Here is a 467,577-nt window from a genome sequence, read left to right on the forward strand (position 1 = left end):
AAACCCAGTGGGAATTCTTTCTGTACTCTGCACCAATACAATCTTCTGCCTCAACTTGGACTATAAATCCAACACTCAACTCTGTATCCACTTATTGCAAATCCCTGTGTGCTTATGCATGACATAGTTAAGACACTGAGAATCCCATTGCACGATGAGAGCTTTTAAATTGTCAACACTGCCGTTTCTCACTTCATTCAATTCAAAACTTCTCCCCTCCCTTCATCCATCACTGTCCACTCTCTCCACCCTCCGTCTGCCTCTCCTTTATTCTTCCAAAATCAGCCCATCCCCCCTCACCCTATCCTCTATTTTGTCCTGTCTCTTAACGCTGACATAATATACCAGCGCTCTTCATCCAGGCTAATTTCTCAACACAAACCTCTTTCTCCAGTTCACCCTTGTCTCACCCTGCACCCTGCTCCTCCTCCTCTCTGCCCCCAAAATCTTTTCACCCGGTCTCCCCTTATTGTAGCCTCCCATTCTGTCTATGATGAATAGAAGAAGGCCAAATGGTATCATGCTTGGTTTAATATGTTGGGGGGTCATGGAGAGTTAATCTGTGAGCCTGTGTCTGTCTGTCTAGCTGAGCGAGAGAGAGGGAACAAGCTGAGTAACTTAAACGACTTTACACAAGATATTCATCTTTTCTAATTTATAAAAAGTTTTGAATTAAGTGACGCATAACAAAAACCATCCTCAGAAGTCCGTCCGTCCAATATATTGCTAATTCTGCCCTTTAGAGGGCGATGGTGGGCTATGAGTGGACAGCAATGCAAAACTATGCCTGAAATGCTATGAATGAGCAGTGTACACATACACACACACGTATGCTTGGCCACACATACTACGATAACGCTCGGCAAAAGCAGGCCTCTCTAATGTTAGCACAGCCAGGGCTGAGAGGTGCTCTGTCCTCCTCCGGTGGAAAACTACTGGGGCAAAAACAGAGGAAGGTCTGTGAGAAAAGAGGGGGACTGATGGAGGGAGGGGGAGGAAGTCTGGACCATAGATAAGGAAGAGAGAGGAAGAGCCGAGAGAAAACAGAGGTACATGGATACTGTAATGGGGGGGGGGGCTGAACCACAGATATAACATATACGGCAGTTTATGAAATTCTCAGCTACTCCTGTGTGCTATGGTGCGTGAAAGTATGTGTGTACACAAGTGTGTTAGGTAAGAGGACAGTTATATCAGCAGGGAATACACACAAAGCCTTCTGATATTAAATGTTGCATAGCGAGATAAATAGAGATGTCCTGTGGTGCTTGTAATTGATTGTACTGATGATGTAGTATGGATCCCATCTGGGAGATTATGGCAGGAATTATCCACTGTGACAACTATAGGTTTATTAAGCAACGTATATATATCGTAACAGTTACACAATAACCCACCTACCCAGATACACACACATTCAGACTATAGAGGCCATAACATAATAAAACAGACACAAGTTACATCACAGGATGACATAGGCATAAATATAGAATGAAGCCAGGAGGTTGATGGTTTTGTGTCTATGGGTCAGATGGTCAGATTACAAGCCGTCTGTAATCTATGTTAGTCTGTGTGTCTGTGTGTCTGTGTGTCTGTGTGTGTGTGTGTGTGTGTGTGTGTGTGTGTGTGCGTGCGTGTGCGTGTGCGTGTGCGTGTGCCTGTGTGTGAGTGTTCTCATTCTTGTGAGATTAGAGGCCAACAACCAGACGGGACATGGGCTGGGGAGGGGTAAATAATGAGTGGAAAGAGAGACAGATAGAGGAAATACAATGTATAAAATGTGTGGGTTAAAGGACAGGGGAGCGGTTGAGACATCAACCCCCGTCACCCCAAACTCATCCTCTAGGCCACATGTACGTGTTGAGGCAGGCCCGGACGGCTTCAATAACAGCAAACGGCAGACGGAGCCAGACACAAACGGAGATAAACAGAATATTACCTTACACTAAACTTATGATAGAGATATTTGCACAGATACTGGGAGCATGGCAAATAAACCCAGTCTAGTCTTGACGGATGAAAGCAGCCAAATAACAGCGGATATAGAGAGATAGCGGATATAAAGGAGGCTGTGGAGTGCTGTGTTAATAGTATCCACATCTGTGCAGAAAAGAGATCTTGAATCAGTAAGGAGAGCGAAAAAGAGAGATGGAGGGCTCAGGGCCAGCGGCCAGTCTGGGAGGAGACCCAGCTGTTAAAGAGAGTGAAAGGAGTGAAGATGGGGAGAGGAGCAGACAGGTACAGTGAGAGAATCTCATACATACATACATACATACATACACACACACACACACACAGCTGACAGAGTTGAGTATAGTAACAGCGGGGTGGAATGCTGGCTGTAGCTAATATTAACATCCAAGTCCTCCCTCTCGCCCCCCAGTGTGTGTAAGCGTGAGTCACACATTTATCAAGTCTCGGTAAGTCTGCCTACGGTAATGGCCACTCCTTACTTTACTCTGACGTTGGGGCACACACACACACACACACACACACACACACACACACACACACACACACACACACACACACACACACACACACACTGACAATCACGTACTTTCAGTCCACAACAAAAACAAAATCACTTCCCGTTAAGAGCTGGTAAAGGGCAGCACAAGTTCAATCTCTCTCTCTCTCTCTCTCTCTCTCTCTCTCTCACACACACACACACACACACACACACAGGCTCATATAACTGACACAGGCAGAGACACGAACTGTGAAAACAAGACTGGACCAGACGGGGAAAAACATGCCTCTCCACCTGTCATGGAGGAAAACTGTACAAACACACACAAACACACTCAAATCCCTACAAGGACTTGATGTGTGGGATAAAGCTCTAATCATTAAGTCACACTGAGAAGTTGGTGAAAATCAAACACATACACTGTGTTTAGAGAAAACACACACACACACACACACACACACACACACACACACACACACACACACACACACACACACACACACACACACACACACACACACACACACACACACACACACACACACACACTCTTAAGCTGCTTCACATTTATCTACTCCCCAACATGAATGGGCAGACTGCTGCCATCTGGTCACTGTCCTCCACCTATAAGACAAATCACTGCTGCTCATAATCAGACCAAGAATCAATTAGCATCAATTATACACAGCATGCTGCTGTCAAAGCCCGCTGATGGATCAATGTAATCCCCAAAACAGGTGACTGATTGATCACCGGGGTTGGTTCGGGGGGCAGGTGGGCTTTTAGTCAACGCTGGAAAACCAGAAGACACAATAGAGATGATAGAAAAGAGAGGATGAGACAAACAAGTGAGAGAGAGAGAGGCATTATAGAGGGGGTGAGGGATTATAGAGGAGTAATGGAGATCAGAGTGTAAAATGTGGCAAAGAATATTGTTCAAGTGGCATGTAGAGGTCAGCCGATTATGGTTTCATTTAGGCTTTTAGCTGCCATTATCCTCCTGATACAAATTTCTGTAGCTGTCATTCAGAGAAACTTTGCCTGTACCTCTTGAGTGTGTGAGTGTGTGCATGTGTGTGTGAGAGAAACCGGAAGTTTTACAGATATAAAACAAGCAGAATAGCCACATTTTTGTGATGTGTTGTTGTGTAGAGTGAAGTTTATGTCTGTCTGTGTCGGGGTCTATGTTTAGCCATGTAGCAAAAAGGGATTAGTGTTATATTATGGTTTTTCTTCTGGTTATACAACTCCCATTTGACAGCAGAAAATAGTCCAGGGCTGGATTAGAGACAGCAGACATAAAATCTGACTATTAGACCACCCCCATCTCTCTCTCTCTCTCTCTTTTTTTTTTTTTTCCTTCTTTTTGTCTCTACCAGCCTTCCTATTTGAACTAAAACTTGGAGCTCCAGTTTCCTGCTTTATCCACACCAAAAAAAGGACACATTTCCCTCTGGATAGTTTCTTTTCTGTCTCAACCTGAACCAGAGTTCCTCACCTCTTGTCTGTGGTGACTCAGGTGTAAAACTCAGGTGGGTCAAACCCAGGCGTTGAGTCACACATGGACTAACCCATGACACAAGCACTGCTCATGAGGACAGGACTTTCCATTAGACACCTTATCCAATTATCAGGACAATTGTTTTCATTGTTGCAGTGCTCTTTTTTAGCCCCTGCGTCTATTGTCATTCTTAAAGGGCAATTAGAGAGCCAATAATGTAATCAAGACAAGACTAAAAGGCTATAATGGCTTTTGCCCTTGTTGGGGGATTTTAATCGACCCATCTCGGCAGCAGAGAAGCGGGGGGACCTGTCCTTCTGTTTCAGCTCGTTTATAAAATAATACTGTCTTTCATGCATCGGGATCACTCGCTCCACGCTAAAAGCTCAATAAATCGCGCTGCGATATTGCGCGTCTGTCAAGCTCCATCGATTCAACTGAGTGGCCGGGTAGCATTACATTTCTGACCTCAAAACAAAATAATCAGCAATATGCGCCTCTCTCTGTGCACACACACACACACACACACACACACACACACACACACACTGATATGGTATCTGTATAAAACTCATTAAATTAACCCACTGATTCATTCACATTTATAGACTTTCCATTACACACACACACACACACACACACACACACACACACACACAGGTGCAGACCCTACAGACAGCTCCACTGGCCAAGTTCATACTTGTCAGTCTATTTTCTACTATTAGAGTATGTCTGTGTCTGTGTGTTGCGGTTAAATATAGTGGGGAATCTGTCCATCTGTCTGGGCACCCGCTCGCAATCTCCTGATTCTCTACAACCCCGCTGCGAGCCGTGTAGTCTAACAACCTGATCACTATCCTGTTAGGTGAGTTTAAAAAGGTGGACTACACATGCCCGACTTTGAACGTCACATGAGCCTTTAACTGTCACATGAATGAAAACAACAGGCTTAGTTGTAGCCGGGTTAAAGAGCGCAGGCAGAGAGAGTGTGAGATTTTAACAAAGTAGGAAATCACATCCACTCGCCACTAGAGACAGCAGGACATACAAACAGTCACATGGATAAAGCAGTGAGTGATTTTAACCTTTACACATACTCACACATTAGACAACTCCCCGCACTGCAGGTAAAAATACACACACACTTATACACACACAACATGTACTGCACAACAGATCAGCACTTACTGTGGGTTTGAGCTGTTCCAGTAGACGCTGTGTCTCTCCGCAGAGGCGAACCAAGCACCGATGCTCAGCGCCAAACAAACCAGATGCACAAAATCCATAGCTCTTCTTCTCCACAGGAAGCTGACCAAGTTCTGTTAGTCAACGGTAATTAAAAAGATGCTTCTGTTGTTGAAGATTTAAATGCGTAAATACGCGCACGGAAACCAATCGTGGCTTTTACGCGTCTGGTGTACTACTGAAGACAGTTTAAAGGGATGCAGTTCACCAAACACTGTTTCAACTCCTGACTGGTTCTCCGAGGGCGCAACTTGTCTGTTTTGTCTGGGAGTGGCCCCACCCCTCGCTGCACCGCCAACCAATAGGAGCAAAGACCCGCACAGTCACTGGAGACGCTCCCTCCAGCTGCTCCCACTACACCGAACGCAAAAACAACTTTACTAGGACTATTATATCACCTTAGAGGTATAATAAACAAATATAAGTTAAATTTGAATTAGGGTGATAAGATAAGAAAAATTATGAACAACAAAAAGACAAAAACAGGGCTGAAACACTCAAACATTCGCTCTCGACAGGGCAATTGGTTATTTTAAGATTCAAGAGGGACTTAATTAGAATCTAGTGAAATCAGCTCAACATAAATAAAATAAATAAAAAGAATATAAGCTAATATCTACCATACCATAATAACATAACATAATCTGAATATAAAAATAGCAGTGGCAATGGAAGTATTCAGTATTATTATTTAAAGGGGAAATTGATCATTTAAATGAATAATTTAGGTGAACTCCTACATCCATTCTGTTATATTTGTATCTGTTGTTTTTTTATGTTGTTGTGTTGTAACACTGTAATATGTTGCTGTTGGTCTGTGTTGCATTGCTTTGTGACGTACTGTATGTTGCAACTCTTTGCATTGCTTTGAGTTGTTGGGTTGTTATTATGCGTTCTTATGCTCTTTGTCAACTTGTACATTATGTATTGTGCTAAATTGCATTGTTTACAGCGTTTGTTGTTGTTGAAACTGAGCTGTAAGTATGTTGCTGCACTAATGCTGCCAAGACTGGTTAGTTTACTAAGGAGATGTTGGCTCTGGTTGCCCCACTGGTTGTGTTTCAATCATCTGAGACCCCTGTGTATAGGAGGTGTGTATGTTCTTGCAGCCTGTTGTTGTCTAGGCACGTTGGAGTGCTGATTATGCTCTGTCAGATAATAAAGAATTATTACTGCCTTATCAGTCAGTCTAATCTTGTGGTCTCCGCTTAACCACTTCCCCAGACAGGTGACTTCACAAAACAACCTCACAGATGGAGTGGATAAAGTCCAGACCATAGGGTGTCAGTGGGATTGTGGCCCCAGCAGGAGAGGGCTTCCCTTGGGCAGAGATGGAGCCCAGCCTGGGTTAGCTGGTTCAGAGCTCCATAGCTGATAGCTGCAGGGAAAGAGGAGGGGGCATTGTGTGTGCATGTTGTGTGTGTGTGTGTGTGTGTGTGTGTGTGTGTGTGTGTGTGTGTGTGTGTGTGTGTGTGTGTGTGTGTGTGTGTGTGTGTGTGTGTTTATATGTGCAGACAAGCTGAGTGTCTGACTGTCCCTAGGCTTGGCTGGGCAAGCACACACACGTTCTGGCACTCTGAGAGGATCACACACACACACACACACACACACACACACACACACACACACACACACACTGTCTGTAGATCCAGTAGGCATTGGGGGACTAATCACGGCTGAGGGTGCTTTTCCATTGTATAATGTCTCCCCCCCAAAAATGACGGGAAAATGAGGAGGAAGAGAGGTAACGGTAATGTGTGATGGCTACAAGTGGTCTATTTAACAATTTCTGACAATGCAATTAAAAATTCCAGCTCATGACAAATTCTCCTTGTGCAAAAACCTCTGGATAATTTCACATACACCAGTGTCTATTCCTGTAATACCCCACGTCTTTCACTTAGCTCTATTGACATTAGAAACAGCTTTAAACGCATGTATTGATTTCCTCTAAGGAATGACTGAAATGCAAATACTGTTGCAGCAAAACTAGCCAGTGATTCACAGGCTTCAGACTACCAGCAACAGGATCCTCCTGCTCATACACATCACAAGTGAGTGACTGTCAGTGTCCCTCCTTGCCAGCAAACTTCCGCTGCTCAAACATGGGATCTCCTCATGATGCGTTCATCTAACATACCAACCGTGTAGCAAGACAGAAACACAAATTTAGAAATTCACAACTCACAAATACACTTTTTCTCTGCTGCTGCAGCCAAGAGTCCGATGGCTGGGCTCAACCATCACATACATGTATGCCTACACAAACACACAGAGAAATATGTGTGCAAGCTAACATTTAAGTCTTCTCTGCAGGCTCTTATGATAGTGTTGTAGCTAGTTGAAACTGTGGATGACTCCCAGAGTGAGACTTAATCCTCCCACAGCCCATACAGGCTCACACAGATACACTCAGTGAGGGAAGACCATGGCTTCTGCGAATGACAGTAAAGCAGAGAAAACGTGATGGCTTAAAAAAGAAATTCACAGAAAAAGCGTTAGAGACGATGGAAAGCTCAACAGTTCTAAAAGTGGATTAAAGGAAGTCGGGGGAAGACCTGACAGCCATACAAACCTTTCAGCAAATGGAAATAGGCTTGTTTATTTCCTAGGGACTTGTCTCCAGGCGTCACAGTATCTGCCACAAGTTGTTCAACATGCTATGGAAATTCCACAATTACATAACTTGCGCAATTAAGTTAAAGAAAACATAGAGAGTGTGCAGAGCTAACTGGAACTGGTAATGCCTGATTTTCTCTTCTCTACTCTCTCAACCGTAGCAAATGCAATTTTTATTGTAGAGGAACGTGTAGAGTTTTGGGGAGTGGAGAGATCTATAAAACAAAAACAGATGGTGTCAGAAGCAAGAAGAATAGTACCAGCCCAGCTAGAATAAATGTTTTGATAAGAAGAGTTAAGATATGTGGGAGAAAGTCCCCTCAGCCTATTAAATTTTCAGTCTTGCTTTTCTCTTTCACTTCCACACTCATCCTGCCGGCCTCAGGCAGGGATCAGAGCTGGTCAGGGATCTCTGTCTCTAGATTTGGAGGGGTTTCCTGACACACAGAGGAATATGAAGCTGTGGTGTTTAATAGAGAGTAGAGAATAAATCAAAACGAGGTGGAGTGAAACTTTGTGAAGCAGAGTGTTACAGATGAAAGACACTGGAAACACTGGGCGTCAGCCACACAGAAACATAACAAGGACAAAACTGGGATGGTAGACAAACTGCTTCGTAGCTGTTCAGATGACTGTACACATCTGTCCAAACATAGGCAGGTGCTTGCACAGGTTTTTATTGGAGTTTAAAGATGTGTAGGAGTGCTTCAATCCCTGCTGCTGTCTCTATTAGACAACGCGAGATGTTATCCTGTTGATCACATTTCTGCCTGTTTTTTTGTCCTGGTTTTATCACGTCATCACTCTTTGTGCCCTCAAGCCTCAGATACTGATGTGCCATTTGTTCCTCCCCTCCCTGTCCTCTCCCACAGAGAATCACCTTAGTTGACACTAGAAAAAAAAGGTCATATGGATGATCAACATTATTATACAATGACAAGGGTATAAAGGGGCTTAGAGGGGATAAATTACTGTAATATGCTCCATATTGACTGTTGATCACAGATTGCATTTCAAACAGTTGCCTTTTGTTCACCCAACCTCTGTCATTACCGCTAGCTTAGGCTTGTTAACACTTGGCATTGTTTCATCTACACATGGACAGCTTGTCACCCTGCTGCCCTCTGTCCCTTTTTCCCCGGCCTCCTGCGGGCCCTTGGCCCTCTGGCTCATAGCGACACACTCCGACAAGCTGCTCCTTCTCTGACACCACAAAGGCATGTCTCCCAGCCCCTATTCACACTCATTCATCTGCATACAGGTGGTCCCCAATTCAAACACAGGGAGGCACACTTCTGCTTAATAGCGCTCCATGTGTATAGATTTAGCCCGGCAGGGGGGCAGTATAGTGATTCTTGCAAAGACAAACTCATAATGACATGGTATTTCTGCTCTGAGCATCTTCTGGAAAGTCACCAATGAGGCTGAGCTGTTAGTAAACGTGCAACACGTAAGCTAACAGTGTATCAAAGCAAGTCACGGACACGCATGCGAACAAACTAAAACAATGTCGCATGTGTATGTCTGTGGGGGGTAAATGAGCCTCCTCCCTCCCTCCTGGACACTGTCTCACTATTCAGACCACAGGATTCATTAACTCGCCCAGTCAATAGGCACACTTTACTCGTCCCTGCCGCTCTGTCCTCCTTTCTTTCTCCCATGGACTCTCACTCTGACGCCCACGCACACACACACACTCACACACACACGCACGCACACACACACGCACACACACCAGCACACAAAAGCACAAGCAAGTCCCAGTGAAATATTTAACCACGCTAGTCAGCTTGCATTGCCTCTGCCATCATTTGTTATACTGTATCTCCTTGTCTGTCCCCCTGCCTGTTCTCTCGGCTCATCTGTTGTCTCTGCTGTCTTTCCTTTCTTCCCATGCGTCTGTTCATCTGTTCAGTTATTTCTACAGAGCCCTCATCAGCCCCTGGCCACAACATACTGGGTACATATCACCCTGATTACTTTACATTGACAAGCTCTTGAGCATCCTCCCCTTACTCTGTTGTATGCTCAATTGCTCCCTTTCAGTTCGTACTACCCACCATCGTGGTCCGGTTTCCTTCTCGCTACCCACCCCCCTTTCAGTCTTTTCTTATCCATGCCCCCCCCCCAAAAAAAAAGTACCTCAGGCAGTGCATTTGCTGGGAGAGAATCCATTATCCTCCTCCATCCTCCCACCTTCTGTCCTCTTTATCTCTCTCTCTCTCTCCTCATTTCTTTCTGTATCTATCTCATTCTCTCTCTCCTCACATGCCCCAGCCCTATATTCATTAACATAGTGTTAATGATCCCAGATGGACTGACATGTACTCTATGGGGGCGAAGTGTGAGTGTCTTCTTCCAAGGGTGTGTGTGGGTGGTTATGTGTGTGTACGTGTGCATGCACGGCTGTTGGGTACATGTGTGCATAATTGTGTCTACATGTGTGCATGTGTGTGGATACATGTGTTCATCAACATTTGATTAAGAAAGAGATCGCTTGTCTCTCTCCCTGCGGTAGATTGCTCTGTTATGATGATATGCATCTCGTACGCCCTTCTTTCAGAAAGCCAGCAATAGAGTTGCTCAGACTGCAGCTGAGGGAAAATATAGGTTTGTGAGCAATTTCCTCTGCCTTTGAATATAAAGGTAGTGAAGAGTTGTGATCCTCCTGTACTTAACCATAAAGTCAAATGAAAGTAGGCTATATTTAGTCATTTTGACAAACTGAACTCAAAATAAGCAGGTCTGAAAGAACAACTTAGCAATTCATCCCATTAATAGAAGACAATAGATTTATCGTGCAGGTCTGAGTCATATTCATACATACTGCTTATTGGTAATAGTTATATTTTACACCTTTGGGACCAGTGTCTCGTTATTGCTGTTACATTGGGGACACCTGAGGAATTCAACTGAGAAAAGGCTGCTGTAGGATTTTAGAGTGTGTTTCCAACTTTGTGGCAAGATTTTGGGAGAAGACCCTCAGGCCGCAAAGAAAAGGTGTGAGTTAGTGTGTAAGAACCTGACTGGGTTGACTCTTGACCTCAAACTCCTCTAAGATGAACTGGAAGGTCGACATCAGTGCTAATGTTTCCTGAAGCTGAATGGAAACAAATCTCTTGTTCTAAAGTTTTTTAGAACATTTTTTTAAGCCGCACACTTTTAGCTTATGTTATACATTTTTAGAGTTACACATCAATATATCCGCAATAAGCCACATGATTTTTTGGTGGTGAAGTGACCCTTAGACTCATAACATGCAAACTATGCTGAATGTGTTGAAGGCTCAAAGGATCAACAAGTTAGGGCTGGCAAGAAGTTAAAACCCTGCTGCTAACCAAGTTTAGGTCCTGTGGTGCACACTCACACACAAACACACACAGACTGCTAAGGTTACAATGTTACAGGTGCAAGGGCAAAGTGCATGTATGTGTGTCATGGATACGTTAGCATTCTCTAAATGCATACACACATTGCCTGACCCCTCCAAATATAGTGTACTGCATGTTCACTTCCAGCCTATACACCATTAAACCAAGTTTCCATCCACCTTCAGCCAAACAGCAAAACAAACCAAACAACTCAACTTTATCTATATACCTGTTTTTTCTTTCAGTGGTGTTTCTTTTCTTTTCTCAGTAATTCATCCAATCCTGTCACGCTGTTCTCTTTGCCTCCTGTTCCGTCTCTCTGTTCTTTCTTTGTCTATCATTGGCATGGTCACATTCATTGCATAATCGCACAGTTGCTTAATTATCAAGAACGCTCAGTCTAGCACTTGCCATGTCAGGGGGCTGTCCCTGTTCCCTTCTACACCCTCGACCAGGAGCTCACGCACACACATGCACACAAAATCAGTTACTGTCTTTATCTAAACCATTATCTCTGCATCTCTTGTTTTCTCCTGTTGAGCAGCATTGTGGCATAAAGCTAATGTGCCACTAGAAATACACCTGTAGATGCAATTACAGAAAGCAACTTCCAATATAACACAGCCAGAACCACCCACACTCAGCCACTCAGCCACACACCTCGACTTATTATGCTTTTCGGTGTGCTAGATTTTATAAGCAGTTTTTTGTTGCAGGCTTTTGGCATTTAACATCCTCTGCAAAGGATCCCAAAGATGACATTGTGCAAATGCTGATAATGGGAAGAGCACAAAGAGGAATCACTCAGAATGAGATGCCTGATGAGAGACTGGAAATGAATTTAGTGAGCACAGTCCAATAATAATTGATGCACTCTCTAGTCAAACAGGGGATGTGTATTTGTTTGTGTTTGTGTGTGCACCTCTTGGCAGTGTGGTCACCATGGTGATCTCCTGAATCAGGGTCTCCTAAATGACAGGGGTGGGCGGCAGCAATGTCTAGTCCAGCTATCCCACTACCACACACAGGCAAATACACATGTATGCACATAATGGTTTTTCTACAGTAATAGAGAGCGTGATTTTTGTGTATTACAGTAGAATATTAAGTTAACTGGAAATCTTATAGCATGGCTTTTATCTTTAAAAAACTGATCCTCTTGGTTTTGATATTACACATCAAGTTAGTTGTATAGATCTGAGTATGTTGCAACAGCACTTCAACAGTCCAGCTGGGCAAGGTACATGATGACACAAGGGTAATTTCCTTGTAATGACACAAAGAGGACTTTACATCCAACTTTAACACCCTGATTGTGTTGAGTGTAGAGAAAGCTTTGAATCAATATTATCACCATAAGGTATGAAGATGAAATTCACAAAAATCTAAGTCAACAGCTAAATGAATAAATAAAAAGTACACTTTTGTGATTGCTCTTTAGTACTCTGACTAATTTATAGAGTTTGGTTGGTGGCTGGTCAAAGCTATCTCAGGCTATTCTACTGGGGTGAAAGTTAACACATTCCAAAGCTTAGTCACTATTCCTAAATGCACGGAAAACAATCTTTAAGCACAACTTACTTGGAATGTAAGGGCAAAGTTAATAAGATGGCCAATTACAATGCACAGATGGGTAAACATTTAAATGATTGCATTTGCTTTCTTTTTCAATTATTTTTGGTTAATTTAGGGTTTTCTTCAAGGGAGGTTGCTGTGGCCTCAGATCTCAGAAATAAGTTAAGTAAGTAAAATATTAGCATAAAACAAAGAAAGGAATCTGCCTTTAACCATGCCTTTACAGCTATGTGCTAACCACCAGAATCTGGCCACAATCCATAGCCCTCATCTCAGAGAGTTGTCTAGTCAGTATGCACAAGCGTACAGAAGCAAAACCAGACCACACACAAACACACCTGCTAGGAGGTTTGGATGGTTTATACATGAACACAATCTTCCACAGTGAAGATGCCAAACCTGGTCAACACAGGGTCATCCACACACATAGATAGGCATGCTTCACTTGAGTGATTTATGGAGATGCAGACACTGAAATTATCCAAATCCAAGTTAAGCGTGTACAGGCTGTGTGTCCAGTATTCTGATGACAGCAGGTGATGGGTTGAGAGGAGGTCAGGTCAGATTTTGGAGGTTATTGGGAGAGTTAAAACAGGCAGTGAGCGACAGTTCAGTTGGGGCGATGGTCTCCTCCCAAGCTCTTAACAACTAACAGATGGTGTCCTCTACCATAATGGACTAATGGAATAAAATACCCTGATTCAGTTAGACGTACGCACAAACACAGATTGATCCTACAAGGAAAGAGGCTCATGAGGATCTGAAGGATGTTTTTGAGATCATTCAGTTGCAAGGAATGGGAGGTTCTTTTGGAGAAGCCTTTCCTTCAGGGACTGTACTCATTCAAATAAAATGTTCTTTTCTGATGTGGGCTTTTATGGACTGTCAGACAGGGAATATGCTCACAACCAAGACGTCTTAGTCACTATGGCAGGATGCACAGTGCACAATCAGTGCAGCCTCAAAAATGAATGTGATGCATTGTAATACATTTTGCAGAATCCCTTGATCATACTTGATTTTGACAAAGATAGTAAGACTGGAAGTTAACTCCAAACAAAATCAAAACTGGATGGGTACGTGCAGGCAAGATGAAGACTTTGTGATTACATTTGGCCATGATCACTGCCATCTGCATAAGATCGCTGGCCAAACCTGTCAAAACCTCTGCATAGTTTTCACGCATGAAATCACAGAATCTGACTGGTCCCAGATTTGGGTGTAACACTGACCTAAGACTTGAGATATTGAATGATAATCCACTGGTAGAATTCCCACATCCTTACAACATTTTGAGGCTTTGTGAAGCCTCCAGTTAAAGACTACCCACTCCTCATCCTTCTGGTCAACAATGTCTATACAGTAGTAGCATGTAATCTAATACAGCCGTCGAACTGGAGGTAGCTGGGATACACTTAAAGGGCAGGTCAAAAAGAACAGTCAAAGAACTGGACGGGATTACTAGCTCCTCAAAGTCTCTATTGTTACTCTTACACGATTAAAACTAATCCCTTTACTGTGCCCACGTCCATGAGGAGAGATAAGGTATGAAGACGAGGCGCAGTGAGTCTGGTTATAACAGGCTTACGGTTAAGAAGCTTCAAAGTACTATGCATCATTTCTCCGAACTCTCAATATTTGTCATCTTATCTGTACAGCACCTTACTTCTAAGGTCTCACATCTGTTATTGGTTTAACTGCAACTGGAGAGGATAGAAGAAGAAATTGAGTATTAGAATACTATAGCATCGCAGAGGATTCATTTTATGGTTGTCTCAGTACATATGGGACCCCTGTTCTCTTTACTCTTCTCTTCTGCGTCAATAGAATAAAGCATCAAATCCCATTATTGGATCTTATACTTAAGTGAGTTAACAGCAGTGACTACGCCTATCATAGGGATGTGTATGTGTTCCTCTGTGTGTACATTCAGCCCACTCTACAGTGTGTTCTAGTACGGAAACACTAAAGGGTATGTTAGTGGATTGGCCTAAATCAGTCAAACATAGATGTCAGATTTGGAAATGATTACTGCAAACAAACAAACTAGCTTATGCCCTTATCAACATTACATCAGACAGATGGTGTGTTCCAAGTGTGTGCAAGTATGTTGGCACTTACAACATCGTCATACAATCTATTGTATGTTAGATGTGTGTAATTCTCTGGATTGTGTGCAAATGTCTCCTCAGTATTTTATCTTTGCAATGTGCCATTCTGCCTCTCTTTGTGTAGAAGGAAATTATTATTCTTCAAAGCAAAATATTAATGTTTAATGTTTGACTGCTTGACACAAGAGGGTTTCCAAATCACTGGGAGCCACATGTGTATTTAGCATTCATGTGATCCACTAGGTAACACAGATATGGATTTCAATAAAATGTCAGCTTTTGAAATTGATTTGTCCTGCTACCGTCCACTCTGCACTGTGTATTTCGGGAGCTGAAAAAATGGGAGAAATAAAATGTAGCAAACTTGAAATTTCATTAAAGTAAGGCTGGTGGATGATATGAATGCCAAATTAATCAGTGAACCCTGACGGCTTGGAAAAGCTCTCAAGCCAACCTCTCTTAAGGTTGTCATATTCTGTGAGGTGTGTATGTTTGCTGATAAGCAAGTCAACAGTAAACTGCCTTTGCATTTGCAGATTTTGCAGAGTGGATTTTGTTAATAGAGAGAGGGAGCGTGTATGTCCAGCACACACTGCGATGTGTGTTTGTATAATCTGTATGGTCAGTATATAAGTTGACTGTTTTCTCTGCTGTTTTCTCACTATTCTCGGAAAAATCTTAATTGCAGTCCTTCATTGTGGTTAGCTCACTGTGGTTCAGGGCAATACTCCTGTGCTCACACTACTTTCTTTTTTACACACACACACACACACACACACACACACACACACACACACACACACACACACACACACACACACACGGTCAAGGGCCAATCCCTGTAGTTTTGCATCACCTCTTTGCTAGCCTCCACTCCATCATGACCACACTGGAAATTATTCCCTGTCTACAAATGGCTGCCAACAGGGTTGCCAGTTCAACTCCCTCTCCAGCTGTTTGTCTTGTATGTCTCTGTTAAAGCAGGGCAGAGAAATGTCCAAAGATACACTTTGGGTTAGCGGTGACATTTCTAATTAAAGAACAGGACGTAGCAGAGAGAGGGCTGTTAATACACTGTGGTCTGTTCAGACTGACTGCCATAATTACAATCAGGCTGGCATAGCCAGGACCCGTCTATAGGGCCGAGGTGTTAAACCACCCGTGGCTCTCATTAGAGGACATGGGCTAATGAGTGCACTCCACACACATACAGTGGGAACACACACAAACACACACACATCGTGTCCAGGGTTCACTGTGCTTTTACTGCATTCTAGCGAGCTTAATTTCACACTTTTGCCTCCAGTGACACACAGATGCCCCTACCCTGAGAGGGGTGTGATTTTAAATAGAGCTGTTATGAATGGAGCTGGAAAAGAGCCAATTAAGAGTGTGTGATTCTAATTGTGCCATTCATTTTACTGCGCACCAGTCCACAAGGGTAACAGAGAATGCAGGAAATGAGTGTGAGGGGGAATTTTAAAGAAGAAATAAAATGGTGGAAAAAGGTAAGAGAGGAAATGTTTCTAACGATACAAGGGAGTGGGGAGACTTAAAAAAGAGAGGGGCAGAAACAGAAAGAGAGAGGGAGGAGAGAAGAGAGCAGGGAAGAGGGATTGGCTGAGGTTGAAGAGGGGTAACCTGATCTCTGTCCTGATAAAGCCGAATTTATTTTGGAGGGTAACAGAAACAGCTCTGTGTCACTACGCAGATCTACAGGGGCTGAGGAGGAGAGAAAGATCTGAGTCTGAAACTTTTGGAGAGAGTAAATGAGGGAAAAGAAAATGCAAGATTAGAAAAGTGAAATAAGTGTCAAGATATTACACTACTGAAAAAGAGGAAGGAAGAAAGCTGGGAGAGAATTAATGAAAGACTATGGTGGCCTGCTGGGTTGTCTGAAGAATTTAGGAGAAGTCAAACACAGAACCAATTATTGTTCTCTTACATGAACCAAAAGGATTGGCAGCAACAGAAAATGGGAAGGACACGGGCAGCTGTTGTTCAGAAAACTGAAAACATAAATAACACGGCAGCTAACAAAAACAGAAATCATGTTGACATGGAGAAATTGATGATGTCAGTTCAAAATGTCAAGCCAATGAATTCACTTGCATCGACGTTACTGGTCTCTGCGGCCTCTGGGTGGTTTATTTCTAAGTGTTTGGGTGGGGTGCATTTGCTTTGGGGTTGAGCCATGAGGTGTCTGACTCTTGTTGATCTACATCTGTGCACTTGCTGGCCCTGTCAAGGTTTTATTAGGATTGGTGTTGACTTTCCTGCAGACAGTGACTTAATGTGTGGACATACGGCAGTCTAAATGAGACCAGCATCACATAAAAAAAAACACTAGGCGAAAAAAACAAAAACAAGGGTGTGTGTACACATATGTCCAACTTGGCAGTGTCCACCCAAAGGGACTGCCCTGACCTACATCTTACTGTTCATAGTTTCAGACAGTTAACAGTAGGCTAAGCCATGCTTATGCACAACATTACGGACACCTACTAAAGCTTAAAGGATACTGGGTCGTTGCCATTAGTACAGTGTTAATACAGCTGTCGGAGAAAATGAAGGCTGCGCATTTATTTGTGTGAATTAAGCAGAAAGATGGTCAGGACAAACTGTATTTAGGGCAGTTTTCACAGACATTCAGCCTTGATTCCTCTGTCCTGAATGCACAATCCAGTTCGAAGAAGGACTGGTTGTTACAGTCAACCCTGGATCGGACTGCTTGGTCTCTGCTGGTCAGGAGGATCAGACAGATTTAGACAGACTCAACTTAATTGACTGAGAGACAGAGAGAGCAGACAGTAAGCACTCTGTCTCACACATCTATCAAAAAGCCACATTCTCCTGTTTCTGTCAAGCCTAGGATGTGGAGAGATGAAAGGATAGGAGAGGTTTATGCAGAGAGAAAAGGACGGATGTTGGGATGGAAAGAGGAGAGAGCTTGGAGGGTGGCAGATTGTAATTAGGTTCTGCTTCCGACTGGCCAGTCAGCCTGGGTTACCTTGACAACAACAGACACAGCTGGGTGATATTATGGGATGTATAGGATGTAGAACTGGTAATTTCCTTACATCGTACCACCACACAGAACCCCAACACTCATGAGGATAAAAGAAGAAATATGCTACTAAATATGTGTAACATTGTATGACTGGTTGATTTATAGAATGGAGCATGTACGTGCATAACCACTCGCTTCATACTCACGTTAGAATGACGTATCTATGTGCTATTCCCACATAGTGTAACACGTGTAAGTGTACGTGCGCTAGGTCATGGCGTGCTGTGCATTTGTGGGAGCTATTACCAGGTGTGTGTGTGCACCTTGTTCCAGAACAGATAAGAAAGTCAGAGAGAAAGATATAAAACAAGAGAGGGAGGGTTGTAATCGTTATCATAACTCAATAAAACTTTTATCTTACAAGTGTATGTGCAAAGTTCACCTCTGTTTCTCAAGAACAGACTTTGTAAGTTTAGTTGTTTTGGACGAACAGACGATGTAAATTGTAAACCCAGCTCTGAAACCTTTCTTTCTGTGCGTCTGGCTGAAGTGGAATCCATTAAACTCCCACAGAGACAGGCACAGCAAAGCTCACAAGGCTTACACAGGCACTATTGTCCCTTCATCAAACCACCATTGTCTCTGTGTGTGCATGCATGTGCATAGTTATTGCCTTGTGCAGCAGAGTGTGGAAGCTATCTGTTAGTGTAAGCATGTGAGTTTATGTATGCATGCATGATGGCATGCCAGTATGTCTTCGGAGAGGGAGCTCATGGACTTTGGGGTTGGTAGACCCAAAGATAAACACATGCATTGATGTGAAAATGTGAGACGAAGAGAGTGAAAAGCCAGAGAAATACAGGAAAGAGAGTGAAATCAGAAGAAAAAAGAGAAAAGAATTCACATTGAATAGATGTTGATATCGCTTGCAAAAAATGTAAAAAATTCATGTAAAAACAGTGCAATCAGAATTTGAACAGTGCAGTCTATGTAAATATTATTCCTACAATACCAAAGAAGGAAGAAAGTCAGAAACAAAAAGGAAAGAACAAACTATCCCAGAGGCCTTTTGTCTTATCACCCATTAAACAAGGTGACATCATGCCTGCTGGTAAGGCGGGTCACTGATACTACACTATTTACCTCATCCAGAAACACTACTCCTGTTTACCTCACCACCTGCTCTGTGTGTTCCTTCACCTGACTCAACCATTATCGGGCTGGAGTGTCCACTCCTGTGTGATGCCATGGCATGCGGTCAGCATTGTTCCAGGCACTGAAACTCGAAACCTTCTGCTTACAGCCTATGATACCCATTTAGTATTACCACTATACCTGCAAATTGTAGCTTTGTCTGTTTTTGTTGGCTTAGATTTTGTTACTGGAGGTTTGATTTGGTTTTAGGAGTCAAGCAGACCGAACTGAGTAAACAGTGAAAAGCAGTATATCTGTGCAAGCAGTAGCTGTTGAGAAATCTTACTGAGAAGTGAGAATTTATTTTTGCTGTAACACCACAGTGAATAACCCTTTGCTCCTTGTTACTTTGCAGCACAGAAATACTCATCAAACTGTTATTATCATTTTGAAATTATTCACTATATTTCACATTGAAAACTATGGTTTCATATTCATGACAACTTTGCCTTGAGTAAAGTACATACTGCATACTGAACTCTGAGTAAACATTTAGAAAAAAAAAACAGTTAAGGAAATATGCTTATTGACTTTCTTGCTGAGAGTTTGATAGAAGAGGATTGATACCACTCTCATGTCTGTATGCTAAATATGAAGTTGCTGCCAACAGCCATGTCTTAGCTTAGCAGAAACACTGGCAACAGGGAGAGACAGCTAGCCTTATTCTGTCCAAAAGTAACAAGAATCCACCTTCCAGCATCTCTGAAACTAATAGCAGCCAGGCAGTTTTCTGCTGTTTCCAGTCATTAGCTGAGCTAATCAGCAGCTGGTGGTTTCATATTTAGTGTACGGACATGACAGTACTATCAACAGCGGTGGTGCAAATTCGAGGTACTTACATTTACATGTATTTCTAACTCTGTATATATATATATATATATATATATATATATATATATACTTCACTACGTCTCAGAGGCAACATACATATTTAACATTTTCCTCCACTACATCTGTCTGACAGCTATAGTCAGACTATTTGATTCTAATTTTTCATGCCCTTCCTGTCCAGTGCCATGCAAAACCATTTATTTCTAATGTAATGGCAATTTTTACGAACCTATATAACCCTTTGACCTGGTCATTGTAAAACCATACACAACTATTAACGAGGATACTATATACATATAACCTTTAGTCCTGTTTCTAACTACACTCTATGTCCAAGTAAACAGCAGGAAGTTGAGACTTCACTAAGAAGCCAAGGACATTATCATCGCACCACGTTATCTGTCTGTTTACTGCCCCAGAACTCAGGGATGTGTAACTGTTGTACTCCAACAGGGATAAAACCATACTGCTTCTTCGAATCTTCACGCTTTCGGACTTTCACATACAAGAGTGTGTGACGGTTGCGTTGAGTCTATTCATGGATGACTTGAATAAAACCTTACAGAAAGACAAGATCATACTTTGTATGCTTTATTTAACAAATAGCCACCACACTTAACAGTTAAAATTCGGTCAACCTTAAACAACTACAGCAGTAAAATGCACCATACACATTAATGCAACCGCAATAAAATCATCATATAGTAATCATCTTACTTTTGATACAAAGTAGATTTTGCTGATAATACGTACATACTTACATAACACTTATTTAAGTAAGGTTTTCAGATTTCTACTTGCAGTGGAGTATTTTCACAGTGTGGTATTGCTACTTATACTTAAGTAAATGATCTGACTCTTTATAATAATATTGTTTGTCTCAATAAGACGGGGAAACAGGGCTCAAATTACACAAGTTCTGTTCTGTTGTTTTGATACTCTTTTTGAGTAGGAATAAAGAGATGTACCATACCTACACCGTAAGTCTGTAAGACACTGCAGGAACCAGTGTGGCCCAGCTCTTGATTCTAGGTCAGAAAAGATCAAAGGCGCTACTCGTCTCTCCCCATCATTTCACGCTTCCATCAATCACCCAATCTCTGTTTGACTTCTTTGTCATTTCCTCGTACCACAGAGCTCTCTGTGTCTGTCAAAACTCTGTTTGTTTCTGTTCAGTGATAGATCTGAACAGAATTCTGTTTGTGTCCAAAGGGAAACAATTAGTTCAGTGTATGTGTGTTTGTGTGCTTGGGTTGATGGGTGTGTGTACCTATGTGAGAAGAGCAGGCGTTCAAGGCCGTCATTGAACAAACTCATTAACCAACCATTTGTTAGAGCCGAGACGGGACCACACAAAATGTAAAGAGAAAAAAAAGGAGAACAGAGAGATTTGAGATTAATCTGGGAGAAATGAGTAGGGAATTCAAATCAGAAAGAGAAAGTATGTTTGTGCTTAATGATTATGTAACAATTGCTGATACGGTCAGTTTGAAAATCCTCGTCTTTGCAGTCAGCAATTGCAGTGGAAGCAAACACACACACATGCACACACACTTAAACAGGCATATGACAGAATATCGGCTATTATTACACATTATATTCATGTGATGTTACACAGGATAGACTCTGGTTTCTCTGATCCTTTCACACCATGTTATTGTCAAATGAACTGTAACAACTAACTGCCATCAGTGCTTTTAAGTGCAATTTTACTTTGTTTTTGGTGGTAAAACAAGCTTAAGATCAGCGATAAAAAAAAAAAAAACCTCACTAAATATTTAAGTCCCCAGAAAGTTTGGGGTACATAAATATTTTTCACATAATATACGTTGGCTGTCTATTCCCCTAATAGAACATTTAAATAGCCTCTAGCACCAGTTAGTGTAAACTTTAAAGAGGTAATTTGTTAATCTATTTCTAACTCCATGACTTGTTGGTGTAATTCTCAAGTTAAAAGTAGCTTAACAGAGGCTATTGGGCCAGCATTCAGACCTGTGTGCTAGTTAGCTTATGCCAAGCTAATGAGGTAAACACAATATGAGTATTAGATGAAATTCACCTGTCGTCATAAAGTTGATATCATATTCAACATTCTTAAAATATGTTTGGAAAAAAAATATTATAATATGAGATTGTAAGCATATAAACAATAAAAAATACTATAAAAGCAGGTTAATGAGATGTTTAATTCCTCTACAACCTTCCATCACTATCCTATTCAAGTGGTGAAGATCTTTTCTACAGCAGATATTTGCTGTGACTAATAAAATTAACGACTATGTGTTTTTCATGTGTTTTTATATCTACTTGGAAGACAAAAGAAAAAGGACAGGTGGAAACAAACTAAATGAAAGATAGTTAAGTTTCATTTAGCTGCTTCAGTTTCAGGGCCCTGGTATTGAAAACAAACCAGAATAACTCACAGGTTATGAGAAGACCATTATGAAAGTACTGGAAGGTGGTGGATAGTTTAGCACAGAGGAAGGAACACTTGTTTTAAGGTAAGACAACTCACACTGTGAATGTGTGTTCTGGCTTTAAATCAGTTGTTTGTGAATTGAGAGAGAGTTGTGGATATGAAAAGGACAGGCATTGCTCCACCACTGTAGGGTATGTGAATGAAAACACATCGAACGCATTTGACAGAATTACGCAGATGAAAAGCAACATATGCATTTGGGTTTTTTTCCCCATACCAAACTTGCACCATACTGTGAGTCCTTAACCGTGCCATGAACCGAACCGTGACTTCTGTGTACCTTTACACCCCTAGTATTGTCTACCACTCTGCTGCTATCCTGGCTGCTCTATCCATCTTAAGAGCATTGCCATCATTAATTAGTAAGAGCTTGTTCTACTATGAAAAAATCTAAATGTTTGATTGTTTTTTGGAGTCCTGCTTCTGTGCGTTTGGGAATTATTTTGTTAATGTTAGTGTAAGTGTCAGTAATTTCATAAAATAATTCATGGCCTCATAACTCATCTGAGTATTCTATATAGATTCTGGTCCATTTCCTTTAGCAGTGATTTTCCAGGAATAATATATTTAGGTTTAGGTTTAGGTTTTCAAATTAAAAATAATATCCATTAGGACTGCATGCCAGAATGATTTTAAAAAAGGGCAGAAAAAGAAAATTTGCGAATGGTTTGCCTTTGACTCACCCATTTTCCAGTAGTTCGATGTCACTGATGTGTTAAATTTATAAAGTACATTTGGAGTAATAAAGAATCTTGTACATCAATTCCATGCAAACCCCTTCCAATATTTAGAATTTGTTGTTTTATGAATATCTCTGCACACTTGTCTTTTTAATTCAACTGATCACTGATTATAATGTCGATGTCAATGTTTTGGATTACAATGCTATGATATTTAATTAGAAGTTAAAGGTTGCATTTCTCTAGTAGTTTGGTTTTAACAAATAGGTCTTTATTTACAGATATTGTAAGATACTACTCATTATTTGTACTTTATCTGATTTTTCACATTAAAAATACAAAATATAATCAGCAGAAACATTTTAATGTATTATTATGGAAAAAAGATAATTGATCCCCTTGTGAAATATATACATATATAGGCTATATGTATATTGTAATAAATCAGATCCACCTTAGCTGCAACATTAAAGTAAATTACATTAATAATATAATACAATAATATAACAACAGAAATAGGCCAGTCTGCATAATGATAAAATACGTTTTACTTAAGAAAAGTTTTGAACGCACGGTTTTTACTTGTAACAAGTATTTCTACACAGTGGTTTTTCTACTTCTACTTAAGTAAAAAATCTGAGTAGTTCTCCCATCACGGAAAAACAGTTGTTAATGTTTCTATCTCAGAACTAAAGATCGAGGCCACTTACCACTTTGCACTGACTTTCACTGCTGCCAAACAGGAAGAAGTACTGTGTGGAGAAGCAAAACTATCTAATTCCTCACCGACAGCAGCCTCAGAAGACCATGACGTAATACAGCCAAAATACATGTTGTGTTTTGAGTAATGGACACACCAGATCCCACCGGGGAACCTTGCTGTTACTATCATTATCACCTCCACTATCACTATTGCGGTCTTCACCTACATTACATATAAACAGTTGCTGGATAAGTCCAGGCATGTTTGCTGAAGCATGGTGAAAGTGGTTCTGGGAAATGTAGGAAATCACTTACTGAAGATGAGTTAGATCAGCAGTTTGAGGATACTGAAAAGCACGTACACACAAAACAACAGTGGGAACAATATCCACAGAGTGCTGCGAGGAGGAGAAAGGCCGTTTAAAACCAGATACATTCTTTAGATCATGTAATAAAAGTAATTTGTTCCCTGTAGGAAGACAGAAAACGCAATAGTGTGTTGGTGTGTGTGTACTGTATGAGTACATGTTTGTCAGTGTAAGACACCACCTCTGTGCCGGCATGTCCAGATGTTCCCAGATTATTACTTTTCTCTCTCCATCCCTTCATTTCTCTATCATCCATCATCCTTCGCCCTTCTGTCCTGCCCCACTGACTTACTGCTGTTGATATATGTAATCCCCACCTTTTATCTCCTTTCTCTCTCTCTCTCTCTCTCTCTCTCTCTCTCTCTCTCTCTCTCTCCATCCCCGAACCATGTCTTCATTATGTATTTGTCTGTCCATCATTCTTACCATTTAATCTTTTCTCTGAAACAAGTGATATATTTGGACTTGTATAACTCTTCTGTGGAGGGCGTGAGTGTATTTTTAGCCTGTAAACTAGAATGGTATAACCCCCCAATAGACATGTGTGTTAATATGCTGTTGATGCCATAATGAATCAAGGACAGCCTGCAGGATGTGTGTTAATGAGGTGTTTGGATTCATTCTAATGCACTGTACTATTTGTGTCACTGTATGTGCACGTGTATGTCTTGACATACACGTTTAGCTGTGTCTGTCTATGAGAGTATGTAATCTATGGGGGTAATATGTTCGTCCTTAGTGAAGACCTGAGGGAAAACATGGTATCAAATCTCCCCTAGTGCACCAAATCACATCAAGAATTTCTGTATAATTAACCTGTTCTGTACGCACAACCCAAAATAGATGTTTTGAAATGACTATCATGTGTGCCAGAAGAAACTAAGAAGTTTAAGGACCTAATTTCATTAACCAATCGCACGCATCGCAAGAAGAAGGCACAATGTCCCTGTGTGAGTTTACTTTATGCTTCCATGATGGTGACAGCCATGGCATTATGTTTTTGGGTTGTCTGACCATCTGTCCGTCTGTCCCTGCCTATATTATATGAGTCTGGACAGACATGGTTGTAAACTCCAAATTGACTGGTTGGGGGAGGTGGTAATTCTAGTTTTGGTAATTAAATGACCAAAGTTCTTGCACCGGTTTACTTGTAAAATGGATTGATGGGGAGGAAATCATTATCGATAGATGCAGTGGAAGCAGGCATCAGTCATGGCAAATCAAATCAGCCTCCTTTTAAAAGCAGTACGTGTTCTGTTATATAGCCCACTTACTGTAGTCCACATTCATTTAAGGTGGGATCAGGTATCATACTCCGTTTACAGTTTATTAGATATACCCCTGTGCTCAATGCAATCAAATACAACAGCCCAACAATAAATTCTACATTTGGGTAGCTTATAAAGTTTATATTAACACTGTCAGAGAGATATTGATTCAACTCTGGTAGAGTTTGAGCCGGTGCTTTATAGCAGTGTTGCAATGGGCTAAATGTGTCTAAAGTTTTTCTCATTTAGATACACAAGGGCCAGAATATTAAAGATAACTTCTCACACACTGTCCAATACGTCAACACAAACAAGACTGTGTACAGTCATGTTAGCGATTCTTAAAAGGTATAGGCTCAGCGTGCTTTGATATAAATGCTACTGCCATAAGGCTAACATGCTAAACAATGACAATGGTAACATGCTGAAGTATTATCATGCTAGCATTTATAATTAACACTGTTTCAGGTATTTATTCATAAACCAAAGTTTTGAACAAATTGAAATGCTGATGGTGCTCGATGAGGAGTTAAGGCTGTTAGAATTCATCCTGAGGGGGTACATGTGTTGGAAATTTTATGGCAATCCAGTCAACATTTAACTAAAAGCCCAAAATGTCATCCTCAAGGTGCTGCTAGAGGAAAAGATCACTAAAAGTCATTAAGATAAGAAAGAGTTTACTCTCATCCATCTGTATGCAGTGCAGTACAGTACAGTACGCAGAGGGACAAAACTAGAAGGAACGAATGATGTGTTAGGATTTTATTTAGTTTGTTTTTAATTTATATGGTGCCAAATTATAACAGAAGTTATCTCAGGACACTTTATGGTAGGGTACTCTATGGTTTGAAAATACTACCTAATTTTAATGCAATCCATCAGATAAATGCTGAAACATTTCTGTCAGGACTAAAGAGGTCCTTACCGAACAACAGACCACCGTTGCCATCCCCAGAGAGAATCAACACCACTGATACGGCATCAACAAAACCATTATATGCCTCACAAACATATGATTAATTGCAGGGCTGTTGTACTGGATATTGGATTATATTTGACTGGGTGAATGTACCTAATAAATTGACAAGTCAGTACGCAGCACAACACTTAAAAATGTGAATATACAGAGCCCAAAACATAAATATACATCCTCTCAGACTACATCCCTGAGGGCAGATCATACCCTTCTGTAAGCTGAAATCACATTTCTGGAAACACTGAAATATTTATTACTATTTTCTGAGTGTAATGATGCACATCATCAGGCTTTTAGTCAAAGACGATGCCTGACACAGTAACCAGATGTGGCAGCACCATAAAATGAGATTCCATTATTTTGCAGACTGTCTGTGGTTTATGTAACATACCCGATTAAAAAGGCTGCATTTGGTTAATGGCTTTGTTTATATGAATATGCACAATAATATCACTACTTACAAAACAGAGGTAATAAGCTGATTAACCACCATTTATTACATAAACTAGAAATTCAACAAAATCATTCTGCATGACTTTAGTACTTATTTGTTTATTTCTAGACAGAACAGAGGAAATTCTGGACTACGACCATATAGCAGCCATGGGCTACTGTGTAATACATTTGAAAGGACTATGCTTTAGGCAAGGGGAACTGTTTAAAGCAGAATACCAAGAGCTTTTTTGCAAGAGCCAGATGTTGTTTTTACAAGACTGACTAACACTGGAAGAGGAAAACATAACTATGCATTACAAATCCGAGGTTGCAGATAAGAAGTGAATAACTGTCCTTCAACTGCTGCCTTTTGGATGGCTATGAAAGGGGATGTCTTTACATATCCTCTCAGCAGTTGCAGATAAGAAATATTAGTAAGAATTGCCTCATATTCTAGCAAAGTCAATGTATCTGCTGGTGAAGTATTTCTGTGATGGTGCATGTGAATTTGCATGATTTTAAAGGGTCTATATGTGTCATCCTTCAAGGACGTGATGCAAGCATTGTTTATGGTATTTGATTGTTAGATTGGAACAGTTGTACAATCATAACAAGCCTTGAAACATGGCAGCAGAAAAATACACATAGTTGATGTATAAAGACTGTTGTATTTGGGACTAGCATAAAAACAGCACCCTAAAGCCCAGAGTAGAAACAAAGCATCAGCAGAAGTGCATCTTTTGATACACGGCAAATGACATGATAGCAGAGAAAATATGACAACCACAATTACAGACAGAAAAGGAATGGGGTGCTTAAGTGAGTGTTGTGAGTTATGAGTATCTTTAAAAAAGCAGCTTGTAGGGAAACCAAAATATTTTGCGAGCAGATCGCTTGGAAAAATAAAGAGTTACAATTGGTGTCGCTGTCAAAAAAATCACATTTAAAGTGATGTATCAGGAGAACCTTTCACTTAGATTTAATGAGCAACCATTAGGCTAAAATGTACAGCAGGTTGAGCATTGAGGGACCTGAGGGCTTGCCTGGAAACAAAAGATCCAAAACAGGGTTACGGTTGAAAGATTGTGAAGGGGAAGAACATTAGATAACATATCCATAAATTAGATAATGCATGAGTATGCAGTTCATTACTAACACATTTTTGAAGAAAATAATGTCTCTAATACATTTGACCTCTGGGTTAGTGGGACTACATTGCAGCACATTGTTTTAATGACTGACAAGATATGGATTAGCTCAATCTGTGTTATATAATGCTGTGACCTGAAAGCATGCTGTGACTATAGAGGTTACATTTACTTTACCGACAGAGATTCATCATTATAATGGCGATACATTTGTTATACAATGGTCATAATACTCTCTTCTCATTGTCATTATCAAATAGTTGGTGTATTTCTGGCATCTGACTGATGTGAAGGTCAAGGTTCAGGGTAGAGCAGAGTGGCAAAAAAGCCCACAGGCTGAGTTATGAAACCACTGGAATTTAATGAGCCATAGGCTTCAATGAAATCCCATTATGAAGAAGCAACTTGCATAAACAAATCAGCGGATTTATGCAGATCATTAAAAAAAATGCATTTAAATGTCTGTAACTTTTAGAAATAACACATTTTGTAAATTTTAGGTTTCTAACATCTGGCATTCATCCTCACATGCCAAAATCTTGACCCTGATAACGCAACTTTATTTCAGAATGTACAAAGGGCACAGATTATGTGTGATACAGCTAAAGATAAACCCCAAATCCTTAGGAGCTTTTAAAATTACAACTCAAGGGTTGATTTGAGGTAACTTACCCCCATAAAATGAAAGGGCGGTCTGGGACACAAGAAGAACAGCTTTGAGAAACTCAGTGAAGCTCTCGCAACATTAAGCCAATGTTGATTTGTAATTACACAAGATAAGAAGATGAATGGAGGTTTAGTGCATGTCTTGACTAAATGAGAGAGGTTATTTGTGTTCCAGGGGGCACGGGATGATACACTCATTTTACAAGCTTAGGCCACTGCGCCGTCAGAGCATCAGGGCCAAGGGAGGATGTTTCCCCCTGTCTCTCTGTGCTTCCATGTGCTAAGAAATGCACGTGTAATTAAGCACACAAACAAACACACAGAAGCACGTACATGTACACGTGTAATGACACACTGACATATTATTTTTGCTAATCAATTCACAGTCACCTTAAATGCACAATAACCTACATTGTCATGATCTAGGTTATAGCCCCGGAGATGTTTAGTAATCAGTGTCTGAGTGTGTGTTAGTGTGTGAAACAGAGAGCGGCACTAGCAGCTGAGTCAACCAGAAGGCCAGAGGCTTTGAGTTTAGATCAGATTTTTCAATATTACTGCAGCTGAGACATTTATAACATCAAGAAAGGATGCAGCAAAATATAGATTTTAAAGAGACGCTAAGTGACAAACAGACAAAGAGGAAGCTGAGGAGAAAATGACAAATGATTGGCAAAATGACAGCATAGTCAGCGTTGTCTCCTCAAGACTGAACTGACAAACAAGCAAGCTTTCTCATTGAATTTTAAATGTGCTGGACCGAATTGAGAATGAATGAAATAGGGTGATAGAGAGAAACAGAGCGTGTGCACTAAAATCACTCCTTGCAGCAGAAACTGATAAGATTTTTAATTAACTCCGAAGACCTGGGGTTCATTTAATATCAAATTACAATGGCAATTTAACAGTATAAAATATTCTAAAACATGAATGTTAAATGACTGATTTTCAATTCAGTCTCATAGTTAGCATGCCTTTATACATGTATTTTCCAATTAGTCATACAGTATGTTGTCATTCCCAGTCAGATAAGCATAATTCCAACCAGACTGTGAATCCAAAGGTCAGAATTTCAGGTGACTTAATTACTTAAGAAAAAGACCAATGTAGGACAGGAGCTTTAACAACCTGAGCATGGATTTGTTTAACAGTAATTAACATCAGATAAAAAAGTCCAGTGCAGTGCAAAATACGAGCTGTCGAGATGTATTATATGTCAGGCCACAACCCACATTGGTTAGTGTATAACAGCCATTTGAGATCACATTGTCACAGTGTCCCACTAGGACAGCCGGTTCTTTTTTTCCTCATTAATTCCTCTATTTGGCCAAAGCAGTACTCAGTTGCAACGTGCTCACAGCTTCAGTCGTGCTCATCAGCTCGCGCGTGTGTGTTGGCCAGACGGCTCAGCTGTTTGTTTCAAAGTTGTTGGGCATTTGAGGGACTTGTGTGGATAAGTGGAAATGGGACTCTTAGAGTAAAAAAAAAAAAAAGGACGCATGCTTTTTATGCAGGACAGAAAAGTAGAGGACGAGTCAAAATGAGACACGAGAGATTAAGAGGAAATCTAGGGACAAAGCAGTAGCTAGACGATACACCATATGCCCCATGGCCCATTATCCACTCCTCCAGTCTATCTTGCACTTGTGTGCTCCCCATGGATTTTCAAGGCTCAACTTAGCAAAACAACATGTAAAGTAGAGCATTAAGACTTTTATTTTGCTTCTTGTTTCAGGATGAATTAATGGGACATGAACAATGTCATTCTTTCAGAAGTACATGAGGATTGACAGAAATTCATTGAGAAAAAAATATACTGGCTTAAAGTGATACTCCACCCAAAATGTGACTTTTGAGTGTTAAACACAGACCTCAAGGCTTAAAAGGTAAGAGATTTAAAGGAACTGTTTGACATTTTGGGAAATACACTGAAAGGGATGGGAGTGGATTAGCTTAGTTTAGCATAAAGCAGAGTGGAAGCAGGGACAAAAATTGCTAGTCTGGCTCGCCTTGCAGCACCTCTAAAGCTTACTAATTAACTTCTTTAATCCATACACCAACCAAAATGTAAAAAATGACAACTTGTGGATTAAACAAACAAGTGAGACATAAAGTCTCACTTAGTGAGCTATAGAGGTACTGGTTGTCATCTTTCTGGACTGCAAAGCTAGCTGTTTCCTCCTGTTTCCTGTATTTAGGCTGAGATAATTGTGTCCCGGTGCTTCGATTGTCAATGCACAGACATGAAAATTATATGGATTTTTCATCTATCTCTTAGAAAGAAAGTGCATTTTCCGAAATGTCCAACTATTCCTTTAAGTTTGTAGTTTACTCATTGGTGGTAAAGAGAGGCTATGGTCAGCTTCGGCCCAATGGTAACATGTTTTCATGGTGGTAAAAAAGGATGGAAATGTCCTTAGAAACTTTTCTGGCCAAATTCACATACGTTACCAACTTTTGGTAAAACAATGAGTAAAGTGTGCTGCAGGAGTGGTTAAAGAAATGTTTATGAACATTTTGGATACTTTTTTCCACCATGATCACTGGTCACACAGACAGACTCGAAGCTGACCACAGCAGTTCTCTGCAAGTAAAGAAAAAAACTTATTAAAGCCGCCTTTAAAGTCTACAAAAGGGGTGGACAGTATTTGACAGTTACAAGATGGTTTAGAATCACTCTAACTATTCATCTGTGACACTGCAGTGCTGCAGAATGTAAATTAAAAAGTATTTTAATTTAACACGCTAAAAAAAAAAAAATCTGCATGGAAATTGCCACATTTAACCAAACAAGCACAGATTTGACACATTGCCATGCTGATGAGCATCTGCACCTAGTTATGTATCTGAGAATAATTTCTATCATCCTGACCTGACCTTTAAGTCGTGAAGTAAACTTTTTTTTTTTCATGTTCGGCATGAATAAATGAATATATGCATGAATTATAGAACGGCAGTCATACTGGGTGCTGCAGGTGGTTGTACTGTATGTGTGCACTTGGCCTTTATGTGTGAAGAAATCCATCACATGAGAACAAATAACACAATATGTCCAACCTGATGGCAGCTCCCCCCCACCCCCAACCCCCTTGCATGCGTGTGTTTGGCATTATCACTGTTTGTGTGTGCATATGTGAACTAGTGTGTGGATGTTCACACGTGTCATGTTTCTGACGACAGAGGTGATTCAGACGAGCTCATCACATATGTCTTGCTCACAACACATGTCACTTAAAGGTGCCAGCTCATGAGTGGATTATTTAAATATAATCAGTGTCTTATCAGTAGAACTTTAAAAAGTTTTCTGTGCACCTCAGGTATTTAGAAATGTTGTTATTTCCTTGGTACCTGTGTTTATATACATATTTGTTTTAGTTAGCGCTCTAATTAGTAGTTTTTCATTTATTAATAACACTTAATTACACTACTGTGTGTATGATTGAAGATCATTTGTTAACTGATCCTAATTGAAGCTTTAGGCCTGTTTTACTCTTGTCTTCACAAACAGTACTGATAAGCAAACCTTAAACAGCCGCAGAGAACAATAATAATGTCAGCATGAAAGTTTATTCTTGACCTTAGAAATTGTAATTTGACAAAACAGTAAGTTCAGCAGCTGTTCTTATTTCCTCTATCCACTGATGAAGACCATGTAATACAGCTGAAACCTCTCTCTCTTGGTGAAAAATAATAACTTATATTTAGCTTTAGATTTTGTCTAGTGCTTAATATCAAAAGAGCCATTTTCAGGCTTCCCCCCCCAAAAAAACATACTTGAGCCTTATGTACAGTTTCTGTTTTCCTCCAAGACTTTTCTATTTTTGGATTTGGAATCCATAGCTAGCCTAGTTTCGGAGACTCAAGACTACAGTAGTAGCCACCACCATTGTGATTTGGCAGAATATAGAGGAAAAGGCACCAGGTCAGGAAATAATGTATGATGCAAATTTTAGTTGATGAAATGTTTAAACATTGTTTCATTTGGTGTTTAATGGCTATATATTTTTACAATTGCAGAATGTAAGGCCGACAGCAATGATGAAAACAAACAGTTGTTCATTTCCATATATTTTTTCGTCAAAGCTGCAGGGAGCCACTGGAGAGCGGCTCAAGAGCTGCATTCTGCTCCAGAGTTAGTTTTTGTATTAAAATACCTTTCAGTTAATTTGGGAGTGAGTGAATTTTGGTGTTGATTGATTCTTTTGTTTATATCTAGGTCACAGACTGCACCTTTAAAAAGATGAGAGATATTTTCTATTCTTCGGTAAAAGCGGCAACTATCAATATCAGGAAAAACATGAAAGGAAAGATACAAACATCATATGTCACAGATAGGGCAGTATTGTGTGGGCTCTAGTACACATGCCATGTAAACAGGCAGAACAAGTTCTTGTTGTTGTCATTGTCGTCAGAAAGACGAAGAAAACTCCTGAAAAAAGACTACAGGCCATTGGTCCGGAAATCCATCAGATAATCTGGTGATTACAGGATAAGAAAAGACGACATGGCTGGTAAAAGGTATAGTTAAACCACACAGCTCCTCCACTCTGATTAATCAATTAGATCTAAATCCATTAAGTCTATCTGATACCTTGTCTGACCTTAAGACCAGCTCCAAGCTAAGATTGACACACACACTACTACAAACACGTTAATGCACACATTTAAATCAAAATGCTCAAAATATGCACAGTCACACACACAACACGCGCATCTCTGATAACGGTATAATAACATGTTACCCCTGGGCCAACACACACTTCAATTATACATGAGCATATGAAAACACTGTCACATGTGTGATGGTACATCATACACAGACTGAAACAGAAACCACGCTGAAGGATCAAATCACGCTTTCAATTTACATATTTACTTTGCAGTCTCAAGAGTTTTATTAATGAGTCTTTCATGCCCAGTATGTATTTAAATGTTTGTGCAGTGGTAAAGTACATGTGTATTGTATGCATGTATGTGTCAGACCGAGAGGCCGAGTAAATATAACCCTCCCATCTGTTAGGGCTGTACAGATGCTGTCTCAGAAATAGAGGATTAGTGCTAAACTTAGAGAAGAGGGGGACATGTGATGAGAGGACGAGGGGAAAGCCAGGCAGTGACTAACACCAAAAGCATAAATCTGGGGGCGACTGACAGCGTCAGAGCAGCCGTTCGGAGGGAGGATGAGAAAATGGAGAGACGGCAAAGCAGGCAGTGCGAAGTTGTGATGGGGCCAAGCACGTTGCATCCATGTGAGGTTTGAAGAATCGGGGAGGAGGAAAATGTACAAATAAGGAAGATGGGGCAACACAGACAGAAGATGTAAAGAGAGAAATTTGTAACATTCAGCACTGTCATAACATTTAATCAAAGCCAACATGGTCGGTTAAAAATACCCACTTTGCAATAAAGTCAGGGTAATGTGGCTGCTGGTCTGTAGGGAGAAACTGTATTCATATCTGACGGAGACTATGCAAATAAAATCACTTTTACTGTATGTGTCAGTGTTTGTCTCCAGAGACAGGATCAGTCACTACTCACAACAGATCTGCTGGGGTTTTTCAGAGAACAAAATAATTTAAGCCTCATGACAAACAATGGAAAGGTTGTCATGTCAGCACAGAACTTAAAGTGCCAATCCACAAGGCACCATCTTTATTCATTTATTTAGCGTGATGCTCTTTAGATATGTAGTGAACTGGGAAAGCTTTGAGAGGCTGTGATCAAAATCTCATCTGTGTTGCACTTATCAAGCAGAGACACCACATTACATTGGTAGGGATGCAAGAGGTACAAAAGTCTGATTGCCTTTTCATGGCTGATGGCACTGAAAAGTTCAGCTGTGTCCAAACTCTCAGTGGAGAAACTTGTGGGCTGTTCGCCCGAGTTCCCCACTGCCGTGCTACTTACAGTGTGAATGTGAACGAGTGAAGATGATTGTAATAGTTAAAATATTGTGTGAAATTATAAACAAATCGAGGAACTTCACGAAAGTTGTGTTTGCAGGGTTTAAGAAAAAAATTGTATTGCATTGTATGTAGCACTGTCATTATTTTGGTGTTGCATCTTTTGCTACTTGTGGCATGGGGTGGCAGCTGCCAATATCTTGCCACCTGGTGCCCCAGTTTGGTGTCAAATCCTGTCAAATTTGACATATTAATTACTATTAATTACACTAATGTTAAAATGACGATCTGTTATTGCCATTTTAGACTGACAGGCTTAAGTTCAATGAAAAAGACATGTAATGTATTTGGGAATATGTCGGAATATTTCGAAATAAAACAATTTATGGATTTCTAACACCACCACTTTAGATTTTTCTATTCAATACTTTACCAATTTGCCCCTGCCCCATTCCAAAAACAAAAAGAAATCACTTCCTTTTCCCACGAAAGGTCCAAGGTTAAATGAAATGTAAAACAGGCTATGAGATGATTTAATATGGAATGGAAGGCAGAAATGTATTTATATGAAAATTACAGCGATTATTACTTAAACCTTAAGGCTTTTCCATGAGGTTTGAGAAATGGAATGATCGGCATCAGTGATCAGTGATGAAATTGCATCGTTAAAACTCAATTGGCGTCAGCCAGACAGGGCTGTAACCAGAGTTATGGGCCCTGTGTACAAGTGGGGATTCTTCTAAGAACTTAAACTCATGTGAGGTTCTTGAAGAGAGAAAACAGGAACAAGTTTTAGATCTTTGTTTTTGACTTGAATCTAAAGAAAAACGTGGGAAAGTTCAACTTTTTTTAAAGTATATTTTTGGGGCTTTACTGTATAGGACAGCTCAAGGTAGATAGGAAAGGGGGAGAGAGAGAGGATGACATGCATCAAAGGGGCACGGGTCATATTCGAACCCATGGCAGCTGACTCAGCCTTGGTGCATGGGGGGCCAACTGTACCTGTGGAGCTATCATGGCACCCTGAAAAGCCAAACTTTTATTTAGAAGACTTGAGAAGTGTTGGAGGAACCCCTGTTGTACCAGAGTTACCTTGGTGATATGGGGGAGGGTTTTCTTCCATCAAAGGCCTGATCAACCACGCCACAAGTTTAATCACTACACAGACACAATGATTACGCAGGAGGGTGAGACAGTTTTCTGAATTTGGCCCCAGGTGCCACAACGTGACATCAGTGACTCAGCTAGCACACACACAAATGTTACATGCACACCACATGAGCCCCGAACATGTTGACGCAGTCACCCCTTATGTTCAGCCTTGAACTGAATAGCACATGTTATTCGAGGCTTATTGACTGTATTAACATGCAAACAGAAAGGCGTGTTCACGTGGCAAAGAGCATGTTTTTATGCTGACCCAGGCCATAAGGCAGAGAAGGAGGGTTTCCCTTGCATCGTTGATGTGCCAGTCTCAGGGTTCATCACAGCACATAAGTGACTAAAAGAGCATGGGGAGCAGGGCGTGTGTCAACACATGGGGATCATCTGTTTCGTATGTGTTGTGGTCTTTCTGCTTATGCATCTTTGGGTGTTGCAGATGGATGGGTGTGGGGCAGCTGATGTTTTCAAAATTGATCAAGACCGTATGTTAAGGGAAAACTAAAGTTTATATTATATTAAATTAATTAATTTGTTTTATTTTTGTAGTTCAGGTCATTGGTTCTGATAACACATTACTCGTCAAAGTAATTGTTGGGATGTCAGAATGTGGCAACGCATATGGTGGTTTAATGGTCTAATAGTGTTAGTCGAATGTGTTTGAAGGCGAAAACCAAGCTGAATCGATGAAAGATGAATCGATAAATGAAGATTTAAGTGTTCTTCGCCTCTTTTAGGGATGGTTTTGGGCTACAACACTTGTGTTTATGATTTAGATTTTAGATTATTAAAGTGTTTTTGGGAAGGCAGGGCATTTTGTTTTAAGGTATTCTAGGGTGAGAGCCTGACTTTTGTATTGGTGTTATATTTATTGCTGCATAACACTTTACTTAGACTAAAGGTTAGACAGTTAATTGTAATGTCAGATGTCCTCACAAAAGAATAAAACATTGTGCATGTTTGTGTTTTAGATACTGGTAGAACAAGCCTATTGTAAACAGCTTCATATTTACAAGCCTGCCCATGCATAACATTGGTTTCTCGGTAAAACAAACACAATCAGAGAAGGCAGAATTTTTTTTTTCCTCTTCAGCCTGACTCATTGTGATAAATGAATGCAGACGGAAACGCTGCCTTGACGTCCGTGACTGGAAGACCCTGAGTCTGAACAGTCATTTGTTGAAGCCTCGGATGGCTGGTTGTTGTATAATTTGTCACCGGTTGGTATGTGAGAGTACACGTCCTTGCCCTCCACAACCACATTCCCACCTTTAGGGAGCTGCAGCCTCTCCATAAACTCACCTACTTTAACATGCTGCAAATAAACGGTTATATCATTACCCCGTAAAATAAATCTGCATGTTTAATCCCAATGACTTCAGTTACACAATGGCTATTGTGGGTTTAATGGATTTGTATTCAGATAAAGGATTACATGGCAGGGGCATTAGGGAGCAGCACCTCTACTCTCCAGGCTGTGACTGAACAGCGGCACCAAGTGGTCATGTTTGGTTACTGTAGCATGGACGTGGACATTTGTGAGACTCGCATGAAATAAGTGATTTCAATTATATGCTGCAAACTTTGGCCCTTTTACACAGTTTTTTTGGCTTGGGTCAATCACATTTTTGTGTAAAACTGTGATGTGGCTTCAAGAAGAAGATACATGCACAAAAAACCTTTAACCTGCGAAATTAAGCTTTATCAATTATTCAGACCCTGTTACTAATCACTACTCCTGTTAATGTATTAGAGTCTGATGGGTTGGATTTCAGCCAATAGCAAACAAAAAGACAAAAGACAATAGCAAACCTGGTGAAAAATAATGGCCTGAGTTTTTTGACTATTTTAAATATTCAACAAAAATGTCTGGAAGCTTGGTGTCATCCTCAAGTGAGTCAGTGATTCTCAGAAAAGCAGACTTAATGTTGCCAGAATATGGTTTGTTGGGTATTACCAGACAGTCATCCCTCAAGTTCACTTTCCAAATTAGTGTCTGATTCACTGGCTGGATCTTCCACTGGGATGATGAGGTGTCTGTTTCCAAATGGAAATGATAATGATGTTTTTTTTTAAACACAGCGGATGATAAGGACACCTCTTTGTTGTATATGAATTTATTGCCGTGTAAGTAAAACTGCACCGAGTACCTCTGTACCCGATGAAAAGCCGTTGTGGGGCTTAGAATTTCATTTTAGAAACTTAAAAGAGAAAATTAAAGAAGAGTTACTAACTTTCAGTTGGTCAACAGACTGACTGGGACATATTAACCATACAGATGGGATAGAGAAATGGCTTGTGCTGCGGAAATGGTTTGAGATACTTTGGATACTTTGATAATTGTCTTCCAATGTGATCACTAGTTTGTTGAAACTTGCATACTCCACGAAGAAGTGGAAACTTTTTATGGCTACCTTTCAAGCCTTTAGGGGTTGAGTGTAGAATATTTAAAAAGTAGATTTTTTTTGTTTTTGTTAAATACTTTCCTTCCAAACCTCAACATGCATGACTTTTCTGCCAGAAGACAGTGCATGTGGACATCACTACTTATCTTTCATCAACCAACCCTTGTCTTTGATTATCTACTTCTTCTTACTACAGTACCTACCCAAGTGCTGACCTCTATCTGTCCATCTTCTTCTTCGTGCTGTCCTGTCAGTCGAGAATACCTCCTGTATGACAAACACCTGTTGCATAAGATCACAGACAGTGAGCCTGCCTGCGCTCAGCGGCGGCTTTATCCCTCCATCAGCCAGCCCAGACATACAGGTACACACTGCTGGCCTGTCCCATTGTCATTCAAATGTTGGGCTGGTGATTGAAGCGCTTATCTCTCCTAATCGGAGCGTGTAAAGGTATTACTGCTGAGGGAGAGCGTCGCCACACCAACTTTGATATGGAAAATCACATCTGTGAGCTCCCAAACAACATTATCTCCAGAGAACTGAATATACCAGGTAAAACCTTTCCTGCGACCCCTCCATCTGTTGTCTTGGATTAGCTCCATGCTTGTTCCCTTCTTTTTTCCCCAAATCCTCAAAGACACAGAGAGAGCAGGGAGGGGAGGGGAGGGGGGGATTCCAAAAGGGAGGCAAATAAAGAGCCGAACACACATCTTGTTAAAAGTAAGATTTGTAAGCTTATTATTTTGTTATCATGATCATTGTTATAACCTCTGTTATGGTTTGTTCAGTTTACAGTTTATTTTCAAGTTCATTTAAAGTCATTCCAGTCGAAGGTAAACATGATTGTAATTGTTGTTTCCAACACTATTAAATGCTTTTTTTTGTTTTGCCAGACAATAATCGGTCACACTCTCTCGATCACACGCACACAGAAAGAGCAGAAACAAAGAGACTGTTGCTCACTCACTCACCCACTCACTCGCTCACGTACACACTGACACCAGTACACACACAAAGACAGACAACATCTCATGCTAAAGCTCCTGCACGCAGACATGAAGTGATTAACAGATATGACCTCTGATTCTTACACTCCCTGATACACAAGCACACACACACACAGATATTCAGATGGGCACACAGATAGGCAGACACACACACGCACACTTTCTTGCTCTCGTGTCTAAGTTCTTAAGTGCAACTTCTTGAAGAGTGATTTACCCTCTCACTCCACACCAGGAACCCAAAACCCTTCCTACCTCGCCCTCCCACCAAGAGCCATATATATACTTGGGTTAGTTCACACACTGTAAGGTAACGCACTCAGTGATGCTCCAAAACTACATGATCTTCATTCCTTTCTATAGGTATAAAGCCACAGAACTACGTGCACACACAAAAAAGAATACAATCCTATATATCAGTGGTTCCCTACCTGGTGGACAGGTGCAACACAAATATGATGGGTCATGAGATTGTTATGCAGAAAAAAAAAATCTGCTTTATTATTTAATATTTTCTTCTAATCCGTCCTTTTTCTTTCCAGGGGATGAAGTAAAATCATCCCCTGGTCGAAAATTAAACTGGTAAAGGAGAGGTTGACATATGCTGACATTCAGTCCTAAACTCCAAAAACACTGGATCCAACACAACCTAGAAGCAACTCTGAAATTTGTTTCTGTTAGTACGTCCCTAAATGGTCATGATTTGAAACTTTATGACACTCGTCCGCAACACAGTTTTCTGTTGAAAATTTCAAGGCTCAGCCCATCCAAACTAAAGTGACACCATTAGGGTTATTTTCTCAAACTTTAAAAGGCTCACTTCAGAGACACAGGAGACATTTTATAACTGTTCACAGCTGAATAATAACTGCTCATGCCCAGTGAACCTAATGTATATAATTAATTGGTGGAGTGTCACATAATGGGGTCACCAGCTAAAAGGGTTGGGAACCACAACTATACATGATTTGTTCAAAATTGATATTAATAGAAACAGAAAGAGACTCACAGAATGCAGCCCAAGTTTACATATGGCTCAACCCACCCAAATTTCCAACTTTTAAGCCCCTGTCTCCCCCCTCAAGATGACCAAAAAATACACCACAGCAAACTCAACAAAATAATAATAGAAACAGGAAAGAAAAACAACCACAAAGAAACTGAGCTTCAAGTTTGTAAAAATGCTTACATCACATTCCACCTTGGCAAATTTCAAGACATTGGAATTCCATTCTTTGTCCGTTGTGACATTTACACGAGTACTTGAATGTCTCACACGCCGGTGGGTGAGCCGCTGTGTAGGCCTGGTCGGCCAACGGTCAGCTCACAGTCCATCATCTTCATCTTCATTATAATCGTCATCACCTTCATCATTGTTATCAGCTACTATGGTAAACCATGCCCTACTAGAGTCCATTGTTGGCAGGGTGGGGTAACCATGGTGAATAAGGTGCTAGTTGCTATGGAAACGCTATTCTGCAGCAACTGACTGGTACAGTTGTTTGAGTTTTGAATTGCCGTACCTCCCCACCAAAGCACTTGGTTTGTATGTATTACTTGTTGCTTTAGTTGTGTTTTGATTTTTTTTTTTATTATTTTGCATTTTCATACTTATAAGATGTACAGTATGTAGATGTATTTTCAGGCTGTTAGTACCATTTAAAATAGTCTCTCTCGCTCTCATACATGCACACGTGGCACCATTCAGACATATGTTTTTGTCACTCAAGCACACACAAACACTCGTACAGTAACAGAAAACTGTTTACATGTGGCATCTGACAAATGGGTTTACAGAGATGAGATTGGTGGAGTAGGCTGCTACACCAACACTGATGAGTGGAGAGCTTGAGCTTGGATGTGTTCATAGATGCTTGTGTGAGTGACTGTCCTTCCTCCATTCGTACCTCCTCCCCCCTCCTCCTCTCGCTCTTGTCCAAACAGCCTGCAGCCGGTTAAGAGGAGGGCAGTATTGCTGAGTGTATCCATGGCTGCTCCGTAGCCATCGTGTGCTTCGTTAACCTCAGAGATGACAGAGGACTAACCTAGTACTTCAAAGACGGGACAGAAAAGTAACACAGCAACTTATAACATCAACAAACCCTTGTGGATTCTGTGTCAATGGCACATCTACAGTAGATTCCTTTTCTCGTCTTTTCCCCCCCTTAATTGATGCTTAAGTGAATGATTTATCGTTCAGATGCTCTGTGTTTCCCCCTGACCCCGTCCTGTCCTGTCACGTTCATTAGAGATGTGCTGGAGACTGATGGTGAACACAGAATGACACAGCAGAGTGGAGATGACAACTAAAACACTGGCGTCTGGAGTCCCAGGGTGTGTTTATGAACTATCAGCTACTTTGACTAGTCTCCTACACAGGACCTGCAGCAGTTTGTCAGCTGGTTCCTTTTTTTTTTTTCCTCCGTGGACTGGGACAAGTTCCCAGCATCAAGATCAACAACAACAACAACAACAACAAAAAAAAGGCAATTTCAGTTCAGTTCTGTTGAAATCTATTTGATTCAGTTCATATGAGTTCAGTTTAAGTCTTGTTGCAAGAAACTATGGCAACTAGCCCTAAGGTAGTGTTTCAGCCAATCAGATCCAGGGGAAAGTCTTCAAATGGTTTTCAATTGGGTGGGTGGATTGGATGCTTTTTCTTCTTTTTAGTAGGATTTCAGCCCCGCCTCTCCTGTTGTATAAATGCTTTGTGTGGTGTGCATGATTCAACAAGCTCAACCTGTGGCCTTGTTCAGAGACACACACACACACACACACACACACACACACACACACACACACACACACACACACACACACACACACACACACACACACACACACACACACACACACACACACACACACAGTCTACCACACCTGCATCTGTGTGCAGAGGCTGACTTTAATGCACATGAACATACGGTTCAGTCTGTGTCATCCAGTGCCTTAAGGTCTTTCAACTCCACCAAAACCACACTCCCTCAAACACGCAGCTATACAAACACACACACACACACACACACACACACACACACACACACACACACACACACACACACACTTGAAAACTCTAATTTCTTGCTCCTCTTGCTCTATTTGTGGTACCTTAATTCTCTTCTCCTCCTCTTCCTGACTCACCCTGTACCCCCACTCCCCTCCCCACATACAGACACTTTCCCACCCGCTGATACTGTACACCCTCCCCAGGCTAGTTGGCATGGTGACGCTGATGGGATGGCCGTTGCTAGGAGATGAAGAGAGCGGCCAGAAGGAGCATCGTCACGGTAAGGAGAAGGCGATCCCTGGATGGGCTGCTTCCGCTAACGCTCTTCTCCAGCTTGGGAACAAAGGGGTTAAATTCATCTGTAAAAACAGAAACAGAGAGAGAGAAAGAGGGAACAGATGAGGGAGAGGGATGCCTTTGTGTCAATTCATTACAATGATAGCAGTGTCTTTCCCTACACTTTTCTAAACTTGAAAGGTAAATAAGGGAAAGTTTATCTGTGCTTCTAATTGTGCCATAATCTGCTTACACAGCACGGCTTTTACTGAAACACAACCAAATTTTTTAATGAGACACACTGACTGAAAAAAAAGGCATCTTACAGCACAAAGTCACACTCTAAACATGATAAGTCTGCTACAAAGACAACACAACAGCATTGCCATGGCTGACTGCTGCAGCTGTTATCAGCTCTTATTGTTCTAATAAAGTGACACATTCCCAGTCAGGAACTTTTACATACACAGACACACACTGTATATACAGTAACCCCCCCAAAAAAAATCCCCATGCACCTGGCGATGTCCTAAAAATAGCTTCTTTTGTTGCAGGCTACATGCCAAGCATTGATGTCTAGTTGATAGTACAAAAAAAACAAGCCACTAGACAGTTTGCTGCATGCCTACACTTATGAGACACACGTGGGGCCAGACACACCCTCTGTAGTCACTTGATTAATGAGACTGGAGACCAGACAGAAGCACAATTTTCTGTCTGTACACAGGACGGCTGACGCTTATTAGGAACTATTGTGTTTACGGTCTGATGGCATCCGAGTGAAGTGGGGATATTCTCAGTGTTTCCACTCTGCGCCATATCTACCTCTAGAATATTTCCAGCTGCTCCGTGGGTCAGACAGCAGAGTAATGACTGGCTGACACCTGGTTTTAGAGAAGGCCTCTTCTGGTATGCTCTGCTGGCCAATCTAATGAGGTCTATGCAGCAGCGGAGCTCAGGTTAAATGCTTTGACCGTTCTGTAACCGAGCATGCAGCTGAAGGGTCAGGATGCTGTTACTTTGGCACTGACTGACAGAGGAATGTGGTTTTGAAGACACAAACAGCAGACTGCTAAGCATTGCGCTAAACTGGTTCTAAAGTGTGGCTCTGCTAATCGCCTCATTACACACATACACGCTTGCCCACTGTCTCTCACTAACTGTCACAAACACATAATAATTGGCGCGCATCTTTGGCACGATGTTTGTGCAGGGGGGCATGTGACGTACATCGTGACCTTCTGACATGTTCCAGAGCTGAACATCAGCTCACATGAGAAAGCTGCATGTGTGTGCGTGCATGCCACATTTTGGAACAGAAAAGCAGGCAACATGCGCCTGATAATTAGAAAACTCAGACACCTAGAGGCGTCTATGAAATTGAATGTCATGTTGACAAGAACAAGGAGATATCTTAGTCTCTGATTGTGTTTATGAGAGTATCTGTGTGTGGGGTGAATGTGTATTTGTGTATGTTAATGTTAATGTTAGTGTGTGTGTGTGTGTGTGTGTGTGTGTGTGTGTGTGTGTGTGTGTGTGTGTGTGTGTGTGTTTGTCAGTAGCCACCAACTGTAGTGGTTTCCCATTTGGCTGAAATACAAAAATATATGTAAATATACATGTAATATAATTTATGTGTCATATTTTTCTAACATTTTATTTTATAAATGTAATTTCACTTTCACATACATTTTACACATTATATTATTGAGTATGGCAACTATTACCCTAGCAATTAATACCGCTGTACATTGTTATGCAACTCAAGATTCCTTTAACAAATACTGTATGAAAATAAAATAATCTTTAATTCAGAGAGTTGTTGATTCAAAAATTTTAATCATCTTTGAAGTTATAATTTGTGGCGTGCCAATATCAGAATGTCCTCATTAAAGGGCCATTCTGGTGATTTAGTATTGTACCTCCATATAGTTGGGGGGCTTTGGAGACATAAAATAAAAATTCATATGATAGCATCTTTCATTAGACTCACTCTCTGACTATATATATATATATGGATATATATAATATCCATGTCTTTCATCTGAAAACACCAGTTTTTATATATTTTGACATGTAAAATCATATCAGTGGAGTGCCAGTGAAAGATAAACAGCGAATGTTTAGTTGGTTGGACAAAGAATGGTAGCCTATAATCCTATACCTAAAAAAATTATAAAATAAACAGCTTTTATATTTCTGACATAAAGGATAGCATTTTAAAGAAAATCTCAAAGTTTTTTGACATCTGACAGTCGTTGTAAACTATTTAAATATATATGTATATACATATATCTATATATATTTAAATAGATTATATATATACAAACATACATACATACATACATGTATTCAGCTGGCACACATGGTATCAATGATCTGTTTCTTGATACCACTTTCTGATGGTTTTAAATTTAAACAGTTGAAACTGCATCAATTCCCATTTTTTAAGTAACTCTTATGTTTAAATCCTAGTGGAACCCCTGGTTTCAAAATGAACGTAAACAAATCATATATTTGTATGAATTCTGCAAGATAAAATACATAAGGTTTACAACACATATGATTCCCAGACCTTAATATGGGATATTTTGAACTGATGGAACAGAACTGTACTTAATAATCTTATAAAAACAGAGGTGACATTCAGTTGGTGCTGTGTTCTGCCCACTGATACTGATACTCTACCTGATGTTACTGGCAAAGTAACCCAAACGCACTGTCGCTTAAAGGAGTGGTAATTGCTACAATAAACCCCATTAAAGAAAAAGCTTCAGATTTTTCCCCCACTAATGGCCGGACCTGATCGTCAGATGCAGCAACCCGAGCCAACAGGGTGGGCAAATGAGTATCCTCCCACTGAAAGCCATCAGTAATCACATGGCTGCATGGGGAGCTGCTAGCACCATTCCATCTGTGTTGTAAATGAGATCTAAATGAAATCTAATACTAGAGGCCGTATTCAGGAGGGAACCACTGTTGAGCTGTAGACACTGATTGAAAGGGGCAGCGCCCAGGAAATAAACTGTGAGCAGTGAAGGGGAGAGAGACGGGTGGTTTACGATATGAGCCTGCAACATTCAGCTTAGTTAAACATTTTCAGACACGGTAATCAGGCAGATTTGAACTGAGCAGTTTGTGTGTCGCCTTGTGTTTGTGTGAATTTGCTGATGTGAACTTTGAATAACGGTAATTAAAACTATGATGTGATGAGTCTAATCGGCAGTCAGGAGGAGTGAGAACGAGGGAAGGGAATAAGGAAGCTGTACAGCTTCTTTGTTTTCAGTTCATTTCACAGCTCCCTGCTGATTTCCTCACTTCCTCCTGCACCATTTGGGTTATCCTATTAATTTAATTGGCAACACAGCACTACAGGTGAAAATGACCCATAGGAGCTGGAGTAATTTGCGCTCTGCTATTGTGTCAGCCATTTGCTAAATATTAACAGTATTTTCATGTAGTCCACTTTCCTTCTGTTCAAGTACAGCCAATATAACTATTCTTCTGTGGTAACAACCGTTGCTTTTCTCTATACCCTTCTGTGTAACTTGTAATTAGGTACATACTGTGGGATTTTGTATAAAAGTGCATATTTTCTGTTGTTGGAATGAGCATCCTTTGTGTTCACTATGTGTTTACAAATGCGCACAATGTAGGCAATTGCTCAGTGATGTAGCAGCAAACAAGTATGGGTGAACTAACTCCAACGTCTCCTTACTGTAAGGTTAAAAATACATGAACAAACACATGGATGATTTTGGAATAAAAGTATTTCTCTATTCTAATATGACTTACATCACTGTGATAGCAATAATGCATACTATAACCCTACGATTAATATCGTTTTTTGGGGGAAAAAATTTTAAAAGAGGGAAAAACTCAATTTCACACATCAAAAGGTGAATAAACTGAGTTTTGGTGGCTTTCCCCTCCACTGCATTCCTACTTGTGCTCTGGGAGAAAAAAAATGGATGATGGGAATTAAACGGCGGGAGGATGAGGAGGGCATGGAGAAAAGAGATGGAGTGAGAGAGAAATGAGATGAAAGAATGAAGGGGGAGGAAAAAGAAGTGAGGGAGCGGTATCTCAACAGACTCATATGACCTGCAGCCTTTCGCCGCAGCCAGTGATGAGTTTTCTTATGACAGTTATGAGAACAGACTGATTTATTACGCAAGAACACGCATGCGAGTGTGCGTGCCCGCACACACTTTAACAACAACACAGGACCCTATTTTACAGGCTACCTTGGAGAAGAGTGTGAACGTTTGACGAGATGATGATTGATACGCACATGTCTGAATGTGTAATGAGTGGCAGCTAGCTGAGACCAAGTTAGCCACACATGTTGTTATTGTGATGTTGCGCTGTTATTGCCATAACACTGAGAAGCAACCACATGATCAACCTGAGAGATTATCCTAAAGTCTGTCACTTATTGATTTACTGCTCCGCCAATCGCTTAAATCGCACCCAAATTTCCTACAGTTCCAGCACTAACAGATTTAGCATGATTCATGTCATTCCCATGATTTCACCAGTTGTGTAATGTTGACGAGAGCAACATACGGGCAAACTGCGAGCATTTGCCAAGATCTAGCATTCCTTTTCTGAATGAATTTATATATATATATATATATATATATATATATATATATATATATATATATATACTTCTTTTTGGTAACTAACCATGAAACTCTGTGTTCTTTGCTTATCCGGGTGAAATGTGAAATGAATATGTATGTAGCTGTTTAGCAGGATCAGCAGCTTGCCAAGCCAGCTGGTGCTGTGAAGTTAACTGCGCTGAAGGTCTCTTTTGAAAACGGCACATTTCACTTACGCTGGCCACTTTTGATGCTGCAGGGCCAATAAACTGGTCACTCTGCCCTCAAACATGAATGATCCATCAGCAGTCGGTATTTAAAGGATAAGGCTAGAGATATTCTATTTTTTTGTTATTGTAAACAAAACCCATGAAAAGACACGTGCGTATTCGGTTTGGGGACATAACCCCACACTTTTCCATTTTCTTTGGATTTTCTTTTTAAAGCTTCACAGTAAGAGACTCACTGCAATCTCTTTAATCAGTGTCCTCTTACTATCCAGCTGTGATGAGAGAATGTTGATTTGTTCATTAAGTTTACCATATTAATATGTGCAGGGACTTTTTGCTGCCCCAGATGCAGGCTGACCATCTGATTGGTGGAACTAGTCGTTGCTGAATGCAGCCTGAGAAGAAATCTTATTTAAGATCTGATTAACAGGTGATGCCACCAATATTCATCTAAAAAGATACCAAAATTAATCATTAATCAAAGATGAATTAAGGCAGTAAAGGAGTGTTCTTGTTATAGGAATGGATATTTGGTTAAAGATGCAAATATATTATATTTATGTTTCAGGTCTGTATCCATGAATCTAAATATCATTATCATCTACCATTAATACAAGACTTAAAATTTCAAATGAATAAATAAATACATCACAAGTGTTGTTTTCTAAGTTGATGTAAATGCCTTAAATGGAGGAAATATCAGGCATAATGTTCTTGTTTGAGTAATGTTTGCTGAAAACTACAGTGCCCATCTGTTTGAGGAAATTGTGGAGCATTTAAAAAAAAAAATTAAGCAATATGTTGCCTGTTTTTTAAGATACACATCTTCAGCAAAAACAAATGAGCTTGCAAACCAGACAGTTTATGGAAATCAGAGAGTACTGAGAGATGGAACACATTGCTGGTTTTAAGTCAGTTTATGGGTTTTGTTGAAAATAAGAAACAATAACAAGAACAGAATCATTTTCCTCTATCTTCAATATGGCGTGAATAATAGGATTTGCGTGACTTTAGACTGATCTGACTGACAAACACAAGTCTGTGTCTGTTATTATGAATCCAGACGGTCCGGACAGGTGTGTTCCACACTTACTCAATGTCATGTGTGTACACATTTAAGTGAGTGTGTGTATGACTCACCAATATCGTCAAGTTTCAGGCCTGGTCTAAGCGTGTAGTCTGGTTCTGTAGGCTCTGGCTCATCATCCACATCAGAGGCTGAAAGAGAGAGAGAGAGAGAGAGAAGAAATTGAGTGAGACAGAAAAAGAGGGAGGGAGAGAGTGGGGGTGGAGGGGTTAAACCACTGCTCCAACCCAAAGGACTTTAATTACATCCAACTTGACATCCTCTGAGACACATGCAAGAGAGCGGCAAGGCAAGGCAAGGCAAGGGTGTAGGGGTTAAAAAAAATTCCCCCAGAGCAAGCAGCAGACACTGACAAGCCAAAACATCACCAGCAGCCCTGAGAGAAAGAGAGAGGGGGAGGGGGGAGAGAAAGAGAGACGAGAGAAGGTGAGGGCAGGCAGATCAAACTGAAGAGAGGCAGTGTGTGAAAAGGGAAGGAGAGTGATGGAATCGAGGGGGTGAAAGGGAGGAGAGGTTAATACTACAGGGTGGTGGAAGTTAAAAGGACCGGACAGGCCAGGGATCAAAGTCTGTGTGTATATGTGTGAGTGTGTGTGTGTGTGTGTGTGTGTGTGTGTGTGAGACAGAGAGAGAGAGAGAGAGAGAGAGAGAGAGAGAGAGAGGGTCGCGAGATTGAAGGAAGGCAGGAGAGCGAGTGAGAGAGGTTAACACTACATATACATAGCCACCCACTGACCGCACACAGCAATAAATGGATTCTGACAGGGAGCGAGAGAGGAGGGGTGAAAGAGGAGGAAAGATAGAAGAGAGCATGGAGGCGGGGGGTGAGGGCCTTCAAAGCTGGAGCTGCTCCTTTCTCCTGCTGTAGAGGGAGAGCAGGAAGGGAAAGGGGAAAGAGAACGAAAAAGAGAGAGATGGAATGAAAAAGAGGAGCATGGGGGGGTTCTGTGCTGTGAGTGAAAATGCTGCAGGGGAAACTCAGCAGGAGTATTTATAGCTCTGCCTGTTTTAGACTGTATTTAGATTGTGTATGCATCTGTATGCAGCCGGTGTGTGTGTGTGTGTGTGTGTGTGTGTGTGTGTGTGTGTGTGTGTGTGTGTGTGTGTGAGTTCTTGGGGAGCCCGGCGCCTGCCAGATGGGTAGAGTGGCCAGATGGGTGCAGCTACAGTCTGCAAACAGGTCCAAGTATTGCATTACAGGTCAAACACACACACACACACACACACACACACACACACACACACACACACACACACACACACACACACACACACACACACACAAAAACAAACAGACACACACACACACAAAGTGAAAGACTTACCCGTGGAGCAGCAGACGTACACTCGTAGTCTCAGACAGCTGCGGCCGTGATGATGGGTGGGCGTGGCTGTAAAAACATTAAACGCACAATAGATGAACATCATGGTGTGTTGATGTGCGTTTATTCATTCCTATGATGTGGTCTTGACATGAAGAACTGACCAAAGTTGGGTTTTGCTGCTTCAAATGTGATAAAAGTTTGGTCTGTCTGTGTGCTGATAAGATGGTATTTATTACAGCACTAATAATCCAGGAGAACATATCAGAAGTAATGAACTAATCCAAACCACTGGATCAGCGCTGATACTGACCTTATTAAACAGACTGGGTATCAGCCAGACATCACGGTTCCACATTAAACACATTAAATAACAATTTTACACATCAAATAAAACTTGAAAAAAATAAAAATTCTACAATTTGCACAACCCTGTGACATATACAGCCATTGTTTGTGACTTACAACCGTATTTGCTAACTGTATTATTCATATCACTGCAGAGTGAAATGAGCACCGTGTGTATGAGGAGGCAAACACCATTAGTTCTAGTGGCAATCTTCTACCAAAAACAGTGGCTGTGGCATAAAAGGTGTTTTTATTGCGAGTTAGCACAGAATTTGGATTGCAAGACTGTAAGAGAAGTGGTCTGAAAATGTTTTGTTGACACATTTTTATCTCCTCCTTTGTGCCTCACCAAACCCCTACATGAAAAACATAATAAACACTAATGTAGGTTTATCTGTTCAGTGACAACTACTTGTTGTCTAGAGGGATTGTTACACACACAGAACAGTTCAGCTAAATAAACTCTCAAATGTAACTCTAGAAACTTAACATAGAATGCGTTAGACACTTCAGCTTATAACCAAACTGTGGCTGCAAACCATCGTTAGCACTCACATGAGGGGACACGAGCATATTAAATTTAACTGAAAACAACTAACTGGCAGACCAATCTATGTGTCAGGGTTCTATGATTCACCTGAACTGTATGTGATTGGAGTGTGGGAGAAAAAGCAGACCACGAGGACAACCACAGAGATACAGGATGAACATAAAAAAAAAAACACCAAACATTTGACCTTGTAGCTGTGAGGCAAGGTTTGGTATGATATGTGAAAATATGTCCTCATCTCTTATTTTATTTAAAAGGTCCAGTGTGTAACATTTAGGAGGATTTATTGGCAGAAATATAATATAATATTTCGCAGGTATGTTTTCATTAGTGTGTAATAAGAAAATAATGATCTACAGATGCCGTCTGTGGCCTTCCACAGAGGCCACCATGTTGAACCATATTTCTACAGTAGCCCAGAACGGACAAACCAAACACTGGCTCTAGATGGGGCCGTTTGGATTTTCTGCACATTTCGGGGCCGCTGTCTCCTTTGTGGTTGGAAGGAGGGGGGGGAGTGCGGGGGCTATAATCTGCAACTACACTGCTAGATGCCACTAGATCCTACACACTAGACCTTTAAGTATATGCTGTATATATAAGTATAATGTTGAAATGTCACAGTAGGAAAAGCACAGGTGGAAATAATACAGTTATTAATGGCTGAATTTCATTTAGCTGTTTCTGTTATGGGGTCTTGGTATTGTTCATGCTGGTTCACTGTCACACTGTCACGGCTTACTGGGACACCATAAATAGACTAGAGCCATAATTAATGTTATTAGCTACACCTGTGCTTTTCCTGCAGTGACAAGTAAAAATGTCTGCTGTTAGCAAGGTCTAGTAAAGCTGTGCAGGATATAAAAAAACATACATTCAAATTGTTGAACTTTCCCTTTTAGTTCAAATGTATTAAAGCCAAGTACATTTTTATTTATATAGCCCAAGATCACAAATTGCCTCAGTGGGGTTTACAATCTGTATTTCATTACATGTGTTTCATTTAAACAGTATAACCAACCAAATGAAATTGCTAGATCAATAAATTGATTTGATCATTTAAAGATATTTTTGACACCAGCCTGTAAAAAACTAAATAAAAAAGGCAAGGAAGCATTTTTTTGTTGTTGTGACGCACAGAGCAGCTTTCTAATTTTGGTGTTGTAGAACCAAACAACTTTCTAGAGACCTCTCCCAACAATTAATGTAGCTTAAATGAGCACTGCACTCATTATATAGCCATTTAACGAATGAGACATTTATCCTTGGCCTGAAATATTTGTTATTCAGTGGTTTTATGACAAGCTAAAAGTTCATTATTTATACAGTGTCATATTGGCACAAGGTGTTGCGAGTTAATTTGATTAGCTATCAACAAAATGGATGAGCCTGCTTGACTGCGGGGTGATATGATTAAATGTGAAACAGCAATTTGTTATCCTGAAATTACCTGAGGATGGACTTTGGCTAATCTGAAGTGAGTAATCATAAAATCTATTTAAAAATAAAAAATAATGTTTAATCTTACAGGGAGTGTTTGAGTGTCTAACTGACCTTCTGTCTGACCTCCAAGCTTTTACTATAATTAATAATCTTGTTTATATTTTAAGGACAAACACTTAATAGTTATCTGTATTGACATGGTTATAGGTTTGATTCCACTCACAGATGTAGTAGTACTCCTGTCCAACGTGGAACTCGTAGCCCAGCGAGAAGGCGCTGTAGCGCTGGAACTTCTCTGAGAACTTGATGGGCGCATGTGGGGCATGGGGCCGGTTGCACTCCCACCTCTTAAAGCCCAGCTGGGGGTCGCAGTTCCTGTAACCACGATAACTGACCATGTAGAGGACGTACTGTTCACCGGTGCCCACCATGCGCTGGCTGTCATTGTAATGAGGGCAGTAGATGTCCAGGTAGTCGTTGACGTTCACTTGCATTGTGTAGCCCTCCCTGCGCAGACTGGAAATAGAGAGAGAGAAAGCAGAAACAGTCAGAACGAGAACAAATACAAAGCTGCAGAATATATATATTTTATTATATGCCATATCTTGTAAGGTTTCCCGTGTAACATCAAAGGTGTTTAATGTAGACCTTCAAAATAATTAAATTTTCATGAATAATTTTTTACAGGCAATTTCAAACTAACTAGAGTAGAATAATTAGATCTTGATTGTTTCCCCTCGGTGGAAAATCACTAAATGTCGGCAGCATTCGATGGGAAAAACTGTTTTTGCCTGTCCGTCCGATTTAAATTTTTTGTCTAAACTGCTCATGGAAACTAATGAAACTTAATTAACCTTGTGCTTTGTAAATTAATAAATATAAATGTTATTCATATATTGCAATTAATGCACTGAATGCAGCCGACACTTCCTAGCACACACACATACTAAATAAACAAATTAACATGTACAACACACAGGATAGATGCACTTTTGTGTTTGTTCCACATTCAGCAGGAATGCCATTAAGTGGTTCTAATTCCGAATTATGCATGCATAATTTTTAGATACACACATTTTCTGACCTTACACCACACTCATACACATGTCACATAAGACACTGCAAAGACGAACATTACATCTCACATCTTCGTATGATATGTTGTGTTTTGGATATACCCTTTTCAGCTTGAATGTTCACCTGGGGTCAAACAAATCTTTGTTTGAGAGTTATTGAGTTATTAATAACACAAAGCAGGTGTGTGTGTGTGCGTGTGTGTGTTTGTGGCTACAGGGTTGCTGCATGCAGAGAATGCGGAGCTGGCTCTTCAGTATGGACTAAAGGGCCCCAGGGCCACAGCTCCTTCTCCTGGTGTCAGCGCAGCCTTGTCCCCTAACCCCAGTGCTCGTACATCAACCTGAGCGCAACGTTGCGCTCACGTCAGCCGTCAACGTCCTGGCCACGTCTCCCCCCCCCTAAAGCTCGTATATCAGCGTCAACCCTAAAAAAGACTCGGCTTGACAGGAAGATAAGGTCTGATTCTGTGTCTCAGAGTGTATGTGCGTGTAGTTTGTGTGACAAAGTGAAATAGATTCTTTCCTGACATCCAAAAGCCCTCTTTTTCTCCCCATCACAGACGCAGGCCCATATCTATGTGACAGAGACAGGTTGCAGTTGTAAATCATACACACGCCGATGAACATGTGCGCGCGCACACACACACACACACACACACACACACACACACACACACACACACACACACACACACACACACACACACACACACACACACACACACACACACTCTCTCAGAGTGGTGACATCATAAAATCACAAGGGGGCAGCAGTGTGTCATCCTCAGCCTGATGCTGCCTCTCTCCCTCTTTGCCAGTTCTAGGTCATGTCTCCAGGGAGATTATTATTCAATTATTAAATGAAGATCGAAACACTGTTCCCAATGTCTCCCTCTCTCCATCACTTCTTACTGCTCTCTTCAAATCCTTCCTGAATTTGTCTTTCTCCCCGTGCTCTCCATTTCTCTCATCCCTTTCGTTCAGAGTAACATGAACGGAAGATTAATTGCTCAACATTCATCCTTTGCTCTCTTCCTCCTCCTCCTCCTCCTCTCCTCTCCTCACTCTCTCTCATTACATCATTTACTGGCCTGCAGAAGAGATTTACTTCTTGTGGTATTAGTGGCAGAAAAAAAGCGTAAAATGCTTCAAGGGAACTATATTTATAGTGAATGCAAAAAAGAGAGAGAGAGAGGGATGGAGAGCAAGAGAGAAAGAACACCAGTGAGGGATGAGTTTGGTTCCACCAGGGAGGCGTGAATGCAAATTGAGTAAAAGAGCGAGAGAGCCAGAACGGAGCAGACGGAAAAAAGGGAGGTGGTTGGAGAGTTTTACGTTACCAAAGAAAAGCAACTTCTCAGAGATGAAGGGATAATGGCAGAAAAGAGAGAAAGAGAAAAATGAGGGGGAGGGCAACTTGGAGCATCTTGGGTAATCTGAAAGTAAATCACTTCTCTAGGATAAAGGCTGTGTGCATCTGTGTGTGCGCCTGCTTTGGTTTGTGTGTACGAAAAAGCATTTCTGCATGTGACATCAAAGCATGTCACTTCACTCTGTAAAACTTTTATATGTGATGGAGTGACATCCTTAGGGGGGGTGTGTCTCTGACATACATACACGTGCACACATAAAATACAAGAAAGGGGTGATTTACCATAAGAAGCAAATCCAATAACAGTGTGGCATCCGAATCCTTGAATGTTGCAATAATCCGTCTAGGACCACATTATGGCTTTAGTTTCAGGCCATGGATAATCAGAAAAAAAGACATGGCTAATTGAAGAGTGAGTTTGTGTTGAAGAGAGCGTGTTTTTGGGTAGGAGTGAAGGATTAAAGGTATTAAAATGATTTTTAATACCACTACTGACTCATTTGTATACAACGCATGCATACGCTACATAGAGTGACCAGAAAAGTTTAAAAAAAGCCTGTCTTGGACTTGGACTTTGTGTAACGTACAGTATAATCCAGGATGCACTCATCTGGAATACTGGATCTGCTGATAATAACCTTTTAGTGGATTGGGCATCGGCCAGTTGTGACCGATCCAAATTAAAAAGCGGTTTGTTAGTCTCTGTTGTTACAAACTTGTACGAACACAATGTTGGAACCTTCAAGATCAATACAGTTAGGATGAGGGACTTATAGTTAGAAATGATGTGTAGTTAAACGTCCATATAGAAGGGTAGATAGATACACATATATATACAGATTTTAAACTGAAAAAGGAGCCCTGGTATTGGACTGGCACTTTGTATTGGATACTGAATAAGTGACGCCTATAAGAGGTGGGAGAAAAAGTGACATCCTTCATTATACGGTAAATTCAGAGAAGCTGATCCAAATCTGTGGATATTTTTGGAGCTGTTGTTTTATTAGACTGTATGGTAAGGCATTACACTGTAAGATGTTTCTACAACTGTGCATATACTAAAAATATAAAATATAGAACATATAATGCAACAACGCCACAAAGTAGAGCCACATAATGTACCAGACAATGCACTGCAGCCAACAACCAAATACTAGTCTCCACAAAAATTAATTTTAAGTAATGTAATATAAGCTATAAAACAGTTTTTTCTGGCCACATAGTAGTGTACATCCATGTTGTTATCTATGTGGTTTTACTCCTTATGCTTTCATGTGCTGATGTATACAGACATAATTCATTTAATCTACTCTAGCGATAAAATAAGGGCACTCACAATGATAAAAAGAATATTTCAGATTGTTTTTTAGTCAATTCAATGAAAAGTCAATGAACTGACCGCACTGAGACTCAAGTTAAGTACATTGTTAAAGTGAAGCAGTAAACTGTCTGTTGGGAATGTGCCCTTTGTGCAAAGTTGATGTGACAGCCTCATACCAGTCACGATCATATTCTTCCTCCAGTCTGCTTCAAGACAAAAGAGAATGCAATACATATTTTAATTTTAAAAAACTGGTTTCCCTAAGAATCCTGAGCGAAAATCCACTCTGACTGAGAAAATCCCGATTCTCATTTTGTCCTAAAATGTGCAGCCCTATTTTGAAGGCTTTTTTATTCCGCTTTATGATATTGGAGTTTATTGGATAGTAATGCTACCTGAAAATTCCAAATAAAGAGAGATGGCGAGACACAGAGAGAGTAAGAGGTGGAGTGGCTTATGAAATGTCATGATGTGTTGCCTTCCTCTGCTCCCTACTGATGCCTCCCTTTTCCCCTTTGTGTTGGATCATCACTAATTTCCTCCCATCATAAGTGATGCGGGATGTTTCTCATCAGCACAACACAACTCCAAGGAGCCGAGCAGAGGCTTCCAAGAGCAAAAAGAATACCAGAGGGATGAGGCGATGGAAGGATGGAGAGAAAGATGGGAGGATTTATAGGATGAGACGAGGGGTAGTCGGGGTTAAAAGCTGCAGAGTCTGGCCACCAGGGAGCGGAGGGTGATAGCGGGAGGGAGCGAGAAGGAGCAACAGCTAAGAGCAAGATCAAAGTGGGCCTGGATCAATGTCACTACTGTAAAATCACATCAGAGAGTGTGAGGGAGAGGCAGAGAAGGAAAGAAGGAGAGAGAGTATGTTGCCTATATAAAACAGGCGTAGGCAACATAATGCCACATAGTTACCCCCTGCCCGCCTATTATCTGCCAGGCCTGTTGGAGCACTGTACATCAATAAAACACTTTGACAGTAAGAGCAATCATTCCTTTTTGTAACAAGAGCTTGGAGGACCAGCTTACTCTGCTGTTCTCTGTTGGTAAGATTTAGACTTTGGAGAGAAGAGGGGGGGCACTGAGGCTGACTGGGAGCTCAAAGATTGAAGCCAGGGAGTGGAGTTTTCCCCTTCAACCATGACAAAGTCATAGCGTGGTATTACACTGAATCCATACCAATGTTTGCAACAATAGCACATTCAATATACCACATACGCAATGAGGACACCAAAATCATCCACTACTCGCTCTGTTATTTGGTGGTCAATCTGTGATTTCCCAAACCAATCCAAATAATGTTAAATGTTACTTATTTAGGCCCATTTTGCACACGGCTTATTAAACCCTGAACATTCCTTTATAGCAAATTTCAAAATAAACCAGCGGCCTTGGAAATTGTTTTATCACATAATCTGTGGATTCACATGTTTTAATTTATAGGCTTTTTTATATTCACTGTCACTGTAGGAGGAGCACAGGTGTAAATAATGATATAGCTGACTTCAATTTCAGCTGCTTAAGTTTCACAGTCCTGGTACTGTGCATACTGCCTCATTATCACACTGTCATGACTTACTGGGACGCTTGAATATAACAGAACCACTGGTAATGTTACTAGTAACACCTGTGATTGACAAATCAAAATGTCTGCTGTGAAAACAATCAATTACTTGTTTTTTTAATGAGAAACAAACTTAATAAAAGTTTATTTTAGAGTGATTCCAAATGAGAAACCATGAGTTAATCAGATACACAGTGATTTTTTTTTTTAGACAGTACAGTCTGCAGCCACCAAAAACAGTGGTGTTCAAAACTATTGTTTAATCAAAATTGTGTCACAAAAAATGAACAAACACCTAAATGTGTGACAGGTGCATCAGGGAGTAGCTAAATCTGAATAAAAGTGAAAAACTCCCACACATTGTCCCACTTACTACTGGTTTACGCATTTAGTATGACATTTGAATACACAAACATCACAACGGCTCCATATAGAGATGTTAGGTGATGTGTGGGTGTTTAAGTGCCCATTGTATGGTAGGAATCCCATTCATGATGAGTATTGGCAGTACTGACCTTTATTTATTTACCTTTTACCTGACCTGGATAATAAGACTTGAAAAATACAAAAAGCCAAGCTGTAAACAGTCACATAACACAGTGAATGCTAACCTGTTTAGCATGGAACATAAGAGTACTTGAACTACAGGACACACACGGACACTCTAGATAATCTAGGTGCCCTTAAGTTATTTTATTTTTTCTAACTATGAAGTACTCAACGATCAAAAGTAGAAAACCACGGGTGGCTGATTGGGTTGCAAGGGTGTAAGTGTGAGTGAGCATCAGCGAACTACCAACAAAAAAAAAAAAAAACATGCATACCAAGATAAATCAAGGTTAAGGAAATCAAAGGAGACACTGCTGATGGGCACAAGGTTGGGCTGGATTAAAACCTGTCCAGCAGTGTTACAAATGATTGCCAATCAGGATTTAAAAGCCACTCTGCCTCCTGAGGCCAGAATTCTTAATCCCATCTCAGTTCGGTACAGAGATGCTAACATTGTTACAGGAGGACTCCAATCAGCCAGCGGAGCGGTAGGTATAATTGAATGGCTCCCCCGCTGAATGGAGACTCCCAGAGATCTGTAGCATCAATGAGGCCCTCATCAAACACAGACAGGAGTCCTTCCTACTGTATCCTCCTCTTCCCACTCCCTCCGCTCTGCCTTTCTTTCTCTCGCTCCATTTGTTCTCTCTTTCTCCGCTTCTGTCTAAGTTTGGCTTTTGCCTGAGAGAGTGTTAAAAAACAGACTTGTGTGTATACATGGCCTTTAGTGCTGCCATCTAATTCAATATTGGTTGACATTGAAGATATTGACATGTCTGACCGCTGGTGAATAAGAATACCATCTTTCTCTTTTCTCATCTTCTGTCTGTTTTTATTATTTTCCTCTGTCTCCCTGAACCGCTGGAGAAACATGCACGTGTGTTTGTGTCTATGCCCATAGGTGTAGGTGTGTGTTTGTGTGTGTGTGTGTGTGTGTGTGTGTGTGTGAGAGTGTGTGTGTCTTATAGGGTGTAGTGGTTGAGTAGGTTCTAAATTCTCCCCATTGAAATCAATACCTGTCTAGAGTGTGTCCAACAGACTGGAATATGCTGCCTTCTCTCAAGGCCACTACACACACTTACACACACTTACACACACTTACACACACACACACGCAATCTCTCTAACACACATAGTCCTGCCCTGCAGAGCGATGGTTCATCATTGGTAATTGATCAAAGTATTACAGCTAACAGGGTTTCTTGCCAAGCGGGCCTCACACGCAGCACTGACATGATCCCATAACACGAGCAGCATTCTCTAGATCTTTCTCTATTTCCGCCCCTTTCTTACACCCCCCCTCGTTTGCTTCATTTTTCTGCTCATCTCACTTCTCTCAGGCTCTTAAGTACTCTTTCTCTTTCCTCTCCTCCTCTCTTCTCCTTCCTCCATCCATCATGCCCCTCTCTCTCCCTCTCTTCCTCTCTCTGCTTGTGGATATTGACTATGTGGTGTGAGAGAGAGAGTGTTCCAGCCGTACGAAACCTAATGGCAGGCATTATTAACCCTTTGAACTGAGCTGCCTCGCTTTCACACAGACCCACATTTGCCAAACACGCTCCCTAACACATTATGTATACAGAAGAGCATGTTCTCCTGCACATGCATGTTATTTGCAATCAATCACACATGCTTTACTTAGTGTGGGTTTGTCCGGACACACATGACACAGATGGATGGATGTGAGGAAATTAAAATGAACAACTGCATGAAACAACAGATGGCGGAAGCCGAGGCCCGAAAACACACACAGAATGAGAAGACAAAGAAAAACAGAGAGAGAGGAGATCAGAGATGTGGGCGGATGAAAGACAAGAACTGTAAGGAGGAAAGACACAACACTTCGATTAAGAAAAATGTTGTTTAACCCGTGAATGAGACCGAACTTGTGGTCTTTACCTTAATTTGCGTGTTTATTGATTTTGTTTTCAACTTTAATTTGTCGTCCGTTTCACAACCATCCCACCCAGCCTATTTTACGCTCCAAAGGTTTTCTTCACTTTAAGCCTTCTCCTATCAAACCCCCAAGTGTCATCCACCAAGTATCTGCCAATACCAACCAATCTCTCCCTCTTATTCTATCACATTGCTCCCATCAATCCTTCCTGGGCTGCTCTATCCCTCTCTTTCCCTACATCTCCCTCTGTCTCTGTTCCCAAAGCCCTTACATGAGCAATAGTGATCCCATCAGACACTGGGCCAGCAGAGGCAAAGAGACACACACAGAAGAGAAAGAGAGTGTATGTTCCCTAAGCTCTCCCATGATTGATAGTGATCCTGTCTGATGGCTGTGTATAGACTCAGCACTCAGTGAGACATTACCCTCTGACCCAGCTATTGATTCTTGCACTCGCCGCCCCAAACACACAACACTAGTCCTGACCCTGCCCGCGCAAAAACCACATCGGAACACACACACGCACACACTCGCCTGTGTGTACAGTCCTACAGATTGATAGTTCGGCGGTGTCCTGTGAAACCTGATCAATCTGCTGCATAACAATCATTCTCCCTGCCTGCCTCAGCCCACTTCCTGGCCCGAGTCACATGGCACCCGTGTCCCGCTGACTGATGTGTTTGGGTCAGGGTCTGGAGGCTTGAATATCAGGGCTGCGGGGAAAAAGAGCTCCAGCGCTGGGATAAGCCGTTTCATACAACAACAACAACAACATTACTCAGATCCCTTTCCTGAGCCAAATTTAATAAGGGATCCGGGGCAAGAAACAGCACTCGCCAAGCAGAAGGACAATGTAGAATGAGAAGTAGTGCCATTCATCAAGAAGACCTGGGTCAGATAGTATTTGCAAATAATTCTTATCTGCTTGCTCTTGTTTTAACCTACTTGAACTGCAAGCTGGGTGTGGTCTACTATATAAAAGATATCTACTACCACAAAAATAAACTATTTAAAACTCACTTTGCCTCTGCTCTGGGCTGTGGCCAACTCGGTGTGCGTGTGTCTGGCCAACTTGGCTAATGTTGGGGGGAAAAAATCCCCTATCAAGCACTTCAAACGGGGTAAAACAAAGGCTCAGAATGATTTGCAACCGTTATTTGACCCATGTCCGATATCACAGACAAGTTAAACACGGAGAGGATATTTTCGCCATTGTAAGTCCAAGGGGGTGAAGCCAGAAAGAAAGCAAGACAGAGAGGAGTGCCAACTGAGCTCCAGCCTAATGGGCTTCCAAGACAAAACCACAGCTGGCTTTCAACATTAGTCTCCATGACGACAGAAGAAGCCCTAGCTATGGAGCTATTGTGGCAAAAAAAAAGAAAAAAGGGGGCTACAGGGGTTCATTGCTTTGTGCAAAAACCCATCTATCCCCTCTTTATCCACCATCTCTCCTACGTCTCTCTAATGGCTAATTAAGTACCACTTATTACTATTCCACATTATCACAAATCATCAGCTATTACTGTGGCAAATTCTGTTTCGCACCGTTTTTAGGAGGAGATTTTTTTTTTGTTACATGTCATTTTGGCTGCAAAAATGAACAAAGAATTAAGGCTAAAAGCACAGGGGGGAGTAGGGGTGTGTTACTAAGGGCTACAGGCAAAATTTGTACACTACGAACAGCTAGATGTGCAGGGCTGTTTGACTTCATTTATATACATCCAAAAGGTGAAATAAGGACTGAAGTGAATATTTTATCATTTGCAAAAAAGGAGGCACCATTCTAAAATTCTACTATCAACTAATCAAACGACATGTTAACTACTACTTAAGATTTATCTGTCAAACCTTTTAATTTGCTCAGAAAGGGACAAAACACAATGCAACAAAGCCATGGGTTTTGGGGGGCAAATAGAATCTCTGTTTCTCTCAGGGTACGCCAGATGGATAAACACATTCACACACTCACGTGTGCACACGCACACAGGAGGGAGAGAGAAAAATAGTAGACTTGGTAGGACAAGTAGGCACCAGAGTGAAGTCTTTAAGTGTTTAAATGCGTCTGGGTATTCTTGTCAGATAGAAGATGACATTGAGCTCTAACATTTCAAGCATTATGGATGTTCTATTAATGCACTGTGACGTGGAGAATTAATTAAATGTATTCACATATACTTGGTCACAAAGGCCTGAAATTAAGGCATGCAGATTGAGACACAATGCTAATCTAAGCGATAAGTGCTCAATTACCCATTTAGGAAAAATTATTTTTTGGGGTGGAATCAATGGAGTAAAACAATGAAAGGAGAAAAAGGCCTGCACTCTAAAAAACAATGTTCAGGCTCACTTCATCTCGAGAGTTTTCTATTTTTATTCTTTATCAAAGCAGAACATAAAAGACAAGCACAGCACAGATGTTCCAGTGCTAAGACCTTCCACAGTGCACAGGCCAAAGTGATAACAGAAACAAAAAGATTCTTTTGGGTGATGAATGAGCCAAAAAAACCTATCAATGCCACATTTTAACTCTGCACACAATAGGCAGAGTTTGTGCAGTGTATCACTCAATTGCTGTGTGTGTGTGTGTGTGTGTGTGTGTGTGTGTGTGTGTGTGTGTGTGTGTGTGTGTGGAGGGGCAGGGGTAGGGGTGCTGTATTAGGTTTTGCAAATGCTATCTTCAATTAGACCTCCTAACCAGACCTGAGACATTTTACCAAAGTCCGGTCAGCTGCATTATATCTCCCCCACACTCCAGTAAATTACCTGTCAGAAACGTACAACTCTGCAGAGCCTGGGAGAGTCAATATAAACAATAAAGCAACATGAAAACGGAGCGGGACAATGATGAAAATTGAATAATTTTGCAACATATTCAGCTCGAGGACAGGCTACAGCAGAACACACGCTGGACCCTCGCGTGGCAGTTCAAACGTAAGTAAATCGAGGAGTAGTTTAAGAAAAGCTGTTAATATACGATTACGCACATTAAACTTTAAACCCTGTTGATATTACAAGCTTGTGTGTGTGTGTGTTTGAGGGTGTCAGTATTTCATGATGTGGCTGACTCTCTCCACTGAACATGAGCAGACTCTGTCAGACTCGACAGTCTATCAGTGGAACATCCCTCTCCCGTTTCCCTCCCCTCTTTCTCTCCCCCCCCCCACTATCACTCGCTCTGCCCCACTCTCCTCCTCTGTCTCTCAAGCCTTATCAGTGTCCTTCCATCCGTCTCTCGTTCAATTTTTCATTTCAGGTTCAATCTTTTTGACGTCCTCTCACCCCTCCTCCAACGACACCTCTCCCTCCTTTTCTGTCTTCCTCTACTGGCCTGTCAATCTGTCGTCCCCGCCCTCTCTCACTCTCTCATGAAATCAATATGCCTCTCCATGTGGTGGCGACCTGTCAATCATCATGTGACAGTCAGCAAAATGTGCATTCATGTGGACCTTGTGTGTGTGTGTGTGTGTGTGTGTGTGTGTGTGTGTGTGTGTGTGTGTGTTAGTGTGTTAGTGCGCTCGTGTGGTGGCTTCTCCAAGTGCATTCTAAGACATGTGTAGTAAATAAAACACCAGAAACTAGAGTTTGTCATTAAAATTATTATTCAAAGGGAAAGGCAACGTTCCTGTCCTTAAAGATGCTCAGAAATAATGCATCTCTCATTTAATTTGTTTTACAAAGTTTTGTGAAATGAGTAAGCGGAAGGTGACAAGCCACCTCTACCAAAGAGTCTCATGGACTTGGAAACAATTGCACCATACCAAAAATAAAAAAAAACAGATATTTTGTGCTTGTGTGTGGGTGTACTGCATGTGCTCACACTGCAGCTTCACTGTGACTTACTACTTTAATTTACGTGATAATCCACATAGGCCTTCTTTATTCATTTTGGCAACATTTTCCGCACTAACTGATCATTGTTTACTGTAGGTGATTTTGCCCTGCACTCCCCGGCCTGAAATATTATTATGTATCACTGAAATATTGCTGAAAATTTGAAACAACGTGATGCCTTTTTCATTGCACTTTCTTTTGATGAGGTTCGAGTTCCTGTAGGTTTCGCTCTTTTCTTTCATTCTAACTATTGAGCTCTTCATCTGTTTATTCCAAAACAAACTGCTGCTGCTACTGCCGCCGGAAGCATAAAAGACATCACTTTCTGTGTGCCTTGGGGTATTTCTCAAGAAAGAACAGGAAATGAAAAAGATATCGGCTGAATCACTATTGTGTTTCATAAATAGGAATGGAAAGTAGCAAAGTTAGCATTTATTCATATAAAGATCCTGCAGGTTATTACTTTAACTCAACTACTGTCCTGAGTGACAGCCGTGACTCATACAACAGGTGGCCACATGGGTCCGTTTAAGATCTGATATTCCATGTGCGACTTCAAGGTTTATGGATATGTAGGTGTCTTTCTGGAAGGGTTATGAAATGTGTTGTATTATTTGTACTTGGGCATTTATTCAAAGGGGACAAAGCAGTGGGATGAGTATATGAGCTCTCATAAAGTCAGCCCACGTCCCAGTGCAACATCCTGGCCATATAAGCAATGCCTGCTCTGCTCTGCTTTGCTGCTGGAATATGAAATATGCATGGACCATAAAGAGCATATGGACCATCCATCTCAATATCCGCTACACCAGACCATCAAAAAAGATCATTAAACCTAACACACACAGCCTGGCTTGCACGCACACATACACACAAAATGGCACATAAACATGCACTCCCACGTTGTGCATAATGGTTTATCAGTTTCAGTGCCAACTTTCTGCTGACAGTGCACACGCAATAACAGGCAAAGGCATGAGCACACTCAAACAGACACACATACAAATTCACTTATGAAAAGGGAAGAGATTTAACATTTGAGTACGTTTGCTCACTTCAAATTTCTAGTCTTAATCTAAATACATTACAAACAGCTGTCACAAAACAACAATGGAAAATAGTCTGCACATTAAGAAACCTGAACATGCGTCTTTGTTCCTCTCTATCTCACATACACACACACACACACAGACACACACACACACACACACACACACACACACACACACACACACACACACACACAAACAAAACACACACACACACACACACACACACGTGCCACCCCTCTAAGTTGTCTATATTTTCTTTACCACGCCTCTGTCAGCCTCTGTCACTATCAGGCTCTCTGGCCCTCCACTGCAGGGAATTAAATTTTAATATGAGACTCACAAGGGGAGAGAGAAACAGACAGATAGATAGACAGAGAGAGAGAGAGAGAGAGAGAGAGAGAGAGAGAGAGAGAGAGAGAGGGAGAGGGAGACAAAGTCACAGTGACAGTAAATCAGAAAAAAGCACAACTCATGGCCAGTTGGTTGTGCAGAGAGCGACAGCAAATGCACAGATAAAGAGCAAAGTCAAGGAAACTGTTAACAGAGCAGCAGAACAAAGGAGGAAGGGATGGAAAAAAGGTGAGAGATGAAAAGGAAGAGGAAGGTGATGAGGAAGAATGAAGATTTCTAATTTATTCATTGTACAGAAATGACAATAAAACACAGACCACCACTGTAACTAAATCCATCCATCTGTCCTCCTCCATCCCCTTCTCCCAATCTCTCTCTCTCTCTCTCTCTCTTCCTTCTCCCATCCCCTCCTTTCTCTCACATCTCTCTAATCTCTTTCTAACTACAGTATGTGTCAGCAAGGAGTCTGACACTAAGTCAGCGTCATATTCTATCATCCATGCAGACAGAGACAGGAGCACACGCAAACAGGACAGCTACAAGACGGGCTTCATCTTTCTAATCTCTTTACTCCTTCAGCCCTTCCTTTCTCATCCCTCCATCCCACTTCCTCTAAAACTTGTCAGCACAGGTGAAGCCAACATCAATCTGCTAATGGGCACTGCTCTGTTGTTAGTTCACACTGTGGCCTAAAAAGCCCATTTCAGTCGGTGCAAAGTGAAGAATTGAAGAGTTGGACAAAATGTATGTGTGTGCTTAGCGGGATTTTCCAACATACACCCTGTTTTCACCTTCACAGTAGAGGGCAAACGTTGGGGAAATTCAATCTTTGTTGCCAAACTCTACCTGCTGGTGTAATAATTCACTTCTTTATGAATAGAGGTGCAAAGTTGGAGGTTGCGGAAGTATTTTTCTCCATGGTCAATTCCTGGATAATTTAACAACAGTATAGACTGATGTTATCAGCCCCAACAGTTTCACATTTTTTCTCATCAATTTGGTACGGTAAATGGCTCTAAATACTACAGCACCCATGGGCTTCAACTGCTGTTGCTATGGAAAAGAAGTAGTCAGACTACTTTAACGTGGCAACAAAATACTGCATCACAGTCGCCAAATTCATACAAAATTGATCCAGAATCCAAAACTGAACTGCTGAATGCAAGCGTTAAACTGTGTTTAGACAGAAGTCTTTAGTCTTTATATGTTAATAAAGCAGCTTCATAAAGCCCTGGCACACATGCACGTTTTTTGCTCAGTGTGCATGGCTCGACTCTGGCCAAGGCCATCTTGGCAGTCCTGACTCCGCTGACTCCTGGCTAATCCAAAAAGGGCAAAAAGGAGTGTGGGAGGAGCTGAGGCAGGCTGAATGAAGCTCAAGCCAGGTTGCCACCAGTCACTCAAAGTGGCCATGCTCCTAATATGCAAAAGATTAGACTGTAATGTAAATGGATGGGTTATATAAAAATTCACCCCCGGAAGTTAGCTATAGATACCAAAAAACTAGGCGGTAAACTGTGAACATTTTAACATGATTGATTCACTTTTGTGGAACTACAGTTTTTCGCACTTCATGTTGGCTTCATTTCACAGCCACGGAGGTAGCCGCTTGTCGATGACTGGATATTGGGAGTCGCAGTTGATTTTTATGTACAAAGACTTGTATGTTTGACTTTTATCAAACCAGATATTTTCGAACTTACTTGCTCATCTTTTGTACTGATGATTCAACCAGGAGAGTTTCAAGCCCACCTAAGCAATGTGCTCCAACTTCTCGTCATGTAACATTTCCTATGCACAAAATGAACAGGACTTTTACTTCCGGAAACCTGGACGCCCAAAATACCTCCTCCCACTACACAACTCTATTTCTCAGAGTTTAACAACCTCTTCCTTGGGGACACAATACACCTCCAGTTTGCTCCAGTATACCTCCACTGGATACTGCCAAAATATGAATGCAAGAATACTCAGGGACTGTCATCGGTATATTGCTGCCTTCTGGATGGAGATTTAAAAATATCTCTTTTGAAACCAGATGTGCCACCTGCTCACCTCAGCTCCTGTGGAGCTCTTTTGACAGACCGACTCCCTGCATCGTTAACAGCACTTTGATTCAGCTAATTTCAGGAATATGAAAAGATGCTGTTATGTCTTGTGAGGCTGTTGTTGTGCCTTTATGAATGGCGGTGTGTATATGTGCAGCTGGCTAAGGTATTAATGTCGTATGAGCTGGTGGGCGCGTGTGTGTACACCTTCGCAGATGTGTGCAAGTGTGGAGAGAACACAAACGGGCACAGCTGACATTACAAAAAAACACATGAGAGAAATGAATCAACTGTGTTGGCTTTTTGACGTTTTTGTCCCCTCTGGCAAGGACTTTCTCCCTCGCTTACTGTCCTTACTCCCCTTCAAACACCTTCTTTTTCCAGTCTTTTTTGCCTCTGTTTGACATCACCTGTTCCTGTCGTCTCCTGCACCCCTTTGTCCCCCCTCTCTTTCTGTCTGCCACTGCCAATCTATCCACCGTGGTGTAAAGTTGTAATCCCTTCCCCTCTTTCTCTCCTGTCGTTTACTTCCCTCTCTATCTTGGTAATTATCTCTCCGCCCTGTCCCCTCATCGCACCCCCTGTCATCCATCTATCTGCCTCTATGTAAAATATCTCCATCTGCTTTCACTTTCATACTCCATTTCTCATTCCCTGCCCTCCCTTATCTCACTGGGCTGACCCCTTCATCTCTCCCGTCCTTCCCTCCATCCTTCTATCTCTCCTCCTCTCATCAGCGCCCTCCTTCTGGCTGCTTGCCTCCATCTTTCCATCCCTCCTCCCGGTCACGGGCTGATTGAAATTCAAACCCTAGCTTTATTGTCGGTCCGTGCGGTCGGTGATTTGCTTAGCACACATTCCTGGCCGAGGCCATGGAGGTTGTGAGCACTCTGGTGTTGGGTGTTCAGAGAGAAGATAAAGCAACATCAGAGGCCGCGGCCACCGACTCGTCCATCCATTAGTTTGCTGTAATGTTTATCATTACCACTGAGCTAAAGCAGCGGCAACCAGCCAACACTCGGTCGTCTGTCTGAACTCTGAACTTAGTTTGTCTCTCTGAGGCAGAGTTAACTCACTCTAAATGCTTCAACACACCTAGAGTTAGCTTCCTTCACGGCAGCCACCATGTTTCTCCCTCTGCCACCTCCATATTTTCTCCTCTATTTATTCCTTTCTTTTTCCTAGTCAGAGGAACAGCAAAGCGAATCAGACACAATGAGAACAAAGGAAATGATGATGCATTACAGTTAAGTGAAATAATATTCAAGGTTATTTGAGTGTTGTGATCCTGCATCATAATTGTACATACTAATATTAAGGTTTTATTTAAAAAAATATTGTTTGAGATAGCTTCTACCAATTCCCATCAGTTTGTACATACAGAATCTACATACAGATTCTCAAATTAATTTCCACAGAATATAATATATTATGACAAGTATTGCTATTCTGCTATATTCCACTATTTTATTAAGGGATGCAATAATTGCTTTTAAATAGAGAAAGAAAAAAATATTTTTTTAATTATTATTATTTATTTATTTATTTATTTATTTCAAGTAAAAACACCAAAAATGTGATGGATCTAAGATCTTAAATGTGAGCAAATGCAGCTAACTAGATATTTGGTTTTGGACTGTAGGTGGGACAAAACAAGACAATTGATCACCACAAACTCTTGGATTTTGTAATGGGCATATACTGTTTTCTGATGTTTTAGCATCAATTAATCAAGCAAATAATCTTCAGCTTAATCAATATAAAAAATGATCGGTACTTGCAGCTTACATTGTAAAATTGGCCAGATATGAATGAAAGCTATTGTAAAACGTACCTACAACATTAGCTGTTCACAAAGAGATGATTAGCAGATGGTGTGCGTGTGTGTTTATGCTGTGTGTATGTGTGAGCGAGTTGGGCGTTGGGTAGGTAAGACAAAAAGAGAAAGGTACGTTTGTTTGCTACTATGTGTGAGCAGCAGACAGGTTACGTACACACTTTGCAGGTGTCACAGTTGTTCCTGCGGGCTTGCTTGTCTTCATATGTGTATGCGCTACTAGTGTGTGTGTGTGTGTGTGTGTGAGAGAGAGAGAGAGAGAGAGAGAGAGAGAGAGAGAGAGAGACTGTCATGCACAGGACAGCTGCTTCAAAGATGGCAGTGTGAGCTTTTGTTCTGTCTCTTCAATCAAAGTGCTTCCCCACAGCTCGGCCTGCCAGACAAAACCAAAGTCAGCCAACACTGGGCTCTGAGCTCGGCTCAGTCGGACTGGGAGACAAACAGAGAGAGAGAGAGAGAGAGAGAGAGAGAGACGGAGGAGAGCCGGAGAGTCGGAGGGAGAGAGAGAGACAGAGAGAAGGAGAGGGAGAGAGAGAGAAAGAGAAAGAGAGAGACCTGTGGGTGAGAGGCCACGGGGTCTGTTTCTGTCTCTGGTGCAATGTGATGAAACCGGCAGGCAGCCAATCAGACATGACGATGAGCCAACCAGGGAATAACCCACAGGTCAGCAAACGCACACACATGTACACACAATCATCCGCATGTGCTTGTTTGAATCGCAGCATTGTTTGCTGAGGTCTAAGTAGACCTTTTCTTGATATCAAGTGTTGCATGTAGAAGGTAATTGGATTGGTTGTAATTGGTTGTGGTCGGCTGGTTTGAATAGCAAATGCTGGCTTTGCATAAATACACAAATTAAATCCTTGTTTATGTTTGTGTGTCTATGTGTGCACATGCAACGGCGTCGCTGTTTTAGGTTATCTGTTTGTGTGCTGATTGCAAAAACAGACCTTAAGCTAAAATTTCTGCGTGTTGCAGGGAGAAAAAAAGAGGGCTGGTGGTGAAAAAAAAGAAAAAAGAAAAGTGAGTGACGTGTAAAACAAAGGAGCAAGAGATGGATGGAGGAAGCGAGGGTGGTCGGGCAGGGAGAAAGAGACGAAGCGAGAGACCAGAGAGGTCAGGGAGAAAAAGAAGGGGAGGGTGAGACCGACTGTACTGGTGTTTTCAGCGGCATAAACCTTCAAGCTTGGCAAATGCTCTGTTTGTGTGCGTATGAGTCATGCTAGCTGTAACAAGGAACAGATTGCTGTTCATTTATATGTAGCAGGCGTGTGTGTGTGTGTGTGTGTGTGTGTGTGTGTGTGTGTGTGTGTGTTATTCCATCCCTAAAGGTCGTCTACATGCCAGTGAATGCAGCAGCAGACGGTCCAGACACACGTCTCATGCACAAACACGCACACACATGCACAGCCATCAGCGCTGTGTTATGAAAGACTAAATGAGACAAAGAAACTTGAGAGGTGTAAGAAACACACAACACTTTGGACCTCCCTCTGAGTACGAATGTGCAGTGTCAGCCTTCATGCCTCTGCCTTCCCTTTATTACTCCCTTGTTTCTCGCCTCTCTCTTTCTCAACTTGTTTACTTTGCTCTCCACTTATTCACTGCCTCGCTCTTGCCTCCCTCTCTCTCCCCCACTCGCTCCACACCTCCCTCTCTGTGCGGACGTTATGGCACAGAGGGAACAATGATGTCATGTCATCATGTCTCCTCAGTGCAACTGTGGCTATGTGACGTCATTTATACATCTTACCCGTCCGTTTCTAAGGCCTAAATGCACCATGTAACAGTGTTACTGTATGTATGGTATTTGTGTGTGTGTGTGTGTGTGTGTGTGTGTAAGTGCTGGCAGTAAGAACACACTAGTCCTGTCTTTACATAACCACTGTGCAAAGGAGCAAAGTGGGGCAGCTAGAGAGACAGCAAAACATTAGTGTGTGTGTGTGTTTTGGCTTTTGCATACCCTGTTTTTGTGTGTGTGTGTGAGTGTGTGTTTTTGTGTAAGCGTGTGTGTCAAGGGTCAGATCAACGGGGAGATGTTTCACGGAGAGAACCGCTGAAGAAATGGAGGGAGACAGGCAGGCAGTGTGGACCGCGAGAGAAGATAGAGGAAGGAGAGATTTGGTTTTTCATCTCAGCCGCACTCTAATGTCCAGCTTGTGCGCTGAAAATCGATCAAGACCCTCCATTTTCAAGGACATTTCAAACTGGTTCTCATGAGTGTGAAGCTTTCCAGAGAAGCCTGATGAGAGGACACGCAACTGCATCCTGTGAGGAAGTCTTTAATTGGACTGTGTGTCACATACGATGTCGCTTGGCTGAGCAAAGACATCCCACTTAACAAATACATGTTTCCACGCTTTGTAGCCTTACATCTCTTCCTGGCCTTGTAAGCGAGAGAAACTAAGGAGAGAAGAGAAAAAGGGTGCAAGTAAAAGGAGAGAGGAAGCATAAAGTGGGAATTAGAAAGACAAGCAGCGGGGTTTGGGTAATGACGGGAATGTGGATAAATGGAGGGGAGAGATGGAAGTGAGTTAGTGCATACAGTGTAATTGGTTACTGTGTATTAGCGTCATCCCTTTCACTGAATATGAAGTAATTTTTCCCTGGACCATGTGCAATTTCACATTTTGCAATCAAAAGTTCTGTGCACTAATGTTGAGAATAAAACCATCCATTTGATGTACTGGTTAATTTACTGTGGAGAATTTAATTAGGTTTTTCATTTTTTAAATTTAACTTTCCAGTGAGAGTTCTCTGAGCTTGCACCCTTTAGTTGTGGCAACAACTATATTCATAAAGATAAACCAGAGCCTATCTCTAGAATTAGTGCATTAATCAGTTAGTTGTGGACTACTACATTTATTGCCAACCATTGATTCATCATGTTGAGTAATTTTGTTGAGAAAAGATTCTTAAAAGAAATTCTGTGAGCCACTTAAATGTTAATATTCTGGGTTTTTTTGTCCTTTATGAGTTGGGTTGTGGACAAAAAGCAACTCTATGGGATCAGCACCAGTTTAAAGGAATGGTTTGCTGCTCTCTTTGCAGTCCCTTACTATATATATTGAACTCCACACTGCTTCCCATTTGTGTGGAATGTAGGGTTTTTGTGGGGGAAAATAAAAGTTGCTTTGGACAAAAGCATCTGCCAAATACTTAAAAACATATTCTCTCTTTCCTTCATTGGAAAAGCTTTAATATTCTGAAACAAATACTGTATAAATATTACAACACAGAGAAGCCTATTTTAACTAGGTTTAATTAACTGCCTGAAACGTCTTTCTGTCTGTTGTTTTCCAGAAGGCAGACTCTAACACATCTTCAGAGACAAAGAAGAGTACAGACCAATAATGAAATTTTAGGTCTAGTTGTGTTTCACTCTTCTCCAAAATGTGTAAATTTTTATGAAAACCTGAACTTGTTTGCAAAGCTGTGTAGCCTGAGACCCGTGTGCTGACGCAACACTTAATATTGGCCTCTCATTCGCACTGACTGATTACCTTCACTGACTAAATTAGACGTCTTCTGTGCTGTTTGTAATTGAATGGGAATTAATGAGCCTGAGAGGTATAGCAAGAAGTACTTAGAAATGTCTCTAACCATGTGGACTAAAATAGAATTAAAAGCGAAGGGATGAAAAATTTAAAACATGAGTAAAAACTAAGCGAGAGAAGAGCAATAGGCTGTGTTTGCACAACATTAGCACCGAATGAAAAAAAAAAATCAACCCTCTTCCTCCCCCTATTTTTCACAATGCAGGGGTATGAATGCAGAAGGCTCTGGACAAATAACACAGAGTCGTCTGGCAAGAAGCTGAACCTGGATCTACTTTTCCTCAATGCAACGGCATCAGGAAACAAATGCGGCAATCAAATATCTGCAAGTGCACATTGTTGGTAGATTACTTGCATGAATACAGTAATTATATCCTTTACACAACAATCATTGGGATGAAATATAAAAATGATCGTCATCTGAATGACTTTGCAGAGTTGTAAAATTCTTCCTCATAGTGTTATGAACTGCTATGCTGTGTTTTCTAGTTTAAAAAACTTTGAATCTGAGACAACGTACCAACACAGCTCCATCTTATTTTGTACTGGGAAATATGCTTAAATATGAAGTCGATTAGCTTAGCTTAGCACAAAGACTGTAAACAGTGGAAAAGGTCGCATGGCTCTGTTAAAAGGAAGAAAATATTGAGCTTTTTTGTAAAGATTAAACAAATAGATATAAAATGTTAATTAGTGAGCTAGTAGGAAGATTTTATTATCTTCGGACACATGCGGTTTTCCCGTTTCCAGTCTTTAGTTAAGTTAAGGCAACCCTGTTGGTAGTATACATACATAGCAGACAAATATGAGAGTGCTATCAATCTTCTCATCTAACTCTAAAAAACCCCACAAATTGTCAAACTATTCCTTTAACGCAGCTCTGTTTTCGGTGTACCACTGGTTGCTCAATCACTAACCTCTCCTACATGTTTTCTGTCAGTATGGGGTCTCAAACCAGCAACCTGAAACCCAGTCTTCTCACTAGGCCCAGGCTACTGCACCTCGTATGTCATTTTAAAATGATTATCACACAGCAGGTCGCTCTGTTCTCCTCCATATTTAAAGACTTTATTAGGATCATTATTCAGGAAGTAAAATTTAAAAACTGATGAATAAGGATTACGCTCTCTGCCATTCTGTGACAGGGAGTGGCAGTCATTAAGAGGAGATATTAATAGACAGGCTATTAGCTTAGGTCGGAGCTTTGTGTCAGACTCTGTTACAGTTACACTGACTTTCTGTCTGCCTCTCCTCGGGCCTCTCCCCCAACACCATCTCCTTCGTCCTCTTTCGCTCGAGCTTATTCACTCTGATACCTTGACTCATTTATGCCTCTTTTCTCCCCCTTTCCACGTCCCTTGCACTCTCTTTTTCTCTCACTTTTGTACACTGGCCCTCTCTGTCACTTTTCTCACTCACACAGTCCTCCTCGCTACAGGCCCAAACCACTTCCCCTGCGGCGTTGTCTATCTAATCCTGTTTTCCATCATTCCGCTCTCTCTCCACTCTTTTCTCACACTCACATCAAGCTATTTCTCACCATAAATTCTCAAACCACCACCACCAGCACCCCCCCTTCGGTCGCCACGCATCATTTAATAACACACTCTAACCCCCCTCCAACCCATCTTTTCCTACTCTCTCTCTCTCTCTCTCTCTCTCTCTCTCATTCACTTTTGCCACAACCACACTAATGCAGATATATTTGAAAGCATAATTCTTGTGTCAAACAGGCTTCCATCCACGCTTTGCCATCCAAGCTGAAACTATTTTTAAAAAACAGCTAAATATCGCCTTCCTCCTCCTCGAACGTTGTGCTTCCCCTCCATCATCTGCTAAGAAGTGTACACCATTTTGACAAACATGGCTTTATACTTAAGGTTTTCAAGGTAATATTAAGCCATGATCTGATCAAGGGACATAAATTCTGTGCATTCAAGTCACTCTATTTCATATTGTGCATCATCTGACAACATGAAGATGTCACTGAAAACACCTGTTTTACTTCCACAGCTACATTTGCTTGAGAAAGAAATAGACAGTTGGCTGCTTAATGTTGCTGCCTGGCTGATGTAAGGGTGGGTGATATAAGTTAATATTGCGATGAATACAACACCATTAACTCAAGTTAACTGTGTTGAGAGTCCAAATAGTGTGATTTACTTAGATTATTGGTTGTATGCTCGATTATTCATTCACTACTCTCTATATAATAGTAAAATTTGATTTTGGATGAGTTTATATTTCCCACTCAGACACTAAAATAAAATGCCGGACAGTAAATATACTGCGTTATATATATTAAGTGAGTGATTTTGGACACTAAATTGTTCAATAAATATCTCACACTGACTAATTTAATAAAATGTTATCATGCTGACGTTAGAGCGGTTAACTGCAATCTGTTAATATGATTATTTTGGACGACGATACGGAAAAACAGCAAACAATTTGACTGAATTATCATCCAGTCCTTAACTGTGTCTGTGCAAAGGGGCACAGGACCAAGTGTTGTTTCCAAATGCATCCACTTTTGAGAGCCTTTTCAAAACCTTTATTTTTAAAGTGGACAACCTCGGCTTTGGTGTGAGATTTCCATGGTACAATAACCGTCTCAGAAAAGATCACAGTTTCACAGTATTACAAAATGATTCTATTATTATTATCATTATAACGACCCTTAAAGGACTTAAACAGAAGTTTTTTTTCTTGGTTGAACAAATGTTTTATTATAATTTCACAAAATATTATGTTTTATGTTCCACACTAATACAGTAGATTTCAATACCATAGGTAAGAAAACGTACACGGTATGTCATATCATTGTGGACCATATTATTGGTTTACCGCTGCTACCCTAGCTTGGAGTGGAACAACAATGACAAAAAACTAAACATATGCCTTTATGTGGCCCTGGTCTTCATCCTTTATCACTCTGTCTCCTCTTTATTCCTCACTAAGAACCTCTCTGTCCATTCCTCTATCTATCTAAATTCCCTCATTTCTTCCCAATCATCTTATCTCTCCTCTTATCGCTCCTCCATTGTGGAGCTGTGACCACCCCGAAAGAGAGAGGGAGAGAGGTTAAGGGAGAGACAGTTTGAGAGAGGGAGAAAAGAGAGGGAGAGAAGGGAGAGAGAAGCAGAGGGTAAGGTTTCGATTTCGCAGCAGACAAATAGGCTGACTTTACGTAGGTAACCTCTGTAAATGGGTTTTCGATCTCTAATTCTCAACAGATCCCTATAAACGATTACATAAAGACACACATGTGAGAGAGAGGACAAAGAGAGTAAAGAGAGAGAAAGACAGAGAAGAAGAAGAAGAGGCAGACTCTTCACCTACATAAAAATTGCCTCAGAATTTCCTGGTGGTTTCACAGCCTGCTCGTGAGTCAGAGAATTTACAGTCACACTAACTCCTACACTCATCAACACATAAACAAATCAACATTTAAACACAGATATACACATATGGCCGTTGCCCACACTGAATATGTTTGGAGGTCTGACCCTAATTGGTCTCTGTTTGTTAGTTCACCCGATGCTGACCAGATTTTAACAATGTTTTGGGAAAAGATCTCTTCTTGTAGCTTTTTTCTAAATTAGCTCCAGACAGCACTGATATGATTTAGATTAACCTTGGAAATGATGCGTCTCATTAGTGTGTTATTGCATTTTTTCGAAGTTACACAATACAAAAGTGAACTGTTTGTTACTGACTGGCTGTGAGAAATATGTACTGCTAACTGCTGCCTTATTGGTAACTGCCGCACCTTAAAAAAGACTTAGTGCGCCATGAGATCATTACTTGCCCAGATTATAACTAGCTGTATTACAAAGTTACTCCTTTCAAGTGAAACTCATTTCAATACTCTGTTGCCACCAAGCAAACAGGGCTGTGTGATAATAGAAAAAAAAAGTATATCCTTTCATATTATGTTCTATTGCTTATTTAATTGTGTCGCAAATCGCACTCTTTAAGGCAATATTTGTCGGCACGGATGGAGGCAAGATTTGCTTGAATGCAACACAAAGAAACATGGAGCAGAGTGGATGTGACACAGAACGGGGTGATTCCAACAGGAGAAGGGTCAGCCAAGGTAAAACAAGGAGCTCAGTTTGGTTCTATTTCAAAGGTCTGACACGGACCAGAAAACTGTCCAATACACTACGGCATCTGTAATTGTTTTCTATTTATCTTTTTATATTTCATACAATAATATTTTATATTTTGTTACATGCTGAAGGTTCTAAATAAAAGGGGTCATCTTTTATTTGTCGGATATATAATTAAAAATGTAATAATAAACAAGCCTTTCCATGTGGTCATTTTATATAAACAATTAATTTATAAAATTTACAGAAAATGTGCTATATCGTGATATATATCGTAATCTGGATATGAAATCATCAGGATATGAGATTGTGGGCATATGGCACAGCCCTACAAGCAAACAGAGGACACTAAAATCCATAAAGGAGCAATATTACAATGGGAATTACAGGTGAATGAATCATTGAATTTGTTTGGTTCAACATCTTTACATTTAGACATCTGTTTCTCCCTATTCGTAGACGTTCGGGACGGGGTATACCCTGGACGGAACACCCATGTTCACAACTATTGAGTTTTCACTTCACCCAACATGCGTGATTTTAGACAGGAGGAAACCAGAGCACCTAAAGGAAACCCATGCAGACACTGAAAGATCCAAGGAAAAAGACAGCATTTGTAAATAAGTAATGAATTGTGAAGTGGTTTTATTTTTTACCGAAGACTAATGCAACACTGCTCAACTGTTACTGTGAATTTTTTACCACAAGGAAATGTACAGAAAACTATATCAATTCAGCATTTAAGTCATTCATCAACCAAAAATAACATATATTCGCTGCTTGCAGCTTCACAAATATGAAGATTTGCTGTTTCCTACTTCATATCACTGTAAATTGATCAGCTTTGGGTTTTGGACTTTTCATTAAAAAAATAAATAAATAAATTCTAAGACGTCACCTTGGGCTCTGAGAAATGATGATGGCCATTTTCACAATTTTCCGCACACTTTATAGATGAAACAATTAATCTAAGAAATAATCGACAGACTGATCAATAATGGAAATAACCCTAAATTTGAAAACTGTTATGTATGGTAGAGCGACACATTCTCTCGTATTACAACACGCTCAGGTAAACGTGCACATAATCACTTAGAAATCTCCTCTCTCTAATTTCAAGGAGAATTTCTTTGAATCGTCAGTCATTGAATCAGCAGATATAAAGTCATACTGACGAGAAAGAGAGAGAGAGAGAGAGAGAGAGGTAGAGCTCCCCCTCTTCTCTTAATAAGCCTGATCTGTACTTTCTGTTTATTCCGTCTCAGTCCAAATTGCCTCTAGGTGCGGCTTGTTCGAAAAGTAATTCTCCTCCACCATATTTAATTGTTTTATTGTGTCATTACTTCATGTTGCCGGAGCATTAACGCGCCGTGCATTCCACAATGCCTATTAAACTGTAATGGCTCTACAAAGCAATATACATCGTGATCAGACGTACACACGCACGCACGCAAACACTATAAAACATACACACACTATTAAGCGCCAATGGTGCCAGAGAGTGATATAAGGCAATATTGCCGGCGAGCAATCTGATGAAGTGTGCAGAAACAGTCATTAGCTGAGTCCTCGTCCCTGTTCGGTTTACCACACACTTAACATCTTAACGAAGGAGCCGCATTGCTTTCACTCTGCAACAGCTTATAATCACTTGCAGAAACACTATCAGAATTATAACGTGCACACACACACGCTTCGTCACTCATTTATACACCGTGAAACACAAACGCGCAGACGGTTTTGCTCGTTTCTCTCGGCTTATGAGACAAACTGTGGAGAGAGTGTCTGAGAATATGTGCATACATTACGGCGTGTGTAAGTGCGAGCTGGTGAGAGAAAGTCTTAAATGTTTCTGAGAGTGTGAGAGGAAGTAATAAGATGAGTGGAGTGCGTTTGTCTGCTGAGAGAGGGATGATGGATTGTCGAGGAGAGGCAGGTGAAGCTGAATATCTCCCTACAGCGCCGGTCATAAAGCAAGAGAGCAGCCTCCTCTCCAACAACACAATGAGATCAAATAACCTCCAGTGCCTCTAAGCACAGGCACACACACACACAAACACCTACACACACACACTCGGAGGTGAAAGCAACATCAGTGGCTGGCACTGATATTCTGGCTTTGCTCTGTTTTAAAACATCCATCATATTCTTGAGCAGAAAGAGAGGCAATGAAAGTATAAAGGCGAGCACTCTTTGACACACTCCCCACCCCCCCAACCCTATCTTTTTCGCAAAAACACATATAGGCGCACACAGATAAATACACAGCAGTCCGTGAAGTATGCAGGTGAGAGGAGGTGAAGTAAGACGAACAAGCAGGAGAGGAGGTTGAAGTATAAGAACAAATCTGAGTAGGAAAGGGGAGGGAGAGAAACAAACCAAAGTGCTCGAGTAGAAGGAGGGTCACTGATGGGAGAGACTCACAGGGCTCAGAGGGAGATTAGGACCCAGTGTGTGTGTGGGGGTGTGGGGGTGTGTGCCTGTGTGCGTGTGTGTGTGTGTGTGTGTGTGTGTGTGTGTGTGTGTGTGTGTGTGTGTGTGTGAGAAAAAGACAGAAAGAAAGAAGGAATGGCATCAATCTTGCTGAATCTGATCGTTACTTTTATTCATAACAATAAACCTGTGAGCAAGGCATTTTACAACCAGCATCTGTCACAAAGCCTTGACACCACCGCAGTCCTGCTCCCTTTCTGTCCCCGACAGTCATTAACAGGCCTCTCTGACTTCTCGCTTTGGTGTGTTTTTGTGTGTGTGCCCTCGTTTGTGTGTGCCTGTCCACATGTGAGACTCCCCATTGCTATACAATGTGTGTGGAATTTCATGCTATAATCGGTTGGGGACCGGAACACACGGCAAACAAAGCAATCCACACAACGACGTGCACACATAGTTTACAGGGCACACATGCATCATGCCGCACACACACACACACACGCACACACACATGCACACACACACAGCTCCTGAGCAGGCTGCTGAGATGTAGTCCTCTTTGAGATTCTGCACTTTGCCCTCTTTCTGCAGATGGCCAATTACATGATCAGATGTGGTCCGTTACACTGCGGCCACACACGAAACACTGCATATTCAAATGCTCCCTCCATGGAAAATTCACACACACACACACACACACACACACACACACACACACACACACATATACAGAATCACACGATTCCAGATCATAAAAACATCCACCAGCATGGTCCTAGGGGGTAATTTAGGATTAGGGTGTGCGACGCTCAAAACAGCCTTAAACATGCTCACATTGAAATGGAAATTAGACCAATCTACCAATGGTGCAAGTCGCTAAAAAACAGTTACTTAAATGGCCAAAGAAAAAAATAAAAGTGTGTATGTACACACACGCATATACACACACAGAGAGATATGCATATGAATGGAATGCGAGGGATCTGTCCCAGAGCTTGGTTGTGCCTATCAAAGGCTCGTCTCTCCCAGAGACCAGTCGAGGCCCAGCCTTACACACTTAGCATTAGAATACATCAATGGCACAGGAATGGAGGCACGCAGGCTTTCATACTCCGAAAACCCACCTTCAGCCTCTATCTTCCCCTTTTCACTCCCTCTTTGGTCCATCCCAGCCCTCCACCCCCACTGTTAGCCCTCTCCTATTATCTCCTGCTCCTCTTATTCCCCCCTCCTCCTCATCTCCTTCTCCGTCTTAAGAATCTGCCCCCCCCCTCCTCTCCAGAAGGAAGCCTTTTTAACCGTGACAAGAACTCAGAGCTGCATGGACCGTGACCACATAGCCATACAACAGCAGATAGGGTGTGTGTGTGTGTGTGTGTGTGTGTGTGTGTGTGTGTGTGTGTGTGTGTGTGTGTGTATGTGACTGACATACAATAATCATAGTTAGGCCTGCCACTGCTCAGTCACCCTCACTGTTTGAACAGGCTGCTTCAGATCCTGTTTAGCTCTGTGGGATTCACTGTCTTGCCATCAACATTCACCACAACACTTCACTGACTAACTGACAAACTCCACTTAATGGAATCAAACTTGGCCCATCAAACGTGTGTCAGCACATATACTTGTGTGTATGTGTGTGTATGAGTGTGTGTGCGCACCCCGTCACTTGTCTGTCGATACCCAGAGACAGCCTTCAGCCAGAGAACTGGAGAGAGAGGTGAGAAAAAACAAGCCAGCTCTCCTTTACTCTCTAATTACAAATGACAAACCTGCTACCAAGAGTCGGTCTGGCACCTGACGACGCATGATAACCTCTCAGCTCTCTGCCGATACTCAGTGACAGACTGGAGGCTATCTGTGAGTGTGTGTGTGTGTGTGTGTGTGTGTGTGTGTGTGTGTGTGTGTGTGTGCCTGTGTGAGCGTGCTGACTGACAGATTAAAACAAGAACAACAAAATCAAACAGTGTCCTGCCCTGCGGCTCTGATTTCCAATGACAAAGCAAGAAGTCTACGGCCAATATCTCACCTGTCTTCCTCATCTTCCTCTCTTCATTGCCCTTTTAGTTTCCCATCTTTTACTTTTAGCCATTGATTTTCTTCTTCCTTCCTTCCTTCCTTCCTTCCTTCTTTCCTTTCTTTGTTCGTTCCTTTCTCTCACTCTCTCTCTCTCTCTCTCTTCCTCTATCTCATTCTCCGTCCCTTCTGCACCATTTAAAAAAATAGCTGTTCTTCTCCAGATCATCCATTTCCTCCCCACTGCGTAATAATGAGGTTAGCACTGCATTGTGGCTTGTACTCTTACTGGCTAATATCTCTAATTGAATTGTAATGATATCAAAGGCCATCTACTGTGGGTGTCACGTGATATAATATCCTCACAACTCAGGGAGGTTGTAACCTGTTCTCACACTATACTCTCTTCACTTACACACCCTTAACTCTGCTGTTACAGTAGTTCTCTCTTTGAGAGAACCTTTAAAAGGTTCCAAGGGCAGATACTAGAGGTGATATGATACCCGAGTACTGATACCAAAACATTGTTTTTGAGAAAAGAAGGTGCATATAGAACTTAGTAGTATAGTAGCCAGTTCTGTAGCTTTTGAAAATACATCAAATTCAAACTTTATACATCACAAATCAAAAACAGGATGTACCACACAAACCAATTCTTACAGAAAGATTGAGGGTCACTAAAAATGTACATATTCTACATTCTACATGTATGTATAAATAAAATAAACTCTACATGGAATTATCAGTTGATCTAATACATATTTTGATCTCCTAAAACTGTTACTTTCATAAGATATGTTACAGCTTGAGATGCACTGACTTCCTGTTTATAGTTGCTTTTGAGTGGACAGAGCTACAACATTTCCAACGTAGTTACCCATTAGTTAAGTCTTAACTGGCATTGATAATATTTTACTAGCGCAACCCATTATGTGAATAACTAGTTTGAAACCAGCGAGTAGTAAAACCTTAGTGATGGATTTACTACAAGCTGCAAACAAGCTCACTCCCAGTCACCATCCCACACTCACACATGCATACATGAACTGGAACATTCCTGGCTACATCCGAGAGACCAAGGTATTTAGAGGACACAACATACGAAACACAGTTTTATCATTATATACGACAGCAAACAGATAACATTACAGCAGATTTTACCATAATTAATGTTAAAAAGTAACGTTAGCTAAGTTACAGAATTTTATTACCGGCAACTTCTGCTTCATTTCTTTGAAAGCTCAAATGTATGCTCTAGTTGAATTTTCTGTTTTGACCATTTGTGAACTGCATTAAACTCATTCACCCCTTCTTTGTTGGACCTTTTTGCAGTCTCACCATTCATATCTATACAACCAGTGTGTTTATGACTGTTTACTAGAGCCCACAATTCCTCATAGATCCCGCCTCTTAATTTTGCTCTCAATGTGCACCAGGTTGATGCATTTAATTTTAAAATGTACAGAATGTTCTTCTTTGGGAGCATACCCATGGACTCCCCTAGAGGGTTCAGGGTTCAGGGTTCACCCAGCACAGTCTCACAAAAGAAATTTCCATTTTTCCTTTTCTCACTAATTTATTTTGAGGATCCAACAACCAAAAAACAACCTTTTTCATCTAATAAAAGAAGCCAAAAATCTCAAACTTACTCAAATATTAAAAGTTGTCAAGCAGCTTTAGAGAAACTTGGCTTTAACAAAATTGGCAAAACTGTACAAAAAATACAAACTGTGATCAAAGAATAAATGAAGAGCAAGCATTCAATGACAACTTCTGGTATTTGAAAATGTTCAATAATCTGTGCTACTGATACATTTTGATTGGAACAAGAAACGTACCAAAGCCCTATGGACAGATATAAGAACAACTTAAAAATGTGAAAAATAAAGTGGGGCAGAGAGAGAAAGAGAGAGAGAGAGAGAGAGAGAGACACGGAGAGACTCATATATACACAAATACGGGTCTGAATGCACCGCCAGACATGGGTTCACACTACAGGAGTGAGCTTACACTTCTTCCCATTCACGCTTAGCATTGAGTTAGCATTGACTCCCCGCTGAATAGCCTTGTGAAGGCACAGGGCGATGCTAACCTGGAGGCACTATTGCTAGCCGCCCTGCTCCTTGGCGGAATAGCCGGGGCGGCATTGATATGGTAATGTCAGGGACGTTTCAGGGCCAAAGCTTGGGACCGTGGGCGCTCTGTGATCCTCCAAGCCCAAAAAGGACAGATCTCTAGGGCATTGTGATTTCCCCAGTCAAGGCCCTGAGTGATCAGGATAAGCCCGTCCATGCTGCTTTAGTGCTGTCACTCAGCCGCTATTGTAGTCATGTGAACGGCCATTTTCATCACAATTGACCTCGGTTTTGGCAGTACTGTTCTGCTGGGCCCTCCTTTCTCTATTCTTCATTGCCCTCCCCTCCTTCCCCTTCGCCCTCCATCAATGATTTTTTTTTCTCTGTCTAGCCTTCTTGTTGTGTGCTCTCTCTGTCTTTTTTCTAACCAGCAACAACAGAAGCCAACAGATACGGCTGATGCAGAGTTAAACTGGTCTCTATCCACTCCCATCTCTGCAGCCCTGTCCTCTCTAACAGAGGACGGTGTCATGGAGGCTTTGATTATCTGAACTGATACTGTAGAAAATTGCAATTGCAAATGGTGTGATGCAATACATATGCTGGGATTTACTGTTCACCCTCAAGGGGGAAAAACACTCAGCGTGTGTGGTGTGAGCAACAATTTACAACACACACAGCGAGTGGGCGGATGGGTGTCATCATTCTGTTTTATTCAATCACGGTTTAGCAAACATAGGAGTGTATGGTGTGTGTTTTCCTATATGTTTGTGTGCGGAGGAGTGTGTGTTTGTTCTCTCTTTGCTCCACTTTATTTGATCAGGGCTGGAAGAAAATAACAATGTACTCCCTTGAGGAATCTGTGGGAGGTAATGACAGAGACTGTCCCCCTGAAACGAGTTTTCCCTGTGTGTGTGTGTGTGTGTGTGTGTGTGTGTGTGTGTGTGTGTGTGTGTGTGTTGTGAGATAGCGAAAGATTGTGTGTGTATATGTGTGCATGTATGCAAGTGGGAAAACAGAGGGAAACATTAAAATAGAGGTAGAGGAGGTAAATGAAGAGCATGCATATGTATGGGTCTAATACATGTGGGTAATGTGTGTGGGTGGTATGCTTGTAGGCTGTGGGGCATTCACATGCCTTCTTTCTCGCTTTCTCTCTGCACCCCACAGACAAACACGCATACACAGATATATATGCACATACTAGGATGGGAGGAGAGTTTGCCTGGCTGCAAAGAACTCTGCTCCATCAACACAACACATCCTATTTCGCAACATCTCCTCCCACATCTCCCTCTACCCCTCCACCACCTTTATTTCTCTCTCTCCCGGGAAGTGACACAGAATTCTTTTTAACTGCAGTACATTCATTACAACAACCCTGCAACCCCCACATCCTCCATACACCCCCATCCACCCGCTATCCCCCACCCCCCTGCCTATCCTCTACACTCTTTCTCCCTCCCTATAAAACAAGTGAAATAAAGACTGTGTACGTATCCACCTCCAGCAGCCGCCCTGGACTTTACGCTTTCATTAAAAACATGATAGTCGAGCAGGAGAGAGTTGGCTGAGAGAGATAGTAAACACTCATTCATATGCGGTCTTACTACAGCAGTGCTAGCACATTCCTGTGCCTCAAAGCGTAGGAAGGGAGAGCGGAGCCTACAGACAGCGTGGGTGTCAGCACTGAGGCCAGCCAGCACTGCTAGCTCTCGGCCATCCTCATTCTATCTCCCTCCATTGACAACCATTGGCTCTGTTTGACATACACACACGTATACACACAGATACAGCAGCCCGTTGTGTGAATGCATGTGCACATAAAAAATATAACTAAATTGCACATCAAACTTAAAAAATATGGAGTTATACATGAAACCATGCACACAGGCAGAGGAGCTCTCACACACACACACACACTACACTTCACAGATAATGTTGGAAGTATACTGCGAGTCAATAGAAATTTGTCAATTGCCATTGCAGGCAAAGTTGCAAATCAATGACTAGGACTGCTTTATGGAAGTATTGGATTTCTGCATAGCTGTGATGAAGTACCTGGATTTGTCAGGTATTTAATTCACTGGATAAGACAAAAACAGACTTTCCCATTAGGTTTTTTAATCTATGATTTCTCAATAGAATTTTCAGCTGGCAGCAATTACTACAAAGTTCTTGCACACTGGAAAAGAGTATCGACAGATGTCCAACTACAAAATCCTGCGCACTTTGATCCCTTGAACTAATTTTATTACAATGTTTTCTTAAGGGGCTGCTGACCGAAGGGTCTTCAGTAAAGGCAGTAAAGATATGGACAGTGTGCAGGTTTTTTGATTCTTTCAACACAATTTTCCAACAGAATTTACTTTGACGATATCTATATCAATATTGGAATTTTACATTACATTTTAGGGCTGCAAATCATGTTATTTTCATTATCAATAAATCTCTCAGTAATTTATATCACAATTTCCCAAAGCCCAGGGTGATGCCATAAAGCATTTTGTACATCTCTCCAAATTCAAAGATACTTCATTTTGAATTACATAAAACAACAGAGATATTGGCAAATTCTCACATCTGAGAAGCCTCCAGCACTGTAGCTTGATAGATTCCTTAAATATATCGCTTTATAAAATTAGTTGTTGTTTGACTAATCAATAAATCAACTTATTGTGTCCACCTACTAAATACAGTATACAATGATAGAAGATTTTACACACACTTCTACACACAGTATTATGGCGACTAGTGAATATTTTCCTCAACATACAACAATATAAAACTGATGAAAGCAGCAAACGGCATTAGATAAACTTAAACCAATGAATATTTGACATTTTTCTCAAAACGATTCATTGATTATCAAAATCATTGTCCATTAATTCTCTGTACACACCGAAGAGCTTCAGCATCATATTGTCATTCAGCACATCACACAAACTGGCCAAGATGTGAAGCCAAGAACAGGAATCCCTCATACAGAATAATACACACACTGAGAGCTCATTGTCTGATCTGAAAGGAGACTTGAGAGTTCTACGCTGATGCAGAGGAGGACAATGAGGAGGAGAGGAAGAAGAAGTGATGCCGACAAGCCGAGCCAACAGCAGCAGGAGAGATGGAGAGGTGGAGGGAGGGAGGGGAGGGCAGAGCAGCAGGTACACGGCAAGAAAGAGAGGAGGAACAGGCTGAAACATCCAGGAGAGGAGTGCAGTGTCTGTAGGACGCCATCGATCCGACACTGACAGAAATAGACAGCTAGACCAGAACCAACGGAGGCACTCGGAGACACACTGACACACAGCAGTGCTGCTGACCGTACACACATCTGAGCAGCAAGAGCTATTCATACATGAAGCAAACACACTCTTCATCCACACATAAGCAGTCATGTGCGTGCCAGCACACACACACACACAGAGACACACACAGACATTAAAGTTAGGAAAGTGCCAGACTAAAATTTAAATAAGGCTGTTTTCACAGGCAGCATGGCCAGTTTGAGACCGAAATGACTCGTTGCACTGGCATGAATCCACATGCCCATGCTTGGCTGAACTACTCAAAATATTCACATTCGTCTTACAGCTTTGTTATGTGCAACACCACCTGCAATCAGCGAACAACATCACACAAGCAGCATTTTTCCTTTGTCCATTGAGCTGCGTGCTTTCTTTTTTCCTTTGTTTACACTTCATTCCGTTCATGCTCCTCTTTTTTTTGCTCATTCCAAGATGAATCAGTTTTGCTGTTTAAGGCTAGACTTACTGGGTTTTAGAGACAATTTGTGCACTTATTACCATTATGTGTGCAAGCATAAATCCCAAAGCAAGGACTATAAAGACAAAAAGTTACTTCTCCTATCTTATAACTAACTAATGATTTGTGAGGCTCTCTCCACATCGGGTATGAAGCTTCCTGCAGCAAGAGTAAAGTGAGTAAAATGTGAGCTTTGGACAGAAATAAGAATTTTTGTTTCATCTTGTTTTAACTGCACTGTAGTTGCAGGACAACTCAAACATACTGAATAACTCAAACACATACAGAGCTGGGTGATATGGCTGAAAACAAATATTTTTCTGACATTTACTGTTTACCAGAATATGTAAAATAATCCAAGTAATGTTAAGCGCAAGCATTATATGCATTACATAAATAAAACTCTTCATATATCAAATGCAATTTCATGACGTCACCATCGGTGGTGATGGCCAATTTACCAAACAATTGATCGCTTAATTAAGAAAATAATATGTAGATTAATTGATCATGTAAATAATCATTAGTTGCAGGCTTCATATTGTCACAATACAATTATATTGAAAGTCTACTCACTGTGTGATGATTTAGAATGATTGCCCAGCCACACCCTACATGTAGATCAATAACTCTCATGATCACACATGAACTTTCTGCCACTGGTTTTTGAATATCCCTGTTGTCTGACTGTATGAATTACTGGTTGACTGACTGGTTTCCACTGACACATCACACTGGTTGACAGTCAGTTTTACTGACTGGTTGCTGCTGCCATCAGGACCAGAGTGCTTGTGTAGCGAACATTTCTGCCTGCCTCTCTGGCCTGGCTGGGACTGATTAAAGCCTTCTGCTGAAACAAGGTCATAATTCACTTAGCCATTTCCCAATTTCCGCATAATTACCCTCCTGCTTCACTAACACTAACACGCGCGAACACACACGCACCCACACGCATTCGCACCGACGCTCTGACACAAACACATTTCCTCTCTGATTTGTGTCATTACTGAGAGGAGAGTGGTTAAAAGGTTTCAGAGTTGGCCTCTTAGTGACAGCTTAAATGGATAAAACCTCAATTAAAGACTCTCTCCCTCTCTGCTGCGCTCTCTCTGTGGATGGAATAAGCATAATTCTGTGTCCTCTGCCGTTTGTTGAATTGAGGACCCTGGCTTGCCTTTTTTTTTCTCTCTGCCTTCTAAATCAAACCCTCATAATCAACACTTTCTCACATCTCCTCATAATTGTTTCTTACGAAAACCTGTTACAGTGCAGCTTCCTCCACAATTAAACAAAATAAAACCTTGTTTTTTCCTGTACGCTCACTATTCAGATCTGAGGTTGTTTACGTCTTGATGAAGCGATAACAATATTCATAATCAAAGCTCAACACTGAGCATCACTTCTGCCCAGCGAGCAGTGACAATAGACACTCTTCCTGTCAAAGCAGTGGCTCTCCTCCCAGCTGCTCCTGGCCAGCGACAGTTGATTCCCGGTGTGTGTGTGGATTTGATGAAAACAGCGTTTTCACGTGTGACTGTATTGTCTTTATGTGGAGGATTCCTAATTGTAATGTCGGTAGAGTTTATGAACGCTAGACCACTTTGCTCTGTTGTCATCAGGCTCAGCATATGGCCTCAGACTGCCACTACGCTGCTACCATTAGCCACATCACAAACACACCATATGAGCATCTGGTGTGTGTGTGTGTGTGTGTGTGTGTGTGTGTGTGTGTGTGTGTGTGAGCTGACAGTCTACATTATTAGTACCCCCTCAAAGCCCCAAGAGCGCTGGCGAGGAGTAGAGTAGACATCACATAGAGAATACTCGCGCACACACACATACACACGCAGATACATAAAGCGCTTTGCAACAGCTTGTAAACATCACAGCCTTGTTATTAGCACCTGATTACACTGCTGGAGCTTAGGCATCGGCTCAGAGAATAATGTTAATATCAACAACAACATCGAGTGTGTGCTTCCGAGTGTGTATATAGGTTTGTGGTTTTTTTTTTGTGTCTTGCCTCCAGCCCGTCGCTGTGGGATTTGTTCTCTGTGGACAATTTGTTCAAATTTAACACACGGGTGGGAAAGATAAATTCTTGTTTCGCCCCACATTTTGCCTAAGTTGTACAGATAACGAGGGAAGGCGGTCATTCAATAATTTTGCTGTCAAGAAAAAAAGCAATTCATCTGCCTCAGACAGCACAGTTTTAACTTAAATCAGCACAAACACTGCGTGACTCTGACACAGCTCCTCTTGTTATTGCAATGTGTGATTTCTAAGAATTTAGCATTCTGATCCAAACTGTCCAGAAAGGATCTTTTTAGTATCACTTTACTGTCACCACTGAATTTAATTTGTGAGCACTACATTTCCTTTTTTATGCCTTTACATTACTCATACAGACACTGTCCCAGGATTACCCCCAGGCTGTGCAGAAGAGTGACCGCAGACCATCAAACATCTTGAAATCACCAATGGAGAAGTTGAGTTTGTGAGAACTCCTGTGTGCAATCAAAAGTCACTTAACAGCTATGTAAAATTGTATACGGTCCCACAAAGGTATAGCATGGTCATGTGTTAGTTTACATTCATTTGCACCTGCTCATTCATATACTGAGAGAATGGCAGGGACAGAGGACACGTAGCCTGTTCATCAAACAGCTAAAATGAGAGTAAAATGTACTCTCTCAGAAAAGGTGATGCCACATGAATCACATCAAAAACATCAAGTTTGACATTTTGTGAGTACAGAGAGGGTGGGGGAGAAGCTAGACGACATAGAGAAGGGGGGGTTGTAGAGTGGAAGAATAGATTAATATAAAGGCCACAGAAAATAAAAAATGTATTTACCGGAAGCACACAAGTAGCCACCTTTCCTGATTTTTGTTGAGGACCAGAGTAGAGTCACCATGGCTCAAATACGTGGCGGAATTGACTGGTGCAGTTAAAGAAGTGAGCATGGACAGAGGCGGCAATGGAGAAAAGGATCTGCACCACATTTGGAGCTTATCCCACTTTCACACCTGTGCACACCTGGCCAGAACACAGGTGTGGCTTTCAGCTTGTCGGTTTCAGAAAGTTACAATAATTGGGCGACTTGTCCTAACACCTGAGAGGAGCTTTTCATCATTTTTAGACTGTCCAAACAGCACTTCTGAGAGAGTATACAGTGGCCTTAACACAAAAAAACAGCAAGGAGAGCGATCGCTCACACTCTCAGTCACACCTTTGGGTAATTTGGACTGTCCAATCTATCTGATGGCATGTTGTTCTATAGAGAACTAAATCTGGGAACATATTTATCAAGCATAGCTGATTAGAAAACCAGTCCCAACTGGGCCCAAAGTCTCATAGAGATATATTGAGATAAAGCTCATCCTTTTAGGCACTGAGACAAAACCATTTTATCAGCCTTTTTTAACAGAGAAATGTCATCCAGTCTGCTCCAGGATTTAGTTGAGCTGCAGCTGCTCAAAGTTGTTAGGGGTTCCAAGCATGTGGCAAATAATATGATCAGCATACATGCACATTTTGGCAGATGTGGAAATATTAAATACAGAACAATTGATTTCAAACAACAGACGTCATTCTGAAGGATATTCAAACATACTGAATGGATTCAAAAATTCAAATTTACTGTGACTGATATTGTCACGGATATAATGCTCCATCCAAACATGCCATTCATGCTTTACTGAAAACAAAGAAATACAGAAATTACAAATGCACTGTCTGAACCTCAAAGCAAAAATGTGCGTACATTTCTGGCTTTCCAGGAATTGTCAGCGTCATGAATCACATAAATCACTGATCACAATATTAACACATATCGGTTCTGCATGCATTATCCTTGATGTTTTAGCCAAATGACACACAGACGTGCACAGACCATAAAAACAGGCCGACAGCAGTGTCAAAACATCACCTACACTATTATCTTAACAACTGTTTATACGCCGAAATAAAGGGATTTTACACAACATGCAGTGTTAAATGGTTGAATCTATTGTGTGTCATGTTTATCAGTCCAAGAAAAACATGTTGGTATGTAGGTTGCCATACATGTCAACACTTCCCATACATAAATTACATTTAGGTGGCCCAGCCAATAGGTTTCCGCACACTTAAACAGATGTTGTGGTATTTCTGTATTTAATATTTCTTCCTGGTAAAGTTTGTGTGAAAAAGTCAGCCGAAGAGAACACAGCATTCATGTGCAGTTCTTAGTTTCTGAATCCACTGCAGCCCACAATGCTACACCTCCACCTCCCTTGAGGTTGACTACCAAAAATAAATTCTCAACCTGTGGGAAACACTGGGAGTGATGCTATTTTCTGTATTTCATTTTATTTTTCCTGCATTTACTTACTGTATCTACATCAGCTGGCCATTGCTGTGAATGTGTTCTCCGAAGATTAACTTAATGATCACCATTAATTTCACTTCACGATTATTATTCTGATTGTTGTAAAATGGTGGTTCCTTTTTCTAAAAGGAGAACGTCTCTCCCCTTGCTAAGTTTGTGCTGGAAATTGTGCTTAAAATTACATTAACAAAACACTTTAATCGTATTCTGAGGTAGGAGTGTTTTTAGTTTGAGACACTGTTGTTTGGTCACAGTGTGATTTCCAGCAATGACTCTGAAAGGCTTGATAAATACAGCCTGCAAAGTGTGTGCTAACCACTGAGCAACCAGCATGGAATAAGCAGTCACTTAAATCAATATCAATCCTAGCCAGGCATTTACACATATAAGACCCTTACTTTGTGTCAGGGTGGATCAGAATTGCTCAACCAGTTCTGACTCTCGTATAGGCTTGGTCTTAGCAGAATTACATCCCTAAAGTCCCTAAAGAACCTGCTTCCTTTGAATCCAAACCATTACAGTGACCAGTTAACGTTTGATTCAAGACTGAGCAAGCACGAACGCTGAACATCAATACTCCATTTTCACAGCAATGCTTCCGATTAGTCGATCATGTAAGCGAGGCAGCGTTTGAGGAAATGAAAGAGCCAATCAAGAGATGTAGAAAAACAGGGTGTGCTCGATATTTCAGGCTTGTCTTTTTCTCAAGATCAATGTGCCTGTTTTATGTGTGTGTGTGTGTGTGTGTGTGTGTGTGTGTGTGTGTGTGTGTGTGTGTGTGTGTGTGTGTGAGTATGTGTATAAATTTGGGATATGCAAGGAGGTGTGTTTGAGGTGGCTTTTAGTCAAAATATGTGTGTAAGAGGAGAAGAGGAAGGAGTGGAGAGAAGGAAAGAAAAGGTGTGGGCAAGTTGAGGTGAGGTGAAGGAAAAGCAGACCTCAAAGAAAAGGCAGCATATATTCGAGCACTGGAAAGATTTAGTCCAAGTTAATTTGACAGAGAAAGAGCCTCACAACAGTCACATTAAACCACATAGCTCCCAAAATACCACCACCCCAAGAGTGCTTTCCCATCAGGCAATTGGAGGACGGGAGAGGAACGGAGAGATGTGAGCACACTCCTGAAATCTAGCTCATCCCCAAAGAGGAAAAAAAAAGATAGAGGTCTAGAAAATAATTCATTTCTTTTCCTTTTCCTTTCTTTCTTTCTACATATCCCTTATTTCCGGGCTCACCTACCAGACAATACCCGTCCAATCAGAAAAATGTATTTACTCTTACGCACGCGCACAGAGAGAGTGCAACGGCAAAGGAAGAGAAGACCCCTGGATCTTATTATGCAAACAGTAGTCATCCATCACACAGGTGTTCCCTATTGCTTTTAATTAATGACGTCTCTGTGCAAGCGTCTGCACACCACACACACGCTTTCACACCCACACACCGCTACGCAAACCGAAATCCACTCACCTGTACACTATGTGGCCTTATTATTCGTTACTAATGAACGGATCTGATCACTGTGTCTGTGTAACTGGTACGATGATCACTGAACCTGTGTGTGAGGGTCTATTTTGTGTGAGCCTGCACGCAAACACACATCCCAGACGTAGCTGACAGACGTAGCGGCAGCCCAAACGTCCATGATAGATGGGCTGTACACACACGCACACACACACACAAGCGGGCCATGCGCCTTGTGATAGTGAGTGAGTAATACTCTCCTTTGTGCACATATTCATAAATGTAAATGTTGTTGTCCTAAGTGGGGCTGGGAGACAGATAGGTTTGTGTTGCTGTCAAGGGGATGGTTGATTGGCCTGCTTAATCCTCTCGTCTGTGTCTATGTTTCCCTCCCTCCCTCCCTCTCTCTCTCTCTCTCTCTCTCTCTCTCTCTCTCTCTCTCTCTATGTCTCTCTCTCTCTCTCCCTCTCCCTCTCTCTCTCTCTCTCTCTCTCTCTATGTCCCTCTCTCACTCACTGATGCACCCACATAAACCAGGCCTGTGTTAGGGTGTCTACTATGAGAACTCAGTGTGTAGATCAGGGCACCAGCCAAGCATTATTATCATTATTATGATGACCCTCCCCCCTTTTGCTCCATTATTATTCAACACAAAATCCATCTGTATTCTTCCTGACTTCCTCTCTCCTCTAACCAGTCCCATAGTATTTCTCTCTCACTGTCTCTCTCTTCTCATATTCTTGCATTATTTCTCTCCCGCCCTGCGTGACGTGTTCTCTGCACACTCAGACGAGCTGGATGAATATAAAACAAGTTCCACCTCGGCATCGATTACCACACATATGCATGTGCATTTATATAAGGAGCAAATTCTGCTTGCGATAGCTGGCTTCATTCCAGTGGCATGTGTTGAGGTGACAGTGTCATTGATACAGATACACAAATGCAAACAAACACACATGCAAAGCTGTTGTCTAAAACCGCTCATGTGTTTGTCTATTTGCAACCTCATCGCTTCTGAAATATACAACTGATAAATTAAGAGATATCACCAGATATCTATTATGCAAACCAGTTAACTGCTGCATTATTAGATTACACACGTACACATGTATGCTCATGCAAACCCTTGTGCGCACACACACTCACACTCACAGCGGTGGTTAATTGCCAGGTGGTGGAAGATAATGTGTGATTTAACGGACTGATGGATTTGTTTTTGTTTCGGTCACCCATCAATGAACAGAGACATCTGTAACAGGGCAAACACACACATACACTAGTTCTCCCACACACACAAAACGCACACCATTATACACACATTCATGCCCAGGGATATCAGTGACAAGTGACTGATAGGCAGTGGTAACAGCCTTTGTGCAAGACGCAAACGCAGGAAATGATCCATCTTCCCGAAGTCGAAAAAAGTACACAGCCGGGACGTGTGTGTGTTTGTGTGTACTCATATAGATATATGGGAGCGTGCTAGCATGTGCAAATGTACAGTTATAAGCATGCACTCACGTGTTTGTGCGTCTGTGTGTGTGTGTGTGTGTGTGTGTGTGTGTGTGTGTGTGTGTGTGTGTGTGTGTGTGTGTGTGTGAAGGAGTTAATCCTTGGTAACAGTCTCAGCCTGTCTCTTGTGGTTGATGAGTGGCTCGGGGTCAGAAGCTGGTTGAGAAACTGCAGGGTCCTCAGGCTTTACAATGTGTTTACCACTCAAACTGACAGCTATACTACAGCTTATTATTGGCCTTCTAAACCTCCACACTGCACTGTGAGTTAGAGAAACTCCAGAGAGGCCGATTGCCAACGGCTAGAGACACGCCAGCCAACCCTACAAATGTTGGATGTTGTGGTGTTGAGTGCAGAGATTAAAATAAATGCAGCAAATGGGATCTGTGCCGTTGAAAATGGCTCAGAAGTGTATCAAAAAGTAGATTAGACAGGTTATCCTGGAGTTTATCTGTCTTTTGTGTCCCACTGGCCATGCCCCCTTTGTATCCTAATTCAATAAGTAGGCTGAATTGAAAAACTTATCCCCACTCACTGCTCCTACATTGTCATTGTGTATGTGTGCAGTGAGAAAGAGAGGAAGAGAGAGAGATGGGAAGATCAGGGATGAGGCAGGTCCACTGAGATGCACTGTTCTTTAATTAACCACAGTCTTTTATAAAGAACACACACACACACACACACACACACACACACACACACACACACACACACACACACACACACACACACACACACACACACACTCTAAGACTCACACTGCAGGGGCTAAGAATATTCTGCCACTGGGATGAAAACCGTATTGGCAGTGAACGTGTGGAGAAAGAGAGGAGAGACTGCGGGGCTCTGCAGTACTCAGGTCTTGGACAGTCAGGTTAAAGGTTAGACTGCTCCAGACTGCTTTAGTCCTCCCACTGCTTTGTCTAAGAAAAATCAACCGCAGCTTCCTTTTTTTTTTTTTTTTTACTTTACAGCAAATAGTCTGAATATACAGCAAAAAGCAGATGGCTTATTAGTTAATTAAGTATACATTTGATTTTACCAAGGTTAAAACTGCTCATGTTAAGTTGAGCTGATTGTACCGAGGTCCCGGGGTTCACTTCTTCCTGTTCCCTTTATGCCTTCAAGCTCTTTTTCCACGTTTTATCTAAATCAACTTCTGTCTCTGATATGAAAACTGAAGGTGGAATTTTATTAGCATTTATTATGAAATTATTACAGAGCAAAAAAGTAGAGAAATTGAAAATGAGCACCCTCCACGTTGAGAGTTGTAGAAAAATATCAGCTAAAATGCATTAGCAGCAAATGTGCACGCAAGATTAGTTTTTCTAAAATGTGCGGAAACAATTTTCTAACATTCAGGAAAACTAATATTGTTTACAGTATCGTACCAGAACCAATAACCTTATGTTTTCTGCTCCTATTACTTCACACAGTACTTCATGTATACTAATTCTGTTGTGAGGCATAAATTCACTTGGCTCTCATGGTTTTATTTCAGGCCGTACACTAAAATCATTGGCCTAGAGTTATCGTCCGCAGACAGAATCATTGATCCCCGCCTGCAAAAACAACACAGTATTTTCAGAGTTTTCATATTGTTTTACGCCTTTAATAAGCACAGTCGTAAAATGTGAGTCGCTGTATATCTGACTGCTCATCTTAGGAGCCCAGTAGATTCTGCTGAAGAGGTAAATAAGACAAACTAAGGGGTTTTGTGGGACGCCTGGTAGCTGAAATATAGCTTCCACATAGACAGGATCCACTGCAAGATGGAGAGTGAAAAGGAAGGTGTGTGTTAGTGTGTGACATGCGCTGTTGTGCACCTCCGAGACCCAAAATTAAGGCTGAGGAAATCTATATACACAAGATAACACAACCTGCTGAATTGCTCACAAAAAAGGAAAAACTTAGCCAATATTTCATGTGAAATCTGGCATTCAGTGGCAAATTAACCCCATTTTATCTACACATTTTGAGAGGGAGAAAGGGTGCCTGTGAATTTAAATGAAATGCTTCAACACGCCATAAAATTACAAGATTTGTCTGTGAATTGTAGGAAGAGAGATAAGCCTACAGTGTGTTGCTACATTCTTAAGGATCCAGCAGCAGAGCCATGGACTCACGAGGACAGTATCAAAAAGGCAGCTTTCAAAAAAGAGCGAGAGAAAGCGAGAGAGAGAAAAAAAAAAGAAGCTTTTTCACTTGAATCAAGATAGGGACGAGGAGTGAGGGATTAGGAGGATAACAAAAAGGCCAACGGACTGAGTGTAAACAAGAAAGGGGGTTAGAGAGGGATAGAAGGAGAGAGCAAGTTGGAGAGGGAGCGAGAGGGAGAGATTGAATAGTGACACTGCTACAACACAATGGGGTCAGGATGAAGAAGTACTCCTAATTGAACCAGATAGAGGAGAAGACAGAGAAAGAGCCCTGAAAGACTTAAAGAGGAGAGCCACATGACGGAGAGAGAGCAGGAGAGGAAGGCGAGAGAATCACATCTCCTCGGCCATGTGTGGCCAAAGGTGGAGGAGAAGGGGGGAGAAAATGAGGGAAGTAACTCAATAAATAGTCAAATGCACAGATTGACGTTGGACTGGGGGACAGAAACTAAATATGTCTGACCAGTTGTGCAAGTGAAGGTGTTGAAAAGATGATTTGAAGCCACCTTGACTTCACTGCAGGGGTCCGACAGAGCAGTTTGAGACTCAAAAATAGCTTTACCATACAGAGAAACACGAGAGGCCTGTTTAAATACTTTTTGTGGATCCAAATAATTTCTACCTCTTAAAAGGGAAAGACAGATCAACGGACAAAAGGAAAGGTGGCTGCTAGAACCCTGATAAAGCACGAGAGACAAAATCAAGCAAAGCTTAGAACAGCAGTAACCCACAGAAGGACTCATGGTGTGATGGTGTGAACCTGACAACCTATGGAGTGCAAATCAGGACATTCCCCTTGCCTATACCAGGTGGAGAATATAGAGATCAAAAGAAATGGCATAGTGAACACACACACACACACACACACACACACACTGAAATACATGAGGAGTGAGGGTCTTACTGTATGTTGGAGCTGTTCCAGTAAACGGAATGCCTGTTGGCTGACACCTGGAGCACGTCCGCCCAGGTGAGACTCGTTAGCACCCAGAGAGACAGCGCTACCAGAGCCATGCTCCCGGCTCCTCTCTCGGCCTCCGTCCCTTCGGTCTCTCCGGCCACTCTCTCGGTTCCCTTCACCCCACCAAACAACGCGACTCAAACATCCCAGCAAATGCCTAACAGACGGGAGAGGGGGGAGACAAAAAGCTTCATGCATGCACACAAAACCGGATACGTTCAAAGACTGTAAGACTTGCTCTGGTTAATAACTGTTGTAAAACTCAAAGTCTATTGTGGTGTGAAGTGACTGAGCCCCCTCCTCCTCTTTCTCCTCCTCCCCCCATAAAGCAGAAAACTGCTCCCTCCCTCCCTCCCCTCCCCAACAATTCCAGGGGCTTCAAGCAAAAAGGTGGTGGGCGGGGGGGGTTCTGTGGAAGTCCTTATGAGCGGGTCCCCCTTTTCTATGACTGCGCCCGGTCCTCTCTTCTCACCGGGAACTGCTGCTTCTGAGCCCGTCAGAGGAGTGTGGGAGGCCGGTATTGGGTCCAAGCGGGAGGTCGGTCTACCTCCGGGCATGAAACGGTCCTGTCCGCTGGGAAAGAGTTGTCTGCTGCTGGCGTTAATAAAAGGCTTACAAAAGGGTGGTGGGGAAAAAAAAAAGGCGGTGGTAAAATGATATCTTCTTTTATAAACTGTTCTTGTTATATGCCTGCTGCTGCAGTTTCTTTTTTTTTTTTAAATATATATTTCTTCTCCTCCTTCCAAAAAAGGATCCGGGAGATGCAAAGCACGCCGGGCTCTGCTGAGCTCTTGTGATCGCTGCAAAACAATTCAACCAGCCAGTTTCATTAGGTCTTCAAGACTCTATCCGACAACCATCGTTTACGGTGAGCAGCCTGCCCACCCGTCTCTCTCCTTTCTCTTTCTCTCCTCCTTCTCCCTCTCTCTGTTTGGTAGGCAGCGCTCGTTCACTTTCTAACTCCACCCCCTGCGAGCGACAAAAGCGCATTCCTCCAACACTGTGGCCGAGTCGGAGCACATCAGGCATCACTGCGACTTCAAGTTTTTTTTGTGTGTGTCAACTATTCGACCTCCACCGCCGCTGTAAAAGTAGAGAGCCGTGAATCCCCCCCTCTCTGCCAGATACGTCTGCATCCACCATCTGCAGTCTATTTTTCACCCCCCCTCCACGCGCACACACACACACACACACACACACACACTTACGCACCTTCCTCTCCATCCATACACACGCACTCTTGTGCACATACATTTTTATTGCAAAGGCTGAAAAAACACCCACACGCATGCACATACACTCCAGCCCCCCCTCCTGGCTTGGACCCTCCCCAGACACTGTAAGTCAGTCTAATACAGCACTATTATCATGTACAATCCTCTTATAGCTGCAGCACGTTAACAGGCATGCTCTCCTCTGTATGTTATACTGTGTATATTATGTTCACAGTGATGTTATGGTGAGATGACTTTAAGAGTGGATGAGACAGAATGGCTTAAGTGACTTATTAAATGTCAGATCCAACGTGTATTAAGTCAATTAAGTTACAATATATTTACAGATCTTTTCATTTAAGTGTGTTCCTGTAGCTCTGTCCTGCAGAGACATGGTAAAGTGTTTGCCCCCGTCACCTTCACTGCCACTAACTGTGCATCTAAGGTGTGTTTGTGTGTGTGTGTGTGTGTGTGTGTGTGAGTGAGAGAGAGAGAGAGAGAGAGAAGAACAGGCCAGACAGGGGAAGAGACAGGAGGAGGGAGTGAGAAAAAGAGAGAGATAGCAGATAGGAGAAGGATTGTTACAGTTTTCTTGCCGCCTGCTGGGAATGAGTTGGTTAAGGAGAAGTCAGAATGATTTATTGGGAGAAAAAAGGAGGGAAATAGGGAGAAGGAGAGCAAGAAAGAGAGAGAGATGAGATGCCATCAGGGAATCCCCTCTGTCTTCTCCAGTCCTTCCACCCCTCTCATGAGCTGTCCATTTAATCCCCCCTCTGCCTGTCTCCCCCCCTCTCTCTCTCTCTCTCTCTCTCTCTCTCTCTCTCTCTCTCTCTCTCTCTCTTCTTCTTCCTCTTCCTCCTCACCTTATTCTCCCATTTCCAATGCAAACTTTCTCCACTCTGCGATCCTAGAAACCTGGCTCGGCTATTTTGCCTCTGACTTTTGTTAGGTTTGTCTCTGGTGGTCTACTTGTCTCCTCTGCCTGTGCCTCTCTCTCCATCTCTCTCCGTTACAGCAGGCATGCAACTTTTTAATGAGCACTCCTCCTTTGCCTCCTCTCTGTGCTCCTCTGTCTATCATTTCTCCTCAGCCTCTCCATGTTGTATCTCTGTTTATCGCTGCATTGTGTAGTATCACAGCGGCAGTCAAACACCTGGCACAATAAATTATACATGCCCAGATGCATGTACATTTAAACATACATTCACTTTCCCTCTTTCTGCCCTTGAAGGGTCGGTTCACCCACACTATAAAAATAAATATTTTATGATTAAGCTATCCACGCAGATAGTTTTTGGTTTGTTTTGTTCGGGTTTTGCGATATCTGCCTCTGAAATTTCTGTTGCCATCCCACTACAGTGCCATAAATGGAATTTCACTGGTAGCATTGAAAACATAAATTAAAGATTAGTTAGACATTTTGGTAGTTAGGTGAGAAGATTGTAAAACTACAACATGTTTGTTTTTTTTAGATTAAACAAATTAGATATGACATGTCAATTAGCTACAGAGTTGCTAGTAGGACAATTATGTTACCATTAGACACGGCCAGGCTAGCTGTTTCGACTTTCTGTCACATAAAAACATCTGTACTTAGACACATGAGCAAGTTCCATACACATGAAGAAGGCCATGGTAAATGGTCAAGAATAGGCTAGAAAAGTGAGGATATTTTATCATACCTATAAAAACAGTCAGTAATGCTTTCAATGGATTGTCCAGACCCTATATGCACGCTACGCAAACTGCTTAGAGAGGATAAACAGAACTGTCCGTTACAAAAAGAGAAAAAAAACACCATGAGAGTGAATTGTGGTAAGTCTGATGTCAGTAAATAACAGTAACGTTAAGCTGATGTGCAGTTTGCAGTGAATCTCTCTCCACTCTGTCTCTCTCACTAACAGCTGACGGTGCAGCTCTTGGTCTGTCTGTGTCTTCCAGAGCTGTTCTGTGACTTTGTGTCTGACAAAAGTGACGCCAACAGAAAATGGGTTTTATAAACTGCAGATGGGAAAAGAACACATGTTCATACGGAAACGAAACTCGCGCTCCAGCAGCAGCAACAGATGTGGGAACCTGGTCCGGTCCAGATCATATATAGGCGTGATGATGGCACTCAGAGGCACACCTAATTTTATCTCTAAAATTATATATTATTATATAATATTATCTCTCTCAGTCATTATTTTACAACTTTGTAGTGTGAGACGTAAAGCAATGGATTGACATTGACTAATATTAAATACTGAATTTAAAATGTTGGTTAGCTGGGCATACTGATCTCTCAGTAATAGTAACCATTAAGTATTCAGTCAAGCCATAGTATAAATAGTATTTTAAATTTTAAAATGTATAAAAGTAAATCTGTGCAATCCAGTTTAAATGGGTCTGATGCAGATATTTTGAGACTTAAAGCTATAGTCACAGCATGTAGGCTTCTGTTTACTTTGTATTTACCTAATTACCATACAGCAGAGCCAAAGCTCAGTGTTATATTTTATTATTGCCTACAATTTCTTATTTATGTTGTTAAAATCCACTTAATACACTTTCTTTCTATTCTTAGAGTGACAGAAGCTATTGTAAAGGAGGGAGGATTGTAGTGGGAGGACTGGGGTGTCACGTATGACTGTGTGGCAAATAGTTTACATGGCTCACAGGTCAGGTTTGAGGGCACCATAGCAGAATTTTGCTTAGGGGCCCAGGGAGGTCAGGATCGACTCTGCAGACCAACAGGGGTGATGCTGGGAACAGGGAAAATGTTTTTATTATTATTATTGACATTATTGAGTTGTCTTCAAACACAAATAAAGCTGAAATTATCTGCATGGCCAGATACCCCTAGAATAAAGTGTGGAAATGTGTTTTAGCCATTTAGGTGAACTTTAAATCTTATAGAGTATGGGTTATTGACTGTATGGAGGCTACAGGGGCTTAGCTGTAAATATACCATATGGATACATTTTAAAGTAAACTGTAAATCAGGTGCAAGAACACAAAGTTGGAAATCGAACACCAACAGAAGAAGGGACTTGGTACTTTTTTGAATAACAAAAATTCCATTTCTCACTTTTTCATTTGGTTTCTTTGAAACAGATGCTGACATGTTCTGTTTCAGCAAACGCCCCTGTCAATTCTAATCATCCAGGTTGGATTTTCCGGGCGTGGGTTGCAGTGCTATTGGATTACTTTTGTATTGGGGTTATTATGAGAAACGACCTCAGGGCTGACTGCATGCGGTGACACCGAGGCTCTTATGACATTTCCAACCCAGAGCTGGCCAACAACACATCTGTCAAGGGCTCCTTTCTGCAACCTCGAAATCTAATCGGAGCTTTCTCATAGCACTGATAATTGGATATTAGGCCCCTACAGGACTCATATCCCCCTTTGGGGCCCCAGAAAGTAAACAAAGCACATATGAATTCAGCAGGACCATCGCATGTATATATGAACATGCATATGGGTATACACTTTATATTTTTTGTACACTTGTATGTGTGCTGCATTTCAATGGCCTTCTTGAACTGCGAGTCTCTTTCTCACTCCGCCTCCCGCTCGCTCTATGTCTTGGCCTGCTTCGCTGTTCACTGTTGTGTTAGTAAATTGTACTGACACTCCCTCCGCCTCCTCTCGCTCCCTCACCACCTCTGCTGCTCTCCCTCCCTCCCTGTCTCTCTCTCACCCGACTGACTGACACGAATTTTCAATCTCTCTGTTTACCTTTCACTGCTGTGCCTAAAACAACACTGGTACAGGCTAAGAGCAAGGAGGAGACTGGGTGGGGGGTGGTGGAGATGAAGCTGAGTACGACAAAGCGTCAGAGGAAGGAAAGAAAGAGGGAGGAGGATGAGGAGGAGAGGTGCCACTAAGATTGGATGGGAGTAGGAGAACGGGTGAGGGGGTGGGAGGTGGTGAGGGGATGCAAAAAACGAAAGAGGTGCAAAAAGAGAGAACAGGGCTTTCTCTGTGTTTTGGTTGGAGAGGAATCCAAGGGGGAATGAGGAGAGAGAAGGAGTGAGGGGTTAAGGGAAGGAGAAGAGGAGCTGATACTTTTGAGCAGTCACGCAAACTGAGCCAGCGGAGGGGACGGAGGAGAGGAGTAGAGAGGGGAGGGGGAGGAAAAGGAAATGAAAGGGTGGAAGAGAATGTAAGTCAGAGTTGAGAGAAAGAGTTAGATGGGGCACAGAACATTAGGAGTGCAATGAGATATAGAGAGTGAGGGGAGAGAGAGAGATTTATAGAGGTACAGAAAGAGGGAGAGGACAGCAAGAGTGATGTGTAGAGAGAGGTTTTTTTTTTTAAGAAGACGGCAGGGATGGAGGAAGAGAGGGAGGAGAGGGCGTGTGTAGAGAGAGAGAGAGAAAGAGAGAGAGAGCTCAGAATAGATACGCTCTCAACAGCATGAAATATTGAACGAAGGAGACCGAACACAGGGAGGGGTGAGGAAAATGGAGGGACTGATAAAGACAAATACAATCGTTTTGTGTGTGTGTGTGTGTGTGTGTGTGTGTGTGTGTGTGTGTTGTTTTGGAGACCGAGGAAGATGAGAGAGAAGAAGTGTAGATGACAGGAATATGAAGAATAGTTGCTAGTGGCTGGAGACTAACACACACACACACACACACACACACACACACACACACACACACTTGCGTTGCTTTGAGTTTAGATTACTGCCATGTGTGGAGGAGATGGAGCGGAATTTGGTGGTGTTGAAAATATCACACTGCAGAATACGTTTCATCACTACTTGCACCATCCCAACACACACTCACTCGCACGCATAGGCCTACCCCCCCCCTCCTTTGATCTCACTTCTCACTGATCTTCTCTCCTTCCATGTCAAATATTTAGGCTGCATTTGGCAGGTTTGATGAAAATTACCATGGAGAAATGATTTTATTTATTTAACTTCCACATCAGAAGTCAGTGTCAGTATAGCTGCGAGAGGATGATCCCAAATTTCGAAGAAAGGAGGCCGGCACTGATCCAAAAAAAATGGAATTTGCTGAGTTTCCCATTCCAGACATTATTTTTAATGCAGGGAATCTCTGCTGATAGAGTTTCTGAGGAAATGACACAAGCAGTTTGTTTCGAAAAGCTAATGAAAAAAGTCTGGAAAAGTTTAGATGGTTTAAGAAGACACTTTGTGACATTCATACACACACAAATCCACACTCACAGTGATGAGTCAACATTCTGCCTCTGTCATTTGATATTAAAGTGTCAAAAATATGTTTTATGTCTCTTTTTAGATAAATAAATGTATTTTGTAATTAATTCTGGCTGTGCAGCCCTGCAGGGAATCAAAATCTCCAGCTAAGCTTGAAAGGTGGATCACTTTAACAATAGCATTGATAGAAATATCTGACTAGCATCACACACAGACATTGACGCACAATTGCAAATCTCTCTTTTCTTCCCCTTCCCTCGCTCTCTCACTATCACACTCTTACAAAGACCCTGTATTCACTTACTCTGCATTTTTTAACCAAAGAGTTTGACATAAATCAGATAGAGCGCATCATTGAAGGGAGAGATGAGTTTACAGTGACTGAAGAGGAAAGAAAATGAGGAAGAAGGAGGGCCGCAGTAATAACTGGGGGTGTACTGGGCTATAAAGACACTGAACAGAATCGACTTACATTCTGGGGGAACATTTTGTTTACTCTTCCTTTCAAAAACAATACAGCACATTTTAGTACATAAGTAAAACATACTGTACAAATGAAACATGACAGTACTTTCTAAAATGAGTTAATGACTAAATAATGCCTACAGTTCATTTGTTTACTGAGGTGATTGTTCACCTCCTAAAAATGACATAGTTTCATAGTTTATAGTTCATGTTTTTATATAATTTACCACGACAATACCATTAATAACATTTATTTCACAGAAGAAAAGAGTCCTCTCCACCATGTATTTATACTTTTGGAAAAGGAGAATGTGATAGATCACACCATATGCAGCACATATATGTGTGACCAAAAACACCAATATAAAGTGTCTTAGGTATGTGTTGGGAAACCATGAGCAGCCAGAGGTGTAAAAATGTTACTTGGCATAAAACAAAAAGAAAGGGACTGCTGACTTAAACAACTCAATGAATTAGATAGACAGTTTGTTAATAACTTCATATTTACTATGAAAAACAACAATAAAATAAATAAATATACAAAAACAAATGTGTAAAGATGAATTGAACTTAGTGTTAACATCAAACAATGTAATAAATGTGCTCATTACTTCAAGAAAATGATCTACAGTATGTCAAATTATAATCAGCTCAATCCAAAATCATGTTGGCTCTTTATATATATACGTTGACTGTAAGTAAATCTAACCTAAATGAGAGAAAAGGTCAAATAAACTGAACATTGTTTTAGTAAGTGGCTGTCGGTGCTGCCATCACCAAGCCAGTCCAAAATCTCAGTCATCAGGCCTGTCTTAACATTTCAATCACATCCTTTTTATAGTCATGAAACCATTAGTGACCCGACATGCCCTGCACTGTCACCCCAGTAGAGATCACCGTGGTCAGGATAGAAATTATCCAAAATCAGTCTCAACTGGGCTTGCTCAGCATTTTATACACAAGTTAATTGCATTATGCAGCACACCTGTATTTGAAGCATCTTTTTTATGTTTATATATTCATTATTCTTCTTTTATTTTGTACAAATTACAGACCTGGCAAAAATGTAAAAAGTTTAGGCCACTTAAGTAGATAGTTAGGAATGTGTACGTGTGTGTCTGTGTCTTACAAGCAAGTGTGTGTATGTGCACAGCTGCAGGCTTGTGGATAAGAGTGGTTGGGCTTTGGGGCTATTTAGACAAATGTTCCTGATGCCTCATATATCACAAGTCTCAGTACTGTATAAGCCCCCGTGAGTGTGCTTCTGCAGACAGCACAGAAACACTGAAGACAGCAGGTACGGACACACAGACAGACTAACACACACACACACACACAAGAACACCCCCTCTCCCTAAGGATGCACCGACAGACACACATGCAGACACGGAAAAGGAACAGGTGCAGGTTGAAAAAGCCAGCTGCCACCCGTTCTTTGTAACATCTACATTTCATCAGCCACAGCAGCAGCAGCGGCGGCGGCAGCAGCAGCAGCAGCACAGGTGACGGCGAGCCCAGTGGGCACCGAGATTAGGCGAGTGGGAAGAGGTTTAACTTACACTGTCATCTAAGGTCAGATTTGCATTTTCCTTTTATTGTTAAAGGTTAGATATTCCAGTGGCTAAGCTGATCTGAGAGCAATGCCTGAAGGCACCTTCCACCCTCAAGATGAGATGATGGTGACATCATATCTGTGAAGGAAGTTGAAAGGAGTTGGGAGATTTTTGCCCATTTGGACCATCATGATTGGTAGATAGTCGGCGTCCTCTACGGCTGTATCTCTGTTGCTCACTTTCTCTCTTCTTGCTTTCCCTCTCTCTCCATTTCTTTCTCTCTTGCCTGTAGCTTCCTCTTTGTCATTCTATCTCAGTCCCCTTATTTCTGTCTCCACTGCTATCTCTGTCGCCCTATTGCTCCTGGCTTCCTCCTTCCTCGCTCTATCTCTATTTGCCGGTTGCTCTCGGCCTCCCTCCCTTCCCTCTGCTCGGTCGCTGTGAGGAAGTGCTGTCAGGTGAAACCCTGGTAGATTAACCTCTGACCCTCAGCAGGAGGTGGGACCGATTGGCTTGTAATTGCTATCAATGTAGCATGTGTGTGGGTGTAGGTTGAGCATTTGTGTGTGCATGTGTGTGTTTTCTCCATTTGGGCAGTATGATGGCTATCTGGGCCAGCACAGGCAGTCGGCAAATTTAAAGGGTGAAATGCATTCTGGGTTGTGATGGTGCGTTACGGGTGTAAGTGGGTCTTTGGTGTCCATACCAAAGAGGATGAAAAACCATTTCTGCTTCTCTCAGCAAAACTGGAGCTTACTGTTGTGTCCAGAGCATCCGTATACACAGACATGTTAACACACACACACACACACACACACACACACACACATATATATAGAACACAAGACATAAATACAAAACATGTATTTCTCTTTAACAACTTTGAATGGCAGCTGATTTGCGCAACAGTGAGTGCTAAGGGCCCACTTCCGCAGCTCTTCTGATTGGGTTTGTGTGCATGGGTACCCATGTGTGCAGAACATTTACGACTGCAGTGTATGCGTGTGTGCGAGCCCACGTGTGTGTTTGTGAAGAGATGGGGTGCTGTGAAACAGAGGCTCTGACTCCCAGCAGTCTTTTGTCACACTGACTGACTGCTGAAAGGCTGAAAGCAGGAAAGCCATTTCAGACTGCGGGGCTAAATGATGGCAAGTACTCTGATCCATCCGCAGCTCACTAAAATAACACAATACAGACCAGTCATCAACAACCCTGTCATCTTCATCTGTAAATGCACTTCACACACTCCCCTACTATCTCCCCTCCTCCTCTGACTGCCATTCAAACACTTGTGTAACTGTCCCCCAAACCTATTTGGCCCTCATATAGCTGAAGTAGAAACAGATTCAGTGAAATCATTTGTGTGGCTTTTTTTCTCCTGTTTCCTTGTTTTGTTCGCCTCATGTCGCCCTCAATTTGTTTTAGAGTTGTTGCTGAATTTATTGGCTTGTTGTTTTTTTTTTTGGTGGTGGGGAGGTGTCACTTGGATTTAATGTATGACTAACTTGGAGTAGCTATGTATTTCTGGTGATGTCGCTGCTACTTCTTGAGCCTATTGATGAAATTAATGACCAGAATGACTAAATGGGCCGTCACAATACAAGGCTCTGGAGACTCGCAAGGGTGGGCAGGCTTTTACACCGGCCAAGCACTAACACAGTCAGCTGCAAGAGAGACAGAGCAACAAAAAAAAAAAGGAGAGAAAAGAAAATGGATAGTTTTTCAAGGTGAGGTAAGAAGAAAATAGAGGAAGAGAGACATCAGATGGTAGAAGAAAAGCATACAGTAAAAGGATGGAAGGAAAGGGGGAATAAAAGCAAGTGGCAGGGAGGAAGGGAGGGAAAGAGAGATAGTGAGTAAGTAAAAGCAGGTCTGGTCCAGGTGGGGTTCAGACAGTCAGTATGTTATTTTAGGAGGGCAGAGGGAGGGAGGGAGGGTGAGAGAAAGGGATGGATGGAGGGAGGGGAAGATGAATGTAGTTAATTAAGATGAGCAGGCGGAGGAGACAGTGTGGAATTACACAAACACTAATTAGAGTCTTCGTTAGGGGGCACGAAACGAGAGCAGCACATCCATCATCACAACCCTCCATCCCTCTTTTCTCCCTCCCTCTTTACCTCTGTTCTCCACTGCTCTTGCTTTTGCATGGCAACCATATTTCCTCTCACAATTCTCCCCACTGCCCCCACCGTCTCCAGCCCTCCTCTGCCACTTTTCATCCCACTGACTTGCCTTTGCCTTCTCAACTCTCTCGATCGATCCCATCAGCAGTTAACTGAATGGGTGCGATTTAACATCTGGAATCGTAATCGAAGCGACCCGTGCTATCACCTTCCTTCACTTTGATTTCTATTCTTTGTTGTCACTTTATTCCTTCTTTTTCTTTTTTATTACTGCTCAGGGAAGGATTTCATATCCACTCTCCCTCTCCCACTTCCCTGTTACGTGCTGACAAACACACACACATTAACTGTACCATGTCAGCACTATTTTTATTGTCTCTCCAAGCCAGTCAATGCCTCCTCTAGTCTTGCTGTTCCTGCTCCACTCCTCCTACATACAGTATACACAGCACTGTAAACCACTTACCTCTTCTTATCTTTCTTCTCTTTTTTACACACAGGCTCTGAGCACTACTGTTGTCCTCTTTATCGTCTCACTGTCCTCCTCTGGCTCATCCCTCTTTCCCTGTTCTAACCGAGCAGCATATCAGCCTGTCGCTGTTGTCGTCTGATTCCTTCTGCCCTCATGAGACCATAGGGATGGAGGGAATAATGAGGGATACGTTTGGATGGAGCTGAGGGTGCCCCATGCCAGTTCGGTTTTTTGGCATTTGCATACATACACACAGCATGAAGCAAAACAATACCATGTGCACTGTGTAGTCACAAAAGTAAGTGAATTTTTCAACTGAGGTATCCTTTACATAAAGCTTTAAAGCTGATATAAAGCTATTGCTATCACAGTTTCATTTTGCTAAGTATTTTGGGGGATATTATGGTTTTATTAAGGAGTAGAGAAAGGGGGAAGAAGGAGATGAGATGGGGTACAAAAAGGGCCCTGGTTCGATTGTACCGAGGTTAAGGATGAAGTTTATGGTCAGTGAGCCAACCAGTGCAGCACATCAATATTTATTTCTTTAAAGACAATGTATTTTTCTTCTCCAAATTTCGATATAGTCAAAAAAAATATGCATATTTTTAAATGAATATGGATACTTGTATTTTTATGGTTGGGAACATATTTGAATATCCTCTCCAGGCATGCTTTCCAAAATCCATAATGCTACAATGTGCAAATATTTTTCATTTTAAAGTTTAACTATTGACACGAGTTGTCTCACACAACACATTTTTGAGTGGAGGCAGTGTTTGCAACACCACTGGACATCATCTCTGGAGGCAGAATTACAGTGGAAGATACACATACATTTTTTAAGTGAGTGAGGTGCTACCATCATCTGTAGCAGTGATGGGCTAATAGCAGTCAACACAGCACAACCAAATATAAATATTGTAAAATGTTCAATTTCTCTTCTTCAGGGCTCCCTACGTGAATATTTTTCATTTTCTTCTTGCTCTCTGACCTTTGACCCAGGCCTGTACTTTGTGTGAGCTTCTTGCTGTCGGGTCACAGGCAGGCAGAGCAGAGGACTCCCATCTGTTTACAGCGTGCTCACTGTTGGAGCCTACTAACAAGCTACTGTCTACCTGCCCGTCACGTCTAGGTGACCCCAGAACACCTATAGCATGGTAATGCACCATCTACACTTTAATTGATTATATAAACAAAATAGAAGCTGCCAAAACACTGGAGAAATGTAAGTCATGCTGATTAAAAGGCTACGAAGAAAAAAAGGGGAGGAGTTTCAGAAACAATCATTTGAGATTTGCCGGTTATTTCCAGAGATGTTAACAGCATAGCTCTAGGGATGACAATGTGAGTCTGTCGGTCTGTCGGTCGGTTCACCACTTTGGTCCAGACTGAAATATCTCAACAACAACCTTCCAGGTCCCCAGATGATGAATCCTTAATGGCTTTGGTGATCCCCTGACTTTGCCTCTAGCACCACCATGAAGATGACAATTTTGGTTCAGAATGAAATAACTCGGCAACTGTTGGATGGATTTCCATGAAGTTTCCTTTAAATATTCATAGGTAAAATGGAATTTGACTATCCTAGAGCCACCAGCAGGTAAAAGTTTCCACCTACTCTGTGAAATATTTCAACATAGATTGGCACAAAATTTTGATTCTCAAATAATGTATCTCAATGACTCTAGTCATCCGAACTTTTCCTGTAGTGCCACCATGCGAACGGCATTATGGGATTTGATGAAATATCAAAACTATTGCATGGTTTGTCAAATTTAAGTACACAGATTCATGGTCCCTAGGGGATCAAAGCTCCACTGTACTTAAGTACAGCCTTACAGAACCGCTAGCAAGGCTGCAGGGTTGTCCTAAGTGATAAAGATTTGCTTATAACATATCTGGATCAGCATGATCAATTTTCTGCAGGCCCCACTTCAAAAGATCCTAAAAGAAAAACTAAAACCATATTGTCAAGGGCTAATCTTAAAACCTTATATTTTAGCAACTAACAATGGTTGCATTATTGTCCAATACTGTCTTGGCAGTCTGTAATGCCTTTCAAGAGTTAGTTTTTATTATTTATGTTCACCCTCAGGTCATGGAGTCTGAAATTCCTTCTACACCAACAGTCAATCACCCAGTAAAACCAGTACAATGAGCATCACCTAGTCTTCTATCAGTAATCATTGTGGCACATTTAGATTCCTCCTGGCCAGAACAACAGCAGCATGCTAATTTACCGTGAAACCAGCGTAGTGTGTCCCATCACCGCACCCCCTGTAATCCCTGCAGGTGAGAAGGAGGGAGAGATGGATTCCTGAGTATCTGATTGAGCAGCACACAAGATGAATAATTGATATGTAGGTTCTCCATCCCAATGAACACACAGACACACAAACACCAACTGTCTTAACAGCCCATGCAGTCACCAGTCTCTCAGGCTAAACTAATCCTCCAGGAAATGTAATACGTGATTCAATTAGTATCAGCATATAGTGCCAGCTACCTTCTGTGTATGACATGGTAGTGTATGTGTGTATGTGTGTGTGTGTGTGTGTGGAAGCACTCTAAGTACAGAGCTGAGCTAAGTCCATTCATTAATGTAAAACCATTTATTAATATAAGGTGCTTTCCCACATCTCTTTCAGATCCTCCAGCATGAAGAGGCAAAAATGTACATGCTGAAGAGAAAAGCACAGAGAAGCACACATTAAAATAAAAGTCTATTGAGGAAATTAAGATTCTGATGGCAAAAATGCTGACTCAAAGTATGTGATTTTGTATTTCAAAATACAGAAAATACAGCCTCAAAACCTGATAAACTGCAAACAATAGCCATAGTCTCGGGCTAATGTTTTCTCCAAATGATCTCTGTTTGCTTTTCCATTATTCATCATCTTGTTTTCTTGCACTCACAGTTGTTTTCCATGCTCACAGCAGTGGGATGATGCCACTTTCACTTTCGGCCTTTCAAGTCCGTTTCTAGGGGTCAACTCTTGCCTCAGACCCAGAAGTCTAAATATACAAACAGAAAGGGAAGAGACGTTCACTCATAATCTAACAGAAAGGTGTAAGTGCACAAGGTTTTTTTAAATAGCTTAGTTTTTCAAAAGTGATGACTGATTCCTAGGCTTCAATTAAAAGACATCAGTATGAGTTGAAAGTCAGTTTCACAGAGCAGGTTTTATAATTTGATACCTGGGATTAGTCACCAAGTGGATAAAGTTCCTTTGGATTAGAGTCAGATTTAAGACAATTTTTCAGAGACTTAAATAATCATAATAATCATATATCAGCCACAAATCGTGGCTAATTTGTTCTAAGTTATTAAAGGAGACAATCTGTCAAACGTGTGACTCCTGACTGTCTTCAGACTGAACCCATGACTGTTTCCAACTCTACTGATTAGCTGGTTTCTTTTTTATTACAGTACCTTAAATTAGCTCTCAGCATGGAAATTCCTAAATTCTATTTTCATACATTACAAAGTCAGATCCCCCCCAAAAAGGACTTCAACACTTTCAAAATACAAAACACTGTCCCTAGACGAAGCTTGTTAAAAATTACATAATTATTCTCAGACTTGGCAAATAGTAATTGCTTTCTTTTTAAAATGCATGTAGTGAAATACAGCCCATCTCATGGTCCAGTGGGGGAAGAGATGGAGGAGAGAGAACAAGAGTGTTACTCTTTATTGCTCCATCTCTCTTTCACGCTCCCTGAATCTCTCTATTACCCTGGAAATCTCCTGAATTTCTAAAAAAAGCACACACACACACACACACACACACACACACACACACACACACACACAGACACACACACACACACACACACACACACACACACACACACACACACACACACACACACACACACACACACACACACACACACACACACACACACACACACACACACACACACACACACGTGCAGTGTCCATGTATGAGCACTGCTTAATATACAGCATGTGGATTGGAATAATGAGTGTGTGTGTGTGTGTGTGTGTGTGTGTGTGTGTGTGTGTGTGTGTGTATGAATCTCAGTGTGCATTCATGGGTCTGAGTTATGATTGATGTCTCTCTTCTCAAATTAGGCATTTAAAGACAAATGGGTTAGAGAGAGGGAGCACGGGATGAAGGAGAAAAAAAAACAGCCACTTAAGAGGACCTAAACCATTTAACCACTTAACCTCGAACCCCTTTCAATGTCACACTCAAACTGCCTCCTCTATGATCATAAGTAAGTGAAAGAGAAGGTTTACAATGTACAGTGAGTACTGGCTTGTATACTACTCCACGTACTCTTTACAATTGGGTCAGCAAAAATGTGGATAATGCAAAATTTCCCATGGTCCAAGGTGATCTTCAAACTGCTTGTTTTGTGTGACCAACAGTCTAGAAACCCCAAAGATATCAAATTTAAAGCGATATAAAACTGGAGAGCAGAAATCTCTAAAATCTCTCAAATAATTTTTCTTCTAACTAATCAAATAAAGAATATAATATCCATAGGGTTGTTTTTATTAGTGTATAATAAACTAAATATAGGTACTGTTTTTGTTACCTCATGAGTTGTTATATATCTACAGATGCCCCAGGTCGCCTTCCATGTGTTGTGGAGTCACCACTGCCATGGACTCCGCCATATTGAACCGCCATGTTGCTACAGCAGCCCAGAACGGACAAACCAAACACTGGCATTAGATAGGGCTTTTCACATTTTTAGTGAGTTTCGTGGCCACCATAGTTTCCTCGGGCATGCTTCACAGCCCATTCTCATTCACAGGTTGTCGAATACAGTTGACGCAACTTCACCACTTGATGCCGATAAATCTCTTTAAAATGCTACATAACAACTGAGTAAACTCCATCTGCTGAGGAAAATCCTGTGATATGTTCAAATGCTCCAAAACAGCTCCTAAATAGACCTATTGTTTGCAAGAATGAACTGTCAATCTAAATCTATTAATTGCCTAATAATTTCAGGTCTACAGCATCCATACACAATCATACTACATAGTATACAAAATTGAAAGATAAGAAAATCATTAATAAAATATTAAATTTGAAAGAAAAAGAGTATTTATGATAGGATGAAGTAAACCTGTTTGTGAATTGAATATAATGGTAGTCAAAGAAAACGGTCAAAAAAGTAAGGCAGATTTTTTTTGGAAAACTTCTGGTGAATATTGTTTTGAGTTGGGAACATGTCAAACTCTTGGTATTTGAGTTTTATTTTGGTAAAGAAGCTGGCTCTCATGTATTTATTCAGGCAGTGTTGTAGTTGGAAGTGTTGCTCCATCTCTGCCTTGTTGTTTGCGAACCCTTACTCAGTCAAGCTACGCCCCAAGTCCATACTAATTCTTAACAAGTATTTAGTATGTAGTACGTTCACACTGGTGACTAAATTAAGACACTCAAAATAGTAACTATGCACACTGAAAAATGCCAGATTTTTGGATGTGTTGCTGATGGATAATATTGTCCTGCAATGTGATGCACGGTGGAACTAGAGATGCTAATCACAGCTTCAAAAGATCTTATAAAACAAACCAACATCACCTAGTAGAGCTGGCGCCTGATGTACCAAGGCTGAGTCCTTGCTGCAGCAGCAATGGGTTCGACTCCAACATGTGACCCTTTGCTGCGTGTCATCCCCCCTCTCTCACCCCGCTTTCCTGTCACTCTTCAGCTATCACTATTGATTAAAAGGTAATAAAAGCCAAAAATAAATAAAAATTAACAAAAGAGTAAAAAAAATCTTTTTTTTGTGAGGCTGGCAGTGTGATTCTAAAGTCACAGTATGATTGAGGTATTGGTGCATATATTCTACTGTTGGTGTAAAATGGTAAAGTATGTTGATTTCTGGTATAATAACTGAAGAAGAAGAAGAAGAAGAAGAAGAAGAAGAAGAAGAAGAAGAAGAAGAAGAAGAAGAAGAAGAAGAAGAAGAAGAAGAAGAAGAAGAAGAAGAAGAAGAAGAAGAAGAAGAAGAAGAAGAAGAAGAAGAAGAAGAAGAAGAAGAAGAAGAAGAAGAAGAAGAAGAAGAAAGGTTAATATAGTACCTTTAGAGTGTGTCCACAAGTCTCAATCTGTGGTTACTCAATCCATATTATTTCTCTTTTTCTGCTCACACAGTGTCCAAATAATCTTCCACTAGAGTTTTTTTTAGTGTTGAGTTTTTTTGAGTAGATGTCCAGGAGTTCATGAAGTTTTACTTTTCCTTGACTATCATTTTTCCTGGTCCAGATTATGTGAAGGTTATGTAAAGGCTGAGTAGTATTGTATGAGCTTAGCTTACAGCTCCCCAATGATCCTCTGTTTATCATCATCCTGCTGTAAGGCCTGACACCCCCAACGGGCTTTTTTATCATCCATCCATCCATTCATTCATCAACTCTTTTGTCTCCATTACTCAGTTTTTTTGAGTTGAAGTCACATTTGCCACTAAGTGGAGAAAACATTTATAGTTGCCTTGAAAATCAGTCGCTCACTGACTGACTGATTTGCAGTGATGGTGAATTAACCCTGATTGGCCGGCCTGTCTGTCTGTAATCAAAGTGGATGAGGCGAGGGCAGACATCAGACCGGCCGGATGAGAGTCTCATTATTTTCCTCGCTACTTTCTTCTCCTCTCATCCCCAGCATCAATTTATAATACCGCTCTCTCATTGAGTCTCCTCTCCCTCTTTCCCAAGCCTTCTGCTCATCAAATCCCCCTCCTAGACTTATCCATTCCCTATTTTTCATTTCCATGCTCTCTCCCTCTCTCCCTCTCTCTCTCTCTCTCTCTCTCTCTCTCTCTTTTTCCGTCTCTCCTTTCTCTCTCCCTCTCTCTTTTCTCTCTGTCCCTCTCTCTCTCCCCTGGATATTTAGTTTGATTTATTGCCTCTTGTTGGAAAGGTTGGCGTTTTAATAACTCAGCTCTTCCTCACCCGAACGAAGAGAGGGAGAATGTGAGAGAAGAAGAACTTTAGTAAGCACAAAATAAACGTGCGGACAGACAGCGAGGTTTTTCTAGTGCTTTTCTTTTATCTCCCCAGCACTCTCCTACTCTTTCATGTCTTCCGGTTCCTCTCATCGTTCACTCGGGCTGAGGATATAAAAGCTAAACGTGCAGCCGAAATGGATGTCAATTTGAGCTCCTCTCTGATCTGTAGAGAGAAAAATACACACACATGCACACACCAACAGCTGTAATGGACTGGGGATGTGAAAACTGACAAGTACATAAAAAATGGAACATCTGGTTTTGACGTAGAAAAAAGCATGGGACCAAAAAAAAGAGACTTGAACCAAAAGAAGACCAATGATGAAAGAGGGACAGCACTCCGGCCTTGAGATACACAGTGGTGAGAATAAGAAAAATCAAACTGAAATGAAAACAGAGAGAGACAAGAAAAGTATGTTCATCAGCTAATGGGCCAGTGGAGGGTTAAAAAAAAAAAAAAGAAGATGAGAAAGATAGTGACAGACAGACTTGGAGATTTCTAGCACCAAACCAAAGAGCCTTTATTTAGATGGCGATTATTCACACTGGTCATTAGAGAACCATATCACTTTCCCTCATTTACTGAAAGACAGCAAGGGAGAGGCGGGCGAGGAGAGAATGAGAGGGCAATCATTAGGAGATATCACTTTCACCCATCTTCTGAGGAGGGGAAGAACGGCACAGACGACAGATACAGTCTGAGAGTCCACATCCTCGAGCAATAACAAAATAACTAGCAATTAATTATTCAAATCACAAACCAGCAGCCACTGTATCGACACATGGGAGTAATGAAACCTGTTAACAGAACCTTTACGCTCCTGTTCGTTTACATTTTCTGGGTCTGCATTGGAGGTGAATCTGAAAAGAGTAATTATATAGTGTTAGTTATAGGCTGAGGATCTTGTTTGTTCTTTTACAGTGCATCCTCTCTAAGAGCAATTAAGTTAAAGTGTATGTAAAGTTAATTACAGAGCATGAAGTGGGATTATTGGAAAACATGTGTGCATTTCCCGTTTTAATTAAATGTTTGTAGGTATTCATTGTAAACCTGTCAACTGTTGTGATGTAAGAACAGCAGAAAATAAACATTTTAATGACACACACACACACACACACACACACACACACACACACACACACACACACACACACACACACACGGTACTAGTGTCTGGTTCCGCAGTAATAACTCACAGGAAAAATCGTTGATGGGGGAAAAAGTCATTGACAGGGGAAAAAAAATAAAAAATCTGCATTTTTATCCTCAGCCCATAATTCTAAGTGGTCCGGCCTGTTTGAACGTTTCCTCAGGGAACAATTAACTTGCTTTTAGTTCCTACCACATAAGCATGTCTGCCAAATCCCCATCAGATTGCTGCCCACAAAAAACACACAGTGACAGTCAGAGATTACCGACACAAAGACACTTGGATGTGTACACTTAATGAAGAAAGCCGCAGATACTACAACAGATCATCCTCCTGTGAGCATGGATCCACTTAACTGTAGATATGTACTTTTATGACTTTACATCAAGGTGTCACTGTCACCATTTTTGCTTTTCTATATTGATATCAAAAGCAAACATTTATGAAAACACACTAACTGACAGTTCAGCACTTGTATGTGTTGGCCTCTCCTGTCAAAGCACACAGCTGCAAAAAAAAAAAGATGGATATTCATTTATTCTTTTATCTCATTCAGAGCCACATGACTGAGCAGGTGAGGGATTTGTGTCCTCCTCAAAGGCACTTTGATGGGGTTCAAACCTCGATGTGTTGTAATGGAACAGTCACTTCAACCATTAGAGTGCCCTGACGCCTCCTCTTTGACTGTATTTAAATGGAAATCTCTTTTTGGCAGCGAGAAGAATTGTTTCTTCATAGACACCAGAGCATAAATCGAGAAGCTGCAAGTCACAAAAGTGGAGTGTCTAGGCAGTAAATAGATCAAGACATAACCTTCACTGCATTTTTGGCAGAATATCATACTGCATGCGCAAACAGCCATAGCCTCGTTCATCTCAAAGTTAATTTTACTACAGAGGGTTCACTCAGTCCATCTGGGATGGAGAGGAGGAGCGGGGGGAGAGGCAGTACAGTAGGGGACAGAAAGGGAGAGAAGAGGATAAATTGTGGAGGTGTTCTGGGGAGAGGATGAGTGCTGGCACACAGACAGGACGCAGAGAAAGCGGACAGAGAGCAGAGTGCGAGCAGCTCGGTGAATGGAAGGAACAGAAGGACAGATGAATATGCAGAGAGGCCCGCGTGTCCTTTTCTCGCTTCCATCTGACTCTACTAATCATCCACAAATGTTGCAAGAGGGGAAGGGGGGGAGGACAGGGGAGACAGAAAGTAGGTGACAGGAAGGAAAGAGGAACAATATGGAAATAGAGTGAGGATGGGAGCGGCATATGCACAAGACAATTAAGGACTGGGAATTTTGCGATGCTATTGTCGAGATTATACTTGAGTACCAATACCAAAATTATACCTTTTTACATACCTAACATGGAGGAATATATGAATGTTCTTCTACAAAACTTTTTTTTCCAAAGTAGAAAAAGCACAGCTGTAACTAATAAAACTAATGTGGCTGAATAACATTTAGCTGCTTCAGTTTGAGAGCCCTGGTATTGTTCATGCTCACTCACGTGGGGGGACACTTGGATTCAACAGGGTCATCGTTATTGTTATTAGAAACACCTGTGCTTTTCCTGACAGGTCAAAATGTCTGCTGTGAAAACACCTATTGTCGGTCTATCATATACACTGTACATACTCCAGTAGAAATACATAAACCGTCTGTATATAATTAAGTCAACGTATAACAGGCAGTATTTATTCCTACATTCTTTCCACTGCCATGCACTCTTGCGCTAGTTATATGGCCCAGTACCAAAGAGACTGCAAACCTGTGTAATATTGTGATACTGTGTAATGTACTATGAAAACCATCTCCAAATTGTCAAGTTTTATGAGCTCAGAAAAACAATTTACTCCTACAAAACAATTGTTAGATAAAATGTATACGGCTGTCAGCAATTGAATCTGTATATAGATGGTGTACGTTGAGTGATGGCCTTAAGTTGACACTTGCAATAGTTCTTTAGATTTATGTCTTTGTGTAGTTGTTTTTCTGTTTGTATTTTCTATCTATACATTTGTTCCTGGCACAGTATGACACATAATTGTTTCAATTAAAAATGATTATAGATGAGTTTATAAGAAATTTAACGCACCTTTGCTCAGTTCAATACACAGTGTTTTGCTGCTACAGTCTCACTTGGTCTGGTATGGTGGCTAATTTTAGTTCATCTTAGCAAACATTAGATAAATATCGCTCTGTGCCTGACATTACTGAGTCATTTTGCCAACTTTACACCTCTTCTTTATTTCACTTTAAGTAGGCAGCTGTCTGATCAAACAATAAGCTAGGGAAAGAAATTGTGCAAGCATTCAATACCAGCTTTGGGTACATGCCAGTTTTATATATTGAATGCTATTGATACATTATTACCAAAAGGGTATTGAGTTTGATTCCCATCCATATCAAAGATAGCAAGGGAACATAAGGAGAACAGGTTCAGTAGCCTCGAAAGAGGGATGAACAAACAGAAAAAGAGCAGATAGAGAAAGAAAGAAAGAAAGAAAGACAGAAAGAAAGAAAGAAAGAAAAGCCGATTGGACACTGTATCTGTGATGAGGAGAAGGAAGAGACAATCAGATTGCTCGCATCTCACAGTGTTGTATTCAGTGGGGGCCACTTACACAGTCAATAGTAATGGATAGCAGATGCTGTAAGAGAGACTTTGCCTTCTTTATCTGCTTACATGTAGTACATGGCAACAACAATAGCCCCGACTACTGCATTGAAAATCTATCCGACTTGCTCAATTCTCATCTTTTCTTTACAAATGGCAACTATTAGTCACCAAAGAAGCTGAAGCGGTTCCTCAGATAACAAAAGAGACAAATGAAACGAGGGAAAAGACACAGATGATCATCAATACATGAGAGTGCAAGAAAAGAGTAAACACAGAGAAAGACAGGTGGAGCTGAGGAAAAAGAGGGGAGGAAAGGCAAAGGGGCATAGGGGGAAGTGAGAAAGTGCGGCAAAAAGCATTCAATAAACACGTCTCTATAGTAACCAAGATGTAATTTGCTTGGTGAGAAAAAGAGAAAGATGGAGATTCAGGGGGAGTGATGGAGAGAGGGGAATAGAAAAGCATTTACCATCACTGCTTGAGTCCAGAGCTGTAATTATGGAACTGAGACGCAGCAAGAGAGGGGGAGGAAAAGAGCAGAGGTACACACAAGGCAAGAGCCGCACACAATGTACTTTTACAAAAAGAAAAGGTGAGAACGAAAAAATACACACAAGTAAAGCGATGACCCCATAAAATTGGCACTGTTGCAAATAAGTGTAGTAGGCGTGAGGAAGAAAGGCAGGGAATGAACACAGTTCCAGAAAGTACAAAATGACAAAGATAAAGGAAAAGTTGTGAAACGACAATTCTTTTGTAAGTGTGTGGGGGGAGCGAGTTCATTTGTTCATGGAACCATCAAAGATTAAAAAAAAAAAACCCACAATAATCCTGGCTGATCATTTAGTCAAATAAGAAAAATATTCGGATTAAGTGGGGATAAGTATTAATGTTGCAGGGGCAGTGGAAAGATATGCAGAGGTGCAGGAGAAGAAGATGATGTGTAATAGTGTATTAGGGAGGGAAGGGAAGAGTGACAGCAGAAGACAAGATATCTTATGGGAAAGCAGTAGTCTCGAACGATGAGTGATAGACAGGCCAGGATGTGCATGAAACATGCAGGCATATGGCCAATCAAAATAGTAAGAGACCAAAAATAGCGGGATAACAGAGAAGACAGAGAATGGGGCCAGTCCCACTCTGTGTGTGACTGAAAGAGAGACAGAGTGATATAAGGAGAGTGTGTTCACGCTGTGTGTGTGTGTTTAAGAAAAAGCAAGTGTGTGTGTGTGTATGGTAGGGTAGTTGATTACAGCTCTGGCGAGTGGCTTGGTGTCAGCCTGTATATGTGGAGATAACAGGATTAAGAGGCTACTGACACTACTGTACAAAAGAAATGGCGAGAGAAGAAGGAGTGATAGTGAGGAGAGGCGAAACAGCAGGAAAAAAATGAAAACGGAAGGAAAAGGAAAAATGGAGATATAATCATTTAAACAGATGGATGACAAATCTGAATGAATGAGCCACCAAAAGCACATGCTTCCATATAGGGCACAAGGGGTCACGGAATGGTTTAATGAATGTAAAAAATGTATGAATCATATTTTATGGCCTTCACAAGCACCAGATCACAACCTGATAGAACACTTATGAGAAATTTTGGACCAACATGTTGGACAGCGCTCTCCAGCAAATGAGGGAATATATCTTTTGCAAGAATGGTGTGCATTCCCTCAAATAGAGCCCCAGACTTGCAGAATCTATAACAAAGATCACTGAAGATGTTCTTGAGGCTGTTCTTTTGTCACGTTTGCTGCTGACCACTTCTTAAACCTATTACTTTAGAGTCCATAAGACAGACAGGCCCTGAAAATATACACATTGATAATGATGGTAAAAACTAGTTCCCACCTGGAGCAATGACAGAAGTAATTTCTAGCTTTCAGCGTGTTACAGAAAACTGGAGAAAATCAATGGAGGCTTGGACTTCAAGTTGACATATTCATGAATCATCTTTAGCTTGACTAGAGTTAGTTTTAAAAGGTCCTGAAAACCTATTATCTAAATCTGCTTCTTAGTACAGTATGAGGTATGCAGTCTTACATAAAAACTTTAAAAGTTTTGGTTATTTCACAAGTTTTTGTCCGGGCTTTACTCTGGGGTGGGAGCTCAGATGAAATGTCACATGCTTGTGAGAGCCAATCAGGGTTTAAGGGTTGTTTGCTTATGTTGCCAGGCTACTGTCAATCAAATCTGAACAAAAGGTACCCACACAGTGTTTTTGTGTTAAACTCATAAATAATACAGTTTTTTTCCCCCAAATTTGAACTATAATTGTTGCATAATTAGTCAAAGAAAATCAATACACGTTTTCATGTGGCTTGAAGCATAAATTAGGTTCATAGGAATCCTTATTTAGTAATTCTCGATGCAGGTTTAGACTCTATGAGATAAGGGAAAATGTTTGCTGAAATAAACTGTGCCAGGAGATGGGGAAAAAACATATTTGACCAGTAATGAGAAGATCAATGAGAGGGAAGATTAGGACGGATGATGGATAGAGATTGAAGAAAAAAAGAGGGAAAAGATTTTGGAAAGAGAGCTGATAATGATGAATAGCAGACACACGGGAGTTGAAACAAATATTAAAGAAGAGAGTAGTAAGAGATAGAGAGAGGGTTTCAGGGCGAAGACAAACTGCAAAGTTTTCCATTTCTGCCTGTTTAGTTAAAACAACCATTAATACGTGCAAAATCCATCAGCTTTGCAATCAACATGGCTCTTAATTTAGTGCATCATAACTGTAGATTTCAATTTGTACTCCCATGGGGTAAATGAGACCACTTTTCTCTCCAATCTAATCTGAGTCAAGGGGGAAACTGGTCAATTTATAGTCTGAGTCAGAAGAGTTAGCTGCAGGGCCACTGAATACTTAAACTGTTATGTTCTGCAGACAATTCCAAATTGAAAGTTAGAAAAAGGGAATAAGGGGTTTTTTTAGACAAAAAGAGGGAGAGCAAAATGAATTTTCACAAAGTATTATTAACCTCTGGCACTCTTACAAAATTTGTAAGGAACTGTCTGGGCTTATAGATCAATCAAAGAGAGAGAAAGAGACCCCTGCAGAGTGAGTTACTCCTCTGTGGTCCGCTCCACGTTTGCTGAGGGAGCGCTAGCTCACTAGGGACAAATTAGCCACACAGGAGCACAGAGGCATCATGGGAAATTAATGATCAGGACCTCCAGGAAGTGAGCTAATGAGTCCTAGTGCCACACGCACATGTACACTAAGAACCACCACACACATACATACACAGGATAAAAGATAGAGAGGAGGGGGGTCCTGCAGAAAGGAAATAGCCAAATGTGCAGTTGCAGCAGCTAATAACACAAAGCTATCAATGTAACTTTGTCTGGATGAGTGATAGTGCTGGAACAAATGCAGGGTTAGTAATCTCACACACACACACACACACACACACACACACACACACACACACACGCACACGCACACTTTAGAGAATCAGATAATTAGAGAGGACCACCAGTGGCTTTCGCCCATGGAGGCGTAGTGATTACTGTCACTACACCCTCCCCTGGGGCGGCTGACAACAACCAGAGAATTAATACTTAACAAACACACACACACACACACACACACACACACACACACACACACACACACACAGAGCCAAGTGTAGCTGAACTAAATGTGGATCTTGTGAACGACTTGTGGTGGGGCTCCCCACTGTTTGATTATCTTGTGTGTCGGGTACCTGAACGCCTCATTTTACCATGTAATTTTGCCCTACTTGGAGCTATATAGTAACTATAAGTTATAAGGAAGTTCGGGAGGGAATGAAGTAAGAAGTTTTGCTTGTTAAATTCTGTGAACCAGCTGCACCTCACTTCTGGAGAGGAAAACACCCAGCTGCTGCACAGGACAGCTGCCCAAGGTCTGACAGGACTTAAATTGTGTGTTGGAGCCTATTGCAAGACAAGCTCCAGGTCCAGATCATCACATCAGGGGAGAGAAAAGAGGACAGAGGGTCCCAGGTCAGATCCTAAAAAAACTGGAACAGTGACAGACTGTCTCCCCACACCAGTCGGCGCAACTCACAAGGATTTAACTCTACAGTACAGTATCACACATTACCACACCCTTGTCGGCTGATTGGCCAAAAGTTTCCCCGGCACCGCCCTCAGCTCAGCGGACCCGCCCTTCCATCGCTCTGCAGCCTGTTGCTGCCAAACCAGCTGGCACTTTGAACTGATAGTCTGACACATTACAATATACTGGAAACTCTGACCTTTAAACCAGGTTTTTAGTCTTTGTTGTCTATTTTTTTTTAAGTATAAAGTCCAAAACCACCATGCGGACCATGGACTCTCACTGTGGAAGATCACGCCTTCCACTCTGCAGCCTGTGATCTAAGCTTTTTTTTTGTTGTTGTTGTTGTGTGGCACCTTTAATCACTTTACCTTTCTGCATCATGCGAAACTGCAGCCATAGGTGACGCAAAAAGTTTTGAGTTTGTTCATGAGTGGGTGAAGCTGCTGGTGGAAAGTTTGTTCAGGAGCTGCTCTGCCGGCGTCTCCTCACCTGATTCCTGCACGCCACACCCAGCCGGTGGTGCAGAGCCTCATCGCAGGCCCCCCTTGCGGCGGTCAGGATGGGCTCCTTAGTGGGGACACCGGGAGCTCTGCCTGCCTGGAAAGCCACGATTTTCCTCTTTAACATAATCGCAGCTGCTGTGGCCAAAAGACACGTCGTGTACTGGAACTCAACAAATACAAGGTGAGGAAACACTTTTAAATAAAAATAAAAAATAATGATGCGCCTATTCAAGGGAGAAATGAGTTAGGTTCCTTCTCACTGCGGGTCAAATGGAGATTTAATGTAAGAAGAGCTCATTTGCTTTAATTTCTGCCTACTTTGCATAGAAAAAAAACTTTGCTGGTCTGAACTTGCACTAAAATGTTATTGCACAACGACCACAATAATTCCTACGACATGAGTCAGGATTTAGTTGGTTTAAAGAATCTCTGCTATGCGGCAGATCACGTCCTTATGGTCTTTTAAAGAGAGGTGTAGAAACCTGCACCAACCCAAAAGCTATCAGACGAGTATTTTAGTCATGAAGCCTGAACTCTGGGGATACAGTGGAGTCCTGGGCTCATTTGAGTGGCCTGATCTCACCCTCTAGCCACTCTTTCTATTCTATCTTTATCACAATGACTACACTCTAACCCTGCTTTCACCTGTCCACTTGCCTCTTTGGAGTTTATGATTATGCTACTTATAGAATGCCATAAGTAAGGGTTTCTTCTTCTTAAGTGTTTGTTCTGAATAGTGTCCTAGATAGCATTCTGAGGACACAGGTGTATATTAAAGGCTAAAGTGCTGCTGTGCACAGGCGAGTATAGTTAGGTAATGGGAAGGTGTGTGTGTTTGTGAGTGTGTGTAATGGGTTGATTGGGGCCATTAGCAAGGCAGAGTCAGGCTCACCTGCTGATCCAGGTGTTCCAGTCTGGCTAATTGAAGGGTTGAGGTGGAGGACCTGCAGGGCCAGTAGGGCTACTGCCCGGAATAACACATCCACCATTGTCTCACCCGCTTATTTAGAGACTCTCGCCGTAAGACCCGATTCCCCAAACACTCTTTCAGATGAATGACCTTTTTTTCTTAATAGCCGTTTGCCACGGAGACCACTTTGTCAGTCACAGTTTTGTATTGTATTTTACATTTCTGGATGCACAACACAGAAAAATGTGACAGAAATATGACTCCTGGGGCTGATCATTTTCCCAAGGGGCCCCTTTGTCAGGTCTGCAGGATTCATCCTGTTCTAGAGTCAGGCGATGGTTGTATCCAGTGTGTCCAGGCGGGTAAAACCCAGTCCTGTAATTGGGATCCAACAGAAATGTGGTGGGGAGGAACACTGTGAGGATTAGGAAGCACCTTCTTGTTCCCCAGAGATTCAGGGATGAATGGTCACAGCCTGTGGCAGGACCACACAGTCGGCTGCAACACCACACAATCACAATGCCATCAGCAGCACGGCGGAGGGTAACCCACTGTGGCAGAGAATCACTCTCATCAGCAACACCACCCAATCACAAAGCTATCAGCAAAGCCGTGATGCTGCACCCGGTCCAGAATCCCCAGGGTTTACGGCTAGGACTCTTTCATTCCTCTCCTCTCCTCTCCTCTTTTTCCTCTCCTCTCCTCCCCTCTCCTCTCTTCACTCTTCATTACCTCCCCTGTTACATCCCGCTCTCCTTTTCATTTTTTTGTCTGCCCCCCCCCCTCCTTCGCGCCCTTTATCTCTCATGACTCCCTCCTGCCCAGTGATGGATATTGGCGGTGTGATTAGTTGAGCTTCAGTCATTTTCCCATACCATATTTTCTATTAGCTGCCAGCCAGCCAGCCAGGTTGTCCTGAGGCCTGTAAATGTAGCCTGGCAAGGGAATAGGAGCACAGGGACAGCAGAGTGATGCTTTTGTTGGCGTGGTGCTGCACTGCAGGGTCCAGGACTCCTCTTGACACTCGTGGTAGAGAAGGCACTCTAGATCACAAAATAACCACATTTGGCTTTTTTTTTATTTGTCCACAATGTTTAATAGTTAGTAACAGTAACATTAAGCTTAACTGTTGAATACACTAAGCTCAGGGCTCATTTCTTAAAGCTGCTAGAATCAGTATTTTCATATTAAAATGGGATTTGGGTTTAACAGTGAGAAATGTTTCTGTTTTGACTGAATTTCCCTGCTTTCAATAGTGTTTTATATAGCAAAATAGCTCTTAAAAACCCCCACTGTGGGCTACCTACACCAAACAGCACTGGGACAAAGTTAACATGTAGGTAGTGGCGCATTTAGCAGCTAAAGACCGAGATATTTCCTTCAGGAGTTGGTTGAGAAAAAAAAATATTGGACTTACATTCACCGGGTTATCAGAAACCCAACTTGCATGCTAATGTTGCTCCGTGTCTGCTGGGTCTGTAAATAAACAGTTTGCTAAAACTTTAAAAGCTAATATGTCATGGTTGTGTTTCCAAAAAAATCACTGAATGTAGGTTTAAATACCCTATCTTCAATTTATTAGAACATTCACAGAATGTTCAACCTTCTTTCTGAATGCTGGCGATGTTGGAAATGACTATTGAATGTGGACCCGTTTTATTCTCACCTTCATTATTCCTGCTATCTCTGACACTGGAAAAACATCTAAAGAGGAGCTAGCCACCGGTACAGACATTACATGAAGGACTCAGCTCGTACATAACATAACTGTAGCTGGCGAGCAAACAGGCTCCTCTTAATACGGATGACAAAAGACATTCTCTGGCCATCACCTTTCCTTTCGACATCTAGATTTATGGTTTTAATGAAGCAGGGGCAGTCAAGTGGAGACTGAAGGGCCTTGTTGCTCTGCTCTTCACTGGCTAATATGGCTGTAACAAAGGCTCAGTGAAACACTTTAACTGGCACGCATTTAGCACCCTCCAGATTGAAAAATGGAGCTCTGAAATGGTAGTGATAGACTGTCTGCAGGGTCAGCGTGCAACATCGTGGAATCAGATACCCTGGCCTCTTTCATTGTGGGGCTCAAGTGGTTCAATTGCCCTCTTTTATGATTTTATGAACAGGGTTTACGATCATTCTCGATTTTATTACAGTGTTTCTCTCAAAGCGATAGTTCCTTATTAGAGGTGAAATTATTTTTTACTTCCTGGAGCAGTTTGAGGTTAGTAAGATATAACCAGAGTGCTTTAAGCTTGAGTGTGTGTTTTGTGCCTGTGCTGACATTATACCTCAGCTCTCCCCCGAGTAGCAAGCTCAGACTAGTTTATTGGAATATTAAGCCCCCTCTTCTGTACCATGGTGTGCTTTAAAACCTGTTGGACCAAACAAGTTGACCATCCTATTTGCTGATACAACAGTGTTGGCTTCTTGTGCTACATTCATCCTCATAAATTCACTCAGGATGTGTCAGAAAGTTTACTCAGAGCACCAAAACTTCAAGGATCGAATTACCCCTTCTTCTTTTTTTCAAGTAATGGCTTTTACCATCTATATGGACTACTCATACATCTGTAACAAGAATAAATGTCACCCAAACCTGAACCTTAAATAAGCTACTCAATTTCCTTGTCCTCTGACTTACCCTTGTTCTTGGCTCACACCTCCTACTAGTGCTTTTCCTCTTATCCGACATGGCAGGAGGCAAACTTGTTGCAACAGTTCCTCTGGATCACAGTTCAGACTTTAGACTCTTGTTTCCTGACTGCTCTTGTCTTTTCCTGACTGCAGAGCGGTGGATTAGCTGGGTGTTAATTGGACATTTGACCATTCACATAGAGACACAGTGCACAATATTCTAACCTGTACCCTCTCTTGCTCACACTTGAACTCACACTGCAAGTTTGGACACAGACACCAAACCAGTCCAGGCCCCTCTGAACTCTCTCTCTCCCTCGCTCTCTTCCTGTCTGTGTGTCTCTCTCCTCTTCTGACAAAGGCTTAGGGCTCCAAGCCAGTGAAGCATGTTTAAACGGTGTGTGAGGAGATGAATATTTGTATTGGTTTTCTGTATCTTTATTGAAAGCACCCCTCATAAGTCTTCCGTGTAATCTCTGCTCTGTTTATGCATCATTTCCCTCTGCGTGCACTCATGAATGATCTAGTTTAAATACCAAAGTAAATCACATTCTGCATACCATACCTTCACACACACACACACACACACACACACACACACACACACACACACACACACAGCTGATCTGTGCAGACATGTATGCAGTATACAGTAAAGTAAAAGCAGACACAGTTTGTAATTGTGTCTTGTCAGGGGAGATGATTGCACTTTAAGACTGATTTCCTTTTTTATTTATTTTTTATTACTACTTCACCAGCCGGCCTGTATGTGTCTATTCCTCCTCTGGTGTGTGTGTGTGTGTGTGTGTGTGTGTGTGTGTGTGTGTGTGTGTGTGTGTGTGTGTGTGTGTGTGTGTGTGTGTGTGTGTGTGTGTGTGTGTGTGTGTGTGTGTGTGTGCATACAAATGAATATATTTCTCACACTGTCTGCTATCTCTCCTCTCTCTGTCTGTCTCTGTACTAATCTCTGTCTTCCCCTGGTAAATGATTAACATGGAGAACCTGGCTGAACTATAATCAACAAACCCACAGTGAGGTAATTACCACTTTATTCCCCGTCCTGCTAACAAAGCAATCTCTCTCTCTCTCTCTCTCTCTCTCTCTCTCTCTCTCTCTCTCTCTCTCTCTCTCTCTTTCTTTCTTTCTTTCTTTCTCTCTCTCTCTCTCTCTCTTTCTCTCTCTCTCTCTCTCTGTCTTCTCATCTGTCATGTAACTGTATCAATGTCTCTCTCCCTTTTTCTGTGTCTTTCTGTGTCAATGCCTATTGTCTCACACGCTGCTGTGCTGTGGTCTGTGTAGCTCCAGAGATGTGTTTGTGACTGCGATTGTGTACCTTATCTGTCCTTGTAAATGCGCTTTGTCTGTTTGTTTGTGGTACTGAGTGTATTATCTGGAGGTAAACTGTGGATGAGTTAACTGTGTGTACACTTGAGCTTCTTCATCTCTGTCGGAAAACAATGCGAGGCAGTGATTTTACTGATTTGTACGCCAGTGAATTGACATTTGGTGCCATTGTTGTCAGCTGAAGTTCATTTCAGTGGAACAATAGCTCTGTTAGAGGTGCGTGTGTGTGTGTGTGTGTGTGTGTGTGTGTGTGTGTGTGTGTGCGTGCGTGCGTGCGTGCGTGCGTGCGTGCGTGTGTGTGGAACTGACCTGCTGGTTTGCGTAAAAAGGAACTCTTTGTTTCCTGGAGAAGAGATGTAGTGTGATAAATTTTCAGTTCTGGAAAAACAAATCCCAGAAATGCACCAGGATACCCAGCCCTATTAAAACACTCAGGGTTTTCGATTCATTTGTGATCCCGCACATGATTTATGTGCTTTACTAGTTTTCTGAGATTTCTCTTCCGCTCACTGCAAGTAGTAAAAGTGGCTTTGACTAGAAAAATCCTCAGTTCCGGCCAGCGGTGTGCGGCTGTGGGAACATACCAACCGCTGTGCCGGCCTCTCGACTAAATAGGTCATTGTTTTGTTTCCACTCGTTAGTTGATTTTAGGTGTGACTAAAGTGTTGGAGGGAAAAGGCGTGTTATTGCCTTTGGATGCTTGGTTTTTTTAAAGGTGGGGCATGCAGATGGAGTGTTGTGCAACCACGTCTTTTCACTAAAGTGTCACATGGCCTCGTTTCTGTGAAGTATTTCAGGGGAATCTTTACAGAAATGGGTACAGGTTACCACCTGCTGTACTGACACTGCCTCCTTTTTTATGTGTCTATCTGTGTGAAATCAGTAATCCTCCATTTTACTGTTTAGTGTTTATATTATATCCAAGAATGAAACCAACATTAAAGATGCACAACAAAAAATAATCTTTGCAAAGATACGTACACATACACAGGAAGACTCAGGCACACTGTGTTGAAAATGAGGTTTGGGCAGAGGCCTAGCGGTGAGGACGTCTGTATTAAAATGGATCAGATAGTCACAGTGCAGCTTGGAGCCGTCGGAGCAGACATGGTGTACAAGCATGAAAGGACGGCCGCTCTCTCCTCCTGGTCAGGATATTTAAGCAATCGATACCAATTTAACACTCAGATATTATCGCCGGCTTCTCGCATTATCGCCAGACTGCATATGGACCCATCCCTTTCCCAATTTCTCTCCCCACGCCGCCCTGTTTCTCTGTGTACACACATACATCAATATTAGGTTGCATTAAGCTGTAATAAGTTGTATTGTGTGAATGTCTCCAAGTGGGGTGGAACAGCTGTGGAATGAAATGAGTTTCAATGCTGCACGGCCGCTCGGTTGGCACAGCACAGCCTGGCTTTGGCACAAAATGGCTGCTGGTGCTGTATGTGTGTGAAGAGGGTGGTTATGGTGGTTAAGGGCTGTTGGTGAGCACCGAGCTGGAGCGCATTCATTCATTCATGGCACACAATGAGCTGGCATTGTTGTAGGTGTCAAGCCAACTGTGTATTCCTTTGACATACAAAACAGCAATTAAATTGTGGCGTGAGAATATGTAAACTCAAAAATGTGGGAAACACGATCGACTTAAGCTTGACTAAAATAAAACAATCTGCTAGTTGTTTAGCCAATATGTGCGTTTTCAAATTTTACACGCACACACATGCACAAAGAAACAGGCAGACACACACACTCAAGTACATATAACCTCGCACAATACTCTTCCACTCAGCTCAGAAATCCTGCCAAGAGGCAACCTGGGAATTCCCTGAGACAGAAATTGAATTAGTATTGACCCAGGCTGAGCAAAAGGCTGTAGCAGAAACCTGGATTATTGTACCATACAAGTTCCTCACTGCCAGGAGGACACTGAGACATGTTTGCCATCATACCTCAAGTCTTCAAAGGTGCTTATGGACAGTCGCTCCAAAATAAATTTTGATTGCCTAAGTGTTGACGTAGATCATGTTCACCGTTACAATAGTTGCTGCAATTTTCTTTTATGTCAGAGAACTTCTGCTTGCGGATGTAAATGTCTATGAATCACTTTGTTTGGGCGGTCTCCCAGCGTGCGATAATTTCCTTTGTTTTGGTCACTACATGAGTCCTGTTAGTAGCCAGGAAGGTGCTATTGTGTATGTTTTGCATAAATGAATTCTTATTTTTTTTTGTGCCTAACCCTGGTAGCACAACTTGTGTGCAGTAGTTATATTGATAGTTGTGATCTCTATGTCACAAACCACACAGTTTAGTGATGCAGTGCTAAAGAAAATGTCCATGTGAGTGATGTCTTAAATGATGCCATTGGTTTTTACAAACAACTAAAGAATCCTGATGGTAGTTTCAACTCGTCAATTGTTTCAACTGTCTTGTAAAACCTATAGAGAAGTAGTTTTGTGATTTATTTTTCAAAAATTTCTTAATGAAGAAATATTGTAAATGTGCGTGACATACCTCCATAATAATATTGGAGCTGGCATTCTGCCATGGAAAAGCACTACTACTACTTTTAAATGAAATCATACAAATTACTATTATAGGCCTGCACTCACTGGAGGAAATGGAAAAATCCTTAAATAGCAAAACACAGAGAACGCACTACAAGAATTCCTGAAGCTTTTGTCTTTGATCTGCCATCTCGTCAGTCTTTATTCATTGATTGGAATTTACTTATTATACCTTCCGCTGGTTGTTTAAAATCCAACTGTGTCTTGAGTGAGATGGTGTGTATCCAGAAGCCGTAGAGGAGAGATGGGAGCAACCGCCTTCACACCACAACAAACTTTATGGACTAATAAACCTGCTAGAAAGCACAGCTCCTCTACCCTTTAGCTAGACAGAACAAAGAGACACTTAGATAAAAATACTTGAAGGAGTTTGAATGTGTGTGTGTTTGTGTTTAGGGGGTGTATACTACTGTGTATGGCACCTTTTTTTTATTATAAATGATTGTGTTTACCAGAATTACCTTCTCATAGTAAAAAGAGCTTCAAACACTTCATAACACTTTTTGTCAGCAATATTCCCAGTTCCTAAAAAACACCTTTTATCCTTTTGTGCTTTGTGATTTCCGGTGGAGATGGATCACATGACAAATGTTCCGTACATATTTTGAATCTGCTGTGTGATTTTAGGAGACTTTTCCACCCTGGAACAAAAACTAATATTATTTTGGCATTGCCTCCCAGAAGTATGGCAGCACAGCCTACTTTCTAGCCCCCAATGATGTGAAACACACACACATTCCTCTTCTGTTTCTCTTTGGGCTGGCATACACATACCACACACACCACATATGAATATACACACTCTCTCTCTCTGCTTCCCCTTTTTTTTTCTCGTCAGCCCCCAGAGATTGTAAAAACATTAGACCTGCAGTGGAGGGAGCGAGGGATGGAGAATGCGTTAAGGAGAGGATGGTAGGGAAAGAGTCAACAGATTTCAACTCCCAAAACAGCTCGGGAAGGCCCCCAGGGATGGAGGGATGAGGTGAGAGGGAGAGAGGGAGAGAGGGAAGAAAGGATGTCAGCAGGTATTACTATCACTGTCACAAGCAGGCGTGAGCAGCAACCCCCCTCCCTTTCCCATCCGCCCCTCCCTCCCTACCAACACACTCACAGGGGCGCTCTCTCTCTCTCTCACACTCACACTCACACACACACACACACACACACACACACACACACACACACACACACACACACACACACACACCGTGACGCAGGCTCATATACAGGTGTGGTACAGAGACGCACACGTTAGCAATAGTACCATCGCGCTGCTTGCATACACACTTGCACATGGCTGCTCGGACTCTGGGGAGAGCCCCAGAAGGAATCACACCCCATTTACAACTGACACTGCTTTCGTGTGTGTGTGTGTGTGTGTGTGTGTGTGTCAGTATGTGTGTTGACTAAGCATACTGTTACGGTTATGCATGTTTTGGAAATTACAGCAGTGTCGTTACCTGAGTACAAAGGGCCAGAATATGAATGGAATGTGTTATCATATGCTTATTCAAACAAGCCTGTGCTCTGATTTTTTTGAGGCTTACAGGAAGATGATGAGATATGGTTTAGCAATGTGTGTGTGTGTGTGTGTGTGTGTGTGTGTGTGTGTGTGTGTGTGTGTGTGTGTGTGTGTGTGTGTGTGTGTGTGTCAGCATATTTGTATGTGTTATTTTTGTAACAATAACCAGTACCACATGATTTTCGGGTGTGCAGTAATGCGCAGCTTGATCCCTGTCTCCTGGTACTCTGACTCCCATTTTTTTTCTCTCTGCTTCCTTGTTCTTTTTCTTCTTCCTCGTTTCTCAACATTTTGTTCCAATCAAATCTTTTATATATGAGTTTGAAGGAATGTGAGCTTTTTTTCCCCCAGAATTAGTTCTTTGATCAACCTGCGTCAACCTGCACCCTATACTAGATGAGTGGTACTGTATCTGTGCACCCTATACTATATGTATCCACTGTTTTGGTGCATATGTTCTTGCTTTTGTAGGATGCTAAGGTAGCTCGTACCATCTACTACACTGACAGGCTGCTGACACGTTAGTATTCAGAGTAGGGAGTTAAATACAGGACATACTGTACACACACCTTGAGGCCAAGTTGATTCAATTGTGTGAATGCATTTAGAAAGTTTATTTTTTTATATATTTTTAATGTATTTTTTAATGAATTGCTCTCCGTCACTGTCCAAAAGTATGTTTTGTTGTATTCATCAGAAATGATCAGATGGTTGTAATTCACAGTCTGAGAGCATCCAGAGTAGTGGTGGTATTTTTGTGCTGAATGGAAGAGGGGAAATAGCCTTGTCCCAAATCTCCATAGCTATGGCCTTGTAGCAGGAGAACTCATGAATCTCATTGCTCTCCTATTCAGCTGGAAATGGAGTTCTTGTACGCAGCACGATTCTGAAAACACTGGAGCAGACGCTCCGTGTTTATGATTGTGGAATTAATCTGTGTGTTCTCCTAAAAATACACCCAGTGACAAATGCCTAGTCATGAAAGTCAGAAAAGCCCTTATTCACTACATTTTTTAACATTTTACATTTAAGGAAGTTCCCTGATGGATTTCCTTTCAGAACGGAAAATTGTTGTGAGCAGTGTTTTTCTCTTATCAAAGGTAGATACTGAATACCTAAACAAGTGGGGTTTTTTTTGCGGTAATTGCTGACATTGCAGCGATTTGCAGTCAAGTCACTTACTATCAAGAAAAAACACCCACACTGTACCTCCTGCGTGTTAATCTTGTAGTTTTGGGTCATTGTGGTTCATTACTTAAAGTAGCGACCAGTCATCTTTAATCTCAAATTAATCAGTTAATCCCAGTCCAATGTCAGGCTGTTGTTAGCACTGTGTGAGACTGCCGTCTGCACCTCTCCTCTTGACCCTCACCACTTCCTTCCTCTATGCTCCCCCCCTCCTCCTCTCTTATTGTATGTAAACCCTTCAACGGTGTTGCGGAACTCAACTGGCCCTCTAAGAAATTCAGGGGCATCCGGGCTTGAGGCAGAGAATGGCATCTAGTTATATCAGCCCAAATGTTGAAAGTATGAATTTTATTACACATGCTGTAAAGCTGTGGATAGTCAAATATACTGTATTGAGTTTATAAATAACAGATATTTAGTAGCCTTGAAGCCAAAGGGGTCGGATTATGTAAAAATGTTTCAATAATTTTAAATCTAGTCTCTTTTGAGGTGGTCGTATTAGACATCAGTGTAAATGTCCTACCCCTGGTGTGAATATGTGTTCATGTGTGTGTGAGGGTGGGGCGAGTGGGTGGCTGTGCGTGACTAGAACAGGACAAAGCTGGCTGCCTTGAGGGGGAATAAGGGGGACCGTCCATACCCCCGACGCACAGAGCGATATGAATCTTCACCGTTGTGACGGAAAAAGATGGAGAGGGAGAGAGAGGCATGGATCGGCTGCGAGGGGAGGGAGAGGGAGAGGGAGAGGGGGCCAGTTTAGACTCCTGGGATTCCAAAGCAGTGACCGTGAAAGTGCTTAGATAAACAGAGAGAAAGATGGAGGGGAGGGGAGGGGGGCGGGTGGCTGGAGTGAAGTGGGTGAAATGGTGGTGGAAGAAGCAATGGAGGGAAGAGAGGACGAGAAGGTGTGGGCACGCAGACAGGGGAAGGAAATGAGACCTGCTGAAGATGGGGTGAAAGAAAGCAGATGGGAGTGAAACCAAGTATAGAAGTTTTTTAAATAAGTTCACCAGGAGTCAGAGGGACTGAACGGGGCCAGCTTACTCTATTTACTCCTTAACTTTTGCGCTTCTCCAATCTTTTTCTCTCCATCTTCTCCTTCCCTGTGTTTAAATAATTCAGGCCTGTTGGCTGTATTAGGGCAGATTTCCTTGACATGTCTTAACTGTGTGTGTGTGTGTGTGTGTGTGTCTGACTGACTGAAGGATGGCTCTAGCCCTCCAACTGGCCATTCTTTCGCTAACAACCAACCAAATAATCAGACAAAGATAGAAAGAAAGCGAGAGGGAATGCACACCTGGGATGAATAGTGTATGCTGCCTATCCAGCACTGACCTTCACATCATGGAGAGAGAGAGAGAGAGAGAGACAAAAACAGAGTACAAGAACGGGAGAGAAAGAGTGTCTACGGCATCAGAAGTGTGACCCACTTAGTAAATGATGGATTCTCAAAGCCAACTCTGATTTATTGGCTGAGTGTATTTGCTTTGCGAGCGCCCTTTTCATTATAGTGAAGAGTGTATCTGAGTAAATGTGTGTGTGTCTATGTGCGTGTTTTAAGGGGTGTTGCTGGCATGTCCTCCTTAACCCACTTACACAGGTGGGCCTTGCTGAAAGACCCGAGACACAGATAAGTGTAGTTAAGTATAGTTAATATAATTGATGAGGGTGTAGAGCGTATACTGCTATGATGAAAAAAAAAAGAACATAAAATAACTTTTATTAAGAAAGGAAGAACAAAACTAGTAAGTGTTGTTATAAAAAGTTGTTTATTATGTGATGTGATAGATTACACCATCTTATGGAAAAAGCACTTTACTCATATCGATTCATAGTTACAAAGATGGGTCACATTTGCTTCAATGCCAATTAGCAGCACTTGCTGTCTATAAAAGAAGTCTGGCAAACAGCACTTAAGTATGTGTTTCTAAAGCAGCTGACAACTCCAAAGTGGTTAAATCATCTTTTCCCAAGATTGTTTTGTGATTTGAAAGGAAAATAAAAACTCAAAATTATTGACAAAAACAGACAAGCCACACTGAAAAGAGGACCAGAGATGACAAGTTGAAACAAACTAACTTAGAGTTACAAATATTGATTATTTCCATGATCAATTTACATGCCTATCTGATGTGTTAATGTCAGAAAATAGCAAAAAAGCCCAAGGTAACGTCTTTTAAACTGCTTGTTTTATCTGAATAACAGCCCAAATCCCAGAGATATCCGATGTTTAATAATACAAAACTGAGAGAAGCTGCAAGATCTTCACATTTGAGAAGCTGTGTTTGGCATTTTAATTAACAGTTTATTTTAACAGGTATATGATGTTTTTTATTATTAATTTTTTCAGAATTAATTGAAAAAAGATTGCCCAGTTCCCCCTTGGCCATACACCACCTGCCTCATTGGCATGAACCCAACACGGCCAACCTTTGTGTGTTATTTCCTTCAAAGTTAACATTAATTTGTCACACCCTCTCTTTAGTTAGACTAATCTGCTCTTGCACTGTGTGCAAAGCTGAAGGGCCCCAAACAGCAAAGTTAGTACATAAACATGAGACAAATGATGTTGACACAGTGGATCAGCCCAGCTGCCACTCTGTAGCAATAAACTTTGATAGATTTCATAAATAGTTTGAATCATGGCTTTTTGTGTCCACCCATCATAGCTGTCACTGTTTCTCCCCCCACCCCACCTCCACCCGCCCTGTCAGTGTCTTGAGTGGTGAGGTACTGTAGCTATATTCAGGTTTATGTATCCGAGCCTGGCACCTGTACAAATCAGCCCTGTATTTACACTGCAGCTCCATTTAGACTGCAGGAACATGGAGAGCACTCATTACTCTGAGGTTTAGGCTGTCCGATGGAGGGATGCAGGAAAAAAGACGGATGGAGCGAAGGATGGATGGGTGGGGCGTTGGCTTGGCTCCAATCCCAGCTCCGGATTGGTTGTTGTCCTGGCAACGGCACGTCTGACCTTATTTACCCCCTCACACACCCCTCGCCGTACGCGCACTCTGCTCTCGCCCAGGCACAGCTCTTTTGCCGCAGACTTTCCACCGTCACTCTTCTCTGCGTGATAGCTCCAACTCTTCTTCTCCTCGTGCCCTTTTCTCCTCACACTCCTCTTACAAGTGTGGCCACCTCTACGCAGAGCAGGTGAGAGAGTCAAGTCGGGCAACACTTTTTAGCTGCTGCCATGCTGGTGGGCATAGTGAGGCAACATTTTGGCATGCAGTGTTTTTGGTCAAACAGCGAAAATATAAACGAGCCATAGACTGCAAGACGGCACTCTTGTCCATTTATATTGTGGACAGTAATTTCATACCTCCCAGAAAAGTCACTGGAAAGCTTATTTTAGGATCAGACTAGACCACACATGGAGCGCAGTGCCTATGCATGACAGAGCCCTGCCACAAAGGGGGATGATGGTTTCTGCAGACCTGCAGCCGTATCAAAATGGTTCCGATGGATTGGTTTCCATACTGATGGGTCCTGTGGGCCCGAATCATGCAATTTGACTCAGCTCTGACGGCCGTAGCTATACATCCTGTTGTGCTGCTGAGTCCCACAGAATGGACACACATACACACACACAGAGGAGGACCTATGCCATAACAGGCAGAAAATAGGGTCTGTCTTTATCTGAGGCTGGGAATCCTTTAGGCCCTGTAGCAGCAGGTGTGTGTGTTTGTGCGTATATCTGAGTGTTTTATCTGTGTCTGTAAATTGATAGGGAATGTGGGTCCACGAGAGAGCCTGCTGATCCACACAATTTGAATGCCCCGTGCCTTCCGGTCATTCCGTGGAGCCGGTAGGGCAAGAAAGGTGCAACCAATCACTTCATCGAGGTTATACACATATACCCACAGCCATTGTCGCCAGCACTTATGCACCAAATTCATATTGATAAATGATGCTTTGCAATGTGTGTGTGTGTGTGTGTGTGTGTGTGTGCACTTGTGCTCCTATCCTTCTACCCTTATGAGGACAGAAGCATTAGGTTTGTCTGATGGCACAGGACTTCCCACGGGAAAGTGTTTAGCAGAGGTGGTAAGCCACCCAGATCCTAATGCATATTAATACAGCGTGTGTGCTCAGAACTTGCATGTAAAGAAAAACCACAGACTTAAGCGGATGGAGACGGAAGAAGGGAAAACGACGGAAGAAAGTTCACATACCATCCACATTTGGAGATTAGGAGCCATAGAAAAGAAAGCAAAAGGTCTGGTGTAGAGGAGAGATATACTTCCTGCTGACCTTGAGGGAAGCACACACACACACACACACACAATCACTCACGTAGGCATACCAAACAGGAAAGAGTAGATAAGAGCAACAGCTTGTTCCCCTTAAGTCCCTCTTTCCTCTCTGTGAGGAGTGGTTGATCGCCGTCTTTGGCCACAGTTTGATGACACTGAGAATCTAGTCTTGAAGGGTATGAGGTTGGAGGGAGGGGGTGGTAAAGGGATTTTTCAGCCAGCTGGGCAGGCGGGGTGGTGGGGGGCCCCAGATGGTCAGAGGTGGGGGGTGAAGTCCTTGTTTGTGCGCGTTGAGGGGAGTAAGCACCAGGTTAGACACAACACTGGTGTTTGAGCTCTGGACACAGCATGGCTTTGTGTGGGCGTGGTGGGGGGGGGCACAGCTAGTTGAGGGGAAGTGAGGGGAGGGTGGTGGGGGTTGTCCTGATTCGGCTTCGTTTTACATCAACGCAGAGAAGGGTTGAGTAGGAGAGAGGAAATGGAAATGGTGCAGTATTGAGCAGATGAAGTGTCTCTCTTCCCTTCTTAATCTCTGGCTCATGGCTGTAGCCCTACAGTTGTATGACTCCTTTCCTGTCCTCCTCTGAAGATAGGATAGCCTGTGGAGCAGGAGGTCACTGAAGCTTGGAGACCTCAAGGAAAGAATGTTCTCTGTCTTCAGTTCTGCCTTGTTCCCTCTTTCCTCCTAGACTGTCTTTGGGCTTTTTTTGTCATAAACTTCTCTCATACTTTCCAACAATTATTCCCCACAGTACAGTGCTGTTTTTCCCATGAAAGACTTCCAGTCTGGTTTTATTCACCTTATTCACCTGCCCAACATCGCAGTTTTTATTCTCTCGCATGAATAAAAATCTCAGCACATGAGAATTTTTCCTTTTTGCTTTCTTCAGAGAAGTTCTGATACTATTTTTTCCTCCCTGATACTGAACAACTTTGCGTATTGGTCGATACCAAGTACCAATGCGGTACATATGCATTAAAAGCGTAGGTGATCAAAACTTCGCTATCCTGGGGAAATAAAATGGCAGAAGTTGGAAATGAAAGAAGCAAATAGTGCTGACAGGTAGCAGGGTCCTGTTTTGGGGCTAATAAATTACGTGGTATGGGATCGCTGGAAAGAAATGCGTACTCGCTGATAATGCAATACTGCATTTTAGGCAATATCAGAAGAATTTCCAATACTGTTATTGGTATTTAAACAAATCTTTCTTCAGTTCCTCTCTAGTCAGAGGTGTTCTCACTAAATCTTTGTGAATTATTTAGCTTACCGGATGTCACCAGAGAGTGGCACAATAGAAATCATCAGTATGTCTCCACAAAACAAATGGGCTGGTTGGAAGGTTGGCGACATGAGATACTGTGGCTGCTGAGATAACTGGACATGATAGCCACTATAGCCACTATAGCCAGACAAGCAAGTTGGATTGCCCACTAATTTGGTTGCTACCAATAAGTAAAGTTGTGCAGAGTTTTGGTGGTGCAACAAAGCCAATATCCCCTCAAAGGGTAGCAGCGAAAAGTTAATCAGTGTTAAACTCTGATGCAAAAGCCCTGCACAGATTTACTTTGCCTGAAGCAAATCTACTGATTGCAGCTATTCCATTTTAATGAAGTGATTTTGATATTAAATTTGAAAATAATTTACCAAACACAACTTGATACACCCACAATACTAAGGCAATCAGTATGACTGCATATCAAAGTTAAAATTATTTTATTCATTGATATTAATGACTCACCTGACATCTATTCATCTGTCATCATGAGGTAAACCCCACCCAAAAAATAACCTGAAATAAACAATATCATATTACAAAGTCATCCTCCTAGGGAGCGCCACAGATCCTCCCATATTACCAGAAGTTGTTACTACAGCACCCATCATAGAGGCTGAAGCTGTGTCATGCTATGCCCAGCCAAGGCACAGTGACCACAGCATGTTGTGCCCAGTCACCATAGTGACCGTATTTAGAGATCACCCTGCTGTGATTGACCACGGAAGAACTGAGGCTCCACCAAGCCTTTCAGTCTCCCATCGTCACTACAAGGAGCCAACCGACTTTTACTGCGGGCTGCGTAGTGTGCCATCACAAGCATGAAAGTGTTTATTAAAACTACCGTATCTACAGTATACATTTTCTGAATTCATTTGGGATGCATAGTACAGTGTAAGCATGTTATTAGCATTTTCATTGTAGTAGAATATTTTTATCCCCCCATGTTTATGTGCAGTACTTGCGTTAAGTGTATTCAGTATTCATAGTATGCAGCTGCTGTGCGCGATCTTGTATCTGTTCTGTATTCCTGAAGCCGTGTTGTGGGATTGTTGCTCCTTTAATTATTCTCTCATATTAAAGGATCAAAGGTCTCTGCCACAGTCAACCCCCTGCATTTCATTATAACTGTGTGCACACACACACACACACACACACACATTAACATGGACACACATTGGGGGGACATCGGTTATGTTCAATTTTTGAATTTTTGAATGTGATTTCCTGTAATTATAAAAAAAAGGATAAATGTTAGCCTTTTCAAGTTTGCCACTGAAGAGCCCAGCATGTTAGTTTTGATTTGGCTCCTTGGTGAGATTTTTCTTTATCAACCCCGAGCTTGCACCAGTCCTCAGAAGGGTGTCACTGATCACCCTCTGGCATGGGGGATAGAGCATGTTTTATTCTCCCAAAGTACTTTCATGTCTGTGTGTGTGCACGTAAGCCGTGTGTGAACATGTGTTCGTTCTGTGTGTGTGTGTGTGTGTGTGTGTGTGTGTGTGTGTGTGTGTGTGTGTGCGTGTGTGCGTGCGTGTGCGTGTGCTGTGTCTTTGCCCTCTCCCCTCTGCTCCAGCACGGGACCAAACCAATCCTCTCCACTGCTTCCTGAGGGCTCTCCCACTGATAGGCTGCTCCAGCACTCTGTTCTTTGACACCCACAGCTCTTCAGTGCTCCCATGATGCCCCTGTGCTGTCACCACTCTGCTGCATGGTGGCTGGCAGGAGGGGAGGATGTGGAGTGTAATTAGGGCGTACCCAAGCCTACCAGGGCCAGAGAGAAGGAAAGGGAGGAAGGAAGGGAAGAGGATAGAAAGAAGGCTGACAGTTTGACATCAGTAGAGCACACGTCTCTGTAATTGCTGGCGTGCATATGGCGCAGGCCGAGGTTGGAGAATTGTGGGAGGAAGGTGGGGGGGTAATGTAGGATAGAGAGGAGTCAGAAATAGGATGGCGAGCAGGAGGAGCTGCAACCTCTAAAGCAATAGATTGGGGATGAGTGCATGTCATCCAAAGTGGGAGAAGACGAGGGAGGAGATCGAGGAGAGGAAGGGGGTGAGGAGGAATGCAAATTGGGGGATGGGAGATCGGGAGATGGGGGTAAACAGGGCTTGAGTGGTGCAGAAGAAGCTTGAGGTGACTGACATGTATAGCAGGGGGTGCAGCATGTTGACACAGCACACATCTATTATTACAATACATACACGCACACACACTCCCACAGCTGGTGCATCTAAAAGTAAACAATTCTCAGCCTCAGAGAAGTCTCAGAAAGCACCACAGGTAGTGCGAAGAGTCAACGGGCTGCTGTGTGTGTGTGTGTGTGTGTGTGTGTGTGTGTGTGTGTGTGTGTGTGTGTGTGTGTGTGTGTGTGTGTGTGTGTGTGTGTGTGTGTGTGTGTGTGTGTGTGTGAGAGACAGTGTGTATGCTTACACTGGCTTATGTGCTTTTGTGTTCTCTTAACCAGACAATCGAGTGCCTTTGTTCAGCTGTAATTAGCACACACAGGTAATAGAGCCATCGTACATGGCCCCACACACACACACTCACAGAAGGGATATTGATCAGGGGAGTGTGTGTGTGTCCTGAGCGAGGGATCCTGATCGATGGTGTCCTGTCCCGTTGATAGATCGCCAATTCTGCACGCTAGCTATTGAGCAGGAAGCAGCTTTGGTGAGACCTGCCTTCAGGGTCTCACCTGCATCTCCATGACACACACACACACACACACACACACACACTTTCCTGCTTTTCTGCTCCATTATCTCACTCAGAAATACACCATTGCGCCCACATTCAGGTTCAAAGTTAACAGAAAACGTGGATTTCTATTTCAGTTTTTTTCTTCCCTCTGTCGGTCTCTTGTCATTTCTCCTCTCATTGCTCCATCCATCTTTTGATACCCTCTGCAGATTTGCTGAACCATCCCGTCTCCTGCTTCCCATCATGTCTTTTTCATTTCAGTTTTCGTCTTCCTCTCTCCGCACTCATTCTTCCTCTCATTTATTCTTTTGGTGTCTTCTCTGTCCGCCTACTTAACTTGAGACTACTCCGCCAGTCCACCATCATCCTCCCCTCCCCATTCCACGCTCTTTTTTTTTTTTTATTTCCCCCCCTCCCATGTTCCCCTTCACTGACTCCCAGCACTCCTTCCTCTCTCCTCCGCTCTGTCACCCCTCTATAAAGACTCCCACTGATGGACCTGAACCTTCTGCCCAAGCCACATTCTGCCCCTCATTCTTTTCTCCTGCGCTCCATGCGAAGAGGAGACCAATTAAAGTCCGTCTCCTCTTTCTTCCACTCTGTTGTTCTCCTGACTGTGTGTCTGCCCTCAGACTCTCTGGGGTCGCTAATTAAAACACTTTACTTTCTTTAGTCTTTACTCCACTTTTTTCACCTGTTCATCCCGTTTCCTCTACTTTTTGGCTTTCTTATTCATTTTCTTGTTCCACCTCTCTGCTCTAACATGTCTCAACAGCTCTCTTTTCATCAGTCTCCTTCTGTCTTCATCTGAGCCCCATCTCATGTCACTCCATCACTCACATTGCTTCCTTCCATTTGTCACACATTTCTGTCCTCATTTAGCATCTCCTGCTTTGTCTTTTCATGCCCTTGTGATTCATACAAAGTCATGATTTCTTCGTGTTAAATTTACCTCTCTCACTCTGTCCTACATCTACTCCCCTCAATCTTATCCATATTAGTTTGTACATGGGTAACTCTTTGTTCTGTAGCAGACAGAAAGTCATGATCCGCAGTCTAAAGGAGCATGCATTATGCAGCTCTTCTGTTCTAATGATGCTGTCTTGTCCAGAGTTGTTGTTATGCCTAAAGCCAGTCAACCTTGACTGAAGTCGTGGTTGTGCATGCGTGTACACATAAGTTTGCACACGCCTGTGTATATCTGTAGTGTGTAGTGAGAGAGCGGAAAGCAGAGGGAGCCAAGTTTATTTTACACCAAGTTCCCCTCAATGGTCTTAATAAGCATATGAGGAATTGTTGTTCTCTCTATTGCATCTGTCGCTCAACACTGCTCCCTTGCTGGTATGGAAGTACAATGGAGTTGTATCATTGTGATATATCAAATCCTAAAACAATGTTTTAAGACCTGCAGAACTTTGTTTTATCACCCTCTGTAATCGTTATGTGTAATATTGATGAACTATCCATCTGCTGTAACTATCTACATTCCTCCAGGCACAAAGGAATTATGGAATATCTGTCATCCGTCTTCTTTCTCTCTCTGTCTGTGCTTAATCACCACCTCTCTATCCCCTTCAGTCATGTATTACCCTTGTGTAATCATTACGTGAAATATTAATGTCATTGTCATTCTTCCTTCCAGGTTAACAGCAGGAGATCTGTCCATCCAGGTGAACCTGAATGACTACCTGGACATTTACTGCCCACACTACCCCAACAAGGGGACTCTGGACCCCGGGCAGCCAGAGTCACTGGCCCTCTACCTGGTGGGAGAGGCTACTTTCCAGGGCTGTGTGGAGACTAGAGGGGCTATCAAGAGGTGGGAGTGTAACACCCCCTACGCTCCCTTCGGACCAGTGCGCTTCTCTGAAAAGATCCAAAGGTTCACCCCCTTCTCGCTGGGGTTTGAGTTTCTGCCAGGGCGCCACTACTACTACAGCTGTGAGTAGAAGGATATTCGTTTCTCTGTTTGTGTGAGGGGCATGATTTAGACTGGGTATGCAGAGATTCAAGTGGGACTGAAGTATGGCTGGGAATTATTTGAAATTGTTTGAGACCAGTACCAAAATAAAACTTGAGTTTTCGTGCCGATTCACAATATCACAAAATATTCTAAACTTCTGAATTAATCAGTTTTTTTAAATGTTTAAACAAGCAGCTAGACAAAAGCTCATAGTTTCAGGAAATATGTTACTACTGAACTGCTTTTTGTACAGTTTTTGATACTTGCGTTGGACACTTTTTGGTTGGTTAGGGCTGCAAATCATTTTGACTATTGCTTAATTTATAGACTATTTTCTGAAGGAACCAATTAATTTGTCTATAAAATACCAGAACAAAGGCAAACATGTCAATCAGTTTCCTAAAGCCAAAGATGGCACTTTCAAATTGTGTCTTTTGTCCAACCAGTGGTCAAATACAGACATATTTTCAGTTTACCGTCACATAATGCAAAGAAAAGCAGCAAAGAATCAATTGTCTGCTGACTGTAGAGACACTCTGGTACTGGTGGACAGTGTGTGTCAGTGCATGGCTAAGAAGTATGTGTATTTAATATGTAAAGTGCATTGTCCCTGATTTCTTTGTGAGAAACTTCTATTTTAGGGAACCCACAAATATTCGCTTCAGGCTCCATACACTTGAAGCCAAGTAAAACAGCCCAAAATGAGAGAAGATGTAAATATTTGATGTTTCAGTTCATCAGACTGTGCATACACACCTGTGCTGGAGGAAGAGTGGTAGCCCCCTTTTTAAGGGATGAAAAGGTTGAGAACAGCTTTAGCCGATGTGTTTTTTATGAGGCTGTGAGTGTTGGCAAACTGCAGCTTCTAGCCTTAATGTTTTCCATAAATTCATGCAGACTGACATTAATTTGATGTTTTCTTAAACCTGTAGGCTGTTACACAATTTTAGTGATGGTTTCTTCTTTCCCCATTACACTCCCCTGTGCTCCTCTCCCCTCACTCATTTATTTCAGACCACTGGAGGGAGAGAAGGGAGGGAGAGAGACAGAAGATGGCTTAGCGGCTGTAAAATCAGTTGACTGTTTTTTTCTTCTGACTTTTTACAACTTCTGGTGTCAGTCCAACCAAGAGGGGGAGGACATGAAACAAGGCAGAGAATGAAAGAGTCAAGTGAATGCATGGTATGGAAGGGTGACAACAAAGAGACAGAGGGACCGCAAAGTGTAGGAGGAATAAATGGAGATCAATACGAGACGACAGTGAGGGAGAGGGAAAACAGGCAGGCAGAGAAGCAGACGGAGGTAGAGAAGCGTGGAAGAGTGACAGAGGGAGAGAAAGAGCAAAAGATGGACATAGTCTGACAGTACAGGGAGAGAGAGGGGAGGAGAGGGGGGGAGAAAGGGACGAGAGAGGCCGGATGAGAGGAATCCACACTTGAGGAAGAAAAGGGAGAGCAACAAAAGCAACGGAGAAAAGGGATGGATGAGACGAAGGGAAAGAAAGAATCTTTACATAAATTACTGTTGCGGTCTGAAGGACAATGGAGCATTGTGAGGGCATGAGAGAGTGGTTCCACACACACGCTAACACACACATGTATGTATGTACACGCACACACACTGGGCTATTGTGGTTGTTCAGGCCAGTTCAGAGAAAAGCAACAATGGGTGCCCCCCCCCCCCGCTTGGACCACAGCGGGCTCAGAGCGATTGTGTGTGTTTTGTCCACATCAAAGATAAGGCGTAAAGTTGGTCCAAATGTCTGGCTCTGGGGTTTGTGTGCTGAATGGGCCCACAGCACTGGAGACACTATAATGGCATTAACCCGGGAGAACAGTACAATAGTATTAGAAACACTAATGGCATTAGTTGGCTCAGTCTGAGCTGGGCTCAGCTCTTCTCTGTGGCTCCCACAGACTATGATACTGACAACCCACTGTCTCTGGATGTGTGGGTCTGCTGACCAACACCCACCGGTTCCCCAGACACAAGAAAACACCTTGACATTGTCACTGCATCCTCAGCATCTTCACCCACTCTGACAACATGTGTTGCACTTTTAAGAAGAACATGCTCAAAATAAATTCAACACAAGCGAATTACAACCATATTTACCAGTTTGACAACACACATGCAGCATATAGAAACATACTGCAATTAACAAGTCATAGAAAACAAGACAAAGGTTTATCCGGGACACAAAAAACTGAACTGGTCAAAGACAAATGCCAGGAGTATATAAGACTTGTGCAATCATGTTAAAACTGAAATAAATATTGAGCTTGGAAATACAGGTTGACAAAACAAAAAAATCTTCCCTTCAAGACATGTTTTAAGACTTAAATTTAAAATACTAATTATTAATTTTAATATGGTCTTTCCACAAAAACATTAAACCCAGTGTCTACGAATATGCATATTGTTCATTTAAAAGTTTTAACTACTGGGGACAAGATGTCTACCTACCTTACTCAATGTTTCCACATCACACTTGAGTGACCTACATACTGGATCACAATTAGCCTCGGAAGTAGTTTTGATGTGTACACGTCCGAATACTCGGGTTGAAGTCGAGCTCAGAGAAACTTTCCCCCTTTTAGCAGAATGTGAAAACAGACTGTTAGCGTCAAACTCAGCTTATTCATCATTGTGCACAGCGCAGCTCAAACATCCAAGTCAAGAAACAATAAGCAAAACTCATTCTTGAACCGAGGGGGAATTTAAGTTGAGGTACAAAGGTCGAAGCTCCAGAAATAAACACCATTAGCTCATCTTCAAACATCACCGACGAGTGGCGATCTTCAGCAAACCGCACGTCGAGGCAAGGTTATCAGTTTTTTTAGTTCCTCAGAAACTTCTGCCGTGTTGGAGCTCACATTTGTTGATCCGTGTACGACTGGCAGCCGTATTTTCTCTATTTTGGTGAAAGTGCTTCTCAGAATGTTTGTGTTTCATTCATTTGCAGCATTTTTTCCTAATCTGACATGTGTTGTCACAACGGTGAAGATGTTTTCCTTGTTTTTTTCTCTGAGTGATTTGAGCTCAGCCACCGTAGATATTGCCTTATAACCACTGTTATTCCGTGCTGTATCTTATCAGTTGAAATTATGGATACAAAGTGAGACAGACTGTTAGCGATCACACACTCAGCTTGTGTGGTGGATCCCTGTTGAGTTAGCAGCTGTTTGTGAATAATTCAAATATAAAGCCATTTAACTGCAGTTTCCAGGCAGGTTTGTTTTGCCAAAGCAATGCTAAGCAAAACAAACCACAGGTAAGACAGGTAATACAGCTGATGTTTGTCTGTTTTTCCCCTGTGAGCCGTATTGATATCACAGCAGTTGCATTCTTTTATGGCTGCGCTTCCCAATTGTATATTTTATTGTTTTTTATTAAGTCGAGCAGATAAGTGTGAAATATGTTAGTCAGCATGACACAGGGAGATGGTGTAATTCTTTCTGCTGATATCATGCATTGTATGAGGTATTGATACGGTAAAAACAGGAAAAACAACCTTGCAGTTTAGCTTTTTCTTGTCACAAGAATTCTTCAAAAGTACCAAGAGAGTCCTCAAAAAGTAGATTTGATGGAAAGATTTCATTCAGCGTAGCGCCCCTTTATGAACCGTTTGTCAGGTTTAATAGATAAGCAGCATGTTTAACTCTTTCTGTCTTCTCTGTTCTTCCCAGCCCTACCAACAGATGAAGGGCCTCCTCTGCCATGTATGAAGTTGCGTGTCACAGTGTGCTGCGAGCCCAGTGAGTACACTCCTCTTTTCATCTGTTCTTCCTTTCATGCTTCTCCTTTGTACACCAAGAGACTCCTCTCTCTCTGCCTCTCTCATCGGGCTGTATAGCATGATGTTTAGACTTGCTACTCATCCCTACTAGTACTACTCCCTCTGTATCCCCCTCTCTTTTTAAATAACTCTCTACTTTTATCAATGGAACTAAATGTGTCTTTACCCCTCGCGATCCTGCATTATCTTTAACCTTGTAAGATGAGACTTACTCCTTTTTTTTTTAAACTACATGAACCTCCACTCTCCTCTCCACTCCACGTTGGCTTTTAAACCTAATTGGATTGAGGGTTTTTTTAAGCATTAGTTCCCTCTAAAGTACATCTCTCCTCTTCCTCCACCCCTCCCCTCAATTCTCTCGTCCTCCTTTTTTATTTTTTTTTACCTCCTTGTCTCCCTCATTCTCCCACTCTCCATCTCTCTACCAGTGTGAAATTCCCAGCGTTGATCTAATCCAGAGTGCGCCTGGAGTAATGTTAGTCTTCCAGTCCAGTGAGCTGCCCATTCCGGTTGGGAATGTTGCCCAGTCACTGTGGGAATCCCTGTACAGTTGTTGGTGTATGTGTGTGTGTGTGTGTGTGTGTGTGTGTGTGTGTGTGTGTATGTATGTGTGAGCGTGTGTGTGTATGTGTGAGCATTTCTATGTGTTTGACCATTTTTCTGTGCCTGTGCACTTTGTGTTTTTGTGCACTCCTGCATGGGTCTATGGGCCTTTGCGTGTGCTCTCTGGCGGTTTAATTTGTGCAAGTATATGTGTGTGTGTGCATGTGTGTGTGCGTGCCCTCATATGCGTGTCTGAGACGTCTGTCCCAGTTCCCATCCCAGTGCTATCTGCAGGGGGGCTTGTCGTGCTGTCCCAGGCTGAACTAACACAGGAAAACTGGTCGCAAAGGTTGTGTGTCTCTGTATGTGTGTGAGACCCATTCAGTAAAATTCCTACACCGTCGTCTAACGAATGCCTCCCTACCACGCCGGCATGATTAAATTTGAAGAAAAAAATTAAAAACCGGAATAAAAAAGAACCCTATCCGTCTCGAATGAATTCTTAAATGCCATCACTGTTCCGGCGCGAGACGGGTAGTAATTTGTTGCGTTATTACCAGAGTGAAGGCTGATGGCTTTTTTTATATGTTAATTATCCTGCTGTCATTAATTAGAAAGACCACAGATTGTTGTTCAGTGAGAAAATGCTAATGTAGTCTTGACCTTCTGACAGTATTCCCTGATCAGCCTATCCAAGCCGGAAATAATCAAAATATTTGAAATCACCTGGATTGTGCAGGCTGGGAGACGCACACACACACACACACACACACACACACACACACACACACACACACACACACACACACACACACACACACACACTTGACTTTACTTTAGAAATACTTCTACCTACAAAGATGCACATGCTTCCATCTACTGTTTCCTTTTCTTGTTTTTTTTCCTCTCCCCCTCTCCCTCTCATCCTGTTCCTTAACCAAAACTAATCCCGACTAAATTTCAGGATCTCCCTCTCGTTGTCTTTCACTCCCCCCCCACACTCCACTCCAACCTCCCGCGCTTTCTTTTTTAGTCTTCTGTCATTCCTGAAGTGGCACTAATCCTCCCCTTCTCTCTGTCTCCTCAGCTCTCTCCTCCCTTCCTCATTTTTTATGATCTTTCGCTACTGGAGCAAAACTAATCTAGGCACCATCCATGGCAGTCTCTTACACTTCCTCATTCCACCCCCACCTCCTCCACCTTTCCTTGTGTCTTCTCTATCTCTTTGTTGCATCTCCATATCCACAATACAGTTATATTTCGCCCTGGCTCCCCTCTCCCCGCGTCTCTTCGCTCCGCTCCATCTTTGTCGAGCGCACGCTGTGCGGCGAGTGCGTTGGGATGAGAATGCATGAGGCCGGAGAGAGAAGAGCGAATGAGATGGATGAGAGAGGAGATGAAGGAGAGTTGGAGGGTCTCTCTCTCTCTCTCTCTCTCTCTGACTGTCCATTAGTGGCGGTTTACCACAGCTGTTGTTGTGTTGTTCCCTGTGGTAACACCTCACATACTCTCTGGATCCTTCCTGTTCAGGTTGCCTTTTATCTGACAGGTAGCATGGCAGCAGGGCGCACTGTGCCTGTTTATTCTGTGTGTGTGTGTGTGTGTGTGTGTGTGTGTGTGTGTGTGTGTGTGTGTGTGTGTGTGTGTGTGTGTGTGGCCCTCGGTGATGGCAACCTCTTGTCCTTCAGCTAAATCTCGTCTCTTATCTAAACTTTAAACCCTCCCTTCTTCTCTCCCCAAACTTTTTTTTGTTTTGTTCGGAAAGCAGCCCATGTGATTTACAAAGTAGTTCCATGTGGGGATGCCCTGTTGTGGGTGTTTGAAGTAATTATCAGTGAGCGCACACACACACACACACACACACACACACACACCTGCCTCACACTGGTCTGAAGGACAGAGTGCTGACAGTGAGAGGGTCCGTCAGGTACGCTGTCATTGCTCCAAGGTCAGCTACCACTCGCCAGTCCCTCGGTCTCCTCTCCGGTGTGTGAATGTGTGTGTTTATCGCCTTAATTTAACCCAAGAACACAATAAACCAAGCAGGACAGATTCAGTGACGCAGGAAGCTCCTAATGACATCCTCTGTGTGTGTTTGTGTGTGTGTGTCTTCCCCATCCTGGTTGTAGCTTGAAGCATTGCAAAGCATGTTTTGGTTTTGGTTATGTTTTTGTTTTTTTCGGCGTAGCGATGTGATGTTTATTTGAACACAACGCTGTCACGAATCACGCCAGAGAAACTGCTTTGCTGAAAGGTGCTTGAGCCTGGGTTGCATCAGAAAACAAGGCTCTGAATCGGCATCAGCAGACTGGTGTCATGTGAAATCTCCGGCGCCCTGCAGTCCTCTATTGCATCTTTCACCGACTCGCTTCACCACTCACTCCATACTTACCTTTTTTTTTTTTTCTAGGTGTAACTTCTCCCTAAAACTCCTCCTGTTGTGTTTATCTCTCTTGTTCTCCTTGTCGCTCTGCCTCTCTGCCTTTCTCTTTTTCAGCCGTCCTACTGTGAGAAACCATTATAGACCAACTTCCCTCTCTCTCTAATTGATTCCCTTTCTCTCTCCGTCTCTCTTCCCTTTCTTCTGTCGTTCTCCCGCTGTGAGCAGTCCATTGCATTCATTTCAGTTTGCAGAGCTTCACCATTTCCCCCAGTTTCTTTCTCTTTTTTCCTGCTATTTTTTTTTTTTTTTGTATTTCTTACATCGCTGCTCTCCTGCACCCCCTCCACTCTCTCCCAAATACCTTTGTACCCTCTGAACTCGATACACACAAGGACAAAACTCGAAGACAGGCGCACGCACACACACACATACACACCGCTTTGCCCAACCGAGCTCTCTCGTATCCCAAACTCGACACTCAAAATTTGACTATAACCTCTTTCGTCGAATTACGTTTTTTTGTTCGCCGTTTGTTTTCCTTTCGCCATTTTTGTTTCATTTTAATTTTTTTGCAAAATGCTAACAGTCGGGGTTCGTTAGCATTAGCTCCTGCGTGTGTAAAATGGCGGCACGAGAGGAGAGGTGGGATGGTGGAACAGTGTCTGTCTCTGCAGTGGGGCGTTCTGCCGACTGGAGACACACTCGCATACACGGGCATGCACTCACACACACACTCTCACACATTTAGCCATGGCTGTGCATGTACAGTTACACATGCTGCATGTTTCTGACTGCAGTGCAGAGACAGCTCTGTTCTTGCAGTCATACCACTACGGACGCCATTTTGTGGCGCAGCTCACCATGGCCAAAATTATGATGTTGACACAAACTAGTGTCCTCAGTGTTCAGTTTTTACACGGATGATGTGATTAAAGCCCGATCAAAACACACACATCACACACAGCCGGATAAACTCAAGGCATTTAACATTTTAGTTTCGAAGTGCGGAGTGGTGTCACAGACACACTAATTGATACCGTTGTGCAACTGTTTCTCCACTTCCCAAGTAAATTAGAAGTTTGATTTAAAACATATTCATAATGGTGGTAAGGAAATTCTTTTTTTTTAATTATTATTATTAATGTCTGCCGCATCCAAAACATCCACAATAAAAAAACATACTTATGTCAAGAAAAAGTCAGTGATATAAGTTTTTGTTCATTTTGTTAATTGATTTAAAATGCTTTATTGATAACATAATTCACCTTTTTATGCCTCTGTTTTATCAACACAAATTAAACTTGAAAAGACAGATAATTAATAATTTTTTGGTCATTTAATTGCATTAAAACGTAGTTTTATAGCAGAAACGCGACACTTTTCAAATAAAAATGAACATGACCTTTTGCTGCTGACTTTTTGTGCAAGTACGGCAGCAATATTTAAAGCATGAAATGTCGGAAAATTATTCTTTGCCGTTTTGCTTTGATTTGTCCTACAAACACTCCGAATAACAGCCACTAAGACACAGAGAAGCGCACACACCAGCTCGGTGAGAGGCCCAGACCCAGCATGCTATTTAATGCTTCGTTAACCCCTAGATGGTCGTTAGTTGTACAGAACCTGGGAGTAATTTAGGGGCTCATGTCTGTCGGAGCGACATGTTGCTGCAGAGACCTGTAGGTACAAGATGGATGTTTCAGACAAAACACAGTGTTTTGCTGCTAAGCCCTCATTTAATAAATCCTTTCTCCCTCTGTGTGACTACAACAGATGAGCTCGGAGTGTCCCATTTCCTCTCTCATAATCTCAGTCAATCGCTGTGGGATGTGGATAGGTGGTAGTTTTCCTGGAGACATCAATACACGCTTTGTATTCATGTGTGTGTGTGTGTGTGTGTTTGTGTTTGTGTTTGTGTATGTGCATGCTTGTGTGTTTGAGTCTTCGGGGTTTCCGTGTCAGAGGTGGGTTCAAGGCCGTAAGATCGATTTAATAACAGCTTCAATTGTGCAGCCTCATCCCTGTTTCCTGACCCTCCTGTCCTCTCTCACTGATGTTACACGGCGGTTCCTTTTTCAGAGCGGTTTTAACCGTAACTACCTGTATTTTTATTTTTTTATTTTTTGTCCTTTTACTCTTCTATTCACCAGCTCTCCCACCCACCCCTCCCACCCCATCCCTTCATCCTTACCATCCCTCCATCCTTCCCTCCATTATTTCCTTTTAGTCCGCCCCCTGCTGAGAAAGTGACGCCCAGACACAAACACCCCCCTATCCCGTCTCTTTCTCTCCCTCCCGTTTCTGTCTGTCTGACCTTGTTTCAATCTTTCCAACCTTCTTTTTTCTTCACCGTACTTTCTCACTCGGGTCTCCTCCGCTCTTCCTTTCATCTTCTGTCCACTTCTTGGTTTCGCTCTGTCATTTTGAATTTTCGTGTGTTTTTTCCCCCCTTCTTTTTCATTTCCTGTATCCCCTCTGTATAATCTCGATCATTCTTACTCCTCCTAATTTACATAACACTATCTTTTCCTGTTGCCATGCTTCTCAAGCTCTTTTTTTATCCGACCTTTAAGAGAATTTGCATAGGGGACATATTTAGGGTTGCACAGCCAGTCAGTACTCATTTTTCATGGCGTTAGGCTTTGAGTAATGGTAAATACCCTCCCCTGGTCATTTGTCTGTTTCTTGCTTCTTTTGTTCCACAAAGCAGTAGCTTTATTGAGAAAGTTAAGCATGAAAAAATGACTAATCAGCAACTTGTTTCTTTGCCTCAACTTTATCTAAATCTTCTCTTGCCTCCCTCTCCTCTCTCTCCTATTACAGCATCAGAGGGTTCAAAACAAATACAAAGTAGGTTGCAACATTTTAATTTATTCTTTAGCACAGAATATGTTTACAGTATTTACAGTTGCATATGTCATATTGTCTCTCTCAAGTTCATGTTCAAATGTGATTTATTTGCATGAAAAGCCACTGCTGCAAAAAAGAATATGGCACATAATCTGTATGAAAGCATGGAAATGAAAAATGAGAACATGCATGAAACCAAATTTTGATTAATAGAAAATGAATAGAAAGTAGAAATAGAAATGACTAAAAACTTTAAGGGTTGGCAGACATAGATGCTGATTTAATCACAAACAATCACGTAAGTCAATATCTGCTTGGAAAAGCCCCCCAACTGAACATTTGAGAACTCAAAATAATCACATTATTGTGCCACGAGTGAAGCATGGAATAGAAATATCTAAAGGTGGCATTAGAAATCCAAAATCTTCAGACATCCAAATACTATTATTCTTTTTCACTGAACCTGAGCATATTATTTTTAAAGAATCTAAATTAATTTATTAAATTTGACAGGATTTCCCAACAAACTAGGGTGGCAGCTGGGCTTGCCAGGCATTTTGCCAGCCCATGCCACCCCTCTAGATCTGCTCCAGCTCAAATGCAAAATCCTCTATACGGCCAAAAGTATGTGGACACCCAAACATTATACCTATACATGATCTCAATCCAAAACAACATTAATGTGCTTTTTTTTGACAGACTTTAGTCTTCTTCTACCATTCAGTCACACAAGCATTAGAGATATAGGTAACAAGGCCTGGTTGGCAAATCTGTGTTCCAGTTCATCCCAAACGTGCTCGATGGAGTTGAGGTCAGGGTCTTCCATGGCTACTCCCCAAAACTCGGAAACCTTCCACAAGCTGTTGTCAAGCTAGAAGGCCCACCATATAATAAACTGGAATTAAGGCACTGAGCCCAAACCATGGAAGAATAGTCCAAACTAAAAGTTGCAAGAGTGTCCATATACTTTTGGCCATAAAGCAAATTCATAACATTTCATTCATAAACTTTCTTTCCCTCTTCCAGAAACTGCAACTAGAAGTAGTGTTTGCTCACTGAGGACCGTTTCGCTTCCAGCCCTCCTCATCCTCATCCTCCTCCTGCTGACTACCTGACTTCCTCACCCGTCCTCACGGCTGACCTCACATATATGTCCTCCGCCGGATCAGGAGATACTACTCAGACATTCAAGTACACAATGCAATCTACGCTCAGACAGTGAATGACACAATGCAATCTATGCTAAGCTATCGCAAATGACACATATTACCTTGTGGCTGTTTACCTGTGAAATTCCAGAAAGAATCGGGTGTCTCCTCCAGAACAGGGCCACAGTGACTCAGGGACTGACACGCTGAATCACAGTGATTCATTTCTTGTTATTTTCTTTTTCCCACCTGTTGTGCGAGTAGTAGCACAGACTATTACACGTAGAGCTAGTCATAAGACTCATATCCCACTCTGAAGCCAAAAGAACAATGAGTCTGTCAGGAAAAACTTTTTTTTTTCACTTTCTCATCTCTGTTTCTCATTTTCTACATATTGTGTTGGATTTAGTTCTTTCTGAGAACTTGCCTCCAGTTTAAAAAGTGGCCAAATAAACACATACTACTGTACAGGTTTGAGGTCACTCAGTGAGCTGGTGACTGTCTTCTTTTTCTTTACGTGGGCCCACATGAATAGCTGAAACTGCCTTATTTGAATCTGAGTAGGATAATTGTGTTAAACCTTTGTAACTAATTAGATTTTGGAAATAAAAGGGTTTAAGGAGGAAATGTGGAATATTCTGGAATAGTCATGCAGGGCTGCTGCGCCCCCTACTGGGATTAAACTGGTTTAACTGGAGTTGGACTGGGTTGGCCATGAACTCAGAAACTGGACACTAGATTTTGGTGCTGGATGGTGATAATGGGACCTTGGGCAGAGTTTGTCCTCTCTGTTTGAGAATCAGAGATTCCGAATAAAATACAGAACAGAGTGGGTTTATGGGTAAACGGTGAGCATTAACTCCTCTCGCTCCACTGTACACACTGCGGACCACTAAGGAGGTAGTTGGTTGATGCTCCTCTTGACCAATCAGATGTGCACGTATGCACACAAGCTTTTTGTTGTTTTGTTGTTGTTTTGAACGCAGGACCCTTGATTTTAGGTTTTACTGTATAGTTAATATATTCTGCAAAATGAAATATATTGACTACATTATTCAATGTTTTAGTGAGATCTGATCTCTGGTATTTGAGTGCAAAGGTCTGACAAAAAATATCCTTTTGCATATACAAACAATGATTTACATTCTGGATATTTATGTATATACTGGTATATTTTCATTATTCTCTGCTGCAATGTAGTTTCACAAGTTAAATGATGGTGGAATTAATTTAATTTAAAAACAAAATATTGCCAAATATTTTTTTAAAGAAATCTCTCTAATTGACTGTCCTCAATTAAGAAAGAATATCATAATGAATTTACAATTCATTTATTTTCCTAATTTTAAATTGAAGTTAGAGATAATATAGTTGTGTATTTTTCATTGAATTTAAATGAAGTTTATGTATTTATGAAATTACATAAATTATTTCCCCACAATATTTGAGTGACTTGAGTTCAGAAAATCTATAGGTTAGTTTCTATCTTTAAAAAAACTACATTGTTAGCACTAATATATTTTTTTTCTCTCAACCTATTTGGGTCTCGTGCTGTAAATCACACCAGTCATGCAGTTGTTGTTTTTTTTATGTTAATTTCCTTAATGATGTTTGAAGATTTGTTAAATAATTTCAGTGATGTAGAATTTTACAGTCATGTAAACTATAAATTGGTTTTTGATTTCTTTTTGTGTTTGTGTGTATCGTGTTCTGCTTTCACATTTTAGTGAAGAATGTAGCTTCTTCTGTGAAGAGCCAACTGCAATCTGAGCCTTTTTTTTTCTACGTGGCAAAACAACAAAATAAATATGATTGCATTTAAACGCTTCGAGTCGATCATCATTTAACTTTTGAAAGTATCGATGTTTTATGTAACCGCAGGTCTCAGTGACAACACACACAACTTTACTTGCAGAACACACACATCCAGTGTAATACACAGGAGTACGGCGATAAGGAGACTTCAGGGACTTGAAATGACCTTGTGGTGTAAGAGGCCACTGTAATGTGAGTAACCTAGTGGAATATTGAGCGGAGTTTTTATCTATGGGCAGCCAAAGTCTGATAAGACTCAGATAACCAATAGACTCCCGGTATTAATAGACCCTGAAGCATCATTGCCAATACATCGACCTTTAAAGTAGTGGCTTTATTTTCAGTAAACACAGAACTGAGACTGAATACAGAGCAAGAGGAGTTGTTTTTGTTTTGCACTTTAAATATAGAAATGTACATCCAAATAAGCTGTAAATGTATTTCCATTTATGTCAACTGTAATGTAGAGCCTCGTGTGAAGCCAGAAAGGCAATTTCCTGGATAATGGGGCTAATGCTCCTATTTCATGGTTTATGATCTCTTCTGATGACATGTTTGTCACTGTTGACGCATGTTATGAACTGCCTTTGATTTTGACCTTCACGTAGAAATGTCCAAAGCCCATGTTTTCATTCTTTTTCTATTGTGAATGATGAAGTAAGCGCACTAAAATCAGCAGAAAGTGTGGGGGGGGGGATACTTTTAGACTGTTGTAAAAGGAAAAGGACTTAAAAAGCAGCAACAGTAAACCAAGCCTGTATCCACTTCCATTTTAGCTGTGTGAAAACTGTACGGCTGTTTATTCCAGCAAAAGCGTGCATAAACCAAAAGTGTGATATCAAGTTTTTTTTTTTTTTTTTTTATGTTTTATCTTTGACTGCAGACAGGAAATGTTTGAACAATCAAACCAAAAATTTATATTTTCAGAATGTCCTTGTACTTGACAGTGTTGATGTTTTGAACAAGTCTGTGTCGATGTACTAAAGCTGGAACTGATCTCACCCTCCAAAATAAACTTCATAATTATGTACAGATGTTGCCATATTATATAAATTTAGAAGATCATGAAAACCTCAAGTCCAGGCTTCCTCCGAGGCTTACTTGGGGAAGACTGTGATCATAAACAATTTCTGAGACGACAAATTTAGTTTTTAAGTATCTGTCTGAAAAAAAGGATCCTTATTGCATATCCATGTTGCAGCTCTCCTTTTCCGTGACACTGTAATTACACTGTATCAAATTTCAACACAGCCGATTCTGTTGCCACAAGTTGGCCTATATCTAATTGGACCTCGGCTGAATATTTAAGACTCGGGTTGCCGGCATTGATTACATCTTCTGAAATACAAAACTGTTGGCTATTAATAGAAGCAAACAATGCTTATATAGTTATATTGTAACTTTTTGAAGAAAGACATATTTAAAGGGGAGACTCGCAAATCTTTTAAGGGTTATATAAAATATAATAAGACACTTTTTACAACAAAAAAATGTTGAAATAAATTCTAAGCTGTATAGAAGAAAATGAAATCTGGTGAAGTTGCACCTTATCCTTTTAGTGTTCAGCAGAGAGTAGATGTCTTGGACTTTCCTTGAATTTTGGAAGGGTTTTCTTCACAGTTAAAGAGTTTCTCAGTGTTTAATCAACACCTTGATCGCATTCTTCTGCCTGACCAGTGTATATTTCACATATTTCAGAACCAAGGTGAACTGAGGTGAGGTGAGGTGAGAGGGCATCTGCAGGAAGTGTCCTTCTGAATACTATGGAGAAGAAATGCATTAAGCTCACGAGGTCCTTGAGAAAAAGTGTGTTTCAACACTTTGAATCCATTTGTTGGTTTTTTTTATATTTTATTGAAGTCACAGCATCTATAAAAAATAAGCACTTCATCTCCGCTGGGCAGCGAAGTGATACAAGGCCAAACTGGCTTTCTTTGGGCAGTCTGTCCTTCGAATCCTTCATCAGGTATGTCTTAGTAAAAAAACGCATGTAAAGAGAAGAACACAGTGTAGTAAGCAATTAAAGTGTGCCTTACATTTTTATTATTCTAGACAAGCGTTTTTAATCATTTACTTTTGCTGTTTTATGTTGACTGTTTTCACTGAGATGGGGCTGTAAATGTTATTGATGGGCAGAGCCAGTGGGAGATTTCAATGCAGCCAAAACTTATGCTCCACTGATCTTTCCAGCTCACTAATCTAATATTTTTCATTTCTGCCATAACTACCCACATCTGTCTACCACCAAAAACCTTTTCGCATCATGAAATGGGACTGAATTACAGTTTAAATCTCCTGACCTCTCAGACTCAAATGTAAAACATTGTATCTTTTAGCATGAAGATGCTCTCTGAATAGAAAAAAGGGGTTTTTGTGTTGTGTGCCATCACTCCCACATGCCTTTAAACAGCTTGGAGTGTTATTTACTCCTGAAGGTAACGTCTCAGCAGTGTGTGCAGTAGTACATTGTCCCACAAAAGAGCTCTCAACAATGTCAAGATCAAGGGCTATGGTAAAGTCTCCACATATCAGCAAAACGTGAAATCTCTTGCACATATTGCGTCTACTTTTTCAACACTTTATAATCAGATACAGTATATATTTCCCAGGGTGAATATCTGACCCCTCATGCAGTGGAGAGTAAAAAACTGACTTAATATGTTAAATCTGTGAAGTGGGTTATAACAAGCGGACCTGCTACTTAAATGCCTTTATATTCTTCAGAACAAGAAGAATATCCTCCATTATTTGTTCTGGGAGGTTTCCCTTCACTTCTTTTCCCAGCGACACATTTAGGAGTATTTCCAATGGCCCTCACAGTTGATCAATGGTAACAACACACTTTACCTCATAAACATACAAAACTGAAAGAGCAGTTGTTCTGCAACCATTATAGAAAATATTGCTTTGTATAATAGAGAATTCAGCTGTGTTTATATTGGAGGCTTTGGCAGCCATTCTATAAACACAGAAACCCTAAAGCTTTAAAACCATAGTAAGGTAATTATAGTATTTAAGTATGATAGAGAATTATTGCTAGTTAACAAGTTTGACTGTGATAATCACACTAGACTACCCAAAACTTACCAGCAAAATCACATAGTTTAAATCATTTCTCAAATTGCAGATTCAAAATGTCACCCAAAAACCACTGAAGAAAATAATTTGGAATAGATGATGAGTCTATTGAAATAACACATTTGCATTTACACATTCATTACTGAAGATGCCACATCACAACATACACAGCATACTGCAGAAATATATTTTATATAATATAGTTTTTTTTGTCTGAGACTTTGGGCTGTGAAAGCCTCTGAGGATTGTCATTGAATCATTTTGTAGCCTTGATGAATCTGTGTGCTATTTAATTTCCAGGTGAGGTTTTTATTTCTCCTTCTGCTGTAAGCACACTTTGTTTGTTCTAAATAAAGTCTAAACTATCTGTGTCTGCCTGTGGTACTCTTATTCACATCTTTTAGACCTGTCAGTGAGCCAATAACGATGTAATTATTTCTACCATATGTTCACAAATGAGGCACTTCAAGTGCGTCACACAGGACTGTGATGAATGTGGACGGACCAGATTATGACGTGGGAGAATAAATACACGTGTTAACTGTTTTGGTGTTAAACTCGAGTCAACAGATATAACCTACAGTGTATTGACTGACATGTCTGTTTTGTCAGTGTGTTTTCATTCACCATTCACATTTTCTATATGAGAGCAACTCAAGGACACTCTGAAAAGGACATTGCAAGCAAAACCTGAACAAGATGTCACCTGAAAGAGGAAGGACATAATTATAACTTCTATGCCTGATTTTGGATATTTTACATTAATTCATACATAAAATTGGTCTCAGAAAAGTCCTGGCAAGACTATCTGAATGCTTAATATCCAGTCCTAATCTTTAAAAAGAGGAATCAGTTGACATTGGCTGGGCCTTTCTAGTGTTAAACATCTCCCTGCACCATGTTTAAGTTATGACTGCTGAGTGCAAATGAGCTCAAGTTGAGTTGTGCTGAGGTGATTTTTTTCTCATCAGTTTTCAGCATGCCGGTTGAAGCTTCACAGACCCTGCCCCCCTTTATATTAAAGCGAGGCTGCTGTGTGAAAGGCATTTCTGAACGCATCCCATGTGTGCGGCTACGGGCAGGGGGTCTTGGTTCTGTAGTACCGGACTGCGAGCTGTGACAAACTTAGGATTATGAGACCGGCTTTTATTTGAACGCACCAAAACCAGACACAAATGAGCTAAGTCAGTCACACTTCACATGGCAACAAGCAAAGCACCCTCCTTCCTCGTTCTCCCTCCCACTTTCTCCCTTCCTTTCTTTCTCTCTTACTTTCATCCACTTTTAATGTGTGACACTTTGATACTGAACATCCTATTTCCCGTGTTCTGGTCGATTGGCTTTACATGCAGATGGGTTGGTAATTTGCATAGACTCAAAGGTCTCCCTTCTCTCCTGATGCTTTCTGACAACGGAGTGTCTATTCATCCTCTGTGTTAAGCATCCCTCCCAGGACATCGCCTGAATTGCTGTCTCATGCTGCTTCAAGTCTCGTTTTACACTGCAGGAACTGCTGAGGAATTGGATTAGGAACATATTCCTTTAGAGAAAAGCATCACAGTCACCAAGGCAGGCTCGCATCTGAAATGGATAGTTCACTCTGATATCAAAGCTTGTCACATGTTTTTGTACAAAGTGATCTTAAGTCATGCTGAGTCCATTTCACACACACACACACACACACCGTTAGCTGTGGATTCTGTTATACCTTAGAGTCCCACCTGGGAGATTTGGAGAGTGTATCAGCAGAGTAGCAAGAAGTTATATGGACCTAATGCAGAGGAGGTTCTTCTTTTCCTCACATCACCTTAAGTGGCTGCGGTGATCATACTTCCGCCAGCAGACCTCAAATCTGTCTTCGGAGAACCAATTAAGTTTAAATAGGCACAGGAGGAAATAAAATAGCCACTTTTTCTTTTATTCCTGCTTGTTCCACTTTGTCTCAAATGACTCAAAAGTTGCTGTATCCGAATTTCAAGAATGTTTTGTTTGCAGTTTTGTAGATTTCAAACAGGCCCTGTTTGAAAAGCACAGCAGTGTGAAATTAAAAAATAAGATATTCATAAATATGCAGTTGAGGACCACACACACACAAAAAAAAGTATTTTAGTCCAGATACTTTTAGGCCCCTAGTCAATACCCATATCCTCCCACTATGTCACCCAAAACGTTTTTCTGACTCTGTTTCCCGGGTCAAAATCAAAACATCATTTTGAAATTCATAAGAAGAACTGAACAAAAAAATCCAGAGTTTTAATACACAGCGAAGGCAGTGAGGGAGGAAGTGGTGTGATGACTACAGTAGATAGTTGCTGGATACAGTAGTGAAGCCATAACAGACATGAAGGATGAAACAGGCAAGTGAGAGTGATGGAGTGACAACTGAAAGAGGATGAAGATGAAACTGTGGAAGACAGTGGAACAAAAGGACAAAGGTAATAAACTTTAGAAAGATATCATACACATGTCTAAATCAATTTAGCATCCCTGCCTCTAGTGACAGCTAAAGGCAGGGGTTGAAGAAATATTCAGACCTTTTTCTGAATTTTACTGTCGTATCTGGTCCAAGTGGAGCTGGTTTCAACTACTTTATATTGATTATGTTGAGCAAGAATCACTAGATAAATGGGGCTCTGATTAATGAGATAAGTAAGTATACAAATCTTTCTGATGGGGTTTTTCCTTGACATGATTTAATGAGGAGATTTTTGGGACAAGAAATTTTAATCTTAATAATCCATTTATAATGAATTGTGTTTTATAAGCCTATCACAACTATGGCTGTCAGACAAATAGTAGCAGTGGACAATATCTGAAGTAGAAGTATCTGAAAGTATGAATGTGTACACAGTAGCTATTAAAAGTTATTAATTAGTTACTTTCCACAAGTAAGCAAGCATAGAGCACATGTATTATTAGGCAACCTTATGACAGTATTATAGAGACACTAAGACATTCAGAAACTAGAAAGTTATAATAAACTCATAAGAAATAAGCAGTTTATTTATGTATCAACTATTATATAAATGTACCCTGCAAGTATAAGACGGTTAAAGTCACATAAAGAGTCAGCCTCAGACAGTCTATAGGAATATAATTTTCTTCAACACCAATATCATCATTCCAGACAATGTCCCGGTGTTGCACCACCAAAGCACACACCATTACATTTCAGCCGTGATTATGAAGCCTCTGTTCATTGCCTCTTTTATTACTGTTATTATTAATAAATCAAGCAAGCCGTGAAGCCCGGACAGATAAGTTAGACAGGGGGTATGGGGGGGGGCTGGAGGTGGTAATTGCTGGTGTAACAGTGTGTGCAACCCCGCGGTGGCCTCGTAAGCGACCCGCTTTATTAGATCGGCCGGTATCGATCCTCGCTGCGCGGCGTTGACTAATCTCCACGCGGGCACAGAGAGAGAGAGAGAATGAGAGAGAGAGAGAGAGCGGATCGATGAGCCTGGATTCAATCCTGTCTGGAAACAGAGGAGGTAATTTTTTCTGTAATCACGGCTGCTAACTGGAAAAAGTGAGAACAACGCGCCCGTGAGGTGCGTGGAGAGAACTACAGCATCGGGGTGGAGGTTTCTCCCAGTAGAGAAACTGCAGTCTGCAATTATGGATATTCAGTGTGAGACACAGATTAATCAATAATCTGCCTGCTGGTTGACCTTCACTAGTGTGTCCGCTGCCGCTGCACACAGTTTCTAAAACCTGATTTTCTCACCTCGACAGAAAACCTTTTCACATTATTTACTAATACATTTTGATAGAGGTTGTCTTTCCGGGCAGATTGTTCTTATTGGATTTAGAAACAAGACAAATGGATTCACAAATAAGATAAATCAAGAGTGATATTGAATGCCCTACACACGCTGCCATCTGTATGCAAGACTCCTTCTTAAAATAGTAACATGACAATGGGAAAAGATGTCATAGATTGATGTTTTATTCAACAGCACAGAGAGCCATTACTTAAGGCTGAGACTCACATGTATAAACAAATAGAGCACACACTCACACACACAGACACACACTTCACAACCTCATTCTACAGATATTCACATATCGAGACTTGATAAAAATGTCATGTTTTCCACAGAGGTGTAAGTGCGTAGGGAACTGATCTAAGATCTGAAAGCAATCTGGCTCCGTCAGCAACAGGTGATGCAGTGAGAAGCGACGCTACGTCAGGCGCGCGAGTTCCGCTCCTCTTCTTCATTTTCCAGGAGGTAGGCTGGCCTGTATCGCGTAACGCCCCTACCATCCACCACCTGGAGGGCTGTGTTTCGACAGGTGTTGTCCATGCTGCCCAGTGACGTGTACCTGCAGGACAACACAGCAATTAAGATGAAGAATTCTGCACTTCAGCTCTGATGTTGTGCAAATCTGAATAAGTGGAGGATACAGAACGGCGCAAAGACTGAATGTGTTCTTACCCTTTGTCATAGAGAATACAGTACGGCACATATAACGTCCTCAAGAATGACCAGATGTCATGATACGTCCAGTCCTGTAGAGTGTTGGAAGACATCAACTTAATTAGTTTGTGACTGAAGAGGAAGTCATCCTCTGTGGATTCCTTTGTGATAAATTAGGTCAACTGCTGAGCATGCTAGTGTTTCCCGTGTAAGTTCTATATGTAGCATTGCGGCTGTCACAGTCCGACCACTAATGCAGTCTGGAAAACCTGCATAATGTAATTCAGTCCAGTATAACAGACCAACAATAACTGGTTTCATTTTTGAAGCTTTTAATGTGAAACATTTGTTGAGAATGTGTCACAGAGGTTTGGCCTCAGATCACCAATTTGTTTTGGGGTTCTATTGGAAACCATTATATCGTAGAGGTGTACCTACTATTTGTTTGTGTGAGAGGGGCAAAAGAAATTGGGTACAAAGTATTCATAACATCATTTAAAGCTTCATGGATGCAGTGGTATTATTGCAGGGCTATTGATGTGCATTAAACTGTGCAGGTGTTATGATATTTTGTCCACAGTCCTGTAGATCTGCACGCTGAAATTTCAGTCAAGATGACAAATAACATGAAGTGTAACAAGGGCAAACTGCCTGGCTAGTGCAGTGAAAACAGATTTGTATTACCAGTCAAAAAGCAGTTTCTCCTGCAGCGCTCTATACACTGCAACTTTAAAATGTGGGGGGAACTGAAGGACTGCTTGGTTCTCATTTTTATAATTAATATCTGCAGGTGCTCTCTAAAAAAGTCGTGTGAGGTAAACCTCAATGTCCAGCTGTTACTTAAGTTTAAGTTGTGTTTCGGTTACATAAATACTTTTTGACTTATTATGAATTTGAATACGGATAGGAAAAATACAATAAGAGAAATACCAAAACATAATGAAACAGTATATCTATTTAAGGTGTGTGTGTGTGTGTGTGTGTGTGTGTGTACGCGCGCATGGTGCCTCACTAGTAACGGGTTGACTCTCATGTAATCCGGCCAGCCGGGGTCAGTGGGACACATGGGTGTGAGAGTGTGTGAGTAGGGGTCACTCCTCCTGGTCCCCATCAGGACGGCTTTCAGCTCTGGCCTCCTCTCCTGCACCTCGCTCAGTGCCTGCCGTATACTGCCCTCCACAGCAAACAGCTCCAGGTCATACCTATGGGAGACACGTCACCGAATAATCAGTTGCCGTACTGTAACATGGACCAGAGAAGCTTAATACACAACTATTTTGACTGGTAACACAGGTTAAGTATTAAAATTATATATATATATATATATATATATATAAAATAACTATAAGCTGAAATGTGTTTATTAACATTATGCAATAGGATAAACTGGTGGCGCACCTTTTAATCGTATCCTGAAGGAATCTCTCCATTTCTGTGAACGGAGAGACAATACGGATATACAAAGCTTTCACCTTGTCTTTACCAACTGGATACCGCCTGAGAGTGAGAGGAGAGGGAGAGAGAAAGGGGAAATGGGATATTAAAAAAAGATAAATAAGTTCCTGTGTTTCCTCATCACCAGCTCTCACTGTCCAATACAGGTCAAGAAAGGTCCACACAGTAGTCAGTCTTGTCCAAGAGAATTCATTTCATTTCCTATCTACTGTGAGACCCCGCTGTGCAGACGAGGTATCATTATGTTTTTAATTTGAATCTCCCTTTCATCTTTTCTCTCTCAGGTCATTTGTTTTTGTCCTGATTAAGTCATCCCGACTACGATATGTTCTAATTGTCTGATCTGGTCTTCTCCCCTCCTGTTACCGTTTCAGCGCTGCGTAGTAGAGATGCAGCAGTGCCGTGCAGTCTTTGCCTCCGTTGAAGCCGATGCAGACTTCCTCTGTCGAATACTGATCCAGTGCAGCCTCTATTGTTTTCAGCGCAGACATAACTTTCTCACCCAAAGGTGTGCCTGTGGGAAACAAAATCCATGATAGCAAATTTAGTCAAATAATATAAACGGTCCCTCATTCTTATGTCAAATTCAGAGTAAAAATATCTGCTTGTCCTTTGTCTTATTTTATTCATGCTCAATTCTATCCTCTGCTCAGTCTCATGCCAGGTATATTCTTTTTTTTATAAACCACTATGATTTTATAGCGATAATTACTTTAATCTTTTTGCTTCCTTTATAGGTCCCAAAGCCTGTGTAAAGTGAAGTTCTCTGTAATATTCACTTTATATTAAGTTTAACTATCATCTTCTACCAGCCCCTGTCACCCCTCTCACCGCTGTTGGCCAGTGTGTACACCTCCACAGGGGCGATAGACACCGGGTCAGTGACCAAGGGCACCACGCTACCCTTGGGCAGCATGTCTAGCAGCTGTTCCCGGGCTTTGTCCACCTCCTCTTGGCTATCAGAGTCCAGGACCAGCCTGACTCGGTGATAATTGCTCAACCAGTCAGGGTAGGAGCCCAGAGCCACTTTCTGGCCCCAACCAGCCTGCAGTTTGGTCAGCACAGGAGCGATCTCCGCCTCATCTGCATCCACAAACACCTAACGCAAAGATCTTTGGTTAGCTCGCTTATGCTATCAAAACACAGGATTCAGATGGATTTGTAAATGAGAGTTAAGGTCATGTTATTACCTCACGAGAGTGAAACGTAGTCCCTGAACCAGCAAAGAGGTGCTCCAGCCCACTGAACGCCCTCTCCATCAGAGACGGGATCCCAGGAAAGATATACACGTTGCGCACGCTGACCTGGGCGAAGAAGGCGGACACATCATGTACTGAAAGAATACATGGGCTCGGCAGTCTGCGTTCTCATAAACCTACAGGTTTATTGTGTATTTTCTGTTATTGTGACCAATAATTTTAATTTGAACAACATGTATTTTAAGGTAGTTAACCTCTTGAAACTAATCTTAGTGTCGTTCTGGTTACTATACAGTTTTTAACCATGTCAAAGAATCTAGTTTCTGTTTAAGATGTCCCTAATCTCATGAACTGATATTCATTTGATATTGTGCCAGTTTCTTATTTTGAAATGAGTTGCTGAATATCTTTTTTTATTCTACTTGAAATAAGTGCTTTATTAAGTTTTGCCTGAGTGGTCAATTGTTTTCTTTATTGTTTATTATCACAATTACTTGTGAATCACGTTCTGAGCATGTTATGGTACAATCAATGTTATGTTTAGGAAACCTACTGTATGAATAAATGGAGTTAATGCACATATTTAATGTCGATACATCATTTCGTTACTGGCACTAATAACTCATGTTGCATCTCTACCTGAAACTGTTAACAGTATAAATATAATCAAAAGGCACTACAGATGTTAACCATGCAGACTACGATGATCTTCATTAAGGAAAAATATCAACATGTAATGTTCGAATTCTAGCAAACTGCAAGACAAATACTTTCAGGTGTGTATTCCTTACGCTGCTGTTCCCTGTAAATGTTCGATGTGATTATTCTGCCCACTGTGAGCTGCTTTTCACTCCTGCTGTGTCTGGTTAGCAGTTGACGTTGCAATCTGTCTTCTAAAATAACCTCAGAACAGGATGGAACGGACAGAACATTATGTGACTGAGTAAACATCTTTCTGATAGTTCTGGCAGCTAAACAACTTTTATTTGCCCCAAAAAGCCGACTGAAAATGTGGTTCACAGCAGATTTCTGGGCCGATTTTAACTTAGACTGCAGCGAGTCAGTGAGTAGGTGGAGGGTCCTGATCCTTTATAGCTTGGAATAATTGGATCTAATTTAGTGTTTTATCACAACATTTAACAACTGCAGTTTGATGAATGAACTAAGCCATTCTCCTCCATCCTGCGTTCACTCACCAGTGGGTAGCGGAGCGGTTGCCCGGTCTGAGGGTCAGTTCCGTAGTTGAGTTTGGCTGAGCGAGGCACCATGGCCAGCTTCATAGCAGCACTCTGCTTGTCCTCCACCCCAAAGAATTCCTCAACCAGCTGGGAGAGCTCAGGGTGGGGATGTAATTCCTCTTGGAACGCCATAGCGATGCTCTCAAAGGTGACGTCATCGTGGGTGGGGCCTATGCCCCCCGAGGTGATGAGGTGTGTATACTGAGACGAAAGAAGGGCCACCTCTTTGGCAATGACCTCCTGTTTGTCTGGTATGACCGTTATGCGCTGCACAGCCACTCCCAGCTTCCGTAGTGCTCGTGTCAGAAAAGCACTGTTCGTGTCCAATGTGTGACCCTGACAGATGAAGAACGAGAAGAGACAGAAGTTTGTTTTTCAATTGCGTATTTCCACCCACGGTTGAATGTTACATTCAAGGACTTAACAATGACTCCAAGGTCTTGCTTGAGGAAATTTAAATGACTCACGGTGAGCATGTTTTGAGGGTGACACATGACACTGACAAAACCAAAGGCTTCATATTTAAATCATGATCATGTCACGTCAAGAAATAATGGTGAACTTGTCAAAAACTAGCACTGGTGCCACATCAAATAACATCATAGAGTTTTTCTGAGGATATGAAGTGTGGATCTCGGACTGAAAAGATGTCAAGAGTGCTGAAGCATACTGATGAAGTAGGGTATCATGCATTAGAATGTATAAATTAATAAAAAATCATACTTTCAAGTTTGCAGATCTATTAGAAAAAAAGTGAGGGGTTTATTTTGATTCCACAGACTTTCAAGGATTCTCAGTGGGATACTGTTAATCAAACAAACACAGCTTCAAAGTGAAACTAACCACAAGTATCTATCAACACTAAACTACCTTGAGGATCTCATCTCCAATGATGAGAATGGCTGCAGTGGGAACATCCCCGTTGGCTGCAGAGGATGGACTGGAGCCCTGGTGGTTTGTGGACATGGTTGCGTCACAGAGTTGAGCGGCCAGTCTCCTCACACGCACCACTGCTCTACTCAGCTTGGGCAAAGCAAGGCTAGAGGACAAGAGACAAACGCTTACAACACTGTTTATTCACTATCTGCACTTATGTCTGCATGTATGTTTTGTTCTCAAGTGTAAATGAAAATTAAATTAAATGTGTGAACTGCAAATGTTCAGGTATCAATAATGAACAAAGCCACAAATCTGCCTTGTCAGTAGCAACTGTATCGTGACATACATCAAGTTTGTCATCGTTTTCTGCTTTATTGTGTTTCTCTGTATACTTTTCAGTGACTACCAGTTATGCTAGAGGATCTATAAAGTTCATTTTGATCCTTACATCAACATGAAGAATCCATATGGAGTATCCCAAAATGTTTCATTACAGTTCAGGCCCTCTTCTCCTTCAAAACTTGCCTCCTACCAGGTAGTATCTAGGAATAAACACACAAAGGAGCAAAGGATTAGAGAAAGAAAGAAAGAAAGAAAGAAAGAAAGAAAGAAAGAAAGAAAGGGGCAAAAAAGAAATGGTGACAGACAGTGCATCAACTAACAGTGACTCCTAGTCAGTTGTTTTTAGACATCACTCAGCTGATATGGCTTGACGTTGAAGTTGAACAGTGCATGTTGAAAGAGGTTGAAGAAACAATGAGCTGTGTTGAAGACACTGCACTTGGATAATTAATATTCATTTTACCTCTGGGGAAAATATTCGGTGTATTCAACGAGTCATATCCGTCAATGACATTGATCCACCTTCATACCGGATAGCCACGCTATAAGCTGTGGACATTGCAAAGTGTGGTCCATTAGGTTGTCGTCCACAAATAAAGCCAAACGTGCTGAGAGGAGTGAAGACAAGTTCTCTGCCACGAAAGTGCATTGAATGTCAAAATGTGTGAGCAGGTAGAAACTGGATCAAAGGTTTAATGGACAGCTGCCCGCTATGTCCAGCGGTCAAACGAGTTAACGTTAACGTACATTGTCAGTGCGGGACGTCCAGCCTGCAGCGCTCACCGGTAGTTACAGTCAACTATCTCTGTGTATGTTCGCGTCCAGCCTTCACGTTGTTCATAATCTATAGAAAGGACTGCTGTGAGTTACAGAAACATGCTACTAACTTATATCCCTCACATGACTGCACTTTCTAAATTGTTACGCAATTTGGACACTCGCAAGTTAGCCGACGTGAAGACAAGGTGAAATGAACCACGTGCGCATACGTTCCCCTTCATAAAACTACCGCAAACTACGTATGAACTGATATGAAAGAAAGCGTCAGGTAATTCAATGACACATTTGAGCTAAATGTGGCAGTTCTCCTTGCTAGGTTACATAGCTAAGCCTTTGTTGGGGGCACTAGCAACAAACAAGCACTAGGATTCACTTACATGGCGGCTTATGTTCGCTATATACTGCCGATTCTCTTCACTACCATATATTGTGAAGAAACACATAATATACTGGGGTTTTTTTAATAACCTCAAACGGGAGGAAACTTACTCTTACTCCTGAGCCGCATATTTCCTCGTTACGTATCCGTGTAACCAGCTTCGTTAAGTGGCTACATGTCACTCGTCAGCTGTCCAATCACAGACAATAACAGGATTCCAGAGTGGTACGAGAGCCAATCAGGTTCACGGAGGCGGGTCTTAATGGTCAGTCTATTTATATACACGGAAGTAAGTAATCTGGAAGACAATCACGTTGTGCCGCAATCAACAGAGACGTTGCGGAGAAATGTGTCGCTTGGCCACAGTAAATATGAGTATTATCTAAACGTACAGTGCCGACAACTCCTATCTGCGAGTTGGCACTTTGCATCATCTCCTCTCGGATAGCATGATGTTAATGTTAATCATCAACGACTTATTTCCCTTTGCCCAAATCAAAAGTGACACTGAGATCACTGCAGCTCGTCTGCCTCTGCTGGCTGGAGGAGTCAATAACATGATTGACCCAAAGTACCGCGTCTGCTGCTGTTTTCCTCGCCTACGGGTGGCGCACGAACAACTGGGTTGTGTTGAAACAAAGTGGAATTGCATATTTTATTAGTTTGATAATATATTTGTGGTTATATGTGCAGAATATCATCAATCAATTGATTGACTAATGAAGAAAATCTTTGTGCATCTATGTCCTCTTACCCAGAAAGCACCAAAGTGGCGAGCAATAATATAATAATTGGCCATCAGAGCATTTAAGTGTAATATAATATTCCCATGGTGTTTATTATAAAGTATTGCAGCTGGCTCTACAAATATGGAGGCCCTTTTTTTCCAGAAAAAGTAAAAAAAAAACCATGAAAAGTTATTATATGATAAAACATACTCATGATAAGTCCAAAATAATGAAATGATAAAGTCAGAACTGAGACAAAATTATGATATAGAGAAGACAATAATAGATAATAAAATATTATATATTTTATAATGCTTGACTTTAAAAGTTAGTATTTTCTATCTATTATATATTTTACTTACAGCGGGAGTATTTTGTCATTTCCACAGCTTTTCATACTTTTTTCCTGGCTGAGATAAGCTTCTATAATGTGTTGAACGACATAAGAACATATGAGTGAGTCAGCATGAACAATACCAATACCCCGAAACTGGAGCAGCTTAACGGAATTCAGCCATTTACACATGTGCTTTTTCAGCATGTCAAATGGGGCTTCTGGGAAAAAGAGTCTATTATAGCTATGTATAGACCGACCCTGGGTGCACGTGAGAAGCTCCACATGAGTTGTTGATGGTATTTTCATTGTTTAGGGGTATTGCTTTCATTCTTTCCATTATATTAAGCTTGTATGAAAATCACTGTCTTTATATCCATCAATACTGTGCTAATGGAAATGAGGGGACTAAAGGTACCAGTGACTGTCAGAGACACAACAGCTAGAATTTATGTTCATTTTGTCTTCCCCATTTATATCAGTGAGGACTGAGCTGCTTAATAACAGAAACACCTCTCTGTATAATACAGTTCAACTAACTTTACATCCTCCAAAATGTTCATACAGTTGAACCAACACCTCTCCAAATAACAAAAACTGAACATGAGGTTCATGAAAGTAAGTTAAAAAAAACAACAATAACAACATGTTCGCATGTGGTTTTTATTTAAGATGACTCAAGTGTTAATGCTTTTGGCTCGCTGTCTGGGATTTCTACTTTTGCGCAATCTGCATTGAATGGGCCAGGTGCAAAACAGGGCCAAACACACACACACACACACACACACACATATATATACACACACACACACACACACACACAGCCAGATGACGTTGCCAGTTGTTCACGGAAGTGGCTTCTGTCGTGGCTGCGGAGGGGGGGAGGCAGGGGGAGGAGGAAGGGAAGGAAAGGGAGAGGAAAGAAGAAGTTTAGACTCATCTCTTATGAAGTTAAACAAAACTGTGAGGCGCCTGTCGGACAAAACCATCGACCCTTTGTCCTGTTAGATGAAATTAAACTCAAGTTGGTGCAGCAACAGCTTGGTGGGCAGGAGGGGCAACTCGAGGGAAAGGGAGGAAGAGAGCTGGTAAGTTGCTCGTTAAAGTTGACCACACTTTTTTTTCTCTCTCTCTCTCTCTCTCTCTCTCTCTCAGGGGCATGGATTGTGTGTGCGTGCTAGTGCGTCAAGTTGTACATATGAGAAGTTTTGAGGAAATGGTTCATTTCGCCTGCTATCTTTGCGGTGCCCACGGGGAATCATTGTTCTGTCTTTGTAAAGTCGTGTGTGTCATTTATAAGGCAACACAGTGTCGTGTTAGCCTGTCGGGGTCTTACTGTTAAAAAAAAAAAAAAAAAAGTAGCTCATGATCTGACTGGGCTGTGCACACACGCGCGAGCTAAATGCAACTTGTGTTCGTCCTCGCGCTGTCAGACGAGTTTTTTTTTGTTATTTGAGCTTAAAGTCTCAGGAGGTGCCAGTCGAGCCACATTGTGGAGTTTCACAGCCACTGTTAAGCACTGTGGTTACTTTGAAATAGGCAATGATGAGAACTGAGTGGCCCCCGAACCGAGTTTATGCCTCTTCCAGTAAATAAATAGAGAATTGGTCATTAAAATGGCCTTTTTGGTTATCTGTTACACACAGCGCTGATATCAGATTCAGAGCTGAAATAATTAGGTGATTGATCGATGAGTCATTAGACAGAAAATGAATAAGGAGCTAATTTGATATGCTGACATTTTTAATGCAAAAATGACAAACATTTGCTGGTTCCATATTCTTCAATGTGAAGATTTTGTGTTTTATATGATAGTGAAACTGAATATCTTTGTAAGATCTCACCTTTGATCAAATTATCTGATGTTTTCTAGACAAAAAGAAAATACTTGGCAAGTTAATTCATGAAGATAATAATCAGTTGCAGGCCTTACGTCCTTTAAACGAAAGGGTCCTGGTAGTGTCAGATTTGAGGTTTCTTCAAGTTAGTGAGACAAGTTTCAGTGTACACACACACACACACACACACACACACAAACAAATCTGTACACAATCACACAGTAAACTTACAGTCATGCACCACCATTTCTTCTTCTGTATTGAGCGTATGCATGGAGAGTGGTCAGCGAAGCTCACCCCAGATGTGTTGAAACCTTATATATATATATATATATATATATATATATATATATATACTGTCAATGCTTGAAACAGGGTCACTGTGACAGAGTTAAAGTTCACCATGAACGAGTGAAGGACAGACAGACGATTATGGAAACAGACTCAAGGGTATGTGGGATGATTGAGGCAACTGAGAGCAAGGGGGGGGCTCAATGCTCTTATCAGGGTCAGCCACACAGCTCAGACCAGCAGCCCCTGACACGATATTATATGGTGGAAGTTATCTCCGCAGATGAAATGGAGGGGAAGAGAAGGTCCAATCAAGAACTGATGCACCCGAAAAATGGTAGATTTAGACACATGTCAGGACCCAGACAAACACACACACTATATACAAGGACAAAAACAACACAAACGGAAGGACAGCCGGATACACAATCTGTCAGTCGAAGCGGACATCTCGGCCGCTCTATCGCAGCGTTGCCACAATCCAAATCCACTTGATTAAAATTGGATCTGTCCAATTCTCCTCAAACCGTATCAATCACCAGTGAAAGCTTTAGTCCTGATTGACAGCACAGCGTGACACTTGTGGCTGTTACAGCTTCACTCTGACAGGTGTGTGCGGTCATGCACACACCTGTCAGAGTGAACACTCACCCACAGACATACACACAGTCAGTCATTTCAGAAATAAGCTTTGATTTTTTTTGTTAGCAGTAAATGTTAGCGCCGATATTAACCTTGAATTAGTTTTGTGATACTTGAAACTTGGCTATTGATGAAACACGGTGTCAAGACTGTTGACAGGACATAATGTGTGGGTGTCTGCTCATGTGAGGATGTGTTTGTCTGTGTCTTTGTCGTATATGTATTCTATATCTGTCCGTCTTTCGGTGTGGGGGTATGTTTGTCTGTTTTTGCGTCTGGTGTGTGCGCATGTGAGTGTGTTCTGGAAACAACCTGTGGGAGTTTGTTTTCGAGGTCGTAGCATGTGGTTGTCCGTCTCTAACCCTACACAATGGGACGGAGTGTCAGCCGTATTTCCTCCTGCACTGCTCCGGTGGAGTGCAACATGCTCAGCGTTCAGTACACCGCATGAACCGCAATTTGATCAAAATCCTAACCTTTGTGATGTTTCAAACGAGAAGTGAGAGTAGCTTGGTATTTTTGGATTCTGTAGTCACAGGCCCCTATCGTTATATTGGCTGTGACATGTACAACATATCAGCATGAATCTGTTGTGTCATGTGCATTGAGATGAGAAATGTCTCTTATTCTTTTATCGTAGTCGATCTGTTTTTATGCAGAAATCGAGATTGCATTTTTAGAAGTCACCTCTTTTTGTTGCAGATCAGGGCTCCTCCATCTATGTCTGGCCTTGCTCAATGTGTTGGGTGTGAGATTGAAGTTGTTCCTCTACTCATAAAAGTCACTTTAGGGTTAGGTTGATATCCTGTCTGGAGCAGCTTAGATTCTCATTTAATCATCAGTCCCTGACAGAGCTGTTATCACTGCTTTAGATTGTTGTTCCTTATACTTTATTTCAGAGAGCAATACATCGTCACACTCACTGAAATATTCAGCAACTCTGCAAATACCTAGTGAAATACTAACACTTTGAACATGCCGGATGTATTTTAATAGCATAATCAATAAAAATGAAGTGATTTAAACCCACTCTGTTATTTGAGCAGCTGGGGGAAAATGGCATTTGGATACCTGTTTTGCTAAAATAAATGTAAAAGCAATGATACTGCAAGACACTTGAATTAGATAACACAATCTAAATGGTGTTTGTAGTATGCACAGTGACAAAACTACTTAATCTATATTTAAATGAAATTGACTGTGTTTGCAGACCAGGGACTTAAAAACATTTCTACCTTTTACAAACATTCATAACATTAGTGTCCCTAAATGAAACCGCTTCCATTCAAAAGGGACATGTTTTGAGTTGTGTTAATGTTCACCTCAATCTGGTAAAGGGTAACCTGGTTAATAGCTCATGCATAAATAGAGTATGTCTGGGTGTCATCTGACGCTTTTTGATACTGGTGTCAATTCAGTACCTGTCAGGTGGATCATGAAACTTGAGACATGCGTTCTCGAGGGGGGTCTCCTTGATCTACCGTGGTTGGATTGTGAAATTCCCCCCGTTTCTTAAACACAGCAGCTTGTGATGTTTTAACACAAGCAGCCATACAGAAAGCGGAATTTTGCTAAAATGTGGTTTAAAAATGGCAAGTTATGACTTGAATCAAGAGATATCTGATAAGAGAATATGTAAACATGACCTGACAACTTTTAGCATATGGTTGCTACGGACACACTAAGCACTCTGCACGTATCAAAGCCTGACGGAGAACTTTGGTGAAGAAATTCCACTAGTTATGACACACTGTGTATGACACATAAACCGTTATAGCAATGGGGAAGTTGTAAGTAGAGAGAGGCAGAGAGTGGCAGCAGGAAGGGAATGATGGAAGGAGATAGAGATGTGGGAGTGTGGTTAGAGGGGGTGGTGGAGGGGAGGGGGTTGGCGGTGCAACCCAAAATAGCCAGCTCACATGTTTGCTGTGTGCGTGGTGAGCTATGAAACCAGCAGAAAGGCCTCCTGCTGAATGCCTGGATAATCTAATGTTCACTCTCGCCCCTAATTTTTGAAAATTTGATTGCCATTTTGCCGTCCGTATGTTCGTGCGTGTTTGCACGTCTTTTCCAGTCATAGAGGTTTGTTACGTCCCCTCCCACTGTTCCCTCTGCGCTCATCATCTTCATCATTGTCTCTCTTGTCTCCTTAATGTGAACTGATGTTAGACAGCATCTTGGGCTGGCATTAGTCCAGTAGGGAAAAGGTCAGTGACTAGGCCAGTTTACTCATCTACGCTCATCTTTTTTGGCCTAGTGTATGTAAGGGGGTGAGGAGTGAGGCGGGTCAAAATCAGATTACACATGCACACACAGTATAAGAGCAGACAGCAGATGTGGCCCGACAGCGTTTGCATTAGATCCAGATCGCCGTCTCGTCCGTCTCTGACTGTTTCATCTAATAAATACTGACTGGCTGCAGCTTCGACCGACAGATATTCCATCTACTTCATGCGTAGAAACAAAACGCACACTCACTAACTTGTGTTGGGCAAGCCGAGACACAAACATCCTACACATGTGGTCCTTTCAGTTAATTCCTTTCATTCCACAGAGTGTGTTTCAACATGCACACTGGATTATTTCCTTTCTCCTATCACTCTTGTTCTCTCTTTCTCTCACTTTCTTTTACTTTCTCCAACTCAGTCTCGCTCTGTCTCTGTCTTATGTCAATGTTGTGTCTCTGTGTGCTAAATCAACTGGGTTGTTTATATCAAGGAGGTCCCATGACCCTCTCCACAGCTGATCCTGGGAGCAAAGCATGCTGGGAGTCGAGTAGCTGCAAGGGCGGCATTGGAGCGTGCTGTGATTGGCTCCTTGAGTTTGTGTGTGTGTTTGTGTTTTTGTGTGTGTATGTGCGTGTACAGTGTGCTGATGTGCACTTTGGTGTTTTTAGTGTTACAGACCCACAGGCAGCCTGTGTTGGCCAATGGAATATATGGTAAGACATTCAAATGATACAACCAGCTAATCAAAAACACACTCTGACACAGTGGCAAAGGGGTTGCTTCTTCTCAGCACAATGTGATGGCAAATAAAAAGTATAAAAAATAAAAACTCATGTCTGATATGTAAATCAGTTCTGTAGAGAGACTGATGAGAGGTTTAAAGGATAGGTTAAAATACTCTCCTGGAAGTAATTGTTTGGCCCACTTCAGGAGGGTTCAATACTGGTCTTGTACTTAATGAATTTTTGTAAATTTAGGGCTGCATCATTACAGCAAAATTCTCTAAATTAGTTTGACTGCAGTTTTAGTAGGGGTGTAATAATTCCCTAAATTCTAAGCTCGATTCATTTTCAATACATCATGAAATAAGGCCTTCTTGAGATGTGCCCTAATTTTCTATTTTAAATTTTTTATAATTCAACTACTGAATTGTGATGTTTAAGACTTTGACATAAAAAAATGGAACTTTGCCTGACCCATTTAGCTGGTTTTCTCAGCAGCAGCAGAAAACAGGAGGATTATTCAACAGATTCTGAACAAAGCACAGTCTTATAAGAAACAATACAGTGTGATACATTATATTGTTGCACCTCTACTGATGCTTGGAGAAAACAAACTATTTTTTACTACATTTGGTATCTTTTATCATTTAAAAGTTTTTCCCCCCGCGGCAGTCTCGAAGTTGGTACTTACGACTGTACTTGTGAAACTGCAAACTAACGCCGCAGCATGTAATCATGCATGAGTAATTGTGCAGACCTGTTTACGTAAATGTATTGTGGTTGGAGTGACTGTTTATGACTCAGTTGCCAGTTTATTTGGTACATCTAGCTAAAACTAATGGACTAATACAACAGTCCTACAATAAATCCTACCTTCATGAAGGTTAAAATGTTCCGTTTTTTAAAACTGTTTTAGATAGGTGTTGATTAAACTTTATAGTCATTTTGGAGACAAATAAAATGTGCAACTTGCAGATTTTCTTCATTCACTAGCTAAAAAACAATGGTAATCTATTGAGTCGAGTGGCAGTTTGAACATTCACTAGTCATATGGCTGGTGGACAAAAGCGTTCATTTTGCACCGTGTTTGCAGGATTGTTGTATTTGACTGCATTAGTTTGAGTTGGATGTACCTAATGAACTGTGAAATGAGTGAGCATCTTTAATATAAATTCAGGATAGCCCAAAAAATAATTCACTTTCTAAAATATATTAAGAAAGCCATATCATCTTTCTGTAAACCCTAAGCCACAGTGTATCATGTGTTTCACTGGTTAGAGGCATGGTGTAGGCTACGGGTGGAGGGGGCCGTCTTCACCAATCACTTCCAATCATATCACTGTTTGGTGTGGGGTGATGGATATTATCTTGAATGCCACTCTGGTTCTCTGCAGTTCTCTCATTTTGAGATCCCCGAGTACACTACTCAACTACATGATGACGGTGCAGTGGTTCAATGGAGTACTGCAGGGACTGTATGTTGGGATGTCATTTGAGGACTCCTTGCTATCCACTCTGCTGGGTTCCTGTGTCACTCTATGGGTGGTATCCTCTGCTTTCTGCACGCTGCCTTCTCACCAGATACACTTGAATGTCGGGTATAATCTGTGGGATCTCTGCTTTCTGTCTGTCTCTATAGAATTACTCAGTTGTTATTGTGCTTGCTTGGTAATAACCTGTCCTTTCCCCTTAGAGAGCTCTAGTCATGTAGTATTACAGGGAATATTTATTATGTGAATGCCAGTCTGTTTGTTTCTTTTTGAATTTGCCCACTTTGATCAAGGTTATATAGTGACCTCATGTCACACTCTGTACAGCCCGTAGAGGGAGGGTGAACCCTCTTCCCCTGTCTGTCTCCATCCGTCCTCTCTCCCCCCTCTTTCACTCTGTTTCTCAGGTTACCAAACATGAATAAGGGAGGAGCATTGAATAGCCAACATGGACAACCTTCCCACCCCACACATGCACACACAAAACACACATCCCCCTGCCCCCTCTTTCTCCTCTTCCTCCCCTCTTTCACATCTCCCCTTGGAGTGTGTGCATTAATGTGCAGGAGCGCAGCATCTTGCTGTGCATACACATGTACGCTGCTAAATGACTGAGTCTGCAGAGAGGAGGTGGGGGGAAGGGGAGGAAACAGGAAGGAGGTAGGATGGGAGGTGGGGAGGGCAGAGGCAGCAGCCGCGACTGTGTGTGTGTGTGTGTGTGTGTGTGTGTGTGTGTGTGTGTGTGTGTGTGTGTGTGTGTGTGTGTGTGTGCGAGAGAGAGAGAGACACAGAGAGACGGTTAGAGAGAAAATGGGAGGCAGCATCACCCAGGCTGGGAGGAGGGGAGGACAGACAGCGTGATCGTCCCCTTATCAGACAGAGGTGGAAGGAAAGTGGGAATGAGAGACAGACGTGAGGGGAGAAGAGGAGCACAATGACGGAGTGCCATTGTCCATGCTGGCAGCACTGCCTTTTCACCATCTGCTGAGAGAGAGAGAGAGAGAGAGAGAGAGAGTGAGAGAGAGAGAGACAGACAGACAGAGGAGGGAAGAGAAGAGGAGGCAGCCAAACGGAGGAGAGGATAGATGGAGAGGAGCTGCCGGCAGTGACTTTGTGAATTAATCGAGCGGAAGAGCGGATCAGAGGAGAAGCACGTTTTTCAGGGAGTGGACGGACGAGAGAGCCAGAAAGAGGAAGGAGAGGACGGATGACCGGACAGTCTGTGGCTGTTTAAACATTAATGTGGTTCTCATGTGTGCCCAGCTTTAGATGAATCGCCATGGATTATCAACTGTATGCTTTTTAAACCAAAAAAGGAACTACTATTTATTCTTTGCCATTCATTAAAAAAAAAAGAACTCTTGAAATTGATTAGAGTCACTTTATACAGAACAATTTGATTACTTTTTTTTTTTTTTGTAAATATAGACTCTCTTTGTGACTTCTGATTTTCTATTCTCTATGAGCATTAAGATCTACTCTGCAGGATGTTATACAATCATTGTCTTTGTTAGCTGCTGCACAGAATATTCAGGTTGATTTTATGCAAGTTTTCTAAACATCAGTGTTGTCTTTTAGAAGTAAATGGTTAGTGTAGTTGTTGTTGTTTATACCGTTATTAGGAAAGTGTTTATTGTTCTTTTGAAATAATATCAGACATACAGTTTTACATGCCCTAGTTGGAGTCAGTGCATGCAGCCGACATGGGATGTCAACATTGATTGGGTTTTATGGCTGGCACGACGCCGGTCAAACTTTGATCATTTCCTGAAACCTATTGATCTTTCTAGGAGTCTGTAGTTTTTCCTCCTGTTGGATGAAAAGAAGCGCTAATGTGGAGCCTTTGATGCAGCAACTAATTGCTGCCATGTGATTTGACAAAGCAGTTATCTCTTTGTCTGAAGATTTCTGCGGTTGTCGGGACTTCTCAGTATATATCCTCCGCAGGCATCTCTTTTAATGTCTGTTGCCATAGCAACGGGCGGCAGCTGCAGACAGAACAAGATGTAAAGTTCTTTTTTCTTGTCTTATTTCTTAAAACTGGTGCTGTTCCATTAGGTCATTGTATATATCTAGTAGACAATAAGCAGTAGACTTGATTAGTCCATGCTTGTGTGCAGTTTTTAGACTTTCTTTCTTAGACAGGATTTTTTCCTTTCCTAGACAGTCTTTGTCTATGCGAAGCTCGGCAGTCTCCGAGAATCAGGGTTGTTTCAGGTCACCTGTCTCCCCCTTCCCATTCTCCCTTTTTTCGTCTTGTGCACGTTGGCTCAGTCCTGTTTGTCCTGATCTCACCTTTATCAATGGCAACCACCATCTTCATCAGTAAAGCTGATGTGCCATTATCAGGAATGACCGGATAAATGAGATTATCGTACCGGTTTCACTTGTACATCTCACTCTGTGCAGCTGCTTGGCCTCAAGGCCGCTAATCACCGATCATTAGGTGTGCTAATGTTTGTGTCAGTCTGTTCCTATTACTGCCTGTGTGTCGGTGATTCAGGATCTCTCCTCATGTAGAGGGGTCATCTCCTCTGCAGTCACCTGACCTACACTGTGTCCTGTGCACTAAAACATCCTTGGGCAGTGTGAGGGTTAACTATAGCATTTCAGCACCCCTGCATATGAGAACACACCTGGATTTTCATCTCTAGTGTTGCCTTTTTAAGTGCTAATTCCCTGTCAAGACTACTTTCTGGTTCTATTAGGGGTGTTACGGACTGTTTTGTTTGTTCTGCATGCTCTTTGATTGTCCAAATACCGGGTGTCTTTTGTGACTTTTCCAGCCATACTTCTTTACAGCTTTCTGGAGATTATCCCAGCCTGTCTGGCAGTACATGAGTGTGACTGGATCTTCCATGGTGCTTTTTAGCCAAGACCAGATGGATGACTAGCTAGAATTGCTAGACAATCCCTCTGTGGTGCTAGACTAGTGTAGGCGACTGTTCCTTTGCCATGCATCCAGCACCCACTACAAGCTGGCCCGCTGTACTTCAGACACAGTTAAGTTCTGAAATGTTAGAGTGTGGAAAAATCAACCTTTTCACTAGGCATTATTGAAACATCGGTGCCAGATTTAAGACGTTGTGTAAGTGGTCTAGGCAAGGTGTGTGTAAACCTTGCTCTCCTTTTGAGGGAGTAAAGTTCAACAGATTGTAAATATGACTAGTGCCTCAAAAGCACTGAGCTGTAGGCCAGCAAGCTTGCTGCAGGACTGTAGGTGTAGTCTTGCCTCCTACTGAGATCAAACTGCTGCAGACTGTTTTGGGACTTTGGGACTCTGCGTGAGACTGTTAATGTAAACAGGCTGTTGTTTGCCTTCTAGGTTGGTCTATGCAGAGTATGAGATGTTATGTGGTTTCTACACGATAGTTTGAAGTAAAACTGAGAGCTAACCTGCTGCTCGATAAGCCCTGCCTTAGATAAGGAAGGAAGCGGTCCAAGAACTTTAACACTTGGCTTGTTCATATCATATGGGGCTGTGTCAACGCTCTTCTCTCAGGTAACTATAATCTGTGCTTTGTTGTTTGAACCAGGCAGTAATAAAGTAACAGGGTACGATGAGAGGTGCATAGAGATATCAGCATTAACAACAGTGCGGTTTTAATTGAGAATTTCCAGCAGGGTGAGCGAGTTCACGTTCAACTCTAGTGAGCCTCCAGCACCATTCAGGGAACCCTGGGTTGGGAGTTCACACTGGACCAATCAGGTCTCATTACCATCACAACAAGCCCACCGGTAGTCGTCATCAGCCAATGACCTACATTCTCCGGTGTTACATCACCACCGTGCTACTGCATTGTCTATCGCTGTAGCGGACACAGACAACATCTCAGAATCAACCTACAAATATTTAATGGTGCTCCAGAAAAAGAAAAAAAACATCCTAACTAAGGCGTTTTAGGCAACACACTTGAACCAAGACAGCCTCACTTGTTTTAGCCATAGCAGGAACTTCAGTCAGGAACGGGCCCAACTCTACCGGCCCAGTCTTAAGTACTAACTTTTTTCTTTCTGTTTTCTACTGGTGTCTAAATAGGTGATCATGCCTAGCCTCTAGCCATCCCCAATCTTAAAGTCAGAGAGGCGGAAAGACAGGGCTCACCATCAATACATTAGACAGGGACTGTTAAACAGGACAGCCTGGAGAACGGGCGAGCAGACGAGGGAGGGGGTGAGGGGGAGCGAGAGATCATCTGGAAGAGGAGAGAGGAAGTGGTGGCGCGGGAGAGGGCGGAGGCGTTGGAGAGACAGAGGTTGGCAGAGTACATCGTGTGGAGAAAGAGAGAGGGCTTCCAGGAGAAGAGAGGAGACAGAGAGAGGGGAGGAAAGAGTGCAGAGAAGGGGAACGAGGCTGTGTCAGAAGTAATCTGGAAGAGGAGAGAAGAAGAAGAAGAAGGAGACGCAGGGAGGGAGAGAGCGAGGGCCATTCAGAGAGGACATGAAACCGTTTGGAGGAAGAGGGAGAGGGAATAAAAGAGGAATCCGATGAAAGATTTGAGAATACGATGCAGTTGAAAAGTAGGTGTTAAAGCGTGCTGCGTTGGATACTAGCCACACATCAGTAAGCCTCCTCTCTCTTCTTTAGCAGTTCTGGGCTTCATTGAGCTCTGCAGGTGCTCGCTGTGGTATCGACCAATTGGAGCTCTGTATTGTGTGTGTGTTGCTGCTGTGTTGGTGCGCGCAGCCCCCTTGCGATCCCCTCGTTGGCTGCTAATAGGATTTTTATGGGCCCATGTCAAGCAGGATAGAGCTGCCAAGGGGAGTTGCTTCACAACATGCACGCATGTGCACACACGCCAACACACACATAATCTAAGAATCATTGTGGGTAGGAAAGGTTTATACCGTCTCACTCACATGTAAACACATCACGTATAAGAGCACAACGCTCAGTGCAGTAAGACACACATGTGAGGGGGGCGTTGAGAGACAATCACTTGTGTTGATTCTCCATGGTGCTGGCGACAGCTGGATAACTGGCCCTCACTGAGAGGCTATTAAGCTGGGACAAGATACTCACAGATATTGTTTTACATTATGGCAAAAACACTGATGAACACTTTGTGGAGAGTTAAACTATGTCATCATCAGTCCCTGGGAACACAATGAACATTGACGCAGATTTAGAAGTGAACTGATGACAACATGATCTGCACTGGTGCACTAAAAACAAACTTTTTTCATCTGCATTCTACCATTAACTGGGACACCCCACTTTTCCTCTGCACCTTTTCTCATTCTTCTTTCATTGTGGGTGAAGCCGTTTTTAAGACAGTTTGGTTTCGGCTGCCTGGTAATGAGTGGAGGACAGACAACCAGACAGATGGATGCAGCTCTTACGCTGAGGGAGACAGACAGATGGCTGTGTGTCCTTTTCGAGAGAAACTTTGAATACTGAGACAAAGAGACTTTGATTGAATCACTAGAGCCTGTGTGGACTTGCGCGGATATAAAAACTGACACTGCAGATTCATTATGGAGCTTGTCCCAAAAACCAAGTACACCCACTTTCGAAGTGAATCGCTGAGCTCAACTGATGAAACAAACTCCAATCCATCATCGTTCCCTCCTTCCAGTCCTGCCACCCCACTCACTCCCTCCCCTGGTTTACCTTCCTCTCTCTCCTCCTCATCTCTCACTCCCATCTTGCCCCCCTCTTCTCCCCGCCCGGCTGAGAACAGCCCCACCACCCTTTGCTCCTTCTTCCCCAGAATGGGATCCCTTCGTCTGGGTGTCTCTGCCACTCTTCTCCCAGGACTCAAGGCCTCAAGTAGGCCGCAGCAGGCACAGGCGCCTGTTGAGTCCTCTGGGGACGACAGGAGCAGCTCTAGCTCCTCCCCTCCGCTTCATCACCCACTCCCCCCTCTAACCGCTCCTTCTCCCCCTCCCCGACCTCCTCTGCAGGACATGAACCGGCTAGGAGGGGCGTCCAGGAGGGCACGGGTGGAAGGAGGGCAACTGGGAGGAGATGAGTGGACGCGCCATGGCTCCTTTGTCAACAAACCCACCCGTGGCTGGCTGCACTCCGACAGTGTGGTCAGCACCACCGGTGTTTCTTACACTGTACGGGTAAGTGACTGGCACACTCTCACTAACTCCTGACTGAACTATATAATTACACATCTCTCTCTCTCTCTCCAGTCAGGTTCGCATTGCATATGTACACGCTTCTTTTACATTTTTAGAAACTGACACAGAAATGAGGAAAGGACACCATTGCTTTTCTTCCTCTGTTGTGTTCCATCTGTCCAATGGGACTGCGATGTAGGAAATGTCCGATGTTAATGTGTTGCCTTCCTGTTTCCTGGGCAGTACATGGGTTGTGTGGAGGTGCTACAGTCAATGCGAGCGCTGGACTTCAACACCAGAACTCAGGTCACCAGGTGAGATTACACACTGCTCACGTGCTGTCTTCCTCTCATCTCATTTCTCGTTTGTGCATGTGGGTGGTGTGATGGTAAATGTGTGGTTATACTTAAAGAAACGGCGGCCGCCTGCACTCACACACCACCGCTCACCTCTCATATATGTCTTTGTCTGCTTGCTCTTTTTTTCTGTCCCGCTTCCCCTCTCTTTTGCTTGCTTGCTTATTTCTTTCTGTGTTAATGTCTGCTTATATGTGCGTGTGCGTGTGTGTGTGTGTGTGTGTGTACGGGTATACACGCCTGAAGCTTTCCCAGCGCCTAAATTAGAATGTTCTGGAATCCTGGTGGTTTCCTTCTGGTTTCCGTAGTGATGTTTGTCTCCGTGGCAAAGACGAGTACAGTTGCCAGGGCCGATAAATTTAATCACCCGCTGACATATCTCATTTAATGCGCATAATTGTGAGTCCGGGAAGGTGTGAGGGTTAACGACATGCTATTGCAACACTTGCATGTTGTTAATGTTTCAGGGAGGCCATCTCTGTGGTGTGTGAGGCAGTGCCCGGAGCCAAAGGAGCCCAGCGCAGGAGAAAGGTACACACCACGCACACTAGCACACACCCTTACAGGGCATTATTTATTTATACGGCTTAAGTGGGCGGCAGTTGGAAGGGTTTTCTGGATCGGAGCTAGATTTAGCTTGATTGTCCACTCTGTGGTCAGTTGGCTATTCAGTCACACACTCTCCCACACACACACACACACACACACACACACACACACACACACACACACACACACACACACACACACACACACACACACACACGTACAGATCTTGATTTAGGCTGATTGTACACTTCTGTGGTCAGTGGACTACTCGCAGGTAATTACCAATCACTCTATGGTCTCTGTTTTCCCTCCCTCTTGTCACAAGGGAGGCTAGAGCGGTGGTGTAGTAGCTTGTGTGGAGCCAGTGTCAGGCCGTAGAAGCACTACAGATTAGCAAACACAGCCGCCAGTCTGCTGTTTAAAGACTGTGTGTCTGAGCACAAGTATTCCTGTAAAACTAAAAACATCCACCCAAACAGTCCATAAAACAGGTGGCTAAATCCGGTGGCCTGTTGCCGTAGCAGGTTTTGACCAAGGAATGTCTGGCAGTGCAGCACACCAGACAAAACACAGTTATAGGATGCAAACCAGAATAGATTAAAGTAGTCTAGTCCCTCTGATTTGGCTAGACTGAGGTTAATGTGGCTGAGCATGTGCATCATGCCCTGATGCTGTTTTTCTCACAGCATACGCCAAATATTCTGGAGCAGATATGGATGAAAGCCCTGAGAACAGGCAGAGGATTTGGATAAACGGGCTGGCACAATCGTGCTGGCGTGGTCTGCGTGATGCTCTTGGCCCAGCCTACAGTATGTGAACTGTCCTGTCTACTCCCCATTGGTCACAGTTGGCCTTGGAGACAGGATCACTTTCACAATCGCAGCTGTTCTTTCACTCCCACACACACAGGCATTTCCACACATACACCCACATGCTCATGCACAGTCAGGGAGCACTCAATGGGCCATCGTGCTTTGTCGAAGTAAAAAAAAAGTAAGAAAAAAAGTCCAGTTCTGTGTCTGCACACCTTGTTTGTTTATCACTCATGGACCACATCCCTCTTTTTCACAGCCTTCCTCTCGCTGTCTGACCTCCATCCTGGGGAAGAGTAACCTGCAGTTTGCTGGCATGACAATCAGCCTCACCATATCGACCAGCAGCCTCAACCTGCTGGCCTCCGACTGCAAACAGGTTAGACTAAAACCAGCCGACTCTTGAAGCCATTGTTGTGTATATTGTTTTTTAGATTCGTCCTGAGATTTGACTGTGAGTCAGAATTGCTGATCTGCTGATGATTGTTAGAGTTCAGTTTTAGCCAAAAGTATGTTTGGTATCCAGAGTGCACTTAGCCTGTGCAGTTTACTGAAGCAGACAAAAAACCTGAGAAAGCTCTCTGCTAGACGGATTCATGTGGTTTTAAAGATGATACAGACATACAATGCTTTTTTTCAATTTTTATTTTATTCAAAATCTTCTTGCTGTAAAACTGCATTGTTATTGTTCATTATCATTATATCTACTAACCTGAATTAATTGCCCATAGTGAGTTTTATGATCTTTTCAAAGAATATGTTTTAAAAGATGCATGAAGATTAATCCCACTGCTTTCACGCTCAAATTATTTATTTAAACAGATCTTAGTTAGCGTAAATGTCACAGAATTTGGACCTAAGCAATGTAAATATATACATGTTTCAATAGATTTTGACTTTAAGGAAGTATCTTTATAAACCTCAACCTACCACTCAAGGTATTATTTTTAGTGACTGTGTACCGTGACCTTTTGGGCCATTCAGGGGATTCCCAGATAAATGTCTTCTGCACTTTGTTTGCCTCATTTATCCTGGATGCTGCACAAATCCCTCTTAACCATCGTCTTCATTCCTGCATCTCCACAGGGCAGGATGTGATCCTCCTCCCAGACCTCTAATGAGTTAATAGCTGCTGATCAATGGTTATTTCTTTGAGGAGATGGTATACAGTAGTGCGGCGCGTACACATTAACACGTAGCAAAATAATCGTGCCGCGCACATATATCCATTCAGAAATAAAGCCTCAGATATAGACCACACATTGTGCACAGAGCATTAGCAAGTGTTGGTGTTGTTATTGATCCAACATGGGCGGTTGTTGCAGACTGTTAAAAAGGTGTTCCATCCATTGTCCCTACTTAGTTTTTATCTCTGCTTCAGTTGATGGTGCTCACTGGAGGGAAAAAGCACTTTTCTCAGTAATGATTCCACATTTGTCTTTCCATCCACATGCTTTCATCTCACTTCCCACATACTTCATGTCACCCACATGCTCTCCTTCTGTTTCTTCTCTCTCTCTCTCTCTCTCTCTCTCTCTCTCTCTCTCTCTCTCTCTCTCTCTCTCTCTTCCTTTCTTTCTTTTTCTCCACAGATAATCGCCAATCATCACATGCAGTCCATCTCCTTTGCTTCTGGAGGAGACCCAGTGAGTCACCCAACACTCTCTCTCTCTCTCTCTTTCTCAGCTCAAATCTCGCTCTGGCCTTTTTCCATCTTTCTTCAGCCTTCATATCCTTCCTTCCTGTCTTCTGTCATTGTCTATTCTTATGAATACCACTCGCTCTATTGCTGCCTCGCTGGTTTGCAATCTCCCTCTTACAAGCTTGATCTCATCACTTCCTGTCATTTCTCTTTCAGTTCAATGTATGTTTTTAACTTCTGTCACGACTTAAAGAGTGCCGCTTTTGCTTTATCTCTTTGTTCTTCTTCTGCTTTTCAACCTTTCAATCCTAAACCTGCCCTTCACCCTTTTGCTTCTATGAGTTTTTCCCTCCCTTCCTACCGTAACTGTCTTACCCTGTCTCCCTCAGGATACAGCGGAGTACGTAGCATATGTGGCCAAAGACCCAGTCAACCAGAGAGGTGAGCAGAAACAGGAAAATGACCTTGATGTTTAATGTCTCAAATGTTTAAAAGACTCGTATTACTTTAGTTTTTTGCTCTTGGTTTGAGTAGAAGTCTCACCCTGATCCTTTGCTACATGAGTTGCAAATGTTCAGTCTACATTCAGTCTCACTGGATGGAGAAACAGGTTTTGAGATTGCACTTTTAGCAAATACCGTAAATAAATACGAACAAAACATTTAATTAAAATAAAAATGAATCCTATTAAGTCAAGGAAATGGCTCTATTCATTTTGTAATTCCCCTTTGAATTTGACACACCGCCCACTGGAGCTGAGACCGTACAGACCAACTGAGCGGAGCAAACGAAGAAAACAGTACATTTACCACTGAATAGGCATAGCAAGTAACAGTCCTGTTTTTAATTGTTTGGCAGAATCTGCTTTATTCATCATTATGTGCTAAATATGTCGACATGTGGCTTGATTTTCCGTGCAATGATGACAAATGGAGGACAAAAGTACAATTCTTGGTTTTGCACTCACAGAGGTCAGGAGCAACTGAAAAACCTCTGTTCAAATATTTAGGATTACATCATGTCCATTAAGATTTTACCAACATTCAACACCAATGAATAACCTTTTTACTATTATTCATTCAACTGGAGGGGTGTGGGTATGTTGGTAACGTGAATGATAAGCAGCCATTCTTTGTCAGTAATTACTTTCCATGTATCCTTGAGAAAGCCATATTTACATGAATGTACTGAAAATGTGCATGTGTTAGCAGTTTTCTACTTTGCCTGCATGTTGATAGCTGAGTGAATATTTCATTCCTTATTAGTCATTTGTGCCTCCTCTCCTTCAGCATGTCATATCCTGGAGTGTTCAGAGGGTTTAGCCCAGGAAGTCATCAGCACCATTGGCCAGGCCTTTGAACTGCGTTTCAAACAGTACCTGAAGAACCCCCCCAAACTGGTCACACCTCATGACAGGTAAATGTGCACATTTTCACTCACATGAGCCCCAAAACACAAGCTTATGTTTGTATTTTGTCACCCATAATGTGATTCTGTATATGCGTTTGCATCACCCCTGTTCTCCCAGAATGGCTCCGTTTGACGGCTCTGCATGGGAGGAAGAAGATGATGAGGCAGTTCCGCCTCCTGATGTCCCCTACTATAATAATTTCCCTGGAAAACAGCCTCCCCCTGGTGGACTGATTGACATGAGGACCCGCCCAGGTGCCACGCTGGTGAGAAAACTGCAAATAAACACAACAGGAGGAGGAGATACTCATACACATGTTTCAACACATCCAAACACTGCTCATACTGTAGTCAAGATATGATACACTTGTAAGGAATCTAATTACTAAACACCATATTATTCAGAGTTGCCTAGTTCTGAGCCTAAAAAAATGAAAAGGCAACAGTAACCCAGCTGGGATTGCTCGGTTTGTAAAAGACAAATCATCATTGACCTTTTGTAACCCTTTTAATAGGAATATGTATGCCAGAGTATGCCCACATGTGGCTGTGACTCACTGTTTGTTTATATGCCTCTGTTTGCAGCCTTATGGACAACCAGGCCAGAATGACATTCACAAGCAGCCGCTGCCGCCTCTGCCAGGTGAGCTCTGTCTCTACCTGTCTGTCTGGATCTCTCTGTGATTCACCGTAAATCCGGAGAAATGGGAAGACTAATCATCCAGGCGCAATTAGGACAGAATTCAGTCACACATTTTCTTTACTATATTTCTTGTGTTGTTTTATCTTGTCATGGGTGGTTAAAATGCCATTTAATGCACATGGCTAATGAAGGAATGGTAAGATGTGCCAAGGTCACTGATGTCCGTTTTGTCTTTTTTCAGTGGGAGCCAAAGAAGGGGGACGGGAACTGTTCGATGACCCTTCATACGTCAATGTGGATAAACCCCGCCCCCCAGTTGCAGCCAATGGAAATGCTCACAGAGATGCTTTTGACATGAGTAAGTGCCTTATTCAGTCCGTCTATGTTGTTTTTAGGAAAATCATTCTAGCTTGACAAATCAGGGTAAAATGTTTAAAAACTAAATAGCTGTTTACAACCTACGCTGACAAGATGTGTAGGTTGTAAACAAAATTGCTAGGGCAATTGTTTTACTATGTGGAGAGAATAAGGGTTAATTATTGACTGAGGAGATGAGCAGAGTAGTGTGTACTGTACATTCTATATGACAGACTAATTGAAGAGTGGAGCTGCCCACAGAAGGCCGCCTTGGAAGAAGATAAGGGAATTAGAGTGCTTTTGTCCATTACAGGGGCATTTTATGTAACTTGATTGGTTGACTGTGTAAAGCTCCTCACATTAAAGGCACAGCCCACTATCAGTGCATGCCACACAACTGTCAGAAATGTGGTTCACTAAACAGACAATATTTAAGGATAACAGGTTATTTTTTGCTCTATAGGATGCATTTGAGAGAAATACAATAATAGAAATGTGTGTGTATTTATTTCTCAAGAGCCATTTGATGATGCCCTGGGGGTCTCTGGGCATGGTGTCCCAGGCTCAGTGACAGCAGCGCCCCCTCTGGTGCAGCAGTTGCAGTGTGAGGCCTGGTTCCATGGTAGCTTAAGTCGCAGGGAAGCAGAGAGGCTGCTGACCCGGGATGGAGACTTCTTGGTGCGAGAATCTGGGACCACACCGGGACAGTACGTCCTCACGGGACAGCAGGGTGGTCAGCCCAAACACCTGCTACTAGTCGACCCAGAAGGAGTGGTGAGTTCGGGCGAGAGAGTACACAAACGGGAGGGAAAAGCATGAATTGGCTAGGGGAATTTTTTAAGAGGTGTTGTCCTTGGTTGTATAGGTGTGTATGTATTTAAACAAGCAATTTGTGTTTTTTTGTCTTTTAGGTCCGTACAAAAGACCATCGGTTTGAAAGTGTGAGTCACCTGATCAGCTACCACATGGACAACAGACTCCCTATTGTATCAGCTGGTAGTGAAGTGTGTCTGCAACAGCCAGTAGAGCGCAGGGCCTGACGTTAAACACACACCAATGAAATACTCCACCAAATATAACGCACTCCTGCAGCAACCCAACGCAAGACAAACACACCTGCATTAGCGATAAGACACACAGCAACACTACACTTGATACACATACACAATAATAAATATGCACACATCATAGCAAAGAAAGCCAAAAAAAGACAAAAAACTTATTTTTCTCTGCAAAATCACTCACTTGCTGCTGTTGCCACATATTCCTTTCTGAAAGCCAAACTGTGACCTGCAGTCCTTGACCCCACCAACTATCAGGCGCATCCCTCCACAACAGAGAAGCACTGCTGCAATTTCTCAACAGCCTACTGTGAACCAGGGAGGAGCCCTTTGCTAATTTAAGAACGGGCAGAAAAAAAAAATGCAATTTTTTTTACAGAAAAAAAACCCGAATCTTATTGTACGATTATGAAAAAAAAAAAAAAAAAGAACTACTAGTCCATGGAATTGTGTACAAAGAAATTGTGGAACTGAAAAGTGAAGAAAGGAGCATTAATGGGACTTCGGATGAGATTTTATGCCTTTTTTAGCACCTGTTCTTTCTTTCAGGGAGTGATTTCCCTCAGACTGTTGCTGGAGTATATTAGGCAAAACACAAACTGGATGGCAGCGGTTCTTTGTTTCAGAGACTGAATCAGGCTTAAACATAAACGCTTTGAGCCTGTAGCACTTCAGCAGCAAACCTGACTTTGTATTAATTCTGCCTGGTGAATATGCATAAACAAGTTTGCTTCCAGTCTAATCAGGAGGGCCACCTTACCCCCAACCACTCCCCTTTTATGGATGTTTGAACTTTGACCCCCTACCCCCAGAGTGATACCTGGTAATGAGGAAAGCCTGTATGCAAAACTGGGGACTGCTATGCCATGATATACGTTCTTTTTTTCCTTGTTTTTTTCTCCGTTATCTTGGGACTCTTTACTTATTGGACATTCTGAGTTCAGGAGAAACGAATCAGCTGTATCTCCCTAATCCCTCTGTAAACACAGATATACACACACACACACACCTTTACACCACACACGATCTGCACCACCTGTCATGCCAAAGAACATGAACTTGGTCGCTAACGGCAGAGAAAGCCATGATTATCTGTCTGGTGTGCTTACAGTATTGGGTGCAAATGTAGATAGGAGAAAATGCATATTAAATGGGCCTGTTTTAGAGAGGAGAAGAATCTAGATGACTGTGCCTGAATATGTAATCTAAAATGAGATCTTTAATGTAAACTGTGCGTTGATGTCACCCACAAACACAATAACTAGTACATTTTGAGAAGTATAGACCAGATCGTTTGACCTGTTGCTTTTCATTGACTTAGTATGTGTTTGCATTGACAATCTATGGGTTCTATCTTTATCTAGTGTTCTGACTGAAAAGGAGTAGTTAAAGGAGATCCCTTTAAATGTTGGCCAATGACAAATGTTGAACAGCCGGAGCAATGAATTTCTCTCTGCAAAAATGATGCAAATGTTGTAGTAACTGGTTAGGTAATTTTTGTGTATTGTGATGTTGCTTTATTTTGTAATCATTTGAGGGAATAATGTCCTTTTTTAGAAAAAAGAAATTATCAAATGAAGTGATTTGGGGGTAACTGAACATAAGGACATAAATGTTTTTGGAGCATTGCTAAAGATGAGATGTTTTAAGCCAAATGTTTCTCCTCAGTGTGCTGTTTTCACAAACCTTTGAGGATTTTGTGGAGGGGGGGGAGAAGTTCACACTATTGTTTCTCCTTTCCTCTTCCTCCTCCCTCAGTTCATGAAGTTGTGTTTTTTTAATGTCTTTTTTAATTGTGCCTTGTTTCTTCAATGCAGTCACGTCACTTCAATGCAGTCACCTTATGTACTTAATTCAAATGTAGTCGACTACAGGAGAATCTCACACAAGCCTCTCAGTTAAACAAAGACTCTGCAAAAATGACACTCCAATAAACACACATAAACAGATCCAGTGATGGCAATCTCCTCTGATGCACATTCTTGCATTCAGCTTATAGTCACAGATACTTGATGTCACCATTTGGCGGGATATTTCTTGACCATCTGTAAATAACATTGGTTTTTGACTGGTCAGCTCAGTATTGGATTATTGTTTTCATAGTTGTATATTTAATGACTTATTTGATAAGTAAACACAGAGCCAGGAACCACAGCATTGAGGTAGCTCTTCTTAAAGCCAATTGAACTTGTCAAAGAGAAATACGAGAAGGGATCTTTCAACCTAAACCTTAACTGTCAACTAGTACTCAGACCCTGAAGAGGGCTCACTTGTAATCTAACATGCACACACACACATACCAGAGTGTCAGCTGGGTCAGTCAGACCCTCACACTGTGCTTGCACTCTGTTTGTAGGTCAGAGATAGGAAAACCAGAGCTCTAAGTTCTGCTGTGTGTGTGTGTGTTGAATCAGACCCACCTGACCCTCTGCATCATTAGTGAACTGGTCCCGTGTTATCATCCTTTCATCACGGATGCCTTTGTTGCATGAAAATCCTTTTCAAAAATAACAATTTTCTTGTGTGTTGTTGGTGGTGGTGCTTGTGTTGATGATGCTGTTGTACTTTTTAATTTGTGTTTTTGAAAGCCAAAGGTTACTTTCAAATAGCGTGCACAGATATTGATTTTTACTTTTTATGTTTCTGTTTTAATACTTTTGTTTTTGTTTTTAGGGAAACATGTTGGTTTACACCTGTATCTGAAAATATAGATTGCATTATATAAATACATATATCATTCATCTCTCTTTGTGAGTTTGGCTTTTGATATGATAGGCGTGCGTTTAGCCTGAGTATTCTTCATATTGTTGGAAATGCCTTTTAAGATCCCTTTCATTTTTTTTTCTCAAAGTACAGGGGGGAAAAAGAAAATACAAAGGACACACACTGCTAGAAGGTATGATTGCCAATCACATATTGTCCTGAACAAAGAGTGGGATGTGGGGGGGGGGTGTATTGGAGCCACTGGAACTATCCTGTTTGTGAACAGATGAGCCTGTAACAGTGGGGGGCTGATTCAGGGATTATTAGAGCCTAGGGGAGAGTCTGTGCGTGGGGCGTACAACTGAGAGGAACACTGCACAGCAAAGGTAAACAAGGCCTTTAATCAATCAGCGGATGTTTGAAAGCAGGGAACAGTCGAGAAAAAGCCGGATGTGAATGGAGGCAGCCTGCAGTTTGTATAGGAGGTTATAAGTAGGGGAGCTGACTGTGCCAGGAAAACGGAGCAGACCTCAGCTGTTGCACAGGCCCCAGTCTGATCCTATTTGTCAGACCTCACCTCCTATTTCTTCCCATCAATTGCCCTCCTTGTTGCCTCAGCCCGCGCGCTCGTTTTCATCCTCCGGAGCCATGCATCCCCAGCGTCCTCTACCCCAGGCCATGCCCTCCTCCTCTCTGGGACAGCACCTGCGGGACATGGCCATGGGTCTGGGACGAGGCAAGAACTTCATGGGTGGAAACATTGCCTACGGTTTCATCCAATCGGTTAAGGAGTGCCTGTATTTCCTTCTCTGCTGCTGGTGCATCAAAGAGATCCTGGACTGACAGACTGAGAGAGAGTAGATCAAGTGGTCAAACATTGATTTTCCCCTTTTCTCCGTTGGCTCCTACAGTGTAATTTCAACCACATTTTATTTCATCAGGAATGGAGTGTTTGATCAGCGGTGCTGGCAAAGCATTGGCAAGTATGAGTCTTGTCTCATATGACAACAAACTACTAGAGCAAATGGTGAAGTAAAATCATTATTATTTATATAGAGCAGTTTATGTTGTGTACTGTTTAAAGGCTTTCAATAAGCAGCAACTGAAATGAGGAATAGGTTTGCTAAATCATAAAATGCCTATTTGCATATTTAACATGTTTTTTATTTATATCTTTGTTCTGTTGTTATCTGTAGGATGCTTTTCTTGGGTTCCAGAAAACACACTTGCGCATTTCCCGATGCTACAAATGTTCATTGTGAGACTGGGTCAGAGTGTCCTGAATTCAGCCTGCTGATCTGAGATCTTGAGGAATGACACTCCTGTACAACAAAAACTGGTGTGCAATGAATAAAGGAACTAATGAATAGAAAAATATTACCTTTATGTCTGCTTTTTTGTTCAATTTGTTTGGATCAATCTTATAGTTAACATATACTGTGCAGCAAAAAAAAATTATATATATATATATATAATGAGATGCAAACTAGCATAGAGGTCCAATTTATGCATGTATTGAACAAAAACTTGTAAATGGCGAAGGAGGATATTGTGACCAAAATATCGACCTGGAATCAGACCAAGCCTGTGGACTATCAGCATCAAATACCGGGGGACTGGTGGTGTTTGAAAAATATACCCCAACATATATAAGATGTATGTTTTACATACCTACCGTCACCTGCTTCTGTCAATCAATTTGGAAGCTTTCCTAGTGAGGTACGGTGTCGCCGCATTGCCATTGGTCGAACAGGAGGGCGAGGGGCGGGTCTAGAGCGAACACCGCCTGTGATTGGACGAGAGGCGCGTGGATCTTGCAAGTTTAGGAGGCACCTTCTTCTTTCAAGTTCCCAAGTTGGATGGGAAGACTCAGAAGTGTCTTCTGTATCTGTGACAGACTGTGGAGTCCGAATTAAAGCGACGGACCACGGTAAGAATGAGCTAAATGAGGATGCAAGTGTTTTTATTACAACGTTACAACGCCAGTTCTGTTGTTGTTTGTTCTTCCATTGCGTGGTTCCAACGCTTCACTTTACTTTTTCCTAGTTGCTCGATAGAGTGTTTTTATGGCCAGTGTTAACAATGTATATGTTGTTTGAACCCTTTAGTGATTTAACTTACTCACGCTGGCATTCAACGCGTTGAAAAGGTGACATTTCTGAGTCTAACTCGGTGTTTTAAGTTTTATTTTTCTTTGAGCCCATCGCCATATGGTATTTCCTGTCACAGGCTTCTCGCTCAGTCTGTATAACTAACTTGCATAATAATTAGATGAACTGGCTGCTCACTAGAGGATGCTGTGTGTGAACGTCTGGTAAAAAAGCTGCTTATGGTGCTTTTGCTGACAGCCTAACGTTGCTGTCCTATTGGCCTCTCCTGCAGTTTATTCTCTTGACCTTTTTTGGTAATTTTCCCCGCTGAGACCAAGATAATAAGATTAGGCGTACAGTTGTAGTCATATGTTTGGCTGTATTTTGGTCAGGACAAAATACAAGTGTAGGCACTTCTGTCTAATTCAGTTACACATACATAAACTAAACTGAATGCAGATTATTGTTTGATTGAAACTGTATGAATTACCTAAAGTATTTGTTAATATGACAGCTGTGAACATATAAAGCTAAGATATGGTGTGATCCAGCCTCCCAAAGCTAGAGCTTTGTAGTTTAAGTTAGATATTACTTATAAACATAAGAGAATAAGAGTACAAGGCAGTGAAAAATATATTTTTCTCTGTTAAAAACCACCAGCTTTGTGGTGCATTTAGAATAATCCTTTTAACACTGTCCTTAGAATACATCTGTGCCTCTGTTGTGTTCCCCATGGCCATCTTCTGCATGCTCCCTCTCTCTGTCTCCAGTCAATCTCATGGTAGCTATATTTAGCTGGTATCTATTTAAGCCATTCCACTATATGCTCCACAATGCTCCTAGGGCCCTAGGCTAGATTCAGAAGACTCCTCTTGGGAGGCACTCGATTAGGAGACCTAAATTGCGGAGCTGGGAGAGAATTGAATTTTGGGAGTGAAGTGTGCCATTACCCAGACGATGTGGTGTTAACTTAAGTGGTTCGTTGTTTCTGCTTTCACTGAAAGAAAAGCCAGACTACACATAGTAAATATGTGTCTCTGTTATGTCATCCTCTGCAGTTTGAAAGGAAAGGCTTTATATCTGATCCGGTGGTGAAAGTGAAATGTCAGTGTCATGTGTCTCAGAAAGAGTTGTGTTGGTCAGGTACTTCACTACAGATGTATAGGAAAAGGAAAAACAGTTGCACCAAATATTTATCTTACTGTAAAAATCCCATAGTAATGTACACATAAGAATAGGTCTATACAATGTACAGTTGATGATTGGTGGTTTGTAGACATATATTACCAGACCAGTAGCTTTGAAATATACGGCCCATTCTTCTGTCTGTATCTCCAGAATAGTGCCGGCCTTAGTTACCCTAGTCTCTGCCAAAACATTTCCAAGCTAGTCAAAAGCCAGGGTGACCAAAAGACCCACAGCACACACAAACTACTAATGAAGAACTGAATGGTTCCAGGGAACTGGACTTCCTGCACACATGCACAAACACACAGCAGTGTTTTAACAACAGGTTACAGTAGCTCCTTTATTGGCAGAATGGGTGAGGCTGAAAAGCAAAGGCATGTATTCAAATCCTGTGTGTGGGTACAGAGGATGTAAACACATTTTTTTTCAAGCAGCAGTACTCACACTGTCACCCTGATTGTAGACTAGTGAAAGGCCTTTTAACAATACACCTGCTAACATGGGGCTTGTTATCTGTTGCTTCCGTAAGTGCATTGTTAAAAAATCCACAGAGTTATTTTTCCCACTCTGCTGTCTATAAATTTAGGATTTACCTTGTTGGAAAATCACACAGCCAGCTTTGATGCACAGTGTTTGAAACCACAAAGGAGTATAGGTTCATACGTTCATCCGTTTCATTTGATTTCGTCCCAGTGCTGATGATTACATGTGATCTGTTCTGTGTGCTCCTCTTTTGTTGCAGGAGACAGGCAAAGCCTCTAGGGGGCCATGTCTGGTGGCAGCAGTGCTAACAACAGCTGGACCATCCTCACTCCTGAGGTATCACCACTGTGTAGAGAGCATAGGAACATGTGGAGGGAGTCGCTGTGCTTGACCTCATTGAAAATGCATTATTTTTAAAAAAGAAAAGTCCTTGTCCCAATTGATTTTCTTTTGGGTCACCTGAATATGAAGTAGGTTTCTCTAATAAGACTGCCTTTGTTTCATTTCTTTTTTATGAATTAACTATTACTCAGAAGGGTCAAAAGATAGACTGTGTTTTTCAGATTAGCCTAGATTGCTCTGGCTATAATATCTAAATGGTAATGTCTGTGTGTCTATTTCTGTTGACTGTTGTTTCTTTGTTTTAGGAAACCGCCGCTGAAACCCTGAGGCCTTTGGCAGAGGGGAAGGAGCATCATGAAGAAACCCTTACATCTGCAGCAGGTGTTTGTCACAATACATTCTACGAATGGGAGAGGTTCACAAACAAACCTGTTATAATTTCTAGCTTTCATTTTTACTTACTTTTGCACATTTGCCTTTTCTTGTAATTGACCAAAAGATGGTATATATACTTGGCAACGGTAGGAATGTGTCCACCGGAAGATTTGGCAGTACCATTTACACCACAGGAGCTATCGCCTTAGAGACTCTGCTATACTGTATATTCGGAGTAGGCTATGTAGCAAATTGGGTGGATTAACTTGTGATCTTGTGAATCCAGCTGCTTTGCAAGTTAACGTGATTCAGGCAGCAGGACTGCTTACCACATTCTCACGTGATGTGACAGTGACAATTGGTGCCGGTAATGTACCTGTAAGCTGGTTTTGCCAACCGCTACAGAAGAAGAGAGTAACAAGAAAACATTGAGGAGGAGAGTGAAATTGTAAATACAGAGCAGGAGGCTTCCCAACCAACCCAAGATGAGGGAGAAGAATGTGAGACAGTTGTCTTTGTTTGTATGAAAGTTAGAAATAAAAGAAGAAAATAATCAAATGTGATGATATAGTTTTTAACCATTTCTCAATTAAGTGATATATAATTACATATACCATGATGCAAGATTTTGGCCATATTGCCCACCCCTATTTCAAAGAGTCACAACTGAAATATGTTAAACTATTGCTCTAAAGGTCTCCCTTCTTGTTTCCTGTGTCTGTGTTTGACAATCCAGGTTCTGGGGAGAACCAGCCTGCAAGTGGTGCAGAGTCTGCAGAGGGGCTCCCTGTGCAGGGCCACCTGGTAAGACAGCTATAGACATAATTTTCTGTCACGTCATATTTATAACTTAGCTTAGCTGAATATGTAGTTATGGTTGGCCAATGAGCACATTCTGCTGTCTTTTTTTGGAATTATACCATTGTTTGAGTGAATACTCGAATCTACTTTTAATTGGCTGAGTGGGCGTGTAGCCACTTATCACCATTCAAATTATAAGTGTAACTGTTACCAGGCTACAGCTTCTTGATGGAGTTATAAAATTATCTTCAGCACAAAGTTTCTATTTAAATAACAACAATAAATAAATAAATATCTGTCTCATTAAGGCTACAGCCAGCAGCTAGCTAGCTTAGCTTAGTATAAAGACTGGAAACAGCTATTGTGGCTTGGTTCAAAAGGTAACAATATCTACCTGGACAATTGTGGACTATTTTTCTAGCCGCAACTGCTGGTTGCCTGGCAACTGGTCCTTGACAAGAAATAGTCCAGCATATAACTCCCCATAAAATAGCAAATTGTTGTTTGTTGTAGACTGGTAAAGGACAGCTCATTTAACTCTTTTTAATTAGACACATTGTTTGAGTTTAAAACCAAAAATGCTAAAGGAAGAACTAAAACCTTTAACTGACAGTGAAATACTAATACTAATAATAAGAATGTTAATTACCTGATTCTTATGCCTAGGTCTCAGAAGAAAAAACAGCAGAGCTAAGTGGAGACACAAGCACAGGGCAACACGCCTCTGTGCCCAGTGCCATCACTAATGCTCCTGTTCCGACCACTCTGGAAGTGTCCAGCAGCTTTGTCCCTGGCACTGATGCACTCAGCCAGTCACAGGGCCTACCTGAGGGCCCGGCACAGCCCAGCCCTGACCCTGATTCATTTTCTGACTCCTACACCCACATAACCCCCTCCCCTGATGAGCCCCCAGCCTCACTGCTGAGCACAGAGACTCTGGGAGGGGTGGAGTTTACAGAAGAAGAGGAAGGGCTCAAACAGGAAGGACAACTGCATCCGCTACATGAGGAGGAGCTACAACAGGAAGTGGAGGAGTCAGACCTGTCTCAGAGGACAACTGACGTAGGGAAACAGGCAGGTATGAACAACAAGACTTTAGTCGCATCATAATTACATTAATATTTGAATAACCCCAGCTTCAGTTTTTATTATCTGTATGTTGTTATATACATGGCAAACATCATCACCTGGTATGCCTGTAGCCTTTCCTTAAGCCGTATGTACTATTTGTGTTTGAAGTGTACTTGGTGGACCAGCTGGTAATGGAATTGTTCTGTATCTGGGCCAGGAGGTTGTCTGGAGAGGTTGTGGTTGGTATGAGGCAGGGAGCATGATGTGACAGAGAAACTTTTAGTTGCATGACACCCTGCAGAATTAAATTGGCTTCAGAGGGACTTGGACCTCTAAAGTTTTTTGCAGTGTGGTGTTTTGGGTCTGCAGCTCTTTTTCTGACTACAGCATTAAAAAAATGAGTCTTCTTTTGCTCTGTTGTGCATTTTTCTCACCCACGTTTTGTTTACCAACTAGAGTACAGTGAGTTCTTTATAGTTCCCTTTTACAGTACCGTTGCTTTTTAGCAATAAAATGTGATGTGGATAGTTTGGAAACGTTAAGTATTGTTGTTTCAAGGTGCTAGAAGTTGCCAAATGAAAAACATAAATTTTCCAAATAATTTATTCAAGATTTAAGCCTTATTTATGCATTATAAAGGAAAATAAGAAATGGCAGTGGGAACAAATTAACCAGGGTGCTATGCACAACAGAGCCAATAAAGAAGCCTTACCTCCCACAAGGAGTTTTTTCTCATACTGCAGCATCAGACCGGTTACAGCGCTATAGCTGCTGTGCTATCTAACATCAACAGTGTAAGTGATGAGCGAATTTGCGCTGAATAATGTGCAACAGCTTTGCTTTAAAATAATAATGTGGCATAAAATAAAATTATCTAATGGATAAATTCACGTTAAATGATCAGTTGTTTCAAACATTTATGCTTTGGAGGTACCCATAAAATAGATTAAACCTGTAAATTTCAAAGTAATAGTCCAAATATATTTTAACAACAGATTCTCATACTCCATACTTCCACCGGTCTAGACTCCCCTGTGGATTTAGAGGTGGGTGAAGAGAGGACTGAGAAGACAGGAGAGGAGGGAGAGCCAGAGGTGAGGAGAAGGAGGTCTCTCTTAGCCGCTCTGGAGCGTATCGGAAGGACAGATGAGGAAGAGGAAGGAGAGGAAGAGTTTCAGCTGCCACAGCGGGAGGACGACAGCGGGTTCTCTGTGAACAAGTGCATCCTGGGTGCTGTCATTCTGTTAGGCCTCGGCACCATCTTTTTCTCAGGTAGGTATCCCCAAACGACTCGTTGAGAATGTTAGCCTCCCATTTTGTTTTGCCTTTTAATGTTTGATTATATTTAAGATTCTAAAGTGAAGTTAGTTAGAGGAAAGTGATGAGTTATTAGCAGTAAACAGTACAAAGGGTGCTCTGAGACTGAGGTGTATTATACCTGCAGGTGTCTTCATGGACCTAAATGAGGGTAGGTTGTGTGTGTGTGTGTGTGTGTGTGTGTGTGTGTGTGTGTGTGTGTGTGTGTGTGTGTGTGTGTGTGTGTGTGTGTGTGAGTGTGTGTGTGTGTGAGTGAATGAGTGCTTGCTTGCCCACTGCATGTGTTTGCATGTGGGAACGTGCATGCATATGACAGTAGAAGCGCATTTTTAAAGCACTGCACGCTTTTAAACTTTTGTAAGCAAGAGCAAGAGAGTGATTCCTGACTTATGCAACAAAGCTTATCTGCTGTTGTTAAATAAATGTACCACATCACCATAATGTAAATGTAGTTTTTTGCTTGGCCACCATGCTTTTTCTAGTGAAACTTGCTTTTTAGGTTATTATAAATGCTCCTTAGCATGATCAGTGTAAACATTTCCAGAGCATGGAGGATAAGGTCAAAATTGAAACTGAAAATTAGCGTAATAGCTGAGAAGTACACATTTTATTGTAAAAACTTGATTATTGTTTGGGTGTTATTCACATGAACATTAAGCTTTGCATAAAACATTTGCAGAGAGTGACTATGGTACGATGGAAGTGCAAGACGCAGAGTTACCAGTAAAACAGGTCAGTCTGACGTCATTTTGACACTTATTTTTCTTTTCTACTTCATTTCTGTCAGTGTTCTCTCTGGTCTAACTTTTATTCATTATAACAGCATTTTGTGTGTACCCATTTTACAGTACATTGGCTATCGCCACCACATGAATTTTTAGTGTGATATGCTCAGTAGGAGACCACCCACAACACTGGCAGCATTATTGCCGTTACTGCTACTCTGGACTTTTGTTCTTTCTTATCTCAGTTCTCTCACTTCTCGGCTACTCTGTCTGGCAATAATAATTCTGAGACATTATCTAAAATCTCGCCACTGTGTTGCTCTGTGTGCAATTTGTTGACAGGAGTGGCTTAATCCAGAAGTTCCTCCACCCCCAGTAGATGCTGATAGTACAGAGCTTCTAAATAAGTTAGTCAAAGGGAACCAGCAGATTTCTGTGCTACAAGCCCAACTTCAGGTGTGACTCCATTCTGTCTCTCACATTATCTCTCCTCTGTGTGTGGGGGTGTTGGTTGGTGTGTGTGTGTGTGTTTGCAGTATACATATATACATAAATCTGTGTGTGCGCGCATAAACGTGTCACTGAGTGTGTAATATTCTCACAGGACCCTCTTCTACCGTTCTTCTTTTTTCAAACAGGCACAGAAAGAAGAGCTAAAAGTAGCCGAGGGACAGGCAGCAGAGGGAGCAAAGGAGCGGCTGCAGTGGGAGGAGGTGGAGAAGGAAAACAGTAGGTTGAAGAAAGAGGTGGCATCTCTCCCTGTCCTTCAGAAAGAGAACGAGAGGATGAAGAGAGAGCTGGAGTCTGTCCCGGCCCTACAGAAAGAACTAGAAACACTGAGGGCCACTGTGACTGAATTAAAACTCTCCTCAGGTACAAAGGGAGAGAGGGAGGAGGTAGGGAGGGGACGTAGAGGATGTAGAAGGGTGATAGTTATTAGACAGCTAGGGAAAGGGCCATGTGTTTCTTCCTTTTTCTTTCCTGTCATTCTCTTGAATGTTCACACCTCATCTTTGTAGTTGTAGTGACTTCTTGTGTTTCCTTCAGCAGCCAGTGAAGCAGTTCAAGCACCTGTGAAGCCCACTACGTTGCCCCCCAGTGGCCAGCCAGAGGACAGCACACAGGCCACAGCTGGATCTGCAGAGAGACAGCCTAGGAAGCCAGACCAGAAGGAGAAAAAGAAAGATGTGAAGATGGATAAAAAGGACATGGGAGAGAAGAAAGAGGGGAAAGTGAGAGACACATCTGAATGGAAGGAAGGAGAGAAAAAGGAGCGCAAGGATGGAGGCAAAACAGAATGGAAAAAGGGAAAGCATGAGCAAGGAAAGTTTGACAAGGAGAAAGATAAGGAAGGTAAGCAAAAGAAGCACAGTGATGAGACAAAACAATGGAAGGATAAGGAGTGGAAGAAAGAAAAGGCAAGCAGAGGTGATGAAGGAAAGCCATGGAAGGAAAGGGAAGGGAAGAAAGATCGGATAGAAAAGAGTGAAAGAAAAGAATTGAAGGAGGAGAAAGGCTGGAAAAAGTCACAGCATGAAAAAGTGAATGAGGGTAAACAATGGAGGGGTAAGGAGGAGAAGAAGGATTGGAAGGTAGGAAAAGACCACGGAGAAAAGCATGTGGGTAGGGAATGGAAGGGAGAGAGAGAATGGAAGAAAGGAAAAGATGGCAATCAGGAAAGTGGCAAAGAGAAATGGGAGAAAAAAGATTGGAAAGAGAAAGGTGAAAAGAAAGAGTGGAAGAAAGACCATGAATGGAAGAGTGAAAAAAGCAAAGATCATAGTAAAGAAGGGAAAGGAAGGGGTGAAAAGAAACAGTGGAAAGAGAGCGAAAATCATGGCAAAGAAAGGAAGGGGAAGGATGAGAGGAAACCAGGGAAAGAGAACGGGTGGAAGAGTAAAAATGGTAAAGATGATAAGGAGTGGAAGAACATGGATGAGAGGAAACAGTGGGAAAAGAAAGAAGGAGGACAGAAAGAAAAAAAACTCAATGGCGATTGGAACAAAGACCGATCAAGCTCCCCAAAACACAAAGACGAGGACAAATTTACCGGTAATCACGAACACAAGCAAGAGCATCTGTGGGGAGACAAGAATCCTCCTCACGCACACCGCCGACCCTCCATGGAGCAGCCTGAGTACTGGGTCCAGCAGCGAGACCGCCTCCAGCACAACCCCAAACCACCACAACACTGTAACTCGTTGGAGACCTGTGCCAAGACTGAGGGTCTTCTCCCTGTCCCCTTCCCTGAGTTCGAGGCCATCCTCCAAACGTACCTAGCCAAGGCAGAGGAGGTGGGGGTGGATGCATCCAAAATAGAAGAGCTCAAAAAGCTAGCCAATGAGTTCTTCAAGGACGGAGTCTTCGTTCACGACAAGATGAGCTTTCAAGATTTCGTCGAAGATTTGGGAGATGTTTTGGAAGACATGGTGGAAGGAGATAGCGATGACGAAGAGGAGGATAGCGCCTTAGAAGAAGAAATGGAAGGGTTTGAAAAAGATGTCATGAAAAGGTTTTCACTGCCTGGAGCCAGAGAGAAAGAGGAGAGATCCAAAGGGGAGTGGAGGAAGGAGAGCGGAAGGGCACGGGGCTGATGAAGCGATAGAACTGATGGATCTGTTCAAAGTAGCTAAGAGCTGTCATGACGGATGAGGGCTTATTCAAAGAGAACATTTTATAATGGACCACAAATGCTTACAGGTATACACAGTATGTCACCCTGTTATCCTTTTTACAGGATCTTATTTTACCCCTTCCGTCTGCAAGTTCAGTTTATAATTTAATTTCACTGTGGTGGGTCATTTTCTACTTTACTTATGCACATGCACACACATGGAAATTACTTTAGGACATTAGTATACCATTTGCATACGGGAGATTAAACCTGTTAGATTGAGTTGGATGGTACTCTGCTTTGACTCTCATCCAGGAATAGATGCTGTATAGTCTTATTCACACACTACACCTCTTCCTCTGCAAACAGCACTGTGCACTGTTGATGCCTACCTATTCACTGATCAGGACTGTTTCTGCAGTACTTAATCTTTATGTATTAACTGCTTCAGCCTGTCTCTTAAATTCAGAATAGCTTTAGATAAAACAAACAAGTTTTTCTAAAGGGTGAAGTGAACATGACCTGCTGAAAAAAAGTTTAGTGAATATTTTATGTGAAATTAGACTGCATTGACTTTGTTTTGAATGTTTGTACATATTGCATCAGATGTGTTAAGAACTATGCTGAAATGCAGAAATATATAATTAACTTATTTTATAGAGGTTGGCATAATATAAATAAACAAACAGTTGGCACATAAAATACCGACATGTTGAGCATGTGTGTTTCTTTTCAGGTACAGAACTCATGTTGTGCACTAAAATGTCCTTAATTATTGTTTTATCGTGAAAGTAGCAATTGCTTTTTATTGATTAGGTTGGTCATGGCAAATAGTTTCCAAAAACAGTATGTTTTCTTTCTTTCCTGTTTACACGCTAACTTATGAAATGTTGCTGATACAAGGGCCTTCAGCCACACAGAGATTGTATTTTAGAAGGTTTTAATGCAGAACCACATACTGTGCGGCAGCAAAGAGAGCTTTGTATGATTAGGATGTTCATGTTTGCCACTATTACTGTCATGAGAGCAGAATAATAAATTGGGTGCATCCCTGTAATAAAATAACTTGATTTTGTCTTCTTTTCACTCACTTGTTACATTTTTGGTATCTTCAAAGAATGCCACCTGCAAACATTTTATTAACAGTGATTTGTGGTCTTCATGCTTCATCTGAATTTGATCTTTTTGGATTTAAGTCAAGATTTCCTGATGAATCTGCAAGGTTAGAAAGAAGGTAAGGCCTTTGTTTTATTGAATATTAATAAGTTTATGTGTGTTTGAGCAATTGTGCCACCAATGTCTGTTAAAAGTCAGTGGAATCTGCACAAAGTTGTTAATTATTTGCTGACAGCTACAACATGAGTGATGTATTACTGAGTGTGCCATTGCAGAGCAATCAACTCCTTCCGCCTCAACCAGACTGATGTTAATTTCATCCTCTTTCCGTCCTCTGGGATCATTTTCCTGCTGTCCCTTTCTTTTTCTTTCCCCTGTATCTGGATGGGTGGAACAACATAGCTGATGGCAACAGAGGAAAAGAAGATTGATGATGATGACTTCACATTATTCAGTCACTGAGTCTGTTTTGTCAGTCATTCATAGTGTCTGTTTGAGCCTAGATACCTGAGTTACCAGCCTGGTTAGATATTGAAACTATTTACATACATACTGCATATCTCTATACGATCTAAGAGAAATAACTATTCATATTTAACCACTCAAAACAAGGTCAGGTGCCATTCAACCATCCAGCTGCAGTGGTAATGTCACACACTCACACAAGCAGATACGTGCACACAATACTTTAATACTGCTGTCTCTGGAACAGCAACGCCTTGTGCACATATACATTCCCTAACAGCTTCTCTGTAATAAATATCTACCTAATAAAGCCTGGGGAAGGACGTATTGTAAATAAGCATTGCTATATACACCTATGACTTTAAAGACCTTGACTTTTATTTAATTTTTTTGCATGAAACCTTTAATGCATAAAATGCATTCACTCTGAAGGCCAAGTGCTGGATGGGTGGGTACAGCAGGCAATCAAGGAATATATAAGACATTAATCATAACAACAAGCAGCATCGCCCCATGGGGGAAAAAACCCTGATGCTTTTATACTGTATATGAAGTCTCAGTCCTCTCTGTAAGCCATTTATTTTGTGTTTGTAGCTGCACTCTCCTTCCTCAATGATGGCCGAGGGAATGGAAAGAGAAGAACTGTAGACTGCTGTTTCAGGTGTGTGGGGATGTAGATTGTGTGTGTGTGTGTGTGTGTGTGTGTGTGTGTGTGTGTGTGTGTGTGTGTGTGTGTGTGTGTGTGTGTGTGTGTGTGTGTGTCATGCAGCTGAGACAAGAAAACAAGGTGTGTGGATGTTTGGATGATAAAGCCATTGTGCTTGTTAGCACTAACTGCCTCCCTAATATGCCAATTGTGCACATCCCGTCAGACCTTTGGCTTAAATAATGTGACTTCTCTGAGGTGAAACCCAAGTGCCTCATTCTCAAAAGTTTTTGCAACACAGGCTGTATAATTATATCTGATTTACTGCTTTCTTTTGGCTCTCTAAAGCAATTTGCCCACAGTTACACACTCATCCATAGCAAAGGAAAAATGTGAGACTATTGTCCATGCTTTGGCATGAACTGAGCAAAACATCAAACAATTTGTGCACACACATTGTAATCTGTTTAACTCGTTCTAACTCTGATTGTCAGTCTGAGTTAGTCTGGGGTTTTCCTGAATGAGGTGATTCACTCAGCAATCCTTAACTCCTTCCAGAGACTAGTTACACACTGAAATTAAAATCACGTCATGGAAAAAGGTCAGTGGTTTTTTGGGGAAACATGGTTTAAATTTTTACTGGTTGCAATGAATGGTGAACAAAAACACAGGCATAGCGAGCAATTAGTGAATTATTTATCTTCTGTGCCAGAAGAGGTTGGCTAGAAAAAGACCACGAAGATGTGTGTCTTCACAACCTTACCCACATCATACCTGAGTTGGTGAGTCTCTATGATTTGTATTACCTGATCATATCAGATCAAGTTGTTTATCTTCTATCCTAGCTTGAGCTTCATCTGTATCATAAATCAACTGTATTTTGTAAATGAATTATTTTTTTTGATGAACAACTTTTCTCATTTTTATCTTTCCTGAAATTTTGGCTGAAGATCCTCCCTGTGCGCCTCTTGACTTGTGATGGAGTCTGCTATTGGTGTGCTGGTGTCCAAGTTCAAGGCGTATGCTGGTAGTGACGGTTCCTCTGACACACTGAGCAGAGATGAGTTTCGCAGTCTGGTCACATTAGAGCTCCCCAGCTTTGTCAAGGTAAGGATGCAATGATGAGTAGTTGTGTAGTCTACTTATTGGTATATAACAGTGGGTGGACGGATTTAACTCCAACATCTATAACATCCACTGAAATATTTAAGCAATTAGCTTTTGTTTGTCTGTTTTTAATTCAAAAAGTAACATAAATATGCTGGTTTATGCTTCAGAGATGGAAATAGCTACTACAAGCATATAGTGTACTGCTCTAAAACTGGGAATGAATTGACTTAGAAGATAATAATGGGTCAACAAATGCCATGGAAATACCCAAACCAACAATTACAGATTTAAATGTGTCTTAGGTATCCAAAGCCTGATGTAGTTTGTTCCTCTGTGCTGTAGAGCTCCATTGTTGTCCAAAAACGTTTAAAAACACACCAGCAACTATTAAAAGCTATTAAAAGCCACCCCACTGCACAAGGTCCGTCCTTCATTACAATGAACCCTGACACTGGAGTTTATTTTGAGTTGATCGCACACACATTGTCCTGCTGCCATAAATACTCACTACTGCACCAAATGTGTGCCTGCAGCTGGAAAACAAAAGTCCCCACAAAAATTCACTATTTACTCCTTTTTGAGTAACGTGTGTTAAAAGCTACAGTGCTGAAGGGTTTTAGGCAATCTATTTATCTTTTTTAAGATTAAAGGTATTATCTGGGGCTAAATATCTTCATCTTTAATAGGAACAAATGGGTTTGTGGCAGAGAGGCACAGACAGGCAGGAGACCTAAGAGAGTATTTACAAATGGACAAAGCCTTGTTGGGGTTTTTCTTGTTTTTTCGTCTTTTCTTGGTTTTAATTACACAATGCGGGGTGTGCAGGTGTTTTTTTCATTAGTCGCTGTAATAACAAGTAACGAAAACAAAATATCACCAGTCTTAGCTGGAGATTTATGGTATGAAGTATTGCACTCAGCTACCAGTTGACAAGAGTAACCTGCAGTCAGACCGATACAGGATAATCAGGAAGATACTCTAAGTTTGTTCTGAATCTCTTTGTTTGTCAGACAAAAAAAAAAAAAAAGCTTTCTCCAAAGGGCGTAATCATATTGAAATGGGTATCATCTGGATGCCACATTGGCCCTTTTTGCTCTGACCATATAATTAACTGTTAGTCATACTTAGACTGTTAGTCTTCAAACAGCTACTTATGTTCTTTTACGTGGGCAGTTTTCAATGCATGTGGTCTTGCTGTAACTTCTGAGTCAAATAACAGTGCTTGAAAAAGATTATTTCAGAATATTTCACTCTCTACACTCCTGCCTGTGATCCCGAGCAGGACTGAGCAGTTACATCTCATTCTGGGACAGGATATAACTCTACACTGCGTTCCACAAAAACAATGTTTTTCATAAAGAGTTGCCACCCTTTAGAGACTTTGGAGTTGCACTTTAGTCTTGTTTAGTTGTGGTTGTGTTGTCAGAACTCTGCATGTTTAACCAGAGCACAACAGCACAAAGTAGCAGTTCCTGAGGCCCAACAAAAAAATCCAAGGCTGCCTTTTCCAAGTGTGGAAAATTCCATGTTTCTGCTTGCATGCAACAGCTAAAATAATCCCACTGGCCACTAGATGGTGACAGAGCAATAGATCCTTGTGCCAAACCACCTCTGCTGATGCTGCATGAATTATTTAACCGGTGTACGTGCCAGTGGTGTCAGCTTGCATCTGTCTCATCGCCCCACACGCACAACCAAAATATCATCACAGTCGGTCCACACTGACTATCTCTATTGTTTTTAAGTACTATATGTTGCATCTTCCTGTTTTCCTGCAGAATGCTGGCGACCCCACTGCCATGGACCAGCTCATGAGCTCATTGGACGAGAACAACGATGGAGAGCTCAACTTCCTGGAGTTCTGGCAGCTGATTGGGCATCTTGCGTGCAAACATGGGGGGTTCAGCCAATAGAGTGTCCTCAGATGCACTGTTACAGTTCCACGTGTGTTACTAAATTGTCTGTGTGCCATACACTTAGAGAAAATGGGAAAACGGCCAAATGGAAAACACCCTAAACTCTGATTCGAATGCTAAATGCTGTGTTTTTCATCAGTAGTGTGAATTTCTCCTCACCCCCATCCTCTCACCAGCAACTGCCAAACTGGCAGACTGTTGTGTCACAGAATACTATTGATCAGTTTCAGCAATATTAGAACCAGTCCTAGTTCCCAGCAGACACATACACACACACACACACACACACACACACACTCATACACCAACACATACACACAGCTGCTTGTGCTTACAGGTCTACAAGGGAGTTGCAGTATGGGAATGCGAATGTGTGTGTGTGTGTGTGTGTGTGTGTGTGTGTGTGTGTGTGTTAGCAGCACTATGTATTCTTGGCGTTCCTAATTCTTGGAAAACACACCTTGTGGAGTAAATCACCTCCCACCAGCAACCAAACAGAGGTGTGGTGTGTCGGCAGAGAAAGATTAATATGTTAAAAGCTGGAAATAAAATCTAAAGACTTGTTTATTTGCTGCTGAGTCCTTCAGTTGTTTGTTTGTTTGTTTGTTTGTTTGTTCTAAAGTTTCCTCGCCAGTGAACGCTATCTTTTCCATTCTGTACACAAGTGAGTAAAGTTTCAGGGTGTGGCCTGAATCCATCTGTCTGTTGGGAAAGCTTTGAACACACGCGCACTTTAGGCATGGGCGCGCGCCTGTTGCTGTACACGTTGAGAGAAAGTGTGCCACGAAAAGGGAAAACGCGCGAGATGAGTGCAGCAAAAGCAGACATGCTAAAAAAGAAAATGAAAAACATTTATTAAACCACATTATAAAGACTCGCTGTGTTTTCTTGAACAACGGAAATGTTTGTTACAGAATGCTTGGTGAAAAACTGCTGCGCTGCTCGAGCTGCGCCTCTTTCCACATTCCTCCTCTCTCAGGCACACGCCCTATGACAATGAGAAAAAAAAAAGTTGGCTGGGGAGAGAAGTTAAATCACGGAAAAGATATGTGTTGCTGGTTAATCTTGCTCAAGACTGAAGAAGAGGCTGTGTGTGTGTGTGTGTGTGAGAGAGAGAGAGAGAGAGAGAGAGAGTGAGAGAAGGAGAGAAGGAGAGCAGCTTTCCAGTGAAATAGTTCCTTGCCTTTTGTTTCCCCCTGTCCTAACGGTGAGTCTGCTTTATTCTGAATGTTGAATTTTGTGCTCAGCCTCTGTGGTTACTGGACATTATTGTTCATTAGTTCATTGCGCTGTTTTCTCGGCAAAAAAAGGGACCACTTTATCTTATTTATTTCCTCCACTGTGTCATAAATTTTGCATAATTAGCGAGCGTCTCTATTGTCATTACCCAGCTTGGTGGCCACAGGGATCGGGTTCTCCTTCTTGGTAATCGAACCCCAATCTCTTTACACTTCCAGAGAAACAGGAGTCTCGAGTCACGTTTACTTATTTATTTGCTGTGTGTCAGTCCTGCCTCTGGTCCGCTCTACAAATTGTCAGGATTAGTTCGGGCTAAATGTAAATGTGGGACGCGGGCAAGCCCCTGACATCTCCGTTACGCACGGCGCCGACTAGTTTTTGGCGTGTGCGCCGAGGGCCGTTTTCGCCCCGTTAAGCAGCCGAACTTTGATCATTGTAACGGCGGTCGGGGTTTGGCTTCTTATCAGTCTGAATGATTAACGTTATGATAAGACTCCGGTAGCGAGACTCGGATGGCTTCGACCCGGAGTAGTAATTGACGCGGAGGAGAAATACTGACCTGGGCGATGACAGGTAACATGCTCATGGAGGATGTGAGTCAGACACACCTAGCGCAAACAACACGACCAGGGTGGAGCTGATTGGTCGCTGAGGTTAATCAATGCTCATAAACTATCAGGTGCCAGTGCCAGAGTATACCGACCTGTGTGGTCTGCAGTCGGCCTGGTAAAAACACAGACATTTAGGACAGAGTTTTGAACATTTTGGTAGTGGGGAATGGGTTGACTGGGCTTGGGTGGCCCTCCCTGGCTTACCTGTAAACTGGTTTGAACATGTCAAGCCGTAAAGCTCGTTGCAACACAGACTATGGCCGAAACTCACCCACGTCTGCACAACAGTCATGGTTGTAGGAGGTATGCACGTACACTATGATGCATATTCTACATGTGAGCTGAGAGCTTAACTTTCAACAGCAGGTCAGGTCACAATTAAAACAATAATGATATAAGATAATATAATATGACAAAAGACACATGTCTATTATATTATTCCTTTGTTTAACCAGACAAGTGTGCAAGGGGAGACGTGGCCAAGACTGCAGCATGAACAGTTGCAGAGAATAACATGACAAAATGAGGGGGGGGGAATAAGCTACAGAGACAACAAAGGGGTCATTGAGTGGTCATGAATTCTGCCAGAGATATCAGATTCCCTAATTTGACATTACATTCCTTTTTACCATACTAACATGAAACATTTAATTAACCAGATTCCGAACCAGCTAGGGCAGTAGTTTCCAGTCTGTGGTTCAGCATCCATTAAGCAGTGATTGTGAAATACAGGATAGGTATTAAAGGATCAGTTTAAAAAAAAGAGACACACCACTCTTTGGTTAACCTGGTTATAATACATTGACATACATGCTTTTTTTTTTTTTTTTTTTAAATATCAAGCCAAAAAGGAAATAACTGATGTGTCATGCAAAATTCCAGTTAGAATCCCCCCAAGAGGATTAGTAATGAAAATAAAACAATGCACTTGGCCTCACACAAGCATTCAGTACACCTGAGTCATTATAATCACAATCTCCACACTCTGCCGAGAGCGGCTGTGGGAGAGTCTCATGTGTAGTCAGCGCACACTCCCAGTAAGGCCACCTCTTGCTCTTATCAGACAAACCCTACTGCATGTTCCTTTCTACCCATTTGTAATTCTGTGGCCATGATGTCTCCAGTTCTGGAGCCTCCTCGGTTTCATGTTCATCTCATTACACTCGGAAGAGACGCTAATGGATGGTGGCCTGTCCACCATTTTGATGTATGGCCTGTACAGCTGTAAACACATTCAGACACTGGTCGGCCTAGCTCCCATGCTGCTGTTCGTCTTGTAGAGGGTGTTAGGAAGGTGTTGGGACAATTATAGTAACCCATTAAATAATAATGAACAGCATGCTGATGACAGACGCTCACTTGCATGTTGGAAAGGGTTGTGTCCACCTCCGTGTGCGTGTGTGTGCGTGTGCTGGCATGGCAGGGAGACATGAAACAAAATACAGGGTTTGGGTGCCTGCTCTCATTCACCTAGTAATTAGGCTAATGCAACAGAAGTCCTAATTGGTGTTGTCCATCTGTAGATATGTGCGTGTGTGTGTGTGTGTGTGTGTGTGTGTGTGTGTGTGTGTGTGTGTGTGTGTGTGTTTCTGTCCGTCTATCTGTATGTCCTTGTGTGTAGGTCAGTGTAGGTGCATAGTGTCAGCACTGAGGTGTGACATCTGTGTCAGATGGGAGATTTATCAGCTTCTACAATTACTCCAACAACATTGCCACAGGCATTCATCATCATTACCCATCATGTGCTGCCTCCCAGTAGTTTCCAGTACACACTGGAAATCCTGCAGCAAGGCCTCACACCACCACTGCTGTGATACTTATCAACTCTACTCAAGTATCTGCAGCATTTATTCAGGCCTTTTATTTTCTGTGAGCAGTTGCCTTGGAAATCTTGTTTTGTTGAGACAACATAAAGCTGAATGGGAGCTGAAACCTGGAGAAACCCCTCTGAATTAGTGGAAAGTGAGGGTGCACACACACTGGTCGTACAGATTAGCACTGTCTATTGCTGTAAGATTCAGTCCCAGTTCCTTAAAAATCAACAGCTGTGTCTTACTGCCATGCTACATACCTATAATATACAGTACTGTACCTTTTCTTTTCATACCACTTCCTGCTTCTACTCCACCACATTTATCTGACTGCTTTAGTTACTAGTTACTTTACAAATTAAGATTTTTACATACTAATCATATTAGAAGGTTATAAAATGTGATGAATTTAGCTATCAATTAAACTACCCAACAGTTTATACAAGTACAGCTGAAACAGTTAGTTAATTAACTGATCAGTCTATTGACAGAAAAATAATTGACAACCATTTTGATAATCATTCCTGCTCTGTATTAATCTTAATACTTTTAATTATTTTTTATGATTATGGATGGCAACCAAATTTCCATACTACATACTAACTGTATACAGTATATACTTCAGACACATTTTCATAATATACTGTTTTTGCAGGTAGTATACAACAATCAGCATTCTTAATCGTTTCATCCTAACAAGAACTGGTAAAATACGTACAAAGATGTATGGCAATCAAACCTTATAATATTACAAATAGACATCCAAATGTAGGATTTATTAGTTAGTTTATCTTTTCTGAGGTGTCCATGGGTCTGTTTTATCACCATCCACAATGTGTTTGCAGCTGTTTTACTATAGTATCCAGTCTAATTGTATTGATTATACTTAATTTTGTCACTTTATACACACTACAAACTAAAACTGTACAAAAACCTGCTTAGAATTATTATGGAGTTTGGAGTTGGGACACAGCTTGTCACTGCCACATAAACTTCACAAGGAGAAAGAAAAAAATATATATAAAAACATATTTATTTGATTTTTTTCCTTTATATTCCTGGAGCTCTTTCATCACCCACTACTATATTCATTTTATTTTTTGCAGCTGTGAGTAACTTCTCTATTTCATTTGTGCATTGCACTGTGAGACAACAGGCCTTTTTCACAGCAGACATCTTGACTTGTTATAATAGGAAAAGCACAGATGTTATTTATAACTTTAACAATGGCTCCGTTCTATTCAAGTGTCTCAGTAAGCTGTCACAGTGTGACAGTGAGCCAGCACGCACAATACCAGGACCCTGAAAGTGAAGCCGCTAAATTGAATTGAAGCATCATTAACTTTATTGTTTACACATGTGCTTTTTCTACTATCACATGTTAAACTGCCTTCAGTGAAAATACCTAGTGTTTATCAACAGCTAACTCAAAAAATAAGTGGATAAGTAGACTTTTGTCATTTTTCCAGTATGTACAACATAATCAAAATGTGTGTAGAATTGACATGTAATATGGAATTGGGTCGTAGCTATTGTGATTCTAGGTTTGAAATCCAATGAGAGGATGTTTCTGCATTGTCCTTCCTGCAACGTCCAACTAGCAATAAGCATTGAGTAACATGAACCAAAAACTGCCCGTCTTCAGCCGAGGATGTGGCTTCACACGACTCTGAGATTCTGTCAATAACAGCAGCATTAGATGTTTCAGGCTTGTTTAATCTATTCGTGCTGTGTGATGTTTGTCAGTTCATACTTGAGCACAGTATGCAGTGTGTTCCTACAGTGTGAGGGGAGGTGTGCTGCAGCAGATGGGCAGCAGGCAGAAATCTGAACCTGTGGCCTCCCGCTGGCTTCTGGGGATCAGATGTCCACCGTCAGAGATCACAGCTCCCATTGTGTTTACCTCAGAGACTCCCCTCCTCTTCAACCTTCCATAACTCCCTCTCTCTTGCTCTGTTTACCTCAGAGAGCCTCCACAGGCTCGGCCCCTTCCTCTTCTCTTCTCTCCCTTCCTCTTCTATGCTGACATCACTTGTTTGTCTCACCTTTCTCACATTGTTATGTGAGGGGACATATCCAAACATATCCAATTCAAATACAATTACAAGATGTGATCCATCTAACACTTTCTCAATCAGTGCTGCCCGGCTTAGATAGCAATATTACAACAATTCATTTGTTTATTTTTTAACTGCACTCAATGTATTTTATGTCAGTATGTTTCCAATTATATCACATATACTAAATGAAGTGAAATACTGTAATGTTTTAATACATTATAATATATAATTTTAGTTAATTATGAATCCCTAATCTTGATCAGTCAGCTGCGCATAAGCATTCCAAGGTTATGATGTGCTCTCTTCTGCAATGATGCACTCAATAACCGAAATAAGCCTTTTATCTATCCCAGAACATCCATTGTAGCAAATGTAAATATATTTTCATAGTAATATAATTTATGGGAACTGTACCCAACGTGATGATGTGTGAGCCTCTAAGATATAGTCATATCTCTACTCACCACTTCCTACATTCAATTCTCCTTTGGGCTTTTTGTTCTTGTTTCTCTCTTTAGATATGGAGGCAGCCATTAAGACCGTTGTGACCACATTTATTAGTTCTTCCAAGGGGAAGGACAACCTAGACAAGAAAGGCTTCCAGAAACTGGTATCTAAACAGCTTGGCGGCATCATGGAGGTGAGGAACTGCATAACATTGTGTGTTCTTCATCACCCTTTGCTGTACATAAATAATCCATCAGTATATTGGATTTTTATTTTATTTTTACCATATTACCACTAACAGTATTTCCCTTCTGCTTCTGTGTATGCCTTTGTGTTCAGGATACAAACAGCTCCTCTGCCGTTGAGGAGCTGAAGCGGGGACTGGATGAGAACAACGATGGAAAGGTCAGCTTTCAGGAATACCTCTCTCTGATTGGCTACGTGGCCAACTCCCTCAGTCAGAGCAAGTGTGGAACCAATGCAGATGCTTCATAGATGCTTGTTAAGCTGCAGTGTTTGGTGGATCAGCAAATTAACAGCCTTTTTTTTTTTTTCCAAATGTTCCAAACATCATGTAAACATTTTTTTTATAACAGTCCATAATCATTTTCATACAGTTAATCAACCAGTTGTATAATGCTCTCAACTACACCTTACTGTCTGTCCAGATCAACCTTTTTTTTCAACTTATTGATCTCCACCGTCAATGACACATTGAAGGACTCTGAGCTGAGAGTGTTTTTTTTTATACGAATTATACAAAGGATACTTACTGTATTTTCAAAATAAAAGCTTTATATTAAAAAAAACTATATTGTGTTTTGTTTTTAATTGGTTAGTTGGATTTGCATTTTCATAAATTGTCTAATTTTCAGCCATTAACTTCCATTAAATTTAGCTGGAAACCAAACGAAGTACTGTTTGTGTACAGTGGTTTTTCTCATATGATTTGACTTTGTCCCACAGCCACTGTTGCAATGATACCTGCTCCTTCCACAGCCACCAGCAACACTTGCTAAATATAGCTGTGACATCCCTGACTAGTCAAACTCAGCAGCCTTTATATGCATAAACTATTGCAACCAGATCCTGACATACAGTATGCGCTTCCTATTGTGCACCATCCTCCATTCTGCAACATTATACATACACACATATGGTGCATACAAGTGTGCATATACACCGTGCTACCCCCTATACTGCAGCAATGACAAGAAGATGCACTCAGATGGAAGATCAAACATACATTTCATGACAATTATAGAGTTTGTGCATTCATTTTGATGCTGTTTGCTTTCATAAGTATGGTCTCTTAGATAATTTATTCAAGTGCAGATGATTGTATGTGTTTCTGTCATTTACTTTTGCTCTTCATTTACTTTATATGCCCTTTCGCCTCTCACTGTATCCATTATACTGCTTTAAGTCTGATGTACTGGATGAACTATTTAAAGTATGTTTGCATCTGCAGTTGATCCTTATTCCTTTGTTTTGTGCATGCATGTAGTGTATTTTGGAGCTTGAGGTGTGAATTTGTTTGTGCACGTGTGTGTGCCCCTACTCTCTGCATTAGAGCATGTTTGCCTTTGTGTGCACTTTGTAAAGTCTTTGTATGGGGATTTCTCTGCATGGCTGCCAGGTGTGATGGTTCCATTCATCGGTGCTACACTAATCCTTCGGATACTGTATCAGGCATGATCCGACCCCAACCCAACCCCCGCGCCCCCTCCCTGGTAAACATCTTACCCCCACACATATCCCAATACAGCTTAAAACAAGACATATTTGGAGAGTTATCAATTTATTCATCTCTGTCTTGGTCGAGTATTTATTTTAGCACTCCCTCCAAGCCTTTCCTTTGTTTTGACAAGCAGAACAAAATGGTTACACAACAGGGTAGTAGCAGGATAATCCACTGTCAGAATAGCGAGCAGTAGCATAGTAAGTGATATGTCATTGTCACCTCACCACAACTCATTGTGTGCCCTAAAATGTTGTTGGGCAAGTGTGTTCAACTCATCAAAGTATGAATGTTGCAAACTAATTCCATGTCCCCCAAACTCACTATTTATTCTTGGTATATTCCGATTTACTTAATCTCCATGCAGACTGACATTTGAGAATAACAAGACCACATTTAAAGTTTACAAGGGCATTTGTGCTGTGGCTTGTGGTCATATTATGCGTACTTCAATTTATCTAATGTCTTGCGGCAGATACAGCGCTATTAGTGTTTTTCGTCAATATGTTATCTCTGACAGTGCGATGGGGGCAGGTGAATCCTTCGTGTGTCCATTCAGCGAACAGCAGGTGTCTGATGCTAAAAACAAAGAAGGAGGAGAAGAGGAGAAGGGGTTGGGGGGTGGGGAGGAGGAGAGGAGCAACAACAGGTGGAAGGAGGGAGAGAGGGGGAAGGGATAGGTGGGATGGGTGGAGTGAGGGATGTATTTAAGACGTTGTCCTCCTCATCCTCCTCATCAGTCGCTTTTGCCTTCTCTCTCTGCAACTGACAAGCACGCCACCACTCGTCCTCCACTCAGGTAAGAAATTATGTAGATCAGACTTCAACTCTGAAAGCTGTGTCTCTGTATTTCTCAGAGCTTGTTTCTAACTATAGTAAGAACTTTCTGTTTATTCACTGATAAGTTATGGAACTTCATTTATCTTAAAAAAGGGCTTGTCAAAAATGTCTTTCCAACATTTTTTGGAACATTCTCTCCACGAGGAGAGACTGATGTAAGATGTGATTGACAGTTAGGAAAAGTCTTCACAGTTCAGAGGTGATGTAGGTTCAAGAAAGGCAAGGCTTTACACCTGTCTCCGGTGTTTTCTGCCATCCGGTGGAACTAAAGTAAAAGCCAGATCAGGTTGCCTCTGCATGTCCTGGTTACGTCTCCTCCACTGGTTTGGCTGTTTTACCAGCTTAGAGTTTCACTCTTATCAGCTGGCTCACATGTCCGGCTGCTGACTATGTCCGCACTCCCAGAGGTCCTCTCACTGGGGAAAAGCAACAAACAGATGGAGGATCAGTTTATCTGTAGAAAAATCTTATCAGTACCATTGGCGGGGAGGAAACACTCCTGATGAGGAAATAGAGCACGCTGTGCAGGGTTTCCGACTCTGCCAAATACCTCTCCTGTCACTTGATAGATATGCTTAAAAACCACATAGAACATCAGTTTGAAGCTTTGATTCAGTTATCTATAAGTGTTTGTCCATGCATCTATCTGCCAGTCTTGCATTGTGTCTGAGAAAAAACAGAGAACAAGAGTGTGTGTCAGAGAACGCAACCAAGAGTCTTTAACTTGTATTGATCTGCAGCAGACTTGTCGACCGTGCTCCAAAGAGTAGATTTTGCAGCTAACATGGACTGCTCTTGCTTTCTCCTCCTCCCACGCTTCCTCTTATTCTATCCTTCTCCAGAATGTCTTTGCCCAACTTAGAGAATGCCTCCACCCTGGAGAGCGCCATGCAGCTCATGATCCAGACCTTCCACAAGTACTCTGGAAACGAGGGCGACAAATACACACTGAGCAGGGCTGAGCTCAAGGAGATGCTTACCACAGAGCTCGGCAACTACCTGGGGGTAAGGAGATACATTCTTAGGTTTTACAAGATGCACACACAAGTTTCATAAAATAGATCCAGCCTACATTTCTGTTTTTATCCTCAACACATTCAGAATGCTCAGGATAAGGAGGCAGTGGATAAGGTGATGGGAGACCTGGATTCCAACAATGACGGAGAGGTAGATTTCACCGAGTTCATTATACTGGTCGGAGCTCTTACTGTGGCCTGTAACGACTTCTTTCTGGAGTACAACGACAAGCCAGAGAAGAAATAGTGAGCGCTCTCTCAGCACAAAGACATCCACTCTGCAAACCCACACACGCTCCAGGGAGGAAACAGTTAAGACAGGAGAGAAGACCTGTGAGGGACATCCTGTTACGGACTTCACGTGCACAAATACACATACACAATTCTAATTGTCACTTGAGCAGTAAATGTTTGGTGTTTGTGTATTCGTCCGCAATGTCCAATCAATCCACTACAAACTGTATTTATTGCTATGTAAAAATATGGAGAGTTTAAATCAGTTTCAACGCCTGTCATTCATTGTTGAATATGTGAGTGTATCTCTCTTTCTTTTTCTTTTCATGTATTTTGTAACACATTCAAGCAAAGGAATTTCTCCCTGGAAAGAATAAATGTGACCTTTACTCTAACAAGACAATGTTGGTTGTACTTTTATCACAGCAGACCATGAGTAAGAACCCACCATGGGCACCAGGGGGCAGCAAGTGGCCCTCAATCGAACCCAGCATTTCTAAAAGGGGATTAATGCATTACCTTTAATGTTGCTTTGCACATGCTGGTACAGCACTTTATTCCAGCAGTGGGTAAATGTAGATTGAAGATAGATCTGTCAGTCACTGAAAAAGAGATACCCACGTTATGTTAATGACATATGATATATACTGTATAAGAGGTTGTGTCTTTGATATGAGTGAGTTACCTCTGCTGTGGTGTGTTCAAGTTCATCACACTGTTCCTCTGCATCAAAAACAAATCCTAGGGTGCATATGAGCAGGCACATACTGTACCCACATTCCTGTTTTTACAGCAGCATAATGAGAATGTGAAGTGACCTTGGCTGGGCTCTACACCCATGATTGTTTAAAATTCCTGCTTCCTAGAAGAAAAAAGCACAGCAGGAGTGTGTAGGTGTGTGTGTATGTGTGTGTAAATATGTAAAAAGGAAGTTACAAGCCTCAATATTAGAAAGCCAGGAAACGTCTCTTTCTTTCGTTCTATCCTGTGGTGTAAGATTAATGGGAAGTCTGGGTAATACAGTCATTTATAGATAGGTTACGTGTGTGTGTGTGAGTGGGAGAGCAAAAACATGCCACACATACTTTGATTAATCTGAACCTACAACCTTTATTGGACTGGTTAAGGTGTGCACAGGAGCAGATTTGAGAGTCAGGAAGGAAAAGGTGAAAGATGGGGGGAGCATAATGAGGGAGGAAGTGAGAAGAAAGGAAGGATAGTGGAAAGGTCAAAGAGAGAGAAAAAAAGTGGACAGCAGCACTTTGTCCGTGTGGGGCTGTGCAGCCTACAGTTTCCACAGGTCTCTGATAGGCTTTTCACACTCGTCCGGGATCTGTTGGGGATCCCCCGGGGTAATCCCATCCTCCAGAGACAGAGACAAAGAGAGAGAGAGAGAGAGAGAGAGAGAGAGAGAGAGAGAGAGAGAGAGAGAGAGAGGCAGCTCCCAGTCCAGAACTGAGCTGAGCTGCAGACTTGGCCACACGACTGTAAAAAGCCTGGGAAACTCACAGCGAGTGACAGTGACTGAGGATTAGACATCTTTTTTCAGAGTTTTATAGTGGCTTTCCTATGCAGTAACAACACTAACAGTCTTTTGTCTCTGCCTACCCTGCTTAGTCCTCCTGACTATCTGGATTGTGCTTGCTGTGGTCAGATTATCCTGTTTTTTGTTTTTTTTCCAGTCTGTTGTTTCTTAGCTGAAACAATATCATAAAACATTACTATTAACTGCTATTGCCATATACCTTTTCTTTTTTGCTTATGATTTTGCATCTGTAACATATTGCCTGTTCCAGCGACTTCATTGTTGGCCCTCTTGTCATTTCTCTCTTGTTTATTGAAAATTTAATTTATCCCCCACTCCCTGCGTGCCTGAAAAGACCTTTTGCTTCTCGCTTGGTTTGTCAGGGAACCTGGGAAATAAGACAAATCAGCCAGTCCATGATGAAAAGGAAAACTGCCGTGAATAGGTGTTTAGAGAATGTAGATAATCGTAATTCTAATTGGACTAAATGTCAGCAATGTGTGTGTCCACGGAAGACCAGATAAAGGGGAGAGAATTGGAGAGATGTTGCCAGAGATTAATAGAAGGGAAGGAGGGAAGCACATATAATATGCTCTTCTGAACTTTGTATCTGACAGATGTGATAATGCATTGGGGTATGGGGCACGCATACACATACATACACACACGCATACATGTATACATATGCTCTGAACATTACATACTGAAATATGAAATTACATATTAATACTCACAATAGCTTAATTTCCATGATAAAATTCCCATCCTTCTATCAATATAATTTGATGTACATGTAACTTTTTCCAATACTGATCTTTGCACCATCTCAACTGAGCTCTAAATACTCCATCTGGGAGAAACCACGGCCCATCATACAGGAGGTCCTATCCACCATCTTGGCTGTGATTCCTCAGTTTCGTAGGAGCTAGACTCATCTCACTGCAGCTGTGCACCCTGGCACAGCAGGCTGCTGCTGTTCTCTACTTAATGTGCACAACTCTCTAAGCAAAAAACTGTCCATGCATAATCTATTACTTTATCCTTTTGACTTTCATCTAATAATGCAACCTGGTTCTTTGTTTAATTCAAGTCCCCTCTATGTATGTTCCATCACAATCTGTTGCTTGTACACATGTTGTGTTAGTGTGCGCATAACAGGCTGTGTATACAGTTTATATCACATTCTTGTTTAATCTATACAATCATACAACACACCGTAGCCTCTCTACCACCAACAGACCCTTGCATGAGCTAACACATAGAGAAATCTTAATAATATATTCCTAATGCTATACTGTGGTAAGCCGCTATGCTATGATAAAATATACTGAATCAGTTCACTGACATAGTGGATTTCTGAAAAAATAAAATAAATGTATAAGAACCTTGATATGAACCTCCCTTCCCTTTCTGATTAGCTCCTACTGACATCAGTCAATATTATGAATGAGTAATGTCATAGTTGAAGGCGGGCATGTCATGTGTCAATTAAGCAGTCAGCGTCAAGCAGAAAGTGTTGATTGCCTTGAGGTTCAACAAAGAGCAAATCAGACCATCTTCGCTCCTTGACTGGCTGAAGAGGAGAGCAGGGAGGGACCTTTCCACCAGAAAGGGGAGGTCAGTCCATTTAACATATGGACAAAAAACTGCAGGTATAAGTATGATGGTGTTTTCCTTTTTCTCTTCATACAAGAAAAACTGTTGTTCGTTGCAAAAAACGTTACTATAAAGGTAATGGGCGTGATTGCTGTTCAGTTCCAGTTCTGGTTCCAGTTCAACACAATAAAACCAAGACCTGCCCCCCCCCACTACCTCCAGCCCTTGTCCTGCTGTGCTGATTGGTCGGGGGAGCTGTCCGTCATTGTGTACGCTGCCAGCAAATGGTCAGCCAGGCGAGCTGGTGATGGTCTTGACTGTGTAATTCTGGAAAAGCGGCTGCATGAACATGCCCAATGTGCCGAACACGCACACAAACACGAAGATCCACAGGAAGAGCCGGTCAATCACCATGGCAACGTATTTCCAGTCCTCGCTCACCTGTGGATTGGGGGGTGAGGGAGTATGGGGTGAAGAGAAAGATTAAGGTGAGCAGAATCACACTCTCTCACATCCTCTCATTCTCTAGCCTTTCCCTATGCAGAGGGTTAATGGAGGTGAAGGGTTAATGTGAGCAGAGACTCGCTCTGCCACACAGCTCTGATGAGGTCCAACACAAGTCAAGGAGGAGGAGAAGGACGGGAGTGACGAGGGAGAGAGTGATGGAGGGCAGAGAGACGGCGGGTGCTGACACTGTAACCCCTGTGATGATGACTTGGGGGAGAGGGGGAGGAGGAGGACGAGGGGGAGGGGGAAGGACTGACACGCCATGCACTGTGCCAGGAGAGGGAGGATTTTTAAAAGCTGTTGGCATAGCAACGGGTTGGTAACTATGTGGATGATGGACAGTATTACAGAGGATTGTTAATTCCTGTATCAGTTTCTTTCAGAGAGAAGGCTGCTTTCCTAAGATACCTTGAGGAAAAGCGATAAAACATACCACCCTCACTCTGCTGTCTTGGTTCCTCTATTGCAGCGCCTTTCCAGTTGTACTCCTTCTCTATGCAAGCGTCATGCCGCTGCTATAATTACATGTCTGTGTTGAATATTCAGAGGGGTATGATTGCGTCACCAGATCTGTCTCCTTTGCTTATGCTCTGGTGTAGTCCCCCATGCGTTTCAAATGGCAGAGCTAATCGACGTTGCTGTACTCCTCTATCGTCACTATAACTTGATTTGGCACGGATCTGTGCGGCTCGGGATGCTCTATGCTATGATTTTATCCCCACACAGACAAGATAATAATTCATTTTAATATAGAGAAGAACCAAGCGATACATTGGCAGGATGGTATTATCAGATATATATCGGTATTGAAGTGTATTTTGGCAAGAGATTGCCGAGCAGTAAACTGCAGCAGTAAACAATTTACTGGCGGCATCATCAGTCAGTATAATTTACTTTGTTTTTGTGGTTTTGTGTTTACCTTAAAAAATCAAATTTGTTTTATGAGTTTAGTTGTTTAAACCTACATTTATGGATGCTTTGACCACTTGGGTGCAGCGCAAATAGCTGTAAACAAACACTGACATTATCAGGTTATAATGTTGAGATGGTGAATGTGTTATCTAATAGTTGCCTATTTACACATCTATCAGTTACAGAGCAACGCTAGATCTTGTGTCTCTGACTACCTGATGAATGTAAGCCTGACATTTACTCTTCATTTAGCTCTGTTTTGGTTTTTACAAAACCAGAAATGTCTGGCTGCTAAATGCTCCACTTTGTGCACCAGCTAGTTGTTAACTGTGTCTATTGCTTGGTGCTGGACAGGTAGCGTACAGTGGTTTATCTGTGTTTTTGGAGTTTCTGGAAATTCCGCTGATGAAAATTGCAGGAGTGAACTTAAACGGTAAGGTTGAAGGCCATAAGTGAGCTAAAACAATACAACTGAGGGGAAATGCAGAAGTGGATGATAATTTTCGGTGGGTTTGTGACTACATGTGACACCTTTCACAATAGTAGTAGTAGTCACTTGATTTGTTAACATAAAAATATTCATTATAGAAGCTTTAAATAATTTGTTTACATGAGAAAATGAATATAAGCCAATATACTCTTATCTCATTTTTTATCATTCTCGAGTATCAATGTCGCAATCACCCTAAAAAGTCTAGCAATTGTCGGGCTCTGATAAGGAGCAACAAACACTATTACTATAATGGTGTAACATACAGATAATATAATACTCACGCTCTGATCATCATCCTCACTCTTCATGTGGTTGGCGATGAAACGTACTCCTTCCACAGCCTCCTCAAAGCCCGGACAGGCTTGAGCCAACAGGGCCTGAGTTAGAGCAGGACCTCCTGTTGCTTGCTTCCCCCGTGGCAGGTTTCCAGATCCCCCTTCCCGTCCTTCCCTCACCCTGTTCAACCCATCCATGGATCCCCCTCCTGCACCTCCCAGATCTCCTCCAAACTGTTTAACGGATGCCCGGTTCACGTAGCAGGTACAAGGGTCACTGTCCTCCTTGCCGAACACCCCTGTGGTGGTTCCCCCTCCGTTCCCTCCAGCACTGCCCAGCCCGAGCCCCACCATCAAAGCCCCTGCTTCCCCGCTGCGCCCACCCTCCCTCTGTTCCTGGGCCCTCCTTCTTTGGCGCAGCCGCTGGCGCTCGCAGCTGTTCCTGGGCTGGCGCATGAAGAGCAAAGCAGGAAGCTTGTTGAGGAACACCAGTTTAACCCAAGGGGGCATGGTGTGTGTGGTGGGCGAGCGGTGGTGTACATTGAGCACACATACACTGGTGACGATAGAGAAAGTGACCAGGACCATGGTGAACATCAGGTACTTCCCTACGAGAGGGACGTCCAGTGAAGTGGGTGGGACGATCTTGGAGATCAGCAGCAGGAACACAGTGAGTGCCAGCAGCACGGAGATGCAGAGCGTCATCTTCTCTCCACAGTCAGACGGGAGGTAGAAGACCAGGATTGCCAGGGAGGTGATCAGCACGCATGGGATGATGAGGTTGATGGTGTAAAAAAGAGGCTTCCTGCGAATGATGAAGTCGTACGTGATATCCACGTAGGTGGGGTCGGCTGGGTTCTCGTTTCGTCTGCCTGGCAGGGCTATGATGTCCCACTCCCCGCTGGGCGTGAAGTCATCCATGCTCGCCACATCAGCACGGAGCACCAAATCTATCTCAGTGCGGTCGTACGTCCAGGAGCGGAAGCGCAGTGTGCAGTTCTGCTGGTCAAAGGGGAAGTGCTTGACCTCGATCTTACAGGCAGACTTATAGATTGCCGGTGGCAACCAGAAGATACTGCCGTCGTATGAGACCACTGCGTTAGAGTAGAACGACACCTCGTACACCCCATCAGCACTAAAAGACAGACAGAGAAAAAGAGGAAGAGGAGAGAGACATAAAAAGAAAAGGACTGTCAGACCTTTAAATAAAAAAATAAAAAATGTTGTAAACCAAAAGTGTAATGAGCAGCCATGTTTCCCGAGCTGTGGAACATGACACATCTCATTATGCAATACACTAAAGAGCTCTAGGACACACGCAGATACACAAACATACACATATACACACTGATGTGGAGGTAAAAGGGGTGAGGCTTTGAAGTGTCTCAGGGCAGCAGGGTCACACACACCTGCTTCTACAAACACAAGGAACATGATGAACACGCAGTCTAGACAGGAAACATGGCTCACAGGTCAGACCGGGTCGAGTTAAACAGCTCGAATTAGACACTTCGGTCACAAGTCAGCTGACAACATTAAAGCTGTAGATTGAATTTCGCTTAAACTCAAGTTAAGGCAAGAGAACTAATTAGTGATGGCTGTGAGATGTGACATACGCGAAAGAGGGCAATTCATACTTTTTGACTGATTGACCCACCTGCTAAAATACACTGAGCAATCACTAAATTTGGTTACAAAATCAAATTGAGACTTTACAATTAGCCGCTGTATCCAGAGCTTAATGCTCCCGTTTAGGCAACTGCCAAAAGTTCGAAGCAGTGAAGAAGACTTGGAGGATAGCGTATCGACCTGGGGTTCGTGGGATTAACAGGATCATTTTATCCAGAGCTCGGTGGGTCAGGGATCTTCTAATCTTTAGTAAAGTAAGGAGTGAGGACGGGAAAGAGGAGAAGGCCAGACATATCACTGTACTCTGATGAGCTGATTTACATACTGTAGGCTGACACTCAGTTTCCATTTCATTGAGACAAGTGGTCTGCAACATCCTTACCTCCGACATGGCACGCAGGTAAGGAGAGTAAATCCTAATTAAAAACACGAAAAGTTTCTGGTTTTGCACATGTGAAGACTTTTCACTTCTTAGTATTTGATTTGGTTGATTTTAACCATATCGCCAAGACCTTACCACCCAAGTCTGGATTAACCACTAAGCAAAGCAGACAACAGCCCAGGGTCCCCAAAAGCCCCTGGTTCACTGCCAAATGATTTTAGGTAATTTGATTAATGGCAAATTTAGTCAGGGAATTCTTTTAAATTTCAACTAAGGTGGGTCTTGCAGTGGTGTTCCCAGTGTTCTAATATAGTTTCAAGACTTAATTAAAACTAGATTTTAGTTTATATTGTGCTCCCATGGTGCATATTCCACATACACTGGTGTTTAATTAAACTAAAAAGTATTCCAGCAGTACTTGTTGGTTTCTATGCACACTGTACCTGATGGAAACTTGAAGGTAACTGGTTGCATACACAATGCACAAAGTGGGGAGCTGTGGATGTGGATTTTTGCCCCTGGGGCCCTTATTGCTTTATAGTTGGTCTACACTGTAGGCACGGCATGTAAGCAGCAGAATCCAAACTTACAGCTGCATATTTTAGAGTGGAGTAATTCAAATTATACTAGATATCATAGATCAGAAGGAAACAGCAAGAATGGTCCTGGGTACAGACTTTAAATTAAAATGCAAAGACAGTTATTTATCAAGAACCTCTGCAGGCAGAACACATAAACATATACATTTTAAACAACCCAAAAATAAATCGCAGTTTGTGTAAATATGTGCAAGTGCTTCTTATAAATTAACTGTACGCATTTACTGTGTCTGTGTACATCTACTGTACATGTACGCCTCTATCTGGACGTGTCATGCAGATGACTCTATCTTTGAAGTGTCTCAAGAGACTTGGAGGTGCTGTCTACTAATGTAGCATGAGTGATTTGAGCAGATAACAGACATATTCAGTCATGTGTGGCGGGCCGACATGTGTTACACAGTAAAACTTCTGGCATTTAATTGATGTTCTCATCAAAAGTGACCTACAGTGGTGGCAGGTGGATCAAATCACTTGAGTGTTAGCTTTAAAAAAATATCAGGTTGATATGAGAATTGTATGTGCATGTTTATAACCCTGTGTGTCTCTTCTGAGAGCCTTCTGAAGTGAGGACAGAAGGGATGAGTGAGTGAGTGACTCACTTGTTGTAGAGCACCACGTCAGGCAGCCAGATGTGTTTTGAGGGCAGCCTGACCTTCATCATTCCATCAAACTCCTCAGGGACCCAAGTCAGACGATAGTCCTGCCACTCCTGAGGGCCAATAAAAAACAAAATGCTTAGTCACTCAACCACCAATCACACAAAAGCATGAAGACATGCAGGAGCAGAGAGGAGAAGGTCTATCTGTCAGTCTTTGTGTCTGTCCATTGGTCAGTGGGTGGTCAATATGACACATTACAAGCCACACGAGCCTGGGGAACATCCTGTGCTGCCTCTCCTTCTTCGCTTACATCATACTTTTAACTATAAGCCAAAGTGAGAGAGAGTGAACACCCTGACCCTGCATGGTCCTTTAAACATACCCAGCCACAAACCAATCAGCATGATTAAAATGTAATCTACAATAAGGCTGTTCCTGTGTGTGTGCATGTGCATCAGCGGACACGCACGTCCTCTGTATAACCTGTTGTAAAAGACAATTATGATATTATATCAAGACATTATTTTGTTCTGTATGTTGTGGGTCAGTCATGACATTGCCACACTGAAACATCTGTTCCCTGACAGCAGCTCTGTCTGCCTCTGTCCTTCTATGTTATGGCAATGCTGAATCGGTAATGTCCATGCTAGGTCGCCTGCAGTAACTGTGATGCATTATGGTCATTACAGTTTGTCTTGGCTCAGGACAGCTGTCCTTGGCTCCCCTGCTCAGCGATGGATCCATACAGCACTGATGGCCATTCTACGCTCGGTTACATGTCATAAATCCTACTGTACCTTACTCAGGTGCAAGTGTATGTGCATGTGTGTGTGTGTGAACATATGACAGAAAAATGCATGAAGCTATAAACAATTTGACAAAAAATGCAGCATCCATGCAGGTGATGCTGTACACAGAAAGAGAACTGTCTTCTGTTCCACATATAGATCTACATCCAAATTGAACATATGTTGCTGTAATTTGTTCTAACACCTGCCCTCAAAAGCAAGCACATATGTTGACGGTGTGTGGGTGAATGCACAGAATACACCTACAGTCCATGTTGTACCACATTATAGACCTCAGCTGTAAGAATATGAAAATTCAACCATGTAGAAGAGGGTCACGACTCAGTCAGACTCGCATTATTCAGGTTATGGTAGGCCTCATGCAAAATCACAAACTGACCAGTTCACCAACTGAGAAATAGGGGTTCAGCATTTGTGCTTTTGGTATCATCAGTCATCTGTCTTTTTGCTGCAAAGAAATCTGTGTTTCCTGCTCATAAATTTCCACTCAGTTCTCATATTTCTCCTGTCAGATTTTGTGTTTTCGAGGACGTGTATTGTTTGATGTTTCTCTGGCTGTCTGACACTTCACCAGTCAGTTCTCAAAGCTGCTGCTCCACATGAGTGGAGGCAGGATTATACCCTGACAGCCACGACCAGTGGAACATAGGAAACACAGGGATGCATCTTTCTCCTCTAGTAGCTGCAACACTGCTCATATGCTACAATCTACTGGTGTAATACCACTGTGGCCTATGATTATATAATGTAAATCATGTGTAGTGTATAATGTAGTATATCATAGCAATAGATAGATAGATAGATTGATAGATTGATAGATAGATAATCAAAAAATAATTAAATACATTTAAATGTAATAATCTTATAGTCTTTTTTTCTCTGTGCCTCCTTTTTTTTGTTAGGATGGTAAGATGAGGAGAGTACAAGTGCAAAGTCTCACCTGTGTTAGCCAGACGTTGGTGGTCATCACCTGTTCTCTTTCGTGCTGCAGAAAAAGAAGACATATACATTACAAACTATGATTAAATGATTCAGTAGCACTTCCAACAAGTAGAAGTACAGTCTAGCCCTGCTCTATTTGAAAAGTGTCCTGAGATAACTTCTGTTATAAATAAAATAAAATAAAATTGAAGAAGAGAGTTAAAGGATGTGTGTGACAGATTTGTTTTTAATGACATAAAAAGAGTCAAACTACAAAAACACCGGATCCTTTGCTTTATGCACTTTGATAGCATCTTTCATTAAAGCCTCCCCGCTTGGGAAATGCTCATGTTCAAACTCCATGACCCCCAGTTTGTAAAAGTCTTCAAGCTAATGTAAAGATAACCATAATGACATCAGAAGGATCTGATCTCCAAAACCACCTTTAACTTACATAAATGTTTCAGTGATTTTACCCTTATTCTTGAGTTTATTTGCAGCAACACTAAGCACATTTGAATACAATTCAGAATTACTTGAATTATGATACGCTACACATTTACTTTTTAATCTTTATTTGATAGTTACCAGTTATTTTGCAAATGAAGATTTAAAAAAACGTATAATGAGCGTACTGTATAAATACAATGTTATACGTTAGTCAGCACTAACTAACAGTATATATAATAAAATTAGTACAATTAGCAGCCAACTACAACATTAAGATGCAGCATGTTACTGCATTAATAATAATAATCCAATAGTATAATATAATGTAACACTAACAGAGCCAATTTTGGCTGCATAGTGAGTACTTTAACTTATACATTAAGTACATTTTCCAATGATACTTATGACTTTTACTGGTAACAGAGTACTTTTAAATTGCGGTATTGCTACTTCTACTTAAGTACAAGATCTTAATACTTCTCCCAGCACTGCCTGTCTGTCTTAAATTCCTCAAAATGCTCTGAATATATTTCTATGAAAAGTGATAAACCAATCAGGCCTTGGGCCAAGGACCGAATGATTATGAGATTGACTTGAGATTTCCTGGGATTTTCATCATTAGACAACTTCAATTTCAGCCTTAACCATAAGCCCTGAATACAAATCATTTTTGCAGACTCAAGAAATGATTTGAAAATGTCAAGTCTCTCCAGCATTAGTCAGCATTAGTGCAGCTTTTGCACCATACATGTAATTTTTTTTTTATTATGTTATGTGTAACCAAAACTAAATAATATCATATTGGGTTTTTCCTCATGCTGTGAAAGGCACACACACAGATTCAAACACACAAGGCCGCAGACGTGCACACTTACCACACTGATTAGTTGTGCCAATGACACCATCAGCTGCACAGTAACCAGCTCGGAGCCATTAGTCGCAGGACGGATCAGTTTGTTGTAGTGGGCTGGGTTTAGGAGATGCTCCACCAACCGCTCCTCTGTGTCTGCCCCGAGGCCGCCTGTAATGAGAACACATTATCATCATCATCTGCCTCTATCATGAGACAAAACATGTTGGAGCCATCTGTGTCTCTCTTGGTATTTTTTAGAAAGACTTTTATCATAACGGATATAATCGTACAAGAGCAGGAAATCGGTAGTACTGTAGAGTTGCCCTGCTCGACCACTGCCCTCACTGCTAGGATTTGAGAGCTGGCTATCCATGTGTACTAAGAATGCAAAACCTTTGAACCATGGCATTTCTCATCACTGCCGGCTGGAGCACATCAGCACAGCTCGATACATACATCTCACAAGATCTGACATAATAAGAATGAGTCAACCAGTCTGAATGTCTCTATCGCTATCTGTTCTGTCTCCACCACTCTCTTCGTGATGGTGTACTGTCTCTATCTATTCTCCTCTGCTGTGTTGCACCTCTCCTCAACTGCCAGTCTTTTGTAGCTTTGGATTTTTTTCAACCCCATCTCTCACTTGGCCTCCCGTCTCCTCCCTCCCTCCTGTCCGTCATCCCTCCATCTGTAGCCATATCTGTGTGAGCGGTTGAGTTTGGGCAGAGCTGTCACAACACCACACGCAGGAGGGGAGGCGTTTTACTGAAAGACACGATGCATAGAGAAAAACAACTGTTCTGCACCTCCTTCTTCCTTCCTCTCTCTCCTGCTATTCACTCCCTGCCTCCCTGGCATCTGCTCGCTCCTGTGCTGCATCTTTTCCCTCTCACAATTCCCTCACACATTCCCCCTGAAGATAAACACAGGCTGCTCCCTGTTAACTTGGTAGCAGTGTTGTCATACTTAAACCTGCCATTTTAGAGGCTATTAACGGTGTGGGAAAACAAACATGTCAAAGCTGATGTGGTGGAAATTAACACACGATTATGTTTAATTTTTATTTTTTCAACATTTTTGGTTAAATCCCTTCATTTTCACAAGGGTCCTTATACACAATGACTGATGATAATATAAATAAACAATCAAAATAATATATGATAAAATATCCCCAACAATTCCAGGCTACTCCTTCTTTATTACTCAATTTTCAAGTCAGTAAATCAGTTAGTCAATTGACAGAAAATCACTTCACTTATTAAGCAAAAATGCCAAATCAATCAAACTAGTTTATGCTTCTCAAACGTTCGCTTTGTAAAGTGAATATGGAGGGCAAAACAAGCAATTGGAAGACTTCATCTTAGGTTGTGGGTAACGGTGATGAGCATTTCATAGACCAAATGATTGATCAATTAATAAAATTATAATCAGATTAATCAATAATGAAAATAATCATTAGTTGCAGCCTTATCAATTGTATTGAGACGTCTAACATACAAGCTTTAAAAAGAGAAGGATACCTAAATACAATCAAAAAGGCAAACAGGTATATTTAATATGAAAATGTTGGGCTTTGTTGCTTTAGGGATGTAAAAATATGGAATTTGGAATATAGAAAAACCTAAAAACAAACTAAATATATTCAACTGATTCCCTGAACCTCTGCTTGTCTCTGAGCTCCTCTCTGATTCTCTCTCCCCCTCTATCCCTCCCTCCCTCGCCCTGTAGCTTCTGTGCTCACTGAACAGGAATGATAGCCTCTGTCTCTGGATCAATGAGGACTCTATTCATGTCCCGTAAAACTAAACACGCAATTCTTCGCCTCCCCACCTTTTTTTAATCTCCTGCTCTTTCCTCTTTCCTCTTCCATCTCATTTTCTTTTAACACTTTCTCCCTCTCTCTCTCCATCACCCAAGCAGGTCCATATTTTCTTCTCACTCCCCTGACTGTCCATCGCTCTCTCCTTCCTGTTATCTCCATCTTCCCGTCGCTGACAGCCACCGTCCATTTATTGCCCCTTCCGTCGCTAATCCAACATCATCAATACACATCCTGTCAGCACATGCATGTAGCATTCTGGTTGTTTATTGTGCACAAGTACTGGTTTGCTTTTTAAGTGTGTATGGGTGTGTGTTTCTTTTTGTGTGCCCATATTCATGAGGGAAATAAGTATTACTGTATGTGTCTGAACCACATGAGTAATGTATATTGTTCCCAGAAGCACAAGGCAATAACACTGTCGAATGAGACAGAAAGCTAATACAGTTCACTTAAACAATGATAAAGCAGAGAAGGTCTACATTTCCTTCAGCTCATAATGTAAATGGTATTTTCATTCTCAAACTAACCGGATGACAAATTAAACTCTTGCTAAATTGTCAAAATGACATTCAGTTTTTCTTCTTTGTAAGCACAGTTTGTTAGTTAAGTTAAGTTAAATTATATTTTCTTCATATTTGTATTCATATTTGTATGTGCACTCAAATCTATGAAAAAGATTTTAATTCAAGGTCTTTGCTTTAAAGCTCAACAAACTGACCCCTGCCTCTCAACCAAACCTGATTACAGGAGACAGCTGACTCACCTTATGTTTGAAATTGTTGCATTAGTAGCAATAATGTGATGATTTTTTTTTTAAACAGTGCTGAAAAGCTCCTCAGTCAAAGACCACTGAGGATGACTAAGACTAACTTTACAAGCAGCAAAAAAAAAAGAAAAAAACAAGGCCAAAGTGATTCAGCTGATTTGATGCAAAATAACTATTAAGTACAATTATAAGAACATTTTGATTCAAACTCTGTCAACCACTGCCTGTTTCTTTCATTGATGTCAGGGACAAATTTCAACAGGCCAAGGAACAAGTATTTCATTTTTGTGTCTGTCTGGCAACAGCTCCATACATCTTTTTTACTGGATCCAAACATTGTAACATAGGCTGTGTTTTAAATATTTTCTCATCAACTACTGTACTTAAAAAGTAGGTATCCCACTAGATGTTGATGCAAATCTGAATGCAGATGCAGATTTAAAACCCTAAACACTTTCAGAGGACTGTGCAGTCTTGGCTGACATATCCACTCTGAGTCTTTGTATTTCCTGCTTATTTTTAGTTTTAGTAAAGTATTTGCATGCATGGGCACAGGATGAAAGTCTAGACTAATATTTTACGGCACTGAGACAAATTAGAGACGCAAACTGAGAGTTTTGGTCTATTCTGGTTTTTCTTATCTCAGGACTGCAAAGAAATACCCACACACTCCAGCCTGATCACTGCACAAACATGTTAACCCAGCTGCTCATTTTCAACACTTTACTAATGCTACTAAGCGAAGACTGATCTCTCTCTTTCTCTGTCTCCACATACGACGCTCTGTCATGCTAAAGGCCGTGCTGAGTGGTTGTAATGTTGCAGGTAGCTCAGGTTGTATTCTGGTTGTTTTCCAGTGCAAATATTGCAAACTTAATGTGACACTATGAATATTTCAACAGGGCTCCCCATTAGACTGGGGAAGTTACACACCATCATGCATGTGAAAACACACACACACACACCTCCGTGGCACAGAACAGGAATAGAGGAGATGGTAGCTATGTTCAGTGTCCGACTGCTTCACAACTACATCTGTTCCTTCCTTTAGGTATCCATTGATGAAGGTGTGTAGGTCTTATTCATAACTTCTCTGTATACACTAATTTGTTTGATCATATAAAATCATCAACCGTTACATTTTACAGCATGTGTTGTTTGCGCATTAGCTACTAAGAGGCCAGTCCACACACGCAAGACAAATGTGGAGAAAATGAGGGCGAAGCGAGAGCTAAATTGAATTATCCCACTAAGACTATTACAGTGATCATCTCTATTTATACAGCTCACTCAAATGAGAAAAGGTTGGAGGGAAAGTAGGGTCGCTTTCTGCCCTCCTCTGCTCTGCTCTCTGCGCTTTGCCAAAGAAGCTTTTTGGCTGCAGCTGGGACCTTTTATGCTGAAATGTTCTCAAATCAATAATGGAGAGATCCATTGATCTACTGGCAACACCCAATTGTCTCTGTAGTGCCCATAGAACTGAGATATTAATATTGATCGTCCATCCAGTCGCAATATCACAGCACTTCAAAAACAAAGCCATCCCACTGTGGACTCACGGGCGGAAGTTTTATTGTCACCAGAATTCAACAAACTCCACAGTCATGAAAAGGGTGGCCAGTATAGTTTTGTAGAGATTAAATACAAAGATAGAAAAAGATACACACAAATGAACAGGATATAATAGTAACAAATACACAAAGACATTGATTTACAGTAATAAACAAGATTAAATGTTAGAAAGATCGAAACACTGACATAAATAAAAAGACTGTATAGTAAGATGTGAGTTAAGAGAAGAATTTGTAAATTCCATCAGCATGACTTTTTATAGGCTCAAGCCTGATGGCACAAATACAAATATCACTTTTTAGACAAATTAATCGATTAATCCATTGAAAGGAAAGAAATGCCACTCACTCTGTAGATGAAAACGGTTCATTTTAAGATAACAAAAACACAACAATTCTTATTTTCAGGTGATGATATACTAATGAAAACATACCAACATTCACTTCTATTTCTGCCAATAGAGCCTCCTAATATTCAACATTAAACATTGAACATTCACTGGTTCCAGCGTGAAGATTTGCTGCTTCTGTCTGTTTTACATGATTGTAAACTGAACATCTTTGGGTTTTAGACTGTTGGCCAGACAAAACAAGACCTTTGAATCTTTGAAGATCAATTAATCAATGAAAAAATTGTTAGTTACAGTCCTGATAAATATCCAGACATGCAGAGACAATGATAAAATATCAACCGATCAACTGCAGAAGAGTTTAAACATATCTTTGTAGTGAAAATGCATCTATAGCTACAAAAAGGGCTTTAACCTCCAAACCTCCACAGACACTGTAGGGCCAAGCATTGTTCCAAGCATAAAAATGAAAAATACTATTTTACATCTATAGCTTGAACCTACAAAGCCCTTTTTCTAATTATAGTCAATATCTCAACGTTTGCAATGATGCCAAAGTTTGTGTTGTAGTGCAGTTAAACAGGTCATCTTGGGTTTGAATATGTTAATATCTAAGGTATATTCAAACAATGTTTCCCCTAATTTTGAAATCACATCGGGTGGAAATTTAAGAACATGGAGATGAAATGTTACTGGTTAAAAAGATACACCGTCAGAAGCTATGATTTAAAATGTCCAGAAATCCTCATATTGGGGATATAAAGTGTGGTTTATTTGTATTATTTACAGCCCAAGGAGCTCAGCTGCTGGATGAAAGACGGTATAGCTTTCTAACTATAGTGGTGCATATTTCAGGCATTGCAATAAAATACATCATTTGACCTGCATAATGCCTCTCATAACAGCTATTATTTGAGCAATTATTTGGATACCCATAAATCCTGAGGCTGCGTTATCAGCAGGTCGAAGCCTGCTGCCTGAGAATAATATGTGCGTATGAAGAGATAGGAGGTTGCCTGTCTGACAGAAACACATGGATCTTGGTCACATTTGGGCCTTATCTCGTCGACGTCCTGATCAAAATCAGAAAAAATGCATTACGTTTTCTGCTCTCGACTTCTGTTGATAGGCATTTTTATTCTACTTTTTCAGATAGAAATCATTCCTACGAAACGTAAGATAAAATAGTTTTCATACATGTTGAAAGATCTTGAATACACACACCTGCATAAGAGCAACATAACCACAGCCTTGCCTCAACGTAAGTCAACCTTTTTCTTTTTTTAAATATTCTTAATAAAACTCTTAACTTCTCTTATCTGCCTCTTCTTCTCCACTGCTTAAGTTTCTATTAAACCTCTGGTCTCTCCCTCTGCTTCCCTCTAATCTCCAGGGCCACACACTGCTGTGTGCTGCTACTACTGCTGCACATTCATTCACACAAACACTGACTCACACACACACACACACACACACACACACAGGCGCACACAATCTTGCACAAATCACACATGAGAGCACACAGTTTTACACACGGAATCACACACGTTCTCACATACAAATTCAGGCCTCTGTTGTGTGACCGCTGCGCATTTCTAATCGCAGATGCAGCCCCTATCCACTGATCTGCTCCTGATGCTGCTGTGTATTGGGAGTCGGTCCAAAGAGATAGAGACGGAGCAAAATGAGAGAGCGAGATAAAGACAGAAAGTGACAGAGAGAGAGGGAGAGAGAGAGGGACACAATAGGAGGGCTGTTGTAATGTGCAGGTTGAGATGCTGCAGGGATCAGTGGGTTGGAACAGTGCAGCAGGAAAGTGATGACAGGCTAAACTGACTGAGCAGAACTTTCTCGACTGTAGCACTGCCAAGGAAATGGTTAGTTGATATTCACTAAGTGCATTCATAGAGTCGAGGACAAAGATTATGGCGTGTGCAAACATGCAAAGAGGATGCATCAAACGCGCCTGTTTTAAGATCCAGCCGATAGAAGTGTTGCTGGAAAATTAATCCAAGTACACTTCACGTCCTTGGTTGATGAGACTGTCGCACAACGTGCTCCATATCCAGTAACCCCCTGCATCAGGTCAACTCAGCACCACAGACCTGTTTATTATGCATGGCCTGCAGGGGAAATGACAGGAGACATCCTCCTCACACAACAGGACGACCACATCCTCACGGCAGTGTCTAAGACAGGTGGTGAAATGTCCTTGAGCGTCCTTGCACAGCCACTGAATGTGACTGACTCCTTTTGTGCATGTTTGTGTATCTGCGTATGTTAAAGTCTTATGTAAGAAAGTATTATTATACGTCTGCTGGAGGTGTAAAGTTATGACTTTTTCTCATAATGTTATCACTGCCAACATCTGCACTGATATCGGGTATTTTTGTGCGTGTATTGTGCACGAAAAAGAAGACACGTCTCTTCTCTTCCACTCCTCATATGTGAGACTGCACAAGAATATAACTTGATTCTGAGTCTGTGCACATTTTATAAGTAAATGTTACTGTGTTGCTTCCATATAGGGTTACCATAAGCTGGAGCATCAGCTTATGACGCTCCAGGTGCATGAGCGACCATGTGAGCATCTCTTCAAATGTGTGTTTTGAGTGTGTTTGTGTGTGGATTGAGTTTATAGTCTCTGAGGATGATGCTAATCAGATTTTCTCCCTTAAGGGAAGATGACTCATTAGTACTCCACTGCTTATGAAGCTACTTAAAGTGATATTTCCTGTTGGTAGCATTTGCTCTTTTAATGCACATACCTCTGTTTGAACTCAGGAATGATGAATCAACACAACTGATCACTTGGGGGAACCGAATATTATGTTTATTTAGAGCAGCTTCATGAACACATTCCTGTCACATTATATTCTATTTGTTGGTTCGTAGTTTATTTCTATTTGTAGTTTTTTTTTTTTTTTTGCTTACATTCTTTTATTTTATTTCTTCTTCTCAAAAAGACCTCAACTTATTAAACTTAAGTTTCACTGCTGTACAATTTATATTTTTGAGGAATTTTTGGGAGTATTTATTATCTTATTTTTATCTGCTTTATATCTGTAAAACACTTTTGTACGTTTGTAAGTTGTATTTACCTCTAACGTAAGCCTATTACTAAAATAATATGTGAGTTTGCTGTGTGAATGCGTCCATGTTAGTGCCTTGACCTAAATCTCAAGATGATATTACTTCTTTCATCTGTTCGTATATCTCAGGGTTCTTATATCTGTAAAGCACTTTGTGGGTGTCATTAAAATGTATTATTATAACTAAAGTTAAAAAGCCTATTATTAAAATATTACATGTGTTTGCTTTGTGTGTGTGTGTGTGTGTGTGTGTGTGTGTGTGTTTGTGTGTGTGTGTCTGGAGCAGGTGTTTGACATGATAAATAGCAGGTTAATGGAGGTCAAAGCATTTGATCTGTTACTGTTTGTCCTCGTGATTATAATGCTCTCTTTCTGTGTGTTAGTGAAAGAAAGAGTACGAGTGTATGTGAGACAGTGGGAAAGCAGGAGCATGTTGTCGCCATGGGTGATGATGAACAGTTAGTCAATGCGAGGCAGATGGCCAGGCATGTGTGTGTGAGCGGATAGAGGTGTGTTAGGGTGTGTGGTTATCTGTGTGCTGTTACACAAGGCAGTGACAAACAGTCTTTTGCTTGGAGGCACTGAGCTGGCCTCTGCCCTGTCATTACTATGGATTGGCTGAAAATATTAAGGCAGCCATAATTCAGCCAATCAGCTGATCTGTTTTTTTACGCTCTGCTTGGGGCAAACCCTCGCTGAGCAGAAATTAACACCAAATTAGAGCCAACTTACGGAGGTAAAACATGTCCAAACACCCTAAGAGCTCTACACTTAACACATACCTCATTTGCTCCTTGTAAATAAGACTCATCTGCTCAATGCGTGTCCTCCGCGAGGACAAAAAGACCATTTATCTGTTGAAGCTGTTACACAGAGGCAGAAGGCTTTTCCCGTACTGCTGGATGACACATCATTTGTCCTTTGATGACAGGATGTAGAAGTTGTTTTAGCTCAAAGTGCCTCTCATTAACCTGCCTACTCAATGCAAGACCTCAGTGTTAATGAGAGAGAGGGAGGAAGGGGGGGATAAGTGGGGGATAAATAACATCATTTCTCCCTCTCTCTCTCTCTCTCGCTCTTCAATGTATATAAAGAAAGGTATGCTACAATGACTCTTTTAAGGGGTAGGTTTATGTTTTGTAAATTGCATTCTGATTGAAAAAGACTTTTACACCTGCTGTGTGTGTTGTGTTATGCCACCAATTAATATTCAGCCAATTAGCAGCAAAAACAATGTGTGGGTTACTTTAAGTGTTTTAAAATGCTGCAAACGTCTTCAAAATGTGCCATATTCTATTTAATTTGTTGCCAAAGTGTGGTTCACCCCCTATAAAAACCAATAAAAGAATAAAGCACTAGGCTCAGTCCATATATTCAAGTTATACAATACCACATGGTCTTACTTTATAAAGTGAGGTATCTAAACGCACCATATTGGGTTAAACAGAACCCCTAAATGAAAGGATTTCTATTAGATTTTAAACGGATATCGTTTCAATCATGATCGCTATGTTGCATTTTCTGGTGCTTATACATTGTGCGCATGTAATATATGGTAGTGGGCAATATTTCTCCACTACATCATCCCGTCGCCGCTCGCTGCTGTTATGAGAAAGATGGTGACACAGCAATGAAAGAGTCATTTTCTCCACCTCAGCCTCTCCTCAGCATCTAACCGCTCCTTTTGTTTTCTCACTCCCTCAGTACTTTGAAGAAATCCTATCCAGACCCCCTGAATATAACACACGCACGGTTGGCTTTGGCCCTACAAAGGTGACGATGCACCCGTAAGCGCGTGGATGGAGCCATTATTATTACCGACAAGTTACTCACCTCCCACAATGGCGAGGAGAGCCAGCAGCAGCAGCGGCGGCCGCCAGCCGTCCATCGTCTTCTTACGTGCGTCCGAGCGCGCTCCGAGCCCGAAAGGTGTTCACCGCGGATGGAGAGGCCAACCCCAAACACACCCGCAGTGTTACACCCCCCTCCTTCCTCACGACCCGAACCTGTCACTTTTCAGTCTCTACCTGGCATGGTGACGTCGGGGCTCTCCGTCGTGTCCACACTTTCTTCTGCCCGTGAAGGAGGGGAGGAATGGAGATATGTCGGCGGGGCCAGGTGAGCTCTGCGCTGGGTTGTGCGGTGCTGGCTGTCCGTGCTGAACACCGCTCAGCGATGCGACGCGCTGGAGAGGCGGGGGCGGGGCGGGAGGGTGTTTGGGGGGAGGGAGGGGGAGAGGAGGCGGGAGAGGGGAGGATGTGGCACATACCTCAGAGGCTCCACGCAGCTCGGCTAACGATGCCGGCGTCTTCCCCGCACAAAGTCACTCATCGCCATATAATATTCAGCCCGTATTTTGTGGCGCTAATAGTGACCTTAGAGCGACCTTGTCAAACTTGATGCCATCTCTCCTCTCCATCTGCTTTATCTTTAATATTAGCCTCAGGCCAAATAGTTGTGGCAGCAGTGGCATTTCATATCATCTGAAATGTATTTTTCATCAGGCAGCCATAAGGAAAATAAAACGTGATGACATGTGCACCCGGGCACCTTTCCATCATTCAAACTAATTTACTGAGAAAATAAGAGAAAAAGATAGAATCAAACAATCAGGATTTGGACATATTGTAGCTTTTACCTATCTGCCACCCATCACATCTTTGACTATTAATATAACCTCACATCACCTTTCTCTCCAGGACTGTCTGAGCCTAATGTAGACATTATTCTGTGAATAATCTTCACCCTCTAAAAGCTGGAGAGGTATGTCTTGCCTTTTCCTATGTGCTCTCTTCTTCCTATTTTTCCTTTCCTGTCACTTATCCTTCATAAAAATTTTGTTTCTTCCCCTCCAGGCCACTGAAGTAACCTCTAATCCCCATCCACAAAGTCAAACAGGCAGGAGCCAGACAGGAAGATGGGGAGGGAAGAAAGAGCATGCCAGGTAGTGGAGGGGGGGAGGAGGAGTTAAGAGGGAAGTGTAACTAGGTAGAATTAAATTGGGCTGAATATATAGAGGGTTTCCACTCGTTCTGCAACATGCTTACTGCGAGTCGAGTGCCTGATGACAAGAGAAATGTAACAACTGATTTGGATGATGAGGGGCGGAGGGAATGCAGCAAAAATAAAGAGGGGTACAGGACTCAAAATGCAAAAAGGGAGGGAGGAGAGGGAGTCAAAAGAGCGTGGGAGGCGGGGAGGGATGGATGGGGGAAGAGTAAACTAAGTAAACAGGAGTGCGGGATGGAGGGAGGAGGTGGTTGCCGTGGTGACTAAGAGAAACCAGAAAGCTCCAGGAGGAAGCGACCTGTTTCTCCTTCATTTTGTCTATTTTCATCGCCGACACACACAAAAAGAATACACATGCGCAGCTGGCACACAGAACACACTCATGCATAAATGCACACAATGCATAAACACACAAATGTACGTATGCATGCACACACAGGCAAATTCTTCCACTGTAATGTCTTCCTCTCTCATGCTATCTTTATGCACTCCTCCTCTCTCCTCCTCGCTGTACAGTCCTTTCTACCTCTCCTCTGCAGTGAATGAGCTGACCTGACAGTGCTCCTCCTCTGCACTGAGTGCTGTGAGTCTCTCTCTGAATTATTTAAAAGCTGGGACCCCCACAAGTGCTTGTCTTCCCCTCACACCCCCTCACGCTCTCTCTCTCTCTCTCTCTCTCTCTCTCTCTCTCTCTCTCTCTCTCTCCTTCCCTTTCTCCCTCACTCTTCTTTCCTCTGTCCCTTCCTGTCATTCTGTCTTTTGGTAGCTGCAATTACTTCCTGTGGTTCTGTCATATCATAGGCAACACTTTAATTAACAATATCCAAATCTGGTCTATGAATCACCGTCTGATTGATAGTGTAAGACAAATAATTGATTACTTATAGTGGTGGAATGTGCATTCCAACAAATACGGTACTTAAATACAATTTTGAGGGATTTGTATTGTTACTTTAAACTTCTTTACTACGTTTTGGAGGCAAATGTTGCATATTTCTGTCTTGTAATATTGTTTAGAGAATTAAAGATACTTTCAAGATTAGGATTTTTCATACAAAACAAAATTATCATCTTTGTATTATCTTATAAGATATGATGTAATGTTATAGATTGAACAATCCAATGGTATGAAAAGTACTTAGTTTTGCCTCAACTAGATGCAATATCAAAATGTTGCTTCCATGTTAATAATACTCATTTAATATGATATATAACACAATTCATTTGCCTGCATAAGAAGTGCTTAAATGTCCAGTGTGTAGGGTTAAATGGCATCTAGCAGTTGCAGATTGCAACTCCCTCGTTTCACTCTCCCCTTCCAAGCATGAAGGAGAAGCTACGAAAAGTACAAACTGTTCTATCAAGAGCCAGTGTTTGATTTGTCCGTTCTGGGCGACTATAGAAACATGGTGGTCCAAGATGGCGACCTTCTTCCACTACCGATACTTTATAAACTCATATCCAGAGTGCAGCTGATAGAAATTATGCATATCATCACTGTCCTGTGAAAACCACGTTTCTCCAAAATGCCTTGAGCTATGAAAAACGGCCATTTTCAGTTATGTGACGATGCAGTTTTCAGATACTCCAGTGGGTTTTTTAACTGTTTATTTAGCTTAAGAAGTAGAATCATTTCCTCAGCCCATAAAGAAACAGCGATGATATATGAAAGAGCAAGAAAACTCAAACAAGCATTGAAGATTGTAGATTTGACGGTTACTGATTGCAACATTCCCAAAAACAGACTGACAACTACTGCAAGAATCATGTGTCCAGCACCCCGGGCCTCTTGTTTGTTTTGACCTACTTTGTGATTTAATTAAGAGAACATAGAGGACTTACCAAAACAGATCACACGGATGGAGGGAGGGGTGATAGTTAGTGGTGTCTGTTGTTGTGTAACATTGCCCATTTGTGACACGCTGGGTAGCACGATGGCCAAGATTAGGGATGGCTCTTCAACCGGAAAGGCCTGGGTTCAAGAAGCATCTGCCTCGCTGAAGAGTCTTTGAGCAAGACTCGTTCTGGAGTTGACCGTGCTGCACTCTGCTGACTTATTGAGGAGGTGACACACCGTCAGTTAAGCGCTACAGTTTCTGCTTCGTAAGCTGACAGTAAGGAGGAGTGAATCACTTTTTACTCACTAATTTCTGGCACTGCTCTGACATTACATGTTGCTGCTCTCCATTCACAAACCATGCAGGCTCTTCTGTGGTGGAGCTACATTGCTACTATGGCACTATGGCCACGGTTATTCATAGCTCTTTTTATATTGCTGCCTGTCTCTCCTCCCTCTTTGTCTCCCTCTCTCCTCCCTCTCTTCATTCCCCTGTAGAAATGGCCCTACCTCACTCTAACTAATCACCATGGCAACCTGGTAATCCCTGAACAGGAAAATTCTGACTCCCGCTCTCTCTATCTCTCTCTCACACACACACACACACACACACACACACACACACACACACACACACACACACATAACAGGACTACATGCACACACACATAAATGCACACATGGGTGCACACATGGGCTTGCGCGTGCACACACACACACACACACACACACATACATACTCTCACAAGTCATGCAAACCAATACACTGGTGTTTACTGGTAAGATATCTTTCTGCAAACACACGCTGCCATGCATCATTGTGAGGATAAAGCCCCTCTGCATTTTGTGAGACGCTTCATTTGTGTGTTGGCGAGGATTTAAATACCTTTTGGGTTGTGTGAGTAAATGCTGTACACTATTTATGTATGTGTGCTGATGTGTGTGCATGTTTGTCTGCATGTGGGCCCCAAATAGGTGAGGGTGTGTGTATGCATGAGGCTGCCTGTGTGTGTAACTGTAATTGATTTCACACTCGGGTCAATGATTTTACAGCTACAAGAGAAAAGCACACAGATTCACTCTGGTTAGTGTCTCATCTCTGTTTCACTGCCTTTTTACTTGAACTGCTTTGACTTTTTTTTTTTACTGTTTGCACATTTAAGTAAACTAGTTTGTCTACAGTTAATATGAATTTTATTTTATTTATTGAATAAACGTCTTACAACAATAATATACAGCCCACATCACTGTGTGGTTGATGCAAAAAAAAAAACTGACAATATACAACAATCACTTAATCATCAAACATTATTTAGGCACAGGTACATTTTTGGGTAAAGGTCAGTTCATTCACAATAAAGTAACATAACCTTTAGATTACAGTGAAGGCACGTGAATGGACATGATACTCACATATTTATTTTCCACACTTACAAACACTCAAACAATTTTGCTGACAGGGCACTGTATTGTTAAAAGACCCCTCCCACTACACTAATTCTAATCATCTAATCAATATAGCTTTTTCTCTTGACAGAGGAGACGCAGATGAGCCTGATTTTCAGGATGGATCAATAGGCTGATTGACATGTTAGATGGATGAATGAATATACTCCAATCAAGTGTATTGATCCCACAGACCACACCTAACTAGATGGCACGGTGCTAATAGAGGATGTCAGCACCTCTGTGTGCGGGCATCCCATGAGGAGATTATAAACCTCTCCACTTTCTTTAAATATCAGATTGGTTATAGTAAGTGCAGTGCTTCATGTGCATTGCTTCAGGTATTACAGAAATCCATTTGGTTTGCATGGTACTGAGTATGGTTTGTGTAGGATCAATGGACAAGACTATGGGGCAAATAACCCAGGCTGTAGAAGAAGTGATGGTACATTCAGTAGGTTGTCTGTTTTGTGGATTTTTAGTTTGGAAACAATGAGTACTATAACAATGTGATAAATGGTTATTGTAATGTATGACTTTGACCACTAGGTTGCGCATTGGAAGAGATACAAACATAAACTTATTAAGGTTGTGCACAGTGACAAATCCAAAGCAGCATGCCTTTGAGTATGTGCGTACACTCATGTATTAACAAGTTAATGTATGTGTCTGTGTGCATTTGTGCATAAATGTGTAATACATGCCTCTGCGCATGTGTATTTATGTCCCAGTGTGTTTGTTTGTCTTTTTTATGCATGTTCAGTGTGGCCTGGGCACAGAATGCTGCAGGGTCATGTGCTCTGCTCCAGTGAAAGGCAGTCTGTGTGTGCAGTAGTGATGCACCAGCTCAGGGATACTGGAGAAGACACAGCTACTCTGATCCAGGGTGAAGCCCAAGCCCTTAACGCTCTTAGTCTGGGCCACAATGATGTGCACACAACTCTGGCTGGTCCTAATGGAACAAGACAGAGCGAAAGACACACAAAACAAAAGGCGTGTTGTCAGATTTGCATGTAAAAGACACACACAGCAACATTTACAGCTAAGAGTTATAAGATGCTGAAGATTGGAAACATTATGCAGATGTATATCTCCCCGAATGAGGCTGTGCATATTCCGAGTTCAGTGGATGGTATAAATGGGGTTAATGATGTGAACTCTCAAATGAATGAGCAGCATACAACAAATGTGCACTCAGGCGCATACACACACACACGCACACACACACACAAGCTTGCACCACAGAATTTCAGCCTTTATCCTAGAGAACCTGTTTCTGGCACGCTTATCAGTAGTGTCTACTCTACAAATTACACACTTTATCATGCATTAACAACTTAAAGGCTGCCACCACGATGCCAGCTCCTTGGTAGGTCCTTAAAAATAGCCAAACATAGGCTCAATCGCTATTGACATGTGGGAATATGAAAGTTTTGTTAAAAGTAATGTTAAAGGGAAAAGCATATTTTATGTTCAAGCACGTCTCCCATAGTCATGCTGTAACTCCAAAAAACGACTGAGATTGTGATGCAGCAAAACAAAAGTAGATAAAAATAGCTCTATAAATAAATATATACATGTTGCATTATATAGCGTGCATGTACCGTATTCAACAAACACACACACACTCAAAGGGAATACACAAACACACATCGGCGCACTCACTTCAGAGCGATGGAGTACTTGCTGGTCCCTGATTCGCTGTCTCTCACCAGGAAGCTGGCTTCCCTGCAGCGCTGCAGCTGAGCCTCAGCCTGCTGCCGACTCACACTGCCATGGTACCAGCTTGGGGAGGTGAGAGAGGGAGGGGAAGGGGGAGGGGGAGGGGAGATGCAAAGAGAGACAGCAGATCACTGACATATAGCGCTGTGACATATGGAGACAAGTCAGATGTCAAGTTAATGATAGGCAATGATGGTGAGAGAGAGGAAAAACAGAAAGAGACTGACGGGAGGAAGGAAACGCATCGACACCAACATAGATTTACTGTCGAAATAAATCAGACAGATATACGTATATTGTGGACTGAATGAGTTAACAATGTCAGAGGTGAACTTGGGAGGGCGAAGAGATAAATAAAATGGACAAACATAATGTATGTGGCTGTGCGAAGTGTCGAGGGAAGGCCCGTTAGGACACAAGGTGGTGCTGACAGTAGCCACAGGTTAGAGCCATATATAAACAGGCTGTATGTGGCCTTGATGCTCGGAGGCAAAACACATTCAGCCACAAAGGCTAACATGCTCTGACCATGTTCCCCTAATGATCCACCTGTAAAGCCATGCTAAAATCAGTCTGTCCTATCTAGTCAAGCCTCACCTCAAGGGTACACTTCCCTCCAGCGTTTATGTTCAGCACCTTATCACAAGAGTGTCTTCAAGGCCTGCCGCTGGCTTATGTTCTCAGTGATAAATGCCAAATTTATCTTAAAAATGTCTAAAGTGCCAAGCATAAAATATATGTGAGTTTTTGGCAAAGAAGACTGGCAGCCTCTGCAGTGCATTTGACATTGTGAGTCACCAGATCAGATGTTGAAGGAAATCTGCTTGATAGCTTTACAACTTTTACTCAGGGAAACTGATTTTGAGCCAAACTGAGGAGGGCGCTGTTCTTCAAGATTTTCTCACAAAAGCCAAATCATTTTCTTTTTAATTTTTTACTGTCATAAGCAAGCAGAGCAATACAGAGAGCAGAAGGGGCCAGGAAGTGACATTCACTCTTCAAACTTTATGAGAAAACTGGTGTTAAATTTGATAAGCACTAATAATACACAGACATGAGATAAAGGCAACCAATCTCTCAACCCTCATCTCATTTATTTAATTCCCTCCAATCCTCTAATCCTGTTCTAGGCTGAGCATGCAGTGTGTAGAGGTAGATCACAAAAGACTAATATATAAACAGAAAAAATAATGCTTTAGATTCACCTGACTTGCATGTCTTTGGACAATGCCAATCCTTATACATATTATTTTCTAGTCGGTAGGGTGTATTGAATCTTGTACAATGTCATATTTTTTAATATATTCAAATATTTTCTTTATACTTATATGTGATTACTACTGACCTGTTTTTCCAACTATTTTATTTTTGACAATTTTTGACATGATTTTCAGTATGATGTAATAAATTCTGTGGATACTTTACTTTTGCCTGATTATGACACTAATGGGGTTGAAATATTGTCTGTTTCAGTCCAATAAAGTCTGGGAGCTATAATTCAGTGTGCTTTCTTATTTTCCCCTTACTATAATGTATCAAACTTTTCCCTCCTCCCTACCACCCTCCTCTGGATCTATTTCATCTCCCTTCTTACCTCTGCTTCTCCAGGGACAGGCTGGGGTCCACGTTGGCTGCCTCCCCATCCAGTGGGGTATTCGGGGACGTAGGAGATGGAGGGGATAGTTTGTTAGGATTAGAAGAGGGTGAGATTGGTGAGAGTTTGAGAGTGGGGAAAGAGGGAGATGGTGGTGTGAGAGGGGAGAGTTTGAGAATAGGAGAGGAGGGAAAGGAGGGAGAAGAAGAGGAGGATGGAGAAGACGGTACAAGTGTTTTATGATTCCAGTTCTTCTGCCTCAGGGTGTGTTGTTGTTGTTGTTGTTGTTGTTGTTGTTGTTGTTGTTGTTGCTGCTGCTGCTGCTGCTGGCGGCCAGAGGTTGAACCGTTCTCTTTACTGGGAGAACAATCCACTGCCTCGAACTGAGCTGAAGGAAGCAGGACAGACAATATCAACCTTTCATAATAAAACTCTATCAAAGCATGCCAGAGCTACCAAAGTAAACACGTCTCTGGAAATTGATTCAGCAGAATTGTTTTGTTTCCTCTCTAAAGCAAACACAAAATTGTTGTGTCATTACTGTACAAATAAAACTCATGGCATCCTTCCTCCACACCCTAAACCCCCACCCTTCCCATCATCCCTCTCTCTCTTTCTCTACCTGACAGTGCTCTGACAATGTCCTCCTTTCTCCACTCCCAGGGCAGTTCGTACTCTCCAGCGGGACGGACATCAGACTCTGGCCGTGTGACAGGTATCCACACGCCCTCACGGTCGCCTTCCAGCCCGCCCTCATATGGCGTGTCGTAGATATTTGGAGGGGTGGGCTTTCCCTCTTCTTCCTTCCTCTCTCTCTGGCCTCGGTCCAGCAGAACACACACTTTCAGAAGGTCTTTGGAGCCTCGTCTACGAACCTCTACAGAATGGTCATTGATTAGTTAACAGCACTTAGATGGGGGGCTTTAGCTAGGTCATAATAGACAAAACAATGTATTTCCTAAAGGCCTTATAGCACTTTATTGACTTTATTTAAGTGTTTTGTTTCTGACAAAGAGCAGACTTGGCCTCAAAACGTCATAAATAAAGTTTTAAAAGAAGCAGATGACAGTGTTGCAAGTCCTTTGGGAGACAGACATCATGTTACAGTTTTTGGGATTCAGCACTTTACTGTATGTGTGTGTGTTTTCACACATAATAGACAAAGAAGAATCAGCATGATGTTGTATCACTGTTGAATATACACCAAGCTAAAACTAATACAGTCTAATGCAACAGTCCTGTAAATAAAGTCTACCTACATGAAGGGTCTAGGCACTCTTATTTAAGATTTCTAGGTTTCTTTCAGTAATGCATGTCATCTTCACTAGTGTTAAACAGAGTTTCTGGGCTCACTGTGATTTGCTCTCTAAATTGTGTTTGTTATGACATGTCGTTAATTTTTGGGGGTAATTTCACTTGTTGTGTTTCTTTACTGTCTGACAGGTAGCCTGTGTGTCTGCACTATTGTGTGACCAAACAATGGAGCTACAGGAAGAAAAGGTCAACACAGCCACTGATTGGCTGCCTGACCAGGCCACTTCCTGGCTGCTGGGAAGTGATTGGGTGAGACCAAGGGGGGGACCTGCAGGTTTTGGGAAGGGGTGAGGGGGTCTTTCGATTCTCTTCACACGTAAGGGACCATAAAGTATGTATGTGTCTATGTGTGTGTGTGTGGGGGGGGGTGTTACTGCGGCCAACTTCCTATCAAGAGAATGGGGCAAAGGAAACAGAGGCAGGAGACAGGAAGTTGGAAGAGGAAGCTGCACCCATTGTCCCTGCACAACACTGTTCCTATGGCAACCGCCAGCGGGGTGGGAAGTCAGCAGAGAGACTGAGGATCTAGTTTGGCTCTACGTCCCTTTAAAACGGCTCTTTAGCAAGAATGGCATAGTGTGTATTCAGAGACATAGCTAAGATGTGAAAGAGTTCCTTGGCCTTCGTATAATTTACTTATCTTATCAAAGATGATATACAAAAAGTGTTACGAGGTAAACAAATGCAGTTATGGTATGTTTCCAAGGAGACCTGTCGAATCTCAAAAAAGCAATGACAATGGGAAGTTTGGGAAGCCATGTATTTGTTTTTCTTGTCTATATACCAAATTCAGTGATTCATCCTCATTCAATTATATTTTTGGTGATCTCAATAGCTTTTTAGAGGCAAGAATCAACTGTTACGGCACAATGATTATCTTGGTTTTCCATTAAAAGCCAAAGACACATGCACTGAATCAAAGAATGACTGACCTGTGATGATGACCTGGGCATCATAGGGCTCCATGTACCCATCATTCACTCCTGCTCGCTCAGCCTCCCTCTGCTCCTTGGTTTTCTCTGCATCAAAAGGATCTGCATAGTCCTCCAGGATAATCAGCTGTAAGAAGGAAACAACCCATCAGAAAGCACAATGCGGGGCTGCTATACCTATTCAGATGTTACATTTACCTGGAGACAACAGACCAGCCGAGGGAGGGAAGGGATCTGACACGGTGTGTGTGTGTGTGTGTGTGTGTGTGTGTGGTATCCATGACTGAGTGACAAGTAATCCAGGGACATGCAGAAATACTTGAGCAAAGAGGTCAACGCATTGTGCTTGCCTGTTTGATGTGACACAATGTAGTGAAACTGCATTGTGTTCTTTTGGGAGCGATGGAAACTGAATACAGGGTTATGAACTGAGGTAGGGAGTGTAGTCACAAAGGAAAGCACTGACCTCAAGCCCACAATGAAATTTGTTTTTTGCACCATACATAATATTGATTTTGAATCTGCATGCTGCTATAACAGCTTCTGTCTGGTTTTGTTGGATAATAATAATAAATAGCAGATGAAATATGAAGATCACAAAGTGGAACATTGGATTTGCATTGGCTAAGATGGAACAATATCTTGAAGTTACTCACCGTTGCTTTAATGTCAGACCTTCCCTTTTCGTTATCGGGTTGCTTCTGTTCACTTATGCCGTTGAGTTTGGGGGTCTTGTCTTGTTTGTCCACTTTGATCATCCTGCTGATGTACGCTTGTGCCAAACTAGAGGTCCTGACCTGGCGGTTCTCATCTGGTGTCCCAGTCTCGACCTTGAAGTTCTTGCGACCTTTTCCAGTTGTGAGACTATCCCAGACTGTTCCACCAGAACCACCGTTGTTACGACCCAGTTCTGAAGCCGAATTTTTCCTGTTTCTCCCTGCCAATAGACCCCCCACTCCTCCATCTTTGCGTGGATTTCCTTTCAGACTGTCACGCGAAAACGAAGGTTTGGGTCGAGTTTGTGGACCAGATTCAGAGGCCGAACGGACCCTTTCGTTTCCGTTTTTCAGATTGATGGGAAAATCCCTGAACCATTTTGCCATGGCTGTCAAGATATTAACACTTCTCACAGATTTAACAGTTAACAAATCTGTTGTATTTTATATGTGCTCGCATTAGCTGCCCCGCTAGAACTAAACTTGAACCGTGCGCAACAGCTCCAACTTTACGCACAGATATGCGCACGCCTCGGTTAAGGTAACTGTGGTCTGAAATGACAAGAATCTCCTAGAACCAGATTCAGAGAGCCCACTTCATGGCGTTTAATTGATTTCTAGCGTCTGAAACTCCCTGACAACTTCTGGTGCGTCTTGGCAGTCATTGGCCAGTGACTCGTCGTTGCTGTCACCCTGCACCTGCAGTAACAACTATCCCTGCAGTTTGAAAAGTAGCTTCTGGAGAGCGTAAACTCGAAAGAACTCGAAGTTTTTCTTTGAACCCAGTAAAGATCCCATTCCCGGAGCGTGAGATGGTGCGTCCAGTCTGTCGACCAGAAGAAATGATGAGCTGGAGAGCAAAGTCGTGCGCGCAGACTGTGGGATGTCGCTGGATTTTTGGGGAGGGGCTGTGTGTACAAGATGGGTAGGAGTTTTACTGTAATCATTTCAACGGATACACGACTGAAGCTCCAAACTTTATCTGAAGTGAGTCTACTGCCAACAGACGCCTGGCAATAAGGAACATGTACGATCCGACATGTGACAGAAGAAAGTTATTTCACCATTTGAAAAATGTTCCTTTGATGGCTGACTTCGACAGTGACATTTGCAGTGAATGATCACGGGCTGAGGAGTAATCGTTTGGCTAATTTGTTTGTTCACTTAACCTAACCTCCCCACATAAATTAATCTCAATATGAGTCCGTTTTAAACGAGCAATGGTATAGTTGTGAACTGGTGTTTTCATTGTATATTAATGTAGCCTATATTGAGGCCTAATCTTTAACTCTTATTTTAAAAGTGCCCTGGTCAAGATAGGCAGCAATAGCAATGGACGATAACATAACATTAAAAACATGGCACAAAATTCAAATGTAACAGAAATGTAATTATAAAATCATGAATAAAATCTCAAATCATATAATAATTCGTCTCATAGAAATAAGCTAAATGGCACCTTAAAACACCCACATACCTGAATAAAATATATCTAAAGTAGCACTTATTGGACATCATGCACTTGTAGCTGAGGGGCTTTTTTTCTTCAAGGGTCCTGGATGATGATGCTGAACTACCAGCTGGTAGATAGTTGCGCCATCTACTGTTAAGTTGGAGAAAACAAACAAATATAGCAGCACTAGTCTGTATTCACCTTGGGCCATCACCGATGCTGAAAAATGTTTCTTTATCTGGGTCACACCGGTAGCTGTCTTGTTTATTTCACCTGGAGCAAACATACGGGCTTCCGTTTTTCAGCGAAAAGGTCACATAAAGCGGCCCAGGACAATGAATGACCGACGTTCAGATTTAACCAATAGCAAACGTCGCTCATATTTATAGTCCCGCCCACATCTGCTCGCTCATCCAATCACAGCGCTCTCTCCGGAGAGGCTGGGCGGGACGGTTTCATCCCTCACAAAGGTAACAGGTTGCTGTCGCCACATAATGAACTTGTAGCTGTGTTAATTTACGCAGGCGTTGTTTGTCCAACCACTTTTTGTCCCCCTGTGTGGACTTTTAATGAACGTCTGTGAACATATTTGAATTATCATCGACATAAAAGAAGGTGTCAAAGAGGAAGCGGAGGAATAACTTCGGAGAAAGAGGTAACTTTACGCTTTGTTTTTTTAACCAGACAGCTAAACAGACACGACCTGTCAGACAGTTCTGCCCTTTGTGGGAGGTTTTCTTGATGCTATGGGGTGCTTATTTCTTCGGTTACGTTGGTTGTGTGATCATTTCTCAGAGTATTGTATGACTGAGGTTTTTCTATTAGCCTGTTTAGCTTGGTAGCCAACGTTAGTTTGATGGGATAGGCAGTGTCTCCCCCAGTGTCTCCCCCAGTGTCTCCCCCTCCAGCTAACGTTACTTCAGGAAAACTTCTGAATTTCACAATAAGAGAGATGTCTGCAAATGTGTCTATGAACTGTGTAAGTACCTTCAGGGTGGCTACGTGTTTCTGCAAGTCAAGAAATTCGCGTTTAAAAAGCTGTTTCACTCCCAAACAGGATGGTTTCTGAGCATAAGCTGTGTCTCTGCACTGTACTGCCAGGGGGGATTTGTCACTGGAAAAACTGAGCTCTGACAAACAAACAAGACCTCTGAGACAGTTTTGAAGACTCCAAGACTATATGTAACCACATTTATTGATGCTTTAAAACCTTAAATGCAACATAATTATAATTTAATGATATTTATCTTCTGCAAACTCTCAAGGAAATGTTGAAGAACAGGTGAATAATACAGAGATACTCTTCCAGATTAATGCTTGAGTCAGATGAAACTGTGATGATGCCAGCGAGAAATAAGTGCAGATTATAGTTTTGAAGTGTGTTTTGAAGTTCAGTAATTATAGCACTGAACTTGCAAAGCCGTTGACCACGCTGACACAGTTTAAAACTTTTAACCTGGCAGCAATCCTTAATACTTCTGCACAGAGTGATAACGGGAAGTCAAATGTCACAGGTATAAATACTGAAGTTTTCACATAAAATCCAATAAATCAATCTCTCTCACACTCTGGTACACTCTGCCTGTGTAAGTGAGAAGGATAGAGAGAAACAAGTGTCTGGAATGTGGGCGAAGGGAGGGGCGTATTTATGTGCTCCTAATATGGTGTCATTTGTGTACTATTTGGTAACACTGAAGCCTCCCTTTGTTATGCCAATGAAGTTCTTTAGATCTGAAAGGAGGAATAAATGGCTGTTTGTTTGAGTGTGAAAGAGGAGTAGTGGCAAGTTTGAGAGAGAGATTGACCGCTGGAGAGAGGAAGAGGGCCCTGGTTTAAAGTGAAGAATGTAATGGAGACGGAGAATACCCCTGAGGACTGAGTGGCTGCCTGTCCTTAAAGGACACAGAAGGCGTGAGCGATTGTTTTGTCCATCGCTGTTCAAGGTTATGGCCCTTAAAACTTAATGATTCATCTGGAAAAATAAGGGCAAACTACTGTTTTACAGCACGCCCGTGTTGACTTTAGAGGAGGCTCTATACTTGCTGAAACAGTTAGGTGATTAATTGATTTGTCTGTAAACTAAAAATGTATTGAATTGGTAATTGATTAATTATTTTAATTAGTTTATCCAGCATAAAATGTAAATATTATCAAATGTGTGGATTTGCTGTAAAGATCCTCAACAATTTCCCTCAGGATTAGCAAAGTTATATCTTATCTCCTCGCTGTTATATCATTGTAAATTGAATATAAGCATGAAAGTTCATTATTGGCCTTGGAAACAGTAGTTATACATACAAACCTTTCAACCTTACATCCTCATCTCATCCTCATCTCATCCTCATCTGTAACAGATGGAAGATATCAGTTTGTGAAATTATAATAAACAATTTTCTTTATTTTATGACCTTTTTATAGACTATTAATCAATCGATTGAAAAAATAGCCAGCTGGGAATGATAGTTCATAATCAGAAATTAACACAATTTACATTGTAAACTGAAACACAGTATATATGAATATTGTACATACAATTCAGTATGTAGGAAGGATACATTTGCACATGTTAAACACAGCACGAATGACATTTGCATTCTTTGTTTAGTTGTCATTCAAGGTGTCACTTAGTTTAAGTTTTGACTCAAATAACCTTCAGCCTTTGCTGCTCGTCCCAGCTGTATCAGTTTTAGGCCAGAGATGATCTGATCACATGAACCATGCTGACTCAGTGAGACTTTCGTGAATCCACACATTGCTGTTGTTTCATTTCTCTCCACACCCGCTCTAATCTCCTAATTACATTTTCCATTCCATCTCGGATCTTAACAGGGGAGCAGCTCCAATTCAATTTACTGTGCGAGAATTCAATTTGAGGCCAGTGGCAGAAAGGGCCGTCAGCATAACTGCAAGATAACATGACTAGCAACAGAATCCAAAAGCACCAGTTACACTTTGAGCTGGGAATGCAAGTCTGAAAAAGTCACATCCTATTAATGATGCGAGTGTGGATAAGAGACCTTTGTTTGAGAGCCTGCTCAAAGAATACTTAGACTTTAACTAACAATCTTCTGAATTATCGATCTTATCTATAAAATATCAGAATATAATGGTAAATCTCAATAACCTAAAGCCCAGGGTGACAACAATACTCCGTTTACTATTACATAAGATGAAAATGCAACAAATTATCACAATTGAGCTCAAATTAGAGAGTAATTACCATTTAATCACTTGTTTCTTTCAAATAAAGAAAGCAATAACATTAGGTGTGACTGACAGGTTAACATCATGGCACAGACACTGTATAACCAAACGGATTACAGAAGAACTTGTTTGCTATCATACTGCTAGTATGGGAAAGGATGTTTATTTTAGAGAGGCTTTGGGGAGAAACCTCAAAGGGAGGGGGGATATGGGGCCAGAAATATCACGGTTGAAACAAAGTTGTTGTTATCAGATGGGCAGTGTGAGGGAGGGAATGGAGGAGCACGGGGATCGTTTTGGCATTCTCAGGATTGCTGCCCTCATTTTACGCCCCACATCAGCTTGACAATAGGATGGGTTCCCCCTCACCCATTGTGCATTCTTCCTCGGTGACATAGAAAAATTAAACTGATGAAGTGATGCACGTAAACAGATATTAGTGAGGAACAAGTCTTGTTTCTACCCTCAATTTAAATATCTGTATGTTTGGCATACTTACATATCACCCTGGTTCAGATCAGTATCTCACATAAAATCAACGGACATTGTCTTCTGCGTTCATCATATGGCGTGTCTGCGCTACGTTCGTCAGTGCATGACATGTTTGCTTGACCTTGCTATGAAGACAGTGGGCTGCAGACTTCATGCTCAACTGCACAAATGTGTTGTGACATGGTGCTTCCTCTGTGGTTCCCAAAGGGTGGGGGAAAAAAATCGACCAACTGTGCACGTCGAGGTACAGGACTGTCTGCAGATGATGCTTACGCACTACAAGCGCACAGATATACTCAAAAGGTCATTCATGTCATGTTGCTTTGCTCTCACTGCCAGCCCAGACATTTTCCTTCACCTATTCTTGCTCCAAAGTAAAAAGTATTGACTTTCACAGCTGCGACATTTAAGATTATCTGTCCTGGCTCACTTTGCTGACTGCATCTTATGTTCTTCAGAATGACTCTGCGTGTTCTGGGCTGCGTCATACAGTGTCCAAAATCTGTATGGAAATGTAAAAATGTGTGTGTAGGCGTTCAATAATATATGGGTGCATGGGTCAGTGTAAAACAGAGGTCACTATTTGATGGTTACGCTTGTAGTCAGTCCTTTTGTGTGTATGCGGGGGGAGGGAGGGTTGCGCACAGGAACAGCTTGACTTTGGAGTTTATCACACAATCCACTGATAAGAGAAGAAAAGCTAAGTGTTTTTTCTCCTCTCTTTTTTCTCTCACTTCACCCTCCCGAGGCCCACTTTCTGTCTCTCACGTTGGAAAGCTGTGGAGAGGAAGTAAAAGGTGCAGAGGTCAGGAGGGAGTGTTGTAAGGTTCGAAGTTAGAATGAATGACCCATATCAGAGTAATGACATGGGATGAGATCTGACAATGTGACCTAACACAAGGCATGATCAGTGAGTCAACGTTATACCGGTAATGTTCATTTCAGTACTTTATATTGTTGCCAGTGACGTATAACTAAACCTTGACATACAGCAGGTGTTGAAACTACACATAGTTTCAGGATTACTCATCAAGCATTATCAGAGTTTAGAAAATGGGAGGATTAGGGAGTCAAGAAAAACATTAAAAGTTGGGAAATTACTGTGGAAAAAAATAAATAAATGAAAAGGCCCTTATTAGTAGCTGTGGTACCTGTCTGTATTCAAGCTGTCAAAGTTTTGTTGAGGGAAATAGGTGTAGTATCTGGCTGGGAAAACTTCCAAAAGTTGGGAAAGGCTTAGCTGATCCTTACAAGGGGAAAGTGATATGTGGGTGTGTGGTTTCAGGTTAATGACTAATGGAGTGCACTGAGGTCAAAGTCCACACAAGCAGTCAAGAGCCAGAAACTGTGTTACTGCCTATAAATCTGTGTTCTTGTATTTGTTGAAAGCAAACTGCGTCTCTGTGTTTGTCTAACAAGGTTTGGACATTACAGGGTTCTAATGAGGTTCTAGGTATTCTTTATTTTCCTAATTTCAGGGAAGAGTTGTGGTATGTTAATCTGGCTGATGATTTTATTGTAGAATTGTCTTTTTCTTTCTTTCTTTGCTTCCCTGAACCTGCTATTGTGAGTATAGCCTGACCGATACTGGATTTATTAGTCCGATACTGATTGATATTTGGGAGTTTAAAATATATATCGAATTATAGTCATTTTTAAAACATGTAAACAACCTTGGTACAGATCCCTTAGAGTTATTTTGAATGTAGCTCAGGTGGTAGAGCAGATCATTTGTAGCGTTGGTGGCCGCATGTTGAAGTGTTCTTGTGAGTGTAACAATACTAGACCAAAGCTATGTACCATGTTGATCGGGTGCAGAAATAAGCCAAAACCTAATCACATCCTTGCTTCCTTCTTCTCTTCTGTACTGCTCTCTGCTGTGTTACCAGCATGAGCACACCATCTTCAGGTCGGAAGACCCCAGTGGACTACGGTGTCCAGATCCGCTTCATCGATGACATTTGCGACACTGGTGGGGGGCAGCCCGGGTCCCAGCCCAAGCCCAAGCCCAAGACCAAGACTCAGACAACCTCCAAATACGGTGTGGCTGTCAGGGTGCAGGGTATTGCTGGCCAGCCATATGTGGTCCTGAAGGACGGAGAGAAAGGAGACTCATATGGGGTCCAGCTCAGGACCCAGTACCCCTCTGGTTACAGCAGCCTTCCCCGGAGGAGAGAGAAGGCAGAGCCAGGAATACAGGGGCCAGATGTAGGAGGAGGAGGAGGAAGCGGGCAGGGAGGTGCTCTACGCCGGGCCCAGTCCCATGGCTCGCTGCTGGACAGAGATGGGGAGGGAGGGGCAGGCAATGAGGATTTTCAGCTGTCTAGGCCACCAGGGGATGGGAAGTCTGGTAGTTATGGGAATCTGGATGGAGGAATTGGGGTAAGGGGGGAGAGGGAGCAGGTTCGGCATGTTGGTGGTAGAGAGGGGGACACGGAAAGGAATATGTGGGAGGGTTCATACACAGCAGGACTCAACGGGTCAGTGAGGAGCAGTCAGTCCTACCCTGATTCTCCTCAACAAACAAATGAGCTTCACTCTAATAAGAGACTGACTCCTGTCAACAGACTAATAAACAGGTTTGATGGTGGTAACTCTGGAGGCCAACATGGAGGACTCCCTCCTGTAGATCCCAGAGCTCAATCTCCTCTCCTCACCCCCAACCCCTACACCTCACCCCCGTCCTCAGCGCCCAGCAGCTTAGGACACAGCCAGGCCGCTGTCACCAAATCTCCTGGACACTCCGCTAATCAGTGGACTCCGCCAAAATATGCTGCTGTGGAAACGCCGCAGGCTATTCTGACTGAGGCACAAGTAAGTGTGTTGTTTTATGTCTGGGCATTACAGCTGATTTTAGTGAACTCCAATCACCACGTAGCATGCAACATTGCAAGAGTAGTTTTCTGATCTATGTCTCAAGGTGACTCCTGACCTTTTGCTGGACCAGGGTCAGAGTGCAGAGATGACCAGCGAGGAGGAGCAGGTCATGCAGACTATATACAACATCCTGAGACAAGGGTAGGAACCTACATGTTATCCTGGCATAGCACATAGAGTTTTTATTTAGTTTTCATAATATATTTGTAATGCATGATTACATTCATTTGTTATATATTTGGCCATTTTCACTTTCTCTCAGGACCAACGAGAGTGATGTTATCATAAAGCACAAAGTGAAGGTCATCTTTCAGAAGATTCAGAATCTAAAGGTTTGTCCTTTTTGGAAATATCTAATATCATGAGGGGTTTGTTTCTGCATTGTGGTTCATATGTTCGGGTAAAGAGAAAGTATGAACATTGAGACTGTGTATTGGCAAGACTCTGACAGTACGATATGTATCACGATACAGGGGTTACAATTTATTATATTGTGATACAATTTATTTTTACTTATTTATTTATATTGCAATTTTAAATAAAATCTAATTTTAGGAAACCATATGCATAAACAATCAATACAATGTTTTTGAGAATTGATACCACATAACAGTGATATCACAAAACACAATATCACAATACAATATTTTCTTACACCCCTAATGAGCATAGTGCTTACATGTATGTTCCCATATTCCTTTTTCTTCAACAGCCCAAAGAAAGACCTCAGGAAGAGTGGATGAGAGAAAAGAGGGCGCTTGAAAGAAAGATGGTTGACCTACAAACTGCACTGCAAGAGGAAAGAAGGGTAAGCGAAGCAGAAAAGATGTGAGGGATTTGAAAGATATTTTATACTGTTGTAATAGTTCAGAGTTTATTGGCAGCACTGAAATGTGTTTCTATACTTTTGTCTAGTTGATAAGACACAATTTTATTTTTAAACAGCATGTTATGTTAATTCCAATGTGTGCCCAGAATATAAAAAATGTTTTCTGTCATTTCACAATGCCCAACATAAGGTAGGGGGAAAACACATTTGCGCAAGAGTTTTAGGTTGTTACTGTAATTTCAGTGCCTTGGATGACCCTCCAAACAACCCTAAATTCACTTGCCTGATTAGAACTGGCTGCCATGTTAACATTCAGAGAGTAACCTGCCACTTTAAATCAGCTCTAATTACATAGTGCACATCCAGTGCCACACATAGACACTCATCCAAGTTTCCTCGAAATGAGAGCACCAACTATCAAGTGAAGGAAAGCTGTTGGTTGCTTGAGAGTAGGAAACTCCTGTTGTTTGACCTGAGTTTTTCTGTCTTTTTAACTAATCTAACCAGGAGGACTGGGGGTTCCTTGGAGTGTGCTTCAGATTAATCCTCAGATTAATCCTTAAAGCCCTCTGGGCCAGTCGAAGGTGCACAGACGATAATCTAACTTCAATAATGACTCATTATATGTTGCTTAAGGACGGTGGGCAGGTCTTGATCTCTAATAGCTCTTAAGAACTTAATCCCTTATGCATATTGATCGGTGGGCAAATGCAAGCCCGCTTTAACATTTCCTAAAAGCCCACTGTTTGTGCCTCCAGAGCTACTTGATGTCTAATGTTTCACTGCTCTCATTTATTTATCATGTCTGCTCGTCTGTAGGACTCTGTTAGCAATTCTGATCCCACTCTGAAAGCTGAGCTGGAGACCTGTCTGGATGAAAATCTGCAGCTTCAGGAGATGCTGGACCGGAAGAAGAAAGAATTAAATGAAACACAATCAGAGTAAGGATACAACAGCACTCACACACACACACACACACACACACACACACACACACACACACACACACAGGGAAGCGTGACAGGGCATGGTACCATTGTCTGTGTGTCTTGGTGGTCACGAGTGAGAGGGGCGCATGACAAGCCCACTTTGTTTTCAAGCACAAACCCCTCACAATTTTATGAAACAATTTGTAACTGTAACTTATTCAGAAGAAAAACAACTATGCCTTAGTCATATGAATGCAAAGAATCATTCAGTAGTGTATGTGTCCTCTTTTCCTCGCAGGCTGACTCAGCTTCGTATGGATAGGGAGAACGCAGAGGCACGGGTCAGAGAAATGGAGGACCAGCTGGCTGAGCTTCAGGATGAAATGAGAAGAGAGAATGGCAGCAAGACGGTATCAGAGAAACATACCCACACAGATATACAGGGAGAAACTGTCAACTCTACTGTTGAAACACGCTCAGACTCAAATGCTTCTCAAGACAGCATTTATATCATGTAGCATCATACTTTGGTTGATTAAAAAGCTTTTGCAGATAAAAGCAAGGTTAACTTAAATTCCTGTTATGAAAATCTGTATAGGGTTTGTGTTAAGAATTGAGCAATTCTGTACAAAGAGTAGGCGGATATCAAAGTATCAAGTTTTTAATGTTTATTCCCTGTTCCTGCAGGATCTGATGTCTTGTCAGGTGCAGCTGATGGAGGTATGCCAACTGAAACAGAAGCTGGAGGAGACACTAAGACAAAGAGAGCGGGAGCTAACTGCTCTCAAAGGAGCTCTGAAGGAAGAGGTGGCCACACATGACAAAGAGATCGAGGTGCTCCGGGAGCAGTACAGTGTTGACATGGAGAAGCTCCGCAGCAGTATGGAGCATGTGTCTCAGGTGTGCACACAAACACAGTATCCAGATCGTCATCACTTACACTTGACATGAAAATGTTTTTAAGTTGAAGACAAAATGGGAAAGCCTCAACAACAGACCCCACGAGCAAAACCCTGTGACAAGACCCTGAAAAAGCACCTCTACATGCTTTACACTGTATTACAGGATACATGGGTAAACCTGAACCAGAGAGATTCAGTTTTAGACTGTATGTAGTTAAATACATTTCATAATATTTACAAGAAATAAAAGTTGCTTCATGTTCCTTGTAATTGGTACTGTGTGTAGTACCCACTCAGTATCAAAATGAAAATAGCATCTTACTCAGGAGGGAACCACAGTACACAGATAGAGGGGGCATTTTCACACCAGTTTTCAGGAAAACCCTGATAATGGTTCATTCTTATCTATAAATACTGGTATACTCCTTACATTAACATGGTCGGGTTTGTAAAATGTATTTGCAGACCTGCTTATTTTCTTGCTTTAACTCATTCTCAAGTCAAGTCCACTCCAGTCTCTGTCACAGTTATTTCTACAGCACCCACATTCACAATAACCTCTGTTGTACATTTACACTCTTTTGCCTCCTGCTTTAGTCTCATGCAGGGATCGAGGCAGAGCGGCTGCGTGTAAATGCAACGGTTCGCTCCCTACAGCAGCAGCTGGAAGACTGTAGAGATGAAAGCAGCCACTGGATGGAGCAGTTTCACGCCACTAGAGATGAACTTAGAACAACTAAACAAGAGTGAGTCTATTGTAATACATCATGTTGTATTGTATTCATACTGTACCTACCTGGACCTTGGAAATTGGATTTTGTCACCATCTTCTCATGGTTTCTCTTTGCACCTACTTTACTACTAATGAGTGTCCATCTCTTCTCTTTTATTTTACCTGGTCAATGTTTCTCTCCCTCTCTGTCAGAGAGCCACCCAGCAACCGTGAAAAACAGTGAGAGTCACTAATTGAACAGCATTTGTGTTTTAGATAAGCAAACCTGTAGATGTGGCTAGCTGTGCTAACAAGTGTCTGACTGTAGTTCCAAGAGCATCCACACATGCAGTCCGAACTGTAAATGTCCACAGTGTCTACATGATCCAAGTTTAAATACGTACCATGAACCCTCAAGTACCTGGGTCCTAATGGGAATATGGGCCATATTTAGTACTGTATTGGTTGAGTAGAAATGGTGCTGAACACCAGTCAAAGTCAGGATCTTCTGGGCATGACATTTTACATTTGGCTGTTCACTTCCTCATAGTGTGAGGAAGTAAACAGCTGCATGTAAGCAGAGACTATAAAGATACAGAGGAGTGGTGTGGATGATCTTAAATGTCTGTGTTTAGCAAAAAACGTGTTCTAGACTTGTTTTCTGTGAATATGTCTGGCTGTTATGCGATACAAGGAATGCTGATTTATTTCCTGTTGTCTGAAGATTAAATAATGACTTATTTGCTTATCAAAGTAAATTAAGCTCACTTGTCATGATTCACCTGTGCAATCTAACTGCTGCTGATCAGATAATCCAGCAGTATTTTTATATGGTACAATTTGTTTTGATCAGTTGTATTTGATCTACACTTTTTAGACTCCTGCAAACTCGTCTGGAAAAAGAGGAGTTTGAGGAAGAACTAAAAGAGCTTCAGGGGAAAGTGAGCACCATGAAACAACAGATACCGGACCCCGGCCACACTCAGACTCTCAACCAGGTGCAGAAAAAATACACTTAGCCCCACATGACCACTACTGCACAGACAAATAACCTGATCTGTTTAACAAAAACAAAGAAATGTAACAATCAAATTGTTCATATTTGTGTTCAGGAACTTCAGCGATACAATGCTGATCTACAGAAGGCAAAGTCTGAGGTGGAGAAGCAGAGGTTGGAGTTTGACAAGAAGGTCATGGAAATCATCTCCATAAAGAAATCTCACCAGAACCAGGAGGCAGAACTGAAGTATGAGATTGACAGGCTAAAGGATCAGTTGCAGAGGGCCAAAGACGATTTTGCCCGGTCACAGGAGAAAAACAAACGGGTTAGTTACATTTTACAGTGAGGAGATAAAGCACGCTGAAGAAGTTATCTCAGTGAGATTATAGCAATGTAACTTACACAAATTAACTGGTTATAAATTCTTTAATGTTTAATCCTCATCTTTCTTGAACTTTTCATCAATATCATTCTCTTGTCTTCCTGTCTATAGCTCCCAGACCCAGCCGTCATCACAGAGCTGGAGCAAAAGCTTGATGAGACATGTAGGGAGGCTAGCCAGCTCAAAGAGAAACTCTCATTAGCTGAGGAGGAACTGGAAGCCAGTAAAACACGTCTCAATAAAGCTCAGATAGACGTTAAATCACTCCAAGACGGCCAGCAGGAGCAGGAGGAGGCAAACGCACGTCTCAAAGAGAAACTCTCACGGTTAGAGGTAGGTCTCATCCTCTGATACACCACACTGTGGCGTAGACCGTCAGTGTGTTAGATACCCTGAAAATAGTAGACAAATTTAAGCATAATTGGACATCCTCTGTGGCCTCCTCAGGCTCAGCTGCAGAACAACGCCACAGAGAGCTCCGAGGCAGAGCTTGCCCTCCACACCGAGGTGAGAGGGCTGAGATCTGAGCTAGATGAGGCGAAGCGAAAAGCTTCCAGACTGAGCCAGGAGCACCGTGAATTAAACCTGCGTCTGGAGGATACGGAGAAAGACAAAGAGACACTCAAACAGACCTTCAACCAGCTGGATGAGATCAAACGACAGCAGGAGAGAGCTCTGGAGAAAATCAATAAAGAGGTACAAAGAAAAATCCTTTTCATACATTTACAAACAAATAAAAGCTTCTGCAGCTTGAAGCATCAAACTGCTCAGTACAGGAAAAAAAATTCACCATCTTTGTTTTTCCCCCTCTCCCTTTCGCTTTTCTCTGTCAGTATGAGTCTCTGGCCATATCCTCAAGAGAGGAGGTGCAGGCTCTCAGGATTCAGGTGGAGGAGCAGAGAGAGCGGGCACGCAAGGAAATGCACGAGGCGCAACGCCACGGAAACGACGCTCAGAGTGAACTGGAAAGAAGCCATATAAATCTGAAGAGACTGGAAGAAGAAGTGTGTGTTTTTGTTTTGAGTGTTTGTGTGCATGCTTCATCGCATACTTGTTTGTTTGGCATGTTTTTAGTTTTTATTATGAAAATGATGTCTGGTCTGAATGTTCTCAACAATTCTGACGCATAATATTCATATATTCATAAAATTCATGACTGATTCCAACATGCAAAACCAAACAGTGATGAACATTCAGTCTGGCATTACTTTTTCTAATATTATGATGAATCTAAATAGATGTCACGACAGAAGAAGGAGCTTCTGGTTGCCTGTGAGGAAAGAGACAACCACCAGCTGGATAAAGAGCTTCTCACCAACAGACTGCGCCACCTTGAGGGAGAGATAGAGACCAGCAAAAACAGTCTTAATGAGAAAACCCGGGAGATTCGCATCCTGGAGGTAAGATACGTGCATCTGCTCCCCTCGAGGTTTGGGAGTATAAACCATGACTACAGGGCTCTCTGCTGTTAATAGCTCTGCTCTGCATACATTGTTTGTATAACAGTCTGTATATATTTATTTGTAAATCAAACAGATACGAGGGTATTTATTTGTCATTTTTCAACACTGGATTGTTGATTGTGGAATGAAATTTAGGTTGACGTTCCCTTAATGCTACTAATAAAAACTAAAAATATATATACAAAAATGATATACAGTGAAATTGATTAAGTCATAAAAACAATAAACAATTTTACATAATGGAGTGCTGAGGAGAAATTAAGCCGTCTCAGAGCCTGAGGGAAGAAGCTGCTCTGTAGTCTGGTGGTACAGCAGCGGAAGCTTCAGTACCTGTTTCCAGATGGTAGCAGGGTGAATAGGCAGTGGCTATGGTATGTTCTGTCCTTTAGTATCCTTTGGGCTGTGGGTAGGCACCTCACCTCACAATATCACTGATGCTGGGCGGTTTTATCACGTCCTATCCTGGGCCGTGCACATCCAATGCCAGTTAGTGATGTTTCCAGTCAGGATGCTTTCTATTGCCTCTCTGTAAAAGTTAACAAAACTTTGGCTTGGGAGTTTTGCTTGCAGTGTCCTTAAGAAATACAATCGTTTCTGAGCTTTCTTTACCAGGGTGGTGATGTGAGATGACCATGACAGGTTCTCTCTTCACCTGCTCCACCTCCGCTCCACTAATGTAGACAGGACTGTGTGTCTTTGCCTCCTTTTTCCTAAAATCAACAATAAACTCCTTGGTTTTTCTCATATTAAGCAGTAGGTTGTTTTCTTAACAAACATACTAAACAGATTAGCATTTAGACTTGCTCAATGTGCATACACTCTGTTATTACAACAGATCAAGAGTATATACATGCGTACATGTCCAAACTCCATCATATCTCTCACTGGGGCATCTGATAAAGTTGATCTCATTTCTTCTCTGTCAGGATAAGCTGAAGCGTGTGGAGTTGGAGCTGGAGGAGGAGAAAAGCAGTGTGGAGATGATGACAGACCGAGTGGCTAGGAGCAGAGACCAGATCGATCAATTGCGCTCTGAGCTCATGCAGGAGAGATCCACCAAACAGGACCTGGAGCTGGACAAGAACGCCATGGAGAGACATGTACATACACACACTCCACATCTGTGTTTGCTGACATTTGTGATCATCAGTAGCTGAAACTCGAATCTGCCAAAATACACTTATCACTCTTTGGACTCTTGCATCTTAACCGAAACTCAGAATACAACATTTAGGTGAAAGTCCAAAACATCCCCACCCTGACCCTCCACTCGAGTGTATTCAGTATATGTCTGATCTGCTGTTTGTCTGTGTCTGTCCCTGCAGCTGAAGGAGCTGAGGAGTCGTGTGGCTGACATGGAGGGCCAGTCTCGCTCCTCAGCCGGAGTGTCCCAGCTGGAGAATAAGATCCAGGATCTGGAAGAACGCCTACGAAGTGAGGAAAGGTACAGTGCAACAGATAGAGAACCTGCTGCAGTCCAGGATATCTTCATTCTGGACCACATTTTTCTCACTGATTTGTTTGATTTACAATTTAATATCTCAAATTCATCTGTTAATTTAAACTATGAAAGACAGTTTATTAAGGGGGGTATTTTGTTTGGTTTGGCTTTTCTTCTTGAATTTATTTAGGGTTCCTTCTTATCAAACCAGATCAATAAAATTCACATTGATTGAGTTATACATACTCATACCTGAGAGTCCAGTATAACCAGACTTTAACACCCAGCTACAGAGCATCTTAATGAGAGCAATGAGGTGGCAAATGTCTTGCTCAAGGACATTTTAGTAATAGCTTACATGGGCAAAGTATTGTGTCTTATGCTCTGTTCTTTTCTTATATGTGTAAAGGGAGAAGAACTCCGTTTTGGCATCTCAACGACGTCTGGAGAGGAAACTAAAAGAACTCAACATGACTTTGGATGAGGAGAGACATACGCACACTGAACAGAGAGACCAGGTATAAACATTCACCTCCTACTCCTCAGTATATAAATTTACTCTGAGCTATATCTATAGCAAATGCATATACAGTCAACACTTTAACCTTATCCTGTGTTGCAGCTTGCTCTTAGAGTGAAAGCTCTAAAAAGGCAGGTGGACGAAGGAGAGACTGAGCTGGAAAGGATAGATGGACAGAGGAGAAAGGCTCAGAGAGACATGGAGGAACAGATGGAGCTCAAAGAGGCCTTGCAGACCAGAGTCACAGCACTTGAAACTGAACTCAAGTAAGCATTTCCTTTTGTTTGTCATCAATTTTGTTTCTCATCCAATTTGTTATCAACTGTGTGAGCCTTTGGTAACGATTATGCAAGACACTTCCTGCCAGCCAGATTACCACAGTGTGTGTGAGTAAGAGAGACACACCATCTCCTCCTTCTCATGTCACAGAATGAATAAAATTTCACATAAATGACGTTATTACCCGTGAATACAGATTCCTTGGCTGTTGCACACACCTGGCAGAGATTTACACACCTCCCTGAGGTGCAGTATTTCACAATGTGATTCGTGTACAACAAATCACCCATGTGTGAAAAGGTATTTCATTAAACTAAAACGAGGCATTACTCATGTACCACGGGGGAAATTAAATTCCAGACATGCTCCCACCAGTAACAAGGAAGTGCATGGTGTTCCCTTATATTTCCAGCAGAGGGAGCACTATGATCACTTGGCAGCATTTGTGAATGAAGCAACTGATCAGTAAATTACAATGTGTTACAACAGTTAATGATGACAATGTTGATTATTTCACAGGAGAAAAACACATGCAGCAATGCGCCCAGTTTTGGATTCGTCAGCCCTCAGCTCCGATGATGACGACAGCCTGTTTGACCCCTCCTCCATCACCTCCATCCTAACTGAGAGCAACCTCCAGACCAGCTCCTGTTAAAACAGCACTTCTGGGACAGGGAAAGGGTGGGAAAACGTAGCACTGTTTATGAAAAAAATCATGGAAGTGTTAGCTGGTTAGCTACTTTGTAGACTGGGAGAAAAGCCAAAAGGCCAAATCATTCCCCAACTCAAAAAATTGAGTAGGGGAATGATTTTCCACACAAGAGTGAATTGAAGGAAATAGAGCATCCTCTGCATTTCATGGAATTTCCCTCAGTCTACAGTGTACACCGACATACTCCGTGGTACAGTTGGAAGGACTCCTTCGCATTTATGCAATACACTACACAAGGTACTCCAGCATTTATTAACTCACTAAGTCGGTAAATGGATTGCAAGGAGAGAAATTAAGCTAGAAGCACAGAAAAAAACATGAATAGAAAATACCTCTTGAATTTTTTGGTACATATTTAGTATGTCAAACCATTTCAGGGTTGAAACTCTGGGTCTCACACTTATGGTACAGAGTCTGGCTTTTGACTGAATTATCAACAATACTAATTTCTTGGTGTAGACAGTTTACCTGCTGGACATAAGTTATGTTCTGTGCTGTCAACACACAGCTGTCAACTGACTGAACTCACAAACTCTGCACCCCCAGCATTCAACTACTACAGAACACGGACCAAACACTGACATTTAAGTGATTGAAGTGAGCCATAAAACACTATGATTCTTATGCTAGTTTGCTTTTCCGAACCAAATCTGATGGTTGTAGTTCTGCAAATGATTCTTATTGAATGAAATCTGGAGTTTGTTTACGTAAAAGAAAATATATTATCTTGTGTTTTTTTTAAGTATGGAATATGTCATTTTGGTGCTTGAGGATCATTTGGAGCAGGAGTTTTATTCCACCGTCCAGTCTTTAAAGTCACACAGTACACAGTAGTTTGAATTATTATTATTATTATTATTATTATTATTATTATTATTATTCATTATAAAGTATGACACTAGTAGCACCTGAAATCAATTCTCTTGGAGAGGGACCCAATGGTAAATACTATAAATGTGATAGAAACCTCATGTTGGTGTAAAAGTTTAGATTAGCTTTGTTGTTGCTCAACGACAGAGAAGGCTCACAAAATAACTTTCCTTTGTCAGAATATCACATTCTGTTAAAAAAAAGTGTTTTGTCACTTTTAAAGCAAAATAATTGCCAAAATATCTTCCTGTCTGATTTAAACTGTCCATGTTTATTTGTAAAAGCTGCACAATTTCTATGCATTCCTTTATAACAAGTCACTGAAATATATTCTCATCATTTCATCACAATGCCTTAAAATTGTTAAAAATAATTTTGTAATTGACTTGTAAGTCTTATATGAATGATTTTTGTAAAGTGTTTGTATTTAACATTTGTAGATTCTTTTGATTGTTGAAACTGTGTACAAAAATCAATCAGTTGGCGCTATAATTGTATTGACATTACTGCGATGTAATGTCTCTCAGTATCTTTTCAGTGGAACTGGAAGATGGTACTAAATACGATCTGTTAGAGTATAAAGGTTACTGGTATATACTGTAATTGTGACAGGAAGAAAATGTACACTGTGACTGTACTTCACAAAATATCTTTTTCTATTACATATAAATTTAGCAGCAATAAAGCTATTAAGTTAAATTCATCTGTTTATTGTGCTTCAGTGATTACAGAACTACTTTTACTGCATAGTTTTTTTTTGCACATTTCAGGATATACAATTCCCTCATTGTTTTTGTACATTTGCCTTTTACAGAGGGAGCCTGATATAACTGGCTTACTGGCTTTCTGCCTTCTGCACACTAAAGTGTAAGATTACAGTGGACATTGCTCCCACATTAGTAGATTTCTTAGGAAGAGGTTGGAGGAAGTCAACAGATATTTAACCTAGAGTAATCTATTAACAGATATCTGCATATAAATTATCATCAGACGATAGCTGAAGGGTTCTGAGATTGAACCCAGATAGTAGTAACTTCTACTTTATTATTCATGTAATAATCAAAATTATACTAGGTTTGTTTAATTTAGTGCACTGTCCCCAGAAGCCTCGGCCTCTCATAGTGTCATTTTCAGCCACAGCAGGAACTTTGCTGTTGTTTTAATGTAGTGGAGCATTTAGTAGCTAAAGAGACACATATTTCCCTCAGGAGTTTGTAGAGACTACAAACCGCTAAAAGAGGTTAACTATTGGACTTATATTCATCAGTTGGTCAGAAACACGACTCCAAATGAACGATAATGTTTCTTGTAACAACTGGATATGTAAATAAGCAACTTAAGAAGTTCACCGTTCCAACTTCAAACGTGAAGTTGTGTCAGTGTTGTGTACACAACTTGTTTCAGCTGTCCCAAGAGGCCTAAAAAATCTGTTATTGTAAGTTTAATACTATATAATTTACCTGTAGCCATGGGGAAAGACACATTCATACTAGCCCCTAGCAGCTCTTCTCTAAATAAAGGAGTAATATGTAGAATATGTAAGTTGTATGAACAATCTGTGTGATAGACAAAAACTACAAACTAACATATCAAACTGAAGGATCTATAAGCAGAAATGCAATCACATTCGATAAATAGTTGTGCTAGAATTCCCGTGTTTGAGGGAGCATGACTATTTCGAAGGAACAAGACAAGAATTTGGCAGCAGGGCTTTGCTTCTGTGGAACTGAAGGTTTGTTGTGTAAGCTCGGGTTACACAGAAGTTATTCATTACCACAGAAGCTCACTAATAGCATCGCAGGTATTATCAACTGTCCAGTACCCGACCTTAATTCACATTGTCTGTGCATGATTACAGTTTTGTCTTTTTCATATTTCAAACACTGGTTGTGAACAGGCAGACTGTTGACATGTTGAGCAGACATTTTAACATATAATAGCAGGAAAGGCACAGGTGTAACTAATAACCCTTCAGTGTCCTGATATTGTGCATGCTGCATTGCTTACTGGAGCACTAAATGGAATATAAAAATTAATTGTATTATCCTGTGTTTAGATGTTCCAGTTGCTGTTCATCCCCTTGTTCTCCAGATGTGCAGATTACATTTTTTTGTGACAGTTTAACATCTAAACTGCACGAGCCTTCTGTCCACACGGCTTTGAAATTACTGAACAGTAGGTCATGCAGCAGTGCGAGTCTATCCATCTTGTAGCTCTACAGGCCCTAAAGCTGCATGCTGCATTACCCCCCAAAGACACAACATTGTATGTGACCTTTACTGTTGTGTTTGCATCAGCTGTTTCAGCAGCGAGGCCGCTGAATGTGTTGACATGCCATTCACTGAGCATGCAGTGGCCATGGCTCAGTGCTAATGTTGTTGTTTTGCCCTCTTAGCTCTTTGCTGCAGGATTGTTTTCTGTCATAACATAAGCATCATGCAGAGCAGAAATCAGCTCGGCTGAAGAGGACTGAATTATCGTGTATAGAGACATTCGCAACAACCTCGATAAACAGTTCAGGCCTCTACTTTAGACTTCAGTTTTCCAGCTGTCAGCTAATTAAACTCACAAATTCTCTACACAACTAAACCTGTATGCCACCGTGCACAAAACCTAGTGAAAAAATCCAAACAAAATCTGACATTTAGTGTGTTGATAACAGCAGCAAGTGAAAGAGAAGGTTAACTTGCTCTACCATCTTTAATGAGTTACAGAATTTAATCTGGACATTGGATACTGTGATAACCACCATGCAGGGTAGAAAGCAACTAAGCTGATGAGGTCTGCCTTCTTATTTGTGGACACATTCACAGATTTATACAATTACTATGTCCACACACACCTGGATTAATTATTTGGGACTCCATACATGCATCACCTTCTTCACCTTGAGAAAGGCGGGAAAATACCAAACTGCACACCTGCCACACCCTCGATAGATTTAAGACAAATTAATCATGTCTGTTTGTTGAAAGCTTAAACTGAGTAATCAGGATTATGTCTGTGAGTTGCAGCCTGGTAAAAGAGACCTGTCTTTTGTAGTTGGTACTGTGGGTAGTGATGGATGGTTTGCTGCTGCCAGCAGCACCACAGGGCGAGGCATGACAGGAATGTGCAGGGTCAACTAAACTTCTACAGAACAACAAGACGTTTCTAAAATAAAATCTGACATCAGAAGATAATCTCACCGGTAACCCTTGCCGCTGTTGATCCAACTCATCTCTAAATCTCAGGAAAATCTCTTTCTGCCTTTATGCTGCCAAAAACATTTTTATGACTTAAGGCGTTTGTTCTTCCTATGACAAAGAGATGCAAGTCAGCTCCCTGGAGGGAGACTTCACCAACTCCTCTGGTTATTTATGTGTTTACATCCTATTTGGCACATTGGCACTCGTAACAAGAGTGTGTTTGAGTATTTTGAGACACCACAGTGGCGTCTGTGTCTCAGAAGTGCACGGACTTAGTGTACCTCCTGTGGTGCTATTGTGTGATTGATCTACAAAAGACCTGAAAAAAGCCCTGTTCCCCTACTTGTTATTGGGAATTGAACTTACTCGGAACATATTTGTTGGCATGGAGTCACGCCTTTAATGTTTGCTTTAGAACCAGATGCAGTGTCCATGATACTACGCCTCCAACCCAGTGTAACCAAACCTGTACAGTGCCAACATGTTGTGTCCGGTACTACCTGTTTTTCTAGACTATAAAAGAGTGAACATACTTTCCATGGGTGGGATTGGGTTTCCATATAGATCCAGCTTTCCAAGCTCAAGTTTTAACCTGAGGGCTGATTTGCCAACAGCTGGGTGTGCTGTGTTTTGAAATCTGTGTGTGTTTGCTATTGCATATGGTTTTTCAGAAAGAACACATTCCATTTGCCTCCAGATATTCCACATACAATACAAATCTATTAGACTTAGATACAGTAGCTCAGATACAATGATAAATTAGTTGTAATTGTTTTGTATTGATAAAGGTTACACAGATTAAAACATAGGGAGTGGGAGAAAGTCATTATTTTAATACGTCAGTGCTATAAATATCTATCTTTGTGTTCAATATAACAGGAAAGTCAGGGCTTTGGCCAGGATCTTAGAAATACTAAGGTCATGACAACACAAAGAAAGTCTCTAAAATGTTACAATATTTGGATCTGGCTAGGTGTTAAGTCATATTTTGTGCAATTTTTACTTAAATGAAGCAGTTCTTACACAGACATACCTCAGGAAATCAACCACTGATGATAACCTAAACTAAAATACATCCATACAATTAGTACCAAATTACAAAGTCCATACAAGGAAATTATTTATATTATATCATATTAGGAAGTTAATTATGGACCTACAAAATTAAGAGTTACTACTTTATTATCAATTTCTAAATGCTCTGTGCTGCCAGGAATTAAATCATGTTGGACAATTTAGCCATATTTTATTTCTAAAGTCTACAAACACTAGAATCAGCATTAAAAATGTTTCGGTTTTTAAATGTAGGATGTAAACACCCATGTTCAGGTTGATGAAACTCTAAAGATCTGAGAGGACGTGACCACAGTGTATTCAATGGTAGGAAGGGCTCTGATGAGAATAAAGGAGTTAAAGGATGACCTTACCATGAGGTTTACTTTTCAAAAATAGAGTATATGACTACATTTATAGTGTCATCATTGTTTTCGAGAAAGCAACATCACTGTATCACACTGACTCTGTGTCACCCGAGTGCACTTTTAACCCTTGACCATTTATTCCCACACAACCAAAATATGACCTTTTTCTCTTTTCCAGTTTATTGGTCAGTTTTCTGCCCTGTTGTTCAGGTCACCTGAACTTTGAACCTTTTAATGATCCCACTCAGACAAAAAACAATGGAAACCTTATTGTTATATCACTTATTTAAAATCACATTTCTTTGTGCCCTAATGACACATTTAATTATGATTAAACAGTTGTTGGTTTCCATTTATAGTAATAGTAAAAGTCATCTACATAATTTATTTTCTCCATCGAAGTTAAATTATTACATATATAAGGTGACATTTTTGTAGAACTTTAGATCTCCACATTGAGGTGGTATTAATGAATTCTCTGGTGGGTCCTCTTGTTGTGGTAATCTACAAACCACTGCTGACTTGTATTTAAACACAAGAAAACTTTAGTATAAGAAAAATGAGAATGTTCCTATATACTTCAATGTGGGCACACCTTTTGGATTCTTCTGCTCCGGTAAACTGTAGTGCAACCTGGGAATTTTTTAGGCCTGTTAACACACTTCAACAGAGTCCTACACTATCTTAACAATAAGATTGTATATCTCAGAGTGTGTCCTTAAGACCATCAAAGTCCCATCGGATGAGACGGAGTGTGAACAGATGTGAATAGCAGGATTCTGACTCATATCGTAGCCTCAGACGTGGATGTATGTAAACACCTCTCATAGCTGTCTGCTGTCTGATCTGTGGATCAGTCTGTCTGCGTGTGGTCAACTGTGTGATCTTAACACATAATTATGGCTCATATTATGGCGCAATACCTGGGACACATGGTGGCATACTCTAGTAAGGTGTTTGTATGTGTTCATGTGGGACATCCTCATTCCACATGATAAATCAGCCATTAAAAAAACAACACCCTCTGACACGATCTCACTACATTCTTGGTTAGTAGCCTAATCTATTGCAGGTAAGAATAACCTTGGAACATTTACTTATTAAATACCCCCTGCACTTTTGAGAGGCATTCATTGTTTGTTTCTGATGAATGTGAGGTAGCAACATTTTTCCTTCACTGGCACATCATTGGTGTGTGTGTGTGTGTGTGTGTGTGTGTGTGTGTGTGTGTGTGTGTGTGTGTGTTGTTTCAGCTCCTGGTTCAAATTCACTTAGCATCATCCCCTGTATGCCAGCTTGAGCTGTTGTTTGCTCCTCAACAGCCATTAATGCCATTAAAGTCTTTATCCAATTTGAGGTCTGTGCCGATCTGGCTCAGCTGCTGCTGAATGCCAGCAGAGAAGCTCTTGTCCTGTTACTTGTGTTTTATCATCTTGTTCTTGTTTAACGTCAGTCGACTCTTCAAGCATGTTGTTTATCATGTGTAGGCTAAATACTAATGTTGCATAAACACTTTAAATAAATAGACAAAACAGACTGCACTACACGGTTTAACTTTTCTGAATGTGTCTCCCTACATAGGCTACCAGTTTCAACTTGTTTCCATTAATGATATGAAAAAATCAACTTGCAGAGACATTTAAAGGGTTGTTTTTTTAGTTTTCCCTTATTCATTGTTAAAAATGATTAAGGGAAAACAAAGTTATGATTCTGTGTTGTGTAAATAAAATTGAATGGACTCACATTGAGCAAGTCTGCATTTATTTGTGTATTGTTAAACTTGTATTGTCCTTTTTGTGGTTACAGACTGAACAAAAAAAAGTGCTGTGCTGTATTAACCACACAACAATATGGCAACTTTAACAAAACAAAGAGCAGCATGATGTCCACTGTGGTACATGACTTATCTCAAGCAGTGTCTAAGTATCTGCAGATTAATTCTAATACTGTATGAAAGTGAATAAAAGCCGCTTTTAAAAAACATCAAAAACATCTAAGAACTATTAAGGAAATCATGAGCAGTAATGTAAAGTACAACACTGTGATTTGTCAATAAGGGGCACCTCATTTTTTAAAAATCATTTATATTTGCAATTAATTCTGTTTTTATCTTAAAAATCTCAATAAAACCCCCTTAAAAAGTACCTCAAATCACTGAATTTGATACCTTGCTTTCCATAGCTTTGTAAGCTAATAGGAGACACTTCTTAAAGAGGTTCAGTCAGGGGTTAAACCTTCTGAATGAATCATTCATTGGTCAACTGAGCAGTGTACTGTAGCAGCTGACAGTCCAGCTTCAGTGTTTACTACCTGAGCATTTTCCAATCCTAATAAATAAAGTCTAATAAAAACTTTCATCATGTGATAATCATGATGTAAAGTTTCTGGAGGTTATTGTTCCACTGGTTGCTGTACAGCAGATACCTCTGACCCTCCCCGCACAGCTATTCCCTGTTTCCCCAGTTCCCTATTTGGCTGTTTCGGTCGTTTTGTGGGCGGGTCGGCGGTGTCCTGCTCACTCCCACAATGACGTGATGAGAAAACTCCTTACAATGTGCTGAGAGGAAGAGGAGGAGGAGGGAACAGACACATGAATACACAGGTCTGTGCGCCGGCCTGAAGACTGATAAGAGCAGCAGCTACTGTGGAGAGACACCGGGAAGTTCTTCTAACGGAGGGAGCTCTATAATCTGCGTTATTTATTTATTTATTTGTTTGTGTGTGAACTATTTATTATATTTGTGGCAAAGATGAACGGAGTGACGAGGAGTCTGTGCACGTTTGAGGACATCAGAAATCAAGAACATGGGGTAAGTTACTCGATGTTATTCGCATAATGTGGCACTTTTTTGTGTGTTTGAGGATAAGTAGGTTTGTTTATTGTATGGATGCAGTGTGGTAAAATAAGACATTTATGAATCAACAAGAAAACCAAAAGGGAAATAAATTATTCTCCCTCTACTTTTTTTGGATCTGTTTCTGTCTGATCTTTCTCACTCATATTTTCAGTTCCCCCCCTTTTTTTCTTTTCTTTGGATGACTGAATTAAAGGGCCCCTGTGTGATTTTTTGATTCTGTCACAGATCTTCAGGCTTCATCTGTTCTGAGTGGTGTATTAACTATTAAGTCCCTGGCCTTGTAGTAATTAAAGTATTAGCCCCTACCCCCCTACCCCCCTCTCTTAACTCCCAACACATACACACATAGGCAGCAGCTCAGAATTAGTTCAACTAACATCTGTGCCTGTCACAGGTGCCTCCTGCCCACATCATTTAAGGGCTTACGCTTGCAGTTGTGACAGACAGTGAAGGCGGCTCAGGAAACAAACCCACTATAAGCTTCAGTATGTGCACCACCTGTGCATGTGAAGTTTTATTAAACAGGATTAAACATCACACTTGTTGATTTGCTGCGCGTACTGTGCTGTATAAATGAGTGATCAGCAGCTCGTGTCACGTACAGTAGAACATACAGGAGGTTTTATCTTCTGTCTGTCTGTGGCAGGGGGGGTTTAATCATTTACCTTGGCTGAAAAAGCAAACTGTTAACCTGCACTGAGGTTTATAAGGTTGCGGAGCAACATGACACTTTCCCCTTATCAGCAGCCTCCCGCTGAGTTCAATACCTTGCAGAGAGACAGATGCACTGAGCTCATATCAGATGATATTCTCTAAAGAAGGTCATTACCGTGAACAGTCTCAACTGTTATCGTGTAAAATAAAATCGAACTGGGTGTGATCAGAGCAGAATTCGAGAGCCAGATTTTACATTTATGTCAGTGGTCTAGACTTAAATATCAGTTACTGTTGTGTAACTGTCAAAAAGGTCAGTGTACAAAGGGCAGTGCACTCACACACCTAATAAACTGATGATTTGCGTTGAAGAATGTGTCGTGAAGCAATATATGAAACTCTGTATTTGCTCAGCGTCTGTTTGATCCGTCATACATTACTTTTTTAACATACGACTGATAGCACATTTGCATCAGCCTCAAACAGAACACACATTAATCTTTATCAAAGTCCAATGTAATAGTCAAATAGTCAACCACCTACACTATTTACATATCTGATATGGTTATTCAGGTCAGACTATATAAAGCAGCAGAGCTATTTCACCTCTACACGTAACATTCCATAATGAGCAAGTGCGGGAAGAATGTTAACAAAAAATAACACCATAATTGTTTATCAGGTATACAGGGATACGTGAGGAGAAGGAATGTGCCTGATGTAGCAGAGAAAGGCCTTCAGTGGGTGCTTTGTTGTTTTGTGTGTTTCCTGGAACTGAGATATGATCGAAAAAAAAACAAAACAGAAGGAACATCCAGGCCTGGCTTGGAAACAAAATGTTTATAATAGTGACCAAATGTCTGACTTCTCTGCTGTTATTTGAGCATTATTTGAAATCTGTGGCACCATTTCTCTTCCCTAAAAACCCAGTGTATTGAGAAATGTGTTGTTTTTCTTCCTGTGTGGGGAACTTTTTAAATAATGCCACAGTTATCCCTGCAGACATTTAGTTTCCATGCGTTGTGTGACTTAACACATTCCCTCTGTCTTGCCTCATCCTCTGTCACCATCTCGGTCAGGAGTGTCTGACGTTACTGACTGGGAATGAGCCAAACATGACATATAAATGTATCTATGTAGAAGGATGACTGCAATATGGCAGCACATACCTGGTTTGCACGCAACACAGAGCAGGAAAAAAGGGACGATTATTATTCATAGTAAGATGATTGAGAAATTAGGGTTTTTATTGAATTTGTCCTGATGGCAGCTCACACTTCATGACTAAGATCCACGTTCCCGGACTAGCTAGCACATTCAGACCCTTCACCAACACGTCACCTCACACCTCAGCTAGTCTCTTACCTTCAAAGTTTACTTAACCTTTAGCTTAGCTCTTTAGTTTGTACAGACTGCTGACTGATTTAAGGGCCCAGCCTGACAGACAGGCAGCAATAACCTTCACTTCCCTGGGAACTTAAGCTCGATACTAAAGGATTTCATCCCAAGACTTTATTGTCAATATTGATTAATCTCCTAATTATTTTCTTGATTAATCATTAAGTAAAGCATTTTTTTAAACGTTTTGTTTTGTCCAGCCAACAGTCCAAAAAGGGTATTTTATTAACCATCACGTATAACAAGTTAAGGAGAAAATACATTTTAGAGGCTGAAACCTGCAAAAAAAAAAGAAAAGTTTAAAATATTAGATTAAGAAAATAGTTGCCAATATGTTTTCTCCAATTAATCGACCAATCATTGCAGCTCACTAGTAGTAAATCTACGTGCTTAGTTTGGATATTGAACCTCAGTACTGGTTGAGCAGTGACCAAAATGTGTCTTTACAGTTGCGTGTCGGTAAGTTAAACTTGGCTTGATTGCTTGGATCTTGTTTACCTATTCATTGATCAAATATTTCCTGATCTTAGTCATAACTTTGAAGTTTAGACTGTGTTTTCATTTTCTGTGTACACTGAGAAAACTTTAAACGCGGATGTACCGAGTAGTTTGGCAGGTTATGTAACGGATGGGAATCATTTTAAAAACATGTGTACGTATCCTAATGTCTTATATAAGTAAGGTACTGAAATGTAACGATACCTACAGCACTGGCCCCAGTCGGCACATACCTGCTGCCTCAGAGGTTTATGTAATGCAGTTGGAAGGGAGACAAAAGTGACATCTGTGCAGCAGGTATGGGAAAGGAGTGCATGAGAGGGATAGAGTGATTTTAATGGATGATGAAGCGCGCACACATGCACACAAACTCACACTTGAGGCATTCTTTGTGGAATGCAGTTACTTAACCTGGAGGCACACAAGGATGTTTTAATATGGCCACGATACCTGATGAAATCTGAACAATTTTGTATCCTGTGTGTGTTTTTTTTAAAGTGACACAAAGCTCTAAAGGACATTTTGTTTTTCTGTATATCAGCAACATTCCCAGGTTAGTAGTCACTTCTCAGTTAATTTAACTCGGATGATTTACACGCCTCCTGATGGCAAAGTCCAAAACAAGGCCTCCTCATTCTCTTTAAGCCTTTCAGCCGAGCCGTACCCCATGATCCTTTGTGCCCATTGTCGGTGCAACCAGCAGTGTGGATGCTCTGTGTGTGTGTGTGCTTAGTTTCAGGTTTCTGCCCTGTTATAAAGGTAGTGTGTACTTTGGGTTACTGTGTGTTTCCGTGTGAGAGGCTGTGTGCGTGTGCATGCGTTCGTCACTGACATCCAACTGGTCCTTTTGTCTGTGTTCCAGGGAAGTCTAGTATTACAGGTTGTCTTTGAAGGTGGCATAGGCGGCATTTTTGTGTGTGTGGATGTAATAGAGAAAATTTGGCAGCGAGACGAGTGTGTAAATAGTCCACGGCAGAGCGAGGATTAGCCGAGTCTTTATTTGGTTGTCCAAGAAGGGCCAGAGAAGTTGTATAATGATGCATTCCTTCTTAACAACCCTCTCACTGTTTCTTTCTCTCTTCCTCCTCTCCTTCCCCCCCTAATCACTGTGTCTTTAGAGCATTCAGGTGTCTGTAATCTGAGAGGAAAGCATGTTGAACAAGAAGGGGGTGTTTGGCTTTCATTTCCCTCAGTTTTGTTCGTCGTATTTGGACTCGCCACAGATTTTACGCTATTTCCCTCCGTCTCTCTCTGCTTTTTCCTCCATTACTGTCCTTCCTGAACAGAACCAGATAATCATAAAGGCCTTCTGTGTCTATTGAACACATGGCTTTTCTTCTATAACCTCTCAACGCTTCTTATCAAGGCATTATGCAACACAGCCCAGTTCATTTCCCCTGTCTGGCTCATATCAGCAGATACAGTAGAAGGGCCTTTATTCACTTTTATTGCCACTAATCCGTTCGATTACTTTACAAATTAATCTTTAAAAAAAGAAAGAAAAGACTGACAAACAATAATAATAATAATGTCGTCAAATGTCTCCTTTTATCAAAAACCTTAAGATATTCACTTTCTTATCACATAATACAAAGAAAAGCTGTAAATAATCTTATAATAATGATAATAATAATAGTATTTATTTATTTATTTATTTTTTTACTAAATAGACCTTAACATAAGATTGTTTTGTCAGCTGCCAAAATAATGTCTTTGACAGTCTGAACAGGGCTAACAGTAGCTGGGCCTTTTGTGCTGCTGGCTATTTACCAAAAGAAAACAAAGAAATAAAAGGCTTACTGTACCAAAAGTTAAATAGGGCCCAAAAAAAAGGATACACACCCACTTATGCATAATTGGTTGCATGTGTGTTTGTGTTGATAGTATTTAACCACAAGAGAACATTGCAGACATTTTCTTCTTCGCCTGTTGTGTGTCTCAGAGTTGAGCTGACAGTTGCGAAGTAAGCATGAAAAAATCCAGTGCAATCGCTGCATTTTCCATATGCACACATACGTTTACAGGCTTAATGAATTAACAAATGCCTGAATTTTTATTATTTACTAGCTCGTTATATAACTGGACCATCTCTAAGATGTAATGCAAACACAAAGTAGCATGTTTACAACGGGGAGGCAAACTCATTAAAATATGCAATCATTAAGATCAATTTATACGATTGGAACAGAGCATTACAAGGTGCCGGAGGCCATCAAATTTAGGCTTTTGCGGCCAAATGTTTTCTCCTGGGGTGTACGCCCCCCAGAACCCCTAGCTGTCTACTTTTCCCAGCTGGCTGACTACTCCTTTATAGTTGTGGAACGCCCCAGACACCAGGAGGACAGGAAAATAAATAGAACAAGATGTGTTGCTGGAATTAGTTATATAATGTCTTTGACCCCCCTCCCTCACATCCGCATACTTCCACTCAATCACACACACACACACACACACACACACACACTCACACAAACACTCAGTGGGTACCACTTACTAGGGGGTTCCCTGTACGGGAAGACATACGCCCAGTCACGTCCTGGTCGAGAATTTTCCTGTTAGAGGGACTCTCCTATGACTGAATGAAATAACTGGGAAGGTTTGTATGTTTTTGATTTTTAAAGTGGTTGAGCGTTAAATCTGTGCATCGTTTTGTCTCCTCCCTCTTATAATGTTAACGTGCCAGATTGTTCATGGCTACTGCGAGATTTTGTTGCCATGGAAATGTTCTGTCTTGCTTGACATTACATTTTCTGCCCACTTTCCCAGAAATCCAGCCACTGCTTCCAATTGGCAGCGAGCGTCTGGAGAGTTTCCGCCTTATCCCTCTGACGTCCATAGCACACAATTTAAATGAAACAATCTGTGTCTGTGCAGCTGTGAAAAACTTTTGCTTTCTCTCTGACGCGCGTACCCCCTCTCTCTTACTGGTTACTGCCCCCTCTCTCCCTCCTTCTCTGTTTCATTCAGTGAGTATGACTCAGTCTCTCCTCCTGTTTTTCCCCCGCTCTCCTCCCTCAAAATAGTCCTCAATCAGTCTCTCCATCATATAACGGTCTCTTTGTGGATTCACTTCATCGTCTCCTTTCCTTATTGCCATTTTTCAGGAGGGGTGCAGGCGACTGAGGCTCACACTGCACAACCAGAGCCAGGCAGCTCGGACCACAGAGCAGCACAGGGACAAGGTAAGAACTTCTTGCACCTCATGACTGAGCTTATAATATGGACTACAACACCAGTACAGAGACCAGACCAGAACTGTGCGCTATGGTGGAGAATAGTGATGGAAAGTTACATAGAATAACTTTCATGACTGTTTTAAATGCATGGTTTGGATACTTGGGGGCAAAATATCTGGTTTAGGTTGTTATGCTATTACAATTATTTTGACTTTTCATCTTTAATGGTTTCACCGGGTCGGATTTGTTGCTAGGCATGAGGGAGAACAGTCTGCGATTTCTTTTGATGAGGAAAAAACAAACAGTAGCACTGCTTCCTTTTAGAGGTGAAGGTGCTCATCATTGAGGCCATATTTGGATCTGAAAGTTCAAACCGTTACTCTTCTCAATGATCCTGTGGAATCAGCTCAGAGCTACCGTACATGTATCACGCTACATTCCTACACGCAAACTGCTTGTAAACATGCCATCAGCTTTTTAAATGCGTAGGTTCTCACAGACGTCCTCTCAAAATGTCTCAAGACAACCATTGTTCTACCAAAACCAGTGCCAGAGTTACAGAAAAAAAACGGGACCACCAGAGCAGCAGAGTTGCATAACGTCTCCCCACCTTCTTCGGCGTGTCCCTCCTCTCTCTCTCTGCTCATGGTTTTGACCAAGGCTTCTAAAGAAGCACCAAATGTTTATGGGTTAGTCTCCATAGTGATTATGGCTGAATGTTTCTGCCTCCTGATTATAGACACTTGCAGTCAGTCACACGCACACGGGAATAATTTGCTCAGGACAAGACTGAAATAGAAAGTATATTCTTGATGTATTCAGTTTTGCTTGGAAATAGTTTGATTGCATCATTCATGTCAGACGTTCCTGAATCATGTTTCACTACGACTATTAAGCGGAACTTCTCCTGGCTCTTCTTCCAAATTTTGTGTTGCAATATTTTTCAGAAACAAAGCACAGTGACATCCCTCATGTTTGCTTATGATGGTTGGAAATGTATCACACCCATCCACCCATGCTCATTCAATATGATGTGCGCCACATTGTTAACTCCTCCCCTCTCTAATCTCCAGCCGATTGGACGTGCGTTTGCAGTGGTGCAGCCGGCCAGTGACAGAACAGCTCTGAACCCTGAACCGGTCAAATCTACAGAGGAGCAGGTGGAGGTTATTAAGGTGGGTGCGGCACATTAGCTGGTATTTTTAAAGACATAAATGACATGTGAATGTGTTGGTTTCATGGTCACGTTGGTGTTAAACGCCCACGTCTCTCTCCCTGTTCCAGGTTTATCTGGAGGCCCGCAAACAAGAGCAGCAGAAACACCAGCAGAGCCTGAAGATGTTGTCTGATGAAGTTTCACAGATACAGGAGGTCAGTGTCTGGACAATATCTACCGTGGCTCTCACTGTCTCACTAACGCACAAACACATGCCGACACTACCGCCTCTGAATTATGTAACTATTTGCATATTTCCAGAATGTAAATTCCTCTGCGCTCTCAGCCTGTATCTCTTCCAGACATGTTCTCTTTCTGTTGAGTCATTTAGTAGAGCCTGGTACTAACACATGTTGAAACATTATTTAAAAAAAATATGATAATACCTCAGTAACTCACAATTATGTCTTTATTTCACACAGGTGAGGTATTGCCTGAAGACCCTGAGGGAGCAGATGGCAGCAAAAAACAAGGTAGGTCTATTTTGAGCTGCTATTTTGTTCCTTCACCATTGTTAACCTAACATCCTGTGTGCTTAATGGCCTTTCCTCCATCTTTTCTCATCTCCATCTTTCACACTTTCCTTGCTCACATCCTCCTTTTCTCTCTTCAGCCGCACACAAACGGGTGGAAAGTTAGCGTTCCCTTCAAAAGGAGCACCTCGTCTGCACCCAAGGGGGGAGCTAAATCTGACGGACAGGTGAGCACTTTCTCACGTTGTATACAGTATATGTGAGTCTTTTCAGTATGCTGAAGTAATGCACATATCGAATCTCATAGCCACAGTCAACTGTCTGTGTTGTCTTTTAGACAATGTGTACCAGTGTGTGATACCTGTAAAGCGATCACCTCCCAGAGGCACACAGGTAGAAGGAAGTTAAATAGAGATGTGATATAGAAGAAAAATAAAGGATTAAATGACAGCGAGAGAATAAGAAATGCTTATAGCACCCAGGGGTGTATGAAAATGTGTGAGAGAGCCGTTCCAGCACACATGGTTCCTCTCCCTGCATGTGTTATTGTATTCAGGCCCTCCTCATTGTTCCCAGCATTCCACAGATACCTCTCCTTTAATAGTTTTGTTGCTGTCTTTAAGTCACGGTCTTCTAGCAACCACTACTATCTGTCAGTAATGTTTTGTACGAATACAACAGAGCTGACACCACTTTGTTTGGTTGAATGTTTTTTGCACCAATTATAGCATTAATCTGTGAGTCATGCTATGGCTTACTAACAGAAGTGTTGCTTCAGTGACGCACGCAGACACGCCTGTTTTCTTTTTGACTGCCAAATCTACTGAGCCTGAGCAAAACGAAAACAAGATTTTACATTATATCATCATAAAAGTATCTGCCTATATCTACCGATCTATGTTTTTTTATTTTACAACATTAAAGCAAAGCAGATTTATTGTGACTTTTTGGCGCTGAATAACAGAAAAGACCCTTTAATGTCCAATTGAAAACAGAAAGTGATATAAATTGATTACAAATATGAAATACTTGTTTGCGTAAGTATTCACGGCCCAAGTGAATATTTAACAGATCCGCCTTTGGCAGCAATTACAGCCTTGCACATCTGGACACTGTTTTAACAACAATCACATTCTCCATTGGACTGTAGGATCTGAACTCTGCCACACTGAGGGATTACAGTATCTATTTGCTAATTTAACACTTCCTTCTTTCTCTATTAGGAAGCAGATGAAGAAGCAGAGAGAACCAAGCTGAGGGAGGTCAGCAAGCGCCTATATGCACAGCTCCAGGAAGCAGAAAAGAAACACCAAGAGGAGAAAGAAAGGCTGCAGGTAACAAAAATATACAGAGCTTATTTTTACACTCATCATGACAAATAATGCGTATCGGCTGCACTGAAGCCACATTTTAAACAAAATGAAGTCCTAAAGCGTCCCCTCTTTTTCTCCCCTGTCTCTTCTAGGCTGAGGGCAGCAGGCTGAGGGAACACCTGAACGACCAGGAGGAGAAGTTGAAGACCACAGAGGAAGCCAGCGAGAGAAAAGACATGCGCATAGAAGAGCTCCAGAGGCTGCTGGGGGGGATGGAGCAGGAGAGCGCCAGCCTGCGGGAAACAATCCGCAGCCGCGAGGAGGAACTCCGCGAACTGCGCAAGATCAGAGAGGAGGGCCAGAAAGGGGAGCAGAGGTCAGCTAACACACAGACACAAACAGAATAAATTATTCTTGATCAATCCATGACAATCAAATCATGAGCAGTGTGTTCTAACTCTCTGTGTGGACTTTTAGGGCTGAGCAGTTGGAGAAGGAGGTGGCTATTCTCAAAGAAAAGATCCACCATCTGGATGACATGCTGAAAAGCCAGCAAAGGAAAGTCAGACACATGATTGAACAGGTGAGGCGCACATGTGTGAGACTCTGTAAAGCAAACACATTGTCTCAGTGTTCATATTTGCGCAGCATTCACTCACTGTTTGACTCTGTGTTTGATCATCTGTAGCTCCAGAACTCTCGCATGGTGATCCAGGAGAGGGACCGCGTGATCAAAGAGCTGGAGGAGAAAGTGGCTTTCTTGGAGGCTGAGGTGGGTACTGCTTATTGTCTTCTCCTATAAAAATGATTTTATGGCATTTCAGTGGAATTTAGAAAGAGGGGGCAGCGTTAAATGGACGTGAGGGGGAGGAGAAAGGAATCTCAGCCTTGTTTCTGCAGAGAGAGAGTGAGGAGATGTGAAAGGGAAGGAGGAGATTACTACTGTCTGCTTGGTGGCCACATTAATTGGTATTATGTGACGTGACCCCTGACCTCCTGTGTGTACAGAACCGAGAGATGCACGACCAGATGGACTACTTCCTGGGAGGACAAAGGTCTAATTCCTACCTTTCATCAGAGCGCAACCCGCAGATTGTTTACAGGTAACTTATTTAGCCTTTCTTCATATTTGTCTCACCTTCAAACTTGCAGACATATGTGCCTACAGTCCTACAGAGTTTAGTGAAATTAAAATGTTAAATAAAAATCTCAGCTTGCAAACAAGCACTCAAATATTCACCTACTCTAGTTGTACATCTGCATAAGATGCATATTTGTTTTTATGCTGTTTCAATATAAAAACAACCAATTTCTCTTCCTCTTGTCCCCTCAGTAAACCAATCAAGCCGTCCACCTCATCTAACAAACCACTCCCTTTCATCAAAGTCATCGAGATCAGATCATGAAGCGACGGTGCAGAAGAAAGATACGGTAATTGTGGAGAAACCAAACAGCACCACATCTGATCGCATGAATATTCAGGATGTCAGAGCTGGGCTTCCTGGACTGCAACTACATCTACACTTCCACTAATGCGTTTAAACCACAAACACTCCTGAAGGAAACGGTGTGGTGTTTCACACACGCACTGAGGCTTGCTGTGTGTAATGAATGAGTGTGTATGTCAGCTTTAACATAGATACATTAAGCGTACTTATTCAGATGATGTGACTTTGAAGTTTAACATGTAATACTGCGTACTGTATGCAAGTGTTTCTTCGTCCTGCCCTGTTTTGATCGCTTTTTTAACCTTTGAGTTTATGGCTTTGGCATCATTGTATCAAAACAGAACTGTTGAGCAAAGTGCAAGGATGGCAGACCTTTTGTCAAAATGGGTAATGACACTATGAAGTCCATATACAGTAATGTAGCAAACATAGTTAACTAAGCTAAACGTTTCATGTACAAATCATAAACCAGATGATCTACATCCTGCTTCCTTGTTCTCATTAGTCACCCATCCATGACTCCGTTCACTTTGCTGAGTGAATGGTACGATGCATTAAACGTGTAATTATTGACTGTAGCCTATCGATGCCATGTGATGAAGAGACGTTTTTAAGTAAAAATTTAGTTTTAAAACCCCAAATAACAAACTGTGAGGTTGCAGAAGGAAAAATGACAATGTCAGTGGTGTGCAAATCACTACTGTTTCATAGAAGTGTCATTATTCTGCATATTTTTTGTAAAGCATTTCAGTTCCCTGTCAGTGTAAACAGTCACCTTTTTTTGTATATAATAATAATAATGAATGTGATTTGATGTTTTAATTTCTAACAACTTTCTCCTTTGTATTTATTTATATTAATAAAATCTCTAGACAGATAATGTGATAGTTTTTTTATGAAGTACATTCTGATCTATTATCTGTTTGTGGTTTTCAGAATAAATTACTGAAAATAAATACAATGCTTCTTTTCTGAATGGAATCAGCCTTTCAAGTAGAATACGTTGAAGAGAGCGCCCTCTGCTGGACACAACACACACTAGCAATTGCTGCACTGTTCTGACCCCATGTAAGAAGAACACAACAAATATTTAGACTATGTCACTGTTTTATTTGGATGGCAACTTGTACAATAAGCACCACAGAAAATAAAAATATTCAGGCATAAAAATGCCTCCCTGGGAATCCTGAATACCAAATGAAACACACATTTTGCACATCTGAGGGCCAAAAAAAGAGACTTCCCCTGATGCAATACCTCACATTCAGAATGCATTAATGCACTGAAATACTGTTAAATTACATTGCACTGAAAGAATTGATTAAATCAAAAGAGCAAAATCAATATTCATTAAATCAAGTATGGCTTCTGTAAAAAGAAGATTTAAGGTTAAAGAAACAAACACACAAACGTAAACATTAGTGACATAAACAGTGTGTTTTTCTCAGTGTGAGGCAACCATTAACACTGGTTAACTATTAGCATGTTTAAATACAGTTATTGTAACAAGTCTGCATAGGCTTTTACATTGTGCAATAAATACTGATTGTCTTATGCCATTGCATAGCCCCTTAGCTCTGGTTTTGTTTTGGTCAAATCAACCCTACTTACTATCACTTATTATAGCCAGTTTACGACCCAACCATAGCACTCATACATGCATTAATACAGGATATACGCATAAGCTACACTTAGGTAAAAAGCCCTCTGCCAGTAGTCTGATATGCAATTCACTGTAAACCAGCCGATACATGTTAGTATATGAGGGCAGTGTTTGAATAACTTCACTCTAAACTGTCCATAGGCACTTTAATCACTGGCAGCACTACCTTGTCCTTAACCTTTCTTTTGGGACGGGTGTCACAGATTTTTCAGAACGAACTGTCCAGGGTGTTGTAGTTGTCTTTGAAGTTCTTCAGCTCCAGGAAGTGTCTCGGCCGCTTGCTGCGCTGCTGCATTGAAGACGTGAGGTAGGTGGTTTGGGTGGGGGAGGACGAAGAGCTTGCTGGCTCTGTGGTGCTGGTCAGGTCTTTGGCTGCAGACTGGTGGTACTGGCTCGGAGAGCTGCCGCTGCTGCTTTGGGACTTGACGCTTAAAAACAACGAAGGGAGAAACAGATTGTTCCCAGAGCGTCATTAAAATTCCATGATGGGATTAGCATAAAAGCTAAGCTGTAAGGGAGCACTGTGAGGAAAGGTTGTATTTACTCACACAGAGGCCAGTTCAGTTAGAGCTTCCTGGTATTTCAAAAATTCTGCTTCACCAAAAGCCTACAGACAAAAACAAGAGCCAAAGACAAGACGTCAGTAGAGGCATACTTTACTTACTTCAGATTGTAATCTTCACACACTGCTGTATATTTCTCCTTTAAATGGGAGGAAGTACGTCTTCGTCAGCTTTTCATGCAATCGCAATATACGGAACACAACAGGATGAGCTGTACGGTTAGAGTAATAATCATGCTGATGCGAGCTTAAAGAAACTATATGAATAAATGACATTTAGACAAGGGACTGTGTAGCTCAATATCACAGTACTGTTGTGATGTGTTCTCTGGCACACAAACCCACACAGAGCACAGAGAAACTGACCTCTGCCCCGTGCCGTGCCTTATTGTACCCGTCCAGCACTGTGTCAATGAGGGAGCTTAGGCTGTCTCGGAACATGCAGTGGGAATTTCGTAGCTGTAGAAGCCAGGTCCGAAGTCTTTTACCCGTCACAGCGGTGGGCGTCCCACCCAGTTCACGGAAAGGGAGATCTATTGACGAAAGTAGAGGTGGTATTGTAACAGTGAGGAGCGATTCATAGTCTGTCATGACAACAAAACCAAAATAAGATCAGTGACAGCAAGCAAAAGCTTACCGGTGTCTCTGATGGCATCCAGTGCTCTCATCCTGTACAGGTAGTCATAAGAACCTGCAACACACACACACACACACACTCACACACAAATTCTTCTTCTTCACTGGAATAAAAACTACTTATGTGGATAGTTTCAGGATTGATGTGTGTGTGTGTGTGTGTGTGTGTGTGTGTGTGTGTGTGTGTGTGTGTGTGTGTGTGTGTGTGTGTGTGTGTGTGTGTGTGCTCCTCTAACCAGACTGCTTCAGCCGGTCATCATCTGGACACAGCAGCCGTGGTTCAAAGTGGATTTTCTGAACCTGGCACAGTTTGGCTTCAATTTCTTGTCTCAGCTCCTACAGCACAAACACAAGTACAGGATCACACTTCTGGTTTTTATGGTGTGTGTGTGTGTGTGTGTGTGTGTGTGTGTGTGTGTGTGTGTCTGTGTGTTACCTTAGGAGCATTGTGGCCAAGGGGAACATGTGGTCCTCTCCGAGACTTCATGGCAAATCGCATAATTTGTCTTTTGACAAAGATGAACAGCAAAACAAACACCTAGACGACAACAAGCGTTAGCTTCCACCATGTTTTTTTAGAGCTTGTGAAGTCAACAGGATGCCAGTGGATGATAAAGAACCAATTATTAAACTAAAAACATAATAAAAGAGCAAATATGTATTAGGATAGAAAAAAAAAAATCATATTTAACTTATAACAAACAATTGTATGTTAAATGTCTTTTGTATTATTTAGTTGTTTCCGTTTCTAAAATCTTAAAACAGGGCTCACCTGTCACCACCATACATGTTTTCATTTCTACCTTAATTCATTCTAGGGACACGAGAGAAACCCCAAAACAAGTGAAATATGCTTTCAGCACTTAATCCTCCAAATTTAATATTTTAAACTTCTTCACATAAAACTTTGTGAGCTAGTATATACCACGTAAAAAAGTGCAAATTACAGAGAAGTTAATCCTTTTACACTTTCTCTACTGAATCCCCCACAGATTAACAGTAATAATAATAAATGAGTGGCGGTGAAGCGATCAGCAGCTGTGTTGTGATGACGACCACCTGGGTTAAGTTGTTTAAATAAGAGAAAGTGTTTGTAAAGCCATGTGCATTGAACTCTTATATGAGGGGTGTGTATTATAATGACTGAGCATTCATGGTGTTCTGCGTTATGTAAGTAAGAACAGCATTTTGTGTTTAATGGTAATAATTTAGCCAAATTGGCGCGTTAAAATCATAAGTTTTGCAAATTGAGACATAATAAAAAATAAACCCAAAGCAGTTAAAAAATACTGTGTTACTGTTTATTTGACATCTTGACATTTACACATGAGTCTGACATACATGTTACACAGTCACAAAGTGAACCAGACTCACCAGACTTCCATAGGCCATAACAAGCACCACATTGACGCTTGAGAGAAGAGAGTCACTCCGCATTGTAAATCTGAGCGTTTTCACCAAACTCACTAACAAAAACTGCTAAATGACGATTCAACGTACGTCCGACAGCTGACCTTTGACAGGCACACAGGTTCATTTAAGAGGTCGTTTTAAAAACAAACAAACACGAAGCTCACATTAAACGCATGACATAAAACAATAAGGAACTAGAATAAAGGGAAGTGCTTTTGGTTGCTTCATTTCGCTGCCTGGTTTGTTGACTTCCGCGGTAGTCATGTGACCAGTAAAGCCCGGGGTGACGTCAGGTCTGACGTTACTCTGTCCTCTTCTGCCATCTGCTGTTGAAAATGTCTTCGCAACGACCCCCCCAACAAACAAACAAACAACAATGAGGAAACGCTGCACGGACAGAAAATAATAAAGGCCAGTGAATTCGGTCATTTGTTTGTTTGTTTGTTTGTTTAAGGAGTGACAATGCACATTAATTAACATGAGCAGCTAAGTCCATCCTGTACCATGTGCCAGATTCAGGTTCATTTTCATCTGCCCCTGATGGTATATATATAAAAAAAAACATACAAAAGCACATAAGCACAGACTAATAGTAGCTACAACAGTGATATAACCATATGAGCCCAGACAAAATCACACATAAACACAGATAGTAAACTCCAGATTATGACAGTATATTTGATTGTCCAGTAACCACTGTTTTATAAGGCTGACTACCTACTTTTAGACCATTAAATTGCTAAATTCTCCAATTTTCAAATTCTTGCTGTTTAGTTTTGTGTTGCTTGACACTGAATTGCCTGCAGACTATTTATATCCACCGTGGCCTACTGATTAATACCGTAATCTGCCCTTTCTCACAACTCTTCTGCTGTATCCTACACCCTAAAGAATGAATTTAAAGAACCAGCATGTCTGTGTGAGCAAGACAGTGATTTGCATCCATCGTGCAGAGACACTGTGTGCCATTCTTCTGTCAGGAACAAGGGTGGGTGTTTGTGGAGTTGCACTGGAGCTATTTACCCCTACTCACAGACTTATCTCTGTCCTGAGAAGACCATGCGACCTACCAGCCCAGTCTGTACGGCTAATCATTGATTGGATCATCAGGATGCTAAGATCTTGGCCTGTTTCTGACTTAGGCTCTTCTGACTTCTGACAGTCACTGAGAGACATAAGGACATCCCCTGTTGCTTTGCAACACGATGATTTGGTAACCACAATTTCCTTTGTCTCAACAGTTGCAGGTGCAGAAGCAGTAAGAATATGAGGCTCTACTTGCCTTCCAAAACTGTAAGTACTGCTGTGTTTATTTTATTTCATATATCTCTGTCTGCTTGCTGGTCTACTTGCTCCTCATACATCTATGATTCAAAGGCTGTTTGTTCACCTTCCCACTCTGCAGAATCCAGTTTTCCCACAAACAATACTAATTCTTCTGTGTGGATAAAACTTATCAGCAATCTCAGATACTTTTCTCCTTCAGTCGACATTACAGTCCCACAGATTCTCAACATGTGTGTCTGCAATGGAGCTCTGTTTTGTTGAACATATGTCATACAAGAGGTATACTTTTAACAATATTTATCCCTGCTGGTATTAATAGGTCTACGTGAGCTCTTTGTGGTCTCTGGTCCCAATTAAAGGTGCTCTGTTATTATGTATTTTGATACCTGCTCAGCCCGGATGATTAGATTCAGGATTGCCTGAGGTGGAGTGATACTATAAGCCTGTGTTGGGAAAATGTCATTCTTGTTCTGTTTCTCACCATTACCTGAGCTGTATCTCTTCTCCCTTGAGCTATGAAATACTGGTGTGAGATGGAGTTTGAATATCCTGTAGGGTGTGTATGTAAGTGTGTGTGTGTGTGTGTGTGTGTGTGTGTGTGTGTGTGTGTGTGTGTGTGTGTGTGTGTGTGTGTGTGTGCACTCCTTGTTGAGCCCTTTAGTGGGTGACACATTGAACTGTAGTCAGGAATGCTACCCTGTGAGAAGAGGAAAAGAGGGAGAAAACAACAATGGGAGGGGGAGGAGAGAAAAGGAGAGACTGACAGAGAGAGAGAGAGAGAAAGAGAGAGGAGTAGAGGACAAACCAGTGTGGCAGGTTTGCGTCACTGTACGCAGTCCATCATGCAAAGCTGATGGTAAGAGAGGAAGACAGAGAGAGAGAGAGAGAGAGAGAGAGAGAGAGAGAGAGAGAGGGGAGTTAGGAGCTGATGTCATTGCGGAGCGCTGCCTTCATTATAAACCAGTGTCAACACAGCGGTCTAGTACAGAAGTCACACTTAGAGAAGGTAAGGTGCATTATGGAAGTGAATAACCTAAATAATAAGCTAGTTTGTAATTATGTGAGCAAGTAAATGTGTGTATTTGTTTGTCTTTCTTGTTGCTAAATCGTAGTTTAAAGTAAACTGTGCAGTGTTGCCCCGGTTACCCAGATGGGAGGCTTTGTGACCTAGCAGAACAGGTGTTTCTGTAAACTGACACTCAGACTCACCTGCAGTGGAGAGTTTCCCAGTGCTAGACTTCATAAAATGCTTCATATAATTATACAGGCAGTGCTTATCTTATTCCCTTATCCTGCTGTCGTTACGTGGAGTAAATCAACAGCTTACTGTGTTTGTATTTGTATTTAATGTCAATAGAGATGATTGGATCCTAATAACTTGATTAATGATCAATGATTGGTTTCACTGCCTTACAAACAATGCCTGTTGTGTATGGCTGTGAACTCAGATATCCCTGATGAGCCATTGTCCATCAGTCATGCTATTTTTCTCTCAGCAGGCTATGTAAATCAAAGTGACTTTGTCCTCATCTTTGTTCGTCTTATCTGATCATTTCACCAGAAATTCACTGTTACAATGTGTCAGTCAGTTATTGTCTTTGTTTGACTCAATGAGACCAATACGCGCTGCACAGAGACTGATTGTGACTCTTTAATACATTGTTTTTGCTGAGTGGATTGCTGTTAGGTGAGTTTTTCCAGTTTTTGGTTCAGGTTTAGCTGACGCTGACAGGTAGTCATGAGTATGTTGCTTGTGTAAACAGCCGTTATGATATGTGTGTACAACAGAGTACACTATCTAGAGTCCCACTGTTCTGGGAATGGGCTCATTGAGTCAATGTGAGGAGGGCTGGGACGTTTTTCAAAATAACATAACTGACATAACTGTTTGAAGTGTACTGTAGTGTTGCTGGTTCTCTGGCTCTCAGGATCTGTCTTTCATACTATTGTTTTCCTCTTATCGTTTTCATATCTTCTCCATTCACTGTCCACTTCATGCTTCTCTGTAACAAACTGTTTTCACTGTCCTCAACCACTCTATGGTTCTGTTTGACCATTTCGAGGAGCCAGAGAGACCACAATCCACATATCACAACATTCCAGCCTGGTCCGTTTTAAGGATGGAAGTTTGTTCTTTTTTATTCTTGGCAGGCAATGGGAGCTGTTCGCTGAAGCTGTGCTGTGGAACTGAAGACTCCAAGGGACAGAACGACAAGAAATCAAGGAGAGGAGCCCAGAGAAGTCATCTCTAGACCAGAAAACAGAAAATCATCAAGAGCATCACGGACATATCAAACTTTTGAATGCAGGATTTGTGCAAGGAACTAATTAGAGGACTCTAATTGTGCCCCTGTTTCACTTTTACATACTCTGCAGCGTTCAACAGACTGCTTCCAGATTGCAGTCTAAAGGACAGTTGCTTGGAATCGCTTAAATATCAAGTTCACTCTTCCGTTCTCTTTTTGGGATTTGGCACTTGACAGGTGGTCATTAACTTTGTTTACTCTTAGACAATGGACTTGTCCTTGCTCTCTACTCCAACGAGTGAGTACAACAAGCAGAGGACAGGAGCACGCTTCACTGTCCGCTCAGCTAACTCTCCCTCCTACAATCTCACTCGCAGGCGAGGTGTTAGGAAACCTAAAGGCTTTTTAGAGGAGGGGAGGGAGGGTACTAAAGAAGCTGGAGAAAGAGAGAGGTACTGGAGGAACAGTGGCGCAAATTATATAAATAAGGAGGAGGATCACACTGTCACTGGTTATCAAGCCAGAACTGGGAGTCGTAGCAGTGTCAAAGGTCAGTATGAAGAGAAGGAAACACCAGGCCATATAATGTGTACCAAGCTGAACCAGAATGGCTCGGCAGACAAAACAATCACAGAGTTTAGCACTGACAGAAGTGGAAGCTGTAACCCTGCATATGAAAACCGTGGCAGGACAGATTCAAGGAGATACAACCTGCCAAGTAGAAGTAGGAGTTTAGATTGGAGAACAGGCAAAAGAAGCCCTGATCGGGGCAAAAGGGCTGACATGTCCATGTTGTCAACCAAAAGAGGAGGAGAGATCAGTAAACGGGCTGGAGACTTAGATGAAAGAAGGACAGAAGTGGAAGGCGTGAGGGGCAGAGTGATGTCTTCAGTACAGATCTATAACTCTGCTGGTATAAGTAATGACCTTAAAGAGAGGGGCCCAATGAGTCATATGAGTCAGACTTTGGATAGTGCCAGTAAGGGTCATTCTCTCCCCTCCAGGTTTAGGTCCCAATCTGGGCCTAGATCTGATTTCAGAGTGACAGCTACTTCATTTGGGGCCAAAGGAGGTCAAAGCATATTGGAGCGGATAGAGAAACTCTACGGATCAGCTGGGTTTACTAAAACAGAGGACTGCAGCAAAATTAGGGACGTTTCTACCCCTGTAATGTCCCATCACAAAGAAACAACCTCAGACTTCCACATTTCACCACAGCAGAGGTCATATGAGCGGGCAGCTGGGGGAACCTTCCCCAGGCGGTTCTCATTAGGAGGACTCAGTCCAGTGCAAGGCAGGAAATCATTCACCTGGACTCAAAAAGACAATTCAGATTCTGAGAGTTATCTTTCTCCAGGGACAAACAGGACCATGGAGGGACTGTCAAGGAGACAGTGGCAAGGACACATTCAGGGCAGGTATTCGGAGGAAGGGGGAGCTCACTTGAGTAAAGGGTTAGAGGAAATTGGCACAAGGTCTCTGGATAGAGCGAGGAGCAGGTACACTGTAGCAGCTCAGATAAGATCTGCAAGAGCTGCCGGAGCAATAACTGCACCTCCACCGTCAAACACTTTCTTAGAAGAAGAGAGATCAGTTTGCTTGAGAGGTTCATCTAGATTGAGAGAGGGAAGAGCAAGTGGAAGTAAGGATGCAGAGGAAAAGGGCGAGACTAATGAACAACCAACAAAAGACAAATCTGAATTGAAGAGTAGCAGCACTGATGAAGATGTGTTTGAGTCAAACCTAGAGAAAATCCCAGTGAAAACAATCGAGAGGAAGAAATTCCCAGAGAGGTTGTCAGTCTCCTCTGCAGCTGGTGTGAAAAATAAGATCAATCAGTTTGAGGCTCTGACACAGAGATCCCAGGGTTTGGCTACAGGACAGATCCTGATGCCCAGACGTGCTTTTTCTGTGCCAACACAACTCAGCAAGGCTCATTATGGGGTGAAAAAGAGTGGGTTTAGAGACAAGTGGGAGGGAATGAAAGAGGGAGGGAAAGCAGATGAGAAAACTGAGGAAACAGCAACAGGAGCAGGAAAGAAGCTGGGGTCAGGAAGGTCTTTATCAGTGGACGAGGTTGGACTAAGACCAGAGAGGAAAGAGAGAGAAGGGAATGACTTGGTCGAGAATGAAGAAAAAGAAACAACCAGCAGTACAAATTCTGTTGAAGATTTGGGTAAATATTCCAGACTGAAGAGTACACTGGAAATCCCACTAAATGGAGGAGCACAAAGAGAGCGTAAAAGCTTTTACATTGACGAGACAGATTTCTCCAAAGTAAGCCCTGAGGAGGCAAGCAAGAGACCACCATCCTTGTTTCTGTCCAACTCCAGTGACACTTCCGTTTGTGTGCAGAAAACCTCTATAATTACTTCACCTGTTAGTGATGAAGAGAAGACTCCAACAAACACTCCAAACCACTCACCCTTTCTTTCACGTACAGCACAACCAGAGCCCTCCACTGACAGGGCAGACAGTGAAACTGAAAGCACTTCTGTCTTCACACAAGCAGCTAAAACTCCTGAACGAGATTCCCCACCTCTCCCTCATCCCCCTTTCACTGCATCCCACAGCAACCTCCCCGATCTCATCTCTCCAGATGTCAGTGCAGCCTCTCCATATAGAAAGAAACCAGTGTTGGACATGGATGCTTGGGTAGCTGGCTTGAACACAAAGATTAAGGTCTGGAATGACGATGAAGACGATTATGAAGATGATGATGATGAAAGCACACAGAAGGATGAGGATTCAAACTATGATTCAGACTCTGGAGAGTCCTCGGTGACCATTACTAGTAACATGAGCCAGTCGGACCGCAGGAGTTTCTGTGTCAGGTGGGTACTGTTTATACTTCCATATTGCTGTTGCTGGAGTTATTCCCTTCAACAATTGGACATTTTTTTACCCTCAGAATTCTTTCTTCCTTGTAGTCTTTCAGATCTGTGTAACTTTGCTGGAGTTGACTATGAGTCAGAGAACGACAGCGATGAATGGCAACCTACAGGCCGACGGTCTGCCTCACTGAGCTCTGACATGTCAGCCCTGTCCTGTGTGTCTGTGCTGCCCAGTGAGGAGCTTGACAGGCTGCTGGAGGATGTCAGGAGCCTGGGGGACAGTAACCTACAGGTACAAATAATTGGACATCAGTAACCTTTTACATGCTTTGCTGTGAATTTAAACCAAATTTTTTTCCAGGGCTACAGTTGCACTGGTCATATCAATGGCCCCTTCTTTGCTTGGCATTAACACATATCTGGATATGATTTAACTGCAATTGATTGATTGATTACTGTAGATGTTGCTACGGATTAGGATGAAGGCTATTTGTTACACTAGAAAAAACTCTAAAGGTTCTGCTAAAACAAATAAAATTATTTTAGAAGTAGTTCTTTACAGCTCACAGCTTTTTCTTCTTATATATAATAAACCAAATATAAGCCAAATTGTTCCATGAATACAAACCATAAAATTGGGCAAATACAGTACAAAGGCTGCAGCATGACGTTGGTAAAAAACTGCACACTTCTCAAACTCAAAGCAGAAACATCTTAACCTGATTACCTTAAGTATGTATGTATTATCTCAAAAGACGGAAAATGGCCTCTGATGGTCAGAGGTATAAACAACTGCGTGCAATAAAGAATGAAAAAAATTAATTGGATTCAACAGCTGTACAGCTGTAAAGTTCAGATTCATCTTGGAAACTATTTAAAGTCATCACTCTTTCTTTCACATAGATAAGACTGATTTCCTTAAAACAAGCAAATAGGATCATACAGCCAACAATACACTATTCCTTGGAACCTTTCTTCATATAATTTCCCTCTCTTTCACATATTTCCTGTTCTCAGTTGTGTTTTAAATAAAAATAAAATGTATTACAAATCAAGAGTGTAATTACAACTTCTTTGTCATTCTCTGTACCTTCCAGGACTATAACGATGTGCAGGTTGTGGTTCTCCATAAGGAAGTGGGAGTGGGACTTGGCTTCAGTGTGGCAGGAGGCGTGGACCAGAGCAAGCCAGTCACTGTAAGGAAATACCTGCTTTCTCCTGAAAAGTATCTAAATGCAATGTCTTCAGGCTCTTCGTTTGTCTCTCGATGTCTTCTCAGGTTCACAAGGTGTTTCACTCAGGTGTCGCAGCCCAGGAAGGCTCCATAAGAGAAGGGGACCAGGTATTGTCAATCAATGGCACTGCACTGTGTGACTACGCTCACTGGGAGGCCCTGAGGGTCCTGAGAAGAGCAAAGACTCGGGATTTGGGGGTGGTGGTCCTGAGGAGGGGAGGGATTAGTGGTGCCTGTAAGGGTGGAGCACAGACAAATAATTCTGGACCAACGCAGACTCAGGTCACAGAGACAGGTGAGAAGTCATGCTTTATCAATGTTCTGAAAAGACATCAGTCCTAAATCTGCAGCAGTTGAAACTGAAAGACTTCATCTGTGTTTTCTGATTTTGCTACTCTCTCAGGTCAGCGTGTGTGTGTGTGTTTGGAGAAGAACAGCAGGGATCTGGGCTTCAGCCTGGAGGGAGGTGTAGGCTCCAGTCTGGAGAACAGACCACTCACTGTACAGAAGATCTTCCAGGGTGAGAACTGAAGCTCAGTATTTCAGGACTCCATAAAGAAATGCAGACATTTGAACGGTCATTTGAACTCAAAGAGGTGGACACAAAATACATTAGATGGCCAAAAGCATGTAGACATCCAGACATAGTATCTGGACACCTGAACTTTAAACTCATGTGTGATTGTTGAACATCTCATTCCAAATTTGGGAGCATTAATATAACAGCTATAACAGCATCCACTGTTAGTTTTTCCACAATAATTTGGATCCTGCTCCAATTCAGCCTCAAGAGTATTAGTGAGGTCAGGCATGTGCATTTGGTGATAAGGCCTAGCTTGCTGTTGATGTTCAACTCATCCCAAAGGTGTTGGATGGGATTGTGGTCAAGTCTCACTGCAGGCCATTCAAACTAATTTACTAATGTTTGTGGACCTCACTTTGTGCACAGGATCACAGTCATGTTGTTAAGAAAAACAACACATAATTGTCTGAAAGATCACCGATTAAGATGTTCATTAATTTGGAGCTCAAATCATGAAAAAGTGTCCACGTATATGTGCACATGTCTCTTTTCTATCTCTTCTCAATTAAAGTAAAATCTATAAAGGTTTGTTTATATAGGTTTAACCTAAGAATAACCTTATAGTTAAATAGCATACGCACATTGCATCACCTTTACATCATGACAACTTTCAATTGACCTCTTTTTTTCAGACATGTTCATTAAAGCTATTTATTGAATTTTTTCTTTCCACCGTTTCCCCTTCAGGAGGTCCTGTTGACAAGGTGTGTCCTGGTGATGAGGTCCTAGAGATTGGGGGTGTGAGCATGGTGGGGATGAGACGCCTGGAAGCCTGGACTTTGATCAGAAAACTGCCCCCGGGGTCTGTGGATGTGGTGCTAAGTCGCCCTCTTAAACATCTGGAAACATGAAGATTATTGAGGTGCTTTGCCCACAGTAAAGTTAAGTGACTGATAATGGACAAGAAACTAAAAGCCATCCATAAGAGAGACAGCTTTGTCTGCAGACCCATTTTGGTCTGATGCCATTAAAGCAAATACTTTTTATACCCAAAGCCATAAAGGAAATATAATCTTGGAGACCAGGTCAAAAGTGTGTATTTTTCTTCCCTTTATCTACAAGATTACATCTATTACATCTACCTCAAAGCCTGGGATATTTCTGAACCAGCCATAATTAAAGTGCACTGATGGCTCAAACATTTATCAAGTCAACAAACCTTTGTAACAGATAGTTTGGTAAGCTATAATGTGGCACCTGTGAATGAAAACATGTTGTAATATATTGTGTATAGAAGCTAACTGCATTTAGAGTGTATATTGCTTTTTAATAAATCCTAACTTAAAGTGATACTTCTCATTCTTATGTCCAGCAGAGGGAGATAGCATGATATTATCTTTCTATCACTTCAAAGCACTGGGTTAAAGGTGTCTGTGTTTTTACACATTACCAAACAGTGATACTCCCCAAAAGTAGATGTGATAAGATAAGCTGTCACTTGCTGTAGATGTAGCTTTTACAGTCTCCACACTCCATGTCAAGGGTTATGTTGTGGAGAGATAGTCATCACTTCACTTTTACTCCAAACTCCAAACTCAAAGTATAGCATACCGTCTGTTTTCAGATGAAATAGAAGTAGAAATATCCCAAATCAAAGCATATTCACCTGTGAGGATGCAGGACTGACTTGTTGTGCCAGTCTTGGTGTCCTTTATATCCCAACTGATGGCAACATATTTTTTTGTGCAACAGTCATGTGCTTCTCTGAAAATTATCAGCAATAATACGGTTCTTTACACCTACAGAGCAATCATTTGGCTTACATAAGCCATTAGGAGTCCAGAGTTCACTGAGAGGGGTTATGGTGACATCTTGCTCTCTGATGATGAGAGGGGCTTCCCTATCAACCAACTTACCGTGGTTACTGAGGAATACTTCACCACACCAGTCATAGAGTTTTTTCAGACTTGAATTCCATAAGGATCATTGACCAGTTTTGCCATTAAAATTGAATATCCTTCCCAGAACCTACATGTTTAAGCCAGACTGTGTTAGGCTTCCATTTTGCCATTCTTGTGGTTTATACACAACATGTCATAAATATTTGTAACTGTTTAGTTAGTAGTAGATATGTTTCTGTTGTATATATGTTCTGTGGTTTATTGCTGTCAATATAATCTGACTGCTTTTATGGCCTCTGTATATATAAGCAACCTCTAACAGCTGAGGCACATCACGCTCTCTGCATCAGCCCATCCGGAGGTGTGACAAGCCAATAAATGAGTAATAGTGTTTGACCAGCTGTGGAGAAAGGGAAGGCAGACAAAGTGGGATACAGTGCACAGGTCCTCGGATGCTCAGGTGGAAGTTGTGACCGAAAACTTTTTTTTTTGTTGGCATCCGCTCTGACACCTTCACCCACACCACCACTATATCAGCTCCTGGACAGACAGTTAGCCCGATAGCTGGTCTGTCTGACAGCAGAGACAGAGTTCAGCGTGAGGTGAAAAGAGGGATTTAACTGCAGCAATGTTAAAGCTACGTGCTCTGAGAGTGAGAAATGCTCTGGTGCGAGAGTGCATGGCTGAGTTCTTGGGAACCTTTGTCTTGTTGGTAAGTGACACTCTTTGAGTTGGCTTTTTAATTGTGAAGATCCACCTTTTTTAGTTTTGAATGCCTTCAAAAATTAAAATTAAAGTGAGAAATAAATGCATATATAGCACACAAAAAGAAAGAAAGAGAGGTGATATAACAAAATATAATCTTAAACAGTTCCATCATTTTTAATGACAATATTTTATTATCATTTAGCTTCCCTTGCATCTGCAATGTAATTTTTAAAAGATAATTTTTATTATTATTTTTTTTTTTAAATGTTCATGTTTTGGGTACAATGGACAAGTAATATATGTTGTCTATGTTATTAAATTTAAGGACTATTTTATTAATTTAAATAAATCCTTGAATTTTGTAGTACATAAATACGTGTGTGTGTGTGTGTGTGTGTGTGTGTGTGTGTGTGTGTGTGTGTGTTTGGGGCTCTTTTTTTATTTATTTCAATAAAAGACACGTGCAAACAGCTTTTATTAGCTCCTATTGAACCATTTCCTAGAATCAACGTGATATTGGGATTTACAACATGTACCTTTTATTATTTGCTCAAGATGTAGAGAGGAGAGGATATTTTTCTATTCCTTTTTTTTCATTTTACAGTATTTTGTTTCCTCTGAGAAAGTCAGATATGTAAAAACATTAATGAACACTAGCACACCCAACTACTATTGCCAAAACCTTAATTGCCTTGACATTTATATTCATTTTTATAATACCATAACTCTCTTTAATGTCCCCCCGACCTGTAATAAATACGTAATTCAACAATGTCAATAAGTGATTGATCAATAATCAGATAAATACATGAAACACGTGTGTGTATCTGTGGGGTTCAGTCAGAGATTGTTTGTTATATGGCCATTTAGATAAGAACATAAGACAGTTGCATTACAAAGTCAAAGTTCAGGAGGAGATTCATTCAATTACATTTTAATGACCTCAAATTTGTCTGTGATAATTGATAAATATGTTTGACCTATAAATAGTTAGTCAATCACAAGGGAGTGATAAGGAGTTGCAGAATGTGCATGTGCTTTTTTGCCTGTATCTGTTTGAAGTTTGTGCTTTTATGTTTGTATTTCTTTGCCATGGAAGGATTATTTCTGGTATTTCACCTGACTTTTCGGGTTTTCTCTCGCTCTCTGTCCCCTGTATCTACCATGAAGCTCTTTGGCTGCTCTGCCGCAGCGCAGGTAAAAACAAGCAGGGAGACTAAAGGCCAGTTCCTGTCGGTTAACATGGCCTTCTCTGTGGGCGTGATGTCAGCTATGTACCTCACCAAGGGCATCACAGGTAAAAAAAACCTTTAAAAAAACCAACCTTAAAATGGACACTGATATTTCCAATGATATGATCTTTTAACTCAGTGTAATATCACACTCTCAACTGGCATCCTTGAAAGATTAACATACAGTAAAATACAACAGCAGTATTCACTTTGCCCCGCACTCTGAGTTATGACTTCTATTAAAGCAGTCATTCACTGAGCACTTAAGATTTATTACACTAATATCTGGCTCTCTCTGCAAGGCTTTTCAAGGTCTTCACTCTGACTGATATCTACCAGAAGGGGACTACTCTTATTTGTCACACTATATGGCTACAAATAATCTGAGATTTCATTAGCTTCCAATCTCTCTCACTGTTATTTACCTCCCTCCTTCTCCTTACTGTCTTTCTCTCCCTTCATTGTTTTTTTTTCTCCGTAGGTGCTCATCTGAACCCAGCGGTGACTCTGAGTTTCTGTGTGTTGGGCCAGGTGCCCTGGGGACGGCTGGTTCCCTACTGCCTCTCCCAGCTGCTGGGGGCTTACATGGCATCAGCGCTTGTCTACCTGGTGTACTATGGTTTGTCTTTCTGGCACTTCAAACATTTTATCTTTGATATACAGACATGTGATAAATTAAAGAAGAAATCTGAATAAATGAGTGTAAAAATATAACACATGCAGCATCACAAAGGCATAAGTAGTCACTAAAAAAAGGTTTGATGAGTATGGAGATGAGAATCAAAAAAAAAAGCTATAGTTTTCACAGTCACCAGATCTCAACCCAATAGAACACCTGTGGGTGATTTTGAGCTAACTTATTGTGCATCTCTCTCAGCCATCATCAGCACACCATTCATCAATCCCTCCAGCGTTCAGAGACTGTATGCCATAAAGTATTAAAGTTGTTCTGGAGGCACTTAAGATACTTTACTTTCCTTTGTGCACATTTGCAAATCTATTTGTTTTGTTGTATGCTACATTACTTCTGTTCCTGTCTCAGATGCTATAATGGACTTTAGTGGAGGAGTATTGACTGTATATGGCCCAAATGAGACAGCATCTATATTTGCCACATATCCCTCAGAGTACATAACTTTGGGCAGAAGTTTCCTCGACCAGGTCAGTGGGAGGATTAGTGTGAACTTTAATCGGTACTTTATCAGCTTGTCCCTTTATCTAAATCACAACTCCCGCATTTACACTTTCCCTAGGTCGTGGGCACTGGCATGCTGATGTTGTGCATCCTGTGTTTGGGGGAAAAGAGGAATACCCCAGCTCCCTCAGAGCTGATTCCTCCTATAGTGGCAGTGATCGTCCTGGGGATCTCCATGTCAATGTCAGGTAACTGTGGTGCTGCAATAAATCCTGCTCGGGACCTGGGGCCACGCCTCTTTACGCTGACGGCAGGCTGGGGCACAGAGGTCTTCACGTAAGTATCTTATCTTAAAAATATAGTAAACATGCACAGCAATAAACACACAAGTTTCCAGGAAGATAACTTAAGAATTTCTTATCAAACAGTAACAGTTTAAGGCCTTATACCAATGAATCTACAATGTTCATTCAAACTCTCATAATAAAATTTGAAGAGGGACACAAAATCATGTATGTCAGAGGTTGTCAGTCATTAGAGCTGTCTGCCGGGTCAAAGGAACATGAGGTGTCAGCTTGTTAGTGAACATCTGATTATGACCAGATCTTTGTTTCAAGATGAAACGTGTTGCTCTATATGATCTTATAATGCCATGGCTTTTGTATTCTTATTCAATACTCTTTGTACTTGATCTAATCTAATACTAGATGGTAGCACAACTCCAAAACATGCTGACAAGTAAACATCCCTGACATAATCTGGCCTTTCGTAGGTCTTAACACTATTAGGATATAAATGTATACTTTCACAAACAGCAGACACAGAGCAACATTGTCATCTAATAGACTGTCTTCACAGCAGCCATTTTGACATGAGATAATAAAGTACAAAAAACACAGGTGTTACCAAAGTTACTAATTCTTCTGTTCCATTTAGGTCAAACAGAGTCAGCATGCAGCTACTGTGCATGCTGGCTGACTGGAAAGGCTGTGCTACACTAAATGGAACAGAGCCTTAATTAGTATCATTAGTAGCACCTGTGATTATCCTACTATTTCATGTCAAAATGGCTGATGTGAAAAAGGTCTATTATGTTGTTTTTCTGGCCACTTGACAGGTGCAAGTCCAATGTTCACTGGCCTTTTAGCCATCTGCCACTAACTGTGAAAAATAGCTGTTGCTAATATTCAAATTTATTCAACATCAAGTCCGTAATTTTGTCTGTTTGTTGAGTGGGTTAATCCGAGTTTGTTAGCTGAAAATAGTTGATTCTGTCTCTGGTAAGGCAGAGAAACAGAAACAAACATTGAGCTAAAACAGGCAAAGATCTGTAGAGCTACAGAGTTAATTCTCTAAAGGTTGGTCACTATAAGCAATCCCTTTCACATTACGCATTCCAGTGTCAATATACAAAATGTTGATGAATGCAGCTTTTAAAAAACACATCTCAATAGATGGAGAACATACACATGGCCCACAAACTGTCATCTGAATGCCTTTCTGATATTAATCTGGGTGTCTGCTCTCCAGGTGTTACAACTACTGGTTCTGGGTACCCCTGGTAGCCCCACCTATCGGAGGTGTCATAGGTACTTTCATGTATTTGATCTTCATCGACTGGCACCTGCCTGACCCGGACCAGCCTGAAAGCCTCTCCATTCTATCCACCATCAGTGACAAAATCCAGCAGCCCGGCACAACGTGGGACAAAGGAACAGGGTTAAAGACTGCACATTTCTGAGAGTTACTGTAATGAAAATACGTCCTGCATTAGAAGGTGGATTCCACTTTTCATGACCAATACAGACAGTTAAAGACAGTAATCTGTTTTAAAATATGTTTGAGAAAGCAGAAGCAAATATCTGAGCTTAGCCACTGTTCAGATGCACGCACATCTTGTGATCTTTTGTTGGAAAAATAACAGGAAACTTTTTCTTATATACTGTACGATCCATAGTGAGTTTCTACTCACGACAAGAAGTGGAAGCAGCTGAAAGAGACATTGATTGTGTGATAATGCTGTTTACTTCGATGTCTGTATTCTTTAGAATATTGATATAAGATTGTATAAATACATTTCCAAGAACTTGCTCAAATGTCTAAGTATGCTTGAGTTGGCTTTTATTTTGGTAAATCTTTCATATCTTCCAAAGGTGACAGAGAGGAAAACAGTTTCATTGTTTCACCCTGGTAGTAAGTGCATTTGTGTGTTCTTCTAAGTCCGTACTACAGGGAAGTTTACTCCTTCGTATATGAGGAGAAGAGGGTCAATTTAAGGACCCACTTCAGAAAACACAGGTCTCCAGTGTCTGGCGGTCTACATTATGATTAGGTGAGTCTTGTCATCAGTGTTTTAGATTGCGTTGGTCTCTTGAGTCCATCTGGGATGCAGTGAAGAGAAGATTGTGAAATAGGCTGATTACAGAGTAATGATGTGTTTGAACCTTTGAGGCATGTTCACAAAGGTCAAGAGTCTATTAAATTGGTGGTCTGTGACATTGACGTTGTCACAAACTACACGTAACATCCATTCACAAGCAACAACAGGATAGGAGAGCAAGACAACAATCTATATGGTCTTTGGTAGCCTTCTTTTTTCTTAAAATATTATTCTTTAAACCTTCCATTTTTCAACAGTAGCCCCTCTCAACTGTAATATCCCCCACAGTTGTCAGAAGTGGATTGTCAGGAAGTGATAATATAGCAGCTATAGTGCTATGGCCACAATTTCACAAAATACATAAGGCTAATGTACTCCTGGCCATACGGGATGCTGCCCGCTTCACACTGGTTGTGTCCTGCTGAAGACATATAAAAAAGAAACCTTTGTTTGATTCTATTCTTAGTCTAGAAATGTAGGCTCCCCACATTGGGACATTCTTGATGTCAGGCTCAGCTTTGTCATCCGTCTGCCTGTGGGTAGCAACTGTGTTCTCCTACTCAACACAACCTGATATCAAAGTCTCCACATATTGGACAAGTAGGGGAACAGAGGCCTTCAGTTAAGACTAGAAAACAAACTGATTTCCCATTAAACACCTGTTTGTAAGTTCCTGTGGGTGTCTACCTCAGCATTTTAACTATGATCCTAAATTAGTGCCCAAAAGTCTCAAACAGAACAGCTGCTTGGAGATTTCATACCACCACCCAGATATATCTAGACAGAGAGAAAATGAAAACAATGCAAGGACCATCTCCCCATCCCCCCACAGATTGTCATTTATGAGCATATTGCTGCATGCTATTGATCTGAATTAAATCTGAATTGTAATAATAATCCAATTGATGTCTGAGCTACATATTTGGATGTTTTAAAACGGTATTTCATACCATGAGAGGCTAAACTTTGTTCTGTGGCATTAAATGCTTTTAAAAAATAATTTAATTGTAACTTTACAGCTTTACAAAACAAGAAAAAATGGATTTCCTTTGATGTGTTTATGAAAGATTTGTTGGAGTACCATGCATTTGCAGAGAATATCAGAAAATATACAACAACGTTACAGTATTTTTGTATTATGTCGGGCATAATGCAGATGTTGCGACCTTGAGCAGTGAACAGATGTTGGAGGAAATAATGCTGACAGAGCAGTAGAGGGCGGTATGACACAAAAGGAAAAAAAGCACATGGCTATTGATAAATAAAGTGTGTTCAGGTTGTGAAAACAGCAAAGATTGTAATGTGCATGTAAAACTAGAAAACGCTAAACGCAGAAATAGAATAGAGCAAAAATTAAAATCAATAAAAATGTTAAACAAAAGGTGTGCTTTCCAAACAGTGGCCATATTAATAATAACAAAAACACCAGCACTGATGAGGAGCAAAATGTCAGATCCTCATGTGCTTTTAGGTCCTGAGTGCAGATGGTTCAGATGGAGGTGGAGAGGGTGAAGGAGGTGCAGCCCCTCCTCCTCCTCTCTCCTCCTCCCTCCTCTCTCCTCTCTCCTCTCCCCTGTCCGAAGCCAAACCCTCGCTCACCTCGACACGCTGTCTCCAGCGCGCATCCCGGGTTTCTGGTTCACCCTCCCACCTCCCATCATCCCGGGGGCCAGTTCGTCCAGTTCAAGTCTGAAACCTCATCATGACCTCGGCGAGAGCAGCAGCGAGGATGTCTCCACCAGAAACAGATTCGTAACGCCAACTTGAAAAGGTAGGTTTGTGTTTCCTGAGCTGTTGAAGCGGTGGTTAGACGCCCCCACCATGTATGGCCAGTTTGCTATTTATCAGCTCAAAGTATTGATGTGTGTCTCGGTTTTCATGGTGAAGCGTTCAGCTCTTATTACTGCACCAGGCTGTGTGATTTACAATAAAGCTGCTCAGTTCTTACAGTAGATACAGTAGTTAGTTTCAGGGTAGGTTATAGTCTGGCATTAGTCATAACATTTTCCCAAAGTCAAAGTGAAAGTTAGTGACTGTGTAGTGACTCCAGACATTCCCTCTAATGGATGTGTAACGGAGCTTATGGTGTATAATTACATTTCAGCAGGCCATTTGCATTGGCTGCTGATGTAACTTTGTTAGAGCTATTCTTGTCTTCTGTTGTTTCAGTTTGTTGTTTTGTGCTTCCTTGTGAAAGTAACTGATCTATAATCTTGTGGTTTTTACTAGGATGTCATACAGATGCCCAAAAACCTGCATCAGTATTTGTTAATATATCAGAGGAGAGTAACAACTGCCCACTGAATTAGTATCTGAAGACATGGTAATATGTTGAGCATGTAGAGCACAGCAGACACTAGAAAAAAAAATAGCAACAATAAACAAAATTAAGACCACCTTATTTGTCTTATATGTTTACCACACACATCAGCCTATCTATAAATTTCCTGCTCTAGAAAAATACGACTTACTTTCTGAGCAGGCCAGTTTCATGATGACTTAACTTTGTTACAGTAGTTATTCTGGTCTACTCTTGTTCTCTGCTTCCTTGTGAAAGTAAGAATAGAGACCTAGCAGTACACTCGTAGTTCATTTGAACAGCATGCAGATATCACAAGTAATGATATTAGTATGTATTATGGTAGTGTTGTAGTGTGGTAGTGAGGAGATTAAAAAGTCTGTTATTGAATTACTCCATATGATATACACAACCTGCCCCCAGAGCAGGTCAAGTGTAAATTAGTTGTTTTTAGTCTTCTTTTGGTTCAGTTCGTTGGTTAGCTTGATAGTAACAATAATCTTGGAGTTGATGTTAATAGGATGTCATCCAAACCATAAAAGCTATGTTAGGATTTATTATAATATGTAAGATGGAGCTCATGCTGAACCGACTTAAGTAGTACAGAACAAAGAAATGAAACAAAATGAAAGACCGCCGTTCCCCTGGGTACATCGCACCAAGAGGGTTAGTCTATCTACCTAGAAAATGTATTTTGTTCTGCTCAAGAAGTGTACTACAAGTGAGTACTGCAGACTCTACAAGAATATATATATATATATATATATATATATATATATATATATAGTATATATAGTACATGTATGTCTTTCTTTATGTTTGAGATGTGAGGTACTGAATATGGTGGTGTGGTTCATAGCCACACATTTGATTAAAGATTTTTTTTCAGCTCCAAATCCTCTAGAACTTCATCAGACTCCAGTGAGAGAGATGAAAGGAAATTCTGCCCAGAGGCCGAATTAAGGTGCTCAGATATTCAGTGTCACCCCTTGGTGTTTTCTGCTCCCTGGGTTGCCTGCTTTATTTCATAAGGGCACCGCAGGTCTACAAGACCCCAGTTGACATGTGAAAGACTGAGGAGAGAAGTGAGAGAGCATGGCAAACAACATTCATTCCACAGTCTCTATTAGATTGATAAAGAGGTGGGATACAGTGTAGAAAGTGAGTAGCATGCAATAAAAGAGGAGAGTGTATGGCGGGGCAAGAGACGATGCTGGAAACTGTAGCTGAAAGCTGATAGGCCCAACTCACATGGAGAGAGGCAGAGCTGCTCTTTCTCAGGAGTATTGATTAGAGGCTCGCTGCCTCGAGCCCCTGTCTGCCATACTGTTTGTACCTTCTTGTGTGCACTACAAACCGTCTTGTGTGCACTCCAAACGCCTCACCTCTGCAGTCTCATCTATCATCTTTCTGACTTCAACACCGTTACTTAGCCGAGATAACACACAGTGAGCGAACGCAGTGAGATGTGTAATATTAACAGGTCAGCATAAATGGAGAGAAAGAGGGGAGTGTAGAGGGGAAAGTGAGGAGAAGAAGAAGAAAAATACCGCTCCATTACTCTTTCTCATCCACTATAGGAGGAAAGCGACAATGGATCTGGCCCAAGCCACCAGTCTCCTGACACAATGTGCCACAGAGACAGATGCAGCTCTCTGCTGAATGTCATTTCCTCATTATAGCTCTAGCAGACCAGAGATGGTCTGGTGTGTGTGTCCTGTTGTGCGGCGGTTGTAAAGCCTGATTGATTTTCACTTTCTCTCTCTGTGAGATAAATACATGGTTTTCACACCCTGAAACAAAAAGGACATGACAGAAAAAAACAAAGTGCCTCACATGAATATATTCACACTTTTTTTTTTAAAGTGAGCACTGTGTCTCTCACGCTTTGTATCAGAGGAGATATCTGTTTATATGGTTCTCACTTCACCTGCTCTTCTGCTATTTATCTCCTCTGCGTACTCCTCATTTCCTCACTCCTAAGTTCCTTTCTTAACAATTAAGGCCACTTTTCTTCTGCGTCCTTCACCTCCTCTTCTTTCCCTCTGTAGACAATCCCATGGGCCATAGCAGAAGGCCGCCGGCAGAGTGGAGATGTTCAGAAAGAGGCCTCCTCCAGGTTAGTACCTGACACTAAACACACTTTTCACTTTAGCATTTAGGTAATGGGGGAGTTGGAGTATGTCTTTGGTGGGAAAGCTCACGAGGCCCTCCAGAGTCTGGAGTTTGACCTGCTTTTAAGACATTACATATTCAACACATTGACAAATGCACACAGGATGTATGGAGGATGGATTCTAATCTGATTGTCCAAACCAAGTCTGGAAGTGTTGTGCAGTCTCCGTGACATCACCCATAGGTTTCTGAAGAGCCAGGTGTGAAGCTCATTGTGGGTGGAGCTGAGGCGGCCTGAATGAAGCCTGGTTACTGAAAACAGTGATGGCACCCATCTGTCAGTCAAAGTGGCCAACCCTTTATTATGAATAACTTTGAACCTTCATAAATATAATTTAAACCCCGTACAGTGGTCATGAACAGGGAATGACAAACAGTATGCTGAGTTGTACATTCAGTCTGACCTGTAGTATCTACATTCAGTCTGTGTACAATATGCATATTATTACCAGTGCAAAGGGGAACACAATGCAGAAGGTGACCCAAAAATCGCATTTTCACATGTAGCGGTAAAGGTGACGTTTGATTGTAAAGTTCATTCATGCTGTAATGGCATTGATTTTTGTTTTTTGCCCCTGAGGATGCAATTTTGTAGAATATGAATAAGAATCCTATTCATGATAATGTATGTCATCCACTCTGACGCATCTTTCCTGTCCCTCAGATCTGTTAGATAGATAGATAGATAGATAGATAGATAGATAGATAGATAGATATTCCTTTATTTGTCCCACAATGGGGAAATTCCAATGTAACAGCAGCAAAGTTCTGTCTGAATAAATACAGGACTGCCTGTCAGTTTCATTACTCTAATTGGGCTAATATTGACTCTTAAAGGAGCAGTGTGTAGGATTTAGTGGAATCTAAACTAACTAACTGACAATGCTGACATGTAGTTTGGTATGTATTTTACAACCTGGGAATGAAAAGGGGATTTGTAGAGTGTAGGAGAAAGGCCCTATCTACAACCAGTATTTAGTTTGTCCGTTCTGGGCTACTGTAGAAACATGGCGGACTCTGTGGAAGGCGACATGCAGAAACAAAAACACAAGGATTACTATACTCAGGTGATTATTGAAATCATACCTATATAGATTGTATTCAATTTCTACTAACAGACCCTCCTAAATGTTACACACTGGAGCTTTAAATGTATCATCAACATTAATGGGATATAACTACTGATTTATTCTGCCAACCATAACCTGTAGTGATGGAAATGCAAGATAGAAACATTACTTGCACTTCCTTTTGGTGTGTGTGTGTGTGTGTGTGTGTGTGCGCGTGTGTGCGTTTGTGCGTTTGTGTGTGCGTGTGTGTGTGTGTGTGTTTGTGTAAACGTGTGGTCGACAATCTTTAATGTATCAGCACGCACGAGGCTTGCAGCGCAGCACGTGCTCGGACACCTGCCTGGCCCGGCCCACTGCAGTGCACCTTCTCCAGTTCACACGCGCAGGAAACTGGAGTGCTGCACGAGCCATTTTGGCTCCGTGCGCCGCTGCCGTGCTGCAACCAGCTCCTGTTCTGCAGATCCAAAATGGCCCCTCAGTTTCCTCACCCAGCGACTTGCTCAGCTGTGGGATCCCTGCAGAGGCGGTTGCCACGGCAACGTCCACCAAACCCAGAGCCTGTGTGGTTACGTAATGCCTACAGCGGCCAGTGTTTATGTTGTGGATGAGACTTAATGCTGAGGTTGCGGACTTGGCACATGGATGCGTCAGTTGATTGATGAGGCAAAAACAAAAAAACACTGCTGATGTGCGTTTGTGCGACAAAAAATGTACAACTGTTAGGATGTGTAGCCTACTATGAACACATTTAATATTTATAATTAATGTAAATCTGAAGCAGTCAGAGCCTGTGTCTAGCGACGGATTAACTGTGAAGTTGCTGACTGACCTTATTATAAATGATGACCTCAGTGTTTCTGCGGCAGGAGGGAGAGAGAATAGAGCAAGGGATGGACCAAGTGTGTGTTTGAGTGCGTGCAACTGCGCGAGAGGCAGCAACAGAGGGGACGGTGCGCGGTTAATCCAACTTCACTGAAGTTGGGACCGGAGCTTCATGCCCGCGTCCTTTGCGGAGATGCGGCGGTCATCTGTCACTGAAACAGCGCACATGTAAGGAGAATTTAGACGGTGACTGTTAGAATATCAAGATGACAATACTGAAAGACATCCCGGAGAAATGGTTTCCAATCGTTCTCCCCCTGCAAAGAAAGAAAGAGAGAGGACTAAATGGAGCCAAATCGAAACAGAAGCGGACAGGTACGAGTTTTTGTGTGAGCATTAAGACAGGGGTTTGACTTTGTGTTGTCCCAGTGTGTTTACATCATCACGAGGCTGTTGATTGCACAAACTGCGTCTCACAATTTTTCAAATAAACACCATTCCCCATCTTCATCCCTCCTGAGTCCAAGTTTCATTCCTGCTTCTTCATCTCACTCACCACACTTAATACTTAACTGTGTGTGTTTGTATATGTGCGTGTACACTGCACATTTCATCCTATCACATGTCTCCGTAACAGACCTATCTGGGTCTGCTGGTCCTGCACTGAGCTTTCTCATTCTGTTTATCAGACACCAGCATCTGGCATCAGTGGCCAAACAGGAGATTTAATATCTGAGGGGAAACGGTTGTCATTCTTCATACTAGTTACTGTTAAGTCTGGACTTCTTCCACTGCCAACATTGTGTCACCTTTGTGTTTTTTTCTGAGATAACCTGTCTGACACAGTTTTAGTTGTTTTCATGTTTATTGCTGATTATGAATCTGTGTTTACGTGAGTGGGATGAGCATATGTAAACAAGAACTGAGTTTATCTGAATTTTGTGTCCTTGTCTCTGCTGCCTGAGACACTGATCAATCCTCCAGGCGCCAGCCCCCACTGTAACTGCACTGCCTCGTCTGTATCCTTATTCCTTAGCTTAACTATCACAAATCACTCTGGATGTGCACCTTCATTTGACCTCCAGCCCATCAGTCTGTCACTGTGTCACTTGCATCCGTTTCCAACAAATTAGATTACTGCGTGTGCATGCGTGAGTGCACGACTGCAGACAATTCCACCATCCCATTTTCATCTAATTAAATCAGCCACAGTGAGAGTGATGATCACTTCTGCGTCTGAGTCTGATCCTGACTTCAGTCATGGCAAGGACAACAGCATTTCCCATAACTGAGATTGACTGTCTTCTTAGGTCATTATTGTTATGACTTCAATCTGTGTTCACTGTGAAAGTGTGTCACTGTCAATGGAGACATAAGGAGATTCTGAGCTGTGGCATGTGCCCTCACATGTCCAGTCATGGGGGGCGGGGGCAGATGGGGGGAGTGTTAAAGAGACAGGGGGGTGGATGAGAGAAAATGAGTGCTTTTGGATTAAGCTACAGTCATTTTATATAAGATTGCATGATATTGAGTATGTTAGTTTGAATCAATATTTATGTACTCCTTCATGTCTCAGTTGTTTATGGAAACCCTACGCTCACAGCAGAGTAAGCCTGCAGCTGAAGGTTTCTCAGTAATGGAGCTTTATAGATTTATACAGACTTGCTGTGTAGCATCTAGTCTGCGTCAGGGCTTCTAATGCCCTTGAAGCTGTCAGAGGCATTAAACACTTAATGGGCATTTTGCTAAAGATGCTCATGCATTCAGGCTGCTCAGGTTGGTCAGCTTGCACAGGAGCGACAGACACCGCCTGGTCCCGACATCAGATGCTGCTCAGTGTCTCAGTGCTTACCTGGCACAAGCGTTTTTCCCTCTTTGCGGAGGGTTAATGCAGCCTTGGCACTGCCTGTCACACAGATCTCTCTGGTGAACACTTGCCCCAGAAAGCAACATAACGACCTTCAGGTAGACGGGACAAGTTCCAGAGGGAAAAGGAGAGAGGGGGGCTGGGGGGGGGCACAATTGGAAGAGTTTCAAGAGACTAGATGTTGGGAGGATGTGCACCTACACGATCAGACAAATCTGATATTGTTATACTAACCAGAGTTTAGAGGAGAGGACATATCAAATACTGTCAGCCCAGAGCTGTGTTCTTTTTTACACAAACACACACTCAAAGTCTAACAGCTAAAATATACCCTCACTCAAATGAACTCACTTGTATGTGAGAGTTATTCCCTAAATACTCTCTCTAAAAGGTACATTTAATCTTTTTTATATTTTTTATCTTATATTTTGACCAATAAAACAAGAATATTTTCACTATTGTTTATTGTTAGTTACATTTAAGATTATTACTGTTACATAGAGTTGATATACAGTGAGATGATTTGAATTAGATTTTGTCATATTAATACAGTGGAAGCTATCCCTTTAATATTTTTGGGATGTAGTTGTGGGCAATACTGCCGATCAATAAACAGGGCAGCTTTATGGTGTTATTTAATTGTTATGGTTTTTGCACCAATGTGTTGAAGTATCTTGATTTGTCACATGTTTAACATCCTTGATACGTTAAAAACTGTTTTTCTATCAATACACATTTTCTCAACAGAAAATTTACCATATAGGATATATCAATATATAGCTATTGATATATAATATATATCAAACATAGTATTCGGTATATCAATATCACAATATAAAATAACAAACACTATGATAGAGGATATTGTCTACTCATTCTGTTACACTTGTAACTCTCCTTAGGTATTAGCATCTGATAGCAACTTGGAATGTAAAACAAAGGGAGAGATGGCAATAATTTGTATTTTCTAACTTGACTAAATCCACTGTGACAACAGCCCAGCAGGTTGGTAGTTGTAGTTAAAGCTCACCTGCTGCACCAAATCTGTTTTATAACCCAACAACAAACGGAAGCTCTTATTCGGCTCTCTTTAAGTGGCCCATGTTTGTTTGGTGAAGCTGAACACAGCAGAGACACAGACGTACTGTAAGTAGTGAGCTGTACGGGGCAAACAGGCCTTAACAATGCTGCAGAAACACAGGAAACCACAGGTCTTTGTTTATGGGTGTGCATGTGATTGAAATGGTTATGGCCTCTGTTGTGTGATGTCCCTTCCTGTGGCACCTCATTGCCTCTCAGCCGTCAGTCAAAAGTGTGTTAGGGACTTTGTGGTTTCAGAGCTGCAGTGCCTCTGTGCATAACATATGCTTTGGTCCTGAATTTTATATCTGTGTGTGTGCGTGCGTGCATGTGAACTGTGTACAGCCCTGTGCAAAACAGACCAGTCATTTAATTTAAAAAGCAGCCTCATCAATATTAGAGGAGACAGGCCTGGTGGAGGAGGAGGGGAACTCCTTTGCATCAGCATAAACAGAAACCTAAAAACAGCAAGAGGATAAAGAGCAGGGTCAGGAGGGGAGGCACACAACAGCTTGAGCACCAGAGGAAGACATTTTTATTTCAGGTTTACTTTTATTGTCAATAGATTTAAGTCTGCACATAAGTATAATGGATGCAATGCTTCGTCTGTGACTACCTGTAATGGGTCCCAGTGCTCTTGTTGACTCATACAGATGTACACACTGTCATCTGTGGTCACATGTTGCATATCTGGTCAGCATTGCACATCCGGTCATTAAGAGACAGAGGCAGCAGCCAATAAAAGAGCAGGCGTAGCTGGTCTGATTATTAGTTCTGGTGTGTGTGTACGTGAGACAGAATGATTATGTCTGACCCAATACTTGACTTCCAGCAGACTCCAGCTTAATTGATTTATAAATAAATGCACAAATAGTGGACTGTTTGTCTCCTTCACTCTCTTTCTCTGTTTCTCTGTCTTACAGATATTGACATTCTTCAGGAATTACAATTTGTCCTTTTATGCCCTTTTACACACAGAGATGCAGCAGTTTGGGTGCTTTCTGTATAGCTTTGCTGTGATATTATCCTTTTATGACTTATTTCATGTCCTGTGTTACTTCAGAGGAGGAGAGAAGGGTCAGAGCCAATGACAGAGATTACAATGAAAAGTTCCAGTATGCGGTAAGTGTACACGTTCCAAAATATGGAGGCTGTCATTAAAAATGACGAACAAATCAAATATTTGTTGTAAATATTGTGAAGGTCCATGAAAGTCTGGATTTTTCCTTTCTCCTCATCCAGAGTAACTGCATTATGACATCCAAGTACAACATCATCACCTTCCTGCCGGTCAACTTGTTTGAGCAGTTCCAGGAAGTAGCCAACACCTACTTCCTTTTCCTACTCATACTGCAGGTGAGGAGAGGAGGTGAAGGAGGGAGGGAGAGAGAACGAGAAAGAGAGAGTATGTGCATTTGTGTCTTTGTGTGTGGGTACAGCTAGTAGGTGATAGGTGATAATAAATATAACAGGGATGGAACATGTTAGATGGCCATAGGAAAATCAACTCTGTGAGAGGTGATGACATGCCATCAGCCTCAGCTGTAGATTGTGTTGTAATCAACACAATGCTAACATGCTAACTAAGAACATAGTACATTACACCTGCTAAACGTCAGCATGCCAACATTGTCAATGTGAGTGTGTTAGCATGCTCACTAGTATGGCTGCTGTTAATTAGTCTTGTTATGTTTTATCCTCAGGTAAATGATAATATACTCTTCTATAAACCGTGAAACTTGTGTAGTTTAGTGCTTATTAAATATAATATATATATTAAATCGAAATTAATGTTTGTGAATTGCTGTTTACCTGCCCACTTGGACTGTCTTACCAGAACCTGAACACACAGTATGGTATAGTCAGGTGCACTCAGGTCCTTACGTGGGTTCAGTGGTCTGCTGTGTCAGATTTAAACTAATCTGCAACTCACCCTACTCTCTGTCTCTGTCTAGTTAATACCTCAGATCTCCTCCCTCTCCTGGTTCACCACCATCGTGCCTTTAGCTCTGGTGCTGAGCATCACTGCAGTAAAGGATGCCACAGATGACTATGTGAGCATGTTTTTTCTCTTCTTGCTTGTGGCAGCATAACGGACATTAAATAAATTAAATAACAAACAACAGTGAAATACAGGTCAAGGATCCTGATTATTTCTAGCAGAATGTAGTTTGCTAACAAGTGGCATCCTAAATATGAAAGCTTGACTCTGTTACTGAAAAGTTCACAGTGACCTGTGTCTCCTGCAGTTTCGTCACAAGAGCGACAACCAAGTGAACAACCGTCAGTCTCAGGTCCTCATCCGTGGCTTGTAAGTCTCCTGTCTTGTCATTTGCAACCAAGCACTCACCAGCTATTGCTTCCTCAACCAAGTCTGCTAATTGTAAAATTAATCATTCAGGTTTTATCAGTTTTTCTTTACAAGGTTTCCTAAATTACAACAATTTACTATCTTCTCTAACTCTCTTTTCTCTTTACTCTTTCTCTCTGTTCAGGCTACAGAATGAAAAGTGGATGAACGTTCGAGTGGGTGATATCATTAAACTGGAAAACAACCAGTTTGTGGCAGTAAGTTTGTGTCCAACACAACAGTGTGCACAAACACACACAGTCTCACAGGGCCTTTTTAATTAAGACTTTATCTACCAATCTAGCAGTGGACTGTTCAGGGCTCAGCCTGCAACTCTTTAGTCATTTTAGATATGTACTGTATATGATTATGATGGCTATTTATACTGTATTGTGCACCAGATGCTATAATGCTAAATGGATTTCAGTATAATGTGCCATATTAGGGGACACTAGCTACTGTTACATTACTAACTTACTAACAAGATGCAAATACTCACATTTGTATCATCATTGTGGCAACTGGGTCTTACTAATTCTGTGCAGTGCAGTGGATGCTAACCCTTAGCTTCTGTATCTATTTTCAGGCTGACCTGCTCCTGTTGTCCAGCAGCGAACCTCATGGGCTCTGTTACATTGAGACAGCCGAGCTGGACGGGTCAGAAAACACACCACACCTTGCCATCGACTCACAGTACCTCACAATCTGCAGAAGCAACAGGACACTACATCTAAATTGCTGTGTGTTATATTATCTTGCAGAGAGACCAATATGAAGGTGCGTCAGTCTGTCTCAGTGACATCTGAACTTGGAGACCAGAACAACTTGGCTTCGTTCGACGGTGAGATTTGAGAAAGCTCATCTTCGTTTCTCAGTTTCTGGTTTGGTTCATCTTCCTTTCTCGATAATATAAAGGTCAACAGTTTTCAGCCTGCGTCTGAGCATTTAGCAGAAACGTTATCCACATTCACACCCTTCCACATGAGCAAAAAAATACACAAAACATCACACACACACACACACACACACACACACACACACACACACACACACACACACACACACTCTGCCCTCTTCTGCCAGCACTGAACAACAGCCTATCATCAGCCGCCCACTAGTACACGCAATGAAAGACTTCTGTGTCAGCACAGCTCGCCCACACACACTCCTCACCTGCTCAGGAAAATGCATCGCTGCAGCAAATCAACCCACACTTTGCCTTACAAAACGTGTGTGTTTTGGACTTTTGGTGTGTGTTTATGTGAGTGACAATGGCATGATGTCATGGGAATGATGGTTCAACACTATATCATACAGCTAAGAAAATTAACCTAATACTGTAATTGGAATTGGTGGACGCCTATGACATAGCATCTGATTTAGATTTGTGTGTCTTTGTGTGTTAAGGGGAGGTGGTGTGTGAGCCCCCCAACAACAAGCTGGATCGTTTCTGCGGGACTCTGTACTGGCGAGACAAAAAATACACCCTGACCAACCAGAATATGCTGCTACGAGGATGTGTCCTCCGCAACACGGAGGCCTGCTACGGCCTGGTCATCTTCGCAGGTTTGTGTGGCAGCAGATACATGTGTGTGAAAGTATGTGACGTGTGTAAAAGGTCTAACTTCCCCTGTTTTTGTCACAGGCCCAGATACTAAACTAATGCAGAACAGCGGCCGCACTAAGTTTAAGCGTACGAGTATCGACCGTCTGATGAACACTCTGGTCCTCTGGGTAAGACACCCCAAACCTCTCACTTTCATGTCTTATAAAGTAACTATTTCAGGACTTGTTTTCAGTGGCTTGAATCTAGTTTCACATCTCCTCCCACATAGATTGTATGCTATACTTATTTGGGCTCAACTGACCACATCCAAATGTATAAATCCGATTATACATTTAGACACCGTACTCTTGCTTACTGTCTGTAATGTTTCTCCATATGTGTGTTTATGTCAGATCTTTGGCTTCTTGGTGTGTATGGGTGTGATCCTGGCGGTGGGTAACGCAGTGTGGGAGAGAGAGGTGGGCTCCCTGTTTCAGAGCTATTTGCCCTGGGACCCTCCTGTAGATAACTTCCTATTCTCAGCCTTCCTCTCCTTCTGGTCCTACGTCATTATTCTCAACACCGTGGTGCCTATCTCTCTGTATGTCAGGTGAGGAGAAGTCCAAGACTATAAAAAGTGTGTGTAGTAGTAAGTAATGCTATATATCTTAGCAGACAGTTGTTTACGCCAATTTGGTTGTCACCACATTATTGTGACCCGCTCTCATTAGGCACGCAGAGTGCAATTGAACAGTGACTGAATACAAAGAAATACAAATGTAAATGGCCCAAATGAGCAGTGAAGATTGCCCAAACCAGATATTCAATTAGTCTATGCATTTTTAGTCCATATACAACCACTATTTATAGTATCTAATCTTGATGTGCATATCTATTAGTTCAGTACAATAAAATAATAATAAAAACCCTAACATGTGCAAAAAAAAGCAAACTCGTAAAGAGAAGCAGGAGTATGTGGAGGTCTGAAAATGAATAATTTCTGTAACAAAAACCCAAGTGCTCACACAGACAAAAAATAATGAATCAATGCCCTTCTTACAATGCAAAGTTTATGAACAAGCTGCAAATATTCCATGCAGTCAAGATAGGGAATACAAGTCATGCATTTGTGATTTAAGACATATAAATATATAAATAAAAATACTCTGCTTTAAAAAATATTAATTTATCTAATTCTTAAAATTACATTTACTCCTCGATTATTAATTAATCTACAATATGAAAATATTCATGATCTCAGATGTTTAACATTTACACAAGATGTCTCCTACTTAACTGAAAAGTCCCTCCTCAGTGTTTGTGCACTGCAAGGATTTCCACATCGTGCTTTCGTACATGTAGGTTGTGTATATACTTGGATACTGATATGCTGCCATAGTAGCAACGATGTCAAAGAATCTTGTTTGTATCCGCACATCTTAGACTGAGATAAGGTGAGGACAGAGCAATAATCCCCCTGTGTGACTAACAGTTATGTGTGCCAGTACAGGCCAACCTGAAGTATTAACTGAGTAGTGTTAAAGAACGTAAATTGCGCAGCACATGGTAGCTCACCTGGTAGAGTCCTTACTGCAGTGGCCTGGGTTCGATTCCCACCTGCAGCCCTTTGCTGCATGCCTCCCTCCCCCTTTCCTGTTTATTCTCAATGATCCTATTAAATAAAAGCATAAAAGTCGCAAACATATCTTTAAAAAAAAAAAGAACCTACATTAGATTACTTTTTCTCCTACTGCTATTATAACCATGTCCCTCTCTCTCCTGTCTGTCTATCAGTGTGGAGGTGATCAGGCTGGGTCACAGCTACTTCATCAACTGGGACCAGCAGATGTTCTGCTCGCAGTGTAACACAGCAGCTGAGGCCAGGACCACCACTCTGAACGAAGAGCTGGGCCAGGTGGGTATCCACACTTTCATCTTTATTGATTGTCTATTCAGCCCATCCATCCATCCTTCCCAGTTGCTGCTGGATTCTTTTGACGCTCAGTTAATTGATCTTAAACTATTTTTAAAATACATTTCTACTAATCTTTCAATACATTCTTCAGTAACTGAATGGAACCACTTGTTCCTAACTGCACAAATGAAATCCACCTGCAGACTAAAAGGAATCTAAATTCAGAGACGAGAAGACTTCACTGATTGCTGTGAAGAATATATCACTCAGTGGTGCTGTAATTAGTGTTCAGTATTTCAATGTCCCATCTTAAACCCATTTTAAGCATATCAGTGAAAAATACATGACAAGCAGACAGGTGGAGAAGATAGCTTTGGTCTTGTTTCTTTTTTTTTATATAAGAGTACGTTTTTAAAACATGGCTATAATCTTAGTTTTAGTTTTACTTTGTTTGCATAAATTTAGATTTAGTGTTATCATTTATATGGTTTCCTCTAGGTTGAATACATCTTCAGTGACAAGACTGGAACCCTCACTCAGAACATCATGAGCTTCAATAAGTGCTCCATCAATGGACAAACGTATGGTAAGTATACACACACACATACACTCAGTGGCCGCTTTATAAGGTACATTTGTTCAATCTATTGCAATTCAATACAACAGCTCTGCCTTAAATTCGACCTGTACAAAATTTGGAAATGCAATTATATGCGTATTTTCGAGGTCATAGTTAAATGTGTTGTTGTACTGGAGTGCATTATGTTGAGAGGTTTTTGAGAATTTCCCATAACTATCACCACTAAGTGCTAAAACATATATTTTAATGAACACTTGACAGTATGACATTGACAACAGAAACAGAACATTATAGCTATCATAAAAATACTATATGGCAGAACAGTTATACTAGATTGCATTAGATTGTTGACCACTGCACTACAAAGTCTTATACTGTCTTCTTCTGTGCCACTGTCAGGTGAATTAACTGACCCGTTGGGACCTCAGCCTAAGGTAATTAGTCATTTTTAAAATCACACTGAAAGGCATATATGTGTATATACTGTATGTACTCCTAATTAATGGAGTCCCTGACTCTCAATTCATCTTTAGAGATTGGACTTCACTCCCTTCAACCCCCTGGCGGACCCAAACTTCTGTTTCTATGACGACACCCTGCTGGAATCAGTGAAAGTGGGAGACTCACATACTCACGAGTTTTTCCGCCTGCTCTCCCTCTGTCACACCGTCATGAGTGAGGAGAAGAGTGAGGGTGAGCAAGGGGTGGTAAATCTGGGAGGTTGAATTGCAGCAAACATTGATACCAACACCATCTGTCTGTTATTCATTGTCCATTATTTATCATCTTCATTATCATTTTATTTCTCTCACCAGGAGAGCTGGTTTATAAGGCTCAGTCTCCAGATGAGGGCGCTCTAGTGACAGCAGCTCGGAACTTCGGCTTTGTATTTCGCTCCCGAACACCCGGGACAATAACCACCACAGAGATAGGACGACCTGTCACCTACACTCTTCTCGCAATCCTGGACTTCAACAACATACGCAAACGGATGTCTGTTATAGGTGTGCAGGGATCATCACTTCTTAATCATATATATATAAATAATTGGATTAAAACATTATTAATAAAACAATCTGGATGAAATTAGATTAAAAAAATTCACCTGCATTATTATGACTGTAGTTCAACCATTTTTTAAAATATATTTAGAGAAACTCTGGTGCATAATGTGTGTAATCTCCCCAATTCTTCCTTCATTTTCTGTTGCCTGAAGATTTCTTTCTTGTCATCAGGCACCCTTACTAATTAAAGGCTGCAGTGATGAGCCACAATTCACTGTAAAATAAGTTTAAACCAATCTGGGATCTTGGACTATTTAAACACAATACCCATTAACACATCAGGGACTGTTTTCTGTGGTCATAGAAGGCATCGTTGCAGTGGACTCATCTGATAAATTGAACTTTTTTATGCTTAAACCATACATATGTTTATAAATCATTAGCCACGCTCCTACGAACTGACAGGAAATTGGGCCATTCGTCATAGTTTACATTTTATCCCTCAGTGAGCTTTCACTGTGTGTTCCTGCGATTGGTCTGCTTGTAAGGTGCTGGAAAACTGCCCAGAAATCCCTGGTCATAAATCACTCTTGTTCTAGCAACAACTTTGGTCTAGCAACAGAGCAGCAGGACCACGAGGCACTGAGCACATCCATCAGAGCCAGACGATTTTGAGACAGATAGCCTGTATGTAGGAATGACATTTGTTAAAGCTGAGAAAGAAGTGTCTGGTTATTTGAAGGTAATGGAAGAGCTGTATGGATTCCTTAGAGTATTTTGTCTTCATTACACTCTGTTAATGATCTTCAGTGCGTAACCCAGAGGGCAGGATCCGTCTGTACTGTAAAGGAGCTGACACCGTGCTGCTGGAGAGACTTCACCCCTGTAACCAGGAACTGATGAATATCACCTCAGACCACCTCAATGTGAGTAAACACACTCAAGCACAACATCTCTTGGATGGCGTGGACTGAGCTGTACTGCCATCTAGTGTCGCCATAGTAAAACAGCAAAGCCTTTACTCAGCATCTATTTTTTCCTGATCAGATCATGCACACCACCTTGACATGAGGCAGACACTGACTGAATCTGGACCCAATGATAGTCCCATACCTATAAGACTTATTTGTTTCTCCTCATGTGTTTGTTCATGTCTGCGTCTATTGTATTTGCCTCTAGGAGTATGCAGCAGACGGTTTGCGGACGCTGGCGCTGGCCTACAGGGACTTGTCAGAGGACGAGTGGGAGGCGTGGTCAGAGAGCCACCGCTGCGCCGATAAAGCCACCAACTGCAGAGAGGACCGACTGGCAGCCGCTTATGAGGAGATAGAACAAGACATGATGGTTAGTGACTTGGTCTTAAGAGTGTGCATACATTGGTTTTATGGTGTGTCTTTCATTTTCATTTTCGTGGAACAGCAGGACATTTCTTTCTCACTCAATTTATTCCTTCCGCAAACGAAATAAAAATAGCACTATAGAAAAAGGGAACTTGGGTTTAGCTGGCTGTATCGTCCAGACTCTAATTGTTGAAGGGAAATTCCATTATTTTACTGTAGCTAAATTGCGATTTTCTCAGTGCAGGATGTTAAATTTATGGTGGATTTTAGGGTTGCAGCTGATAACTATTTTTCATTATCGATTAGTCTAAGGTGACCTCCTCAAATATCTTGTATTGTCCACAACCAAAAGACACTCAGTTTACTGCCACAGAGGAATGAAGAAACCAGAAAATATCCACACTTGAGAAGCTGAAATCTGAGAATTTGGACACTTCTTCTTAAAAAATGACTTAAAACTATTAATCAGTTATCAAAATAATTGGTGATTAATTTCATAGTTGACAACTAATCGATTAATCAACTGAACGTTGCAGCTCTAGCTGATTTAATATATGAGTAGAATTTGTGGTGTGTGTGTTTCTGTCTGTCTGCCTGTGTGTCTAGCTCCTGGGTGCCACAGCTATAGAGGACAAGCTGCAGGAAGGCGTCCCAGAGACCATTGCTGTCCTCTCACTGGCTAATATTAAAATCTGGGTTCTCACTGGAGACAAGCAGGGTGAGACACACACTTTAACACACACTTTCAGAACTTTGCATGCAGTTATTTAAAAAGCACAATCATTTGTAAAGAACCAAACAAAGAGATTATTCTTTTATAGAGATGGCGGTAGCACACTACTGTAAAGCGTAACTCAGCACGCCATCTATTCAGCATCCGCATGCTTACTGTCTGCAACATTGATGCGTACATACAATGAAACTCTTGTTTGCACTGTGAACAAACTCACTGCAAACAAACATGACCAACATAAAACCAGGCACACCTGCACATTCCCTTGATGGAACAATCAGATTCTAATTCAGTTTAACCAGCATACACTGACATTTTTTTTGACATGTTTACTATAATGGACCTCTAAAATGCTACCCTTGGAGAAGCAAAACCGCAATATAAAGGTTTGCTGGTGAACATATATCCTTCACACTGACCAATAACTAATCATCAACCAGCCCAGCAAAAAGCATGCAGGCAGTCTAAGATTGAAACTCTGAGACTATCATTTGCAGGTGATGTTGTGTGTAATGAAAATACAGGAGAAAGAATAACAAAATGACAATGATTTTCTGTATATTGTCAACTTTCAATCCATCTGAGCTTTCAGTCTGGCACCTGTTCTGTTTATCATGCATTTCAAATAATGTTCATCTGAAACTCTGCACTCCAGTAACCCACTCGCTTTCTCTCACATAGAGACGGCTGTAAATATAGGTTACTCCTGCAAGATGCTGACAGACAATATGACAGAAGTGTTCATCATCAGAGGACACACTGTGCAGAGCGTACGGCAGGATTTCAGGTCAGTCTCTCTGTCAGCTGCATGTCTGTCTTTCTCGCCAGCTGTCTGGTGTCTCAGTTTCTCTACACTGTGGAAACCCCACTGAACAGAAATGACAAAAGCCAGGTGTGGTTAGAAATAAACTAAGATGTGTATGCATGATTGGAGTGAGTAGGTGTGGTAGCACAGTGTTACAACTACTGTACCAGGGTTACTGAACAATATCTTGCTTAACCCACACTTTGATTTAGCCACTGTGGTTAAATCAACACATTGCACACATGGCTCTTAAAAGGTTGCATACAGTTTCTATAACTTGTGTAAAGTGTTGAGATGAGTTTAGTTGAGCTGCAGGAAAGGCAGGGCAACAAACAACACATCCTACTAATGGAACCTACATGATTAAAACATTTTAAAATACCATAAATAAAGATGACACTAAGCTAAACACAAAATGACAGTCAAAAGCCTAAATATGCACCAAAATATATAGCAAACCAACCACATGATTCCTTGCGGGCCCATCCAGATGTTGTTTGTGTGACGCACTAATGAACATACTGTACAGAGCGCTGCACTGATTCAGTTGATACATAGAGGTAGAGGTCAGGAGCTGAAACATCAGCAGTAACAGCAAGGTCTGAACAACTTGTTACAGTAATTTTCCTCCTTGATACCCCTGACATTAACCTCCTCTTTTTCAATGTTGCCACTCCGCTATTTTTATCTCTTTTTTGATTTGTTGTTTGTCAGCTGTGTCTGCTTTCCTTCTTCCTCTCTCATCCCTCCTGTTTTCTCCTCTATACAGTCATGTTGTGTTTAACTTCTGTTTTTGTGGTGTAGACGAGACCCTGTTGATGTCGAGTTTGTTTGTCCTCCTCTCCAGGAGGGCTAGGGAAAGGATGATCGCGCTTTCACGAACCAGAGATGGAGGGAAGGAAGAGGGGATAGAGGGATGGGGAGAGTCATGCTTCATGGGTAATGGGTTCAGAGAAGGACAAGAAGGAGATGGTACAGGGGGAGAAGGAGGGAAACAGCTGCAGTGCCCTCCTCCACCTCCCTCCAACCTCATGGACAACATCTCTGGAGAGTTTGCCCTCGTAATCAACGGTCACAGTCTGGTATGAATAACACACCCCCACACTGACACACTGTACATGTACACATATAAACAACCAGCAGGGGCCATGAAGAATTAAACTGTCAACTGTCAGGAAATAGTGAGTTGCCAAAAATATGTTATTTGCATCAACAAAACATATTCTCCTTCTACTTAAAGTACTTTTCTAGCATCAGCTGCAACCCCTTACCATGTATCCCTATAACTTCTCGGCTCTCTCTTCTGTTCTTTGACAGGCCCATGCATTAGAAGCAGACATGGAGATGGAGTTTGTGTCGACGGCGTGTGCGTGCAAAGCAGTGATTTGCTGCAGAGTCACTCCGCTGCAAAAAGCTCAGGTGGTGGAGCTTATCAAGAAACACAAGAAGGCCGTCACTCTGGCTATAGGAGACGGAGCTAATGACGTTAGCATGATCAAAAGTGAGTTGTGCAGGCAGGATCAATGGTGCAGGGCCGAGGTGTAACTGGATTATTGTTGAGATGGAAAGGAAAACCAAAAGGAGAAGTAGGGTTTAACCATGTGGGTGCCAGGGTCTACATTTAAGCAATGGCAATTCTCAGAAGAAGTAGTAGTAGAAGTTGTTTATTGGCATGGTGTGGCTGGTAGTGAGAAAGGTTGTGTAGAAATGTGTGATGTCTTCATCAATTTAGGAACTGGTTTTTCAGTGTCTTCAATGTGGTTAAACCTCACTGACCCACAGGTTGGCCACTTATTACGCTGTGCAGACAAACACTGTTAAAACCCACAGAACCTCTTTTGAATTCTAGTGGAAAAACCCAATGTTTCCAAACATGCCAAAAGTTTGAATATTTCATGGCTTCATTAAGAGTTGGAAGAAGGTGATTAAAGGATGGTAATGCCTGTCAGTGTTGAATAAGATGTTTTTTGTATCCTTAAAGAAAACATCGTGCATGTTAAAGGGTCAAGCCAATGTTCTGCTTCTCTTAGTGCATTTGTAATTTTCTGTGTTTTGTAAGTGTTGCATCACCTTGCGTGTTTGTCTGTGTATGTATGTCATATGTTTCTTCAAATGAATTTATGCAAGTACAAAACAGAAATTCAGCCAATGCAGCAGTGATAGGTGGGGTTGCTTCACATCCTGTGATTTATGGGTTTAAATCTCAAAATGAGTATTTATTTTATCTGTACTAGAGCCCTGCCCTGTCTTAATCCAGCTCCCACCCGCTACCTGTGGATTTCTGACTATTCATGCGTGTACAATAGAGATTTTGTGTCTTCTCCTGTCCTGCAGGTGAAAAGACGTTATTTTACATTGACAGTGACACCTGAGAAATTTCTCCAAATGTCAGACTTTTTAGTTTTTTTTTTTAAAAACCCACTTTAATCTTCTTTTCAACTTCATTTGTTGACTCCATCCCCACCCTTCTAGATTAAAGAAAGCCAAAAATAAAAGTCCAGTTTTTCCACGTATTGCCAGCTTTATCTGACTTACTTTCCTCTCTCTTTATCTCAACATCCATCCCTCTCCACTCCTCCAGGTGCTCATATTGGAGTTGGTATCTCAGGTCAGGAGGGGATCCAGGCCGTCCTGGCCAGTGACTACTCCTTCTCCCAGTTCCGCTTCCTACAGCGCCTCCTGCTGGTGCACGGCCGCTGGTCATACCTGCGCATGTGCCGTTTCCTCTGCTACTTCTTCTACAAGAACTTTGCCTTCACCATGGTGCACTTCTGGTTCGGCTTCTTCTGTGGCTTCTCTGCACAGGTATAGGTCATAGATCAACAATCAGGGGTTGAGAAATTGTAATCATAGTTTTCACTTTATCACTTTATCTGTGTTTGTGTGTGCGTCTCTTCTTTTGTGTAGACGGTGTATGATCAGTACTTCATCACTCTCTACAACATTGTCTACACGTCCCTCCCTGTGCTGGCCATGGGGATATTCGACCAGGTCTGTTCAAATTATAACTACATATAGAAGTGCATTTGCTCTATTATTTCCATTACATTGAAGAACCACACCTAAAAAATTTGTTTAAATCTTCATCAGCCAATAGATTAACACTAGCGAGGCATGGCAATGTCGGTCTGTTGGTCTGTCATTCCATCACTCTGGACCACACTGATATATCTCAACAACTATTGAAAGGATTGCCATTAAATCTGGCAGACATTCATGGTCCCCGGAGGATAAAGCCTTCTGACTTTGGTGATCCCCTGACTTTTTCTCTTTTGCCACAATGAAGTCAACATTTGGGTTTTGACTGAAATGCCTTGCCTAGCAACTACTGAATGGATTGCCATGACATTTTATACATTAATCGTGATATTCAGGATGATTGTGATAACTTTGATGATCCTTTAAAGGTCCAGTGTGTAATATTTAGGAGGATCTATTGGCAGAAATTAAATATAATATTCACAGGTATGTTTTCATTATAGTATAATCACCTAAATATAGGAATTGTTGTGTTTTTGCTACCTTAGAATGAGCCGTTTTTATCTACAGAAAGGCACCATAGAGTCCACCATGCTGAAACTCCAATGTTTCTACAGTAGCCAAGAACAAATAAAGCAAGCACTGGCTGTAAATAGGGCCTTTTAAATTTTTTGCAACAGCCACCGTAGCTTCTCCTTCACACTTTAAAGCCCGTTCTCAGTCCCAGGTCATCAATTACAGATGCAAGCATTGTTCAGTTAGTGGCAATCTGCAACTTCACCACTAGATTGCCACTAATTCCTACACACTGGTCCTTTAACTTCTCATCTACCACCATCATCAGGTCAAACTTTTAACTTGTCCAGTACTTACTTATGATGAAATATCCACAAACTAATAACATTGTCAACAGCCTCAGTTGTAACCTACTTTGTGTGTAGTTCTAATTAAAAAATCTTAGCATGCTAACACACTAAACAAAAGTGGTGAACATTGTAAACATTGTACCTGCTAAACATCAGTGTGTTAGCATTGTCATTGTGAGTATGTTGCTGACATTAGCTCAAAGCACCGCTGTACCAAAGTATAGCACACAGCTGCTAGCATGTCATGTATTTACTGGGTTTATTTTATGAAAAATAACAATTCCATGTGGTTTTTGAGGTTACAAACACAACATAGCAGGATAGTGTACTTTTAGTAAATGCAACTCCTCACCTCCTCTCTTGCTCAGGATGTTCCTGACCAGAGGAGTTTGGAATATCCTAAACTGTATGAGCCTGGACAGCTCAACCTCCTCTTCAACAAGAGAGAGTTCTTCATTTGCATCGCCCAGGGCATCTACACATCAGTGGTGCTGTTCTTTGTCCCATGTGCCGTCCTGTCCGACGCCACACAGAGCACCGGAGTGCCCCTTGCTGACTACCAGACCTTTGCGGTCACCACGGCAACAGCCCTGGTCATTGTTGTCAGCGTACAGGTGAGTGAGGCCAGAGTGGTTAGCTTTCCTCACAGCTGACAACCTCTATATTTAACTATTGTGTGTTCCATCGTTGTGTGTTAACTGTGCACCTCTGTTGTTTTTTGCATGTGTGGGACTATGTAGATCGCTCTTGACACAGGCTTCTGGACAGTTTTCAACCATGTGTTTGTGTGGGGCTCTCTGGGCTCCTACTTCACCATCATGTTCGCTCTGCACAGTCAGACCCTCTTCAAGATCTTTCCCAATCAGTTCCACTTTGTAGGTCGGTCCCCTGTTCTCTTTATTTGTACGTCACACACAAACAAACACGATAGAGCCTGACCAATGTTGAATTTTTGTAGCCAACATCAAGTTTTGAGTTTTAAAAAATCTAATTTCTTAATTTTAGAATGCCTCAGATTTATCAAGAGAATTGTGATAGATTGCACTGAGGGAAGATATTTGATAAATGTAAATAAAGCAGACATAACAAAAGTATATCATGGGTGAATCAGTAAAAAACTGGTCAAATACACCAAAATGTGGCTCGTCAATATATTGGTTGGGCTCTATCATCTGCCAAATCACACTTAGACACATTTAGAAACACATAGCCTGCACACATACACTTTTACATACAATTAGATAACCCAAATTATATCTGACTCATCAGCCCCACTGCAGTTGCCTACTAAAATCATTTCACACCACCAGTGAAATCATTGTGTAATGATGTCTAATATCTGTGCATTTACTGTGTTTGTGAAATGCTATAAATTCCTGAAACATGTTTGTGTATGTGTGTTTGTGAGTACAGGTAGTGCTCAGAGCACATTATTGCAACCAGTCGTGTGGTTAACTATTGCACTAGCAACAGCAATCTGCATAGTTCCAGTTTTGGCATTCCGCTTCCTTAAGGTGGATCTCAAACCTCAGCTCTCAGACACGGTGAGAAAACACACACAAACACAACGTTTCTACCACTGATGTGTACATCTTCTCCATTGCAACATGTGTCAGTGTCACATCTTCCCAGCAGGTCAGTTTTTAACTGCTCTCAGCCAATGATTAACTGCATGCGAATGTGTACAAACTGTGTGTGATGAAGAGTTCAGGCGTACCGTAACTGGCCTCATGCTGTGCAAATACTTTGCAAATATTGACTTAATCAGTGTACCCTAATGACAGAACTTGCTTTTAGTGCATGAATATAAACTCAGTGTGTGTTGTCAGTCAGTGTGTCTCAAGCTTGCGGGGCGTCCTACCGAAGCCACTGTCATGGTGGTGTGAAGAACTTCCTTTTTTAAATTTGATTGTAGGGTTGGGGGATTCTCTAGTCACTCTCTTTACACTGGGGATAAGTTTGAGTTGTAAAGTACTAAGAGTTTTGAGTTTGGATGAGATTTTGGATCAGGTAGAGAAGTGGCAAAGAAAGTTTGACCAACAACTGAAGTGCACTAAAAATGAAATGCACACAGGTGAAATGGTGAAATAAAATGATTTAACAACCTAACCTTAAAGGAATAAATGGCCTATTTTAGGTTGCTCATTAGCTTAGCTTAGCACAAAGACTGGAAATAGGGCTAAAAATTAACATTAACATGTACAAAATCAAGTTGCAGGGTAACAGAGGTCATTTTTTACATTTCTATAATAGCTTCCTAATTTGTGCTGTTAAGAAATAGGCTACTTACAGTGTGTAAAGCACTAAAATAAAATGTGTTTTAATGGGTGACTGAGAGGCAAATTGTAAAGCATTATGTACATTAAGGTTGAAAAAAGTTCTATGTTTGTGCAATCCATTTACCGTAAATGTATTTTTGCATCATCAGCTTTTCACTTTTTTGTCACATAATTGAATATAAAATCTGTTTAGTTCAGCTGGAAGTTCTCTTTCAAACAGACTATAAACAACATCATGTGACTAAATTTACTCAAAAAGTCCCCTCTTCTGTGCCTTCTCCAGGTGCGCTACACTCAGCTGGTGCGGCAGAAGAAGAGAAAGCCAGTAGGTCGTAGCATGGGGGGTGCCTGGCGTGGTGCGGGCAGTGTGTCAGAGGGCCGTCTGGGCGCACGCAGTGGTTCCAGGAGGTCAGGCTATGCCTTTGCCCATCAGGAAGGATTTGGAGAGCTGATCACCTCAGGGAAGAACATGAGGCTCTCGTCTCTGGCCCTGGCCACCTTTGCCTCCAGACACAGCTCCAGCTGGATCGACACGCTCCGCAGGAAGAAGCATACACACACTCACACTCCCCCCAGCGCCTCCGGGGAGTGCAGCCCAGCGCCCAGTTATGTTTCTGGGTCAGTCCCGCCGCTCTCCAACTCCTCCTCTGTTCTGGGCGGCTCACAAGACACACCCATCGAGGAGGAAACAGGCACAGCACCAGCCCAAAATACACAGACTTCATCCACACCAACCCTACCAGCTTTAGCACCAGCTTCAGAAACATCTGCACCTCAGGGTTCAGCCCAGGCCCTCAATGCTGGTGTCCTCACCCCCACAGCAGTGAGGTCCCAGGGGGGAGACTCACCTGGAGGCTGGACAATCACTCTGGGGACTGTGCAGGTGAGCTGCTGTTATAACACATCTAAAATCAGACACACTGACACACTATCTCTATCTGCATTAATAGACCTTTTTCATAGCAGCCATTTTGACATTAAATAGTAGGGTAAAACACAGGCATTACCAATGATACTAATTCAATTTCCGCTCCAATCAGGGTACTGCTATTGTGCATGTTGGCTCACTTGAAAGGCTCTGCTACACTAGCCTAACTAAATGGAAAGGAGCCTTAATTCACGTCATTCATGATAAAATGTCATGTCAAAATGGCTTCTGTGAAAACGTCTATTAACTCCTTTATTATTATAACAGTTAACTCGTCCTCTCTCCAACAGGAAGCTCTGTTTGGTCGGAAGTCTCGTGCCGCTGCATCCAACAGCCCAGGCCCACCCTCTGTTGCCAAGGAAACCAGCCAGATTGAGTGAAACATTAAGAATAAATGGGGGAATAACTTCTGTCCATCACGTGTTTGTACACACATACAGGATGTGTTGTGTGCAGCTCCCGAGAGCACGCAGACCGTTAGAAAAATGCTCTTCTCTCTGTTTCCCAACTGAAACCTCTATAATAAATCAAAATAAACATAGGAAGAAGAAGTGGCACATCCCAACATGACATGGACCTTGCCAACTATAAATTGGGATTTAGTGGTGACATGTTCCCATGGCATATGATATTGAGTTCATGAATGACAGTCATGAGATTGACAGCTGCAGCTGGTGCAGAAACAGACATCAAGATAATGTACTGTTAATGATCTAAAAGATTGTTTCAACTTGTTATTTCAGAAAGTTTAGGCTCGCTCACAACCAAGTCACACAGCATCTATCAAAATCAACGATGGGCTGAATGAATGAGCAGAATATTATTATCTGTTAAAGTGTTTCTGTCAAAAAAAAAAAAATCCTCAAGCCTCTGTGTTCACTATAGTTCTCAGTGAGAACGGTAATTTAAGTTACAGAGCACTGCAAGACTGTTGCAAAACTTGTGTCCTTTTTCTCTCATTGATCTGTTTTCTTACTTGTTATACCTCTACTTCACATTTTGCTCTCTTTTTTGCATCATATTGATGTGTTTTATAATGGCCTAGTTGAGTTGCACCTTAAAGCAAGCTCTCAGTGCTTTTTTTGTTTTGTCTGACAATGTACTTCTAATGTAATGTCTCGTACCACCACAGTATGAAAAACAGACAGACTGCCGCTGGCTTACTAGAGGTTCGACCGGGGCAAAGTGCAAAGAAACTGTGAAAAATCAAAGGCAGTAATGGACATTTAAAGGTGGTTTGTCAAATCCTCAATCATATATGTTGTCATTCTGTGTGAACACATTCATACTGTATACATACAGTACACTTCAGTAAAGTGCTTTACATTTTTATTTGTCCATGAATAAAAGGAAGGTGTTTGGGGATAATCATGCCTTAACAATGCCAACATTTTAGTCCTCTAAGCTCTTTCTGGTTCCTGATCCATCGATCAAGTGCAGCATCCCATCTGTGTTGTAAATGCTCCCGTCAATTACTGACCCCTGACCTGAATTGGACTGAGATAATAAATAAGTAGGGTAATCAGAAAAAACAATATAAATCTGTTCTTGGATCTGTGCTTGTACTACAGTCTTCAACAAAGCAGCTCTCAGACTGAAAACACAACAGAACACTAACGTGATCTGCAAAAACAAGGCTGGAAACTGAATGTACTGTGCAGTATTTGACCCCATGAATTGTTAGAGCATTGGTTGCACTCCATGGGGTGCAATATGGAGATGTTGAACAGTGGTCAATAAATGTGTTGTCTATCTTTCACATGAGCAAAATGTGTCCATGCAAATGTCATTTTAAATAGCGGCTCAAGTTTAAGATGGAAATGACTATGCTGTGGTGAAGCGTGAAATGAGGCAAAGCGAAAAATAATATAATAAGTGAAGTTTAACCACAAAAAGTACTTTTTGTACCCTTTAGTGTAGTTTATTAGGCTGCACCATCACTTTCTAAAGGCTGAAGTGAGAATATGAACAGAGATTAGAAAGAAATATCTTGACTTCAAATCAAAAGGCAAATGTATTTTTCACTTTGAAATAAACTAAAAAATAAAATTCTCACAAGCTATATACATGATACACTTCTGTTAGTACAGTAGTGTGATAGGAGGTGTGATCAGGAAAATACAGTTACAGTGAGGGTGTTAAAAAAAGATCTTCCTGAGTATGACATATTTTAAAAATAAATATTATAATAGGCATATATTCCGCTTTCGCCGAGGTTTTATTTTGACACTGAGGAGGATTTCCTCTGTCTAACGGGCTGAACAAGGGGAAGAGAGCATGGATTTCACAATAACGGGTCTTACGGACAGCAGACCGCCTCAACCAGAGGAACTCCTGTCAGTCCCCCGTCCGCACTGACTGTCAGTTCGTGTGAAAGTTTGATGGAAGTCACTATCTCCGGCCAGATTGGAGTGATGGTGTGAGGGGTCGGTTAAGAGAGATTCATGCGCAAAAATGCGTATTTTTCTCCCTTTGCTGTGTGCTGTTCTGTGCGCCACACCGGTCCACGGCGTTTTCGACGGAGAATGCCTCAGAGAAGGTAAGATCCTAACGCATTAGTGCTGCCATGTAAGCGCGTTTAGGAGGACGAGTCCAAACAGGCAGCCGGAGATCAAATAAATCACAGCAAACTAACAAAACTCTATAGCAGCTTGTTTGTTAGAGCATAGTTCATGTTTGCTGAAAGTTGTTTTATTTCTGTTAAACTCAGAAACTTAAAGTATGATATTTCCACGGGTGGAGGACTTATTTAGATCGTTTACTTACTTTCTGTTACAAGAAGAAGTCACTGAAAACTTTAAGTGTTAGAAATAAACCTCAAAAACATGGTCCCTGTGACTGTTATAAACTTTTATATATAATATCATTAGATCATTATTAGGCTACTGCTGGATGAATGTAAAAGCAAGATTTTGCTGTTGTGATTGCTTGAGGTGCAGGCAGCTCATTTAACTAATGTGGCACCTTCACAGTGCTTGTTTTGTCCAACCGATAATAATGAGAAAATAGTCAAAACTATTAGAAGCAACTAGTTTAAATAATTTAAATAAAATTTCACAGGAAAAAAAATCACTTAAATAAATTAAATCACCGCTTCCATCGCTTCAGCTGCACTTGTACGGTCGATTTAATTTATAACAAAACATCATATTTTATAAGCTCTTCATATGTTTTGTGCAATAATCTTAATTTGTAAATTAAGGAAAGCTGTCAAATAACTGCAGTGAAGTAAAAAGTACAATAAATGGAGTAGAAGTATAAAGTGGTATGAAAATGTAGTATCTGAAGGCTTATTTGAAGGCTTATAAAGTTAAATTACATTTTGGTATAAGTTCAAATGATATGTTCATGGGGTTCAATGACATCATTCTTACTATGAAATATTTAGGTTAGGGGCCTCGCAATGGCCTCTGACCTCTACCTTGAAAACCCCCATCTCCCCTTATTACCTTACATATCTGTATTGAATCCAGATGTTTCTTTTTATCTTTGGAGTAAACAACAGGCCTATATAAACCTATTTTCGATGCAAAATAGACAGAGTTATTCATTTGGCTGGATGCTCTCCAAGCTCCGCGGTGCTTGTATTGATGCTGAACTTTTTGTAATAAACCTTTAAATACAATCAAGACGGTGTCAGCGGACTTCTCTTCAACACATCTTCACATCATCGCTACTTAATATACAACAAGAACAAATGAATCAAGTAACGTAATACCTCAAATTTCTACTTAAGTAAAGTACTTGAGTAAATGTATTTAGTTACAAAGTATCCAGATATTTTAATTAAAATGATATATAAAACATTGTTTTAAATCATCTGTCCTATCCTGCTTTATAAAAAACTGTAAACTGTACAGTTTATAGTTTTTTTTAATAGTTAAGTGCAGCCAGGACCCTGGATTGTTTTTCTAAATCCAGGGTCTGGCTTCATTTTTTTCACCAATCCGCATCTACTATAAATGTGTGTTTGACCTTGCATGTGTTTGTTGTACTAAAACTGAAGCTTTGAGACAACTACATTGAGTTTGACGTCAAAAAATTATGCTCATTATTTATCCAAATAATTTATGAAAAGGGTCGGGCAAAATCATATTTAAAAGATAAGTAAATTATTATTTTTTTAATTATGAAACCTCAAACCAGTCCACATACAGTAGATGTGCTGTTTCTCCTCCCTCAGCTGCAGAGCCTCTATCTTTCATATCAGATTTCTAGGGAGAATAAGATGCAGAACTGGGAAAGTAGGAGAAAGGGTGAGGATGTGTGTTTGTAAGGGCAATGAACTTCTGACATCAAGTAAGTCAAGTTCTAATAGAGCTGTAAACAAAAATATGGCTCATATATCTCAGGTCATGATTCAGCTTTGAATGCAATCAGAAAATCTGAATATTTAGGGAATGTCAGAAATGTAAATACGTGAGTGAGAGACAACGGGGGGGGGGGGATTATGACAGGAAAAGAAACAGGAAAAACAAGAGATATATTAAAAGAGGAAGTTGAAAGGAGTTGGTAATTTTAGTTAAGCAATGTTGCATCCTATCTGTGCTGCGTCCAGTGGACCGTAACCAATACTCAAGACAAAACTTGTAATTTTGTACAAAATACAAAATAATTCTTGAATGTGCACACACACAACTCAAGACAGCCAGTCCACACATTGGTTTATATTAATTCTTTCTATTATATTAATTATGTTTTTGTTTTTCTGTGCAGACCCTCCCCCTGGTGTGTTGGTTTTATCCCCAGGCAGTAAGTTGGTTCTGACCTGCGGCGGTCGGGTGATGGTGGATGGAGTAAAGGTCAGAAACAGCTCAAACACCAACAGAAGAGGCACTTCTACAGGTGCAACTCCAACCACTGTGAAAATTACAACCAACACTGGAGTCCCGATGAAAAGTGACAAACATACTGTGGAGACCGCTGTAAGTGAGGGATACCTCAACCCGACTGAGGCAGCAGAAAACAGAAGCCTCGGACATACGGATACAGGATACACAGCTTCTCCCACCACTCACATGATCCAGTTGACCAGTGCGCGCACACTGTTAGAGGCTGAAGGGATGGGTGGCGAGGGCGATTATGAGGAAGAGGAAGAGGAGGACGAGGAGGAGGAGGGGGAGGAAGGGAGCAGGGTAACAAGGGGCATAAAATCAGGGCCTCAGTGGAAGTGGAAGTGGAATAGAAGGATGGTGGGAAAAGGAGACAGAGACTGGGGAGAAATCTCATTTGAGAGGAAGGGGGCGACACTGTCTCTGTCCTCAGTAAGACTGACAGACTCTGGGATGTACACGTGTTATTACAGAGACAGAGAGAGGTTCTCCATAAAGGTAACCGTCGCAGGTGAGTCACAACGGCAATGAAGCTGTAATGGATGATTGATGAGAGTTACTATAAGTGATGTGTCAGTTTTATTTGATCCATGGGATGTCCTAATATATTTTAATTGGGTAAACAAACCAAAAAGTTTAACATTAGTTGTGGTTTTCTGTGTGAAATATGATGTAAGACATTGCAAAGTACATAATGCCACATGTTATGTAAAAACTGTTTATGCATCAGTGTGAGGATGTGTGTTGTGTGTGATGTAGGAAGGCCTTAACACACACGCACACACATATGACAATGACTGACTGAATGAACAGATAATGAATGTACAGTATCACTGCATGTTTTATATACCTGTTAGATCCTCCAGAGAATCCCAGCCTGTCCTGCTTCAAAAAGTCACCCACCAGTAAGATTCGCTGTCTGTGGACGCCTGAGAAGCCCGTCACTATAAGGCCCAACTGTTACCTCTTCCTCAGTAAAAGGTAAGCACACACACTAACACTATAACTCTCCAGTTAATACTTTATACATTGTGAACGATGGTAAATAATACTTTATAACACTTTATACAAAATAACATATATAGTTATATTATAAAGGTGAGGTCATCCAAAACACGCTAGCTTTCCATTCTATGTGTGCGCTGAGATGTAATGTTTGTACCCAGCCCTGGCACTGCAAATAGGGAACAGAAGTGACTCAGACTGATGTTAAGAAGCTGCTCACGTGTAAAGTGTCTTCAAATACACACGCAAGTGGTGTTAAGTTAGTTACAATCTGCATGGCCTTTGACTAATATTGGAACTATGCATGCTAACCATCCATCCAGTATAACTAAAAAACTGTTAACATCACAAACTATGATTTATATGCTGTTTCTTTTCCCTGTATCAGCTAACCTGTCAATCGCATTAGGTGTGTTTGCAAGTCTCAGGACTATTGTAATTATTTTCTTTGACATCTTACCAAAGAATATCCCTCCTATACCATGCCAGAAATGTAAAGCTAGAGCGTTTTTTCTTTTCTTTTTTGTTGTTGTTGAATGTTTTAGACTTAAAATAGGATGGTTAAACAGAAGCAAATGTGTGCTCGCTGCTGATCTTCTGCAGTTAATACATTTGAAATAGTTAAATGAAAGTGCTGAGAGCAGTTAAAGTTTAAATTAAGTTGAAGTATCAGTTTAAGTATTAGTTGAAATAACAGTAAACTTGATATCTCACTGATCTTTGTGAGAGTGACGCCGTTCTTTCTCTTTCCTTCTTTGTCTTTCTGTCTCTCAGTCCATCACAGGTATTCCATCGCTTGCCGTGCTCTTACTCAACTCAGGCCTCCCGCTGTTGGTGTGCTCTGGAGCACGACGAGGACGAGCGGAGAACCTTTTACACTGTCTACCTGTGTGTTAAGAGCATCGCAGGGAACGCCACCAGCTCCTTGCTGCACTTCACACCTCTGAACGTTTGTAAGTGGGCGCGACGAGACGGGTGTGTGCGAAACACAAGTGTGTTGGGCTCATGTAAAGGTAATTAATTCCCTCTGAAGCTGCACTAACTATAGTCCCTTCCTGCTCCCTCAGTAAAGCCCGAACCTCCTTCACGTGTGTCAGTACGGCAGATGGAGGGACAGCCGACGAGGATGGCGGTCACCTGGGGTATTCCGAACTCCTGGAAATCTCATTATCACTATTATAAACTAATCTATGAGATCAAATACCAACCTCTCAAGTCCTCATTTCACTACGAGCAGGTGTGTGCTGGCAAACAAGCTGTTCCATGTTTTTGCACGTGTGTGTGTGCAATTACTTTTCACAGTTAAGTAGTTCAGTGTTGGCTTGTATTCCCTGAAACAATAAAACACTCAGGTGTGATGTGTTTATCTGGTTGTCTATCTGCATGTGTCTATGTAGTTACAGGAGATTGAGGACGAGCACTCCTACGCCATCAATGATGCAATGCCTGGTGTTGAGTACCTGATACAGCTCAGAGCTAAGGATCAGTATGATGGTCTGTGGAGTGACTGGAGTGAACCTGTCTATGCCAGCAGTTGGATTGGTAAATACACATGCACACATGTATACATATACAAAAAAAAAAGTACCATTTTAAAATTAGATTTAGCTGACATTGTGATTTGTCACTAGAAACTTTTAATAGATATTTCTTCCCACTCAGAAAAAGCACTTTAAGATTTTAGAGACCTGGAAGTGATGTAAATTAAGTGGACGGGTAAATCATTTAACTTTATCACCTCGGTAATACATGATCCACCCTGGGCACAGACAAAAGTAGTCATGACAACTAGAAGAGGCAGGACTCCTGTTTCCTTCCTGTACGATTGGATTTTTCTGAGAGCTGTGTATGTAAACATCCTCCCATACAGACATGTTTTTATTCATTACAGTTGTGTTTTCCTTTGTCTCTGAGTACATTTTCTCATTGTGAACAGCATGCATGCAGCTTTCTGAGTTCTGGATACATTGTCACAGAGTTTTAAAGAAAATATTTAGGAAATTGCTTTTGAATGCATCCTCATATCCGGATGTTCTTAAATATTGAAATATACTCCGTTTAAAATGAAAGTGACACATGCTGTTGTCAATTTTGATATGAAAGTGAAACCATGTAAATGTTTTATCTAGATAGTTTTGCTGACATATTCCTCTAACTTGACTTTTCAGTACTTAAGTACATATTCAAGTGACTTGTACTTTACTTGAGTATGTCCATATGTGTAAGTTTATACTATAGCTTTAGCTACTAGTTACTTACTCAGATTACACTTTTTCATAGCCTTCCTCTCCAATGAAAACCCTGTATCTTCAAATATGATTTTGCATTTAAATGTTTCTGATAAACTGAAGGATTAGCTGTAATGCAAAGCTGAAAACAGCGCTGTTGTCCTCAGCTCATGAGAAGTTGACTTTTTAGATATACATGGTTCTCAAAGGACAGTGACACTACAAACATCTCATGATCTTATAGAATATGATGCATTGCCATAGATTAAACTACCCAACAGTATATAAAGTAGTGCAACCTTAAACCTTAAACAACTACAGCACCAAAAAGCAACATATACTTTAATGCAACAGTAACATTAATCCAAAAATACTCAAGTATCATGTCTCCCAAGATATGTATAACAGTTCCTTCTACATTCAAGACATTTATTGATTCACTGATGTCAACAGAATATCTCGATCTCTATTCTTTCTTTTAAAATGTTAGTTGTTTTCAAATTAAATCTGATTCTTCTGTAAAAATAATGACATTATGTAGGGATCATAACATTTGATATACTGGTTTAATAAGAAACAGGAGTCACATTTTATCTTTTTCTTTTTTCTAAAAGAAATACACAATTCTAGATCAGTTGTTTTTAACCTTTTTAAAAGTGTACTTCTGACCCCTCGTTACTGTTTGTACAAGTGTTCTTGTTGTGACCAATTCAACCAAAGAGGGATGTTATTTATTTCTCTCTTTTAGAGGCCCTGAGGAAGTTAAACTAATATCCAATAATTAACTAGAAAAAAGGCCTGTCCTGCTGATGGTCACATTTGTGTTTGCAACCCCTTGTGAAGTTCCCAACCCCCAGATGGGAAACACTGGTCTAGATAATGCAACAGTATGTTTTCACCTTTAATAACATGTCACCTGTCTGCATGTCTCTGTCCTCAGCTCCAACGACAGCTGAAACTACGACAATGGTAAGAGTCTCAATGTATTGATCGTTTATGAGAAGATCATTAATCATTAATTAATTAACCTTTGTCAGGTCCCCTAATGACACTGTGTGTTCATTGTTGTCCCATCTCCAGCATCTCACACTGTCTCTCCTCTATCTTTCAGTTTTTAATCTCTGCAAGCGACAAAGTGGAAGGCTCTGGAGATGACAATGTCCCTACTGGTAAGATACCTCAGCAGACAGTAAAATATTTTGGTTAATGAGGTATGTGTGTGGGAGAGAGAGAAAACGAGACGGGGTGCAAAAGAACAAGAGAGAGACGGGGAACTCTTAAAGGTTGTTAATGCTGAAAATCCCCTTTGCCCCACTGGGTTATAACAGGAAGCCATGTCATCATAATAACTGAGGCTCAACAACGAAACAAGCCACAGGAAACATGGCTCAACACACCTATCTCTCCCATACACACCCAAACATATACTTGCATGGATGTTATTCAGCTATTTCTAACCTCTCTTTACTTCAGGTCTTGAGCTAGTAGAAACCGTGGAGGAGGTGCCGCATTATGTCCTGTGGATATCTGGTTCCTTTGCTCTCTTGTCATGTCTCGTCATGTTGGCTGTCTACATATTATTCAGGTAGTGAGAAGTGCACTTGGTTATGGTAACATGAACTACAAACATGTTGTAAACATGGATACGTTTACTTAAATAATAGTCGTTTTTAAAAAAAAAAAAAATGATTGCAGTCAACTTCTCTTTTTGTTTTATTTCAGACACAGGGGCAGATTTATGTCTAAACTCCGCAGTCTGAGTGTCATCGGCCAGTGTGGTGGCTCGCCTGAGTCTCCGCCCTCTGCCCCAACACCTCCAGAAGGGCAGGCTCTGATGACCTTTGGCCCTCCGCGTTACAAAGAACCCTCGCCGAGTGAAGTGGATGAAGGGGGAGAAGAAAATGAAGAGGAACAGTGTGTGAATGAGAGGACTGAAGCCATGCACTTCAACAACACAAGTTACTTCTTCCTCCCGAAGTAGTGATGACCAGGCAGAAAGGGGAATAAAACTATCCACAGCATTTTAACTACTTTAGGTTGTTGGATTGTTGTTTTTCACATGTTCAGAGCCAGAAAAAATGATAATGGGCTTGTTATGGAGCTTCTGCTAGAAACAAACTCAGAAACTGCTAATACAGTCTCTCTTTCTAACTTTATAACTCTATCACATGCCTAAAATACCTCTAAAAGACTTTGCTGTTGTTGTATTTGTCCTAAAAGCCACCTTTAGCTACTCTCGCCTATAAATCTAAAGTGTGTCGATAAACTGTAGACTAGATGTAGGCCTAGTGTTAGGCCTGAGTCTAGCGTACCACCTCTTGTTTTGTTTGTATATAATTTTGTAAAGGTTGATCAAATATATCACTCACATGCCCTCTCAGTTTCCACTTATTCTTTACAAGGGTTGAATACGAAATGGCAAAAGTTGCCGCCAAGTCATTAGTCATTCATCTATTTTCCTGCCTTTCAGATTGGCTCAGCTGGGTTAATAGTCCTGTTTAAGGTTGTGTGTTGCTCCAACAGAAGATTGAGGAATCCCCGAAAGTGTTTCTGTGATAAAAATCTAGATTATGAACTGTACATAGCTTTATTTCTTTAGGAATATTCACTACTAAACCATAATATCATATTATTACGTGATCTTGAGCCTCTGTCTCTGTCTGAGATAAAATATAGTTTAAGAGTTACTTACTCAGTTTTGTGCTTTTATGGTACATATTTAAGAAACTAATTTAATAAAAGCAATTTACCATTCAGCAAATAAGGCCATAGGATTCTACACTGGAAAAAGCTTGCAATGTGTACACAACTGTTGCTAATTTGTTTGCCTTGGGCCACTCAGCCATCATGAAATGCTTAAAAACAAAAATATAAAGGATTTCTTGAAAGAATTTTCAATGACAATATAGCTGAATACAAGCAGTTTCCCAGCCACCCAGTATCCAGAAGGCAAATAGGATTTGTGTGTTCAAAGGTGAAATGTGATGTTTGTGGTAAACAGAAAAAACTGCACTACAGTCACCATGGTGCTACTATACTGCAACATACATACTATAATACTGCTGCTTTTCAGTTTCAAACAATTCCCCTTTAAAATGTGAATTCGTTTCATTTACAAAACAACAACAAAATAACTACAAATGTTGTGGACCTGTTGTTGTCTTGTCCCGTGCTGCCACCTCGCGGACGCAGCCGTTGCTTGCCGGAGGTCGTTTCCATAGCAACAGTTGCTAGACAGCAGAAGCTGTGTCAGTAACAGGTGACCATTTTGTGCCTAATATCTAACGTTTACCAACTTTACCAACTGTACGGCATCTACCGAAAAATAATAAGACGAACATTTTAGAGAAATGATGGCTGGAAAAGGCGGTGTGGCGAAACTGGACGTCGGTGTGTTAAGCGCCGAGCAGCAGGAGAAACTGCGACAATTCAAGGTAACGAGAAAGCTAAAAAAAGACCCCAAAAAGCTAACGTTAGCTAACAGTAGCTAATCACAAACTGCCTCTTTATTTGTTTACTGTTTATTAGCGAGTCTGAAATGCATTTTCTTTTGATCCTTAGATCAACACGAGAATCGACAACGAGAAGTATTTGAGGTCGCATCCAGAAGTGGAGGTATTGATAGGCGACTTTCTCAGGTTAGTTAAGTTAACGTTAGCTCTCTCTCTCTAAATAAGCTAAATCCCAGAGAAATGAACGTACACGGTCACCCTGGCAGACATCTGTGGATGGATCTGATGCCGTTTTCCTCCTAATATTAGTTCTTGTACTACTTTTTAATTGTGGGTATGATAAAAGAAGCCAGCAAACAGTGTAAACATTACAGGCAAACCTAAAGAGAATTGCGATAGTAACGTCTGACTGTATTCAGACTATAAGTGTTTTTTGTAATTGATATTACAATATGTTAAAAGTAAATATCGACCTCAAAACAAGGCCAAAACAAATGAATCGAAGCTTAATCAAATAAGGGTAATGAAGGGGAAAGCAAATATGTTTTCAAAGAAGCTGAGTTTGGCAGGCAAATATCTTCAGGCAAACTACTCCAGGGTGAACATGTAACTTAACACTGCCACAATAAAATAAACTGGCTGGTGGTCATATAAGTCTGTCTTATTTTTATTTGTTTTGTGTTTTTTTAAGGATGGTAAAAGGTCTGAATTTGCCTGTTCTTGTGAGTAATCATCTATTTTACCATATAAACATATTACCTAAACATCCAACTACTTTATATGTTGGGTGGAGCCAACCATCCTTAAAACACACAATGTTATTTACAAGAATATGGTAATAAAAGCAGATAACGTCTATTCACTCACAATAAAATGTAAAGCCTCCCTGATAAGTTATCCTATAGCTGCACAGTTACTATTTATCAGTGAAGTTATCATTTACATTGCTTGTCCTCCTCTTACAGAGATGTGCTTCTTAAGAGGCCCGCTGACATCCGTGAGTTTGCTGCAGGTGAGTTACACACACCGACTGTGTGTGGTCAGTTGTTTATACTGATGTTTTGTATGTCACACATTTGGTTATGATGTAGTTTTATTGTGTTGGGTCAATAGTACCGTAAAATGTAATTGTAATTTGTTTCTATATATGGTAAGTTAAAAAAAAAAAGTCAAATATACTATTATATTTTTATATTTTATAGGACACAGCTGATTATATTTTATGTTTTTCTTATAGTCAAAAAAATAAAATACATAAAAAGACCAAAACCAACAATAAAAAGTATTTTCTGTGTAGCCAAAGTTTGATACAGCTTATCTCTCTGTGCCTTAGGCCTAATTTATTGTCCAAAAACTCAACAACAGTCAGCAACACATCAAAGAGCCACACTGGTTCACAACTAAAAGTGCATTAAAAATAGCTGAAAACTGTTTCAAGCAAAGGCACAGATCGAGTGCCACTGACAGGGTAGGAACGTCAGTAAATGTGTGCGATGACTAATACGTCAACAACAAGACTCCAGGAAGAGTAGTTCAATCAGGAGAGATAAGTGAATGAAGTAAAGATAATTGGAAGTCCAGACACCGGTGGTGCTGGTTGATGGCTCCGCTGAGGCTGATAGGATGATGAAATAATGAAGCTGAAAAATCTGCTAGACTAGGCTGGGATGGGCAGGTGGTGGAGTGCGCATAATAGCAGCATGAATGGACAGCAGTAAGATGATACCGGTGTGACGCTGTGCTATTGGATAGAGGTGACCAGCAAGGAAATTGTGCGTGAGAGGAGTGAATGCAGGATGGAAAGAGAAATAATTACAGGTCTATATGCAAAACAACAACAACAACAACTTCCTGACTGAACTTTTGGTTCATTTGTTGTCAACACGCACAAGCATAACCTTACTCACTAACCGGGTTCAATGTGTTTTTGTTATTTTTTTCAGATCACTTCACCAACCCAGACCTTAATGCAGTTATTGGCTCCAAAATGGAAGGAAACAGTGACATGGAGTGAAACAGACCCAGCAGTCATGGTGCTTCTCTTTTGTGTCCTTTCTCTGTACAGAGCAATATGTATGGATTCTATTTTAGTAACAATAAAGGCACGGATATGTTCGTGTCAGTCCACAAATTGTTAGGTTGATAGTGTTATTGTCAGATTGCTATCGTGCAAATTCCGGAAGCCAGCTAATAGGGGAAATGGTAACAGCCATTCTTAATGAGTGTGATTAAAGGTTAATGAGAAGAGGATGTCCTGTGGGTATTATGCATACAGTAACCTGTGCTGTTTGTCACATCACCAGCATGATTTTGAAGGGATAAACTCAACGCTGGAATTGGTGTTTACTCCTTGCAACTACACTTTGCACCTGAACTGTGTGGGCCCAGTTGTTGAGTGGACATACTGTAGTCTGCACTGATCTGGATATGGACTCAACTACATGGACAAATTAAGATATAAAATTGACTTCACTTATTTACTTTATGAAGCAGCTTCATGGTCCAGTGTCATCTCTTCTGTCCTTGGTGTCATTTTGTTATCTGTTTTGGTGCCATTGTGAAATTGGATTCACATTTGTGTGGCAAATAAAAATGATGTATTGGAAGAACCGCACTTAATAATAAAACTGAAGTTTTCAGACACACATTTAAAGAAGTGTAAATGTCATGAATGAGGACCATACATCTTGTGGAATAGGTTTACTGACTTTAAAAGTGGGGTTTCCACATTGAAGTCTTTACTGCTTACATTGGATTTAGCACAAGAACTGCACATTAACCTTCATTGTTACCACTCTGTATTCAAGAGCTGCAGTTTTCTGTTTGCCGTCTATCTCCGAGCATGAATAGAGCTTTTAACTGTGTGGTTATCCACCCTTGTTTGTCGTGGCTAAGTAATTCCATTTGGATAATGCAGCTCTGTTTTGGTTGCGGTTCGTTGGTTATATCAGCCCCGTCTCTCCAGCTGTCATTTGAAACGAGGTATGATTTGAGGAATAATCATAGCTAACTACTCATCCAATCAAGAATCCAAACTCCCTTATGATCTGTTGTTACTCAGCATTGTGTCTCAAGCGTTTCATTTCCAAGTCTGCATCTTATTAATGAAAATTTGAATAAAAGATATAGTTTTATGTATGATGAGAATCCTTTAACCGTTTTTATAGGATTTTCCCTCCGTTGTCTGACAATGTTTATTTCATGGTTGACATCAGAATGCATCAATTAAAATAAACATCTTTCGAGATCCGCAACCCCTGTCTCTCTCTTTCTCTCTCACTCACACACATACACACGAACAGTGCTGTTTAATACCATGCACCTGCTCTGCCTCAGTTGAGGACAGGTAACCGCCCAGTCAACTCACATCAGATGTGAGAGACAGGCAGAGGAACAACACGCTCATCCTCACGTTGTCTACATCCTGTTTTTAAAATTGTGTCGTTTCTAGAATCTTCCAGCGAGCAGACGCAGATTCTGTGAGTAATAACTAATTTGTACAAATGGAAAAGTTGTTTGTTTTCGTTTTCAGTCTTTGTGATGTGTTAACATTTACAGGTATGAAATTATGTTGAAACAGTAACGCTGAAATGTGTGGGTACAATACATATATGTTTTTGTATGTTTTAATGATTATATATTATTTTTTTTAAGTCTTTAATTCATTATGTAACCACCAAATAAATAATTAGGCATATAAATATTGTCTGAATGTACAAGAGACTATATTGTCTATAGTAGTACTATAAGGTCTTGGGACAATGTGTTATTAAAGAGGTATCTATTATTCTATTGTTCCTAGTTTTGCTCACCCTTTTTAAATAATCGTGCATATTTGAATAAGAAACCAAATGAATGGAAAGTAAACAAATTGTATAAAGGCAAAATACCAACATGCAAATGTTTGAGGAAACTCCAATACGTGAAAACCAATGAGGAATGCAAAGAAGCTTGAGCAGAGGTAGAGAAGCTATCAAAATGTTCCACAGTACATGATGTACATTACCAAACCTGTTTTTCACAGCGTGCTATCCTCCAAAGTCCATGTGGCCTCCCATAGGATGAGTAACAAAGATGGTAACTATAGGGAAGTATGCTCACAATTCCTCAGAGGAGGAAGTATGTCAGAAAACTGGAGGTGGCTCTCATGGAGACAGGTTCCATAACAACTAGAGATCTAATAATAAAATCCTCACACCCTACCAAAATAATGGAAAAGAGTGCAAATCTATGTAAAAATCACCCGTAGTATTTGTTGATATGAATGTTTGAATTATGTCATTGTGTTGAACAGACAGGTTCAACATAACTGGCAGGTCTTTTCACCATGGCTCCAAAAGGAGGAACCTGTTTCCTTCTACTGACTCTGGCCTGTACAGCCTTGGGTAAGCAGCATGACATGCATCGTCTTCTCTCATAACCAGCAAAATGCATGAATGTTGTTTCTGTCTACATAAATGTCTTTTTAATAATTATTTGTTACAACCTTTTCAGCCATGAGCTCTACTGTGATGCCTTCAGACTTCAAAGACATGGCAAAAAAAATGGTATGTAATTTCCTGAATACTTCATCTTCATCTGGAAGTAGTATGCAAAACAACTGTTTTTTATTAGACACATTTTCAAGTCCAACACAGTTTAGGTTTTATTTGTTTTCTCTTTGGTCCAATAATAATAATTGCCATCATCACACTGACATTGTGATAGATTTTCTCTTCCTGAAGTCATTCAAATGTTATGCAGGACTACAGTATAAGGGTCCATTTAATCATGGGAATCAAATTTTACCCATTAGTAGTAATTGCCCTGGAATTTTTTGGGGGTCAGTTAGGGTAAATTTATTGTATTTCTTATTTGAAAAACAACATTAAGGAAAGCAAAGTGGCTCTACCGATTGTTGGTTCTTACACTGTGTTTGTATAGTATCTTTTGAGATTCAAGATTCAAGATTCAAGAGGTTTATTGTCATGTGCACAATAAGAAACATAGTGGTTTATACATACAATTAAAATCTTACTTTGCTCGACTCCCTTTACACAACACACAAATAGAAGAATAGAATAAAGTTTAAAAATATACAATTTGAATATAAAATATAACTAAAATATAACATAAAACCTAAAGTGCAAAACAGTGTAAGTGCAATTAATTTAAATGCAGTGTCATTGTTTGAACATTGTTTTAGACTTCTACCATAGATTTAGCATTTTGTATTGTGTTTGTATACTGTATTTACCGGACATAGGAAACCATATAAGTAATTAAGTGATTTTCACGTTTATTTTGAATGCATGTTTTTTAACCACATACAAAGATTTTAAACAATTCAATATCCTACCCTTATCTGATGATGATATCTATATTTTTTATCAGATGAGGAAGTGCCAGGATGAGGGTGAGGAAATTCTCAATTCACATTTTGTGTGTGTGTGAGTGAGAGAAGAAGAAGAAGAGTGTTTGCATGCATCTGAACTCAACATTTTCTATTACAACCTTAGACAGAACTAATTGGCTCTGCAGTACAGTGATTGTAAGTAATCGCAGTCTTCAGTGTATGAATGTGACAGAATGTGTTTCTGCATTATTATTAGTGCCCTACGTAACAAAAGTTACAGCTAATACATGGTAAATACTCAGACCAGTCCTGATGGTATTTTTTTTTTTTACTGTGTATATAAATATTAACTGTATATAAATATAGATCATTGTTATGTTACAGGATATCCAGTGCCAAAGATGGCGGTGCTGAAAACTGTCTTCAATAACAGGTTTATTATATATTATATATTATTATATTTATATCAGCTTCTTAAAGAAACAAAATAAATTAGCATATTTTCCTGTGAATTTTCAAATTATTGCAGGTGGTTCATTCAATCTACCAGTTCATATTTATAAAGTAAAAATGGACTGTGTTGAATTTCACTGGACAATTAAAGGATTCAATTGATCAAATAAACACATCATCTAATGTTTAAAACCATTTCTACTCACTCTTATTACTCTCTCAGTGACATGCCTATGGAGAACAGAAACACTGGCCAAACCAACACCCTCCTATCTACCTTCGAGAGCATCCTGGATTCAGTCTCTCTCGTCAAAGGCTCACTTAGCCGTCCCCCCTTGGATGACTCAGATAAAATGGTGTGAACATACACAGTCATGCATTTAAACCACATTTGATTTCTTTACATAAAGATGATATGAATAATTATTGGTTATTAATTAGTTCAGTTTTATTTGCACCTGTCATCTCTTTTTAGACAAACATGATGAAGAACTGCAGCTATCTTGCAACCATGATCAAGATGATGAGGAACTCCTCTGTCAGTATTCCCCACTAATGCCAAGAAGAAAAGAAAACATAATCCATTAATAAATGCCCCTCTCTGGCAGTCTAATAATACCTGTCCTCTCTCTAATTTCCTCAGGACACATCTGCGTGTTACATGCAAGCATTTATGGCCCCTCTGTCCTGGATGACTTTGACCACACAGAGTGAAAAAAACATGGAGTCAGATGACTATGACACACTGCTGTGGGCTGCAAAACCTGCACTGCAGGATATGCTTCCTTCAAGAATGAAACTTCCAGTCCAAGCCGAGCCCCAAAATGTGAAAAAGATGTGAGTGGGCTTTTATGCAGTTACTTCCTCCACTATCTCTCAGCAACTTTTGTTAAATTTCTAATAATTGGTGGTTGGTTCCAGGATGAAGATGCTGCAGGAGATGTATGATCCTATGTCTGAAGACCAAAACACTCAGGTGGTAAAATGGGCAAAACAGCAGATCACCCAGAACTACTTCAACTGTACAATGACGCCATTACCTGACTCAAGATTAAGTAAGGAATTAGTTAAGCATATCAACTCAGAAACCACTTTCTACAATATAATGTAGTCACAGAGTCCATTAGATAGTCCAATATATTCACCCTGAACTATTTATGGGAAAATAAGATACTTTAAGTTCATAATCTAATACTTAAAAGGAAAGAAATGTAAGAAAGAGGGCAGAGAAGCTAGAAATGTTAGTGAGCATTAGGTGGAAGAAGTAGAAGTGACTAAACAAAGGGAAGCACTTGAGAGATGAAGAGGCTGTAGAGAATAAGCAGATTTAAAGCAGTAGAAAAAATGTGAATGAAGGATTAAAATAAAATAGAAAGAGAGGAGAACTAGGAGGAAGAGTAGGAGATAGACTACTTTCTCCAAGGCACAAATTCAAAAGATGCACTGCAGAATTATTTCCTGGGTGTAGATGTATATATATATACACAATGTATATAAATAACTGTATATATTGGTTCATTTTATTTCATATGTTATTCTATAAATGTTATTATCCTTATCTATATGTGTAACATGAGGGAACTGCAAACATTAATTTTGTTTCACAACCTTGTGTTGTATCATGATGAATACATTTTCTGGATTCCTTGAAAAAGAAGCATCTCGTACAAATCGCTTCTCAAATAATGCTGAGGAAATGGAGCAGCTGATTGAGAAGGATACTGACAAACACTGGGCAAATGTGGCTGACACCAACAACGAACAAAAGTTGCAAAACAGTAATTGGAAACAGGAGAAAACTGCAGAAAAGATGGAGAAAAGTCACAATATGTAAGGTGACTGTGGAAATGAGAGACCTGAAAAAGGAAATGTTAGATATTAGAAGACATTTTGCTAGATCATATACACTAAATGACATCAGCCGTAGATTAAATACTCAGAGACGAACCAGCCGGATTCAGGAAAGGCAGAGGGTGCACAGACCAGATCTTCACTCTGTGGAACGTCATTGAACAGTGTAGCAAATGGCAACGACAACTGTAAATAAACTTCATCGACTTCCATAAGGTCCACTGTGATAGCCATGGGAAAATCCTCAGAATTTATGGCATTTTCAGCTTTTCCTGCACTGGGGCAAACAAAACCAGCTTTGCAGTAGGAGTAGGCAGTGTGGAGTCATGTATGCGGATGTGTAATGTCAACACTATTATTCAACCTCATCATGGACTGGGTCATGCAGAGAACAGAACAACAGAAGATCAGGCGAGAGAAATTTGATGGACTCCCTATTCCATCCTTGAAGACCTTGACTTTGCAGATAAGTCACATACACATCACCACTTACAGGAAACAGTGAGACTCCAGTCCTTTGGGCAACAAGTTGGACTGGTGAACAAATCTGGAAATCTCACCAATACAGCTGGAATGCTGCCAAACAGGACACCCATGAATAATATACCTTCCTATGAAAAATTAGGAATATATTCTGGCCAAACACCATCTCCAACAACAACCTTCTCAAAATTACTCAGCAAGATAAGATACAACAGACAACAGCAGTTCCCAAAATGGCATTATTGAACCCCAGAGGGTAAATGAAAGAGAGGGAGCCCCAAAATAACATGGCGCTGGACCACTGAGAGAGAGCTACAACAATACCAACAAAGCTGGAGAAGGAGGCCACTGACAGACAGAAATGGACGGACTATCTCACTGTCCTTTGTGCCAGCCAGCATAATGGGAATGACTGACTGACTGATATATGTAAATCAGACAAAACATTTCAAGAAACAAACAATAAAACAGGCTGGAAACAATGTGGGAGAAGACAAAGTACAATGGGGGATTGTGAGTGTCACAGAAAAACTGCCCTTGTTATGTGTGTTTGTGGCACAGATATTTGTTGTTTGTGTGATTAGATAGGACCCTAATCCAGGACATCAGGCAAATCAAAAAGTCAAGTGCCACAGACTTCACAGCGAACACTCAACTCGTTCCCTAATGCACTGCCTCTTTTCTGTTGTCACTTTTGTTATTATATGGTGTTTGAATGTGACTATTAACAGCCTTGTTTATTCTCTAGAGCTGATGGAGACGTGCAAATCTACAGTGAAATGGCTGAGCACGGAGGCGTTGACCATGTTGGGACCATACCTCTCCCGTTTAGCACCAAACGATGTAGATTCTTCTCCCAAAGAAAAGGTGAGGCGGGTCTACACAGAAGCATAATAAGCCAATGAAACTTGAAATAGCAAATGACATGATTCTTATTTGTGTTTGATTTCTTCACTTTCTCCTGTAGCTTTGTGAATTTTTCCGTTTGGCCCAGTTCAAATCCGCCTTAAAAATGACCACCGCCATGAACCCAAGCCTGGCCAAGAAGTTTCTCCAAAAATTTCAAGAGTGCTTCAGTGCGAAGGAGTTTGCACAACATTTGGACAAGTGTGTACTCATGCATGGATGTGTGTACATTAGTGCGTAAAAACTCTGGATTAGAACAATTCTGGCAAAATACCCTTATATAACTCATTTTCAACATAAATGTAGGGTTTTTAGATTTCCACATCAAATAATTTCCTGACTAAACAGAAGAGGACAAATGAACATACACTTATTGTATCAAACGTTTCCATACACTGTACCCTGAATACTCTGTGTGAGCAGTTTAAGGTTTTAACACATAAGAGTGCATTGTACAGACACTCATCATAAGAGAAAAATACAATTATATAACAATTATGTACAAATGAATGTGCCTGACATTATAGAGAGCTGATTTAATTTCAAGGTTGGAATAATCACTACATGTTTGCCTTTGAACCTCCTCAGGCTCGGCCCACTGGCCTGTTATTATTACACAGTGCCAGACCTGTCTCCTGAACTCAGCAAGCAACTCCTCTCTGAACTCGACAACTGCAACAACCCCAGAATCGAACAGGTATCGCTCACTCGTTCATAGTTTCGTTCAAACTTTCACCCATGTCTTCCCTCAACCAGGAAAGAAGTAATGAATTTCATGAATATCAGTAATCTCTCGATTACTCTTTGTCTTTTTTCCTCCTCCTGATTCAAGCTGAAGAATCGCCTTGTCAAGTCTGTGATTTCAAAGTCCAACACTGCTAAAGCACTACTTGAACTGGGCAGCAGTGTTACCTTGTTGTCACCCAAACAACTGTCCGAAGTCTCTGGCAACGATCTCAAAGAGATTCTGAAAAATCTGGGACCGGCTGTCCAATGGACACGGGGCCAGCTGCGCGCCCTGGTCAAGAAACAGCTGGGCAATATAAAGGTGAGCTTGCACGGCCGCTGGAAGTTTGTCCCTCACACACTCATCCACTCACTCTATATTCTGCTTTCCCTTAGTGTAAAAATGTGTCGGGTGAGGAGCTGAAGGCCCTTCAGACAATTGCAGGAGGTTTGCCAAGGTGTTTGCTGAAGAAGGTGAAAGCCCGGGAGATCCTGAATGACACAGAGGCCCTGAGGAACATCTCCAGGTCGATGAGGAAGGGGCAGCTGAAGGCCATGCTGCAGGGGGTGAGTAGGGAGAGAGAAGCAGGAAATAGAGGCTAATTCTATAGTTTAAGACCAGCTATGACTTTTATTTTATGATTTATGTAAAAATCCAGAGAGAACAACATCCATGCGTTATCTATCCATTCTCCATGGATCTCAAATCTCAAATAAAAAGTAATTTGTGTTGCACTATCATTTATATACACTATGCACATAATTTTAACTAAATGTTTCCCTGTAGCTCCGTGAGGGTGTGGATCCCTCAGAACTTGTGCAGAAGTTGGATGGCGCTTTGCTTCACTGTGTTTCTCTGAGCAACCTAGCCAAAGCAAACATCACCTCTTTGGACCAAGTGGAGAATAAAATGTGGAGTCTGCCACAGGTAATGTCCCTGAATATCCCCTAGCTATTATCACATTTGATTATGTTTTTACATTTTTAACGTATACTGAATCATCACTATTACTGTTTTTTTCGTGCATTCACATCAGAATCTTTCATAAATGTATCAAAAAATGGTGTGATGTTTCAGGCAGCCTACCTGGCAAAAAAGATGGACGATCTAAAGCAGCTTAAATATAGGTGAGATATACAGCAGGGAAATAACAGAAAGCCCATTCATAACAATACAATTAAAAAAGCCTTGCAATAAACATGTCTGCCATTGCTTTACATGTTTTACATTTAAAACAGAGGGTCAGTCCTTCAGGGCATAACCTGTAAGATGATTGACAAAATAGCAGACGGTGATGTGCAACAGATCGCTCAGGCCATAGCAGGGAGTTCACAGTGGCTCTCCAAAGTGCAGGTATGTATTTACTCTCACAGACACAAAAATAAAACATGTATTTGAGTATACTAGCTGATAACAAATATATGTTTTCAGGCAGGATGTGCTGCCCGAAAGCTTTTTTCGACTTTGGAGAACCAGAGAGCTGACTTTTTCAAAACCATCACTTTGATGGAGATGGATAACATTCCCACATTCTTACTACTTCAACTGCCGTAAACAAACTTTCTCTGTCTCACTTAATCATGTATTTTTAAAAATCTGTAATAAGAAGTAACAGCCCTCTATCTTTGTATCTCATTTACACCATCCCAGGCCTTTGAAGGTGAAGGATTTGCCTGACTCTGTGTGTCCCGTCTTCCTCAACAAGATGGAAGAGGCCAACCTGACCTCATTGCCTCATCGTGCCCCATCTCGCCTCGCTCTTGCCCAGAGAGCTCTGCTTTGCCTGGTCAGTGTACGTATAAGGATACATACGGGTGACAAATTACAGGAAAAGCCAACATAAATTGTCTCAGTAAGGTGTCGCTACTTGGTCTCTGGAAGTCCCTGGAACGCTACCAAAAAATATTCCCTCATTTGGTGTTTTGATGAACGTGGTGGAGAGTGCTGTCTAAGACACTGGTCCAAAATCTTCCATAGAAGTTCAACTGGGTTTGGATCTGTTTACCGTGAATGCAATATAATACACTCATCAAACCGTTCAGTGAGCCCTGTTTGGAAGTGTCATATGTTCCTCTATGTATCTATTTTTCTTTAAACTGTCAGCTGCCTGTATCTACTGTTCCACATCTAGTACAATCACATTTTGAGTCTACTGTGTGCAACAACAGCCTAAGATATTTGCTGTGGATTTGCAGGGGAATGACTTATCCGGACTGACAACTGAGGATGTGTCCAGGCTTGGGCCGCTCTTGTGTGAGCTTCAGCCTTCCCAACTGCGCCTCATGGCCCCCAATGTCCTCAACTCCAGCCTCCAAGCCATGGCTTCCTGCCAGCACATTCCTCAACACCACAGGGCAGATCTAATTCAGCTGGTCAACCAGACTTTTGGGTAGGACAGTCTCCCCATGGATGCTTGGGTTACTGCAGAGAAAGAAAGAGAAGAGTCTGATTTTTTCTGCATTTTGTTTTTATTTTACGCAGGGATGCATCTGATTGGTCAGCAGAGACTATGGAAGAACTGGGTCCGCTCCTCCTTTTGGATGATAATTCCACATCTGCTCTTCCCAAAAAGGTGTGTATCTTCACATGTCCTGGACAGTGATGGTCCTCATGATGTCCTATTTTTCACATTTTCATCAAAAATGATCAATCACTCAAGACTGAGTTCAGCACTGTACTCTTCTGGTTACTATGATTCATGCATCTATTTCTCATGATTTGTTTTTGTTTATTTTCCCTCTCTGTGTCTCTGTCAGCCTTGGATGAAAGACGTTCTCTATTTCCTGAAGTCACGCCTGACCCAGACTTCTGATGCACTGGAAAAGAAAATCTTTGATCTCACCACCACCGTCACCACCACCACATCAAATACAGTGCGTAAAAAGAGAACAGGTGAGGAAGACACATCTTGGGTGTGCTATACATTTTCTTCTCTTGGTTAGTGATACTGCACAAAACATTTGGTGATGTTGATTCTACTGTACTTTTTTTTTTCTCACTTGCTATGTGTCTCTCTCCTTTCTCTATCAGCCAGCAGTATCAGTGATCATGTTGGCAATGGCAACAGTAGCAGTAACAGTGGGACTGACAGTGCTAAGGTACCTTCTGTGGAGCTGATTGAAGAACTGGGAATGGACAACATCTACTGGACAGCTGCACAGCTGGATCAGATGTCAACCGAGACCTTCCTCGCTACTGTAGAAACACTTGGGAAAATCCCTGACTACAGCGCAGACCAACTGGCCGTCCTCAGTAAAAAAGCAACTGAGGTACAGTGGAGGCCCTGATCCTGGTTCTGTTCATTCGGGGAGCAGAGGACTCCTCTGGCGCAGTGATGAAGGCAGAAAGTTCCTGGTTTATGTTATTTAGGGACTGATTGGGATGGCGCCTGAATCTTATAGTTCACACAGGCTTTTTTTATTAAACTTTCAATTGACTCTGCCCCTCATAATATCTCAAAAATACTATAAGTGATAAATTGGTATAACTTGTTTAATCACAAAAACTAAAATAAAAATAATGTACTCCTTAAAACCTATGTGTAAATGTAACAATAGTTTTCACAATATACTCCAAATTTCACAGCAGAAACTTTGGCAAACATGGAGATGTGTGTCCCAAACATTCCAGCCTCTCTATTTATGAACCAAGAGCTACTATCTGAATAGTTATTACCAATGTAAGTAACTTAATTAAGCTGGAACAGGAGGAAGCTCTGAAATAAAATATACAACTGGTGGGACTCTCTCCTCTGCACAACCAAATAAGACCACCCTAACTGCAGCAAAAACAAAAACAAAATTCAATTTTCTGACTCCTTCCCCCCCAAATCTTTGTACAGTCCATAATTAAAAACAGTATTGTGTTTGTGTGTGTTTCTGCAGGCCTTTGGCCCAGTGTCAGCAATGAATGAGACTGCGGTGACACAGATGGGCTGTATAAATCAGGGCTTCTCCGACGCAGACCTGGAGAAGCTCCCCTTCTCACTGGACACTCTGGAGGAAATTGACCACTGTGGTTGGAGTGAGTCACAGGTAAAGTTATAAGAACAGCTATTCATATTCTATTATACTGACTATCATGACGTTCGCTAATCAAGTTGACCTGTCTGAATAGATGGAGCCGGTGTGGAAGGCTGTTGCTAAATACAACAACCTGACAGCGGAGCAGCTGGGAGCAACAGAGATGGTCTCACTGAGCCAGTTCATCTGCGGTCTAAACTCCAGAGAGATCGGACAACTCAACATGGACGCCTTCAAGTTTGTGCTCCATACGGAACTCACTGATTCTGCTTATGTCACCACTTTCTGTTCGTTGTATTCAAATGAAACAAATAAAATGGGGGTGTAGCCTCACAAAACCAATACTACTAGTAATTTTAGATTGTTCAAGAGAGGGAGAGAAAAAACATTATGCCAAATACTTATTCTAGTTTCAACATACAGCAGTGCAGGCATTTAAAAAAAAGTTAAATTCTATCTTGGTCTCATGCAGTGAAAGGTGTTCACCCACCTCAACTACCAAAACAAGAATTTTGATGACTATCCCCCCTTTTATCTCTGCGCTCAATATATTATTTTTATGGCAATACTAATCGATCCTTAAACAAATCTGATTCAGCACAATCAAATATTTGGACTATGTTATAAGCTGCGGAGTGAGAAGATGTCACAACTACATAACGTGTGTGTGTGTTGGTGTGTTTCACAGGGACGCTGTGGGCTCAATGGATGGTGTTCAGTGCTCCTTCAATGTTACACGACAGTTGACAAATCTCGCTGTGTCCGCATTTGGAGATCCCAGCACCTGGACTGAAGCACAAGTGGCTGACCTGGGAAACATCATTGGTTAGATAATCACCTCTACTCTGTTTTCTCTAAAGGAAACCAAATGCCATTGTAGTATTCTTCAAAAGTGCCATAGCTCTGCAGCTTCTTACAAAACACATACCATCTATTTCTGTCTCCCTCAGCTGGGTTGGATGCAACTGAACTGGCTGCATTAGATGCGTCTGTCTTCTCATTTATCAGCAAGTCGTGCATCCCACTTATACCATCAACAAACTTTGCTGTAAGTGACTTCCTCTCTAACATTTGTTCTTTCTTTCTTTTAGCTGGGAGCCACATCCAGTAGTGGAAAGTAACTAAATACATTTACTCAAGTACTGAGGTATTTGTACTTAAATTGAGTATTTCCATTTTATGCTACTTTATACTCAACTACATTTCAATGGGAAATTTTTACTAGTACGGCACATTTATCTGACAGCTATGGCTGTTTAATATTCATTTTCGTACAAAATGCAAGAGCCATTTCTGTCAATGTTTTCTGTTACTGTTTCATTTTTGGTAAACCTTCCACCACGTGGGGGAATAGTGCCGCTGTCAATAAGTAAGAGGGTTACCTGATACAGGTATTGATTAAGATGTTGATGGTGAGGAGAAGCACAGTTTTTGACCGTGCGGTAATAGTTGAGAATGAATAATGAATAATAATTTACATGTACATCTATAGTATACATACATACATACATGAACAGTAGCACTATGAAAGGAGCTATTTGGCACAGTGATTACTTTTACTTTTGTTTGAGCGCATTTTGCCGATAATACTTGGGTACTTTCCCTCAAGTAAGATTTTAAATGAAAAACTTTTACTTGTAACTGAGTGCTTATACATCGAAATGATCTGAAAACATATTTCACCTCCCTGTGCCACTTACTGTTTTCCCTCCAGGCTCTCTCTGCTGCTCAGCTGCAGGCTCTTGGACCTGACAACATTGCCATGGTAACCAGTGAACAGCTAGGTGCCCTGGGTTCTGATCAACTGGCTGCTCTTGAAAGTACCTTGACCGGAGCTCGTGAGCAAACACAAAACTCTGGCCAGTCAGGTAAGAAGATACATGTTCAGTGCAGTAAATGCACATATTTTTAGTGTGTTTAGATACTGCCAGTGCATTTTATAATTACTTCAATATGTCAAAAGCTTTTGTTAACATGTTTGTTCTTCTTTACGACATGTGTAACCAGTAAAGTTTTATCCTGCTGTGAAAACTAGGCAAAAAATCTAGTTTTATCCACAACAATAAATATACACAAGTAAACAAAGTTAACGTGGACATGAGAGGTGGAGTTGATAAGTGAAATGAGAATATATTGAGCTTAATCATATATATTTAACCAAAAGGCTTGAATTTTTGTATTACTCATAAAGATATGTATAAACATGTCAGCGTTGCCCTGGGAGTTCCAGCAAAAAACACAAATACAGATATCTCCAATGTAAAATAACCAAAACTATTCTAGCTCACAGTGTGTCTTTGGGACCTCATCACTCGTAAGAAAATAGGCTTTCAATGGGCTCTCAGTGGAGAAATTGTTGCATTCAGTCTTCATGTCACTTTCATTTAGGAGCTCCATCACTGACTGTCGAGGGGATGTCGGCTTACATGAAGCCTCTTCTGTTTCTCCTCACGGGGTTCCTGCTGCTGTGAGAACAGAGCCACCACATCCTACTGCAAGACTGGCAGGAGCCTAAGCTAACCACACACACACACACACAGAAGTTATCATTATAGTGCACTTTTGACGACATGTTATTCTTATGTTATTTGTGATGAAGACATGTTTCTCGTAGATTGATTATCTGAGCTAATTTGTGTGTGAGCGTAGGAGTGTGGCTGTAACAACTACATAACATAATCTAATGACCTGGTAAGATGTGTAAGGATTCTTTATTATTATTTTAAAGTTAAGTTTACTTTTAAATATTCTGTCTCTATATATTTGTAAGAAAGTATATTTTAATAGAATGAAGGGGAATCTGTAATGTGTGTCCTCCATATGGGATGTCTTTATTTGGATATTTGTACTGACAAAATGGAAAATTACAAATGACTTAACTCAATAAAGAATATTAATATACTGAGTACGGTGACTGTTGAAGTGGTATTTAAAGGCAAAAAAAACAAGTTAAAGACAATGAGCCGTTTTTTTATTGTTTTATTTATCTTTTTTTTTTAATAAACATTTGGTTAGAAATTGTTTTGTCAATGCAAAAACAGAAAAAGTTTCCCAGAACAATGTGTGTTAAGCATTGGATAATCTCCTGAGAAAGTAAACACAAGCGCAAACGGTTCACTGATGATTACTCAGTGATGGCGATGCATGGATATTAGCTCAATCTGTGGATCCTGTGGTCAGAAACATTTCAGCGAATCAGCAGCTTGTGAGACATAAACAGTTAGAATAATAAAAAAAAGGTGCCACTAGAGATAGAAATTAAATCAAAACACAGCACTCAGAACCCTTTCTCCTCTCAGACGTTCTCATATTGAACAACAGTTAAATGATTGATTCTTTCCGGTAACATAAGATTATATTCATCTAGTTAACCAGTGCTGAACTCAGTTATGCAGGACAAAGACTGAAGAAAATCTTAAAATACAAGGTTCTGCATGTTCTCATCTTCTTAGTAAAGCATAAGAAACAGACACGATCACATACATACTGATCTTTTTAAAGTAATCTTATTTTTTTAAAAAGACAAGCACATCCCCCAAACCAAAATATGTCATTTTAACTTTCAACTCTTGCACATAAAGAAGGAATAAATCAGTCAGTCTGATGTAATTACAGTACATTCCACTTAAAAAGGTATTTAATATTCATTTCAATTTTACCCCATCAACTAGTAACAATTGTGAACACTTCAGATTATTGCTGACCATTTCCCAAAGCATAGTTCAGGTTTTTTTAGATTTCACTCTACGTATCTTTCACAGAATTATTGGTCCACATTCATTTAAGTACAATATAAATATATACATGCAGGGACTTTTAACATTAAACATTTATATTACGGGTTCACTTATGCCTATGTACATCGAAATAATTATTAGTCTTTAATTGTAATTATTCCTCCTGTCCGTACTGGTAGTGAAGAGATTCCTTCCCAATATGATTAATGAATTTAATGACTGGCTAATATGAAGTTTCAGAAGTCTGAGTTAGAAAAATGAAGTGCGTATCTTCCAAAGATAGTCTATTTAGTACAAAATGTCCTCTTTATGTTAGAATTCTGTCTGTGAACACACAAACAGGAAGTTAGATGGGTTACCTGTCATAAACAAAGTTTAAGTCTTAGTTTTCATATGGCTGCATTAAAGTTTGGAATCAGTTTAAATGTTATTGTATGTTTTTGAAAATGGCTGGCAATAAGTTGAAGTATACACACTTAATAGTAACGGAGCTATTCTAAACCAACGCGATAACTCTCTAAAAATATGTTAAAAAAAAATAAAAAAGGACTTTACAGAAAAACCTGGGTTGCCATCCAAGAATCTCCTCAGTAGGATGAAAACATTGAAATCAAAACATTCATCACTGGCTATCAACATTCAGTGAAACAGCCATTGTAATCACAGTAAGTTCTGGTTCTAACATTCAAAGTCCTCTACAGGCACATTATTATGTGAATGTGGTCACAGCAGTGAACTAGTCAGACCAACTATCGTTACTGAATACAGAAATGCAGTATTAGATCCTGAGTGTCAAAAGTAGAGAGTTAAAGGGACAGTTCGCCCTAAAGTCAAAAATACATCTTTTTCCTCTTACCTGTAGTGCTATTAATCCGTCTAGATTGTTTTGGTGTGACTTGCAGAGTGTAGGAGACATTGGTTGTAAGATGTCTGCCATCTCTCAAGTATAATGGAAACAAATAGCACTTTGCTTATGGTGCTTAAAGTCAGCAAAAACAGACATTGCTGTTGAGTTTAAATGTTTATTTTGCACCACAAGCAAAGTGCCATCTGGTCCCATTATACTCCACAGAAGCCAGACATCTCTACAGCCAATATCTCTAAAACTCACCAACTCAACAAATTGCACTACATGTAAGAGGGAAAATATGCATTCTTGATTTTGGGGTGAAATGTCCTTTTTAGGCTGATCTTGACCAGTTTTTTTATTTTATTTTATTTTTACAATCTATTCACATATAAACTCTGTTCTACCAATCTTTGGTTAAATTAGTGCATAGGTGTGTGCTACCTTTGATGAGAAGTCGACAAGAAATAAGGCACTTCTTTCTTTTATCACCTACCAGCACTGCTCTTCCCTGTGTATTTGGTGTCTTAAGTAGTTTTTCCTGCATTCCTCGCACTGATAAAAGCCATACCGTGAGTCCTGAAGTGCGTGTTAAGATCCGATGCCTTTTCAAATTTCTTGCGGCACACCTTACAGGCCAGTGACCCCTCCTCTTCCATCCCCTGAGAGGAAGGCGATGCTGGTGCAGAACCACCTAGAGAACTCTTATCATCATGGTTCTTGCTGTTACCAGGGGAAGGCGCTGGGTGCACGTTGAGGGATTGCTGGTTTTCAGTGAATGTATTTCTCACTTTGTGGATGATGAAACGATGGCGTGACAGGGAGGAGGTGGATGTGAAGCAGGCGCCGCACTGTAGACACTGCTGACCGCCCCCCTCCGTCCCTCCTCGTCGGTGCTGGCTGATATGCTCCAAGAACGATGCCTGATCTTCTGTGGTGAAGCCGCAGGGGGCACAGCGGAACCCAGACTCAGGAAGGGAGTAGGGGGCAGCAGTGGAGGAGGAGGACTGCGACTTCTTCACTGGACTCACCCCATCTGTGGAGTCTTCGTCCTGCTCCATCTTCACGGCTGGTCTCCGTCTCCGACGAGCCCCCAAACTGCCGTCCTGTTCTGAGGAACTGTCAGCCTCATCTCCGCCTCCCTTTGACCAGAATAAATCTGCTGTTAACTACATCTTAGTAAAAACTGTTTCCTGTTTTCTTCTTAAGAAATAGAAGAGTGTCTTACCATCAGTGTGTCCTGGCTTTCTGTGTCCATGCTGTGTCTCAGCTGAATATGTCTCTCCAACATCGTTCTGCTGCTGAATGTTTTCTTACTCTCACTACAGAACCTACACACACACACACACACACACACACACACACACACACACACACACACACACACACACACACACACACACACACACACACACACACACACACACACACACACACACACACACACACACACACACACACACACACACACACACACACACACACTTCGATTTCAGGAATCTTAGTTACACTTGATAGCCTGGCATCACAGATTAGTCTGGAACCTCTCCATTTATTGGATTTTGATTTCCAAGGAGCGCAGGCCAAACTGCCTCTGAACGCAAGATGTGATGTGGGTGCTTGATCTGTTTTCAAGCAGGAAAAAAAATGGCCGCCTGGTCACAAACTTCCTCACATTACAGCTAAAAGATAAGAATAATTACATTTACAGCTTATTATAGTTTTTTGTAAATAAATAATTAATTAACTTTGCAGTCTGTTCTAAATTATTCCTTTTTTACTCCCTGTCAATTCCACAACAACAATATAATGTTTTTGTAACTTAATTATATACAATCAGTGAGGTTACAATGGAATCATCGTGATAATGGTTTCATCAGCTGGTGTATCATGGTGAGGATAAAGGATGCAGAATATGGGATACTCACTGGCAGCGAAAGCTGCGATTCATGACTTTATGTTTGTCTCTGATGTGACGTCTCAGACTGGAGGTGGTGGTGAAGGAGCTCTCACACTTGTTACAAGGGAACTTCTTCAGAGTCTGCACAGCACAAACACAAAAACATATGGCTGCATCCACTGATTTGTAGTTCTGTCTAAAAAAACTAAATTAATGTAGTCAGATTATATGTCTTAGACAGTGGGGGGGATGGTGCACTCCAGACCTTGCTATGTTGTTCAGCCATATGGGTGATGTAGTCTTCCCGGTCTGTGTAGCGTGCGTGGCAAGGTGCACACTTCCACCCTGACGGGGTCTTCATCCTTTCTGTCTTCGCTTTCTCTTCTTTCTCTTCATTCATCCATTCCTCCCCATCTGAGCTCTCTAATGTCAATGAAGGACGTGAACGAGAGGAAGCAGCTGGAGGTGAAGGCAACTCTTGTTTTAGCGTGGGAGCCTTATGGGTCTGAGGAACAAAGTAAACAAGGGAAAAAGGACATAATTATCCAATTATAATAATTATTATAATAATTATTGTCTGTACACTAACTGAACTATATTAGACCCTATATAAGCATGCATATACCTTGAAATGATCCAGTAGGGAATTCCTCTGAGAAAACAACTTGGTGCACTCAGGGCATTTAAACACATCCACCTTCTGATTGGTTAAATGAGTGTCAAAGTGGACGTACAGCAGGGGCTTGTTTGTAAAAACTGTGTCACACATGACACATTTATAGATTGACCTGTAAAGGGATAAAAAGTAGGTCAACTCAAAGGAAAACATTTTTTTTCATGAGATAAAGCACGTGTGTGTGTGTGTGTGTGTGTGTGCGTGTGTGTGTATGTATACATGGTCTGTCTTTCAGTGAGCGCTGGATGTTGGGCTGTGATGTGGTTCTGTATGCTGGGAGCAGACTTGAAAGCCATGGGGCAGCTGGGGCATTTGTGGAACATATCACAATGAGCCTGTTGGATGTGAGACTTCACTGAGTTGAGTCCTCCAAACACCACCAAGCAACTGGAACATCTGAGAGAGAGAGAGAGAGAGAGAGAGAGAGAGAGAGAGAGAGAGAGAGAGAGAGAGAGAGAGAGAGAATTGTTAAAAGCCAGAGAAAAGATTGAAACCTGGGAATATAAATTGAATTTCTGTGGTATACTTTTGTTTTAGTGAGCAACCACAGTGGAAGATATCACACCTGTATCCAATGCGGCGTGCAAAGTGCAAACAGGTCTCGTCCAGATGTGTTTGAAATTGCGGCTGCTTGGCTGTGCCCCCACACTCTGGGCAGATGTGTGGTTGGCAGCCTTGGTGGATGCGTTGGTGAGCTGCCGCACTGCAGCTGTTGGGCAGGAGCATGGGAGGAGAACACTCGGTGCATGGCTGGAGAACAGAGGACGAACGTATGAGAGTTTATTTAGAGTTCATTTTTATATCGTTGGACAACAAACAAAACTTGTTGCTCTTTTCCTCACACCCAAAAGACTCACAGTGGTTTGTGCTGGTTTGATTTCTTGGAAATGCTCAGCCACTTCTTCTTTGCTGCTGAACTGAGCCTGACACTCAGGACATTTATTAGCGCTGTACTGCACTGCCTCTGTTTTCTTGTTGGATATTGCTTTATGTGTCTGGGATGTTGGATTTGGAATGGCCTGGCTTAAAAGGGATGATGACGGTCCTGAAGAGGATGACAGAAGAGATGGAGAGATCCCACCTGAGGAATCACGGAAAAAAATAATCACACACAGGAATCACATCTAAAAAAAAAAGAAGAAAAAATTAAACAACAGAAACAATGTTCACCAACCAATGGCAGTAGGTTCCTGCTGGCCAATCATCTGCTCCACAGGTACAGGTTTCATGACCAGGTGTGAACACTGCATGATCAGGCCTCTCTCCTTGTGCTCTCTGGCATGTAACAGCAGGCTGCACTTGTTGAAGAAGGCCAAACGCTTGGCGCAGTGATTACAGGTCACCTCAATCCTCAGAGAGCGCCGAGCGTAATGCCGTGCCAAACTCTGCTCCAGGGCAAAGGCGTCACCACACTCCAAACAGCGGTAACCCTGCAAGGGATCAAACATTCATCTTAACAGATATCGATACATTATACTGATATATGCTAAGTAATTCAATGCTGTAAAATTATAATTAAAAAGGCAGATTTAAGTGTAGTTCTGTTGAAAGAATTAAGCCTGTCAGGATCACTATATGTGAGTGTGACACTTTGTTCACAATGCATATCAGATGAGTTGTACAGCACACATCCTCTTCCTGTACATTTTACATAAACCGAGTTATCTTCTATCTTTGATAAAGTTGGGCTGCTTGTCATTATCAGACTGAACTTTATATGTTAAGCCAAACAGCAAGATAGATTTAATAATCTGTTATGGGTTTGTGGCAGGGGTCCCCTTGTTTACACAATTAGGGCTGCAACTAACAATTGCAACTAACTGATTAAATTGAAGCTTTTTTTTTGATTAAGTGATTTGTTTTTCCCCTAAAATGTAAAAAAATAGCGAAATGTCCATTACAATGTCCCAGAGCCTACGATCTATTCAAATTACTTGTTTGTTCTGACCAACCATTAAAAACCCAATATATTTAGGTAACTTTCATCTATTAGAAAAAACAGCAAATCCTCACATTTGGGCGGCTGAACACTGGATTGATGCTTTTGCATGTAAAATAACAATTTATCCATTACCAAGTACTACCGACTAATTTTTATGTTTGGCTATCAATCGACTACTTAACTGTATCAGCAATACACAAAATGACAGCTTACCTGTGCAGGCAGAGGAAGGCCCCACTCTGCAGGAAGAGGGGAGCTTAGATCTGGTTTATAGCTGGGTAGCAGGTTCTTGTTGTTGAGGATCTTGTTGAAAGCTTCCACCAGGTTGGTCTGACTTTTGGATATAATTGCCCCTGTGCTGTTAACTATGGAGGCTGGTCTGCTGCTACTTTGGAGCAGAGGTGAAGGTGCAGGAAGCGTCATCCCACTGTTTAGACCTTTCGGGGCCAGGCTGCGAGTGTTGATCCCCCCTGGGCTGACTCTCGGAAAGGAGACAGAGACGGAAGGCAGGGCTGCGCCTTTGGTGATGCTAACAGCTGTGGGGGAAACCTTAGGCTTGGTGTTCACGGTGGTTTTGTCTTTGACTGTACGGGCACCTTCCTGGAGCATCGCCATTGCAGGCATCTGAGGTTGCTGTGATACCTCCCTCTTGGATCTTGTGTTATGACGTTCTAGTGAAGGTTTTGGACTATCCACACCTTTGGTAGTGGCTCTTCCACTTCTTTTAGGTGCAACGCCAGTCACAGTCCTTGTGATGCTGCCTGTACGCATTTTGATTTTAACTTTGAGGGGACGCAATGGAGATGCAACGGTCCCAGCAGCACTAGCAGACACAGGATCCTCAGTACCAGCGCCACAGCTCTCCTCGTCTACATTTTCTCCATCTGCAGCCAGCTTCTCAGTGTCACCTGCCCTGTCCTCTTCTCTGGGCTCACTTTCCATGAGCTCTTCTTGGTGACTTAAGTCCTTGTGGTTTGCTACTGATGTCTGGGCCAAATCGGGGCTGTTGCTTCTCTTGGGGACTACACCTGTCTCACTGGGTGGTGGGCTCTCAGGTGAGTCCCTCTCATCAATCACATGTTCTGGGTATTTCTCCTCTTGGACAGATGTAGAGTCTGTGCTGACAGAGGGGAGGCAGTCCTGAGGGCTCTGTGGCTGAGGAGCTATGGAGGGAGAGCTGGGGGTGGTAGGTCGACCCTTTTCCTCAAGCTGGGGTTTAGGATTTGCAGGTGCCGAAGAAGAGAGAGGAGGAGGACGAGAAACAAAAGTGGTTTCAGGAGAGCCAAGCAGCTCTGGCCGTACTTTTGCTCTGTGTTTAAATTTGGGAGGAGAGGACATTAGAGAATCTGGACTCTCCTGGATCACCAGTGGACTCCCCAAGTCTGGCTCTGAGTCATCTTCATCTGAGTGCATAACACGCATAATTCCAGCCTTACTACTTCCGTTTTGTGGTAGAGGGGATGATGGATTACTGAGGGGACACGTTTCCTCCTTTTGAGGGGAGCAAGGAGAAATGTGAGGGCCCACAGAGTGTGGGGAGGAAGGAGTTGAGGAGGTGGGGCCGGCACTAGTTGAGGACTGGAGGTAGAGGAGGGGCTTCAAACTGTTCATGACATCAGTCGTGTGCTGGACCGATCTGGCATCAGCTCCGTTGTCCTCCTCATTTAGTGTGGACCTCAATGGTGAATGCTGGGGCCATGGCTCTGTGTTGGACTGTCCCTGATCTTTGGGGACAGATCTCTCAAAGCCATTGGCAATCTGGGGCTCCACAGGGGCCTCAGCAGGTATTTTGGGACCAAACTGTGAGTTGAGGTCTTCAAACTTGACCTGAACCTGAGAGATTAAGCCACTGCTTGAAGGACTGTCTGTCTTATCCCTGACAGACTTCTCCTCCTCTTCAAAAGACTCAGACCGTACTGTGTTCTTCACAATAACACTGACCACAGGGGGGTCACTATGTGAGGCAGGAGGGCAGGGAAAGCATGAAGGAGACCCACCCTCCCTCTCATCTGCATTATTCCCCACCTCATCCCGTTCCTCCTCGGGGCTTGACTGAATGGCTTCTTTGGCATCAATGTCAGGAATGTCAAAAGCTGCCAGCAAATCATCAAAGTCTGGGGTCTTCATGTCCCCCATTGCCAGCCCAAAGGCTTAAAACCTAACGGAGCAACAAATGAGTCAGAGCAACTCATGCAATGTTACATTAAAGCACAACACGTTCACACAACTGAGCTACAAAGTTAAACCTTCATGTTTGATTTAAACCAAAAATGTGACAGCTGGTATCACAAGTGGGTCGAGACTGTTTGGTTAAAGCAAAACGTAATCGGTGGGATGTTATTCTGCTCCGGACATTACCGAAACCCGACTAAAGAAACAACAACTTACATAAATCTGCTGTTTATCGTGTTGAACCAACAATCCTGTTGCAACAAGTGGGACATTTAGCAAACAGCTAGCCAAACTTTAGCATGTATCTGCTAGCCGGCCTTGCTAACGTCAACCGGCCAACTTTGCTCAAGTTGTTAAAATCTCTCTAATTAGCTCGATAAGTTCAACACTCAGCTACTGTGGGACTAACATACAACCTGCAGTGCGTGTTTTGTTCGCTCTACTTGAAGCTAACATCTGCACACGCTTGTATTTAATTTGAATTACCTGCTAGACAGCGAAGTTGGTTCCTGACTTTACACTCGGACGCATGAGTTCTTCGTCATCCAACTGTGCGACGGTGAGTTCCCGAGAGCCTCTGAAATGTTTACAAACGTGTAGAGGTGTCATACAAACTCTTTAATAAGTGCTACCCTTTCTAAATAACATACAAACACTTTTACGATAAGAAATTTGTCTTCTACGGTTAAACTGGTTGTTTTGTCTTTAAGTCTGGGAAGAGTTGTGTTTATTTATTTTTACTAAACTCGTAAAAAAACTAAAAATCTCTCAATTTTTCTGAGTTTTCTGTGCCTGCTTAAAATCACTCACAAATCGTGTTTACCTGCCTTTTATGTTACATGAATGTATACACTGCTTGAGCACATCAGTGTAGAGTCTATTAGCCAGAGGTACTGTTAACATCTCTCTGTCTCTCCACCAGGCCGCGCTCACTTGTATGCATTTATATTCTTGTTCAATAAAGATCATCAAGAACTAATAGAAATAGTATTCCCATCTTAAAATGGAAGTTTAAATGTGTGTTTTTCTGGGCACTTAATATGACACCAGATAAAGTATATAGATTTCAATCCAAAATTCACTTATATTTTGAGAAAAGTATCTCCTAATCATGAAAAATGGAAATGTAATCTTGCTGTTGCAGCCAACACAACTATAAATAAATTCCAAGCATTAGATGAAGCACCACCTTGTATTCTGTAAATTTATTGAGGAAATCTGCCCGTGTTACTGAGAAGTTATATTACAAAAGAGTCAAAATTAAACATATCTGCTTGACACAAAAAAATTAAACCTAAATTTGAAAAAAGGCAAAAGTTGTTTACAGTTTACACAGCTACATAAACAAAAAGGATGAATGAACAGAATGGTTCCCGTATGGAGGAGAGTAATGACATAACTGTGAATAACACATGCGGTGCAATTCTCAGGTCTTTTTTATTTATTGTATATTTAGTTGCTGTCTTTGGGTGTTCATTTCTTTTTCTCCTCATCCTTCTTAGTGTCAGGTTTAGAGCCCGTCTGGGAAGCCAGAGAGCCCATGGCGTTACGGATGGCCTCGTTGTTGGGATCGACTCCGGGAAGATTCTCCAGGACACTCTGAAGGAAATCTGGATCCTGCATAACATCGTAGTCCTCTTCATCCTGGACACAAAAAATGACATGTTGCTAGCAAGCACGTTCAATCTGATTAAAAAGAAAAAGGAGAACTTTTGAAAGCTTGTGCTTACCTTAGCCTTACTGGAGTCCATGTCAGCTTCTGTGTCCATGTCCTCAGCACCAAACTCTGCAAGAAAAAACAGAACAGAAATGTTGTTTTAGTAGAAAACAAACAAGGTTGTTGTGGTAATTTGTGGTCTATATGTTCCCGAATGTGCTGCTCTACAAAAAACACTTAGGTTCTCCTGGTGAATTATTGATTAGCATAAGTATTGCAGAATTAGGTGTGTTATTTTCAGTAATGAGCGATACCGAGCTTATACTCTCACGCTGCATTCAGTGCACGTACAATACTCTGTAAATATGGACTGCTAACTAGTAGAAACTGTTCCTGCTGTTTGCCAAGTGTTTTGCATGCTCCATATTCTCCACCAGGCCTAATGCATTGTATCAAGCCGTATTCACGCTACCCTGAATTCAGTCAGAGCTGACATTACATGGACTTCACCTTGCCAGCTCCTTAGTACATAAGTCTTTGTAACGTCTGATTGAGCCCACGTGTGACTAGAAAAGGTCACTGTCTGGAGAATTCACAGCGAGCAGGCGCATTGATGACGTTTTTTCTTTGTACTCTTTTCTTCTTGCTTGTATATTACTTTCCACTTTTTTGTTGATATTGTGGATATTTCCAAAAACTGGACTAATGTGACAAACTGCTCAATCAGCTGCAGGAACAGATTTTTATAGACTTACAAGATACAGGGAAACTTAAAGAAACACATTTCCTCTTGGAAGCAGAAAATTATTAATATCTGTAAACTGAATTCTATGCATTTGCTATTGTTGACGTTATACCAGCTAAATCTAAGTTTGCATTAGAGGTTCAATCCATTCTTTGGTCATGGAAATTTAGAAAACTCAAAATCCGTGTTTAACCTGCTCCTGCTCCCTGCATAGACATCTGCAGAGCATAGGCGATCTGTTCATCCTCTGTCATACGGCTGAAGTCTGGTATAGCAGGTGTGGATGAGTCTGTATGGGGTACAGACATCTTCAACAGGGCATCCTCAGATTCTGCAAACAGAAAGACAGAAAAAATATGCCGTGTGAACTCACTCACGTTTGGAGCAGTAAACCGTCTACTTAAGGAAGATGGGTAGAACTTGGCATCTATGATAGGAAACCAAGTTGGTGGACATTTCTCTCACCATCTGCGGCAGGGGAGGAAATGCCAGCTTCGGCAGCTGATGCAACAGCGGCTCTGCGAGCTTCATCCTCCTGTCGTTGTCTTTGCTCCTCCATAGACACCCGCAGAGCCTAGAGAGAGGAGGAAAAAAGCAAATCAAACGACAGCCCAGCATGACTCTAAATACTGACAATACATCAAGTAGCATGATGCCATATGAATTTACAATGAAGAAAACAATGAACTATACCACTAAATGTGGTATAGAAAACAGTTGTGATGAAAACAGAAATATGGATGAATAATCCAGAGCATTTTATAGGCAAAAGACAATAGAAGCAGTGATTACAATGAACTATATAAACTATACATATTACAGAGAACTCTTGTAGTGTCTTTCCCTGCTCTCTTACCAAGGCCAGCTCTGGGTCTGCGCTGGGATCCACTCCAAACTCAAAGTCACTGGCGCCCAGGCCCAACACCGCACCCCCCTCTCCAGCCAGAATGGGTGAGGACAGCAGGGCATCAGCCAGACTGGGGCCCGGAGGCACTGTGACCAGGTGGGAGCCTGCACCCTCTTTGCCATTCAGTGTATTGATAAAGGCCGTCAGCTTCTCTGTGTTCATTTCCTGCAGGTGTGAGAAAAAATGAGGATAAGCCTGTGGACCACACAACAGTGTAAAGAGAGTAAAAATATACACAATAGCACATTAGACATTCAAGAGATTGAGTGTGTGTGGAGCTTTGATGGGAAAATACCTCCTCTCCAAAGTTAATGACATCCACGTTGACCTTTTCCTTCTTTAGACGCTTTGCCATTTTAACCAGCTACGGGAAAATAAAAATACTTCAGCTGACACAAATACTACATGTTTTATCAGGAGCCTGAACGTTATATTAGTACACTGATGCTATCAGCCAATTTTTCCCACGGATAAACAGGTGCCAGTGTAATAGAAACACAGTATTGAGTAAGCTGGATAACAACACCGAATAAACCTAAAATAGCTCTTTTTACATTAGTCCGTGTTCCAGACTTCAAGATTTTCTGCATTTTAATCAGCAATATTATCCAGATAATATCCTCCTTTGTGAAGGAAGCATCTGCTGTCTGCACATTTCCAATGACAATGTAATGGTACAATTTACAGAAAAGAAACTATTAGTTGTAAGTTGTGTTTAACTTCTTCAAAAATAATATATTATACGTTTGCTGTTGAGTTTATTTATGATTTACATTTATGAGAGCTGGCATAATTATTCAATTATGTGTTGATATTGCCTTGGTGTATACAGGCAGCAGTGTTCACATTTGCTCAGTATAACTATTTATCATAATTACTATTCAGAGTTACGAGCAGCATGCTTTTCCAAAAAAATGCCTACCATCCAATCCAAAGAAAATCTTTATAGTCTGATATTGTTCAAAGTCTCCTCCCTAGTTATCAGTATCAAAGCCACAAATCCAGTATCTGCTGGGTAATACATAATCACTAATCAACACAGTGACTTAACTCACTTCTTTTTCGTTGTCCTCCACTGGGCTGCCAACAAATGCAATAATGCGCATCTTGTGGTTTTTGCCCTGTCTGTGCTTCAACGCCAACTACAGAGAGAAACAAATGGGAAACAAAATGTATCTTATGAACTGTCAAATGCATTTATGTGACACAAGGGACAATAGATCTATTGACAAAAGACATGTTGGCATGTCATAACAGGAAAAGCACAGGTGTACTTTATAACATTAATGATGGCTGCATTACATTCCAGCTGTATATTCTGGCTCGCTGTATCATTGGAGAGCAGAAGCACTCAAAGCTGAGTTAAACTAAGTTTGTCCATGTTTTGAATAAAGACTTCAAACCTCTCCATATATCCTAAGGTTCCTAAAATTCACTTCACACATCACAACCCTTTTCCAGCTTCTCTGTTGCTTCCCTGCAAGAGGAAGAGGTCAGAGGTCACTGTGTAACAAAAGTCACAAACTCACATGTGCCACCCTGATGCCGGTGCAGAAGCTGATGTTTCCACGAGGCTGCACAGCATGCAGCTTGGACAGTATCCTGCCTGTGTCTGGAGTCAGTGTGGTCAGCACCTCACAGTTGCTGTGCAGGGACATAACACTTGTGTCATCATATTAACATATTTACATATTTTGAATGTCAGTACACTAATTCAAACACATTGCCTCTTACTTTGCCATGGTGATGAGGCCCACATTGTTTTCAGGGTTGCTGCGGGTCTTGGAGTGACAAACTATATTAACTGCGTCCTGCTGAGCCTGCAGCCTGGTGGGCAGAAAGTCTCCATTGCGCATGTACTCACTGTTGTCCACACTAAGAAAAATGAAGAGCAGTGTTAACAATTGCTAGCTTTACTAAAAAATGTAAATTACACAGATTGGATAAATACTGGTTGTTGATGTAGGCAAAAAGCAACTGTGTATGTGAACACTGTGAAACATGTGAAGGGACGGGACCCAGAAACAGTTCATTCATTCATCAATTAGGTAATCAACAGAGAATTACTCGCCAACCATTTTTATATGGTGTACGTTGTAAATTCAGTTTTCCTGAAAATAAGGATTTGCTGCTTTATGTTGTGAATGTTATATTTGGGACTGCTGGGTGGACAAAACAAGCAATATGAACACATCCCTTTGAGGAAAGCATTTGTACTGTTTTCTTACATTTAACAACCTGATAAACAGATTAAATAACTATCAATATATAAAACATTTATGAAAATAACTGTTGTATCCCCAGTGAACGCAACAATCTGTCTATAATCTAAAATGGAAACCGATTAAAAGGTACTATTGTTGTAACAAAGCAGTGTTTTTATGTTGTGTAACGTTACTCTATCTGAACACACACTAACAGACAGCGTCTGTTTGTGATATTAACATGTTAGCTTTGTTTATTAGGTCGGTCAGATAAAGACAACAATAGATCCCACTGAGCTGAACATTTAGTCAATGACAGCTTTTGGTTTGTTAGCTAACTAGCTAACTGATGCTAACGCGTGAAACAAAGCCATTTTTATTGAACTTGAGGCTCAATCTGGACTTAACATTTCACGAACGTAAGGTAGCGACACAACACTGAGTAGCGCAGTAAACAAATAACTCGTTAAATGTTCATAATCTGATTAAAAAGCCGCTGTTAGCTAGGAGCCGGAAGCTCCTGCAGGCTAACGTCAGGTTGGAGTGACTCAGGGAATAGCTCGAGCATCTTACACCCAAAACGAAACAAGTAAACCTGCACCAATGTTTCACACAAACGGCGGCAAGAGACACATATTTCCTTTATCAAATGATTGCTTATTTTGAATAAAATTAGCCCTTTTAGTTTGAACTTTAAACATATTTCTAATTCCTTACCAGACCATAGTACTTTCAAGCACCATCTTGACGTCTGTTGTTCAATACGTCATCCGGATGATGGTTTATGGGTAATGTTGTTAAAGTGAAAATAAATAAATAAAACACCACCACAAATGTCAAACAATCTTATGATAAAATGTTAAGATTATTATTTAATATTAAAGAAATGATGCGATAAAATGATGATTTAGTTAGATCTCTGCTCATATATAACTTTTCTTGCTGTGTGGGTACATTGACTGTATATATAAGGTGGGGTACACTGACTGTATATATAAGGTGGGGTACACTGACTGTATATGTAAGGTGGGGTACATTGACTGTATATATAAGGTGGGGTACATTGACTGTATATGTAAGGTGGGGTACACTGACTGTATATATAAGGTGGGGTACACTGACTGTATATATAAGGTGGGGTACATTGACTGTATATGTAAGGTGGGGTACATTGACTGTATATGTAAGGTGGGGTACATTAACTATATATATATAAGGTGGGGTACATTAACTGTAAGGTGGGGTTAAACACAGATTGTGTTTTATGTTCTGAACCAGTCAAATAATTTGCTATTTGCATCTGATCCTTTGTTTTTTTTCTTTGTTTAAATGTAATAATATAAATAACCAATTAAATAATGTAATATGTACTCATTTGTTGATGGAAAAATACTAGACTGATCAAATCTACTTCCCTTGCAGATGCCAGTCAGTGTTTAATGAAGCAGTTATTGGTCTGAAATGAGTGTATGACCATAGAATAACTGCTACCCAAAGGTTTTAGATTAGATTAGATTCAACTTTATTGTCATTGCACAAAGTACAAGTACTAGACAACGAAATGCTGTTAAGCATCTAACCAGAAGTGCAAAGCAGTAAAGTGTAGAGTAATGTGCATATGTACAAGGATATTAAAACAAAATAACATTATATATATATATATATATTTATATATATATATATATATATATATATATATATATATATACAGTATGAACACCATTAACAGAATGAACGGAGTGAAGTGAATACACTAAGATATATACAGCTATTAAGTTAGGAAAGAAAAGGTATGTGAACCTTGAACGAATTGTTGTGCACAAGCTTGTGTTCAAAGAGTGTTATTTGAATAATATAATAATATGGCTGGAACACTTAGCTAATGAAGCTGAAAGTCTTGCTCACTCACTTCCTCTGAAAAAGTTTGTTTGATTTTCCATCGGTGCAGATCTGTCTTCCCCAACTCCTGAGATCAAACAAAACAAAATTCAGCTTTCTGACCGCCTGTCTGAGACCTGGTGGTGTCATCAGAAAGCGTCTTTGTTCACGGTAATGTTTGCCCCAGTTTCACAGCTGGCACATCTGTACAAAAAGATCTCACCAGGAACTATATGGGCTCTTGTCTTTGTTTACTTGGACTTAATGCTCTCTAAACTCAATTCTGTGGATGTCTGTAGGATGCATGAGGCTCGGGATGGGGGTGGGGGGGAGACACACACTTCCTGTCATTTTCTCCCAGCACCTAGTACTCTGACAATGGGTTAGCCCAGCTGTGGGTGGACGGCGAGGCGACCATCAAGAGATTCATCCAAACTGGGACCAAGAACAGGATTTGGTAGGATTACTAAAGTCCATGAGTGGGACTACATCCTCCCTGGTGCTGAGATCAAACGCTATATGGATGACAAACATTTCTCCAGGCAATGTATTCAGCTGGGGACATTTGGACTATAAAATAACAGGGCAGGTTTTGGAGTTATGCAACAGGATGTAAAACAAATTAATCACAAGTCCCCACATTTGCAGCATTCACTGTATTGAGCATGTGTTATGTTCTCTAGAGATTATTTTAATGTCTTCAGACACACACAGTGTTAACTTTTTTAAAACATAAACCATTATTCTCAAACACCTAGTAACAGGGACTTACAAAATACACATTAACAAAGGGACCAAAACCAAGATTTAGAAAATATGTTTAATCCTTTAAAATCAGACATGGAAACAATCACCACCACATAACTGAAACATGGCAGGAGGGACAGGCAGCACATATTGCATGAGAAGGCATTTCCGTGACTCCTATGTACATATACACATTTTATACACAGTAAAAATATAGTAATTGAAGCATATAGGACCACCAGCAACGTTGGCTCGCGAGCCGTGTGAAACATTCATGTAGAAAAAGCGTGGGAGATTAACAACCCAGAATCATCATGGAGAGAATCTATCATATCATAATCTAAACATGAAATATAAAAAGTGAAATTGTCAAATTGTCCCCCTTCATAAGCAATACACGCTATAAAGTTTCAGACATCCTTCTGTCAGTATACGTACAATCATTTAAAAGGTACATAATACAACTTCTATTATTTCAGCCTGCAGCAATCAACCATGTTAATAAATATACTTCTTAGAGCTGAAGGGTGGCAGATTGTGGTTCATATTGCATTACTTCAAATATATTGTAGTGTCTACACTGAGTGCGCCGCCCTTTAAGCACCGAAGGATGATGTTTCTGTTTGTGCCATAGTGTAGTACATAATAACTGCGACAGAACTTGTCTGTATCCAGCAATTACACAGTACCACCCATTAAAAAAAACAAAAGAAAAAACAGTTATCACATAAAACACAAAATTCAGGTGTTATAAAACATAATCTGGATTTTTCGAATGAGGAAGAATTCTTGGAGTGTTTTCTTTGGTGGCTGTTTGACTCTCAACCAACTTGACACAACTTTAAAATGGATCTTTTTTGACATAATCAATATTTTACATTTCAGCATTATACCAGAAATAATTCATATCAAGTACATAATTCAAACTACACAAATAATGGGTTCTATGAGCTACCACAATTTGTAGTAAATTTAACTTGGATTTCACAGGAATGTGGAGTTAAATCTTGAAATGTCTCAGGCCACAATGTAAACCAATTCTTTTGATAAATAAAAAATAAATCTTTACAGGGACTAGGTCAGATACAGCTTATCAGACGTGAAATTACCTAGCAAACATCCAGTTTAATAATAGAGCCTTAAAAACACAGGTCAACCCAGTGTTATTACCATATACAACATATCAGTCCAGGAGTGTTTCATTTCATTTTCATGTTAACTGTACTGGATCCTGCACACTTGCAGAAACTTCCATCTCTTTTCTTTGGTGCCGTGACTGGCTTATAATACAGAAGACTCAGTCCTAAATTCTCAACTGTGCATTGATGAACATGAGTAGTTTTCCTTCTTTCTATATTTACAACTCACATTTCCCCTTCTCCCTCTCTGCTGCATAGACCACATGTGCCTAACAAACATAAACATAAACAGTAATTCCTTAGATGAGATGATGTCTAAGATCTTGAGTTTTGCTACAGCCACTTGGTAGTGATTCAAATTTCTGTATCAGAAATATTTCATGGGGTAAAGAAGCTCTCTGCCAGCCACCTCAGTAGCTTGTTTAGTGCCCTAAACAATCAGATAAAAACAACAAAGCACAATTTGTATGAACAGCCGAGTAAAAGCTGAGTAAGACGTACAAAAAAAAAAAATTAGTAATACACTTTGTTAGTAATATTGGTCCAAGAGTGGATGTGGGGGCGGGTGTCATTTCTGTAACCAGCAGAAATGTCTAATAAAAGACTAACATCCTTACTGTCTGATGTTGGAAGAGTTAAAAGGATTAGCTGAGCTGATGAATCACAGTGACTGAATATTGGACACACATAACCAAGAGGGGATTGTACTAGTGTTCTTTTAACCCCTAACAACCGACGGTTGTTCCAGACATACGAATGGCAGTTTTGATGACTTCAGCTGTAGTGATAAGGCAGGTTTCTCTGTGTGACTACAACACTAACCTGTAAAAAAAAATGTCAGTTACGTATCACATGTCAGGGACAAACATGTAAAGGCACAGACATGACAGACACATGACAGTAGCTGGGAGTTATTACTGTTCTATTAGCTCAACAGCATGACTTCATTTAACAGCATCTACTGGCCAGCAATACTGTCGACAGCTCTTCTTCTCTGTATTCATTTATACTTTAGCACATATGGTCACATCAGAGGGGGAGATTTTCAGGGTTGTACAAATGTGGTCTGCCATGTTAATAAGACACATTCTATAGAAGAAAAACATTGCAATGTACATTCAGTAGTGGCAAGATCTGGCTGGACCTTTGCAGCACCACCGTGGCTTCCAGCTGAATAACTTAAAACAAAAACGTGAAAAAAATGACTGTGGGTGTTTCAACCCATCCTTCCACTATTTCAAAATCCAATTTCAAACAAATACTGTACATCCACAATCAGTAAAAAAAAAAAAACATGTTTACATGATTGCAGAGACAACAGCAGCATGTGTTGATTTAAATGATGACCACTGGTAGTTCAGAGTGCCCCTGCTCAAAAGAAGCACTGGGGGGGGAAGGATGTGCGGTAATGGGAACATTAGTGTGAATCACGGAAATGTGAACCCACTTAGACTGTGCATGAACACACAGGGAACCATTCACTCCAACAAATGCAGGCGGCTATGCCCTTCATGTGCTCTTAGGTGTGTGTGTTCCTGCTGAACTGCTGTCTGTGCCATCTCACATCGCTTCATGCTGCGTAAAGTGGACACGATGGCCAACTCTTCATGGATAATTTGACTGCCTTCACCATCCACTGGTGACTGGGGCATGGGCTTTTTACAATATACAACTAATTATTGTGTTTATTATGTCAGTGCAGCAGAATCAATGTAAATCTGCTACTGAAGAGCTGCCCATTCAGGGTCATAAGCCTTTTTTCCAGGTTTATATCGAAGACAATTGGCCTTTAGACATTGGGAGGGGGGGTGTGCGCACAGTGACACTGTTAATGGCTGGGGAAGCCTACCGCACACCGTCTTCTTCTTGATCTTCCCACCACTGTTTTCTTCATTGCCACAACCTCCACTGCACCTCACTGCTTCATCCAGCAATCCCTGTATATACTGTACGGGGGAGAAAACAAGAGGTGCAGTGGATGGCGGATGGTGGCTGGGTGACTTTCGCTCTCTTTATCCTTTCTTCTGCCTGCCTCACCTCATCCAGAAATGTCCTCGCCTTTAGATGGCACTTGTTTGTTTTTACTGTGAAGACGAAATTAGTGTCAATACCAAGATTATGAGGGGTATAAAGAATAACAACTAACGGCTGCTTCAATATTGATGATAATAATCTTCCGTTACAGATGTATAATTTCATTGTTTAAACTTACAAAGCAAATGTTGGTTTCAGGGATGATGTCTGAGAGGGAAACTACATCTTCATTTCCAGATAGGTTGCCTGAACGATCCCCTTCTGCCCCAAAACTGAAACAGAGAAAAGGCAATTAATACAACAAAATGACCAACGCAACAGGAATATAAATACATCTATTATTCAGTCCGATGAGGCTGTGATTTTTTAATGACTTCTGTACCTGTGAGAAGAACCCTGGTCAAGGTCTGTGTTTGCTGATTTGTGCACTTCCACCCCTACAGACCTACAGAGAAAAGTCAGAGCAAAGAAAATTAAAACCTGCGTGTGTGAAATTGAGATGGAAGAATAAAGGTCATGCATTGTTATCCTGGTGAGGTTTACCGTAGGGGAGGAGAGGTGGAGGCAACTCCTGCGCTGCCTAGTGATGAGGTGGACAGGTTGGCCTCACAGTCAGCAGGGTTTTCTACCAGCGGAGGGGTCCTCGGAACAAGATCTGGTCTGCCCGACTGCACGCCTGAAAACAATAAGAAATCAAATTACTGCAAATCTCAACGCCAGTGTCATCTAAATGGAGCACAGCTATGAGTGAAATTGTGGTTGTTGATATAATTAACAACAGAACTGCTTAATGTTGTTATCACTTTGCTTGTGATGTCTCAGTTCTTACCGCTGTCTGCCTCTGAGTCTGTGCTTTTAAAGTGGCTGTGGTAGACTAATCTGGAGTCAACGCCTGACTGTCCTGTTGCGTGGGAGAGTGGGGTGGGAGCTCCCAGAGTGGGAGCCCTCCTAAGACCTCCCTGACCTCCGCCACGACTCTTCTTAGACGGTGATGGTTTTACTGAAGAAGATGGAGGACATAAAAAGGGGATGTGATCAATAAGGGCACCTAGACTTCTCACCACTGGGATTTCTATGCAACAGGCTATTAACTTAAAAACACACACATAAGCATACTTACGTGGAATTTTCTTGAACACAGTGTTGCACATGAATTGCTGGAAACGATCTGCATAGAAGCCAGGTCTGTGAACTGAAACTGTGTCCTAAAATAGTAAAACAGCAACAGAAGCATTATGATCTGATAGATACTACAGCACTCACGCCTATATGAAATCACAACTGTCCTACAAACAGCAATACCTACGACTTTTAAAACATTGTTTTAATTAATCAATTAAACAAGTGATCTTTCAAGTGTCTAATTGTTGTTGTTTTTTTAGCCCAAGGTGATATCTTTAAAAATATCTTGTTTTGTCAGAAAAATAATCCAACACCTGAAGACATTTAGTCTTTAGTCTACAAAAGTCACAAAATAATTATTTTCATCATTATTTCATTATGAATTTAATTTAAGACCATATCCATACTGGCAAAAAAAAAAAAGGTATGAAGTATGAAGGAAATCAGTTCAGTTCAATTAAAAGAGAGACTGAAAAATGCCACTTCAAAAAAGTAACGTTAACTTCATTAATCCAATCAGTTTTTAAGACCTGTCAAAATCATTTTGATTATTGGATTATTGGATTTACGACCCTGCAGACACCCTGTAGACAGTTGCTGAAGGATATTTTACTTGGCTTCAGAGAACATTTAGTGTGTAGGCTCTTACCCCATCATGGACCAAGGCCTTCCAGGAGTGCTCCAACTTCTTAATAAACCTAAATAATAAAACATAATAAAACTTTTACTGCAAGTTATATAAATGGGAGTAATAGGTGAGAAGCTCTCTCATAAAAGCGTATGTTTATATGAGGAACTGATTAGGCTGCTCTGAGAGACCGACCTGTAGGACTGAAGAATGTCAATGATGCCGATGTAGATCAGCAACCTTTCTCCTTTAGAATTACGAGATGGAATACCGCCCATGCTGAAGGACAAAGCCAGAGAAACAACAGTAGATCATTTCATCGTCCCAGTCACAGACAGCACTACGAGCAAACAACAGTTCAAATTCAGCTCTGCTTGTGGTCAGATAGGCAATAAAACTCACTGGTCTTCTGAATCCAAAGCCCCCTTCCCTCGAGCCTCCCCCTGAATGGACTCCATGGCTGTACAGTACAGACTTCTCTGGGCTTGTGGCCGACGCTGATCTGGGGTCACTGCTCCCTCCGACCCCCCGCTGTCCCCCGAATTGCCCACACCACGCTCCCGCTCGCGACTGGCCTGGTCCATGTTGTGTATACCCATCAACAGACTGTAATCCATGATCTTGAAACTCTGCAAGAGCTACATAAAACATACAACAAATATACAAAATGTGTTGACATGACCATCAATAGAATGGTATAAAATATACAGTTCCATAGGCAGTTCCACAGACTCACAACAACAACGTTTTGCTTGATTTGACGGTAGGTTGTGGACCGGGAAATAAAGATTTGAAGGTACAACTGTGACTGTCTAAAACTAGATGCCACATCATTCATTCATCAGTTTTTTGTTTGTATGTTAAATTTCTTTTCTAAGATAGAAGTTAAATAATTTTGTTTAATATATCTGTGCAGTGGAGGCAGTAAACCTCCTAAAAGTAGTGAATTCACACTGTACAGAAATTTCCACTAGGATTCACCCCAGTGAAACATTTTCATATCTTACACATAGCTGCTATAAGTAATCCAATCATTTTCATAATCATGTAGACAAAGCTGCTAAATATACAAGAAAATTCAGGTGAGATACACACAAGCAACACCAACGGCCAATCGGACAACAATGGTAATTGAGATCCCGGAGAAAATAATATATGAGTGGTGGTAAATCGATTTGCAGTACATCACCGCTACGTGAACTTAAACATGCTGGACAAGCAAAGCAACAGTGGCAAAAGCAACCACAAAGACGGATTAGCATCTAATGGAAAGAGACATTTTCATGAATAAATTATGTGTAGCCTCTGTCATATAAATTGTTTGGCTTTGTTTGTCTGATAAACCACCACTACACACAACATAATGACATCCCGTGTTAACTGCAATGATAAATACCATCAGTCTCTTCCATCATTTGAAAACGTATCAACCCCTTAAAGTAAACAAAGTATTAGTTTTCAGTGTCATGTGAGCTTGAGTCAAGTCTTCAACACTTGACTGTTGATGATCCTTCAACTGCTGGCAGTGGTGGTGATCAACATTAAGCAACAAACAACAACTCTGTCTACTAACACTGACCGATTGCTACAGGAGAAACTTTAATATATAGATGCCTCTTTAAAAAACAGCAAGCTTAGCAGTCAGGGTCTAAACTTTACAAAATGGGTAAATTTGGGTTTGGGGGAAAAACAAATTGGGGTCAAATGATCTGGAATTACGGCACAGAGCTAGGTTTATGTGTACTGGCTGAGATTAATGTGGTCCACTGTGTCCACAATACCTATTGTGATGTCAGCGAATCAGATCAAAGCTTACTAAGTATTTGGTGCTTTCCACACAATGGTATACGTTTCTGCCCTTAGAAACATCTGTGTTACATGTTATTAGAGATGTGGTGTTCCTGGCAGCAAGCCACCAAAAAATAAAACATGAAAATATAGAGAAAGGTCAAATAATGCATGATGCCGTTTTTTTTAATTTGTCATAAAATACAGCATCTTTTATGTGAGGAAAATTGCATTCTGCTGGTTAGCCATCTGACCTTGTGAATTTTAGTACACTTGCATATTGTAACAATTCACATGAATGTGTTGTGTAATTCCATGTGGGAAGAGAGGGTTGAAAACACGATACTTGAATAAAAATCAGTCAATGAAAAACAAGTGTCTCTGTGACTCACCAAGCAGTCCCTCTGTATAGTCTTGCACAGGGCATTGTAGTTGTCTGCTTCCAGCAGCAGGCCATCAGGCATGTCCTGAATAAAGTCTAGGTCTTTGTGAGTGGGAACAGCCTTGTCTCTCTCCTTAGCGGAAGCTCGTCTCTTATAGGTGGAGCCCTTCAGGTCGTATTTAATGTGCATGGGGATGATCCGAGGCAGAAGATTGTTCATCACTACAATACGGATATTCTTGCCCCCTGCCTGAACACAATATAGTCCGTAGAACTTGGGTAACAGAGTGCGTTTGTTTTGGTTTATATTCTGCAAGAAAGAAGGAATGTGGAAAACACATTAGATATGCAACACACTGAAATTAGAAAGAAATTATTAGAGCTCCCACTCATTCAAGCCTCCTGCTCTCATGGTAATTATAGTTATTGCAATAACAATCACTCATACTGAACACACTCCCACTTTCCGCTCTATTCAGTGGCCAGGCTCACCATGAAGTATCCAGGCAGGAGTTTCTGGAGGAACTCTGCCTCTTTGTGTTGAACAGTCTTGATGATGAACTCGTCATCACTAGAGACATAGAAGATGGATCCGCTGGCTCCGGGGTTAGACAGCTCGATCAGTGGCTCGTTACACAGAGAATACTTTAACAGGAAGAGGAGACTGCGTTAGTGTCCAATTTTAAGACAGCAAACATGTTGGCATATCTAGAACTCTTATTTAACTAAACCCGTGGCTCTTCTTGGGGGTTTGAAAACCGCTGTGGCGTTGCGAGACTGATGCAAAAAGTTAATAGGAAATAAAAGCATACAGATATCTTTCAGATTAATATTTTGAAGAGTACCACCTATAGGTCACTTGATAGAAAGAACAGACTTTTCACACAGAGTCCTAACTGCACCACTTTGTTGGAAAAGTTGGACTACGGAGATAGGGAGTTAATAATCAGTGAGAGCATGAGGCTTCACTCAGACCTATGATGGCAGGTATCGACAACTACAGTGTCAACAAGTTGTTTTTTTAAATGAAAACTACAGAAGCTACATGGTCCAAAATCAGTTTTGAGAAAGCTGTTTGTGACTCCGTCATCATTTCTCTTTGCCAAAACTGGAAATCCTCACAAATTAGATGACACGCTTCTTCCTCAAAAAAGGGGGCACAGGTTAACATCACTGAACTAAACGATTCTACAAAATAAATAAATAAATAAAGCAACAATGACTACAGCCATAACAAGGGCAATTTTTGTAAACATAGGAGTGTGTGTTTGGTGCAAGTACTAACCAGGTAGTCATCTGGCCGAATGCCAAAGAGTTCCCTGAAGTAACGGAAGGCAATAGGAGCGTAAGTCTTAAAGCGAAAGTCACTGTAGTGATGAGCGGGAGTCAGGTTACTGCCTTCACTGAAAAACATGAGCAAGAGAGAGGGAGAGAAAGAGAGAGAGAGCCGAGCACAGAGAAACCATTAAACTACATGAAATAAAATTTAAAAAAACAAAACACAAATTGACCAGGTTTATTCAACTACGACTTCTGTTACCAACCTGGGGAAGAAGATGCTTTCGACCACCACAAAGTCCTGCATGAGAACATCCCTTTCTGCCTTTTGGCTTAAGCTGCCAACTGTGTGAGTGATGCCCAACTGGATGGCACCTTTTAGGGCAGATGACGTGGTCTGGAGAGGTCAGAGAGGAAAAGATAGTAAGCACTGGAACAAACAGCATTTTACCCCAGTGACTTCTGCTGTTTCCCCTAACTATTCTTGGGTGTCTAGTGACAGGAATTCCCAAACTAAATTTAGAATATACACCAAACACCTTTTCCACTTTTCACCTCTGCTTCTCAGTGTTGTGGGTCTCAAAAAACACCGGAGTCACTGATCCCCTCCTCACCCTGTTCTAACCTTTTTATAGGTGGTCTCTCCTGTGGTGGTCTCAACCCCCCGGTGTCCAATGGTCTTCTTCATACTCTGGGTTGTGCCTGAAGAGCCAGGCATCTGAGAAGAGAAAAACATTTAAATATGGCCTGGTGTGTGTGTATGTTTGTGAGTTTATACTTGGGAACACAGAAGACAAAGAGCTAGCTGTATGTAAGCTTTAGGCCATATTGGGTAAATATCTTTCACATGATAGCCATCTATTCGGCTGACAAGTTGCTGAACTCTCGGCGAGGGTAAACTTGTGTGGCAGAGTGAAGGGAGAGAAAACAATTTTAGTTGGTGTGGCTTCATTTACGTCTGACCGATACCCTTATGCTTGCTTTAGTAAGTAACTGCAATTAAATAAGTACCAAATAAATTTACATTAAATTTGTGTGTCAGTATAATAAACAAATTCCCCAGAACCTACAACAAATAATCTTATATTATTTAGTTGCCCTTTGGTTTTCTTATGGCATTATTTTTTTTTAATTAAAAACAACTTGCTGCAGCTGTTGTATTCAATTATAGGCATTAGTGGTTTGTTTACTGGCCCTGGCACTGGGCTGTAAAAAAAAAAAAACATGGGACGGTCTCTTCACTTTGCATGACTGATGACTCCAACTGACTATTGCTGCATGAATGCAGGCTTGAACTCTCTAAACCTGTTCTCCTTCCACAGAGTTGACTGCATCAACATTTACATTACTTGGGGCTGTACATACCACAGAGGTGCTTTTGTCAATTCAGAAAGATAATTTCCGACGTCCTTACCTCTGCAGGGGCCATTTTTCGGATGCCACTGGTCCCTAAAGACAGAAAATCACATTAAATTGGGATTCACAATGCAAGAGAGACACAGACTCTTGAGAACCTGAAAGGAAAAAGTTTCATGATACCCCGTGTAAATGTCAAAAGTCATGCAGTCAGTGTAAATCTGATGCTTGAAATCATTTTAAAGACTTTACTTGGCAACTTTTAACATGGAAGAATTTGTTAATGACAGTTTAAGAAATCCTCCTTTGGTTAATTAGCAGGGCTATTTCCAGCACTGGCTGATGACTATAAAGCCAATGATGAGCCCAGACCTAAATGTGGCCATAGTTACTGACTGCTGACCTTGATACACCAGCTCTATGTGAACTGGAACTACTTCTCCCCTGAGCTGGCTGCTCCAGATTCATCTGGTACCACGGGATGTGTGTCTACATTCACCAACTCCTTTAAAAAAAACTGTGCACTTTCTAGCTGTAACAGCCTACTTTGTGACTCACAGAAAGTTGGCTTATCCCTTTAATTTTAATACAAATTCTTCATTAGGACTACATAATGCTTGTTAAATTTAGCCAAACTCAACTGATCAGCAGTATCTTGGAGGTAAAATGCATGTTTAAAGTTTGAGACAGCACCAAGCAAAGACCTCAGGATACGGCAAAATTAACTGGCTCGATAACCAAAGATAAGAAGTGAAATTGTACTATATGACCCAGGCACATGGATCTATCCTCCCGGGTGAGCATGATAATAACAAAAGCACACAGTGAAAGGCACACAGTTCAAATAAAAGACATACTTACTCAACATGATTTCCTGTGTCCTTACATAAACTTGCTGTTTAAACCTACTATCTCGCCCACTCTGCAAGCACCTCTAGCCTGTAACCAATGGCAACATCTACTTCAATGCTGCACTGCCACAGGTCAATATATACAAAGGGATGCTGGGAGGATTATACACCTGTAGTAACAGTGCTGTGTGTGTGAAAACCCATTACACCCAGTCGATTCACAGTAAGTGGACACTTCAACCCAAGAAAGGTTGTGTTTATAAGATGGCAGAATCACTGAATACCATGCATATATTTTCAGTTAACAGGGACACACGGCAATCCTCCGGGAAACAGTGAGCATCAGTCTGCCCACATTCGCTCTCATTATGTAAAACAACACACTATATCATCACTACTCATGCAGTTTCTGCTCACGCACACAGAAACACTCACGCACACCCATGCGAGTACCTCGCTGTAATGCTCTCCTCCAGAACTGGGTCCTAATATCTGTGGAGCAGGACATGGTCAGCCTAAACAGCTTAACCTAATCAATGTATATAGGTAGGAGAAAAGGTGTTTTGTCTCAAGGCGAAATGATTAGTCAATTAATCAATTCAATCAGAAAATTAATCAGCAACTATTTTGATTATCCATTAGTGATTTTTCAAACAAAAATAGCAAACATTTTCTGTTTCAGCTTCTTAAATCTGAGAATTTGCTGGTTTTATTTGCTCATGTATGACAGTCAATATCTTTGTGTTTCGGGTCGGATAAAACAAGTGAACACAGGGTCTGTAGAAACACACACTGTGCAACAGATTCAGGGTAGGAATTACCCAACCCAATTACTTAGCAATGACTTAAGCTTGTCGGTGACAGGCCTTACAACAATAGGCAAACCATCTGTTCTTCTCTGTATACTAAACAACTCCCTGCCAGACTTGCCCTGCAGCCTGTACAAGGCAATAATATGGGACACACACACTCTCCTAACATCATTTTCTGCCTATGAAGACTCCATAAATATACTGGTTCTTGCCCCGATTAGAAAACAAGGCCAATGAGGGCTGATACAGATACAACATTATGTTACCGTCACTCAAATGTTTGTGAGTGTTTGACAGAAAGCTGTATCTTGTATTTGTACCGTCTAGGGCTCTCAACCATGTGGGAGCCACAAGAGTGCTCTGAAGCCACTATTTTTATTCACTGATTCATCCTGGGTGGCTACCAAGGGAAGAGCAACTCCTCTATACACAGGCAAGCTAATAAGTGACGCACAGCTAAATGGATTAGCAAGATTCCCATCATCTGCTCTGTCCTCAGAAAATAAGAAACCCCTCAAACTGCCCACTATCCCATCTGTATCTGCCCTAAAAACCCTTTCACCAGCTGAACAGCCCAATGAATGACTGTTCATTTACAAGAGGAGCATGGCAAGACTGTGCCATTGGTTAAAAGACTATAGGAAATCAGTAAGATCAATATTTGCTTTGATAATATATCACCTCAACTGAGAGTAACTGATAGAGGGGTTAGTGTTGAAGGTATCAAATGGAAAGTGAATTTGCTTGCCAACTTTACCACAAACCTAAAAAAGGACAGACATACAGACAGAGAAGAAAAGGAGGGGTGTAACGGGCAAGGGAAGGCTATGGGATAACACAGCAGTTCCCCACAGATGGACACTCAATTCAAAAAGCACCCACTAAGTCTGTCCCATTCACTGACTGAACAACAGCACGATGTCTATTAAACCTCACATACGTCCTCCTGCGTCCAGTTAACTCATTAGCATTAAACACCTACGTTGACAAAATTACCGGCTTGATAACAAAACAGACCACTTGAGCCAACGTGGTCCTGGGCTTTCTTTCTTTATTCACATGCTGTTCATCCCAATAGATATACCAATATCAATACCGGTGGCTCGCTAACTTAAGCTTCGTTTGCTGGAAAAAAAAAAAAAACACCAACTAGGTTAAGGTTTCATCAAGTAGGCAGCTAAATAAGCTAGCCACTGCTCGGTTCATTTGTTAGGCTGAAAGCCTCGATGCTAACTAGCTAACTGGCTAACCGGGACTGGATCGAGACACAGACACCGAATCACACCGTTTTCGTCGCTACAAAATGTTACACGGTTCTGTCTGTGTGTTCGTTTTAAGAAAAGAAAGGAGGAACATTTAACATCCACATACCTGTCGGGGCTGTTGATCCCGAGTCTGCTGTTCCAGCAGTCGCCATTACGATTTGACTGTTCACATCACAGACAGCGCCGACACTTGAATTCTGATGCTCGTGTCGCAGCAGCGCCACAGCGCCACAGCGCCCCCGGTGGACAGAGGGGGAACAGTTTCAGTTTCAGTTTACTGTGATACTATAATAATCCTAATGTGACTCTCAAAGTTTTTTAAAATAGTTTTAAATAGATTATTTACAATTTACAGATTTGTGGATGTGTTCCCAAAAAGGGGCAAACACCTCAATTTATTTTATCAGTGGCTACGGAGATTGTATTAATGAACAGGGAAAAGGACTGTTGTCTGTTATGTTTTGGTTTATTAATTTTAAGATAAGACAGACAGAACAAAAATAGAAACTACATCAATTACACTGTATATAAATATATAAGAGTAATATGAGTATAACATATTAACATATTATGGCCTAATACAGTATAGGTACTGTACAATATACCATGGGATGTAAAATAACAATAATAATAATGATATTATAAGGTGAAATGTGGTAATATTGTATCATATAGTATAGTATAGTCAGTAATATAGCATAGAATATAAAATACAATTATGTATAGAATGAGTGAGCTTAAGAGTTTTTGTCCTGTTATGCTTAAGTTTTATGTATAAAATCTGTTTTGTGTTACATGCTGTATAGGTGATTTATTTTTTACATATTATAATAATTATAATATTATTTTATTATTTTATCTGAATTTATATTTTTAATAAAATGTGAAATAATTAGTTTTAAAACGGTGTGTTACATAATATTTAAGTCAAATTTCCACAAAGCATTCTGTCAACTTTAAATTAATGTCTTAAAAAATCCACCTAAAACATTTCCTTTCATTACATATTTTATTAACTTTTTTGTGATCAAATACATTCATTTCTTTGCCAAAACGTTTGCCAAAAAAATCTGCTTGAGTTTTTATAAAATGTCAACTTGTTGTACCAGGCACACTGTGGTTAACCCAACAACAAAGGCCTGGCATGCAACAAGACAGTAAACCACACAAAAGGTATATTTAAAAATGTTTTTTATTAGAGCGGTTGTAGATATGATCTTAACCACAAACACATATAAAAAGAAGAGAACTGATCTTGCAGCTCTGAAGGAATCAAAAAATGCATTCATAATCAAATATGTTTAGAGCAGCCTATTAAAAATAGTGGTACAGTGACACAGACAACAGTCTGTTTACAAACAAAGCATCTAACAATATTTTAGTTTCTTTATAAATGTATTCTATTGACAACTACGCTTCTTGATCTCAGGTGAAAATATGCAAATAACACTGGCAGAAGATGAAACTAGAATTTGCTCCACATTTTGAATATTGTAAGTGGGAATAATTGCTTTTGTTCAGTGATTGGAGGTCACTTCTGCTTGCTAGCTTGATGTGTCCCTGAACGGCCCGGGGCCCATAGGGTCAGCTACAAAAGGTCAAAAAGGGTTTAGGAGAGAGGGCACCTTTTCTTCTTCTTTTGGCGTAAGGCATTGGTTGCTTTGGTGACGGCATCCATGAGAATTTTGGAGATACACTTTGGAGCCTCTTGTGCACTGCAGCAGCGGCGGACAGCCGGAGGAGAAGCCTTCTTTGATAAACAAAGGTTCTCCGACATTTCATTAAGCTGATTTCATGGAGAGAAAAGAAAAGGCCAGACACATGACAAATAACTTTAGATCTGAGCTGTGGGATAATAACTCCTAAACTTTAATTTTCAATATTACATTAAATATTTTCCCAGCCCAAACTTTGTCTGACTCACTTCCTTCTTTAACTCACCGTTTGCACAAAACAGTTGGTCTTCTCTATTTCAGGCAGGGGGCAGCATTGGGTCACAAAGTTCTTGATCGGAAAACCAACAGGGAACCTAAAACACAGTGACATTATTACTACAATAAGGGATATTTCAGCATATAAGGCTGCTTGAGATTAATTTATTGTGTGTGACAGGAGAGGAGACAAAAAGAAACAGAAAGAAAACAAAAATTGTAACAAGGCCAAACAAAAAAGAAACAAAAAATATGAAGGACAATGAAGAAGACAGACAGAAAAACAGATCCAAGGACAGATGTAGGATGTATTGTCTTACCTCTTCTTGATGATCTTGTCAGTGTCACAGATTTTGTTAAGCGAGAGCTCTTCAGTGGCAGAAGTCATATTATAATATGGGTCTGGAGAAATGCTTTGGAAACAGTCAAATCGACCATTTGCATCATTCCCTGCGGAACAACAGTGGAAATCCACCTTTTCACCATTCTTACCCGAACAGAAGTTATTAAGCTCCAGACGCCACTGAAATACAAAAGGAGAAAGGAATGAGAAGGTACCAAAAATGACCAGATTATTTATTTTATGCTTGTAGGGTCCTTGCTTTACCTTCTGGTCGACACAGTTGAGCACATCCTGCTTCTTCTTGCAGCACTGTTTGAATCCCTTCTCTATACGGTTAATGGTCTTTGCCTGACGAGCCAACAATTCGTAGCCTGAACCTGGCAGGCACTTGACAGTATAGAGGGTGCGTAGCTTCTGGTTGTTACACAGTGATTCAATGCCATCTGCTGTTGGGCGTCCAGGAGGAAAGTTGATGTCAATTTTCTGGGAAGTAGATAGTTTCTTAATCTTTCTTTGACTCCTTCCTCTGACTTCGTGTGGAGTTATTGCCGTACTGTAAAGTATGAGTCAGAAAAGTCCCTCAACAACACTTTTCTACAATTTCTTATATCACTTTCTTTGCTTTGTGTTAGTCCATATTTGCCTCATTTTCATCACATCCAACGAATAGACCAAAACCAATGTGTTAGGCCGATATAAGGACAGGAATGGGACTCATGCAATGGGACTTTTCATTGCTCCGGCAAAAAAACAGCAGGATCATAGGTTTGGGAGCTTTGCTCAACCTTTGCACCAGCCTACAATGCACCATGATTGCCACTATAATAACTTCCCAGAGCTGTAAAATCCTTCTTCCTAATATAAACTACTGTGGTATGTTTTGGTGTCTGATAAGCATTCAAACATATGGGTCCGTTACTCAAACTAGACTTCCTGGATCATGTTTATTTTTAACACAGGGCTGTTTTCTGTCTGAACGCCCACTTAGTCCGTCTTTGGAAACTTTCTGACTTCACTACCCTGTTTCTTTGAGGCCTAGCCCTAACTGAAGATGTAAAATCCTTACAAACAGTGCATTGGTGTAAAAACTGCATGTAGCTTATGTTACTTAAAGAGGTGTATATGTATAGTGCATTTGTTCAGGACTATTTTTTGCTGTGGATAAATATACATTTGGTGCTCTGGTGAGTTTACGACACCAGGACACTGTCTGTGGGATTAATTTATATTTTTAATACTAAATAATACTATCACTTCTAGTGGAGTGACTTGTCAATATCAACATTTTATTAGTGCCTATTTGATTTATTTCCCTGCATACCTCTGGCAAGTGTTGGGATCAAAGTTGAAACTGTCAAAAGAGGGAGGCGGTGGCACCGGCAGCTCCTCTGTTGGCCCGTAGTTCGGGTTTGGAGCGTCGTTGTGGAAGCAGGTCAGCCGTTTGTTGCCTGTTTTCCTGCAGCAGTCGTAAAGACGATCCTTTACTGATGAGTCCTCGGTACAGAACGATTCGACTGAAAGCTCCCACTGTAGTAGGCACAGAGAAATAACAGTCACACAGGATGTATAAATTAAATCCTTTAATGGGTGTCTGTATGCCTGAGGCCATATGTTGAGTGAATGGGCCACCCCCAATTATGTGAAGTATCTTAATACACACTTGAAAACTAAAAAAAGCAAACACGGTAAGAGGAAGGCGATAAGATTAAAGTAATGCTTTATTCACTGAAGAATTTGAGGCAGGTTTGCTGCCTGCCCCCAGACAGCTCCACTGGTGCTCATGCCAAGGCCTGTTTGTTATGTCGGGCCAGGCTGCATATAATGGGCTTATCGACTGGAAGCGCCCAAGGCCTTCAACTTTGTTTAAAATTGCAAGCACCATCCTCTCTGCAATGTGAGGAATGTTTCAAGCTCTTTTTATATTTGAGCTAATACAACAACATTCACAAAAACACTGTGTGGAGTATATGACACCAGGCCTACGACATTACAGCTTCAGGAATTAAGTTTACATGAATATAAGTTACAAAAGTTGGCAATAATATGAGAGCCTATGAGAGCACTCATCCACATTAGGTTTTAAGTGGATAACATCAAGTGTTTATTAACAGGAAATCATATTGGCCTATTTTATCTCCACCGTGAATAATATCATTATGTTGTTCATCGTGTTCTGCTGCTTCTTGAGAAAATAACCATGATGAAACTAATGACAAGAAAAACATAATCAGTAAAGAGGAATAAACCAAGGGGAGCAGAATTATGGCAAAAATTATGTTATCTTTATATTTATAAAAACTGCTGAAAACTCACCGCCTGCCTGGCGCAACACAGCGTCACTTCCCTCCCCCACGTCTCGTTCCCTCGGCAGCACATACTGAACCAGGACTCTGCATTATTGACAGCACTGGCCCTTCTCTTCAGCTGGCCAAAACCAGAAACAGGAAAGTAAGAGTCTGAGTAGTAGGGACGACGGTCTCCATAGAGACAGATGGCTTGGAGGTTATCTGAGGACGGTTGCGCAAGGGGGAACTGAACGGGATAGTCCAGCATGGGAGGACCACCAAAGGAACGAGGACTGAAGCTAGGTCTACCTACGAGGAAAGAACAGGAATCATACTGTTATTTGATGCTTTTACAATTGCAGGTAGATGAAGTAAATGAAAACTGAATAAGAGAGGAAAATGGATACTAACGTCCTCTTGGTTTTAAGACTCGTCTAGAACCCGCTGACAGAACAAAGGCTGCATTATTAAACAGTACTTATCAAGGTTTTTCTTTTTATATGTGGAGGAGTAAGACAGGAAAGATGAGCAGGAGAGGGAAAGAGAGAGGCCTTAGATAGATAGATAGATAGATAGATAGATAGATAGATAGATAGATAGATAGATAGATAGATAGATAGATAGATACCTCTCTCGTCATAAGGTTCTGGTGGATCCACGATATGCTGTAAGTGAAACTCTATGAAAACAAAACAAAACAATAAACAAAAGCCAGTGGATAGGAGACCTCTGGTTGTATAATTAATTAGATTGAGCGGCATGCAGTTATGTCGAAACAGTAGGTGAAAAGACAAACGATACCCATGGGGTCGAGAAGCTCTGACATGTCCAGCGGTCTCTGCATCATGAATGACTCTTTGTTTTGTGTCTCTGAAAGAAATTAATTTTTAAAACAACGATTTACAAAAAAGAATATTCTACAGTGTTTTAAATATGTACGTTTATACTGTATTTCTATACTTTAACCTGACCTACACAAACTTCAGTCATGTCCTAGGCTTGCACATAAGCACTCCATAAGAATCTTATCCTAACCTTAACCAAAACTTAAAGGGATCTTTAGCAATTTAGTATGGCACCATAAAGTCACAGAGACTATAAAAAGACACGATCAGGGTCACATTACACACAAAGGTTATGTAGCACTTCTCCTGACGAGCAAACTGAACTTCATGAATAAATTCAGTTCTCCTTAAACCTCAATCTAAAAAACTCTTAAGGTAGCAAGAGCTGGCCAAATGCCATTCTGAACAGCTGGTCCTTGCAGAAATACTGCACTAGTATGTGAATACACGCACCTAGCATGATTTTGTCGAGGTCAAAGGTGACATCAGGCTGCTCAAGGTTTTGCTCATCTGGAAAATCATAGACACAAAGAGAGAGGGAGGAAGGAAGCCAGACAAAGTTATGCAACTCTTCATTGGGTTTCTTTAATGCACAAATTATACAGAGACAGACAGTGGTGGAAGAAGTATCCCTTCACTTAAGTATTAGTAGCAATACCACAGTGTAAAAATACTCCATTACAAGTAGTTCCTGCATTTAAAATGGTACCTTAGTAAAAGTCTGGACGTATGAACAGAACAATGGACTCAAAGTCAGATTTTAATGTGACTTTTTCAATATTTGCATACTATTTGTTAGTTTCATCTATAACAATCCATCATATTCTACTATCTCATGGAAAATCTTAATCTGGCAAGCAGCCTCTCTCCTAAAAAGTATTTGCCCCTGACATGCAGTGAAACAGAAGTACCAGAACATAAATATTCAAATAATAAAATAGTACATTCCACCAGTGGAGACATCACAGCAGACATGCATATAAAAGCCCTTTGAATACTGGAGGATTCATGTCAGTATGGGCGAAATAAACGCACTTACAGCAGCTCAGACGAACAAACATGGAGCCCGGCCATCAGCCAAGAAGCAAACACAACAATTTCTGACATGAACAACAACACAAAAGAAAAAGCAACAGGAGTACCAACCCTCATGCGCTGAGCTCAGTAAAACCAACACAAACGCGGTGGCGCAGACTAGAGCCGGAGACGACCCCATTGCCAACTTGATAGTGTCTCTCTGGTACTGTTTGTCCCGCTGCTGCTGGCTGTCCCGGCAGAGAGGGAGGGAGGGAGGGAGAGAGAGAGAGAGAGGGGGGGGAGAGAGCAGAGGCCGCCCAGGAAAGCACGCTCAGCGGGGCAGCGCTCAGACCGGCCCGTTAATTGGTCCAACAGAAGCCGCCGTGCTGTCCGTCTGCAACCGGGGAAAACAGTTTTTATTTTTATGGTTGTTGTGGGGTTTGAGGAGGGGGGAGGGGGGATTGAGGCGGAGTGAGGGAAAAAAATAGGGAGGGGAGGAAGTTTTTCAACATGACTCATAAGTGATCTGCTCAAATCCTGGGTGAAGTTAGGGTGCGCTTATATGGGAAAAGTATGATCTCGTTTTTAGTCACTGAGCCTGAGCCTACTGTGGGCTGTGTGTGTGTGTGTGTGTGTGTGTGAACATGACTACTGTTCAGCTATTAACTCCTCAATTAGCACCTATACTGCCAGTTCTTGCTGAAACAAAGTCATTGGACTAATTTTATCACATAGGTGATTAAAGGGGAATTATTATTATCATTATCATTATCATTAGGCCTATAATTCATTTAGCAAATATTTCTTAGAATTGACATTTTTCTAAACAATGCATATTCAGTAAATTCAATGATCAAACCTATGCAACTATGATTTACCATGAATCAGATGTTTTCTTGGCCTTAATGCCAATATAATTGTTTATTGTCTTGACATGTATTAATATAATGGGAAAAATGTGTCTCATAGTGCCTGTGTTTAAATTTATCTTATTTATTTAACCTTCATTTTACCAGGAGAGGTTTCATTGAGATTAGAAATCTTCTTCTCAATGCAGTCCTGTCCTGGTCAAGACAGCTGTAACATAAAATCAGAACAAGTATTTAAAACAGATACAAAACAGACAATATCACCACATATAAGATCTGAGAGAATAAAGGTGCAGTACAAGCCATGCATAAATAAGTACAGTACAGTTGAAACACAGGGTAAGATTATATTAACCTTTGTTGATCCCCGGCGTGGAAATTCAGGATACAATTTAAAAAAAAGAATAATTTAAATCAAAAGCACAGCCTGAGATATCCTGTCTGAAGTACAGCAACCTAAACTTTCCACAGTGCGATTGATTTGTGTATTTTGTTATACTGCCCCTGCCTGGTAAATTCCCACATCTTTCACACTCCACACCCCTCTGTCATGCAGGCTTTCTGCTAAAATGTTGTAGTTTTCTATCCCAAGTACGTTTTGTTTTTCAGACTTTTGAAGTCAGTTGAATATCACTCAAACTGCACTCCATGTTTAAAACCAGCTGTGTGCTCCTGATTATTTGAGTCCAAAACCGAAAAAATAATGACTCAACAGGAGGAATATGGGATAATACTTCACCACATAAAAGCGTGTATCAATATTAAGATCCTGCATCTGGTACCTCGATTTGAATTTTGTCCATCTCACCCACTGTGTTAGTGATTTATTGTTTTCTTAGATATTAAAGGCCTTAAATTCCTTCTTATCTCACACTGAGTTTGAGTCCAGGGTTATCATGGTCTCACAAATTCCAGTCTGAGAGGCCGAGTGTGACCTCTACACAATCCCTCCCACCATGTTCTCCAGAAGAACTCCCTTTGCAGATGCAGACAGCAATTTAATGAGTTTCCACAGTTTTCTTGCTATAGGCCACAGCTTAAACTGGCAGGATTATCCAGCTTTTGCTGCGTCTCCTACAGCTCTTTCCCATCACGTACAGTAGATAGCAGGATCAAAGTTTCTGGTTTGTGGTTGTGAATGATGGGGGTCCGGAAACTATGTGTGTCCCGGGTAGAAATTCCCCCCGAGGGGTCAGAGAGCAAAGAAAGGCAAACAAACTTGCAGGGCTGCAATGTACTCCCTTTCATACTTGTACTGGAAAAAGAGGGCTGCTGTCAAAATATGAACATGGGTTGACAGTAAAGACTAACATTGTGGCATGCTTCTATGTTGTTTTCCTTTATTTTCAGGAGTAAAAATCAAGTGATGTGTAGTTTATTTATATTGCTCAAGTTCATGTCTCTATGGTCGTTACAGGTCAAGAGCAACAAAAGTACCTTAACACAAAAGGAAAAACCAAAGAAACCACAGGAGAGGAAATAAAAGAGGACTCCCACTCTTTGGATTACTGTGGGTGTAATAGTTACCACGAGTGGGAAAATGGCAATTAAATAAGTATAAAGTATAAGTTGTTCTTTGCTTATCTTATATTCAACATGAGACAAAGAATGTCAACAAGAATTATTTTTGTCTTTCCAAACTAAACTATGAAAGCAAAAATCACTGCATATGGAGGTTGTTTAGAAAGTTGCTTTTTAGTAAACAACCGCACATAAAAAACATAAAAGCACAGCTAGTTTTCTAGCATGACTGCAAGTACGTTTAACATAGATTCTTTGTGGCTTTTTAAGGGAAATTGCCAGTTGACTCAGTCTTTTCATTATTTGCTTCCTCTTAACTTGGTTAGCAACAGTTTCTGTCTATGACAACCTGATGACAACTTTCCATTGCCACAATCTGTGTAAGGGTCATCCACAATGACTAATATTTCCTTTGTGTTACATGCAGTTGCAGATCTACAGTATGGTGGGACTATGTCTGGATGTTCCTCCATATGCGACTGATAATGATAAATGATGCAGAACTATGTCTGCTATGAAATTTGCTGAGTTGATATCATAACAAGACCTTTTTTGTTGCAAGTCCCAGTCGTACACAACTGCTTACATTACATTTGTTTTTCAAATAGATGAATAAAGTTAGCACATCTGTTTGGTGTCACGGGCTCAGCAGTTTATTATAAGAGTTACATGGAATTATCTTCATTATAACCTCCACTGTTCCAGGAACAGGACGAACTACATCCAGACATGTATTACTTAATGCTGAAACCTCTCATCATTTCCTCTGCACTCATGGCTTTATTTAAAGATATGTAGAGAAAACAAAACATATGCAGGTTAATCTGAAAAAAGGGGAAAAGTTTGCACACAGAGGAAGAGACTTCTACTGTATCTCCACATTTTTGTAATTTAATATTTATTCTACATTTAATGCAACATCTTTTCAAAGCTCAAAAGATATAAAAGCCTGTGAGGATTTATTCAAACACAAAGGATAACATTTTAGAGGTACTGCCACTTTGTAGGACTTATTAGTCAATCTGTGACAACATCAACCTGAGGAGAAACATTTCTTTAGAGACATACAGATGCAATGAGGCAGGTCTCTTGTCTCTTTTTGGGTGTGTTTAGCACTGAATATGTACACATATCACATTCAGCTCAGTTGTTTCTGAGACTGTCACAATGAGGACAAGAGTCTTACAGTTTACTGGCATTTAACAAAAATGATGTCTTCCGATTGTTGTTGTTGAAGGGAATAGTTGTGACGCAATATATTATCATTCAAATGTCTGACATTGCGAAAACAGTATAATACAGCAATGATGTTGAGATGAAAATGTTTTGAGGCATAAAGGTTACTTATAATATTTAATTCTACAAGAACAGTCTGAGTTATTTACCATTTTAAGTTTGTGCTGCCTCTTTGAATCTCTATGTCTGAACACACAACAACTGTAACAACTGGACAGAATCACAAAAGCACACTCCTGAGAGAAAATGAATCCCACTGAAAAGGTACTGTCAAAGAACAACAAAACATCTGTTTCCCTGGAATAATCAAAATAGTTTTAAGCTATCAAAATATGGAAATTTATGTTTGACACAATCTACCAAAAAGCTCTGCTGGGAGTCATGTAATACTTAACACACTACAACTATTGTGCTTCTCTCTCATTTTTTATTATTAGAAAAATAGATTCTGTCAGGAAGTAATGATGAGATTTAAAATAATGTGTGTGTGTATGTGTGTGTGTGTGTGTGTGTGTGTGTGTGTGTGTGTACGACTGTGTCTTTGCATATTCTACTAAATCATCAGTGAGTGGTCCCCGGCAGCAGCTCTGCCTCAGAGGCAAACAGCTCCTTGTAGAGTGGAGGGAACAGAGAGTGAGCGGTGAGCGGGTAACGCTGACTGAACCAGCGCAGCTTCTCCATGTGCAGACTGCACAGTGAACGCAACACCGCCATCCTCTGGTAGAGCTGCGGAGAGGACACAGACACAATTAGACATCTGCTTTCTACCACAGTGAGGAACATGCAGATCAAAGAAGAATGTGTTTCCTTTTTAATCAGCTTTTAGCCAAGCAGAGAGCTAAAGATAAAGTGTCTGCTCTATAATGAGACACGTACCTTGTGCATTAGACTTTCTTGGTTGTCTCGGCGCAGAATGTGTGTGAGTCCTAACTCCACGCTTCTTTGCACTCGCTGAACCCTGCTTCTATCCTCCAGACTTGGACGATCTGCACAGAAAGACAAGAAAAGGAAGAGGATTTATTTTTAAGAAGGGTGCACCATATTACTCTGCATACAGGTGGATATTCCTGGTTCACTGTGTGGCCTGTAAATGTTACCATGTCTATTAACAGCCACCGGGGGGCAGAGAGGCTAAATGTGTGAGAATGAAAAACTAAACCACAGAGCAAAATGTGATGGAAAAAAGGATGACTCGTCCTTGTCAGTTGTCTGATCTACCGTATGTCTATTGAAAGCAGAGAAATGTCTTTAAAAAGTTTAATATTTTAGGAATTATTTGGCTGTTGAGAATGATAAGAGCTTATCACCTATTTCTGCTACATTTGTTTTGCATGTCACAGTAATACAGTTTATATTGACAATATTGACGGACTGAAAATGCAATGTGTTTTACAAACAAATATCAAGGTTGAGGTCACTAAAAATATATCTGTCTTTAGTTAAATGTTAGCTTTCTGACCTGGCACATGGTCCTGATACACTGTCAAGATTTAGCCATAAATGACCATCAGTGTAAATCTTAAAATGTAGACTGGGTAAATCTTGGGGAACGAGGAAAGACAACTCAGCTTCCAAAAGATAAACAAAACAAAACTGATGTTCCCTGGTGAAAAGCATGACATATATTGCTTATCCTGTTGGTAATCAACTCCGCTGAAGTGTCTTTCACACTTTTTTATGTTTCAGAACTGTGGAATATAATGCAACCTGACTGACAGACAGGTGAGTTGATCTTACCAGTGTTGATCAGCACCAGAGCACTGAAGAGAGCGATCTGGTGCTCAGTGAGCTTTAGAGCACACATACCATGAGCAAAGTCAAACACCGCAGTGATTAAATCACCACATGCTGCAAGAAAAAAAACCACAGAGCATTGATAAACCACCATATTTATATTTTGAGATCAATGTGTGAATGGTTTCAGAACTGCTGTTGTGCTTCATGTATGGAGCAATGCAGAGAGAAATCCTCACCCAAGGACTTGAAGACTTCCCCTCCAGCAAATTTCCCGTCAAAGAAGACGGTGTTGTTTTCCGTGTTGAAGAACCGACTCATCCTGACCAGAACCACCTCCATGGAGCCTGAGTGAAGAGGGGAAGAAAGGGGTCAGTTAAAAGACTAGAAAAAAGAGCGATTAAAAGCATTTTAGATTACAATTGAAGGTAATGGTCCCTTCTTGTAAGTGACAATTAAATTCACCGGTCTTCAGGAGAGCAATCTGGTCGTTTTGGCTGAGCATACGGAAGCCTGGGATGTGTTTCGCGAACTCCACCACATATTGCACGGCATCAGTCAGTCGGACGGCACAGTGCTGCCACATCTCATCCACTGACTGGGAGTAAGAAAAAAAAAAGAGTGTAGAGAGAGTTTATTTTGAAGAAGTCTTTGCAACATATTATTCAAATCAACAAACATTTTAACCAATGCCACATTGCCATTGCTACATGCCATTCAGTCTACTACTTATTCTTATAATTTAGCATATTTACTGTATTTCAAATATTTATTTAGTGTAATTATAGCATATTCAGTGCTAAAAAGCAATTTTGGAAGGATCATCAAAGCCATTAACTTCAAGCTGAACATAAGCCTTCTGTGTGATCAAAGAGAGAGAAGTAGAGGAGGGGGGATAATGATGAAACAAGTTTTCTCTGTTTTCTCTTTGATGAATCAAAAGTAGCCTCAGCCTAAAGCCATCTGAAATGGCATGTTTTGTTTTGAGACTGCCTGAATAAGGTCACAAGAGGAAGCTTGAGAACCAAGAATTTGTCATCAGATTGGTATACTTTGCTCTGGTAGGCTTGGATCTCCTCTCTGCTGAACAATTTCCATCTGAGAGCCTGCAGCTCCTCCACTCTGTACTGGCTGGTCTCTCTGTGGGAACGCACAATGCTGGCACACAGCTCATCTAAAAAAAGAAAAAAAAGTAACACTTAAGTATCAATAACTACAAAACACTTACATGCATGTAACCCCATGTCCCACATGCTGTTTGCTCACCTATGTTTCTTAGAGAGTGAGGATAGAGGCTGTAAGGATCCTCGAGAGGGTTGTAGGGATGAATGGCCATCAGATCATGAGATGGCTGTCTGGAGTCAAATCCTGACAGGAAGAACAGAGTCAACAGACAAATAAGGGATGAGCAGAGGAGGATGAAGGGAACTGCACAAAGTGAGTACACACATGGGTACCTCACCTCTTACGTCGGGATGTCCGCTGTTGTCTCCCCTCCCCTGGGATCTTAAAGTGGGAGAGACACCGGAGCCTCGGTAGATCATACCTGACACCTGTGACTCGTTTGGGGAGCACAGCAGGTATGGGTGAACATCAGCAGTGTAGGTCAGCAGCTCAGTTTCCCCGGTGAAGGAGTAGGCCATGGGCTGAAGGAGCTGTGGGGAGCGGTCTTGGCGGGCCTTGGTGGAGTAGGACAAGACAGACTGGGCGTCTCCCTGAAGCTGCTGCTGTTGCTGCTGTTGCTGCTGTCGGTGCCTCTCCACTTCAGCGATCAGGGAGTCCCGCTGACGTTTGGACATCCGTCCAAATTTCACCGCTGAGAAAGACAAAAAGTGAACACAATGAAAATAAACAAATGCTGTGATTAACTGATACAGTCTGTCTGTCTGTCAGTCTGTTTGTTTCTCACCATCTCTGCTCATGCCCTGCGCCAAGCACTTCTGCAGACGGCAGTGTTGGCAGCGGTTGCGGCTGGCCCGGTCGATCTGACAGTTGCTCTGCCTGGAGCAGGAGTAGGATACAGTAGGCAGCTGACTACGCCGGAAAAATCCCTGAGACCAAAACAGAAACATGATTTTTAAGGCAGATATCAATGTAGATTCCATTTAATTAGTTAATGAATTAATACGTTTTAAAGTTGTGACCAAGCTTTGTAGCCAGCGTGACATTTACATTTCAGGTGAAACACAAACTTGCTGATTAGCATGTGACAACGTGTCTTCTTACTTGCTTAAATAAACTATGCTGACACCAAAAAAACTACCATAAGATGACACTGAATATATTGGTCTTGCTCTGATGGTTAAAGGAATAGTCCAACATTTTGAGAAAAAAGGCTTGTGTGCATTCTTACTGAGAGGTAGATGAAAAGATTGATACCTCTCTTACATCTGTATGTTCAGTATGAAGCTGGAGCCAGCAGCTGGTTAGCTTAGCTTACCATCTGAGGAGGAAACAGATAACTTGGCTCTGGCAACACTCCAAGAACTAACACCTGGTCAAGAAATAGTCCGACACATAACTCTTTGTAAAATCACAACGTGACGTTTTTACACTTTAGGCTTTTGTACGGTTAAAACAAACAAGATATAATGTGCCGATTAGTGAGCTCTTGAGATTCTGGTAGGAGGATTTCTTACCTTTATACAGAGCCAGGCTAGCTATTTCCCCATTGTTTCCAGTTTTTATGATGAGCTAAGCCAACAGGCCGCTAGCTGTAGCTTCATATTGAATGTACGGATGTGACAGTGGTCTCAATCTCCTCATCTAACATGAGACTGAATCGTATTTCCCAAAATGTTGAACAGTTTCGTTAATACTGATATATGTGTGTTTGCACAGTGAGGAAAGGGTCAAATGCTGTCATCTCACCTTGCAGCCCTCACATGTGATGACTCCATAATGCACTCCAGAGGATTTGTCACCGCAGATCTTGCATGGGATAACTTCAATCTGGGCTGAACAAACAGAAGTAAAAGCGATTATTTTAACGTTTTCAAGTGCAGCCATTTTTTGTCCGCACAGGTGCCACTTTACTGTCACGCAGGTAACACACCAAGAGTAATGCAAGCAAGAAGAAGTTAGTTTGTTACTGTAAATCAATTCAAAGATCCTTGATCTTCAGTATTTTTTCATGCAGCAGCTCAACAGGTCACAAAAAACTAAAATGTCTGACAGCTGACCAAATAAAGAGTGTGTACTGAAGGAAAAGGAAAATCTGTTGATATGATATCACACTGTGCAAAAAAGGACTTGTTTATGGATCCGTATCCAGATCTGTATATCATATCATATCATTATAAAGATAAAATCTGTCAAAGACACAATCTGTAATCCTCTGCTTACGGTCCATATCTTTGACAAATATAAACGCATCAATGTATCAGCATATTTTTGTGCATTTATTCCTCTGTCAATGGGAAAAAGTCTGACCAAATGTAGATAAATCAGTCCCTCATAACTGTTATATATTGTAAACTCTTGACCTCAGGTTTCTTTATCATCACGTCAGCACTGTTTAACCTCAATAAAACAATAGTTTATGTTGTTTGAATAATATTAAATGTTTTCAGATGCATAAATTATCTTAAAATCCAATAACACATCAGTCTTAACCTCTAGAGCACACAACTTGTCACTGTATAGGTAAAATATGCCAATACCACGATGACACTGCATATATACTGATTCTCACCCAAAGAAGTAAAATGGAAAACGATTCCCACTGTGAGAACTCAAATGTTCTGCTGTACTTCCCCTTAAACATCTGTCAGTTGTTGTGTGACCAGAGTAAAGCAAAGGTATTTTCCTCTCAAACACTTCTTGCCTTAATAATAATGAACAACATCAAATATGACGAGGAGAGAGTGTTCTGAGGACGTGGAATATTTTCAAATGGAGAAAGGCGGAGAATACAAAGGTGTCAACCTCAGAGTCCTTTCAAGTGGTTGACTGGCTTCTCTTTCACTCTGACTGTCCCTCTTTCATGTCATTTCTCTCTTTGTGAATCCTTCTCTGTCTCGCTCATAAAGGACACAGCTGCCAGTAATGCACTCTCTCTCCTTCATCACTGCCAGTAATGGCCATCCCCCTCTCACCTCCCCCCATGCCCCTGATCTCTGTAAGCTCTCACACCCCTCAGTCTTTTTGCTTAGTGGTGATTTTTATAATAGTCATAATCAGATGTCATTTGATCCATTAAGGTACCATAAATGTTAAATAAATATCTGCAATATAATGACAAATAGAACGATAGATGCATCACATTTAGTATAATTCACATTATTAAACATATTTATAGTAACACTGAAGGGTGACACACATCCAGGAAGCTGAGCATACATTATGTGATTTTTTTTTCTTACACTAAATAATTTCTCCTTTTATCTATTGCTGTCATCTCATCTCGTCTTCCTTCCACAAATGCACTGAAGGTGTGATTGTTATGTCTGCGTGTCAATGCTTATGTGCTGTAGTATTTGCGTTTCCGTGCATAACTGTGTCAGATTTGTTCACGAGTGTGTGTTAGTGTGTCAGTGTGTGCCCTCTTTATCTGGTGCCACAGGGATCACCTGAAGGCTCCCAAGAGGGACAGAAGGTCTGAGGTCAAAACACACTTAAATGCAGAAGTGGAGTAAAAGCTTGTATGATAATGCAGAGATACTGCACAACTGATTAGATTGTGGCTGCTACTAATAGAGGTGATTGATGAACCTCAAGATGTACCATGATAAGGAGTATTTCACAGATCCAACCAGATACTGACACTAGAAAAGACAGATTTGGTTAACAAAAAAAAAAACACTCAACAGAAACACTTCTCCGCAAGCTAAATATCATATCTCATTATATTGCTTATTTAGTCAAATAAAGATACTGAGCTGTGACTAAGATTGCATTTCTCTCAGCAGTGTAGGATAGGGGAAGAGAACATGAGTGGTCTCTGTTTTTTTTTTTTTTTTTTCGCTATTTCAGTTCTGATTGTTAACCTCAAACAACAGGAAATCCACTGTGACCCACAACCTTTCACTGTTCACACACACACACACACACACACACACACACACACACACACACACACACACACACACACACACACACACACACGCACACAGCAATCAAACACACTGCTCCTCCAATAACTTTCCATGCAATCATAGCTCTCATTATCCTCAACTGAATTTATATGACAGCAAATTATCTAAAGCAGCACAGCATAATCACTCTAAATCATGACTAAAACAAGAAAATCTGTAAATTACTGTCTACCTTGAGAGTGTTAACACACCAGTAACTGGAAGTGGAAGTGGACTTAACAGAAGATAAAAATGGAGGAATCTATAATCAGCAGCTCCTGTGAGCTTTTTTTGTCTCACCTGGGTCTCTCTGGCCACAGGCCTCAACCAATCAAACCCAGCATCTCCTGGTCTCTGTGCATGCATATGAGAGGTACAAATACAGAAAAACTACTACCATTGTTTCTTCCATTAGTGATTCTTCTTAGCAACATAGCAGGCAATATAGCTGAAAGACAGTGCTTATTTTCTTAAATGCATGTACTGTATGTTGAAACTAAAAGTGCACTTTTCTACTGCCTGATTGCCAAAACAGGTTTATATTGGTTTACCCTAATGTGGCAGGCCTCCTCTACAGCTCAGTGTGACCCAATTAATAAGGGTTTTGGGTTAAAAAAGATATTTTTACTGTAGCTCCTACGTGCTCATGTGCACGATGCTCAATCAGTGAATGAAGATTCATTTTGCTCTCAAGTCTGATATATCCAAGCAACACTATTTAGTTTAGTTGCATAGTCTCATGATTTACAATATCTCCAGATAAACCCTCAACGTCTTATATTTCCACTGCGGCCCAGTACTACCGTACAGTATGAAACCAACTATAAACACACCACACAAAGCAGCATATGCATGCACATATTTATACTGAAGTGAGATCCTTTAAGCAAAACAACCAAACCGATCGATTTAAAATGTTTATCCTGAAATCGATACATAATTTGCTGGATGGCGTTAAGAAGTGTAAGAGAGTCCGGATGTGCAATGATGGAAATACTCTGGTCTTTCAGTCAAAATAAAAGAAAGCCACCTCCCACGCTTCCGCATACAAAGTATACCGAGACGCCGCTGCACTGAGATGGACTGATTTATGTCTTTCAATCAGTACTTAGAGATATCAATGACTTACACGTTCCCACGTAAAAAGCACACTTGTCAATGTCAAACAACTGAAGCTTCTGTTTAACAGCAAATACGAATCATGAAACGTTTGCAGGCTTCTCATGAGCATGACAACTTCCTTATGAAAGCAGGACAAGAAGGTCTCAATTTTTGTGATTATCAAGCAACGACAATAAAAAAGAGTACAAAATCGAGGCTATCTAATATGGACGACAATGAAAAAGAGTCATCAATATGTATATGTGTCCTCTAATATGCACACACAAAAGATCCGCTGTAATAAATCATGAGAAAAAAAGAGAAAGAAAATGGAAGGAAAGGTTTGATCTCTGGGTTTCAACCTCGAGTTTTTTACAGAACACTCAATACTATTACACAGTACTTTTGCATGAAGCTGAGTGTGTGTGTGACTGCGTATTTGTGTGTATATGTGTGTGTGTGACTGCGTATTAGTGTGTATATGTGTGTGTGTGAGTGTGTGTGTGTGTGTGTGTGTGTGTGTGTGTGCTTGGGGTGGGAAGGTGGACAATACAGATTGCCACTCTCAACTCATCACTCTCGGCCTAAAATGACATTGTCAGCAGTCTGTTCATTGCACTGTAAACGGACAAAAAACCTCAACTTTCCTCTGACGGAAGCTTACCTTTTGTACACACGCAAGCAAGAGTGCAAACAAAGTTTGTATACACACACACACACACACACACACACACAAATGTAATAATGTATAACACCACTGTTTTCTTGCGTAATATGATTTGAAATTATTTAAATAAAAATGTTCTTGCGATTACTTATAATAAAAGATTTTTTGTTTATGTATTGATTAGTTCATTCATATAATTTTAAACGTCAAATATTTTAATTTAGAAGTTGCTGAGGCAAGATGTTTAAAAAGATTATGCTTCACTTGAGGAAATAACCACACTATATTTTATATTGTATCAAAATGTATGAAGGTGAAGAAAGACTATATCGGAACATATTGGTAGTTAACAAAATAAATAAATAAAATATATTTGCAAATAGAAAATGCAGTAGTGTCATACCAAAGCCAACTTTAGATTCATTGTTCCTGCCGTGCAATAGAGAAAATTATCTGTAAAAGCTGTAAAACTTATTCTGACTTACTGAAACAAAATTAAAATATGAGAATTAATTTCCTTTATGAGAAGCCATGATTTAGAACTTCAACCCCCATAAAAAAAAGGATCTAAAACCAACAAACAAAGAAAAGAAAGAAACTGAAAGAAACAAATATCATCCTAAAAAATAAACGTTATAATGACAAATCAAGGTATTTTATACGAAGCATTTCCCGCCACTCTTCTGTATTGTATATTGTGTTACTAAACATTTTTGGTTTCCTATATGTCAATGCTGACTTCAGGTCTACAGGCATTAAATACCTTTGTTCTTTAAAATCAAACTGAGCTTGCTGTTTCATAAATGTGAGAACTCAATGATTCATTCATGGTTTGACAACAAGTATGTGAGAAAAACTACCTACAGTTACTTATCTGAGGAAATTATCAAAGCTAATCTAAACATCATTAGCACCATCAGATTTACCATATTTTACTTTGAAGTGCGGGCTGAATTTGGGGGTGTTTGAAAGAGGTAATGTTTTGACAGTAGCAAAGGGTATGAATAAGCTGCAGTATTTCATTTACCATATTTTCGGGGAGAATGTGTCACCTGCGATTTTGATGTTGGCTTTGATCTGAAGCCAAATGTTTTTGCTGCTTTGGAAGCGCTGTGCAGTTTCTGCACCCAGAGGAACAAGGAAATCCTTTCTGATAAAGAAACTGTATTAAGAATCTACACAGGAATCCCCCGAACACAACAACAAAGCCATATGAAATGTGTGTGCGTAAAGTCTGACGAAATCAAGCCCACTGTGAGTGTGTAACACCAGAGAATTAAATCATTAAGTGTTTGTCACTGAAGTTCACACACAAGAATATGAAGTTGTATATTTGGAAATGGGAGCCTCCTTTTCTCTCTTTCATGCACACTATCCACACACAGCTGCAGGGCTGAGATATGCTACATCTAGGCGCCATCTAACAAGCAGCTGCCGATCTGTGTGTGTGTGTGCATCTTTCAAGTGCGTGTGTGTTTGCATGTTGCAGGAGAGTGTGTAAGCGACTTGCATAGAGAAGAATAATTATGTGTTATCATTTGTCTCTTTGCTTCTTCCCCTCACTGTGTAGCGGTTTTGTTCTTTTAATTAATTAATTTAAGTACGTTTTAAAATAAATCAAATTCATTCATTTTAATTATCACATTTTCACAATATTATCAGCATTTCCTCTGCATCCTGCCTTCAGTATGTGTGTGTGGACTCAGTCCATTCAAACTGATGCACTGCGGTTGTGAGGCATCCTGTTTTCCTGTCTCTTTCGGTTTTACTTGGTTAGAATTCGGTGGAAGTGTATTTGCAAAAGGGTTTGCAACATCTCAAATGTCATATTGGGTATTAATTGGTTTAATTTATCGATAATATTACTTATCATTTTAATACATTATGGTGGCTCCAAACAAAAGGCGTTTTGCAGATCAGCTCAAAAGGTATGTTGTTTCAAAAAGTCAAAATTTTATACAACTTATTGTACACTCTGTATTGTACTATCCTTGACATCTTGAGACAGCTACGAGTTGCCTGAGGTGCACTATATATGTGGGAAGAAATATCCGAGACATGATTCAAATCTTAAATGCATCAAAGGGAGCTCAAAATTGAGTCATGTTACCAAACCATAAAACTGAAACACATAAACCGATGTGAACGTAAACCAACAGTCACCCAATCAAGAACTCAGAAGAGACCCAATTAAGTTTCAAAACAAAGAACAACATATGCCTTCATAAGATATGCTTTAAAATGTGTGTGTGTGTTGTATGGGATCTGGGATCCGGTACAGACCTAATAAAAATATATTTGGCTGATTAAAGACTCAATGTTTAAAAAAAAGCATTAAAATCATAAAATTAGCTTGACGTAAGTGCAGAATTGTGCAAATTTAGAGCCAGTTTGAGATGCAAGGTTTTACTATATGACTCAGTGTTACATCAAAAGTGGAAACCTGAAGTAAAAAAGCTTAATCACACAGCTTGATAAAGTTCAGAAAAAGTTGATGCGTGTGAAGCCACAGGTGTCTACATCTGCATGAATACACAGTTATTTCAAGGATTTGATTAGAAGTGCTAAAAAAAAAATGCAATGCAATGCAAGTGTTTAAAATCTACAGTGACATTATTAGAAGTATTGATAACAGCATGGTGGTCCATCAGAAGCATCAATTCATCAAGTCACATACATATTATCACTCTGAATAATTGTAAACTATAAAATCAGGGTGGGTTTGAGAGAGACAAAAAAGCATGTAATTGATTGAATTGATAAAATATCTTTGATTGTACTGCCCACACACACACTCACACTCACACACACACACACCGAAGAACTTCATCCCTACCTCGCATCATCCTCACTCCTCCACTTGTCTCAGACGTTTGTCCCACTTTCACAAACTCACTTTTTCTCTCACTTCGTCTTACAATAGTCTTTCTTTTGACACACTTTTTTATCGCACCATCTATTCTCTCACTCTTTCGATCTTTCTTCTTTTTTCACTCGTCCTTTAGCAAGCCGGGTCGGGTGCTCACTGCAGCTTTAGCACACATATTCAGACTTTTGAGTGTCTGTCACCGCCTCACCTTCCTTGTTAGCGTGTGTGTGTGTGTGTGTGTGTGTGTGTGTGTGTGTGTGTGTGTGTGTGTGTGAGAGAGAGAGAGAGAGAGAGAGAGAGAGAGAGAGAGAGAGAGAGAGAGAGAGAGGAGACAAAGACAAAGAAAAGGGGGGACTGTCCCCTGCCCTGGCTTTTTTTTCTTAAGGTACTTTTTCCTCATACCTTTGTTGTTGTCCTTCACCCCCTCACTTTATACCACACGTCAAAAAAACTGCTTTATAGTGTCTCTTTAAGACTCTCCCTGAGAGTATGAATCAAACCATTCTCAACAGGAATAACTGGGGGATGCAGTAAAAACATGTAAGTTTGTAACATTTAAATAAAATACATTTTGAAATACTCTAACTCACACTTGTGATTTAAATTTTGTTTTTTTTTAAGTTGTCATTGTTGATGTTGATGATGCACATGTGTGTTTGTAATAAGATAAAGCACTGAGAGCTTGAGTACAGTACACATGACCAGTAGCAATTACTACTCTCATACAAGTCCTGAATTCATAATTTAGACCATCAGAGGCTTATATTACTGGATAATTATTACTGATGCATTAAGATGTAAGCAGCATTTTAATGTTGCAGCTGGTTGAGGTGAAGCTAATTTTAACTGCTACTACTGTACCCTGAAAGGGAGTGGAGTAGGGTTAGAAAGCAGCAGAAAATTAAAATACTCAAATACAGTACAAGTGCCTTAAAATTATACATAAGTGCAGTACTTGAGAAAATATACTTTGTTATCTTTCTCTCTTTATCACCCCTACATCTATAGCACCTGACTGATCCACCGTACAACACAAGACGACCATGGCTCTCTATCTCACCACCCTTCCTCACAGCTAACCTCCAAAACAAAACCTAAGTAATTCCTCCGCTCGGCAGGTTTCACATAAATGTCCATTAACTCATAAGCAACAATCCTTAAATAATTTTTATTTATGCTCAGTTTATCATCACACCACCTAACATGAAGGTTGGTGGTGTGTCACACACAACATCTCCACACTTGATAACACACCCAGGTGTGCTAAAGTTGTGGCAGAAAGTGTTAAACCAAAGAAGAAGTTAAAAAAAGACAAGATGTTATCGCTGTCTGCACTCAGATGCCAAAGCCATAGTAGCTGGTATTTTCATCACTGTGTTTATGCATGTTTATGTGTGTGTGTGTGTGTGTGTGTGTGTGTGTGTGTGTATGTGAGGGGGGCAGCACAGGTGCAACACACAGCATAGTGTTGCTAATAGCCCAACTCCAGTGACACCACAGTGCGGGTGTGTGTTTGCGTGTCTTGCTGTACAGGTGCAATGTTGTATGTTCACTAACTATGAAGTTAACCACAGTGCATGCACAAATATCTAGCACAAACACTTGCGATGTCATTGCCACACAGAGTCACACACATGCATGCTAACACACAGAGATACAGTGTCTCATAGAGAACTTACTCAAATGAGTCTTCTTGGACACAACTCCTCCTGAAGGAGAAAAAATTTAGTTAGTGGATCAAGACTTCGATACTTACTGTATTTTTACTACAAGCTGTATTACATATGGACATCTGGGTGTATATTTTAGAAACAGAAATGTAAACCTGCAGGGTAGTCACAGGCTTTACACACTGTACCCACACTGAACCCAGGACTAAACGAATGTTTTAAAGAGGCTTAGATTTTAACCCTGGGATTTTTAAAAACCTGCCAGTGTGAAAATAAGTACATTTACTCAAGTGCTGTGCTCAAGTACAATTTTTACCTACTTGTGCGCACATTTTCACAGGGAAATGTACTTTTTGCTGCACTTCATTGGAATTACAGTATAAAACAGTATATACAACCACAGCACCACGAACTACAACATGACATTACTGCTTACATGTTAATAAATCTCCAATAATATATTATAACGCTGACAGAGGGAATTCTGGATAATGAGTACTTTTATTTTTGATTTTTGACTTTGCGTACATTATGTTGCCAATACTTGCTACTTAAGTAAAAGTCTTTTACTTGTTAGGGAGTATTTTTATAATTTAATACTGCTACATTTACTTAAGTTATCTAACTTATTTATCCTCCACTGAAACCTGCACTGTAGCATGTTAGCTTTACAGTGAAACATGATGTTTACAGTAATGCAAATCGTTGTCTTTGTAACCAAATAAGCATGTCACCCTGTCAGCTTTTAATTAAGGGGTGAAATGTGACAGAAACTCACCCGGGCTAAACTGTAGCTAAAAATAAAATAAACTGTGATAAACTCCATTGTCAAATCCCTGATGGCAGTTTGGACCAGGGTTTACAGAATGCAGTACTTTTTGTTTTTTATTTTTTCCAATACACAAAGGCCTGAGGACAGATAAGAAGCATTACTGATAACAGTGAGATTAAATTAGAGGATTCCTATTTACACTAGTGTGTTTCTATGTTATGTTTGTGTGACTATTTGGCCCCATACACACACAGGAGATAAAGGCAGAGGAAGGTGGGTGTCTGTGAAGCAACAGGTTCTCTTTTTTGTCTACCTGTTTGACCACAATTGTGAGAAAACTCTAAAAGTCTATGTTGCAGGGAGTGTGGGTAAAAGCGTGGAGGTCTGAACCAGGGGGTTTATTTCTAGAGTTGTGTGTGTGTGTGTGTGTGAGTGAGAGAGTGAAAGAGCCAGAGAGGTTTGAAGGCAGGGGAGATAAGTATCAATGGAAGACGTAGAGCTAGCCGGCCTTTGTCTGGCGCCAGATCAGGCCCTCTGTGGTTTCCACTGTTTTCCTCCCATCATCAAATCAGTTTTGCTTCATAAGCAGAAAGCATGGAATGAAAGCAGAGCAATGCACGCACACGCGGAAAATGTAAAGAAATTTCAACACTAACGGAGCAAAGGTGATTGCTAAATAAAATGAAAGAAAGAACTAAATATAAGCATCACTTCCAAATAGAGAGCAATATAATTTTAATAGCCCGAGGGTTATTGAGCCTAGTTAATATGTCAAACATAAAAGTGTGAAGACTGACAGCCCTTGTTTGCATTAGTCAGTTACAGAAACGCACAACAGTGTCTTCCCTAAAATAAAGATCATAGATTTTTAAAATTGTATCTGATAACTAAATTACTGCACCCACTCTTAAAAGTTTAAAGCTGTTGGTTGGTTTTATTCTTTGGTAAGTCATACACTTTTATTAACAGAAATGAGGCAGGTTAAATGATTTCAAGTCACATGAAAAAAACACTGAATGTCAGGCGGTTAAGCCACTCTCATTTCTAAAATATGTTATTAATGATTTGAACTCAAAAAATACATAAAAAGTGATATTTAAGTGGTTGTGGTCAGTGGTTGGTGGTGGAAAAATAATCTAATGCAATCACCAACAGCAGCATCTGTACAAACTAAATGTGACACAGCATGTACACTTTTAGCAAGACACACCTGCAAGCCAGGCCATAAACGCACCACCACACAGACAAACACACAATCTCTCTCTCACTGTACATGACCCTGCTGATTACAGATGCACAAACATGAACACCACTCATCAGTCAAAATCTCACTAACGTCTCTACACTCTGACATCTAAGCTGACTGCTGAAGTGACAGTTGCGGCGTTACATAACAGCACTGAAGACCACTGAATCCAGAGAGTAGGTTGGCAGCTTCGCCTGAATATAAACCATGCCATGTAGAGCACAGAATAGATACAAAACATAAATATATTAAACCCAGTAGAGCTACTTTATTACCTCCTCAGTACTCTTCAACCGTTATGCTAATGTACCATACTGTAAAATAAAAAAGTTGGGAAGGCAGATGGTGTTTATTTATGATAAGTCTATGATGGTCGGGACAGTAAATGACAAAATAGGCCAAATGTAAGAAAGTAATTTTCAACCTAACTAATAATTACAATAACAACGAGAAAACATGAAATACTGAATATCTAAAAACAAAAATACATACATATAAGTTCAGTTAAAGGTCCAGTGTGTACGATTTAGTGGCATTTAGTGGTTTAATTGCAGATCGCAACTTCCAAGCGAGACGGAGAAACTACAGTGGCCACGAAAAGTGTGAACAACCCTATCTAGAGCCAGTGTTTGGTTTGTCCCTTCAGGAGTACTGTGGAAACATGGTAGTTAAACATGACTCCATGGAAGACGAAACTAAAAAATCACCATCAATTTAAACTGCAATACACTCGCAGTCAGTCAGGGGAAACCAATTTGGGGCAAAATACTCCGCATGAAATAAAATTCTTTAAAAAATAAGTGTAACACAATACATTTATTGTGCAAGATTCTGGAGAATGCAAATGATTAAACATGACTTTGAGGAGTTTCAAAATACATTTCTAGAAAACCAAAATGGTTGTGGAGTTTAGAACTGAAAGAGTTTTTGGTCCTGTAAAAATGAATTCAAACTTATTTGTATTAAGTTGCGCAAAATCAGCAGAGAGGCCAAATGTTTGATATTACTTTGGTTTACAGAGAGATACTACTGGGTGTCACTATTAGGCAATAAGCACCAATATTAAGTTTATAAATGACTGCAGAAAAACACAGCATGGAGAAGATGATTGGGCCCATAATAGATCCCTGAGGAACACCGCAGACAGTTTTTATCCAATAATGAACAAGAACAGAGTTTTACCCTGCAGGCAGGAGGAAAAGCAATGTGGAGCAGTACCAGAGACGAAACCCAGCACTCGAGAAAAATGAGAAGACACCCACAACAGCCACTAAAACCAAGACACTCATCAACTTAAAATGAGCCATCTCAGCAGTATAAAAAACTGTACAACCACACTGAAACTCCACTTTAACCAGATTAAAATACCATCACAGCAGTTCCAGTACAGGTAAATAAGCAAATGTAGCCTTTTTTTCTTCTTTCTTCTTTTTTTTTTTTTTACAAAAACCTTTAACCCCTTAACATCCATTTTGACTTTTACTCCATCAGACAGTATCATATACTGCATATAATGTTGTTCTAGCTCCAGCTGTTATATAAAAACAAACCTATTATTTCCCTACAGTGCAACTGAGTATCTTTTCTTTTTCTAATAATTGCACTGAAGCAAGTGAAAAAGCATCAAAATATGAAAGAAAATAAGAATATGAGACTAACTCATACAAGCATCTACAGTACTCTTACCCTATGTTTCTCTCTTGATTACGCTCCAATGTAAATTATTAAATCACTCCCAGAACATTATAAAAAAGACACTTGTAGACATGTGTAAACACATAACTGACAATGTATACTTAATAAATACTTGTGTAATAAACACTATTGTCTGTCCTTTCTAATGACTACATAGTCTGGTACTGTTATTAATGACTTTAATGACTAAAGATACTGGTAGATTATCAATACTTTACCTACTTTATACTAAACCCTGTGAGATAGTTTTCCTCTGTATTTTTGGTGGAAAATAGTTCCCTATTGAAACTGTTGTCTATAGGTGATCTAAGGTATCCAGAAAATTGTTTCTGGTAGGACACATTTTGTTGTTTTTTGTTTTGTTTTTTTAAAGAAAGAAGTCAATAATTTGAAAAGTGGCAGTGGAAGTCTCAGTGGCAGGTATCTCAACCCTAATAGAAACCTGCAAGGCTTTATATCGCTGGCGTTACTTTGAATGCTACCTCCTACACTTACAGTAGTTTACAGTATAATTGATTATAATTGAGTTCCACCTGACTATATAAAAAGGACACTTTGAACTATATTTGTACGTCTATTACACATATACCTTAGATAAATACTTTATGTCTGTTTTTGCTTTTCTCATCTCTATTTTCTACTCCACTAATTATTTTAATGTCAAAATACTAGTAAAACTGTTAAAAAGCAGGACTTTGACTTGTAATGGAGTATTATTCAACTGTGATTGGTTATGTTTACTTGAGTAAAGGGTAATTGCTTGCTCCTGCACTTCCTTGTATTCACTCTGCACTTCACAAGCATTAAACTAAGCCATGAGCAACAATGTTGTTCATTTCCCAGAGCAGGTAAACTCTAGATAACTGTGCCATGAGAGTAGTAGGAAAGATGTGCAGTGGGTTTCTGTGGCAGAAAGACCAAATGTCTTATATCAAATGACTGCCAACAGTTAGATTTTATCCAGGGAGAGCTTTGAATAGAAAGGCATTGACCAAAAACTGAAGCAAAAATAAGAACTAATCCCAGAGGATTACTCCAGCTTACTGCCATTCTTACCCACTCACAGCACCTTAACAACACCCCAGTCAAAGGGATGAGGAGGGTTACTGGGGTAAAGATGGATAGAGAGTGGAGGGAAAGAAGATAACAGCAAACGCAGTGACAGGGAAGACAGAAACAGAACAGTCAGCTGGTGCAGGACAGGTGAGAAGACAGAGGTAAGACTGAGAAGGAGGAGATAGTAATGTGGGTGGGAGAGGGTACTGAATGGCATGCTGGGAGATAAGAGCAAGGCTTTAAAAGGGAGAGGGGCATAAAATAACACTTTAGAAAATACACATCAGCTGAAACTGATCAACAAGTTACAAGCTGCTTGCAGAGACATGACACTGCACACAGCCCACAACACGCCACAGCTAAATGTAATCTGCAGAATAAAACCTCAGTAAGGGATCATCTTACCTCTTTTGATGGGGGTGTCAGCTGGGGGCACGTCGGGCTCCTCATATTCCATAACTCTCCTGTCAAAACACTGGGTGGCCCTACACACTCACACACTGACTCACTTCTCACACACACACACACACACACACACAAACAAACCACAGACGCCCTGCTATGTCAGTCGGTTTTTGAACTCCACCTGCCGCCATTTGACTCAAGGCAATGTGACAAAACTCGGTGCTCTCATACTACCTGTTGGTTGTTCTAGCGCCCGGGTCGGCGCAGGCATTTGAAAACATGCACTGCCATCTCGCCTTCCTTCCTGTCCTTACAGCAGGTCCCAGAACTCGGTCTTCATCATTTCTTACCCTCTCTTGTCTGTCTGCGCTCCCCTTGTCCAACACTACACCTCCTCTCTCTTGTGTGAGGTTGTTTTGAAATAATTTAATTCCCCCCGCGGCAGCAGCGGCGGAGGAGAAAGTGCAGCTGGACCGGCCGGCCGTTTGCAAGCCGTGAACCCCCGGTCTCTCTCTCCCCCTCTCCTCTCCTCTCCTCTCTCCTCTCCTCCCCTCCCCGCGCGCTCTGTGCGCCCTGACCGTCCCAGGCTGGAGAGAGTTATGTCACCGACTGTTACGTAATAGCAGCGGATCGGGTTTTGCTTTGTAGTGCTCGGTGGAGAAATATAATCCCGTGTTGCTTCCACAAATTTCCGCCAACACTAATCAAAAAAAAAAAAAGAAAAAAAAAAAGTACAATGCATAGAGGAGACATTTAATTCCAGTACAGGTTTGGCCTTTTACCTTCAATAATGCTAAATGGGGAAACACGCATAAAAGCCCTTCTTCATATGTGCTGGGGTCATTTTAGTGGCTTGTTCAGGCCACCTGCAGGGCTGTGGACATGCAATACATGCAGAGGTGGGGGGTTATTTTTTAATAATACTTTGTCTTATTTTAACTGATGTTGGGAAACAGTTGCAGACACAAAGAAAACGATGAATAATCGATATGTCTTCTCGGTTTACATCATTGTGGTAAATGCTCCTCTAAGACATGGCGCTTACACTGGGTCCACACACACATGCTGAATAGCCTACACCAGTGGGTGGAATTTAACTAAGTAGCTACTTGAATATTTACATTTTCAGCTAGGCTACTTTATAGATCTACTACACCACACCACAGGGGAAAATATTGTATTTTGTACTCCAATACATTGGTCTGACAACTGGAGTAACTGCCATGATCAATATTTTACTGGGGAAAAAGAACTACAAGTAGTCCTCAACAAATCTGTTCCACCTCAACCTGCCACAACATTACAAATTCTGCTTACATTATTCATCTTTATTTAATCAGGCAGTCTCGTTGAGTTAAAGAGCTCTTTTTCAACAGAAGCCTGAAAACAAGTAACATTCACACAACGGACAAAGTATTAATAAAAGCAGGTGCAAGAATTACATAAAGCATCAAGATCATGTAATGTTTATGTATTTATGTAATACAAAATATAACTTTGTCAGGGGCATTCTGCTGTATAATGAGTACTTTTACTTTTTACTACTTTGCTGACGATAATAATACACTTTGACTTAATTGTAACCTGGCAGCGGTACCTGGTATTGCTATGTTTACTTAAGTAAAAGATCTAATGATAATCAATAAAATCTTCCACAGCTATTATGTCCCACAGTCAGCATGCCTCTTAGGGTGAAAGCTGTTAATGACCATTCTTATTTTGATTTATTTTCAGTCAAATTAGTAATTGATAACCGTCTCAGCACTAAGACATATTTGTTAAAGAAATTGACCCATTGGCATCCTGACAGTAATGCCACTAAGGATGACAACACTCTTCTGCCAAAGGTGACACGAAGCTAAAAGTGTGCACTGTCAAGTCACTAACAGACACTTCACCATCCTGTCAGGGGCCTCCACTTTGTTTTGCAGAATTCTTTGTTAAAAGACTACAAGTCAAATATGCTATTATGTTGTCTTTTCAAGTGGAAGTTGTGCTTTCAGGCTGATATCTAAAGCAAAAATCTGTCCTTGAAGTGTGACAGTGGACAGAGCTTGTTGCAGGTGGTTTTAACTGAAAGTTGAAAACAACTTCCCCCACGCTGCCCCCCACCCGCTTCCTCAAACCCAACTTGACCACATGACTCTTCAGGGGGGGAAAAAAGAAAAAAAAACTGCTGGTGTTCATTTGTCCTGTTCATTTGCACTTTACTGAGGTTAAAGATGTGAGGGGCCCTCAGAAGATCCCCAGGCCTGAACTGCGATGAGGCCATACACTCAGAAACCACACATCAGACCAAACTGTTGGGCAACTGAAGTTAAACGCAGTTAGATGCGTGCAAGGTTTTTATACTTGTAACCAATAATTTACTACCAAAGCAGCACCAGATAATATTCAAGACTTAAATAAGAGCTGTCTTCATGAGCTTCATTTCAGTGATTATTCAGAGCTTATTGGCCATAGAAAAAAACGTAGTGATATTAAGAAATGCATGAAGCTGCATGTCAACAGTGTACATCAGTGGATTCTATCCAAATTAATTCCCTGATACAATAAACAGTGACTGAAAACAACAGGAAACAATAAGATACATTTTAAGCTCCTTTTTTTACATCTTGCTTGAATACAGCAGAATTAATTACGGTGTTTGATGAATGTCAACATTACATGTTGCTGCCTCTAGAAGTGCAGTACAGTCATCTGACACCTTGGGTAAAATTAAGAGTTTTGCTCTGAGTTGTTAGTAAGACGGAAGTATTAAAATCTAGTTGGTCAGATAACAAAAATGCATAAATTATTATATAAATTTGCAGGATGAAACAAGGCTCTCTTTAAGAAACTCACATATTCTTCTTTTATGTCATTTATGTTTATACCACAGCTGTAGAGTGCCAGTTGTCTGAAGTAGCAAGGTCTGTTTTTTCCTCACTACGTCAAGCACAACAGTGTTACACTAAAAATGTTGTTACATTCACATGCAGATGTTCCATAGTCCAATATAAAAAGTCAAACTCATTAGTGTTGTCAACATAAAGTCAGTACAGTATGTGTATAACCCAAAATGGTGCTCCTACTGCTTTCAGTTGTCTGTTATAAGTGCACTTTTGTAGATGTATGGTCTACAGTAGCTGACATAGCGGCACAGATCTCTATGATGTGGACAGTGTAAGCATACTGTGGTCATCTCTGACTGACTATAGAAACATGTTCAAAGTGTGAATGAGATAATGAATGTGACACCAACAAGCTTATGAACAACATGAACCCCTGCAAGTCATGATATTCTCATGGCATGTAAATTCACACCTCATATTCAAATATAACCACATCCACCACACGGTGGGGTAACAGTTAACAACCCACACCTGAAAATCTAAATTTAAATGTGTAAGTAAGAAGAATGAAAGTCAGGCTTGTTAACTAAAATAAAAAAATTGAAAAAAAGAAATATATATATATACACATCTCTTTGACTGCATTTTTTATCAGTGAGCACTAAAATTGAGTTAAAAAAATAAATACAAAATCCATACATCCTCTAAGTGTATACATTACAGACAAAAAGCATCATGGTATTCTGCATTTGTCTTTGGATAATTAATCAAATGTACTTTATATGTACAAAATCTTGACTATTATCTAATATAGCAATATCAGTATCTGTCAATTAAACCTTATTAAATGTACTATTTGCTGTTAGTTATATTAGCAGTTAAAATATCAAGTTTGATCAGGGGATTAATAAATGTAAAAGTTCATTAGCAAAAACCACAGAAAAGTAACCCGACAAAGAATTCAATTTTTTAATTTCTATAATTTATACAATACCAACAGGTAAGGCTTTATTAGGTCAAAAAGAATATTCATGTACAGTACATTTTGACTTCTGAAAGAACTGTGTGTAATAAAACCATCAATACTGCAATTAAAATAAATACCTTCAACATTCAGTTTCATAAATACTGTTTAGATATGTACTTTTGATGTGTTAGTAACACTAAGAAGAGGTAGTCAAGTAAAGGTACTTCATAAAACAATACTCCCAAAATATGCATTAATATTAGGATGTAATAAAAGGTCAACAATGTCATATGTGTCTCTTAAATGACCGGGAAAATAAGTAGCACACACTGCTCAAAAAACACTCCAAACCACTGACACACTCGCACAGTCACACACACACGCTTGTTTGCCTCAGCTTACTGACTGTGTTTGGTTAGGTGGTAGGCTGTTTTAGTGTCATCCTCCCAGTAGTAGGTGGCTGGCACTGATCGACACGAAGAGTACTGCATGAAGAAAGGACAGCGACAATACAGAAGGTCAAAGAGCAGTTAAATGCGACCAAACACAAGTTTTCACACTGACATGTCCCATCTAATTAGTTGTGTGTATAAAAATGTATATTACCTGTTGTTTCTGTGTGCACTTTGGAGCCATCGGTGCTGGTCACTTTGCATGAAAAAAATAATTTTCTGCCTTCTTTTTTATCCAGAGAGGATTCAATCAACACTGTGCTACCCAGTGGGATTGGCCTTGGGACAAATTAAAGTGTTTGTTAGGGAAAACTGAGCATGAATGATAATAATACATTATGAAGATGTTAGTTTAGATACAACTACAGAGATAGATCCCTGAACTGAATATTTTCTGTGCATTAAATCATTGTCAGTGCACATTATACCAACCTACAGCTGGTTGACACTTGTGAGACTTCTACTATACTGCCTGATGTACGAGCACATGTAGTTTTGAACCACGAAACAGCACAAATCATATTCCCATAAACTCTGCACACGGCAAAATATATTTTTTTCTTTCCTCTAAAATAAAATAAAATATATTCTACATAAAAAAAAACTCATAGCTGAAGTATCTTATACTGAGATGAGATGATAAAATGAACATTTAGGTATAATAATGAAAAGAGGGTCTTATGGACACACAGAAATCATTCTACTAACCAATTAAAAAGCACTTACATGTTGCTGAATTAAACAAAGCTACAAACATTAATTCTGCTGGACTATGTATGACAAAAAAATCTATTTACACAACAAATTAACTGTTGCATGTCTATGAAAAAAATATTCTTCCTGTACCTGCGGTAGTTGATGTTGAGGTTGGCAGTCACAACCGGTCCAGAGAGGAAAGAAGCGTGAGTCCCTGTCACAGTATCTATCATAGTGGCTATTGCCCCCCCGTGGACATGTCTGGAAACACATGCATCAAATCCAAAGTTTAAAAGTATAGTTTTGTGAAGTTTGAAGATGTAAAACTTGCCCATTTTATGAGCTAATTTGGCATTTGGCCTTTATTTGAAAGCTGAAATGACGGGAGACAGAGAAAGCGATGACATGTAACAAAGGTCCGTGGCCAGAATAGAACCATGGACCTTATATGATACGCTCGTGCCCATTTGGCTACCTTGGCAGCCCAAACTAGGCTGGGACCAGTGTGTAGGATTTAGTGGCATCTAGCAGTGAAGTTGTAACCATCTGAATGCAGCACAGCCTTCCAAGCGTGTAGGAAAGGTGGCCACGAAACTCGTGAAAAACGCAAAAGCCCTATATAGAGCCGGTGTTTGGTTTGTACGTTCAGGGCTACTTTAGAAACATGGATCAACATGGCGGCTGTCTGCTCCCTCGTAGATAAAAAAGGCTCATTCTTAGCTAAGTAAAACACAACATTATTTTTATGAAATCATACCTAAAACAACCCTATGGATGTGAAAATGAATATTATATATCATTTCTGCTAATAAATCCTCCTAAATGGTACACACTGGACCTTTAAAACAATAAAATGTGCAAATGCATTAAAGGTAATATTACTGTGTTGTTTTCAGTATGGAGTACAGTTAAGTAGGAACAGTATGTTAAAATACAACAAGCACAGATATATATGTACACAAACACACACACACACTGTACACAGTATTCTCACCCTGGTGGCCCCTCCAGTAAGTGTCCAGCCTGGAAGATGCCCACACACTTCTGCTCCTCCCTGTTAATAAACAAAACATACTCAAATGCTGCCCCCGGGTCGTTGATGTTCCGGGTAAAAAGACGAGCTTTTGACTGGATTATCTTACTGAGGTATACTCCACCTGACGGGAAAAAGAGGAAAAACACACAGATAAAATGTCAGCAACTAACAGACCATCCCAGGAAACAAACACAATAAATACAAATAGGTGCAAGGTTAGTATCATACTATTTAGATTAGATTTAATGTTACTAAATGTAAACTAAATATTTACAGTGTTACATCCCTCCAGAGGTCAAAATGTTCCCCTCTACAAACACAAATCACAATCCAAGGCATTAAATTTGAATAAATTGTAAAACAATAAATGTGACAAAAAGGTGGTGATGGTTCATCACTACAATCAACCCCTTTCACTTTGTTTTCGCATTGAGATTTGACACATTACACAACATTATAGCCACTTTAAGGTTTGCCAACTTGGTTGATTACTGCCAAAAAGTTGTCCCATCACTATGTTTACTCTATTTCATGAACAAGACAGACAAACATTATCACAGTATGCAACTTTACATGGAGCATATTTCAGGGCGCGATTGTAGCTCGGCACTCTCTTCCATGGCCCCTCCTGTTTCTCTCCTTCCTCCGTCTCCACCTCGCACTGGCTGTTGTAACGCTCGTACAACTGCATCAGTTCTGAGCCCCATGAGGGGTTAGGCAGGCTGAAGTCCCGGGGCTTGGGGGAAAGGAACGATGGCACCGCCTGCTGAAGAGAGAAATACAAAAACATATGCAGCCACTGATGTGTAGAAGGTTTGCTTCCTGGCTCCATTTTAAGGCAACAGAGGTACAGATGTTTATTATTCATCTCACTGTCAGAGAGGTATTTATTTCACTCTCTGTTTGTGTAGTTGTAGTTTTCAGTGTTTCAGAAAAGACTTTTCTTTTCCTCCCTTGGACCACTTTTGATAGGTACTGACCTCTGCAGACCGGGAACACCCCACAAGAGCTGCAGTTTTTGGAGATGCTCTGACCCAGTCGTCTAGCCATCACAATGTGGCCCTTGTCACAGTCGCTCCAATCCTCACGCTGCCCATTTTTCTGCTTCTAACACATCAACTCTGAGAACAAAATGTTCACCTGCTGCCTGATATATCCCACCCACCTCATAACGTTATGGCTGATCGGTGTATAGTTCAATAAAAAGAGCAGTGTGTAGGATTTATAGGCATCTAGTGGCTTGTACACCATTTCTGACAATAGGTCATCCTATCAGCATGTTACACACTGCTGGACCTTTAATACCTCTCATAAAATGACATATTAAGTGGTATAGAGTTGTATGTACGTTGCCCACCTCTTCCATCCATTACAATTATATAAAAAGACTAAAATTAGATTGATAAATATAATAAATAAATGGCTTTTTTTTTTTTTTTTACAACCTTAACTTTTTTTAAATTTTCGTCTCATCTCCAGTGTTTGCACCGGAATGCATTCAACACTCACCAAACCCAGCCACTGGACTGAGAAACATCTGGAAAGAGACTGAGTTTACAGGACACACAGGTGGAAAAAAAAAAAAAACCCCACTCAAAACGAGCCCACCACTCATTTCAAGCACTTTGATTGGACCTACCAGCACAGAGCGTCGTCTGACCGGCTGGTAGACGCTGGTAGACGGGTAGCGGAGCTGAGTCTGTATGGGGGAGACCGAGCCGAGGCGTTGCAAGCCATTGAATATTCGACCGAGACTTCTTGCCATCTGTACACTGCTTCAGAGGACGAGGATTGTGGAAGAACTGGTGTTTCTCTTTTGTTAGCTTTTAGACAAACTGGAGACAAACTAATAACGACGACTGATGTTGCTAGCTAACGGAAGCTAGCGCCGTAACAATACTATCGTTGTTCTGAACACTGAGCTGCGTTATGATATACCGTAAACACGTTAAACATATGTCACGTTTAGCTGTCTTATAAAATGAAAACACGCCCTGCTGGGTTTTTTACCGGTGACTTTCATGTGTCATCAGCTCAGCCAATGTAAACTTCCGGCATGAGGTGTTCACGTGACTTGAACCTCGCACTGTGATTGGTGATAGCTACACCCAGAGCCGACTCTGTAGTGTACAGCATATAATTACATCAGCTCTGTACACATATGTGTGTATATACACACACACAAAACCCTTTATTATTATATCACTTAACTAGTTCCACATTGTTTAACGTATAAACTTAAGAAATATCAAAATATTCAACTCAATTAGGACTTTATTCTTTAACTTCTGTCTATATATTGTCATTTATTGTATAATAATAATAATAATAATAATATATATACTTAGGGTCTTTTTATATTTCTATTTTTGTTTTTTACTTTTAACTTATATGTAAATAGCTATATATACACACACACATTTTCATATATATATATATATAGATATATAGATATATAGATATAGATATAGTGTGTGTTAGATACTGTAATCCAGTTATTTGTTCTATTCTTTAACATTGTATGAGCATCTTGACCAACTGTAACAAACACATTTCCCCCCAGGGGTTTAATAAAGTATTTCTATAGTAGGTATGTGACTCAAGCAGTGGCTGTACACGTTTGCTTAAATATGATTTTATTGGCAATAGTAATTTATGATACTATAACAAAGGCTGTGTTTTAACTTCCCAAAACTCCTCAAGCAAAATAAATCAATTTTAAATGTGGTGTAAAAATCCAGTGAACTCTTAAGACAACGATTTGAAATTGAAACCAATAGGTGGGTATTGTCGTATTTTCAGTCTCATATCTGTTTTGATTTGTTTTTTCTGAGTTTCTTTTTGTATGCACCTGATCCTATTGGTCTTTTGTATGATGTATGATTAAAGGCATGATGTTATAGGAATAGAGAAATGTGTGTTACCAATTGGGACAAACTAAGTTGCAAAGCAAGTACAATTTAAACAAAATGTACCATAAAATAAATATACTATTAGATTAGTGAAATACAGTTATACACAAAAGGTTGTATGTTGAATAATTCTCTTCAAGAAAAATTGATTTCATGATAATAAACCTAAGCCTTTTAAAATATTTGAATGACTTATGACTCTTATAGCTTACTAAACAACACACACAACTACATTTTCATAAAATGTTCATCAGCTGTGACCTTAAGACACAAAGGGGCAGCAGCAACAAAACAAATTAATAGCATCCTCTGGGAATCTACTACAATAAATGTTTATTTTATTCATTTCTTCTTTTATTTATGCAATTTCATGCTCTTCAAATACATTTAAGTTAATTGCAAGTCTTGCTACAGTTTAACACAAACTGATTGCTCAGTGCACTTACATTCATTAAAGACGCAGTATCACTAAACACCACTTAAGTTAAATTAAGACTGGTTTTCCAGTTCACTTCAGCACACTTGCCTTATAAAGAGGTGTTAAATTGAGCAAGACAGATTCAACCACAGAAGTCACTTGGTTTGTTGTTCATTTGAAGTTACACAAGTTATTTGTCATGCCATTTCCCAGAATAGTATCTACCATTTTGTAGCACGCTGGAGGCCAAATTTGAGGGCTCAGACTCAAACCAGACAGCCTGGCTTCCCCAAAACAGTATTCATCGAGGAGGTAGAACAGGAAATGGAAGATACACTTTGCATATTAAGTAGCTTAGCTCATAATCACGACTGAAAAATGAAGTGAGGTTGTCGTTCTTAATCCTTGGTTCTTCACTAGGGGGAGGTAGAGGGACGTGCTACTGAACTAATAGATGATAGATTGATATAATGCATCATAAATGAGTGCACATTATGTTCATCTTCCAGCTCAGTTTAGCATGTTGGTTTTGGCCTAACCCTTTCCTCGATCCAACACGTGACATTAAGTGATATTTTCATGTTTCAATTTCATTGTTCCATTTAATTCACTAGGCTGGTTTACAAATTCTTCCACACAGCCATCTCAGGTCTCAGTTAGTAAACAGACGCACATGTACTTTCTGAATGCATAACAGTCAGTCAGGTCTCATCAGGGCGGCAGGGCAAAAACATACATACACCTCAGGCATGCTGGTTCAGGTGCAATGTAGGTTTACTGGTTCAATCAGGGGAAGTTATTTTGGCAGTACCAGATGACCAAGTAAATTTTTTCATAAAGGCTGTAATTACAAGTATTAAAGTGTTTTGCAGTGGCAAAAGGCAGAGCTAGATATAACCAAACAACAAAATAATATTACAAAATTATATAAAATTATTTCCCCCAATCCTATGCATTTGTCCATTGGATGTATGGAGTTTTATTTTTAAACAGTTTTTATTTTCTAACAATAAACAAGCAGATCTGTTACTACATCAGTAATATTATAAAATGTGTCATTGTATGTATGGCCCATTTTTAAAAAGCTCACAGTCAATGCTGAGTGCTTTTATTTTGAAGCTTCAGGGATTCCACACAGCTTCCTGCAAAATTAAGACAAGAAAATATATAATGTTAATTTTGTCCTGATCTGATACGTTTGCCTTGCGTCTTTACTCTTACAGCCATGACTCTATTGTGTGGTCCAGCTCTAAAGAGTTTGTACAGTTGAAATGGAGAGGCCTAGGGCTCTCTGATGTTCTGGACAACTCTAGCTGACCCTTCCTATCGAGGATGAAAGAAGGAGTTTCAAATCTTACCGTGCTTCTTCCTTGGTTGTATCCACAAAGGCACAAATAGCTTTATCTCGATCCAAAATCTGTTGTTTCAAGCTCTGAATGTCCTCCTCAGCCTTCTTTTTGAGCACTTCGTGATCAGCTGAGGAAATTAGAGTATAACAGAAACAGAGAGCATACAAAATGAACATTGCCATATTGAATACAACAGAAATTAGTGATTTTAGGTGGAAAACAAATATAAAAGCACAAAAATGTTAATGTCAGTTGCTAGTTATATCAGTTTGGATAAGCAGTGTGCAGATCAGTGACTGAACCCATGTGCAGTTTGTCTTGTGTAGAGAAACATCGTTTGTCACATTCTCCTGTCTGGATCAGTTTTGGATCGGCCAATATTAGTGTACAGAAATACACCATCTGCCCAGAACTGACATCACCAGAAAAGAGGTGAAACAAAAAAGCTTACCATGGAGTTTAGTTATAGCAGAGGCCATATCTTCCTTCTTCTTCACAGCGTCTGCCTAATTGGGTCACAGGTGAAAAGTATTTAACAGTTGTTACATGCATGAATGAGGAGGAACAAAGAGGGTTCAGAACATAAAATCAAATATTTGGATGCAACAGGATACTGAGGGACAAGTTCAGTCAGTCAATATTGGACATCATGTGCGTCCTGAAAGTGATACTACCCTGTGAATAATGCTATTGTATGATGTGCTGCAGTGCATAGTAGACATAACTGTGACTCTTGCCTTTTCCGTGTTACAGGTCTGCAGACTTTTACCAAGTTCCCCCGCTGACGTTTCACTTTCTGCCTTCTTCTTCTTCAGCTCATCCAACTTGGTGTTGACGGACGTCAGCGTGTCCCTCATGTCCTTGATTTTGTTTTTCACCTCCATGATGGCTTCCTCTTTCTTCTTGACCTCCGCCGAGTTCTCCCCCATGCGGGTTTTCAAATGGCGCAGGCTCAGCTCCTGGCGCACGGCCTGGAAAATCATTACAACCATCAGCGCCACACTCAGGCCGACTAAAACGATCGCGACCTTCATCGTGGCTGATACGAGGCAAGACCGGATCAGAGAGGGACTAACTGGTGGAGACTGCTGCCGCCGATCACTTGCTGTTCATCCCGGGTATCTCTCCACCCGTGTCTCCTCCAGCTCTGTCAAGGTCTGACTGTGGGCATTGTAATTGTTACCTGCTCTACCTGTTCAACAAGCTGGGCGTGACAGCCCCAGCCTTTTCCTCCTGTAGTCGGCACGCAATTGTACAAACACATTGAGTGGATTTGCATCATGATCATGTGGCTTCCCTTGAATAGGCTACCTAACATAAATGCAACCTCGTATTCAGGATCAAACTAAATGAATTCTAGTTTTACAGTGTTAAAATGATATAATCACACTGCACAAATATGTGTCACTGTCATAAGAGATCCAGTTTGTCCTCTCTGTCAACACAAAGATCAACACAAAGACACGTTAGCGTATTATCTCCAGTCATACTTGAATTGCTGGTGAGAAGGACAGCACAGGTGTAGGCAGGGCAAACCTGTTTCTCCCAGAAGTTATGTGGGAAGAGAGGGCGTGTTTTCGGTTCAGTTCAGTCCACGAGCACAGGTGAGTCAGCCTCCTGGCCTGATTGCCTTTAAGAAACGCAGAGAGGTGTAACCAGGGCGACGCGCAAAGCAGCTCCGCGTCCAGGCCGATGACTCCCTGACTGACTGAATGCTGCATGGACGTTTAAAGGAACTGTGCTGTGACACCTGTTGGAGGAAATATAGCTACCCACACCAAGGGCAAATATCTCACACAAAGAAGGCTCGCAGCACGGTTGGAAAAACATGAAGGTGCAAGTGATCCTACCTCTGACTTTAGTCGTGTCGGTGGCTTTGGTGGGGCTCATGAAATTACGCAAAAAGGAGTACGACAAAGAAAACAGATTAAACAAGTTTGAGGATATCAAGCTCCGGGTGACCTACGATGTGCTGAGAGAGTATGAGAGCGAGAAGGCAAGGATGCAGAACCTGCTTGAGAAGACAAAGAGCGAGCACAATGCGATGGAGGAAGAAGTGAACAAAGTCGGCATGAACGAAGAAAAGGCGAAGGGTGAGGTGGACATCTGCCAGGGAGAGCAGGTGAGGAGAAAACTAAACTTAAGAGAATAGTGGAAACACGTGAAAGAAGAGTGTCCGCTTAAACAATGACATGCTTCACAACTGAAACATTACATTTTCTTTTTAAAATGTGCATTTCTGTCTTTTCATAGACATTGGTATATTATTTTATAATGTAGTCTCTTTCTGAGGAAGAGCAACTGAATTGTGGGGAAAAACACATCATTGCATCTGCCAGACTGTAGGCCTTACAGGTGCCACTAAACTCCAGCAACAGAACACCTTTTTTATTTGAAAACTATTTGTTTAAATGATGTAAATTAATCTACTGTGTCTGCTTACAGTATATACATGGTAGGCTTTAGTCTAAAGTTTCTTATTTTACTACACAATCATTTCCCCAACTGCCACAAAACGATATCGCAGTGGATGTTGCTTTAAAAAATATTCTTTTAGAAAAATCATATAAGATCTGTCCTCTCCTGTCTCTGCCCCTAGTGCTACTGTACTAAAATGTATTTATTTCAACTCATACTTTGAAACACTAAATTTCTTAAAGCGGCAATAAATGCATAAACATATGCACCAGCAAAACAAATGTTCCTCTGCTGTGGTGTCAAGTAGGACTGCCAACAGTAATTTGCATTTACATACCTATTGCTCTCATGTATTCTCTGCCCGTCGATAACTGTCTTTATAAAGTTTATCTTGGGGCTTCACAGTGGTTTGTGGTAATTCCTCAGAGAATCTAAACAGAACATCACCCCAAAGAGAGGGAATAATGAAATTGTGCAGCCAAGAATATGAAGTGTATCATCATACTTGTATACTTTAACACTGATGCCAAAACTGTGTTGTGTGATCCAATTGATATTATGACAGAAATTTTCAAATATTGGAAGGAAGTTGAAGATATGTAGGATATCAGAGTGTGTGTGTGTGTGTGTGTGTGTGTGTGTGTGTGTGTGTGTGTGCACGCGCATGTGTGGAGAAAGGTTGTCCAACAAACTCTGGTTTGTGTTGATGAGATTCTATTTTCCACTTGCAGAAATCTGCAAGAGATCAGCTGGCAACAGTAGAGACAGAATTCAATAGTCAACAAGGTAGGTGCTGATTGTCAAGAGACAAAGACAAAGTTTCTTTGTCTCATTTGCATGATGCATTTTAAATGATTTCTCCTTCAGTTGAAAAATGAGACTTTGAGTTGATGGCTCTTAATTTTTGAAACACTTGTGAATTCCTTGTGCCACATTATGATACTTACAGCTGCAAACGATAAGGAGAAGGCCAGCTGGAAAGCAGAAGAGGAATCACTGAAAGTGCAACTAGCAGCACGGAGCTCTGTGTGTGACTTTGTGAAGACACAATCATTACAAGCAGCAAGGTATGGTTACTACTTTACCGGACTTTTAAAAATGATGAGATCTGTGCATAATGAAATCAATGCATTCACTTCCTTTCTATTGTTTAACTTTGTCTTAAAGTCAGTTGTGCGGCAATGAAGTGAAAGTGGAAGAGCCTAAAGCAGAGGCCCCTAAGCAAGAGGAACCAAAGGCAGAGGCCCCTAAGCAAGAGGAACCAAAGGCAGAGGCCCCTAAGCAAGAGGAGCCAAAAGCAGAGGCCCCTAAGCAAGAGGAGCCAAAGGCAGAGGCCCCCAAGCAAGAGGAGCCAAAGGCAGAGGCCCCCAAGCAAGAGGAGCCAAAGGCAGAGGCCCCCAAGCAAGAGGAGCCAAAGGCAGAGGCCCCCAAGCAAGAGGAACCAAAGGCAGAGGCCCCTAAGCAGGAAGAGCCTAAAGCGGAGGCCCCTAAAAAGAGATGACCTGCATTTGAACACACAGAATCTTGCTTTACTGGGTCGGTGTCGCATGAATATTCTATTCAATCTGTTATTTATTTTTATTCAACAACATGACAAAGAGTGAAAACACATTTGGATGTGGGTCATATGTTGTATTTGTAACTTTGCGTCACAATGCAAATCATTTTGCTGGCTAGGTTAAAGAGTTCACTCACATTTGTTGTAACTTAAAGGAAATGTAAGAATTGTTTGTCTGACCATAATTCAGTCTGGATTTAAAGCATAAAAATTAAATGTGAACAAACTTTGTTTTTAAAAAGGGGGTTGTATGTATGCAGTACCTTGTCAAAATTTGACTAACTTTGAATTTAACTTAAATAAATATTCTTTTCCAATAACATAAATTGTCATCAATAACAATTTAACATACATGTATATAACTTTATCAACTATGTTCTTCAAACTGGCAGTGGAGGAAAAACTATTCTACTCTCAACTTAGGTAAAAGTAGAAAAACAACATGTACTCAACTACAAGTAAAAATCCTCAGTTTAAATATTAACTGAAGTAAAAGCACTATTGATGTCCCAATCCAATCTCACCGACCGGTATCGGCGTTGATGAAGACATCGGTATCTGCTATGTTGAGCTTTATTGATCTTATCTTTACTGTCAGCTGTCATATGGCTCCTGTTACTCACAAAGCTTTCATGAACCGTGAAACTCCCTCCAGACAGTGGTAAGACCAACAAGATTACTATTTTATAATTATTAATTGTTATTTTATACTTTTATTGTGTAAAATATATATATATATATATATATATATATATATATATTAGCTGTCGATCTTCAGCTGTCCTATCCAATAAAGCCATGAAAAAGGCCCAATAAATAACTTTAAAAAAATTAAGGAACAGCTTGGATGCAGGCATTTTGTTTGTTAATGCAAGAGCAGAGCTATTCAATTGTCAAGCACTAGATTGATTTTAGTAACTTGAATGTACTTGAAGTGTGCAATGTACACCTGTATTATCTTAGGAGCAGCAAAATGCACTTTTTTATATACTGTTGTATAGTTAATTTATGATTTTTTTTAAACTGATCATATTTGCATCAGTGTAGTGTAGTAGTATAAAGTATAATATAATGGAAATACTCCAGTTCAAATACCATGGACTTGTTCTGAAGTACAGCACTTCCACCAAAGCTTGTAAAAAGAATAAGTAAGTAAAAAAAATCTGATAGTAAAAGCACAACATTGGGTCCACTAGTATCTCCTTGTCTATTCCCAGAACTGTAGAGCAGCCAAAAAGCCCGTATAGCACAGGGGCCCAAGGACCCTGGGCCAGAGTCTCTTTTTGAGGTGACTGTTAATAAATAATATTTAGACAGTAATATTTCTTGTTGTAAAGTCACAGAGCACATAGATCACTGCTCCTGATCCAAAATGTTCTGATATCTGCCAACCAAATCCAGTGCAACATCTGTTTTTATTGTTTTATTTTGTTTATTTCATATGGCAGTTGCACCGCATACTGGGCCTACAGTCATCCACATAGCAACAACTGGTCTGACCCAATCACAGCCCACAAAGCCCACTTACATTCAGTTCAAATACAGAAATTAATTACGGTCCAAAGGTGGTCCAGATCTGGTCCAAAGGACACTAAAAGACAGAACCCACCACAGCCACAGCCTGTTCACCCTGCTGCCACCTGGGAAGAGTTACAGAAGCTTTTCTGCCACCAGACTTAAAGACAGCTACTTCCAACAATCAGTGACACTGTTAAATTCTTCCTCAATTCATTATACAAATTAGTATTTTTATTCTTTTTTTATTTTCATGACTTATATAAGTAGCATGTTGATGCACCATTTGGTTCATTAGGTCTCGTGTGTAAAATAAAAAATAAAATAAAATATTCCAAATTCAGAACATTTGTTTTTTTTTAATCCATTGTATGTCTTAAATTATAACAAACAAATCCCTTACAAAAAAACAAACAATAGCCGACCTAGGCACAGTCAAAAACCACAAGCATCCCTGTGCACCACATCTGCACCAATTAGTCTCTGGCATGAATAGACTGGCTACCCACAGCACCACCCGAACTCAAACACAAAAAATGGCTCCAACATGGTATAAAGGGAACTATAAGGAACTAGTTTCATTATACAGCCATGCGTTGCATATTACAATAAAATAAGGCCAGATCATACCATTGGCTAGATATGGCTATGTCATCAGTATGTCATAAAACTATGCACATAACACACTGTACACAATAGTAAGGGTGTGGGGCTTATCAAACACAAGGTTGTGTAATACTAACAAAACTAACCTGTATCCTGGTTGCACAGGTAATGATTAATGCATGCAAACTATGTGAATGAGAGACAAAGAAAGACACAGAAAGTGGAGAGAGAAAAGCCAAACACTTCACATAGTGTAGTAAAGTAGATTTATCAACAACAAAAAAAACAGGTCTACTGTATGCTGAGCCTCAAAACAGGCTGACTTTTCGTTTATATTGTGTGATGTCAGTTATTTGACTGCATGTAAATAGGCGACCCTGGGAAAAACTTAACGAAGAAGAGACTGTTAAATTGCACATCATCTGTTCATGTGATTTGTGTATTTTGTTGCAGTACATTACGCTTTTCTGGCCCTTTTTCCCCCTCTGTTAGATAACTCCTCCACCTCCAACGCTGAAAACACAGAGATAGGTATTGAATAATCGTTGTTAACCTTGTCTGCCTCTCTCTTTCTTAGTGACCCTGCCTCAGGGTGTGTGTGTGTGTGTGTGTGTGTGTGTGTGTGTGTGTGTGTGAGAGAGAGAGAGAGAGAGAGAGAGAGAGAGAGAGAGAGAGAGAGAGAGAGAGACCAAAGCACAGACCAATCAGAGAACCCAAAGCCTTTGTCTGTCACTCCCTATAAACTTCACTATATTATGTTCACAGTGAAGCTTTGGCTGTACAGTTTGTATTCTGGTTCATCCTAAAGCTTCAGTTTTAATAAAATGTTGCCTTTCTTTGAGTGTGGTGCAAATGATCTTTTAAATCTTTTAAACCTAAACACTTACAAACAAAACAATCTCAATCAGACTTGAAATGCATTTTTTCATTCATAGAATAAAGCTACAACAGCAGCTTTGTGAAGCGCTCCTGTTAGATAGTTTAGTTAATATTCAACAATATAGTGTTTGATTTAGTCTTTATTGTATGGTGATTGTATTTCATTCGGCTGAACAGGTGTTTTTTTCTTTTATTTTTTCAACTTCCTGTAAAGTTCCAGATTAAATACGTTAGATTTATTCAATCACTGATTTTGGATTAGATTAATACAAATTGGTCATGACTGCTCCATATTGACGGGACTGCACATTCTGATTTATGCAATCATTTTGTTGAATATGTTTATGTCATTTTGATGACATGTCTGTATTTGTGCACATTTTGTTATGGGATGTCATGATGTAATGATGTAATCCATTGGTGTGGTCACTCTGTTTCTATTAAGAGCAGGAGACTTTTTAAGAATTGAAACTTTTTTGCCCTTTTTGAAAATTGTCAAATTAGATACAGATGTTTTACATAATTAGATGTTTAGTGCTGCATCCTTACTAGAAATTAGATGTCAAAAGAAATAAAACGGATTGATATGTATATAAACTAATTTTAGATTAATCTGATTTATCTAAATGATTTTGATCTTTTGACCTTTGACCTGTGAGTGGAAAAGCATAATAGCTTTGAGGCTTGGACTGAAGAAGTAAATGATTTTGCTCTGTGTATTTAAGAGGAAGTGACTGGGACTATGAAAAGGCTTACAAGTGAATTATTATACTGAATATAAATAATGTTAGTCATTCAAAGGATTACATTTTTTTAATCCTCATATAGTTCCTTTTTTACTTTCTATTACCCTGTCATCTTTCACTTTGCCTCACACTGCCCTCCATCTGTTGGAGATTAAAATACTCCCCCCAGGCTCACAATTAGGCAATCAGAGGGCCATCATTCCGCCCCAATAGGCTCACAAGGTCAGTGTCGTACAGGAGAGGATACAGAGACAGCAGAGGAGGGATATTCAGTCTGTCTGATGTCACAAACGAGGGCTGTTGTTCATGAAATGTACTTTCTAATCTGATATAGAAATTGAAAACGCAGAATGTCAAGTACATTTGTGAGAAAAATTGTTTGACGTTTGTAAATGAAGCTGAATATGTGAATCATACACTGTATAAATTCTCATTCTCACAGTGTACTTTTTATCTGCTACACCTGTTCTACGCCTGCTTTTTACTGACTACAAAAAAAACATCTGCACTCACCCGTAGGGGAAAGTGCTGTGTTCTTCATTAACCATCATATCTGACAGATGATGTGAAGTCAACATGTGTTTACAGTCCCACACTACTCCACACAGATAGAATGATAATACCATCACCAGTCATCTTAACAACCAGAGGTCAGGCTGACAGTCAGAGGTCACCTTGACCACTTGGAGTTGGATTGTCAATTTAAAATTTAAATTTAAAAAACATTCACAATGGGATGTTTACCGATAAAAACTTTTATATGAGGTTCTGAATATTCATCCAGTAGGTTACTTCACACACTTATATACAAAAAACCAATAGCAAAAGAAGTATTGAGACCTTTTATTTAAGTAAAAGTGGCAGGATTTTGAGGTAGTAATATAAAAACCATCACCTGGCTCACATGAGACTACTACTATAAGGGAAATATCCACAATGTCCTGACTTATTTTAACTTTTTTTGCTATATGTCCAATAAGCTTTGCATATTGTCTAACATTCTTGATGTAAACCTAGCTGCACAATAGGAAAAATATAAAAATTTGCAAACATATGAACAATGTAGTTAAACAACTCACACATGCAGATACTGAGAGAAGTTGACTTTAAGATCGCTGATCCTCACACAGGATGGAATTCATGTTTACACATCAGTCATTTGATATATTTGAATTGTTAAAGAAAAACTTAGTAACAGGATACAACGAGTGGCTTAGGGAGGTGACCGTCATGTGTTCACGCTTGTCCTCCCTACAGGCAATAATAATAAAGTTATTTGACTTTGCATCGGCAGTCGTGTGTGTGTGTGTGTGTGTGTGTGTGTGTGTGTGTGTGTGTGTGTGTGTGTGTGTGCCTGAGTGTGTGAGGTAGGGAGCTCACAGTAGGATGAACATCACATCTATTGATCAGGCTAATGTGGGGAGGAAAGGCTGCAGGCCACAGCAGCTGATCAATATACCTCTAATTACATGTGGCACTGAGTGTGTGGGTTACTGAACGAGTGAGTGTCCCCCCCAAACTCACAGGGTTGTGTATATAAATGCTGTCCCACTGAGGAATTGCTCACACGATCATACACACAGCTCATAGCTCACACACACATTTAACAGTTTTTATTTATTATTTTACTTTTTCACGGCATCTGTGCTCAAAGCTCAAGTACACTTTTTACTTGAACTACCTGCTTTACCAAGATTTTTACTCACTGGGACGCTGTGTATGGATAAAGGGAATTAGTGAGTATCCTCATATTTGTATTTGTGTGTATCTTTTCAGTGAGAGTGAATCTCCTTTTTCTTTTCTTGCTTCTTCTGTCCACAGTTTCCCAGCAACCTCTGTCTTTGTCTTGCAAAAAGAGTCACAGAGAGATGATCTCAAATGCCAACAAGATCTCTGATTCCCTGTGTTAGTGACTCCCTCCCTAAGGGCCTTTTCCTCCTGTGGTGGACACTTTCTTTCTTGACTATCTGATACATATTGTATGCATTCTGTGGTATTGTTTGTGGCCTACATTCAGCCTGGCACGCCCTTATTCTCACTGCATTGTCTCTCCTATCTGCTACAGGTGTTTCCAGTGTGCTGAGGCTCTGATTGGCTAGAGGCTGTGTGATATGTTTGATATTCGGTTGTTCTTGTGTTTTATCCTGTCAACTAAATATCAGACATATTCCTACAGAGTCTGGCACTGACATCAAATCATTGTTTTACCTCTGGAAAAAAATCCCATGAAGTCAGATGTTTGGGTAAATGGTTTTTTTTTATGGTTTTTGACTGTTTTTGAAATCAGTGTGTTATTATGTTGCTAAATATTGTAGAATATCATTGTAATGTTCAGTTGTGTGGAATTTCTTACATCAATCTCTGTGAGAAAAAGTGAACAAACATTATTAGTATTGGTGCTTTTCCGATAACATACATGTTCTGAATAAAGAAAATCAACAAAAATCTTTCACTATTTACTTGCTCTTTTCACTCTCCATTAAACACACACACACACACACCCACATACACAATAATCTTTTAAGCAAGACTGCCAGCTGAGGAATTATAGTCTTCTTTTTTTTTATTTTTACAATGGGATGTGCACAAGTACATCCTGATCCATGAGCAAACAGGCACCTTACTGGCACCTTCGTGACATAACTGATTGTGACAAAGCCAAACCTGTTAACAGCCATTGTCCTACCACTCCTTTGACAATTGCATTCCCTAAATGCTGTTGACAAACGTTTGTTTTTTGGCTTATGTTTCAGTCGTAGTGCTATTAAGGACATTTTCTATCATCTTGATTTGATCCATGTACGACTTAAATGATGACGTGTTAACGTGGTCTGCAGTGATTCATTACTGTCTCCACATCTCTGATGCACATTATATTGCATCAGATATAGTGAGCTACATGCTTCAAGTACTATTTTTATACTTTAATTAATTGTTTTTATATAGAGGGAACATGCTTTTGGACTTTTGGCTAATGAAACGTCCTACTTTCCAGTGAATGAATTCTTCAAAGGGCATTTTATTATGTAAGTGTGTCCATTTTCTAAGGAAATGTAATAAGTTACATCCTGATGTGCACTGGCTGGAAAATCAGTGGCGCTGATGTGAGTAGATAATATACTTTCTAATTAAATGAGTTACTGTGTGAGAGTACACTCACACACACAACAAAGGGGTGTCACAAAATGAAATATTCAGTTTCACTATAGAGCTACGCCGAAATATGAACACCAGGCTAGTGAAGAGTTGCCTCTGGATCCTTTGTGTTTCATACATACCATTCTTCAAAACAATTCATGCCAACAATTAAATAACTGGATAGACAGGCCAGGGGGCACAGAAGGCATGTGAACAGCAGAGAGGAAAAAAGTATGTGTGTGTGTGGCAGCAATAGAGGGCGTCTGGGTTGAGTTCATGACCTCTGTGTGTTTCTATGTAGCTGATTTGATCTGTAGTCACATCTGAGGACCAACAATTTACCAACGGCTTTTAAACCTGTTGATCTTGTTGGGTATAGTTGTCTTATTGCAAACAATGTGTTGTTAGTTTGTTGCCACTGCAGATTCAGTGTGAGCTAAAATTAATTTTATATTCACTGAGGACAAGGTACTGTTAGAGTAAACCTCTAGGCAATGAAATCTCCTCAAATGTAACAAACAAATCAGTGTGTGTGCGTGTCACTGTGTGTGTGTGTGTGTGTGTGTGTGTGTGTGTGTGTGTGTGTGTGTGTGTGTGTGTGTGTGTGTGTGTGTGTCCAGAGAAGCGCATGTTATCAGAGTACTCAAGGTGGTTTGTTCAAACAGCTCCCAGCACAAAGAAACAAAAAACACTGAAACCCATCCTCCAACACAAAAATATCCTCAAATTTACCCAGGAAGCCCTCAAATATTATGCCCCTCCCCTGCTCCAGGAAAAAAAAAAAACCACAATGACGTAAAAACATGTCATGTCAAAGAGACTTTTAATAGGAAAATGAAACCTAAGTTCAGTGAATCATGTAAAACCATATTCATCTTGTAATTAGCTTGATGATTCATTAACAAAATGATATGAAATTGAATTAAGCAACTGATGTGCATCAATGAATTTGATCATTAGTCTGTTGTAAAGACAATTATCAAAAACATCCTTAGGATCTTTTTTAAAAAAATACAATGAAACAGTGGTGGAAAATAACAAAGTTAAGTTTACTTAAGGACAATTTTGACTTATTTTATTTGAGTATCTCCATTTGATGCTACTTTATAGTTGTACTAAACTTGTCTGACACTTTTACTCAGTAGTCACTTTTTACATAAGAAATACCATATAATATGTACGACTATACTACTAATCTACCTAGTAGTATACAAAGTATCTCAGATTGGCTCTGAACTACAGCATTAAAATGCTCTTACTTGTATTCGTTAGTGATAAAAACAGAATAATATAATATTCTATAATAACACTTTGAAAGGGGCCATTCTGCATAATGAGTAATTTTACTTTTAATACTTAAATACCTTTTGTTGGTAACACTTCTGTGCTTTTACTTAAGTATTTGTAATGTAGTATCAAGTAAAAGATCTGACTACTTCTTCCACCACTGCACTATAAATAATATTTATATTTTTTTCAACAATAAAAACAAAAAACTTTTTGAAATTAATTTCATTGAATGCCACAATAAATAAGTATACGAGCAGAGGTCAAGGGTTCACGCACATGCAGCTCCTGTGTTGGACAATAGGCCACTGGGTGGTTGTCCGATGGATGGTGTCACCAGTGAGATCTACTGATAGGGTCAAATGGCACCCCCTGAAACAAATGTTATCTGAAAGAGTGCACACTGTATACACAAGGGCAATTTCTTGAAGCAGTAAAAGAGGGGAATGACGAACATTGTTATAATAATGCTTGTGTGTTTGTGTGTGTCTGCATGCTGTATGTGTGTGTGCAGATGTAGAATGGTAATTAACGAGTGTGTGGAAGTGGTGGTGGTGGTCGGGGGGGGAAATAGCAGTGAAGACAGTAGAAATGACTGCAGAGATAAAGACGTGTGGGTTCAGTATAAATATCTGAGAGCACAGGGCGAGGGAGAGGATCAGTTCAAGAGTGGCGCTGAGGAGGAGGCACAGAGAGGGTGAATGAAAGCAAGAGGAACAGAAAGAGAAGAGCTGAAAGAAATTACAGCAAGGGACGGATTTTATACTACACAGTGGAAATAGGTAAAACTCTGGCATTTACCTCATTTCGTTACTATGTTTTGTGTATATTTTTTTTTAACCTGTGCACCTTTTTTTTCAGAAATGGCCAACACAGCAGGAGGAGTGTTTTTAGCTGTTTTGTTGTTCCTGAGTGCCAGTGTACCATGTTTCTCTGTGTATAACAGTGGCGAGTGCTTCTTCAACACTAAAGGTACAGTTTGTGTGTGTGTGTGTGTGTGTTTGTGTGTGTGTGTGTGTGTGTGTGTGTGTGTGTGTGTGTGTGTGTGTGTGTGTGTGTGTGTCTGTGTGTGTCTGTGTGTGTGTGATATAATGTAATTATGAAATAATTAATATACATGACATTACAAAATACAGTAATAAAATTTGAATATTTCCCATAGGCCTTTATGTGTATCTGCTCAGTTGTAGAAAGGAATTAAATACATTTTAAAGCATCCTCACTATGTTTCAGAGGGAATTATTATTATTAAATAACTTTTCACCTCACTACATTTATTGTACAGTTATACTGAATACTTTGCAAATTCCGATTTTCATCCAAAACATACGATCAGTTTACGAAATTTGATGCACCCTTATATCATAAACAGAATACCTAGTATATAAAGCAATCAAACAGCTTTAACCAGACCTGCTGCAACATTTACATGTAAATTCCACTGCTGTATTTTTCACAATAAGTCATATTGTAATTTTCAGGGAGCTGTGACTACATGGGACAAATGTACGGGATAGGAGAGAGCTGGATAACCAGTGACTGTTACCAGTGTGTCTGCATGGAGCCTTTTGGAGTAGGATGCTGTGACCAGTGAGTTTGGTTTAAATTCACCTAACCTCAAAAAGTATTTAGACTCATATGCAGCATATATATGTTCTAACTCTAATCTCCCCTACAGTGGATCTAAACCTGTGGACTATCCAGACTGGTGTGAGATCATCCGTAAGCCTGACTCTTGTACTAGTGTTGCAGTGATGAGAGTCAATCGTAAACTACCTTGTCTCTGGGGACGAGGCCGTCTCAGACCAGCTGCAGGACAACCGTGGAAATCAGACAATGATCCTATATTTTGAGTTCAGCAATTAATAAGAAAATATAGCAATATAACAATGTGTGATGTTTATTTTGGGTTTATTTTATTGTTAGTGAGAGACTAAGCTAGATTGAATTTTATAACAAATCTGCAAATAACTACCACAGGAATTATCTGTTTGTTCTGTTTATATGTATAATTTCACATTTAAGATTGTGTTGTTGATGTTTGTTGTTGATGAGTCTGTCTGAATGTCTGGATTGTTTCTGGTTCATGTTTTAAGATTAAATAAAACTGTAATGTATGTTTAATTTCTGGTTTTGTCAAATGTGTTATCTTTACTATTATTCACTTGTGCTATTACTCGGTGGCTCCAATTGAGTAATAACATATAATATTGGTAATTTGCCTTATAACAGAATTCAGATTGTGCTACTCTAAACATATGACTGCTCCGCTAAAATCTACAAACATATAGAAGACTTCATGTCACTCTACGTGGAATTCAGAGCATCAAAACCAGAAATATATTCATAAAATAAAAACGATTTGACAGTTTCTTGGCCCCATGAGGGAGGATGTGTATTATTATACTGAATTATCACATATTTATACGTATAAATATATATAATATAAAGTATTTTTATTCTTAAGTATCTAGAATTGCATTGGAGTAATTCTGTTACATTAAAACATACTCAAGTACCAAAAGTAAATGTAGCCTATATTATATCATTGGATTGGAAATTATAATTGATGCATTAATAGTTGTCAAAGGTCTTATCTCAACTAAAAATATTGCATTATAATTGCTTTGCTGATTGTATTTTGTGTTATTAAAGTATTTTAAATTAGCATAAAGTGGAAATACTCAAGTAAAGTAGCCTACAAATCCCTCAAAATTGTTCCTAAGTAGTCTCCTGTACAAGAGTAAATGTACTTAGTTACTTTCCACTGGTGGATAAAATGTGTTTATAGAGTAGAGTAGAGTGATATGGATACCATGACAACGCCTATTACCATTCCCTTTTTCAGAAACGTACAATGTAACATAAATAACACTGGTGAATCCTAACAGATGATCACTAACCCTTCGTGAATTTGCGACTTTTATTTTGAAAATTGTGAGCCGCGCGTCGCAGCGTTTATACGTCAGACAGTGGCGCGCTGCTAGTGTCCACCGTGTTGTAGTTCCTGGCAGTGCACTGGTCCTGCTAAAATGTGGCCTTTCTCTTGAGCCTCTGGTGTTTCTGAGTTCACGAAAAAGCAACACAAAGCATTAAAATGTGGATACTGACGCCGCTGCAGCCTGGAGGTAACTCTATCTGTCGCTGTTGACACTTTAACACACAGCTAGTTTACAGCCTTCATCACGTTAGCTGTGTTACTGAGTGCAGACCTTATGATTATAAACCACTAACGCTACAGACAGGAAGTGAGCTGTTTGGTCTTAGACAGAGTGGAAAGTGGAGTGTGACATTAGATGTTTGTGGGTGGAAGAAAGCTGCCTGAATGTGAGGAACTTTGGTCATGTGATGATAAGTTGGTGTAACACAGATTTCATTAATACTTGTGCAGTTTAATGTTGCCTGAAGATGCCTTTGGATGGTGGTTTGTGGCAGAACAACAACAGTGGAATAATATGTAATCAGTTACTTTTACATCTAGCAGTTGAACATTTAACATTTTACTCTGAAACATGCAGTGGAGGACATAATTACAACAGGTATCAAATCTGTCATAATCAGTGTTTTAATGTTGGCTCGGTATGAACTCGGGCTGCACAATTCATCAAGATAGTATCAACATTGCCTTATGGCCAAGTTGCAGAAGCCGGTAAAATGTGTAACAAAACAGCATTTTGATGTTGTACTGTAGTGCTGCAGAGACGTCCTGGCCTGCAAATCTTGAAGAGTTTGTCACATAATCATGATTTTAATTAAAGTTGTGATGCAAAAATGATAATCCCCCTTTTTTTTTTTTTATACCATATCATGCACCCGTAGTATCAACCTGCAGAATTACATGCAGACAGAAATGAATCTGCAACTTTTATAGTAACTTATGGACATAAATTATCTGGTTCCAGCTTCTCCAATTTGAGGATTTGATGATTTTTCTCGTCTCCTAGAATTGTAACAGTTGAAGACCGACAAATGGTGATATGTATGTATTTGACAGAAGAAAATAAAGATGAAAAAGATGAACCTATTAATTGCAAAAATAAATAATTGTCAGTTGCAACCCTACTGATGTTAGAATCTGACATTTTACTATTATCTTGTATAATAAATCCTTAACCATCAATAATTCTTTGTGTTCCTCTCATTCCCCAAAAGATGATACACTGATTGGATCATATTTTACTCTACTACAAGTTAATGTCTCCAACCCCTAGTTTAAAATAAATGTTATATGGACCCATTAAATGTTAGGGTCAGTAGATTGTCACATCATTGATTCCAAGCACTGTGTCAATACATTGTCATATATATTCAGTCAATATCGGCTAACTTTAGTGCAGTGAAAGAGGATTAACACACATAAAGTCACATGCACTTAACTTAAGATTCTTTTTCAACTTCATGAGGGTAAATAAGTTTATAAAATGACACTTTGGTTGACTGTTTGTGATTTTACATCAGAAGGTTCATAACTTGACTCCTGTCACTCACAGGTGAGACCCACTATCTCCTCTCCAGTAAAGAGTACGTAGTGGGGCGCAAGAACTGTGACATCATCCTGCCCAACGACCAGTCCATCAGCAGGGCTCATGCTCACCTCACTGCTGCCGACCAGGTGAGAGGAAGACGGGAAATGAGGGGAAGAGTTATCATACAATATTTAGTTCATTATTAAATGGACTGAATGTGTTGAACAGAATTGGCTTAAAAAACTCACTGAGCCCGTCATATGTACAGTGTCTTCAGTGTTATCCCAAAGATATTGGACAGTTGGATATGTATAAATATATATCACTGTCACTGGAATTTAAAAGACAGTACATTAATATTCAAATGAAAAGTCATTCAGCTTGACGAGAAAAGAAAGAGCTGTGGAAGTGTTTGCAAAAAAGTTCACAAGTTTTTTCAAATAAAGGTGTTCAGTTTACCGTCATTAACAGAGGATGTCTGTTAATATTTCACTTCTCTATAGTTGGTAATATGTTCCAAACACTCGTTATCATATCAATAACACATCCTGGAAGCTGATGTGTATTCAAAAGTGGCACAGTTAATGTCTTGTGGCAGGGGCAGTCAGTGTTCACTTGGCAAAGGCAGAAAACTTTCCACTCTGTATTAAGTATAGTTTGTGATGCAGATAGTTTCACAAGAAGGAGGCAGAGTACCATGATTTTTTTCACAGATTGTCTCTCTGACATACTACTGTCAGGATACAATAAAAGTTTCAGCAAATATGACAAAACTTTATTTTTTATAAAAGTTACCGACTTTAAGGTCTGTGTGGAAAAGCACCCGACTAAAGACAGACAAACCTAACAAACCTTACAGCACCAAGAAGACTACAAAGCACTCACTCAACAAGCCGACCATCCATCATCATTGTTCTGTATTAAAACAAACCCAACGTCACAAACAGTTACTTCAGCTTGGAAGTAATTTAAAATGATCACATCCTGCTTTTTAATAGGATCACATCCTTATGATTTAGTTTTAGTTTGTACCATATTTGTTTAAATTTTGCAGGATTTCCAAGATATTAATTTGACCATATCACCCAATATTTTTAATAATATAGATGAAGTAATGTGATTTAATTTGGAGAATATTTACCTGTGTGATAGCACTTCTGCACAAAAGGTGGTGCTATTGCACCTGTCCAGCGTAACTAAAACTGAATCTAAATTGTGGTCAGGCCCAAACATGATGCACATGATGAGTTATATAAAAAGGACTTCTCAGAGATCTGATTTGATTTATCCAGTAGTTAGTTAAACATGTTATTTACTGTGTCATGCACATCTAAGTATTCAGCCCACTTGTAATAATGTAAAAATAAAGAAATAAAGGACATTTTACTCAAAAATGTGTAATATATAATAAATAAAACATTAAGTCAATGTCACCAACATCCTATCACAAACATATCAGAGTTTTAAGGGAATTTCTTATTATTTAGTTAATTTAAAACCATGCAACTTTTGTTGAGTATTAACGCGAGCAAAATAGTGTTATTAATGCTGGGTGATGAACCGGTATACTGGTTTAAATTTCCTGTATGATATGAATGTTTTGCTCAGATTTTTAGTTCTGGCTCCTGTCACCTGTTGTAGCATGTAGACAATATAATGTATGTAGACCTGTTATCTCAATTTGTTCTTACATTAATTGATTTCCTGTGTCTAGGATACATTTCCTTCCTAGGTTTAATTGAGAAGATGGGTTTCTCATTGAGACATGAATAATTGAACAGAAAGCTGTAAGATGGTTTGTTTGAATCGTGGACAGTTTCATGACTTGCTCTTATGGTTTTTATTCCTAGACTCTGACTCTGAAAGACACCTCCAAGTATGGTACATTTGTCAACAGCCAGCGCTTGACAGATAACTCACCTGTGAACCTGAAGTCAGGTGACAACGTTACATTTGGGGTTTTTGACAGCAAATTCAGGTAAGTAACTGAAACAAGACCTGATTAGTTATGTTTAATATCACAGTTAATATGAATTTCATTCTTCCTAAACCTCTTTCATTATGAATCTCTTTCATTGTCCCTGCTTCATCTCAGTGTGGACCATCAGAAGCCAGTGGTGTGTTCATCATGTTTGGACAACGATGGCAAGACATTGCTTTCTCAGGCCCTGCTGTCTGTTGGTGGAAAGCTGGTCAACACCTGGACTAAGGAGTGCACTCACCTGGTGATGCCCTCTGCTAAAGTCACCATCAAGGTCAGCACCAGACTTTGTACCCTCATTTGCACATGTGTTGTGTTTGTCCCTGAATATGTGTTGATGTGCCTCCTGTTTTCCTAATTAGACTATTTGTGCTCTGCTGTGCTGCCGTCCCATCGTGAAGCCAGAGTTCTTCTCAGAGCTCAGCAAAGCCGCCCAGCGGAAATCACCCCCTCCCAAAGCTGAGAGGTACAACACAATCCATCCTTATGTACACGCATTTGCCCTGAGGATGAGCTGAACATTACTGAACCAAACATTATCTCATCTGTGCTGCTCACTGTTGTTTTAGTTTCATCCCTGAAATCGATGAGCCCAGCTTGAGTAAAGAGGATGTTAACCTTGGAGCAATTCCAGTTCGCAAACAGCTTTTCACTGGAAAGACTTTCATTTTCCTCAATGCCAAACAGGTATGTCTACTTTTTTAATTGTGATACCCTAATATTGTTTTCATGCTTTGCAAACCGCCAGGTAACTAGTCAGAGTTAATAATCAGCTGATCAGTTATCATTGCTCTGTAGTAATCATCAGTCAGTGATAACAAAACACGAGAGTTAAAGAAATTAGCACTTGTTATCGGCTATATAATAGCCCTGCTTGTTTTTCAGTAGCCTAAAAAAATGATAGGAGGTCACATGATCTTATGAGCGTCATGTTTATCAGCTGTTGCCAGGCAGTCGGGAGCCTGAAAATCCTCTGGGAGACTCACTGCTCACTGCCTGTGTTTTACCCGAGCTGCAACTGATGATAATTTTCACCAGACATTAGATTTCTAATGTAATTTACAATTAACAGAGCCCAAAGTTTTATTGTAATATTTTTTTACATAGTGTCAAAAGCAAGCAAAAAAAGTATCAATTTAATATGAAGGAAATGTTTGCCCTTTTTTAAACTGTAATCAACAAATCTGTAATACGTTTTAATGTTAAGTAACTGATTCATTAATTGACTAATTAATTCAGCATTATACTGTGTCTTTTACTTCATGCTTGCTGCTGTAGGAACAATTTAAATATACATGGATCTGCAGAGAACATGTGCAAGTCATGAAACCTCATCAGGGGACAGAAAACTCAGCTGTACCGCCCTGCTTGGCCTTATTGACACAACAGTATCAAGTGAAGTCGGTTGTCTTATGGATGTTTTTTAAACATCCCTTATGTAAGATGACATTTGTCCATATTGACATTACCAACTTAAAGTGGATATTTTCTGCTACATATTCTGACAAAAAAAAGCCCTAAAATAAAGTAAAACCCTTTAGAGAGAAGCCTCTACGAAGCCAGCTGAAATGTAGTTGATTATTATCACATTATGAACAAGTGTTTCCCAAGCTTGAAGTTGCATGTGTACATGAGTACAACAGCATTATATGATATCTCCTGCTTTTACAGTATCTACAATATTTATGCATCACTCCACTCCTTCAATCAGGCTTCCATTGGGCCTTCAGCTTCAACTGGCTGTACAGATCATGGTTGTGTAATTGCTGCGCCTCTATGTTTGTTTGCAGCTGAAGCGCCTGAGTGCAGCGGTGAGTTTTGGAGGTGGCCGGAGTCAGCTGCTGGAGGAGGGCTCTCTGCCTCGGGACCTGCTGGAGTCTCTACAGAGCTGTGTGGTAGATGCTACAACAGGCAGCTCCCAAGCTTTGCTCTCTTCCTCCACCGTAGAGTGGGCAAACTCTGTGAAGGACATTGTTCAAAGGTTTACACAAAACTCCAGTTTTTCTTTCTGTAGAAAGAACTGTGTTTTGGCAATTTACTTGTCAAGGCGACAATTTTTTAACACTTTATAATGTTCTCTCTGGCATTTCTCCTTTACAGAAAAGGCCTCAGACTCATCACAGAGTCTGAAATTGGTTTGGCTGCTATCTATGCTTCATGTGACCAGAACTGCAATCCATCTAGTTTAATACCAACCTCAGGTGGGTGACCACACAGAGAAACACTGATTGCTTGTTTTCGGTTAGTTTTTACTTCTATATAATCTTTCTCTTTCTGTTATATTTTTATTTGATTTCTTTTTATCCGTGTTTACGGTTTAGAGTCTGAACCAAAAGTGAATCCCAGAATTCCAAGTGCTTCGATGTCAGAGAGCGTGGCGGTGGATGAGACTGTGTTACCTGCTGCATCTCAGAACATCACAGCATATGCAGTTAACACAGAGCCATCACAAGGGTAAGGACACACACTCAAAGACACGTGTCCAATATGTGTTAAAGTTGTCCAAACTCTAGAAAACATGTCTGATGTTTGTTCGTTTATCAGGTCAGAGTTGAGCAAAGTTACAGGGATGACGGCAGTGGGGGAGACTCCTGAGAAGAAGCAAACCAGTCAGCTCCGTGGATCCAAACCCGAAGCTCAGAAGACGGCCACTCAGTGCTTCGTGGCTGATACAATGAGGTCATCATTCAACACTGTAGAGAACACAGACTCACAGAGGAGGAAGCCCGAGTCCAAAATGACAGGTAGCTGCATGAATGAATAAGGGATCCGGGTTTTTCTCCTGATACAACCAGTGCTGTTCTGTATAACATAACATAGAGCTTTGCTGTACCTACACATAATTTCTTAATTGTAATTATTCATAATTAGATCACTTTGTAACGATGAACAACTGGCAGAGTTTCTAGAGATCCTCCTTTATTATTCAACAATACTTTTTGGCTTTAGTCTTTTTAAGTAAATAGTTCCAGAGGGTTTGCTAGGTTGTGTCTGTAATGTGGATCTGTCCCATACCAATCCTTTAAATTTGGTATTAGTGCCCATACCAATCCGTTGTGTTGAATTGGTGCATTGGTTTTAACATGGCGTAGTGGTTACTGCAGTGAAGCACTCAGATTGTTATAGTTTGACAGTGTGGTAAATATGCTTTTGTTACCTTTGGACGGAGCCAGTATAGCTGTTTGCCCCTGTTTCCAGTCTTTACGCTAAGCTACGCTAACCCACTGCAGGCATAGAGGACAGTTACGATCTACCTCTCTATAATTAAGAGCACTTCTCAAAATGTCAAACTATCCCTTGAATTCACTCATGATAGGAGCATCAGCTCAGTGTCTGTCCGTCAATGTTTTTGTGGTTTCAGGTGCGGGCAGTAGTGGCATTTGGCCCCAGCCGTCCATTCTTAGGACCAATGGTGGCACGAAGACATTCCTGCAGAACCAGTCTCCCCAGAAACCAAAAAACTCTCCACAAGCTTCCCCACAGAAACAATCAACCCTGACCAGCTTCTTTCAACCAGCCAGCAGGAAAAGGTAATCGTTTGCTCTTTGGGCGGGTTAAAGGACCATATCAGTGTTTATTTGGGTTGGTAGTCATGCATTGTACAACTGATCTACACAATAACAATGTGACAATTTAAGCTCCCTGGGACGAGAGCTGAACAGGATGATGGATGGATGGGCAGATCATTTTCACTCATCATCTAACATTCAACTTTCAAGTCTCTCAAATTTGATGTACAATATCGTTTTTGTTATCTACGGAATAAGATGAAACTCTTAAGAGTACTCCACTGATTTAGCATTGTAACAAGGTCAGGCTCATAATGGACAGTTAAAACAAGATCAGATATCATCCTTTTTTTCTCTCCACACATTCTTCTTCCTTGTCAAAACCCAGCGCCTACATTACCAACGTGCCTGCAGACAGTTCAGTCAGAGACGTGTGTGTGTTATGCTATTAGCAGCTAATTTAGCTTCCAGCAGAGGTGTGGAGCAGCCTACAAAGGTCTCTTCACACCCCTGGATTTTTTTCATTTTCGAACTTGTAGTCTTCAGGTCCAACCAACGCTCAATCAGGGCAAAAAATAAATAAATAAGAGGCAGATACAAAAGGAGGCATTTGCAACAGAGCAGGATCATTTACAGAGGAACATAAGAATGGCATTTTCACTGTAATACAACAACCCATCTCACTTAGTTAAATGCCCAGGTACAGTGTAACACAAGTCCACCTTTGAATAAAAGTCTCCATTTTCAGTTGAAGATTTGTAGTCATGTAGTCCATTATGTAAACCCTTTTCACTCTCTGCACCCACTGAGTTATAGTTGGTGGTTTTGCATCCTCCAGTTCAGTTCTGAATTTTCTTGGCAATGAATAAAAGTATCTGCAGTATCTGATGGAACATTCTCTTCACACATGATGTTGTCAATTTCTTGTTTAACACTTCTCCAGAACCCCTGAATTATTGGGCAATCCTAAAAGATATGTGACATCAGGCTTCAGACAACTTTGGAACTCTGGAGTTTTCTTCAACATACTGGCACTGGCTGAAAGTCTGTTCTTACCTGTTTCTGTGTCTGTGTTCTGTCATCAAGGCCTTTGGAGGACGAGCTCTTCGCTGTTACGTCAGAACCAAAACGGCCCGTACTGGAATCCTCTGTCAGCATACAGGCACCAAAAACCTCAGTCACATCTAAAGAAACATTCTCACGTTCAGACGCAGTCCCTGCAGCAACATCCCGGACTCCACTGGGGTCAGCAGCTGATCTTTTCGTAGGACGGTCAGAGGCTCAGTTGGTCGGGGTCTCCCACGCTGTCCAGGAGGAGCTACGGAGTAGAAAGAGGAAGGAGATGGAAGCAGAGATACAGATGGATGAACTGGAGTCTATTATGTCTGAGGATATGGACTTTGATGAGCAACCCTCATATAATCAAGGCCAGCAAGAACAGCTACTAAAGCCCAGTTCAACCGAAAAGACACAGGGTGTAAATACTGTGGAGGCTTTATCTTCAAGCAAGAGGCTACGGGTCCACCTGGAAGAAAATGGAAAAGGGCCACAGGTGGGCCTGGAAAGAGATTCAGGTTCCCATAAGAGCCAGAAATCTGAACAGCATATCGTCTCTATCAAGACAGAGCAGGTCGATCCTTTTGAATACAGGACTTATCTTGAGTCCAGCAAACCTCCAAAAGCCTCATCTGCCAGTACGAGTACAAACATTGAGCCTTTTGAAGAGGACGAGGCATCCTTCGTTGAGGTGAGGACTTACTGTCAGTTGTCAGTGTTCATCCAGTAATTTAGAGAATAGAAAGTATAACTTGAACTGTCTCAGCACACACATTGGCTTTCACTTTTCCGTTTTATGGTGAATTTTGTTTCACACATTTTTCACCCTTTTTATTCTTGTAGGATTTAGAGCTACTCAACGTGGATATTTGTCAGCCTAAAGAAGAGCCAAAGACCCCCTTGAAACCTGTTACAGTCAAACAGGAAGTCCAAGTAAGTCCTGTAAAAAAGGCTCTTAATGTGAAGTTTTGTCTCTTTTCTCCCTTTTGAATTAGCTCCGTTTTGTGTCTCTACCTATATGCTCTGTTTTTCTAGATTTATTTATTTGATGGGTCAAAACATAATTTAGCAAGAATACTGGACTTCTGTGTATCAATAATTGATTTCTGTAAATTGACCCATTTTTTCATTCAAGAGATCCTTATCAAAGTATTAGATTATCACATTGTATTATTCAGGATTCACAGAGGTTACTGTACAACTGCCTCAAACATCATGTAATATGTAATAGTTGTTTAAACCACTTTAATTGTGTTTTCTTTGATATTCTACAATGTTAATCTAGGAGGAGTCAAAGACTGATGAAGACCTTCCTAAAAAGGTGGTGTTAGTGGAGTTTCGATCTCTCACCGTGTCTGCCCCTACCAAAACCAAACCACAGAAGATGCAGGATATCAGCTACGCAAAGAACTACAAAAGTTTCCGCAAGGTCAGACTACAATGCAACTTACACCACAGAACCGCAGTTAAACGCAGAAACTGTACTTAAATCGAAGCTTGCAACACATTCTGCAGTGTTTTATTCAGTTGCTTTTAGTTGTGTGTTCACCAACAGATGTGGTCTGAATATTTTGTCCTTTACTAATTATACACAACTTTTACAGCTCCCATTTTGAATGACAACAATGAGGAAAGAAAAAAATCCAATTTTAGGATGATTAAAATTAAAAAGCCTAGAATTAGGTTTTTTATGCCACCCATCAACGGTAGATGAGGGCATATTTTTTTCCTTTTTAAAATGACCTCTTTTCCACTCAAAGCACAGAAGTGAGTGATTATTTTTCAACTTTCAACGTCATGACAAAGCACAGAAGGAAATCTATTTTGACTTTTTTTATTCTTATAAATTTGCTTGTGTGTCTGACAGATTGGCGTGCCAGGTGCAGAGCGCTCACCCAACATCATTGGAGGGTCTGCTCTGCTGGTTCACAACAGGGGCAAGAACTGTGATCTGGATGAATGGCTGAAAGATGCAGCTGAGGTACTATTGTCTGTCTCTGTTATATGTTATATATATATATATATCTTATCTGACTGAGTCTTGCATACTTGATTTAAACCTGTGTTTGTTTCAGGAGGAGCGTCAGAACAGACGGGAAGAGACTGTAGGAGATGACCTCTTTAGGTGAGAAACTGGAACTCATTTTCTGTAAGACGTGTAGTGACCTTGTTACCCCCTTCACAGCTTCCTCAAAGCCCTTGTAAGGTCTCTAGTATGTGCATAGGTCTTACTGCTGCTTAAGCTACTGTGTCATTTGTTACCTGTATCCTAAAAAAGGCAGAACCCTTGGTATGACTTTCTTATACAGTATAGGTGAGAAAGTTATTTATAGAAATTAAATTAAAGTCCTGTTTTCACCTCCTACACCAACAATACAATATTCTCTAGCCAGTGAATAATAATTTTCTATTCAATTTAATATCTGAATCGAATTACAAAAGTTAAATATAAATATAAGTTAAATATAGTCAATAAATAGCATAAATTGTGCTCTTAGGTCATAACTTGTGTGCTATTCTATTCTATGAATTCTGATTTCTGTTGTGTAATGTAAAACGAAACAATACTGTGGATTAAACTGAGAAACTACAGTTAATGTTCATGTACATGCTGTTACTTTAGTAGTAACAGTATTGTGTTTAAAGTTTGGCCAGACAGATATAAATGTCCTCTTTTCTGTTGTGTTCATATTCAAGTTAACATAGCTTTAACTCTCTAACTTTAATGTTTTTTCTCCTGGACATTGAAATTTGAGCAGATAAAACCCATAATTTGAAATGTCTCTTGTACTAACCTTGCTAAGTCCTTCACTCAGTATAATTGCTAGTCAAGGTGGTAAAAATAAGGATCTGTCTGTACAGCCTCGACCATTATAATCAGGTGCAGTCAACATTATTAACTGAGAATTATAGATACAGGGCCACTGTAGATTCAGTTTAACCAATCAGAATGTAGTAATTCTTTCGTCACAGTGGTTGCCGGGGTAACAGAAGTGATGTAAGCTGCCGCCGCTGCCGTGTTTTCTTTGACTAAGCAGAAAAGAGACAGTCTGAGATTGATTTTGAGTGTGTGTGTGTGTGTCAAGGCTGAGCTGTTTGATCACTGAGTCATGCTCAGTCAGTCATGCGTAGCCGGGGAACAGACTCTGCTGCTAAGAAAACAATCCGGTATTTTTTTTGGTAGGTCTAAATGAAGTTTCCAGACGTGGTTTATAGGAAGCCTGTTTGCTTTAAGCTGTTCAAACACTGTCCGTCTTTTACAGCACTTAATTTGGGCTGTTTTTATTGTTTGTTCAAAATGCCTCTAAGGACATTGAGGAATGATCCATGAGGAATGTTAAAAGCCCATCCTGACACGGACAGACCTGTGAGCTAAAATCTTTTGTGTGTCTGTCTCTGTGTGTGTGTCTTTAGGTACAACCCCACCAAACTAATCAAGAGAAGATGAAATGCCTTCATCTTGGCATCCTACAGAGGGAATTCATTTCAAAGGCGCAGGAAGTATGTCAAGACTCCCATCATCGCTTAAAATAAAGACTCCATAATTTCATAGATAACTTTTGATAACTGCTGATCAATACAAAGTACAGTAGTGATAACTGCTTCATGACTGCTAAAATGATCAGAAATGTTCTCCAGCGTTTTGTTCTTCTGTTCTTCCTGTTCTGTCTATAATTATCTTCGTCCTTTGCTCTAATTAAGCCACTGACAGTAAGAAATGTAACAAAACTGTCTCATGTTCAGAGATTTTTCTCAAAGTTTTTATTTGTCAATAAAAAAATGCAGCATACAAAACATTAAAAACTCTTCAATTGTACAAGAGAGCATTCAAACCCTACATGCCGAAAGCAGCTGTTCCTTTGTTTTGAAGTTAAGACCAAATGTGTTCCCTGGTTTTAGCTGAACTAGAAACTTAAAAGGGATTCAAGTCGCCGTTTCTTAAACGATGTCTGATGAGCCAACCATACAGGCACTTTCACAGATCTGAAACTGTTCAGATAAGTAGTCATCATGCAAAAATAGCTATGGGCATTTCTGTGCAGGTGGTTGAACCCCACCGCCCCCTTCATTTTCAAGGCATGTGCCATGTATGAGTAGAGAACTGACTTAGCATTCAGCATTAATTGTGCAGTAATAAAAGTTTTTTTTTTTCATGGGCAAAAGAGTGCCAAAAGGAAGGAGACTGGTCTTTAACCACAGTTCTTTTATCTATTGCAATGGGCTTATTTTGCTTAATAATTTATGATTAAAGCAAATTTTCTACTACTACTACTTGAGTACTATTTAAAAACCAGACAAATCTGTACTAAAATATAAAGTATATGGATGGACACAAAATAAATCTGTCAGTGTTTAAAGTTGACAGTGGTCGACAGTTGTGTCCAACCTGGATGTAACAGGTTGTATTTTTTTTAAAAAAGGAAAATAAAATAACAATAATAATAAGACTCTCCACGTTTGAGTCCCCCAGTCTCCTCTGCAGTCCTTTAATGTTTGGCTTAAAACTCTTCCCATGCCTGTCCTCTGCTCATAGCAGCTGCTAGGCAATGGTTCATGCCTGCATGCATATATTTAATATATCAAAACAAGTCCATGAAAAAAAGCATCAAGGAATAATTCAGCTGAAATTCAATATTTAACACAAGTAACAATATTTTCACTAGTTAACTGTTATATGATTACCAAAACTTCTACAGCAATGTCTTAAACTACTTTGTTAGTGAAAAAATTAATGTGACTACAGTATTAAGTAATGCATTGCCCCCAACATTGACTCTGACTACCATATTGTATTGAAGGGGGCAGAAGAAGAAAAAATCCCTAAACAAGGATCAAAGTGTCACATCACAATAAACAAACCATGAGCTGTGCGTGAGCGGCACACAATAAAAATCAGCATATGGCATCACACTCTTGCAGACAGTATTTAAATGACTGAAAGGAAAGAAAGTATAGCGGGAAGTTGCTACTAACACTGCTCACAACCTGTCTAACCTGTTATTTGGCACTTAACAAAACAAAATTGGCTGTTTACTGTAAAGCTGTATTAAAAAATGGAAGAAGAATTTTATATATACACTCATAGACTTAGGCAATATGAAAAAAACAAATTGAACTTGATTAGGTGAGGCATTTAAGAAAGAGTTGTGGTAGAAGTCTGGCTTGATAATTACTGTGTACTGTGTTCCACAATATTAAGAGAACCTGTGACATGACCATAGTGATAGACAATAAGTAATTGACATATTGCCCAGACATGTTGATTGAATAGGTCCAAGACGGAGCGAAGATGTTAGCCTTAAGGGGGATAGTCACAACATGTTAAAAAATAATGTAATTATAAAAATACAGAGAGGATGCTAAGATTTGGTTTGCTAAAAATATAAAAATAAATTATTTGGATGGTATGATTGTAAAAATGGATATTCTGCAAGTGTGCTTTTCTGTTTTATCTTTTTCAAAGGCCCTTCGCTACATGTGTGGGATTAAGTTCAGATGCTCTGGCCAAAATGACAAGAAATTTGTTTTATAAATCGATTATACTTTTTCACTATATTCTAGTCATAATATAATTGGCAATTATTAAGCTTAAGGACCATACTGGATTTCTTGTTTTATCCAATCATATGTTAATACTGCATGGAAAGAAATGTGTACCATGCCAAGATACTTGAATCCAAACAGTAAAATTAGCAATGGCTGCCAAAGAATACATTCAGATCTACAAGTGAAATTATTTGCATAGAAAGTCTTTCCCATTAGCACTATATTTAAAGTAACAGGTCAGAGTTATTCGACTTTTCTAACTTTTTTAGGTATATGGCTCCAACTACCTACAATAGCAGCTAAACAAAGAATCCTCCTAAAGTAGAAAACAAAAGCAAAATATTGTAGGCTCAGAATAATCAGGAACATTGAGATTGCTCAGCCATGAACTTGAGATACGCTTATGAAATAAATCTTCATCCAAACACTCAAAACTACAGGTTGTATTTTTTAGACGATCTTAACTTTTTAAGTGGGACCTTAGATTGCTCCGTGAGTTTCCATCACATACACAACAATAGCTATTAAATTGCATGGAGAATAAGCATCGTGGGTTCTACTTTTGGAGTATTCCCTCTCTGAAAAGGCAAAGCTAAAATAAGACTTAAAGTGTGATACAACAGCAATTACATGTTGTTAGTAAATGGATCGAAAGACACATGGTGAACGAATAAATAACCCTGATTAAAATAAGGTCCCATTCAGTTGTGAGGTTGCAGATTGACTAGAAAACATTGGCACATGGTAGCTTGGACTTCTGGGGACTTCTTATGAAGTCAGACTAGACTCATGAAAGTTGTCTTTTGTTTCTTTAGAAACTAATTAGTGTACATCCATTGTCTTTTTGGTCTCAAAGTTGTAAAGCCTTAGCTCTGATGAGAAAACACTGCATTAATGATTAAAACATATTAAAACTCTTGTCTTCCCCTTCACCATTTACATCAGTTGGGCTCTTGAAAACTGTGCCCTACGACCTGTACAGCTCTTCTCTCCATCATGGTTTCAAATGAAGTTATTACCTCCATTGCTGATGAGCTTCCCTTTCTTCTTGAGTCTCTTCAGCAGACAGGATGCGATGCCTAACGCACCACCCTTCAAAAAGCGAACAAAGTTGTCTCCCACCAGCGGGCCCATGGCAAACAGACCTGGCTCCTTGGTACACTCAAAAGTGTAGGGATGGATGTCAATGGGGTTCTGCTTGCAGGAGACGGGTTTTGTTGGATCCTGACCCAGGTACTGGCCCTGCCCTTTCAAGAAAAACAAGTTTGGGTTTGTCCCGATCAGCACTAGGGCCATGGAGATCTTGAATGCCTTGAGGGAGTTGTTCCCTTGCAGCAAACACTTCATGTCAGACTGGAAGGACACCACGCAGTGTTCGGGGAAACTGGTGTAGTCTGGAAACTGGCCGACACTGGCGTTACCAACCATGTTACCTGTGGCAAGTTGGGGTTTTGGGCACATCTTGGCACATACTGAAGAGGCAATACTAACTGCCTGGGGTCTGTTTGAAGCAGAGGAGGGAGCCACATTTGTATAGGTCTGAGAGCACATCATGTTGTAGACTTTGTGATACTCTGGGTACAGGGTCTTGGGCAGCTGTTTGAAGATGAGGTCTGGGTCATCTACGCTCTTACGAAAGACATGCAGCACTCTAATGTTGCTGTTACAAGCACACAGAACGGCATCTGCAGCGCTTAAACCAGCACCTACGATTAAAACCGGATCAGAGTTCATATCCAGTTTTCTCCGGCTTATGGCCAAACCCAGGTCTGAGATGCTGTGAAATACAAACGGTAGGTCCTCCCCCTCTACACCTAATCGAACCGGTGAATCGGACGCACCTGTGGCCAGAACCACATTCTCAGCAAACAGAGAGAAGGGGACATGAGTGTCGTTCTGCACCTGCTGATATCCCCTCACTTCCCAGAGAGCCCCCCCTCCTCCACTGTTTAGACACTCAACTCCATTCCCCTCAAACCCTCCATTACCACCATTTCCCACCCCTCCATCTCCTTGATCAGTGTGCCCATTTTCCAGACCTTCCCCCTCGTGCCCTCGGCAGAGTTTCTGAACAGAGGTCACATAGGTGTTGTCAACAAAATTCTTTTGGAGGCCCTTTAGCTTCACAAAGTTACGATAATAGGATGAGATCTCTTCTGGGGTGGCTCTGTCACTGGTTACATCCCTAGAGATAAGAGAAAGACAATGAGGAAAGGGATAACACAGAATTAAACTGAGGCTTTATCCATGTCTTTACTGTCCTCTCTCTCAGTACCTGCGTTTCCCATTGGTCAAGTCTCTGTAGTTGACCCCGGGAAGCTCCATCCAGATGCCAAGACTAATAGTCAGCATGGAGCCTTCCATTGCCTGAGGAGACGATAGAAGGGTAGAGGAAAAGGCAATGTCAGAGAAGGACAAAAACAAAACAACTGACTGAAAATATGGGTAGATACAAGGGTGTTGCAGACTAAATCTTGTAGCTTACATGCCAAGCACCTCCAGGTGTTGCCCTCCCCAGCACCAGATGTGGGATATGTTGTTGCTTGTCTCTCCTCCACTGAAGGACAGGGGGGAATTCGTAGCCAAAGTCAGCATTGGGGTGCAGTAGTGTGTCAAAAAGCACAGCCACAGGGTTCCTTGACCTCCCTTCGAGACCTTCACTCAAATATTCCAGATCCTGCAAAAAAAATAAAATAAGGGCTCTATCATGACACACTTGAGTGACTGTGATCATTAGCACATATTCATGTAATTTGTAGGTGTTTTTTTTACCTGTTCTGTGATGGGAAGGTGCTTGGTTTCCTGCAGCTTCCTGTAAAGTATCGGGTTTGGGTGAACAGCTGTTGTATCTAGGTAGGGCTTGTATCCACTTAGCAGGTAGGACAGACAAATACCTGATGGCCCGTTGCCTAAAAGCAGATCCAGGTTTGGGAAATGGCATATGACACATGATACCGCGTTAGATTGAAAAAGATGCTTTTAAGACTTAAAAATGTGTGCTAACCATAATACTAAGGGCAAAAAGTTTACCTATGATGACCACAGGGACAGTGGGTGGGTGCTCTTGTGGCAAAGCGGTCTCTTCCAGAAGAGGCATGGCTACAGCCTGGGCCAGAGCCGGCGCTGAGGAGGAATGATAGAAATGTGAAGAAAGTTCCAGACATTTCTGTAGCCATCCATTTGATATTCAACTAAAAGTAGAGGCCCATTTGTGCTTTGTCCCCCCTACTGCTTCCATTTTTCTGGGTCAGTTTATTTGAACAGGTTCAAACTGGCTTGCTTTGTCTTTGTGTCTGCCAATGTTGTTGTTGTCTCATGTTAGCTTAGATCCTGTCTCCGTCTACCATCAGCTGACTCAGAAACGCACACACTGAAAGAGGGAAAAAACTTTTATTCATCCTGTTATTGTGCTTCCACACACAGCCATGACCCTCCCTGTCTGTCTGGGGCTTCACACACGTGGAAACACCCCGCCACAACACAACGTGCCCCCAGCTTTTCTCTTTGCCGTCCCGCCAACGTCCACACCCCCCCTATCCTATCAAACATGGCCCGCGGCGAGGCTAGCCTCTGTTAACCCCGGTGCCGCTTCCCAAACAAAGGGAGTTCTCATCAGATTTATGTAGGCTTGGGTCTGTTGTGAAACGTTGCCATTGAGCATGTGTAGTGTGTGTTTGTGTGTTACGCGACAGTGCCATTGTGTGCCCGCCGGGCAGCAAATCCCCCCTGATCACTCCTCTGAGTGGGCCCTAATCCCACTGGGCCTGTTTATGTCTTTACCGCCCCTTTCAAACAGCAGCATGGTGAGAATGTGGTCCTGGCATGCTGACAGACTAAACCATCAGAACTCCTCCTCTTGTACCCGCCAGCCACCCACTGCCGCCGCCGCCACCACACATTCACAGACACTCCCGCCAAAACATTACCCACTGGCCACAGCAAACAGTGCCCACTTGCCCCAGTTTCATACTAACCAAAACACTGCCCGCACCTTTGTCTTACATCCCAAAACTCTGGCTCACTACCCTTAAAACTCCCATCTCTCCCTGCTGCCAATACAGTACGCCTCATTTCACGTGCACCCCTCCCTCCCTCCCTCCCTCTGTCTGACCTGTGTCTGTAGGCCAACTGGTTGTCTTTGGTCGTCGGCTTGTTTACCCTTTTCAGTGAAAGCACTGGGCTTCCACACATTGCCTGCTGTGTTTGGAGAATGTCGTGCCCCCAGTTGGCAAGCTCATACTGGTATTTCCATGCCACTGGTCAATTTGACAAACCCCACAGTGTTTACAGTCATAAAAGCTTTTTGTTTTTTTAACTTTGACTTTTCACACCCGTGGGTCAGTGCTTACCAAAATAGAAAGTGGATGTTAGGGGATCCCATTTAATTCACAATAGTTTAGTTATCTCCCTGTATGGTTGAAAAAACAGAAGTTTGTAGTTCAGCAAGGAAGTTCATTCGAAACCTTTGGAAACATTACACAACAGTCCCAACTAAAAGGTACAAATACTAGAATTTCTTTCCCTTTTTTGGTGGCTTTTCAACAGTGTGCTGCATTTTAATCTGCATATGGAACAAGATTATTTAATCACACCTCATATTTTTAGGATGGTTAGGTTGGTTGTTCAGTCCCCCTGAAAATGCAAACTTGGTTTTCCAGCTCTGATCTATCAGCCTAGTCAGGTGTAAAAGCTACATGATGCACAGTGCTGTACTGTTGTTGCATCATTTGTTGATTTCGCCAGTTTCACAATTTTATATCTTTGATTATGGTGACAAATGTAAGAGTAAACCATAAATCATAAATCTGTGTGATTGAGTTACTATTGAGTTTTTGACCTTTAATTAAACTCCATTCAGTACCAAAGCAGAAACAATTTCAGTGCAGATCCTATAAACTGGAGAAAGAAAAACACAATACATCCACAGCTCAAACGTGATTATTAAAATAAATGTTGACTTTATTGTTGTTGTTAGTTGACCTTATTTGTGGTTGGTTGTACCATCTACCTGCCCTCTCATGCGCCTACATGTGCGCGTTTTGCAGCATGTGTGGAGAGGACGGACCATACTTTTCTAGAACATAGTGTACTGAGTATTGTTGGCTATGGAAAACAAATGACACCTAATGTTAAACTTTTAATGTCCCGTGGTCAACAGAATGACAAAATGTATTGTATCTTATTATTGTTCATTTAGATTTTTTTTTTCAATTGATGAATCCTTTATGATTTAGTACAGGCTCTGTTTGAAAGGTGCATTTTTTTTTTTTTTTACAGGCCTACAACTACAGCCTCATCTTTGCAACGTGGGCTAATTTTTGCACAGAGCACCCTGCAGGTCACTTACAACATTAGGTTTTACTTTAAAGCACTAGATTGTGCATATATAAGTGGATGCTGCTGCAGCGCAAGCTACCGGAGCAACTGAATGATGTAGCAGTCTGACACTCCATCATACCCCTCATCCTCATGGACCCACTGGCTCAAGCATCCCACTACACTCCTGAGCAGCGGTCCTCGCAGCCTGCATCCAATAAGGCACAAGGAGCGCATGCGACAGCGGCTGTGTCACCCATCAATTGCATAATTTAGGTCAAACACACTCACGAGCATCCGCAACACCCGGCCAAGAACAGGATCTCTTACCGCGTTGTGATGTATCTCTCTATCTCCCAGTCGCGTCCTGTTATCACGACCCACGGCAGCGTTTCTAACCGTATAAATAGGCAGACACCGGTGGGAGGACCTATCCAACTGTCCGGGGTCTTGCATGAGATAATAAGCCAACCTCTCTCTCGTCATCACGCTCACCCGCACACACGCTTACCTCTGTGCGGTTAAATCCGAGCAGACCTGGTTTATTCAGGTCTGATCAGCCCGAAGGGGGTAGATCTTCTCTGAGTCTTGATGGCAGTATGTGTGTGTGTGTGTGTGTGTGTGTGTGTGTGTGTGTGTGAAAGAGGGGGGAGAAACCGGGTCCTGCGTTTGCTTTTGTCGTCACATGCGCATCTCACTCCTGCACCGGCAGAAAGAAGAGAGCCGGAAGATCGGATCAGCATCCCATCATTCTCACTGCACCGCCGACACTCTGCTTCTTTACCCACTCTTTATTTTTAAGAATTACATCGTCCTAAATCACCCAAATGCTCAGGACAACCTTTCTCTATCTGGCCATAGAAACAAACTAAGCCCTGCTGTGCGCTCCTGTGAGCTGTGATATGTTTATAACCCACAATATCAAAGCAGCTGGTCAGAATTAACATTATAATGGTGATTTTTCAGTTCTCACAGCCCTCTGGTGGTGAGGTTATAGCTGGAGAATATCCTGCGGTGGTGCTATAGTTAGAAATGGTCATCCAAATTCAGAAAGGGTTCATCTCAAGAGCATAAATGGGCTCATTAAACGTTGTAGAAGTGAAGATTTGGCCTGATGGTGATGCTATCTTTTCATAGTGAAGCTTTGGTAAAGGAGAGTTCTTTGATGGAAGGTCAGGGGGTCACCAGAAGCATTTTGAGTTATCCTCTCTAGGACAGTGGTTCTCAAACCTTTTTGTGTTAAGGACCCCCAAATGATACACATCAGGCCACAGACCTGTATTTAATAAGACGTATAGACTCAGGAGTCAGGGTGGTCATGGTTTTATATGATTTAGTTATTCTACTGTCTGTCTGTCTGTCTATACTTTAAATTGGCAGATTAACAGTAAATAGTATTAAACCTTTAACCAGAGTAGTCATTCTTATACATTCTCTCACTGGGCTAACTTCTAGTTAATTAAATACAGGGGTGGATCTAGAGAAATATTCATAGGGCAGCCAGAGGATGGTGTGGAGACGAGGGGTGGCAGAAATATATATCGATTTAATTGCAAACAATTACATATAATTATATTTGCTTGGACAAGGCCCCATATGAAGGAATTTAAACTCAAAAACATTATCGTGGCACATAAGTATAAAGCACTGAATAAAAATATCTCAAAGTGGCATTAGAAATCAATAAATTGTTTTATTTCCAAATACAATGCTTTTTTTTTGTTGAACTTAAAGCCATCACCTAGTCTGAAATGTGACCATAACAGATCATTAAATTATATGTGTCAATTTCCACTTTTTAACATGTTTATTTTAATAATGTGTTAAATTGGACAGTATTTCACAACAAACTGGGTTGGCCGGGCATTTTTTTACTCTTCTAGGTCCGCCCCTGATTAAAAAATAGTTCAATTAAAATATGGAACCTCCCCAAAGACCCCTGGGCGTCCCCGGATGCCAGATTGAGAACCACTACCATCTGTGGTATTCTATTGTTGACCCAGCTCTCTCCGGACCAATGTGTAGGAATAACAGATCAACTAACGGACCCATGTTACTGTCCTCAGGCTTTAAAAATCTTAGTTTTTATGCTTTGTCAATAAAGAATGAACTTTTCAACTGACACAGTGTGTGGATAAAATGACAACAATGTCTTATAATGTTGTGCAATATTGCCAGTGTAGTTTCTTGTGTTTGGCTGTGGCACTATATGTTCATTTATAAACTTTAAAAGATAATGGTCATACAGTACATTTGAAGATGACCGCCACTTCATCATTTCCATATTATGGATTTGCCAACACACAGCGGCTGCATCAGCCCAGCAATAATAAGGTAAAAGATTGACTAAAGAGAAAATGTTCATCTACAAATACGATACGATTCAGAGGTGAAAATCTGTCAAAAAATATGAACAGTTGGTTACAAGAAATACTTTATTACTCTTAAAATAGCAGCTGCACTGTTCAGTTGCTATGCAATGCAGTGAACAGCTTGTCAAACTTGAACTGAATTACTAATTTAACTTTATTTAAGTGCCTTGAGTGTTTTCAGCATGTATAGCCCCATATTGAATCTTAAACTCTTCCAAGTTTAATCTTTCATCAAGTCACCTTCTGTTTCTTAAATTATTTGTGTCCTTTAAACGTCATGTTGTGTGTTGATGCTATGTCCCAATGTCTGTCTTCATTTGTTTGTCTTGTGTTTTTTGCAATACAGTATGATCAACCCAAAAACAATTTTCACATTGTTGACCATTTAGTTTCTACCTAAATAAACATTATCTGTAGGCTCATGAGTACATTTTGACTGTATAAATAGGGAGGAAGCTCCTTCTGATCTACCATTAGTCCATTTTGAGGTCAGAACTGACCAAATTAGGTTAATTTGGTGGGTAAC

General features: G+C 41.0%; 31 protein-coding genes across 60 annotated transcripts in view; 17 read left to right on the plus strand and 14 right to left on the minus strand.

Annotated features, from left to right (window-relative positions):
• efna1b (ephrin-A1b) overlaps nucleotides 1–5,462 on the minus strand; it is an 11,361-nt gene extending 5,899 nt beyond the window's left edge. The window contains exon 1 of the mRNA XM_051405955.1: nucleotides 5,163–5,462. Coding sequence (XP_051261915.1) covers nucleotides 5,163–5,260 — 98 coding nt within the window. The 5' untranslated portion in view covers nucleotides 5,261–5,462. The remainder of the gene's footprint in view (nucleotides 1–5,162) is intronic.
• A 33,370-nt stretch (nucleotides 5,463–38,832) lies between these two features.
• On the minus strand, nucleotides 38,833–98,389 carry efna3b (ephrin-A3b). 2 transcript variants are annotated; one of them, XM_051405956.1, is made up of 6 exons: nucleotides 97,801–98,389; nucleotides 97,272–97,485; nucleotides 52,219–52,511; nucleotides 49,658–49,723; nucleotides 48,386–48,463; nucleotides 38,833–42,491 (listed from the first exon to the last, which is right to left on the minus strand). In XM_051405956.1, the coding sequence occupies exons 2-6, from the start codon at nucleotides 97,379–97,381 to the stop codon at nucleotides 42,373–42,375; spliced, it is 666 nt and encodes a 221-aa protein (XP_051261916.1). In that variant the 5' UTR covers nucleotides 97,382–97,485; nucleotides 97,801–98,389; the 3' UTR covers nucleotides 38,833–42,372. The 2 variants fall into 2 exon arrangements, with proteins under 2 accessions (XP_051261916.1, XP_051261917.1); XM_051405957.1 differs by lacking the exon at nucleotides 97,801–98,389 and having other exon boundaries at nucleotides 97,272–97,639.
• Nucleotides 98,390–123,277: 24,888 nt separating this feature from the next.
• On the plus strand, nucleotides 123,278–156,572 carry si:dkey-246i14.3 (ephrin A4). Of its 2 annotated transcripts, XM_051405958.1 has the most exons (5): nucleotides 123,279–123,834; nucleotides 143,706–144,004; nucleotides 147,716–147,784; nucleotides 153,575–153,601; nucleotides 154,628–156,572. In XM_051405958.1, the coding sequence occupies exons 1-5, from the start codon at nucleotides 123,710–123,712 to the stop codon at nucleotides 154,714–154,716; spliced, it is 609 nt and encodes a 202-aa protein (XP_051261918.1). In that variant the 5' UTR covers nucleotides 123,279–123,709; the 3' UTR covers nucleotides 154,717–156,572. The 2 variants fall into 2 exon arrangements, with proteins under 2 accessions (XP_051261919.1, XP_051261918.1); XM_051405959.1 differs by lacking the exon at nucleotides 153,575–153,601 and having other exon boundaries at nucleotides 123,278–123,834.
• Nucleotides 156,573–163,568: 6,996 nt separating this feature from the next.
• flad1 (flavin adenine dinucleotide synthetase 1) lies at nucleotides 163,569–170,571 on the minus strand. 3 transcript variants are annotated; one of them, XM_051405943.1, is made up of 11 exons: nucleotides 170,446–170,571; nucleotides 169,283–169,376; nucleotides 168,826–168,994; nucleotides 167,914–168,291; nucleotides 166,709–166,822; nucleotides 166,350–166,617; nucleotides 165,885–166,032; nucleotides 165,462–165,560; nucleotides 165,076–165,265; nucleotides 164,082–164,155; nucleotides 163,569–163,968 (listed from the first exon to the last, which is right to left on the minus strand). In XM_051405943.1, the coding sequence occupies exons 2-11, from the start codon at nucleotides 169,288–169,290 to the stop codon at nucleotides 163,833–163,835; spliced, it is 1,584 nt and encodes a 527-aa protein (XP_051261903.1). In that variant the 5' UTR covers nucleotides 169,291–169,376; nucleotides 170,446–170,571; the 3' UTR covers nucleotides 163,569–163,832. The 3 variants fall into 3 exon arrangements, with proteins under 3 accessions (XP_051261903.1, XP_051261906.1, XP_051261904.1); XM_051405946.1 differs by lacking the exon at nucleotides 170,446–170,571 and adding an exon at nucleotides 170,334–170,444; XM_051405944.1 differs by lacking the exon at nucleotides 170,446–170,571 and adding an exon at nucleotides 169,640–169,731.
• Nucleotides 170,572–172,282: 1,711 nt separating this feature from the next.
• On the plus strand, nucleotides 172,283–194,251 carry shc1 (SHC (Src homology 2 domain containing) transforming protein 1). 4 transcript variants are annotated; one of them, XM_051405939.1, is made up of 14 exons: nucleotides 172,283–172,485; nucleotides 177,065–177,109; nucleotides 184,516–184,680; nucleotides 184,924–184,994; nucleotides 185,504–185,567; nucleotides 186,657–186,776; nucleotides 187,990–188,043; nucleotides 188,429–188,480; nucleotides 189,329–189,455; nucleotides 189,568–189,715; nucleotides 190,035–190,092; nucleotides 190,334–190,450; nucleotides 190,967–191,223; nucleotides 191,361–194,251. In XM_051405939.1, the coding sequence occupies exons 2-14, from the start codon at nucleotides 177,098–177,100 to the stop codon at nucleotides 191,487–191,489; spliced, it is 1,374 nt and encodes a 457-aa protein (XP_051261899.1). In that variant the 5' UTR covers nucleotides 172,283–172,485; nucleotides 177,065–177,097; the 3' UTR covers nucleotides 191,490–194,251. The 4 variants fall into 4 exon arrangements, with proteins under 4 accessions (XP_051261899.1, XP_051261900.1, XP_051261897.1 ...); XM_051405940.1 differs by lacking the exon at nucleotides 177,065–177,109; XM_051405937.1 differs by lacking the exons at nucleotides 172,283–172,485; nucleotides 177,065–177,109 and having other exon boundaries at nucleotides 179,395–184,680.
• Nucleotides 194,252–194,398: 147 nt separating this feature from the next.
• Nucleotides 194,399–195,590, plus strand: lenep (lens epithelial protein). Its single transcript, XM_051405966.1, has one exon. It carries the CDS (start codon nucleotides 194,862–194,864, stop codon nucleotides 195,054–195,056), a length of 195 nt encoding a protein of 64 aa, XP_051261926.1. The 5' UTR covers nucleotides 194,399–194,861; the 3' UTR covers nucleotides 195,057–195,590.
• A 427-nt stretch (nucleotides 195,591–196,017) lies between these two features.
• pbxip1b (pre-B-cell leukemia homeobox interacting protein 1b) lies at nucleotides 196,018–206,284 on the plus strand. Of its 6 annotated transcripts, none has more exons than XM_051405930.1 (12): nucleotides 196,018–196,143; nucleotides 198,234–198,310; nucleotides 198,622–198,697; nucleotides 199,428–199,495; nucleotides 200,159–200,570; nucleotides 200,732–200,806; nucleotides 201,590–201,835; nucleotides 202,008–202,031; nucleotides 202,560–202,612; nucleotides 202,948–203,061; nucleotides 203,244–203,478; nucleotides 203,653–206,284. In XM_051405930.1, exons 2-12 carry the CDS (start codon nucleotides 198,260–198,262, stop codon nucleotides 205,197–205,199), a joined length of 2,901 nt encoding a protein of 966 aa, XP_051261890.1. In that variant the 5' UTR covers nucleotides 196,018–196,143; nucleotides 198,234–198,259; the 3' UTR covers nucleotides 205,200–206,284. The 6 variants fall into 6 exon arrangements, with proteins under 6 accessions (XP_051261890.1, XP_051261891.1, XP_051261894.1 ...); XM_051405931.1 differs by having other exon boundaries at nucleotides 203,656–206,284; XM_051405934.1 differs by having other exon boundaries at nucleotides 203,244–203,334.
• A 1,879-nt stretch (nucleotides 206,285–208,163) lies between these two features.
• LOC127366736 (protein S100-A11-like) lies at nucleotides 208,164–211,039 on the plus strand. Its single transcript, XM_051405965.1, has 3 exons — nucleotides 208,164–208,228; nucleotides 208,397–208,553; nucleotides 210,335–211,039. Exons 2-3 carry the CDS (start codon nucleotides 208,425–208,427, stop codon nucleotides 210,467–210,469), a joined length of 264 nt encoding a protein of 87 aa, XP_051261925.1. The 5' UTR covers nucleotides 208,164–208,228; nucleotides 208,397–208,424; the 3' UTR covers nucleotides 210,470–211,039.
• Nucleotides 211,040–211,510: 471 nt separating this feature from the next.
• si:ch211-105c13.3 (uncharacterized protein LOC325758 homolog) lies at nucleotides 211,511–217,449 on the plus strand. Its single transcript, XM_051405964.1, has 3 exons — nucleotides 211,511–211,679; nucleotides 216,712–216,833; nucleotides 216,980–217,449. The coding sequence occupies exons 2-3, from the start codon at nucleotides 216,714–216,716 to the stop codon at nucleotides 217,133–217,135; spliced, it is 276 nt and encodes a 91-aa protein (XP_051261924.1). The 5' UTR covers nucleotides 211,511–211,679; nucleotides 216,712–216,713; the 3' UTR covers nucleotides 217,136–217,449.
• A 1,618-nt stretch (nucleotides 217,450–219,067) lies between these two features.
• Nucleotides 219,068–220,887, plus strand: s100t (S100 calcium binding protein T). Its single transcript, XM_051405960.1, has 3 exons — nucleotides 219,068–219,180; nucleotides 220,064–220,226; nucleotides 220,323–220,887. The coding sequence occupies exons 1-3, from the start codon at nucleotides 219,083–219,085 to the stop codon at nucleotides 220,482–220,484; spliced, it is 423 nt and encodes a 140-aa protein (XP_051261920.1). The 5' UTR covers nucleotides 219,068–219,082; the 3' UTR covers nucleotides 220,485–220,887.
• A 669-nt stretch (nucleotides 220,888–221,556) lies between these two features.
• chrnb2 (cholinergic receptor, nicotinic, beta 2) lies at nucleotides 221,557–241,823 on the minus strand. Its single transcript, XM_051405942.1, has 6 exons — nucleotides 241,459–241,823; nucleotides 232,047–232,192; nucleotides 230,741–230,785; nucleotides 228,992–229,101; nucleotides 225,786–226,914; nucleotides 221,557–224,033 (listed from the first exon to the last, which is right to left on the minus strand). The coding sequence occupies exons 1-6, from the start codon at nucleotides 241,511–241,513 to the stop codon at nucleotides 223,881–223,883; spliced, it is 1,638 nt and encodes a 545-aa protein (XP_051261902.1). The 5' UTR covers nucleotides 241,514–241,823; the 3' UTR covers nucleotides 221,557–223,880.
• A 3,830-nt stretch (nucleotides 241,824–245,653) lies between these two features.
• Nucleotides 245,654–253,184, minus strand: she (Src homology 2 domain containing E). The gene is made up of 6 exons (XM_051405947.1): nucleotides 252,136–253,184; nucleotides 251,480–251,606; nucleotides 249,856–250,110; nucleotides 249,234–249,621; nucleotides 247,583–247,702; nucleotides 245,654–246,869 (listed from the first exon to the last, which is right to left on the minus strand). The coding sequence occupies exons 1-6, from the start codon at nucleotides 252,580–252,582 to the stop codon at nucleotides 246,677–246,679; spliced, it is 1,530 nt and encodes a 509-aa protein (XP_051261907.1). The 5' UTR covers nucleotides 252,583–253,184; the 3' UTR covers nucleotides 245,654–246,676.
• A 926-nt stretch (nucleotides 253,185–254,110) lies between these two features.
• LOC127366716 (cingulin) lies at nucleotides 254,111–270,963 on the plus strand. Of its 4 annotated transcripts, none has more exons than XM_051405922.1 (21): nucleotides 254,111–254,303; nucleotides 259,234–260,158; nucleotides 260,265–260,362; nucleotides 260,484–260,553; nucleotides 260,934–261,029; nucleotides 261,870–261,991; nucleotides 262,278–262,389; nucleotides 262,667–262,879; nucleotides 263,479–263,627; nucleotides 263,807–263,833; nucleotides 264,471–264,591; nucleotides 264,706–264,918; nucleotides 265,087–265,308; nucleotides 265,423–265,671; nucleotides 265,809–265,979; nucleotides 266,214–266,375; nucleotides 267,365–267,538; nucleotides 267,764–267,882; nucleotides 268,289–268,397; nucleotides 268,502–268,665; nucleotides 269,198–270,963. In XM_051405922.1, exons 2-21 carry the CDS (start codon nucleotides 259,235–259,237, stop codon nucleotides 269,331–269,333), a joined length of 3,651 nt encoding a protein of 1,216 aa, XP_051261882.1. In that variant the 5' UTR covers nucleotides 254,111–254,303; nucleotide 259,234; the 3' UTR covers nucleotides 269,334–270,963. The 4 variants fall into 4 exon arrangements, with proteins under 4 accessions (XP_051261882.1, XP_051261885.1, XP_051261884.1 ...); XM_051405925.1 differs by having other exon boundaries at nucleotides 260,292–260,362; XM_051405923.1 differs by lacking the exon at nucleotides 254,111–254,303 and adding an exon at nucleotides 257,997–258,910.
• A 6,473-nt stretch (nucleotides 270,964–277,436) lies between these two features.
• Nucleotides 277,437–288,864, plus strand: tuft1a (tuftelin 1a). Of its 2 annotated transcripts, none has more exons than XM_051405949.1 (12): nucleotides 277,437–277,679; nucleotides 283,382–283,459; nucleotides 284,527–284,628; nucleotides 284,738–284,824; nucleotides 285,092–285,142; nucleotides 285,283–285,369; nucleotides 286,366–286,476; nucleotides 286,608–286,831; nucleotides 286,933–287,038; nucleotides 287,144–287,227; nucleotides 287,464–287,558; nucleotides 287,789–288,864. In XM_051405949.1, exons 1-12 carry the CDS (start codon nucleotides 277,620–277,622, stop codon nucleotides 287,859–287,861), a joined length of 1,158 nt encoding a protein of 385 aa, XP_051261909.1. In that variant the 5' UTR covers nucleotides 277,437–277,619; the 3' UTR covers nucleotides 287,862–288,864. The 2 variants fall into 2 exon arrangements, with proteins under 2 accessions (XP_051261909.1, XP_051261908.1); XM_051405948.1 differs by lacking the exon at nucleotides 277,437–277,679 and adding an exon at nucleotides 282,953–283,243.
• Nucleotides 288,865–288,992: 128 nt separating this feature from the next.
• On the minus strand, nucleotides 288,993–292,424 carry cunh1orf43 (chromosome unknown C1orf43 homolog). The gene is made up of 7 exons (XM_051405954.1): nucleotides 292,139–292,424; nucleotides 291,201–291,302; nucleotides 291,001–291,100; nucleotides 290,766–290,819; nucleotides 290,495–290,661; nucleotides 290,115–290,173; nucleotides 288,993–289,994 (listed from the first exon to the last, which is right to left on the minus strand). The coding sequence occupies exons 1-7, from the start codon at nucleotides 292,199–292,201 to the stop codon at nucleotides 289,775–289,777; spliced, it is 765 nt and encodes a 254-aa protein (XP_051261914.1). The 5' UTR covers nucleotides 292,202–292,424; the 3' UTR covers nucleotides 288,993–289,774.
• An 895-nt stretch (nucleotides 292,425–293,319) lies between these two features.
• Nucleotides 293,320–301,651, plus strand: si:dkey-92i15.4 (uncharacterized). 2 transcript variants are annotated; one of them, XM_051405929.1, is made up of 7 exons: nucleotides 293,320–293,470; nucleotides 295,616–298,544; nucleotides 298,641–298,836; nucleotides 299,642–299,740; nucleotides 299,824–300,073; nucleotides 300,182–300,298; nucleotides 301,049–301,651. In XM_051405929.1, exons 2-7 carry the CDS (start codon nucleotides 295,978–295,980, stop codon nucleotides 301,210–301,212), a joined length of 3,393 nt encoding a protein of 1,130 aa, XP_051261889.1. In that variant the 5' UTR covers nucleotides 293,320–293,470; nucleotides 295,616–295,977; the 3' UTR covers nucleotides 301,213–301,651. The 2 variants fall into 2 exon arrangements, with proteins under 2 accessions (XP_051261889.1, XP_051261888.1); XM_051405928.1 differs by lacking the exon at nucleotides 293,320–293,470 and adding an exon at nucleotides 294,300–294,470.
• Nucleotides 301,652–301,761: 110 nt separating this feature from the next.
• On the plus strand, nucleotides 301,762–307,367 carry aqp10a (aquaporin 10a). The gene is made up of 6 exons (XM_051405952.1): nucleotides 301,762–302,914; nucleotides 304,081–304,207; nucleotides 304,624–304,761; nucleotides 305,185–305,303; nucleotides 305,396–305,613; nucleotides 306,808–307,367. Exons 1-6 carry the CDS (start codon nucleotides 302,831–302,833, stop codon nucleotides 307,016–307,018), a joined length of 897 nt encoding a protein of 298 aa, XP_051261912.1. The 5' UTR covers nucleotides 301,762–302,830; the 3' UTR covers nucleotides 307,019–307,367.
• Nucleotides 307,368–309,217: 1,850 nt separating this feature from the next.
• On the plus strand, nucleotides 309,218–336,065 carry atp8b2 (ATPase phospholipid transporting 8B2). 2 transcript variants are annotated; one of them, XM_051405919.1, is made up of 30 exons: nucleotides 309,218–309,428; nucleotides 312,008–312,075; nucleotides 318,034–318,092; nucleotides 318,213–318,326; nucleotides 318,926–319,024; nucleotides 319,220–319,281; nucleotides 319,466–319,538; nucleotides 319,907–319,977; nucleotides 320,082–320,161; nucleotides 320,728–320,886; nucleotides 320,966–321,054; nucleotides 321,280–321,476; nucleotides 322,661–322,781; nucleotides 323,280–323,367; nucleotides 323,761–323,795; nucleotides 323,895–324,054; nucleotides 324,177–324,365; nucleotides 325,176–325,291; nucleotides 325,545–325,709; nucleotides 326,312–326,423; nucleotides 327,120–327,225; nucleotides 328,091–328,325; nucleotides 328,561–328,744; nucleotides 329,825–330,048; nucleotides 330,151–330,234; nucleotides 331,457–331,702; nucleotides 331,829–331,967; nucleotides 332,502–332,632; nucleotides 333,651–334,250; nucleotides 334,586–336,065. In XM_051405919.1, exons 2-30 carry the CDS (start codon nucleotides 312,051–312,053, stop codon nucleotides 334,673–334,675), a joined length of 4,053 nt encoding a protein of 1,350 aa, XP_051261879.1. In that variant the 5' UTR covers nucleotides 309,218–309,428; nucleotides 312,008–312,050; the 3' UTR covers nucleotides 334,676–336,065. The 2 variants fall into 2 exon arrangements, with proteins under 2 accessions (XP_051261879.1, XP_051261878.1); XM_051405918.1 differs by lacking the exons at nucleotides 309,218–309,428; nucleotides 312,008–312,075 and adding an exon at nucleotides 313,816–314,398.
• A 524-nt stretch (nucleotides 336,066–336,589) lies between these two features.
• Nucleotides 336,590–344,740, plus strand: il6r (interleukin 6 receptor). Its single transcript, XM_051405941.1, has 10 exons — nucleotides 336,590–336,834; nucleotides 339,012–339,638; nucleotides 339,985–340,108; nucleotides 340,907–341,085; nucleotides 341,200–341,369; nucleotides 341,530–341,674; nucleotides 343,301–343,329; nucleotides 343,472–343,529; nucleotides 343,834–343,945; nucleotides 344,083–344,740. The coding sequence occupies exons 1-10, from the start codon at nucleotides 336,750–336,752 to the stop codon at nucleotides 344,339–344,341; spliced, it is 1,788 nt and encodes a 595-aa protein (XP_051261901.1). The 5' UTR covers nucleotides 336,590–336,749; the 3' UTR covers nucleotides 344,342–344,740.
• Nucleotides 344,741–345,576: 836 nt separating this feature from the next.
• On the plus strand, nucleotides 345,577–349,066 carry LOC127366734 (RIIa domain-containing protein 1). Its single transcript, XM_051405961.1, has 5 exons — nucleotides 345,577–345,794; nucleotides 345,922–345,998; nucleotides 346,778–346,824; nucleotides 347,756–347,845; nucleotides 348,116–349,066. The coding sequence occupies exons 1-4, from the start codon at nucleotides 345,711–345,713 to the stop codon at nucleotides 347,824–347,826; spliced, it is 279 nt and encodes a 92-aa protein (XP_051261921.1). The 5' UTR covers nucleotides 345,577–345,710; the 3' UTR covers nucleotides 347,827–347,845; nucleotides 348,116–349,066.
• A 71-nt stretch (nucleotides 349,067–349,137) lies between these two features.
• otoa (otoancorin) lies at nucleotides 349,138–362,495 on the plus strand. Of its 2 annotated transcripts, none has more exons than XM_051405926.1 (29): nucleotides 349,138–349,291; nucleotides 350,107–350,197; nucleotides 350,307–350,359; nucleotides 351,186–351,207; nucleotides 351,532–351,580; nucleotides 351,824–351,956; nucleotides 352,076–352,138; nucleotides 352,244–352,437; nucleotides 352,522–352,655; nucleotides 354,683–354,801; nucleotides 354,902–355,041; nucleotides 355,429–355,537; nucleotides 355,673–355,888; nucleotides 355,963–356,133; nucleotides 356,354–356,494; nucleotides 356,645–356,694; nucleotides 356,806–356,920; nucleotides 356,999–357,117; nucleotides 357,218–357,359; nucleotides 357,763–357,956; nucleotides 358,049–358,139; nucleotides 358,324–358,459; nucleotides 358,598–358,836; nucleotides 359,452–359,601; nucleotides 359,684–359,826; nucleotides 360,278–360,414; nucleotides 360,540–360,637; nucleotides 361,304–361,457; nucleotides 361,978–362,495. In XM_051405926.1, exons 2-29 carry the CDS (start codon nucleotides 350,140–350,142, stop codon nucleotides 362,058–362,060), a joined length of 3,453 nt encoding a protein of 1,150 aa, XP_051261886.1. In that variant the 5' UTR covers nucleotides 349,138–349,291; nucleotides 350,107–350,139; the 3' UTR covers nucleotides 362,061–362,495. The 2 variants fall into 2 exon arrangements, with proteins under 2 accessions (XP_051261886.1, XP_051261887.1); XM_051405927.1 differs by having other exon boundaries at nucleotides 357,218–357,353.
• Nucleotides 362,496–362,553: 58 nt separating this feature from the next.
• Nucleotides 362,554–371,968, minus strand: znf687a (zinc finger protein 687a). Its single transcript, XM_051405920.1, has 11 exons — nucleotides 371,350–371,968; nucleotides 368,905–370,849; nucleotides 367,924–368,179; nucleotides 367,607–367,830; nucleotides 367,315–367,499; nucleotides 366,969–367,145; nucleotides 366,699–366,861; nucleotides 366,339–366,578; nucleotides 366,102–366,214; nucleotides 365,402–365,504; nucleotides 362,554–365,315 (listed from the first exon to the last, which is right to left on the minus strand). The coding sequence occupies exons 2-11, from the start codon at nucleotides 370,825–370,827 to the stop codon at nucleotides 364,701–364,703; spliced, it is 3,999 nt and encodes a 1,332-aa protein (XP_051261880.1). The 5' UTR covers nucleotides 370,828–370,849; nucleotides 371,350–371,968; the 3' UTR covers nucleotides 362,554–364,700.
• An 85-nt stretch (nucleotides 371,969–372,053) lies between these two features.
• LOC127366727 (26S proteasome non-ATPase regulatory subunit 4) lies at nucleotides 372,054–377,164 on the minus strand. Of its 2 annotated transcripts, none has more exons than XM_051405950.1 (10): nucleotides 377,094–377,164; nucleotides 375,907–376,047; nucleotides 375,702–375,834; nucleotides 375,228–375,314; nucleotides 374,468–374,536; nucleotides 374,122–374,337; nucleotides 373,731–373,839; nucleotides 373,459–373,596; nucleotides 372,594–372,649; nucleotides 372,054–372,507 (listed from the first exon to the last, which is right to left on the minus strand). In XM_051405950.1, the coding sequence occupies exons 1-10, from the start codon at nucleotides 377,117–377,119 to the stop codon at nucleotides 372,337–372,339; spliced, it is 1,146 nt and encodes a 381-aa protein (XP_051261910.1). In that variant the 5' UTR covers nucleotides 377,120–377,164; the 3' UTR covers nucleotides 372,054–372,336. The 2 variants fall into 2 exon arrangements, with proteins under 2 accessions (XP_051261910.1, XP_051261911.1); XM_051405951.1 differs by having other exon boundaries at nucleotides 375,702–375,816; nucleotides 377,094–377,133.
• A 1,891-nt stretch (nucleotides 377,165–379,055) lies between these two features.
• On the minus strand, nucleotides 379,056–392,675 carry LOC127366636 (phosphatidylinositol 4-phosphate 5-kinase type-1 alpha). 3 transcript variants are annotated; one of them, XM_051405774.1, is made up of 16 exons: nucleotides 391,763–392,675; nucleotides 388,787–388,821; nucleotides 387,998–388,090; nucleotides 387,639–387,769; nucleotides 387,380–387,497; nucleotides 386,587–386,739; nucleotides 386,105–386,404; nucleotides 384,327–384,562; nucleotides 384,120–384,203; nucleotides 383,946–383,994; nucleotides 383,295–383,379; nucleotides 383,004–383,174; nucleotides 382,718–382,850; nucleotides 382,557–382,619; nucleotides 382,353–382,446; nucleotides 379,056–382,224 (listed from the first exon to the last, which is right to left on the minus strand). In XM_051405774.1, the coding sequence occupies exons 1-16, from the start codon at nucleotides 391,806–391,808 to the stop codon at nucleotides 382,222–382,224; spliced, it is 1,794 nt and encodes a 597-aa protein (XP_051261734.1). In that variant the 5' UTR covers nucleotides 391,809–392,675; the 3' UTR covers nucleotides 379,056–382,221. The 3 variants fall into 3 exon arrangements, with proteins under 3 accessions (XP_051261734.1, XP_051261733.1, XP_051261735.1); XM_051405773.1 differs by lacking the exon at nucleotides 391,763–392,675 and adding an exon at nucleotides 390,033–391,742; XM_051405775.1 differs by lacking the exons at nucleotides 383,004–383,174; nucleotides 391,763–392,675 and adding an exon at nucleotides 390,033–391,743.
• A 155-nt stretch (nucleotides 392,676–392,830) lies between these two features.
• Nucleotides 392,831–398,372, minus strand: LOC127366637 (extracellular matrix protein 1). Of its 2 annotated transcripts, XM_051405776.1 has the most exons (11): nucleotides 398,207–398,372; nucleotides 397,514–397,570; nucleotides 397,017–397,085; nucleotides 396,844–396,894; nucleotides 396,627–396,659; nucleotides 396,244–396,524; nucleotides 395,252–395,457; nucleotides 394,195–394,483; nucleotides 393,908–394,110; nucleotides 393,598–393,685; nucleotides 392,831–393,442 (listed from the first exon to the last, which is right to left on the minus strand). In XM_051405776.1, the coding sequence occupies exons 1-11, from the start codon at nucleotides 398,274–398,276 to the stop codon at nucleotides 393,266–393,268; spliced, it is 1,524 nt and encodes a 507-aa protein (XP_051261736.1). In that variant the 5' UTR covers nucleotides 398,277–398,372; the 3' UTR covers nucleotides 392,831–393,265. The 2 variants fall into 2 exon arrangements, with proteins under 2 accessions (XP_051261736.1, XP_051261737.1); XM_051405777.1 differs by lacking the exon at nucleotides 396,627–396,659.
• A 2,725-nt stretch (nucleotides 398,373–401,097) lies between these two features.
• Nucleotides 401,098–420,540, minus strand: rorc (RAR-related orphan receptor C). 4 transcript variants are annotated; one of them, XM_051405779.1, is made up of 13 exons: nucleotides 420,228–420,540; nucleotides 419,994–420,144; nucleotides 414,829–414,858; nucleotides 406,309–406,394; nucleotides 405,347–405,488; nucleotides 404,900–405,253; nucleotides 404,704–404,805; nucleotides 404,490–404,611; nucleotides 403,903–404,035; nucleotides 403,677–403,784; nucleotides 403,441–403,551; nucleotides 402,580–402,689; nucleotides 401,098–402,429 (listed from the first exon to the last, which is right to left on the minus strand). In XM_051405779.1, exons 2-13 carry the CDS (start codon nucleotides 420,043–420,045, stop codon nucleotides 402,265–402,267), a joined length of 1,515 nt encoding a protein of 504 aa, XP_051261739.1. In that variant the 5' UTR covers nucleotides 420,046–420,144; nucleotides 420,228–420,540; the 3' UTR covers nucleotides 401,098–402,264. The 4 variants fall into 4 exon arrangements, with proteins under 4 accessions (XP_051261739.1, XP_051261738.1, XP_051261741.1 ...); XM_051405778.1 differs by having other exon boundaries at nucleotides 419,994–420,096; nucleotides 420,228–420,539; XM_051405781.1 differs by lacking the exon at nucleotides 414,829–414,858 and having other exon boundaries at nucleotides 419,994–420,096; nucleotides 420,228–420,539.
• A 3,242-nt stretch (nucleotides 420,541–423,782) lies between these two features.
• On the minus strand, nucleotides 423,783–428,103 carry them4 (thioesterase superfamily member 4). 2 transcript variants are annotated; one of them, XM_051406406.1, is made up of 6 exons: nucleotides 427,618–428,103; nucleotides 426,552–426,741; nucleotides 425,937–426,099; nucleotides 425,093–425,203; nucleotides 424,401–424,525; nucleotides 423,783–424,279 (listed from the first exon to the last, which is right to left on the minus strand). In XM_051406406.1, exons 1-6 carry the CDS (start codon nucleotides 427,741–427,743, stop codon nucleotides 424,233–424,235), a joined length of 762 nt encoding a protein of 253 aa, XP_051262366.1. In that variant the 5' UTR covers nucleotides 427,744–428,103; the 3' UTR covers nucleotides 423,783–424,232. The 2 variants fall into 2 exon arrangements, with proteins under 2 accessions (XP_051262366.1, XP_051262365.1); XM_051406405.1 differs by having other exon boundaries at nucleotides 426,552–426,744; nucleotides 427,618–428,088.
• A 1,103-nt stretch (nucleotides 428,104–429,206) lies between these two features.
• Nucleotides 429,207–431,842, minus strand: si:dkey-87o1.2 (uncharacterized protein LOC796684 homolog). The gene is made up of 4 exons (XM_051406407.1): nucleotides 431,395–431,842; nucleotides 431,109–431,163; nucleotides 430,667–430,784; nucleotides 429,207–430,450 (listed from the first exon to the last, which is right to left on the minus strand). Exons 1-4 carry the CDS (start codon nucleotides 431,689–431,691, stop codon nucleotides 430,417–430,419), a joined length of 504 nt encoding a protein of 167 aa, XP_051262367.1. The 5' UTR covers nucleotides 431,692–431,842; the 3' UTR covers nucleotides 429,207–430,416.
• Nucleotides 431,843–432,236: 394 nt separating this feature from the next.
• Nucleotides 432,237–434,959, plus strand: zgc:174935 (uncharacterized protein LOC796019 homolog). Its single transcript, XM_051406404.1, has 4 exons — nucleotides 432,237–432,779; nucleotides 433,807–433,861; nucleotides 434,025–434,142; nucleotides 434,243–434,959. Exons 1-4 carry the CDS (start codon nucleotides 432,486–432,488, stop codon nucleotides 434,574–434,576), a joined length of 801 nt encoding a protein of 266 aa, XP_051262364.1. The 5' UTR covers nucleotides 432,237–432,485; the 3' UTR covers nucleotides 434,577–434,959.
• Nucleotides 434,960–445,777: 10,818 nt separating this feature from the next.
• On the plus strand, nucleotides 445,778–457,654 carry nbn (nibrin). The gene is made up of 17 exons (XM_051405307.1): nucleotides 445,778–445,932; nucleotides 447,295–447,416; nucleotides 449,121–449,248; nucleotides 449,366–449,525; nucleotides 449,614–449,717; nucleotides 449,821–449,938; nucleotides 451,042–451,232; nucleotides 451,352–451,452; nucleotides 451,573–451,705; nucleotides 451,796–451,995; nucleotides 452,613–452,781; nucleotides 453,847–454,507; nucleotides 454,660–454,749; nucleotides 455,102–455,245; nucleotides 455,684–455,797; nucleotides 455,892–455,941; nucleotides 457,231–457,654. The coding sequence occupies exons 1-17, from the start codon at nucleotides 445,902–445,904 to the stop codon at nucleotides 457,262–457,264; spliced, it is 2,550 nt and encodes an 849-aa protein (XP_051261267.1). The 5' UTR covers nucleotides 445,778–445,901; the 3' UTR covers nucleotides 457,265–457,654.
• On the minus strand, nucleotides 457,551–465,277 carry osgin2 (oxidative stress induced growth inhibitor family member 2). Of its 3 annotated transcripts, none has more exons than XM_051405310.1 (6): nucleotides 465,191–465,277; nucleotides 462,394–462,486; nucleotides 462,136–462,272; nucleotides 461,849–462,040; nucleotides 461,639–461,730; nucleotides 457,551–461,548 (listed from the first exon to the last, which is right to left on the minus strand). In XM_051405310.1, the coding sequence occupies exons 2-6, from the start codon at nucleotides 462,458–462,460 to the stop codon at nucleotides 460,366–460,368; spliced, it is 1,671 nt and encodes a 556-aa protein (XP_051261270.1). In that variant the 5' UTR covers nucleotides 462,461–462,486; nucleotides 465,191–465,277; the 3' UTR covers nucleotides 457,551–460,365. The 3 variants fall into 3 exon arrangements, with proteins under 3 accessions (XP_051261270.1, XP_051261269.1, XP_051261271.1); XM_051405309.1 differs by lacking the exon at nucleotides 465,191–465,277 and adding an exon at nucleotides 465,010–465,100; XM_051405311.1 differs by lacking the exon at nucleotides 465,191–465,277 and adding an exon at nucleotides 464,971–465,051.
• Nucleotides 465,278–467,577: the final 2,300 nt, after the last annotated feature.

The sequence above is a fragment of the Dicentrarchus labrax genome, unplaced genomic scaffold (assembly GCF_905237075.1).
Source record: "Dicentrarchus labrax unplaced genomic scaffold, dlabrax2021, whole genome shotgun sequence".
Taxonomy (NCBI): Eukaryota; Metazoa; Chordata; class Actinopteri; family Moronidae; genus Dicentrarchus; species Dicentrarchus labrax.

Coding starts and splice junctions, on each gene's coding strand:
- s100t (XM_051405960.1), top strand. CDS start 219,083: ATGTATTTAAGACGTTGTCCTCCTCATCCTCCTCATCAGTCGCTTTTG. Junction 219,181..220,063: donor ACCACTCGTCCTCCACTCAG/GTAAGAAATTAT, acceptor ATCCTTCTCCAG/AATGTCTTTGCCCAACTTAG. Junction 220,227..220,322: donor AGCTCGGCAACTACCTGGGG/GTAAGGAGATAC, acceptor CAACACATTCAG/AATGCTCAGGATAAGGAGGC.
- zgc:174935 (XM_051406404.1), top strand. CDS start 432,486: ATGAAGGTGCAAGTGATCCTACCTCTGACTTTAGTCGTGTCGGTGGCT. Junction 433,862..434,024: donor AGAATTCAATAGTCAACAAG/GTAGGTGCTGAT, acceptor TGATACTTACAG/CTGCAAACGATAAGGAGAAG. Junction 434,143..434,242: donor CAATCATTACAAGCAGCAAG/GTATGGTTACTA, acceptor TTTGTCTTAAAG/TCAGTTGTGCGGCAATGAAG.
- them4 (XM_051406405.1), bottom strand. CDS start 427,743: ATGGCAAGAAGTCTCGGTCGAATATTCAATGGCTTGCAACGCCTCGGC. Junction 426,100..426,551: donor CGCCCTGAAATATGCTCCAT/GTAAAGTTGCAT, acceptor TTTTCCCGTCAG/GTGGAGTATACCTCAGTAAG. Junction 424,280..424,400: donor AGTGCACACAGAAACAACAG/GTAATATACATT, acceptor TTCTTCATGCAG/TACTCTTCGTGTCGATCAGT.
- rorc (XM_051405779.1), bottom strand. CDS start 420,045: ATGGAATATGAGGAGCCCGACGTGCCCCCAGCTGACACCCCCATCAAA. Junction 414,859..419,993: donor TGACACCCCCATCAAAAGAG/GTAAGATGATCC, acceptor TTTCTCCTTCAG/GAGGAGTTGTGTCCAAGAAG. Junction 402,690..403,440: donor TCTGGTGCTGATCAACACTG/GTAAGATCAACT, acceptor CTTTCTGTGCAG/ATCGTCCAAGTCTGGAGGAT.
- lenep (XM_051405966.1), top strand. CDS start 194,862: ATGCATCCCCAGCGTCCTCTACCCCAGGCCATGCCCTCCTCCTCTCTG.
- LOC127366736 (XM_051405965.1), top strand. CDS start 208,425: ATGGAGTCTGCTATTGGTGTGCTGGTGTCCAAGTTCAAGGCGTATGCT. Junction 208,554..210,334: donor AGCTCCCCAGCTTTGTCAAG/GTAAGGATGCAA, acceptor GTTTTCCTGCAG/AATGCTGGCGACCCCACTGC.
- chrnb2 (XM_051405942.1), bottom strand. CDS start 241,513: ATGGACGGCTGGCGGCCGCCGCTGCTGCTGCTGGCTCTCCTCGCCATT. Junction 230,786..232,046: donor TGGCACAACTAATCAGTGTG/GTAAGTGTGCAC, acceptor CTTTTTCTGCAG/CACGAAAGAGAACAGGTGAT. Junction 224,034..225,785: donor GTGAGGATGATGATCAGAGC/GTGAGTATTATA, acceptor CCCAATCCACAG/GTGAGCGAGGACTGGAAATA.
- si:dkey-246i14.3 (XM_051405958.1), top strand. CDS start 123,710: ATGGGCTCCTTAGTGGGGACACCGGGAGCTCTGCCTGCCTGGAAAGCC. Junction 123,835..143,705: donor TGGAACTCAACAAATACAAG/GTGAGGAAACAC, acceptor TCTTCCTTCCAG/GTTAACAGCAGGAGATCTGT. Junction 144,005..147,715: donor GCGCCACTACTACTACAGCT/GTGAGTAGAAGG, acceptor TGTTCTTCCCAG/CCCTACCAACAGATGAAGGG.
- tuft1a (XM_051405948.1), top strand. CDS start 282,968: ATGGCTACTGCGAGATTTTGTTGCCATGGAAATGTTCTGTCTTGCTTG. Junction 284,629..284,737: donor AGCAGGTGGAGGTTATTAAG/GTGGGTGCGGCA, acceptor TCCCTGTTCCAG/GTTTATCTGGAGGCCCGCAA. Junction 286,477..286,607: donor AGGAGAAAGAAAGGCTGCAG/GTAACAAAAATA, acceptor TGTCTCTTCTAG/GCTGAGGGCAGCAGGCTGAG.
- il6r (XM_051405941.1), top strand. CDS start 336,750: ATGCGTATTTTTCTCCCTTTGCTGTGTGCTGTTCTGTGCGCCACACCG. Junction 341,086..341,199: donor CTTCACACCTCTGAACGTTT/GTAAGTGGGCGC, acceptor CTGCTCCCTCAG/TAAAGCCCGAACCTCCTTCA. Junction 343,946..344,082: donor GCTGTCTACATATTATTCAG/GTAGTGAGAAGT, acceptor GTTTTATTTCAG/ACACAGGGGCAGATTTATGT.
- atp8b2 (XM_051405918.1), top strand. CDS start 314,290: ATGACAATACTGAAAGACATCCCGGAGAAATGGTTTCCAATCGTTCTC. Junction 323,796..323,894: donor CGTTGGGACCTCAGCCTAAG/GTAATTAGTCAT, acceptor ATTCATCTTTAG/AGATTGGACTTCACTCCCTT. Junction 325,292..325,544: donor TCACCTCAGACCACCTCAAT/GTGAGTAAACAC, acceptor ATTTGCCTCTAG/GAGTATGCAGCAGACGGTTT.
- pbxip1b (XM_051405930.1), top strand. CDS start 198,260: ATGTCTGGTGGCAGCAGTGCTAACAACAGCTGGACCATCCTCACTCCT. Junction 198,311..198,621: donor GGACCATCCTCACTCCTGAG/GTATCACCACTG, acceptor TCTTTGTTTTAG/GAAACCGCCGCTGAAACCCT. Junction 200,571..200,731: donor TGACGTAGGGAAACAGGCAG/GTATGAACAACA, acceptor TTGTGTTTGAAG/TGTACTTGGTGGACCAGCTG.
- LOC127366716 (XM_051405922.1), top strand. CDS start 259,235: ATGAGCACACCATCTTCAGGTCGGAAGACCCCAGTGGACTACGGTGTC. Junction 261,992..262,277: donor TTAAATGAAACACAATCAGA/GTAAGGATACAA, acceptor TTTTCCTCGCAG/GCTGACTCAGCTTCGTATGG. Junction 264,919..265,086: donor CACAGGAGAAAAACAAACGG/GTTAGTTACATT, acceptor TCCTGTCTATAG/CTCCCAGACCCAGCCGTCAT.
- osgin2 (XM_051405310.1), bottom strand. CDS start 462,460: ATGCCTCTTCTGGAAGAGACCGCTTTGCCACAAGAGCACCCACCCACT. Junction 462,273..462,393: donor TGTCCCTGTGGTCATCATAG/GTAAACTTTTTG, acceptor ATCTGCTTTTAG/GCAACGGGCCATCAGGTATT. Junction 462,041..462,135: donor ACCTTCCCATCACAGAACAG/GTAAAAAAAACA, acceptor TTTTTTTTGCAG/GATCTGGAATATTTGAGTGA.
- si:ch211-105c13.3 (XM_051405964.1), top strand. CDS start 216,714: ATGGAGGCAGCCATTAAGACCGTTGTGACCACATTTATTAGTTCTTCC. Junction 216,834..216,979: donor AGCTTGGCGGCATCATGGAG/GTGAGGAACTGC, acceptor CTTTGTGTTCAG/GATACAAACAGCTCCTCTGC.
- znf687a (XM_051405920.1), bottom strand. CDS start 370,827: ATGGGGGACATGAAGACCCCAGACTTTGATGATTTGCTGGCAGCTTTT. Junction 367,146..367,314: donor GCACGCCGCATTGGATACAG/GTGTGATATCTT, acceptor TCTCTCTCTCAG/ATGTTCCAGTTGCTTGGTGG. Junction 365,505..366,101: donor AATCGCAGCTTTCGCTGCCA/GTGAGTATCCCA, acceptor GTGTGTGTGTAG/GTTCTGTAGTGAGAGTAAGA.
- LOC127366727 (XM_051405950.1), bottom strand. CDS start 377,119: ATGGTGCTTGAAAGTACTATGGTCTG. Junction 374,338..374,467: donor TCATTAACTTTGGAGAGGAG/GTATTTTCCCAT, acceptor TCACACCTGCAG/GAAATGAACACAGAGAAGCT. Junction 372,650..373,458: donor TATGCAGGGAGCAGGAGCAG/GTTAAACACGGA, acceptor TTTTTCTTGCAG/AGTTTGGTGCTGAGGACATG.
- otoa (XM_051405926.1), top strand. CDS start 350,140: ATGGCTCCAAAAGGAGGAACCTGTTTCCTTCTACTGACTCTGGCCTGT. Junction 351,957..352,075: donor TGGATGACTCAGATAAAATG/GTGTGAACATAC, acceptor ATCTCTTTTTAG/ACAAACATGATGAAGAACTG. Junction 355,889..355,962: donor AACAGCTGGGCAATATAAAG/GTGAGCTTGCAC, acceptor GCTTTCCCTTAG/TGTAAAAATGTGTCGGGTGA.
- she (XM_051405947.1), bottom strand. CDS start 252,582: ATGGCAAAATGGTTCAGGGATTTTCCCATCAATCTGAAAAACGGAAAC. Junction 251,607..252,135: donor GGTCTGACATTAAAGCAACG/GTGAGTAACTTC, acceptor TCCTTCTTACAG/CTGATTATCCTGGAGGACTA. Junction 246,870..247,582: donor AAGTACTCCATCGCTCTGAA/GTGAGTGCGCCG, acceptor TTGTTCCATTAG/GACCAGCCAGAGTTGTGTGC.
- si:dkey-87o1.2 (XM_051406407.1), bottom strand. CDS start 431,691: ATGAAGGTCGCGATCGTTTTAGTCGGCCTGAGTGTGGCGCTGATGGTT. Junction 430,785..431,108: donor TGCTATAACTAAACTCCATG/GTAAGCTTTTTT, acceptor TAATTTCCTCAG/CTGATCACGAAGTGCTCAAA. Junction 430,451..430,666: donor ACAACCAAGGAAGAAGCACG/GTAAGATTTGAA, acceptor TTAATTTTGCAG/GAAGCTGTGTGGAATCCCTG.
- nbn (XM_051405307.1), top strand. CDS start 445,902: ATGTGGATACTGACGCCGCTGCAGCCTGGAG. Junction 449,939..451,041: donor TTTTCCTCAATGCCAAACAG/GTATGTCTACTT, acceptor GTTTGTTTGCAG/CTGAAGCGCCTGAGTGCAGC. Junction 455,246..455,683: donor ACTACAAAAGTTTCCGCAAG/GTCAGACTACAA, acceptor TGTGTCTGACAG/ATTGGCGTGCCAGGTGCAGA.
- efna3b (XM_051405956.1), bottom strand. CDS start 97,381: ATGGCTCTGGTAGCGCTGTCTCTCTGGGTGCTAACGAGTCTCACCTGG. Junction 52,512..97,271: donor TGGAACAGCTCCAACATACA/GTAAGACCCTCA, acceptor CTCTATTTCCAG/TCTGCGCAGGGAGGGCTACA. Junction 42,492..48,385: donor CCTGAAACTTGACGATATTG/GTGAGTCATACA, acceptor CTGTTTTTACAG/ATGAATTTAACCCCTTTGTT.
- aqp10a (XM_051405952.1), top strand. CDS start 302,831: ATGTTAAAGCTACGTGCTCTGAGAGTGAGAAATGCTCTGGTGCGAGAG. Junction 304,762..305,184: donor TGTCTACCTGGTGTACTATG/GTTTGTCTTTCT, acceptor TTCCTGTCTCAG/ATGCTATAATGGACTTTAGT. Junction 305,614..306,807: donor TGGGGCACAGAGGTCTTCAC/GTAAGTATCTTA, acceptor TCTGCTCTCCAG/GTGTTACAACTACTGGTTCT.
- cunh1orf43 (XM_051405954.1), bottom strand. CDS start 292,201: ATGCGGAGTGACTCTCTTCTCTCAAGCGTCAATGTGGTGCTTGTTATG. Junction 291,303..292,138: donor TTATGGCCTATGGAAGTCTG/GTGAGTCTGGTT, acceptor GTTGTCGTCTAG/GTGTTTGTTTTGCTGTTCAT. Junction 290,662..290,765: donor GGATGCCATCAGAGACACCG/GTAAGCTTTTGC, acceptor TTTCGTCAATAG/ATCTCCCTTTCCGTGAACTG.
- LOC127366734 (XM_051405961.1), top strand. CDS start 345,711: ATGATGGCTGGAAAAGGCGGTGTGGCGAAACTGGACGTCGGTGTGTTA. Junction 345,999..346,777: donor TTGATAGGCGACTTTCTCAG/GTTAGTTAAGTT, acceptor CTCCTCTTACAG/AGATGTGCTTCTTAAGAGGC. Junction 346,825..347,755: donor CATCCGTGAGTTTGCTGCAG/GTGAGTTACACA, acceptor TATTTTTTTCAG/ATCACTTCACCAACCCAGAC.
- LOC127366637 (XM_051405776.1), bottom strand. CDS start 398,276: ATGGGGTCGTCTCCGGCTCTAGTCTGCGCCACCGCGTTTGTGTTGGTT. Junction 396,895..397,016: donor AGAGCTTCTCGACCCCATGG/GTATCGTTTGTC, acceptor TTGTTTTCATAG/AGTTTCACTTACAGCATATC. Junction 393,686..393,907: donor GACAAGATCATCAAGAAGAG/GTAAGACAATAC, acceptor ACTGTGTTTTAG/GTTCCCTGTTGGTTTTCCGA.
- shc1 (XM_051405937.1), top strand. CDS start 184,087: ATGGAGCTTGTCCCAAAAACCAAGTACACCCACTTTCGAAGTGAATCG. Junction 190,451..190,966: donor CAGAGATGCTTTTGACATGA/GTAAGTGCCTTA, acceptor TTATTTCTCAAG/AGCCATTTGATGATGCCCTG. Junction 191,224..191,360: donor TAGTCGACCCAGAAGGAGTG/GTGAGTTCGGGC, acceptor TTTGTCTTTTAG/GTCCGTACAAAAGACCATCG.
- flad1 (XM_051405943.1), bottom strand. Junction 166,823..167,913: donor AACCGCTCCGCTACCCACTG/GTGAGTGAACGC, acceptor TTCTTCGCCCAG/GTCAGCGTGCGCAACGTGTA. Junction 165,266..165,461: donor CTTCAGGATACGATTAAAAG/GTGCGCCACCAG, acceptor TGTCTCCCATAG/GTATGACCTGGAGCTGTTTG.
- si:dkey-92i15.4 (XM_051405929.1), top strand. CDS start 295,978: ATGGACTTGTCCTTGCTCTCTACTCCAACGAGTGAGTACAACAAGCAG. Junction 299,741..299,823: donor ACCAGAGCAAGCCAGTCACT/GTAAGGAAATAC, acceptor ATGTCTTCTCAG/GTTCACAAGGTGTTTCACTC. Junction 300,074..300,181: donor GACTCAGGTCACAGAGACAG/GTGAGAAGTCAT, acceptor CTACTCTCTCAG/GTCAGCGTGTGTGTGTGTGT.
- LOC127366636 (XM_051405773.1), bottom strand. CDS start 390,087: ATGTCCTGCTCCACAGATATTAGGACCCAGTTCTGGAGGAGAGCATTA. Junction 387,498..387,638: donor GAAAGCATCTTCTTCCCCAG/GTTGGTAACAGA, acceptor CATGTTTTTCAG/TGAAGGCAGTAACCTGACTC. Junction 383,995..384,119: donor GACATTCTTCAGTCCTACAG/GTCGGTCTCTCA, acceptor TTTATTATTTAG/GTTTATTAAGAAGTTGGAGC.